Raw genomic sequence first — 576,716 nt, 5'->3', positions numbered from 1 at the left:
TATTTTGTATCTGTTTTCTCTCAGAAAGTAAATGTAACATCAACTGATCTTCCCTGTGCTATTGGGGAAATAAAAGAATCCAGGCTGTCTATAAACAGAGAGATGGTAAGGGAACACTTAGGTAACTTAAATGAATTCAAGTCTCAAGGTAAAGATGAATGACATCCTATAATACTAAAGGAAAAAGGTAAACTCAGTTTTGAAAAAAACTTTGCGCTCATAGGATTCACCAATATATAGTAGATGTTCCCATTGATGTTTCTATCAAATGAGTGAAACTTACTTTGGAGCAGGGGGATATGATGTCCACAGACCCCCTCCTGTTTCAGATATTTTTAGTGATTTTCCAATCAGCCAGAATAATATATTAATGTCCTCTTCTTTATTCAGCAATCATAAAATGTAAGGCAATGCATTTCGGTGCTACATGCACCTTTTTCAAGCCATACAGTAATGTATAACATATATATATATATATATATATATATATATAGTCATTTACCTTTTTCCCTTTGCCACGGCATCCTATGCTCTTCCTGATGGTAGGAGGACGGCTCAGCGTGCTTTACATTTTGGTGAAAATTAAACCTTTTTAATTGTAATGCAATCCTATGCAGGCGGGCAGGGGCGGAAATTCTGCGGGAAATCTCGCCACAGAATTTCCGCCCATGTGCAGGGGCCATAAGGTGCCAAGAAACCCACTTTCTTAAAAACAAAACACAATTTTGAAAATTAGACCCCTCAGAGGAATTTATCAAGGAGTGTTGTGAGTGTTTTGACCCCAAAGGTGTTTGGTGAAATTTATTAACACTGAATCATGAAAATGAAAAAAATAAAAACAACATTTTCAATAGCACACAGGTTTAGACCTAAATTTTTCATTTTCCTGTCACAAGAAAAAGCACGCCATAATTTTTTCTGAAAGCAGAAATGCCCAGTATGTGGACATAAACTGCTGTTTAGGGGCGCTTACACATGCCCAGTGAGCAAATTATCAGCAGATTTGGCTTTCATTACCATCACTACGCTGATGACACCGAAATATATACTTCTTCCCGTGGCATCACTAGTCAAACTACTAATAACCACTTGTCTTAATGTATGTGTGAGTGCTTCTCATGCTCCGCCCCTGGTAACGTCATCACTCCACGCCCTGGTGACACCATCGAAGGTCCTACAACATATATAAAACACAGAGTCTGACCGACAGAAGAACAACACAGTTAGGGCTTTTGGAAGGGGAGGACAAAAATAAAATGAGAATACAACTCAGCCGTAATTATTTCAGAAGACACAACTCAGTGGTCCTGACAGAAGACAACAGCCAACCGCCACCACAGAGATCCAGTGGGCTAAAGGACCCGTGGTGATGTCACTGCTATGGGAGGAGTCAATAAGTGTGTGATGTGTGGGGTGTAGTAGAGCTGTGTGTGTGCATGTACTATGTGTCATGCATTGCGCCACCAGAAACACTGGTACTATAATTTCCTACACAACTCAGCAGTCCTGACAGAACACACTGACCTACCACCACCATAGAGATCCGGTGGGCTGAAGGACCTGTGGTGATGTCACTGCTGTGGGAGGAGCCAAGCTGTGTTGTCTTTTGTGTTAATCAAGCTACTGTGAGTGTGATGTGCCAACAGAAACACTGCTACTATAATGTCCTAATAATTACTAGTATAAAATATTAATAATTGTCTGGCAGCTGTTTCTAAGGGTGGCTTTACACTGGATAATTGTTTGATTAGATAATCAAAAGAGCGAATGTAAGTGACAGTTATTCTGTGTAAACATGTCCAACAACAGTGTGCGGAGCAAGAACTTGTTCACTTCGCTGCTTATCAGTATACCTAAAACATAACGGTCGGTCGATTAATTATGTATGGTGTAAACATGCAGTCGTTTGTCAACCACCACTCTGTGTAGAAGCACACAAACAGTTGTTCATATGCTAACAACTGGAGCAAGAATCTAGCGCATGTATTCCAACCGTCACACGGATGAGGGGCAAACCCCCCCAAACAGCTGTCTGTGCATGGATTCTGGCTTGTTTTTCAATTCCCAATCATTGCTCTACAGACCTGTATAAAAAATGTCAAGCATTGATTTAAAAAAATGCTGCCATCTTATAGGTGACAATGGAGAGGTATTGTTCCATCTCTCTTACTTGCATATTACCCAAAGGAGCATGGATGGCCTTATAAGTCTCCTAACTCACTCCCCTGCTCTTCTCCCTAAGAAGTGATGTTACCCCTCCTGTTCCAACAGTATGTCCCATGTAAAGCCACTATAACTTCAGGTCCTCCCTATATCTGAAACATCAGGTTTAGGTAGGTTAGTAGATGGTGGAGCCAGTTCAATTTTTGAAATATTCAGCGTGTTGCACATACATAAATTCAATGCAGCACATCCATTTCTTTGGGGTTGTTTGACTCATATTCAATCACTTGCATGCCCATGCCATCTGCAACTCAAAAACATCTCTAGAATATACTATTTTCTTACTGTGGAGACACCAAAACCTCTTGGTCTTCCTCTTCACTAAACTCTCCCCTCCCCCAATATATTCTGAATTTAACAGCCAAGCCCATGTTTTTGTCCAACTGCTACATTGAGGTTTCTACCCTTTGCTGGTCATTACACTGGTTGCCTGTCCAATATAGAATACAATTAAAACTCAATACTCTCATACGTAATTCTTGCCAGTGCTACATAACCTTATAGTGTCTACCACCAAGCTACCAGAGTTCTCCGTTCTACCTATAATCTTAGAACAATATCCTCCATAATCTGAACCTCCTACTCCCGTCTCCAAGACTTTTCTCGAGCTTGAATATACTACAAATCAGATTAATTCTAAATATCCATAGATTTAAATGTGCCCTAAAAAAACACATCTTTTGAGACAGGCCTATTGCATTCCCTAATCTAACTCATCTAAATTTGCCCCTCTTACTCATTTATTCTTCAGAACTGATCCCATCATCCAACAATATCAGCAGTTTTAGGAGTGTAACTTTTTTTCCCTTTAAATACCATTCTACAAACAAATTCTTTTATTCCACCCTCATTTCCTTATAGATTGTAAAGCTCTTGCGAGCTCATGGTCCTCACTCATATTATTTGAATGGTTGACTAGTTTTTCGTTCTGTAATATCTGATTTTTATTGGTGCTGATTTTAAGTTGTGCAGAATATGTTGGCACTATAGCGCAACTATCAGCTCTTCCAACACAAGTGTTTTAGTACTACCTTGTATTCCCAATAAAATAATGCTAGAGCATGTTTTCTTAGAACTCAAATGTTGTGCAGTTCCTTGGTCAATACTTCTGAAAATGTATTAATAAATGAACAAATGGTTTTAGGATTCTCCTTGTCAATAGGATAGGTCCTTGCACAGTCTTGACTCTGTTCAATCAGTGTTGACAGTGTAGGAGTCTCACATGAATGGTAACACTATCAATGTATTCCTACATTTCATCTAACAGGTCCTATTGGGAAGACTGCTCAAGTTTTATATTTAAAATATACATATACACCCATAATGCTGTTCAAAAGTCCTGCATCAATCACAAATGTTTGATTTTGTTTAAATGTATTTTAATAAAATAAATGCAGAATGTGTTTTGTACATTGTTTTGTTTGTAATTTTGTGTAGATTTCAGATTTAACATAATTTAAATGCCTTTAAAACCTGGGATTTGTTTAAGGAAAAATTTAAAAAACACACTAAACAAACACAAGCAGTTTGTAGGATTCCGCTACAAAAAAATAACCGATTAGAGGCTGGCTTATAATGGCCAATCAAAACACAAGTCGTGAATATTTCTTTAGAGGAACCTAATGGAGTATGTTGTAAGGAAGAGCTCTTAAGGCCAGACTTCTAAAACTGTTAAATAAACACTGTAGTTTCCCACAACAACCAATCACAGTGCAGCTTTCATTTTACCACAGCAGAATACAAAAAGACAGTTTCATACAGGCTCCCCCTTAGTTGGAATCAGTCAAACACTGACCAGTCTGCAGTACACTGTCTAAGGGTTACTTTTGAGCAAAATTAAATTCAACTTTCTTTCAGATGAGCAAAGATAACACATTGTTGCCCTCCACCTTGAAGGGTTATCGATTAGATAGATCTCAAACAGGGTAGGATGCAACCAATCTAGAACCATCCAGAGACATAAAACTATCGGAAGCGTCTCTGATCATCTACAGTCCGGTATGACAAGGTTTTGAAGAGGCTCTCTTTCAAAAACTGGAAGCTGAGATTGCCTGAAATGCTCAAGAGAGTATCTTGCGGATTGATGTGCTTCACATTTTTAGTATGCCGCAGACTGCTCAAGGTTGGATTGCATGGGTGTAAAGTCAAATAGAAACCATTGCTGTCAAAGGTTCCAAGGAAACGAAGGTTGACCTGGGTGAAAGAACACTCCACTGGTCTCCCCCAACATTTGGAAAAAGTACTTTTTAGTGACCAGTCGAACTTCACAATTGGGGAGAATTCCAAATAGTCTACGTTAGAAGATAGGCGGGAGAAGATTCCAGCTAGAGTGAACAGTCCCTACAATTAAATACCGTACATCAGTAATGGCTTGATAATGTGTGGCTGCAAACGGCGTTGGGAGACTACACATTGCAGTATTTCAGGCCATCCTTCATCCCTTCAACAAAATAGTAAAGAAATAAATGCGTATTTGTGCCACAGATTTCATCTTTCAGGACAATAATGCTTCCTGCTACTGGTTGAAACTCGAGCAGCATTGGTTCCAGAGAAATAGTAGCCAGCCCAGTCACCGGATTTTAATTTGATTGAGAACTTATAGCAGTGTTTAATGAAATATCTAAAAGACATCCTACTAAGGAAAGGAAACAGACTGAAAGCGTCATCAATGCCCGGTATCAGGTGGTTTCGGTTGGACTGCTGAGAAAGCTTGAACCCTCTATGTCTGAAAGATGCAGATTATTGATCAAGAACAAAGGATGGCCAATTTGATAATAATAATTACTAATGCTTTCTTATTGTACTTTGCAGTTTACTTTTACCATATATGGTCAACTTTGGGTATACTAATACGTCACAGATTGAACTTGAGTCAACAGTGTGATGCAGCAGCAAAAAATGCAAATACAATTATGGGATGTATTAGGAGAAGCGTAGAGTCTAGATCACGTGAGCTAATTATCCCACTCTACTCTTCCTTAGTCAGACTTCATCTGGAATACTGTGCCCAGTTTTGGGCACCCCAATTTAAAAAGGAAAACAGACAAACTGGAGTAAGTTCAAAGAAGAGTTACCAGAATGGTGAGTGGTGTGCAAATCATGTCCTATGAGGAACGGTTAAAGGATCTGGGAATGTTTAGCTTGCAAAAAAGAAGGCTGAGAAAAGACTTAAAGGGGTTGTCCCGCGCCGAAACGTTTTTTGTTTTTTTTTCAATAGCCCCCCCCCCCGTTCGGCGCAAGACAAACCCGATGCAGGGGTTTAAAAAAAAAAAAAAAACGGATAGTACTTACCCGAATCCCCGCGCTCCGGTGACTTCTTACTTACCTTGCGAAGATGGCCGCCGGGATCTTCACCCTCGGTGGACCGCAGGTCTTCTGTGCGGTCCATTGCCGATTCCAGCCTCCTGATTGGCTGGAATCGGCACACGTGACGGGGCGGAGCTACGAGGAGCAGCTCTCTGGCACGAGCGGCCCCATTCAGAAGGGAGAAGACCGGACTGCGCAAGCGCGTCTAATCGGGCGATTAGACGCTGAAAATTAGACGGCACCATGGAGACGAGGACGCAACGGAACAGGTAAGTGAATAACTTCTGTATGGCTCATAATTAATGCACAATGTACATTACAAAGTGCATTAATATGGCCATACAGAAGTGTATACCCCAACTTTGTTTCGCGGGACAACCCCTTTAATAGCGGTCTATAAATATCTGAAGGGCTTTCACAGTGCAAAGGGATCAGCCCTATTCTTATCTGCGCAAGGAAAGACCAGAAGCAATTGGATGAAACTGAAAGGGAGGAGACACAGATTAGATATTAGAAAAAACTTTGACAGTGAGGGTGATCAATGAGTGGAACAGGTTACCACGGGAGGTGGTGAGTTCTCCTTCAATGGAAGTGTTTAAACAGAGGCTTGACCTATCTGGGATGATTTAGTGAATCCTGCACTGAGCAGGGGGTTGGACCAGATGACCCTGGAGGTCCCTTTCAACTCTACCATTCTATGACAATTTTTAACATGCCTGTTTTTCTTTGTAGTATTGTCCACTTGTAATATAAAGCTAATGTTTTCATTCATTTGGATTCTTAATTTTGAACGAAATGGTATAATATTGCATGCCAAATTTAGATTTTAATAACTTCAATGTAATAAAACCCTCAAAATCTAGTGTGATGCTGGCCTTTTGAACAACAGTGTATATAAACATACACACGATATAATAGCGTCATCATAATTACAGTTTCACACATAGGTCCATTGAGATCTTTATTTCTCAAATAAAAAAAATACAAAGATGAGAGGACATAGACATGGCTTCTTTTATAATCTATAACCGACAAATGCATCCATAAGGCACTTAGTCTTATTTAAAAAAATAAAATATGCATTGAAGCAAACATTCCCAAACAAGTCTTTTTTGTATGATGACAGTATGTACAATATTGCACATATTTACACTTCTTTCTTCTGATGTTACAATGGGACCTTGGGCTGCCTTGTTAGCTTCAAGGCCTGAAATATAGAAACAAGAACGATCAGACACCAAACAATAAGTATAAAAATATAGGATGCTTATACAGGAAAATGGATACCGATCAGCAATCTACTGTATCTTGCATGGATTCTCACAATTATATACGGTAGTAGAAATGTATGAATGCGTTAAATCTCTGCTTGACGTATGCATATAGCGGCAGCAGAACTTAACTTGTCATTTAGCATCATCCACTTTATATTCTCTTCTCCAGAAGGGTCCCCTGACCACAAGATGATTACAGAGTATCCTCTGCTGTGCATCCAATGGTCTGTTAAGATCTGTGGGATCCAGGCAGCAAGTTTTACATTTTCCTTAGGCGCGTCCACAGGAGACAAAGCATAGCACAATTCCCACTGAAATCAACCCACTATAAAGGGGTTGTCCAGCCACTTAAATTTTGCTTTAAAATGCTCGGAATGCCTTAAAGGGAACCTGTCACATGCCCGATGCTGTTAGGCAACGTGACAGAGAGCTAGGTGCTGGAGTCCCATATGCACGCTTCTCTCAGAGACTTGTATAGGGTGATTTTCCAGCGACACATGTTTTTCCGAGGGCAACAGCTCTGGGTCGTAGGTGCGGGGGAGTATTTAATAAAAGAAAAAAAAAATAACTCGGCTCCCTGTCATGTTCCCCAACAGCACCATAACTTTGCTTATGCCGCTGTGGGGATGTGACAGGTTCCCTTTAAATTAATAAGGGCAATACTAGAAACAAACAAAAAAAAAAAGACGGCCAAAAAACTACATGTTCAATCTAAAGCAAAGTAGATGAAAGTGGCAGCATAAATGGTAGAACCTCTCGGTCTTACATGTTCAATCTAGTCTGTACTCTTACTTCTTTTCTATTTCTCTCTTGGAAGAGATAGATGCTTATCCCAGGCAGGCTTGATTGTCCAACTATGTCAGGTGGAGGTTTGTTCCAAGCATTTACTACGATTTCAGCAAAAATGATCTTTCAAAAAAATCTATAATACCTCCCAATCCACTACCATTCTACTTCATGGTTCCAGTTGACATGGACATGTGAACACTGCAGCCAATCAGTGGCTGGAGCAAGTCACCGCTATGCTCAGTGATTGGCTGTAGCAATCACATGTCTGTCAACAAGGATTTGTCAGATTAGGAGGATTTGTAAGGGGAGTATTACTAGTGTTATTCTTTTTAAGCATTCTATGCATCTTTTTATTTAAGTAGCCAGACAATACTTTTAATGGGAACCTGTCATCAGGTGTGAACACTAGATATGAGAGAGAGTACTCGCTAAGGCACATTACTCGACCGAGTAGTGCCTTAGCCGAGTATCTCCCCGCTCATCTCTAAAGATTTGGGGGGCCGGCGGGGAGCAGGGAGCGGTGGGGAGGAATGGAGGGGAGATCTCCCTCTGTCCTGCCCGGTCCCCCCCCCGCAACTCACCTGTCACCCGCGGCGGCCCCCGAATCTTTAGAGACGAGCGGGGAGATACACGGCTAAGGCACTACTCGGCCGAGTAATGTGCCTTAGCGAGTATACTCGCTCATCTGTAGTGAACACCATAAACTAAGTTATGGTGCCCATACTGCAGGTTCCCTGGGGGTAATACTAAAACTTACCCGGCTCCTCAAAGCAGCGCTGTGAGCTGGACCATACAGGCGGACTGCTGGCTGCAGTCTGTGCAAGCGCACTCCCATTGATTGCCATAGAAGCTCGTGCGCCCAGCCCGGTCTGTGCTCACAGCATTGGTACAAAAAGTCTGATAAGATGAAGCAATACCTCCCTGGACTCCAGGGAACCTGCCGTATGAGCACCATGACCATATGCTCATTGCGTATTACCCGCACAGTTTTTGCGTGTTTAAAACATAGTAGCAATCTTAAAAACACTTTCCCTGTGCCGCTCACACGAGACGCGCAAAGTCCCCTTTAAAAAATAATCTAATTGCAGAATGTTCCTTCTTGGCACATATATGCCAAGATAGTGTATGGGTCATGTCCCAATATGCATTATCATTGCGTACCTGCAACGTGCTCATGCGCGGCATGCAGCAAACACGGTCGTGTGAGATGATAGATGGAAAATTAGTCCCTGGATATGACTGGTAAATGAACTGAAAGTCGGCTCAGAAGTTTAGAAAGAAAAGTAACACTAACTATGACAATGTAACAGTCTTTTGCAATGTCAAATAAAAATGGTACTTTCTTGATAAAGTCTGGCATTAGTAAACATTCACTTCTTAAGATTTATTTGCACAAAGACTTTCTCCACTTTGAGATTTCAGTCACACTCCAGAAGTAGAAATGCAGAATCCGAGGCTGTAAATATTTAACGTCAGTCCCACATTAACAGTCGGCATAGGTGTCATCGTTGTTTTCAAGAAGCCACAGGGGGCAAAACAATATTACAATATGACAGTGAAGAATTGTTTGTGATTGACTTAATTACTGGGGAACGTAAAATAGATTTCAAAACATTCTCTTTTGTATAAGAGGAGAGGAAGTATTTAAACAGACACTTTACTTTTTCCACTGACTTTGAAAGCATCAAAAGACTTCTGAAAGAGTTGCTTTATGAAGTCAGACACCAAGTGCACTCCAACAGGCTTGTATATACACCACAAATAAATCCTTTATAAACAGGAGTACACTCACCCAAAGCAATAGAGAAACCGGACCGAATTATAAACAAAATAGGCATCTTTATTATATCAGATTAATGTAAAAAAAAATCATAAAAAGTTGAAACGGCAACCATACATAGCAGCAACATGATGGTGTCAACAACATATAGGAGAAAAAGCATCAGTGATCCAAGATGCCAACAAGATCTCCCCATAGGATACATAAAGGAGCAGATATATATTACCGCCTTGTTTCTCACGCACCTGGTGGTAATACATCTGTGCTCTTCTATGCATCATATGTAGATATGGGAGATCTTGATGGGATCCTGGATTACTGAAGCACTTTTCTTGTATAGGTTTTTGACACCATGATGCTGCTGCTATGCATGGTTGCCATTTTTTATATTAATCATACTATTATAATAACATATTTTGTTTATTATTTGGTCCTGTGTTTCTATTGTTCTTGGCATGCATAGTTTTTATAAAGAAAGATTGAAAAGATCCTTCTTCCTATGTCTCAATATGACATTCAATTTATTGTTCAAATGTCCACTTAAAATACGGTAAATAGTATAAATGTATATAGCGATAAAATGTAAACTGGAAATCCTTTGAGAGTTAAAAAAAAACAACACAAAAACAAAGAAAATAAAAAGTAAAAACAGGGAAAAAAGAAAAACTAGAAGCAGCATTTTTTGCATCCTTTCCGAAATGTGGATGAATAGAAAGAATGTATATGTACACCAAAATTGTGCCAGAAGAAAAGGCTCCACTATATGGTGAAATTAAAAGAACTCCAATTGTCAAAATGTGAAAAGGCAAAAATGTGAGTTTCAGCAGACCATAAATGGCTGGGTCCTTTACAGGACCAGTTCTGAAAAATAAAGTAGAACGCTTTCCAAATGATATGTAATCTAATGATCCCTAAAGCCACCATATCTGGAAAAATAGACTTAAAATTTTCATCAGTGCTGTATGCAAATAACGTCTGAGGGATATGGCAGGTGGGCCTGGCCTACATATGCTACCTGCAATCTCTTTTATAACCCAGCCCTTCTCTGATTGAGTAATGTGGATGAATTCTCCATGTGATCCACAGGATGTTTCAAATCTCACACGTGCCACGAGACAGCTGGGATATGCGCAAATGTGCGGGTCAAATCCAACCACAATAGGTCCAAATGAACTGCACATGTGTTGGCCTGCAGTCTCACGGAGCATGCGCAAGATCTGGATCAGGAGAGGGGTTAGGTTGTTCAGTGAAGTGTTGGCAGCCAAGACAGTCCAGGCCCGTCCACCAGTCGGATGACATTTGCATGTAATATGCAAATTATTTTTACAACTGTAATTATTTGGTTTTTGAAAATGCACAAACAGATAATCAGAAAAAAAGGAAAAAAAGCACAATAGTGATGAACGCAGCACCTAAAATAAATAAATAATATATCTATATATATACACACACACACACACACACACACACACACACACACACACACACGTTTCAATTTGTACAGTCTAATATATATATATCTCAATCACATCCTGTATCTTCATAATCTGAGATTGGCTAGTGCGGGAAATTTTAAAAATCAGTATTCCAAGGTATGCTGACTATAGTAAATTATTTGCAAAACACTCTACTTTATTGCTCTACAGCTTTAGGCCGCCTGCACACGACCTTACTACCACTGTGGAGTCGGCAGCGAGTGCGGCATATCTCATGCACACTGTCATGCGCAGTCTTCCAGTTTTGTTTTTTTTGTGTGCAAATTTCCTGTGCCCCGCAATGGCGTGTAAATGCTACCATTACGCAATGTAAGTGTGTATGGACAGTGTTGATTATGTGCCCATAGAGAACAATTTGTTCTCTTGTGCGCAATACGCGGTAAAATAGAAAATGCTGCGTACTTTTTTTGCGCTCGTGTATTACGTAATGCACACATGCTAATGTGAGTGAAACCGTGTAGGCAATGTATTTAATTGCGTGTGAATTACCGCGGATACTACGCGGTGAACTTATGCTCGTGTGAGCCATGCCTTATGCTGACAGGTTCCCTTTACAAAAAAATCTATTAATCATATCGGAAAGCTTTTCTTCTTCTCATTGGTGTTAAGAAATCCTATTTTTGTTCAAAAATGGCAGATGGGTGTATAGAGCATAAATACCGTACGCCCATGTAAATCAGTCTCCATAAAAAGTAATGTTTTGAAAAATCCAGTGGTCTAAAAGAACTGAAACTTGGTCCCTACACTATACGGTTGGGTACAGGGAAATAGTGAATGTAGAACTGAATAATTTGTACTTGACTACCTCTGAAAGAGAGACAGGAGCAGGCTAAGTACTGGAGGTGATTTACCCAATGTGCAAATCTGCAACAAAACCCGATGCAAAATGATGACCGATTTGCAATTGTGTTGGAGCTTTCTCAGCAGATTAGAAATCAACCCCATGATTTTAAATGGAAAGCGAGCTAAACATTGGAGGAGCAAAGAGCAAGAATATTGTTGTTTACAGGATATGAACGGCTCTGACGAGTAAAATATATACCGTATATACCGGCGTATAAGGCGACGGGGCGTATAAGATGACCCCCCCAACTTTCACCTTATACGCCGGGAATACAGCGGAGCAAAAAAAAAAATCAGTACTCACCTCCCCCGGCGTTCTGCGGCGCTGCTGCAGGATGTCGCTCCCTCCTGGTCCCCGGCAGAGCATTGCTTTCTGGACGCAGGGCTTGAAATCCCCGCCTCCAGAAAACACACGTGCCTTCAGCCAATCACAGCCATTCAATGATGTCATTGAATGGCTGTGAGTGGCTGACAGCGTGTGTTAGCTAATCACAGTATTAGCTTTCTGGAGGCGGGGATTTCAAGCCCTGCGTCCAGAAAGCAATGCTCTGCCGGGGACCAGGAGGGAGCGACATCCTGCAGCAGCGCCGCAGAATGCCGGGGGAGGTGAGTAACGATTTTTTTTTTTTGACACTTTCTTTTTTTTTTGTATTACCGGCGTATAAGACGACCCCCGACTTCAGAGCAGATTTTTCGGGGTTCAAAAGTCATCTTATACGCCAGTATATACGGTATATATTTCTTACATATAATGGCTGTTACCTTTTAGTGAAAAAAAAAAAAAAAAGTTGCAGTAAGGCTAAAGACATATGTTCAGGCCATGTGTAGTCCCTGTAATTTTACAGACAGCGCACGGCTCCATTATAGCACATGTGCCTCTAGCCTAAGTTTCAGGCTGTAATCTACGCTCTCTCATTCATTTTCTGATCCCCTAATATACAGATTGCAATCTTCTCCTGGTTTCAAACTTTTCTCATGTGGGCCTGTCTCTCCAAGTAATACACTCTGTATATGAGGTCTGTGTTCCAGGATGCTGCTGCCATCACTAGCTCCCAAGACTAGCACAGCTTAATTCCTGTACTGCATGTCTATCAGCATAATCTCCTCTCCCTTGTGATACTGATGCTGCTTGTGTGCAATTTCCTCCTTCCAACTGTCGGCGGTTTCATCCTTATGGAATACAGCTTGCTGTGCCATGTACAATCTTCTCCCTAATATCTCGAACACTGTGCCAATGTGAGAGGGAGGACAGGCTAGAGCAGAGAAGGTCAGCACTGAGTTGACAGCAGCCAACAGCAGGCTGCTATCTAATTTTTGTCAAAAGCAGCAGCACAGCCAGTCATGAAAAGGAGCTGCACAGAGTCTACAGCAACACAATGGTAGGAAACTTTTAATGAAGACTGTTTAGAAAAGTTGTTTAATTTTGCATTTAGGAAGCAAATGACCAATTAGTGAAAAAAGTGCAAAGGTATATGTATATGGCCTATAAATATATATCAGCCTACAACGGTGCTTTGTTTCTACTACAGCATTTCTGTAAATGAAGTGCAACAGTGTTGATACTGTGACTATAAATAAGCTTTGCACATTACCTTTTGTCTGGAAAGCATCCAGGATTTTATTGTTGGCACTAATACGCTTCCAAGTAGAATCTGAGCCGGGTGATAAATCAACAAGGGAACAGATATTAATGAGAGATGCTCGTATCCAGCAAACACAATCTTCAGCATTGGAATACCTGGAGACAAAGGCAATTCTATTACTTACGTGAAAATGAACATTTACTACTTATAACACACACTACATAAATCACATTAGAGCAGAAATCAGGCAGGTCTCACAGAAAAGTCTACAAAACTTAACATTAGGTGGAAACACTAAATAAGTAGCTCATTTAGAGGCTGGTGTGCAGCATTATATACCAAGCATCTCAAGTACTGCAAGAGTTCATTTACACAACAGAAACACAAACAGGAATTTACTTAGAATCCAATCTGGGCTGGAGAGAAGCACGGCAAGTTTACTAAGAGGCGCAACAGAATCCAACGTGGGCTGGAGCGAAGCACAGCAAGTCTACTAAGAGGCACAACAGAAAGTAGATATGCAATAAAATCTATGCCAGTTTCTGGGAGCAAACTATAGCAAATTTTTCAGTCTGGTAGCCCTGTGGCCCCTTCGGTTACTGTCCACCCGCTTTTTTTTAGAAACATAGCAAAGATGACAGAAATGTGGACAAAAAGGGTGAAATTGTGCTTAAATGCTGTTTGTACAAAAATATATGCACCTTTTTTTTTATCCAGAATGCTTGTGCATGGCCCTCATTAAATTCCCCCCCCCCCCCCCCCCCCCCGTCTTCAATGTTTATGAAAACTTAGGGTGAGCTCAGATTTTTTTTTGGCATAGATTCATGGCACAAATCCACCACAGAATCCATGTAGGTTACATCCAGATTTCACCTTTTAAAACCTAATTCGATAGCAGTACACTTTAAGATGTGGCAGATTGTCATTTTGGAGTCCAGAGCATTTAAATATAACCCAACTACTTGTCCTCCCTGCACAAGTTACGGAACATGACTCTCATAGCAGTCAATGGGTCCCCTCTCCATTCTGTCAATGGCCCATAAGTAGCTGCAAAGCACCCTTAACCTCTTTAGTGGCACGCCAGGAAAATCTCCGGGGCTTGCTGCACTGACCATGCAGTTAAAGCCCGGAAGATTTCCGCGGACAGCTCTAGTGCTGAAATGCTGGCCAGGACACACAGTTATTGTGCCACTGTACACGTTTACCACTTCGAATTGCCTCAGGAAAATCTCCGTAGCTTGCTGCGCTGACATGGTAATAATAAACCTGCCACTGAAGGGGTTAAATGCTGTAAACTGCAGCAAAGGCAAGACAGCAGCCTCCATAATTATGTACAGGAAAAAGATTTAAAATATACTACAATGAATAAGCAAAAACAAATTAGAGTAACTGAATAAGTTTCATTATTTGGTTTTAACTAGTCTAAAAATATAGGTACACATTCCCTTTAAGGATATATTCACATGGCAGCTCACCCCATCTTTGGAAATTCCATCGCATGGTTCCGTCTGGATGGTTGAAAACAGCATCCAGATAGAACCATAGTCCGCTATTAGTAAAGCTGAAACCAAGGCTATAAGCTTTGGTCTCAGTTTCAGCGAGATTGTTTGTTTTTGGCATTTTGGCCAGACACAATAGCTTAGTAGAATATGCTAATAACCCCTTAAGGACCAGACACTTTTTTTTAGGGAGTTTACCCATATGGCGGTTTAATTGCCCTATTTTTTTCCCTTTAGCTACCAAAATTATTTTTGTAGTGTTTTTTTCCCCGTGACATATAGGAATACTTTTTTAATATTTTGTTCAGTTTTTTTCCCCATTTTATAGTTTTATTGAGGGCAAAAAGCTAAAAAAAAAAAGAAAGTTTTTTTTAACATTTATAGTTTTAAAAAAAAGTAGTTTACTTACGCTAAAATAAAGTATGGAAATTGGTTCCTCATTTGGTTTTGGCATTTTGATATAGAATATGTATGGTTTAAAATTACAGGGGGCATACGGCAACAGCTTTGATTGGCGTTGGCTTTGGGGGAGATATATATATATATATCCCGTTTACCCCCAAAATAAGACAGTGTCATATTACTTTATGCTCCCAAAGATGTGCTAGGTCTTATTTTCAGGGGATGCCTTATTTTTTAGTGAAGAATTCACATTTATTGTTGAACAAAAAAAATGAATATTTATTATATACTGTATAGTAGTTGTCATCAGAAACCAGCATAACCAGACAAGCTGTGAAGAAGGTCTTGTTACTACCATTATTTCCATGTACAACAATCTATGGTACATTTACCGATCCCGATATTTATGAACACAAAGCAAGATTTATTCAGTGACAGTCATGTCATCATCTTCTGGAACATCATCATAGCAATCCAAACCCTGAATTTCCTGGAGAATTTCTTGTGACTCCTTTTTTTTTAAGAATCATTGGCCCAAATTTCTCATGTCTTTCAATAGCACAGTCCTTAAAGGAGTACTTCTTGTCTTGCCTGACTCACACACAGGGCTACAAGAAAGAAGGGCTGTAAAGTACCTGGCTCCCACACACTGTCTGGAGATTGTAACGATCACCCACAGCAGTTCCTGGACAACTTGTACATTAGGGACAGTATTGCAGCTTCCGGCCACCAGGGGGAGCTCATCACAGCAGAGCCACACAGCAGACACAGAAGACCTTACATTTAGCACTTCAATAAAACCTCTACTAGGTCTTATTTTCTGGGAAAACATTATATATATATTTTTTTTTTCTCCTTACTCTGTAATTTTGTTTTACTTGTTCATGTAATTATATTTTTTTACCATCTATGTCCCCCACAACATCATATAAGGCCTCTGGGGGACATTGACATGTTTTTTTTAATTGACACTTTTGCACTGTAGCTGAGGCAACCATAGGAGCGCTAGTTACAGGAGAAAACATCCCCCTGTAGTGACAATAGTCACTGGCAGAGCGGATCAGGGTCTGCTAAGACCCTGCAGCTCTGCTGTGCCATAAAATACCGCCGGCTCACATAGTAGAAGAAACACTTCCATTTTCACTTGTTAGTACATAGCACTCATTGAGCACTGTGTACTAGAGAAAGGTAGGTGGGGTTACAAACAGCTTCTCCCTCCCTCCTCCTTGAGGGTTCTCAGCTGTGACTAACAGCCGACAGCCAACCTGCTTCTGATTGATTGCAGAAGCAGGGGCTTTAATCCCCCCACCCTATTTTTACGGCTGGGATTAAAGCCCAGGACCAAGCGCCGTACATTTACTGTGCTTGGTCCTTAATGGGTTAAGTTCAGACAAAAACCTGAATAGTTTTCTTGGTGCACTGTGAATGAAGCCTAACAAATGTAAAGTTTTTTATAAAAAGTTTTTTCTGCTTTAATATCCACTACCAGGCCACTACCTTCTAGCTATATTTCTAAAGATATGTGCTTTGTCTAAGCTACAGTGACCCTTCAGCTGTGCTACTTGGGGAAAAATGGGGATAAAAAAAAAAGAATTTTGTAGTTCAACAACATTATGGACCAGCAATAGTAAAATGATTGATGCATGATGTTATAGCATCTCACAACACTTTCTGAATGGCAAAGAAAGTAGAGCACAGTAGTTGGTTAAGAGCGCAAATATCTGTGCCTAAAAACCACTTCGGATAACACATTTTAGCAGATGCAAGTCTACGGGTCTTTTCATCTGGCTATCACCGGAGCAGTATAAATGAAGCAGACTAATTTTAATGCTCTGAAGGTACGGATTCTAAGTCGCTATGGTTGACAGACTCCGACGAGACTTTCTAAGATGGCATTTGACTTTATGGAAGTGAGCACGAGGCACGCATTTAGAGGAACTTTAAGCTGTCATACTGAAAAGTGTTTATAAAACATTAATCAAAAATGCCTCTTTAATACAATGCATTGTCTGAAAGATGTTAGGAGGCACACATTGCAAATGGATTCTTCTCTGACTAAAGTCATTTCTCTCCAAACAGATTCTCCCAATGCTAACGCAGTATACAGCACTGACAGAGCACTTCCCAGCACATTACTACCTGCTCAGAGCACTGGGGAAATCACTAATGTACAGACTGCCATCTTTCCATGTCACACATGACACATTCCTCTAAAATTACCCAACAGAGTTTGACACTGCAGTATAATCCATAAGCAGGTCTTTCAGCTGACATCTGCCAAGTAAGGTCTTCAAATGCTTATTTTCTTCTAACAAGACAGTACAAGAAATCTTTTATCTTACACTGTAAAGGGACTGGAACTTCCATCTCATTTGCATCCGTTCCACAGAAAGAACATTTCATGTGTGAATATGTTAGTGTCCTATTCACACACGGCGGAGAATATTCCTGCAGCTTTCTGAGAGGATAACAGACACAGGCAGCATCTGACATGTGCATTGATTTTCCTAATGGTTAATTCTAGAACTGGAACTAGAAATTTGCTATATAAAGGATTTACCAGTATGTTTTTCTTACTGGAATGGTTCACATGGATTTAACTGGCCCACTGAGCATACACTCCAGGAATAGAAGTAAGCCAAGACAGTGTGACTGCTGTGATAGAAAGTGCGGTGCAAAAGTCACATTCTACAGGAATACTTGAATGCTACATCCAAATGTGCCGTCTTCATGCAATGGTCATGCTACAAAAATATCAAAAATTATAACAACAACATTTATTATTCAAGGGGTCCTACAACCACCTGGATGTGCTGTAGCACCAGCCTAATTCTCCACTTGTGAACTGTGAGATTTCAAGATGCACACCGGTACACATTACTATGTCCCCTACTCTTCTCCATCTACAACTTTGGTCTAGGACAGCTTAAGAGAATTTGATGGCTTTTGGTATTCACTTTTATGTTGATGACACTCAAATCTACGTTTCGGGAATTCTGTAAAGAAAAGAGGTAACATCGGCGCCAAGGTGTCTATTGGCCATATCCTGCTCCTTTTCTCCCCGCTTTTCGAAAATGCAACATAATAATCTTTATTTATGTAACGCCAACATATCCCGCAGCCCTTTACAAATCGGGGGAAACATACACAAAATGAGGTATAATATACAGTAATAAATTGATGCAAAGCTTGAACAATAGGGGTGAGGGCCCTGCTCATAAGAGCCAACAGGCCATAAGGAACTATACACATAGGGTAAACATATGTATACATACACATTGCATACACGTGTATACATATATACATTAAGCTGTATGAGTAGATCAACAGCCATGTTTGTGCATAAACAAGCAAGAGGTGTGTTGGAGTAGCAAGTTCCCAAGCGTAGGAGATGCATAGGATAAATCTTGGGGATTACATGTGGGGAGGTATTGGGAGATTAGGTTAGAGAGATTCAGGGGACAGGTCTTGTATGTCAATATGGATATTTTTAACTGGTTTCTCTGGACAGTGGGTAGGAAGAAAAAGGATTACCACAAGGAAAAGGCGGAAGAATAACGAGGGAAGAGGCGGATTAGCCGGACAACAGGGTTGATGATGAAATGGAAAGGTGCAAGAGTGTTGGATATGAGGCCACAGAGAAGGATTTTGCAGTAGTTAAGATGGGAAATGATAAGGGCACGCAGTTGCATTTCTGTTTCCTTGGGGTTGAGGAAAGATTGTATCCAAGAGATGCTTAGAGCTGGAGGCAGCAGGCGTTAGTAAGGGCTTGTATGTTTAGTTTGAAGGATAGGGCAGGGTAGAGTCAAGTGTAACATCAAAACAGCAGATTTCTGGGACTGGTGAATGTGTGGAGTATGATTGTAATTGATAAACCCTCCCCTCTCTAATCTATCCTGAATGCAGGAGCGAGGCTTATCGGTTTGTCCACTGATGCCTCTAGCCTCTGCCAGTTACTGCACTAGTTGTCCATCCAATATAAAAAAAACAATTTTCACTCTCTCATTCATAAAGTTCTCTACAGTGCTGCACCATCCTATATCTCTTCCCTCATCTCTATCTACCACCCTACCAATGACCTTAGGCTAAGTTCCCCTTTAATCTGAACTGCTCATTCCCATTTCCAAGGTATTTCCTAGAGCTGCACCAGGTCCCTGGAATGTGCTACTCTAGACAAGCAGGTTAATTCCCAATGCCCACAGTTTTAAGTGTACCCTAAAAACACACCTTTTTAGAGAGAAGTTTCATACTCCTTAATCTAACTCTTACCAGTTACCCAACTTCCATATTCTCCCTTGGGAATACATTGGGATGAAGGGAGATCAGGTTTCCAACACCCCCTAATGCACTTCATATATCTGTATATACACAGATACCAGCTTGTGACCAGCTCATACAGCTTTATGTATAGCACCATAGTTATTAAAAAGGTGGCCAGACCACTGCACAGACCAAGTACTTGTTCCTTGTATTACCCATATTTCCTCACAGTCCGTAAGCTCTTGCAAACTGTACGTTACATCTTATTTTGTGTATGTTCCCTCTGACTTGAAAAGCTCTGTGGAATATGTTGGCATTATATAAATAGAGTCTCATGCACACGGGCGGATTTTTGCTGCAGAATCCGGAGTGGGCGTCCGCCTCCGGATTCCGCAGCAATAACCTTTCACGGCATGCTTTTGAAAAATGATTCTTCATGCACACAAGCGAAAACCAATTGTGGACGCAATCCGCACGTAGATGAAAAAACACAGCATGCTCCATTTCACTGCGGTTCCCACATGGACGGCATCCATTGAAGTCAATGGAAGCCATCCGATCCATGGTCCGCCTGTAATTGACACTGCAGACAGGCCGTGGATTCAGCAAGTTAAAAAAAAAATAAAATAAAATCTGCACTGTGCATGTCCAACTGCTCGCCATGCGCACCATCTGCAGTACAGAGAAAAAGAAGAAAATACAGGTATGTGCTGATGCTGGCTGGGCACAGGGTCGGATTTCGCTGCGGGCTCAAGCATGCGGAATTTGACCTGCCCCTGTGTATGCGGCCTAAAGCTTATCATTTTGAGATTTTTTTGCTACAACTTTCCAGTTTACTACATATATAATCAAGACTTGCTCAAACATTAACTTTCATAATTTTGCATTGATACGGTATCCCAGGAAGCATGCATACCTGTGACTACAACAGCTGTGAGTGGAAGACGTCTCTCCACTGGTAAACTTTCCAGAGAGATCAATCATTAATTCTAGCACAAACAATTGCAAAATATCGAAGGTCATGGTGAACCAGTCCCAGTTATAATTGGGGTCAGCTAACTATATTTACCACTCGTGAATATTCACTAAAATAACTTTCACAAGTTTTAGCATCCTACTACAATACCTTTCAGAAAACTATCTGTCAATTAGTTTAGGGAGCCGGCTTGTCTTTGAATGAGTTTAAGTGGTCGAGCTATCAAAATTAGGATTATTCACCCTGGAAAAAGATGGTTAAGGGGCGATCAAATAACTATGTATAAATACATTAGGGGACAATACAAGGATCTCTCCCATGATCTGTTTATACCAAGTACTGCGTCCTCTATATCTAGAAGAAAGCAGGTTTCATCACCAACAAAGAAGGGGGTTCTTTACTGTAAGAGCAGTGAGACTGTGGAACTCTCTGCCTGAGGATGGCAAAATCCATAGAGGAGTTTAAGAGGGGACTAGATGTCTTTCTGAAGCGCTACCATATTACAGGATATAGACATTAGGTGACCAGCGGGTTGTTAACCCGGTCTTACAGTCAGGTAGGAACTATCAGAGGTTGATCCAGGGATTATTCTGACTGCCATTCTGATTTTTTTCCCCGATGGGGCTAATTGGCTTCTGCCTCTTGGGTTTTTTTTTTGCCTTCCTCTGGATCAACAAGGAGATTGAAACAGGCTGAACCAGATGGACATTGTCTTCATTCAGCCTAACATACTATGTTACTATGAGCTTATAGGCCTCTTCCGTAAGGGCCTAAACCAATCACACTCAGTATCGGGCTGCAGTATGTGTGTGGTCACCAGGCCAGGCAATCATAAGATGAAGTTTATGCAGTTGAAGAAAAAATGTATAAGAAAATTTATGAGCTGAAATTTTGATCAAGAAACACACGGCATTGAGCAAGAATGGAATGAAAGTTGATCGAAGAAATTAAAGCACTTGGTGCATATAGAAAGTGATGTATTTGTCATTAAACTAGAATTGTTACAGTTACCTATACTAAAAATGACATTAACAGCGAGCACCGAAACCAGTAGTCTGATGAATCCTTCCACCACGATTTCACTAGTCCCTGCCGGGGGTTGTGGTATTCAGTCACATTTAACTGCCTTCATGTGGGTGACAATGTAAGGAAGTGAGATCTTAACATGTATGTCTGGAAGCACTGGTGCTTTAAAGAGCTACAAAAGAGGAGGGAAAAGAATGTAACATCTCCATCTACAGATGCTCCTGGATATGCCCCAGCAAAGGAGGTTAATGCCATTAACAATATCCTCTTAGCAGGCTGTTTATTCTATTCTTTTTATGTACACACGCATGTCACCGAGACATATGAACGTGCTGTCATTAAAAGTAGCAATCGGCTTTGAGTGTCTCTCCCCATTATGCACATTCCTTGGAAGACACAAACCAAATAAATAATTGGAGAGGTACGGCCCAGAAATGACAATTGTTATTCATGCGTCTCTTTGTTGGGAGCGGAGATTGAAAGATGTACACTTCAAGTGAAAGCATATCTCTGGGGCGAGATCCTTCAGTTCAAACGTGGTAAACAACTGTTGTTTCTCTGATGCTCACTTTAGTACTGCTGGAGGCAAACTTTCTAAATATTAATAAAATCCTACTGCTAGCAGTATGTACAGATGAATAGGAGGCATCAGGAAGTAAAGCCTTTGGTGACATTTCTGGACACATCTGAGAAATGCAGGAATCAAAGGATTTATATGCTGGGTGTAAGACTGAGGTAACAGATTCACGGTGTCTTTTTTTTTCTTTCTTTACGGGATACAGGCTATGGAAAGGAAGCGGTTTCATTCCTATGTCTGTTGGCTTGTAAACTTGTAATTTACCTCTATATATTTGTATTGAATCTTCCTGTCAGCAGCTCTTATAGAAGCATACAGAACAAAGCGTAGCTAGAAAAAAAGAAGTGTGTTATAGGCAGAGCTTGCAGTGTCTTACATATAGTATACTAAGGGTTCTAGAACAATATATAGCTGGAATTGAGCATAGCGTATTATTACACTAAGTATACTGACCAACATGCTAATAAATGATCTCACTATGCCAAGGCCTATTTCATAGGTTTGTTTGAAAGTTCTGCATTGTTAAGACTCCTGATTAAGTTGCCCCAACAGGATAACCCCTTTTATGTGCGTTTTTATATAAGTGCTCCCTCAAATTACAATGACCTAAGGCTACAATAGTTTCAATTTATCATGGCATTTTGTGGACCCTTGTAGCATACAAGAATACTATCGGTTAGATCCACTACTGAAACGACTGTGATTGGCTACAATAAACAGCCAATCAGTACATCACATTGGGGACAAGTAGAGATATTATCAGTGGGGTACTGTATTACAAAAGTTCTACCTGTACTACGTACATATACTGCACTGCTGTATTTGTGTCACATATGCTGTATGGCATTACTCTCCGTCTGTGCCTTATGTACTGTGTTTTATCCGTACCTACATGTATTGCACTGCTCTCCACCTGTTATAAATGTACTGTACGCTATACGACATTTCTCACTCAAAAGTGCTGGCCACTAGGAGTCTCCCTTCTTTACAGTTTGCTGTCCACTGCCTGTTGTGAGGTGAAGTCCATCTCTAGTTCCAGAGATAAGAGGGCTAAAAGAATAAAGGAGGGTGATGATCACAGGGAGGAGGGAGAGACACTTAAATAGACACTGCAGAAACCAACTGGTGTTGACCATCTCTGACATCTAATGAAGTCCCATCAACATAGATCAAAAAGGCTGTATAATGTCCTGTATGATGCTTTTTATTAGGAGGGTATGCTACATAGACACCGTGAATGTGGTATTCTGCTCTTCTCTGTGAGCAGTGTGCAGAATACATCATAGCAGCAGTCGCCTCCCACCAGGTATGCTGCCATGTTTCTTGTGTTAGTCTAATCATTTCTGTAATATACTTTCATTTAAAACTTTGTTGCTTTACTACTGGAAATGGCTGAAACTAAGAGTCTCCCTTCCATCTTCTCTCAAATCCACTCTCCATCATTATGTACAGAGTTTCCATGGCTATAAGAACATAGGGACATTTCCATAGCAACAGGAGGAGGTGCTATCTTCACTGCCAGATCCCGTGTACTCAGAGGCTGCAGACCAACAGATCGGCAGACACTGTGATAACGATCTTGACAGCCTCTGCCTCTCCAGTTGTTATAGCTTGAGTGTTTATGTCTTACAATTTATAAGATTTAGGACCCTTTTACAGTAAACGATAAATCGTTCAGATTCTTGATGGATCGCAGGAAACTGAATAATCATCGTTCAATGCAAGCAGCAACTAAACGATTATTTATTGTTCTGTTTCTTCAGGCATAAAAATCAAATGACGATTGGCCTATGTAAACAGGCCGACGTTAGTCTATGAAAAATGGCCTGTTTACTGCGAATGGAGGTGGTTGACCGGAATGATCACCAGTCCTCCTCCACTCACTTCGCGATCCTCTTTCTTTTGTAAAAGCACAGAGGTGATTATTGCTAAAGCGCTTGACAGGCATCCCATGTAATTGGATCCTTAACCCCTTCAGTGGCAGGTTTAGGTAGTCTTCAGCACAGTTCAACACTGATTTTTAGGAGATTTTCTGGGCATGCCACTAAAGGGGTTAAAGGATCTGCTGCTAACAACTTGGTGCCAGATACCATAGGACACTATCAGAAGCTTTGTGGAGTTTATGCCTCAATGGGTCACAGCGGTTTTGGTGACATGACTTATACAGCCAAAATAAATACCATTGTTTCCTCACTGAAAGTAATCTGCACCTCATCTGGCAGCTGTTCTGTTTGTAGACCAATATTTCTTGAACAGCCTTGATAATAAAACTATACTAACTGATTATTCCAATAAAAGTAGCTACTATTGATATGCAGCACCGTAGACTACCTGTTTATTCTAAATCGTATAGACCTAGACTTACTGACAGGACTGCACAGTAATCTGTGAGATCGGGACAGGTGATGGCACCACAGGATCCCGGCAGGAGTTCTAATTATCGGGCTTCAAAAAAGAAATACATAACAGTTTTAAATGGAGATACACTGCAACAATGCAAATGTATTCCTTTGTGTGGGTTTTGGTTGCGAGAGATGCTGCTAATTTAGGATTATGGATATAATTAGTATTAACGTTAGAGAAAGAAAGTGAACCCATCATCTTCTGCGGAAGAATGGAAGAGAACCTCTTGGGGTAGATGTTAACTTCTAGCAATCTAGTACACACAGGCTGAGATTCATCAGTAGTGCAGTTGCCCAGAACCACTACCATATTTCATATTTTTAAAGGTCCTCTGGAAAAAGAAAGCAGCAACCTAAGTTGATGCCATAGGAAAATACTTCATCTTTCTTTTGCACCAGCTTTGGATATATAATATAAGGGGAAAGTTTATTTAAAACAAGGCATGCCATTTTAAAATATCCATCGGAGAACAGCAAGGAATCCCCTACGATCTTTACCTGGACATAGTATATTCTTCTTTCCTATATTACCAGATCCGCATATAATCAATCATCAGACAGATCTCTGTATTCAATCAACTGATCCATAAATTCCTACCATAGTATAATAGTAAATGAATTCGCGCATACACATTGTCATATAGCCATCCATGAAACGCACGTTTTTATGCCGCCCCCCCCCCCCCAAAAAAAACTGATAAAAACGTAGCATTTCACACATCTAACTACTTTTATGTCCTACATATTGTCCAATGTAAGTGAATCGAGCAGTATGTAGAAAGTCATTATTACGGTTTTCAGCCTCATGCCAACGGCCGTGACAGACTCCACCAGTGAAATATTGCAGCGGAGTCTGTCATGGCACTCCCCAAAGACCCCATATTCACCTCTCCGGGTCCGCCGCTTGAGTCCTGTGCGAAAAAGGTGGCATGCTTGCGCAGTACAGCGCCGGCAGTGGGCGGTGACACGTAATCACGTGATACTTCTGCTGTGCTCACAGCCGAAGTATCAGTGACGGATGGATTCCATTGACTACAATGGAAGTCAGTCGCGCGTTTTTCCGAATCAATTAGAACATGCCATGTTTTCTTTCATGCTGCGGAATTCCATAGCCTGAAGATTGAGCTACTGGGTTCAATAGCACCTAACAGCTGCGGGATAATGCAGCGGATTCCAGCCGTGTTCCACGTGGCAGAAATCCGGCCATGGGTGTTAGCTCTTAAGGTGACGTTAGAGCACAAGATAATTGTATTAGGCCCCCTGTCCATGGGCGAGGCGGAATATCGCTAGCAATAGTCCGCCGCCAGGGAGCAGGGGAGAGAACTGACAGGTTCACCGTGGAGAATAGCGGCAAAACGCACCATGCTGCGATTTGAGCCCCACGAGTGGAGAACCGCTATGATATTCCACTTGTGGACAGGAGGCTGCGCTTTCCATAACAATGCTATGGAAATCGTGCACTCCGTTAGTTTCGGCCGGATTATCGCCATGAGTAATGCAATGCAAGACCGTCCGTGGACAGGAGGCCATACCGAACTGTGATGAGTTCTAGTCCCGTTACTGTGGTTCACTATCCTCTATAAATAACCTTACTATTTATGTTAGTATACGCTTTAGTCGGACAGAGGTTGTACAGCTCGGTTTTAAACACTTTCACCTTTCTACTATGGGACTTTGCAGAATATCCATCATATTTTTATTTTAAATACCATTACAACACGTTACATTTCCAGTGATTTACATGTGCAAATCAGCTACTAAGACTCCATCACAGAGTGAATTTTTCCTTTCTGAAGCGTTCGAGTGATAGTACACGGCATTTTCGAGGCATTCTCGATCATCCTGAATGAACTCCAAGTGGCTTCCTGCCGGGTATTCCAGCAGGATTACAAGAAGCTATAGCTCAATGTCATTTTCAATGTGGAGCTTCATAATTAAAGGTCAAATAGTCACTTCATCTGCAATCAATCAATAGAAGAAAAGTACTAATATCAAGTACCAATCAATCAATGGCAAAGGTACTAATAAAAGAAATGAATCAAGTGAGGGTGTGCGTGTTTAGAGCTACTCCTGCTATACAAACCCGAATATGAAAGATAGATTTAGGTGATGACACTTATGGCTTTCAGTGGCACAAATTATCAAGCCTGCTCTTGTATAGTATCTGTCACCTAGGTGGCACTACTACATCTCTACCTCTAATGCTTTATTGTGTTGTTCGTTTAGCCCTGACTGACCTCTATATCAATGTTAATTTAAAGAAAAAATCATGAAATTTACGTGATCCCGTTTTAACATGATCACATAAATAAAAATAAGAGGGTCTCTGTTCTGTCTGTATTTCGACTTTTGATTAAAAACCAAACTGTAGTATATCAGCTGTATCATGATAACCTGTACACCCACCACGCTCAGACATTAACTTTTCTCCAGCTCTTGAAAGGTTTTTTGGGAGTTCCTTGTGCAGACTCACTTGGTTTAAGAAATCTTAAGGTCCTTTGACACAGGCCGGTTATTGGACATAAACATTTGATTCCCTGATAATGAGCCCATCTGAATAGGGTGCTAATCACCCGACAAACGAGTAAACAATCATTGGGTGATCGCAACATTTATGTGTCACAATTAATTTAAAAAAAAATCATAGTTGTCGGCAGCACATTACTTCATGTAAATTAGGGATATGCTGCTGACAATAATGAAACTATGAGATGAACGATTGCTTGTCACTTCATAGGGCCTGAATAGGTGTATGTAAGGCCTTGCACCTATAGTGTGCTAAAAATCACATGAAATGGGCAGCTGCTCCAGGAGGAGAGAGAGAGAAGAAGCCACGCAGAGAGAGGGGGGGCTATGTGGGATTTCCCCATAACAGAGAGAAAGAGAGAGGGCGGGGCTATGTAGGATTAACCCATAGCCCAGTTCTGTCTCTCCCTGCTATGGGTTACTCCCCCATAGCCCTGCTAGCTCTATCCCTGCCATGGGGAAATCTTGAAGCCCTGCGGGGCTGCTTCTCTCTCTCCTCCTGGAGCAGCTGCCCAGTCATGCGATTTTTTAACACAGCCTGCTCTCTCTTCTTGCTCTCGGGATCCCTGAGGGATTTCCCCATAGCGCTGAGAGAGGGGTAGGGCTAGAGAGAGAGGGGGTGGGGATATTGGGCTTCTCACAGAAATTTCCCATAGCAAATAGAGGGGGTGGGACTAGAGGTGTGTCCCTCTGGGTCCACCCCCTCCTCCCACACCTGTAACCCCACCAACCTCTCTCTCCCCGCTAGAGGGAAAGCCCTTAGTGAGAGAGGTGGATGGAGTCCCCTACTGCGCCCCACTACTGGGGAATTTCCCAGCTGTGGGGTTGCATGAATACACCGCTGCTTACAGCAGGACATTTAAAGCGTGCTGCTCAGAACCGCATTTTAAATGTCCCGTTGCATATTCCGGTTAGTCCCTGCGGGGATTAAGGGAACCCTCAGGAGTTTACAGTGGGACATTTAAAATGTGCTTCTGGGCAGCGTGTTTTAAATGTCTTGCTGTAAGCAGCGGGGTATTCCCTCGGTCAGCAGAAATCATCTTTTCCTGCACAGGAGTTTCCATAGACTATTGCTTCCATAAGAGTCAATGGAAACTCCTGCGTAGTTCGCACCAAAGATAGGTCAGGTCCTATCTTTTCTCACACCATGGACTTTAGATGAGAGCATTGCAGTCACATGTCCTATCTTTGATTGGTGCGAGTATTTAGCGCGTCTAAAATTCCTTCATGTGAACGCTTCTATAGGAAACCATTGGGTCTTGTAGAAGTGCGCTTTCCCCGCGTCTCTAATGTGCGAAAACAGCGCTCTTGTGAACGAGGCCTTAAAGGTGAGGCAGATGAGTGCAAAATTCAATGATTGATGCCCGTCAGCTAGAAGAGTATGTTGGGTGTATAGGGAACCTCAGACCCCATTCACACATCAGAATTTGGCAAGTCTATCCATTCTACATTTTCTCTGTAGGTTTCAGACTCACCAACACTGATGCAAAATACAGACATACGAATGCGGACCTTACAGGCTATGCTTCCTGGGAAGATGTATGTAAATTAGCTGCTATTCAGAAAGAAGATTGTCTCTCCGCTGTCACTTATAGGTAACTACCCTGAAAGCCAAAGTCTGACCTGTTACAGAGCCCTAAAATATCACTCAGGTTGTCAGCCACACCAAAGACACCCATCTGTAAACCCATTGTTTCGGAGGTTTTGCTCCTCATCAGTACAGAGTAGGGTTCTGATTAGCTAGGTAAGATTCATTTGAAACAGCTTGGTATCTGTTTTCCCTGCGGAGCTCCAGCTTCCTTTTGGTGGCGCTGGAAAGATGTTTTTACCATTCAGAAGGAAATCTAATTTGCTTCTTCCCAGGAAGACTGAGACACCAGCTGCATCGTCACAAGGAAAACCAGTATATTACTGGAGAGCTAATCTGGGTTTCTGTCTGGCTCAAAAAGACATCCGTATACTTCCTGTGACAAGCTTGCTTCCACTCAATATATGGTCAGATGAGCTAGTCCTAAGCGTTCTAGATTTAAAGGAGTTTCTCATTGACAGATGTAGGACATGTTCATAACACATTCCTTAAAAGTAAGTTGGTGTGGATCTGGGAGCTGTAAGAAAGGCCGCATAGTCTCCATTTTTAATGCCGAACTGATCATGCATACAGTTATTCTCCAATTAAATAGCAGTTAAGAAAACCTACAAATGATTATTCAACATTTTTTCCATCGCTTTTACTTACTGCAAAAGAGAAGGGCTGTGCAGTAATGGCCGTCTCTCTACTGAAAATTAGGTGCAAATAGGTTCAATATGACCAGAGCACACTGACATTTATACAGAGTCTGATTAAAGTGTACCTCCACTTATATACAATGACTAATAATTATTAGTCATTAGGAAATTATTAGCATCCTGACCCCACACATCACACACAGCTCTACTACATCCATCCTGACCCCACACATTACACACACAGCACATCACACACACAGCTCTACTACATCCATCCTGACCCCACACATCACACAGCTCTACTACATCAATCCTGATATTTACATATTACACACACAACTCTACTACATCCTAACCCCACATATTATACACACACAGTACATTACACACAGCTCTGCTACATAGTACATCCATTATGCCCACACATGACACACAGCTCTACTACATCCATCTTGATCCCACACAAGACAAAAACAGCTTGGCTCCTTCCACAGCAGTGAGGTCACCGCAGGTCCCTTAGCTCAGTGTTCCCCAACTCCAGTCCTCAGGGACTGCCAACAGGTCATGTTTTCAGGATTTCCTCAGTATAGCACAGGTGATGTAATTATTGTCGGTGCCTCAGACATTGCCACGGGTGTTCTTACTATAGGAGATCCTGAAAACATGACCTGTTGGTGGTCCCTGAGGACTGCAGTTGGGGACCCCTGCTTTAGCTCACCGGATCTCTGTGGTGGTGGTAGGTCGGTGTCTTCTGTCAGGACCGCTGAATTGTGTCTGAGAGAATAATGGCTTAGTTGTATTCTCATTTAGTTATTTTTGTCCTCCCCTTTTCAAGAGCCCTAACTTTGTTGTCCCTCTGTCGGTCAGACTCTGCTTTTTTATATATGTTGTAGGACCTTCGATGACATCAACAGGGGGTGGAGCAATGTCACCAGGGGGTGGAGCATGAGAAGTACTCACATACATACTCACTGACAAGTGGTCATTAGTAGTTTGATTAGGGCATGACTGTTCAAAACAATTGTTCCTCTTAATTTCTATGAATTGCAGTCTCTAACACTTGCATACAAACACATTACTACAGCATTGACAAAAGGCATTTATATTTAGTGGTTGATTAAATCTATCCAATATTATAGTTGAAATATATTTTATTAGGAAAAAATGCCATCTTTAAAAGGTGGTTCACTGTTCATAAACTTACTAATGTAGGGAGAAAGGAGACACAAAATATGTGCAAAGGAGAAGTACTCAACCAATCGGGTCATTTAAAAAAAAGACTTCTGAAAAATAATATACATCAACAAAAACCTAGCCACACATTTGTCCATATTACTGAGGAATAAAGCTGAAGTAGAAAAAAAAATCCATGCATATTTAACACATACTTCATAGCATGTTCCATTCAGCCTTTAACTTACCTAATGTGAGTGATTTATGGGTTGAACAAAATACTATTGCAACTGTGTCTGCTGGTGTGAAGCCACTGTTTTTACTGCAAGGAGGGGGGAAAAAAACTGAATTACAACAGAATGTTGCTTGCATAAGCTTAGAAGATAGAACGAAAAAACTAAATATTATGTCCAACCATGCCCACTTGTAAATCATTGATAGTCTATCCTTAGGACAAGCCATTAATAGTGGATAGGTAGGGGTCTACTGCTAGGGATCCCCCGCTGATCAGCTGTTCGCTTGGCTAATTTCTATAGGAAGCAGACAGCTCTATTCCCACTGCAGTTGTCAGGCTTGGTATTGCAGGCCATTCACTTCAATGGGAAATTGGCCTGCAAAACCAAGTTAAGCAACTATAGTGGGAATGGCGCTGTCTGCTTCCTGTAGAAATCATCTCAAGTACACTGGCCTGGCAAACAGCTGATCCGTGGAGTTTCTAAGTGGCAGACCCCTGTTGATCTACTATTGATAGCCTATCTTGGAAATCGGCCATCAATAGTTTTATAACTTAATAACCCATTTAAATGGGTTGCCTGCTATAGAAAACCCCTTCCTGTAAGCCCATATTTAGCTGAGCATGCTCCCATGTATTGAAATGGGCAATTACGTTCTTCAGTTCAATATGGGCTATTTTCGTTCGCAAAAACGCAGGAAAATACAGCATGCCACTTTGTTTGCGCAAATGAAATGCACGCAAAATATGCTTATGTGAATGAACCCATTGAAATCAATAGGTTCTATTTGCTGTGCAAATATGCTCGCGTGACGCAGGCCTTGCACGCAGCATCTCCCCGCTGCAAAGCGCAGGCGGAGCTAAGCCGATTGTGGCTAGGATTTTGTCAATTCAACCAATATGACGAGGCCAGGTGCCAGCTGCCATCAGCGTAGGTCTGCCTGCGTTGTGCGGGGGAGAGACGCTACGTATAGCTGCAACCTTACTGTGAAATTACACAAGGATTATAGATAAAGGGGTTATCTAGTACCTAAAAGGGGTTTTCAAACACAATTTTTTTTCTATATAGTTTTGGGCCCCACAGTTATTATGTGAAGGGAACACCTGTTACAGGGTTAATGTCTGAATTTGGTCAACATTTAGATGAAATGACACTTGGCTTACCTTGTAGAAAACAGGAATGTTAGAAGCATAAAAGCCAGCTGGATAAAAAATACTGAAAGAAATAAAAACAGGAGCGGGTATATATCAGCACAAGAACAGAATATAACAAAACTAAGACATGTACACATATACTAAAGAGAAGACAGCATTACAATTCACTAAGAATTAAATGACCTCAGCAAAGAGCTGGGCACGCTGTATACTACTGAGCTCACACAGTCTGCACTCACACTGAATGTCCAAGTTGGGTAGAACTATGCATTATGTTTTAATATTGTTCACTTTTCAACACTATGTAACAGTTTTCATAAGGAATTACTGTATATATACTGTTTCCCAGAAAATAAGACACTGTCTTATATTAATTTCCCCCCCAAAATAGGCACAGTGTCTTATTTTCGGGGGTGTCTCATACTCACTTAGCTGGCGGCATCCTGATGCCTCGCACTGGTCTCCGATGCTGTGGCAGGCTGCTGTGTCCTCCATGCTGACAGCACTCCCTTCTTAGTGACGGGGCTTTGAATACCCCACCTCCAGCAGGCGAGTGCTGCGATTGGGTCACGATCGCCGCTGGCTCAGCCAATCAGAGCAGGCGCTCGAAACAATCACAGCCATTCAGTGATGTCATTCGCTGAATGGCTGTGAATGATCAAGCACCGGCTCCGGGTGTAGGGGTAGGGTGTAGGGGTAGGGTGTAGGGTAGGGGTAGGGTTAGGTTAACCCTAAACCTAACCCTAAACGTAACCCTGTGCTGCTTAGGTGTAGTGTGTAGTGCACGGCTGCTTAACTGTAGTGTGTAGTGCATGGCTGCTGAAGGCAATGCGCGTGCACGCTGTGTAGTCACGTGGTGCCGAAGAGCCAATCAGGTGGCTCTAATCAGCAGCGCTGCTTAAGCTAAGCAGAAAGTGCTAATATGCTCCTTGGACCCAGCAGTGTCCCCTCTAAAATCCAAACCACAGACTTAAGGAGAGCATGCGCACAGGACTCTGAAATGAGTTGGATTTTTGTGTGCCATGGGGACTTCAGAGGGATCACGGGAGTGAGTGAATATTAAAAAATACATCACCCGAATCCCTGTCATATCCCCTAACAGGATCATAACCTAGTTCATGGTGCGGTGATAGGTTCCCTTTAAACCTCTACGTGATCTGTAAGAGCGTATTCAAAAGGTAGAGGCTTGAAAAATGAGAAATGATGTCTGTGCTAACGGTTAATGCCATCATTGGCCCATGTGCAATGCTCAGATACTTAATAGCCATAAAGCTTAAAGATATGCTCTATAAATGTAATGCCGGTGACCCTACAGAGAGAACTAAGCTAGCTTGGATGCTACAAGTCGGATAATGTTGACATTACCCTTTATTAGTAGCCATGGATGAGGACTGGACTACCATTTCAGCGACTGTGTCCCTGAATTTCGCTCATTTTCAATGTTGACTGATTTGAGGTGTGTGGTGTCCCCACCCATGTCTCTATGACATGTCAGAAGTTTTCTTAGATGTTAGCATGCATAGAACAACATTAGGGTGTGTTGAGGGGGTGGGGGGTGGGGGGGGGGGGGGGTAACTGACTGAACTAGATGGACATGTATGTCTTTCAGCCTAACATACTATGTTATGTTACATGATAATTGTATTTTCCACATTGGTAATTTAGTTGCTTTATGGTTTATAATCATTATATTCTTGATGTACCGGTAATAATTATCAGCCTATACTGGATACTCATTACGAGTATCCAGGCAAAAAAAGACAGCCAATCCGAACAGGCAGAAGTGCTGTGTGAAGCAGTAGGGAGGGAAAGAGCAGTTGCCGTAGTCTCTGATGGGGCAGGACATGGGTTTCAGACTACCCGCAGGTAGGTTGCAGTCACTTATCATAGCATTGCCCTAGCCTTTTTTGGGTACATATTACAACACAATAGTGCCTTATCTGTTGTAGAACATATTTATTAGCATAGCTTACTGCTTGGACAGGATTTAGACACATTTTTAGTCACAAATAAGACTAAAAAGTCAGTTCTCTACTCCACGCAGACCTTGGAGGAGAAAGAGCACCAAAATTTTAGCCAACGTGAAATGGCAATGATGCATGCTGTGACAAATGTATCAAAGATGACACATGCATTTATAAATCTGTCAAACCCTAATGTTAATAAATCTGCTAAGCATTAGCTTGGCTACAATGACACCTCTTTCGATACAAGAGTACGTGAAATTACTTCATATAATCAGATTCCAGTATTTAAAGGGGATATCCTAACAAAAGTTTTGAAAGCAGCTCAGCGGTGGAACAAAACAGAAAAAGAGAAAAAAATGGGGTACTTGGTCCGCTCCACCACCACTCCTGTTCAGACGATTCCCAGTCGACCGCTTGCCTTCACTCCAATGGTGGCGTTCCCTCAACAGGAAATGTGACGGCTGCAGCTAATCACCCGCTGGAGTGGCTGGCTGTTGTGATCACATGTCCCTGTCTTCAGTTACGTCTTCACTGCAGCAGGAAGTAGAAAGCTTCGGGGGAAGCAGGCCCAATCAGAACAAGAGTGGTGGAAACATCAGATGAGATTAGAGTTTTCTTGTTTGCTTTTTTTGCATAACTCTCAGTTGCTTTCAAAAACTTTTTGGCTTTCATAAACCCCTTTAAATGATAAACATTCAATTTAAAAAATTTCGAAAAGTGTGATTTCCCAATGCACTTACTGATAAATACAATGACCACCAGACTGAAGGTGTCCAGATCAATATTTGGGTTAGAAAATGTATCACAAAAGGTTGTGTAGATGATCATAAGGAGGACGCAGCTGCTAATGGCACCAAATGGAGGCTTCTTCCTCTCCAACCAGTCCTTGATGTACCTCCGTACAATCTGGAAAAGAGAAGCCAACAGGTTGTCTCTTTCGGAGCTTGCTGTACAAGGAAACGCAAAGTGAACTTGACAGCAGAAAGACATAAAGAGGAGTGAATAATTCCAATGACTGCCACGGCGGATTTCAAAAGCTTCCCAGCCGCTACAGTCTTATTCTAGGGAATTTAACAATTTTAGTGCAACTTCCACTGGGCACCTATAATGAGAGTATATTTTCAAATGAATCAAATCCAGCCTTAATTATGTCAAATGTTCTTTGCTGGCTGTCACCGAGACAAGCCCATTAAGACTCCCTGATGTTTATCTCCTCTGCTGATACTAATGGATGTGTGTAATTATCACAATCCCTCTTGCATCAACAGACAATTCTGAGTGCAACTTCAGGAACCTTAAAATTGTGACATCTTCAGGAATTTCATGACGGTAGATAATCGAAAGTGATCCATGGAACACGTTAATATTTAAAACGCCAGGAACGCGCCAGAAGTTTTTAATTAAATTATAACTTATGCTTGAAAAGCAAAAGTGTATGTGTTGGGGGAGTTTAAATAATTCAAAGTCTGAATATCTAGAGTTTTCATGAATCTAAAGACAAATGCCATTTGATTTCTTTTATTTCCCCCAAAAAAATTAATGCAGGAGAAAGAATTAATCATCACCTGAGTAATTAATTAGAGGGTGGCGGGATGTAATGACTTTAAAAAGTGAACGCAGAACATTATAAATCAGCCAAGTGTTTATCGGAGAGGAGCTGAACTGTGAAAAAGAAACCTCTCTAAGTACCGGGTTATTCCAAAAACTGGAAATTACGGAGCGTTAAGTCTGTGTCGTAGGGGCAGCCTTCATGCCAACGCAGCACGGAGGCTGTACTGTACAGGCGGCAATGTATTTTATACTCAGCATGTCACACGCAAATATTTAAGGGAGTGGGTACCTTTATAGAAGGCTACCTGCAGAGCAAGGAGAGTGTGAAAGAGCTCCCATCAAGTTACCACCTTCCGTAGGAATATGCAGAAGTTAAACATGAAATGAACAGTTTCATAGCGGAACAAGACAGAGATTCCTGTGGCTGAAAAATTTAATTGTTGCTTTTCTGCAAGTTCTCCGTCAGTGATCAGTCTGAAAGGCTTTTAAATGCAGAAAAGCATTACAGTACAAAAACATATGAAATCTGGACACAAATGCAAAAGTTGCAACCATCTATAGACGGAAAGCATTTTACTCTATTTCTGAAGACACATCTACATATACAATAGGTTTCTCCAAGTAATTAATGTTATGACAGTTCAGCATACAATCCAAGAAAGGCCAGGGAAACAGAATCAGAAAAGACAGCCCCTTTAAATTATTCAGACTTTTCGTTTTTGCATCCACTCCTAATTTTGACAAAAAAAAGGGTGCACTTGTATAAATAAGGGTGAATGAGACCTAAAATTTACTTTTGTTGATTTGCTAGGCGCTTGTTTGCACTAGTGTTAGGGCTCTTATGTTTCTCTGTTCGATTTTTGGAGCACAGAAGGAGAATTAAACGGTTTGTTTCATCCTCCCCATTGATTTTAACGACAGCTCGAGTGACAGTTTTGAGCGATCATCTTTGCATAGTCTATAGTAGCTAACTACTAAAGAGCTATGCAGGCGGAGCGGGACACCACCGCTATCAGTGGGCGAACAATACAGCTGTTCTGCATAAGCAAACAGCTGTATTGTTCTCCACGCTTACAGCTCGCGTCCCACTGTGAACTACCAGCGGGACGCGAGCTGAAAGAATCTTATCAGTGCTGGAGACTGATAGCAGTCTGCACTGCTGATAAGAGTTTCTCGCTCAATTCAAGAAAGCTAGAATTGAACGAGGAATGAATCATGCACAAAAACTGCTAAATGTCTAAATGGGCCTTTAGTTTGCTTCTGTTCCGCTATGTTTTCGTTTTTTCTAACAGTACAAATCACACTGCAGACTGCGACATTTGTGCCATGAAACAAAACGGAAGAATGAACGCAAACTCTAATCATGCTGCGTTTATATTGTTTATAATGATGACAGCCTGAATCAGAAATTCAATCATAGATGTAAGAAATAAAATTTACTGTATATCAATGGTCTAAAACCTGTGGAGCTCCTAGGACTTTAATACATTTGGTCCTGCTGATAGCAGTTGTGAAGATAAGGAACAGGTGGAGAATAGTTACAAACTCTCATACTTAATGCTATCTGCTAATTCTATGTGGCTAACCCACCAAAACCATTTATAGTCTATCCACAGGATAAGTGATACATGTATGATCGCTGGAGTCCAACTGCTAGGCCCCTTAGGGATCACCATATATAGTGAATGGTGTAGTGGCCATGCACACGCACTATTACTACATTCACTAGTGGGACTAGATGTGGGCCATTATCTTAATCCCTGTTGGTCCCAGTGGTTGGATCCTCAGCAATCATACATTTATCACCCATCCTGTAGACTCAGCTAAATGTTTCTGGTTGGATATGAAGTAATGACAAAGATAAAATTCAGCACCAGGGAAAAAAATTTGATAAAAAGGTTAAAATATGCATCAAAAATTCATGAATGCAAATATGATGGTTCCCACTTATACATATTGACAGCTCCTTCCAAAAAACAAAACAAAACAAAAAAACACAGTTCTTACTTGTAAGGGTATACAACAGGTCGCATTTATGAATTTTCAAGAAACTTTTTTTGTTAATCTCTATTATAATTTTTTTTTTTACTGGTGCTGGACTTTACCCTGAGATCCGGCTCTGTGCATTAATACAATGAATGCTGTATTGGAAACAAGCAATAAGCCATTTAAGGAAATTATCCAAAAATGCAACACCCCCTTAAAGGGATAAGCCACAAATTCTATTAGAAGTCAATATTTTTCTTTACAGTATTATCTTATTTTCAAATGACTTAACAGCAGCCCTCTCAAGGAAGTTTTAACTATGGGGATTGCCAAGTATAATACACCAATCACAACTGTAGCAGCCTAACTGTAATATTACCTAGTAAAGACAAGCGATTTATTTCTTTCAGTCTGCGCCGGGGAGTCATCTGTCCTAAGAACATGCAAAAACAGCTGCTGCTAGCCACAGTGGTACATCAGCCTGGCTCTGGTCACCAAGCTGGCAACTTCTAACTCAAGCCCACACAAGGGTTAATCACTGGCTGGGTAACTAGAGAATGCATGAATGATAATGTGCAGACATGCTTTTTATTACTTATTCATGGAAAACAGTGGGTTTTGGTGTGCTTCTTTGAAAAATGTTCAAACTGGTAGAATATACGGGCGCACTGTGAAAATTCTATGTCATTAACATTTAATCATAAATTGCTCTTTAATATAAAACATAAAATAAAGGTCTGTCACAAGCACTTATGTGCATGAGAAGAAGATGGCATGAAAGCGTTAGGGAAGTAACACACTGCAGTGACTATCAATAGCATCACTGCGTGTTGTTTAACCCATTAGCCCCCGGACGTCACCTACCATCAGAAATACCACTTTAAAAGTTATTCTCTCTTTAGGTGTTTTTCCCGATTTTGGGTCGATTGCAGTACAGGATGAAATGTTCTAACTGACTTTATAAAGTTACTGGAAAGGAACCAAGAAAACTAGCAATCATCTCAACAGCCACCTTGCGCATGTAATATATCAGTCAGGGTTTCATTTCAAACCCCCAAAAGTAGAAACCCAGGCATTAAAAGGATATGCTTCCAATTATTTAGTAATTAAAAATGCACTGGGTCATATTTACTAATACTGTGTAAGTGCCCTTTCACATAGGTGGAATTTTTCCAAATTACTCATTGCATGCTGGGTAATTTCACTATCAAAATCCATAAGGCTCCATGTAGATTTTGATAAGGAATAAAAATAGCTTAGTTCTGCCGACAGTTCCATATCAAAATCCGCAATGAGAATTGCGGATTTTGGTGCGGAATTCCCAGCGACGGATTAAGGTGCGGATTTGTGGTGCCGACTGCAGAAAAATTCCAACTGTGTGAAAGGACCCTAAAAGTTAGAAAGTGCAACCTAAGACAGTCTTAAAATGTGTGAGATATAGCACAACTGGACGGCAAATCTGTTGAATTATAAGACTGTCCAGTCTAAGTTTTTATCACATATCAGTTGGCTTAGGTTAAGGCAAAAATTTGACCAAAATTTTGTTGCAATTTTTGGTGCATTTTAGGCCGCTTCTCTTTTTGCAGACGAGTCAGAAAAAAAGTGTTGAAAGTGTCTAAAAATACACAGTAAATATAGCGCAAAGCATGTGCAATTGGACCAAACTACAATTTTTTTCCTGCTACATTAGTTTGGACACCGCACCTCTATGGTATCCCTATTTTGGCTCCATAGAAAATGTTGTAGTTCTAATACAGCTGTATTAATGAGACTTTACTCACATCAAGCAGTAAAGAACGGGGTTTTAAATGCCTTTGACACTCGCTGGATTGCAGGAATCTGAGTAATCGGCTGGATGACTAATCAAACTTTGTTTGCAGAGTTCCTGCAGGCATAAAAATCAAACGTGGATCCACCCATGTAAACAGGCAGCCGTTCGTCTACTTATGACTTCCTGTTACTTGTGAATGGAGGCGTGCGGCTAGAGTGAACTCGGGTGCGCTCCGCCTCCATTCACTGAGCGATCCTTGTTCCCATGTAAAAGCACAGGCACGATTATCACTAGTACGGCTGTCGGTGCTCAAGGGTACAACAATCGCCCCGTCTAAAAAGGACCCTTAGGGAACCATGCTTTTTATTCAAAACCTCATGTTCCACTTTTCTGTTTTTAGGCCCCGTGCACATCTGTGTTGTGGCTTCTGTTTCTAGTGGAAGTGGCCCGTCAAATATGTACCATGATGAACACCAGATGGTCCCCATTAGCTTATAAGGGGCTCATCGGATTCTGCCATGGAATTTGCTGTTTTTTACAGGAAAAATTATGTAGGCAAAAGTCAGAGCGTCTGGAGTAGAGGGAAAGATAGCATAAGGCCAGTCTCACATGAAAGGATAGGAATTGCAGATTTCACGCTGGCTGTCCGCACATATAATACGAGGGGCATTGAAATGCATTGACTTTCGCCGGTTCACTCACACTTGCGAGTCGGAATTGCGGAGTCCGCGAGTGGAAGAAAAATGGCAGCATGCTCTATTTTACCATGGATTCCGCACACGAGCTACACTGATCTCTATGGATGCGTTTGATCTGCAGCGCATACACAATTACATTGCGCACAAACGTGGATTAGTAAGTACATTGCTAGGAGACTGGATAAATGGTATAAAGAAAGCAGGAATTTGTGGGCAGACAATGCAGGACAGTCTGGGGAGCAACACCCCCATCCAGACTGCTGTCTACAACCTCCGCTTCTTCTTCTGCGCTCTTCCTCCACAAGAAGTGTTTTTTTGTTTTTAAAGTGCTTTATACCACTTTCAAAGTAAATAGTATAAACCAGCCAAGCCTAGAGAGCAGTATCCCGTTCTGAAGACTCTCAGAATAGCTCTCACAACAACAGCACAAGGGAATGTCGCCTGAGGGATAGAAGGGTTTTTGCATTTGTTCTTCCTCGCAGACAATATGCTCTCCTTAAATGTACAACCGTGCGGAAAACTGCATGCATAAACGACCATACGCAATTTGCTTCCGTAATCATATGCAGATCTTCCGCGGCAGATATCCGCTTGCGCAATCTGACCCATTCGTGTGAGCCCGGCCTTCCATAGAACTCTTCATCTCGCTCCATGCTAGGGTTCTTTCTTCTATGTATTAGTTATTTATTATTTGTTTAGTTATTTGCATTTCATTGGCTGTGGAAATGTCTATCATTTCTCACTTAAGAAACATTCCTAGGCATAAAAAATATGGACCGTATTATAACGTAGGATCGGGAACATCATCATTTAGAATTGCCAGTGAGCCTTAGGTTTACTGAACCCTAGGTGTTTTCCTCCTGTATAGTTCTTCATGACCACAAATGAAACCTTTTTTGGTATATAATACTGTCCATTTGTGGAACAAATTGGAAACCCGAAGAGTCAAGGATTGGTTAGTGTTCGAAGATTGAATATTATTTCTTGTAAACCTTACACAGTCATTAAAAGAGTATAAAGGCCTAAAAAAAGGAGACTGATGGCTCACATCCAACTAGCGAGTTATCATCCGGAGAATAACACCTTAGATAATGGCCTTCCTCGATTAGCTTCAATGTAGCTTATTCTATATGTGCTGAAATCTGAGGATGCCCAACATTATTACATAATTAGTGGCAAACATGGGGAAAGTGTCTTGATATGACGGTACTACTGTCCTAACGCTATAGCTATAGCTTTGTGTACATATTTGAACAGCATCACAAGACCTACGCCACAGACATAACACACTATGACTATGCAAATTGCATCTGTCTGCCCTTGATTCTCGGCAAAATATCCCACCAGGCATAAGTTTCCCTTGTGAACCAGTCATGTTGAGAACCGTAGCCTGCTACGTAGACCTAAGCTGCACTCCTTACTGTAAAGGAATCGTAACTTTTGTACCCCTATAAACCTGAAAAACAAAAAAATAATGCAACTACCCCCCCCCCCCCCCAAATAAAAAAAATAGAAAAAACAATTTTTACAAGTAACGTAGGCAAAAAAAATTCACATTATGGACCAAACCACTGGTCATTAAGAGGTTAATAAAAGTAAGCTTCTTTGCGTTGTGTTTGTTGTTGTGATTGTTGTTTAAAAAATATACATATCTATCTATATGTGTATTTTTTTAAATTATATATATATATATATATAAAAGATTGCGCCAAGTTTAAAGAAGGGTTCCTAAAACTTGCATACATAATACTGAATTCATGTTACATCCAGCTACTGGAAAAAGCAAGAAAAAGAACAACCAGTGTCCGTTTGAATATGATAGGGTGAAAATAATTTCTTGTAATCACAAAAATCCCTAATATAACATACATATTAATGGTGAGATGTGATTCAACTCGGGCTGTTCTGAATATACTCACAAATATGTCGCCCGGATTACTATTTAATATTGATGATCTGAAAACTAATTAAATATACATGATGTTGGACTAACATTGCTGGTGACATCTGCAGAGCTTTGAGCAAGAGGCCGTTCATTAGACACCTCCAGAGAATAACTTGGATGTGTTCAGAATCCGATCTGTCACCCACAATTTTATCTGAGAGGCTCTTCTTGTTTACCTATTGACCAAAGCTGCAATGCCTTTACCGGCTACTGTATGCCGCATACTTATGTATTCCACACTGTATAGTACAGCTGTTCCTGTGTGAGTACTGTATATAGCTAGATTAGCTCTGACTACAATTATAGAAAATTTTCCTTTTTCTCTAACTGGGAAGGCCATTTTTTTTACTTCTAGATTTTATTTTACGTCTTATCACAATGATATACTGTATATTGGGTTTTTGTAATTTCTTTAAAAAAACTAAGAAAAAAAATGCATGCAAAAACAGAAGAGAGGAAAGTAACATTTTGATTAAAAGGAGCGTCTCAAGATTTGTATTTGTGGTCTATCACTAGAATAGTTCCAAACGGGCGTATGATTGACCATTATCTGTAATCAGCCAATCGTGCTGCTGACTGAAAGAAGCCAAATCGGAGCAGAACGCAAAGTGACTGAATGGACAACAACCAATAAAGACAATGATGGAGTTATAGGGCTCTTATGCCTATAATGACAATCCTGTAAGATTTAAAGGGGTTGTTCTAGTCAAGGAAACCCCTGTCAAAGGGTCCCCCATGCATTAAAATAAAAAAAAACTCACCTCTCTGCTCCCCCGTTCATCCCCCGAGCTGGTTCCGGTCTCTGTTGTCACCGTACAGGCAACTGTACCAGCCCATAAACCTGCTGTATCAGCCAATGACAGGCCTCAGCCATGAATGCCGAGCGTTGTCATTGGCTGCTGCAGCCTATTTGTAGATTGGCTAATCATGCGATGTGATGTCACAGGGAGACCAGAGCCAGCAGTGGACAGTTAACAGGGAAGCGGGAAGCAACTTAATCTTTTTTTATTTAAATGCAAAGGGCCCCATTGACAGGGGTTTCCTTATTTTGGACAACTCCTTTAAGCTGCTATATTTTCAAAATCCAAGTAGATCTCTTTAAGTAGTGAAAAACACATGCTATCAATAATAACTTAGGCCGCCTGCACACGGGCGGAAATCCCGCGGGATTTCCGCCGCTCAAAGCCTGCATAGGAGTGCATTACAATATGCACTCCTATGCAGACGGCCGCGGTTTGGCTGCGCGACATCTCGCGCGGCAAACAAACCGCGGCATGTCCTATTTTTGTGCGGGGCTCGCAGAGCCTCGCACAGACACGTCACTCACCCAGCCGCCGGCTCCAGTCTGCGCATGCGCTGGCTGCCCGGAAGATGAAAGAGCCGGGGCCGCCGGGCGCGGGTGAGTACTCGCTAGTCTCTGCAGGTGCTCGGGTCGGGTCTCGCGGCGAGAATTCTCGCCGCTGGATCCGACCCGCTCGTCTGCAGGCGGCCTTACACTTTAGCATTATCATAATGCTTGATGTTGACTGGACCAATAAAAACGAGTTACATACCTGGCCAATGATCAATGGAACCACAACAGTCATGAACAACTGAGAGAATATAGAGGTAAAGGGCACAGACGATGATGATCCCAACTACAGGAGAGAACAGACAGAAATCAAGGCAAGTCAACTGAACCCCAACTTCACAACAGCAACATTATAGAGAAAATTTGGAACATCTGACACTGGTGTGACTATGCAAGATTTTTTACATTCAGATTAATGGGTATAAAGTTTTTGTGTTTTCTTTGTTAGTTTTCAAATCCATGCTGAGTCTGAAACACGAGCTTGGGAGAAAAGCGGAAACCTGCTTTTGGAAAGGCCAATAAGATGGCTGTACAGTAGAATTTTAAGAGTTAGAGCCTAATGAAATACATGAAAATACAAAATGTTAACAATGTAACCAATATTGATTAAAATATAAAAAATACACTTACAAATAAAAGCAGCAGCATTGGGGTCACAACAATGCCCTGAAAGGAAAAATGGAAGGGTTATACAAGATTGCTCAGTTTTTGCATACACGTGGATGATGAATACGTCTTAAAGAATACACTTTTCCAATTTTACAGTAAAACCACATAACTTCATGTTATTTGAGAAGATTTAAAAGGGTTTTTAAAAAATATTTGTGTATATGCACAAACACTGAAGAACGCAATCAAAGCTTCACACTGTCATAGGATGCTACGGTTTCAAAAAGTCAAGTTTGTTTTGTTGGGTCTTGCCAGGGCGGCTCCAGTCCACAGTCAACGGCTAGTAGCAACAGCAGCTCAACAGCTCACCTCGAAACAAGGCTCCTGTAAGTCACGAGATGCTCTACTGGTTGCAGAAGGGCATAGTGTGTATAAAAAAAAAAAAGACCCCCTACTTGCAACACTCGCTATAGAGTTCCGAATGATCACTGAAGTAGCCTTAGCAATAGAAAGGTTTGTTGAGAGCTGTAAGTTTTGGGTTTCCACAGCTGAGAAGCTGTATAAAAGCCTCAGATTACCAACAGCAATGCCAATCAGCAGCTGGATTGGTGTGAAGTCGAATGCCATTTCAAGGATGTAAATACGTTCTCTAGAGTGATGAATCATGTTTCACCATCTGGCAGTCCGATGGATGAATCTGGGTCTGTCGCATGCCAACAGAATGCGTTCTACTTGAATGTGTAGTACAAACTGTAAAGTTTGGTGGAGAAGTTTTTTTATGTCCATGACATAAAACATAAGCTCAGCTAAGTACAATGGAATAGAGGGCTCAGCGTGCAAGATACAAAATGTGTGGCTACTCTAAATGGAATAGCGGAATTGCTGAAGTTCGTAGTTGTGTTTTATTTTCTCTAACAGTCAATCAAATGAAGGATTAAAAGGAATAACTCGTCTAAGGCTGTTGCTTGATCGAGAATCGGTCTTGTCGAGTAACTAATTACTCGACCGAGCACCAGGTGGGGGGGGGGGGGGGGCGGAGGGGAGCGGGGTGGAGAGCGAGAGAGATCTCTCTCTCCCCCCCCCGCTGCCTCTCCGCATGGTGCTCGGTCAAGTAATCGGTTGCTCGATCGAGTATCAGCCTTAAACGAGCGTGCTCGCTCATCTCTACTCCTGACCTGTTTAGCAAGTTGTAACACGAGGGCATTCTGGATGGTTAGTGAGGTAACAGCTTTGTAGCTCTTCCGATCACTTAGTACAACTTAATGGTTTCCATTCCGCATTATGTGAACAATTTCCTGTGACCTATACTATTTGGGAATCCAGGAAGCTTACAGCCATTATCATCTCCATACACTAGCGATTCCCAACTTGTGGCTCTTCAGTTGTCATGAAATGAATCCTTTCAACATGTTTCACCTTCATCAACAGGACACATGGAAAGTTGGCAGAAAATAATGATAAGTAAGTGGCACTCTTTGGGATTCTGAAGTCTCACCCCCAGTTTGACAGATTCAGAATGTGTTGGAGAAGAGGAACGGGGCTTCTTGATTGACAGATTTTTCAATGCATTTTTGCCACATTAACCATTTGCAATCCAATTTTGGATTCAGGGTTTCCTAGGGGGCTTTCTCTTTCTGCCATTATACAATGGCGCCATCTGCTAACTAGAGCCAGTACTGTTGTATGGGACATGCTGGAGAGGCCTCCGACCACAGAGTGGCCAGCAGTAAACAGTAAGAATACCCTGCCGGACATCTTCCGACATCGGAGCTGTACAGGCTTCTATCAGAATGTTGGAAGACGTCAGACAGTGGATTGGAACGGGTTAATACAATGACAAATCTGCTCCAATGTCTGTAGGGACATTTTGTATACAAACCTATGACGTCACCACTTAGTTCTCATATTGTCATTGTGTGATGCTTAATTTTCTATGAAGACACTAAATTGGCTCCTGACAACATTGCTCCAATGCGCTGGCAAACCAGGCTTCATCTAGCAGAAAGAGATGGGATCTCCTGATCAGCTCCATTCAGGTTAATAGTATTCTACCGGCAAGTAGAGCGCCATCAAGCCGACATTTTTTCATGCCTAATGTTTGATGGTCATTCGGACTGTAGCAAGAGTGGCAACAAATGATGCCAATATTTGATATGAAGTGATAAGGCAGCACCGTATAAAGATGACTGACAGGCAGATTTGCTTTAGGGTAAAAAAGAAAACAAATACGTGACATATTTGCCAGGCTCCTAAGATACATTTCCTAACATTTTTGACATTGAGAAACTTACAAAAATGGCAAAGTAATAGTTATACATGAATAATTAAAATGAAGCAAGTGTTTATACTACTTGTGTACCCAAGAGGAAGTACTATCATGTAGTTCGAAACATACCCAAATGTGACAACAAGAACAGCAACCTTATAAGCTACTCTGCCCTTAACCCCTTCAGCATCAGTTAGTGTTTGTCAATCGACATAGGTCTTTGTATAGTGGTAGGAGCTCCGTTTTGGGGATTCGGAGCTCTAAGTGCCCTGCATAGACATGGAGTTAAAAGGATAAAATCCTGTCTGCTTGCAGTTCCCACTAGAGGCAGCTTACTTCATACTGTTTATACACTGAACTCGAACATTCGGCACAGAACCCAATGGTAACAATATTTGTCATCCAACCTTCCCTGAAATAGATATGACTAAAGGCTCCTTTACACGGGACGACTGTGGGGCATTACAGCGTCCAACTGATTTGATCGGTGATTTAACGCCAATTCTTCTTTCAGTGCATGCATTTACACCTAAGAATTATTGTGTAAACTACTTGATCTAACGAGCGCTTTGCACAATATTCGTGCCGTGTAAAGGGACCTCTATGAAGGAATGAAAGGACATTCAAGGTATATTTTAAGTGGTAATTCTTCTTTTAAAAAAAGACAACCACTGAGAAAAGACCTTATTACTAGGGCTAGCATCCTTTGCAACCAAAATACAAGTGTAGATGGGTATAAGAGGGGTGTGGTTATCAATTTAAGAAAAAGCCAAAATAGAAACTCCCCCCCTTCCCCAAACACCCATCCGTGGTGCAAAAATTAGCTTGTGCTCTCCCATCCTCTGGCACAACTTCATGGTCATGGCTCTTCACTATCTTTCAGTAGCATTACTCTAGAGAGGTGGGGTTGTTGCCAAGGTCTTAAAAGATCATGAGACAAGCCCCAAGACATATTTTAACCTCCCTCCAACCCCCACCCCCAAAAGATTACATTAATCAAAGTCAACATATCTATAAGACAACTATTATAAAACACAACGGGCTATACAGCGGCTCAGCTGAATACCCTAAACAATAATTCTCCCACTGTTCCAGGCATAAAATAATGCCTCCATTGTGCCTCTACGCAGTAATAGTCGTCTTTGTGCCCCCACATAGTGATAACAGCCTCTCTTGTACTCCTACAAAGGAAAAATTCCATTTTTGCCCCCAACAAAATAGTAATGCCCTCTTTGTGCCACACAGTAATAGTGTCCCTCTTTGTGAATCACACAGTAATTATACCCACTTTGTGCCCCAACATAAGCCCTTTTTATGCCCGCAACAAGATAATAGTGGTCCCTCTTTTTACCCTTAAAGTAATAGTGGTTCTTCTGTGCCTCCACACCAATTGAGATCCCTTTGTAGCACCCTAAGTAGTAATGCTCTGTGCCCCCACCCCAACAACAGTAATAATGGTCCATCTTTGCTACTTTTACCCCAGCAGTAACTGCCCTTCTGTTCCACTGCCCTCCCCCAGCAGTAGTAATGTCCCCCCTTGTAACTCCCCTCCACTAGGAGCAGTAGTCCCTTTGTGACACTGTACCTCCAGATACAGTAATGGGTGCTCTCTGCCACTGCCCCATTTGGAATGGTTGTGAAAGCGAACTTGAGGAGTTCATAAATTCATTGACCACCAAAAATGAAGGTATTTTGATTTTTAGAATAATTTCTAGCACTCATATTGCATATCTTGACATAGTGTTTAATAACGGGGACCGAATTATTACAAAAACTCAATTCAAGGAAGACTAGTAGCTTTTTACATTTTTGTAGTTCTCGCTAAATAAAACGTCCGCTGACTGTGCCATCCAGCCAATTCAGACAACTCACAAAAAACTGCACTATGAACTCTGAATTTTATGCTCACCTTAAAGCGATGAAATGAAGATTCTAAAAAAAAGGGTATCTTTATATTATCGAATCAACGAACAGACCAGCTGGATAATTATCGCAAGACGATTGTATACAGCAAGGTGTGCGAAATATGAGGATTATTAGTAATTATTAGACAGCCAAGTAGTTTTGTCAACATGTATAAAATAATAATCAATATAAAAATATTAGAGATTAAAAAAAAAACAAAAAAACCTTGACCAATTTTATTTAAAAGATCTCTTTTTTTAAAAAAAAGATTAGCTTCCAAAGAGAGCCTATGCTACACATGAGAGCAAAAACCTTGAAAAGTTTACTGCCATCAAGTAAACTGCCAAACCCAATGGAGAAAAACATATCTACAAGTCTGATTTTTCAGGTTTTAAAATAGTCAATATAGTAAGGGTCTTACCAAAAGTTAGATATATAGTATTTCCCCGAAAATAAGCCCTATCACGATTTTCGGGGGGAGGCTTGAAATTAGAAATCAGTTATCTATTGTATGTGTGATAAAAAGTGAGCGAGCGATATATTAACAGTTTAGGTGGTTTATTTTTCTCTGGCTTGTCATGGTCTTATGTATCTCATACACTATTCTACCAAAAGTAATTGGACACCTGAGCAAGAATCAAAAGTAGTATATCTATTTATTTACATATGCGATTACTCCATTTTTCTCCATTCATCCTGCAAAATTTGGTGAGTTCTCTCTAAGAGGAGGACGCTGTTCTTATTTTCAGCCCAGACACTCCAGTTCATCCCAAAGATGTTTAATAGGGTTCCTATTTGGACTCTGTGCAGCCAATTTGATCATGGAACATCCATATCCTCAAACCCATGTAAAACAGCACTGGGTTTGCGACAAGGCGCGTTGTCTTGTTGAAGTATTGCTGACTATTCCCAGAGTATTTCCACATTGTCTAAAATGCCAAGGTACACCTCCATGTTCATGGTTCTTGCCAACCAGCAAACCAAGACCATGCCATGTAAAACAGCCCTAGACCGTAACAGAACCTCCGCCCTACTTAATTATTGGCACAACACACTCAGGCATAAGGCATTCCCCAGGCATCCTCCACATTAGGTACATCCATCTGATTTGAAGATGTAGTAGCGCAATTCATAATTTGATAAATCAAAATCTTGCATCGCTCAACTGTTCAATGATGACGCTCCTTGACTGTTTTAGACAGGTCGATGCATTGCGCTTCGTGATGGATGGCTTGTGTGCAGCTGCATAATCCAGGTTCCATCACAAAGTATGGCTGATACCTTGAAGGATCTGCATCTTATGTAGTATGGTTTAGGACAAATGACATGCTAATAAGACATGAACCTTTGTACTGATAGGAGTGTCCACATATTTTTGGTAGGATAGTGTATATAATCTATGAGACTAGTGGGTAATAAGTAATATCATCAACTGTGGATAGCAAAAACCGGCTATTGTTTTGTAATAACTGTGTTTTAAGGTTTTATTCATGTCTATAGATTAAGTTAGAGCCTTGTGTGGCGCAGAGTGTTAAGACAGTAGGTCTCAACGTGGTCCAGGTAGCCGGCTCAAGTTGACTCAGCCTTTCATCCTTCCAAGGTCGGTAAAAAGAGTACCCAGCTTGCTGGGGGGGGGGGGGGTAAAAATATGACTGGGGAAGGCAACATTTTTTTCAGTCATAGAATCATAGAATGGTAGAGTTGGAAGGGACCTCCAGGGTCATCGGGTACAACCCCTTGCTCAGTGCAGGATTCACTAAACCATCCCAGACAAATATTTGTCCAGCCTTTGTTTGAAGACTTCCATTGAAGGAGAACTCACCACCTCCCGTGGTAACTTGTTCCACTCATTGATCACCCTCACTGTCAAACTTTTTTCTAATATCTAATTTGTGTCTCCTTCCTTTCAGTTTCATCCCATGGCTTCTAGTCTTTCCTTGTACAAATGAGAATAGGCCTGCCAGTTTGCCAAGAAAACATCAAGATGTGACGTCACCCTAGGAGTCAGTCATGACATGGTGCTTGCACCTGGGGACCTTACCTTTACCTATAGATTGTGTTATCAATTTTTTTAGCTTTATCTTGATGAAGGTAAATCTATGATCGTGTGAGCTGGAAGAAGGGATCTATATGCTGAAATGCATTCTCATTTGTAATTAAATGTTTTAAGCCACGTGCTTGTAATCTTTTTGTGGTGAAAGCGCAGAATGCTATGGTTTTGTTTTGCCGTTTGAATAAATAAAGCTGAATCCTCTAAAGTAATGTAAGTATAATGAGGATCAAAGCAACATTATTGAGCAATTTACATTTTTGGGTGAAATGATAGACAAACAAGTACTGTTTGGCAGAATTTCTGGTGCATAGAGACAATATATTAATATACACATATATTGAGTAATAGGTCACAACATGCTAGCAGAAGGTTTCTTAAAATATTTCAAGGATATACCATAGCCGCGTTATTTTACTTAAATGATTACTTTAATAGATCAGATCTGACAACCAATTTGTCAGTGTGCTGTGGCTTTATAATTCAGTCCTTCTCATGTGACATGACTTCGGGTTAAAAAAAAAAAAAAAAGGGACATTGCTCCGGGGACGACCAGGACTCCGAATAGCTGGATGTAAAGTGTGCATCTGCCTCTCCCTGTCCCAACAATATATACATGTGCAGCAAGTGTGTATTTGCACTTCCTTCAATGAATGATTATCTGTCCTTCTGGATGCAAGGTCATCACCATCACAGTTTAAGTCATTTGCAAAGCTGAGCTTTCCAACAGCAATTGTGTTGGTGCAAAGAGGCTTCCTTCTATCTCCAGCCTGCTGAAGAACTTTCAAGAAATCCATTTACACCTCTGATGTGAAAGACTGCTGTAATATATTTCAGGGGTTTTAGCAGTGTTAAAAAAAAAAAATAAAAAAAATCAAACTTAAGCAATGAGAGATTGGGAATCAATGTATCCAAATCTCTGCAATGCATTTCTCGGACTTTGTGAAACATTGTATTCTAATGTGAAGTATTGATTTTGAACTATTCCTTGTTTAAGAATTAGGAGGGAATACTGGATCATCTCTGACTGGCGAAGTGTTGGGAATGTCTTCAACAAAATCACTTCTCAAAGTTTGTGCTCCCCCTTTTGTATTTTCCTTCTGCAAATACATGGGGGGAAAAAAAATTGCATAACTCTTAGACTTTCCAGTTTCATTTGCCTATTGGAGTTATGCAAATGGTAAATTGGTCTGTTGATAAATTTTATGTTGCTTCCAACTCCTTTGAAAACTGTAAAATGCATGCCCCACCCATGCTTGACATATTCGCTGATCACACTACCTTAGCTTAAATTAAAAACAATTGCCCAAAAATGAGACAAAAATAACTTAGAAACTCCACATTGACAATGCAATGGTTCTACAGATTCGCGCTTATTGCTCAGATACTGAAATATATGGATTACATATATGGTTACGTAGTTACTAGAGATGAGCGAGCGTACTCGATAAGGCAAACTACTCGAGCGAGTAGTGCCTTATTCGAGTACTTGCCTGCTCGTCCCTAAAGATTCGGCTGCCGGCGGTGGGCGGGGAGAGCAGGGAGGAACGGAGGGGAGATCTCTCTCTCTCCCGCAACTCACTGTCACCTGCGCCGGCAGCAGAATCTTTAGAGACGAGCGGGCAGGTACTCGAATAAGGCACTACTCGCTCGAGTAGTTTGCTCAAAACTCCTTTCCGATCCAGAATGCCATTGCTGTGTGTGAAGATAGGGTTAAAGTGTTGACTTTAGAGAATAAGCTCTTATTTGTGCACATGAGGTGTAGTAGTACTTCTGGTCATTATAGGACTTGTATATTGCATTTTTCAAAAATGTTCCCCTCTGCATGCTTGAGATCTGGTTCTCAGTTTTTCCTGAGTCAGCGAGTGGATACCACAGCCTCATAAGTAACAGTATCAAGGAGGACATTATACAGCAGTATTTAGCATTGTACATGTGATTTCAGTAACTGTGAGACAATAAATCACTATTAGCTGCAGCAGCATGTCTATGTAAATCTATGCGAGTCTCCCTGCCCTCTCCAGCAGCTCCTTCCTCCCCTCTCTATAGGCTTCTATGGGCAAAGTGAGACAGCAGCAAGCAAAGATGCCGCCACTTCCTGAAACCCAGCTCAGTGTCTCTGCTGCTACAAACAAGGGTCATATAATGACGGGCAATGAAGAGCAAGTCAAAACAAAGTGATACCCCTAGTGACCACAAAATCATCATTTTTACGTTATCCCATTTGATATTACATAAGCCCACACTTGTTATAGAAAATGTTAGGATTTAAACATTGAACTCAATATGTAATCATGTGTATGAAGTTTCTTAGCTCCCAATCTCATAACAACTGAAGGCAACCAGGGTTTTAACATATACAACGGAATTAGTGCTCTGTATTAGAAAAACAACTCTGATTGCTACTGAGCAAAATTTTTCTTTCTGGACAACTTAAAACCAGTCAGCTGATTTTGTTTTTTAAAACAGACACATTAAAAACCATAATGAAAGATAAGACGTATGTGACTATAAAACAAAAAAATGTATATGGAGCACATGAGCAGCATTTGCTGTGAAATGTAAAATAACTACAATATCCTGACCATCTCTAGCTTACCATTAAAAAAAAAACTTTTTTTTTTTTTTTTTACTTGACAAAAAAGTCTCCTCTTTATATGGATTGTCTATATGGAATTTACAGAAGTTTGGCAAAGATACTATGTACATGAAGAAATTAAATCGACACAGAATGTTATACCTAAAAGCCACATGGTATTAAAAGGTGACCATCCACCGCTTAATTCTGGATATACTTTGCTGCCCTCCAATGGCTGAGGGACAATAAGGCCAATCTGGTCTTAAAAGCTAAAATGAAGTATCATGTTGTTACAGTAGATTTTACATAGCTCCATGCAAGCCATTTAACTTGTTAAAATCCCATTCTCATCTGATTAATTTATAATAATGCTAATAGAGAGGGGAATGCCAACACAGCATGCCCAGTTCTCTGCTTTTATTTTGAAATCCTGTATACAGTATATGTATATATATATATATCTCATGATAAAAATGTATACATAACTAAATAGTCATTATATCCAACACAATGATATGGTTACTTCACCGGAGTGGCAATAATTTATTTATATGTGACACATAACTACGTTGCAGAATGTTTCAGTGTTGTTACATTTCAACTGCATAATTTAAAACTGGAACACACTATCTCATTTTGGCCACAAGGTTGTGCTATGGGGCTTCCGTAATTTACCTCTCTGGCAAAAAAACAAAAGAGCATTGCATTTAACAGCCACTCTGAAGAGATTATAATTCTGAAGGCGATATTCAGCATTTCGCAAACACTTTAGGTGCTAATAACTTTGGAGTACATACAGGTTGCATTCAATAGTATACAGTTATATGAATGTATATCATGTGAACTACAGTACTATGATGTCTATGTATATATAATCCATCAATAGGGTGCTTACATTTCCTCAAAGAAAAGGTAGGTTTAGAAATTAAAAAGTCTTCTCAGACATTATTCCATTAAGGTCCTATGTATCCTATATCTAGTAAATCAATAAATAGGTGAACCATGCGTGCAGTTGTAATATTACATATATTACAAGTACACACGGTACACACATATATATTACAAGTACACACGGTACATACATTATATTATATACACACACACACACACATATATATATATTACAAGTACACACAGTACATACATATATTACAAGTACACACATGATATATATATTTATATTACAAGTACACACGGTACACACATATATATTACAAGTACACACGGTACATACATTATATTATATATACACATACACATATATATATTACAAGTACACACGGTACATATATATTCATATATTACAAGTACACACAGTACATATATATTATACATATATATATACATATACACACACACACACATATATATATTACAAGTACACACGGTGCATACATAAATATATATTACAAGTACACACATGATAAACATATATATTTATATATATTACAAGTACACACATGGTACATACATACATACATATTACAAGTACACACATGATACAAACACATTATATATATATATATATATATATATATATATATATATACACACGGTAAATACATACACACACATATATATATTACAAGTACACACGATTACATACATATATATATTACAAGTGCACACACGGTACTTCATATATAATGCTATATTTCACTAGCTTTGCTGGTGGCCCTTTACTATATTGGCATGGTCAAACCACATTAAAGTCTTTGAGTCTCCAGAGAATGTGTCTGGCAGAAGTGTTTTATTCAATACAGTTTTCTGAACACGCTTGCTTGCGGTGCCACTTTATCTTAACCCTTGGATTCCAGAGTATATCTTCATACCAATAACTATGTCTCTGACATGCCAGTTTTTATGGTCATCATTTCTTTGCCAACAAGGTAACTGGAAGCAAACCTAGATGGGTGACGTTGGCCGGGCTCAATTGCTTCTACTTTAGAAGAATGAGAACAAATATTTCGGTCATTTCGAAATAGCCCAAATGCATTTTTTCTCGCATGAAAGAAAATTTCTGATATTCATGACTGGAATGAATGTATAAAACTTAACAGTCTAACCCAAAGGCAATAAAAATAGCAGGTTTCTAACTCGGCAATCATTTGTCTGTCACTGCTACTAAAGGCTAGAAATACTAGGGCGAGATGGAAATTTCTGTTTATTTCTGCTTAGGTGCCCAATTAATAAAGAAACAAAAATAGTAATAGTGGGAATGTTGTAATAGTCAGCTGTCACTTTGTGGCACACAGTCACATTACTACAATCACTTGACAGCTCATAAACCACAGCGATTCTAACAACTTTCACAGAGCAACAAAACAAACGGAGCGGTCGTCCATAGGAACTACACATTTACCTGAAGCAGAAGGTAGAATGCCTTCAGAACATATGCAGGGAACCACAATGTGCATATTATAGTATGAAAAGAATCCACTAATGTTGTAACCGGTATAACAGAAAGTCTAATGGAAGACGATAAAAAGACAGAAAGAGTAACCCCAGTCTACTCTGCTGCAAACTTTACTTTGCGGATCTGCGGAGTCTCACAATTTAGGAAAGAAGAGGAAGAGAAGTATAAATGAACTCTGCAAAAGTGAACCTGAACTCTAAATCCAATGTACTCCTAACTGTGGAATTTATTGGGGTTGTAGTCTGAAACAAGACAAAAGTTCTAAAACAGATGAGAAAGTTACACTGTTACAAATATTGAGAGTTTGCAGCTGGTGATAGTTACCATTCTCTCCATTACATCCACTATATCTCATGCTTTCATTCTCCTTGTGACAACTACATTCTGATTAGTTGTCAGTGTAAAATAAATGTGCATTTGTACATATATACACATATATGATATATACATATACACTTCATACACTCCAAGGAGGACTCTTCTAAGTGCATACCATCAGGCAATAAGCAACCAATGAAGAGGTTCTTCGTATCGCCACAACCCATTTGACTTTTCTTTGGGGACTTAGTTGCTCAATATTTATAATTATTCTATTCTTGCTGTTACGGAAATTAGTTCAAAACAGAAGATTGATGGGAGAAAGATCAAAAAGTCCACCTAGTCTTCCCCGATCTTATTTCATTTTCGATCCCAGGCATGTTCAGATTCCCTTACCGTTGGCTTTCCAACCACGTCTGCTGGAGGTTTGTTCAAAGCAACTACTACTCTGAGTAAAATAATGTTTTCTGACATTGCTTCTGATCTTCCCCACAAGCAATATCAGATGGTGTCCCCTTGTTCTAGTGTTCAGCTTCTCATTAAAAACACTTGCCTCCTGAAACGTATTCATACCTTTAATATATTTCATAGTTTCCATCATGTCCCCCCTTTCCTTCAGGCTAATGAAAATTAAAGCTCCTTAACCACTTGAGCACATGAGATTTAACTTTTTTTTTTTCAACCCCGCCTTCCATAACTCTTTAATTTTTACATATACATAGCTGTATGATGGCTTGGGTTTTTTTTATGGGACACGCTGTATTTTTTAATAGTATCACTTAATGATCAATAATGTACAGAAAACGTCAACATTTTTAAGTGGGGAGAGATAAAAAAAAAAAGTACAATTGTCCATTATTTTGAGAGTTTGTTTTCACAGCGTTCAGAGTAGTAAAAATGACATACAAACTTTTGTTCTATGGGTCAGTAGGATTACGGTGATACCAGTTTTAGCCTTTTTCTATGTTTTTCTATTTTTCAAAACTGAATACAATTTTTTCTTAAAGGGAACCTGTCCTATCCCCACACCACAATAAAGTTATGGTGCTGTTAGGGGACGTGACAGGGAGCCGGGTGATAAGATTTTTTTTTAAACAACTGGAAAGTTTTGCTAATATAAATTAATAAGTAGTGTAACTTTAAGGGCTCACCCACGGGCGTATGCTGTCTGCTCTATTTTAGTGCATTTCAGCTATTTTTAAAACGCATCTCATTACCCATTGCAATGATGGGGTGCATTTAAAAATGCTGTTGAATGTGTTTAAAAAAAAAAAAAAAAAAAAAAGATAGCTGTGAGAGCAGTCTAAGGCCTTAGTCAGACAGGCGTTTTTTCGCGTGATTTGCGGATCGCATGACGGATGCGCATCCGCAAATCGCGTGACCGGTGCCCGAAAATCTGTTCCTAGCCGCGTTTCATTAGAAACGGGCCGGAGCTGTCCAGCGCATTGCATTCAATGGAGCCGGCAATACAGCTGGCTCCATTAAAAGCAATGCGCTGCGGGCGAGTGTGGGATGAATTGTCGGGAAGGGCTTAAATATATAAGCCCTTCCCTGCAATTCATCCAGAAAAGTGTTAAAATAAAAAATATATATATACTTACCTGCTCCCGGCAGCCGGAGTTCCCCGCGGCCGGCCTGCAGTGGGTGTGAAGGGGGTGTGAGTCAGACCTGCCCCCTGATTGGCTCAGCGCTGAGCCAATCAGAGGCAGGTCTGACTCACACCCATTCATGAATTCATGTGAGTGTGTGTATATATATATATATATATATATATATATATATATATATATTTTTTTTTTTTAACACTTTTCTGGATGAATTGCAGGGAAGGGCTTATATATTTAAGCCCTTCCCGACAATTCATCCCACGCACGCCGGCAGCCCATTGCTTTCAATGGAGCCGGCTGTATTGCCGGCTCCATTGAATTCAATGGGCAAACATCGTTCTTCTCTGCCACAGCTGTTACAGCTGTGGCAGAGAAGAATGATTTCTCTTCTATATGTTCTCAATGGGGTCGGCGCTGCTGCCGCCGGCCCCATTGAGCGCATATTGAGAAGAGAACAGGAATCGCAGATCGCAGATAGGTGCGATCTGCGATTTCTGGTCTATAATTTATCGGACAAGCGCATAAAAAGCGCTCATGTGTCCGATACCATTGCAAAGCAATGGTTTTAAAAAAAAAATCAACGGACGCATGCGCAAATCGCGCGAAAAAACGCCTGTCTGACTAAGGCCTAAGAGTGTTAATCTCACACACCCCGCTTTTGACCGCAATTAGCACGGCGTCCCGAGTGCCGCACTAGCCACAGTACAATACAACGCTCCCTTTGATTTCAATGGGGCTTCTGAGACTTGTGCTTGAACGTTGTCTGGTCTATTTTTCAGCGTTTTCGCATATTTTAAACACACCCCATTCACAATAATGGCCATTGCCATTTTCACAAAACATTCTATTAAAAAGGTTGAGACTGAAGTCAGCCTTCTTTACAAAAAATGCCATGTTTTTGTGGGCCATGTCGAGATATTTGCTTCAGGTCAAAAGTGGAATATGAAAAGCCTTATAAAACTTTGGTGTTATTTTAGGGCGTTTTTTTTATTTATTTATTTTTTTAAATCTGAGCATGCCCTTTCGGTTTTCTGGCCTTTTACCATAGGCTACTCTGTAGGAGAAAAAAAAAACAAAAGGAAAAATAAAAGAAAAGTGTGACCAAACTCATGTGGTTTATTTGGCGTTTTTTGTTCTCTAAAACAGTCTCAGAAGGAAGATTCTGACTGAAGGAAGCCTCATAGAAGTTTTTTTTTAATAAAGGAAAAAAAACAATTTAAAAAACCAAATGCAAAATATGTACAAAATAAATTAATGTATCAGGATAAGGTAACCAATGCCTGCCTTGCCCTACTAAAGTTTGCCATAGTTGTTACAATTTCAACAGCAACAATTAGCTTTTTTCCGTATGTAATCAGTACACTTGAGGGATTATTTCCAAGATATAATCATAGATTTTAATGACTCAGATATACTAAAGGCATACAGACATGTATTTCCACTATAATCTGTGCCCATTTATGGCACAAGTTATAGTATGTCAGGCTGGGGAGACTCCAGAACTGCTGTTTAAAATCCACCCACTTTCAGTGAAAGTCCACCTCCTTTTCTAAACACCTTTCAAAAGCAGTGAGAGGCTTAAAGAGTCACAATTTTTACAGAAATATGGTGTTAAGCAAAACTGACTTTATGGCATAAAAGTCGCGTAAAGTCTATGATAAATTTCCCTCAAAATGTTCTGTTGAACACTGACTTCTACATCCCAGTAAAAGGCTCTGTAAACCTTTGTGCATGAAAAATCAATATGCACATCCTCGTAAAAAATGCTGAAAAAAATTATGCACTTATCTGCTTTTTTGCATTGTTTTCCTTCTCGTGTATTTAGAAAGCCTCATATTTGGTTTGCAGGCTCTCTTACATTCAAGTTTCTAGCTTGGGACATTTCCAGCACTGATCAGCTGGTCTCTTTCATGAATGCACAGACTTCAGCTCCTCCTCCCTTCTCCTCTTACAGAGGCTGTGTAGCATAAACACACCCACTCAATACTACACAGCTCTCTCCCCATCTATCTCATCCTCTCTCTGAAAAACTGCTGGTCCCTTACCTCTCATTACTGGCAAGTAACGAAAATTCACCCGCAATGACTTCCCTCCTTCTGAAATAGTAGCTTTCTTTCTTCTCTCCACTTCCCGTCTGTCATACAACCCTCTGTAATAGTTCAGTGAAAAAGCAGTGAATGCAAGTTCACAACAGGGAAGCAGACTTGGGGAGGAGCTGAGAAGCAAAGAAATAACCCGTGGGCTTTAGGATTGACAGAATTTGCTAAGATTTCAGTCCTCCAGCCTGAAGTGCCTTGGAAAACAATACAAGCATAGAAATCAAAACCTCAGAAATTTCTTATGAAAATCAATTAAACGGCGTTCATTTCCAAAAATACATTGATTAAAAAAATAGAGTGCAAAGGTGTACATATACTTCAAGGAAAAAAACAGAGCACTTACCATGCTCCGCTTTTTTGCCAATTTTGCGCTCTTTCTGGCACTGGACTGAAGTGTTGCCAGCACTTCAGATCGGCTTGTGTTACCAACATGGCTTTACAACAGCCCAAGCTTCATCAGCTCAGCAAATGGCAGGGCTGAATAATTATTCATTAGGGAGTGTTTCAAATTGAATGGATTGCCAATGAATAATTAAAATAAGAAACAGCATTTTATTTAGTTTACTGCTCCTTATTTAACTTCTTGTCTTCTGGACCACCGTTCCAGAAGTAGTTTTATTACATAATAGTCGTGATGTATAGTGTATTACATTCTATATCTGATCATAGTATAGAAGGTACTTCTCTCTCCTCCAGTTGAAAGCATGCTGCTTTTTGATGCTTCCCAAGCCCGGAAGCACCTCAGCCCGTCAAGCTGTTGCTGTTCCTCCTCCCCTCGCTGTTCCTTAAACTCACACACTTCTCTACATAGATGATTTGCAGTATACCTAGAGCTATGACTTCAGTGAGATCCTACGGTATCACACTTCACTAAACAAAATGCTTTTCAATCACTCAGCCAAGAGCTGAAGCAGAACAAAAGGCAGATAAACTGTCTATTATACACTATTTTAAGAGCAATGAAACACATACTGGTTTATAGTTTTTGTATCAACTTCACAAAACTCCTGTGCCTGCACTCAAAGAACACAAGTCGCTAAGTCATGAAATCATAACCCTAAGTCTAATGGAAGTATTTACCTTAATTTGCACAAATTTTGATTTCCATTGCAGTGTTTTCTGCATGCTCCTTAAGTAGTTTTGCAGAACTTTAGTACAGAACCAAGAGCAGTTTCCTTCAGATTTTTTGGCTGAAGACTGGACTGAGGAGAGCGGCTTACCAAATGGTGGGGTTTAAAGTGGATGACATGTTAAGACAACTCATATCCATACATTCCATCAGGGCATATGAAACTCATAGTAAGGTGTCCTACTGAGCAGTCCTCTCTATTACCCGGAGCGGAGGTCCACATCAAACTGCGGCTGCTACTTTGGAAGACTCAGTGCAACCAGGAACTGAATGTACACCATAGTTCTTCTACAATGGGTTACGAGACAGACTTCAGCATCAGTAGGAGAAGTTGTACGTCCAGATGGAACATCCCTTCTAACATTCATGGTTTCTTATTGAACACCGACCAGTGGGGAAGGCTCCTTCTACAGCCAGTTGTCTTAAAGACAGACGCAGATTTGTGAGGAGGAAGGAGAAATGGCTGAAAAAAAATGTTAACATATATGGATTGCAATAGTCAAAATAGGATCAAAGAAGAGTAACAGATTATAGGTGTCCATATACATTAGATCAACATCAGCTGAATGTGCCGATTTCAGCAGGATGGCCCAACCATCTAATTTGTCTTGACTTTCTCCCATCTGCAGATATTGGGGAAAGGGATAACTGGGCATGATGGGTTTTAACATGCCCATGCCTTTGTTCTCATGAGAGATTAGCTGCCACCAAAAGTGTGTGGCAGCAGCTTATTTCCCTCCACCCTACTGAGAACAAGTGCCATCAGCCAACAGTTATGGCCAGTACCAAACCACCGGATATGATTTTGCGCCCGTAATACGAATGTGGTCTTGGCCTGACCAGAACGGTGAGGCATCACAGGTCAGGATGCACATCCGTGTTGTGGACGCAAAATCACATTTGGGATATGGAGTTGTGTCACCAGTCCAAGGAGTATGGCCATCATAAATTATATATTTAAGCAATACCCATCACTCTTTACACAAGAGGAGCAATTCAAGGAGTAGAGTAGGGAGGTCCCAGAGAACTCAATTTCCTACAGATGCGTTTATTAGTATCAGCAGAATATCTTCTCTATGGAGTCAACATACGGGCTGTCCTAATGTACTAAACACACTACAATTCTTAAAGTAATTCTAAAATGGGCTCTGATGGCGAACCATGCGGACCGTCCATAGTACAGATGCCCCGGATGAAAAGAAGATCAGTGCGGACGCCGCCTCCTCCCTGCACAGGTACAAAGGGTCCTTAGCCGTGGGCAGGGTGGGATACCGCTGTGGGCTCCTGCCAGCGGAATCTGACCTGCTCGTGGACATATGCACACATACGATCGATCGAATGTTGTCCTAATGTATAGTAAAGCATAGCAAACTAAGCTGTCCATTAGAAGAAAAGAAAAAAAAACTATCCCAACATATACCAAAATAGAATGCATTGGGTGCATGTGTGCCTACTCAATACATTTGGTAGGTGTGTCGGAAGCTTTCATACGTCCAGAATGAAATGAATATAAAAAAACATTCTTAAAAGGGTTTTCCAAGTTTAAATTACTAATGACTTATGATAGGTCTTCAATGGCAGATTGTCAGGGGTCCAACACGCAAGCCACCATTAGTGTGTAGAGATGCTGTGTACCAGACACACACACCTCTGTACACTCGGCAGTGGCTTGGAATAGTACCATAGGGCCAGATTCCATTCACTTGAATTGGAACTATGCCTCCAGTACCATTTCAGTAGCTCCATGCACTAGAATAGTGGCTCCGGTAATCAGCTGATCAGCGGGTTTCCAAGGAATCGTATCCAAAAGAAGAAAAAAAAACAGAAAGTCAGCTTACCTATAAGCAATACATTCCTGTGTCTTTATTCACCATGTGTGGAGTCAGGAGGCTGGCACGGCTTCCTTGGTGGACACCAAGTTGATATCAATCCAACAAATGTAGTGTATCTTCCAGAACCACAAAACTGATAAAAGATACTTCACTTTATTAGTTACATGGATCAAAACATATTTGCTGACTAATATTTGGACTCATGCCTTAAAACGCGCTTCCAGTGTATGAATACTCAGTGATGGCAAATCACAAAATGGAAATGCATTGGCATTGAGAGCCTAAGTGTTTCTCCGCAAATATGTTTTAATCCATGTAACTAATAAGATAATGTATGTTTTATGTACTTTGTGTTGCTGGAAGATGCACTACATGCAAGGGCTCCATGAAAGGTGCCCAGAGGAAACATGCCCACAGTAAAAAGCCCACAGCCATGAATGCCCACATGGAAAGTTGCCCACGCAGAAAATTGACCATGCATGTTTTTGCATCATTGCCGCACCCTACAGTAATGGAATTCTGATATGTGAGGTGCAAGGTGAGGATGTTCACATGAAAGGCTATCTAGTTGTGATTTTGGGTTGACATAGCGCAAACAATTATGAGGATCCATGCTTTGCAAGCACATGTTTGTACCAGTCTGTCATTAACAATACATTCAGCCTAGTCTCATTACCCACTGCTCCTGCCGGACTCCGGCCCCCTCAGGCCAGCACATTGTAGCACACATGGAGCTTCGGAAGAAGCAGCAGGCAGTGTGATCCAGAGGGTATCAGTGATATCTGTACTTACAGTCAACACGGTGTGTTAATGGGACTGTATTTAACATGCAATACATTATCTACACTCAGAACATGCAATTTTAATTGTAAATGAGTAGGTACGGAAAATAAAGCTTCCATGTGACCAGGGCCAGCTATGTGGGGGCGGCTCTGGAAACACAGAAATTTTTTCTAATTTTTATATTTCAAAACTGTCTTCCCCAACCCCTCCCTTATGTCACACAGGAGCACAAGGAAGGGGAGCAAGGGGTTGGCTCCGGGGGTTCGGCGGGCAGGAGCCAGCCACCAGTGCTTAGAGAAATATCAAGCCATCAGCTGGGAGATTATTGTTAGCTGGACTGTCCATGATGCAAGCAGGAAGGAATAGGATTCTTATTTTCTTTCATAAAAACAATTTAAAAAAAAACAACAAAAAAATACAATATTATTTGGCACATGGAAACATCCTTCTATGTATATGCCCATCTTAAGGGATCATGTCCTCAGAGACCCACAGTGTTTTACCAATATTTTTAAACCTCTGCTCTGCCGGCAGAAAGCCGGTGGAGACAGCGTATGGCTGCACGTGCCCAGCGCATGCCCACATATCACATGCACACGGACAGGTACAGTGTAACTTTTTTAAAAAACATTTCCTGCTCTGTTTCAGAGCGGGACTGCGTATGAAAATGCTGTCGCATATGGACGGCGTTTGATATGCAGACAGTACAAATGTATAGGGCTCATGCTGCACAGCTACGCAGAGAAAGAGCATGCTGCGATCTATATCTCATGCATATCGATACACAACATCTACACGCATATGTAGTAATGAAAGTCCATTGACTTTCATTGATTTCACTCACTGCATATTACGTGTCCTTGCAACGCACATGTAATACGCTGTGAAAACACGGTAGTCAAGATGAGCCTTAAGTGACTGTTTAAGCGTCAGACTTTAAGCTTCTCTGTGCTTACGGTCATCTAATGTAAATGCGATAAAAAAAGGGTTCTATACATATGACCAATTAAAAATAAAACAAAGAAAAACACTGCAAAAGTCTATTTCTAAGCTGCGGATTTCTGCCGCATATTTAGACCTCTCAAAAGCCGCGTACGGAATTTCCTACGCGAATCAGCATGGATCTGCATTAAAGGGGTTAAAACAAAAGTAAAAGAGGGCATACTCACCTGTTTCCGACAGCTCCTGCAGCTGAGCAGCTCCCAAGGCGGCCCACCCCAGTATGGACTATCTCCTGTGGTCAGATGACCGCTGTAGCCAATTATTTAGAGGCCACACTGTCACTATCCGAACTCCTGGCATTAACACTCACAATATGTATTCCTGAGGACGTCTGCGCTATGGGGCCCCGAGAGCTGCCCAGCTGTGTCCCGGGGGGCTGAAGGCAGGTAAGCGAGTAGGTCTTTTTTTGTTTTAACTCATGGCCAATTAATAATTTTTTTGCAATCCCACAAAGCCTTTAAGTATTTATCCATCATTTTTAGAGGCGTAATATGTATGGGAAAAGAAAAAAAAATAAAAATCAGCATTCGATAGCGCCATGTTAACATACCCCAAGGGTTCTATCTTTGTCTCAAACTGTATTAAAACAAGTCCAAGGCGTTTTATCCGGCGCTTGAGTGCAGAATCATTGTCCGTTACTCAATATGGATATGCATATGTTGATTCCAATGTGCTACTATGAATATCGGCGCCTATATGATACGTCTCGCAACAGAACCCGTCTCCTTGAATGAAACTTGGCCATTCCGAGACTTACTGGCACTGAATGCACAGACCCCATATTACAAAGTAAAGCGCTAGATCTGCTCTTTCATTCCCGTTTCAGTTCTACAACCCTTTAACACCTCCTCACTGTTTCCCCGCTTCCAATCCAGGATCCGATCGTTCCTGTAGTTCACAAACAAATATAATATTAGTATATAAAAAAAAAAAAATCACTGAAAAGAAATAAAAGAATCTCTGCATGAAGTGTCTGTGGCGGACAAACGGCAGACCACACAGCTGATTTAACAAACGAGCGTTCAATCAATGATGCATTGAGGCACATGACAAATCCAAGTCAGAACCCATTATATTCAAGTGGCCCTTTTAAATTCCACCTCGGCGCGCTGACCCCGTTGCTTACCGCTAAAGACTTTACAGACTTTTTTCGGAGGCATTGAGGGGAGCTTTTGTTTTGGCGTTTGCTCAGCAGCACCTTCACAATTAACACTGCCAGGCTTCCCCTCTGATCAATTATTCATGGCGATGACTAGCATATATTTTGAGCTCCTTAACTTCACATCAGAAGTGTGCGGCGAGAGATGACACGCGTGTGTGCTTTGCAGAATAAAAGGCTAGGCTCTGAAGCAGGTTTTTAACGCTAAATGGGAACAAGGCTAAGAGAAATGAAATCAACACTTTTAGTCAAAGTTAAGCTCCAGGCAAGCTACAGGCGCTGCACAGCATGGGAGAAGCTGGCTCTGGAATCTGCCCGTGTGCTGACAGCTGAATGAGAGTTTGAAGGCCTAATGGTAAGAGATGTTACACCAATGGAAGAGCGACGCAACTTTGCTCTCTTAGTTCACCAGCCGTGCTTATCACTTCAGACTATCAAGAACGTGTCACTTTTAATTTCTAACAGTAGTGCTCCCATATCCCCCTCGCCCTCCTCCCACACTTACTTGATTTTGCATTATTAAACAAGCAATACATTATAATCACTGGCACAATAAAAAAAAATACATTAACATGAGGCGCTAAAGAAATATGCTATACACTTTACAGGGAATAATGCTCTACTTATACGTAGTTTACACAATCAAATGTGATGCTGCTATTACACCCTGCAAATAAATACATAGAATTAGGAATCTTCAGCACTATACAGCTGACTAGGTCTGTGGCTTCCCCCAGGGTGCTTGTGATGAGCCGTGAACCTGGGGCAAGGGTCTCCGGCAGAAGGGGTGCAATGTATGGGATTCATTGTTAATAAATAGCCAAAATGTATTCATTTCTGTTTTGTAGTAGATTATTAACCCTTTGCGATCCAATCTTGGATTCAGGGTTTACTAGGGGGCTTTCTCTTTCTGCAATTATACAATGGCGCCATCTGCTGGCTAGAGCCAGTACTGCGGTGTGGGACATGATGGAGAGGCCCCCCGACAACAGAGTGGCCTGTAATCTACAGTAAGAATACCCTGCCGAACGTCTTCTGACATTGGAGCTGTACAACCTTCAATCAGAATGTCTTTAGACGTCAGACAGTGGATTGGAAAGGGTTAACCCTTCCCAATCCACTGTCTGACGTCTGAAGACATTCTGATTAAAGGCTGTACAGCTTCGATATTAGAAGACGTCTGGCAGGGTATTCTTACTGTATATTACTGGCCGCTCTGTTGTCGGGGGGCGTCTCCAGCATGCCCCATACCGCAGTACTGGCTCTAGCCAGCAGATGGCGCCATTGTATAATGTCAGAAAGAGAGAGCCCCCTAGGAAAGCCTGAATCCAAAATTGGATTGCAAAGGGTTAAAGTGAATCTACAGGCTGTCTTGTAACTGAAAAGTTTTTTTGCTGACCGTATCGCTCACTTCTAGAACCAAAACGCAGGTAAAAAGCCTGCACGTTTTATCTCAAAGAGCTATTTATGGCAAGCCAAGAATTATGTAAAGGGTTAACTGTCAACTACTGTATGGTAGTTACAGGAACAGAAATGTATTTTTTTTTTAATAGGTACACGCACACATGCAGATTTTGATTCAACTTTGTTGAGTATTTTGGGTTGCTTTACAGGAAAAAGCAGTTTTCTATCATTTTGCCCTGCCAGTGTGGCGCACTGTGGTGGCACAGGGCAATCCACTGCTTTGCCAGTAGGAGTTGTATTCCTGTATGGTGTGGCGCTCTTATCTGTGGTTGGCATCTTTAGTATCAGTTCATATGTGCAGACTATGTTGTCTGCAGTCACCCCTCACCCAATCTTGGGTTGAGTTGAGTGGCTGCACATGACTCTGCACTGAACATTTAGCTCCCTTATATAGTAATCTAGCTTTCTGCATGCTACTACCGGTAGGGGATATGTTAATTGAGCTGCTCTGCAGTATCAGGTCATGCATATTTGGCCTCACTACATGCACTACTATGCCCCAAAAGGTTTCTGCCAAGTTGGTGAATATGGTGCATGGCAGACCAATTCTTTAGCCTGGCATACCACACAGCGTACAGTAATGAACCACAATTTAAGTATATATAAGAAACAGCATTAAAAAAAAAAAATCAAATCTTGAGAGATTCCTTGACTGTGACAAGAGAGTCAGTCTTATGAAAAGCACAGTATGGATTGTCAGTGAGGAGATCAATATCGTTCTTGTGATTTTTGGGATTTGGTGCCACACAATTTTCTTGTCACTTCAATATCGCACTTCAAATCAGCATAGCCTCAAGTGAAAAATATTAGCGATAACTGAAATGTGCCGTTTCCCAAAAAACATGAGGACTGCAAGACAGACTACGAAAAAAAAAATTGCATTTCATGTATCTAGACAATAGCAGCAACTTCAAAATTTACACTCTTCATAGAAATTTGAGTAACTTTGCAAATACATTGTATTACCGCGTTGGAATATGCTGTAGCGATCTCCAATAGGTGGCCATATTGCCGCTTACACGAATTGCGTGCAAGTAAAATAACACCATTATCCAACTTGGCCTGTATTACATGCACATACATGCCAAGATAGTACATGGTGATGGGCAGCACGCAGCCAGTATGCAATGTCATTGCATACTTGCTGTGTGCCGCTTGCGTGCGTCTCATGAATTACAGCTGTCTGTATGCGGCCTAACTTTTGGTGGTCCTTAGAAACAGCCTATGTTATAACACAAATGCATTCACACTTCCATTATGTGATATTAGAGGCTGTTAGCGGGTTTGCTGTAGGGCGGCTTCACAGAGGCGTATGCGCAAATACCCATTTGTGCTGTGAGCTATACTTTTTTCTATGCGCGCTTTTGGGCATATTACTGTACTTTTTGCACTGGCAAAACTATTTCACATGGGCATGGGACACAGCCGCGCCTGATTTAAAAGATTTATCCTAATTAATTCCACATGTGTTTTTTAACCGCAAAATTGCGTAGCGTAATGTGCAATCGCACGGGCCTTTGGTGCACAAATGCACACTAAAACAGAGCATGCTTTTTTTGTGCATGCAAAAACGGATAATGAGAAACTATTGAAATCAATGGGTTCTATTCTCTGCATAGAACGTGTGTAAACACTCATGTGAGTCCGCCCTCAGGCTGGCCCCACACAGGCGATCGCGATTTTCCCCGCGGCAAAATCGCACCTTTATTCACTGCGATTTGTGAGCGTCAGCGAGGCTTTTTTTTCAGAATAATCTCCCAGCGATAAAATCGTGCTACAAATTTGTGCGATTTTTTTTTTATCGGATAAGTCAATGGGACTTTGGAATGTTAAAATCATATCACATCACGCATTTGTAGCATTGCGATGCGATAAAAAGGAGCCTCCATAGGGATACATGGGAGATACTAAATAGCACATCACAGAAAGATGGTGCCTGCTACAATTTTTTTTCATCCCCCCCAACATCGCAGATGGGAATAAAACCATTGTAAATCATACGGACTATCGCAGCAGGCGAAAATCGTGCGATTTTCTAGCCCGTGTGACGCCAGCCTCAGACACCTAAAAACTTCCCTGAGCTCCTAGAATTTAGAGAATCCATAGCTTTATAATGCAAACAGCCAGCAAATCATCTAGTAAACAGGAGATTTCAGCTCTTTAGGCTAGCAGAATTGTGAATACAACTCCAAAGTGCTGCTGTTTTCATTCAAGTTATGTAGATTCATTCTCCATAATTAGGACAACCCATTTCTATAGGCCCTATTAGGGATCCCCCTCTATGAGCCCAGCCACTAATTATCATGCACTTGAACAGCCACTGTGCAATACAGCATTTCCCCGTAGCAGCCGTACCTTCACCTGCTGATAACAGATTATAGCTGGGGGTTTAGTAGCTGGACCAGCAATGATCAGCTAATTGCCAATTAAGCTTAATTTCCAACTAATCCAACCCTTTTAATGTATGTGCCGTATATACATTTAACAGCAGTGTGGGTATTGCCAGCTTAAAATAGGACTGGATTCCATAAGCGTGCCATCATTTTTGAGCGATAAGAGGTCACATGAGGTTCTTTAGCATAAGGGAAAAGTCTTCAACTTTCTTGGTCAACAGAATTCCTTATATTTAAATACAAAGGTCTACATTCCTGCGGTAATGAACACTCCAGCTAGCACTTACCATTTGGTTCATTATTCCTGAGCTCTCAATGACCTTTTGGGGAAGTCACCGAAAATAGTGACGCACTGATGCTGTGTGCCTTCAATTAGAGAAACTGTTACAAGTAGTATCACATTCATGGAACCATATTTGTGCGATCTTTCCCAAAGCCAAGTGGGACACCTGTGGTACCTTCTACAGTGATAATACTTCTTTGCCTTGGAGAAGAAGCTCATGGAGAATTCATCACAAGGGAAGCGGTTGATAGCTGGAGTGTCAAAACTAGCGCAAAGGAAGAGTGGAAGTGAAGCCTGTGGCAACCAATCAGGTCAATTCATTAATTTTCAAGAAAAGTTGGAAAAACTGAGATCTTGAATCGCATTGGTTCCTACAGGCAACTCCCATTTTTCATTATACCATGTATAGAGTCTGAATACATAAAAAGGGAGCTTTTGACACACATTGGAAAGTGAAGAAAGGTCAAAAAGGTTCACAGGAAATTCTAGTATAGTTTTGCTGGAATAGTGTTAACCCTTTGCAATTCAATTTTGGATACAGGGTTTCCTATGGGGCTTTCTCTTTCTGCCATTATACAATGGCTCCATCTGCTGGCCAGAGCCAGTACTGCGGTATGTGACATGCTGGAGAGGCCCCCAGCAACACAGCGGCCAGTAATCTACGTCTTCCGACATCGGAGCTGTACAGCCTTCAATCAGAATGTCTTTACATATCAGACAGTGGATTGGAAAGGTTTAATGTTCAGCTGCTAGATCTGACGGCATTCTTCTGTATACAAGAAAGAGTGTCTACGGACTGATATTTCCATGTGTCATTTTTTTGAAAATCCGGTCTATGAAAGGTCTTCCTAGGAGAGTATAATGGTGAATGAATAGGATTTACTGAGAAAGAAATGTGTGTCTAGTCACAAAGGCAGTATTCTAGAATGGGCATGAAGATCAGCAGCTTATCTACTCCACTAGTTCACAGAGCTCCTGCGACTTACTAGTTGAGCTTACAATGCAATTTCTTTACTTCACGAATGCTCACTTGTACATATTTGATTTACGCTAGTCTCACAGGAAGGCAACTTTTTGGTGGGTGGAGGTGTAATAGTTTTAATTTTTTTTCCATGAATCAATAAAAAAGTAAGAGATGAGAAACTAATATATTTTGTTACAAAATAATCTCTCTTCTCTCGTCATACTTCTTCCTCCCCAGCCAGCTCAATGCACTGCTAAAATCCATCTTTACTGAAGAAGTAGTGATGAAGATGGAAGGAATCTCCACTTGCTGAGAGATCAGGATACAGCTGCTGCCCAAAGATGTGGAAGGGGAGAGATCTAACGCAGTCACACACCGAAAGATGCTAATGCTTCTTCTACTAAGCATTTTACCATCTCACCCCGCTGTTACACTGCTCTGTACTACTGTGTAACGCAGCGCTACTTCTGAAGGTGTAGTACACAGCGGTAAGGGAGCAGAGTCTCCTCTTCTCTGTGAGGGCTGTGTATGGGAGGTGGGAGAACAGCTAGTCTCAAACACTCTGTAGCCAAGTTCAGGCAAAACTGAATTCGAGATGGAGCCTGCAAAGTGGAAAAACTGCTGAGAAAGTCATATAAAGTTAGAAATAGTGTTATTCCTCATGTACACATACAAAAGTTTAATCTAAAAGTCACTGGAAACAGTTAGTTACACTTCAGGTACACTTGAAGGCAATATCACAAACTACAGAAACGTCATGCTTCACGGTTGTATTGTAATTCATGCCATAGCTACAAATCTACTAAAGTGCTGTAATGCCTATATGATGAAGACTCGGCAGTGGTATTAGTGTATCTTGATGCCACTGGAAGCTAGGGGTTTGACAGGAAGAACACCCGTGTCACACCCCCAGCTCCTGATAGGGTCAAGGATGGCAGGTCCTGGTAGCTTACATTATGAGCTGTAAATGCTTTCATGTTACCGATGTAACATGTCAGCATTAACATGTACTAATGTAAGCCTAAACATAGATGCTACCCTCACCCTAAGGTCCCCCGCTCACAGGTGCCATCGTCACCAGGAATGCTCCACTGCCTTAACTGTAAGGTCCATGTGGGCCGCTTCCGCACTTAGTGCTGCCCTCCTCAGTGGTTAGCCTCCGCCGGCGGGACTGTGACATCTGTGCCGGCCGCTCCTTCACTGACAGCTGCGCGCGCCGGTAAATCCGCATTAGGTGGGGGGGGTGGAAGGCGCCCGGTGTGTGCTCTTGCACTGTGCGGCCGGCGCATTACATTCTCTTTCCCCCGATCCTGTCGCCGCCCTCCAGCCACTGGTCTGTTAAACTGACAACAGGTGGGGGTGGTGGTGAAGCGCTGATGTTGGGACAGTACTAAGCGCTTCAGCAGATTGTTGTCTCTGTGCTACAACTGTCTGCCGGGTAGCGCCTTGTGTCTCAGTAGGCAGCCTGCCCGTTTGCACCACGGCCCGCAGGAAGTTTTTTAACACTAATTTTACTGTCCTTCCAGGTCCTATTTGGCAGGCTGATGTGTAGCCAATGAGATTCAGGGGGTGTCACCCCCTTGTCAGTCTTGACTCCACCAGGACTTCCTGGTGGCGTCAAGATACACTAATACCCTCAGCCGTTTCCTACAAATAAGCGCTTGTTCACATCAGCATTGGAGGTTCCATTCAGAACCTTGCTCGCCGAGTTTGAAAAAACAAGACAACATAGCGCAGCATGTAGCACTATTTTGCACGGTCAAATCTGGCAAAATCCTCAAATGGAGCAGAAAAACAGAAATCTGATGTGAACGAACACTAAATATGTAGAGTACTGTAATAAAACACCACTGCTTGGAAAAAATATTTAAAAAAAAATGAAAACTCCTTTCTTCAGCTCTTCGAAAATTAACACTATCAAATACGCATGGCATCGACAGGTATTACACCCCTTTAAAATAGCATAGGGTGTAAGAATGGAGTAAGGCTATACTTTTTTTGGTGCACATTTCTACTTAGTCCAACACTACCGAGATCGAACAAAGCATGACTTTAAAGCATACCCACACTTTTAGGTCCCTTTTCAGAATACATTGCCATTTACGTGAACATACGTAAATAATACAGATCATATAATGGGCAGAAATAGTATGTTGCATTTTTCACCAGTTTTCACCTCTGCAGGCTGTATCGCTAAACTGCAGTTGTCCCTAAGCTGGGAGGTGGAAAGTAGTTACTGATTCTGTTCCTGAACATCCTGCAGCCCACACACAGACAGACATAACAGAATCATGTAGACGAGTGTGCAGATGCAATTCCAGTAGCTGTAACACAATCACTTTCTCTTAGCCACATCTGTTCAAGTCTCCCTGTTTTTCTGTCACTCCCTGTTCACCCCTCTCTATAGACGTCTATGGGTAGCATGAGACAGCACCCATCTCCACTTAGTTCAAATAACATAAGTTACTTGAAGTAGTACTAGTTATCACATTGGCCATTATATTAACAACATTTTTAACAGCATGAATGGATAGGAACCATTCTACATTTCATTCTACATTCTGCATTTCAACCATAGCAGAATGGTGCCCTGTGTAGACTAGGAGGACGAGGAATACATTCATTTTATAGAAAACACATCTCTGCATCTCAGTGTGTTGCGCAATCCATTTATTTGCCAACGGGCAAGTGAATGAAGACTATAAAGACTCGGCGGGTACACAAGGTATTAGACAAAAACATGCAATGGATTCTTTGCACGTCAACACTCCAAGATACTAATCTCTGATCATTTTAATATTGCATACATGTAGAGAAATGGCTGATTGCTGCATATGATATAGGCTACGAAGGCTTGATATTTGTGATGGCACATCAATACAAAAGCTTTAGTTTTACACTGGCCCGATTACCTGTGAAATAAGTCTGCCACTCTGTTATTGATTGGATTATACTTAGGCAAAGGACTGCCATTTCTCATTTCTGTATCAAATGTAGTGAGCCGCGTGGCAAAACACTTTCTGGAAAATATCAATTTCCTACCAAAGATTTCCCCGATAACTAACTAATCACAGGAGCCGTTAAGTGGATTTGTTTCATGCAATACCAAATAACAAACATTTATTTTTTCCCATGTGAAAATAATGGAGCAGATTAATATTGTCTACTGGTTGGACAGTGCAAACAGACTAGACAGTCATAAAATTCGTCAGATTTATCAGCGACTGATGCCGATTGAAACATGTGGCACAAAACTTTATACCACCTGTTAGCTGGCTTAGTTCGTGCCAGTTTGTCCCAAAATTTTGGCCCGTTTTTGGGCACATGGTGGCACTTTTAGGCCACACACCCTCTCCACGCAAAAGGGGAAAAAAGTGTATAAAAACACATCATAAGGGCTTATTCACATGAGCATATATAGGCCGCCGTTTTCACAGACGGCCGATATACGCTACCATCTGATGCATTGGATTCCGATGCATCAGATCACACTGGCGTATTCCTGCGGCTTAAAAGTGCCTGGCCAGCAAAAATAGCGTCAGGTACTTTTACGCCGGGCAGGAAAGATAGTCCTGGAACTATCTTCCTGTCCAGAATAGGTCGGCCGCTGCATAGACGCCTATAGAAGCCTATGAGAGTGTCCAGAGAAGGGAGGTGGGAGGGAGTTTAGCAGTGTGACTGCTAAGCTCCCTCTTCCTCCTCTCCTCCCCTCAGACTGTTTGCAATGGGAGGGTACGGGGTGGGGGTAGAGCTAAGCTTCGTTCCGCTCCCTCCCATAGCGGGCTGCGGAGAAGGGGCGGGAGCTTAGCTCCATCGCTGTTGCTCCCATTGCAAACAGCCGGAGGGGAGGAGAGAGGTAAACTGTCTCCCCACTCCCAACGGAATTGCGGCCTCGGCGTATATGCGCTGGGCCTGTGCCATCTAAATACGGGCGGGCGCACGTAAAAACACATACGTCCGTGTGAATCCAGCCTAAAAGTGGTGTCAAGACCATTTTCTGGCACAACTTGCCCCAGAGCACTGCTGCATTTCAATAGTAAATCAGACCCATTGCGCATTTTCATGACTAGCCTGCATTAAAAGACACAATATAACAACTCCACAGTCACAACTCTCTAACCCAACTATTTTTTTGCACTATTAAGAACACCATTGTTGAAATAGGTGAACCAATGAGTGATGACTTTAAGGAATTGTACTTGTAAAACTCCAGCAATTATACGGAAACTCAAGATAGCGATTTTTAGAAATATATAAGAAGTTGCCTCTCCCAGAAAGTATTTACAAAGTCATGCACAGTTCTTGCACGTGAAATAACTGTCCAATCACTGGCGTAACTATAGGGGACGCAGGGGATGCGGTTGCACCCGGGCCCAGGAGCCTTCTGTTTTCCATATAGGGAGCCCAGTACTATGAATAAAGCATTATAGTTGGGGGCCATGTTACAGGTTTTGCATTGGGGCCCAGTAGCTTCAAGTTACGCCTCTGTGTTAAGGGGTTAAGAGAAGTTGGGGGGCCCCAAGATTAACGTATGCACCTGGGCCCATGAGCCTTTAGCTCTGCCCCTGTGTTCAATGCTGTATGGACCAGCGACAGAAACCTTTGAGGGGTGTATTGCCAGTCAAGTAAAGCGTCACTAAAAATGTAAATCTCCAGCATTGACAGCATTAGGGTTCATTCACGCTAGTGTTTTTTCCGCAGTTCAGGCTTTCAGTCTCTGTTCAATCTTTGCAGCAGAGCGCCAGAAATTAAAATGGAATTAAACAAATCCATCCCCCCCCCCCCCCCCCCCTGATTTTAATGGGACTTTAAAACACCAAAAGCAATCAGAAAGCTCGCAGTTTGCTTCTGTTCCGGTTGGTTTTCTTTTTAAATGGCACAAGTATTTAATCTGCAGCGCTATATCTGCAGTTTGCAAAAGAAACTAAAACGTAACGGAAACGAACTGAAAGTATTCTGTTTGCTTTCCGTTTTTTAAAACTGCATTGCAATCAATGGGGGAAAAACCTGATCTGTTTAATTCCACATTAATTTGGTCTATCTGCTCCAGAAATACAACAGAGACAGAAAGCCAGAACAGAGGAGACCACTAGTGTGAATGAGCCCTTACTGAAGGAAGCAAACCTTGCACCTTATGAGACTATGCGATTACATTGCTCATTTACCGTCTTTCCATAGAAGTCTTGCCCATTGCTATTTCTCCCCAAGCTATGGTTCACTGCCCAGCTGGGATGGCAGCCCCTCCTTCTCTACAATGTGCATCTTGTCACTGCCCAGCTGATTCTGCTCTGTCCTCACTCAATAGCTATTATGTGAAGACAGCGATGACGGGTGACATCTGACTGGAAGACTACGACGAGGGCGTCGAGTCCATAAAGTGTACAACTGAATAAAATCTTCTTCTGCTGAGATCCTTATTCAATTGGTTTTGGTGCACTATGTCAGGCTGATATGTCAGCTGTATTCTTCATCTGAGGTGTAGGAAATCATTAAGGGCACAGCCATCCAGGTGAACGCATCCACTTCTGGGAAGTGACTGTAGAGTAGACTACGGAAGCATGACAAAAGTTGCCATTTTCAGCTGGGATATCAAACAAGGGGAAATCGGTATTTAAAAACAAACTACATAACATGTTACATATGAATACACTATATGTAATCAGATACAATATAGCAAACCTTGTTTTTTCTGATAGGTCCCTAGAATGGCTTCAGCTCTATTTAGCGAACTAGGAGGCATGATGATTTAGGCTGCCTGTGTACGAGCGTAGCGCTATCCGACAGCGGATCTTCGCCGCGGGAGCCGCCGCCCGGGAGCAAGAGCTAGCTGATAGTTCTCCACACTGAGCCAATCTGACAGATAGGTTTCTTGCAGAGAATCGCGGCATACAGCGATTCGCCACCCATGAGTGGAGAATCGCTATGATTCTCCGCTCATGGATAGGGGAGCTACACTTTCCATAGCAATGTTATGGAAAGCGTTCACTGCGTTCCCCACGGCCGTCGGGAACACAATGAAAATACGCTCGTGGACAGGCAGCCTTAGAGTAGGGATCCTAAACTCATTTTCACCGAGGACCATCGCATGAAAAGATCCGCGCCATGACTTATTTTGGTGCGTATCACACACCGCAATAGACCATTGAAGTGAAAGGGCGGTCGCAAATACGCAGGAAACCTGCATTTTCACACACTATTTCAATGAGCTTGTCTGCATTCTTTTTTGTATATTCAAATATGCAATGTATTTGCTCACATTAAAACATGCAGGAGAGGAAGAAAAACACGGGTGCAAGCGATTTTTGGATGCACAAATACGCAGCGTATTTTTAAGCGCTTGCGAATGAGTCCTAATAATGACTCCTATCATGGCTGCATTAGTAAGAGTGCCCCCATAGTGGCCCCAGTAGTGATAGGGATCCCCCATAGTGGTCTCAGTAGTAACAGTGTCTTTTCTATTGGCCCCAGTAGTAATAGTGACCCCCATAGTAAACCCTATTGGGCTCTGGTTGGGCAGCATCCCTACAGGCTTTACACTCACCCCCACCTGCAGCTGTAAAATGGCGGCAGCCACTGCAGAGTCTGAGACCGCTGACCTCTTATAGACTCTGCACTGCACCGCCAGACCAAAGCTGCAGGAAGGGTGAGTAGAATTGCCTTAAAAGGGGTTATCCAGGCAGCAACCACCAGGATTCACCAGGGTCGTGGCGGAAGCGCAGCTCAAATCCCTGTGTGGTGGCCGATGCTCGTAAAAGCAAGCACAGCTCTCGCTGAAATCAATGGGAACTGTGCTTGTAATTGCAAGCTGGGGTCCCATTGATTTCAATAAGAGCTGCACCTGCATTTACAAGTGCCAGCTGCTACACAGGAGTCACTGCCTGGATAATCCCTTTAAGATTTAATGCATTAAAATCTTGTGTTTGACATGCGTGCTTTAAAAGGAAGCTACTTGGCTTGATATATCCCTGCCCTCCAACTATACCCCAGCTTCAGTCAAAAATCAGCAAAATCCAAACTACTATATAAATGAATGAAAATCTACTTTATACAAGGTCAATATTCCGGGTAAAGAACTTGGCCTGGGTATAAAAGCCTTGGAAAACCTCATGAAAATACGGTTTGGTGGAATAAGCTTTTAGGAGCGCAGAATGTTTTTGGTGCATAACACAAAGATGATCATATCCATTAGAAGACGTCTTAATAATGAAGAATATTTCTTATTAAATGTAGAATATAATTTAAACACAATATTTCACATAGTTGAACTGGCAATGCACTTTCTCAACCTGGATATGCTCCCCCATTTACTTAAATGATCTGAATTTATAGAATACTAAGATGACTGGGTCCTGTTTGAAGAACCATAGATATCCCCTAGGTAATTAACATAGCAGTGGAATGTGAAATCAAGTCTATTTCATTAAAGGAAAAAGAGAAGAGAGAAAAAAAAAAAAAGTACTTTCTCTCTAGTGTTATGCTGCTGGGGCCGTTGTCCATCAGTTAGCTAGCTCTCTCATCTCAATGCCCTACTGTATAATTAACTCAAGCTAGGATTGTTATCCAAGTAGGTTAAAAGAAGTGATGGCATAGCCTCAGTTTCATTAACAGCATGATGATGAGCAGCTCCTACTGTCTGTATCCTGAGCACAGTGCCTAAAAGAGTAATCAGAAGCTAGAGATGAGCACCGTATGTTGTTTTTGCATTATAAGAGTGATTTAAGTAGGTATCAAGAGATTCACATAGTAGATCTGAGGCAAAGTCAGAATAGATCTAAGGCCAGTCATGCCTTGATTAGGTGGATAGTTAGTGTAAAGCAACTATGTGAAGCGCTTCAAAGTCCAAGATGGTTTGTGCAATTAGAATTGAAGATGCAACAATGGTTGATGAGACTGCAGAGATAATAACTCATTCCATGCCAGGATGGTAAGATACTTGCCTCATTACTCAGGACATATCAGCAACATCAATGCCCCACTTTACCCTACAGGGTAGGGCGCTTTAAGAGAAAGAGTATTGATGACTATTCATCAACAATTAGAAGCATGCCAAAAAAAAAACAAAAAACACTATTTGTGTACGGTATTACAAAAAAACATACCCAAGTCCAGTAACCGAGTATGCAAATGCTAATAACACATAGCACTATATTGAGGATTTCTAACCAATGTCCAATACCAGTAACGAATTTACAGAACCCACAGGTAGTTTCAGTAGCTCCAAGGCACTTCAATGAGAGCTACGGAAAGAGCGCAGTACTGAGTGCTCGGCTCTTTCCGTAGGCTTCCTAGCCATCGCAGTGGGTTTTCCTTAGCTATAAAAAGCAGAGATGGGACTACCCCTTTAAAGATTCGGTCTAGTTTGGTACTTAAAGGGGTTTTATCATTACAACAAAACCCCGTCTACCTGCATATTCTCCTCTCCCGGAGCCCTGGGACGCAGCTGGGAGCCGCTGCCGGCAGCGACTTCCAGGTAGACAGCCCGACAGCAGTCACGTGTCAGCTGCAGCCAATTAGAGGCCGCAGTGTCACTGTACAGACTACTGTTAACTATGTACAGTGATGCTGCAGCCAATCAGAGGCTTTGTTACCAGTAGAACTAGAACAGCGATTGGCCGAGGCGGATACCTGAAGCCGGTGGGAAGTCACCCTCAATGCCAGCTCTAAGCTGTGTCCTGGGGCTTGAGGAGAGTATGTTCTCTTTTTTATTTTATTGCCCTCTATTTAGTATTGTTTGACCTCACTAGAGCCGGTCATACCTATAAACAGCCCCAACCTCCCCATGATTCCCAAACATCTTTGGTCTGTATGGTTTCCTTCCGGTCAGTCTTTAAAGCTGAAAAAGCTGACAGTGATGGAAACCACGTGAAATAGAATCCAAAAAGGTTGTGGTCTCACATAGTGAACTCTATGATTTTGGCCTGATTTCTGTCCCTATACAGGTTTGTCATTAAAAAAAAAAACACGGAAATCTGAAATGGATTTGATGCTAAAGCTAAAAACGCTATGTAAAAAGAGCCATAGGCCGGCTTCATGCGGCTGGATTTTTAATGCAGAATCTGCGGTCATCGTCTGCAGGGAGGATCCGCAGCACATAGCATGCATTGAAAGGTATGCAAAATTAATTTTTTCTTCACACTTGCAGAAATGAATTGGTGTATTCTGCGAGCGGAGAAAAAAAATCGCAGCATTGTTGTGGACTCTGCACAGATGAAGTCAATGGAAGCCGTTCAACCCGCAGCTCATCTGCAATTGACATGGCAGATGGGCTGCAGGTAACTCACGTCATCGCCTAGTGAAAAACAAATCTTTAAAAAAAAAAAATCTGTACTGCATATGACCAATGGCAAGCGTCTGCAGTCATCCACAATACAGAAAAAGCAGGTAATGGGGTTTCTGGCTGGGGTCACCAGCGGGAAACCGAATGTGGAATCCAGCTCTGCCATGCCGGCAGTAGATCCTTGATCTTATCAGGTGGTTTGGTAGACATTTACCGAATATTTGGCCAGATTAACCGTTTCTAAATGTAGAAATCCCTGCAGTGGATCAACGAGCTGCACAGACACAACGATGTGGCTGGTTGAGGAGACATGGATCCTCCCAAACTTCGCACCCAAAATAAAGAAAAAATAGCCCGTACCTTAAGTATTCTACAACGTGCCTAAAGCAGCTTTTTGTCAAGGTCCCAATGTGGAAACACTAGAATCAATGCAAATCGAATGATTTGACATGGTGTAAGCGATACACATGTACAGTAATGTATCCCCCTTTACAATGACTACTACACCTTGATCTGAAAGGGATACAGAAAGTTACGTTACACTGCAAATGTAGACGCTGAATAATCAGCTCCTAAGGAGAATGATGGGAATACATCAATCTGTCACTGTAAACACAGGAACAAAAGTCCCTAAGCCGCCCCTAGTTTACAATTAGTGATCATCGTTACTGAATGCATGTGTAATTACAATGCCCTCCCCAAAGAAGGAGCAGCCCAATCACTCAGAAGGCAAGGACATTGTCATCTAACAACGTGAAGCATAGTCACATCTCCCCGACGGCAGTGCAGAATACTACAAGCCAGGTTATGTGTGATATAGTACTATACAATGAGCAGGACTACTAACGACATATTCCAAGCAAAACTGGAAAACGTTTGGTACGGTGTTAGCCAGATGACCAAATGTGATTGTTCTCAGTGAGAGAAACCAAGTAATCTTGTAGATAGGATACCTTTTAATGGCTAACAAAAATACATGATGTTAGTGCAAGCTTTCGAATCTGCGTAGGTGAAATCTGCTGCAGATCCACACCAAAATTCGGACCGAATTAGCTACTTGTGAAAGCACCTTTAATATTAAGAAATATTCTCAATCAAATGCTTGCGATTTCAAGGGTAAATTAATAAGTAAAAAAGAAAAAAAAAAACATTAAAAAGGCAAAAAAAAAAAGCGTGCAATAATATTGTATTATAGCAACATAATGACACTTCGGGAAATGCAAGGAGTTCCCACTCCAGCCCTCTGCTACTGTTTTATATACTATCGAAAATCCCATGTTTACCGAACCACACAGCTTCCTGTATATCAATAATTCAGAGCCTTGGTGGGAAATGAGGCCACATAGAAGAAGGGACTTGTATGTAAACAGGACCCGGGAGAGTGTAAAGTCATCTGCTTTGTTACTGAGGAGCGATATATTGACAAGCAGTAAAGATCTAGAACAAAAGAATATCACAGCTATGAGGCGTTACAGACACACAAACCAATAGACCTCCAGAAACAACAAGTAGGTCCACTGCGGCTGTATGAAGAAAGCTATGCCTGAACACACACCATGGCATATCATCTACTGATCACAACTATATAAAAGAAAACAGGTGGACAAACTTGAGGGCCAACAACCTATACAAAGTTTAAAGGGAAGTATCTGACAAAGTGTGCCCCTACTTTGACCAAATGCTACATACTGGCTGTGCAACCTGACAAGTCGTAGGACTTTTATTCAACTTTTCCCACCTTTACCCTCAATAGAAGCGATGAAGAAAGTCCTACGACTGCCTTGGACCACCATTAACGTCTATTAATGTGCAACCATGTTGTATCAGGACTTGTGAAATACACATTTACAACCTGATGGAACTTCCGCACTGGTTGGTACGAGGCCTGTACGGATGCGCCTCACGTTTAATTCCTATAGATAATTGCAGGATAATTCCTATATAATAATTGCACAATTTTAGTAGCGATGTGCTGATCTCCAGCACTGTTCAGGCTGTTTAAGGCCGAGCGTTCACAGGCGATTTGTCATAGCGTGATTCGCAACAATAAATCGTACACGGAGCATGCATGACACACTTTCCATAGGATAATTATGCCCAAAGCACACGAGCGGGGAAAATAAAAAAAGAAAATCGCTTGCGATTTTCCACTCACATCTAAAAATCGCAGCGATGAACCCATCATCAAGATAGGTTCACAGCGGAAAATCGTGGTGACATTAGTGCTCCCCCACGACGGTATATCGCGAGCGATATTTCATCATGCCAGTGGACACTCGGCCTAAGGGGTGAAATTTAATCCTGCTGTTCAGCATAAATAAAGCTTCTTAAAATGTCCGGGTTACAAGTTCCCTAAATATATGTATTATCAGATGTCAGCATGTTTAAAGGGGTTTTCCAGCTCTTAAAAATTGTTCATCATCAATGGCTTATCAGTGGAGGTCTACCACTCAGGATTGGGTCCATTAGCCATTTACCGAGCCAGCTGTCAGTCTGTATGGAGGAGAAAGCAGACAGCTCCATATAGTGTGCAGTGGTCTGGTGTGGTATTGCAGGCACAGCTCCTACTGAAGTGATGGAGTCATCGTGCTTCCTGTTCTGTACCAGGGAATAGCTGGCCCGGTAAACAGCTGATCGGCTGTTACCAAGCATCAGACCCCCACCGACCAGCTATTATTGAACTGAGGATAGGTCATCAATTTTAAAAGGCTGGAAAATCCCTTTAAATTCATCAAGTTTTCGGGTTCCTGCAAACATAGCGCAATTGCTGCGCATTTAAAATTATGTTAAAATCAACATCATTGGTGCGGATTTTGAGTTGGACACGTAGTAGAAGTCACCCCTTCAAAAGAAAGGGTGAAATATGGTGCAGGTGAAATGGTAAAAACGACATCAAATGCGGATCTACACCAAAATCCACAACGCAGAGAATGCTGCGGATTTTGATGCCACTCCGTACCAAATTCTGTTACGTGTGAATATTAGGCAATATTTAATCCCTTTTATGGATTATTTGATATTTTAGGAATCTGATGAAATGCATTGCACTTCCATGAACAATATCTGTATTTATTAACGGAAATCAATATACAGAGCGAAGACCGTATACAGTAAAAGCACAGAAGACTGTTTTCTGACAAGAAGAAAGAGTGGATTTCTGAAACACATGACACTTAAAGAATATATTGTAATCATCTCACAGCATCAAAACCCTGCTAAAATGTACAAAGTAAGGAATCAACGGGATTTACATTTCATTACAGGAAATAAGGTGAAATTGTTGTGTTGCTGACATAAGCCTTAATGTAGTCATATTGACATATTACTAAAGAAATTACTTATAATAGGACTTGCAAAATCAGCTTTATTTAAATAAAAATGTAATACATTTTAAAATCTGCCACATAAGTTTGCCCTTTTATGACTCGCTTTATTTCAATTTCTCTTGTTTGCATAATGCACTTTTCATTCTGAGAAATACAGCAACACAAACATCAGAAATATGTCAAAAAAATTACAGCCAGGAGATGTACTGGGAGGAAAATCTGCTCCTTTCTTAAAGTGGGCTATACCCACAGCTTCACTGCACATTGGCATATACACATGTACATAGGCATGGCCATTAGTATCTGCAGAGCCAGGGTGACTAAATCGGCCAGATCACATTTCAGTAGGTTATACAGAGTTACCACAGAGATCGTCTCCCCATATAACATAACCTAGAAATAATGCTATGATAGTAGGCCCATAAGGCTGGGGTCACACAGTGCGGATTTGCTGCGGTTTTGCCGCGGTTTGCCGTTGCATATCCGCACTGCGGCAAAACCGCTGCGTTTGCAGTGCAATGCAGCACAAATGAGTTTTGGAAAAAAGCGGTTCTCACAGGGCGGATTTTTTCCGCACAGCCGCAGTGCGGAAATGCAACTGCGGCGCGGTTTTAAAAGCAGCAGCATGTCCATTCTTCTGTCTTTTCCGCAGCGCTTTTTTGTCCATAGACCTCTATGGACGCAGCAAAATCCGCACCAAAAAACGCTGCAAAAAGCAAAAAAGCGCTGCGGAAAAAAAACGCTTGCGGATTTTTCCTCAAGAAAATCCGCAAGCCAAAACTAACCTTTTAAGCGGTTTTGCCGCAGAAGCAGTTCTTCTGCGGCAAAACCGCAACGGAAAAACAGCGGCAAATCCGCAGCAAATCCACCCTGTGTGAACCCAGCCTAATAGGAGTTGTCCGAAGAACAACATTTATCACCCACCGTTGATAAATATGATCACTGGACATCTGGCCAATGGAACCTTCACAAATCCTTGGGAGGGGGTTCCTGGCTTGCCCATTTGAATGTGGTGGTGGTCAAAAATGGGGGCTATACACCTCCCATTCGTGGTCTATGTTACTTACTATCTCAGAGTAAATAGAGTGGTAGAGTGCATGTGTCACCACCGTCACATTCAAACTGCTGCCTTGGGGCTCCCATTCCTGTGATCAATGATGGTCCTAGTGGTCGGACCCCAGCAATCTTTAAAATACTAAACGACCTGTCTGTGAGTGATGAGTGACTGTGAGAGTTACATGTGATGATGTCACTGTCATGTGATCAGTCACCGAGGCTCTTGAGCTCCGCCCCTGATGACATGAGGGTGACCTCATCACTGGTCCTAAAACACGCAGAGCCTAACAACTATGTGCCTACAGGACCTGTGATGTCACCATCATGTGATCAGTCACGTGTGTGACGTGCATGTAGCAAAGCTGTGTGTGTGAGTGATGTGCACGTAACAGTAAATGGCGCATTGCGCCACCAAAACTTCTCTTGATTGCAGCCTACTTTTTCTGAAAAGTCAGGTGTAGAAAGGGGGGAAGGGTTTGAATAAGTATATATTGAGCTATTTAGGCTATTTTAGACATTAAAAACACAGTGTATTGCTTATTGGAGCGAATTCTTGGGACACATGAGGGGTCTTCTAAGCTGCATTCACAATTTTGCAGGATTACTAGGGTTGTCCAGTTGTAAACTACTGATGGCCCATCCTTAGGACATGCCATCAAATCGTAGAGGAGCAGGGTTCTGCCCCCTGGGACTCCCGCTGATAAGCTATTCTCGGTGCTGGTTGCAAGAAACAGACAGCTGCGGTACTGTTGTATTATGTCTCCACCAGCTGTAACATGAAAGCATTTAGAGCTAATAATGTAAGCCTAACAGGAAAGCGAACTGCTAGGACCTTCAACAATTCAGCCAATCGGGAGCTAGGGGCGTTCCTCCATGCAAGCCCTGTCAAACGCCTAGCTTCTGGTGGCGTCAAGGTACAACAGTACCAACAGCTCCATTCCCAGTGCAGTGGCCCAGCTGGGTATTAAATATAAGAGGTATCATTTTATGAAAGTGGGAATGAGAAACCAAAAATGTAAAAGAAAAAAAAAAAGAAGGGGTGGCCTTTAGGGGTTCAAACGCATCACAACCAAAATAAATGACTTAATTCCCATAGTCCACACAGTAGTTCACTAGCTGTAACACTTCTCCAAAATTTCCTATTGTAACTATAATCAGAAAATTGCGACTATAGTTAGCCATTTTTTTGAAACTATAGAGAGCTTGGCCACACACACAAAAGCTTTTCTCTGGTCTCCTTACTATTGTTCATGTTTGTCAACCTTTTGTTTAGTACTACCAAAGTTAAAGGGAAAGTACTGAGGTAGGAATGGCCATGTGACAACTCAAAAAACACAAAAAGATAGCAATCAAGTCCCTTCCACTTATGGTTTCTGTTCATTTCAATGGAGGGTGCAGTCTGGTTGAAGAGATCTTTCCATATATGTATACAATAGGTATAACCACCATCTGCAATTAGTAATTCTCTTCAAGTTGCCATCTATATGGTAAAAAAAAAAATCTTTCAGGCACTCTCTAAAAGTGAATATCAAAAAGGTATGTACAATTTTTTATTGACTGCTCTCAATGGCGGGATCAATATACCATATTAACGTCTCCAGAAGGAAAGCTGATGGGCTCATTCTGAAAAGAAGCAAAGTAAAGAAGGAGCGGAAGCTTCAGTGCGATCGGCACCTTTCTCCTGCATGTTAAACCAGCTCACACAATAACATGAATAATTTAGCTGGCAGAAACTTCACATGTGCCGCGTACTAGAAGCCGACCACTGGCATTTTCACTTCAAATTTGTACACTCTTTAGTCAACACGCTTCATCTGCATTTCTAACACCTGCTTCAGTCATCTGTGAAGTGCCGTTATGAACAAATTTCCCTTTCATCTTTATACTGTCCATCTAGAACGCACACACAAAAAATTATACGGGGGGACATAATTATTTAGCTTTTACGCGGGTGACACGGGTCTGCTCATGGAAATATTTTGATCATTTCTTGAAAGAAAATGGTTATTCAATGGGATAATACCTAAAACACGTCCGCTTTTTATCTTCCTGAAATCAAACGTGTAATAGTTTTTCTTATCCTGATGATCATTAATTATACATGGGGTAGGGGGGGACGAGATGTGTTTCATTGTTGCAATATTGTAGAATGCTTCACGTTCACAGTGGCCTCGGTTTCGGCAGATATATGCATTTTGTTCAGTCTTGGATGCAAACCGCCACGAGTTTCTTAACAAACACTCAGCCAGCCGGTCTTTGATGATCTTCGGAGCAGAGATTTCCTTTGTCTACATGTCCTGAGTAGAATGAGAAGAGATGACTATTTTATATGGGAGACTGCCACTGCCTGGAATCTAGCTTAGCAAGAGTGGACTCCAATGTTTGGTAGCCAGTCTACTGAAGTAGGACTTTTGGTCAACTGGAGGGGATGTGAATCAGTAGCAATTATTTTGCTGGTAAAGTGCATAATTAATGGTATTGGAAATCTAGTGACTACCTTATTACCATCTACATAAACACACAATAGTGTGTTCACCTTAGTGAAGGTATAGAGCATTGCTACTTGGAAGGGGATACAACTTAGAGTAGTCACTTTTTTTTTATTCACTCCCATTAAGTATAATTAGAGCTCATTGGCATATTTATTTTTGGCCCATGAATACACTGAGTATTCACGGACCAAAAACCGTTCTATTCATTGCGTATCTTGACCCGGCTTGCGTTTCTTTTTTTCTTTGCGCACACAATCATTGAATATTTACGCTTGCAAAAACGAAAAGGTCCATTGATTTCAGGTGAAAATACCACGACTTTAAATTTCCTATTCCATAAATGGTGAGTGCATTGTCTAGAGTGGCTGTTCTCAGAATTGTATCTCCCTTGGGTAAGGAGAACGCCCTCCAGAGGCATCAGAGTTGGGGAAGTTTAATTTTGGTAACCTTGAACTTATTAGATGAGTTATATAAAAATAAAGCTTATTTGGTTATTCTGACATTTTTGGAAAGCTAAGACACCTCCACCTGCTGGGAATCCCAAGGTGCCTGTGATTCACTTGACACCTTAGCTCTCCTCTAGATGTCATCCCTGTTCTAGCCTCCACAAGTCATTTGTAATGGATTATGGGATCCTCCAACAAATGGAAGACAGAGTAGCGCACATCACCTGCCAGCTCTCACCTGTGTCTCCTCACTGTTACAGCAGCTGCAGAGCAGCATAAGAAAGGAGTGGTCAATTCCATCCAGGGATTCAGATGTAAATCCCGACAGTCATTAAGAAAAGAATAATGAGATGTGATTGGACCCTTAAGTGCATTTTTCAATGCCACAATTTTTTGTGGGGAGCAACAGCAGCAACCTCCTCGCAGAACTGGCATGAATAGGGTATGCTAATGTCTAAATATGCAACAGGACCGGAAAATTGTGCAATTTTCAGAGTTATCTTATTGAGCGTGTGAAAGTGTATGGCATATAAACATGACTTCTACATTGTCTGACTCTAGCCTGAAGCCCATCATATGCAGTCAGAGGCTCAGGCTAAAGCCCTGTGTGCTCCATACTTTAAACTGCAGCTCTACATTTTTATTGTATATACAGTAGCTAAGACCTGACCAGGAAGTCAGAGACATTCTCTACTACAGTAATGATAGAATACTTGTAGACTACAAGCAAATAAAGCACCAGACGAAGAACATTGGGCAACTTTCACACACACATACTATTTCTTTACATGTATTTGAAGAGAGTTCGTGTAAAAGGAAATGGCTTTTCTGTAAATAATTCTATTTCCTCTTAGTAAAAAAAATAATAAATGATTCAAGGAGACCAGAGACAGAGGAATCAAAATCCCAATGTCTACTCATTCAGTTCTGTCAACAGAATGAAGCCATCATTTCTAGCAGCCCATACTGTGCTTATGCAATGATTGCAGGGGCTCTTACACTGTACTGAAGAACTGATAAAAAGGGGGTTCAAAGAAATGTTCATAGCACACCACAAATGTAAACATATAGGTATAAACAGACACTTATTTTGCCATCCCTGCACCCCTAACCCGATTTCCTGTCACACTCTGGACATCTATGTATATTGCAGTCGCAAACTAAAATAATATGGCTGCATAAATATGCACACCCTAAAACTAATACTTTGTTGATGTATCCTTTGACTTCATGACAGCATTCAGTCTTTTTGGGTAGGTGTCCATCAGCTTGGGACATATTGACTTGGCAATTTTTGCCCGCTCTTCCTTGCATAAGCACTCCAAATCCATCAGATTGCGAGGGCATCCTGTGTGTAGCACCCTCTCTCCAGGTCAACCCACAGATCTTCAATGGGATTCAGGTCTGGACTCTGGCGGGGCCATTCCAAAACATTGATCATCTTCTTGCGAAGCCATTCTTTTGTTGATTTGAAGGTATACTTTGGGTCGTTGTGGTGTTGAAAGGTGAAATTCCTCTTCATCTTCAGCTTTTTAGCAGAGGCCTGAAGGTTTTGTGCCAAAATAGACTGATATATGGAACTGTTCAGAATTCCCTCCACCTTGGTTAAAGCCCCAGTTCCAGCAGCAGAAAAACAGTCCCAAAGCATAGTGCTGCCTCCACCATCATCACTGTGGGTATGGTGCTCTTTTGGTGATGCAGTGTGTTGGATTTGTGCTAAACATACCTCTTGAAATTATGGCCAAAAAGTTCAACGTTGGCATCATCAGACCATAACAGACATCCCCACATGCAACCTACATAAAATCTGCCAAAAGTGTCAAAACACAGCCAAACTTGGATGCTTTTCTTTGTAAGAAAAGACTTCCATCTTGCCACCCAACCCCACAGGTCAAGACATGAAGAATACGGGAGATGGTTGTCACATGCACTACACAACCCATACTTGCCAGAAATTCCTGCAGCTCCTTAAGGTCCCCTGTCCACGGCCAAGGCGAAATATCGCTAGCGATATTCCGCCACGGGGGAGCAGGGGGGAGAACTAACAGTTCACCGTGATGAGCCTATCTGATAGATAGGCTAACTGCGGAAAATCACAGCAAATCGCAGCATGCCGTGACTTGAATCCCGCGAATGGAGAATCGCTAGGATTCTCTGCTCATGGATGTCGGGCTGCGCTTTCCATAGTTAAGTCTATGGAAAGCATTCACTGCGTTACCCGCGGCCAGAAGGCCTTAATGTTGCTGTAGGCCTCTAGGCAGCCTCGCAGACCAATTTTCTTCTGGTCTTTTCATCAGTTTCTGAGCGCCGTCCAGTGCTTGGTAATGTCACTGTTGTGCCAAGTATCAACTTTTTGATGACAGTCTTCACTGTGTTCCATGGCATATGTAATGCCATGGAAGTGTTTTGGTCTCCTCCTCCTGATACCTTTCAACTCAGATTTCAAATCAGATTCCTTAGATATGCTGTAAGCTCTTTACGGCTTTCGCTGAAGAATGCAACTAAGAAAATATCAGGAAAATCCTTCTAGAACATCTGAACTTTATATGGGGTATATCAGAATCACTGTAAATAATGGCAGTGGAGTGCTGACTACTAACATGAGATTAAATGTGATTGGCCAATTCTGAACACAACCCCATCCCTGAATATAAGAGGGTGGTCATACTTATGAAAAAAATTTTTTTTTAGTTATGTTTATATTTTTCAACTGTAATTGATTTCAGTTTTTTTAATGGAATTTGACAAGTAATGGGTCCCATTAAAAAGGTGAAAATAAGAATCTGACAGAGATGAATCAGATTTAACATGACGAAAACCTGGCATTTTAACAGGGGTATGTAGACTTTTTTTATATTCACCTACATAGGCAATAACTGTGATAGAAGTTTCTGCATCCCTCTATACAGAGCTTGTGTTAGGTCCATCACATAGGAAATATGCTGACTGAGAAACTGACTTTTTTGAGAGAAAACAAACCCAAAGTAAATCTCAGGTTGTCAGAATGAGATCACATGACCCATCTGAAGAAGAACTCCAGGAACTTTCAGACAGAAAGGAATAACTAAACAAGGTAATATTAACCAACTTTTATATACTGGGGGCAAGTTACAGGGTAGAACGAATTAAAAAAAAAAAAAAAGGTCACCGGAGTGGTTGTTTAAACATAGTTTAATATACATAACTGTACCCATTTATCATAGTGTTAGTGGTGGACATTTACTGTATAGCTGGGGGTTTTACTTAACCCCTTCATGACATGGCCTATTTTGGGCTTAAGGACGCAACAATTTTTGGCGGATTTTCTTCTCAGTTTATCAAAAGCCATAACTTTTTTATTTTTCCGTCGACGCGGCTGTATAAGGGCTTGTTTTTTGCGAGGCGAACTGTAGTTTTTATCGGCGTCATTTTTGGGTACATAGACTATATTGTAAAACTTTTTTTTTTTTTTTTATGATAGCAGGGAGAGAAAACGCATCAATTCTGTCAGATTTTTTTTTTTTACAGCGTTAATCATGCAGCATAAATGAGACATTCCATTTTTTCTGCGGTTCGGTACGGTTACAACGATACCAAAATTCTTACATTTTTTTTTAGGTTTTTCCACTTTTCTGCAATAAAAACCCTTCTTTTGGAAATCTCTTTTTTTTTCTAAATCGCTGCATTCAAATAACTTATTTTTTGATGTACGGAGCTCTGTGAGGGCTTATTTTTTGCGAGACGAGCTGTAGTTTTTACTGGTACTATTTTGGGGTACATATGGCTTTTTTGATCACTTTTATTGCGTTTTTTAGGGGGTTTTTTTGCGTCTTTTTCCGTGCACAGTCAAAAGCATGTGCAACTTATTGTACGCGTCGTTACAGACGCACCAATACCAAATATGTGGGGGTTTGTTTTTTTTTTTTGGGTAATCTGAGAAAAAAGCATAAAAAAATGTTTTTTTTAACTCTTTTTTTTACTTTTTTTTTAATTCATTTTTTTAATCTTTTTTTTCTTTTTTTTACAACACTTGTGTCCCCCTGGGGGACTTTGACCACTGCCCTGATGATCGCTGTCATAAGGCATGGCAGAGCTGTCTGGCGTCCTGTTACCATGGCGACAGGCCGGGCTCTCGCGATAACATCGCGAGAGTCGGCCGGAGACACAGAGGGAGTGCGCTCCCTCTGTGAACTCTTTCCCTGCTGCGATCTACTTAGATCGCTGCAGGGAAGGGGTTAACAGCGGGGGACGCATCTCCGATGCCCCCCTGCTGTTGCAGCGGGACGCCAGCTGTGACTGACAGCCGGATCCGGCTGCGGGATAGCGCAAGATCATATGTGATCCCGTGCTATCCCCAGGACGTAAGTTTACGCCCTGTTGCGAGAAGTACCCCACTCCCAGGACGTAAACTTACGCCCTGCAGGGGGAATGGGTTAAACAGCAAGAGACAAAGCAAGTGTCCATAGGGCCCTATTCATGCGCATTTCACATCCTGTAAATACTCCAAAACATTAGTTGTATGAAGCCAAAATACAAATTATAGAATTCTAGATTAACTGCTGATTCTGAACACAGAAAACAAGCAGATCGTCACAACAGGCCAAACTATAAATCAATTATTGTATTCGAACAATTAAAATTAGCCGGGTTTATTGGACTTCTACCCTACTAATCACAGATAAAATAATGAAATGCATAACAAAAATCAAATGAACAGTAATTGAAAATTCTGTAGTACTTAAAAAAAAAATCTGATTTAGAAGTTGCGGTCCTTTCAGTAACTGAATTTGTGTCACAATTTGGCAAGACAAATGGACACACTGATTAATATGTTTGCATGAAGCTCCGAGTGTCACAATCCAGTGGAATAAAGGGCTGGCCTACCTGAATCCAACCATACGGGGAACACCACAAACTAATCCACTTTTCTTTGAAGATGGCGTTAATGGGTTGTCCAGAAACAGGAAAAAAAACTGTTCCTTTTTTCCCAGAAGCAGTGACTCTTCTACGTGGACTTTGGTTTTGCAGCTCACCCCCATTAACCCCTTAAGGACATGGCCTGTTTTGGCGCTAAAGATCAAACGATTTTTGGTATTTTTTCATCTTAATTTTTCAAAAGCCATAACTTTTTTACTTTTCCGTCGGCTTGTTTTTTGCGCGACGAACTGTTGTTTTTATTGGTACCATTTTTGGGTACATAGACTATATTGTAAAATTTTTATTATTTTTTTTATGATCGTAGGGAGAGAAAACGCATAAATTCTGCCATAGATTTTTTTTTTTGTTTTTTTATAAAGCGTTAATCATGCAGCATAAATGATACACTATATTTTTTTCAGCGGGTTACAACGATACCAAAATTCTTGTATTTTTTTTAGGTTTTTCCACAATAAAACCCCCTTTTTTTGGAAATTATTTTTTTTTTCTAAATTGCTGCATTCAAAGTCCTATAACTTTTTTATTTTTCCATGAACGAAGCTCTGTGAGGGCTTATTTTTTGTGGGATGAGCTGCAGTTTATATTGGTACCATTTTGGGGAACACACTTTTTTTTATCACTTATTGCATCTTTTGGGAGGAAAAATGCAAAAAATTAGCATTTTGCCTCAATTTTTTAGCGTTCTTTTTTAAACGCTTTTTGCCATGCAGGATAAAAAGCATGTTCAATTTATTGTACGCGTCGTTATGGACATGTCCATACCAAATATGTGGGATTTTAAAATTTTTTTTATGTTAATATGGGAAAAAGCATAAAAAAAAGGTTTAACATTTTTTTTACATTTTTATTTTTTGGACTTTATTTTGCTGTTTTTTTTTACACCATTTTTGTCCCTCTGAGGGACTTACACTGCAGCACCAATGATTGCTAAGGCGTTGCAGGACTTCTCTCCTGCCATGCCTTATCGCTTATTACGCGATCTTAGGCAACGGCAATACAGGACGCTGGTATCCATAGCAACCAGCTGGTCTCTCGCGACAACATCACGAGAGCCGGCTGAAGTCACAGAGGGAGCGCACTCCCTCTGTGAACCCTTTTCCTGCCGCGATCTACTTAGATTACGACAAGGAAGGGGTTAACAGCAGGGAGCGCATCTCCGATGTCCCCCGCTGTCGCAGCGGGAGGCCGGCTACTAGTGACAGACGGCTCCTGCTGTGGGACAGCACGAGATCTGCTATGATCTCGCGCTCTCTCTAGGACGTAAGGGTACGTCATTTTGCGGGAAGTACCCGCTCCCATGATGTACCCTTACGTCATGGGGAGGGAAGGGGATAAACTGAATGTGACTAATATCAGACAGAGTCAATGAATTGGACTGGCGCGGTTTCTCGTGCTGCACATTATCATGTGTTATATTCAGGGTATGGCTGATATAATTATTTACATCATGCCTATTATCTGTAGTCTTCATTTTACAATAGCAAGTGATTAGATGAAAGAGCAGAGAATGTATGAGGTATTTAAGATCACTGACGGGCGGAGAATCTGTATTCTATGCAATCTTGTAACTTTATTACACTCCAAAAAAAAAAACAAAAGTCAAGCATCTAGAAGAAGTTGGCATTTTGCTGTAAAATTCGGCATACAGTTACATCTCAATAAGATATGCAAATAACTAGAGTTGTGGTGTGATTAGATGAACAGTTGAAATCTGAGGTCCTAAAAGTGGTTCCATCCTTGGCCTATAAAAAGGCTCCCAGAGGTTACTTGTGTGTAGTGGCCTCTTTTTCTGCTTGTGTAGAGCTTGTTGACCACTAGGCGCCTTTATGATGCAATCGAAGAGATTTTAGCCAGTTAACAGAGTTTGAGAGGGGCTCATTATTTGAATGTGAGAAGGTGGATGGTCGTACCGATGAATTACCTGCTAACTAGGCCATGTTGACCAGACCGTTAGGAGGTGTTGGAACTAGTGAATGAACGCGGGCATGCACATAACATGACTGGGTTGAGGATGTCCTCAATAGACCACTAGTAGAAAGGATCATTTGGTCGGCCGAAAAGACGAGCAGTTTTATTTTGTTGTCCGCCATCGAGAAATAGGTGGCACTATTATTACAGGCCCCTTTGTATGTTGGAATAATGCTCAGCCGAACACAACAAGGGTGTCACAGGAGCCTCCACAACATTGTCACACTCGGTCCTGCCTGATAGCCAGATTTATCGCCAACAGAACATGTATAGGACCATCTGGGGCACCAACTTCAACAGCCTTTGAGTTTGCACAAGCTAGAGGCTCAGTTACAGCAAACGTACACAGATATGCCACAGGACACCATACAGAACCCGTATCCCATCTTCTATCCAAGCTAGAGGCGGTACAACAGGGTACTAGAGGCTCCATGCCCACCTGTATCCCATCTTGTATCCAAGCTAGAGCCAGTACAACAGGGTACTAGAGCCTCCATACCCAACCATGTCACATCTTGTATCCAAGCTAGAGGCAGTACAACAGGGTACTAGAGCCTCCATACCCAACCATGTCACATCTTGTATCCAAGCTAGAGGCGGTACAACAGGGTACTAGAGCCTCCATACCCAACCATGTCACATCTTGTATCCAAGCTAGAGGCGGTACAAAAGGGTACTAGAGCCTCCATACCCAACCATGTCACATCTTGTATCCAAGCTAGAGGCGGTACAAAAGGGTACTTGAGCCTCCATACCCAACCAGGTCACATCTTGTATCCAAGCTAGAGGCAGTACAACAGGGTACTAGAGCCTCCATTTAAGTGTTTAGGTTTCCCCAATAAATTCTCCTTTTGCTCTGATATTGTAATCACTTATATCAATGTTACAATCACACAAAGTTTCATTCGATTCCGACAACTCCTTCCAGGTGCTTATTTTCTGACAAAGTATACATTGATCACTCTTGCTTTGCACAGGGAATGATTACAAAAGTTAAAATGCATTTGGAAATAGACCGTAAAAGGGTATACATCTCGGGAAAAAAACGACACTTTTGATGTCTCAAAGGACTTTGCAGATATTCCCTGGTCAGATTTGAACTTCCAAGATGCAGTATATTCGAATATTATAAATAAACTTGAATAATAATTTTAATGTCACAATACTCTTAAAGGGAACCTGTCCTCAATTTTTAGCAGTGTAAACCAAGACCAGTACTACAATAATTTGAGTCCACTCTTCTCCACAATTATTTTTGTATGTCTGCTGATAAAAGCATACCTGGGTTATCAAAATATATAAATTTTGCCATGCCACAAGTAAATGAGATAGTCCAAAGCTGAGAGGGTGCCGGACTGTCTTATGCTCTGCCCCCAAGTCCGCCTCTCTCACCTCAGAAGTATATAAAGTAGTAGGCATCATCCATGCAGCGCTCACAAGTCTCACGAGACTTTGTCAACTGGTGCATGTGTGCTTCTTTCTACAAAAGGACAAATCATTTGTACATGCACTGGTTGACAACTTCATGGCTCTCACTCGAGAGGTCATCCACGTCTGAGGCGGCAAGAGGGGCGGACTTGGGGGCACAACAAGATCCTTTAGACATTGTCCGGCATTCCCATCGGACTGCTCTGCCTCATGTACATACAGCGTGGCAAAAAGGGGAATTTTTTCTTACCGATAATTCCCTTTCTGGAAGACATCATGACAGCATACGCTGGAGGTTGCTCACCTGCTGACCTGAAGGGACAGGAAGAGGCAGAATATAAAAAGCACCTCCCCTCCACCAACACCAGTGCGTTCCAAATGACCACAGTGACCAGTTACTTAACCAGAAGGTGTGTTTTTATTGACATCACACACCTCAGAAAACAAAGTTAAAGCATACACATTACCTCATGTGTTGGACAAACTAGGGTAACCATGTTGGTAAGGGGGGGAAAAAAGCCCGTATGCTGTCATGATGTCTTCCAGAAAGGGAATTATCGGTAAGAAAAAATTCCCCTTTTCCCCATGACATCATGACAGCATACGCTGGAGGAATACCAAATAAGTGGCATGGGCTTTTTAGGGAGGGATTACGGCTTGGAGCACCTTCCTACCGAAGGATGCGTCCTGACTATATTTAAAGTCCAGCCTATAATGTTTGATGAAAGTATGGCCTGAAGTCCATGTGGCTGCGTTACAGATTTGCTCAATCGATGCGTGCGCTCTCTCCGCCCAAGAGGATGCCACCGCTCTCGTTGAGTGGGCCTTCAATCCTTCTGGAGGGGGGATGCCCTTGGCCTTGTAAGCCTCCTGGATGGCTCTCCTGAGCCACCTGGCGATCGCATCTTTAGAAGCGGCCTTTCCTTTGGCCTGCCCCTGAAATTGAACGAAAAGTTTGTCAGACTTCCTAAAACTTTCTGTTGCCTCGAGGTACGCTAGTACCGCTCTTTTGACGTCTATATTATGGAGCTTTTGTTCTTTTGCATTTTTGAAATTTTGGCAAAAGGCTGGAATAACTATTGGTTGGCCCCTGTGGAAATCTGACAATACTTTAGGCTGGAAGGATGGGTCTAAAGAAAAAACTATTTTGTCCGGGTGGATAGTCATATATGGGGCCCTTCGTGAGAGGGCCTGGATTTCCCCCACGCGTCTGGCTGACGTAACTGCCACAAGCAGGGCTACCTTGTATGTCAGCCAGGCGATGGATAGATCCGTAATCGGTTCAAATGGGGGGTCGCATAAGGCCTGAAGGACTATGGTTAGATCCCAGGGTGGTGCCGTGGGCCGTGTGAATGGATGTAATCTGCTCGCCCCTCTAAGAAATCTCCTAATCCACCTGTGCTCCGCCAGCGCGAGATCGAAGAATGCCCCCAAGGCCGCAATTTGGACTTTGAGTGTATTCGGACTCAAACCTTTATCCAGGCCCGCCTGGAGAAAATCTAAGATTTTCCGGACGTCTGGCTGATCCAGCTGCTGGATGTCCTGGCCTAACCACTCCGAAAATTTTTTCCAGACTTTGGAGTAGATTTTGTGTGTCGAGGGTTTAAGGCTCTCGCTAATGGTGGAAATAACCTTAGGGGAAAGACCCTTTCCTAGGAACTTTACCCGCTCAAGCTCCAGGCCGTAAGCCTGAACTTGTGAACTTCCGGGTAAAGAAGAGGGCCCTGCGACAGTAGGTCCGGTCTTGTTGGAAGGTGGAAGGGCTCTCCCACTGACAGGGATCTCAGGAGGGGGAACCACGGTCTTTTGGGCCAATATGGTGCTACAAAAATTACTGTTAGGGTTGACTGCAGTAATTTCCTTAGCAGAAGCGGGATTAGTGGTAGAGGGGGAAAGGCATACGCTAGGTCCCAATCCCAGGGGTGAGAGAGAGCGTCCGTGCCCAGGGCCTGTTTCTCTGCGCCTCTGGAAAAGAAAAGCCGGCATTTGGTGTTTGCGCTTGACGCAAAGAGGTCTACTTCTGGTACCCCCCACTTCTCCACAAGAAGGCTGAACACCTCTGGATGGAGTTCCCACTCTCCTGGGTCCACTTTCCTTCTGCTTAAAAAGTCCGCGGCTGAGTTCTCGGCTCCTCTTATATGAAAGGCCGATAGGGACTTTGTTGTGCCTTCCGCCCATTGAAGGATCCGCCCCGCCAGTCGTTGTAGTGGAGGATTCCTGGTGGTACCCTGGTGGCGAATGAGTGATACTGTTGTCATATTGTCTGAGAAGATCCTCACATGTTTCGCCACTAATCGTGTTTGCAGGCTACGCAGGGATTTCCATACAGCTTTAAGCTCCCTAAAGTTCGATGAGCTAGCTTTCTCGTGAACGTCCCAGGCCCCCTGTACATAACCGCCTTCAAAGTGGGCCCCCCACCCTTTGGCGCTGGCATCGGTCGTGATTATTACGGCCGGGTCCAAATTCCAATCGGATGCCTGAGACAGGTTGTCCGACGACACCCACCAACGGAGAGAAGCTCTGGCTTCCGCAGAAATAGGGATTGTCTGATCAAGCGAAGCCTGCAACTTGTCCCAATTCTGGAGAATTAGTGACTGGAGTCCGCGACTGTGGAATTGGGCCCAGGGGACCACGCCGATGCACGAAGTCATTAGTCCCAGGATCCGCATTGCGTCTCTTATCGTTACCCTATGTTTTTTATATAGGTTGGAACATTCCTCTATGATAAGATGTTTTCTTAGGGGAGGAAGGGACGAATTTTGTAGACTGGAATCCAGAATGACACCCAGGAATTTCTTCCTGGTTTCTGGCTCCATGTTGGATTTTGACTCGTTAACAATCCAGCCAAGCTCCTTAAATAACTGCAATGTGGACTCCAAGTGTGATCTCAGAGTAGATGGGGAATCTGCCACCAACAGGAAGTCGTCTAAGTAGGGGATGATCATGACACCCTGGTTTCGTAAGAAGGCCACCATTTCCATCACGACCTTGGAAAAAATTCGCGGAGCCGAGGAGATTCCAAATGGTAGGCAGACGAACTGGAAGTGGCGGATTTCCCCCTCCACCCTCAGCGCAAATCTCAGAAATTTTTGTGAGTTGGCGTAAATAGGGATATGAAAATAGGCATCCTTAAGATCTATTGTAGCCATTACGTTATCCCTGGCAATTAAAGGAGTTGCAGTTCTAATGGTTTCCATTTTGAATCTCCTATATTCAATGAATTTATTCAGTTGTTTTAAATTGATAATGGTGCGGTGGGAGCCGTCTGGTTTGGGAACCAGAAAGAGGGGGGAATAGAAGCCTTTTCCCTGTTCCTTCTTAGGGACTGGGATAATCGCGCCGAGACCCTGCAGGTTCCGTACGCCCTCCAACAGAGCCTGTTCTAGGCCTGGAGACTGGGTTGGGGTTATCATAAACCTGTCCGGGGGGCGGGATAGTAGCTCGATCCTGTACCCCTCCGCCACTAGGTGCAGTACCCACTCATTAGTTGTAATACTACGCCAGCTATTGGAATAGCGAGCCAGTCTACCCCCTACCGGGCTCGAAAGTATGGGCTGAGGGACAAAAGTTAAAGTCTTACCCCTTCCGCCCTTTGGATAAGACCATCTTCCGGTCTTTCCCTTCCCGGCGTACGTAGACGAGGGATGAGGGGTGAAGGGTCTCTTGGGTGGTCTGGTGGCAGGCAGTCCGTGACTCTTGTCAGCTGCTTTCTCCAGCAGACGATCCAGGTCTGGTCCGAATATACGCCCGCCCCGGAACGGTAGGGTACATAGCCTATTTTTGGACGCTGCGTCCCCTGACCACTCTTTCACCCACACTGCCCTTCTGGCGGTGTTCGATAGGGCTGCCATGCGGGCTCCGAGGCGGACTGTTTCCATCGAAGCATCTGCCAGGAACCCTGTTGCCATTCGCAGCAGAGGGATGCCGCTTGCGAACTCCTCCCTAGGGGCTTTTTGGTCGACTAGGGCTGCGAATTGGTCCAACCAGATTGCCATGGAACGAGCCACGGAAGTGGCCGCGATGTTAGCTTTCATGATGAGACCGGAGGTGGACCAGGCTTTACGCATGGATGTGTCCACCTTATGGTCCAACGGGTCCTTTAAGTGGGACGTATCCTCAAAGGGCAACCCGGACTTTCTGGATACCATGGCAATTGCAGTATCGACTTTAGGTATCTCGTCCAAAAAGGACACTTCATCTCCCGGAAATAACAGGCGTTCTTTAAATTCCCTGGGGATTAGCGGAGCCTGATCCACGCTCTCCCACTCATTTAGGATCAGCTGCTTGAGTGTGGCGTTTACGGGGAATGAAGATTTTTGTTGCGGGAGTAACCCCGCGAACATATCCTCCTGGACTGTGCGGGGTTGCTGCACATCTTCCTCCACCTGCATGGTCCTGCGTACTGCTTTCAGCAGTTGATCCATGTCCGCGGTAGAGAAAAGATATTTCTTGTCCTCCTGCGTCACTTCCCCGTCAAAATCCACATTTTCCGCTATGTCGGAGTCAGACTCAGACACCGCCGGAACCGACCTGCGTGTAACCCCGGAAGGCCCAGGTTGGAGGTCCGAGAGGGAGGACTGCACTTCTTCTCGGACGACTGACCGAATTTCGGCCATAAGGGAAGTTTTTTCCTCCTGCATAATTTTCGCGGAGCAGGTAGCGCATAGCGTTTTGGTGCAGGAGTCGTCGAGTTTGGTTAGACATACTGGACATTTTTTACTCCTGCGTCTAGCCTCCCTTGGTTTTTGAGTATCCCTGTCCTGTAAGACAAGGGAAACTCTGTTAGTCGGGAAGTGTATGTAGTGCAGGTGTAGGTTGGTCCACTGGACCACTTACAGTTAGGAGGGTCTCTGGGTCCTCTCTGGTCGACATCTTGCGCTTTGCAGGAACGCTTCCTGTGCTTAGGATCGTTCCTTAGCGTGGAGAAACACCACCAGCTGATGCAGGGGCAGCGGATTTTTGAATTTGGCGCCGGCCGCGCCAGGCCACGCCCCCTTTGCGGAGCGTCCGACGTCACCGCGCTGTATCCGAAGCCACGCCCCCTGGAGCGCTCCTGTCGGCCCTGGACCCGGAGATGGCGGCCGCCGCCGCAATGACGGCCGCAGTGGTGCCGGCAGCCCGTACTTGGACCCAGGCCCACCGGAGATGGCGGCCGCCGCCCGAAATGACGGCCGCAGTGGTGCCGGCAACCCGTACTTGGGCCCCGGCCCACGCAGTCCCCGGAAAGCTCCCAGATGGGGTCCTTCCCACTGGGTTTGCCGGGGCTGCCCGAAAGATCCACGCCGCCGCTTCGCCGGTAAGTCCTCCTCCGGCATGGGACAGCGTTGCTGGAGTTCTGCCGCTGCTGTCCTGAAGGGACAGGAAAAACACTGGTGTTGGTGGAGGGGAGGTGCTTTTTATATTCTGCCTCTTCCTGTCCCTTCAGGTCAGCAGGTGAGCAACCTCCAGCGTATGCTGTCATGATGTCATGGGGAAATTATACATTTCGATAGCCCCGATATGCTTTTATCAGCAGATATACAAAAATAATAGTATGAAAGCGTGGATTCATTATTACAGCCCTGGTCTTGGTTTACATTGCTACAAACTGATGACCGGCTCCCTTTAATGAATAATCAAATTCTAATGTCGTGGTAAATGGGGAAGAGTGGCACTCTGTGGTTTCACAAGCTGTGCCAGTAAAGCCATGCAACACGGAGAGCAGACATCCTCCCCTCTCTGGGGATATATGTATGCACGCTGCCAGGACCAGCCCCTTTGATAACTAGCTATGCTGAATTACTCAAACGCTATCAAATTTTATTAAAACCTCATCAAGGGGAGAAATCAAATCACTTATTAAGCTCTACAATTATTGTAAAGCGAGCAGTTTAAATGAGAGGAGGAGATAATGACATTACTGGCTCAACTTAAAGAAATTCTCAACGGTACTATCTTGAGATATTCTCTTGGCCTGAAATTTATGTAAATTGAATTCATCCATAATTAGTTATTACCCGCTGAGTAAAAAAAAAAAAAAATCATAACAGTTTTCTAAAACAATTAGTTCGCAAAGGCAATGCCATTAATTGGGGATGGGCATTGTTTAGCAAAAGATTCTGTAATTAAAGGAAAAAAGAAAAAAAAATTCTATGTATTACTGTACATCACAAGCACATCATCATCGGGTCAGCAGAAATGTGTGGAGAGCCATACAAATAAGCTTGGGTTAAGAAAATATTACAATAGATTTTTTTAGTGTTTTGGGAATCTACTAGGACATAAAGCATTGAAATAAACTGAAAAGGGGAAAAAGTTAAATAAATCTTCCCAAAGAGAAAGCAATCGATAAGATAATATGGGTTTATATGTCAAGCCTATGGCCGGGGCCTGTTGACATAACACAGTCACAATCTCAAAGTGCAAACAAGAGTTGGGCGAGTGTGTAGGACAGCCGTGCAACCGCATCTTAGGTGAAGAGGGTTCTTGGTCTTCTCATCCGGGAGGTCAAATCCCTTCTGAACAGCGGCAAACAATCAGTATTGGTGAGGATGGAAGGTAAAAACTTTCCAGCCGTCAATTTTACAAACAGCTCAATGTTTATAGTAGTAATCCAACAGATAAAGAATCCACAGTTTACAGAGCTCTTTTCATCGTGTGTTGGAAATCACCCATGCCAATACACAAGGTTATACGGTTTTATCAAGGTAAAGGGGAGTCAGATTTGCAGGACCCCAATATAGAATGAGACCCCCTAAGCTAATCACAGAGGGCCGCATTTATTATGACTGTCCAACAGCAAGTCTGCCCTTGTTGTCCATATCAACCAATCACAGCTCATTGTTTAAGTTTTCTGAGCAGATTAAAAATTGAAAGTTGTCCTGTGATTGGATGCTATGAGCAAGGACGACAACCTTACTGTTAAGGCCCATTTAGACACAACGATTCTCACTCAAAATTCGCTCAAAGATGTCTTTTGACCGATAACCGTTGCGTCTAAATGCACGGACACCGTGCAGTTTTCGTGCATAATTCGTTACTCGCTCAATTCTAGTTTTTTAGAATTGAGTGATGAATTTTTATTAGCGGTGCAGGCTGTTATCACAGTCGGCAGCACTGAAAAGATTCTTTCAACTTGTGTCCCGATGGTAGTTCACAGCGGGACGCGAACTGTAAGCACGGAGAACAATTCAGCTGTTTGCTTAGGCAAAACAGCTGTATTGTTCGCCGAGCGATAGCGGCGGTGCTCCGCTTCGCCTGCATAGCTCTTTAGAAGCCAATTAGCTACTATTGACTATGCAAAGATGATCGTTCAAAACTGTCAAACTGTCGTTTGAGCGATTTTTGAGCGACCATCTTTCAGTGTAAATGGAGTCTTATACAGTTAGGGTAAGGTTAGGTTATGTTTAGCATTCGACTTCTACGGGAAAACAAAAAAATACTGCAAAGTAATCAATTGCAGTCCACCTATGTCAAAGGCCACATGCAATACAAGGAGTCAATCTATGACAGCTCAGGCGAAGAGTGGAAAACCTAAGAGGGGCCCAAAGTTAATATTAATAAGGCAAATCATAAAAATATATAAAATCAAATAAAAAAATACATAAAACTTTTTCTATCAGACAAATCCTCTGAAAGGAACCAGTCAACTTGAATTTTAATGGTAATCCTTTGCTTACAGTCGCCCAATATGCACTTTTTCAAAATATAATACGTCACAATATTCTCTGGATCCATCACAAATATCAAATAGGAACAGCTATTTTATATACTTTAAATGGTCACTGACTTTTTAAACAACTTATGCCTGTGTGATAGCCAAAAGTGGAAAACGCTTTACTTACCTAAAATTATTTTTTGTGCTGAAAAATCCCTCTAAGGTTTTGGCCACTAATAATCTCTCTACCCACTAATCTACTGTCCACTGTCTTATCAAATGATGTCTCTCTCTAGTAACAAAAATACGACATAACAGAGAGTGGAGGGCGATTACTCATGCTGCCCATAGTAGTCCATAGAGGGGAGGGGCGTAAAAGAAACTCACAGATGGGGTCGCTGTAGCAAATGGCGAGTTATTTGTGGTGTTATAGTTACTGAAATTACATCTACACTGCTCAGTAATTCTTTAAATCTCCCCCCCCCCCCCCTCATGGGGGTAAAAGCCAATTTACCTCACTTTAAGGGAAAATAATCCTTTGACTCCAAATATGACAGAATAACCCTCTAAATCAACAACTCTTTTAAAAAATGCTATTGACAAAATCGGTAAAGCGATTCAGGCCCCTCCAAAACGTTTAGCAAGTTCGCCATCACCACGTCCTCAGGCAGAGAATTCCATATAGCGTCACAGCTTTTACAGTAAGAAACTCCCTTCTATGTTGGTGTAAAAACCTTTTTTCTAGATGTAGAGGGCGCCCCATTGCTACAGTCAGAGTCCTGGGTATAAATACATCATGGGAGACATTTCTATATTGACCCTTGATATATTTATACATAGTTATTATACTTAGCCATCATTTTTAACTCTATAACCCATGTTTCAATGATCTGAGTACCGTAGTCCACCCATTTCTTTTATTACTCTAGTTGACTGCCTTGGAGCTCACTCAAACTCCAATAAGTCCTTCTTAAGCTCTGGTGCCAAAAACTGTACACAATACTCCATTTGTGGTCTGAATAGTCATTTCTAAAGAGGAAGAACAATGTTCTTAGCATGTGCACCTAGACCTCTTTTGATGCACTACAAGATCTGATTTGCCTTGGCAGCAGCTGCCTGACATTGGTTGCTCCAATTAAGCTTACAGATAACTAAAATCGCCATGAAAGCATTTTCATTGAATATGCCACCCTTTTATGTGGCACAGCATCACGTTTCACAAATAAATTGAGATATATGACATCCAATGACTTGGTCCAGTCTACACTGACTACCCGATAGAAGCCAATGACAGGACCAATCCTTCATAGACTCATGCAGATATGGAGTTAAACAGTTATTTGAAGAGTCAGGTAAGCATTCTTGCTTGAGCAGGCTATGTAGAGGAAGTATTTGCCCTCCGAGGCTTCTTCTCTAGTATACTGCCAGTCAGGGGAGACATGGATATAATGCAAGATAGCTATAGCAATACTCAGATAGGAGAGGCTTAAGTCTGACAGAGACTCTTCTATGAAACCAGAAAGGTTATCCTTAGTATTTTAAAATGCTATATATAACAGTGGTAATGTGTATAGAAAGGTGACATGCTCTAACAACAGGAGCTACTTTACTTTCCATATAAATTAAAGAAACGCTAGTGTTTGCCTTTGTCACTTATACAATGTAGAATGCCGCGCATGTACCGAGAAAACACCCATAGGATCAATAAATGCAGACCAGCTCCCTGTAGCATAACTACAGTATGCCTTCTCTTGTACTGCATGGAGGACATGATACAGTAGCCAAGAAAAACGGTCTAAATTCTAGCATATCCATGTGTGTGCGTCGCAATGAATAATTTGTATTTAGAAAGTCCGGCTGTAAATTTCATTCATTCATTCATTCATTCATATATATATATATATTGTGAGCCCCACTGGGTGCAGGGACTAATGATATGAGTGATTAGAATTTGTGGACGGCAAATAGTAACTATATATATATATATATATATATATATATATATATATATATATATAGTTACTATTTGCCGTCCACAAATTCTAATCACTCATATCATTAGTCCCTGCACCCAGTGGGGCTCACAATCTAATATCTCTGAGATACATATGCACACCAGGACCAATTTTGTAGGAAGCTAATTAAGCCATCAGTACCTTTACCCTATTAAAAAGTAACAAAGACAGAAACATTCACCCAAAAGTTACAATACTTTTTTTTCCCCGCTATTCACCATTTCCATTGCCCATATGACAGTAACAGTATTTTATCCATAAAGGCAAAAAAAAACATGCAACTAGGTAGACTTGCCATTCAGAGAAAGCTGACTGATGACCTCTGTGATCATAATGATTTTAATAGCAGTTTCTAGAGACTGCTAACGAATAAAAAAAAAAAAATTATATACATACATACATACATACATACATACACACACACACACACCAGTGTATATATATAATTTTTTTTATTATTATTTATTTTAATTTAGGAATCTCACAATTTGATTTTCAGGAAAAATAACCCTTAAAACCAGCCCCAAGCTATCACAGTGAAGGTCCCATATTGTGAGGATGCAGATTAGTGACAAGTTATACACAGTACACAGGGACTTGGTAGTAGATGTTATCATAAAACGTGCAAAATATGCTGACAGATTAGTATCCATACACAACACATGTAAATTCTTCCTTCACAGCCCCCACACAGGAGAAGCCAACGATCCTGTCTGTGATCACATCTCTGCCTCTTTATTTTTCTTGGACACCATTAATTAGTTTTATAAATATTCTGCAGCGCTGGAGAAAGGTAATTTGCAGTAAATACTAGTGAGCAGTCATTAGCATATATACATATTATCCCTGCAGCCACAGGGTTTGGTGCTTCCCTTTAAGCAATAAGCATTGTATGTGCCATAAAGCCGCACAATGAGCATCCGAATCCTCACGAGACAATCCAACTGAGATGGAAGCTCCTCAATCATGTGCCTCGTGCTTTGGTCTACACTGGACTTGCTCCATTTGTTGCTATATAATGGATATCCAATACAGCTCATTAAAGACAATAAGAGAATAAATCACTATATTGACATGTGTCTTCATCATGACAGTGAACAGCAGTAAAGGGTTTTATTACAATGCGGGAAGTATTAGTATGGGGGAAAGAGTTTCCCGCAGCTGGGAAACCATGATTTCTTCTAAATATGGTGATTTGGTAATATACAAAGACAATGCATTGTGGGTCAATATGTAAAATGTGAAATTCACTTACCAAAAAACTCCCAAATGCGGAATTAAATATAGCGGCAGCCTGTAGTAAAAAAGAAGAAAAACCTGATTAATGCACGGCTATATTACATTGTATCTATTGCAACAATATCATGCAATATAATACAGATATATTACATATCAATACATCTCCCGGACCGCTATAAACGAATTGTCAAAAAAAGTTTTAAAAAAATCAAGCACCTAGAAGGAGTTGTGGGATGGAAGGAAACTTTCTCTGTGTGATTGTAACGTTGATTTAAGTGATTACAATATCAGAGCAGAAGGATACTTGATTGCAGAAAACTGAGCACTTGAAGGGAAGCTCTAGTACCCTGTTGTACTGGCTCTAGCTTGGATACAAGATGTGATATGGGGGTCATGGAGACTCTAGTACCCTGTTATGCTGCCTCTTGGATGCAAGATGTGATACCGGTGGGTGGCCATGGAGGCTCTAGTACCCTGTTATGCTGCCTTTAGCTTGGATACAAGATGTGGTACAGGCAGGCATGGAGGCTCTAATACCCTGTTGTGCCACCCCTAGCTTGGATGCAAGATGTGATACGGGGGTCATGGAGACTCTGGTACCCTGTTGTACCGCCCCTAGCTTGGCTACAAGATGTGATACAGGCAGGCATGGACGCTCCAACACACGGTTGTACAACCTATAGCTTGGATACAAGATGTGATACGGAGGTCATGGAGACTCTAGTACCCTGTTGTATCCAAGCTAGAGGCGGCACAAGATGTGGTACAGGCAGGCATGGATGTATACAGGTTCTGTAACGATGGTGTCACCTGCGTTGGATGGCAGACAATAAAAGAGTTGGAGCTGTTCGTGCTTGTTAAACGATCAGACGATCCTCTCTGCTGGTGGTCTGTTGAGGGCTTACTGAGCCCGGTCGCCTTGTGTGTGTGCGCCCTCACACATTCACTAGTTTCAACACTTCCTAACACTATGGTCAGAATTGCCCCAGTGGTGGGTAATTCATTGATCCGACCATTCAGATTTTTGTATTCCTATAATGCGCCCCTCTCAAACTCTGTTAACTGGCTGCAATCTCTTCTCTGCGTCGTAGAGGCGTCTAGTGGTCAACAAGCTCCACACAAGTGGAAAACGAGCTCCACTACACACAAGGAGCCTCCGAGAGCCTTTTATAGGCTTTGGGTCGAACCACCTTTAGGGCCTCAGGTGACAAGACTGTTCATCTAATCACACCACAACTCTAGTCATTTACATATCTGCCTGAGATGTAACTGCATGCCGAGTTGTGCAGCAAAACAACAACTCCTTCTAGGTGCCTGATTTTTTTTTGCAAAGAGTGTATATCTAAATTCAAAAGTGAACAGTACACGTATACATTCGTATGGCTCATTCACACTGAAGTATTACGTTTCAGTCTGTACAGACGCAGTATATTCACAGTCCGACACTCTCCGTATTTCCTGTGTACCTGGCCCTAGTTGCGTTTTTTTTGGAGTGTATATATTAATTGCATTTTTCACACCCACAAAAAAAAAAAAAAAAATGCAAGCAGGTCCTATTGATTTCATGCAAAAATACGCAGCGATTCCGCATGTATCATGCACATTTAATGCGTATTTAGGCAATCCATTGACTTCAATGGGCTTTATCAGTATGTAATATGGACCAAAATGGAACATGCTGCGATTTTTTTTTTTTTAACACGCGTGAAAAACGCAGGCCTGAATGCCTCAATGCAAATCAATTGGGATTAAGCACTCAGTATTACGCGCACAATGCAGAGACTAAATACGCTCGTGTGAATAAGCCCATAGTTATATGAAGATTATGCTAGTTGGATTTTCTAAAGCTTTAAAATGAATTTCGATGACTTCAAAACAATTTGCTTCCTCTCCAAAAACGCACCACTTTCATGTATGCACTGTGTCTACTACTGCAGAAAAAGGGGGTAGGTTGCAATGCTAGACATGGCCCATGTACAAAGAAAGCACCTTGTTAGAGTGGTTTCACACGCGCGAGAAAATCACGCGATTTTCGCCTGAAGCAAGCGTCCGTAAAGAAAGCAAATTATGAAAATATGAAAAAATGATTTTCAATGGTTTCCTCCCCATCTGCGAGGTTTTCACTCATGCGATGTTGAGAGAACAAGAAAATCGTGGCAGGCGCTATCTTTCTGCGATGTGCGATTTTTTTTTTTTTATCTCCCATGTTTCCCTATGGAACCTCCTTTTTATTGCATGGCAACAAACTTGTGTTCAATTTTAACATTAGAAAGTCCTATTGACTTTTGCGATAAAAAATATTGTGTTTTTAACGCAGACAGCAGCAATGCAATGCCAGAATATTCTAAAAAAAAAAACCAAAAAAAAAACATTGCCGACGTCCAAAAATCATGGGAATAAAGACGCAATTTTGTTGCGATTTTCTTGAGGCAAAAATCGCAATCGCCCGTGTGAAACTTGCCTTAAAAACTGAACACAATCACTAAATAAAGGCTTTTCGGAAACCTATATTGTTTTTTTATACTGAAACCAGCGCAGAATCAGCGTATATCCCAGCGTATTGTGTTTTCTGTTAAACTTCTGGTTTTCTTCAGCAAGACAGACGTGCGTTACAATTGTCAGACAAATAATATTTTGGATGAACATAGAGGACAACAGTAGCGGCTTAGGGGCAAAGATGCATCAGTGACAAAATCAGCATATTGCTACGCTGAACTACATGTAAACAATGCTGGAAAGGTTACATTTTTTGACACTCAAAATCGGCTTTCACGGGTATTAAAAAAAATATATATATTTTTTGACACGTTTTAGCAACACCGTTTTAGCCGCCCCGCCTCCCTGCTTTTTGAGTGATCCAGCGATACTCGCCCTTATGTAACAGCACAGGAGCGAGCATCACTGGGATGCACTGTCGGGCATCGTTTGCCCAACAGTTCGTCCCGTGTAAATGGACCCTTAGTGTGACAATATGGGAATGGAGAATTTGTTTCACACCTTCGTCCTTTAGGGCCAGCTCACATGAGTGTATTCGTAAAACGCTGCGTGTGCCGGTGGCGTGCAGGCAGCATATTAACTTATTCCACAAGACTCCTGCTCGATTTGCAACCTGATTGGTTGTTTGGTGAATCAGCCAAGCCAAACAACCAATCACTGTGAATCAGTCAAGCCAAACAACCAATCAGGTTGCGAATCGAGCAGAAGTCTTGTGGAATAAGTTAATATGCGTGCAGGCATATAGTTGTATATGGCAGCGATTTTACACAGCGCATCTCACGCAAGCTGTAATGTATAGCCGGACTTAAAATATAAATATTATATATATATATATATATATATATATATATATATATATATATATATATATATATATATATATATATATATATATATATATATATATAGTAAAATTTCTGCTCTGTTCCTTAGCAGTGTTGCATATAAATGCTGCACACACACAATATAATTGCGCATGCATAGCATTTATTACCTGCCCATAGAGAACAAAAGGGCTATATTTCATGTAATAAGCGGTAAAATAGAACAGGCTACATTCTTTTTTTTTTAAGAATATAGAAAATCGCTAGTGTGAGTGGGTCAATGAAAATCGATGTAGTTTCATTGACTCCATTCACCATGTAATATGCAATGAAATCTCGTTCGTGTGAGCCGACCCTTAGACCTTGCCATTACATACTTATGTCACCCAGTTGTGCTTCTGGTTCCCTCTCAGAACACCCATGTGTCTGATGTTGATGGTAACGCATGCTCAGCCCCACCAACCCAATCCTTACACAGCAGTGATTTTTGCTATTGCTAACTTCAGCCAATAAGAACCACCACACTACAAGTGACTACAAGCAGCAACAGGTGGCGCTGTAACAAGTATGGAACAGCAATATTTACACCAGAGAATTTCATTTTCATTATGTAGCTATGCCCTCAGTATATGTAAGTTACCTAGTGTCACCTTGGTTAGTTATTACTTTGTATTTGAAACGTTGTCCTCAGGTGGCCATGTGATCTCAATTCTGACCAGCTCAGATCTAATTGGATTTATAGGTGAAGCTTCTAGTCAATTTCTTAGGATTAGAGATGAGCGAGCACCAAAATGCTCGAGTGCTCGTTACTCGAGTCGAACTTTCAGTGATTCTCGAGAGTTCGTTTCGAGTAACGAACCCCATTGAAGTCAATGGGCGACTCGAGCATTTTTGTATATGACTGGTGCTCCGCTAAGGTTTTCATTTGTGAAAATCCTAGCAAATCACCAGTCATGTAAAAAACACAGAAATGGATAGGGCAGGCGAGGAGCAACAGGCAGGGCTGCATTTCGGGCTCCGAGGTCTCACTATTAAGCCACAATAGTGGCAAGAGTGAGACCCCCCCCCCCCCCACTGTCAGCATAACAATCGTTCTCCTCTGCCATAGCTATAACAGCTGTGGCAGAGAAGAACGATGTTAGCCCATTGAATTCAATGGAGCCGGCAATACAGCTGGCTCCATTGAAAGCAATGGGCTGCCGGCGAGCGCGGGATGAATTTTCGGGAAGGGCTTAAAAATATAATCCCTTACCTGAAAAAGAAAGATTTTAGTGTAAAAAAGAATAAAAATGCAGGTATTCTCTTCAATGGAGCCGCTGCTGCTGCCGGCGACTCCATTGAAGACAATGGTCCGCTGGCACACCTGAATTCTTTTTCAGGGAAGGGCTTTACATATGAGCCATTCCCTGGAAATGAATTAAAAGTTATTTAAAAAACAAAAAAAAATAGATACCTCACCTCCCTTCAGCTGCCGGGGCACAGCCGAGTCTTCTCCTGCTGTCCCCTACACTGTGGTGCTGAACTGCTGTCATTCAGCTGAGAGCTGCGCTGAGCCAATCAGAGGCAGCCAGCATTCACTCACCCATTCATGAATTCATGAATGGGTGTGAGTGAGATCTGCCTCTGATTGGTCAGGCTGTGACCAATCAGAGGCAGCTCATTCAGCAGGCGGGGATTTTAAATCCCCGGCTGCTGAATACTACAGAGAGCAGTTCAGGAGAACTGCCAGCTGGCCGCAGCTGAACTCCGTCTGCCAGGAGCAGGTGAGTATATATATTTTTTTTATTTTTACACATTTCTGGATGAATTGCAGGGAAGGGCTTATATATTTAAGCCCTTCCCGAAAATTCATTGTGCGATCGCCAGCAGCCCATTGCTTTCAATGGAGCCGGCTGTATTGCCGGCTCCATTGAATTCAATGGGCTAACATCGTTCTGCCAGGACAAGGTGAGTATTTTTTTTTTTTACTTTCTACACATTTTAGGATGATTTTCAGGTAAGGGCTTATATTTTTAAGCCCTTCCCGAAAATTCATCCCGCACTAGCCGGCAGCCCATTGCTTTCAATGAAGCCGGCTGTATTGCCGGCTCCATTGAATTCAATGGTTAGTGCTCGTTTAATCGAGACGAGCACCGCGTGGTGCTCGTCTCGAGTAACGAGCATCTTGAGCACCCTAATACTCGAACGAGCATCAAGCTTGGACGAGTATGCTCGCTCATCTCTACTTAGGATTCATTTAACAGCATCACACAAAATATCACAGAAACTGCCTAGAAGAATCTTCTGTCAAGAGTTACTGGTAATGATCATACAACTCCTGCCACACAGTTAGGAGGATGAGCTGTGATCTCTTTCATTACAACTGTATACTTGAGGTCTGTAGCTTATTTCGGCGACTATAGAAGATAATAAGTAAAAACTGTCCCCAGGCAGGCAGAAATGGTAAAGCCTTTAGTCAATACTGTGCCGATGCATCATGGGATTGATTTAAAGTGAAGCATCAGACGGTGGCTGCATGACGTGGAATTGGCTGCAATATACAGAGGAGACCTCCAAAGTGTGACAAGAAATCAGGTGAGGGGGTAGGAAAGGAAAAAATGTGTTTTGGTTTGAGTGGCCTTCTAAGTAATTCAAATTAAAAATGTTTTGTGGGATCTAACAGAAAAAAATAGTATTTATTTATCAGCGAATCCCTTTAAAATGTCTAGGTTGACAACCAACAGGTACAAATACTTCTTTTATATTCTTCCTTTCGAAAACATGTGAAAAACTCAAAAGAAAATAAATTTTAAAAAAAGAAGAAGACGACTTCAAAGTTCCACCCATTCCATCCATATTCACTGACTTTGCAACAAAACTGCCTTACATGAATGTTACATTACATTTGCTTTCCTGCCGGATCAGAGAACAATGTAATATAAATGTATGGACACCCAGGATGCCTATAGAGCATGTCCGGGGGATAAAAGGTTTGAGCATGGACTGATCTTTGTTCCTGTGGATAATAAACCACTGCTATCTACCCCTGGCAGTAGCCCATGTGCCCTTTGACATGGCCAAGCATGCATGTTTATGGTGGAGTCTGGTGATTCTGTTTGCCGAATAAGGGTTTGGCCAACGCCTATCTTATCTATGTGCATCTTGAGAAAGTCTGAAAATCAATATGTCTGACGGGATTTAAAACGCCATCCAGTGAATCCCAGTTAAATCCAAACAATAGAAGTAAATGGTGCAATCAGCATAAATCAAAGAATTATTTGGGCAGCACGGTGGCCAAGTTGCTGGCACTGCTGCCTTGTAGCACTAGGGTCCTGGGTTCAAATCTGACTAAGGGAACATCTTCCTGGATTTTATATGTTCTCCCCATATTTACTTGGGTTTCTTCGGGGTATCCCGGTTTCCTCCCACATTCCAAAAACATACCAAAAAGTGAATATATGACAGACAATCTGTGCCCAGCACTGCAGAATATGAATACACTATATAAATGAATAAAATTAAAAAGTACATTATTTTAATTAGGGTTCATTCCAATTCCATTTTGGTTGTAGCAGAAATCTCTCAGATTAGAGTTCTCTGTACTTTTCCTAGCACAGTGGCATGAAGTTGTAAATGTGACTTCACTGACTTGTATGGATTACATTGTCACTCTGATCTTTTTTGCGCTGCATCACAATCCAAAAACCTCGGTGTAGCTCTAGCCCTAGGCAGTCAATGGTCCTTCAGTTGCTGTGGGACAAGAAATATCAACGTGCCCTGACAACCTTTGACAATGCCTGCTTGGAGATTTTCATTTGCTGCTAAAAGACTGGTTGTATGTTGCTAAGGAACGGCAGCATCTACTAATACATGACCCATAGGCTTAGCTTTATCTTAAGTTTCTTAACGGAGAACAAAAGAACAATCATGACTTTTGACGTCTCTAAATCTCAAGCGGAATCTACATTTCCAGATTTTTATGACCGCGCATGACTTTTGGACAGGGCTTTGCCTGCAATGTTCAAGTACAAAGCAAAGTAATCACTTCCTATTTCGGACAGTAGGGATTGCATTACAGTTTTTATTCCGTTTTTTACTTTTATACAACACAATTATGAAATGCACTAGGTAATGCAAATTAACTTAAATAGGGAGTTTTATGTAAATTATGCAAAAAAAAATTATAGCTATAATCAACCTATCTATCTCTATCATGTTTTTACAAAACTTCAATGCTATGTAAATACAAAGCTATGTAATTGCTGGAAGGTAGTGCTTTAGCAATAAAAGTTCTTCAGCTCTCCTAACTTTACTATCCATACCTCTTATGTTCAAAGACACACAATTTTAAGTACCATTTATTTCAACTTTTCCAACTATGCCAAACAAGAATGGAAGAGGCAGAAAAAAATATCTTCCCCGCCCCTCAACAACAAGTAGCAGATTTGCTGCAGAATCTTCTGACAGACATCACCCTGCTGCCCACTATACGCTCTTTTTCCTATACAAGCACAATTACCACTCTGCACCGACTTGAAAAAGGTCTATGGTGACCAAAACACCTTAAAAATTGCATTTTCAACGGCGGGCTACAAGTAGGGTTTTTTGCAAATCCGGTTTGTTCTAAGCATACCAATAAAACGTCACACCAAGAAAAGTTATTGCCCTCCTAGTGCGCCAGGATTAGTCCCTCCATTAAATTTGGGAGCAGCAGCCTGTCACAAGCACCTCATCACTATACGCCCATTCATATTTACTACAGAAACCACCAAAAGTTTACATTTTTAAATTCTTAAATTTATTTTTATATAAAGGTTATGATTTTGTATGCTGTATTCCTGTTCAGTATTATTTTATAACTTTCAGGGATCTTGCACACTTGCGTTTTTCTTACGCGATATCACTGCGTTTTTATAACGCGAATGTCAATGGGACTTTCTAATGTAAAACACACGTTGCACAAAAAAAATCGTGAAGCACAAACTTGCAATTCTTGTGCGGTGCTTTTTAAAAATAGAAAGTCCCATTGACATTCGCGTGAAAAAAAGAGCAGCAATATTGCATGAAAAAAGCGCTAGAAAAAACGCAAGTGTGCAGGAGCCCTTAGGACTGTTGTACACCGGCAAGAGCAAAATCAGGCCGTGATTCACGACCAGATATCGCTCTCGCAATACATGTGGAACACCTGGAAGCAAGGAGTTTTCATTTGAAAACAGCCTCACATTGCTGCAGGGGATGCCTTCATCCCATTGCTTACAATTGGGAGGCAGCAGCGCTGGCCGCATTGAAAGCAATGGGAGAACATCGCGATCTCCTGTCGCTGCCGTGACGAGGGGGGATTCCTTCATCCCCGCTGGGAGTCCGCTCATCACTGAACACTCTGCTGCTGCGGTCACAGTGTTCAGTGATGAGGGGACTCCCTGTGGGGATGAAGGAATCCCCTGCTGCTGCTGTCACAGGAGAGCAGAAGATTGCGATGTTCTGTCATTGCTTTCAATAGGGCTGGCGCTGCTACTGCCGGCCCTACTGAGAACAAAGTTAAACCCCTGGTTGTGACAGCATCCAGGGGTTTCACATCCAAGAAATCCCCTGCTGCGGCTTTGACAGCTGCAGCAGGGGATTTCTTGGATGTGAAATAGTGATCTTCCTCAATTGCTTTCAATAGGGCCAGCGCTGCTGCCATCGTCCCCATCGAAAACAATGGACAATAACACAGAAAGAAAGGAGATTCAGCTATTTTTTTTTTCACACAGCATCGCAGGGGTGAAAACATAGCAAATGAGAATGAAACAATTGAAATTTATTGGTTTCATGATCATGTGTTTTCACTCCCTCTCACAACGCAAGAAAATTGCCAGACTTTCTCGCCAGTCTGTAGAAGCCCTTATATGCATATTGTTTTTGGATTTGTGCAATAACAGTATGACTTATTATTGGTTTCTTTGTCCCACATTTTATTTTAATTTTTTTTTAAAGTAGGACTTTATGTGTCATCATTACGTTTAATTACTAATTTTCTATGTTGCATTGCACACTCTCCCCCCCCCCTTTATATTTCTCCACATTTCATTCTAAATTATGAACATATTTTTGAACATGATTTTGAGTAATGTAGACTGACCAAAACTGGTCTGGCAGAGTGTGCAGACGTTTTTGCAATTGAGCATGCGCACGGATTTGCAAACGCTCAGTAACCTTATTAACGCTCAGTAATGTCTTTTGGTGTGTGATATGCATGCAAACACTCCCAATGTCCATATTCTTTTAGCCACGTGCACGATGTGTGCACGGGTGAGTGTACACATGCCATTCCAGTATGCATGCACATACTTTATGTCTTGTCATTGTAAATCAAAATACCAACGACGACCTGTCCATCTGTGTGTGAGTGTAACTTACATGCTCCGTGCCCTGATCACGATGGTGATGTCATCAAAGGTCCTTCATCCCCAGTGAGAGTGTTACATGCTCCGCCCCGGATTACAGGACGGTGACATCATCACAGGTCCTGTACGCACACAGCTGCTGTCCAACTAAGTGTTCGTTAGTATTCCATAGGAACTGAGGCCGGTGAAGTCAACAGTCATTCACTCGGGATGAACGTCACTGTCATGTGATCAGGAGCGGAGCATGACTGTGATGTAATCACAGGTCCTTCACCTCCAGTGCTGTGCTGTCTCTGATCCCTATTGTATGGGATGAACAATCTATGTATCAGAGGTGTGTGTGCGACGTGCATGTAGCAGAGCTATGCGATGCACTGCACCACCAGAAACACCGATACTATAATTTCCTAATAATTACTAGTACATCTGCCTATTAGGAACATGTCTCATGATTTGTGCTTGAAAAAGGAGGTTAACTTACTTATAAGTCCTCCAAAAAAGCGTTGCTCTTTCCTGTACTACCATATCCAGTGTCATGCAATAAAACTGGAATTACCCACTTGGATCACTGCGTGATAATTATTAAAGCAAACAGACATCTGAGAAGGTTGGCCATTTCAAACGACGAGTTAAACACTGTAAAACGCCTCCATTAATTTCAACAGGACTTCTCAGATGAACGTTTGACTGCAGCGCTTCCAACGTTGCGATTTTCGAATCACTGTTTGCTCCATTTTAGTGTGTTTCAGTGATGAATGCACCTGATCACCCATTGTAATGATGGGGTACGTTTACATACGCTGTCGAACATGCTGTAAAATGCTGCGTTCAAAAATGGAAGTTTAGCAGACGCCTACGTGAGAGCAGTGTAAGGGTTTTGTTGGGTTACTTTTTTTTTGCTTTTTTAGTGTTGCTCACCCATTCTATAAAATAAAGGCTGAAATCTGCACCAAAATCCGCAGCAAGTCAGCTATGTGTGAACGCACCCTTATGCTCTTACACACTGTATAAGCACTGTCTTGGGGGTTGTTCAAAAAAGGTTTTCAAATGTACGTTTAGCATGTACCTTAAATCTACATTAATATACAAAGGCATTTTAAGCGCTGTGTAATTTTTTTTAACCTATACATTAAACATATAGGCATAAGTTTTCATGCATTTGTAAAAGTCTGAGCTTTTTAACCCTACAATGCTACAGCTTCCCGAACAGACGTTAATACTACAGTAAGGTGAATTTTCACCCGGTCTGCTTTATGACAAAAAAACTATAGAAAATATATGAAGAGGTTAACTATTTTTAAAAAAAAGTAGTTCAACAATCGCCAAGTATATACTTATAAGCGCTCAATACAGTTTTTTTGTAATACACTGCCAAGGCAAAATAAAAACTGCACTGTGATTGGTTGCCATTTCCTTTACTACTGAGGTAAAATGAAAGCCGTGCTTTGATTGGTTATAAACGGCAACACAGAATTTCTTTCAGACAGCTTTCATAAGAGTGTGGGCTCATTTTTGCGGCCCACTCTATATATTTCAGGTCTGCTATTCATAAAATTGCTGTGCAACGCAGGGGTATATCTCCTAATTATATATAATATATAGCATAGCTTTTTTCTGTGGCACAAAAAAGCATGTTATAATACTTTTTTCTAACCCACACACAAAATAAATGGATACAAATATAAAGGGAGGTCAAACGTAGTCGAAATACGCACTTCCGAACTGCGTTTGACCAATCAGTCCATGGGTACGTCAGATAATAGGTCTTCATACTTTTTTGTATTAAGACGTATATGCTCGCCGGATGAATAAAGTGTGACGTAAACAGCCCCCTTTATAAAGATACATTGATTAAATTATTTTTAAAAAAAGTGATGAAAATGGATGGGCTTTCCATAAAACAATAGCTTTCTACATCTTTAATACTCTGTATACGTGCTTTACGCTATTCTAACACATCTACATCAACAACACAAAAACTATTAGCAGGGATTACAGATGCAAAATTGAATATTCTGTCACCCCTCTTTACGGAAATGAAGTTGCTTTTGAGGAAGTGTGCTTTAATAAGAGGAGAGCCCGGACGCTGACAAATGGGAAGGACACCAAGAAGAGAATGTAAGCAGGACAATATAAGCATGTTAGGCGCTTACAGCTTATTTGTCACTGACTACCCTGAATGACTTTAGCCCCTTCATAAGGAGCCTATTATTCTCAAATTCAGTTATTATACCTCGGTTATTTGGACATATATTATGAAGATGATGACAGTTAATAAAATCTTACTCAAGCAATCTTTACATAAAGGTTCAGACCATGACTTTCTGAAATTCTTAGGGCTGAATGGTATAGCAAGCAAGACTGGCCGAAATTCACTCGGGCTTTTAAAAAGACTGTTTAAATGCATACAAAAGAATCCAGGCCGACTGATACCAGGAGACGGAGTTGAATAGAAGTAGCCATAACCCAAACGTGTCTATAAAACACAAGCTAATGTGTAACAATGACATGTATGGCTGCCTCACACAAAACCCTAAAGAAAATACGATGAGATTTTACACAGATGTTACAATTCTGAAAGGATACAAAGTAAATTCTCACTCTGTTTAACATTTTACGCATACAAAGTGAGCTTTTAAAAAGTACATTTTAGGAAGGGGCACTTTAATCTTTCAGGTGTCTTCAACCCTTTCCAATCCTATTTGTATCCTGGTTTTCCTAGGGAGCTTACTCTTTTTCAGCCATTATACAACAGCGCTATATGCTGGCTAAAGCCAGTACTGCATGAGGTGACACGTTGGATAGACTGACAGCAGAGAGGCTGGTCATATACAGTAAGAGAACCCCGACGGACGTCTTCCAGCATCGGAACTGTACAGCCTTAAATCATAATGTCTTCAGGTGTCAGACAGTGGATTGGAAAGGGTTAAACCAACGGTGCCGGTGCTCCCCTCAGTACAATTTCAGGGGGTGCACCTTTTTGCCCCCTACCACATAAATTGCTCAATGCTGTACAATGGAATGCACGCTTACCTCCATTTTCATAGCCAATCAGTAGATCGACTGAGGAGTTTAAGAAAGGATACAAATACAGCATACTGCAGAAGTAATGCAAACCATAAGTTTCAGTCCAGGGGGTTATGTGGAGGTATACTTCTTGCTCAACTGACCAATACATGAAAAGTACACAAAACGCCAAAAGGAATAGAAATAAAATTAAATATTCATTGTAAATTCCCCCCAAAAATTGAAAACAAGATAAGCCACATAAACCAGATCATATCCCAGGATAAATATCTACGTCGTGCCCAATAATGCAATGCCCATTTACTCCTTCCATAGTATATCAAATGTGTACAGAAAAGGAGGACTATCAATAAGAAAGCTCTGCGCACAAAATGTCCTTAAAACTTTTTTTTTAAATAGTCAATCACAGACCATATATGTGAAATATATGCATTAGACCCATGTTTCCCCAACTCCAGTTGTCACGGCTCACAATAGGTCATGATTTGGTTATATCCTATAAGGAGAATGCCTGTGGCAATGTCTGTGGCACTAACAACTACCTGGGGTTTTAACACAAAAAAATAAATAAAAAATACTCAGACAACCCCTTTAACCCATGTAGTGGGTGAAAGCTCTGTGATTGTGTCTGCCCTGCTGCAATGATTTACTTTTTGTAAAGAACTTTTTGTACTCACTTTATTATATTCTTGATGCTTAGCATCCTTTCTATACACATTTGATATATTATGGGGGGATAAATAGGCATGGTATTATGTAGGCAGGTATTTATTCCTGGATAGTCCTTTTATGTGGCTTAGCTCATTCTGATGAGTGTTCCTCCCTGCAAAAAGTGTTTGCTTCATTAATATTTCTGGGATGCCTTGTGCAAAGTCCCTTTTAGGTCGTCACAGTATCTCAATAAAGCTAAATATCCCAAACAGCGACCCTTTTCCACTATTCATTAGTTTATTTACTTGTGTTGTTGGGGGTCACTTTTTGTTGCATTACTCCACGTTTCTTCATCCTGAGGTCATGGACTGCTGCTTTTTACATTCTCCTGTGAAATGTTTTGATGCACCTTGGATTTTTTTTTTTACCCGAAAGATAACGCGTTCAGGTTTTAAAGCAGCCCCCACTATGCTTCACAGTTGGGATGAGGCTTCCAAAAATAGCACTGTGCATTTGTGCTAAAATCTTATCTGTTCATTGCACATTTTTTCCAGAAACATTGTAGAACATCCAGATAGTCAACTTAAGATAGGCTATATTTTGCGGGGGGAATGAGTGATTGGGCAGCTGCAGCTTCCTTTGTCAAGTCTTTGTCTAAACACCATTTTTCTTCAGCGGTTTTCTAAAAGTGGACATAAACAGAGGTTTCTGCAATTTGTAGAATCTTCTGTAGCTCTTTTTCTAATACCCTTGAGTTCCCTCTCACTTCTCTCTGGCTTGTTTGTGCTCTGGAAGTGATCCAAGACGCAAACTTCTAGGTAAAGCAGCAACAGTCTTGAACCTCTCCCCAACCCTGCCCCACCCCCTGACATCACTGTAAAAGTTGCTGACATCACTATATACTTGCAGTTCTAACAATATGTTTGAAATACTGATACAGAAAAGAGACAACCATCAGGAAATAATGGTAATTCATGTTTATTGGGCCCTACCTCTGATACTGCGATGGAATCGTTCCAAGTGAAAAGGCTACCCCATTTCTAGGCAACATTGTATAACAAGTAAGGGAGGTGGGATGACTACTGCCAAATGCCGTTGCTCATGGCAATAAAGGTTCAATAAGAACTGTTAATTAGAACACAGGTTGACGGGTTATCAAATAGGGTCATAATTCTGTTAAAGGGGTTGTCTCGCGAAAGCAAGTGGGGTTAAGCACTTCTGTATGGCCATATTAAAGGGGTTGTCTCGCAGCAGCAAGTGGGGTTATACACTTCTGTATGGCCATATTAATGCACTTTGTAATGTACATTGTGCATTAAATATGAGCCATACAGAAGTTATTCACTTACCTGCTCCGTTGCTAGCGTCCCCGTTGCCATGGTTCCGTCTAACTTCGGTGTCTTCTTGCTTTTTTAGACGCGCTTGCGCAGATGCATCTTCTCCCTTCGGCTGGTCTTGGAAGCATCGGCGTTTTGGCTCCGCCCCCTTGTACGCATCATCGCGTAGCTCCGCCCCATGACGTGTGCCGGTTCCAGCCTCCTGATTGGCTGGAATCGGCACATGACGGGGGCGGAGCTACGCGATGACGCGTACAAGGGGGCGGAGCCAAAACGCCGATGCTTCCGAAGGGAGAAGATCCATCTGCGCAAGCGCGTCTAAAAAAGCAAGAAGACACCGAAGTTAGACGGAACCATGGCAATGGGGACGCTAGCAACGGAGCAGGTAAGTGAATAACTTCTGTATGGCTCATATTTAATGCACGATGTACATTACAAAGTGCATTAATATGGCCATACAGAAGTGTATAGACCCACTTGCTTTCGCGAGACAACCCCTTTAATGCACTTTGTAATATACATCGTGCATTAAATATGAGCCATACAGAAGTTATTCACTTACCTGCTCCGTTGCTAGCGTCCTCGTCGCCATGGCTCCGTCTAATTTCGCTGTCTTCTGGCGTTTTTAGACGCGCTTGCGCAGTCCGGTCTTCTGCCTGGTGAATGGGGCCGTTCGTGCCGGAGAGCTGCTCACCGCGTCGTCATCGTAGCTCCGCCCCGTCACGTGTGCCGATTCCAGCCAATCAGGAGGCTGGAATCTGCAATGGAACGCAAGGAAGGAGAAGAAAATCCACGGTGCACCATGGGAGAAGACCCGCGGTGCATCGTGGGAGAAGACCAGCGGCGCCATCTTTAAAAGAATAGAAGAAGCTGCAGAACGCTGATGCAGGTAAGCGCAATGTGCTTTTTAAAAACTAACCTATGCTTTCTTTTTAGCAGGGCAGAATGCGGGGGTAAGTGAAAAAAAAAATTTTTCGCTTTCGCCGCGAGACAACCCCTTTAAGCATAGTTCCGTCTAGTCCAAATTCTCCTAAATCAGCCTTAAGAAATTCCTAGTGCTCCCTGTTAGACTTATTTTCAGCATCAAGGGACCGGATGCATAGAAAAAAATCAATTAATTTACCTCTTTTAATTAGAAACATAATGCATAGTGCGTCATTCCTTGCCTTTTTGCCCCCCTGGTCTTCAGCAATAATTTGTGGCATCTGTGTGCTCTCTGCGCCTGGATCTTGGTGCAGAATTTTATAACCACATTAATTACGGATATCAGCCAATGTTGCTACAAGCTGTGGCTTTGTTGCCTGGTTTTAGCGAGATACAACAAACTGTTTTATGAGCCAACGATGACTGCAGAGTTAATATTTCCCCAACTGCCACTTCATTAAAAGCAGAAAGGAGCACTGGGGCCATCGATACAAACTGCTTGGAGAAGTGTGCAACGTATCTATCCATGCTTGGACTTTTGCCCAGCTTGGTCCCTTTGACGACACTAATACCTCGGAAGACTTGAAATCTTTGTCCAATGCCTCTAAAGCTCCGCTGGTATTGTGGGAACTGCATGTTTAGACCGCTACTCCATGACCTTGGGTTGCAACTCAGAGGGGGATGAATCACCATATTTGCCTCTTGTGTTATAAAGTGATGTGTAGCAGTAAGAGAAATATTTCCTTTTTGGAAAACACCTTTCTTTTTCTAGAAGAGGCTTGCCCTAATGTTATCCCTTAAACATACACCTTGTGATCAAGAATTTATGGAGGTTTGTGCTGTACTATTCAAACTTCAATACTTTGAGAATAGGTTTTGTGGGAATTTTCTAATGCAGAGATCAGGAGGACACAATTTTTGTATATAGTTTCTCGTGTCCAAGTAAAGAACCATGGAAGAATAGAATTCTGCAGGTTACAGTCTTTAACCCCTTCCCGCTGCAGGGCGTAAGTTTACGTCATGGCAGCCTGGTACTTCCAGCAACAGGACGTAAACTTACGTCCTGGAGATAGTGCGGGATCACATATGATCCCGCGCTATCCCGCAGCGGGAGCCGGCTGTCAGTCACAGCTGGCATCCTGCTGCAACAGCTGGGTGGGGGGGGGGGGCATCGGAGATGCGTCCCTCGCTGTTAACCCCTTCCCTGCCGCGATCTAAGTAGATCGCGGCAGGGAAAGAGTTCACAGAGGGAGCGGACTCCCTCTGTGTCTCCGGTCGGAACTTGCAAGGTCATCGCGAGAGCCCGACCTGTCACCATGGCAACAGGACGCCAGACACTGGCGTCCTGTATTGCCTATGATCGCTGTATAAGCGATAAGACATGGCAGAGCAGTAGCTCTGCCATGCCTTATGACAGCGATCATCAGGGCAGTGGTTAAAGTCCCTCAGAGGGACACAAACAGTGTAAAAAAAACAAAGATTAAAAAAATGAATTTAAAAAAATGTAAAAAAAAATAAATTAAAAAAAAAAAGTACAAAAAACATTTTTTTTATGCTTTTTCTCAGATTAGCATAAAAAAAGGTAAAAAAAATAAATAAAACCCCACATATTTGGTATTGTCTCGTCCGTAACGACGCGTACAATAAGTTGCACATGCTTCTGACTGTGCACGGAAAAAAACGCTAAAAAAAACGCTAAAAAACTGGGGCACTAAAAACGCAATAAAAGTGATCAAAAAAGCCATATGTAACCCAAAATGGTACCAGTAAAAACTACAGCTCGTCTCGCAAAAAATAAGCCCTCATAGAGCGCCGTACATCAAAAAATAAAAAAGTTACAGGACTTTGAATGCAGCAATTTAGAATAGAAAAAAGATTTCCCCAAAAAAAGGGGTTTTTATTGCAGAAAACCTAAAAAAATTGTAAGACTTTTGGTATCGTTGTAACCGTACCGGTCCGCAGAAAAAATGGAATGTCTCATTTATGCTGCATGATTAACGCTGTAAAAAAAAAAAAAAATCTATGGCAGAATTGATGCGTTCTCTCCCTGCTATCATAAAAAAAAAAAAAAAAAAAAAGTTTTACAATATAGTCTATGTACCCAAAAGTGGCACCGATAAAAACTACAGTTCGCCACGCAAAAAACAAGCCCTCATACGGCCAAGTCGACGGAAAAATAAAAAAAGTTATGGCTTTTGATAAACGGAGAAGAAAATCCGCCAAAAATTGTTGCGTCCTTAAGCCCAAAATAGGCCATGTCATGAAGGGGTTAATGCTTCCCATTTCATGGAAGCCAAGATGGAGTCAGAAATGTGGAACTGTTAAGGTCTATCACTTTAACAACTTCAGCAGAACAAAGTGGGTCTTCAAGTAACGCTTCATTAAGATGCCGTGTATATCTTGTGTGTGAAGTGGTTCAGATTTGAAGATAGTCTAATATACAGCTGCAAGAAAACGGAAGTGAACTCTTTGAAAATAACTGGATTTCTGCGTTGCTTACCAATAAATGGTCCGATTGCCAACCAAGCCCCAGTTATAAAGAAAGAAAAACTAGTTAAAACAATATTCGAATAGTTGTACCATTCACATCTTTTATTGAATGCATTAAACATCCGCAGAGCAGGGAGAATAAGTGAACCTCTGTGTTGAGGACTTCCCTAAAAGCTAATTGTCTAAAGGGTTTCAATTTAGGAGATGCGATTGCTGAACCGTTCATCGGCAAAAGCACCTAAAATAGAGACATGAGAATCAGAACTGGACCATGAAGCAATAAAACAAGGTGAATTATGTGGATGGCCAGGTGCGTGTTTCTAAGGTGCATATTGTTTACCTGGTGAAGAGATGGCACCAGGATGTACCATAGGAAGAAGGCAAGCCAGAGGAAACAACATAATGCTATGGGGCAATGTTTAGGGCAAGCTTGGGTAATGGCATTCAGGTGCATGTTACTTTGATATGTACAAGCTACTTAACTAGTGTTGTAGTGCACCCCCTTTATGACAATGGTATTCCTCCAATGGAAGCTGTCTCTTTCAGCAGGATAATAAGCCCTGTCATACTGCAAACATTGTCCAGGAATGATTTGAGAAAAGTGACCAAGTTCAAGCTCTTGACTTCCGATTTCCACATTCCCCAGATTCCAACCTGATTAAGCATCAGTGGGATGTGCTGGAAAAACACGTCCAATCCATGGAGGCTGCAACTTTCAACTTAGAGGACTTAAAAGTATCTTCTAATAGGATCTTGATGCCAGATACCACAGGACACCTTCAGTGATATTGAGGAGTCTATAGGCCCTTTTACACACAACGATTATCGCTCCAAAGCCATCTTTTGAGTGATAATGGTTGTGTGTAAATGTGCCCATCTTTAACTTTTCTGCCCAATAATGATTTTCAGTTCAGCATGAAATCCATCGCTCGGCAGAAGAGCTGATAAGACGGACCGCACGCTGTGTTCTGCCCAGGAAGCGCTGATCACAGTCTCAGTTGTCAGCCCCGCGGCAGAACAAAGGGAATTTATTCAGAGAACAGCGAGTGGTCTGTTCTATGAATACAGCTCCTGGCGGCTTAAACGCTACTAATTGGTACTAATAGGCATTAGTACCAAGTAGTAGTTTATGCAAAATGATCACTCAAAAGCCATCTTTTGAGCGATCATCTGTGTATGTAAATGGATAATGAGTTGTTTTGACTGCATAAGGTGGAGCTACACAATATTAGGCAGCAGGATTTAAGGTTATGGCAGATCAGTGTCCATCTGCCACTGCCTAAAGATTGAATAGTAATTTTCTATTATAAGTCTTGCAGACTAATGACTGGTCATTTACAAATCTGAATACCACGTTACACCACGATAATGGTTTTATATGCTCGTACTACAGCAGTAATCGGCATGGCCAGTTGTAGGTTTGTTTTGGATACTAGATTTCCACAATATGCTCAGCTTAGTAACATACAATGCCTATAATATGACTGGCACTTAGCCTAGGGCTAGAACAACTTTTCTCACTAAATCTCATGCTACACTGTATACTAAAGTAGTCTCGATGACCTGTGCTTTGCTGAGAGGTTTCAATTTAAATGATATTAACCAGATTGGGATTACAATTCTTAGGAATGATAAAATCCCTTATTAGTGTATAAAGGGTGTCATCAGTTCCTGTAGGCCTGTGGAATGTTGTACATCCAGTAGAACAGAGTAATGCCTACAGAACTGGTTTTGTCTGGAAAGGTTTCAAAAGACGTTTAAGCAAAGCATCAGAGGTCTTGCACACATCTAGTTACTGACACATTTAGCCTACATAACCAGACGTCACTGTGACTGTCTCTCTTAGCTATGTGCTCTGGAAATTATAGTTAAAAAAAAATATATCACACCCTGTAGATAGGTGGCGCTGTTCTACTAGGACTACATAGCAACTATGTATGACGCCAGGGTGCAGTGCTGCACTGCAAGTAATGAAAGCAAATGTGGTTGCATCGCAACCCCCAAGTTACCGCAACATGGTAGTCAGCAGAAATCTCCAATTACTTTTATTAGTTGCCAAGTAGCCAGCACAACCCTTACCTTTGGCCAAAGCCACTATGTAGTGCTAGCCTCATTGAGCACAGCGACTTCAAGTGACTACTTCCTTTTATACAGCTCATCATTAGGAAGGTACACTGTCCTTACTTGTAATCGTACATACAAAAAGACCCTCGGCGACACCCCCCCCCCCCCTCCATGTTTTTCGGTTTTGCGCTGCTTCTTTCAGTTGTGTGATATCCATGCCAGTATCAGCTCTGACAGTATCAGCCGTCGTGTCCTTTGGTGCCGGGTCTTCTATTGCCACTGATCTGTCTAAACATTATAGCTTTTTCTAGCGACTCTGCTCGCATTACATGGCCAAAATCCTCAAGCCAGGCGATCTTGCCTCCGGTGATATATCGGGTCTTATACAATTCAGGACTTCTCTGTTTGTTACTCTCGCCGTCCAGAACATACACAGCAGCTTTCACCAGCACCACAGCTCAAACGCATCAATCCTCCTTCTATCAGCTTTTTTCGCAGTCCAGCTTTCACATCCATGCATGGCTATGGGGAAAATGGTGGTTTGCACTATCCTGCGTTTAGTTGCTATGCCGATAGCCCTACTTTTCCAGATTGTGTCAATGTTCAGCATTGTGCTTCGCCCCAATGCTATCCTACATTTTATCCATGGCAAAGATACAAAAACTAGAAGCAGACTAAAGAACGTGGGTCTCAGTGAGTAAATAGCATGTTAATCACAAAAGTAATTAAAGGAGATGTCCCGCGCCGAAACGGGTTTTTTTTTTTTTAAACCCCCCCCCCCCGTTCGGCGCGAGACAACCCCGATGCAGGGGTTAAAAAAACCACCCGCACAGCGCTTACCTGAATCCCGGCGGTCCGGCGTCTTCATACTCACCTGCTGAAGATGGCCGCCGGGATCCTCTGTCTTCATGGACCGCAGGGCTTCTGTGCGGTCCATTGCCGATTCCAGCCTCCTGATTGGCTGGAATCGGCACGTGACGGGGCGGAGCTACACGGAGCTACACGGAGCCCCATAGAGAAGAGGAGAAGACCCGGACTGCGCAAGCGCGGCTAATTTGGCCATCGGAGGGCGAAAATTAGTCGGCTCCATGGGAACGAGGACGCCAGCAACGGAGCAGGTAAGTATAAAACTTTTTATAACTTCTGTATGGCTCATAATTAATGCACAATGTACATTACAAAGTGCATTATTATGGCCATGCAGAAGTGTATAGACCCACTTGCTGCCTCGGGACAACCCCTTTAAGTCACTAAATTAGGAGAGTAAAAGTTTCAAGAATATTCATATATGTACAATGGCCATCAGATTTACCCTTGTCAGGAAGATTTCCCAATGTATACCTTCCATGTCTAAGCATACAGTGGCATATAACACCCAGGTTTCCATGTTAAAAAGTGTATACCGTACGGTATATTTATTATATATATATTTTTTTTTTGCATGACACCACAGGATACAGGATGGAACAGTACAGTCAGCTACCCTATTATGCAGTAGCAGTGTGAATATACCTAAAACCGACAATGTAGCTGCCACTGAAAATAACCTAATATTCTTGTTCGGTACTGGTGCATTAGGTCTCCACTGGAAGTATGGGTGGGGACATGGTTTAGCAGAGTTGAGATTCAGGGGACAAGCAGGTGACGTCCACAGGTGCTGATTGGCTAATGCACGCTGTAGGAAGCCGCTGTCAGCAGTGCCCCATGTCCGCTCGAGTCAGTCCTGCAGACCCTGCTGCTATCTCGGCTCCCATCTCCCCTGCCAACCCCCCTGCTGTCTCGGCTCCCATTTCCCCTGGCAACCCCCCTGCTGTCTCGGCTCCCATCTCCCCTGCCAACCCCCTGCTATCAGTATCGGGCCTCCCATCTCCCCTACTGTCAGTATGCCATCTGCGCTCCCGACCTCGCTGTCAGTGTCTATGCTAACCCTGCCATCAGCGGCGGTTGTGCTCCTGGCTCTGCTGTGACTCCCTGCCGACACCCTCCCAGCTCCACTGTCACTCTCGTCCTCCGTGGCGCCCTCCCATCTCCGCTCCTGCTGTCACACTCCCCGGTCATCCCCCGCGGGATGTCTGCCGCTGTGATGCTGGCTCACTCCTCCGTCCACCCCTGCCGGGTCTCTGCCCCTGTGATCTGCTGCCGTGATGCAGACTTACACCTCCGTCCCCCGCCGGGTCTCTGGCGCTGTATTCTGCGCTGTGTGCCGCGTGTCAGCCGCCGCTGTCTTGTACATGGATGAATCCATGAAGAAGTCAGCTGTGGTGACGGGACAGCAGAGACCAGCAGCCAATCGGCAGGTAGGGGCGTGACCAGGGCATAACCTCCAGCTAAGGCCGGTCAACCCCTAGCTTCCGGTGGAGACATAATGCACCAGTTCTTGTTCAAAGCACATGGTTTTATTATTGACTAACTGTTCTATATTTTTTAGCCTCTTGTTGTATTGCATGTTTGATTTTTACTAAAGATCCAAATGAAAAGATATTTAAAAAAAAAAGAAAGAAAATAACCAAATATTCAAGAACATGAGACTGGTACAGACTACAAAGCAGCAAAAGGAGGTTCTCAACTACTTCATTATCTCCCAGTTTTATTCATTTCAAATTTTGCAAACATAATTGTATGTATTTAATCGAATATTAATACTTTTAGGTTATTTATAGTCTGTTCTTGAAGTATTCTTAAATAGGTTGATTTGGATTTCAAAATGTTGCTTTATGTAACGTTCCATACACATTTCTGCTGAGTCAAGTTTGTTGCTTTTTGCCAGTCATTTATAGTCATTGCTAGTCAAGTACAGTGCATACTTTTGAATGTCATCGAAAACTCCAGTGCAGAAGGTATAACAGTACATCACTTAATACATGTCATTTTAAAGAGCATCATACAAATATTAAAGGATATCCATCACTATCTTTTGCAGCCCTCACTGAGAGCACCATAATAAGGTAGTCCTGATTACAGTGATGGTCTGTTATGTAGATCTGTGCAGTAGTTTGGGGAGAAATTTGCATTTTGTTAGAGCTGCCATACACAGAACTAGTCCTGCATATTAATGAGCTGCAGGCTGGCCACACCCACCTGCCCCCCCCCCAGCCAATGATTGACAGCTCTCTAAATGCACAGTAAAAGGCAGACAGCAGTCAATCAGTGACTGGAGGTCCGGGTGGGTGTAGCTAGCCTGCAGCTCATGAATATTCAGGACTACTTTAAGTAGTCCTCTATGCATGTGCTGCTACTGCTAAAAATCCACGTTTCTCAAAAACTACTACACAGAAACATACAGCAGACATATCACTGTAATCAGCGTGAATGTCAGTACCTTGTGGGGATGCAAAAAAGATGGCGACAGTCTCACTGTCACTTTAAGTGGCCTGATATGTGTGTGTGGCAAAGCAAAAGTAAAATATCGTATGCCTACCAAGAAACACATGCATACTTGTAAATGACTAGCGCCCCATCCACATCTATGCTGGGGTTCTGGGTGGATTTCATTGCTCGCCTCTGTCCTTTGAGCCGAACACTACCATACCGCCACCACTGACTATAATGGGGTCCATCTAGCCTCTGGCATTTCGGCTACCATTCAACCAAGCATTATAGTGCAGCATGCTGCTCTATTTCATCCATGGTCTTCTACCGAACCGTTGGTGCCAGAGGCTCCAAATGGAACCTCTAAAGCAGATGTGAATGTGGCATAAATAAACTGCTCCTCTCTTCTAAAATATAGGATTAATAATGAAAATAATGTCATTAAAACCAATCTAATTTTTTACTCTAAAAACTGTACAAAATAGAACATAGCTGCCAAAAAAACCATCAACAGTAATTTTCAAGTTCATTAAAAAAAAAGCAAAACATTCAGTATTCATCCTGCAAAAATGTACAATAAGGTAAAACAGGGTGAACGGATGGCCATTGTCTAGTCCTCTCTCTTCAAGATGTTAAACATTACTTGCATCAGTCTCTGGGAAAGCTGGGTGACAATCAATATGACTGCCACCGGAGGAGTTACATTCAGCTTTCCTAGAATGCCATTTAGTAAAGCTGCATCCTCATTCTGTCAAACTGAGCTAGATTGATGTATGAACAGCAGATTTGCCATTCTGGATCCTAGGAATGCTGGGTGACCAGTCCAGGATGTGCTAAGAACACATACATCCTGTAAATGGAGAAATGCTGCTACAAGTCTGTAGAGTTGAAGCCATTTCCTGCACCTCTTTAGGATACAAATGTTTTACTATCCATGTAAATAGTTATTCTAACTCCTCACATATTAAAAAGGGGTTTCGGAGGCCGGACCTCCCTAAATGTCTACAGTATTTACAGACATGCTCCTAAGATGCTGACAGGAAGAAATCTCTCCACCAGTTCACTGACATCTCTTTGTAGACCTGAGCTTTTTTTTCCCTTTTTTGAGGCCTTTTGCCCTTTCAATCATGAAGCATATTACTATACTGTCAGAGCTGAACAACAGGGAGCCCAGCTGGGATAGGAAGAGGGCAGGAGGCTCATGCATTAACATAATAATCCAGCTGCGCTCCCATAGGCCCTTAGGGCAGACAGCATATTAGGTAGGCCTCCTGTGCAGACCCTAGCGGAAGCTGCCTGTCAACCTCTGGCAGTTATGGACTACTCAGTAGCAGAAGCTGCATCCACAGCCAAACGCACAATTACCTGGCTGATAAATACAGGAACACTGACTTTTTTTATCTGTTTGGTGTATTATTTTTTTTTACACTTGACCTGTTAATTTTTTACAAATGGCTTTCTTCGTGTAAGCTATTCATAGTCATTGATCTTCTTAAACAGGTCTCACTTCTGCCTTTTGATCCAAGAAGGACAAGCATTGCCTGTTACAAACATGTCAAGGACATTTAACATCGCTTCAATGTATCAGTGGGCTTATAAGCAGGTAAAAGTGGCCAGTAATCTAGACGTTAAAGGGGCTGTGCAGGTGTAGGTAACCAATAGCCTATCCATAAGATAGGCCATCAGTACTATAGTAGATCAGCGGGGGTGTTCCACCCAGGATCCCCGCTGATCAGCTGTGGGCCCAAGCTCTCATACACGGAGTTGACTTAAGGCCCTTTTAGACACAACGAAAAGCCGTCTTTTGAGCGATTCTCGTTCTGTGTAAACGCAGGGACATCGAGCAGTTTTCCTGCACGAGACGCTGATTGCTGAATTTTAGCTTGCTAGAATTGAGTGATCAGCTGTTATCAGTGGAGCAGGCTGTTATCAGCTGGCTGTGCTGATAAGATTCTCTGTGCCGGTTTCCTGCTTTGAATTCAAAGCAGGGCACAGGCAGACAAAATACTACAGCTGTTTGCATATGGAAAGCAGCTGTATTTTTTATTAGAAACCAAGGCTGTGTCACACTCTGCTTGCATATTCTATAGTAGCTAACCAAAACTGTCACTCAAACTATTATTGAGCAATCATCTATTAGTGTAAATAGGGCTTTATACAGAAAGCAGACAGCTCTGTTTCCACGGCAGTGATAAGGTTTGGTATTATTACATACAAAGTTCCCATTGAAGTGAATGTGAAACGCAATACCAAGTCTGGCCACTGCATTGGAATAGAGCTGTCTGCTGTATGCAGAAGATGACTCAGTGCATGAGCACACAGACCCAGTGAACAGCCAATCAGCAGGAGGGTCCAGGGTGAAACACGCACATTGCTCTAATGTTGAATAAAGATAGACCATCAATATGTATATTTTTTTGTCACATTGCAAGAGCCATATCTTTTTAATGTTTCCATTGACCTAGCCATATGAGGGCTTGTTTTTTGCCGGACAAGTTGTATTTTTTTTGTAAGTACATCATTTTGGGGTATGTATAATATATAACAGTTATTAACCTTTTAGGGGGATTTGGAGGGGAAAAAATGAAATTCTGCCATTTGCTTTTTGGATTTCATTTTTATGACAGCATTTTTGTTTTTCCATTCAGGGAGGTTTAGGAAGGCTTGTTTTTTTGTGGGATGAACTCTAGTCTTCATTTATCCAATTGTTGGGAACATTTTGATTGATGTGATTTTTAATGCTGTTTTTACCATGTACACAAATCTGAGATTCTCAGCGCACATTTTGATCAAATTGTGAGATCCCATCTGCCAGCAACAAGAAAACCTTTTTAGATGGGAACCTACACTCACCTCTCTTTGGGCCTAATGTCTCCTAATAAACTTGGGCATCTAGGATCCAAGCTTCTAATTAAAACCAGCCTCTTAGACAAATGGGGAGGGGACTGTGCATCAGGGATGAAGCAAGTCGCACTTCCAAACACATGTTGCAATAGACGAATTATGTAGCATATGCAGGGCAGTATTTAGAATTCATGCTGCCCTAGGCATTTTTAACATTCACACACTCTATTGGTAGGTCCCATGAATGCTTCTACCCAAGCGTTTTAGATAGTTGTCAACCCAAAGCTTGGTAAGGTGTCAGCTATGATTTCCGACTCCCCCATACACATCCACACTCAGTTCAGTGTACATGGGTTCTCAGGAAGAAAGAAATAAGATACTAATAGCCACCTCTGGCAGACGCTTCCCTCCCACAGTTACATGCAATAGTGCCAAGCTTGCTGTAGGAATAATGGCAACAGAACCAAGCATACAACATACATATGATAACAGAACCAAGCATACAACATACATATGATAACAGAACCAAGTTTACTGCATAGACATTATCAGAACCAAGCTTATTTGAAAAATGCAGAAATAGAACCAAGCCAGCTACATAGACAGAACCAAGTTTACAATATACAGTACCAGAACTGAGTTTTCATAGATAGGGTACCAGAACCAACTTTACTACAAGGACACAGTACCAGAAATTAACTTAGATTTACCACTGTTAAAAAATATAAATCAGGCACCATTCACAGGCAGGCTTCCAAGTGTACAGGGATTGGAACAGCATACCTTTGGCTGCTACCCCACCAATCAGTAAAAGTCCCTTGTTTCAGACAGTAGTCACAGGGGGGCAGGAGAACAAGCGGCCTGCTGTTTTGTTTCAGGCACCTCCCTATCACAGCTAGTGTCTGCAATGCAGGGACACCCCTTGCCCCCCGATGGTGTCAAGTGGGAGACAAAAAAAAAATCTGACTGCTTTCAGGGCCACCCACCTGACAAGTGGACACCCACTGGATACTAGACCTCCAGTGCCTAGTGGCAAGTGCACCTATGGGCACAGCCTAAATAAAAGGGAGGCCCAAAGATGCACAATAAATGTAGACGTAATACATTTCCAATATAATCAGTGTTTGCATAATTACTGGTGCTTGCAGTTTGCTTTACACGCTGTTTGTAGGTTTGCCTTTTGCAGCGCAGCCACGGTGACATGCATCTACATACTTCATTTGGAACTTGCCATCTAATCCTGCTTTTGTACTTCGATTGCTGGCAGATACACTCCAACTGGCTGGCGTTAAATATAAAAAATGTCTATAGAAGGCTGCAGTCACCATACAAATCCAATACAGCGGATTATCCGGTTTTAGCCCCCTCCCATGACCAATTAGTACCGGATAATTTGCAAAAACAATTTAAATCAGTCATTTCAGAATATTTTTGTCTAAAGTGTATTATGATCTTAAAGGGGTTGTCTCGCGCCGAAACGGTTTGGTTTTTTTTTCCATAGGCCCCCCGTTCGGCGCAGGACAACCCCAAGGGATGTGTTAAAAAAAAACAAAAAACATATTACTTACCCGAATCCCCGCTCTGCGACGTCTTCCTTCTTCCTTCACCAAGATTGCCGCCGGGATCTTCACCCACGATGCACCGCGGGTCCTTTCCCATGGTGCACCGTGGGCTCTGTGCGGTCCATTGCCGATTCCAGCCTCCTGATTGGCTGGAATCGGCACACGTGATGGGGCGGAGCTACGATGACCAGCTCTCCGGCATGAGCGGCCCCATTCACCAGGAAGAAGACTGCACAGCGCAAGCGCGTCTAAAAAAGCAAGAAGACATCAGAATTAGACGGATCCATGGAGACGAGGACGCTAGCAACGGAGCAGGTAAGTGAATAACTTCTGTATGGCTCATATTTAATGCACGATGTACATTACAAAGTGCATTAATATGGCCATACAGAAGTGTATAACCCCACTTGCTGCCGCGAGACAACCCCTTTAAGACCACATACCTTTTTAGAGGGTCAGCAATGATAAATTGTTGATTGTGACAAACTAATAAAGAAAACTAACAGAAGTGCTCAAAAGAATAGTCACTAGTGTAAAATTTTTAGGGGCAATGGGGCACTTGTCAAGCTCTGATGTAGGGTAGGCTAGAGCAGTTGGCCAATCTTTAAACAGAAGAAGCTACTTGTTCTGGCACCATACCTTGGGTTAGCATACATAGCAGACAGCCATCCCCTTCCCTCTGTCTCAGAACCAGACTAGACCTGTACATCATGAGTGCATAGACTTTTCATGTGAACAGCAGATTCTGCTCAAATTAAACTTTGCAGTTAATAATCTCACCTGGCTTCACAGGGACTTATACTGTGTTACCCCGAATATAAGACCCTGTCACATTAATATTTGTCCCAAAAGAGGCACTAGGTCTTATTATACTTACCTAGCAGGCTCGGTCCAGGTCCCTCCCGCTGCTCTTGACAGCTCTGACATGCTTCCCACAGTCCTCGCTGCTCATACATCATCACATCCTGGTTATGGTATTCATAAATCCCACCTCCAGGAAGCGATGGCTGTGACTAGTTCTTTGACCGCTGCTCAGCCAATCAATGCAGCGCTGGATGAACAAATGCGATGGCTATGATTGGCTGAGCAGCAGTGGAGGAACAAATCAATACAGTGCTGGATAAACCAATCACAGCCATCACATTGGTTCATCCAGTGCTGCATTGATTGGTTGAGGAGTGGTCGAAAAACCAATCATCGCCATTGCTTCCTGGAGGTGGGATTTATGAATCCCGTAACCAGGAAGTGATGATGTACGAGCAGCTAAGGACTGCGGGAACCGCACTGCCTCTAGAGAGCAGCAAGAGGAACCTGGATCGAGCCTGCTAGGAAAGGTTTGGTTTTTTTTAAATTTAGTGTTACCAGGGCTTATTTTCAGGGTATGGCTTATATTTCAAGCCTCCCAGAAAATTGGGCTAGGGCTTATTTTTGGGGTTGGTCTTATTTTTCGGGAAACAGGGTAAATATAGATGTAAGCCCATTGGAATAATACAATAAGAAAAGAAGAAAAGCTGTCTCCTTAAAAACACTTTTTATACCACTTTAATTACAAAAAAAAAAATCCATAAAATTATGATGGGTATCGTGTGATAACATGCCAATGCACAGACCTGTTTGGAAAGACACTGCTTTCTTGATCACAGCTAACAGACTGACATGGTACTTTTTCGAACCGCGTTGGTATGGTATCACACGGTACCCATCGTTTATAAACTTTATGGATTTTTTGTAATTAAAGAAGAAAAGAGGTGTTTTAATAGAGCCGGCTTTCTCCTTTTGTTGTTGCTATTTAAGAAATTTGACTCACGATCATCCTGAGCACCGGAAAACCTTCAAGCCAAACCAGTGTAAATATTACCAACTAACTAGTTGAAGAGAACATTGTGTTATGCATTTTTGAATGAACACAATACCCAACATTACCCACATTGACAGGATTCTCCAGTCTCTAAGGCTATAGCTTTATGGACAACTTTGGAGTTACTGATATTATAAAAACGAACAGCGAAATTATAAATAAATAATTCTATAATTTGTAAATTTAAAAAAGCCATTCTGATAAACTTAAAGGGAACCCGGTCATGACCTCTGTGCCCCATAAACCATGTTATGGAACTCAAAAGGTGAGGAGGGGGATCGCATTTTATACTCACTGGGCCCCGTTCCAGCACTTTATCTCCGCGAAGTTGCCGTACGCACACAGCATGACTCTTTTCAGCCCAGCATGCTCATCTATTCATCTCTATGGGAGAGCGCACACAGACCAGGCCGACAAGAGTCAAGCTGTGTGCACACAGCAACTTCACGGTTCCATCACCGTTGAGCCCCATAACTAGTTTTATGGGACTCAAAGTCGATGGCAGGTTCTCTTTAAAAAGTTGCAGCTAATTTGTCATTCTTTGATATTGCCCTGTAGGAAATGTTAGTGGAGTACAAACCACCTATGGTTGACTGCCTTCTGTTAATAATGTACTTCGGATGGTGGGAAAATTTGAAGAGAAATGTGTTTCTTCATATCATTATTTTAATGCATATCATAAGTCTTGTTGCTTCTTAAGGGAGCCATGGAGAGGCACTCACAACTTATAATATTGCAGTAGTAGAGGAGGAGCTCTCCTGAAGAAGAGGTGCAGATGAAGAAAAACGTGAAAGTCAAGAGTACAGAAGGAAGGATGGCAGAAAAACTTTAAAAAATGCAAATTGAGAATTGCAGTCCAGCTCTAGAGAGTGATGCAACCAATAGCCACACACAAAATGTATACAAGGAGGAGTTCTAGAATGTTCTAAGAGATGTCCCTGGGGTGGCTATCTAGTCACATTAGGAATATCAGAACTCTTCCTAATTGACAAGTCAGTTTGGGAACATTGGGAGCCAATTATTAGAAGACATCAATAATTGTATTTGAGCAGACAGATACTCAAGCAAGGCCAGAGACATAGAAAAAAATATCATACCATCAATGCAATAACATGGAAAGTGCAGTCAAATAGAGGATGTATTATTACACCTATTAGAAATACATTTAAATAGTCACCAAAAAACCTCCCATAAAAGTCCAGAGTTTGATTCTCACACACATACCAATAATAAGTGTCATGGATTCTCTTCTGTGTGATAATAGATGTGACACAAATTACATGCCCATAAGTAATTCTCAGGTACCTTTGATCTGCAACCCTGAACGAATTCAGTCGCCTTCCGTAGCTGGCCTCTGGGACTCTCTCTCAGAATCAGACATCTGGCTACTTTGCTGTTTTAGACTAATCCAGCCCCAAAGGATTATGGATAGGGGGGAAAAAAATGACAGAGACAAGAGGGTCCTAACAAAAGGAGTGTATGTTAGCAGTGCTCACTAGAAGGATTGTTAACCCACTCAGCGTATGGGAGAAGTAGATGAACAATCAGACGCACCAAACAACATCTCACTGTTCAAACATGTATGAGACTCTCGCCGGTCCTGCCATTTGGCTGCAGAGCGTAACTGGTAATCAGCAGTAGTTCATTATCCCATTAGCTTTAAGAAAAATATAAATAATTCCTATCAAACAGAATCTGGATACATTTGTGGAACATTTCTTGCTTGTTACTATTAGTTCTTGCCCTAGAGTGTTAATTGTCACAGAAGCTCTGAAAAGTGCAATTAGTTGTTCTGTGCCAGGGAGATATACCTAGAAGGCAGGGTACTGCTGTGTATTACAAGGCTCTCTCTTACATCACATAACTATTTTATGGCGATGTAATAATCTATCTATATCTCCATATCTATATCCCATATAGATAGACAAAAAAAAGTAATGTGATGAAAAAATGTGATTGTTCTCAGCAAGTCAAACGAAGTAATCTTGTAGATAGTATACCTTTTAAGGGCTAACAAAAATACATGATGTTATAGCAAGCTTTGAAACCTCTCAGTTCTTCCTCGGGCATAATGAAATAGAGCAGAAGAGGCACGCACGCACATACATACATACATACATACATACATACATACATACATACATACATACAAGGCACAGGAATGATTTGATTAATTTGCACTTTAAAAAAAACACGTGACTTTTTACAAAGTTATGTGATATATTACATATATCACACACTTACACAGTAACTCCAAAGTTATGCGACACACACACACACAGCCATATTATACCATATGGGGTTTATGATGTAACATTGAACATGAGTAAATAAGCCACAAATTTCATTAAACTTTTGAAGCGCTGCGACTTCTTGGATTCAGATAGATATACGGATTGCTGGATTTTTTTTTTCTTCTATGAAAACAGTTTTTAAAAATGTAGTTTCTATTCAGTTGCACATAATGGAATATGTGCAGGCAATGAGTACAATAATAGTTGCCCTGGTGTTCAGGAATGCAAGTAGTAAAATTCAGCAGTTGCCGCATTATTACTGGCATTATAGAAGAGGACACTAGACCACAGGCTGTGGTAACTGGTTATTAAAGAGAAGCCGTTGGATCCATTTCTGAGAGATGGATAGACTGAGCCAAACCAACCAATGAGATTACAGCTTCGGTTTTTGAATTTAGTGTGGCATAGCAAATGAGCGCAGTTATAGGATTAGTAAGGCTTTTAGCTGGATGCAAACCAGTACTTGCTACAAAATACACTGTTCTCACACCGCCTGAACAAACCCCCCTCAGAAATCTGTGATATCAGCTGATATATACCGGTAGTATGTATGGTCAACTTAAGGCCACCTTCACACGGGCGACACAGCATCGCAGCGAGAAAACTCGCAGCGATATTGCATCATTGGTCAGTGCGACATCGCTGCGATTTCTCACAGTGATACCGTGATTTTGTAGCGCTGCAAAGTCATGTGACTTTGTAGAACCACATGCAAGGATTTTCAGGGGGCTTGAATAATAAGCCCTACCCAAAAATGTGTCGTAGCTGCAGGAAAAAAAAAAAAAAAGTTGACATCACCTAGAAGCGCTGTTCTGGGTTCCACCGCAGTTTTTTCATCTCTTCTGGCTGGGGATTGAAAAATCCCCACCTCCTGGAAGCGCTAGCTGTGGTTGGCTGACTCTTAGCCAATTACAGCCAGCACTTGATAAATGGCTGTGATTGGTTGCTCGAGCGTTGACTGTGATTGGCTAAGTGTCAGCCAATCAGAAGCAGCGCTTCCAGCAGGCGAGGATTTTTCAATTCCCGGCCAGAAGAAATAAAGAGAAACAGTGCTGGGGACCGAGAGAAAGCTGCTGAGGTGTCGGAGTGCGATTCTAAGGTAATGTACGCATTTTGGGGTTTTTTTTCCCCTGAAGTTACGGCTTAGGTTATGGCTATGACACTAGGATTTCCTACCGTCAAAGTTGCATCGCACGAAAATCGAGTTTTCGTGCAATGCACAAGAGAGGAAGGCTTCATAGGGAAACCGGCTACAAAACCTCGCGAGTCGCGGGCATATCGCCGGACCAGCAAGGTTTTTGTGTCAGGTTGTCGCATGCTACAAAACATCACACGTGTGAAGTAACCCATAGGAAAGCATGGGCTTCACAATACGCAACACAACAAAATCACGCGATTTTGTTGCCCGTGTGAAGGAGGCCTAAAGTCCTGCTGTAAGATCGGTAGGGTGCAGAAATGTACAGTTCCATTGAGGAGCACTTTAGGGAAACTAAAGAAAGCATTATACAATACGTATTTATACAAGATGATTGGATTACAGAATTGCTAAACATTTGTATGTACTAGTACTTCGCTCTTTTCAACAAGGTAAACTAAGTTTCGAAGATTATGTCTTTAAGAGATTTCGTATTAATTGCACTTCATATGTAATTCATGTGCTAGGATTATAAACATTTATTCATCAATTTGGTATCAGCGGATGTTAGAAGAGTAGCAAGAAAAATAGATAGATTTGAAGATCTCACCTCATTACCGCCGACAGCTTTGGTCAAAATGACTGCTGAGGAGACCGGAGGGGGCATACAGCTCACTGTCTGTAGGCTGCAACAACAGAATTCCGTTTAGGGAAAAGACAAGGAGTTCTTCATACACAGAGTCAGAGGAACTTGAAAGGCGTACACATTTCTTTACATAAAAGGTGCCAAACATGATAAAAATCAAAGAAATAAAAAATAATCTGAATAGAAAGAAACCTTCTCTAGCTGCTTTCTTTTCACATTATTGACTCTAGAAGAGCATCTCATAACCTATAATACAACAAATCAAGGTCTTAAAGGAAATCTCTCAGCTTGACCATGTTGTCCAAACTGCAGGCAGAGTAGGAGGAGCCGAGCTGATTGTTGCTTCATTTTATGGGGGGGAATCAGTAGAACTTTTTATTTAATTTTTTTTTCTTAAATCCATTTAAGCCTCTGCACTTTGAGCAGATTGGTCTATTGGCAGAGCAATCAATGATTGCCAGCTACACCTGTATGTACAGTCATACACAGATAGCTGTCAATCGCCGAGAGGACTGCCCATTGGACCACCCAGCTCAAAGAGTAGAGAGGCTTAAAGTCCTACTCAATCTTCTCCCACAAAACAAAATTTTACACGCACGCACGCACGCACGCACACACACACACTTACAAGAAATAGACTCATGTAAAGCTGGGTAATATCGCTAGTCTATTGATATATGCAAGGTTTGCTGAAAGTATAGGGCCCTACTTAAAAGTGTTTTTCGAAGTTATTCATTTTATATAGTCTTGGGCTCCCCATGGCCAAAACTATATATAATCAATATACTCACCATGGTGCTGGATGCTCGCTTCGCAGTCCACTGCCATGGCATCTGACAGGTGACGTCACCCAGCCAGAAGGCCTGGTAACATCCTATAAACCTGCCACAGGGGCTTTTAATGTACAAGTCCCAAGGCAGATTTACAGGATGTCACAGATGACATTCCTGCTGGCCTACTATTGGCTACAGCAGTCACTTTGGTAAACAACCCACATGACCACTGGAGTCTGTAATAAACACAGACCGGAACTGCGCTGAGAAGTAGGCCCCTTTTTTTTTCTTAATGCAAGTCCCATGTGGGCAGATGTTAGAAGAAATGAGGATCAAGCATGCCCAACCCTATGTTCTGCTGGGTGAGGAGCTGCTATCAAAAAGGTGTAATTTTATGGTAAAAATTTTAAAAATTGTTCAAATATTAATTCTCTGTTTGCCATCAGTGATTGCAAACATTCTGATTTACAGGAAGTCTTGAAACTAGTACAGGCCTAATACTTCTCACAGCCAAATGGTGGATGAAACTGTCCAGCCTTTGCAACCTATTACTATTTTCTGTTAGCATTTTTGGACCAGCATAGAATTACAAATTACATATAGAGTAAAATTCCTTCAAGCGTACCTAACTCAGAATAAGCTGTTGTGTGTGAACATGAGGAAGAACGCTGTTCCTAACCATTATAGGACTTCTATCCTGCATTTTTCCCCGCTTCCCTTTTGCAGCCTGTATCTGTGATTCTCACTGCTCCCCGAACTGGTGGGAGGAGCCTGGCTGCTGTGTTATGTTCTATAGACACTGCAGCGAGAATTACAGATTCTGCTCTCAAACTGTAACACACAGATATAGCATCATGTAGGCCAGTCTACAGAAGACAACCAAGCACCATTTTAGATAAATAGCAGTTTTGCTAGTTATCACATTGTCCATCATACAAGTTGTGTGAAAAGTTAGTGAGCAGTTAAATCTGATATTTTATAATACAAAAAAATTGTACTCTGTAAATAAATTTAAAAAAATTAAAAATCAAGCGCGTAGATGTTGTTTTGCTACAAAACTCAGCATGCAGTTATCTCAGATATGCAAGTGATAAGATGAACAGTCTTTCCACCTAAGGCCCTAAAAGTGGTTCGACCCACGGCCTATAAAAAGGCTCCCGGAGGCTACTTGTGTGTAGTGACCTCTTTTTCCGCCTTTGTAGATCTTGTTGACCAACTAGACATGCCTTTACGATGCAATAGAAGAAAAATTTGCCCAGTCAACATTATTGGAATGCTATAAGCTGGATCATCGGATTGATGAATAGTCCACCACATGGGTTGTTCTGACCAGACTCTTAGAAGCTGTTAAGACCAGTGGATGAGTGAGAGCGCACACACACTAGGTGACCAAGCTCAGGACATCCTCAGACCACCAGTCAAGAGTCTGATCATCCGAAAAGCATGAGCAGCTCCAAATATTTTGTTGTCCGCCATCCAGAAACAGGTGGCACTATCGTTACCGCCGGCTCATATTACATCTTGTATCCTAGATAGAGGCGGTACAATAGGGTACTAGAGCCTCCATGCCCGCCCATATCACATTTTGTATACAAGCTAGAAGCGGTACAACAGGGTACTACAGCCTCCATGCCTGCCCGTATCACATCTTGTATACAAGCTAGAGGCGGTACAACAGGGTACTAGAGCTTCCATGCCGGCCCGTATCAAATTTGGTATCCAAGCTAGAGGTAGTACAACAGGGTACTAGAACCTCCATGCCCGCCCGTATTACACCTTGTATCCATGCTAGAGGAGGTACAACAGGGTACTAGAGCCTCCATGCTGGCCCGTATCACATCTTGTATCCAAGCTACAGGCAGTATAACAGGGTACTAGAGCTCCCATGCCTGCCCGTATCACATCTTGTATCCAAGCTAGAGGTGGTACAACAGGGTACTAGAGCCTCCAAGCCAGCCCGTATCACATCTTGTATCCAAGCTAGAGGTAGTACAACAGGGTACTAGAACCTCCATGCCCGCCCGTATTACACCTTGTATCCATGCTAGAGGAGGTACAACAGGGTACTAGAGCCTCCATGCTGGCCCGTATCACATCTTGTATCCAAGCTACAGGCAGTATAACAGGGTACTAGAGCTCCCATGCCTGCCCGTATCACATCTTGTATCAAAGCTAGAGGTGGTACAACAGGGTACTAGAGCCTCCAAGCCAGCCCGTATCACATCTTGTATCCAAGCTAGAGGCGGTACAACAGGGTACTAGAGTTTCCCTGCAAGTGTTCAGTAAATGACACTTTTAGGCCGCCTGCAGACGGCCGGGTCGGATCCCGCTGTGAGAATTCTTGCCCATGTGCAGGGGGCCTTGCTCTGATATTGTAATCACTTACTTATAGCAACGTTACAATCACGCAAAAAGTTTCATTTGATTTCAGCAACTACTTCTAAGTGCCGTCTTTGGGTTTTTTTGACAAGGAGTTTACATAATACAGCAAATGACTGCAATATAAAATGTTGAATTAAAGCAAGTTCCTCTGCTGAGAAAGCAAAGTTCCAGCAGCAGATTGTGTTAGCATTTTATTCTTAGCTACTGCCTCATGCACACAGGCGGATTTTTGCTGCGGAATCCATAGCAGGCGTCCACCTCCAGGTTCCGCAACAATAGCCCTCCACAGCATGATATGGAAAAATGATTCTTCCTGCACACGAGCAGAAACCAGTTCCAGATTCCGCTCACGGATGAAAAAGAAAAATCGCAGCGTGCTCCATTTTCCTGTGGTTCCCGCACGAACGGCTTCCATTGAAGTCAAAAGAAGCCGTTCCAGCTGTGGCCTGTCCGCACCATGGGAAAAGCAGGAGTTAAAAAAAAATTAAAAATCTGTACTGTGCATGTCCGATGGCGAGCCGTGCAGACCATCTGCAGTACAGCGAAGCCGGAGGACAGGTCCGTGCAGAAACCGGCAAAGAAGATGACAGGTAGGCAGGGTGACCTGCCGCAGTCAGGGCCGTATTCCATGCAGGATTCCGCAGGCGGAATCCGGGCCTGCCGTGTGCATGAGGCCTACAAGTCAACTTTTCCTTAGAATTGGATAATCAATACCACCTCAAATCCAGCACCTACCAACCCTGGCAATGTTTCATTAAATAGTTTTTATCTAGATTAAAATGTAGCATAAAAGAGAAATATTTACATAGTTGCTAAATTTTTTATGAAATATTCAAAGAAAAGTCGCCTTTAACAAGCAATGACAAAGAATGAAAAGGGCATTCCTCCGAATGATTAGTATACACAGCATTGTTCTCACTGTACTTGGTCTCCAATTCCTAATATAAACATTTTACCAAAATTGTGGACAAAAAACAAATTATGAAACACATAAAAACCACAGCAAAAACTGTATTTACTGCAGTTCGGCAATGGTGCGGCCCTGTGCCACATTACCACCTTGTGCAAATGTACCCTAAAGGTCCCTTTCACGCTAACCTTTTGCGTCCATTGAGCTTTTCCTTTTCTCCATTCAAGATTTGGAGTGGAGAAACAAAATTAAAACTAAAAACAAACAGATAGCGTTTTCCGAAAACCCATTGAAATCAATGGAGGAAAAAAAAAAAGTCATACATTACTTATTCCAGTAAAAAACTGAAGCAAAAGTGAAGTAAACAAAAGGTTTGTTTTCTTGAAAACTCAATTAGATCAATTTTGAAAAAAATTGCAATGTTTATTTCAGTTTTAATTCAGTTGCTCTTCCAAAAACAGACATGGAAAGGCTCAACGAGGCAAAACGCTTGCGTGAAAGAGGCCTATCAGCTTTAATAGCCCGATGTCTTACTTTACATAGGATAACAAAAAATACATAAGATATTTTACTTTTTAATTGCCTTAAATGATCAATTTCCTATACTTCTTGCAACCAATACACAAAAGAGCCCCTGAGTATCAGAGTAATTGCTAATTGTGCTGACCACAATCCCTATTCTCGCTTCTACCTAAACAGCATTGAATATATAGCTCCCTTAGGGAGAAATTGAACAGCGTTCATAATCATTTGTGCTAAGGGAGACTGCAGTACATTGCAAACCCTGGTAATACAAAAAGAGTTGAAAAATGATCTATTGTACAGTCATGTGCTGGTAGGCGTAGATGTAGAATCCAAAATTTAATTTTGATGATGTATTACACAAGTGATGCAATAAAGATTTTGTGCAGATTCAGTTTGGAGTAAATCAGATTTTTGTTTTTCAGCAGTGCGCCTTAACCTTTCAGACTTGCCTTCTTTTGTTTTCCATCTTAAAATTATGCAGAAATACTAGATTTTCATTCTGTGACTGTAGAGGGGACTACCAGTGGAAAATCACTTTCATGTATGTAGATCTCGATGGTTTAGCACCACTGGAGGTATGCAGAAAGACAAACTTATGGAGAATATATAAAATTCAAGAAAGCTAAATTTCCCTCTTTTCTTTCTGTATCCACCCCAAAATTTATAAATAAAGAATTTATATAATAACATTTAAAAAAAAAGCAAACTCTACTGCAATAGTCAATGTTATGTGAAGACAATCAGAGGTCTAGCGGTAGAATCTAAGAAGTCTCAATGTATAGTTTTACAGCATAGCCTACCCAGTCTATCAGGAGATACCCAACCTAATGTAGCTGCTGCCCAATAAAACTATATCCTGATTTCTTGGACTGTACAGCTTATAGATATGTGTTTTTTACCCAACAGGCACCATCACTGGACGGCCCTCAGGAACTCTGTTAGGTCCCGGTGATCGAAGAGGCAAGACTTGTAAGGCCATCACAAAAATGGGTCTCCGTGACCATCATAATTGATCACTGGGCTGTAGGGGCTAAAATTCGAGGATTCAAGTTGAGTTTAAAACATTGGGCCTAATTTATAAAAAAAGTGTCTAAAAGAAGCCCATCTTTGTTGCCCATAGCAACCAATTAGAGCTTAGCTTTCATTCCTGAAACTGCTCTGGTACAATGAAAGCTATGCTGTGATTGGTTGCTATGGGTAACAAAGATAGGTTTTCTTTTAGATACTTCCCACCTACGCCTTGCAAAAAAATTTTCCTTACAAATCACCAGTCCAAAGCACACTGCTGATCAGCTGACTGAAGGGCATGCCGATTTACCAAGTACAACTCTGTACTTTTAATAGTGGGCATGCCTGGTACTACAGCTCAGTCCCATTTACTAGGCTGCAGTGCCCTGTAATACGAAAGACAGCCACTAATATTGTTGCAATAGTCTATGAAGCACCAGGGGCCAAGAACAAACCACATATTACTGCAAAAGGATGCCCTCCCCGCCCCCCCCCCCCCCCCCCCCAAAAAAGAAAAAAGTATAAATTGTTATTTAAAGATACTTAAAAACATTATTCATTAAAAAACATTAACAGATAAACACATAATAAAGTGCAAAAATAATGCGTGTACGCTCAGGGTTTAGTGTTAGACAGCAGGCATTCATGAAGTACTCCCGATTTGTAGATTGTATCTCCGATATTCATGATACCGTATGTATAGGTGACAACCCAAGGACAGCCAGCGTGGGCGTCGGTGATGCTCTGATAACACACTACCCCTGTAAGAAGCCCTACAATCACCCTCCCTAACTGTGGGTCAATCACCCAACAAAAGCGCCCCCACTCCACGAAGATGACCCTGCTGTAACCCTACAAAACCCTAAGACTAAGTATACTGCATCCAACCTAATGCGTTTCTCCCAAGTAGATAGTCACCAAAATCATCAAGGCATACTCAAAGTTTGGAGGGACATAAGAAACTCAGACACTGTCCCCCACTGATGTGGACATAATGATGATGGATGCCAACCTGTCATATGGGAGCACCAGAAGATATATAGTATGTAACTCCCCCCACCACCTTGAGCAAATAATCAAAAGATGTCACACAGCAGGCACAGGCTTATTCAATGGGCAGGTTAATGTACATGAAGCCTTGCAACATGTCTCTGGATCGCATACTAAGTGTAACCATCTTTACACCACATTACAACGCATGCACGATTGCGTATGATCATGCATCAAACAGTGCAAACGTTAGTGCAAATTATACACACCACAGCGCTTACTACAGTGCACGAATCAGTCTAAAACCACACATGGGCAAAATATGCAGGCGTAAGGGTGTGATGAGATCCCACTGGCCGTACCGACTAGGTGACATTTAGTAACAAAACAAAAACAATGATGAGCAATAAGCCCACCCATATCACAACATGGCTACACACTAAAGAGACAGCTAACAAGGTGGATACAGTTCCCTATCCTAGACACACAGTGGTGGTAAATATATGTGGTTAATGCCCCACTGCTTAATTTTATTCAAAATATGAATCTATAATAAACTGCAGAAAACATGAAGTTAGCAGATGTCCCAAAAACAAAGGGCAATCATAGGACACTGGACATAAGCCTCCTATATAACAAGATGAAACACACTTAAGGTGTGTCCCAATCTTTGAATCACTGAACGTCTGGGTCACCTCTGGAGATTTAACAAACACGGATATTTCTTCTGGAATTGATTTGTCTTCCAATAAACCCTTTAAGAAGTGGCTTGGATCCAGGTTTAGAGATCGTGTTAGGGGACAACATAACCAAAGATGGAGGGGATCACCAAGGGGAGACTTAAGGGATCAAGGTGGTTTAACTACTCAAAAGAGGCAGGCTACTCGATCTATGACTACTCCTATCTCTCAGTCTACACCTTCCCTTTCTTCATTGTCATCCTCCCATTTTTTACAGATAGGGGGAGCAGTCCCGTATCTGTTGTAAGAACCGAATCACCAATCCGAGAATAAATAAATAATGATCTTTAAATTATTAATTTATCTCCGTGAGATACTTTCGGGAATTGAATTAGAAGTATTATCCAAATGATCGTCATTTGTTCCAACAACGAGATTCGGTTCTTTCTCATGGATTAAAAGGTCTCAAATTTATTTGCTCAATGTCACAAATGGCATACGTTTTTTAAGAATACATAATGAACAGGAATGCAGGTGATTAGGTATTGAAATGGAGGATCTGACTGGTCTTAGATTTCTTGTGGGGTTTTTGGAGGAGGTTGATAAAACCGAGAGATGTGGTCTTTTCACAGATTTATGAGCGAGGATGCACCCTTTCTAGATTGCCAAACAGGTCAAATAACCCTATTCACCTGATATATGGGGGACCCAAAGATGGCTACACCGTGCGCCATTAGTACTTGCCAGTCCCCACTCTTGAACTGCTTGCTATTATTTTTACTTTCGATATTTAAACATATGAGTAACTACGTAGACAAGTATTTCTGGGTCTTCAAGTTTGGGTACACAAAACAGTACTGTGAACCACATGTGGCCCCCAGGCCACAGGTTGTGCACCGTAGTGGTAAGTAAAGGGGACACAGCTCTCGATGGAGCATCATGGGCCCCTTTTATTAGCTGATTCATCAGGGATGCCAAGAGTCAGACTTCCACCGACATAATACTAATGGCCTATCCTAACACTAGGCCATCAACTGAAGACTGGAGAAACTATTTAACCTCTTGTTTTGCTACCAAACCTTACTGTTGACCTATCTGCAGCAAGTGATGCCTGCAGTTTATTAGAGGTCCGTCTGGGTTCTATTTTGGCTTCCTGGACGAGTAGTCAAACTCCTGGAGAACATGTATAAAAAATGATTTTCACTGCAGTTCACCAATATCTAAAAAGCTTAAAAAATTACTTCGCAACTCTTGCCAGCCTTCGATATTTCTATTAATGTCTCTCTCATCTACTCAAGACTGTATTTCTATCACGGCATAGCGTACTGCAAAGGTTTATGTTCAGGTTGTATTTCAATGATCTTTCGATTCATCATGGCAGGTAATAACGGAGCCAAGATGCTTCAAGTCTGTTTAAACCCAATTATCAACTAAGTTTAGTTAATTAGCCGACTGAGAAAGGGTGCCATGACACAAGGTGGCCGAGCCGCGATAACTGCAATCTGTCGCTAATTGCTGTGATTCACTGAGGTTTTGTGGACAGTTCAGGCGAAGCACAGTAATTAGCAGTAGTCCGCTAGCAGTCGCTCGTCTGCAACATGTAATGGCATCCAAAGACAGAGGATAGTTTTCACTATTTGATTTAGTTTATTACCCTCCTATTACATATTTAAATTACTTTTTATTTAAATTAGTAATAATAGCAAACTTATTTTTTTTTTGATCCAGAGCTTAAATTGGCCTGGCCATAGAGGAGAATATAAATGAACCGGAATGATTTAATGTACCGCTACATCTTTCACTATTGTCTTTGGGAGTCGGCTCCTTCATTCTCTCTTTCTTTGAGAGTTGTAATTCAATGAAGGTTTGAATCTTTTCCATGATCCTCTGCTATATTCATCCAGGCTACCAAATCCTGAGGGAGTCACCAGTTTAAAATCTGAAACACATTAAGCACTTGAAATGATTATAAGGGGCTAATTTTGAAAGTATTCTTGACATGGGGACAGCAGAAGGGAAGACTGTATGTCTGCAGCGGAATGGGAATAAAGGACACTTATTAGTGCTTAACGAAGAGCTCAGTGTCACACATGAGACGATCCGATTTAAATATAAGAAGGTTTCACGCTCGGCGTGATGAATGCAACTGATTGGCTGATGTGTTTAGCTTAATTTCTCTTGACATCTTAATCCTTCCTTCTTGTCAATCTAGCCACACAAAATTAACATAAGTCAGATACAAAAGCAATACCAAGACTTAAATATTTTACTCTGTGTGCACAGCTAAAGCAAGACGTTCACTACTCTACTAAGTCACACTTTAAGCAAAAATGCTTGAATTTTATGAACCTGTAAATGTAAGACTAATATAAAAATTTCAAAGCACGGATGATCGTAGCCCTGGAACTATAGCTATACATATCTTGTGAATAAAAAGCGGTTTCGCCCAACACAGCATTACGTAGTATTATAATCTAGCATACTTTTCAACTGAATGTCATTTTTTACACTTAAAAAGCAATCTGTCACCGCTGAATGCATTGAGCAGCGAGGCCAAGTAGTCCGCCCATTATAAAATTAGAATGGGCGGACTACCTTGTGCACTACTGAGCAGCGGCTTTCAGCCCTCACACCGGGTAATGGGGGAGGTAAGTATATCACTTACGTCACTGGACTCAGCAGGTCACTGACTTTTAGCCCAGAAGCTTAGCTTACAGGGCTAAAAGTAGGTAACAGATCCTCCTTAAAGGGGTTGTCGGAGTTATAGATTATAGGTAAAAACCTTTCTGCATGCAGTAAAATAAACCGTGATATACTCCCTTCTCCCACCTACACCGCTGGTATGTCACGTTTACAGGTTTCCTTAGCCTGTTTATGGGACGTCACAGGCACTGCAGCCAATCACAGAGCTCAGGGATTGATCGCTGAGCTGTTATTGGCTGCAGCGCCTGTAACGTCTCATAAACGGAGCAAGACTGCAGCCCGTACACAGACAGGAGCGGCAGGACCAAGCAGCACCGTGGGACACAGCCGGATCTGGGAGAAGGGAGTATATCACTAATTGTTATTTTACTGCATGCGGGAGGGGTTTTGTATGTCATCTATAATTCAGACAACCGCTTTAAAAGAAAAGGCCTCCAATATCACCACAAAACTATAGAAATTGAGTAAACTGAACAGCACAGAGTGTCTAAAAAATAGAGATGCAAGTTAAAAGTACTGTATTTAGAGAAATAGTACTTAGAACTCATCTCCTAGATATTTTTCCTTGAGCGATATTAGCCCTTTCTTTGATGTAGTTTCCTGCTGTCCGCACATCCTGTAGTCCAGTGAGTCTAGTATATGTCAAGGTTTTATATATATCAATGATACTTTTAAGGGCCTTAAATTGTCACTACACTTTGCGACAACTAGTATTAGATGGGCTCACATGACTGTATGCTAATTGGATATTACCCGCGCAGTCTTCGCGCGAGCATAAAACGCAGTAGCAACCACCCATGTTGCTGCTCACATGAGCCTCACGAGAAAAAAAAAAAAAAAAAAAAAAAGATCACAGCATGTTCTATCTTAGCGTGTAAACACACACAGATGCTGCGTGTGCCGATTCCCATGTACTAAGTACGCATGTGATTGTGTCTTTGTGCGCAGCTAATTACAGTTATGTGAGCCCGGCCTTAATAGGATAGCCAATGAGACAACCAGCAGAAGTGCAAATAATTTTTTTTTTTTTTTTTTTAACTGAAAGTGAAATTTTTGTGCTGAAAAATCACTTGGCCACCAGGGGTCTCACTTCCTTTTAACTTGCTGTCCCCTGTTGTCAAGTGAAGTACATTTCTAGTAACAGAGATAACAAGACAGATAGCAAGAGGTGGAGGAGACTGAGGTCTCATGCTGCCCACAGGAGAGAGGAGGCAACTACTGCAGGATGGAGAAAGCCTCAAGACACAGACGTGGATGCTGCTAATGGTAAGTGATTTATAGCTACTGGAATCACATCTACACTGCTCAGTGTTCTCCATGATGCTATGATCAGTGTATGCTACAAAGGCTTAAGGAGCAGAATCTGCCATTTCTACCATGTGCAGTTAATAGGAGACACCATATCTGTTAAGACTACACCCAAAAGATCAAAGAAAATTGGTAGTGAAAAAAATGCAGGATATAAGTTATATAATGGTGAGCTATAGTGTTATTCCTCATGTACACACCTCATGTATACAGCTGAAAAGCCATCTGATAGTGCATGTACGCTTTAAACATTGATCACTTTCCGTAGGGTAGATAATCAAAATCAGGTTGGCAGAGAGCCAATTCCCAGCACCCTATTGCAATCAGTTGTTTGACAGGGCTTAGGCGCTTCGGTAAATGCAACACCTCATTGGTCTGTGATGTCCATTATTACATAGCCATTGCGCAGCTCAGTCCCGAATGAAATTGATCTGCAATACTGGACACCACCGTTACAAAATGTACGGAGCTACTTATGCCCGATATACAATGAAGAGGAAGGAGAGTTTGACCTCTCCAAAAGACCGATTGGTGGGGATTCTGGGAGTTAGACGGCCCACTAATCAGATATTGATGACCTATTCTAAAGATAGGTCATCAATATCGAAGTCCTGGAAAAGCCCTTTAAGGCTGGATCAGATAAAAGGTCACACTCAACCAAGTATGTCTGAATCAGAGACACAAGTCAGTCCTTTTTCCAGCATATGTACTGTATCTGCTTTTTTGTGTGCTTAGATGCTAGATGTGTTTTTCATTGGCAGACCTAGAATTAGATCCGACTAAAAGGCTTCATTATACAGTTTTAGGAGCGGCTGGGAGTTTAGTTGAAACATGCAGCTACAGGTACAGCTTCACCTGCAGAGATGCCAATTTCATGCAGACTACTTTAATACATTACCAATTAGTGCTTCATAGGGTTCAACTAACTCTGCACAGGGACACAGAGAAAACAAATGAATAAGTAAAAAGTACTCCATGGTAGGATTACCTCTAATCTTATTTTATAAAAAGAGAATGTTCAAGTTATTGCTATTTGCTTTACTGATAAACAACATGTAAAGAAACCCATAGACTCTAGCGGCACCTTATTTCCAGGTAGAACAAAAGGGATCAGGTGCTGGGATTTAATGTGCCCGATCCTTCAACCCTCCCAACAAAGTCGGAAGTCTCTCATACACACGTGACAGTCATCCGGCCCCAACAAAAATAGTCAGGGTCAAACTGCTTGAAGTTTCGGGACATCGAAATGATCTCCCTTCTACTTAGATCTATCTCAATGCATATGTACGCGACGACGGCGTCTTTCCACAAGACCATTAAGAATTTATAGCCAATGGGAAGCAAGATGGCCAATTTACGTTGAACTGTTTGAGTTTATATTTTTGAAGTAAAGGTAACCCATTCCATCGTTCTTGATTAAATGGTGGATATTACAAAATAGGACTAAGTGTATAAGTGTAGCAATATTATCATTTACGACATTGACTATACAGCCTCCTGCGTGGGGCAAAGATCGCTTCATTGTATTATGTACCAAATTTTGCTATTTTAATATAAACTTTTGAAACAAAAAAATAAATAAATAAAAGTCGTCAGATGACTTTCCACTAATATGTATGGAGATCTTAAGTATCTAGTAAAAACGTAGTAGAGGCATCATTATCTTTATGGAGTGGCATAAATACAAACCCTATGAATGTGCAGTAAAACATAAGTATAGTTTAAAAGTTGTAAATCAGACTGTTGGAGATATTTAAGTTATTAAGTATTTTTAAACAGATTATTGCACAATATTCTGTAACACATACCCCTTTAACAGCCATTCATTGATGGGCGTAAGTGACAGCACTTGAAGGAAAAACCATATTGCTGTTGGGAAGAAGACGAGTGTAAACACCTGGACAAAGAGGTGAAGCTTCACGTGCATCAAAGCACTGGTGAGTTCCTGGAAAGAGAATGGAATTCAACATCACTTGAGGATATTCTTCTGCTAAAGGAACTGAGAATACAATAAAAATAGGCACATACCCTAGATTAGTGTGCAGATACAATACTTAGGCTGGGGGCACACGGGACCGAAATCCTGCGTAATGATCGCACGGATATACTGCCAGATTTCACAGGAGAAATGCAGCTTCAAAACCCGCTGCCTTTCATCACGGGTTTAGGAGCGGCTTCGTCGCCTGTATTCCGCTGCGGCCATCTCTCTCTCCCTATAGAGAGGCTGCTGCGGAAACAGGAAAAGAATTGAATAGCCGCGTCTTTGAATTCCTCGTGGCATGTTGATTTCAGCGCGACTTGGCCGCCACGGTGGACGCAGCATGTGGACAAGATCTTTGCAAATCTCACCCACTTTGCTGGTCAATCTCGAGATAAAAAGCCGCGGGCAGAATTTCCATGCAGAAAGTCTGCACGGAAATGCGACGGCAATTATGCCCCGTGTGAACCCAGCCTTGTGCGTATACACTATCAGTTATTTTTCAAGAATTAACTTGACTTATTTGGCAGCATAACAAACGGTTCAAAAATCACAATGCTCATAAAGCAACAATTGTGTGGCCATGCAAAAGTTTAAAAGGAAAAAAAAACACCTTAAGGACGGATGATGGGACTACCGTGTTTCCCCGAAAGTAAGACAGTGTCTTACTTTCTTTTTATCCCCAAAAGCCCCACTATGTCTTACTTTCGGGGTATGTCTTATAATTAAAAAAAATCATTACTCACCTCCCCCGGCGTTCTGTCGCGCTCCGGCAGGATGTCGCTCGCTCCTCGTCCCCGGCGCAGCATTGCTTTCTGAATGCGGGGCTTGAAATCCCCGCCTCCAGAAAGCTAATACACACGCCGTCAGCCAGTTACAGCCATTCAATGACAGCATTGAATGGCTGTGATTGGCTGAAGGCGCACGTGACTTCAGCCAATCACAGCCATTCTGTAACTGGCTGACGGCGTGTGTATTAGCTTTCTGGAGGCGGGGATTTCAAGCCCCCGCATTCAGAAAGCAATGCTGCGCCGGGGACGAGGAGCGAGCGACATCCTGCCGGAGCGCGACAGAACGCCGGGGGAGGTGAGTAATGATTTTTTTTTTTCTACGGTATGTCTTACTTTCGGGGTACGGCTTACATTGGCCGACCCCCCTGACACCCCCGATACGTCTTACAATCGGGGGTGTCTTACTATCGGGGAAACACGGTATGTAGAACACCATAGGTCTAATACGTTAAAGGGGTTGTCCCACTTTCTTAAAAAAATAAATATATGTTTAAAGGCCCTTTTACACACAACGATTATCGCTCAAAAGCCATCTTTTGAGCGATAATCGTCGTGTGTAAATGTGCGCCCATCATGCACTGACCACACACTTTTCGTCCATCGCTCAGTTCAGCTGAGCTTAAAATCCATTGTCCCTGATAAGGCGGACCACACGCTGAGTTTTCCGTGGGCAGCGCTGATAACATTCTGTCCCACTAGAGAAGGATAGTAATGTATTTAGAGAACAGACCACCCGCTGTTCTCTAAATACATGCAAACGAAGCTAGTAAGCTACTAATGGGCTTATTAGCCTATTAGTAGCTAATGCAAAATGATCGCTCAAAACTGTCAGTTTCTGACAAATTTTGAGCGATCATCTGTGTGTGTAAATGAGGCTTAACCGTTTGCAATCCAATTTTGGATTCAGGGTTTCCTAGGGGGCTTTCCCTTTCTGCCATTATACAATGGTGCCATCTGCTGGCTAGAGCCAGTACTGCGGTATAGGACATGCTGGAGAGGCCCCCGACAACAGAGCGGCCAGTAATCTACAGTAAGAATACCCTGCAGGACGTCTTCCGACATTGGAGCTGTACAGGCTTCAATCAGAATGTCTTCAGACGTCAGACAGTGGATTGGAAAGGGTTAACAGCTGGCCATGACGTTAAAACAACAACAACAAAAAAAGCAACACCCACCTCGGAAATACGACCTGTACCTAAAGCCACACTAGAAAGGCAGCAGGACCTTAGGGAGGTAAACAACTGGCTCCGGAGTTGGTGTAAGAAGGAGGGATTTGGGTTCCTGGAGAACTGGGCTGACTTTGCGGTCGGCTACAGGCTCTACAGTAGGGACAAGCTGCATCTTAATGGGGAGGGTGCAGCTGTGCTGGGGGAAAAGATGGCTAGAAGGCTGGAGGAGTGTTTAAACTAGGGACTGGGGGGGAGGGCAAAATGAGAAATAGTGGGGTAGCCAGTGTAATTAGCGATCTGGGTCCAAGCAAAGGGAATGGGGGACGAGCAGGGGGTGGGGTTAGTACAGTTAGAACTGATAGATCAGCCATAAGTACGAATAGCAACAAAACAAATTTAAAAAACAAAAAAAATGATATAAATTGTATGATCACGAATGCACGAAGTCTGATCGGTAAAGTGGGCGAGCTTGAAGCAAGAATGACTGATGAAAGTTATGATATAGTCGGAATTACTGAAACATGGCTTGATGATAAGTGCGATTGGGCGGTGAATTTGCAGGGGTACAATCTCTTCAGAAGAGACCGAAGGAACCAGAAAGGGGGAGGGGTATGTCTGTACGTCAAATCGAACTTGAAGCCGAGGCTACGGGAGGATATAGGGGTAGGAGACGAACAGGTGGAATCTCTGTGGGTAGAAATACAGGGAGGAAAAAATAACAAAATCCTGATAGGGGTCTTCTATCGACCACCAAAAGCAACAGAAGAAACTGAAGACTTACTACTAAGGCAGATAGAAGAGGTGTCAAAACGAAACGAAGTAATTATCATGGGGGACTTTAATTACCCAGATATAACATGGGAGAACGAAACCTGCAAATCTCACAGGGGTGATAAGTTCTTGAGAGTAATTAAAGACAATTACCTGAACCAACTTGTGCAGGAACCAACAAGAGGGAGAGCCATTCTGGACCTAGTACTAACTAACAAACCGGAACGTATAAAGGGGGTGCAGGTTGAGGGGCACTTGGGGAACAGCGACCACAATATAATCAACTTCCAGCTGTCAATCAATAGGAAGCCTTATCAGGGAGCGACAAAGAAACTAAACTTTAGTAAAGCAAAATTTGATGAGCTTAGAACTACTATCGGTAACATTAATTGGGACAACATCCTCAAAAATAACGGTACAGAGGAAAAATGGGAAAAGTTCAAAAGGATCCTAATCACCTCATGTGAGCAGTTCATTCCCTTTAAAAATAAAAGAAACTCAGCTAAAAGGAAACCAATGTGGCTCGACAAGACGGTACGAGGGGCAATAAACGAAAAGAAGAAAGCGTTCAAACTACTAAAGCAACAAGGCAGCGAAGAAGCGCTAAAATCATACAGGGGAAAAAACAAAATATGCAAAGATACGATCAAAACTGCCAAGGAGGAAGCAGAAAGACGGATCGCAAAAGAGAGCAGAAACAACCCGAAGCTATTTTTCAACTACATAAACAGCAAAAGGATTTGCAGGGAGAGCGCTGGCCCTTTAAAAAACAATGCAGGAGAAATCATTGATGATGACGAAGGGAAAGCAAATCTACTAAACAGCTTCTTCTCAAGTGTGTTCACCAAAGAAAAGGAAATGCCACACGAGATGCAGGGGAATAAAACGAACCCCTCACAAAATATCTCATACCTAACGCAGGAGGAGGTGCGGAAGCGTCTAAAGAAAACTAAAATTGATAAATCACCGGGCCCAGATGGATTACACCCAAGGATACTAAAGGAACTAAGTGACGAGATAGCTAGGCCGCTATACCTAATATTTCTAGACACTATCAAGACCGGAGTAGTACCATTGGACTGGCGCATTGCCAACGTGGTTCCAATTTACAAAAAAGGGAGCAAAAGTGAGCCTGGTAACTACAGGCCAGTAAGTCTCACTTCAGTAACGGGAAAAATTTTCGAGGGGATTCTGAGAGACGCCATCGATGAGTACCTCAAGGAGATTAAGGGAATAACTCCTCACCAGCATGGATTCATGAAGGGTCGCTCATGTCAGACAAATCTGATCAGTTTCTACGATGAAGTAAGCTCTAAGCTGGACCAGGGAGAATCTATTGATCTTGTATATCTGGACTTCTCTAAAGCCTTTGACACCGTGCCACATAATAGGCTAATATACAAAATGAGGCAGCTCGGACTGGGTGAAAACGTGTGTAAGTGGGTAAAAAATTGGCTCAATGATAGAAAGCAGAGGGTGGTAATAAATGGTTCGTACTCTGATTGGACCACAGTCGCTAGCGGGGTGCCACAGGGTTCAGTATTAGGCCCCACTCTGTTCAACATATTTATTAATGACCTGATAGAGGGGCTGCACAGCAAAATATCAATATTTGCAGATGACACAAAATTATACAATATAATTAATGCAACGGAAGACAATGTGCGGCTACAAACGGACCTGGATAAGATGGGGCCTTGGGCAGAAAAATGGCAAATGAAGTTCAATGTTGAAAAATGTAAGACTATGCACATGGGCATGAGGAACGGATGTCACAAATATTCACTTAATGGGGTACCGTTGGGGAAAAGTGATATAGAAAAGGATCTAGGGGTATTAGTGGATAATAGACTAAACTGGAGTAACCAATGCCAGTCAGCTGCTGCAAAGGCAAATAAAGTCTTGGGGTGCATTAAAAGAGGTATAGGGGCGAAGGACGAGAACATTATCCTTCCACTATATAAGGCACTCGTCAGGCCTCACATGGAGTACTGCGTACAATTCTGGACACCGGTGCTCAGGAAAGATGTCACAGTGCTTGAAGGGGTTCAATGAAGGGCAACTAAACTAATACATGGAATGACGGGACTGGAATACCCAGAGAGGCTATCCAAATTGGGACTATTTACTCTAGAAAAAAGAAGGTTAAGAGGCGACCAAATAACCATGTATAAGTACATGAGGGGACAATACAAGGATCTCTCCCATGATCTGTTTACACCCAGGACCACAAAGGTAACAAGAGGGCATCCGCTACGATTAGAGGAAAGTAGGTTTCATCACCAACACAGAAAGGGGTTCTTTACTGTAAGAGCAGTTAGACTGTGGAACTCTCTACCGGAGGAAGTGGTGATGACAAAATCGATAGAGGAGTTTAAAAGGGGACTTGATGTCTTTCTGGAGAATAAGTATATTACAGGATATAAATATTAGGTTAAGTGTCAATCCTGGTATACAGGCAGGTAGGAACTATTAGGGGTTGATCCAGGGAACAGTCTGATTGCCATTAGGGAGTCGGGAAGGAATTTTTCCCCCAAAAGGGCTAATTGCCTTCTGGCCTTGGGGTTTTTTGCCTTCCTCTGGATCAACACAGTAGGATAGACAGGCTGGACTAGATGGACAATGTCTTCATTCGGCCTTACATACTATGTTACTATGTTATGTTACCTCTCTTCGTGCCGCCCGTTAAGTTGCACAATGGCTCTTCCGGTCGGTGTTTACAGCAAACGTCAGGTGACTGTTGTAGACACAGGCCACATCCTCACTGTTCCTAACCCCTCGCGTTATGGCACCTAGGACGCGAGTGCTTATGTCACAGAACGGCCGGTGACATTGCAGCCTCTGAACGCCTGCTGTAAACACAGACCGGGAGAGTCGTGGGAGCTGTTGTGTTGCATGCCAAGGGGACAAGAGAGGAGAATTTCTTCTTTTGTTGTTTTAGGTCATGGCCGGCTAGTTCAATTTTTTTTGTGGGACAACCCCTTTAAAGAATATGGTTTTCCACGGATCCCTCTGACCCTCTGAACTGTCAGAGAACAGTGGAAGGTACCAAGTGCTGTTGAATCTATGCGCTACTGATATTGGATGCCCGCAAATAGTTATTAGATCATTGTAGATTGCAGGGTACATTACGGAAAATAGTAAACTAAGAAAAAACAAAAACATCAAGAACATAAAACGTTCATATATGTTGTGCTGACCAGGGACTAAATCCAGCAGCACAACCTGAACATACCGCGCTCATGAATTCAAAGTGCTACTGAAATCGGGTTTCCATTTTCCAGCATTGAAATCACAGGGCCCTGTATTGTAATACGGCAGCAGATGCACTTCAAACAGATGTTTCTTATTAACCAGTTGATCTGCTGTAAAAATCAATATTTCGCCTCCTCTAGAGAATATATCTAACACATGGTATATGCAAAGCAATGCTCTGCACAGATGAAGTTTAAAGCGTATATGGCTGCTTGTCATGTTTGTTGGCCAAACCCAACGGTCTGATGAATGAGAGGTAGAAACATTTGATGTGCTAAATGAACTTGTACTAGTAACAGATAGATATTTGGAGGGGCATGCAAAAGAAGGGCAGAATGTACTGAGAGGAGAGTCTTCCTTGAGGTCAGAGAAGTCTTTTGCTGATCAAGTCTACTTTAGGCCGGTCTCACGCGACCGCATTTGAATTGCGGATTCTGTGATCAGTGTCTGTACGGACGAACTGTTGGCCTCCCGCATGTGGAATCTGACCCGCTCGTGTGAACCTGGCCTTATTATTAGGTAGAAACCATTCTAAAAAGAATAGCAATAATATTTTGCAAATATTAGTTGGCCCTTTATATTGATTGATGGAGTTACCTTCATTTTGAGTATATATTTCCCATTTTCAGTAATCAACTAATCACTTTTAGGCCAACAGGAGGCCGCCGCTGGCATGCCAACATTTCTTCTGCATGCCAGTATGAATCGATGTATGAGGGTATGAAATCTAGTAGCTTTATTCACACAAGCACATTTTGTGCATTGCAAGATATACAAAGCTCATACTGGAACAGACCCCTTTGTTCTCAATGGGTCTATTTATATGTGCGATTTTTCTGTCGCCGCAATGCGGCAATATATAGAAAGTTGCAGAGGGTTCTATTTTTCTACTGTCAGCCGCGGCGGAGAATCGATACTTTCCCAAAGCGATGCAAAGCGGTTTTGGGATAAAGATGCCTTGCATCGCGGGGGGAGAGAAAAAAATATATATCGCATGTTGGCGAGTGTGAAATCGGGCTGTGATTCACGACCCGATGTTGCACTCACCCGTGTGAAGTTAGCCTTAAACAGAGTTGTTTCTTTAAAAAAAAGGAAGTTTATCAAGACTGTTCCCATCTGCTTCAGATGATCCTTTCTGCACCTCCAGCACAGATGCAGTAAAAGATCCCAGACAAAATAGCACTGCATGCTGCACTATTATGACCGGGAAAATGCCGGGTGGCATGATAGAAAGCCGCTGGACCTCATTGCAGGCAAGAGAGTTTGTCAGGTGATGTTCATCATTTATGCAACAGATCCATTCCAGACATTCCATTTTTTTGTGATACTATGATAGGACATGACCGAACACAGATGTGAACACAGGCCGATTTTTCTTTTATGCTCTATATTTGTCCTTTCTCTCACAATACCATGCAGCATCTCACATCTTTAAAATGACAGGTTCAGGAGCTACATAGATGATGCAACCAGTAGCTGCTTGTGCAGCCCAGACATATTTCCATTTAAACTAGTCGTACACATCATACATAAGTCGGATGAGTTCAGCAAGATACGTGGAAGGGCCTTTAATCCTCAAAGAAGGATCAAGCATGTTGGATTTCAATGCACATCCTTTTTCCCGGTGGAAGTTAAGCAGGAAGTAGTCTATATCCCTCTTCCATGTTACATAAACCGGCATGCTCAGCCAAGCGTACATGTTTATGGGGAAGTCGAGAGAAATAGCTGATCAAGTGTTCAGACTGATTTCTTATGGACAGCTTTATTTGCTTTACTCTAAGGCTAGAGCTGCACAGTTGTGTGGCTTAAAGATCGCAGTATAGCTATGTGATATTACAAACTAATGGAAGATATTATGGTCAATTTGTGGCTCACAAGTTGCCATTATCCAATGATTAAAAGAAATCCAGCAAGTTTGAATTTCATGCGATTTCCAGGTCGCGGTAACTTGCAAGCTTTACATCTGCCACTTATTTTCACCAGTAACCATTTATCCATATGGAAACACCAAGATGCATAAGGTTTTCTGTCCGGAGCTTTCTTTGTAGTGGTCTCTTTCGGAAATTATAGTCTTCTCAGGTGGATACATTCGTACCTACACTTCAGACCCTATGAGACCAGTTTAGGGAATATGGCATGTTGGGCAGTGACTACCCTTATATATATATATGATTTACCCAACATGAAAATTATTAAAAGAACAATCTGCTAAAGGATGGAACATAGGGTTGTACATTTATCCCCTTTACCTCTTTTGATTTGGAGATATTCTTTCCAATGAGTGTGCCTATTCTTTGCATCGCTCAAGTAAATTTGAGGTACTAGACTAAATTTGGATGAAAGAGCCTGCGACGAAGAGCCTGCGACGAAGAGCCTGCGACGAAGAGCCTGCGACGAAGAGCCTGCGTCAGTATTCCCTACTGGGAGATCACATTAAAGTCAAGTCAACGGTCTGAACAGTAAGTACGAATGCATCCACCTGAGAAGACTACAGTTTCCAAGAGAAACGACTACAAAGAAAGCTGCCGACAGAAAATTTTATGCATCTTGGCGTTTCCATATGGAAAAATAAACTAGAAATCAGGAAATATGATGCAAGTGATGCTGATGTATTTATGTACAACTGAACGGGAGCTACAAATGATGCCTTCATTACACCAATCTGACTGTAAGTGGAGGCCCCGTGGTATCTAACAAAATATAGATTTCCTGATGCAAGGATATAAAAATGCTTTCAGGATATATTAAAACAAACAACATGGGAAATAGAACAAGTGAATGCCGTGAAAATAAAGACATGCATGTATTTCTTGCACAAATATTTAACTTTTCATTTCTGAAACTGGTTCTTGTTTGACATCTATTATACCGTCTTCCATTCTGCATTTTCCCTGTTGGTACATGAATTACATTTGCAGGATTTTGAGGTTTTCACTGTGCTTTAATAACCATCCTCTTGAGATGTTCAGATAAATAAACGCAATTTGTCTCCAAGCTTCATTTGTAGCTGTTGTATGATACAGACCCATTAACATTCCCATACACGCTGCCTATCTGCAATAAGATGCTCTTGTGAATTTAATGGCTCAGATCCACAGTGGGGAAATGCATAACATGCTGTAAATTGAATTAAACAATATAATAATTAGTCACTAAGCTACAAGATCTACAAGCCAATGTTAAGTCGGGATATGTGGGAATGCAGGCACCTGATGAACCCTACGGGAACCAAAAACACCTCGACACTTAAATCTTACCACAACTTAGTACTGAGATTAGGAACTACAGAGAAACTTTCATAAGCATGTTGGCTTTGTATTAGAGAGCTGGAGATGGTACAATCAGGTGCAAGATAAGGCAGAGTATGCCAGAAACTGCTCCAAGAACTATTTCCTATTAAAGGGCTGGATCAATCAATCAGTGGGGATTTCAGGCCTAAAGAAGAGGACAAACCCATCTCATGGAAGCATCTTCCCCAGACATTCAAAGCCCGTTGTGAGATAATTCATAATCCATTCACCCATGGAAGAGAGCTGCTTCCAATGTAATCCATTGCTTAGTAGAGAAAGAATGATTGCCACATGATCTTTACCCGTAAATATATGATGGGTTTGTGTTCCCACTTAAATGGAAAAGACTAAGACAACTATGAAACAATGGGGAGAACTAAAGATAGGTTTAAAGCTTCAGTTTTGAAATAATTTGCTTTAAAGTAACTAACATGGCAGCCCCCTTGGTTTATAAGTGGCTACATGGCAGCTGCAGCCAGTCAGTAGCCTAAATGGTCACGTGCCACAGTACTGGCCTGGAACCACTCAGTATTTGCAATGGTGATGCCAGTAATACGGCACGTAATCACTGAGGCCACTGATTGGCTACAGCGCACATACTTGTGCTACATTGAAAAGTTTAACATGATGGTTCTTTAACCCTTTCCAATCCAATTTGTATCCTGGCTTTTCCTAGGTGGCTTACTCCTTTTCTGCCGTTATACAACGGCGCTATATGCTGGCTAAAGCCAGTACTGCATGATGTGACACGTTGGATAGGCTCCAACAGCAGAGAGGCTGGCAATATACAGTAAGAGAACCCCGATGGACATGTTCCAACATCGGAGCTGTACAGCCTCAAATCATAAGGTCTTCAGACGTCAGACAGTTGACTGGAAAGTGTTAACACCAATATCTGTCATATGTGCAAAACCCAGCTGAGACATTTTATGGTATTTATTGATGGGGTCAGCTTAACAAAAAAAAAAACAAACAGAAAAAAATAAACCACACAATTTGAAGCGACACCAAGCTTGTTCTCCAGTATTGCTAGGTATACACTATACATGTAACATAGGAGAGTAGGGGGATATGTGTTGAGGTACAAATAGCGGGAGGGGAATGTAGAGAGAACAAAAGGTAGGAAGACATCAAATAAAAACAAGAATCATCCCATTTCAGTAGGGTATTCACAAGGATGTTTATTTTACCTTTTTTTATATTTATGTCATATCACATTTTATCTATACTGACTACATGCTGTTCTACGCATGCACAGACTTTATGACCGTTGGAATCCACTTTAATTCTTAGAATGTATTGGCTTTCTTTTTTTATTCATTGTTCTTATTTAGCGTTTTTGTTTTGACTACTTGCGTCTCAACATGTTTCCAACTACTGAATTATCCATTGTTTTTACTCATCCTGGCATTATCATCAACATCGTTATTATTACTATTTTATTCTTCTTCTTATACATTATGTTTCCATTAGTATCATTACCAACTACACCACCATGTATCAGCGGGGGATATCTCCTTATATCATTGCCATTATTATCATCATTATTACCCTTTTTAATATAAGCTTCTTGCTTATGGTTGTCAAAACTTGTACTCAGTTGTTCCATCCACCTTGTGTATACCCTACTGATACGGGATTCGTTTTGTTTTTATTTGATTTCTTCCTACCTTTTTTTCCCCCTCTCTACATTCCCCTTCCACTTTTTGTACCTCAACTCATATCCCCCTACTCCACCATGTTACATATATATGTATAGTATGTCCCCAGCAATACTGAAGATGAAGCATTGTGTTGCTGCAAAGCGCATTTTTTAAGCTGATCCCATCATTTAAAACAGAAGTTTAAATAACAATACCCGTGTATGTGCAAGTCGATTAAAGGGTCATGCCTTACTCACAGCCTTTTCATGTATATATAGGTCTATCCACGGGTTAAATGTTTCCTGGGTTGGCTGCACCTAGATACCCAACTAGGACAAGAACAGACTCACTTTTACTTCATCGTATCATCTATTTTGTAGTATCTGACATTATGGTAACATATTATATACTATATGAGCTACATATAATCAAAAACAGATTATGAAAACAGCCTACAAGTTCCAAGTCCACTACATTCTCAAAGAAAAACTATATATACTATACCTCTGTTTTTAATGATAGTCCACTGTTAAAGAAAATAGCAGATACGGCAATATAGGTTATGGTAATTTCTGGTTTCAATGGTCCTAAAAGAAAAAAAAAATAAGTATTACATTTTGTAGTCTGGAAAATAAAGATTATTGTGGGATTGGCACAAATAAGTAAGTACACATAATCTTAAAGCAACTGTCCAGTCAGTAACTCAAAAATGTAAATTATCACCTAGTGTGGATGATTATTTCAGATTTTACTCCTTGGCTGCTTTTTAGCTCAACTCCATTAGGACAGTGCTGTGATCTTTGACTACAGTGTCTACAAGGAGTCTGAGGTAGCCTGAGACACCCCCCCTGTCTCATCATTGGTTCAGGGTGCTGCACTGCCTCCCCCCCCCCCCCCCCCCCCCCCCCCCCCGTAGCTCTGCCTCTGCTGATAGACTTGTGTTATACACAGCAGCCAATCACAGAAGCAGCAAGAGCTCAGAGCAAGCACTTTTTCTTCCTTCCCCAAACCGGGCAGCTAGGTGGAAAGTGGGCAGACCCTATTATAGTCAACGGGGTCCATCCCTCACTGTTCAGTTTCGTCCAGAGATCACTCTTGCACGGGCCATTTTATTTTTTTTTACAGCGTTTGGCGTGGCTTGCCTTAAAACACCTCCGTTGATTTCGATGGGGCTTCTAAGATGAGTACAGCATTTACAACAACGCCAATTTCGAACGTTGTATGTTCTATTTTAGTGCTTTTTTGCTCTTTTCAACACATCTCATCACCAATTGCAATGATGGGGTGCGGTAAAACCGTTGTCAAATGCATTCGAAAACACTGCGCTTTTACAGCTGCCTGTGTGAGAGCGCTCTTGGTAGTAGGTATGGCTGAAATGACAACTCACTAATTAGACAAGTTGCCCTCTTGCTGTTGGCCATGCAGAGTGAGGGCTCCTGCCTACGAGGCTATGGGAAATCAATTCTTCCTCCACACTTGCGGACACAAATTGCGGTTTTTGCGAGCAGAGGAGAAAAAAAAAAAAAGCATGCTCCATTTTTGTGCGGATGCAACTTGACTTATTTATTAGGTCCAGCGATACTATTATTCGTTATTGTAAGAAATCATTTTTGGAGCAAATTCCTAGGAAACGTTCCCATCATAAGCACAGCAATACACTTAGAAAGGCAATAATAAAGTGCAAACTAATAGATTACCGTTCTGCACACATTCATCCGCAGTGCTACCTTGTACACTTTTATGATCCCCAGACGATCGGCGATGAATAAATGCATGCTTCCCGTTTTAATGAAACGAGTGCTACGAGAAGTGCCCTTATTTCCTGGTCGTCGGCAGCTTATGGACATGTATAGCGCCTACAGCAATGTGCTGCGTGACATCTCGGCTGCAGTTTAAGACAACTATTTGAATATTTGTCAACACATTCCCCGAGTCGTATTGATATGTTCCAGGCAGAGAAAAATGTCCCTACTGCTGAAATAAGACTTGAAGAGCTCACAATGCAGGTCAGCGAGTCCTTCAGCTCAGTGGGAAGTGACAGGATTATTGTGTGGCTCCAGTCATGTTGTAGCTCACCGGGGAACGTCCCCGGCACACAGCAGCACTGCAAGACGATCGGCATCTTATTCTCACTTCTACAGCAACCACTGGATGAAGAACAGCAGCCAACCGTCTACAAGAAAGGTCCAGGTGCAAATTCATCTATGGAAGCTGCTTAGTCCATTTAGGACACAGATGCCAAAATTACCATCCCTCCCCAAAATGTTCTCATTATTTTCTCCTTCAACCTAAGGTGCAAAAGTTTTATAAGCGAACGCCCTTACGATTGTCTGCCGTTAGAGGTATCTTACTGTTAGGGCCCCCAGCTGTAAGGGATATCTGGAAGCAACTGCTCCATTTTCCTGTAGCGCCACCTCAGGGGAAATAAAGCATTACAGTAAGGCCTAATTCCCACGGCCAGATTTCCGCAGCGTTTCACTGCAGCTATTAGGTTCTATTGAACCTAATAGCTCATTGTACATGCTGTGGAATTCCACCACGGAGGAATTCCACAGAATGAAGTTACCCGCAGCATGTCCTATTTGCCCGGTAGTACACGCGGATGGCTTCCATTGTAGTCAATGGAAGCCGCCCGTCACGCTATACTTCCGCTGTAGCACAGGGGAAGTATAGCGTGAATACGCGCGCCGGGTGCATCATATGACACCGCCGATGTGCCATGGGCTGTACTGCGCATGCGCACCAGCAGTGTCATGCGGGAGCTATGCCGCGGATCCGGAAGAGAGTATGGGGTCTTTGGGGGGGTGGCGCCATGACGGACTCCGCTGCGGTATTCCGCTTGCGGAGCCCATCACGGTCGTGGGCATAAGGCCTAAAGTTACTGAAATCTTTGAGCCCCACATGAAATATGCAGATGTGCTGATACTTTTTTTTTTTTTGGACACATAGGGCTTTATTATTGCTCCAACAGACTGTAGTGCGGATTTTTCCTCTTCAAATGAGAGAGTGAAATCCGCATCATATGGGAATTTTGACACAGATTTTCTTAAAGGGGTTTACCAAAACTGACTGTCCATGAAAGAGGTGGTAAAAGTCTTATTGAAGGGGGCTCACTGCATAGGCAGGGCTTGACATGGTTAAATACATGGCAGTTCTGGGAGCCTAAACTCGGCCCAGGGCTGCAATGGCAACCATCAGCACCCTGCAATTGCATCACATGGGGTGGCCAATGGAGAGTTAGAGGGGGCTGACAGTTGATATGCTGCAGTCAGGATTGATAGCGCATGTAAGCTGTGATCAGCATTAGCTCCGATCGCTGCGGTTTGTGGTGGCTGTTAGGAACAGCCGGCATCCACCGGGTAAGCAGTGGGCTTGGCTCCCAAGCCTATTTCATTCCCACCCCACACCTCTGTAACGTCAATGGGTTAACATACACATTTTTTTACTAATTAGTGCAAGAATATACTGTTTTTGTAATATGAGAAACTAGAGTTTTCAACAAGATTCAAGCCCAAGTAACAAGACAAATGGGATTCAGCAGTCTGTGTGGACAGATCCATCAGCAGTATGGAGGGTGGTCTTGTCAGCACGAAGAGGAGATGGCCGCTTTGTAAACGTCAGGGCAGATCTATATATAAAGACGAAAGAACTGACTGACTACTAATTCTCCAACTTCCCGACGTCGTAGAAATATGAAATTTGGCACGGGTAAATAGGAAAAGTTAAAGGGTCCTAACTTGATTATTCAATTCTAAGCGCAAAATAATTAGCGTCCAAATTTTACGTACGTAATCTAATTCTCTCACTTCCGGATGTCATTTTATATAAAGGAAACGTCGCATGGTTGCCTCCCCTGGTATTTCCTGGGTAACGCAAAGAACCATGCAAAATGGTGAACATATTTTTTTTCCTCAGTATCTCTAAAGTAACCACGACTTCATAAGATTTTCCATGTGAACACCAGATAAACACCAGTACCAAATTAACTCGGGCGAAGTCGGGTATATCAGCTAGTTGTACATATAGGAGCTGTAATGCATGTCTCATATCAGCAATGGAGGTGCCCCTCCCCCCCCAATAGTTTTTTTTTATTCTTTAAAAGTTTTATTAGCAATGGGAAGCTTCCCTTACACTACACAAATATCTTAAGCCGGTCTCACGCGGGCGTATTGTCATTGCACCTTACGCGTACAATTTTCCAGCGCGCAACACGCAATGCCAATAGCCCATTGATTTATTTGGCCACTCATACCTGCGTTTTTTTTTTGTGTGCGTATTACTTGCACGAAAAAAGTTACCGTATAGTCCATCTTGGCTCGTATTCTGTGCACATACACGCCAATACAGTGCTTGGGGATTGGTAGCATGCAGAAAGTATGCATGACCCTCTTTAAGCCGACTGTGTGCATTAACTCTCCCATCCGCGGAGATGAAGCAATCCCCTGCCACAGTTGTGGCAGAGGTCCGCGATTCTATTCTATTGCTTTCAATTGGGCTGGCGCTGAATGACAACTGAGTGCTGCCTGTGATTGGTCACAGTGCTCAGCCAATCAGAGGCAGCGCTCAGCCATTCATTGAATTCAATGAATGGCTGAGTGCTGCCTCTGAATGGTCAGAGTGCTGAGCCAATCAGAGGCAGTGCTTTCTGGAGGTAGGGGATTTTACAATCCCCGGCCTCCAGAAGACAGATGAAGACTACTGGGCACAGAGAGAAGAACCATACAGCTCTTCTTTTTTTTTTTTAATAACAGCTAGGGATGATTTTTGGGGTAGGGCTTATATTTCAAGCCCTCTGGAAAACCATCGCTGCGGGGGATGCTCTCATCCCCTTGCTTTCAATGGGGTAGCAGCAACGCCGGTCCCATTGAAAGCAATGGGATAAAATTGCGGACCTCTGCCATAACTGTGACAGCTGTGTCAGGGGATTTCTTCATCCCCGCGGGAATGAAGAAATCTTTTGCCATAGCTGTCACAGCTGTGTCAGGGGAGCGCGATGTACGCCCTATGTTTTCAATGGGGCTGGCGCTGTGAGCCTTGAGTGCAGACATCGCTAATGAGAATGAAACCATTGAAAATCATTGGTTTCATAATTATGCGTTTTCACTCACTCTCGTATCACAGCAAAATCTATTGCCAGTGGGATAGAGCCCTTATGATGAATACGTGTTATTTTAACTACAGGCTACACATACACTCTTAGTAAAAAAGAAAATCCAGCAACTAGAAGACGTCGTCATTTGGATACACAACTCGGCATGCAGTTACATCTCAGTCAGATATACAAGTGATTAGATGAATGGTGCCACCGGAGACCCTAAAAGTGGTTCCCCCCCCCCCCCCTTGGCCTATACTTCTACGGCCTGTGACACCCATTCAGTGTTGACTGTTTGCAGTGGTATTGTCAAGAACAAAACTGGATGCTACAGAGTGGAACCGGGTTGTCTTCAGTGCCTAATCCAGGTTTAGTTTGGGCACTGCCAAAGCACAGTCGCATCTAAAGACCTAGGGGGGAGTAACTCAATCCTGCCTTAACTGTGGAGTGGTACACTACCCCCACTGCTACTGCTGGTGTGACGTCTGAGGAGCCACCATGTATGACGGTCACCCCTAGTAGTGGTACGAGGGACAATAACAGCTCACTGATATGTTCAGGACATCCTGCAGCCACATGTGTTCCTCTCATGGCGGCTTCCAGCAGGATAACGCTCGGCCGCACACAGCAAGGGGGTCACAGGAAGCCCCACTACATTGTCACACTTCCATGGCTGCCCGGTCACCAGATGTATCACCAATAGGACATGTATGTGGCCATTGTGAGGAATCTACTCATGTGGAGTACGTTTATTCCACTATAAACTGTATATATTGTGTTTATTCCAGGTCTATGAGGCAGAGGAAAATTATTAGGCATTTGCTTATGTGGAAAATCTATATTCATCCCCCTGTAAACGGTGCGAAGTGTTGATCCCACATTCATTAGGCACAGGAAAATTTAGGCATCTGCTCATTTGGAACACTAGATTGACCGACGTTCGCTACACGAACACAACATGTTTAGAAGAGTGGTGGTTGTGAACTTCTAAATCTGCTTGGTTAGGTGATTATTCAGTGTCACTTTGTATCTGAAGTATGTATCTAATATAAAAAAGGTGTCTGTCCGTCTGTGTCTCTCCGTTCGTCCGTCTGTCTCTCTCCGTTTAAGCAGAGTGCCGGCAGTACAGCATGTACAGCGGCATTCGCTCCCGGCTGTGCTCCGGCCTGGAGGTTGGACAGGGGCTTCCCGGGCAGGGGGATGTCTGTGTATGTCGCTTTTTTCATAGCGGTGCTTAAACCAGCAGGGTCGTTCACAGTCTTGCAACGGTGAGTGAGAGACGCCGCGAGACTATGAGCGTTTCTTAGCAACGCTTGAATCTCCATAACGGCGCTCACCACTATACTTTAATATGGAAACTTTGACGCGTCCCGATGGGTCACTGAATGTAGCAACCTCAAATTTTCGGATTTTATGACGGTGGCGAGGATATAAGGAATCAAAATGACACCAAAATCATCTTCCTGAAGGTGAAGCAAAGTGGTCAAACAGTGGTGCAAGAAAAAGCATGTAGGCATATATATATTAGATGTGCTCATTCCACTATAAACTGGACATCTGCCCTGCTCATTCCATGTCTGTCTCGGCGCCCACAGCCAACAGAGCCGCCCACCTTGGGCGCCCACAGCCAACAGAGCTGCCCACCTTGAGCGCCCACAGCCAACAGAACCGCCCACCTCGAGCGCCCACAGCCAACAGAACCGCCCACCTCGAGCGCCCACAGCCAACAGAACCGCCCACCTCGAGCGCCCACAGCCAACAGAACCGCCCACCTCGAGCGCCCACAGCCAACAGAACCGCCCACCTCGAGCGCCCACAGCCAACAGAACCGCCCACCTCGAGCGCCCACAGCCAACAGAACCGCCCACCTCGAGCGCCCACAGCCAACAGAACCGCCCACCTCGAGCGCCCACAGCCAACAGAACCGCCCACCTCGAGCGCCCACAGCCAACAGAACCGCCCACCTCGAGCGCCCACAGCCAACAGAACCGCCCACCTCGAGCGCCCACAGCCAACAGAACCGCCCACCTCGAGCGCCCACAGCCAACAGAACCGCCCACCTCGAGCGCCCACAGCCAACAGAACCGCCCACCTCGAGCGCCCACAGCCAACAGAGCCGCCCACCTCGAGCGCCCATAGTAGTATCACACTGTCTCCAGAACTATGTCACCCAACCTCTCATCAGTCCATGTCTGTCATGTCTGCTCATTCCATGTCTGTCTCGGCGCCCACAGCCAACAGAGCCGCCCACCTCGGGCGCCCACAGCCAACAGAGCCGCCCACCTCGGGCGCCCACAGCCAACAGAGCCGCCCACCTCGGGCGCCCACAGCCAACAGAGCCGCCCACCTCGAGCGCCCACAGCCAACAGAGCCGCCCACCTCGAGCGCCCACAGCCAACAGAGCCGCCCACCTCGAGCGCCCACAGCCAACAGAGCCGCCCACCTCGAGCGCCCATAGTAGTATCACACTGTCTCCAGAACTATGTCACCCAACCTCTCATCAGTTGTGAAACTACTTCTCGGACTACTTTTGGCTGTTGCGCTGAACACGCATGACAACGCTGCTGAAACCGCAGTATACACAGCATTGAAAAACACTGTGTTCCTGCAAAGGCCTGTGTGAGGGAGGCCTAAGACTATGGAGTAAACTGCAGAGAATGTTACCAGTTTTTGACCCCAGCTCTAAATTCAGTGTGCTTGTCAATAAATAAATTACATTTTATATATATATATATATTTATATTCATATATATACCTCTAAAGAGCTGAATTCTCCCAGAATTCCTTACTGATAGACTTCCATACACAGTTTGCTCTGATGATCTGCAGTCTTTCTACCAGATGCTGCATAGGTATCAATAGCTCCACCCACTTCTATAGGGGCTGCTTGTTAATAAGCTTGTCCTCTATGTCCAATGACACCAGACATGACAGTTAATGCAGCTGTGAACTCTTGTACAATACGTAATGAAGCGTATTTACGAGGCGCGTCTTCTTGACACGGAACAACTTTTCAAACCACCAAAGATCCATTTAGGATCTAAAAAACTGCTGTCAGAGCTCATTGTGGTATCATCACCTCCCACATCACTAACTGGCCAAATATCCTTAAAATCCGTAAACTAGTAAATGGTCATGATAATTGGCCACTGTACACTCAACTTCACCTTGAGGGCTGGGGAACAAACTTGATGATCCGTGGCCAACATACATCACCAATAGAGATGAGAGAGCATACTCGTTAAGGCGATTTACTCGAGAGAGCGTCACCTTTTTCGAGTACCTGCTGGCTCATCCCTGAAGATTCGGGAGGGCTGCGGGGGGAGGCGGAGGGGAGTGGGGTGGAGAGTGAGAGAGATCTCTCTCTCTCTCTCCCGATCCCCTCCGCATCTTCAGGGACGAGCCAGCAGGTACTCAAAAAAAGCGCCGCTCTCTCGAGTAAATCGCCTTAACGAGTATGCTTGCTCATCTCTAATCACCGATTACCCAGCTCATGTGTTTCCACTGAGGTAGTAAAATAACTTCTACAGCACTCTACACTGTGAGAAATCACCCCAACGCACGGACACTGGAAGGACGTCTGTTCAGGTTCACACGGTGCGGAATTGCCGCGGAATTTCCGGGCAGGCAACTTTTTTCCCAAGATAAAGCAGCAAAGTGAACGAGATTTGCAAAAACCTCAACCTCATCAAACTGACATGCCACGCAGAATTCAAAGCCGTGGCATGTCATTTTATCGCCATTTCCGCTGCGGCCATCTCTCCTCGCTATGGGGAAGAGCCGGCCGCAGCGGAATAGCCGCTTGAAAACCCATAAGACTTCAAGCTGCGGAAATCTCGCAGAATTTCCGTGCGGTCCTGCTGCAGACATTCCGCAAAATTTCCCCCTGTGTGAACCCAGCCTAAAGGTACCTCTACACGGGACGACTGTCAGGCTCAAAAGTGCGTTTAGTCATCCCACCGACTATTACTTCGGAGCTTCCGCCCGGCCACCTCCGTAGATTTATAAGCCAAACCTTCAGAGACTCAGACAAGCGAACGACTTCTCGCTCCGAGCCCCTCCGATGACCACTGTACGTGGGACGATTATCGCCCAAATTCGCTACTTCTAGCAATATTGGTACCATTACTTGAACAGCGGTGATCTGAGCAAAGGCGGCGTTTCTATCCACCTCCTAATCCCACAATGTAAGCGCCCTTTCACATGGAGAAATGGTCGCCCAAATAAAATGTTGGATCGTGCGAATTTGACGGCGGATCGTTCAGTGTAAACAGTCAACAATAGAAAGACGAACAATCATTTGCATATCGTTTGTTGTTAATTTTATGCTGACATAAAAATCATCGTTCATTCATTCATTCATTCAAAAATGGTTACGGGTAAAAAGCGATCGCTCCCATTCCCTTATACAGTCCCGAGCGACCAACGATTGAGTGAAGCGGATGGCAAAAAAACGTAAGCGATTATTTACGTGTGTAAAAAGACTGCATTTCAAAACAAACAACTCCGTTATCATTCGCTTGTTCCAAGGATTTTTCATTCCACGTATAAGGCGCCGGATACACCTAACGATTTATCATTTGAATGAGCGGGCGATGCGAGTGCTCTCTCGGGCGGCCTATGTATACAGCAGATACATCGTTGGCTCGTTCACACAAGAAATCATTCATTCATTCACATTCGCTGTATAAGCGAATAAAGGACTGAATGATCAGTATTTAAAGCGAATGAAAAGTAAATGAGCCGACGATTTCTGTCTGCATAACACGAATGAAAAGTGAATGATTTATCATTCCATGGTCAGCTGCGTTTACACAGAATTATCGTTCCTTTTTGCTTGTTTGAACGATTTTTCTGAATGATAGTTGTTCCGTATAAAAGGGCCGTAAGCCCGAAACAGCGAAGAAAGGGTTACTTCATGCATGTGGAGGGCAGCGTGGTAATTGTACAGATAAGTGGTGGCTACACACAGGCGTAAGCACTACTTTTTGGCTGACTAGTTGGCATATTTTACTGTACTTTTATGCCCGGAGGACGTTCATTTTTGCGCATCAAACAAACCGCGATTGAAGTGGCTAATTCTAGATGTGACCCTTTTTCAGCGGAATTACCCAGGGTCTCACGCATCTCCATGCGGATGCATTCGCACGCCTCCTCCCTGTTGACCTTTGGTGCACAAATACGCAGAAAGATACAGCGTGTTCTATTTTTTATGCCTCTAAAAACGCGCCCGCAGAATACACGCATGTGAACGCAGCTATTGAAATCAATGGGTTCTATTCACTGCGTATTGCGTGCGCCAATCCGTTTGTGTGAAGCCCTTGGGGTACATTCGCACCTGCAATCGCGGTCCATTTCTAGTGTTCAGTGCCGTCCTTGAACTATGAAAATACTGGAAGCGCTGGACCGGCCATGTCAGATGCGAACACTTCTGTGTGGACCCCATAGAGTACAATGAGGTCACGGACAGGAGCACGGCTTATTTATTTAACATGTGCCAATCACAGATAAACACCCTTATCTGCCATTATCTGTGACTGGCACAGGTTAAATAAATAAAGCAGGAGAATTCTCACAAAAGCCAAGATAAGCGGAGGGCTCTTTGAAGGCTTGTGAGTATAGCTGCAGGCAGGAAGCGGGGAGCATTCAAGTGATTAAGGTGGGACAAAATGACCTTTATAATGAGGTCAGCCTCACTTCCGGCACTCCGGACGGCATTTCCCAGGACGAAATAATCCATTGTGCTGCGCTATTTTGTCTGAGGTTTTATGCTGAAGCGGGCTCCGAACAGAATGTATGTGAACCCCGCCGTAGGGCTCATTACCCATCTTGCCGCCATGCACTCTGCCGCCAGAGAGCGTGTATGGCTGCATATGGCGCTGTGCATGCCCGCGAATCACACGGACGCGCACAGCGTGACTTTTTTTTCTAATTCCCTGTTCAGTTCAGAGTGGATACACGTGTGGAAAGGCCGCCCGTACGCAAGGTTGCGATTTACATCACAAAGGTGGTGAAAACACGGTCGTGGATGTGAGCCCTACCGCCAGGCACACGCGGCCGTAAGTATAGAATGCTGCGGATATCACGCAGTATTTTACCGCTACGGAGCCGGCCTATCCCCGCGTACCGCAGCGATTTTGCACTGCGCATGACAGCGTATCTCGCGCTGCGGTCTTCCTGGTCCCTTTTTTTCCGCTCCATCGCCTTGCAACAGCGTGTATAAGCGCCGCACAACACAAGGTAATCGCATACGTACAGCATCGATGAAAGGCTCTAACGAGCAGCGAAATAGACCGCGCTGCGTTCTTCTTTTGCGCACACATTACATATACGTATAACACATTCGCAAGTGGTAACGGATCACCAAAACTCAATGTACGTCCGCTGCCTCCATATACGCAGAAGTCACGCTGGCGTGCGCCCACTATACGGTGAAGTCACGCTGGCGTGCGCCCACTATACGGTGAAGTCACGCTGGCGTGCGCCCACTATACGGTGAAGTCACGCTGGCGTGCGCCCACTATACGGTGAAGTCACGCTGGCGTGCGCCCACTATACGGTGAAGTCACGCTGGCGTGCGCCCACTATACGGTGAAGTCACGCTGGCGTGCGCCCACTATACGGTGAAGTCACGCTGGCGTGCGCCCACTATACGGTGAAGTCACGCTGGCGTGCGCCCAGCGTAATCACAGCGAGAAAAAAAACGTCCGCAGGTCGCCATTAATCCCGTCAGCGCCCGTCCCGCAGTCCTACTTCTCCAGGTGCCACATGTACACACACTGATGCCAACTAACTTCTGGGCACAGCAAACAATAGAAGTCATGCAGGTGTTGCGCCAGGTGAATGCCAGCCTGGCACTGCCAGCAGGACAATGGAGACTACCCTGCTGTGCCAGTGATACCCAGTGCCATGGCTAGCAGCAGCTGTTGGACGAGTGCAGGAAGTGCCGGCGCTCCGCTGTGCAACGTGTCACTAGCAGCAGCAGCATGCTGGGACTTGTAGTCCTCCCGCGGCTCCAGTACAGCGGCACTCACCCCCTTTCTCTCCTATGGACGGCTGCAGCTTGGCCGCAGTGATCACCAGGATGATCCCCAGGATGAACCACTCTTTCCTCAGTCTCTCCAGTAGGCCCATGCTGCTGCAGTGGAGTACAAGGCAGGGCTCCCCGCGGTGTGACACGTCCGTCTACTGCATGCACGTCCGCCCTCTCAGGTAAACCCCGCACTGGGAGGCTCGGCACAAGCGGTCAATTCATCTCAGCGGGGCAAGGCATCAGCAGCCGGAGCCGAGGAAGTCTCCCAGCGCGCCGCCATCATTACCACGCAGCACGGAATAGCCGCGCATACCAGCCCAGGCTGCAGTCACCAGGAGACTGGAGGGACGCCTCTAGAATGGCCGGACTGCTGTACCCTCATGTCACCGCTAGGAGCGGCGGGGACCGGGCCGTCACACTGTGCACCGCCGGCTCCAGCGGACTGATGCCAGCTATGGTTGTGTTCACTCAGCCCACAGAGAGACAACGAGCCATAATAATCTACAGCCAGAAGTCCATAACTCCGCACGTTATGGAGTGGTCGGACGTTACAGGGGGCTACATGGGAGATTAACCCCCTAGTGACCGCCAATACGCCGCTCTACTAAAATGGGCTGTAAACCTGCACGTCGGTGGCTTGGCTGACTAGTGACAGCCCGGCTCCTGCTCTAACTGCCAGGAGAGGAGAGAGCTCACATCCTGGTAGTGCCACCACTTCCATGCCACAATCCATAGCAGCAGATGGCAGGGGGGCTGGCCTCTTTCTGTCACCCATCAGCACACCACAAAGGGATTGCAAGGTGCCAAATGTGTTCCCATAGTGGCCGGAAGCCTGACAAAGGCCTCCAAATTCACCATGTAAGGCCCCTTTTCCATGGCAGTTTACGCCGGCCAACGTTTCCCATAGCACTCCTATGGAAAGCGCCGGCACCTGGCCACGAGCTGTGAATCATTGCGATTCTGCGCTCGCAGCGGGCAATTGCCCCGATTCTCCACGGTCAGCCTATCTATTATATGTATCTCGCATGGTGAACGCCGTAAAAATAATAAAAAAAATGTAATGTCAGGATTTCTATATTTGTTTTGTTCACGTCCCAAAAAAACAATAAAAAGCAATCCAAAAGCCACATGTACATCAAACTTTGAGGGCCTACCCACTAGTTATAATTTTTCTTGCGATGCAAAAGACTCACACCTCGCAACGCAGAGAAAACTGAGCGCTACCTGTGATTGGCTGAGCACTGTGACCAATCACAGGCAGCACTCAGCTGTCATTCAATAGCTGACTGCTGACTGTGATTGGCTGAGCGCTCAGCCAATGAGACCAGCGCTTTCTAGGGGCGGGGATATTTCAATTCCTGCCCTCCAGAAGACAAAAGATGACTGTCGTGGCCAAACAGAGGAAGCCGGACAGCTCTTCTAGGTGAGTATAATTGTTTTTACAGCTAGGGCTGATTTTCAGCGAAGGGCTTATATTTTAAGCCATTCCCTGAAAATGATCGCTGTGGGGGTTGCCTGCAATCCACTTCTTCTAAGGGGGTCGCAGCAGTGCGGACCCCATGGAAAGCAATGGGATTGTATCACGGTCCCCACAGGGATGAAGGAATCCTCTGCCATAAGCCCCCTGCACATGAGCGGAAATTCTGCGGCGGTCCCGCAGAATTTCCGTCCATGGCCGCTGCCATAGGATTGCATTAGAAAATGCAATCCTAGGCAGACGGCCGCGATTTGTCCGCGTGAAATCACGCACGGAAAACAATGCCGTCCGGATGGTGTATTTCTGTGCGGAGCTCGGCCGACGGCTCCGCTCTGCGCATGTGGAGGCTGGCCGGCAGCCGGCACATTGGAGAGCTGGTGACGTGGGAGAAATGAGTGCGGCGCTGGTCCCTGCAGGGGCTCGGGCCAGGTCCCGCTGTGAGAATTTTTGCAGTGGAATCCGACCCGGCCGTCTGCAGGCGGCCATAGCTGTGACAGAAGTCCGCGATGTACTTCCTATATTTTCAATAGGCCGGCGCTGCTGCCGCCGACACCACTGAAAACACTGAGCGATATCACAGATTTTTTTCTCTGCGCTGCGATGCTTGAGAGTAAATACCACAAATGAGTATGAAACCATCGAAAATCATTGGTTTCATAATCATCACTCTCGCATCACAAGAACAATATCACTGGTGCGTAGGCACCCTAGGGCCTCCCGCACACAGACATGTTTTTTAATGGAGCCTGTTAGACAGCCGCTTGATCACTGCGCTTTTCAGCGACGTGATTTCCGAGCAGCGTCTTTTCTATTTTAGGCCGTTTAGCGCTCCTCATCAATGAAAACTAAAGTAAAACATGGCAATGCGCCGCACTTTAAACCGGGCGCTTTGCCGCATTCATGCGTGAGAGGATTTACTGGTGCCAATAAAAACTATAACTCTTCTCGCAATAAACAAGACCTCACAGAACTCCATCGCTGCTGGAAAAGTAGAAGTGTTTTGGTTCCTGAAATGCGACGATGCAAATTCAATTGTTTTTCTTTGAAAACTTGTTTTTATTGTGCAGAAGTAGTGAAAAATAAAAAAATCTCTATAAACTTTGTATCGCAGTAATCGCACTGATCCAGATGAGAAAATAGTCATGTTATTTTACTGAATGGTGAACACCGTGAGACAAAACCTAAAAATAATGGCGTTTTTTCATCTCTCCCCAAAAACTGTATTAAAAGTTCTACAACACATTATATGGACCCCAGTGTGCTGCCATTAAAAAATACGACTCGTCCCATAAAAAACAAGCCCTCATACGGCTATATCAACAAGTTATGACTTGGTCCTTAAAAATAGGCTCATTAAGGGGTTAAAAAGATAATTTTTTACAAGGGTCAACGGTCCCAAATGCTCATCTTTTACATGAATATAAGAAAACCAATTCTAACTAGAGAGGAGCGAGCATACTTGGTAAGGCGATATACTCGAGAGAGCATCGCCTTTTTCGAGTACCTGCTGGCTCGTCCCTGAAGATTCAGGGGGGCCGTGGGAGGTTGCAGAGGGGATCGGGAGGGAGAGAGAGAGGAAAGGGTCTCTCTCACTCTCCTTCCCGCTGGCCCATGCCTCCCCCGATCTCCGCGGCCCACCCGAATCTTCAGGGACGAGCCAGCAGGTACTCGAAAAAGGCGATACTCTCTCGAGTATATCGCCTTACCGAGTATGCTCGCTCATCTCTAGTTATAACCTTAAAGAGGTTCTGTCACCAGTTTCACAATAAATACACTTTGAAGTTTGACTGACAGCTGAGCTGAGTCACAGGGACGGGCCGCGCCGACCTCTCCCCACCTGCTGCATGGGGACTGACTGTTCATTTCCCTTTTGTATATAGGAAAAGAGCGATCACTCTTCATACAAGGGGCAGCCTTGTGTATGTATTCTGAAACATTCAGCATAGGACACTCCTGGGGCAATAGACATCTCTGTGTCGGGTTCATGCTGCGGATGGATCGGGCAGTATGAATCTGATGACAGAATCCCTTTAACATGTCCACTCGTGTAAACAAGGATGTGCTGCAGACAATAATAAATAATGGGTACTAAACGATCATACTCCCCATCGCCATTGCATGATGATTGCCGTATGTGAATGGTAGTTTAACGAGCGCCAACTGACGTGCACTGCTATATCATATATCGGCACTCTTTACAGTAGATTATCTGCCTGTGTAAATGGGTCGGTCTACTTACAGTTCTACGGCCAGCTGTAGTTCCCTTGGTCTTTTTGAATAAAGGTTGGATTTAATTGCAGGGCTAATCCATTGTTTTAAAAGTCTGCTCGCTTGTTTTTCTTAGGCTGGTGACACACCACCGTATTTTTTCCGCAGTTTTTGTGCCTCCCAGCTTGACCATGGGTCTCCTGATCTAAACTCCAAGCATCATAGGAGTCTATAATACTCAGAGTTCGGGTCAGCAGACCCCCAAATCAAGAAGACATGTCCGTATTACGGAAGCAAAAACACAGGCGAAATACAGTGGTGTGTCACTGGCCTTATGGCATCTAATTAAAGGGGGTCAAAGGCTGCCCACTGTCTTGTTTCTCATAGCAAAATATAGAGGTTACAGCTAGATGTTGCAGTCTCCTAACTTCACACTAAAGGCACACGGCTGTATCTTCTGGTTGTGTGCTGTCCTCGTAGATTAGACAGCTGTTTAATATGAGTTGCGCCTCAGTAACTTGCATGCAGCCGTGTGCCTTTGGCTGAGTCTCCACATTGCGGTAGTGTGCCATGTGGCTAAACCGCACGCATTCTATCACAAATTGCCGCAGATTTGCAATGTCGTTATTGGTCTGCAGTTTTCATAGCTGAAACAAGGTTTTTAACATATTTCACTGAGCGGCTAATTGAATCGCAAAACCATAGTAAGGCCCAATGTCCACAGGCGTAATCCGTGTGGGTCACCTGTGCAGAAGATCCGCAAATTAAGCCGTCCATAGGGAAGTATGGGCTTTTGCACATGAGTTAAAGCATGCAGATTTGTTTTGTGGACCTTTTAGTCTGGAAACCAAATTGCAGCATGCTCCATTTCAATGTGGTTCCCGCACAGACAGTTTCCATTGAAGTCAATGGAAGCCATCCGATCCGTGGCCCGTCCACGGGAAAGCAGGAGGTTTAAAAAGAAAACCCTCCACTGCACATGTTCGGCGGCGCATCGGCTGGCACTTCCGCACACATCCACAGTGAAGAAAACAGAAGACCCGGACAGGTAAGCAGTGTCCTCGGTCGCAGGCAGGGCGGGATTCCGCTGCGGGCTCCTGCTACACCCATGGACAGGCAGCCTAAGGGCTCATACCCACGAGCGTTGCGGGATACGCCCGTGGGTTTCTGCCGCAGGAGTACTGCGATTAAAAATGTGATAGTGCCTGCGAGTGATTGTGGATTTGCGCGGTCTCCATTAATATCCTATATTAATGGAGACCTTTTGCAGCGTAAATCCGCAGTAAATAGAACATGCCGCAATTTATTTCCGGCTTCAGAAATCCACGGCAGAATTCTGCATGTGAGCATTGCAGGCAGAAAGCTATTAGGTTCAATAGAACTTAATAGCTGTGGAATTCACACCCGGATTTCTGCCGCAGTAGAAATCCGTCCGTGGGCATTCACCCTTAGCTTTTACTTTTCTCTTTTTATCAGTGGGTCAAATTCCTGTTCCCACAATGACTCACAAGCCGTCTTTGGCTGCTGGTTTTGTTAATGTTTGACAGTTGGTAGCCAATTGTTTCCACTTGGTGGCAAGTGCACGGAGCTGGAGGCAATGACAGTGCTGTGCATTATATGATGCCATTTACGTGGCTTCTGCGGGGCATCATCTACTACATCTACTATTTTTCTTGTCACTCTGTAGGACAAAAGGAAAATTAGCATGATCTTCCGTGTTTTGTGAAATTCAAATTGCAAAACTTTCATCAAGCGGATGGAAATGTTACCTGATGTTATCAGATAGGCTCCCTTACAGCTTACTACAAAAAAAAATAATGAGTCTTTAGGAATATTTTAAAAAGCCAACATACAAATCTAATTGGAAAAAAAAGCTCATATATCCACTAGTATATCTAATTTTCTCTCTTCTTTAGCAATGTAATTTTCCTTTTTTATGTCACTATAGATATGACATTTTTGCCTAAAGGCATTCATATGGACTATTGCTTTGATGGTTTAGTCTCCCTCTAGGCTCATTTTGAGTTTATTAATCTCCGTATACCACAAGCCGTTATGCAAGATCCACTGGGACAAGGATCAGTGTAAATGAATACATACTACAGCATATAAAGGTATATACTAGCACTATAAAACAGCATACAAAAATACTACTAGTACAAACCAGATCCGGTTAGGAACAATGAAGGGAACTGCAGTCAGCTAGAAACGAATAGTTAGCAAATGAAAACTCCTATTTAACGTCTAGTAGGAAGCTGTTTGTAGTCTTCAGTCCATGAGCTTTCTAGCGTCTTGACCCACACGTTCTTTTGTGGATCTGTAGAGGTTATTTCTGTTACAACTAAAAGACCAGCACTGCAAACTCCTGCTCCCAGGAGGAAAGCATGCCGATTAGTAAGGGGGGTTTCATATCTGAATTGGAACCTCTGTCCGAAAGTCCCATTACAGATCCGGCTGAGAATGCCGGAAGAAAACTCATTGCATGGAACGCCTTTTCTTGCTTCCAAAAGCAAGGCAGGTGAGTGGAAAGTGGTGCAGTCCCCATTATAGTCAGTGGCGTTGACTCGGCGCTGTTGGGTTCTGTCCAGTAAAGGAACCATTCGGCCGCAAGAATTCTCCTTTCCTGCTCCCTGAACGGAGCAGAGAAGTGGAATCCCGGCTGTGGATGTGCAACACCCTAAATAGTTTGTTTCTTTTTTTCTCCAACCCATTGGCATAGTAGTTGGTTGATGGACCTGGCCAGAGTGTCTGGCTTCCAAAAATAAACTCTTGATAGGATTTCTCCAGTTTTATGTAAATAAATCTTAATTATAATATCATATATTTGTATTGTTTTCTTTTAATACTTTTCTTTCAATGCATCACGATTTTCAAAATCTTTGCTAGCTGCCAATAAATGGAAAGATTGCTACATTCTACTTTTAAAGCAACCCCCATGTTTTGGGACAAAAATCTGTACCAAGAACGGAGGCGGATATACTACCTGAAGTTATTCTTCTCTGCTATCTCTCTTATCTACTAATTTATGCAATGTGGCCAACTTCACATTTTCCAAAACTGTGAGGATGGTTCAAACATATTATCACGAAAATACATATAAAAATTATTAATGGACTCACTATGTTATTTCTTTATTCATTATACATTTCAGTATTGTGATTTACATTTATATGCTTTGTACTACTATTAATTTGTGTAAAATTAATAAAATATTTGTTAAAACAAAAGGACCTTTAGACTATCAATGCACTGTACATGCTCTGTGATTGGCTAGGGCAGGCCATGTGATCAAAAATTGCAGCAGCCATCTTGGACAGCTGGAAACTTGGCTTGGAACAGAAAGATCAGAGTTGTGCTGGCGAGGAACAACTGATGTACCTGTGCCTCTACCACTCCTGGGACAGAATTGTCAAGGAGTCCACTTCAATTAACTTACAGCACGCCTCAGGATTTTTAAACCCGTGAACTACTCACTCACCAACATCCAATTTTTGGATGTTATGGTGATCAAAAGAGCGGGAAGATTACGCACGGACTTATTCGTGAAAACGACAGATAGAAATAATATCCTTAGGTTCGAGAGTAATCACCCCAGAAGGACCCTCGAATCTCTCCCCTGGAGCCAGTGCCTGAGGGTACGGAAAGTAACTGATGATGAATTTGTTGACACACGCCTACAACAAATGGCCAAAAAATTCTTAGATAGAGGGTATCCTAAATCCCTAATTAGGAAGACGGTCGATAAAATTAAAGCCACGCCAAGATCGGAAATACGTAGAACCAAGAATCGCCGGGAGAATAATAGGATCCCCCTAATCTCTAAAACTGTAGAAAGATAGTAAAAAGAATATCATAAGACGCTGGTTAACATGAAGAGCTCTTATTCTGTAGAGCCAGACTATGTTAGCTACGAAATTCCTGTCGTTTAGATATATATTTCCAACATTATAATGCATAAATTTCATCCTAGCGCAGCTACGGTCCGACAACCTGAAGCACGGAGCTTTAACCCCGCCCACATACACATGACTGCGCTGACATTGGAGTGACAAGAGGATACAGCGCTGTATGTGGTAGTCCATCACGGGAAGCGAAGTATCGCGAGATTAAGCACTAGCCTCGTGCAGAAGCAGTAATACATAGGAGTCCCGATACACAGAGGGCGGAAGAAGGACGCTCGCGGTGCTTTACATATCCCGCACATGCGCAGTCAGATAGAGACAACGCTGGGCATTAGTGGAGCACACACTTCATATGGGGACAGCCGTGGAGAACGTGTCCTATGTTGTTGTTAATGGAAAGTTACCAGACCAGGAGGTTGAGCCATAAGGTAATGATCATTGCACACATATGTGAATCTGTAAAGGTGATTGGTGGTGGTGCAGCTATAGTTGTGTTATATGTTGGTGTCTGATGTATGATACTTTTATGCTTGACAAAGACCCCAAGAGGGTCGAAACGTAGCAAGATTTTGGAGGAATAAATCACTGTTTTGCATTACGCCTGGGATGCTGCGACTTCATTATTGAGAAACAGAACTGTCAAGGGACAGAGGTCCGGGAAGTCCCTAGGAGAAACCCCCAGGGCGACAACTGGGCGACGGTCCCTACTCTCCTCTAGGGATGTGGGGCAGGAGTCAGGTTACAGACAAACAAAACAAAGGCTGGTCAAGAAATCTGGGTCAGCAACAGGAGCGTACGCAGTACAAGGGGGTCCGGCAAAGGCAAGGTCAGGGTACACGCAGTAGTCAAAATCAGGAACTCAGTGAAGCAAGGAACACGAGTGCTGCAGAAGAACAAACAAACACTGGCAATGCTGGAAGGAAACGGACACATTTAAATGCTGTCAGAGCTCCCGCCCCAGCAGCTGATTGGGGCGGGAAGCCTGACAGCAGCAGGGCCCAATCAAAAAGACGCTGGGAACACCGCCCCCAGCATTGCTGAACAGACGGATGCCAAATAAGCACGCCTGGTAGTCATGGAAACGGGGACGCGGGGCGGCACCAACTGCATCCCTAGCAACCCGGCAGCAATCAGAGTTACGGCGGCCAGGGGAGATTACCAGAACTAGGGCTCCCCTGTGCTGCACTCTTGGAACCCGGGTGGTAGGACCGGCAGTGCGGGCACAGAGGCCCCGAGAGTTACCGGTCCTAACAAGAATGTTGTCTGGAAACTGGATGATTGCTTTATTTACCATTGGTCATGTTCTCATTCACCAGTATTTCATAGTTTTATGACCTCTGCAAAAGCCATGTGAAGATGGTGGAGTCCAGACACTAAATGGAGAGTACCTCTAAGCTGGAAACCTCAGCAGTATCTTTTTGAAGCTACAATAAATGTAAATGAGCCCAAAGTGATAAAATAATTAACTTGCCGGTATACTTAGCTCTAGGCTATTGTCACGTCCATGCGGCACACAAGGACCTCGCTCAGCATGGACGCAGGGTGACGTTCACAACCACTGCAGTTGACAATACCATGCACTGTAGAATAGTGCCCACCACGCTATGCTGAGCAGTAGCAGCACTCCAGGGAGAAGGAAGCCTGGCCCTAACCTAGCAGGGCGGTGAAGGGTCCCTGCCTAGAAGCGGAGTAATCGCCTTGATAGAGGAGGCCCCGCGGTCTTCTTCCTGGGCCCTGATTGTCCCTATAGAGGCCCCTGGAGAGACGAACCGAACAGCAAAGCAAAACAGAAATATGACTGAAATGTAAACCGCAGCAACTTATCTGGATGTAGACAGATAACCCAGCACAGAGGAACCCCAATATCCACTACTCCTCTATGGAACTGCATAAGCAGCATTGAGCAAAGGGAGGGGTGAGAATATAAAGCTACTCCACACCTGAGGACTGGCAGAGCCATAAGAGAACCCCACCTCCAACCTTCCCCCAGGCATGACTAATCCAGCATGCATCCATGCAGCAAAGAAAGACAGCACCCAGCAGTCTCTGCACATGGTGCATTAACCCTTGACCTGCATAACAAGGCGACAGGTCTTGGCCTGCGTCGAGGCCACCATGCCACGACACTGTCGCGACTGAGAAGCTGCAAAAGCTATATTCACAAACCAACTTAAAATCCAATGTGTATTTCCATGGCCGAAATCCCAGGCTGACACTGAGATTTCTGCCACGATTTGCTCCTATGTGCTGCTGTGTGTACCAGTTCTGTATTTCAATTGGCTAATCCCTGGTGTTTATGCCTAAAATAAGTAACATCCTACTTATCTGGATTGTTTCCACCACACAAACAAACATCTTCATGGAAATTTTTCATGAGATGTGAATGGGGTTGCATAAACCCCTTTCATATGCATAGAAAGCGGGACGACAGTGTTGTACCCGACACTGGTGAATCGGGTCTTAGCATTTCTCATTGGCCATCTGCTGCAGCCTTGCCTAATGGCATGTTGTTCGTTCAAACAACATGTGGACCGGTAAGCCATTGCTGCAGCAGACCATCATTGGTGTGCACACTAATGTATAGGTTTTCTCTATACATCATGGAATGTATACAATTTTGTTTGCTTCACTATAAACCTACTGTAAATACTACTGCTAATCAACCTTCTATGTGTTTGTCAGGAGAAAATTTAGGCACCTCCCTCGCAGTAAGTCACATCCTTACCACATCCAAGACGTATGAAGAATACGGGAGATAGTTGTCACATGCACTACACAACCTGTACTTGCCAGAAATTCCTGCAGCTCCTTTAATGTTGCTGTAAGCCTTTTGGCAGCCTCCAGGATCAATTTTCTTCTGGTCTTTTCATCAATGTTAGAGGGACTGCCAGTCCTTGTACTGACTACTAAACATGAGTTTAAATATGATTGGCTAATTCTGAACCCAACCCCATGCCCAAATATGAGAGGGTGTTTACACTTATACAACCACATTATTTTATTTTTTTATTTAACTTTCCAACCATAAAATATTTCACTTTGTTTTCAATGGACTTGTACAAAACCTGGCATTTCACCAAGGATGTATAGACTTTTTATCTCCACTGTAAGTGAAGATCCTCTGATATGAAGTACCTTCTGACCAGTGAATGATCTGTAAAATCCACCTTATGCCTACATATAAGTGAATTCTTTGGGGGGTCTCTTGTCTGTGACATGTAAATTAAGGTAATAATTAAAATAACTTCAATCTTCTGTACTCTCTTCTCTTTATATAAATTACAGCAAGTTTTATGCAAATCACATAGCTATAGACGTGGCTTATAAACAACATCCCTTGTGTGTATTAATGTCTGACTGGTAATTTAATGGCAGCCGTAGGCATAAACAAAAGTTTATTAAAAGAGAACTGTAAGTAAAAAGATCTGAAGACCAAAGTGCCTATACCCTGTGTTTTAGGATGTTTCCAGTAAAAAGAGCTAGATCATTTTAAATCATATATTTTTATAAAACCTTGCTATCTGTATACAAGTATACATTAATCCATTAAATGCTGCAAACGTGTCTGTTTTCTATTTGATGTTAAATACTTTTGTGCAAAAATAAAGACAAAGGTATTATAGGAGTGTTACCCTCATGGTGTCTCCACATACTCAGATGCCACCAGGACTTAAGCCCCATTTACACAGGACGACTGTTGGGCAAACGATGCTTGACACTCATCCCTGCATGTACTCGCTCCCGTGCTTTTGAACAGGAGCGAGTATCGTTGGCTCACAGCGGGGCGGCAGGAGGATATTTCACTCCTTGCTCTCCCCCGCCCCTCTCCATTCACTTAACACAGCGGCCGTTCAGCACTGAATGGCTGCTGCTTACACTGAACGATCATAGTTCAGGATTTTAAGCTACATAAAATCCTGAACGATGACCGTTCAGTATAAACAGCAGCCGTTCAGTGCTGAATGGCCGCTGTGTTAAGTGAATGGAGAGGGGCGGGGGAGAGCAAGGAGTGAAATATCCTCCAGCCCTCCTGCTGTGAAGCAACATTACTCGCTTTTGTGCAACAGCACGGGAGAGAGAACATACAGGGACGAGTGTCGGGCATCGTTTGCCTTAAAAAATCTTAGCCCATTAAAAAACTATTGTTCCTGCAAACCCACTGTAAAGCAATTCAAAGTATAAATGAATGACCCTGATAGCAAGGCACACATGATATCACATTGCATTAAGTCAAGCTAGAGAAAAATGCATCTTATGCATCTCTAGGCAACACAAATGAAAGAATCTGAGCTCACAAAGGGTAGTTCCACACCGGCCATCGTGATTTTGCCGCGAGAAAATCGTTACAAAAGGGTTTCTATGTTCCCGCGATTTTTGAGCACCAGCGGGAACCAATGCAGGTTTCAACGTTGCGATGCAATAAAAAGGAGGCTCAATAGGGAAACATAGGAGCTAAAAAATCGCACATCGCAGAAAGATAGAGCATGCCGCAATTTTTTTGTTCTCACAATATTGCAACAGTAAAAACATCACTAATGGCAAGGAAACCATTGAAAAGAATTGGTTTCATAAATCTGCTTTTTTTACTCACTTTCATTGCTTTTTTTGACACATAGTGAAAATGCTGTGGGTTTTCCGCAATGGAAAATTCCACAGCAAAACCTGCAGCATTTCCTTCTCAAAAACAGAGTCATAATCCACACCAATGATTTTGACTCAAAATCAGCTACAGATTCTCAGCTGATTTCAGCCTGTGCAAATATTGCCTGTATTGGGAGGGGTAAGAAGAGAGCTGAACAGGTTGAAATCAGCTGCCAATCCACAGCTGATTTTAAGTCAAAATCCGCACCAATGATGCTTATTTAAACTCAGAATTAGAGATGAGCGAACGTGTTCTTAACGAACACTTACGCACCCGAACACCGGCTTTTCCGAGGACTTCCGTGTTCGCGCGTAAGTATTCGGGGGGCGCCGGGGGGCGGGGAGAGGCGCGGCGGCGCGGGCGGCAGCAGCGGGGAACAGGGGGGAGCCCTCTCTCTCTCCCTCTCCCCCCCACTCCCCGCCACAACCCCCCGCGCTGCCACGGCGACCCCCGAACTTTTTTCGCCCGAACACGGAATTCCTCGCAAAGTTCGGTGTCCGGGCGAAAAGGGGCGGAGCCGAACACGTTCGCTCATCTCTACTCAGAATGCTTCAGATTTTCCACTGCAGAAATTCCACAGTATCTCTGTTATGTGTGAACATACTGATGATAGTGATGGTGGTCAGATAACCATTACCATCATCTTGAAGATATGGAGGAGAGAAGGTACAATGCTACACGTATTTTGGGAATGCCCAATTTGGCCAGTTTCTGGTCTGAAGTATGGCAGATCACCTCCAAACTCACAAGCTTCGTTCTATCCAAATCACCCGCACTGTTCCTGCTGCATCTCAATGACATATCTGTGTCTACATACAAAAGGTCGGTGGTGAGCCATCTGGTAAACGCAGCAAGAAGATGTTTTCCTAGGTTATGATGGCAGAATGTATCTCCCTTTATTAGAATGTGGTCTAGAATGGCCTGAATTGCCCTATTATATGTACTTCGAGGTTTACCACTTTGCCTTAATCCAGTTGGGGAATTTTGAACCACTGTTTGGGTTGCAGGTTGTCACTTTTTTTGCATTACTTAAAGGGGTTGTCTCGTGAAATCAAGTGGGGTTCAGCACTTCTGTATGGCCATATTAATGCACTTTGTAATATACATCGTGCATTAATTATGAGCCATACAGAAGTTATTCACTTACCTGCTCCGTTTCTAGCGTCCCCGTCGCCATGGATCCGTCTAAATTCGCTGTCTTCTGGCATTTTTAGACGCGCTTGCACAGTCCGGTCTTCTCCCTGGTGAATGGGGCCGCTCGTGCTGGAGAGCTGGTCCTCGTAGCTCCGCCCCGTCACGTGTGCCGATTCCAGCCAATCAGGAGGCTGGAATCGGCAATGGACCGCACAAAGCCCACGGTGCACCATGGGAGAAGACCCGAGGTGCATCGTGGGTGAAGATCATGGCGGCCATCTTGGTAAAGGAAGAAAGAAGTCGCCGCAGCGCGGGGATTCAGGTAAGCAATAAACTTTTTTTTTTTTTAACCCATCCCTTGGGTTTGTCTCGCGCCGAACGGGGGACCTATTGAATAAAAAAAAAAAACCCGTTTCGGCGTGAGACAACCCCTTTAAGAGTTATTTAACATGTTGTTTTAGAAAAATGGAAAACGTATAAATAAAGAATTTTAAAAAACATTACCATCATCTGTCTGATGCATTATGGGTAATGATTAACAGCAGAGGCATAACGTGAAGCTCCTGGGCCCCAGGGCAAAATCTGTAACAGGGCCCCCAAATATAATGCTTTATTCATAGTACTGGGCTCCCTAAATCAAAAAAAGAGGTCTTATGGGCCCCCTAATACCCAATGCCCACGAACGGATATTCGCTGCAAAATTCACGGCCAGACACCCGCTGCAAATTCTGGGGCAATGTCTGTCCATAGCATGCTATGTATAAAATGTTCTCCCCTGCCCACAAGCAGAAATCAACTGTGATTTTCCCCTTGCAGGGAAAAATCGCAGCATGCTCTGTTTTGGTGCGGAAAATTATACGGATGGCTTTGATTGCAGTCAATGGAAGCCGTCCGTCCCACAGCCCTTCCGCAGTGAGCACTGCAAAAGTATTGCGGGAATCCATGTCATAGCCCAGCGCTGGCGCGTCATGCCCTGCACTGCACATGTGCGCCGCCTTGCGGACCCACACACTCATGGCGGATCCGGACAGGTGAGTATGGGTCTCTGGGGGTCACTGCCAGGGCAATGGATCTGATTCCACTGCGAAATTGCGCAGTCGGAATCCGACCCAGACGTGGGCATGAGGCCTAAGGCTCCTGGGCCCAGTGGCAATCACATTCTCTGCCTCCCCTATAGTTACGCCCCTGGTTAACAGTTATAACAAGCAGTCAGTTACTGACCCTAACTGCATCTTTCCCTAAATCTCTCACCTATTCCTTATTCTGACCATAATACCAAACACAACTGTCCCTGAGTATCCATAATGATAATGGCAACATTATCTGAAACACTGATACTAACAGTCAATGAGAGGGCACTAAGACCCAGAGACAAGAAAGCCAAACTGAGCAGAGCTGAACTAAGGAGCAAGATATATGGAGAAAGCAAACAGCAATCTACAATGCTAAGGAACAAAGACTGGACTAGAAATAACTACTGCACTAGAAACAAGATACTGGAACAATTCAAGGAATACTGGATTCAAATGTACATAGCTTGGTTAAGGGGTTAAGAGAAGTTGGGGGGCCCCAAGATAAACTTTTGCACCCGGGCCCTACACTATGGCCGCCTGCAGACGAGCGGAAATCCCGCCGCGGGATTTCCCGCGGGATTTCCGCCGCTGAAAGTTTGCATAGGAGTGCATTAAAATACGCACTCCTATGCAGACGGCCGCGGTTTGGCCGCGCGAAATCTCGCGCGGCAAACAAACCGCGGCATGTTCTAATTTTCTGCGGGGCACGCACTCACCTGGCCGCCGGCTCCGGTCTGCGCATGCGCCGGCTGCGCGGCAGCCGGCACATGAAAGAGCAGGGGCCGCCAGGCGTGGGTGAGTACGCGCTCGTCCCTGCAGGCGCTCGGGTCGGATCGCGCGGCGAGAATTCTCGCTGCCAGATCCGACCCGCTCGTCTGCAGGCGGCCTATAACAAACAATACAATTTGAGAAGCCAGGAATATTTAGAGAAGCGCTCTGAGCTTTTTTTTGGGGGGGGGGGGTGGAATCCCCCCTCGTCCCCCAATATCACTGACCTCTGCTGTGAAGCATCCAGTTCTGTAAATAGTCCCCTCTAGGCTGTGTATTCTGCACTTCTCTTCCAGTCTTGAGGTCACATGACCAGCACTCTTACAAGGCTCTATGCCTTGCAGTTAACGGGACACATTTATGAAACTGCTTTAAAGGAAAACTTTCCTCAAATTCCCGTATTTCAGTGGAAATTTTGACTGTAATACCAAGCTAGTTTAATGCTGTGGGAACTGAGGTGCCTGCTTCTTGCAAAAACAGCTCCCTCTTTGAGTGCAGGCATTTGGAAAACAGCTGATCATCTGCCCCCCTGCATATCTGCTATTGATAGACTATCTTGAGAATAGGCCATCAATAGCTCATAACGGGACAACGTCTTTAAGAACCCAGTCTGAAACATCTAAGAAAGCTTTATTCCTCTCCATCTGTTTATGGTAGATTTCAATGATATTTAATAAATAAAGTTTGTATCAGTCCAAGACTACCCCTGTTGCAGGATATTATCTTCGACTCCATGTATAGGTTTGAGATTGATTACTTTGTTGTGTCTGCTGTAGGATACCACAGCCATGGATTGCCACATTCAATCATTTGATGTGTATCCCTGTGATTACTTCATGCTAGCCTGTCACTGCTCTTGAACTGAAGGACTGATTCAGGCGTTCTTGTGATTCAGAAGGAAAAAACAAATAGCCACCATCATATTGGCTCTACAAGACCGATCAATGAAAATATGATTATTTCATCCTTATTTATTTAGTCAAGGAAAGATATTCACTGCTGACCACCCGACCCCCCACCTTGCTACAGACGCAAAGACCACTTACAGGGGTTTTCTGGTTATATGTGAATAAAGTTTAAATGGGTTTTCCCACCATAGAAATGGATGACATACTGCAAGGATAAGCCGTCACTTTTTGATCTGGAGTGGGTCCAGCTGTCAGAACATAGGCTAGTTTCACATGTGCGTCGGAACCTCCGGCCAGAGATTCGACCACAGATCCGTCTTAAAATACTGGAAGAAAAAGCGCTGCATGGAGCCTTTTTCTTCTTTCCAAAAGTCGGGCAGCTGAGAGGAAAGCGGACGGACCCTATTATAGTTAGTAGGGTCTGTCCGGTGATGTTTGGTTTCCTCTTCAAATGGGGTAGGAAAGTGGAACCTGAAGACAGATGTGAAACCACCCTTACACAATATTAGGCAGGTGGTTTAGGAGTTGATATCCCACCAGAGATATTTATCACCTTTCATGTGGATAGGTGATAAATGTATGATTTCTAGGACCTCAGAGATCACAAGAATGGCCAACCTATATCTCCCTAGTGAATATAGTGGCAGTGCACATGCGTGACCACTGCTCCATTCACTTCTGGGGGGTTTGATGGAGATAGTTGGGCGTAGATCTCAATAGACCATGAATTGAGCAATAGTTACTTGTGATAATTATATTTTTGGTGGAGTAACCCATTAATTGTTACAGTTGATTGGTAAATACTGCCCATTTAAATAAGAGGAATTCTGTAGAAGGTATAGATAGATGTCTTGCTTACTGTCGAAGAACACTGTTGGAAATCACCTAAAAATGAAATGAGAAAACTAGCATTTTTCTAATTATACCTAAATGTGTGTAATCACATGGCAAGGCACAGGGAGATTAAAAACATGGAAACACTGGGCTGGTTTAAGTGGAGGTCTGGCTTGCATCAATGATTTCCTGCAGTGTCACAGCAGGGAAGCAGGTTACCACGGGAGCTCTCCATCAAGAAGGTAATATTTAGAGGTCACTTCACTAGAAAATAATGGATAATAATTTAACATTTAGTGGGTTATATGCAGTGTTGGGCTGCAATATTCAGCCACTGAATGAATATTTTGTCATAAGTGATATACAATACCGCACCACACATTGTGGTGTTCTTAAAAAGTGATGGTTCACAGGTAAATCTTCAACTGAGTATTAATGATTTTTTTACGAGCAATTTCTTTAGAAGAAGGATTAATAATTTCTAATGCAGGAAAGCAGGGGAATGGAGAGAAAATGAACTATGGCTGTTCTCCTAGTACACATGCTCCATTTACAGTGCCTATATTCTATCAACAGGAAATGTAGAGGGGCTGTTGCAAGGCATTGATGGCCATCCTAGCAATTATTGGTCATTCTCCAGAGAAAAACTAAAAATAAATTAAAAATATTATTGATGATAGGAATCCATCCAAGACTGTATCCAAGTTGCCATCTTCTTATTGGCTGCTGGTCATACAGTTCCAAAAGTGCCACTAGATTACCACAAGTGTGTGTTACTTCACTTGTGTCATTATTTAATTATTTCCATTTCTTTATGATCACCACTTCAGGACCCGTTAACCTACCGTGATCTTTTTTTTTTACAACATGTTGGTTTGACAGCTATAACATTTTGATTATCTGGTCATCCAGTAATACATGTTTTTTTCCTTACCTATAGGACTATGTTTGATGAATTGAATTCAGTGGGAGCTGTGCTTCCAATACCAGTCCCAGTTGCTGCCATTGACAGAGCTGTCAGCTTTTGGCTCTGTTTGCAATGACAGCTGGCCCTATATCAGCTGATTAGCAGTGGACCTCCACCAATCAATTATTGATGACCTATTCGGAGGGTAGATCATTAATAGGTCCTGCAAAACCCCTTCAAATGGATACCTAACAGTAGTATCCATCACCCATTGACTGTAATGGCATTCATTTAACAAATACCTAATGAAATGCTAAATGGATACAATTATACTCTATGCATGACAGAAGCCACTGCTAGGCAACCAACACAGCCTCCTTTTAACATGCGCATCGGGACCTTTCCTGCCATATATGTTAAACACTTAAATAATGTGATGTGGTCACGGCCTTAGTTGTACTGTATGTAGATGGCGGTATAATAGTACTGTGTTTGGCAGCAATTACTAACCACTAAATTGCCACATTAATTGTATTATGGATAGTGGCAGTAATTGAGCACTGATGAATTGGACACCGAAGAGTAGTAGTAATTGATCAATAATTGTATTTTGGGTATTAATTGAACACTCTATCAGGGTATTAAGTAGACACTGCATGGCAGTATAAATTGGGGAAAACTGTGAACCTATGCATTAACTTACATCAACTTTTCTACTATTGTATTTCATTATTTGTGATTGATATATGGATGAATTTGCACCATTGTCAGATTGCAGTGTAAGATGTTGGCAGCTGAGAATACTTGTTTAGGATTATGATGGTACATAGGGTTTGGGGGTACTTTGTTTAATTTTTTTTTAACTATGGTACTAGGCTTAGAAAGGTTTAGAACACAATACTAGATTAGCAGATATTTAGTATGTTACAGAATATTTCTCTTACACTCCACTGTAAGTTATTCAATGTTGTGTAAAAGATAAACTTATATTTGAAGTATAGTAACATAGTTCGTAAGGCTGAATGAAGACAATGTCCATCTAGTCCAGCCTGTTAGCCTCCTGTTTTGTTGATCCAGAGGAAGGCAAAAAACCCCAAGAGCAGAAGCCAATTAGCCCTTTTGGGGAAAAAATTCCTTCCCGACTCCCTAATGGCAATCAGACTGTTCCTTGGATCAACCCCTAATAGTTCCTACCTGCCTGTATACCTCGATTAACAATTAAACTAGGATTTATAACCTAACTAAACTAGGATTTATAACCTAACTAAACTAGGATTTATAACCTAACTAAACTAGGATTTATAACCTATAGGGATCATGACTATTGTTTCTAGTTTTTGGTTCTCTTTGAAAACTATATGGAGAATTTCTGCAAGGCATTGCATTCCCAAACAATGAATAACATTGAGATTTATCAAAATTAGTTCCAGGAATTTGGCTCCCCTGTCAGCGAAGCCTGTAAACCAAGCAATAGTTAAAGGCATGCTTTAGATGGAATATCATTTAATTATACATATGATGATTCTTTCTCATGATACTTATCCATGAGCAATTGTGTTTATTGCCGTTGGCGATTTGTTGGTCTCACTTCATCTATTGCCAGGTTATGTATATAATGTAATGTTCTCATGCATAAATGCCTCTATTTCATCCTATGACTACAGCCTAGAAGTGCTAGTACTGCTCAATATGCCTTTTAAGCACAAAAACTGCACTTTGCAAACCTAAAAATATTTGTAAACTAACTCTGTGCCCACTTGTCTCTGTATACCTGTTACTTGCTTGAATAGGCTTCTTACTGAGCAGATGATGTGATTTGTTGAACTGTGCATCAAGCTTTTTTCTTCCTGTGCTTGGAAAATGTTATGGATTTTTATATAAAAGAAATCAGTACTCTGGGGTCCCCATTGGATTATTTGAGGAGAACAATCCTTACTAATTCGTTTCTGAAAAATCTTGGCGTATGTAACGCAAGTATTTGTTTTAATGTAAGAAGTCCAGCATGATTTGATAATAAAATACCTAAAATACCGAAGAAATTCGGAAGTATTGAACAAGTCATCTGATTAATCCAATATTTATGTGTGTATGTGATCTTTCTTTAAAAGGGTTGTCGAGGTTTATAAAAATTTGCTACTTTCTTCCAAAATCAGCACCACATCTGTCTACAAGTTATGTGCGGTACTGTAACTCAGTCTCATTCACTTTATTGGAACCGAGCTGTAATACCAGATGCAACCTATAGGGATCAAATGCAGAAAAAGAATAGTTCTCTGCGCTTGCTAGGGTTCTATGGTTGTTAAAAATATAGCAATCCAGGAGAGAATGTTCCAAAAAAAAAAGGTTTTATTTAGCCAACAAACACAAAATGACATATAGGAGTCTGACTTCAACATCAGATGTGTATAGTACAACGCGTTTCGAGGCTACCATTGTCCCTTTTTCAAGCACAAATTCTAAGGGTCCTTGTGGTGCGGTCTGTTAGAATTTGTTCTTTCACCTACACCCTTCCAGGTGCGGGAAATTTGAAATCTCTAGCTACACTCCAATCATTGGATGTCCTACGGGTTGTAAGGCACTCGGAAACACCCCAGCGGACAGGGATTCTGGTGCTAGCGGGCAAAGACTCCAACCAGGGTCGTTTTCGCAGGCACCAGGTAAGTTCCCTTCTTTCTCACTCATATGCCCGTAATCATTTGTGCACCTCCCCACCCATTCCTATATGCACTGTCCCAAATCATAAACAGGTGCAACCTATCGACAGGTGGGGCGGTGTTTTTAGAAGAAAGAAATAATTTATTTCTAATCCTGAACAACCCCCTTAAGCATAGCCTATATTACTCTAACCCCTTAGGTTCCAGCCTATTTGTCCACCTCCGCATTTCGAAATCTATACCTTTTTAAATGTCCCCATGGATATACAGTAGCTGTATGATTGTATGGGCTTGTTTGGGTTTTTTTGCAGGATGAGTTGTAGTTTTCTTTGGTACAGTTTTGGGATACTCACATAATCTATTAAGTAACTTTAATATTTTTCTGCAGGAGAAATAGCAGCAACTCAGCCAGTATGTTGTAAGATTTTTTTTAATACTGCTTACTAAGTGTTATAAATAATATGTGAACTTTATTCTTTCTTCACTATGTAAACATTTTTTGCATGGAAGAAAACAACACATTTGCCATAGTTTTTCATTGTTTAATCTAATTTGTCAAATGCCATAAATCTAATGTTATCTTACTTCTAGGGGTTGTTACAATTGTGCTGGTACCATAGCCAGTAAATATGCTATATTATTATGGCGCATAATTTAAAAAATATATCAATTTCTAAATATATTTTTTGTTTTAAAGATTTTAAGGAAGGGATGGCTATAATACAGAAAAAAAGTAATAAGTGGGTTGGTGTACAACAACAACAAGAACAGTATAATCCAGAACAGAATTAAATCTGCTGAACAATTAAACTATAGACCATATCAAATGTATTTCAGTTAAACAGACAACTTGTGAATAGAGATGAGTGAACATACTCGGTTCGGGTGTTTTTGCACTCGAGCACCGCTTTTTCCGAGTAACTGACTACTGGGGGGGCGCCGGGGGGCGGCGTGGTGGAGCGGGGGGTAGCAGTGGGGAACATGGGGGAGCTCTCTCTCTCTCCCCGCCCCCCCCCCCCACTCCCCTCTGCAACCCCCTGCTCACCCCCGGCGCCCCCCTAATCTTTTCGTCCGAGTAGTCAGTTACTCGGAAAAAGCGGTGCTCGAGTGCAAAGACACCCGAACCAAGTACGCTCGCTCATCTCTACTTGTGAACTCAAGTACATAAAAATGTAATTCAGCGTAAAGGATGCTAGGAGAATGCGGTTATGTATGTATTTTCTTGAAAGTTTAGGCACGAAGATCAAATGTTTTTGTATTTCTCATAATTAACTTCTCATAAACTCCTAGTTTTTTCAAAAGAATTAACGATTTTAGCCATTCTAATGCTGTAGGTGGGGTTGTATCTCTGAAGTTTCTTGTGATAAGTGTTTTGAATGCATTGAGTAGAAATGAAATTAGAAAAGAATTATTAAATTAATACATAACTAATCTATAATTTCATTTGTTTATATTCTTTAAATAAAAAAGGGGGTTATTTTTTAAAGAGTTTTTATTATAAATTGTCATTTAAGTTTTAGGAACTTTTTTTGTCCACTAGGGGACTTGATTCTGCAATTGTTTGATTACATTCATAGTATTTTGAAACACTTAGTACTCCAAAGCATACACAAAAGGGCAATCTGGCATGACATAATACTGTTGGTAGATACTTATGACAAACCTGGGCAAACTAATAGACTGACAGAGAGAGCATGAGCCTGATATAATCACTCAGGAGCTGGCCTGTGGAATCTTGCAGATGTAAATACACTTCTTGGACTCTTTAGAGGCAATCAGTAATGTACATTTATGTTATGGTTATCTTTTCAGAATTCCTGGTGATGAGCACTGTAATGCCATGTTATCAATATATACCCCCAGCACTGGAATAGTATAGTATAGCATGGAAATCCATCATAGTCATCTTTTGGCTGTGGCACCTGATGCCTAGCATCTAACATTCAAAAATGAATTAGTGAGCATGATGGATGACTACTTACAGTGAAAATCAAGTAATCACTGAAGCGGAAGAGGCCCCAAAAGGGGTAAGTATGCGTTTTCACTGGGTGGGACCCTTAAAACATAACCTTTATTAATATTATTAATAAAAAGTCCTATCAGGACCAGCATGAAGACTAAAACCAAGACAAAAAAAAACAAAAAACAATCTATGACTCAATGGCCAAAATAAGGGAATGTCCAGACTACATAGAGGACCTGGCGTCTGCCAGGATCCTATGTATGGTTAGTTAAACACGTGATTGTGCATCAGTTCTTGTAGCCAATTACGTGTCCATAATATTCCACCTTATGTGGTGCTGCAGCAGATTCTGTCCGCCACCACATATATGGAGTACTAGCGATCAGGTGGAGATATATATACTCCTGTCATATGCAACTCTTTATCAAATAAAGTTCTATGAATGGTCTTTTTTTTAGTTCAACGCGTTTCATCTTATGTGGCTCATCAGGAACCATAAGTAGGTTCAGAGACAGAACTGATTGCTAAAAATGGACATTGAAGATAGACTAGATATAGCTAAAGGTTGCCTATGATAGACATGCCTCTGCTGTGCTGCGCTGTAACTGGCTAACTAGGTAGAGATGAAACTAGCTATGTTGACTACCTATCTTGAATATAGTATGTCAGAGACTGCTAGTCTTTTTACCCCCATAAGCCCAGAGTTAAAAATAACAAAACGGCAGCGATATAGAGTCTCCTGCCCGGATGACAGGAGATAGGTACACTAGCAGGGGTTAGTTACCATGGAAGAGACAGGGCATGGGGTACCCCACCATAATTGACTGCTCTGTACTGTGGGCAGCCATAATCTGGCCCTGTGCTTCAGAAGAGTAACACTTGGAAAGCCAGTACCTATTGTATCTACCTGTGGGATGAACATATTGATACCGTACCTCAATATTCTAGTATATAAGCTAATAGATTGTAAGTATAGATTCAAGGTAGACTCGGCCTCTTCTGTCTAGTCTTTATCAGTAACTGTGATAGGAGTTTGTGTGACCTATATGAAACTATCCACTGAATTACATCATACTGGAACTTCCGGTGCGTGAATCAGTGATACAGATTTATCCTTATTTCCTTAAAGGGGTTGTCCCGCGGCGAAATCGAAAATTTATTTTTTCACTTACCCCCGCATTCTGCCCTGTTAAAAAGAAAGCATTGGTTAATTTTTAAAAATAGCATTGCACTTACCTGCATCAGCGTTCTGCAGCTTCTTCTTTTCTTCTTTTAAAGATGGCACTGCTGGTCTTCTCTCACGGTGCACCGCGGGTCTTCTCCCATGGTGCACCGTGGAGTTTCTTCTCCTTCCTTGCGTTCCACTGCCGATACAGCCACCTAATTGGCTGATCGGCACCACGTGACGGAGGCGGAGCTACGATGACGACGCGCAGACCAGCTCTCTGGCGCGAGCGGCTCCATTCACCAGGTAGAAGCACGGACTGCGCAAGCGCGTCTAAAAATGCCAAAAGACACCGAAATTAGACGGAGCCATGGAGACGAGGACGCTAGCAACGGAGTAGGTAAGTGAATAACTTCTGTATGGCTCATAATTAATGCACGATGTATATTACAAAGTGCATTAATATGGCCATACAGAAGTGCTTAACCCCACTTGCTGCCGCGAGACAACCCCTTTAATGAAATGTATGGAAAACTTTTGTTTTAAGCTTATTATCAAGGATGTATATATATTTTTTTGTATTTTTAAGGTGGGGGAGGTCTAATGATTCCCCAGTCTAAATTACAGGCCTGGTTACTATTTTAAGGTATACCTATCTTTTCAGAAAAAGCTGGCGTGTGTGTACATGATGGATAACACTATTTCTGGTCATTATATGACTTGTATCCTGTGTTTTTACCCATTTTTCCTCGTAGGCTGTATATTTAATTCTTAGTTTTCTCAGAACTGGTGGGAAGTGTCTGGCTGCTGTGTTGTGTTGTAAAACTTGCTCCCTGTCTGTAACACACGCAGGCATAACTTCATCATGTAGAATAGCGTACAGCAGTACTGAGCAAGGGTGATGTAAATAAATGGCAGCAAATTACTCACCAATAGCTCTACCATGATGTCTTTGTGTGACTTTCTCTCCCTTCTTCTCCTCCACCTTCCCCTCTGCTGTCATAGACCTCGATGAGTACAATTACTCATCTCCCACCTCCACTTCTTATTTTGTTGTTGTGCTGTCTCCAATAACAGAAATAAAACCACAGGTCCACAGGCAATTGAGAGTAAGCTAGGAAATAAGTAGACCTCTAGTGACCAGCTCCTTTGAGTGATTTTTCAGCAGAGATTTATCATTTTAAGTAAGTAGCAGTTTCACTAGTTATGACATTGGCTATTATACAGATACAGGTTGTTTGAAAAGTGACCATTTAAGGGTTTTGCCACCATATGAAAATATTTCTTAAAAACCTATAAACTGTTTTCAGTGGCACAATAAACTGTAAAGCTGCTCATATTTTACACCAGCAGGTCACTAGCAGGACCCTAGTTGTCCATCTATGAGCTATGTTAACAGTTTAAAGCCATGATCCCTGCGTCCATAGGAAGCAAAATAGATGTTATTGGTCATTTGATTTGCACAGTTGACCGTGTTTTTTAGCTGCATCCTTGTCTGTGCAGACACTGGACATGTTCAGCTACTGTCCAGCGCCTGTGCAGAAGTGGATCCAGCCAAGAAAGTGGTCACATGAGTAAATCATTTGATGGCTGCCATTTTGCTTCTAATGGATGGGGGGCAGCAACTCTACACGCCATTTATTTTAAAATATAATGTTCATCATAACGATATTAAACAAGTTCTAAAGAAATACTGACCTATGCTACTAGAAGACACAATTTTGGGGAAAACTATTGGTAATGTTAAACTAACCTATAAGGGCTCCTGCACACTGGCGAGAGCAATATTGGGATGTCATTGGCGCCCTGATATTGCTCTCGCAATCCTTCTGAAACCCTGGATGCAGGGAAACAGCCTCCCATCCAAGCAGGGCTGAAGGAATCTCCTCCTGTGGCTGTCACAGCCACAGCAGGAGATACTGTTCTTCTCCTATTGTTTCCTATGGGGCCGCCCCATTGAAATCAATGGGAGATGCTTGCGCTCCTCTGCCAGTGGCAGAGGACTCTCCGCGACAAGGATTTTCAGGGAGGGGGGGGGGGTTTAGATATAAGCCCCCCCCCCAAAAAAATCAGTAACTGTAGAAAAATAAAAGAGAAGAATACATCACCTTAGTAGCGTCGTCATCTCCAGCATGTCTGCTTGCTGCTCCTAGCACTCTTCTTCTGCTGATCTTCTGGCTGGGGATTGAAAAATCCCCACCTCTTAAAGTGCTGGCTCTGATTGGTTGAGCGCTGTGACCAATCAGAGGCATCTTCTCAGCTGTGATTCAGTGATGGCTGGGCGCTGCCTCTGATTGGTCACAGCGATCAGCCAATCAGAGGCAGTGCTTCAGGAGGCGGGGATTTTTCAAACCTCGGCCAGAAGAACAACAGAAGAAGAGTCCCGGGACCTGCAAGCAGACGTGCCGGAGATGACAGCGCTACTAAGGTGATGTATTCTTATTTTTTATTTTTCTACCCCCGAAAATCTTCGGCGCAGAGAGTCCCCTGCCACTGCTGTCACAGAAGTGGCAGAGGATCGCGATCCTCATCCATTGACTTCAATGGGGCTGGCGCTGCTGCCACCAACCCCAGTGGAAGCAATGGGCAAGATCGCAAAAAGAATGGACATGTCACGATTTTGTTTTATCGCTGCATTGCAAACATTAAAACATTGCAAATGTGCCCATTGGCTACATAATTTTGTGATTTCTCGCAGCCTCGCATCGCTGGGAAATCATGTGATTCCCTCACCAGTATGAAGCCACCCTAAAAGAGCCCCCATTCTTAAGAATAAATATGCCCCTATTATTTAAAATAATCATTTCCTAAAAACAAACAGGTAACTGCAAATCTTCTCGAATACACTAAGCCGCATCCCACCAAGAAGATATGAAATCCTGGATCTTTTAAATGGCAGGTTGCTTGTTGTAAATGTTGCTTTTGTATAGGGGATAATGCTAAAAAGGTTATCATTAACTCTACTGGTGAAGGGATTATTATTAAGGATCACATGACCCCTGGATGTAAATCAGTGGTGTATCTGTTACAGTGCCTGTGTGTTACAATATCTTGGCCAGACCATTCTTACCCCAAGGGAACATCTCAACAAACATCAATCTAATATCTACCATGGCTTCATGCAACATACTGTTTTTCGCCATTTCAAATTAATAGATGGGGGGAACCCAAGTGGCCTGGTATTGATCCCACTGGAAATTGTGAGAGAGCCTTATAAACAACTTTGCCAGAGAGAAGTTTTATTTCTTATGCTTTGAGTCTTTGCCTCCCGTTGGCTTCAATGAGGCCTTAGAAAATCTGGGTTAGTTTTATCCGTTTATTACATATATGATGTATGTATATTTTACTATATTTACCTATATGTTTTATCATTTTTAGTTTTTAATTACGGGTAGTTGTCTTTAATCAGATTTTTTTCACCAGATGTACTTGAGAAGTATAGTCAATAGTACTGTAATGGCCCATTTACACACAATGATTGTCACTCAAAAACTAGCAAAAGTGAGCAATAATCGCTATGTGTGAACACAAAGCCATCGTGCACTTTACGTCCACTTGTCGTTGGTCGCTGAGTTCAAGCCTGCATAAAAATAGTCGCTAGTTCGTTCGCTTGCCGTTAGCTTTAAACAGCAGTCGTTCAAATAACTTGAGGGGAGGGGTGACTGTTTGTCAGGGCGTACTCTCTGTCTCCTCCCACTCGCTGCATTCACCAGATCATATTCATGTTTTTGCTGAATATTTGTTACATTTTTTCACACAAAAGCCTAAGGAATAGTGAGTGATTATTCATACACTATAGCCGTCCACATATTTCAACAGGTTTTTCTTTTCGCAATAATTTATTCACGCCCAGCTAAACAACATGATTAATTCAAAAGCCAATTCACATATTGCTACAATAGACAATGGCTTTTTCTTCACACTAATTAAAAACCGCCCACTTAGGGATTCTTTCAAAAGCCAATCCGCATACTTGGGCAATACCATTGTTTGTTTCTTAGTATATACACACGCCCACCTGAGCAAATAGTAGTCCACTTATCTTTACATGTATACACTACTAAAGACCCAGCAAACAAGGCAAATGGCGAAAGTTTTACATGATTATCTTTGTGTTAACGCTCATGATTTGAAAGCAAAAAAGTCGTTGAGTCGTTCGTTCAAACGACAATCGTTGCGTGTAAATGAGCCATAAGGCAGGATAATAATTTCCATAGATCCTAGATTAGTTAATTAGTGTCTAATCAGTTAACATTATTCCATATGAAAGTGGGGATGATATCTATTATAGTATACATATGCTATGTACTTCTATAAAGCCATCCAATAATCTGGATCCTTTTTGTCTTCTCAGGATAGAGTTTTAGCATCATTATCATTATTATTATTACTTCTCATTATCAAAGGCACATGCTTATTAATAATATCAAGATTTTATATGGTAGGTGAAAACTTATCAAGGTTTAGTGAACCCTTATTTGGGATTGTCTTTCTGGGATCTTATGTATTTTATATCTTTTATACTTTTATTGTACTGTTTATGGCAGGTTCCATAGTGAGAATATATGCACTCACATACAAGCTAGATATGAATTAACTTAACAAGTGATACAAGTAGATATATATGCGATATATCAAAATACATCCAAGATATCAAGAAAGATATCACCATGCGAGACATGTCAGATCAAAGGATACAAACATGGTATACAAATATCGTATCAGCAAAATAGTAAAACAATATTATACTTAGCATCCATCCCAGTGGGTATATGGCAAATAAATCTGAGGGGGTCGATGTTCATCAGCCCTAGAGGTTTAGAGTAAACTCCCACCTACCATTGTCTGCAGTGAACCTATAAACCATGGATGATGCTACATGATATTTCTACTAAATTATCCAATGAGACATTTTATAGTCATACTGTCAACTGTTGTAAGGCAAAGTTCTAGACCGGTTTACTGTGCAGATCCCAAACAGGTATGTGTGCAGTGCGCAAGTCCATAACATTATGTTTTAGGAATATTCAAGGGCTTGCCTGTGCTAGGTGCCTTTTCAAGCTATGAGTATATGTGAAATACCTCTACGTTTCTGTTTATGAATTTAAAGGCATTTCTGACATGGGTTTTTGAAGTTTTCATCTTCTTTTACTAAATCAGAGCCATCCTGCATGTTTAAACCACCCCCTCTCAGAGTACATGCACATTTACTAGTGAATTACCAACCATTCCTGACTATCAATATCATATCTGAAGTCTGCTCCTGAGCACCGTGTCTGTTTTTCTCTTTTTATATCTATATCTTTATATATACATATATATTGCAATGTCATCTGTAACACATTACTGACCTGTTACAATATGCACATCTGAAACCGGCCTAAGGCAAATAGGACATTTTTATGCTTTTATTGCGCAAAAGTAGTAAAATATAAAAAAGCTACATAAATGTGGTACAGTTGTAATCATACAGACCAGCAGAATAAAACTGACATGGTTCAAGAATGACTGAATAACTGATGTAATGTGGAAAATGTATCTCAATTGTCTAATAAAAACATTTAAAAAATAAAATAACATGGTATTTATACTGCAGAGTGAAAAAATGTTGGTCTTAAAGGGGTTGTCCCGCGCCGAAAAGTTTTTTTTTTTCTTCAATAGCCCCCCCCCGTTCGGCGCGAGACAAACCCGATGCAGGGGTTTAAAAAAAAAACGGATAGTACTTACCCGAATCCCCACGCTCCGGTGACTTCTTACCTACCTTGCGAAGATGGCCGCTGGGATCTTCACCCTCGGTGGACCGCAGGTCTTCTGTGCGGTCCATTGCCGATTCCAGCCTCCTGATTGGCTGGAATCGGCACATGTGACAGGGCGGAGCTACGAGGAGCAGCTCTCTGGCACGAGCGGCCCCATTCAGAAGGGAGAAGACCAGACTGCGCAAGCGCGTCTAATCGGGCGATTAGATGCTGAAAATTAGACAGCACCATGGAGACGAGGACGCTAGCAACGGAGCAGGTAAGTGAATAACTTCTGTATGGCTCATAATTAATGCACAATGTACATTACAAAGTGCATTAATATGGCCATACAGAAGTATATACCCCAACTTTGTTTCGCGGGACAACCCCTTTAATATTATATCCTCCAGTGCATATATTAGATGTATCTCAGTACCTCTGTGCGCCCACACAGAAATGTATGGCGTACATTTTTGGCATAATTTACACCTGTTTCTGGCCACACCTCCTCCAACAAACAATGCCCCCTTTTTGGGGATGTGGCCGAAGGGGGTGCAAACTGCCAAAAGGCATGAAATTCTTGTGAAAGTCCGCCTTGCACAAAATTTTGGGACTTTTTGTTTTCACCAGAAACTAGCACAAAATGTTTTAGAAATATCCTCCAATGTTTACAATAAATGTTTGATGTTGAAGCTACAAACGCAGAATTTGACAAATCTCTTCTAGAGATGAGCGCGCACGCTTGGATAAAGCAGTTACTCGAGCAAGCATCGCTCTACTCGAGTAACTGCTTACTGGTCCGAGCGTGCTCGGGGGGAGGGGGTGTGGAGAGAAAGATCTCTCTCACTCTCCCCCCCCCCCCCCCACACTACCCTCCGCCGCCCCCTGCTCACCCCCGCCGAGCCTGCTCGGACCAGTAAGCAGTTACTCAAGAAGAGCTATACTTGCTCGAATAACTGCTTTACCCGAGCGTGCTCGCTCATCTCTAATCTCTTCCTTTTTATTGCAATGTATTTCCTTCCACAACAACATATCTACAGCCAATAGTTTGCAATATTTTATATAAACCTATACAAAAACCTGTATCAAATATTTTGTGCTTTGAAGCATATGAGTAAATGAAAGTTTATTATTTTATTTACACTTTCAAAAAGCCACATTGTGTTCTTATGTTTTAATTATTAATAGAGATGAGCGAGCGTACTCGGAAAAGCACTACTCGCTCGAGTAATTTGCTTTATCCGAGTATCGCTGTGCTCATCCCTGAAGATTCGGGTGCCGCTGCGGCTGACAGGTGAGTCGCAGCGGGGAGCAGGGGAGAGCGGGCGGGAGAGAGGGAGAGAAAGATCTCCCCTCCGTTCCTCCCCGCTCTCCCCTGCAGCTCCCCGCTCCGTGCCGGCACCCGAATCTTCAGGGACGAGCACAGCGATACTCGGATAAAGCAAATTACTCGAGTGAGTAGTGCTTATCCGAGTACGCTCGCTCATCTCTAATTATTAACCAACTCTTTAGACTTGTGTAGCTATTGCAGAATGGATATTACTAGAGATGAGCGAGCGTACTCGCTAAGGCAAACTACTCGAGCGAGTAGTGCCTTGTTTGAGCAGGAACAATATTGACTTAATAATGCAGAAATGATCACCTAGAACAAAACACGAGAATTTACAGTGCAGCTCATGACTTTCTATGACCTGAAAACCACTGAAAAAAGAGCAAATTTCAAGAACCATGTATGCAAAATGAAGACACTGGTTTATTTGCCACATCCTTAAAGAATAACATAATATTTTCACCCAGACTGTGTCTTACTTTGAAATGAATGAGTTTTTAGCATTGAACATGGTTTTGCATTGCTAGTTGCCTGGGTGCATTGGTTATGTATGTGTACCCATCTAAAAGTAGCATTCCCCTGATTTACCAATCTGAATAAGATCTCAGACACACTTGCCGTGTGTCCACGTTGTGCCTGCCAGGCTCGGTCGCAACTCACATCGATACCACACTGACATCTTTCCGTATACTGTCCGCTATATGGATGGGCCACACATTGACATGTCGTAATTCTCGTCTACTAAACGCATGAGAATAGGACATGTCATGAGTTTTTTCACGTGAACCATCAGTCCGCATGAAAAAAAATGGTAATGTGCATAGTCCCATAGGCTATAATGGGTCCATGTGTTATCCATGAATTTACAATGACAGCACACAGACCTAAATACACTAGTCTGTCATCAACTTCAAGGAAATTAGGCAAAGTTCTATGAGGGTAATAACATACTGATAGACTGACCCACATGGAATCACTTTTTCCATATACGTAAGGCTCCAGCTACACTGCGAGTTTAATTATGTTACCAAGATTGTAAGATCGCATTGCAAGTATGGCTAGAACTACATGACATAAAGTCGGGCATCCAAAATATGTATGTGATTTATTTGCACCTTGCTGTTGCATTGAAGCTGCATGACGTTTTTAGGGTGCAATTTGCCTGCAAGAAAATTAGGATTTGTAACACCCATCAGACACACAAAAAATTGTTGACAAATGAATCACAGTCATGCACAGCATACACTGATCTCTGTGCTCAAAAAGTCAATTATTATCTGCACTTTATGATCAAAAATCCAGCACATTTGGATTTTAGTTACACAACTGACGTGTCATGGTGACATCATGTTATACATAGTAACATGACCAGACTCAAAATTATTATTTGTGACCTTCCGATGTTGGATTTGTGCACTCAAAGTGGCCATGCTGTACTAGTCTAATAAATGTGAATGTGTGTTTGCATTGCTACATGTGATATGATACATTCACAAATTGCAAGTGACTTTTCAAGCACAAAGTTCACATTAATTGTTTTTTTTTGGTTTTTAATGAATGTTGCAAATCCTAAATCACATGCACCGCCAGATCACACCATAAAATGTTGTGCAACGTCAATGTAACAGTACGTCGCAGAGAAATCGCACAGATTTTTGGGTAGTGTGATTTGTTGCCATATAGTTGTAGCATAAGAGAAGCTTGAAGGAATATATAGACTTCGTTTTGGATCAACAGTAGTCAAGTGATTTAGTCCTATGCAAGCTGACATCACATGCCAAATGAAAACGGATGCACAAAATCATTAGAGCCACAGGTCTATGAGAAGGTCTAAACTTCAATAGTTTTACCTCGCTTACCTGTTTCACTTGGTCACTTCTGTAAAGATAACAAATACATTACTTTGGTGCTGAGAGCACCATAAGGTAGTTCCTGTCACACTGATAATAGTGATATATCTACTTCTTGTATCTGTGCAGTAGTTTGGGAGAAACTTGCATTAAATTAGCATCAGCCAGACATGTGACTTTTCCAGCATATTCATGAGCTGCAGCATAACCGCACCCATCTCCTCCTCCAGCCAATGATCAACAGCTCTCTTGCTGTAAACAGTAATAGGTAGACAGCAGTCAGTCAATGCTCAGGACTCATAAAGTAATGAGTGTTGTGTTACATGACCTGACAGTGGCCTCTAAAGGTTATATACACAGCCATGGGAGTTATGAGGTTCTCACAAGATAAATATTTGGACTATATAGTAGATACAATAAATCCAGTGCCAGAATAATTAAATGTTGTCTTTGTTTCACTGGAAGTAAATGTTATATGTTTTGTGCAACATTTTGCTCACAACTGTACATAGATAAGTAGAGATGAACAAACTTTTCAAAAGTTTGATTGGCTGATTTGCTGAGTTTCATCAAATAATTAGATTTGAATTAGTTCAAACCGAACCAGAATTTCATTTAAAAAACGAGTATTACACACTAAGAGCCCTGAAACAACAGTGGTCATGGTCCTTCTTCAGTGGTTGCAGCTCAGTGGTTAACACTATTGCCTTGCAGTGCTAAGTTCTTAGGATCAAATCTGGCCAAGGACAACATATGGATGGAATCGGAAAACTGTAATCAATGAGCTATATCCATTGAGGAAACGTCACCTTCCTATTTTATAAACTTCCGGTTCGGCAGAAACAAATCACCTAGGGGTTGGTCATGTTTTCGCCGCATCAAATTTTTAGCAAAGTTCAACCTGAATTTGGGTTCTACAGGTTTGTTTCGCTCATCTCTAATAACTTTAAATACAGTTAGTCATACTGACAACTATTGCTCTAGTAACTTTACAATGAATAATATGTTAAAACATTGTGGTACATGCTTGATGTTGGCAGCAGTGGGGGAAATTACTGCTCAGCAATTCGGTCCTAAGAGCTGAATATCAAAAAAAGCCGTCCCTGGTCATTCCTACTGAGCAAGCCTGACCTGTAGCGCTGGAGGGCAATCTGTGAATAAACAGGTTCTTTCAAAGTGAAGGTAATGGTTTATAGAGCTACAGATCCAAAATCCAAAGCAGAACCACATTGGAAACTGTTATAACTTTTGATTAGCATCCATTGGACAGCAGCTTAGCGTTATAGGAATACGCTTTAACATATAGCTGCAGTAAAACTTAAATTTCCACTAAAGAGGTTGGTAGACCTTGCATTTCCATATATTACACAGACTTTCTATTAAAGGGGGGTTTCATGAAAAATATTGTTAATAATTATTAAATGCAGCCCGTAATTCTAAACATTTTTTGTATTTACACTTATTTAAAAAAGTGTACTGAAAATGTTAACAAGTAGTCCATAGAAGTAGTTCGAGAAAGGGGTTTCCTTAAAAAAGAAACCCCTGCCCATGTGTCTTGTCCTGGCATATAGACATATAGAGCAATGAGCTGCTAAGAAACATTGCTTACTGTTCTGGTGGAATTGCCATTTATAACATCTGAATAGATGCCATGTAATACTGCATTCCCTCTGAAGCAGCTGCTATAGCAATCACAATGGATTTCCAAGGGTAGCAGTGGCTGAATTCATCTCTAAGTATTTCAAAAATGTTATCAAATGTTGGTAGGTGGCAGGTACACATCACTGGATATTCATTGCTGAAATACTTATTTCAGGCCGCATTTACATGGATAGCGAATCTTGCCTAAGAATCTCGGGTGTGACTCGCATCACATAGCACATGGACACCCTGTCTGTAGGCTGTGTGATGTGCGGGATACCGCACATTAGCATATACTATTCTCATGTGAGACTTGCACGAAAATACGGCATGCTATAACTTTTCTATCTCGCAGTATCACTACGAGAGAAAAATCACTCATCTAAATAGATTCATTGCAAATAATCAGTTCTATTTTCGTGCAAGTTTTATGTGTCTTGCAATGCACCAAACGTGCGTGATATAATCGGCTGCGTAAATATGGCCTCACTGAGATATGAACATCCGCATATGCAAAATATGAAAATCATAGTAAATAGAAAATAAAATTGAAATGATATTAGAAACGCATACCATAACAGAAGGTAAACTCAATATACTTCTTTCCCCGGTGCTATGTAGAGGTAAAGTTAAGCTCTGCCCTCCTTTCAGAAAATATCTTAATGGATAAAAATTTAATGGCACGCTTTAGAAGCTGTAAAATATGAATACATTCTTTAAATTTTAATTATAAATCAGCATAGCTCTACATAAGATGTGACAGTGACTTTCCCCAGATGTCCAAGGCCTGCAGAGAGAAGAGGGTGCAGTAATGCCACTTAGGCAACCCATTTATGTGTCCAGAGCTCTAATGGAATGTGAAAGGAAAGCTTCTTCCCTTTCTATGCCTGACATGAGTTTTCCTACAGTTCTTTGCAGGGAAGGTTCATGCCATAGTCAAATAAATGCTACATTTTTCCTTTAATGTGTTCATTTGGAGTTTGTAACAAGTTATTTTTCAGGTACTGTAAGTCTAAGGATTCACTGAGATTTCTTGTAGCGCTACCGATAGATTTTTAACTATCACACTACTGCTGCAATCCACAGGAATACATTGACTTGTATTCAATCTTGTGGACTGCAGCTGTCACTTAACAGTTCAAATCAATCACTAGCGCTAAAAAAAATCTCTATGTAGCCAGGCCTAATTTTTACTAGTTTGTCAATGAGGACACATTAGTTCAGAGTCTGTCACATGTCTGGTAATTGATGCCCATTCACAACGGCATCAATCTTATTTGTAGTCTACCAGTTCAAATACAATAAAACAGTAAAAAGTAATTGTTTGTATTTGTACAAGAAGTTGGTCATCAGTTCTCTAATGTTCTCAGTAGACAGATGCTGTTGCTTGTAGAGTAAGGCCTCCTGCCCACGGCTGTGACGGACTCTGCCAGCAGAACATTGCAGCGGAGTCTGCCACGGCGCCCCCCAAAACCACCCATACTCACCACTCCAGATTTGTCATAAGCACCCCGCCTGGCGGGCCAGCGTGCATATGCAGTGCAGCGCGTGACACGCCAGCAGTGCTGGATGACGTGGCCGGCGGTGGGTGGGGATGTGTATTCACGTATTACTTCCACTGTGTTACAGCGAAAGTATAGCGTGATGGCTGGCTTCCTTTGACTACAATAGAAGCTGGCCGCGTGTATTCTCGCGGCAAATAGAGCATGCCGCGTTTTCTTTCACGCTGCGGAATTCCGCACCTTGAACATTAAGCTATTAGGTTCAATAGAACCTAATAGCTGCGGGACAATGCTGTAGATTTCCGTCGCGTAAAACACGGCGGAAATCCAGCCAGAGCAGATCTAATTAATTTATTCTCCAAAGGAAAAGTTAAAATAGTATAATGTTCTGATTACAGAGTCTTCCCATCAAAAAAAGTAATGATATATCACTAATATCAATGTATCCGTTAATTTTTCTTTGTTGGATTGTAGACTAGAAAGATATAGCATGATGCTAGTATGAGTAGTGAAGGGGTTAAACAAAACCTTTCTATAGCTGTGCATGGTACTGGAGAGACACAGAAAATAAGACAGTCTCCCAGACCCCCTTGCATTCCTTTTCACTGAATTTATAACAGTTTCATTGTATGTTATAATTACACCTTAAAATGTGTAACCAATGTTAATCATTTTAGTAATACCCAATCATGTATTATTATTAATCTTGGAGGTAGATACTTTTCCTGTGATGTCATTTATGGTATATAAACCACATACACCTTAGAATAAATTAGAAATCATCTGATACCACAACAGGCTGGTGTGATTTGTATTTCTCCTTGGTCCAGACTTCTGCACAAGATCTGGGATTGTCTTCTCGTTGATAAACACATAAATTCTCCTTACAACCCCCACCAATTTTGACAATTAAGGACCCTGCAGCAGTGTTTCTGGAGACCTACTGTGCAACAAACTGCAATGCAATGCCATTCAAGTGGATTGGGTCTTGCTGCAGTTCCTTGCACAACTGATAGCTGGAATCACAAGTGTGCAAGGGAAAGATTGGTGAGAATCCCAGCAGTTGGACCCCCACCAACCAGAACGTGATATCCTAGCGATATGGCATCACTTTCTGAGATGGGAAGACCCCTGAGATGGGAGACTCTGAATCTCAGCACCATAAGGGATTAAAGCACAAGAGGTTTTCTAAACAAATACTTTTATGTCCTACAATCCTTGTTACATTATGGACTCCAGTGTGCCATCTTCCATCTAGTTTGTTGGGATTTAAACCTATAGAAGGAGCCATAGTACAGCAGATAGGCTAGCTGCAACTCCAAGCCATCAGAACTGGTATTTTGTCTTAATATAACTGTTTCTTGCCTAAGTGGTTTCACAGTAGCAGGGTAAACACCTAGATGTCAATAATATTTTTCACAGAAAGGGTTTAGTCTATTGCTCTTAAAACATAACTTTTATTGCTAAAAAATATATAAAAAGGATTTTTTGGATCCTAAAACAGACACAGATATACACAAAAAGATTCAATAGAGCGTGACCCGCGTAATGTCCCAGAAAATGTGAATCAAATCCAACCTTCAGGGGTCACTTTAGAACGGTCAAGTTCCTAGCTTGTATATACTTATTTATAGAGAGACAGCTAACAAGCTAATCAAGGGAAGAGGTTGTGCTGCAAAAAACAGTGCACAGTTTCCTCTTATATATGTCGCTGTCTAATTATCCACTTATCTTGGACATATATCACCACATAAGGGACCATTAATTCCCAGATATCGATGCATGTGCCAAGAAAAAAAAAAAGGAATGGCAGAGATGCCGTGGTCACTGCCACGCAAGTCCCTATGTTCCTTGTGGTAAAATCAGCAAGAAAGAAAAACAGGTTCCGTTAATCCTCATGGGGACTGACAAGATTTTACAATGGAACATTTAAAAGGTACTTCTGGGCAGCACCTTTTAAATGTCCTGCTGTAAGCAGTGGGGTATTCCCCAGCAATTCGCCAGCAGTGGGGAGCAGTAGGAGACTCCCCTTACCTCTCTCCCCAAGGGAATTCCCTATAGGAGGGAGAGAGAGGGGGTGGGGTTTCAGGGCTTCCACCGAGAGTGTGGAAGGAGGGGCGGGGCTAGAGGTGCCTGCCCCATAGCCATGCCTTCAGCCCCGCCCCCTCCTCCCTCACTCTTGGGGGAAGGTTTCAGGATTTCTCCATAGTAGAGAGAGACAGCGCTGCTATGGGAGATTTTTCCAAAGCAGGGACAGTGAGTGGAGCTATGGGGGGTTTCCCTATAGCCCCGCTCTGTCTCTTCCTGCTCTAGGGAAACCCCCTATAGCTCTGCCCATTGTCTCTGCTCTGGGGAAATCCCGAAACCCTGCAGTGCTTTTTCTCTCTCTTCATGGAGCAGTTGCGCATATGAAACTTTGCCCGGTCACCAGTTTTCAGCATATGCGAGGAACGCATTTTTTTTGCACACAGGCATGAAAAAAACACGCTCGTCTGACTGCGCCCCAACTTCTAGCAAGATGCACCAAATCTAACAATCAGCATGCGCCACTGAGATCAATTTGGCACATCCTCTGACTGCGTTTTCTAATGCCCCTTTTAGATGAGTCGATTATCGTTTGAACACAAACACGATTATCGAGTGATGTCACCGCTAACTCGCTCATGCAGCCTATTTTGACAGTCAGATCATCATTAAGAACTTACCTTTTCATTCAGTTCTCGTGAAACACTAAATGGGGGGTGTTCAAACGTAACAAAAAGTGAATGAGCCAAAGTTGATTTTTAGTCCTGCTGAAACTGAAGGGCGGACAAAAACTGAAAGATTCTCTTTCATCATTCAGTCGTTGGCTCTCATTTAAACCGAGTAATTACCATTCATTTTTGATCGTTTTAACGATTTTTTAATGATAATTGGTACATCTAAAGACAACTATTGTGTCAGTTTGAGCTTTACTGTGTATCTGGTCTTCTTTGACTCTGATGGGTGTGTCAGCTGTTGGTCTAGACCTGGGGCAATTAGTTAAGATTTTTAGTTCCCTCCTGGCCTGGGTTCTGTGCTGGTCTATTTCAGTGCAGTCTCCTCCTGCTGTGGAGTGACGACTAGAGATGAGCGAGCACGCTCGTTTAAGGCTGATGCTCGATCGAGCATCGGTCTTGTCGAGTAACTGATTACTAGATGGAGCACCATTCTAAGCACTGTTTGACAAATACAGAGACCCCATTGCCACCAATGTCAACAATTCTTGGAAAACCCCTTTAATATAATGCTAAATTCATACTGTGATGGTTCTATACTATATGTTCCACTTATACGTTGGAAAATTCTCTTGATGTGGACATCTAATATGCCAATTGACTATAAGAAGAATATCCGAGCTGCATACGTTTGGTCAGTATGTGTATAACAAGTTGTTTTTTTCAATGGCAGATGTATGCAGCTATAGGGGTCTATAATGCTGCTAGTTCAGGTCATCAGACCCCCAGTTGGGCTGGAATTAATACGGCCTGATGTCAAATTTATATTTGATTTCTTCATATCCTGTAACTTACAATATATTTGTACTATTCATCTTACAGTTTTAATCATTCCTTATTCTAAAGTCAGGTTTATAGTACATAGTCAAAAAAAATCAATTACCTAAAAGGAGTTGTTATTTTGCTGCAAAATTCGGCATGCAGTTACATCTCAGGCAGATATGGAAATGATTAGAGTTGTGATGTGATTAGATGAACAGTCTTGCCACCCTTGGCCTATAAAAAGGCTCTCATAGGTGACTTGTGTGTAGAGGACCTTTTTTTCCACTTGTGCAGAGCTTGTTGATCACTAGGCATGAAAGAAGAAAAGCCGTCTAATTAAAAACACTTCTTTTATGCCAAAAAATCCATAAAATCACAAATAATATGTACCGTGTAGCACCATGTCTACACTCAGACACATTTCGAAAGACACTTCTTTCTTTATCACAGCTGTATAAAAGAAGAATAAAAGAAGTGTTTTTAAGGAGCCGGTTTTTCTCCTTTGCTGCTATTTAAGACGTTTGTCTCATGGTCAGCCTGAGCACCTGTAACCCTTCTAGCTAAACCAGGGTAAATATTACTTACTAACCAGATGAAGATAACTTTGTTATGTATTTTGACCACTAGACATGCCTCAGCAATGCAATCGAAGAGATTTGGCCCAGTTAACAGAGTTTGAGAGGGAGTTCATTATTAGAATACAAGAAGCTGAATCGTCATATCGATTAATTGCCGCCACCTGGGCTGTTCTGACCAGACTAGACTATTAGGAGGAGTTGGGTTCAGTGGATGTGTGAAGGCACACACACAAGATGACCGGGCTAAAGACACTCTCCATACACCACCAGTAGAGAGATACAACTAACAAGCACGAGCAACTGTTTCATTATCTGCCATCCAGAGACCGGTGTCGCCATCATTACGGGGCTCTGTGTCTGTCGGAATGATTTCCAGGCGCTTCCTGAAAGATATTCTGTCTCACCGCGCCTATTACATGTACTGCCTTTGACTCTCACCATCTCCTCCATTTGAGATGGTGTAGTGAACGATGAATCTGGACTGCTCCAGCGAGATCTAGGGGTGAATGCCTCAATCCTGCCTTTGCTGTGGAGCGGCAAGCTATCCCCACTGCTGGTGTGATGGTCTGGGGCCCATTGCATACAACAGTCGGTCATCACTACTAGTGGTACGAGGGACAATGACAGGTCAACAATATGTTCAGGACATCCTGCAGCCACATGTGTTCCCCTCATGGACGAGCTTCCAAGAGGCATATTCCAGCAGGATAATGTTCGGCTGCACACAGCAAGGTTGTTACAGGAATACCTCCACAACATTGTTACATTTCTGTGGCTTCCCGGTCACCAGATATATCACCAATAGAACGTATATGAGACCATTTGGGATGCCAACTTCAACACCCTATGAGTTTGCATGATCTAGAGGCTCAGTTACAGCAAATGTGGAGTGATATTCTCCAGGATACCATATGGAACCTGTGTGTCTCCATGCCCACCGTATCACATCTTGGATCCAAGCTAGAGGTGGTGCAACAGGGTACTAGAACCTTTCTTCAACTCTTCAGTTTGCTGCAATAATTTATCCTTTTGCTCTGATATTGTAATCACTTACTTGTATCAACGTTACAATCACACATAGAAAGTACCATTCGATTCCGACAACCACTAGGTGTTTGATCCTTTTGCAATGAGTGTATATTCACACTAGTATATTTTTGCAGTATCGTTTTATACTTTTGTGACACTTAGGTAAAGTGATTAGACATCTTATACATAACACAAAACCAGATACATCAGTTTTTCGATTATTAACATAGATCCTGGAAAGTGATAAAACCTGACACAAGGAAATGTTTTATTTTTTTTAATCTGTTTGTAGCCCCAGAGAAATTACTAGGCTCTATCTATCGAAGGATCTTCACACTTGCTTGACTAAACATATATATATACATATATATAAAAACATAAAGATAATACTATTGACTTTATATAAAGATCAGCAATTACCCATGAGGTAAATAAGACATTTACTGTTCAGCATTACACTTAGGGACCTTTCACACAACGTGCGGATTTTGGTGCAGAATTGAAAATAGCAGAATCCTGCCAGCAATTGAACATCAAAATCCACAGTTAGCTGAGCAGATTGTGGTGTGTAATTCAGGGACAGCATATTCTGCAATGCTGTTGCAAAATATTCCGTCCCGTGTAAAAAATGTCCCTTAGAGCTTGTTCACATCTGTGTTTGGGACCTTTCAAACAAGCAGAATTTGGCTGCAACAGGCACTGTAATATATGGAAAATTCTGCACCAAATTCTGCATGCCTCCATTGAAAATGGCTTAATTCTGCATCAAAATTGATAATTAGACATACAGGTTTTGGTGTGAATTCCTGCAGTGGCAGATTCAGCTGCATGTTGTGGCCAAATTCCGGCCCACGTGAAGGATCTTCCATCTCTCTGTTCCATTTTTGGAGTAGAAAAATGGGATTTAAATAAAATTAAACGTTCCAGTTTTTTCCCATTGATTTCAATCATTTGTCAAAACAACAGAAAGCTTTCAGTTTGCTTCCTTTCTGCTATGTTTCCTTTTTTTAATGGAACAAAAAACTCTGCAAACTTTGCTATTTGTTCCATTAATAAAAACAGAAACAGAATGACATGAAAGCGAACTGAAAGCATTCCGTTTTTTTGAAAACCGATTGAAATCAATGGGGAAAAAATGGAAACATTTAATTCCCTTTTCTGCTCCAAAACAGAACAGAGAGATGGAAAGCTCTAAGAAAGCCCTAATGCAGATGTGAACAAGCCCTTAGGTAAGAGAAATGCATTTGCCTGATATGGGTATAGCCTATACACAAACTAAGTAATACCCTCTCTTATTTCTGTGTAATAATATATTTTTTTCACGTATTGCTGGGAATATTGGGCCCAAATGCTTACAGCACCCACCTGAAAGTAAATGATTAGCAAAAAGGCATCAGAACACTTTGTCCTGTATGTTTAGGGCATTTAAAGCTTCTCCAACACTAATGCCATAAGTGAACCTTTGTATACAGGTTAGCTTGAGTAGATAAAAGGATATGAAATAAATAGGTACATACATAAATGATAGATAGATAGATAGATAGATAGATAGATAGATAGATAGATAGACAGACAGACAGACAGACAGACAGGGGTGGGATCCACCAGGTTCAGGGAACTGGGGAGAAGCTGATCCAAATCATAGGTCGAGGCCAGACCTGCATGGCTAGATGTCAGTGAGGGATCTGGGACAGGTGAGGGCAGGGACATTACGTATAAATTACTTAATCCAGGGGCATTATGTTCAAATCAATTCAGTGGGCACTATGCATATTTATATATTTTCAATGAGTACTATACATAAATTACCTAATTCAGGGGACACTACATATAAATTATTTTCAGGTGGCGCTATGCATACATTATTTAATTCAGAGGACATTGTATAAATTTTATTTTCTGGTGCCACTATGTATTCTATTATTAATTTCAGGGACACAGTGTGTGGGACCATTTTTTAATGAATGTAATATGCAGTGCTATTGTCAGGGTCACAGCTTGTGGTATGAATATAAAAATTAAAATCCAAAGATGACTAGGTGGAAAGCTTTGCAGAGATGATACGTAACTGGAAGAAGTGACTGTGGTGGTCTGGGCCAAATGGAGAAAAAAAAACAGGAAAGAGAATAATTTAATTGAAAAGATGTCACTTGTGAGTCACTAAATGTAAATGTTTATTCTGCCTCTGACTGCATCATATCAGTACTGAAAGAGCTGTATAGCAATTGATTTATTTGATTACTATTTGAATAAATACTTTCAATGTCTTGTTACATCACATGCATCCTGTACACTAAGTAGGGATCTAGCTGTTAAAAAGCTCGGTCCCATTGATAGATAGATAGATAGATAGATAGATAGATAGATAGATAGATAGATAGATAGATAGATAGATAGATAGATAGATAGATAGATAGATAGATAGATAGATAGACTTTGTTTTACTGTTTGAAGTAGGAACAATGTAAAATAAATATAAGTTAAACTGAATCCTGTTCCTGTCAAGGATGGCAACCACAGACTTTGTCTTTATATTTGGTGGATTTAATAAAGTGTTTGATTCCCTCTGCACAGAACATTCTGCAAACGTTCTATTGTGCAGCAATGCAATAAACTAGACATCCTTTTTTTAGGGTTCATTACAAGAGTTAACAAATTGTGCTTGAATAAGGTGAATAGATAGCATAGAAAGTGATCAGATCATGAAGAAAAACTCCTACATATGCTTCCTCCAGGCACAAAAGAGTTAATATGGATCAAACATAAACAATAGGAAGACAGATCTTATCTCACCTTATTTACCGATATTGGTCTTTCTAAATCACTGTCTTCCATTCCACAGAACGATGCTCAGACTCTTGCAATGTGTTCTAGACTGGTTCTAGACTCTGAGGCCGCTGGGATCCATGCATCAGGATCGCACAGGAGAGGCTTCTGTATATCTTCATCACCTCAGCCTGGCAAAGAATAAACCATGTGAACCTGCATTTATTCTTTTCATTTCCAGGCTCACCCACATCAAGAGTCATTTAGTGAAATCACATAATAATTACACATCGATTAAGTAAAAGGCTCAGTGATTTGTCTCTTGCTCAAAATTCAGTTTAATGTGTGAATAACACAAGTCGTATATAACATCAAGTAGTATGCAAGAGTTCCCAGGATCAGCACTTCCTTCACTAACCCAGCACACAGCTAAAAGCCTTGTAATGAGAATATGATCAGCCCTTTATCCTTCTCTTAGACTGACACTAGTTTCTCCATCACATGATACATTCATTATTGCTATTGACTGTTCCCAGATCTCCAGCAGATCACTGATCATCAGTCTATTTACAATGAACATCCCAATGACAATGCAGCGTTGCCGTTTACCTCCCAGTTCATCTAAACAGCAGTAAAAGTGAAGTCAATTATTTCAGCAGAGTTTTCATGAATTTCTTATAGCGCAGTATTTACCTCGCACAATGGTGACAAGAGTGCAGCATTTTGGAGATCTGTTGTCACTTGCTATTAAGATCAAGATTAATGCAAATTGACGATAAGCGTTTCCCAATCCTCCAGTGTCATAGAATACATTAACACATCTCTGCTAGTAATTAAGCTCTAGAAAACTACACTATACAGTGTCTTATTGTACAGGGTGCAACCGATGTATCTAAGCAAGAGCAACTGTATGCAGTTTATTGTTATTTCTGATGGAAATATATATATTCTGTATGTGACATAATGTCTGACTTAAAGATACATGTTACCAAGAAATTAATCTATCTATCTTTCTATATCTATCTATCTACAGTATGTATCAATCAATCTACATGGGACTATCTATATCTATCCACATGTATGCCTTTCTTTATACAAGTATCTATCTATCTATCTATCTATCTATAGTTACCTGTATATTGATATCAAGGTACATGTAGATAAATACCTGTATAAAGAAAGACAAATACATATATATACGTGACTATCTATATCTATGGCATATATCTGTCTGTCTAGCTATACAGATGTAGCAGGCAGAGGTAAATTTTGCCATTTGGAATCTGATACACTGTAACATCATATGCTGTCATCTACAGTACTGTGCAAAAGTTTTAGGTAGGTGTGGTAAAATTCTGCAAAAAAACTAAGAATTTTTTTCAAAAATAAGAGTCTGATTGCCTCCAAATTTATTCTGCAGCAGGACTACCACTAGAAACATACAGCAACTGTCACTGATAACTATTTTCAGCCTAAAGAAGAACAAGGAGTCCTGGAAGTGATTATTTGCCCCCCACAGATCCCTGATCTCAACATCACAGTTAGTCTGGCATTACATGAAGAGACAGAAGGATTTGAGCAAACTTACATCCATTGTAGATCTGTGGTTCGTTCTCCAAAATGTTTGGAACAATCTCCCTTGCCAAGTTTCTTCAAAAACTGTGTGCAAGTGTACCTAGAAGAATTGCTGCTGTTTTTGAAGGCAAAGAGTGGTCACACCAAATAGTGATGTGATTTAGATTTCTCTTTTGTTTATTCACCTTGCATTTTGTTAATTGACAAAATTAAACTAGTAACACTTCAATTTTTGAAAGCATTCAAACTTTGCAGAATTTTTCCACACCTGTCTAAAACTTTGGCACAGTACTTTACATAATCACAACTCTACACTGCAATCCCAAGAAGTGAGATGTGGCATCCAGCAATATTACTGCAACAGAAATCTGAAGCTCGAAAATAACAGGTTTCTAAGCTTACTTGTTCAGTGAACATATTACTGATACTTTAGCATTACTTCCATAGTTAGTATATGTTAGTAGAGGGATAATGTACTAGGAAATAAGGCATTGCTCTGCACAGCAGGGGAGATGTGTGACCGTCGCACTAACTATATATTACATTATATAGTAACTGCAGCAGTGAATATCCCTGGAAGAGTTGGCAAATTACACAAACCTTGTTAATTAGAAGATCATATAAAGTTGCAGCCATTCTCAGTGTGATGATTAACCCTAGGCTTACTACAGAGGGAGCAGGAGGTTCCAGTCTATGAAGGACCAGTCATTAATAAGAGCTCGGTGCAGCCTCTGACACACGATTTATGGTGAACATGTATTAGTAGACTATGGAGCTGCTCATTTTCTGCACTATTATGAAAACTAATAAATTCGTCAAGGCGAATTAAGCATACAAATCAGATGAGGCAGAGCAGATTACATATTGGTTGCTGTGTCTCCCCGGCCTAAATGAAATTCCAATCTAATAATTCCTTCCTGGGCCGCCCATAATTTGCTTAGGGATGTTGTTGGACGTGGTGCACAGCGCTATTCACACAATAATTAAATGATCCTCAAGCTCTTAACTTTGATTTATTTCATTTCTTCAGGATGGCGACAGTCAGAGCCGTACAATGCAATTCAGGGGTTTCCTTCCTAAAACAATACCAGTCCCTGCTTACATTGTGTACAGGCAGCAGAGGAGCTGCTGGTGGAGAAGGGAAAACAGGGCATCACATGTGTACCGCATGGTATGTCTGAGCATCATGCAGTAAAGGGTTAATCCTCTTTATAAAATGCAGCCGACAAACGCTTTATGCAAGGTTAACTCCTTCCTATCTGCAACACAACTACATCTTTTACATAGAATGGTAGCAGTCTAATTATCCCACAGCTGTTTGTAAAGGGTGAATTGTGCTACAGAGCCTAGAATAATTATTTTATGATTAGTGTTGTTGTTATTATTTCTATGCTGTACAATATTGTACACAACAAGCTGAAACCGTAATACAAATACAATTATCATTACTTGTGGCATTGCACAGTAGTAAAATCATTCAATCCATGAATCAGTATGAACTTTAGCAACCTATGGAATCAGGTTGGAGTCTAAGTATAGCATTTGCTCGGAGTGCACCCTATAAGCAGGTGTGCTGAACTATTAAAAGCGAGCCCCAGCTCATGCCTCACTATTTAGCTGTGATGTATTCACAATATGACTGCATGCTATCACACCTGAGATCATACATTCTCATCAGGATGTCAATAAATGCACTACACACAACAAGTGTGGTAACATTATGTTACTAATGTCAATGAAAAACGATACTAATAATGACCAGAATATTGTGGGGATTGTTCCTTTTAAAATAAAATAAGGAAATGAAATATGGAACGAAGGAACAGCTATTGTCAAGCACAGAAGGTCTACAGTGCCTATCCATCCACACACACAGCTGTCCAATCACAGATGAGCTGGAAACCCTTGGAAAGGCGAGAGGCAGGATGTGCCTAGCATCCAATCCACATTGATACCTCCTCTTCTCATAGACTACCTGACAGGCCAAGGTGTACAGCAGGAGCAGCAGCATCAGGAGCAGCATCCGTCTTGCAGAGTGGTTCCCCACAGGGAAAGCTAGAAAGAGACAGACACAGCATTAAACAGTGACAGGGTAAGAGTTAGTGCAGAGTTCTGTTGGATGATGGAGACAAAGGGCTGGTGGCATAGGATCTTAGTAGGATGAGGGAGCAGAGCACCACTGGCCTGGGACACATGGGCACAAGCAGTCCTCTTGGTGGTACCTGGTTCTCCTCCTCATGTTCAGGGCTTGGAGAGCGGTCAGTAGGAAGAGGCTGAGCTGCTGATTAGTAGCCAGGAATATCAAAGATTAATAGCAGGAGAGAGGGAGACCCTGGATGGGAGGAGTAATAGTGGCAGCAGAGAAAGGAAAATATTAGAAGATCTTGTATTTACTCTCAGGGGGGAGGAGGAGGATAGAGAAAGCCACGTTCCTCACAGGGACATTCTCAGAGACAAGTAGGGAGTGAGAGGACAGGAGGAAGTCTGGGCTTAGAGGAGCCACCACCATCATCTCAGGCTGAGGCTGTTGTCACTAGTTCTAGGGGTGCCTGCACCCCTCCACCACCACAGCTCAACATGATGATGATGTCTCTGAACAGCAAGCAGCCCTTCAGCATGGCCCACAGCAGCCTCCAGGATGAGCCCAAGTACTCTGCCCTGCACTCCTCCTCCCCACACTCATCGTCGTCGGCCACCAGCTCCCCCAGTATCAGCAGCGTGAGGACCAGCTCCGGGGGAGGCAGCAGCAGTGGTAGCAGCAGCTCGGAGGCGATGAGAAGAGCCTGTCTCCCAACCCCACCGGTATGTAGTGTGCACGATCACCGCTCTAAGGCACATCCTGACAGCCCCTTTATCTGCTTGATGTTTTTTTCATGTCTGCACAGCAAATCACCCAACACATCTCGTGTTTCCCCCCTCTCCTTCTCCTTCTGTCTTTTGCCTCCACTTATGTATGCAGCCGGTCTTGCCTTTCATATTAATTTTTATGACCTGGGATGTTGCATGTATCTGGTGTTGTGTGTTCTCCCCTCTCTTCTCTCTGTACCAGGATTTTTTAACATTCTGGAAAAGTTTTAATCGCTGAATTCCCAGCAGACAGTAATGTGTGCTTTCTATTTGACATTGCAGAGCAATATATTCGGAGGTCTGGATGAGAGTTTGCTGGCCCGTGCAGAAGCTCTGGCTGCTGTGGATTTAGTGTCTCAGTGCAAGAGCCACCATCACCACCACACTCCTCACCACAGTCCTTTCAAGCCGGACGCTACCTACCACACTATGAACACTATCCCATGCACGTCTGCCTCCTCTTCCTCCTCAGTGCCCATCTCCCATCCTTCTGGAGTGCCTGGCTCCCACCACCACCATCACCACCACCACCATCACCACCACCAGCCCCTGGAAGGAGAACTTCTGGACCACATTACCCCAGGGCTAACACTGGGGGCCATAACAGGACCAGATGGCTCCGTGGTGTCCACTCCAGCTCACCCTCACATGTCAAGCATGAATCCCATGCATCAAGCTGCACTGAGTATGGCACATGCCCACGGGCTACCATCCCACATGGGATGCATGAGCGATGTCGACGCTGATCCAAGGGACTTGGAAGCCTTTGCAGAGAGGTTCAAGCAGAGGAGGATCAAACTCGGGGTTACCCAGGCAGATGTGGGCTCTGCCCTTGCCAACTTGAAGATCCCCGGGGTGGGCTCTCTCAGTCAGAGCACCATCTGTAGGTTCGAGTCCCTTACCCTGTCCCACAACAATATGATCGCCCTCAAGCCCATCCTGCAAGCCTGGCTGGAAGAGGCAGAGAAGTCTCACCGGGAGAAGCTCACCAAGCCTGAACTCTTTAATGGGGCCGAAAAGAAGAGGAAACGCACATCCATAGCTGCTCCGGAGAAGAGATCCCTGGAAGCCTACTTCGCCATCCAGCCCAGACCTTCCTCAGAAAAGATCGCAGCGATCGCCGAAAAACTGGACCTCAAAAAGAACGTTGTCCGCGTCTGGTTCTGCAACCAGAGACAGAAACAGAAAAGGATGAAATACTCGGCCGGGATTTAGACTATAAAGCGGGGGATTTTATAATGGACACGAGAGCTTTTATTCTTTCTAAATATATCTGTATATAGTGCATCTCCATCACCCAGGATCATCCTTCCTTCCTCATGTCTCCTGTAGGTCACTAGTGTCTTGCTGACTCCTGATCTACAAGTCAGTGTTAATGGAGCAGGACTGCACAAGTAAGACACGTTTCTATTATTTTCCGATTAATCGCGACTATTTGTAAGGCGATGCGGATCCCTGGACCATAAAAAAAAAGAGAGAGACTGATGCTGGGGACTCGGTTACCGCAAAACGATTCCGTGATATATCAGATATAAATCTATAGAAATATACAGTACATATATTTTTAATGTGATGATGAGTATATTTGTCCCCTGTTGTGACGCTGGTCTGGATAACATCACCCCGATGTATGTATCACTATTTTTATTACTATTATTCATTATAATTTCGTTTGCAATCAATTGTTAACAGCATACGGGGAGATGTCGTTTATAAAGTTACAAAAAAGTTCATTTGCTGCTTTTGAATCTAAGTTAATACACAGAAGATACAGGTTTTAAATACAAACCAACTAATGCAGTTTCGTGAAATTCATTATGCATCAGCATCTGTAGATTTTCCATACATAGGGCCCGCATTCCTAATTGAGCAGGCACAGTAGCAGTTCCTGGATTGTGGAGCCTGCACCCTACATATTTAATGGGGATCCCCACATTGCTAGACACAACTTCCAACAGACGGGTTATAATTGCCGGTAATTAAGATTATGAGGTCTGCATAGCCTGCATTGATACAATCTACTCCATCATTACGTAGATATTTATTACTGGGGCCCAGTGTACAAACAGAATAGTGTAAATAGTGCACACACAACACACACATATAAATATATTCTGACCGGTTATTGCTGTATTGATTCCAAGTTTTCTGTCCCGTACAAGACTGGATTTATTTGTTTTGCTATAGACGCTTTTATTTATTATGGTATTGTATTAAGTTATTCCAAATGTTGATTCGTCTTTTATTAAAATCAAAAGAGAGAGGAAAAATAAAACTTTGACAGTTGTTTGTAAAGAAATTTTATTTTAAGAAAGTTTGTCTGGACTTGTGTGAAACTTCCAGCATACTTATCAGTGGTAATAAAACAATGTAAATATTAGAGTGCTGCTTTTGGAGGTCAGTATTTCGTGAACAGTGTACTTCAAATGCATTCGTTATAAAGGTATTTTAACAAATAAAGAGCATTCTAATTAATGCAAACAATCGCTGCTGATGATAAATGGCTTCATGTGATGAGCTGTACATAGACAATTGTGTGTCAGTCTTAATGGAATCTACTCCCTGGAGGCTCATCATAGCCTTGCGTTTATCACCATATTATTGAGCTGTCTATGGCACCTACTTTGCACCAGTTGGGGTGATTATCATCTACCTACAGCCTGAGGGCAAGTGTCCGTCAGTATACAGTTCTTTATAGTTCTCACAGCCCTTTTAATAATTTCACCACAGTTACATATGTGCTTGTTTTTTTTCTACAGCTTCTGTTCACTATCATGTAGTTTTATGAGAAAATAAGAAATAATTATTTGCGTTTATAGTAATCTGGGATAATCTGCTTGTTGTTCTCCAACCCAAATACTCATGTGGAGGACAGTCATATAATGAGGATCTTGAGACTATTAATTACAAGTAACCTCAATATTTAATAAGCGTCTAGAAGATGTGTTACGAGAGGAGTAGTTGTACATTAAGATAAGACCTATAAATATCACATCGGCGTTATATATGATTGGCCGGGATCAGTACAAAGATAACACTGGTAGTATATAGTAAACGCACTGCACTGTGTTCAGCACCAGGGCCAGCTCCGTCCTCCTGCACTCAGTACTCCTGCTGCTCTCCTGCACTCACTGTCATATACTGTAGTATTATTGGTATCTAGTATTAGTGCCCTGTGTGTGCAACATTAATGCATCAGGATGTTGTCTTATAATAACGAATATTACAATTATACTCCAACTCTGCCAAATGTATTAATACATTACACCAGACCAGTGCTCTCTAGGATTATACATGTTATGGATTCTACGAAGAAAATGTGTTTGTTTGTATATGTATATAATATAATGAATATAATTATGTACAAACACACACATATAAAACTCCTAGAGGGTATACAAGTGTGAAATAATTATGGTGTGTATGTATGCGTACAATTTTTCTATAGATAGATGATTATCATTAACACTATCATCATTTAGAAAGTGTATTACAACAGTGATAGATAGATAGATAAAACTATCTATCTATCTATCTATCTATCTATCTATCTATCTATCTATCTATCTATCTATCTATCTATCTATCTATCTATCTATCTATCTATCTATCTATCTATCCCTGTGAAAACATTATCCTGTTCAGCTCTACACGTGTTGAGTTTATGGTATCACAATCCACAGACGAAGGGGTGGACTTTTATGTTAATTAAAGGTTTATGACTGGGAAAACTGGGCCAGAAAGGTTAATGTGATGTATCTAGTACTTGACATAATATAAACAGTGTAATGTAGGGAAGCCTGTTTGTTTCTCCCATTTTTTTTAGAATAAATACACATTTTCTTCATGAACTACTTGTGTAGCTAACATAGTAAAATTTCTAGATCTGACTTCCAGGGTAGTTACATTAACTTACATAAAAGTAATAGATATAATAAGTGAAATTACACTGAACACTAAACTCTGTGATGACACATGGACATTAGCTGTGACCCCTTGAGTGTGGAGGGGTAGTCAGTGGAATGCAGGGCAGTGATGCTGCCTTCTCCCACTCCCAGCAGACCAACTATTGCTCAACCACTTTTACCAGCGAATTAATAAATTACACAGTGAATTATAAAATGCAGATAATTACAGAGAATAAGTAAGTAATCATTAGTTATCTCTACTAATTAGTGCGGGTCACAATGAGACACCGTGTGAAATCTTCATCGGGAATTGAAATTAACTTTGCTGAGTGAGTTTCTCTGCTTGAGATCTGCAGTCTAGAGGCACATGGCAGCTCCCTAGTGGGCCTGGCCCCTATTTAACTTGGAGAGACTGCAGATACAATTAAGTGACATATGATAATGACAAAACGACTCTTCCATGCTGCCTAGTTTGGAGTAAATACAAGGACATGTACATATTCTGTCTCCTAATCATGGAAATAGAGACATGTAATAGCTGAGAGCACAGCAAACAGAAATTCAACAATCTAATCTGATCTATCTATCTATCATGTTTTTATGTCTTTTAATACATTTAGACAACTAATAATAATTTTCTGATTATCTAATTAGTAGTCTTCGTAGTTATTAATAATTGGTGCAAATTAGTTTTATACACATACATCAGAATACATAAACTATTATTGAGATATACATATACAGTGCATTACAATACATAAAAACATATTATATATATTTAAACATACATAAAATAAACTATATATATATATATATATATATATATATATATATATATATATATATATATATATATATATATATATATATATGTTTTATTAATCGTTACTAACTCTGCATCCGCTGGTGGTGAATAATATTCTGTTTCATATCTACATCTAAAACCCCTTATTTTCATTTGCAATTAGGAAGAGTGACTTGCTCCTGTTTTCCCCTCTCCCCTACTCACCAGCTTGGGATGCTGATAAAACATTCATGAAGCATGGGGTTGGCTGAACATCGTCTAGGGAGCACGAGATGGAATATTTTTAACTGTACATTTACACCCAGTGAAAGACAGGCTTTGCTTCTAATCTCGAATTAGAAAACCACAGCAATAAAACGACACTTGAGACACTGCGGGTAAAGCCTGTGCTGTTGTGTTGTTGTGTGTGCTCCATATTACACTACATGGAAGCATCTGATTACTAATTCCTTAATAATAGATTGCCCTGATAGGATGCAGCGAGCCTCTGCGTTTTTAAGGACTAATGTAATATTAATTGGTCCTACTCCTATGCCTATAAAATGAGCTGTTTCTACCAAGTAATCGATGATGCTTAGATGTGGCAGTGCTGACACAAGCTCCTGTTCTGCGGGAGATGTAGGTAAGTCCTGTACTTCCATGCATTCACTGCATTTGTTACAGGGGGTGGTGCAGGTGGCAAGAAGGCATGAAGAAGTCACGAAAAGGAAGTAAAATATAAGCTCAGGAAGGGTCTAAATAAAAATTGAAATATATATATATATATATATATAGACACAAATATATATATAAAGTATATATAAAGTGTATATATATATATATTTTATATATATATATATATATATATATATATATATATATATACACACACTTATGTGTTATGATTTATTATTCAGTCTGATTATTATTACTAATGACAATGAATAAAATGCTAGTTGTTATTGCTATTATTAAGTATTAATATTCTGCTTCTTTAGATATCATTTTGTTTTCAACAAATTAATAAAAAGGGAATACATTACATTGTTTCATAATGTAGCACCACTATATCTGCTACTATCAAAGTGTACAGTTCTGGAATTCTGATCTGAACCAAGAACGGAATCTATTTAGAAAATTCTGAGCCAATTAGAAAGCATTTCAAGGCGATTGTATTAATATAATCCTGTCTATGTGAATTCCAATCTGCTCCAGTGTACTCTCTAAGGAAAAGCACTGAGGAAACCTATGCATCAATTATTCTTAAAAATCCTGAGTGGGTGGAGGAACATAGGAATGGCCGGATGGCTGAATATTTTCTTGATTTAGCACTTATTTCCTGGTTTATAGGAAATTCAAGGGTTAACAATAACACTAAGGAGGAGATGTTAGGAAAAATAATGAAACACATTGTAAGTACATGATATACTCTCCACCACTGACCTGTGACTGTATGCTTCATGCTATACTGTAGATTCAGACCAATATCCTAATGTATTTACAAGAGAGAGGGATTATATACAGGTTACCAGGATTGTATTCTTATTGCTAATAGTAATAATACATCTGTTGGTGTCCTAGTATTGTCCAGTACATATGTATAAACCTACCATACTACTTATCCAGAGATACACTGTTCTATAAGGCATGGACATATAGATCAAATATAAAGATTTTTCTAGTCATCTAGATACTGTAATTTGATAATTTCCCATTGTTTTCCTGTTCCACAAGGGCACTTACTGTTGTTTTCCTGACCGTTAGTTATCCAGATGTCTGTCAAATTTTGTATGGTCCCACTACTGATCTAAATTTGCACCTAGTATTGCACAGCCATGATAGTGATTACCATGTTCATACAACTGTTCTCTTACATTACTGATCCAGAAGAGTATATATTATTACCCTGTCCTATTACTAATCCAGCTGTGGATCTAATATTCATCTATTCTATTTCTGATCCAGAAAAGTATTAGTTACCCTATCTGGTTACATGATGGGGTGATCTTAGATACTCTTCTGGAACAGTGTTTTGATTTAGAAATATATCCAATATCTCCCTATCTAGTTATGAATCCAGATATGTACCTAATATCACTCTGTTCAGTTATGGATCCAGATATGTACCTAATATCACCCTGCTCAGTTATGGATCCAGATATGTACCTAATATCACCCTGTTCAGTTATGGATCCAGATATATACCTAATATCACTCTGTGAAGTTACGGATCCAGATGTGTACCTAATATGTATCACTGTGTTCAGTTATAAATCCAGATGTGCACGTAATATCACCCCATTCAGTTATGGATCCAGATATGTACCTAGTATCACCCTATTCAGTTTTGGATCCAGAAGTATACCTAATATCACTCTGTTCAGTTATGGATCCAGATGTGTATATAATATGACCTTGTTTAGTTATGGATCTACAGGTATACCTGATATCACCCTCTTCAGTTATGAATTCAGATCTGTACATATTATGACCCTATTCAGCTATGGATCTAGATATTTACATAATATCACCCTGTTTAGTTATGGATCCAGATGTGTACTTATTATCACTCTATTCAGTTATGGTTCTGGATAGGTACATAATATCAGCCTGTTCAGTTATGGATGCAGATGTGTCCCTTATATCACCCTCATTAGTTATGGATCCAGATATGTACCTAAGATTATCCTGTTCAGTTATGGATCCAGATATGTACGTAATATCCCTCCGTTCAGTTATGGACCTAGATGTGTACGTCATATAAACCTGCTCAATGATGGCTCCAGATTTGCGCTTAATATCATCCTGTTCACTTATGGTTCCAGATATGTATGCAATATCACCCTGTTCAGTTATGGATCCAGATATTACCTAATATCAGCCTGCTCCGTTATGGATCCAGATGTATATATAATATCACCTTATCTTGTTACTGATCCAGATGGGTATCAAATATTACTCCATCTAGGAAATGATCCAGATGTAGATCTAATGTTATTCCATTTTCCAATTGATCCAGAGGTGGATCCAATGTAACCCTTTTCTGTTACTGGTACAGAAGTGTATTAAACATTACTCTACCCAGCTAGAGATCTGAATCTAATATTGCCTCATCCTGTTACTAATTCAGATGTGAATTAAATATTACAGCAACCAGTTACCGATCCAGATGTGCATCTAATATTACTCCATCTTCTTATTTATCCAGATAGGGAATTACTATTACTCCATCTTGTTGCTGTGGAACTAATGTTATCCTGTTCTGTTACTTATCCAGAAGTGGATCCTATGTTATTCCAGTCTCTTACTTACCTGGATGTGGCTCTACAGTATATTGCTCCATCCTGTTACTGATCCATAATCTAATATTTACCTATCCTATCACCCAGATGAGTAACTTATATTGTCATCTGCTGCTTCTAACCCAGATTTACATCTAATATAGTCAACAAGCTTTACTCAGGAGAATAATTATAGGAGTAAATTGACAAGCATTTAGATTACACATTCAATACATTTAATGTACGACTATTTGTTTTTAAACATATCTTTTGAAACATAGTTGCAAAGATGTTCAGAATGTTCTCTGAGACTCTTTTCTGACTGTGATGGCTGCTCTATTAACTGAATCCACTCTATGTGAATTGTTCTGAACCTTTAAGGACTACAGACTTATGAGAGAATGAACTGGCAGTTTCTTGAAATTCAAGACATAGTGTAACTAGAATAGTGAATAAAATCAAAAATTGTCCTGAGCTTCCTTGCAATGTAGGAACATTTACAAAAAAGATAATTTGCCAAATAGTAAGGAAATGCTGGAATGTGAATAGACATGGCAACCCAAGAGGATGGGGATGAAGGCAATTTTTCTACATGGTACATCCTATGTTTTACCTATACAGTAGGTTCAGTCAGTTCTGTAAACAATATTAGAAATATTTTATTTTAAAGAGAGCTTCTAAGATCCAGGCTAGATGATGATTCTTGCTTTTTGAGTTGAAATGGCGCAGAATTTGATTTCATATTGCATTGCAATATGCACGGTGAAGGATATTTGCAAAGCAAAAGGTGCCAGAATTAGGCCCTAAATTGCGCTAAAGCAGTATAGTATGTGCCATGCACCAATTTTATTGCGCGATTTAGACACTTTTCATGTCTACCTTGACATTTTTGAAAGATATCTACAGGAAAGTAGCTAAAATGAGTCATCAAATGTGCTGAATACATTGGCATAACAAAGATAAGTTTGTCTAAAATGTCTAGCAATTTGTGCCACAACTTTGATACATTTTATTCTACTTGTGTCATCTTCTCAGATTTTTATTTTAAGTACACGTATCCTTTGATATTATTAATAACTGGCTCCCAAAGTCTGACTAATTTTTCCATGGTGCGATCCGTACATAACATTACAGCTATATCTTTTGCGCAACAATAGTAGTATATAAAAGTATAAGGCCATATTCACACGGGAGAGAGAAACTCAGACCGATATCTGACTTGTAAACCTGCGTTTTTTTCCTGTGAGTGTGATGCGTTTTGTGATAGAAACGCATCGCATCACATTGCTGCGCATGCAATTTTCACATGCGGTAAAAATAGTATATTGTTACAATAGTTAAAAAACAATAACGCACTCAAATAAAAAATGCATTTACATGTAAGGGCGGTGCGCTTTTTTTTGTCTCACCCAGGAAATAATGGGCACTTCCTGAACAGAATCACCTAAAAATAGGACATGATGCAATTTTCCTTTTTGGTAGCACCACTGGAAGAGAAAATCCCTAATGTAAATACACCCATTTAAAATAATGGGTTCTTTTCACGTGCGATTTCCATGAATTTCACAACGTATAGAAATTGAGCATGAAAATTGTGCATGAAAATACACTCTAATGAAAATATTTCTACGTCTGACATACTTTGGAACCACTCCTGGTTTTCGCTTAAAAATTGCTGACCAAAGAATACTCAGTGGCCAAATTACTGACAAAGTATGTCTGCATGATCATGTCCTAACAGTCCCTCTATGGAAGAGGCAACCACATGACTTGTTGGCTTGTTGGCTGTCTGTTGGCTTCTATGTGAAAAATCACACAACTGAAAATGAATAAAGGTGAAAACAAAAAGGACAACATTCGGCCAAGGTCAAAATAAGAAGCATCTCTGTGTCACATGATGAAGTGCTCATAGATATGGCTGCTATTAGCTATTCATAGATCATTTTTACTACTAGTATCTTAAACCCTATTTTCTAGCTGACGGTATTCGAGTACGTTCACATAGGTTAAAAAAGTTCCTAATGAATTTTGTTGAAAATTCTGTGTAGCAAAATCATTTTATAAGTGGATTTTGTCTCAGATTTTACAGAAATCTCGGTGGTGAAAATCCAAAGAAAATATTGATATAGTAAGGATTCAAAATCTGTAGCTCATGTCAATTTATTTGTAGGTATTTTTCTATAGCAAGTGGATGGGATTTGTTAAATTCTCATCCATTTTGCTGTTACTGTAATATGCTGCAGATTTTCTGCCTGCAAATCCAGAAGGAAACTTTTCCGCATTCCCACCATGTGCTGATGTAGCCTCAGGCCTCATGCACACGGTATGCGCGGATTTGCACAGTGGAAGACCTGCGAGTCAGTGTGGTAATGATCTTTAAACGCTTGTTGGCAATTGCAGATGCAATCGTTTTTCTGCGCGGATGCACAGTGCATCGTCCGCGCGGAAAAAGAATCGCAAGCCCAAAGTGACTGTCTTCCCCCTCCTCCCCACCTTGATGCTTGGCCTCCAGGCAACCAGAGAGGTATCTGCCTATAAATCCACAAAGCATCTGCAATTGCAATTACGCAATCTTGAATCACTCGCTTCTATAGAGATTAATAGAGCCCATCTGCGTGGAAACCGTGGTAAAATGGAGCATACTACGATTTATTTTCCGCACGTAAAATCTGCAAATCAAATCTGCATGTGTGCATGGAGCTGAGTAAGCTCAATGCTTTCCTATGGGTGACTAGTACAGCAGATTTTCCGCGGGGAAGGGGGAGCGATCGCAAATTGCGCATACCAAATCCGCCCATGTGCATGAGGCCTTAAAGGGATACAAACTTTTCAAACAACTTATGCTCATCTACTAACTGGGGTTAGTCTCATCATTTCTGTAATATACTTGCAGAAAAGATTTTGTTGCTTTACCACTATGTCACATTTTAAGTTGCTGCCACTAGGGGTTTCCTTTCCAGCTTCTCTGCAATCCACTCTCTGTTATTAGGTACAGAAGGTACAGAGCTTCTATAGGAAGAACAACACAAGGAAATTCCCTTAGAAATGGGAGAGGAGCTATCTTAACAGGGGCACTCCTGTGCACTAAGAGGCTGCAGCCTGACAGATCTGCAGACACTGTAATAACAATCTCCATAATCTGTGCCTCTCCTGGGTGTGTGCCTGTGTGTGTACACACATTATATTGGATTTACTCACCTTTTAGCCAGAATGACTGAATTATCCTACGAGAGCAGAGGGGTGGATATTTAGATACTGCCCTCCTGCTGATCAGACCAGAGATTATGCAATGCAGCATGAGAAGTCAGGGTGAGGATGTACAGGACAGTGAACTACTGGCAGAATGCTAGCTTTGCTATATGCTATCTGCATGAAAGTAGATTGCAAACAGCAGGGCAACACTAAAATGGGGAAGACCATCTGAAAATCAGAACTTACAGACATGAAGCAGGCTGCAAACAGCAGCAAATGAGTGGGTAAGGAGAACCTGGTGTATTTTAGAAAACATATTGAAAACTCAGAAACTCTGTAAAGAAGTTGTCCCATGAATAAATATTTAATGTCTTAATTTTTTTAGAATAATTAAAACATATGCTCCTTTGTCTAGATATTGGTGTAAAATACTTGTTATAGTGCCCCCTGGTGTACTTTTGATTACCTCTCAGAACATATGTAGCAGAGCTGGTGGTCATACCAGCACCTGGTTCCTCTTGTACACAGTGCTTCATGGTATTGTGCAGGTCATACAGTAAGAATCAGTGCACTAGGAACCATGTCTTGTCACCACACTGACTACATTAGGTGGACATTCTGAATGGAAATCAAAAGAACACCCGAAGGCACCAAACAAGTATGTAACAGCAATATCAAGGCACAGAAGCATTTTTTTAAAATACGTCCAATTGAAAACTTGCCATGTTTTGGATGATCTTAAAGAGTAAATTCATATTTAATCATGGTACAACCCCTTTGTTGGGACAAATTCTGGTTGGTCTTATACACAAGGGCATTTTTTGTTTTGCACTATTTATGTGGCACTCATGCCCTGTTAGTGGACACAGTCTGACTGTCATGACCAGTATTTCAAAGCAGAGCTTATGAAGTCTGGCTTCAAGAGCTAACAAGTATGAATTAAAGGGGTTGTCCGGTTACCAGACAAAATGCTCCTTTTAGCGCCCCCTGTGCTAAAATAAGTAAAGAAAGTGTACTTACCTGTCCTCTGCTGCTGCGAACCAGTATTGCATCCCCACTGTGGTCCTGTCCTCGTTGTGACAGATGATGGCACTGGAAATCAGATGCACCGTACTGATACCATGAGACCCAGGATGTGAGTGCTGATGCTAGGAGAATGAGCAGTGATGCTGCACCCACTGATTGGCAGCAGCGGTCACCTGACTTCCAGGGACATCATCTGTAACTGCAAATGCCAGGGCTGCAGCACTGGCTCTCAGTGTCAGAAGACAGGTAAGTATACTTCTTTTCTTATTTGATCACAGTAAGCTCTAAAGTGGGCACCTTGTCCAGCAACCGGACAACTCCTTTAAATATACTACTCACTCCATGGCATTATATGCCGTTCTTATCTGCTTACCACAGAGGCTAACAGTTTGAAGACTCTACTGCTATATGTTATTATAACAGTATTAGTCGTTTGCCTTGGTCTACATCAAACCCGCCATACTATTACCTTCTTTATATTCTGCCTCTTGCATAGACCTATATATTTATTGGATTAAGTACCATTACACAATCCCCATATTTTCTATTTTGATTCCGAAACTGGTGTTAACAGCAGGTGAGCACCGCCATTTATCACCTGACTTGACGTGAAATTGCGCGGGAAAGAGCCAGCGTTAGAATAATAAGATGACTCAGTAGGGGTTCGCTGATCAGCTCAGGACTAAACCCTTGAGCTGTGTACATTCCAGATGTCCACGGCTTATTGACACCTCCTCTACTCCTTATTAGGAAAGACTTTATAGCTGTGAATAAAATGTGCATGTGTACTTCTTACGAGTTATGGAATAATTGCTGGATTTCAGTTGCTGTAATAAAGGCCACACTTAGCGAGGGGAGAAACTTCCACCTCTAGCGACACCTTCAGCAGTAAAAAGTAATCAAAAACTTATGGCTTTCTCAAGTAACTTATAATAACATTTATGAAGTCAAAGCTATTAACCAGACCCAGTGCCTTTCCCTGCAGAGTGATCACCATTAAATTCCATGTGCTGGGCTAGCACTTGTATTACTGGAGATGCCGGCTGCTGGGATCACACAGAATGCCAAGTGCTGTTTGCAGGATTCTTATTACTCAGTATGGCATTTAGTGTCACCTATTACAGTGTTTCTTGCCTATTTGTTACTAGTGTAATGGAGGAGAAGGAGTTTGGATTTAAAAAATATTTACAAGAAAATAAAATTACATGTAAAAAAAAAAGAAAAATGACATGTCTTGTGCAATCTGAGGTTATAGGGCTCATCCACACCAGCATTATTTTGCAGGCTATCTTTTATGAATGTTTGGCAACAGTTTGTCCCATAGAGATGAATAGGAACTGCCAAAGATAGCAGAATCTGTCCTGATTGAAACAATGTAACTCTACAGGGAAACACAGAATACAAACTTATGTTCAGTCAATTTAACACATGGCAAACCTGTAAAGACGGCTATATTGTAAGACGGCTTCAGTGTAAGACGGCTATATTGTGAGACGGCTATATTGTTTCGGCCATTAAACTATAATTAGAACAATCGTTAAAGTTGCATGAAATGTTGTGTAACATTATGCAACATTTTAAAATGTCTTGCAGACATCGCATAATGAAACAAACTCTACTTTGATGCTGCAGCCCCCTCTATTTCATTATGATCTTGGTAAAGCTCGTGCCTTCTACATACATACTACAGAGGACACCTCAAATTAGTCTACTGAAGCAAGCAGCCCTACAATCTCTATAGATAACTGTTAGCTGTAGAATGAGTCTGCAGTGGCTCTGTAGCTTTATTGGAAACCATAAGCCAATTTGTCAGCTTTTTATCTTTGTAGCTAGAGTTGCCCCGGACAACTGTAATTACTTATTATGAAGTGGAGATATCTAGCTCAGTCTCAAAGCAGTAGGTCACAAAAGTTCAAAGAACAGGACTTCCAATGCTGAAGTATGTAGTATTTAAAAGTAGGTTGTCCTGATTTGCAGCATTTTAGTAAAGAGTATGAAAATGCTTTTGGAAAAAGTGGCAATACAAAAATTGTTAATTGGTAGATTTAAACTTTGTCTTTCCATGCACACAAGCCATCTCAGCATCAGGGCTCCTTCGCATGAGCGTATGCGTTTTTACGTTCGCTTATATGCAACGTTAATTCACATGAATAAAAAATTTTCTGCAATCAAGTCCTGAGCTTAATCAGCGTTTTCTCATCCATTCACATGGCGGGGTGCAACGTATTAGCAAAAGAATAGTCTGCAAACCGGAAAAACCCTCGCTCAGCGTAAATCCTTGGAATTACTTTAAATGCCTAAATAGAGGCACCTGTAAGCTTTTCAGAGCATTGGACGCTGCTAAACTACCTCCTCCTCCCTTTTTTCCCAGCTCCCATAGGAGTCTATGGGAGTCGCCTGCTCCAGAACTATCTTTTCCGGCCGTGCGTAAAAGTGCCCGCCAATTTCAGTGGCGTATGTTCTATTTTTTTATAGTGCAACGATTTTACGCACCTCAGTTGCCCCTGTGAACGTATGCATTGGAATCCAATGCCTCAGATGGTCACGTTTTTCAGCCAGGGCGTGAAAACGTGGCTACATAGCTGCGTAAAAATGCTCATGTGAATAAAGCCTCAGGCAAACCTGGGTGGTTAATGTAGTCATTGGCTTGGGGTCAGATACCGTAAGTATGAAATTGGGAAACTGTATATTAGAAAATTGATGTAGGAATGAAGATCGCAGCCTGAAACTTTAAAATCGACATAATAACTTGTAAAAAGAATTTTTTCCATTGCAGAAGCTGTCCATGGCCTTTAAAGATGAATTCCAGGCACATTAGTTAAACATCACTTGATCATGTCTGTATTATGGCTTGTACAGGGTTCTCTACGTTTACACCCTTTAAAGACGTTGTCTGGGTGCCATATCATTTTTTAAAATCTAGATCCCAATCTTTTAAAACAATAAAGTCAGTGGTACTTACCCATCCTCACCTCCGGTGAGCCAGTACTGCATCCCTGCAGTCCTCCCAGTCTTTGATGTGGAACAGATACCACCTGATCACTGCAGCCAATCAGAGGCAGCAGCAGTCATACATGCCCTTTTCCTGGCATAACCACTGAGATGCTGGGAGCCATGATGCCAGGAGAATGCCACCTGACTGCTTTGGCCTCTTATTGGCTGCAGCAGTCAGGTGACAGCCATTCTAAAACAAAGACTGGGAGGACCTTGGGGCTGCAGCACTGGATCGCTGTGGGCGAGGTCGGGTAAGTATTGATGGTTTTATTATTTTAACAGATTTGAATTGAGTTTTAAAATTTATATATCACCTACACAACCACTTTAAAGGGTGTAACCCTAGAGAACCCTGTGCAAGTCATAATATAGACATGATCAAGTCACTCACTGTCTATGCTCCTTCATTAAAACATGGCTCTCTAATGGATGAATGAAGCATTGGATGAGAAAAGCCCAATACCAGTACTACATATCCTGTAACACGGGCCTTAGTCAAGCTGTTTCTTTTTTGCTAAAGTAGCATAAATGATAATGTACCACAAAGAAGGCCGTGCAGGTAGGGGAAAGTACAGATTTGTAGGTAGAATGCTTAGGACACAATGTGGTAGAACATGACCAAATATGCAACGAGAAGATTTGTGGAAAGAATTGTGCTATAAATATGACAAACCTCAAAACAGGGGCATACATACCATACTACATGTGCAACCTGTACAACTTCACAGGAGCAAAGTAGCTTCCCACTACAATTGGGGCTCAACACTCCCTTTAGGTGTTCCTTTCATTATATTATATTTACTTATCCAGAATGATCTACTGCTAAAGGGTTTGTTCGATTGTTGCAAAAATTTAAATAACTGAACTCAAAGTTCTGAGATAAAAGGTGACTTACCTGTGAAATCCCCTGCAGCTCCAGTGCCAATGATCCATTGGTACCTGATAGAACTCAGTACTGCATTCAGTGGGAGTTCTATAAATCTGTATGCAGCAAGTGCTCCTTAGTGGTGGTTGTAAGCAACTAGAATTGAATCATTTAAAGGGAATTTGTCAGCTACTTTGTAGCCCTATATGCTATCTTATGATCTCAAAGTAGCTGACCCGCTGGGTCCAGAGATGTAATTTTTAGGTTTGAGCATTGACACCAAAGGAACAGTGGGAAAGGTAAGTATAAAAGTTCTCTGACTCAGTGGGTCACCTACTTTGAAACCATAAACTTAGGGCTCAAAGTAACCAACAAAAGTTCTTTAAGGCTCTGTTCACACCACAGTTTTATTTATGCTTAGCATGTGCTCTAGCAAAGCTCTAGAAATACATGCTAAATGTGTCCATTTGGCTCCATAGTCAGACAGGGCCAAAAAGAGTGTCCCTTTGGCTTCTGTCTGACCTGCATGTCTTAGTATATCACAATTTAAGACATGAAATGGCTTATTAGGCTATTCTGTCCCTTAAAACCAATTAAAAATCGATTTGCGTTAATCAGTTTTTTTAACATCATGGCTCCATCAAAGTTATTTGTTAAATGTATACATGATGAATTTTTGCATGATGTATCTGTTAAATGGATTCCATTATAGCCTGTAGAGGATGGATGCAGTAAACATTTTGTGGATATGTCATAAAAAGCTATTGAAAAACTACCTGTAATCATCCATCACAGCCTCCATTTTGCATACAGGTCCGCAGTGTTTCCTGATGTATACAATGCCTTCAGAAAGTCTTCAGACTCTTTCATTTTTTTACTTTTTGTTAATGTGTGGCCTTGAGCAACTTGAAAAAAAAACCAACCACACTTTACCCATCATTCTACACTCAATTACACGATAATGACAAAGTGAAAACAGAATGTTTGAAATCTTTGTATATTTTTAAAAAATGAAAAGCTAACATTTTCCATTGATATAGGTATTCAGACCCTGAACTCAGTAATAAGTTGAGGCACATTTTTTCAGTGATTACAGCTTCCAATTGTCTTGGGTATGATGTCACAGGTTTGCACACCTTGATTTTCTGCCATTCTTCTCTGTAGAGCCTCTCAAGCTCTGTCAGGTTGGATGGAGACCGTCTGTGGACGGCGATTTTCAGGTCTCTCCAGAGATGTTCAATTGAATTGAAGTCCGGGCTCTGGCTGGGTTACTTAAGGACATTCACAGAGTTGTCCCCAAGCCTCTCCATGTTGTGTTGGCTGTGCGCTTAGGGTCATTGTCTTGTTGAAAGATAAACCGTTCTGCCCAGTCTGAGATCCCTTGCGCTCTGGATCAGGTTTTCATTAAGAATATCTCTTTCTTTTGCTCCATTCAGATTTCCACCAACCCTGACCAGTCTCCTTGTCCCATCTGCTGAAAAACACCTGCACAGCATCATGCTGCCACCACCAGGCTTTACTGTAGGGATGGTATTGGGTAGGTGATGAGCAGTGTCTGATTTCTTCCAGATATAATGCTTAGAATTGAGGCCAAAGAATTTCATCTTGGTCTCATCAGACCAGAGAATCTTCTTTTTCACAGTCTGAGAGTTCTTTAGGTACTTTGGGGCAAACTCCAGGTGGGCTATTATATGTCTTTTACTAAGGGGAGGCTTCTTTCTGACCACTCTGCCATAAAGCCCAGATTGATGGACTACTGCAGTGATGATTGACCTTCTGGAAGTTTCTTCCATCTGCATATAGGATCTTTGGAGTTTAGCTAGAGTGCCCATTGGGTTCTTAGTCGCCTCTCTTACCAAGGCCCATCTACCCTTATTACTTAGTTTAGTGGATCGGCCAACTCTAGGAAGAATCCTGCTTGTTCCAAACTTCTTGCATTCAAGAATTATGGTGGCCACTGTGCTCTTGGAGACTTTCAGTAATTTTTTGTAGCCTTTTCCAGATCTGTGCCTCACTAAACAGAAAGGTGGGCACAACTACTAGAAAAATTATGGGTGCTCAAATGAAGAACACACAAGACTATAAAGCCAACACAAAGAAAGATTTTGTTTGTAAATCACATGGCACACCAATAAAAAATATCAAAAAGACATCATTTATTTATTGATACACATACTGACAACACACATGATTAAAAACTTCTTGGAATTTTTAATGTTTTTGATCATGTGTGTTGTCAGTATGTGTATCAATAAATATATTATGTCTTTTTGATATTCTACATTGGTGTGTCATGTGATTTACGCACAAAGGGGATGATTTACATGAGTTCATGCACTTAGATTTGACCTATTATGCAACTTTTTTCAGTTTAAATAATATGTGCCAGCTTTATGAAAGCTGTGAGACTATTTCTTATTATTGACGCCTGGTCCTGTCATTTTACTTTTAGTCTAAATTTGTGGACATGATTTAGGTGGTGCAAAAGTTTCGACTTGATTTATAACATGCAATTAAAAAAAAAGTTGCATAAAAAGTTGTATAGCTACTCCAGTTCGGAGGAGGTGTATTTCTAGCACCAATTTTCACACCACAGAGAAAGTATTTGTTCCTAATTTAACATACAGTGTGCAACTTTTTGATAAATCTGTCTCATAATAGATTGATACTTAGATCAAAAGTTGCACATAAAAGTGGTATATAATAAATCACCACCAAAATCTCTTTTTTGTGTTGGCAGATCTGTGTCTCCTCACAATCCTGTTTCTGAGCTATACAGGAAGTTCTTTCCTCCTCATGGATTTGTTTTGGCTCTGATATGCATTGTGAGCTGTGAGACCTGTTAAATTTATATCCAATAAACTGAATTTATCACAGATGGACTCCAATCAAAGTGTAGACACATTTTTCAAATATGATCAAGAGAGCTAAATATCAAGTGTGGAGGTGAGCGAGCACGCTCGGATAAGTCAGCTACTCAATCTCTCTCTCTCCCACCTGCTACCCCCGCGGCCCCCCTCGCTCGAGTAACTGACTTACCCGAGCGTGCTCGCTCATCTCTAATTAAGTGTCATACCACAGGGTCTGAATACTTATGCCAATGCAAAATGTTAGTTTTTTTTTTTAATTTACAAAGATTTCTAGCATTTTGTTTTCACTTTGTCATTATTGGGTATTGACTGCAGAATAATGGGGAAAAACTTTACATATATTTTTTAAGGTGCACAAGGCCACAACATAACAAAATGTAAAAAAGTACAAGGGTCCAAAGACTTTCTGAATGCTTTGTACGTGAAATGCATGCGAAAAACGCAATGTGAACATAGTACTTAGCTCTTTGGCTTTGTGAGGGAAAGCAGGGATATTGGGGCTCTTTTTATGAGTTAAAATAGAGGTCTGACCCCTATAAAAATACTTCTAGAAATGAATAAGAACAGAATTTTTAATCTATTTAAAAGAAACAAAATGATAGCTGCAAAAGAAAGTAACAATTCTTTCTACTACTTTTCACTGGGATGCATGTACAGGACTGTGTTAATAAGTCCCACGGCTCAATAAGTCTAAGGATATACAACAACTGAATATTATTGGTAGTGTCAAAACTTGACTAAATTAATTATGACAATACAAGAGAGAGGAATTATGTCAAGAGCCATTTGCTAGTGTTAAATCAGCTGGTGAGCAACTAGGGGGGCACATACTTGCACTAGAGCCTTCTGCTAACTGTGGCCACGCTTAGCCTCCAGTAAGACATAAAAATGGTGCAACTGCCAGAAACAAGCAGAGAAGGGGAGATAAATGTTAAGTGTGGACATAATATAAAGTGCATGCGCACTCTCAAAACCATTTTTATTGTTCCAATACAATGTATCCCATGCTGTGTATAAAATCCCAAGACATTTGTATCCCCTTAGGTTACAGGCTACAAACAAACCCTATGTAGTCTCATCCTGCAGCCACGTGTTACCATTGCTAACCTGCAAAGAGGCTGAGAAGGATCAGATGGAAGGAAATAACACAACTGAAGTAGTTGGCTACAGTACACATAGGGTTGTTTGTATTGTGTAACCCAGGGTACACGAAGGACGTCCGCACACGGCAGAGTCGGATTCCGCATTTAGGAACCTGCAGCGGAATCTAGCTCTGACCCTGGCCTGCGACCCCACATACCTGTCTTCTTTCATCATTATCTGTACTGTGGATGGTCCGGACGGCGAGCCATCAGACATGCTCAGCACAGATTTTTAAAAATTGTTTATCTTTCCTGCGCAATCGCTAGATGATGGACCCGTGACCTATCTGCAGTGTCAATTGCGGAAGGGCTGCCTGTCAGAAGGCTTCCATTGACTTCAGCGGAATCCGCGCAAAAATAGAGCATGCTGTTATTTTTCCTCTGCGAGCGAAAATCGCAATTGATTACCACTCGTATGTAGGAAGAACCCCTTTTCCATAGCATATTACAAACGGTATTTGCTGTGGATCCGCAGGTATAAGGAGCTGCTTGAGAAGTTGAATGTTAATTTTTAAATTAATTTGAAAGAATTTTGAGCTTGTAAAATCAAATTAAATTTTATTGGTAATCAGTGCAAAAATACCGGTAATTGCAAAGCGTTCATCTGTAGGTTGGGCATATACACAACACTATTAGCATTAGTTCCCAAGACTGCTGCCAGCTCCACGGATAGGTGAAAGTTGCAGGAAGTCGAATCTGTGTTGGCTCACAGATCAGAAAAGACTCAACTATTGAGGACTTTTAAAGTTCTATTCGGTAAAACGTGCACAACATGTTTCCAGTCTAATCTAGACTCTTCATCAGGATAGAGTTAGCTGTTATAATCAGTACTAATAATTATTAGGAAATTATAGTACCAGTGTTTCTGGTGGCACAATGCGCCACACAGTTGTGCTACATGGTACATGCATTATGATCCCCACACATCACACACAGCTCTACTACATCCATCCTGACTCCACACATCATATATTACACACACAGCACATGACACACACAGCTCTGCTACATGCCACACACAGCTGTAGTACATCCATCTTGATTCCCACACATTACACACACAGATCTGCTACATTGTACATTCATTATGATTCCCACACATCACACACACAGCTCTACTACATCCATCCCGGCCCCATAAATTACACATACAGCACATTACACACACAGCACTACTACATGCATGCTGACTCAACACATCACACACAGCACATTACACATACAGCTCTGCTACATTCTACATTCATTTACATTTATACTGACCCCACATATCACATACACAGCATGAGACACACAGCTCTGCTACATCCTGATTGCCACACATCACACACACATGAAGCTCTGCTATTCCACACATCACAGACTCCTGGACACAGTGACTCCACCCACACAGGTTATCATATGACGGGGACATCATCACAGGTCCTGGTAGTAGCTGTGGTCGGTTTATCCAGTATATAGTACTTTCTACCAAACTGCACAATGGCTCCTCCCACAACAGTGACATCACCGCAGGTTCTTCAGCCTACCAGATCTTTTTTACCAAACTGCACAATGGCTCCTCCCACAGCAGTAACATCATCGCTGGTGCTTCAGCCCACTGCATCTCTGTGGTGGCAGTAGGTTAGTGTCTTCTGTCAGGACCGCTGAGTTGTGTCTGAGATAATAACAGCTTAGTTGTATTCTCATTTTGTTATTTTTGTCCTCCCCTAACTTTGTTCTTCTTCTGTCAGTCAGGCTCTGTGTTTTATATATGTTGTAGGACCTTCAATGACCTCAACAGGGGCGGAGTATGAGAAGCACTCACATACATACTGACAAGTGGTCATTAGTAGTTTGACTAGTAAGTATTAGGAAATTAGAGTACCGTGTTTCTGGTGGCACAATGCGCCATACAGCTCTGCTACATTGTACATCCATTATGATCTCCACACATCACACACACAGCAGCTTGATTACCACACATCACACACACAGCGTGGCTCCTCCCACAGGGACATCACCATAGGTCCTTCAGTCCACCGGATCTCGGTGGTGGTAGGTCAGTGTGTTCTGTCAGGACTGCTGAGTTGAGTAGGAAATTATAGTATCAGTGTTTCTGGTGACACATCACACACACACACAGTAGCTTGATTACTACACAAGACAAACAGCTTGTCTCCTCCCACAGCAGTGACATCACCACAGGTCGTTTAGCCCACCAGATCTCTGTGGTGGTGGTAGGTCAGTGTGTTCTGTCAGGACTGCTGAGTTGTTTAGGAAATTATAGTACCAATGTTTCTGGTGGCGCAAAGTGTCACACAGCTCTGCTACATGACACATGCATTATGATCCCCACTAGAGATGAGCGAACGCGTTCGTCCGAGCTTGATATTCGTGCGAATATTAGGGTGTTCGGGATGTTCGTTATTCGTGACGAACACCATGCGGTGTTCTGGTTACTTTCACTTCCTTCCCTGAGACGTTAGCGCGCTTTTCTGGCCAATTGAAAGACAGGGAAGGCATTACAACTTCCCCCTGCAACGTTTAAGCCCTATACCACCCCCCTGCTGTGAGTGGCTGGCGAGATCAGGTGTTCGCCTAATATAAAAGTCGGCCCCTCCCGCGGCTCGCCTCAGATGCGGTGTGAGTTAGATGAGGGACAGTGCTGTTTATACCGGAGCTGCTGTAGGGAAAGAATTGGTAGTTAGTGTAGGCTTCAAGACCCCCCAAAGGTCCTTATTAGGGCCACTGATAGCTGTGTGTTGGCTGCTGTTAGCAGTGGGATTTTTTTTTTCTCAAAATCGCCTCTGCAGACCGTTGCACCTGGCATTAGGGACAGAAGTGCTGCATAGGCAGGGAGAGTGTTAGGAGTGAGTGTAGCCTTCAAGAACCTCAACGGTCCTTTCTAGGGCCATATTTATCCGTGTGCAGTACTGTCCAGGCTGCTGTTGGCTGTGCTGCATTTTTTTTGGGCTTCTCAAAATCGCCTCTGCAGAGCATTCCACCCTCCATTGATACTGCAGGGAAAGAATTGTATAGGCAGGGCCACAACACAGTTATTATTCATAGAATATACGCAGTGCTGCCTGTTGGTGGGAAAAAACTGAAAACAAATCTATTTGTCCAGCCTCTGTCCGTCCTTACGGGCGGTGGACACGTGTGAGCTGCGTGAAAAACATTGCTAAATCATACGCAGCCAGCTACGCTTTACTGCTGGGTTCGCCATTTGCTTTCCTTAATTGGGAAAAAAAATACCTGCTCTCCAAGAGTTATAATAACTCTGCTACCCTCACGTTCTGTGACACATAAGCAGGGACACAGCACAGTTATTAAACTTCTCAGGTTCATTGAATATACGCAGTGCTGCCTGTTGGTGGGAAAAAACTGAAAAGAAATCTATTTGTCCAGCCTGTGTCCGTCCTTACGCCTGTGGAGACGTGTGAGCTGCGTGAAAAACATTGCTAAATCATACGCAGCCAGCTACGCTTTACTGCTGGGTTCGCCATTTGCTTTCCTTAATTGGGAAAAAAAATACCTGCTCTCCAAGAGTTATAATAACTCTGCTACCCTCACGTTCTGTGACACATAAGCAGGGACACAGCACAGTTATTAAACTTCTCAGGTTCATTGAATATACGCAGTGCTGCCTGTTGGTGGGAAAAAACTGAAAACAAATCTATTTGTCCAGCCTCTGTCCGTCCTTACGGGCGGTGGACACGTGTGAGCTGCGTGAAAAACATTGCTAAATCATACGCAGCCAGCTACGCTTTACTGCTGGGTTCGCCATTTGCTTTCCTTAATTGGGAAAAAAAATACCTGCTCTCCAAGAGTTATAATAACTCTGCTACCCTCACGTTCTGTGACACATAAGCAGGGACACAGCACAGTTATTAAACTTCTCAGGTTCATTGAATATACGCAGTGCTGCCTGTTGGTGGGAAAAAACTGAAAACAAATCTATTTGTCCAGCCTCTGTCCGTCCTTACGGGCGGTGGACACGTGTGAGCTGCGTGAAAAACATTGCTAAATCATACGCACCCAGCTACGCTTTACTGCTGGCTTCGCCATTTGCTTTCCTTAATTGGGAAAAAAAATACCTGCTCTCCAAGAGTTATAATAACTCTGCTACCCTCACGTTCTGTGACACATAAGCAGGGACACAGCACAGTTATTAAACTTCTCAGGTTCATTGAATATACGCAGTGCTGCCTGTTGGTGGGAAAAAACTGAAAAGAAATCTATTTGTCCAGCCTGTGTCCGTCCTTACGCCTGTGGAGACGTGTGAGCTGCGTGAAAAACATTGCTAAATCATACGCACCCAGCTACGCTTTACTGCTGGCTTCGCCATTTGCTTTCCTTAATTGGGAAAAAAAATACCTGCTCTCCAAGAGTTATAATAACTCTGCTACCCTCACGTTCTGTGACACATAAGCAGGGACACAGCACAGTTATTAAACTTCTCAGGTTCATTGAATATACGCAGTGCTGCCTGTTGGTGGGAAAAAACTGAAAACAAATCTATTTGTCCAGCCTGTGTCCGTCCTTACGCCTGTGGAGACGTGTGAGCTGCGTGAAAAACATTGCTAAATCATACGCACCCAGCTACGCTTTACTGCTGGCTTCGCCATTTGCTTTCCTTAATTGGGAAAAAAAAATACCTGCTCTGCCACAGTTAATAACTCTGCTACCCTCACGTTCTGTGACACATAAGCAGGGACACAGCACAGTTATTAAACTTAGATAATTCATTCACTAGAGGCAGTGGGGCCTTTCGTTTTCCAAAAAGGGCAAAAATTATATTTGGCCTGCAGTCTTGCGCCAATTTATTTCCTGCCTGGGAAATCTAATCACTGGTAATACAGCATGCTGAGGGGTAGGGGTAAGCCTAGAGGACGTGGACGTGGACGTGGCCGAGGACGCGGAGGGCCAAGTGAGGGTGTGGGCACAGGCCAAGCTCCTGATCCAGGTGTGTCGCAGCTGTCTGCTGCGCGATTAGGAGAGAGGCACGTTTCTGGCGTCCCCACATTCATCGCCCAATTAATGGGTCCACGCGGGAGACGGTTATTAGAAAATGAGCAGTGTGAGCAGGTCCTGTCCTGGATGGCAGAAAGTGCTTCGAGCAACCTATCGTCTACCCGCAGTTCTGCGCCGTCCACTGCTGCCAATCCGAATCCTCTGTCTGCTGCTCCTCCTTCCTCCCAGCCTCCTCACTCCACTACAATGACACCTGCTCAGGAGCGGGAACACTCCCAGGAACTGTTCTCGGGCCCCTGCTTAGATTGGGCAGCAGCGGTTCCTCTCCCACCAGAGGAGTTTATCGTCACTGATGCCCAACCATTCGAAAGTTCCCGGGGTCCGGGGGAAGAGGCTGGGGACTTCCGCCAACTGTCTCAACAACTTTCTGTGGGTGAGGAGGACGATGACGATCAGACACAGTTGTCTTGCAGTGAGGTAGTAGTAAGGGCAGTAAGTCCCAGGGAGCAGCGCACAGAGGATTCGGAGGAAGAGCAGCAGGACGATGAGGTGACTGACCCCACCTGGTGTGCAACGCTTACTCAGGAGGACAGGTCTTCAGAGGGGGAGTCAAGGGCATCAGCAGGGCAGGTTGCAAGAGGCAGTGCGGTGGCCAGGGGTAGAGGCAGGGCCAGACCGAATAATCCACCAAGTGTTTCCCAAAGCGCCCCCTCGCGCCATGCCACCCTGCGGAGGCCGAGGTGCTCTAAGGTCTGGCAGTTTTTCACAGAGACGCCTGACGACCGACGAACAGTGGTGTGCAACCTTTGTCGCGCAAAGCTCAGCCGGGGAGCCAACACCAACAGCCTCACCACCACCACCATGCGCAGACATATGATGGCCAAGCACCCCGCAAGGTGGGACGAAGGCCGTTCACCGCCTCCGGTTTGCACCCCTGCCTCTCCCCCTGTGCCCCAACCTGCCACTGAGATGCAACCCCCCTCTCAGGACACAGGCACTACCGCCTCATGGCCTGCACCCACACCCTCATCTCCGCTGTCCTCGGCCCCATCCAGCAGTGTAGTTCAGCGCACCGTTCAGCCGTCGCTTGCGCAAGTGTTCGAGCGCAAGCGCAAGTACGCCGCCACGCACCCGCACGCTCAAACGTTAACCGTCCGCATCGCAAAATTCATCAGCCTTGAGATGCTGCCGTATAGGGTTGTGGAAACGGAGTCCTTCAAAAGTATCATGGAGGCGGCGGCCCCGCGCTACTCAGTTCCCAGTCGCCACTACTTTTCCCGATGTGCCGTCCCAGCCCTGCACGACCACGTCTCCCGCAACATTGTGCGCGCCCTCACCAACGCGGTTACTGCCACGGTCCACTTAACTACGGACACGTGGACAAGCACAGGCGGGCAGGGCCACTACATCTCCCTGACGGCACATTGGGTGAATTTAGTGGAGGCTGGGACAGAGTCAGAGCCTGGGACCGCTCACGTCCTACCCACCCCCAGAATTGCGGGCCCCAGCTCGGTGGTGGTATCTGCGGAGGTGTATGCTTCCTCCACTAAAGCACCCTCCTCCTCCTCCTCCTCCTCTGTCTCACAATCAAGATGTGTTAGCAGCAGCATGTCGCCAGCAGTCGGTGTCGCGCGGTGTGGCAGCACAGCGGTGGGCAAGCGTCAGCAGGCCGTGCTGAAACTACTCAGCTTAGGCGATAAGAGGCACACGGCCCACGAACTGCTGCAGGGTCTGACACAGCAGACCGACCGCTGGCTTGCGCCGCTGAGCCTCCAACCGGGCATGGTCGTGTGTGACAACGGCCGTAACCTGGTGGCGGCTCTGCAGCTCGGCAGCCTCACGCACGTGCCATGCCTGGCCCACGTCTTTAATTTGGTGGTTCAGCGGTTTCTGAAAAGCTACCCACGCTTGTCAGACCTGCTCGTAAAGGCGCGCCGGCTCTGCGCACATTTCCGCAAGTCCCACACGGACGCTGCCACCCTGCGCACCCTGCAACATCACTTTAAGCTGCCAGTGCACCGACTGCTGTGCGACGTGCCCACACGGTGGAACTCTACGCTCCACATGTTGGCCAGGCTCTATGAACAGCGTAGAGCTATAGTCGAATACCAACTCCAACATGGGCGGCGCAGTGGGAGTCAGCCTCCTCAATTCCTTTCAGAAGAGTGGGCCTGGTTGGCAGACATCTGCCATGTCCTTGGTAATTTTGAGGAGTCTACCCAGGTGGTGAGCGGCGATGCTACAATCATTAGCGTCACCATTCCTCTGCTATGCATCTTGAGAAATTCCCTGCAAACCATAAAGGCAGCTGCTTTGCGCTCGGAAACGGGGGCGGGGGAAGACAGTATGCCGCTGGATAGTCAGGGCACCCTCCTGTCTATTTATCAGCGCGTACAGGAGGAGGAGGAGGAGGAGCATGAGGAGGAGGGGGAAGAGACAGCTTGGGCCGCTGCTGACGGTACACCGGCTGATTGCCTGTCATCCTTTCAGCGTGTATGGCCTGAGGAGGAGGAGGAGGAGGAGGAGGAGGAGGAGGATCCTGAAAGTGATCTTCCTAGTGAAGACAGCCATGTGTTGCGTACAGGTACCCTGGCACACATGGCTGACTTCATGTTAGGATGCCTTTCTCGTGACCCTCGCGTTGCACGCATTCTGGCCACTACGGATTACTGGGTGTACACACTGCTCGATCCACGGTATAAGGAGAACCTGCCCACTCTGATTCCCGAAGAGGAAAGGGGTTCGAGAGTGTTGCTATACCACAGGACCCTTGCGGACAAGCTGATGGTAAAATTCCCAGCCGACAGCGCTAGTGGCAGAAGGCGCAGTTCCGAGGGCCATGTTGCAGGGGATGTGCGTAGATCGAGCAGCATGTACATCCCAGGCAGTGCAACAGTCTTTAAGGGCCTGGCCAGCTTTATGGCTCCCCACCAAGACTGTGTCACCGCTCCCCAGTCACGGCTGAGTCGGCGGGAGCACTGCAAAAGGATGGTGAGGGAGTACGTAGCGGATCGCACGACCATCCTTGGTGACGCCTCTGCCCCCTACAACTACTGGGTGTCGAAGCTGGACACGTGGCCTGAACTAGCCCTGTATGCCCTTGAGGTGCTTGCTTGTCCTGCGGCTAGCGTGTTGTCGGAGAGGGTGTTTAGTGCGGCTGGGGGAATCATCACAGATAAGCGTAGCCGCTTGTCAACCGACAGTGCCGACAGGCTAACACTCATCAAGATGAACAAAGGCTGGATTTCCCCAGACTTCTGTTCTCCACCAGCGGACAGCAGCGATACGTAAGCAATACGTAGGCTGCACCCGCGGATGGAAGCTACGTTCTCTCTCACCATCCAAAACGGGGACATTTCTGCTTCATCAATCTGTGTCTAATATTCCTCCTCCTCCTCCTCCTGCTCCTCCTCGTGAAACCTCACGTAATCACGCTGAACGGGCAATTTTTCTTAGGGCCACAAGGCTCACTCAAATAATTTTTCTGAACAATTTTTATAAGTTTCAATGCGCTTAAAAGCATTGGAACTTTAACTTGAACCAATTTTTCGTTACACTGGGCTGCCTCCAGGCCTAGTTACCACTTAAGCCACATTAACCAAAGCGATTAATGGGTTTCACCTGCCCTCTTGGCTGGCCATGGCCAATTTTTGGGATGTACATTAGTACTGTTGATACAGCAATTTTTGTGGGCCCTCGCCTACAGTGTAATCAAATTAATTTTTAGCCCACCTGCATTACAGCTGACGTTACCTCAGCTGTGTTGGGCAATGCAATGGGATATTTTTGTGTACCGCCGGTGGGTTCCAGGGAGCCACCCATGCTGTAGGTGCACACTGAGTTTTTAATACTTCTGTACACTTCTAAAGAACCCGTCTGACTGGGGCATGCAGTGTGGGCCGAAGCCCACCTGTATTACGCACGACATTACTACCTCAGCTGTGTTGGGCAATGCAATGGGATATTTCTATGTACCGCCGGTGGCTTCCTGGCACCCACCCAGGCAGTGGGTCCACAGGGAGTTAAACCTACATGTGTCCACTTGTAAAGAACCCCAGTCTGACTGGGGCATGCAGTGTGGGCCGAAGCCCACCTGCATTACGCACGACATTACTACCTCAGCTGTGTTGGGCAATGCAATGGGATATTTTTGTGTACCGCCGGTGGGTTCCAGGGAGCCACCCATGCTGTAGGTGCACACTGAGTTTTTAATACTTCTGTACACTTCTAAAGAACCCGTCTGACTGGGGCATGCAGTGTGGGCCGAAGCCCACCTGTATTACGCACGACATTACTACCTCAGCTGTGTTGGGCAATGCAATGGGATATTTCTATGTACCGCCGGTGGCTTCCTGGCACCCACCCAGGCAGTGGGTCCACAGGGAGTTAAACCTACATGTGTCCACTTGTAAAGAACCCCAGTCTGACTGGGGCATGCAGTGTGGGCCGAAGCCCACCTGCATTACGCACGACATTACTACCTCAGCTGTGTTGGGCAATGCAATGGGATATTTTTGTGTACCGCCGGTGGGTTCCAGGGAGCCACCCATGCTGTAGGTGCACACTGAGTTTTTAATACTTCTGTACACTTCTAAAGAACCCGTCTGACTGGGGCATGCAGTGTGGGCCGAAGCCCACCTGTATTACGCACGACATTACTACCTCAGCTGTGTTGGGCAATGCAATGGGATATTTCTATGTACCGCCGGTGGCTTCCTGGCACCCACCCAGGCAGTGGGTCCACAGGGAGTTAAACCTACATGTGTCCACTTGTAAAGAACCCCAGTCTGACTGGGGCATGCAGTGTGGGCCGAAACCCACCTGCATTAACCCTTTCCAGTCCACTGTGTGACCTGTGAAGACATTAGGGTTTAAGGCTGTACAGCTCCGTTGTTGGTAGACGTCCGTCGGGGTTCTCTTACTGTATATTGCCAGCCTCTCTGCTGTCGGAGCCTATCCTACGTGTCAGCTCATGCAGTACTGGCTTTAGCCAGCATATAGCGCCGTTGTATAACAGCAGAAAAAGAGTAAGCCCCCTAGGAAAACCATATACAAATTGGATTGGAAAGGGTTAAGCACAACATTACTACCTCAGCTGTGTTGGGCAATGCAATGGGATATTTCTATGTACCGCCGGTGGCTTCCTGGCACCCACCCATGCTGTAGGTGCACACGGAGTTTTTACTACATCTGTACACTTATAAAGAACCCCAGTCAGACTGGGGCATGCAGTGTGGGCCGAAGCCCACCTGCATTAAGCACGACATTACTACCTCAGCTGTGTTGGGCAATGCAATGGGATATTTCTGTGTACCGCCGGTGGGTTCCAGGGAGCCACCCATGCTGTGGGTCGACAGGGACTTCACAATAGGGAGTTGTACCTGCCTGTGTCTATGAATTAAAAAGCCCGGTCTGACTGGGGCATGCAGACACCTTGACAGAATGAATAGTGTGTGGCACATAGGTTCCCCATTGCTATGCCCACGTGTGCAGCTCCTGATGGCGGTGGCACAGGATTCTATTTCTCATTGCTTCTGTACAGCATTGTGGGCTATCGCTCCGCCACTTTTAAAGAGGGTCGCTGCCTAGCCGTGCCAACCTCTGCAGTGTGTGCCTGCGGTCCCTCGTCATGGCAGACGCAATTCTAAATAGACATGAGCGTGGTGTGGCATGAGGGCAGCTGAAGGCTGCGCAGGGACACTTTGGTGTGCGCTGTGGGGGGGAGGGGGGGCGGTTGGGCAGCATGTAACCCAGGAGAAGTGTCAGTGGAGTGTCATGCAGGCAGTGATTGTGCTTTGTTGGAGGTAGTGTGGTGCTTAGCAAAGGTATGCCATGCTAATGAGGGCTTTTCAGAAGTAAAAGTTGTTGGGAGGGGGGGGGCCCACTCTTGCCGGTATTGTGGCTTAATAGTGGGACCTGTGAACTTGAGATGCAGCCCAACATGTAGCCCCTCGCCTGCCCTATCCGTCACTGTGTCATTCCAATCACTTTCCTGAATTGCCCAGATTTTCACACATGAAAACCTTAGCGAGCATCGGCGAAATACAAAAATGTTCTGGTCGCCCATTGACTTCAATGGGGTTCGTTGTTCGAAACGAACCCTCGAGCATCACGGGAAGTTCGTTACGAATAACGAACACCCGAACATTTTGGTGTTCGCTCATCTCTAATCCCCACACATCACACACACAACAGCTTGATTACCACACAAGACAAACACAGCTTGCCTCCTCCCAAGCAGTGACATCACCACAGGTCCTTCAGCTCACTGGATCTCTGTGGTGGAGGTAGGTCAGTGTGTTCTGTCAGGACTACTGAGTTGTGTTTTCTTAGATAATATTGGCTTATTTGTATTCTCATTTTGTTATTTTTGTCATCCCCTTTTCAAGAGCCATAACTGTGTTGTTCTTCTGTCGGTCAGACTCTATGTTTTATATATGTTGTAGGACCTTTGATGGCATCACCAGGGGGTGGCACAATGACGTTACCAGGGGTGGAATATAAGAATCGAACACACACATACATACAGACAAGTGGTTGTTAGTAGTTTGATTATAAGCTTTTGAAATCTTGGTGATGGCAATACATGTCTAATTGAAAAAGTTACACAACTTCAACATTAGAGATGAATTGCTTTTATTCACAGTGATTTTTTTTTGTTTTGTGCTTTTTTACTATCTATGATCTCTGTATTAAAAATTCTTTTCAGAAGATTTATTATTGAATTTAGTCTATCTATATATTTATACATATATCTAAGTTTTAAATTGTGTTTTAAAAGAAAGAACTTTTAATCTAACCAGGCTAACTTTAACTAGACTAATACATCTTTGGGATGAACTTGTTCACAGTATGACCTTTGAAATGCTTATAATACTAATAATATCCCTACGCAGAATAGACGTAACTAAAAATCCAACTTTTATTAAATAGAATATTAAAAATAATTTTTATATAGGGCTCAAGACACACACACAACGTATCACCACACCACAACAAAAAGTGGATGAAGGTGTGGTGATAACTGGGGAAATTGGGGGTCACATGAACTTGTAGTCACCCCTACATATGGCGAACGATGCATTGCTGTGTACCAATTTGCCAGAAACAGTAATAATAAAGAAAGGACTTTAGAGCACACTAATTTGGAAGATAACCCAGGTGTGCAAAGTTAGTAGTCATCCCAGTAGATGCATAGGAGATGCGTACTGTTAAATGATATGCGGTTCGCGGTTCAACGCGTTCTGTTGCAGATGATGCAATTAATCAGGAACCGTAGTTCGATTATAGATGAATTTGAAAAAGGATGGTTACCACAGGATTAAATAAATAGATAACTACCCACCCCTATAGATAAAGGGAGAAGGGAGATGTTTTGACAGCAAACCAGATTATGGTAGGTTCACTAGTGAGAAGATATATCTGTATCCTATATTGTGGGGAATGGTATAGATGATATAACCCCACATAGATAGCTCGATCTCCTATTCTTCCAACAGAATGTGTAAAATGTTTCTATGCAGAAGGCAAAAAGGGCTTTTCTATTGCCCAAATAGATCCTAGGTCAGAATCTGGAGATAGCTGTCTAAATTCCCTTTCTAAAGTCAAAGATACGACACAAAATAATAAAGATAAAGTCTAGCCATGTAATCTTGATAGCGGCGATCTTAACAGAGGGCCTTGCCTAACTCAAAGGTAGAAATGAAGGAGCTAATAAACAGGTTATGATAACGAAGAGGTCAGACATTCATTTAACAAATGGTGGTATTCAGATCTATGAATTGATATTTGTATAGCTAGAAAACATGAATTTATATACAAGACTACTGAGTCATTATATCATAAAATGAATCCTTTCAGGTAATCAAACACGATCCATTACCATGGATATATTCATATAAGGAATAGATCAAAAATGTTAGTTATGCTAATGTAATAACACATTTATTCCCTAGATGTCAACCATCTAGGTAGACAACATTTCTTGTGGTGCAGTTGGAAAAAATTCCTGATTTTGTACGTTTTGCCCGTGATTGTAGAGGAAAAGGAATCACTCCTCAAAATATGGTCGCACGCTAGACATCCTGAACAAAGAAAGGTTCCATTCGGCCTATTCCTGGCTAGCCAGTTCTCTTGACTTTTTTGGTTCAAAATTGCTCGTAATCGGATGGTCTCTGATGTTACGTCCTCTTCTATATGTAATTTGAGGTGTTTCAGGAATTACACCCCTTAGATCCTTATCATTAGATAAGATGTCCCATAACCTCTTCAAAATTTCTTTGACTTCCAAATTGCAGGTATCATACATGCCCAGAACTCTCATGGCACATGGTGCATCTCGTCTCTTCGGTACCAACAGTTCTTCTCGATTTTGTTGTCGGGCGAATTGACACGATTTCTCTAAAATTTCAAATGGGTATTTTCTTTGTTGGAACCTGCATTGTAATTTCTGACTTTCAAGTTCAAAGGATGAGAGATTCGAGCAGTTTCTCCTGATTCTTAGATATTGTCCTTTTGGAATACCTTTTTTCAAATTATACGGATGGAAACTATCCCACCGGAGCAGATTGTTAGTTGTCTTGGGTTTCCGATATAAATTTGAAGAGATAGAGCCATCTTGATTTATTGCAATACAAGACGAAAATATATCTCACCAGCAGCACTTTAAAGTATACTCATAGGGGTGGGACACGTTGAGATGCAGCAGCCACCAGGACATGGATCCAGTCCCAAAGTTTCAGTAAATAAGATTAGGTAGCAGCATCAATTGGTGCAAAAACTACAAATGCGTTTATTTTCCCATAACCAATGTAGACAGTACAGCGACGTTACGACCAGCAGTTTTGTCTTTATCAAGCAATTTATTGCAATTTATCGATTTATTGCAATCGTGACATCGAGAAACTCAATGGAGGTTTCGTGTATCGTCGACGTTAATCTAAGGTTGAGCTTATTAGAATTCAGGAATTGAACAAAACTCTGGAACTATATCTCAGTCCCTGTCCATAGCAACAGAATATCATCGATATAGCGTGCCCAAAAGAGAATGTGCTGAGACCACTGTGTATTCTCTTCCGCAAAGACAACTCTTTCTTTCCACCAGCCCAGGTACAGATTGGCATACGATGGGGGGCACATGGAGTCCCCATCGCAGTCCCCCTGAGCTGGTGGAAGTACTTCGAGTTGAAAATGAAGAAGTTATGCGTGAAAATAGACTTCATTAAGGACATTACAAAGTTGTTATGTTCAGACAACTGAGACCCCCGCTGTGACAGAAAATGCTGGATGGCATCAAGGCCACCCTGGTGTGGGATGGAGCTATATAAAGCTTCCACATCCAGGGTGGCAATATGGGTACCTGGTTTTACAGTGATGTCTTGGATTTGCCGAAGCAAATCCATTGTGTCCCTTGCATGGGAGGGAAGAGAAGATACAAATGGTCTCAATATTTTATCAATGTATAAACTTGAATTTTGCATCAAGTTGCTGATTCCCGATGTTATTGGCCTACCTTTTAATGGATTAAGTCCTTTGTGAACTTTCGGAAGTGCATAGAATGTTGATGTTCTTGGCGTAATGTTCAGCATATAGCGATATTTGGACTCATTAATACATTTGTTTTCTTTCCCTTGGGCAAGTAGAGTTTTTTTTTATTCAATGAGAAATTGTTGCGTAGGATCGGATTGTAATCTTGTATAGGTTTTCTTGTCGGTTAGTATCTGAGCACACATTTGGACATATTGTTCCGTGTCCATTAGGACCACGTTACCGCCCTTATCAGAAGACTTGATAATTAAATCGTCATTGTTTTTTAATTTTTCGAGTGCGGAGAACTCCACTTTAGTCATATTTGAGAATTGTTTGGGCTTAGGCCACAGAGTTTTTAGGTCTCGTAATACTAGTTTCTCGAACACATCAAGCTCAGGACAGTGCATTGTAGGAGGCGATGGTTTGTTTGGTGGTTTTAGAACTGTGAATAGTCCAGTGCCTGGTACCTCATTTTCTAGGGATTCGAGGATATGTATCCCTTGCATGTCCTCTGGAGTGAGACCTAGTTCCCGGGCTTGTGAAACATCCTTCTGGAGAAAAAACATTTTCCAGCATAGCTTTCTCATGAAGAGGGAGATGTCCTTTGTCCAGACGAACGGATTGTATCAGGTCGTCGGGACGGAAAAAAAACAAACACACACAACAAAAATAAGACCAGGTAGTGTAGAATTTGTCCATGCTGTTATGGATCGAAGCAAGCGGTGACATATTCCATAGGACTAATATCTTTAATACAAGTGTAGTGGCCCAAAGTAAATATATCTGGCCCCTACATAACTGTCATACAAGTCATGTCTTTATGTGGATGCACTGTGCAGATGGTCTTGTCTCTATTTCTGTGTATTGCACAGCTGCAGCATATAAGAGATTAATGTCTGTGAATGTCTGGGATATGTCTGGAAATTGTAACCAATTGTCCTGTCACGTGGATATGGAAGATATAAATAGGAGTGTAAGGTGTGGTGGTTCAATTTCTTCAACAGTAGTGTGTGGAGTAAGAGTGACGGTCGCATGGGGGTATCATCAACCCTCATGTGGTGAAGAATAGAAGAGGAAGAGAGGTTCCCAGATTACTTAACCCCAGGACCCCTATCGTAGGAGAGAGAGAAAAGAAGCCCTCCGTACAGTGTTCAGACACCTATTTGCAAGTGAGTGTCAGTGGAGTGTTGTGTCCTCCTCTGGTGTGTGTTTGTCCAGGAGCAGAGTCATATGGATAACCTAAACTGTAGGCCCGGTGTCATCCTGTGTCCCTGTAATGTGTGTTTTCTAGGAGCGGAGTCATACAGATAACTTAGACTGTAGCCCCGGTTTCATCCTGTATTCTCCTCCCTGACCTCTGTAACCTGTTCTTCCTGCTCTGGTATGTGAAGTCCTAATTTCTGAAAGTAGAGTTCCCGTCTCTGACTGCTCCCAGTGACTGAAGTTATCAAATATCTGTGTGTGGACTTTCTTACTTTTCCCGTCGGGCATCCTGAGCAGTAAGGAATGGTGACGTCACCCATGACATCTTTATTCAAGTCCACTACACCATTTATTCAGGTAACCGCTGGAATAACATTGCCTGGAAGAGGTCTAGAGGTGCCTTGGCCAAGGTTGCACATGTCCCTCAGGGAAGGATTTTGGTAGTGCCACCGTGACAACCCTAACGACTACCACGCCATCTCCTCAGTGGTGTGCCTCGTGTCTCAGTCACTGCACAAGCATAGAGGTCTGCTAGAGAAGGCAAGTGTACATTTCCAAAACTACATGATAAGATGATTAATGGCCATAAGGATAGGAGCCACCTGACAACGCTTTTGGGAAGCACCTCAAGGAGATAGATTAAGGGGTCTATAGATATGTCTATACAAAATAGCTATAGCAAAAGGGAGTGTACCGATTGCCAAAAACGCTGTATATGGTGACAATCTCAAAAGAGTTGCTGAAGGGTTCCCCTCTGATATAGACTGGTCTCTTTATATGGGAAATGAGACCTCATGGGCCCCCCAAGGCTCCAGCGCTTGAGTGTGACTGCATGTTCTGCACCTCTTATAGTTACTGAATAAAACAATAAAAGTTCTCCATGGTTGATTGCCCTGTGACCCATTGCAGACAGAGCTCTGATTTCCTGCAGTATACTATTCATAATGGCAGATATAAAATAGCAGGCATTGGGAACAGCAGTAAAACACATCTACAATGAAAAACTTTTATGCTAATCTTTCAGCTGAATGCGCACCTATATAAAACATAAGTCCCAATCCCTCTATTGGCAGCTACAGATGAATATAATATGTAGTGCTGCACGAAAATTGTGTATACAACTTATATATTTTGGGTCTTTTTGCCTCTCCGGTGATTTCTGTAAATCAAGGGACATTGAAAAATCAAATGAGAGTAAAGATACCTTCCCCACTAGTAACCCAGCCGCTCTGTAACAGACTTATTAGAACTTACTGTATTAAATAATTCATAGGCCCTAACAAAGATTAAGACTCACTATTTGTGCCAATAGTCTAGATATCATGAAGCATGAATACAGCCTATTGGCGCTACTCAGCCCTGCTACTATTAATTGCATGATAGGAACAGAGACTCCAGATTAACTGCCCACTAATGTTTTATACTAATGTCAAAGAGGATATCAAATAAAAGCAACACAACCGGTGTCCGCTCAACAGGTTTTGCCGCAGATGCAGCATCTTAAGGCCGTTCTTCCGCAACCAGATTTCTATTGCGGAATCCGTGATCGTTACCCGCGCGGTCGATCTGCAGTATTCCGCACACATTCTTTAAAGAATAGAACATTCACATATCTGCTCAGATGAGTAGATAGCGATTTCCGCAATTGAATTTTAAATCGCAGTATGTTCAATTTTTCAGCGGGATCCGCACAGTCAATGGAAGCCATCCGACCCGTGGCCCATCTACAATTGACATTGCAGATAGGCCGCGGGTACCCGCATCATCACCTAGTGACGGCGCGGAAAATACAAAAATAAAAAAACAAACCTGTACTGCACATGATCAACTGAGAGTGTCCGTGGGGTCGCTGGCCGCGGTCAGAGCCAGATTCCACTGTGGGCTCCTGTGTGAGACTGGCCTTAGGGGTATAAGACACTAGCATGAATAGTGTGCGTAACCTGACACATCTACTATTTAAAGGCTCTGTTGTCACCAAAATTGTGCTGCCTGGCAGTGGTCAATGATGTCACTATTATCGGAGGAGTGGCAGAGGTTCGAATGACATGGCATCATGGGAGGTGCAACACGTGCTCTAAGAGATGTTACATGAAAACAAGAGCCACTATGCCACTGCTGTTACTAGAGATAAATAATTGGTTCACATGCTCACAAGAGCCATTACATCATCAATGTTGCCAGGGACTCAGGAAACAGTTTATCCACATAACCACTTGTATCATGGACTACAGCCACAAATCCAAATGCATTTTTAGAGCAAATACCCATCCTTAGGGTGGCTTCACACGTGCGTGTTTTTGTGTGTGCATTGTATTTTGTGCGCACGCTTCTATTTGCAACATTGCATTCCCTATGGTGTGTGCACATGTCCGTACTTTGCAGGTGCGTGCAAATAAATAAATACATGACCCCCGCGGGAATGAAGAAGACACCCTTCACCCCCGCTAGTTAAAAGAATTCCCTGCTGCTACATCTGCCACATCTGTGGCAGATGCGGCAGAGGAATTCTTCAATTCTCTACCGCAGCTGTCACACATGACAGCTGTGGTAGAGAATCTTGCTGCCGGCATCCCCGTCATTAGATTTCAGGGAAGGGCTTTAAACATAAGCCCTTCCCTGAAAATCCAATTAAAGTAGTGTAAAAAAGAAAACAAAAGCGTACTCACCTTCCTTCAGCTGCCGGGGCTCAGCCGCGACTTCTGGCGCTGTCCCCGACTCTGTAGTTCTGAGCTATCAGTAGCCGGGGATTCAAAATCCCCGCCTGCTGGTAACTCTGATTGTGATTGGCTGAGCGCTTCAGCCAATCACAATCAGAGCTACCAGCAGGTGGGGATTTTAAATCCCCGGCTGCTGATAGCTCAGCACAGCAGTGCAGAGCTGGGGACAGCACAAGGAGTCGCGGCTGAGCCCCGGCAGCTGAGGGGCTTTCAGGGAAGGGCTTTAAAGATAAACCCTTTCCTGAAAATCCATTTAAAATAGTGTAAAAAAATTAAATAAATACTCACCTGCCATCAGCTGCCGTGGCTCAGCCGCAACTTCTGGCACTGTCCCCGGCTCTGTAGTTCTGAGCTATCAGCGGCCTGGGATTCAAGATTTTTTACACTATTTTAAAAGGCTTTCCAGGGAATGGCTTATGAAGCCCTTCCCTGAAATCCATTGACGGCTGCCGGGGCTCAGCGGTGACTTCTCATGCTGTCCCTGGCTCTGTAGCGCTGCTGAGCTATCAGCATGCAGGGATTAAAAATCCAATCCTGAAATCCAATGACGGGGATGCCGGCAGTAGGATTCTTTTTTTTACACTAAAATGATTGTTTTTCAGGGAAAGGCTTATATGTAAAGCCCTTCCATGAAAAACAATGCACGCAGCTGTATACATGCATGTTTTTGCTCGTATATAGGTGTGCAAAAAAAAAACGCTCGTGTGAAGCCACCCTTAATGGTACTTTTTGAAAAGATTTAAACAGGCTATAAATCAAATCAGTAATATCCTTACTTGTCATATGACCTGGCTACACATACAAAAGCATTAGCCGGACAGAACTAATTAATACAGAAACATTTTACAGCAAACCCAAAAATATTTTTAGTTGAAGTTGATATGCTTGTTGGAATCTTGTTACTGACCTGTAAGAAGAAGGCCAATAGAAACATTATCCAACTTACTATTACAGTGCTACTGGCCTTAAATCATCATTTTGGGGTATCCAACAATGCAAACTTGGCTGTAAAAATGGCAATTTAGATTAAATGTTTTTGAGAGAAGAGGCTTAAAAGATCTGTCGACTAAAGTTCCATTTCACAAGTACCTAAAGGACGGCTTTACCTTTTTTGCATTTCTTGAGCAAAAACTTTTTGAAACTTTTGATCTGCTTGCATAATTAGACTGCATAAGGTTTCTGTTCACCATCTTCTATTCAGTTTGGTAATTTCAGCTAGAATACCAACTTTCTTTATGTTTTAAACTTAAAATCAGTTGTAATTTTTGTTGTATTTTTCAGCCTTGGCCAGTACTATTGTATACGTAGCCAAGTTATATAAGAAATAAGGATATTATTAGATTGGTTCACAGCCCATTTAAATTCTTCTACAATTAATAGTACTTTTGGGAAGGGGTATTTGCTCTAATAGAGCATTTAAATTTGTGGTGATATCTGTATTCTGATAGAAATGGTTATGTAAATGAAATGCTGATAACACCTGTGATGTAGCAGCTCCTTTGGTCACATGACTACTCTTGGAGTTGGTGCTGTTCCTTGCACGATGTCACATGACAAGCCACCGCAGCACCTTCTATAATGGTGGCTTCACTGATAGGTGTTGGGTAGTACAATTTTGATGACTAGTGACTACATAGCCTTTGGATAGTAGGAAGATCAGGTTATACACACAATTTCTGCTAGTATCTCATACCACTGAAGGCACAGTGGCTGCAGCAATACATGTTGGGTGGGTACTGGCTGTATTGCATTTCATTTTAATATGCTCTTTGACAGCAGTATAAGGCCTTCTGTACATGGGTGGATTCTGCCTCCGGATTCTGCATGGAATCCAGCCCATAGCATGCTATGGCAAATCGCGATTTCCTGCCCACGAGTGGAAATCGATTGCTCCCCCTTCCCTCTCCCTGTCATGCTGCTTCACTAGAACACTGAGTGGAAATTTGCAGCTGCATCTGCCTTCTTCACTTCAGATTTTTTGGTTAGCGGATAGATAGGGGATAACTTGTTGTGGACCGTTCACCGCTGAGACTCCCACGAATCTGGAAAACGGGACTCCCACGTCCTGCTCTCCTGTTACTAAGAGGATCCCATCTCTTCTCACAGTGAATTCACTCTGAATGGAGCACTGGTACCAGCAGTCAGGGCTACATTCATTTCAATGGAAGTAAAGGAAATACCTGAGCAGGTGCACCGCTTGGGTACTCGGCAGTCCTACTGAGAATGAACAGAGTGCTGGTGCGCTTGCGCAACCAGCGCTCCATTTGGTCTCCTCCTCCCTGCAGGAGTGAAGTAACTCCGCAATAAGGAAGATGGGGGACGCGAGACCCCTATTATTGAGATCAGCAGGGGACTCAGTGACGAAATCCCCACCGATCAACAAGTTATCCCCTGTCCTGTGGATATAGGATAATTTGGTATTCTGGTACAACCCCTTTAATGCAATAAAAAATACACAGTTCTTTCTAAACTGGTCAATTAGGGAATATCAACATTAAAAATTGATTCTAGCTAAGAACAAATCTTGCAAAATGTGAATGTAACTTTGTTAAGGGACTCTGGAGTGGATCAAACTTTGCTTAAAGCCAGCCACAGATAAAAGAACTTTTCATTATCTTTATGAGAACAATAGTTGTAAATGAACCAAATGTCACGGTAGGTTGACTGCTATAAAACTATTTACCAGTAAGTTCAAGAAACTTTTTTGCTTGTTATTCATGGGATTTCATTTAGAATTGGTTATTCCCATGTTTCAAAGTGCGTCCAGCCTTTCCATCTCAGGTATCTGGATCACTAAAAACAGCATCTGGGTGGACCCTGGACAGAATCATAGTTGTTCTTTACTAAAAAGGTGACCAAAGATGAAAGTTTTGTTTTCTCTTTGCACAGGTTTCTGCTCCTTTCTGTCATTTGTGCTGGACAGAATGGTATAGATGGTACAATAAACACTGTGATTATGATCGCCAGAGGTGGCCAGTGGTTATACTGGGTGAAACTTCTATGAGCAGCATTATGGATTATACAGTTTACTGACGAGTAATGTTCCTAGAGGGATGCCTGAGAGTACACAGAAAAAAACATCTCTGCCCCAAGGACTTGGCATAAAGTCAGTGCTTGACAACCTTTGTGCCAAGAACCTGTATGCCGAGGTAAACAGAGGCCGTGCAATGTTTACCTATCATGTTCCTCTGATTATTAGTTAATCCTTGAAGATCCATCTCAGTGTGTTGAAAGGAGGTCGATGACAGGACAGCTGTATGCTTGTTTACACTCATGTTTCTAGTAACATGTCCGTTCACAAAATAATGGGGCACAAAAAATGAGTTTTGTTGTTTTACAGAAAATGTATATCATAAAATAATTTCACCCTATAGTATGTATAATAAAATTCCAGTGCTTTCTATATCACTATGGCATAATATGTCTGGGGGGATGGGATAATAAAAGCTCAAATGCTGACCTTAAAATCCCCCTGCCAACCCCCCATTGCCATGTTCAGCTTCTACCTGCCGGGCGTTGTTTACCTAGCTGTGGTGATGATGTCACATCTACAACACAATGCAGCCCTTCTAAAACCCTAATTGTATATAGAGTATATACCTGCTAATGATGTATATGTAGCTTTGTTCTTAAAGGTTATGATAAAGGCAAAAAATATACAGCTAATGAATACAATTAGGAATTTTGCTATTAGAAGTGGAAAGATAGAACAAACACAAAAATTTCAGAAGTGGAGTATAGGAGCAAGAGACACCGATCACAAACTAAAATGTTTTCTACACAAATGTACAGAGCATGGGAAACAAACAAGGAGAATTGGAGCTCCTAACACAGGAAGAGAAATGTGATGTCATAGAACTTGGTAGAATGATAAACATGATTGGAATACAAGGCTTAAAGGATAGAACTTATTTATAAGAAACAGACTTAATAAAACAAGGAGGAGGTGTTGTGTTATATGTTAGGAAAGCATACATCTCCACAGAGATTCAAGCTTTAGAGAATGGTAGTTCTCTACACATGCTAAAAAGGAAGAAAAACATGCTTATCAAATGGAAAGTGGGGGCATAATTAAAGAAGAATATAATGCAGTCTCCAGAAACTGTAGGGCAAGTATCAGAATATCTAAAGCTAATAATGAACTGAGGCTTGCAAAAGAAGTCAAAATCGATGAAAAAAATGTTGGTGGTATGTCAAAAACAAAACAAGTCAAAAATGCTATAGGATGTTTACAGGATGAAAATGGTGAATTGCATAAAATAACATTGATATTGATAAGGCCAAACTTTTGAATTCCTATTTCATATCTGTTTTCTCTCAGAAAGTAAATTCAACATCAACTGATATTCCCTGTGCTATTGGGGGAATAAAAAATCCAGGCAATCTATAAACAGAGAGATGGTGAGGTAGCACTTAGCTAACTTAAATGAGTTCAAGTTTCTAGGTCCAGATATACCCTAGGCAATTGCTGAACCACTTGCCATAATCTTTGAAAATTCCAGGAGAACAGTAGAAGTTCCAGAAGATTGGAGAAGGGAAAATGTTGTCCCTATCTGCAAAAAAGAGAATAAGGTGGATCCAGGAAACTACAGGCCTGTGAGCCTGACTTCTATATCAGAAAAGATCTTTGAACAAATTATTGAACAGTTTGTATGCAAGTACTTGGATGAGAATGGAGTAATTAACCAGAGCTAGCATAGGTTTATGACAAATAAGGCATGCCAGACTAATCTAACTTCTTTATATGACAGAATCACGGACTGGTTTGATCAGGAAAATGCAGAGGATATAGTATATCTTGACTTTAGTAAAGCATTTGACAAGCTATCTCATACCATCTTTATTGAAAAAATGACCAAATGTGGGATCGACAAGACAGCTGTTAGGTGGATTCACCACTGGCTGAGTGATCATACTTAAAGAGTGGTCATAAATGGTTGCACATCCAGCTGGAAGAATGGAGTACCACATGGAGTAACACAAGGCTCTATCCTGGGCCCAGTGTTCAACATTTTTATAAGTGATCTAGATGAGAGAATTGAGAAACTGATCAAGTTGGCCAACAACATGAAGCTAGGAAGGATAGCTAACACTAGAGAAGAGAGAGAGGGGAGTCACAAATTTCTAGACAACCTTAAACAGTGACAGAATAGTATTTAACAGGGAGAAGACAAAGTCCAACATCTGGGCAAAAAAATTAAAAAGCACATACAGAGTGGGAGGAATTGGGCTAAACAGCAGCACATGTGAAAAAGACTTGGTTATACTAATATATCAAAGACTAAACATGAGTCAACAATGTGATGCAGCAGCAAAAAAAAGCAACACACAATTCTGAGATGTATTAAGAAAAGCATAGACTCTAGATCACGGGAGGTAATTATCCCCTCTACTCTTCCTTGTGCAGACCTCATCTGGAATACTGTGCCCAGTTCTGGGCATTCCAATTTAAAAAAAGACAATGACAAATTGGAGCAAGTTCAGAGAAGAGTTACCATGTCTTATCAGGAACAGTTAAAGGATCTGGGAAAGTTTACCCTACAAAAAAGAAGGCTGAGAGGAGACTTAATAGCTGTCTACAAATATCTGAAGGGTTGTCATAGTGCAGAGGGATCAGCCATATTCTAATTTGCGCAAGGAAAGACTAGAAACAATGGCATGAAACTGAAAGAGAGGAGACACAGATTAGATATTAGAAAAAATGTTTTGACAGTAAGGGTGATCAATGAATAGAACAGGTTACCACGGGAGGTGGTTATGTCTCCTTTAATGGAAGTGTTCAAACATATGTTGAACAGACATCTCTCTGACATGATTTAGTGTATCGTACACTGAGCAGGGGGTTGGACCCGATGACCCTGGAGGTTCCTTCCAACTCTGATTCTATGCTATTTTCTGCTTCTGACATGAGATCATCTGTACCACCAATTTTTCTGAGACATTCAGAGGTCTAACTGATTGGAGTGCAGTCAAGTCTGTTGAACAGTTTTGCTGTGCGTCTCCATTGTAACAGACTACAAATTAGCACTGTGGAATATGAACGAATAGTCATCTTGTCTTCTATCTGTCCTGTACTACCTGCTAGCCTGTCAAATATATGTGATCGAATTAGGGGACAAATGAAAGGGGGTACGACTGCAGGAGCAGACTGCACAGGGTTTGTGTGTAATCTGTTACAATGGAGTTGGATAGGTTTGTATAGCAGCTGTAGAGAAAACAATAGGAAATATTTAATCAACATGTTTACCCATGCTGCTTAATTTTTTATCTTTTCAGATGCATTGGGACATTGTTGGTTTATTGTGGTTTCAATTCAATATAAATCACCCATGGTATTACCATAAAAGCACCCCCAAAACATCACACCTGCTCTTAATGTTTCTTGATAGGAATCGCTATCCAGCCATCATTCGTTCATATTCTCATAAATTACTTTGGTTACCAGAGAAAACATTTGGCATAAATTTGGTAACACTTGGTGTCTCTGTTTGTTACTCTGTTTAGTTGCTCATTAACACCTCAATTACTGACGCATTTCAGATCAAGAACATATAAACACCTACTGAGCATATTTACCATTTATTTGTTATTTATTTACTAAGCATAAAAGCGGTTGTCCAACAATTAAAAAGAGACTTCCACAAAAATAGCAAATTACAACTCATGAGGCGTCATAGCAAAATTCAGAAATGACCCCCCACTCAAAACAACTTCTATTAGAGACTGCATATCTATAACGTGGTAGGTTTAGATACAGCGACTCAGCTCTAGTATTCCTATAAGTAATGCAGTCATCATATAATTGTCAAATTCCATCTCTATACAGTGATAGTCATTACAGTGCAGTTACTTCTAGTGATCACAAGTGGCGCCTTTTTGATTGACGATGTTGTTTTTGTTTTTTTTCTTTATCTTGGCCCGCACCACCATGAAGATTTCTTCCAGCCATGATTCAATCTCTGCACACTCTCCCCATCCTGCAACTATTCCCAATGAACCTCTCACTAACCCCACAAAGTACTTGTATCCCTCTATGGCCTCACAAACTACTAGAGTCCCCTCTCTGTGTCTCTTACCTTCTCCTGAATGTCCAGCTAGCAGGTGCAGCAGAAGCATAACTGTAACTTATATTACTGCTTGTCCTGACACTGCTGTCTCAGTCAGTGTAGGCTGCATTCTTCCGCCTCTGTCCTGCAGTATTACACGGAGAGCAGAAAGAATGGGCGAAGAAAGCAGCCTGCAAGGACTGAGACAGCAGCATCTGGACCAGCACAAATAAAAGCTCGTGCAGGCCAGATATTTAAGGTAAGGAGATGGGCATTCATTCAGCAGTGTGTCACGGGGCAGGACTAGTTGTCCCTGGACCCCTCTGTCTCACAGGCTTTTTAAAAATTAGATACTTTTCTATTGAAATTCATTTTTGTATACAATCACCCCTTAATGTCTACACATTTATACATGCATAAGCATAATATACATAGCACATATCATTTCCTCACCTAAACAATGCAATTAATCATAACTATATTTAAACAGGAATTGGAACTCCCTGATGCACAAGTCGGTTTTCACAAAGGAAAATGAACAAGAGACCAAATTGCAAATCTCCAATGGATCATGGAAAAGGCCCTGGAATACCAGAAGGGGGTGTATATATTGATTCATTGACTTCAGCAAAGTCTTCGATTGCACTAAACATGACAAGCTGTGGCCATGCCTAAGACAAATTGGAGTTCCAGGATATCTATGGTAACTCATGCAGTCGTTATATGCGAACCAAGAGGCTACTGTCAGGACCTCCAATAGTGACATAGAATGGTTCAGAATTGGGAAAGACATAAGCAAAGGCTGCATCCTATTCCCTACATTCTTCAACCTGTGTTCAAAGGCGATCTTGAGGCAATGTAATTTAGATGAATCCAACATCGGAGTCACGATCGGTGGAAGAAACATCATAAATCTCAGATATGCAGATGATACAATCTTGCTGGCAGCAAGTCAGGAAGTTCTTAAACAACTGATACTAAAAGTTAAAGAAGGAAGTGAAAACGCCAGCCTATACTAGAATATCAAGAAAGCTAAGATCATGACAACAGCCGGTAACGATAAAGGAAAAATCAAAATCAACAATGAAGAAATTGAAGCAGTTCAAGACTTCATCTTCCTCGGATCAAAAATCAACCACAATGGAGAATGAAAACCTGAAATAAAATGGCAAATTGCGGTAGCTCGCAGCGCAATATTAAATATTGACAGGATCTGGAAAAACAAAGACATTAGTATTGCAACAAAATGCTGGATAGTCAACAGAATCATCATCCCAAACTTATAGCTGTAAAAGTTGGACATTGAAGAAAACGGACCAGAGAAAGATTGATGTTTTCGAACTTTGGTACTAGAGGAAACTCCTCCTAATTCCTTGGACCACCAGGATCACAAACAAAACAGTCCTAGACTGCATTAAACCAAAGTTTTCTTTGGAGAGCAAAATTACAAAACAGAGACTGGCATGATTTGGCCTTATAATGCGAGCCAATGCATTAGAAACACCGATAATGCTTGGAGTGAACAATGGCAAAAGAAGACCTAGTTGCCTAAGAACGAGCTGGCTTAATACTATCAAAGCCGACACCAAAGTGCAAATGATTGAACTGAAAGAAGCCATACAAAACAGAACCGCATGGAGAGGGCTGATCCATAAAGTGTCTGAGAGTCGGCCCTGACTAAATGGATAAAGTTAGATATAGATATTTAAAGAAATCATAATGTCCCCCATCCCCAGCGAAAAAAAATTAGACACATACAAAGAAAAAAAAACCCTTCTCCAGGTTCTTACCTCTCTCCCTCATCCTCTCTAAATCCTATAAACTTTTCTACAATACCTCAATGCAACCAGCACGCAATATGAATTATCCATTATATATATTAGGCCATCTTCCCCAAATTTCCTCAAACTTAGGCTAACTTCACAATGGCAAGCACAATATGGGGGGCTGTGAATCCCTCCCCCATATCGCACTCCCCACCATGTGAAATCGCCAGGGATACATCACTTTGGGGATGAAGGGAACTCCCGTCACGGCAGTCCCAGCTGCGGCAGAAGATCATTAAGTTTCTCTGATTGCATCACACAATAGGGCTGTGATGCAAGATCACGCAGCAGGATAGAACATGCTGCTCATGTGTATGACCCCATTCCAAAGAATGGGGTTCATATTTGTGTGGGATTTGTGTGTCTCACAATGCACAAATCTTGCACAATTTTTTCACCTTTCTGAAGCCGGCCTTAGTCAAACAGACTTTCTTTTGATATTTCCTCTATTCAAAGGATATGACCTGTTTTATCTTTGTGGCAAAATCTCCTACTGTCAGGTAGGGCAGGCTGCTTTAAATGGGCAGTAATTAGCTACCTGATAAAATGCTCTTTGAATTCTCAGAACAGTTTGCCCATCGACAATACACAATATACAGATTCTGGGAATAAAACCAATATTAGCACGATATATGTTTTAATTATCTCTAGTACCCCAGCTGCCCCTGATTGGTCCCTGCGCTGAGCCAATCAGAGGCAGCACTCACTCACCCATTCATGAATGGGTGAGTGAGAGCTGCCTCTGATTGGTGAGGCTGTGACCAATCAGAGGCAGCTCATTCAGCAAGTGGGGATTTTAAATCCCCACCTGCTGAATACTACAGAAAGCAGTTCAGGAGAACTGCCGGCCAGACGCGGCTGAACTCCGGCTACAGCGGAAAGGTGAGTATACATTTTTTATTTTTTTTTTACACATTTTAGGATGTTTTTCAGGTAAGGGCTTATATTTTTAAGCCCTTCCCGAAACTTCATCCCGCGCTCGCCGGCAGCCCATTGCTTTCAATTGAGCCGACTGTATTGCCGGCTCCATTGAATTCAATGGGCTAACATCGTTCTTCTCTGCCACAGCTGTTACAGCTGTGGCAGAGGAGAACAATCTTTATGCTGACTGTGCGGGGGGGGTCTCACTCTTGCCACTATTGTGGCTTAATAGTGAGACCTCGGAGCCCGAAATGCAGCCCTGCATGTTGCTCCTCGCCTACCCTATCCATTTCTGTGTTTTTTACATGACTTTGGTGATTTGCTAAGATTTTCACAAATGAAAACCTTAGTGGAGCACCAGTCATATACAAAAATGCTCGAGTCGCCCATTGACTTCAATGGGGTTTGTTACTCGAAACGAACTCTCGAGCATCACTGAAAGTTCGACTCGAGTAACGAGCACTCGAGCATTTTGGTGCTCGCTCATCTCTAGTCATTACTTAAAGTAATTTGTTCACAAGTACCTTTGTCAAAATTTAAACATCAGTGGTCAACAGAGATATTGGATGATAGGAATCAGGAAGAGACTAATTCTTTCCCTGTTTAGGAATTTAAAAAATCCTAGCATCCCTCATAGACGGTGGAAGAATGCCTTCATCCAATGATTCATTAAACACAGCCAATAAATGTGGCAGAAGCATACCCAGGTAACGCTTAAAACATTCATTTGGAAGACCCTCCAACCCAGGCGACTTTTAATTAAGAAGTGTTGTTACTGTATCCTATAACTCAGTCAGTGTCAAAGGAGCCTCTAACATCACTCTCTGATCATCAGACAAAATTGGCAATTGCACCCAAATAAAATATTCATAAAGATCTTCACAATCCACACTTAGAAGCATACAGATTTTTTAAAAAGAGAAATATGTCTCCAAAATGCCATCCTCCTTTATAACCAAAGAATTATCAGGCCTTCTCAATTCTGCCACATAACCAAAAAATGACCCCTTACTTCCCCTTCCTCAAAAAACTTCCACTTAATAAAAAGACATTAACTTTTTGCAAGATTTCTCAGAAGATCCACAAGTTGAGACTGCAACTCTTTCCAATTCATTTCTGCCTGACCAGTGGGCGAACATGCATATATACTTGCTCTGCATCTAGAGCTTGTCACTGAAGGGCCCTAGTGACATCCCAAGATTTAGACTTCCTTAGCATAATCTTCTGTATATAATGACCATGTATAAATGCCTTCATTACATCCCACACTATAGATACTGAAGAATGAGCCAATAATAATCTGAAAACATTCCAGTAAAGCCCCCTCCATTCTAGCATTACCATCAAGCAGGTTCAACCAAAAGTAATTTAACGTCCAAACTCTACCCAAACCCCTGCCATTCATAATCAACGACAGAGTAGAGAGTGATCAGGCACAGTTTGTGCTAGATATTCCACTCTACAAACATAAGGAAGCATAGATGGAGTATCTATTGGGAGATCTATTCTAGAAAATGTATTCTGTTAACTGGAATAACAAAAGAATTGTCAAACTTCTGGATTTCTCCACCTCCACAGACCACAAAAACTTAATTCCATTAATAAAATCACAGAGGTGAGAGAAAAAATGTACAAAGACACAACTCACAGAAAAAGAAGCCAAATATACATCCCCTGATACTGCATGGCATGCTCAATCCCCATGTTCCCTGATAACATGCAGAGAGCCAGATTGCAATAAGAGGGAGCAATTGTTCAGTGCAGACTATGATGCAGCCACACACCTCAAACCAAATGGGTGGGGTGACTGCAAACTGGCTCTCTGCTTGCTATCAGGGAACATGGTAATTGATCCTTCCTGACCTGCAACGTATCAGGGGATGCATACTTGGCTTCTTTTTTTGGTGAGTTAATTCCATTAATAAGTGTTCAAAAATAGTTGGAGAAGGAGAAGCCACTATAGGGCCTTTATTACATTTATCCAAATAGGGATCCTGACTGTTATTAAAATTGCCCAGAATGAACATAGGAACAGCAGGAGACATAGCTGCAATTTCAATCAGATATGTTAGATATGCTAGTCTTAGTGAACGAGGGCCTATAGCTTTTTGGGATAATGTATAGTATGTGCAGAGCAGTCCATAAACAGGTTTGTAACTGCCAGTGAATTTTACACCTGCAGGTAGCAGTTATTGACCCCAATGCCATGACACATTTGGATATAGCAGCTGTTTAGTATTTCCTGTACTGAGTATTCTTTATTCCTAACAGAATATACAAGTAAACTCACGTAATTCCTAGAATATGAAGCTATGTGGATAAAACTCAATTCCAATCCCCCACATTCCCCTATTCTTCTTGTTGTAAGAAATAAGGAAATGATTTATAATATTTTCTCTCCCATATGCAGGAAATGAAGTGTCCCGGATCAGAACGAGCACTGTACAGCTGTATTGTGAAACCACCGGCTGAAGGACGGCCAAATGACTGCTTGGCAGATATTTTATATAAAGCCTCACATAACATGGGGACATGGAGTTCTATTACAATTCTGGCTTTGCTCACTATTCAGCAATGGTTATCAATCCTTGTTTTTGTCAGAAATGTACAATGAATAATACCCCCTTGTATAGAGAACATGCTCTCCAAAGGACTCTTGTTGCCAAAATGGCTTTCCTATTAGCCGCCTATGGGAACATCTTTTGAAAGTGCAGCATAATAATTCTTCAACATATTATTTACACTCATGCAAGCTAAGCATGGAGAGAGCTGTTTTATGTCATGGTAATACAAATGGCTTCATAAAGATGATGGAAACCATCTATCCTGCACAAGTCACAGATTTTAATGCATGACATGCAGAGGACACAAGGTAATGTAATATATGAAGATCGACAACACTGCTCAATACAAATGGATGGTGCTCGACACAACTGTTTTCTGGCACTTTGTGCTGATATTACATTAAACATATACAATGTTAGTGTACCAAATCAATGTGGCAGGTTATTTTTTTTAAGTTGAGAGACAACTACACATTGGTGTAACACTGCACACTTCTATATCCTGAGGCCATTTAGAAAACATTCCAAAATTTCTCATGTATATGGACTGCCATTACCAATCTCTACTGTGTGGCAAATCAGAGAAAAAGTATGCTGCCAACTATGGAGGAACATTGTTCATAAGTTCTATTAAACTAACCAAACTATGTTCTATAGGATAAACCTTATGATATTATAGTCATGAGAAAATTATACACCTTGCTACCCAAAACCTGACAATTAATGTGGCCAGTTAAAGGGGTTGTCCCGCGGCAGCAAGTGGGTCTATACACTTCTGCATGGCCATAATAATGCACTTTGTAATGTACATTGTGCATTAATTATGAGCCATACAGAAGTTATAAAAATTTTTTACTTACCTGCTCCGTTGCTGGCGTCCTCGTCTCCATGGTGCCGACTAATTTTCGCCCTCCGATGGCCAAATTAGCCGCGCTTGCGCAGTCCGGGTCTTCTGCAATCTTCTATGGAGCCGCTCGTGCAGGATGCCGGCTCCGTGTAGCTCCGCCCCGTCACGTGCCGATTCCAGCCAATCAGGAGGCTGGAATCGGCAATGGACCGCACAGAAGAGCTGCGGTCCACGAAGACAGAGGATCCCGGCGGCCATCTTCAGCGGTAAGTATTGAAGTCACCTGAGCGCGGGGATTAAGGTAAGCGCTCCGGTAAGCTTCCTTTACCCCCCTGCATCGGGGTTGTCTCGCGCCGACCGGGGGGGGGGTTGAAAAAAAAAAAAACCCGTTTCGGCGCGGGACAACCCCTTTAAGCTTAGTTTACCACCACCGTGTCTACTCAAGTCATTGATGTGTTGGATACAGAGATCAGGGCTGTGCAGCCAGGCCTGACCCCCACTGCCGTCAGCTGTCGACCTGAGTGGGAACTCCGATCTGCTGTCACGGTGGTGGCTCCTCTGAGCAGCGGGATCATGATGCATGCAGCTGGTCGGAAAGCTCCAGTGAATCAGAACAGTAATGGTGGTCCATCATTGAGAAGTCTAAATGTCCTGTGATGCCAGTGCCTTTTTGAAATAAGATGTAGTGTAGAAATAAAGAGTCCACTCCAGAGAAATAATGGTAAACTGAAGGCACACAGTTTATTTAAAAGGGGAGTCCAACAATCCACCAGGAAAATGTACAATGTCCAAACCAATCCTTCACATTAGATTTAACAAACTTGTAGACAGTCGCAGCAGGAGGTATACATTTTTCTCTACTCTACTTCTCTCTCTCCAGGAATTTCTGTTTAGCGGCAGAGCCTTAGTTGACGTCCTCCCTCTTGTGTCGCTTCAACCCTTCTACTTTCTTTTGATGGCCTACACCTAACCCGATTCCTCCCCCTAACCAATCAAGAGCCAGACAATGAATGACATGACACAGAATAGGCTAGGGTATACGGGGCACAGACATATATAGGTTGACTGACACTGAAAACAACCTCTACATGTATGGGGTAAAGACAATACACGTAACTCAGATACACTTATCAACACAGCCAAAACATATAGACACATAAAGACACTTCACATGATGTAGCTAGATAAGTGCTGTAGTGGCTCTAACTTTGGGCCCCTACAGCTACTGCATGCTGTCTTTAGCTCTCGATTGGCTTAGGTTTGTTCTGCAGGACAAGTATAGCTTAACCAGGTCACAACAAACAGCACCACCTATCACTGCTATATGGACATCTGTAAGTATGCTGCTCTAAAACAACAGTCCACTCAAGACCAGCCATGGTACAATTACCATAAATTAGCCCAATCCAAGTAAATGTGTAGTTCCATACTCAGCAACTTCCCAAGAGGGTGCTCTTCAGAGAGAATGCCCACTTTGTTCTGAGAAGATTGGTGAATTTTCAGCAGTTGGCCTTTCCATGATCAGTGATTTATGGCATGCTCAGCAATTTAATTTTATGCTCCTGGACCTTAAAGAAAGTTTGTGAGGGGAGCTCGACTACTATATGCAATTTATAAAGTTGCCATTGTATATGGTAAAGGGTGTTACTACTACCTCTGCATCCCCTGTATGTATGCTTTTGGATGTGCCGTAGAGATATACAACACTTATCTTGGGTATAAAACTTTACATTTTAAGTTTTGGGTTTTATATATCTTAGGCCCATTTCCACTGGTGTTTTCCCTCCGTTCAGGCTCTACATCTCTCTGTTCCATTTTTGGAACAGACAGATGGAATTAAATGCAATCATTATTTTCCAATTGATTTCAATGGTGCTTAAAAAAACCATAAAGCAAACATAAAGCTTTTGGTTTGCTTCCATTCTGTTTGGCTACCATTTCTGAAAAGGAACAAATAGTGCCGCAGACTGCGCTATTTGTTCTGTTACGAAAAGGAAAAACTAATGGAATGGAAGCAAACCGATAGCGCTTCATTTGCTTTCGATTTTTTTAAACCCATTGAAATCAATGGGGAAGAGGACGGAAACATTTCTGTTTTAATTCAGTTTCTCTGCTCCAAATGTGGAACAGAGAGACAAATTATAACTGACAGCCCTAACTGAAGTGTGAATGCAGCCTTGGACGTGTTACATGATGGTTAGAGCTCCTCTCGCATTCATTCTAACTCGTAGTGCCATGTTGTCATGAATCCAACTACCTTTCCCATCCACTCTTCACAACATTTCTAGGTTACAGTATATGGTAGTACATAAGCATGTACCCTCATATAAATTGTTGCAGCCCCATGCACCATTTGTTGCTCCTCCGTGCTACTCGGTGTGGTCTTTCCACAAAACCATAGACATCAAATGGTACAAGAGGATCCAAGACACCAGAGACATCTAGGAAGTTAAAAGTAATCTTTATTCATCTCTTCCTTTAAAGTGCAAAGTGTATCTCTGCCACGCAGGGCCATTATAAAGGTACAAGACAAATACAAGCATTGATATAGTACTTACTCATCCATCTGCCATATGGATAGAGGGATACAACAAGGGATACAGCATCAAGTAGCATTAGAGCATTGTTTGTGTTAGAGCCACATCAGCATGGGGGCATATGGAGTAGTCTGAGGTGTGATATTCATCTGTCAGAACATGAGCTATATGTGGCATAATTATAATATATATAATGCTCAATGTTTTGACAATCTGAAGAGTTGTGTGCAACCCTATGAATGGTGTGCACCATGACTTGTCTATATGTCTGTGTGAAATGGATGTGCCTTTAGTTGTGTGTCCGTTTGTGCTGCAGATCTATTAATCATATCCAAAAGCATTGCCAACATGGCATGGCAATCCTCGCCTCCCAGTTTATACAGAACAGAATCATTTACATAAAGTCCTTAAGGCAAATAACTGTTGGGGCTCTAATTTATATCTGATGGAAAATTAGCCGTCATTATGCGCTCCATTAGCAGCGTCTTTAATGTGCTTCTAAGCACCATTTGTCAAGCGGCTTGTTAATATCCTTCAAGTCTTTAAAGTTGAGAGCTCATTAAAGACTGCGCGCTGTTATTGATGTAATTTAGATGAGTTTGGAAGAGCAAGTATTCATCGCCTTCAGTGGACAAGTCACCAGCAAGAAGAGGATGCCGCTCACCACATCAGTTCTACCTCTGGATTTAGACAATTTATACCTAACCCCACACACATTATTCAGCCTTCGATCTGTTACAAGCCATACAAGCCAATTATTTACATAGCAGAACTATATAACTTATAGAAGGATAGCAGTAACTTTGGCCCAGCATTTACTTATTTCTAAAACATGCATTTGTGTATTTAATTCCATTCTGTTGATTTGTGAAAACAGGAGGTTGATGAACGCTAGATGTACAATCGTCAACTTAAGAATCTCATATTCAATATGTCTTCATTACATCGCTCACTTATTTTATATTTCATTTTTAGTCTGAGCAATGTAGAAAAAAATACATTGCTACTACTAGAACCCATCAACAATTAGCATCCACCTGACAGATAGTATTATGGCTTTATTTTTATTTAAAGGACCACTCCAGGACACAAGTACAGAACACAGGGGTTTGTCTCTTTAGTGTTCTTTAAATCCATGGGTCATACCCCATCCATCCAGGATTGGCACTGGACAATTAATGGTGTACCAGCTTTGTCTGGAGTACTTTATCACTTTGCTAGTACCCAGGAGAGCACAGCTCATTAACACATACCTGTTGATTATGGACATGTAAAACATACCTACTGCAAGCCTGATGACAGGGATGGTAAATAGAGATGAGCGAGCATACTCGATAAGGCAAACTACTCGAGCGAGTAGTGCCTTATTCGAGTACCTGCCCGCTCGTCTCTAAAGATTCGGCTGCCGACGCGGGTGACAGGTGAGTTGTGGCGGTGAGCAGGGGGAGCGGGGGGGAGAGAGGGAGAGAGAGATCTCCCCCGCCGCTCCCCGCCCCCCGCCAGCAGCCGAATCTTTAGAGACGAGCGGGCAGGTACTCGCATAAGGCACTACTCGCTCGAGTAGTTTGCCTTATCGAGTATGCTCGCTAATCTCTAATGGTAAAGTGTTAATGTGACTACCAGAATATATCCAGTTCATAGCAGGACGTCATTATGAACATAGTAAGTATACTAGACTAGTCAAGAGCAGCTTCGGGATGGTTTCCAGTTGAAAAATAACATCATGTTACATTATTGTATCATGGTAGAGTTTCCTTGTTATAACTGATACAGTACTTTCTTATAACATGGCATTCATAATAAAACAACAGGGTTGTGTAAATTGGATGGTCAATTTAGCAATAACCCTAAAATAAATGAAAGATCTGTTGAGTTTATATTTTAGATGGGACCTAGACCATAAAGTACAGAGTGGGCAAGGAAAAGTAGTCTGGCACCAGACCCCAAAGGCATATTCATTTTTACATTCTGAGCATGTTTAGAGTGCAGAACACAGGCTCCGGCTGTTCATCTATTGAACATGTTGTTTAATTATTACTTAATTATTACTGGAGCACACTCTACAGAGCATACTCAGATTGTGCTGGCTGTGCTCCATGCAAAAGCAGGGTTAAAAGCAAAGCATCAGAATGGCAGTACCCAGTGAAAAACTCTTAACTAGTCTTACTCATCGTGATCGGTGGGGTGATAAGATCTGGCTGATTTTTTGCTAAATTGGATTGGATCACCCCAATCCAATTTTTAGCAAAAACCAACAAAACATTGCCTCTCTGCTTTGAGCAAAAAAGACATGCGTGTTGGATTTAGCACTGCTGCCTTGCTGGATTTCAAGGTTTGAATCTTGATGGGGATTTGAACCTGGGGCCCAACCACTGCAGAGCAGCAATGCTAACCAACATGACCACCTCCACTGTTCTTCAATGAGGCCAAATTTGAGAACTTGATTTTTAATCCTATTAATTTTATTGGAGTCGGAATCAGGAGTCCTGATTCACAATTCTTTTTTTTAATCGAGTCAATCCCTCTTGACCGGATTATTTCAATAATCACTCAACACTACTCCTAAGCAGTTTGTCCTGGACGGAGAGATGTGCAGCATAGGAATGGACGCAGAAACTGCAAGAATGTACCAGTCAAGTGAGTATAAAGTCAGTTCTCAGTATGATTATTATTTATGGTGAGATCTGGCTGGTCTGTACTGAACAGGCTAGAATGGAGCGGGTTAAAGGAAATCATACTGTCTACTGACTGTTCCTGATTGCATCAGGTGGAGTATGAGCGCTCTGCACTCCAGCAGGTCACATGATCACTCTGTGATGTCACAGATTACTCTCGGAGTACTCCCAACAATGTGAAAATGAATTTGCCTTAAAAGAAAAACTGCCTTTGCAGCCCATAGCAACCAATCACAGCACAGATTTCATTTTACTTTAGCAGTATAAGAAATGAAAGCTATGCTGTGATTTGTTGCTATGAACAACATAGACAGTTTTCATAAGCGTGTGGTGCCGGGCTACTATTCCTTGGCCCAGCCTATATAAAGGGTTATGTCCACGAATAAATGTTATTGTGCTTACAGCCTTACATGTTGATAAATGCACAGTACAAAGACTTAATTCTGAGCACTCTATTCCATTATCTAGTAAGTACTACATATATAAATCCATAAATTCTGCAGTTTCTTTAGAGAAGACATTTATTAACACCAAGCAGACTAATAGACCCAAACTACAGAGGCTATGCAGACTTATGTGTCTCCTTGGTAACAGACAGACTTCTTCCTAAGGGCTCATTCACAGGGCCATGTGCAATTATGGTCCTCAAAAAACACACTGTTGTCACTGTATATACGTGCCATTTCCATGTGTGTTGCTTCTGTATTCACTGCGTTTTTCAGCAAGAAGGCCCAATTGATGTCACTTTTTTTCCCACTTTTTCATGGCAAAATGTGAACCAACTGCAGTGAATACGCACGTAACATCCGCATTCACTGCAGGTCTGTTTTTTTGCTCCCGAAGATTTTCATGGGCAATTCTGGTCCATAAATACAAACCAAAATAAGACATGATGTAAGTTTTTTATGAGTGTAAAATGCGTACATCTGAATACACCAATTTGATTCACTGGGTCCGTATTTACACCTTAATTAGTGTGCAGTCACACAAGCCATTTTTAAGCACATGTATAGGCGCGTGAAAAATAAAAAAACGCACTTTGCGGGTAAAAAAATTGTGTGACCAGGTCCATTGCCACCCATATGTTCTATCTTTTGCATGTGCAAATTATTTGCGCATGTAAAAATCGCACATGTGAGCGCTTCCATTGGAAAGCATTGGTTCTATGTAGATGCGATTTTAAATCGCGCCTATACATTGCGCTTAAAAAGCGCTCTTGTGACTGAGCCCTTAGCCTGTAAGAATACGAACAGAAAGTACGCCCACGTGGATATACAGTTGGTTGAGTAGTAAGAGGTAGGGTGCAGATGGAAGAAATATGACTATAGCGTCAGACTGCACAGAGTTTGTTGTCTGTTACTATGTAGACAGATAGACCGGCAGAGCAGCTGTAGACACAATGAGGGTCTTTTTTTTATTGAAGATTATTTGCAAAGTCGATTTATTTTTTATACATTGAGAAAATAAAAAATAAATTGCAAAAATGTACATATCTTTTAAATGCTTCACTTAAGGAAGGCTGCACACGAGTGTAAGCTTAAATGCTTGCTTCTGCGCAACGTATTTGCACAGTAAAGGTGTATTTTTTGCGCCCGTGCCTGCGCAAATACTGAGCGTATTTGGGCTGGTACCACTCATTCACATGGCCGAGAAATCAACTCCACCCTTATTTAAAAGGCTAAATAGCCTTACGAGGTGCCGGTGTTCACGGGTAGACAAGCATATCTACAATTATACATGAATGCGAGCAGTATGCTAGCTGTCTGATCTTTCCTTAACCCCCCATTAAGGACCAAGTGTGGTAAATATACAGCGTTTGGTCCTGGTCTTTAATCCAGCCCGATAGCAGAAGTATGGCAGAGAATTAAAGCCTTTCCTGCTGCAATCAAGCAGCAGCTGGTCTTGTTGTCTGCTGTTAGTCACAGCTGAGAACTCGAAGGAGAAGGGAGAAGCTGTTTTTCACCACTTCTTCCCTCTCTTTTCCATGCTACATAGTGCTCAATGAGCACTATGTACTAAGGAGTGAAAGTGGAAACATTACTTACAGACTGGATGTATCCTACCACTAAGCCTGGGGGTTATGCTACCTGACCTTCCTCTCTTGCTTTATTTATGCTGGTGTCATTGTGCACCATACTGAGGCGGCTTTAATAAGCCATTGGGGGCAGACATCCTAATTTCACAGATCAGCTGCTATTAAGCTTAGCACTAGTATTTGTTATTTCCGTAGACACAGCTAGCAGAGGCAGGCTCTCTTTAAGCATTACGTCTGCTTGATAAGGATCTATCAGAGCTACACTTAATTAAGGACTCTGTTTGGCATTATTTCATCCCCCCACCTTTCTGGTCAGCCAGCAAAGCTCACCTTTATCATCAGGTGTGCTCATTACTGATATGGGTATGGTGCATACTGTTGCTTTATCGGCATAGCACCATGCAGATACTGCCCAAATAATTGGATTCAACTAGTATCATCTTTATACCGATCTGGTTCATAATAGTTTCCTGATGTGCTGATAAAACGGCTGAAATGCGTCGGACCATGAACCATTTAAGTTATTTTTACATATTTGGGTCTAATTTAGAGGGACAAGAACCACAGACAACATACTACTTAAGTGGTTCCTGCCTCGGTACTCTTTCACTTCTTGGGCTCTAACCCGTTGAGTAACTGTAATAAAACCCACTCCTTGTTCAGTGTTTGGTTTTAGCGCTATTGACCAACACACAATAAATTGCCTATTAGTGGCCCAATTCCACTTTAGTTTTAGGCACTTTGACACATGTTGTCACCCTAGTATCTTAGCGTCCGTGGAGTGCGAAACGATTATAGCAGTTACCCCATCTCTGTGTTTGTTTGTCTTGTTAGCCTTCTTTATCATTTTTTAATATCAATCATTACTTGTGAAGGCTTTTCATATATATTTTTTGATTCTGCTGCTGCTGTGCACTATACTAATTTTAAAAATAAACCATTTTATAAATAAGAAGAAGTATGTTTATTTTAGCTTTTTGCCACTAATTAATGGGGAAAAAAGTCAGAGCAAAAAGATATTAAAAGATAGTCATATGTCATGGAGAAAAAAACTGCAGCAAAAACAATTTTGGCAGCTGAAGAAAAAAAAAGCGCAGTAAAACCACCACGTGGGTCAAATCCTTGAAAAGTGTCTGGGACTTTAGTACGAAAATACCCTGCTCCTTAAGGGGTTAAAGGGAAATGCATTATGGCAAATCCTCTTAAGGTCTCTTTCACACAGGCGACAGCGATATCGCCACAAGAAAATTGCAGCGATATCGCAGGTGTGTTCTGTATGATATCGCTGCGTTTTCTCATGGCAATATCACAACTTTGTAGCACTCTTTTGCTGGGATCGCTGCGTTTTCCTGTAAAAATATCACAATTTTGTGTCGCTACAAAGTCACGCAACTTTGTATCTCTCTTTTGCCGGGATTTTTGGGGAGGCTTAACCTATAAGGCATACTCCAAAAATAAGCCCTCACTGCAGGTCCCCGTCACACTTGCTGGTAGTTTTCAACCAGAGCTTCATTCTCAGGGGTTCAAACACCCCGCCTTCAGGAAGCGCTGGCTCTGATGAACCAATTACAGCCATCGCATTGAATGGCTATGATTGGTTAATCGAGTGCTGCAGTGATTGGCTGAGCTGCGGCGCTCGAGAACCAATCAGAGCCAGCGCTTCCTGGAGGCGCGGATTTTGAACCCTTGACCAGGAAGTGCAGGCTGAAGACTACAAGCAAGTGTGTCGGTGACCTGCGGAGAAGTGCGGTGGAGCGGACAGCGGCAGTTAGGTGTTGTGTTTTTTTCTTTTTTTTTAATGGAGCCAGGGCATATTTTCGGGGTAGGCCTTATATTTCAAGCCCCCCCCCAAATCCCGGGAAAAGAGCATTACAAAGTCACGCGACTTTGTAGCAACACAAAATCGCAATATCGCCGAGAGAAAACGCAGCGATATCGCACAGAACACAGCTGCGATATTGCTGTGATTTTCTTGCAGCGATATCGCTGTCGCCCGTGTGAAAGCAGCCCAAAGGGAATCTGTCGCCTCCTTCACACCAGCCATCCCCGCCCTCCAAATCTTATTGACAGCTCTTTGCCTATGCACCATAATAGGAAGAAAGCTGTCAGTCAGCAGCCATAAGGTAAGGTTGGATGAGGTACTCCCATATCCCATGGATATCAAGGGCTACTGCCTCCCAGCGCAATGTGAGCGCTGCTAATGACAAATTGTAAGTTTCTCAGAAAGTACTTTACAGACACTTAGAACAGATATAGCGCTGAATCCAGCATGCCTGTCATTATATTATACTGGCCTCAGATAGCGCAGGATAAAGGGGGTGACAGATTCCCTTTAAGGTATCACATACAGTATATGGCCATAACGATGTAATGATCATTAAAATATCACTTCTGTATGTGTTTTTGAGTGCTTTATTTCATTAAAAAGGTTGGTATCTTCAGACTTGACTCTTCCTGGAAGGCTTTTCACTAGATTTGGGAACATGATTGCAGGGATTTGCATTAATGAGGTTGGACACTAATGTTGGATGATAAATCTTGGTCATTGTTCCAATTAATCTCAAAAGTATTCAATGGCTTACATGTGACAGGTTTGGCAGTAAACATTCGCCAAAACCAGCCTCATCTGTTAGACATCTAGATAGTGAAATGCGATTCATTCATTCAGGAAACATAATGCTACTTCTCTTTCACCTAATGACGCAATGGAAGCCATGACAGCCAATCTGTGATGCTCCTCGTGAACAGTTCTTGAGCTGATGGCGGTTGGGAAGTTGGTGGTCAGTGGTACAACTAAGGACAGCAAGCTTACTACTCTCTAGTTCCGTTTTGTGAGGTTGTGTGGCCCGCTGCTCGCCGGCTGAAATGTTCACATATGTCTAATACAGTTGTAATAACCAATATAACAAAATGACTTGTTGGAAAGTTGGCTCCTATGAAGGTACCAAGTCGGTGAGCTTTTAACTATGACAGCTTCTAAAGTTTGCTTGTAGAGATTACATGGTGGTGTGGTTGATTTTACGTATCTGTAACCAGTGGGTGTGCTTAAAATGACAAAATGCACTAATTAAAGGAGGTGTTTATATACTGTACATTGGTCATGAACTATGTACATTGGCTATGAATTAGTCAATATACAATATATAAAAAAAATCAACACAAAAAAACAAAGTAAAGACAAGTGGAAATGAGGAATATACACACAGGCCAATGAAATATTGATTTACAGGTCCACATTCAGTACTGTGAAATTAATCTGAGCTCACACTGTAATAATTCCAAGCAGAAAACGCAGGTAGTGATAATTTTATTAAAGGAAATTCTACGAATACTGATGTCATCTGCACCTCTATAAACATTGAACCGGGTAGGACTGGAACATGCAGTGCTTTATACATTTTTTCTATATTTTTTAATATAAAATGGGAAAGGGAACCGGCAAACTGAATAAGGAATAGAAAGAAGCATAATAACAATCAACCAAGTGTGAGAAAGACACATTTAATATAACAGACGACAAACTGAAATTGGGTTATACTTTCGGCACGACCGCAAAATATAACACCGGCCAAAATTTACATTGAAGTGTTTTAGAGTTGCTCAAGCAGAGGGGTGAAAAAAAATAGTGTATCAGGTAATGACATGCGTTATTAGTATAAAACGGTACAATAAGAATGAGTTCAAATTCTACATAAAGCCGGTGATTTGCATAGTCTATGAAGTTGGTACTAGAAAATAGGTAAAGTTATAACAGGATCAATTTAAGGACATATTGAGGTCATCTGGCAGCACAAATATTCTCAAGTGCTGTGGATAATATGCAGTGGGGATTTTAGGCAGTTTTATTGTTAGTAGGATCCTCCTCATATCAGTTGTTTTTTACGGTATTCCTCCAGGCTAAAGTAATAAAGTAGATAATTAGAATGCTAAAGACAGATGTAAATAAAAGGAATGAGACAGTGCTGACAGATGAGTGGCTGGGTCAGATTCTCATCCAGGAGCCCAGTTGGTATAAATGACAAACACTCACAATGCCAGTGGCCTTAGGCAACAAACTGGGGACAGAATGGGCAAAATTACATTCAAGAGCACACCAAGAGCAGCGTGCAAAAAAAGCAGAGGGGCGGAATATGAGATGCTGTTCCCTCATATGTTTCTTTGTTCAAATGTGAGGTTGTGAATGGTGAAAGAGTTAAATTATGCAGCGGCTTATCCTGACTATTTCTTCCTAGAGAACTTGTCTTACTTCTGTGATTTCTTTGTGAAGGCATTAGGTCAGCATGATCCTACTCCTCGGAAACCTAATTTCCAGTCACATAAAGGAAACCCAACACAATTATGAGACGACTTGTTATGGGTGCCTTTCCATCAGAGCGGGTCTGTTGTGAGAATATATGACCCAGCCAGTAGATTGATAATTGCGCTTGGCTTGTCCTGGGCTAGCCCTCTGCCTCATACAACTTTACTAAATAAATTCTGCTGGGAATAGAAGACTATATTTCGCTTTGTGCCAGGTTCACTTCCATATGATTAGAAGCAGCTCTATAAATCACCCAAAGCCAAACTCCAAATCTGCAATTCACAATATCTGTTTCTTTCTTCCAATGCAATTTTTTTTTTGTTATTACATGTGTAAAATATTCCAACGCAAGCTGTCTGATCATACACAATGCACACTGTCATTCTGTAAAAAGTATCACATCGTAAACTGTATTCATCGTCTTTGTACATATGCTGCCTGACACAAGAAAGGATTCTGCATCAGACTGCCTTTCATGTGTTAAAGCAGAGGTTGTCACATTGAAATAACAGCACTGCTCCCATGTTAATGTACGCCTGGCCACAGTTAGCTCGGATTTACCAGTCATTTACCTAATGTGCTGGAGGATGCAAATTTTGCATTTACGGATAAACAAAAATGATAGCTGAAATACAAAATAGGTTTATAAAAAGCATTACGCACCATAGCTGTTATTGTACTATATGGGCTGTCCTCGTGATTTCAATATCTCTGCTTGCTGTTTATTAATGGGGACATTCTTGCCAAGGCAATCTATAAACTATACAGCCTGGATTACAGGCCCATATGTTGCACCTGCACTGATACAGTGTAAAGTGGCAAACTGGGACATGAACAAATATCTCCTTATCGGTGTACTTGTGTATTCTGTAATGTCATCTAGGACATAAACACTCTGCAGAGTATTAGTGGGACGTGAACTGCGGACTGGGCATGAAACTCGCGGACATGACTGAGAAACAGATAGAAACATTACGCCATTCACACTCATGAACTGGCAGAATCAGAGCGAACAGCAGAACGGACTCCATACTCGCGGACAGACACAAACCAACGGCTGATAAATGCTCAAAACATGCACCAAGCATACCTGCATGTATAAACAGATGAAATAGATACAAGAGAAGGTATTAGTTTGTATTTTGGCCAAGATACGTAAGCCTGCAAGCCCACTTCAAGGGTCCTTATTGTCTCGCAGGTCCCTACACTAACAAGGCAACCAACCCCAGGAAACCTGCCTACATAGTGAGGTGATTGTCCCGATAGGGACGACCCAGCACCAAAACCTAGGGACCCATCTAGTTCTAGATGATACAGACACGCAGGAGCAAAACACTGTTCACACTAAACAGCCTGAACGCTGCACAGACACCTCATGTCCAGCCACATGCACAGACACGCAGGAGCAAAACACTGTTCACGTTGAACATCCTGGACGCTGCACAGACACCTCATGTCCAGCCACATGCACAGACACGCAGGAGCAAGACACTGGTCACACTGAACATCCTGGACGCTGCACAGACACCTCATGTCCAGCCACATGCAGAGACATGCAGGAGCAAAACCCTGTTTACACTGAACATCCTGGACGCTGCACAGACACCTCATGTCCAGCCACATGCACAGACACAGGCGCATGACACTGTTCACACTGAACATCCTGAACGCTGCACAGACACCTCATGTCCAGCCACATGCACAGACACACAGGAGCATGACACTGTTCCAACTGAACATCCTGGACGCTGCACAGACACCCAGGAACATGACACTGTTCACACTTAAAAAACTGAACAAACAGAGAAAGGCCAGCAGCCTCTAGCAGAGGAGCTGTATATATGAGCAATAGAACTTGGGGATTGGCTGGCTGGCGCAAACCAAACCCGGCCAACTCAATCAACCCCACCTGTGAGGCTGTACTGCTGAAAACCTATGTCGTACAACGGATTCCAGCAGCGAACCCTAACATACAGTTAGCATAGGAGATATTCTATGTGCTGCTAATGTATTGGGGCTTAAACACACAACTGTGATTTCCTCATGTTTTGCGGGTGTGAAAATCATGCCCGCAAAATGCGACAAAGCGTGATTCTCACGTGATATTACCACTCGCGAGAAAAGATAGGGCATGACTAGAGATGAGCGAACGTACTCAGTAAGGCCGATTTCGCAATCGAGCACCGTGATTTTCGAGTACTTCACTACTCGGGTGAAAAGTACTCGGGGGCGCTGTGTTGGGCGGGGCGTGGTGGAGCGGGGGGTAGCAGCGCGGAACAGGTGGGAGCTCTCTCTCTCTCCCTCTCCCCCCACTCCCCTCTGCAACCCCCCGCTCACCCACAGCGCCCCCGAGTACTTTTTTTCCGAGTAGTGAAGTACTCGAAAATTGCGGTGCTCGATTGCGAAATCGGCCTTACCGAGTACGTTCGCTCATCTCTAGGCATGACCTATTTTTTAGCTTTTTTTTTTTACTCACATGCAATAGAGCAGAGTTTGAATAGTATAAAAGGAAAAAAAAAACACTGGTTCATGCACAAATAGGCTCCGTAGCACTGAGCATACCTGCGCATGCGCCTGTATATTTAAGCCCTTAGGGCTTCTTCACATGGACGTAATTTAGTCCCCAATGAGTTCAATGGTTTCGTTTTCACTATTGGTATTCTCGCCTGTTAATAGTACAGGCAATAAAAGATAGGACTTGCCCTATCCTTCTTGCGAGTAGTTAATACTACACGCGGGAAAAATAGGGCAGGAACTATCTTTCTGCAGTTTTTTTCAAACTCCCGCGCTATGGTGCGAAATTTGAATGGCCCGAAAAAACAAAACCCCAGTTCATGCGCAATTATGTTCTGTAGTGATGAGCATAGTTAAAAATAAATCTTGTTATTTGTTTAGTGATAACTTATTCATCAGCACTTTCAGGTAATTTATTTATTGCACCCACCTGGGTACTCCTTTTACCAACCTTGGAAGGATGGATGGCTGAGTCAACCTTAAGCCGGCTACCTAAACCTTGCAGGGATTGAATTCGAAACCTTCAGGTTGTGAGCGAGAGCTCAGAACTGCATTTCTGCTGTCTTAACACTATGCGCCACACAAGCGTAGTTGCACATAAGCCCATGTAGTTTTGCCCTCAAGGTCAGAGCGTATAGACTGGAGATTCCAACACAGATGTGAAATCTCACTTAGCAGAATATAACCTCCTCGAACTGTTGTAAATAATAGAAAAATGCTAAACTTCAACACTTTTTAGCCATAGAAGGGTATCAGCCTCTCAGCAGTAAGTATTATACAAATTTTCAGCCTTTGGATATAAATAATAATGTGTACATTCACTGACAATGAGCACAGATCATGACAAAATTGAACAAAAAGTACATTAGAATGTTGCATGGGTTTTCATTGTGCAATTATTTAGCTATAGGCATTTCAGAAAAATACAGATGAACCCCAATACAGTATTTCATTTTTGACAAGTCTGGTTAGTAAAGCAGGCTGAGCATCCACTACCACAGCTGACCACTGCCTCACGGCCTTTGTGCTGTGCCCCACTGGTTACACCACTGCAGCCACGGTGTGTGCTGCATAACATTTCCCAAGACACAGTTCAGTCTCCCATTACTCAGGTCTTCTCCTCAAGGCATCTGATATCTTTACAAATGTATTTTATTTCTTTAATTTACTCGTTTATATAGTGCATATTCTGCAGCGCTGTACAGTTTGTCATCACGTAACATTGGACTCTGTCTCCATTGAGGCTCACAAACTAAATTCACATATTAGTATGACTTCTAAGTGTGGGAGAAACCCATGCAAACACAGGGAGAATATACAAACTCCATGGTTGGTCAGATTGTAATCCAGTACCCCAGTGCTGCAAAGAAACAGTGCTAACCACTGAGCCACCAGGCTGCACTGTCTTTACCAATAACTGTCCAGCACTGCACCTTTATGGGTGAAGGAAATTGAGTTCCATCATTAACATAGTGATCGTATTCAAAGAGTGGTCATAAATGGCTGCACATCCAAGTGGAGGAATGTATCTAGTGGGGTACCACAAGGCTCTGTCCTAGGCCCAGCCTTGTTCAACATTTTTATAAATAATCTGGAGGAGGGAATTGATGGGAAACTGATCAGATTTGCAGACGACACAAAGCTAGGAGGATTAGCTAACACTGGGGAAGAGAGAGTATTCAAAAAGATCTAGAAAAACTTGCACAGTGGGCAGCGACTAACAGAATGGTATTTAACAAGGAGAAATGGAAAGTCCTACATCTGGGCAAGAAAAATGAAGAAAGCACATACAGAAGGGGAGGAATTGGGCTAAGCAGCAACACATGCGAAAAAGAATTGGGTATACTAATAGATCATAGACTGAACATGAGTCAACAGTGTGATACAGCAGCCAAAAAGGCAAACACAATTCTGGGATGTATTAAGATAAGCATAGAGTCTAGATCACATGATTTAATTATCCCCCTCTACTCTTCCCTAGTCAGACCTCATCTGGAATACTGTGTCCAGTTCTGGGCACCGCACTTTAAAAAAGACATAGACAAACTGGAACAAGTTCAGAGAAGAGTTACCAAGATGGTGAGTGGTCCTATGAAGAATGGTTGAAGGATCTGGGAATGTTTAGCTTGCAAAAAAGAAGGCTGAGAGGAAACTTAATAGCGGTCTACAAATATCTGAAGGGCTGTCACAGTGCAGAGGGATCAGCCCTATTCTCATGTGAACAAGGAAAGACTAGAAGCAACGATGAAACTGAAAGGGAGGAGACACAAATTAGATATTAGAAAAAACTTCCTGACAGTGAGGGTGATCAATGAGTGGAACAGGTTACCACAGGAGGTGGGGGGGGGGGGATTCTCCTTCAATAGAAGTCTTCAAACAAAGGCTGGACAAATATCTGTCTGGGATGATTTAGTGAATCCTGCACTGAGCAGGGCGTTGGACCTGATGACCCTGGAGGTCCCTTCCAACTCTACCATTCTATGACAGGAAAAGGTTCTTTACAATAAGGTCTCCTTTGCACAGGCGACAAAGTCGCACGATTTTCACGCGTTGCAACAATGCTACAAATCACATTCATGTGAAGCCCATGCTTTCTTATGGGTTCCTTCACAATTGCAATGTTTTGTAGCATGCGGCATTGCGAGTCAAAAGCCTTGTGGGTTTCGTGATATGCATGTTTCCCTATGGAGCCTTCCTCTCTGTTGCATCTCATCGCACGAAGACGCGATTTCCATGCAGTGAGATGCAACTTTGATAGTAGGAAATCCTACTATCAAAGCCCTAAACTGAGCCCTAGCTGCAGGAACAAAAATGCATCATACAAGAAACACTGTCATCTCTGGCATGGGTCTTCCCTGAAGCTCCCCTGCACTTGCTTGAACTCTTCTGCCATCCCTTCCTGGATTGGATGATCAACATCCCCGCCTCCAGGAAGGGCTGGCTGTAATTGGTTGACTAACTCCATGGCTCAGCCAATCAAAGCCAGAGCTCATTGATCCAATCACAGCCATTCAATGAATGAATGAATGAATGGCTGTAATTGGTTTATCGAGCGCCGGCAATGATTAGCTAAGCCAGCCCTTCCTGGAGGCAGGGATCTTGATCCTCCAATCCAGGAAGGGTTGGCAGAAGACAAGTGCGGAGATGAAGAGGAGACCCGCGTTGGAGATGACAGTGCTTCTTTGGTGATGTATTATTTATTTATTTTTTCTGCAGCTAGGGCTTATTTTCAGGGTAAGGCTTATATTTCACACCCCACCCCCCAAAAAAATCCTGGCAGGTGGTGCTATAAGGTCGCATGACTTTGTAGCACCACTTGCGACTTTGTAGCTCTACAAAATCACAGTATTGCTGCAAGAAAACGCAGCGATATCGCACTAACCACCAATGCGAAGCCCTTTTCACAGTAACAGACTAAAATATAGATGCTTTATTAGGGATATATTAAAAGACATAAATGGGCTAACACACAAACAAAAAAATATAAACCAGTAAAGTCCGTAACTTTTTGGTATATTACTGGCCTCCACTCAAAAACCAGATGTGTGTGGGGCCAGATAACAGATCAGTGCTACAAGCAAGTAGTAGGAAGAGCTTAGTCACTTCCTAAACTGGTAAAGATCATACAGCATCAAGATTTGGAGGTATGATGCTCCTCTAACTTGGTATTGAAGTGCTGTAATGATCTACTAGAGTGATTGCTGTCTTAGACAGTATCCAACATAGGGACGTGTCAATATCTCAAACTCTTTAGCATCAATCACGGGCAATGAGAAAAAGTTTTCCTATAATAAGGATTTTTCACAATCGGACACTCATAGTCGGAGTGTGTAAATGAACTGTGCTCGACGCGTTTCCCCACAAGAAAAATTGTGGTTCATCAGGAGCTCAGATGAATTCGACAGGCATTCGTATAGCACTGTTTGTAGTAATGAATTAACCAAAGATGTTTAAGATGAAGTCAGATAATACAAGTGGTGCAGTGACTTAGAGACAATCTGTGTGATTGCTCAGTATGTCAGATGCATAGAAGCAAAATTCCATGTTAGGCACCAACAAAAGAGATACAGGTATACTCCCAGCATTAGTATGCAGAGTATGGTCTCTCTGCTCAATCTTAGCTAATGGGGGTTTGGAAGTAGGAAGTCTGAGAGATATTGGCTCAGTATATTATGGAAACTGCAGCCAGAGTATATGCTCCCTGAGTAACAGAGAGCTATAAAGCTGTAAATCTGGATGCAGCATCAGCTTGGCAGTTTCAATAATAGCCCAGGCTCATCAAGGACTGTCTCATCTTGATGATATAACAAAAATCAGATGAGGATGTTAGGTATATAGAAAATGGTCACTATATAAGTGTGGCCACCTCTATAACCAGACTAAACTTCAGACCTAGGCTGAAAATATAGACTTAGTTTCAAGTAGTGTAAAGAGCCTTCCTGCATGCTACCAGGTATAGAGTAGCAGCAGGTTTCTCTGATCTACTCCTTCCTACAGAGGATAGTTGTTATGCCCATGCCTCAAACGGTCACAAAGCACCAAAGATAAATAAATAAATAAAGAGGTAAAGCCTGTGGCTCACATTACCCCTGTGGCTCACCATCAGAGCCACAGGCTTTACCTCTTTATTTATTTATTTATCTTTGGTGCTTTGTGACCGTTTGAGGCATGGGCATAACAACTATCCTCTGTAGGAAGGAGTAGATCAGAGAAACCTGCTGCTACTCTATACCTGGTAGCATGCAGGAAGGCTCTTTACACTACTTGAAACTAAGTCTATATTTTCAGCCTAGGTCTGAAGTTTAGTCTGGTTATAGAGGTGGCCACACTTATATAGTGACCATTTTCTATATACCTAACATCCTCATCTGATTTTTGTTATATCATCAAGATGAGACAGTCCTTGATGAGCCTGGGCTATTATTGAAACTGCCAAGCTGATGCTGCATCCAGATTTACAGCTTTATAGCTCTCTGTTACTCAGGGAGCATATACTCTGGCTGCAGTTTCCATAATATACTGAGCCAATATCTCTCAGACTTCCTACTTCCAAACCCCCATTAGCTAAGATTGAGCAGAGAGACCATACTCTGCATACTAATGCTGGGAGTATACCTGTATCTCTTTTGTTGGTGCCTAACATGGAATTTTGCTTCTATGCATCTGACATACTGAGCAATCACACAGATTGTCTCTAAGTCACTGCACCACTTGTATTATCTGACTTCATCTTAAACATCTTTGGTTAATTCATTACTACAAACAGTGCTATACGAATGCCTGTCGAATTCATCTGAGCTCCTGATGAACCACAATTTTTCTTGTGGGGAAACGCGTCGAGCACAGTTCATTTACACACTCCGACTATGAGTGTCCGATTGTGAAAAATCCTTATTATAGGAAAACTTTTTCTCATTGCCCGTGATTGATGCTAAAGAGTTTGAGATATTGACACGTCCCTATGTTGGATACTGTCTAAGACAGCAATCACTCTAGTAGATCATTACAGCACTTCAATACCAAGTTAGAGGAGCATCATACCTCCAAATCTTGATGCTGTATGATCTTTACCAGTTTAGGAAGTGACTAAGCTCTTCCTACTACTTGCTTGTAGCACTGATCTGTTATCTGGCCCCACACACATCTGGTTTTTGAGTGGAGGCCAGTAATATACCAAAAAGTTACGGACTTTACTGGTTTATATTTTTTTGTTTGTGTGTTAGCCCATTTATGTCTTTTAATATATCCCTAATAAAGCATCTATATTTTAGTCTGTTACTGTGAAAAGGGCTTAGCTTTAGTTCTATAGACTTTTTCCGTCCCTGTGATTAGTTAACCACCAATGCGATATCGCTGCGATTTTCTTGCGGTGATATCGTGTCACCCGTGTGAAGGAGGCATAAAGTCGTTAAACATTGTAATATCTCACTCATCCCTAAAAAGGCATTCATTGCAAGTACAATGATAGTACTTGACATTTCTCTCAACACCAATGCATTGACAACTAATATTAATAAACTCGTCCTATTACCTGTAGGGTCCTATGCGGCTAAACTGACTATAGTTGCCAAAACAGCTAAGTCTTAGAGATGGTGAATTTGATGGATATGTGTCTTCCTTCTACCGAAGCCTGGCTAAAAGCGCACCACGTTGGGTATTTACACCTGGAAAGAATATTTAATTACATGCAGGTAGATGGTAAAGTTATAGGAGTGAATGCATTACGTTGTGCATAAGGGCAGCTTTGTAGTGCATTATTGTGCTTACTCAGCGTGATGTATTTGTGCTATGAACAAGTCTTTTTTGCTCACGTATCGGTGCATTTACTGCACTTTTTGCGCTCGTAGGGCATGTTTATTTGCAGGCAGCAGTTGAACACACCCTGATATAAATGGTTATGTAGCCTAATGAGGTCCAGATGTGTTCTGTGTCCAGCGGAATTGTGCAGTGTTTTATGCATCTCCTTGTGTATTGTGTGTGCAGACTTCTATGGGGACCTCGGCTGCACAAATGCGCACAAAAACAGAGCAAGTTCTATTTCTTTTGCATTCGTACGCAAAATCGGGAAATCTGTACAAAGCCATTGTTATCAATGGGTTCTATTCTCGGTGTATTCTGCGCATCAATGTTATATGCCCAGATAGATTTAAAGCTGCCCTAAGTAAAGCTGAGTTCACACCTTTTTGGAGCGGAAAATCAGAATGAAATGTTTCAATTTTTTCACATTGATTTCACTGAGTTTTCAAAAAATGAAAGCTTTCACTTTGTTTCCATTTGTTAACAGAACTGCTGCAGTGCTATTTGTTTCATTAAAAAACGTAAACAACGGAATGGAAAGCAAACTGACAGCATCAAGCTGGAATCAATGGAGAAAAAACTGAAACATTGTTCCTGTTTTGGAGCAGAAAAATGGAATAAAGAAATGAGAAGTCCTAATGCAGATGTGAACGAGCCCCAAAGCTACATCCACACTGTGCTAGGTCTTTAAATTCAATTAGACTATTTTAGATATTCCTAGTGAACATATAGATAGATATACAGAGGTGAGCAACAAAAATACATCACATGCTCCATTTGGGGTCTGGTACTGAAAATAATAAGTAAGGGTGGTGTCTAGAGATGAGCGAACGTGCTCGTTTAGGACAATTACTCGATCGAGCATCGCTTTTTTGGAGTAACTGCCTAATCGGACGAAAAGATTCGGGGGGCGCCGGGGTGGAGCGGTGGGTAGCAGAGGGGAGCTATCTCTCTTTCCCCCCACTACCCCCCGCTCATCCCCGGCGCCCCCAGAATCTTTTCACCAGATTAGGCAGTTACTCAAAAAAAGCGAGTAATTGCTCTAAACTAGCACGTTCGCTCATCTCTAGTGGTTTCACATCTGCGTCGGGGGTTCCACTTTCCTGCTCTGTTTGAGAGGCAGGAACTGGTAATCCCCATGGCTGAACGTCTCTGTCTTAGGATGGTCCGAAGACCGCCGAACAGACCCCATTGCATCAGCACTTTTTATTTCGGTATTTTGTGCTGGATCTGTGATGGAACCTCCGACCAGAAGTTCCAATGTAGATGCGAAACCACCTATAGCAACATAAAACCTCTTTGAACTGTTGTAAATAATAGAAAAAACAAAACAACACTTTTTATCCATAAACGAAACATATTTATTTTAATAATTAATTAAACCCTAATTGCATAGAAATTGCATCACCCCAATTTTTCCTGCAAATCCAATACAATTGCGCAATACTTATTAAAGTTATATCAGCTATTGGTAAAATGGATTTTTACGTCACCTGCATAATCATCCTTTTGGTGGTATCACTGTCTAAAAGAAAAAAACTCTTTAGTAACCAATAACAACACAGCTTTTCACTTTACCACAGCAGTTTGAGAAATGAAAGCTGAGCTCTGATTGGTTGCTATGTGCAACAAGGATAGCTTTTCTTTTAGACAGTATTGATACAGTAAATGAGTGTATGAGGCCCTGTGTTTTGAGATGCAGTACATCACTGTGATGGCTCCTTTTGTGCAGCTAACTCCTCAGAAGGGTCCTTTTACTCAGGACGACCCGTCGGGCACAGAGAGATTAGTTGAATAATGCAAAGTACGTTTCAGTGCAGTTCCTTGTGCAAACGCATATCAAAAGGAGATCTTTGGTATAAGTTTACCCATTAAAGATATGAGCATATTACTATACATGTTGAGATTTTTCTTTCATACAGGTCGGAATTTTTTGCAACAGTATTTTTGGTCAATTGTTATTCAATTTTCTTGAACAGGGGGCTGAGAAAAACCCGCAATTCTGGCATTGTATTTTTTTTATACATTCACCATACAGGATGGATGATTTAATTTGTTCAGACTGGGCAATTTCAATTATCTTTAGCTTTTTTATGTGAAAAAAAGGGAAGGTTTGAAAACTTTTAATTCTTTCTTTTAAAATGTTATTAATTTTTTTTTTAGTTCTTATAGGAAGTTGAACTTGTGATAGTCTGTAGGAGCTGTTACTTCTGTACTACAATAGATTGTACATTTGATGTCAGCTTATCAGGCTCTGCCATGGCAATTTATCAGCACACTGTTATCGCCTTGTGGGGGTCCATTGGGCTGACAGCCACTGGGTTTGGAATGCTCCAGTCTGAGGTCCCTTGCGTTCTGGATCAGGTTCTCATTAAGAATATTTCTGTATTTTGCTTCATTCAGCTTTCCATCAACAATGACCAGTCTTCCTGTTTAGAAGTTTCTTACTGACCAATCAGCCATAAAGCGCATATTGCTGGAGTGCTGCAGTGATGGTTGACCTTCTGGAAGCTTCTCCCATCTGCATACAGGATTTTTGGAGCTCAGCCAGAGTGACCATTGGGTTCTTGGCCACCTCTCTTACCAAGGCCCTTCTTCACTGATTACTTAGTTTGGTCAGTCAGCCAGCTCTGGGAAGAGTCCTATCGTGTTTCCATGAAAACAAGACACTGTCGTATACTAATTTTTGCCCCAAAGAAGCACAGTGTCTTATTTTTTGGGGGGCGTCTTAACACACACCATCGCAAGCGGTGTCCCAGCCCCTCTCGCTGCGCTGCAGGCACGCCGACATTCTATTCCTGGTTTCGTGGTTGACTACCCTGCCTTCAACAAGAGAATGCTGTGATTGGCTTAGGACCATAGCCTCAGCCAATAACAGCCGGCGCTTGATGAGCCAATCACAGCCATTCAATAATGTCATTCATTGAATGGCTGTGATTGGCTCCTCAAACGCCGGCTGTGATTGGCTGAGGCTACGGTCCTGAGCCAATCACAGCATTCTCTTACTTAAGACAGGGTAGTCAGCCCATATTACCAGGAAGAGAATGCTTTTTCAGCGCTGCGGACAACAATAAAGACTGCCGGCGCGCCTGCAGAGCAGGGAGAGAGGGAACAGGACACCGCCTGCGAGGTGAGTATTTTATTTTATTTTTTTAATGTAGTGTACCTAGGGCTAATTTTTTTTGGGGGGGGGGGGGGGGGGATTATATTTCAAGCCCCCCCCCCCTAAAAAAAACCAAAAAAACATCAGGGTAGGGATTATTGTTGGGGAAATACGGTAGTTGTTCTAAACTTCCTTGATTTAAGAATTATGGACGCCACTGTGCTCTTGGGAACTTTCAGTGCAACAGAATTTTTTGTAGCCTTATCCAGATTTGCGCCTCTACAAAATCCTGTCTCTGAGCTCTACAGGCAGTTCTTTCCTCCTGATGGCTTGACTTTGATATGCATTGTGAGCTGTGAGACCACATATAGACAGGTGTGTCTTTAAAAATCAACTGAATTTACCACAGGTGACTCGAATCGAAGTATAGAAACATTTAAAAGATGACCAAGAGAAATGGGAGCCCCGAGAGCTAAATTTCAAGTGTCATACCATTTTTTTTAATTACAAAGACTTCTAACATTCTGTTAAATTTCAAGTGTCATACCATTTTTTTTAATTACAAAGACTTCTAACATTCTGTTTTCACTTTGTCATTATGGGTTATTGAGTGCAGAATGATTGGGGAAAAACTTGATTTTTTTTAAAATTTACGCAAGGACACAATAATAACATAACATAATAACAAATTGTAAAAAAGTGACAGGATCGGAAGACTTTCTAAATGCATTGTACGTAAATTTGGAACAGCGGAATTTAAATGGTAAACACATTAGCCTTTTTAACATTATATAGCATTTAGCACATATTAAAGGGACATTATCGGCATACCCACAGCATATGCCATAAAAGTCTGAGAGGTGAGGATCTGACTTCTGCTCTCCTGAATCCAGTTTTGCCTGTGGCCAGTATTATGGAACAGTTGAGTTGGCTGTGCTAAGCCTTTTTTGTACCTTACATGTTACGGCTTTTTATATAACTTTGTCCACTTCTATTTTAATAGTGGATGCTTTAATAGACATGTCAGGTGTCAGGGGTCCTCTGTTCTGGAGACAGCGGTCTTTTTCCATAGGTAAGACTTGCATCTGTCATGTCCTGTGGATATTCTATAAGTGTCTAAGATGAGACTATCCCTTTAATAACATCTTTATATTGGTTAGAGTTCCATATCTCCTGCATGTAGATAGATTTAAACACAATGTTCTGGCTATCTACGGCCACCACTAGATGTGCTTAGGAGCTTACTGCATACTGTCCTATTATTAGGTCCTGTCAGTAACAGTATGCAGTAAACTCCTATACTGCCTCTAGTGGTGGCTGCAGGCAGCCAGAATGTAATGTTTCATCTGTTACTATGCAGGAGATTTAGAGCTCCATATTAGAAAACAAATCTCTGATTACTATAAAGATCACTGCAGAATGCCAACCAATTTAGCCAGAAAAAATGTGATACAAAATTGTATGTTAGTTTAACGACTGGGTTCTAACTCCTTGATGTTCCTTTTTTCCATTCTTGCTTTTCAAGACTCATAACTTTTTTACTTAGACAAGCCATATGAGGGCATGTTTTTTGTGGGACTAGCTGCAATTCTCAGTGCTCCTATTTAATGCACTATAAAACGTGTTGTATGTCTAAGCTATTAAAAAATACAATTGCCCCACTGTTGTTTGGGTTTTGTTTTTACTGTATGCACGGTGCTGTATAAAGGACATGTTCAATTTAGGGCTCAGTGTTACTGCAGGAGGATGACGGCCGTACCTCAAAACGGACGTCTCTCTGCAGCGCTGGGAGAAAGAACATGTGACCGGCTTCATTGCCGGTCATGTGTTCTTTCTTCAGCGCTGCGGGGAGTCGTCCGTCTTCAGGTACGGCCGTCATCCTCCTGCAGTGAGGGCTCAGTCACACGGGCGCATCGGCGCCTGTGTACGGGTGCCGATGCGCCCGTGTGACTGAGCCCTTATTCTGCAGGTCGGCACGATTACTGTGATAGCAATTGTATATGTTTTTTTATGTTGTAGTACTTCTAGAAAATAAAAACAACTTTATTTAAAAAATTGCTTCTTGTCGTTTTCTGGGACCCATATGGGACCTTTTCACGCAGGACAGACTATGCTGCATCAACATTGCCGACTGAGCCTCCTGCAGAATATTCAGCCCCAAAATCTGCATTTCTAACAAGTGGATTTTGATGCTGAATTGAAAATAGCAGAATTCTGCGTGCAATTTTTGAATCAAAATCTGTAGTTAGCCCATGTGAAAGCAGCCTAACTTTTGTATGTTACTGCCAAAGGAGCATTTGAGGGCTTGTGCTATAAACAGGAAGGTACATTTTTATCGGCATCATGTTTGAGTACATATTACTTTTTGATCACTTTTTTTTGAGCAACAGGATGCTAAAGAAACCTGCAATTCTGGCACTAATTTTTTTACAACATTTATGATGCAGGTTAGGTAATGCAATAGTTTAAGGCCTCATGTCCACGGGCAAAAGAAGAATTAAAATCCGCAGCGGATTTTAACTCTTCTCCCGCCCGTGGATCCGCACCCCATTGGAATGCATTGACCACCCGCGGGTAGATAAATACCCGTGGATGGTCAATAAAAAAGAATTTTAAAAAAATGGAGCATGTAAAAAAAGCGACATGCTCCATTTTCGTGCCGGTCTCCTGCGGGGACGGCTCCCGCAGGCTTCTATTGAAGCCTATGGAAGCTGTCCGGATCCGCGGGAGACCTAAAATAAGAATAACTTACCCGCAGCGGGCAGGGGACGTCTTCTCTTCCTCACGGCCGGATCTTTCTTGCTTCGGCTCGGCGGATGTGCCCGGCGCATGCGCGCGGCACGTTGCCGACGTGCCGAGTTCATCCGCCGGCCGAAGAAAGAAGATTCGGCCGTGAGGAAGAGAAGACATGCCCGGCCCGCTGCGGGTAAGTTAATTCTCTTAAATTCTTCTTTTCAGCCCTCATGTCCGGGGGGCAGGAGGGACCCGCTACGGATTCTTCATGGAGAATCCGTAGCGGGCCTGATTTTCCCTGTGGACATGAGGCCTAAGAGTTCAGACTTTTATGGATCCGGGTCCACCTATTATTGCAGTTTTTGCCTAGATGTTTTTATGCGTATGCTGTTTTTTTAAACTTTTAATGTTTTTATTATTATAATGCTTAATAAAAACTTAATTTAATTGATTTTTACAATCTTATCTGTTTGTACAATATACTACAATACTTCTATATTGCTTTATAATGTATGTTTACCGGCAGTCTATAAAAGAGAATTTTATTATACTGTAGTTGTTTGCTTCTTTTATTTTCTTTTTTCCACTTTTGATTATTGACATTTGCTAGATTGCAGCACAATGTCACTACTGTTGCTATTGTTGATTTTATCAAGACATTGTACTGGTTTTATTCCAAAATCTATTAATGTTTACATGTGTTTCTTCTTATTATTACCCTACATACATTGTAGAAATGCAATTGGCCTAATTGGTGTATACAGTCGTGGCCAAATGTTTTGAGATTGACGCAAATTTTGTTTTATACAAAGTTTGCTGCCTCAGTTTTTATTGTGGCAATTTGCATTAACTCTAGATAGTTATGAACAGATGATCAAGTGACTTGCAACCAATTTCAAAGTCAGTCCTTGCCATGAAAATTAACTTAATTACACAAAACATCTCCACTGAATTTCAGTCTTGCCACAAAATGACTTGCTAACATCATTTGAATGATTTCTAGTAAGTGCCAGGACTGTCCCATAAACAGGATTCAGCTACGGGATTGGTCCAATGCCAGTGTAGAATGAGAGCAGGCAGTTGTCAGTGACGGGAAGGCTATAGGAGACTGGCCTGCTGTCATTAAGAGTAGCAAAGAAGCCACTTCTGCCTATAAAAGACATCAAGGACAGACTGGTATTCGGCAGGAAGCACAGGGATTGGACAGCAGAAGACTGGGATAAAGTTATTTTCACTGATGAAGCTCACTTAAGACTATTTATTTGAGACATCTGAAAGAATGATTGTCCGGAGAAGAATAGGTAAATGCTACTATGAGTCGTGTGTCATGCCAATAATAAAGCATCCTGAGATCATTTATGTGTGGGGTTGCTTTTCATCCATCATAGGGCCTCACTCACACTGCCATGAATGAAGAATGGTATCTAGCACCCTCCAAGAGCAACGTCTCCCAATGATCTAGGAGTAATTTCGTGATGAACAATGCTTTTTCCAGCATGATGGTGGAACACCATGTCAGAAAGCAAAAGTGATAACTAAATGTCTCGGTGAACATTAAAATTCTGGGTTCAACTCCCCGGATATAAATCCCATCGAAAACCTGCAGTCAATCCTCAAAAAGCTTTTGGCGAAAAAAAACCAGAGATGAACTCCAAGAATTGATTAAGCAAGAATGGGTTGCCCCCAGCCAGGATTTGGCTCAGAAGCCGATATCCAGTATGCCAGGGTGAATTGTAGAAGTCTTGAGAAAAAAAAAGTCAACACTGTAAACATTAAGTCTTTGCCTAAACTTGGTGCATTTGCCAATAAAAGTTTAAAAATTTATGAAATGTTTTTCATTGTACTTCAGTGTTTCTTTACCATAGAAGCATTTGACAAAAAGACCTAAAAACACTCAAGCAGCAAACTTTGTGAAAATCTAAATTTCTTTCAGCCTCAAAACTTTTGGCCAAGACTGTATGCAAAGAACTCGTGTGCACTTAATAAAGGTTTACTTTTGACATGCTATCACTAAGGCAGCTCTCACACAGGAACGTGGCAAAGTGACACAATTTAAAATGCGGCACTTTGCCACAGTTTTACTTTCATTTTTGGCCGCAGCATGTTCATTGTGATGGGTGATAAGATGCGTAAAAGGACAAAGATAGAGCAGACAGCGCTCAAAAAATGTGGTGCATCACGATCCAGCACATTTTTAAAAAGGCCCCCCATTTATTTCAATGGGAGTGACTTACCGCAATTAACGTGGCATTTAAAATGCTGTGTTAATTATGGTAAAAAGCGCCTGTGTGAGAGAGGCCTAACTCTTATTGGGCAGAGCTGGCAACTTTTGTATGTTTAAAAATTCTGTGGTCTTCTAAATCTGTGTAAATTGTTTTGGGAGAAGGGATTAACTCCCAAAATGGGTTCTAATAAAGACTTTTACCTTTATCATTGACTCTGGTCTGATGTAGATGTAGAGGGTGGTCCTTGAATATCCTTCTATATATTTAGATTTTAGCACAGTATTCACTTCGAAAACAGCTTACCTGTTCGCCATCAAGAGAAGGGTCTCAACTGCTGCTGTGGGACTTCATCCCAATTTACCCAGCCTTCCAAGTATTATTCTTATACATAAACTGAGCTAGGGGAGCATTTGAACTATTGCCCAAAGTTATCAGGAAGCCTCTCCTGGCATACAGTACACACTGTCCTATGTAGTGCTCAACTTTTTTCTTGCTTTGTACTACAATACATAATGATGGTAATTATAAAATTTGGTTTAAGTGATCTGAAGTAGAGGTTTATTTTCCACCCACAAGTCACTTCCGGTATTCTGCCAGCCTGAACCAATAAGTATTAAATAAGATGTTTGTCTTTCTATATAAACAGCGTGTTTGCAGTGCATATTTGCTTGGGAATCAGTGAAATCAATGATCCCTTTGGTAAATTCTTTTTTTCTTCTCTCATTCACCCATGAATACATCAAAAGCCATGTGATAAAACCAATGCAGTAAAACAGCAGCCAGCCGCTCACTTACACCTGACTTTTCTGTTGCTTTTGAAACACATTCAAAGCACTTTGAAACGTCAACACGTTTGCCATAGGGATACTTTTGATGTTCTGTGGATAACAATCATTTGTATCAGAGAGTCCGCAGAAGTGGTTAACTTGACACTGAGGTGGTCGGATGTAAAATGCACTATTTCCTCAATCATTGTGATCTGTCCATGACCTAACCCTGTAAAGCGGCATCAAAACCTGCAGGCTTGATTCTAATGCTAGAAGGCAATATTTTGCTTTTCTTCAAAAATACATTTCCCATGAATGCCACGAAGCTCTATTTCATGCGAGTATTTGACAAATATCAGAAGTGAGCGCAAATCAAAATTTAGAGAAAAGATATTTAATAATTGAATGCCAAGCTGTATATCATCCAATGGTATGTCCCATATTTCTCACATTGGACTTGACCTCACTGGAAGCCAACAGCTAACCAACAGCTGAAGCTTTTCCAATCCTTTCAATCATCTTCAGCATCAATATCTGTATTTGAAAACTTCTTTAGGTGAAGTACAATTCACTTCCATAAAGCGATAAATGGTAACAGGCTCAGCAGCTCACAATGTTATAGCAAAATCCAATTGAATCTTTGTTGAGTTTCAGTTTACTGCATATTTATTTCTGGAATATATCCACATTAGAGCCCTCTCCCCATCAGTTATGTTGTGTTGTGAGGTTAACATATAGAGAAAAAAGGACTGAATAGCAATAATGTACTGACTGAGTCTATCGACCTGGGATCCAAATACTACTTTGCGAATATAATTTCAACACCAACCCAGACTGAGGTGTGGCAGCCTTTCTACTAAAGGATAGGCTGTTCACACCAGGTAAGTCATCTGTCTTTATTTTAATTGTATGCTTTCTTATGGATCCCCATGAAGGAATCTAGTGCATTAGAGTTTCAGGCTTGGTGAACCGAGGTCAAGAGACTGAAAGCCTAATGGAGTGACTTACTGGGGAGACTGCTCAAGTCACTAAAAAAGGACATCGGTGATGGAAGAACCACAAACTAACCACTTTTGAGGATTCAAAGGCCCGGGGGGCTATTACGGAAGACCACATCATTGATACAAATATTCGTAAACATGATATGAAGGACTGTATAAAGGCACTCTGGAGACACACAATAATTTGGCTTTATCAATTTATAATGTAATCAATTTGGCCCTAAGAGGTTTAAGGGTTTCAATAATATCTGCATTTCCAAAAGACTCATCCTTCACAGGCGAGTGGAACCTAATGCCGACAGGAGGTCCCACAACATCAAAAAAAGAGAAAGCAGAGAAGACAACGAAAGAAGGAAGGAAAACGGCTTAACAAAAAGGTCAAATAAAACAATCGGACAAAAAGATACTAGTCAGGAATGAGGATGCAGTGAAATTCGGTATTGTTGACCTATCTAAGTATCTTTAAAATAGAGGGGAAGTGGAAGTTTTAAGCAATGGACTTTCTTTTAGTCCCTCTAGAGGTTTCAATCTGTTCGATCTAAATAGATTCACATGTAAGATGACACTGGCAAAACACTGCGCCCTAAAGAAATTAGAGTGTTCCCCCAACTGCATCACCATTCTTGCTAATGACATCAGCTGCCAAGCCACTGTCCTATTTCTAGAACTGGAGGATGCCATAGAAATATGCTGGCACAACCAATAACCACTGGTCTAAAACACTTAGCCATGTCTACCCAATTGAAAACAGAGGTGCTTTTATTGAAACCTTTTATAATAAGGTTTTAAATTATTTTAAAAATATGTTTAGGCTAAATGCAAGATTCGATCGAAACCTCAACTGTATACAAACCAGTATCTTGTTCAGTATTTAGGGATACACCAAGGGAGAACTAGTACTAGTGAGAACCCTCTTCCCCTCCGTGGAGGGAACACACAGCTACAAATAATAAACTGATTTCTTCCCTCAGCCACCACTAGGGAAAGTGCTTTTAATATAGATTTATACAACTAGCATTTCAATGGTAAGCTGTGTAGCTCAGTATGCATTGAGCTCTTCCTAGTGGTGGTCAGAGACAGCCAGACTTATATAATTTAACTCCTTGACTGTGTGAAGGGAGGTGGGAAATTTGAAGCTCTGTATGAGTAAAACATATTATGATATTAACTAACACAGAATTTTAGATTTTTTTTTAGATTGAATACAATCAGACTATGTTTATACTTCAGTCATTTGCTAACTTTTAACCCATTTGCCAACCTAAAACACCAGCAGTATTAACTGTAAACTTTAAACACCATAGAGCACCCTAGAGCAATGGACACTACCATTCATCACAAGGGCAATTAACTCATAAAATACTATAGTACAGTACTCAATGTAATGTAAATGTTTGTTGTAGTTCATGTATAAAGTGGGTAAAATGTGTATGGAGGGGGGGGGGGCGGGGATTTGGCTATCTCTGATGTGGGAAAATGTATTTAGAAATCCCATTTCAAAATCCTGTGTTTGAGCTTAAAATGAGTTATTGCCTTCCCGATTATAATGAAAGGCAGCTCATATTATTACTCGCTATGAGGTTGTCCCTTAAAAACAGTCTCCTTCCTGTACTTGACTGCTGTAGCACCTGAAATAATGACTTTAATCCACCAAATCATTTAGAATTTAAGAAAAAAATGAGAATTAAGAAGTAAATATATTCAAATTTACATAGACCCTGTCAGTTTAAAAAATATTGCAATAGTACAACAGAAGATAATAAACTGTGTAATATCTCCTTTTACAGAGAGCTCATCCTCAAATAACTATTAAAATCTGATTGTAGAGGTGAAGCGACAAGACAGATTTTCAGCTCACTGACGAATCAGGTCACAGCAGCTGCCCACAGAGGCCAATGGAGAGGTGAGGAAGAGGAGGAGGCAGCAGCTCTAGAAATACAGAGAGAAAGATAATACTGTTGGCTATAGTCAGTGTTTACTATCTTACCCCAGTGCTGAATTCAGAGCACAACTGTTCAATACTGCTGTATAATGTCTAACATGCTGCTGTTTCTGAGAGTGTGATTAATATTGATAGGGAGTAGGGTCTCCTCAAGTAAGTTCAGGGAGAAATAACAAAGAAGAAGCCTGCAGAGGGGAAAACGGAAGATAAATTCAGGACCCAAGTCATATACTAGATATAGTGTTATTCCTCATTTTCACCCACAAGAAAGCAGATTCTGAAAAGTCACCTGATATGACAGCTATGCTTTAAAGACCATTACACAGCTACATATACAATTGATTAGCTAGACCTACATGCCATGAGGTTTAGCTTCAGTAGTAATGCAGAACAGAAATACAAAATTACTGATCATGCATAGTTGCCAAGGAAATTATTGTTGCTAAAGGCAGTGCAACCACTTATTATGCTCATGGGGTACTTGCTTTTTCACATGACTGATATGGGTGGTGGGTAACTCTTTCCTTACATAAATGCAGTAATGACTCAAAAAGCGGGTACCACTGTCTAACAATACATCATGCCTACACAGAAGAAACCGTTCAGTATGACAAGTAAGCACTAATAGGGAACATTTGGGCGGTCAAATAGATTTCCAGCACTGTAACTAATTCTATTTCCTCCCGTGGTGGCGGTTATGTAATTTTTGTTTTTATATCAATCTGTAGATTTATACTGAGAGCATAGAATATCTAGAACTAGTTCAGACACTGTAAGGATAAATGGTAAAGTTTTAAGGCGTATAGCAAGTGTGCAACTTACTAGTACTACGCATATAACAGACATACAGAAGTGGCTAATTAAGCAAAAGGCTGACAACCACTCAGCATAGAGTGAAGTTACATCTGTTTGTCATGTTGACACGAACTGCACATTAAGCATGTCACAAATAGATTGTCAGCTCTATTGTACCGCTAATCGCTTTATGTGAACAAATTACATCAGCCCTAAATTAGAAAAAAAAATCCATTACATTAATAGAGCATCTCTTCAGTTTGCCATGAAGACACTTGCTGGCTCTGCAGCAGAATTCAACACCATCCATATAAATGGAACAGGCAGCCACACACAACCCATCTTCCCAGATGTTCATTAGCAGGAGTTTGAAGTCTTTCCAAAATCAGGAGTTTAACTCTTTCCATTCGACAACTTCTGCCCTTTACATACATACTTCTGCATAGCATTAACATATTTTTTCCACAAAAGCAAATCAGTTGAAGAATGTCATCCCTCCAAATACTAGGTAACAGTAGAGTCTTGAATGATGAAGGAGTCATGTCAAGGCTCAGGACATTTAGCAACAACATTGGTAATTACATGCTTGGCATTACATATCACCTGTGCATTAATAGAATGAAGCATTTGCCTATTTCTAAATATAGCGCCATGGCTTAATGGAGGAACTAATGCCATATGTATGCAATCGACTCTCCTCAGAATGTTAGGAACTGTGCAATATTAGAACACTGTCACAATGAGGGGGTCGGTGGGAAATTTCATAAACAAGCTAACCATCTGTGCACATTTTTAACCTATTCTTTTAGTATCTGACAAAGATCTGTCTGGCAAGGGAGTTGTACAGCACATTAGCAAGGACCTGCTGAAATGCACAGAGGGGATAGGAGTCTGGATAGCAAAGCAATTTATTGACTAGACGTGTAGCTTTATTTACATAGCATACATTCACATATTTTAAGGCTACCGAATGCAATAGATTACGCCCCACTTGATGCTGAAAGCTACAAAGCTTTTTTTTTTTTTTTAAATTACCAGTTTTACGGACGTATAGTAAAAGGTAAAAACCAAAGGTAAAGTATCCAGTATAACGCAAAGAAAATATTGTTTCCACTCATTTACACAACTTCGTGGTTCCTTCCATTATCATTTTTTAAAAAAGTTTTCAGCTAAGGGCTTAGTCACACGGGCACACCGGCGCCTGTGTTCCTGCACTAAAAGATGGCGGCACTGCAGATGCGAACGAATCTCTGCAGCGCTGGAAGCAGGGGCGTAACTATAGGGGATGCAGGGGATGCGGTTGCACCCGGGCCCAGGAGCCTTGGGGGGCCCATAAGGCCTCTCTTCCCCATATAGGGAGCCCAGTACTATGAATAAAGCATTATAGTTGGGGGCCCCGTTCCAGGTTTTGCACTGGGGCCCAGAAGCTTCAAGTTACACCTTTGGCTGGAAGAAACAACATGACCGGCTCCATTGCCGGTCATGTGTTCTTTCCTCCGATGCTGCAGAGAAACATCCGTCCTCAAGTGCGGCCGTCTTCTTCATGCAGTAACACGGGCACCGATACGCCCATGTGACTAAGCCCTAATGCTGGAATTCAATTTTGTTTTGGGTTAAAAAAAAAATGGAACAAGCCTTTACTGGGCTTTTAGCCTTCCCGATCAAGGCTAGTGGTACTATGTGCTGTTGAGTATTGGAATGATTCCACATTGTTTATTTTTATATCCTTATCTCATTATTTACAATCGGGAACCCTCAGTAAATATGACCATTGCAAGAATGGATTAAAGCCTAGCCATATGTGATAACATCAATCAATGACAATAGCAATCCATACATATGAAAGCTGGTTCCCATTCCCTCGTGTATCCGTACCTCCTGATTTGTTATACATATATTGATTGTATTTTCCTGGTGCCAGTTCTTGCTATTTCATATTTGGAGTAAAATGACAAGCGTAGAAGGTGCCGTCCTTTGTTTCTTATCGGGAACAGAAAGTGAATGTGTGGAGGAAGTGATGGTTCAGATTTAGCATGTTAGAAAATGATCCATATGGCACGTTGCCATCTGTACTCCATTTTGTATGCTTCTCACTCTGTAATTACATTTGTCAGAAAAAAAATTAAAATGCACATGAAAAAATTAACTACGCTAAAAGGTTAGTCATTTATGTCTCATTTATTAAATCATTTACCTGCTGATCGGTAGCGCTGACTGAAGACAATACTTTACAAAGCTCGGGATTCTAAGCCACATTTACAATTAGAAAAGCACAATGAGCAAAAAAAAATTACCCACCTTCCGTGACCTTCTGCATAAATCGTCAATATTAAACACTTCATTAACATGCTAGAACTTTCACTGTGTCACAAAAACAATGGAAAGTAACCTGTGTTAACTCAATAATCATAGTTTTATAATACTTTGGCTCCAGGAATATTATTTTTCTAACAGAATTTTTTGAAAAATGGGTATTAGGTATTTTGATAACAAAGTAAATGGGAATCTCTCTCACATCACTTGTTGTAGAGTTGATGCTAAAGGTATATGGACACCCCTTCTAATCGGTACCTTTGGTAATTTCAACCACAGATGACAGTTACATAAAGTCAAGAACTACAGCCATCTAATTTTCATCTACAAACATTAGCAGAAGAGATGGTACTAAGGAGGTCCAAAGGGCTTATAACATGGTACTAGCATATGGTACAAATTTCACTTTTAAACTATTTTCGGTACAAAGGACAGGACTGGATCCCATCCTGGCGGATCACTCAAGACTTTTTGGAAGGGATCTAATCTCATACTGTACTTGGCAAATATACTTCTGCTTTGATCCACAATATGTCCATGTGCATGAGCCGTAACTGCAAGTGAAGCTATTGTGAAGAGGACATTTCACTTGTGAGTAGGTCCACACAGATGCAGGCAACATGTTTCCACTTATATTACGGAGAGCAACTTTGGAACATAAACTGCTGCTCTAAAACTATGAAGACTAACAAAAAGGGAACATTAAATTGGAATGTCAGTTAAAGGGAATGTGACCTATTCTTTAAGTCAAGTTTAATGAAAAAAGTTTGCTACCATATTAGCCAGTAGAGGAAAATGTGATTGTTCCCAGCAAGAGAAACAAATAATCTTGTAGATATATTATACTTTTTAATGGCTAACAAAAATACATGATGTTAATGCGAGCTTTCAAACTTACTCAGAGTTCTGCTTCAGGCTTGAATGAAATAGATCTGAAGAGGCATGTATATTTATACACATACACTTATGACAAAGCACAGACATGGGTGTGATTAATCTGCACTTAAAAGAATACTAAAACAGAAATACAAACATCTTTAAATAGTCACTGATAAAGATGTTCAGGTTTTATGGCCCCCCATTTAAGTCAAGTTTGTATGATAACGAATATTTTGAGGGCTCAAGGGCTCCTGTATCCCTGAAGATGCCAGATTTCTGGTGAAACATGTTGGGTGAGCTGGTCTTTCAGCACAGAGACTCATGTACTTTATCCTGCTAAAGCTCATCTTAGCGTCAGTTGATCTGGCAGCATTTATCGCACACGCTGGCAGTTCATGCAGAGATCTAATCACTTGCTAAATCCTTAGTATATGGCAGTGTATTGCTGCATGGTAGCACGCACCAGCTGCAGCAAGTATTAGTAGTGACCCTGATATTTGGGTATAATCAGCAAGGCAGGATTGTTGTTTCTCTTAGACCCGTTTTATCTATTGTATTACATTCATTCACACTACATTAAGACTCAGATTTTTTAAATTGATTGCTACTAGAGATGAGCGAACGCGCTCGTTTAGGGCAATTACTCGAACGAGCAACGCTTTTTTCGAGTAACTGTCTACTCGGGCAAAAAGATTAGGGGGGTGGCGGGGTGGAGCGGGGGTTAGCAGGGGGAGCTCTCTCCCCCCCGCGGGCGCCTCCCGAATCTTTTCGCCTTAGTAGGCAGTTACTTGAAAAAAGCGATAGTCATTCGAGTAATTGCTCTAAACGAGCACGTTCGCTCATCTCTAATTGCTACTATAATATATTTTATTACATATCAATTAAAGTTACTTTTTAAGGGGACGCAGCTGTGGGCTTCAGCTTATAGTAAAGGCTGTGGTGGGATATGTTTGTATGAAAAACATTTTTATTTAATTTTTGGAAATTTTTTAAAATTTTGTATATTAAAGATATCATAATAGCTTGTAATTTTCATAGTGGCCACTAAGCTTAATGACAGACTTACCCTTCTTGTTTTGTAGAGCAGCTTCATGTGACATAGACACAATGGACAAGAATGGGACTTGTTGACTTCTAAGAGAGAGTGTTGTGGATATGCTCTATGTCCTGTGCAGCGGTCATTGTACAGGAAGGGGGAATAAGGGATCTGTGACCATCACCTATTGTGAATGGTGGATCTTTTGTTATCTATATATCCTGCTTGTGACTACAGAGACATTTTCTCTACTGAACAGCAGGTATCAGGCTATTATGAGGCTAAGTGATCAATGTGAAAACGCTCAGATATCAGAATATTTTTAATATACATAGCGATATGGAAAATTAAAAACAAAATCACCAAACATTAAAAAAAAAATCTTCAACATAAAAATGTGATTTAAACAATAGATAATTTTGTGATGACACATTTTCTTTAAGAGTAAATAACTATATTAGAGCTACTACTCAATAAGTGATACATATCTACTATTTATTCACTGATTGGCTAATTTTTAAGCTCTACTCAATTTAGGGCCTCGGGTGGGACAGAAATGCAGTTCTAAGCTCTCACTCACGACCTGAAGGTTGTGGGTTCAATCCCTGCCTGGTTCAGGTGCCGCCTCAAGGTTGATTCAGCCTTCCATCTTTCCAAGGTCGGTAAAATGAGCTTGCTACTTGGGAATAAAAGATGACTGGGGAAGGCAATGGCAAACCACCCAGCTAATACAGTCTGCCAAGTAAATGTCATGATGTGACATCACCCTAGGAGTCAGTCATGTCTCGGTGCTTGCACCAGGGGACCTTTACCTACCATTTTGGGTACATCTATGATCATTAATAGTAGCTTAGATGCATGATAGTCTACAGTGCAAAGCAAGTCTGATATGATCTGAAACATCTCCTGTATCATTATTGGCTCCGCAGCTGCTCTATCCCTCCCTCATACTTTATACTGCAGCTCTAATGCTGTCCCAAATGTATAAGTACAAGCTCAACAGGAAATCAGTGCATGTTAATTACATAGCTTTTAAATGGCCTTTCTTTAGGTTGGCTGAGAAATGTCATCCATTGACACTGCAGGATTGACCTTTTACAATGCAGAAGCCTGGGATATTTGAATGAACAGCCTAATAGTTGTCATTTGCTACTCAGATTAGTAAAATAATGATAATTTAAGGGATGAAAAAGAAGGATATATATTGTATTACATACAACTTGAAAAAAAATATTGGGCAATATACAAAATCACAAAGAATTAAAGGGGTTGTCTCGCGAAAGCAAGTGGGGTTAAGTACTTCTGTATGGCCATATTAATGCACTTTGTAATATACATCGTGCATTAAATATGAGCCATACAGAAGTTATTCGCTTACCTGCTCCGTTGCTGGCGTCCCCATCTCCATGGCTCCGTCTAATTTCGGTGTCTTCTAGCTTTTTTAGACGCGCTTGCGCAGATGGGTCTTTTCCCTTCGGCTCCGTTTGGCAGCAGCGGCGTTTTGGCTCCGCCCCCTGTACGCGTCATTGCGTAGCTCCGCCCCGGTCACATGTGCCGATTCCAGCCTCCTGATTGGCTGGAATCGGCACATGTGACGGGGGCGGAGCTACGCGATGACGCTACAAGGGGGCGGAGCCAAAACATCGCTGCTGCCGAGCCGAAGGGAGAAGACCCATCTGCGCAAGCGCGTCTAAAAAAGCAAGAAGACACCGAAATTAGACGGAGCCATGGAGACGGGGACGCCAGCAACGGAACAGGTAAGTGAATAACTTCTGTATGGCTCATATTTAATGCACGATGTATATTACAAAGTGCATTAATATGGCCATACAGAAGTACTTAACCCCACTTGCTTTCGCGAGACAACCCCTTTAACTCCCACTGTAAGGCCTCGGTCAGACCGGCATTTTTTCGCGCGATTTCCGCATGCGATCTGCACATATTTAGAACCATTGCTTCGCAATGGGATCGGTCACATGGCCGCTTTTTATGCGGATGTCCGATAAATTATAGGACACGAGGAATCGCAGATCGCGCCTATCTGTGATCTGCGATTCCTTGTGTTCTATATATGCGCTCAATGGGGCCGGCGGCAGCAGCGCCGACCCCATTGAGAACATATACTACAAAGATCATTCTCCTCTGCCACAGCTGTAATAGCTGTGGCAGAGATGATGTTCGCCCATTGAATTCAATGGAGCCGGCAATACAGCCGGCTCCATTGAAAGCAATGGGCTGCCGGTGAGCGCGGGATGAATTTTCGGGAGGGGCTTAAAAATATAAGCCCTTCCCTGAAAACCATCCTAAAATGTGTAAAAAAATAATAAAATAAAATAAAAAATTATATATATACATACTCACCTTGTCCCTGCAGCCGGAGCTCAGCCGCGGCCGGCCGGCAGTTCTCCTGAACTGCTATGTGTAGTATTCAGCAGCCGGGGATTTAAAATCCCCGCCTGCTGAATGGGCTGCCTCTGATTGGTCACAGCCCTCACCAATCAGAGGCAGCTCTCACTCACCCATTCATGAATGGGTGAGTGAGTGCTGCCTCTGATTGGCTCAGCGCAAGGACCAATCAGGGGCAGCTCTCAGCTATTGAATGACAGCTGAGAGCTGCCCCTGATTGGTCCCTTCGCTGAGCCAATTTAGCCCATTCAGCAGGCGGGGATTTTAAATCCCCGGCTGCTGAATACTACACAGAGCAGTTCAGGAGAACTGCCGACCGGCCGTGGCTGAACTCCGGCTGCAGGAACAAGGTGAGTATATATATATTTTTTATTTTTACACATTTTAGGATGATTTGCAGGGAAGGGCTTATATTTTTAAGCCCTTCCCGAAAATTCATCCCGTGCTCGCCAGCAGCCCATTGCTTTCAATGGAGCCGGCTGTATTGCCGGCTCCATTGAATTCAATGGGCGAACATCATTCTTCTCTGCCACAGCTGTTACAGCTGTGGCAGAGGAGAATGATCTTTGTAGTATATGCTCTCAATGGGGTTGGCGCTGCTGCCGCCGGCCCCATTGAGCGCATATATAAAACACAAGGAATCGCAGATCGCAGATAGGCATGATCTGCGATTCCTCGTGTCTGCCCGTTTCGCCGAAAATGCTGCTAGCTTCAGATTTTTCGGCGATTTTACGGCCCTGGTCACGCGATTTGCGGATGCGCATCCGTCATGCGATCCGCAAATCGCGGCAAAAAACGGTCGTGTGACCGAGGCCTAAAAGGTAGAAATAAAAAAAATCATTGAAAAACATTTGCTCATAAACTAGAGTGTATTTTATCAACCCAAATGCTCAGTTCAACTTCAAATATAATAGCAATGACGTGGGAAAAGCAGGAGTTTTTAAAAATAAATCTGTACTGCGCATGTCCGACGGCTCTTCGTGCGGACCATGCGCAATACAGAGAAGAGAAAGCAGGTACATGCGGATGCCGCTGCTGCCAGGGCCGGATTCCGCATGCAAAATCCGATCTGCCCATATGCATGCAGCCTAATTATTACTTTTTAAGACTCTGTTCACACTATTGTCATGGCATCCATTTATAGCAGAAGCCATTGCGATGTGCTGGATCTGCTGTACAAAGGATCCAAAAGGTGATCAATGGACTCTATTGTCTTACAATTAGGTTCTTTTGATGTTTTGTCAAGATTTTCTCCATTTTAACAGCTAGAATATTGGTGCATGTTGTCTTAAGACCCATTCAGACACAACGATTATCGCTCAAAAGACATCTTTTCGATAACCGATGTGTCAAAACGTGTGGCCATCGTGCAGTTTTCGAGCACTGTTCGTTCATCGCTCATTTCTAGCAAGCTAGAAATGAGCAATGAGCCTTATCAGCGCCGCATGCTGATATCTGAGTAGGCAGTGCTGATAGTATTCTTTCAGCTGGTATCCCACTGGCAGTTCTCAGCAGGACACCAGCTGAAAACACAGAGAACAAAGCAGCTGTTTGCATATGCAAAACACCTGCATTGTTCTCGGAGATATTGCAGTGGTATCCTGCTCCATTTGCATTAACTCTTTATTAGCTAATTAGCTACTTAGAGTTATGCAAAGATGATCACTCAAAACTGTCAAACTGTCATTTGAGCAAATTTTGAGCAATCATCGTTCCATGTAAATGGGCCTTAATTCTTGCTGTAAAAAGTGGTAATGTGAACAGAACCTAAAAAAAAATATAAATGAGGGAATATTCTGAAGGTGTTTTTAATGAAAGGACTCAGGCTTTTGTTATAGGAATTTCTATTGGTGTTCTGTATAGCATAACTATTTGTAGAGAATAATAGCAATTTTATTTAATATTTGGCAATATGTTTTGTTTCTGTAGAGATTCTACTTCAAAAAGCTACATGACTGAAACAAAATCCTTTCCCCCTCCACTCCAAAAACATACAGATAGGTTATGAGCCCCGATGGGGACAGAAAACAATATCAAGTGATATAAATGCTGCGTAATATGCATGTGCTATAAAAATAAAGGTGATTATTATTACTTTTTCCCTTCACACTATAATATACTTAGAACGAATGAAATGAATTGTGCAGGCAGGTTAGAAGATGAATAAATACATTTATCTAAATATTTAATATTGGCAGAAGTCTCACATTTCATTTGCACCAGTTTTCATATGTAAGACCCTGTTTTCCTGAGTAGTATTTTGTCCATAAAATTCTGTAAGTTTTGAATATTTCTGTCTGATACTTAATTTTTTATATACAACATCCACCTAAAATGTATACTTAAAGTGAATATCTATCCAAAAGCACATAAATTAATAAACTTACAAGTCTGCACTGAAAATGTAAGTCCTAAATAAAAACAACTTAGTCTCAAGATGCTCAGTTGTTTTTAATGAATTGCAGACAAATATTGACAAGATTCAGTAAAAGCATTTTAGAAATGGCAGCCACACAACTACATGATGTTAAAACAAATCAGAGTGATCTAAAAGTCACAGAAAAAAGCCATACTTAGTAATACAAAGATCCAAGTCCAGGAGCAAATACCAGTTCCCAGCATCACGCAGAAGAAGCAAAATGCTCTACGGGGGATATTTGCATAGATGCAAAATACTGATGAATAACCACTAACACATCCACCATTCATTGGTGATTTGTGTGGAGTAGCTGTCTAGTATTATACCTGTATATAGATAAGGCTTGTATAAGTTGCCAGTCGCACAGAAACGTGTAGTGCACCATGCAGGCCCATTAGTCACGCTCATACTATTAGATCAGGGTGGCTGTCCTGCACCTTCTAATTGTATCACACAAAGCACGGATACCCTGGGCTTCCCCAGCACCTCAGGGCCAGACTGTTTCTGCAAAAGTAATAATGGGGTAAACATGGGGTATTCGTTGATATTTTGGCCAAAATACACAAGCTTACTAGCAGCGTTAAGGGTCCTCATGTCTTCCGAGTCTCTACATAAACATCACAGACAAATCAAAAATCAGTCAAATCTTGACAAAATTTATACCAGTAAATACTGTCTTTTTCTGTGATTCTCAGATAGATGTGATCCTTTTTTCAGTGATGGTTTGTAAAATCTGGGTGACTCATTGGCTACAAATCTAGAGTACAAGAGCCTGTGTAGCTCAGCAAGCAGTAGATTAACATGGATTAGATACTTTACTGTATCCTTATTGTGCTATTCACATAATTCCCATTTTTCCATTTCATTATCCTCTCTGTTCTCTTGTTTCTGTTCTCTGAGTTTGCGGCAAGTGCGTGAGTCGTAGAGAGATAATGATCAGGCTGCATGTGGTCTGCTGCTTCTTTCATGGACAACTGCTAGTTTTGCATTTCTGAATTTCTCTACAGCACATATTTTCTGATAATTTACAGAGTGGTCATGAAGTTCATTAAATAGACTTAAACCGGTTTCACACGGCAGAGAATCTCGCACGAGTTTGGTGCATTTCAAGACGCACAAAACTCGTGAGAATATGAACTCCAATACTTTTAAATAGAGTCATATAAATGAGCAATGCAGTGGAAAAATTGCTGAATGTCCCATCTTTTCATGCTCCTTGGAATGCATCACCCATTGTTCTCAATGGGACAGTAAAACACATTGCACACAATGCGATGTTTCCCATTGAAAACAATGAATATTTGCTATTGAAAACAATGGGAAACACTTGCCGATCCTCTAATGCGCCTGAAAGCCGTGCTGGAGAATCACTACTTTATATAAGTGATCGGAGGCATTTTTGACTGAAAAATACCTTGTATTGGTGTAAAAATGCCCATTGGTGACTGCGATATTGAGTCAAGTTTCTCGGCCCGATATCATGCTTTCCCTTGTGTTTGTAGCCTTACTTTGATTTTGGAAAGACCGATTCTGAAAGGTGTTATAAAAGTCAAAAAACACTAGGTGACATTCACAGTTTTCTATGTTGTTTTTTGAGCCACGTCATGATTGCATGGCCATTGTGAATGCTTTTTTAGGAGTCTCTTTTGCCTGCTGGAAAATCGCTGATGCATGAGCTGCACGACTGGAAAACAGTGATCACAGATAGCATCCTTCAATGCCAAGAATCGCTCAGTGCAAAGTCAGGTGAGTAGGGAGCATGAAAAGTCACTTTAAAGTTGCTAGCATGAAAAAAACCCTGAAAGGGCCGCCCAATGAGCAGGCACCCACCTGTAGGAAACGTTGCGCATCTTCAGGTTTTCACGTAGGATGGTATGCACAGATTCTACAGAAATGCTGACTTTCCAAGCAATCTCTTCCACAGTCAATTGGCGATTCTCCATAACCACATGTTCCTCTTGTGCAATCATGTTGTTGGACTGGCTGGTGCATGGCCTAGGTTCCTTTGGTTCATTCTCTTATGATGTTTAGCCTTCTTTGAACTGTTGCACTCACAAACGCACATTTTTTCACATCCATGTCCTCATGTCTCACGCAACTGACGATGAAAGTTGATGGGTGTCATTCCGCGCAAGAAAATGGACGATTACATGCTGTTCTTGGAACATGAACATTGCCATTTTAGGTAATGAAAACGCTTTTAACTCCAGCCACTGTGACATGGGTAATGTGCACTAGACGATGCTGCCTTCTTTCTTACTCAATCTCAAAAAATTCTTCTATAATGTGTCCCATGTTTCTATCTGCTACTACTCCCGAAAAAAAAATTAGGAGACCTTAGAATTTAAATACATCTTGTATTAAAAGATTGCCTTTACTACACAATGCACTGCTTCTCCTGTGCAAGCGCTGAGCAGGGAAATTGGCGCCTGTGCAATAGAAACTAAAATGTGATTGTTCCCAGCAAGAGAAACAATGTAATCTTGTAGATATGATACCTTTTAATGGCTAACAAAACTAATGGCTAATAGAAACTAAATGACACCAATTGTAAGACACATGTATTGAACATGCCTCAAACAGGGGATTTTGGACATATGCAGTAGAAACCAGAAGACAGGAGGGCGTATATAGGCATGGAAGTGTGACTATCCAGAGCATAATGTGGCATGGGCAAAAAGCAACACATGACCAGTGTAGACAAAGTGTGGAGATGCTTAAAAAGTGGACTTGACCGTGACATCAGAATAAAAAAAATAAAGGGTCTGGCTAAGACTCGGTGCACATTGTCTCTGTGCACTATGATTAATATATTTGAAGGATAAAGCTCCTGGCATATAGGTTTACTAGAGATGAGCGAGCAGGCTCGTTTAAGGTTGATGCTCGAGTAAGCATTGGTCTTCTTGAGTAACTGATTACTCGTCCGAGCAAATGCGCGGGAGCGGCTGGGGTGAGAGAGAGAGAGATCTCTCTCACTCTCCCCCCTGCATTTGCTCAGACAAGTAAGCAGTTACTCGAGAAGACCGATGCTTGCACGAGCATAAGCCGTAAACGAGCCTGCTCGCTCATCTCTAATGTTTACATTTAATAGCAAGCAAAAGGTTTCTATTGTAAACTGACTTTGACTAAATAGTATAATTTATAAGCTATACAGCTTACAAGACCATTAATTACATAAGAATACACTGGTAAAATAATAAGATCAACTGTGTTTATGAAGGGGTTACAAATTCTTCCTCAGAAACCATTCGCTCACTCAGAATTTTTTAAGGCAGTTTCAAGTTTTTCTCCATTTCCGCAAACTTTTGATGAATCAGCTTCGATAGGAGCCAAGCTGACTGCAAAGACACAAGATAAATTATTGTTATTAGGGTTAGATATTTTAAGCACGGCTGTCAAAGCTTTCTATTTCTCCTAAAATTGTTCTAGCAGATCATGAAAATTTTCAGCTGGATATCAAGGTGTGAATATAACTGCAAACATTGTACCACCCACTGTAGAATATATAGTTATTAGGAAACGGCCAGCCTATCTTGGGCCATATGAAATATTATGGATACAATCTGCACTGAAGTCCATGAACTGGTTAGAGGTTGGTGCTGATCTCTATTGTACGGGTAAGAGGCTGAAATGCATAATTGCTATGGTTGTCAGAAATGACAAGCAGGACTTAGGCCTGGCAAAGAGGGTATACAATAACAGATCTGTCATAGGGATTACCAAGGTCGGTTACTGCTGCGGTGGAAAAGAAAAGTGGGGCTAAAATACACTTTTTTGAAGTGCAAAAAAATACCATGAAGATCTAATGGGGCAGTAAATGCTGGTGTTAATATATTTCCATAACTGCTAAACTTTCTTATATCTTAAAACAACACAGCTGAAAGTTTATGTGGGCCCTTTGGTGACAATCACAGAGGTTACCTTTCTATTCCATCCACTTGTTAATTAATATAGATGCAAGCCATTGGTTTGCCCTAAGCTCAGCTTGCCTGTCCATGCGGACGATGGCTCTGCCCTTAAACAAGTTGATTTTCAGCGTTTTCTGCTATAAACATATTTTGCTGTGTATAAATGCGCCCCGGCCATGCAGCGGCATGCTCTTTTGGTTCAGAGTATAAAAAGGGGAAATGGAAAACATTAGTGTAGTCTACAGAGGATTCTGTTATAAGGCTTTATCTTGCTGAATTATATGTTGCTGAGTAAAGCTGGAGCTATTACTTTTAAATATCATCACAAGCACTGATTACATTATGTTACATATATAAGCAAATCCTGCAGGCTACTATTCCATTAGCTATATAAGCTAGGCACCGTCAGAATTTGAACTTATCTCCGTTAACCTAGCCAAAACAACTGAAATATACAATACAATGGTGCTAAAAATGTATTAAATATATGTTTACATCAATTTAAATCGAGGTAATGAGCTAGCTATGCTGGAGCCCAAGGCAAAGTATCTTTTTCAGTGAGTCAGCCATACTTAGTATTCAAAAATTATAATTTACTTTACATCTTTGAACAGCTTAAAGTATAATTTCACTTTATATGGAACTGGCCATATATGGATCTATAGAAGTCCCTTGCCTATAGCACAGGATATCTGCTTGATCACTCTTGCTAGTACTTGATAATATAATCATTTAAAGCTGTTGTCTTATGAAAGCACCCCTTTATGTCTTAATCAGACCTGTTAAAGTCAGCCATTCGTTTTAACATATAGCATGTAGTACTACATGACCCCTGGAATGGTTCCTACAGGAAAATGTATGGCGATATGTGGCTACTCCTGGTGATAACAGCTGGTCCACATGGGTTAGAAAAGCTGGACTTACGGGATCAGTTGCTCCAGCTTCTATTTAAAAAGGAGTTGTCTACATGAGACTCAAAGAACATGGCTGGAGATCTAGTATAACATTATTCTGGCTTATCTCTCTTAAGTTTCTATACAGGACTTGATAAGTGCCAGGAGAAAATGAGTGTTAGAAATTTAGCGTTAAAAAACCACAAGCTGATTCAAAAAAAATGGTGCAAAAGTAAAGCCAATTTATTGATATGTGAATTGACTACAACCAGAATGACATGAAAAGATAGAAGAACTCTTTTTGTGTTTAATATACCTTACAGATGTTTGATGTGAGCGCTGTTGGTGACACTGCAGATGTCAAGTCTGTAGTCCAGTTCTAACCAGATGCATTTACATATTCTGTTATCTATTCCCTCGCATCGGAGATGCATTGTCTTAAGTCATCTAGTGTCGCCAATGGCGCCCTGACAAGTACAGTACAATCACCATGTCAAAGATTTACTGAAAAGGCTTCTTTCAACAACTCTACTTTTTAAAAAAACTTTTTTTGTCCAGAATCATAGTAAGTTTGTTTTATGTTTTTCATGATATTTGGTTTTTGATCTCCACCCAAGTACTCAACTTGCAGCATTCGTGCATTTTTCTATAAGGCTATGTGCACATTACACAATGCAAACACGTTAAAGGGGTTGTCCCGCGAAAGCAAGTGGGGTTAAGCACTTCTGTATGGCCATATTAATGCACTTTGTAATATACATCGTGCATTAAATATGAGCCATACAGAAGTTATTCACTTACCCCCTCCGGTGCTGGCGTCCCCGTCTCCATGGAGCAGTCTAATTTCGGTGTCTTCTTGCTTCTTTAGGCGCGCTTGTGCAGTCCAGTCTTCTGCTGTGTGCTCGTGCCGGAGAGCTGGTCTGCGCGTCGTCTTCGTAGCTCCGCCCCGTCACGTGGTGTCGATCAGCCAATTAGGTGGCTGTATCGGCAGTGGAACGCAAGGAAGGAGAAGACATGGTGCACCATGGGAGAAGACCCGCAGTGCACCATGGGAGAAAACCGCGGTGCATCATTGGGAAAGGACCGGCAGCCATCTTTAAAAGAAGAAAAGAAGATGCTGCATGAACAGGGATGCAGGTAAGTGATTTTTTTTTTTAAATAACTAACGGAATTGATTTTAACAGGGCAGAATGCGGGGGTAAGTTAAAAAAAAAATTTGGATTTCGCCGCGGGACAACCCCTTTAATCTCTGAGTGACAGCTGTAGTGGTCTCCCATTCAGACTGTACAGCCATCACTCAGCAGAGCACAAGCATGGGTTGTGGAGCATGTCACTGGAGAGCTGAAGGATCATCCTCTGGGTACTTGTGGGAGTGGCACAAGCTGGATTAAAAGTTATTTTTCACAGTGTTGCTAATAAATCTTCAAGAGTATTTAAAATCATTGTCCATGGCTCCTTCCTATCACTTTCAGCTGTTTTGCAGGGTCAGAATAGTTGACAGATTCTCTTTAAAACTCCTCCTGCTTTGGCACACCTGGCCTCTTAGTGCATTACACAATCGGCCATTCTTTTGAAAGTCCAGCATGTAATGCACATTGCCCTTGTATAAAAGACAGGCTGACAGACGCAAACAGATCTATCCACCAGTACCTTAGTTCAAATTTTCTTAAGGACTGCAAACCCAATTCAATATAATACCACCACATGCTAGCAAACCCCTTAAATTCTGCCGTCCACAGCACAACCGCTGGGAGACCACAATAAACACATATAGGATAGAGTTCTCATGGCAGACCTTTGTGGAATCGTGTTGTTTTATAAAGCAGGTTATCTTGTAATACACATAGCTGAACATATCCAACCAAAAGCAATGGTAAGGAAGGACACATCTGTTAGGTCTATGTAACGTACCTGGTGATAGGATAAATAGACAATAGCAAATCTAGCTGAAAAGTTACAGAAGCATTTTTTATAAGTCACTGCTAATCATAGCTAACACCTAAAATTCCTTCATTTATTTCTACACAAATCTACGAACTAGGAAAAAGTTTCTCAAAGGCAGTAATGGCTGCATCATGACCTGCATGTTCATCACCCAAGCTGAAAAATCCAACTTTTAAATTCAATGTACTTGACAGCTGTTGGTGATCTAATATTCAAAGACAGAGCATTTTCCTCCACATCTGTCTGAGAGAGAGAGTTGCTCATCACAAAACATGACCTGAGCTTGTCTACTGCTGATGAGCCGTTACATTATTTTGTGAATCATATGGTGGTGGAACATCTTTAGAAATCTAAATTATTTCAACTGTACTGGTGCCTGTCACATAAGGTAACTCTAACTTGTATCATTTGAGGGTCAACTCTTGCAGTAAAAGGTTAAATGTAACTTTTTTGGGAAGCCAAGCGCATCACAAATCGCCCCTGATTTTATCCCCAACTAGAAAGTCCTGATATTTGATTATTTATTTAATATATCAGTGCCTGGTATTTGATGACATCTCTATGCCTCTATTGGTAAACAAATATAACAGTATGATGGCCTCTCCTAGGACTCCTTATACAGAAAAATGGTTCATACAGAAGATAAATGAGTATGCCATTTCCCCCACACATAACTGGCAGATATTGCACCTTAACATAAAAATCATCATTTATTAGATGATAGAGAAGACATTAAAATTTGTTAATTATGTTTCTTTTGCATACCAAGATATTTTCCTATTTAGTTTTGGCAACTATTTTGGTGAAAATGATAACAGGAAATGCAGCCATATTGGTTTTCACTTTTGCATTAGTTTATTAGAAGCCAAGTACAAACATGAGTTTCAGAGAAAATAATTTAAAGGTGACAATTAGAGATGAGCGAGCATACTTGATAAGGCAAACTACTCGAGCGAGTAGTGCCTTATTCGAGTACTTGCCCGCTTGTCTCTAAAGATTCGGCTGCTGGCGCGGGTGACAGGTGAGTTGCGGCGGTGAGCAGGGGGGACCGGGGGGGGAGAGAGGGAGAGAGAGATCTCCCCTCCGTTCATCCCTGCTCTCCTTCGCTGCTCCCCGCCGGAACCCGAATCCTTAGAGACGAGCGGGCAGGTACTCGAATAAGGCACTTATCCTGTATGCTCGCTCATCTCTAGTAACAATCAATATAGCTGTACTTCCTGTTATTACATTTGCAAAATGACCAACCCATTAAAAAATGTCAATATAGCTGTAATTAAATGAAACTTTGGTTACTGCTGTAATTTCTAATTTAGTAATGTAGTCATCTTTATCTTTAGATAGAAATCAAATGACCCACGAAGGATGATAAACTTGGTGCATCTTTAGACACATTTATCTTACATTATATCACCAATTAGTTGGCTTAACTCGTGGCAATTTTTGTGTCAAATGCTGGTGCAATTTTTAGCCTGTGACGGCGTTTTTAGGGAATGCCCCTTTCCATGACAGCACACTTCCTTCTCCACGAAACCATACCCCTTTTTTGCCATGGTAAAGAAAAGTGATTTAAAACATCATAAATATGGTGCACAACATGTAAGCCAGTTTTCTGTCTTAAATTGCCCCAGGCAGCTGGCACATTTTCAATAGTAAATCTGACCCATTGAGACAGTACTAGTGGGAGGAACTAGTACTCTCTATATTGACTTAATAAAAAGAGGTGTGCTTCCTATGACAAATTGTATAAACCTCCATGATGTAGTCTTAAAAGAGAAATACACCTTAAAAATGTAATTTGATATGTCACATATATAGAGCTTCGACCCACAAAAATTAATAAATTGTTGCAGTTGTGTTTGAAATGAGAATTTCCAGTTGCAGGAATCTCCACCCACCTCTGTAGAAGTTCAAGGGTGCAGAGTTCGAAAGCCCCACCAATGCATCTTCTGACATGTCACTGTGACAAGTCAAAAAGGTAATGTGGATTAACCCTTTAAGAAATTTAAAAAAAAAACTACAAAGAGCACAAATACCTTTGGTCTACACTTTACATATAAATAATTTGGAGAGCTTTAGTTTTATACGAATACACATGTAAGATTCTATTCCCAAGCTATTTTTAAATAGCAAGCAACAACCTGATGTCATTGATTTTTGTATCAGAGGATATATTAGACTCATGTGTTACTATAAGAACACTTGAACATCCTATTATTTGCAATTTTGATGCAAATCCCTCAAATAAATATAATTGCCAAAAACAGTTGGAGAGAAAATCAATAGAGATCTGTGTAGATGTGATGCAGTGAAATGAAGGCTTTGGAATGACTTTTAGATGCAATACACAAACTAAGCCCTCATTTATATAACAGGTGCTAAGCTGGCTCACTAGAAATCTCCAATGGCAAGAAGGTTTGTTAAAATACAATAAGATCTTCATAATAGCAATTCTATATACAGAATGCCACTAAATGGCTCATTGATCAGGGACAGAAGGGGTTTCAGTGAAACAGCACAAATGAAACCTGACAGTAAAACTTAACTTGAACTGAGACAACATCACGCAGCACTGAGATGTACACATTGCCCTTGGTTTCCATGTATACCTGACTTAGCTTTCTACAATTCAGAATTTCTCTTATGGCTACTGCTTTTCAATTACTGGGTAGTAAGAAAGGCTTGATCTATCTAAATTCTACACTATTACAAAATATTGATCAAATTATTGTGAACTAATTTAGGTACAAAATAGGTAAGAAGAACCTGACATGTACAATGAGAAGTCATTTATTAACTCCACCTTCAAACTCAATACTGTACTTTAAATGGTACTCTCATCATGTACTGTTATGGCTTATCACTAGGATACAACATAAGAATATGTACAATGAAAGTATGGTTGCTGAAACCCCACCAATCCTTGACAACTGGTAGGGATCCTGCCATTTGGATCGCCCTATAACAGAATAACAATTATAATATAAGCACACCATCTATGATTAAAGAGATTTCCCATTTTTATGTAATAATTGCGTAATGGAAAGTTAATTTTAAATTAGATTTTTCCAATTTTGAAGACTTCTGCTGTCAGCTAATAGACTTAGATCCAAAAGAAAACTATGACGACTACATGCAACTGAGTCCACCCAACTGCTGTAATAAATATTACATCCACAGTATATTGGTTTTTTGGTAGAATTTTCTACATTTATCCAGAAGTATACAATTTTCAAGGTCAAAATGCCGAAATGAAGGCACCAGAAATGGCACCAGTACCAGGAATACTGTAAAACTACTAGAGAACAGTAGGAAATGACTTTAGAAGACTTATTTGGAGGTTGTAAGCCCACAAGTCACATTCTGATTGGGTATTTCAGACAACCAATAGTCTAGAATATCATGGTTATTTTATGAATGACTGACATTTTTTTTACTGTAGTTGTTTTGTATTTAATAATAAGATACACGGTTACAAATTAAGTAAATTCCTGAGGTTATCTCAAGTTCTGAAGCTTTTTCTCTTGCCTTTGTTATTATAATTCCATTTCAGCAACTCGGAGAACAGGACTGCTGGATTGAACTAAGTGAAGAAATGTATGAAAACAAAGGCTCAAAAACAGCAGGACATCTTGTACAGAAATACTTGCAGGCAACACATTACAAACAACATAATATATTTCTGTATCTACAAATATATGTTAGTGCTACAAACAATGTGCTTGATCTTTAAAACAGGAAAAAACTACATCTTATGCTGAGTTTGCGTTTATTAAAGAAGGATGAAATACATTGGTGAATTTCATCCACTAGTTCATATTTATGTGCATTTAACATAGTTTTATAAGCTGAAAATATAAAGTGTTCTTAAAAGTTAACTTCTATTAGAGCTAGGAATTCGACCAAGATGAAGGCAAAATACCCCTTCCCAATATATATTAAAATCTAGCTGTGATTTTCAGATTAATTGAATATTGTAAATGGTTCCTTGGCAATGGAAAACAGTTCAGTTGTTTTTATGACTCTTCTTAGTTTGTGGCTTCATGTGTGAATTCATAACCTTTCACCACGTCTTTCACTTATACAATCACTTGAGTTGACAGGTCACAGCCTACCGTAAGATCAGACACTCATCTTCTGCTATTGTGAATACTCCTAGATCTACTTATTACTTATTTATACAATGCCAACATATTGTGAAGTGCTGTCCTGAAAATGTACTTATTTACATTTTCTTACGTAAGCACAAATACAGGGTGGTCATCTTGATTTTGGATTACTGGAAGAAAATGTAAACGTTTCACCTAAAAATAAAAAAAAATCCTGTGTAAATATAAATTTTTGAGTCACCTCCATCTTAGTGTGCTAGTCCAAGATGCCCTCATATTATGTGTGTTAACCCCCATATTAGTGGGCTAGTGGTCTTTTTGGTGGAACATCATTTATAGTAACTGTATTGCAGAAAATAAGGCTTCGGCAGCATCCAAGGTGCAAATTCAGAATCCAAAATTTTATTTCCCCATCACATATGAACAAGCAAGCAACGTTTCGGCCGTGCTGGCCTTTGTCAAGCTTCGTAGTGACAAGGATCCGGCCACTTACTATTTCGGCTATTGCATATTTTATGCCCAGCCCCTGATTGGGGTTTACAATTTGTGCTGCTGTCGGACCTTTCTTCTCTGGATTTATAGTAACTGTAGAAGTAAAGGGTGGTGCAATATAAAATTTTATCTACAGTACAATATTTCACAACACTGATCAGCACAGTAGGGACACTACTGGGGTTAGCAATAATACTGTGGGCAGGAAGAGTCTTGCGGTAGCCAACAAATGAGTTGTTACAGTTGGATGAAGCATGAAGAGTTTGTGTAGATTGGGAGAAGGTAGATATGTTCTGGAAAAGCAAGGGGCCAAAGATTTCTGTCTAGCAACCTCAGCAGAAAAAAGTCATGGCTGGAAGACGTCATCATGGTGGTTGGGCCAGATTGAGAAGAAACAGGAAAGTATGTGACTACAATTATAGGACTACAAACAGAGGAAATGTCCTACACTACAAGACAGTCACTTTACCTTCTCTGTATTTCTCTGCTAGCTACACTCTCTAGATTATTGTGGCTTCTCAGTTGACATCAGAACCATAGTATCCATGTTGTTTAAGGGTCTCTGTCTCAATTCAGTAACTGATTGTTTTAGCAATGAATACAATGTTAAAAATATTTAATAATGTGGTAGTGTTCTCTTGCTAAAACCACTTATTTTGACATGTTTCATATAGTGCTAACAAAGCTAGAAGGTCTTTTGATACAAGTCTATGTCTGCCTTGTTCTAGACTGGCAATGTGGTGTCAAAATGGCTGGAAAAGTGGTGTTTTTATTACAAAAATTACAATTATCCTGAATATGTTTTATACATTCTCATGTTGAATATATATCCTGTTTTAGGGCATTCTGATTACTCTTACTTTTGTACTGTAATGCTTCTCACGAAAACTTTTAAAACAATGATTTATATTGTGCAATTATTATTCCTTGCCTATGGAGCCTACTTTAGCTGGAGGGTTGTTGACACACCACTTCCTTTTAGCCCTAGGCACATTACAGCACATATTAACCTAATCCTGGTGGATTTTTCTGTTTAGGATTAAGCTATGGCTGGCCGTACAAGGTAATTCTCCCTCCAGAATGTGACATGGAGGAGTGCCACTCCCAATTTTAACAGAATTTGACCCAATGCCATGTGTGATGTATTAGAGGGAGATTTTTACTTTTTTACCTTGTACCTTAAGACAATTACTTGCATACTGAAAACCTTTTGATATATACTACTATTTGTCAAACATGAGCGGAAAAAAAACCTTTTGATAAGAACTAGCTGGAACTTGGATTTACAGAATATTATGTCCCAGGGTAGTAAATGAAAAGAAGTAGTATGTTTTTTTGTTTTTTTTAAAGAAAAGTATACAAAGTTGACAAATCATATAGTAGTTGTTCTCTACATTTATACCAGTGTGGTGGTTATGCCACTGTGTATAGAAATGTTGCAGTCTATATATCACTTTTGAGATACTTTTGCAATTAGTTGCCTGGGTGGACTCTAGAACACGGCTGTCATTTGAATTAATGGTTTGTTGCTTAGTGGTTAAACACTGAACATGATTTGCAAGGAGATATAAAATAAAATCTGAAGAGGTTATTTATCAAAGCCTCCCTTTTGTACACAAAAAAATGAACTTCTTTTATTGTGGCAAACAAATAGCCTTTAGATGTATTTAGATTTTTAATTACTGCTGTTTTTGAAGCTGGAAAATAGTAACGTTCCAATTACATTATAGGAGAGCAAAACCACGTAGACTAGAACAATATTCATAGAAGGAGGTTCTGGAAGCTGTTAAACTGCCTGCAAATTGCTAAACATTAGGAGACATTTTGAGAACACTTATAAATGAATATTTATGAATGGCCTTCACAATGCATTTCACTTTGCTCAAATGCTTGTATTAAAGCACCTGAGATCTGAAGCCGCATTCTACAACTTTAAGGGTAAAGGCAGACCTGGCAGATATTTGCTGCTGTGGATTTTGCCACAGGTTTACACAGAATCCATGGAAAAATCCACATTGTGCAAATTTGGTCTTGAATTTTGCTTCATATCTACAGCGGATATACATTATGCACTGCAAATACTTAACTGTTTCCATGATCATTTAGAATTATGTCACCTATATGAATTTTTTACCAATTGATAATACGGTCTTTCTTTCTAATGTATTTTTACTGTCTGATTGTAGATTTTTTTCTTCTATTTTCCTGCCATGATAATGGAGTAGCCATCTTATTTCTAATTCTTTATTTAAACCAACCAAACAGGGAGGAAGTAAGCCAAATCTTAACTAATATTAGGATGCAGCCCTCAAAACTGGTTACATAGAAGGTCATCAGCCATTGTAAAAGAGAAGAGAAACTGAAGTGCGAGAGGGGTGGGTGGGTGGGTGGGGTGGGGGGTAGCCATCTTACTCTTGCTTCTTCTTTGCGTTGTGAGTAGCAGATTCAGAGATTTGTTCTCTGGCATCCAAATAACATAAAGAAGCTCAGTCAGGGGATGATTCATTGACTTCTGTGGAAAGTGTTGTGAGCATGCTCCGATTGGAGTCCTTGTACTGGGAGAGGGAAGGGAGTTGTGTCCATCATCTATTGTCAGTGGTGTGATCATGTGCAATCAGACTCCAACTTTATAATGGACATGTTACTCTATATTATAATCTCCCCTGCGATAATGCGTTGAGCGATGTGTATTGTGAGGCTCTGTGGCCAGCGTGGACCACATTACTATAAAATGTATATAATGTAAAACATCAGGAAATTTTGCAATGTCTTCCATCAGCTGAATCAAAACACGGCATTGTCCACCATGCTTTCAATAAATGGAATCCAGATGTAAACCTGCCAGATGTATGTCAAAAGTACAACTATAGCTGCCTTACAGAATCCTATGGGTACTGTATAGTATATATCTAAATACTATTTTTTTTCAAGCATGGATGCCTTATGTAGGTCCCAAATGAGGTGTGAATGAAGCCTAACAGTTACAGTATATAGCAGAGAAGTTATTGTATATGTCAGAAAACTGCACTAAAAGACATTGTTAGTGAGAATCTGGCGTCACAAACCTGCAATACTTATGTCGTATAGTTTTTAAGTTAGAGAAACTAAACTGATTCAGATTAAAACCCCTCTAAATGTGTATTTCAATGTGGTATAAATTTCTGTCGATAACTGCAATATTGTTTTGTAGAATTCTTAACATTTTAGTATGGAAAATAAACCATTTACATTCACAAGGTGTAAACCGATAATGCATTGGTGGACTGTATTTGTGTTCTCACAGGACTTCTTGAAGATGAATTTAAGAAAGGATGTCTGAGCCTAAATTTTAAAGATGCCTAAAGCAAGCTAGCGCCGTCCATAACTAAGCACATTACGATGTCATCACAACATTAGATTATCTTGCATTCTTTTGATACGACAAAAGAAACAATAATTGCACGTCAGAAGACAGAGGAAAAACAAAAGACGCATGACGTGCGTATCTGTTTCCTTTCTCGGCATAGTCAAGTACAGCTGTGAACTGGTGATGAAAATATGCGAGGTGTTGTGCAGAGGAATACAGTGATCATATCAGTCTTTCTGTCTCTTAATGCTCCAGGGACCTTGGAGACGAATAGGAGCAATAAGTTCACTTTGCAGAATTAATGCAGTAATTCTTTATCATAAGAGCTTAGCACTATCTTGGACTGATTTTTCTACAGAGTGCTTCAAAGTCTAGTTTTAATGATGGCCCTAATTTGTTAACACCTTTTAAATTATTAATCCCCTTTATATTCAAGTAGTTATTGCATGTCATAACAATGTATCTATGCAGGGTAATGTAATAGTATTTTCTGCATGTCAAGTAAAGGCTCGCTCTGAAAAATGCTATTAAATCTGATAATTACCTGTACCTGAATATTTATTATCACTGGCTGAATTTATTATGGTAGTCTTTGCTTTGGTGTTATATCATATTGTTTATCAACAATTGTACAGCAGTTAAAATACAATGAAGGATTTTATATAGAAAACTCTTGTTTTTTTGACAGAAAATGACTTAAATCAGACAGGATTTGTAAATTTAGAAACATCATCTTAGAAGTGTCCCTTTTCTGGGACTTAAAGGGGTTGTCCGGCCACACAGGGTAAAAATTTTTATAATGCTGCTGCTTTCCTTTCAGTAAGGATAGTAACAGACAGCATACAGGGGCTCAAACCGGCCGGCAGATCAGCTGCAATGTCAGTTTCTTACCTTAGATTCTGATCTTCACTGCAGCTTTCAAAGATGGCGCCTCTGTGCTGCCTTCCCACAATGCTCTGCGCTCTCCCTCTTCTGTGTGCACGCTCTCGATGGTAGTAAGAGACATGAAAAGGCAGGATTTCCCTCAGCTCACGTCCTAGCCCTGCCCACGACACGCCCACCTCTATTGAACTGATCTAGTCTCTCCCCGCCCAGGCCCCGCCCCCTGCTGCATACTATAATCAGAGGGGTTGTGACCAGGGGAGACTGTCATGGTTCACGATAAAATCCTACCATGAGTGTAAACCGCAGCACAGTGTATAGTGAATGGAGAGGGGCTGGGGAGAACCGAGAGAGAACTCTCCTGCAGCCCCCCACTGCAAAGCTACCTACTGCCCCCCCCCACCCTGCTAAAGTAAAGTAAAACAAAACATTTCCCCACACACACATGCCCTCATAGTGCCCCTCCCACAGCGACCCCTCTCACAATGACCCCCCCCCGACTTCTGTCAGCCGGGTCCCTGCACACACACACACACATCACTGCACCCCCCCCCCTTGCACACATCCATCCATCCATCTCTCCCTCTCCACCCCCCCCCTTCCCCCGGGACTTCTGACAGCCGGGTCTCCAGACACCACGAACACACACACACACACACACATCACTGCACCCCCCCCCCTTGCACACATCCATCCATCCTCCCCCCTCCTCCCTCCCCCCCCCACGAGAGCCCGCCCCTCCACTCATTCTTACCTTGGAGATGAAGAGCCAGCAGCCACGCCTCCCCTGCAGGCAGAACTGAGCTTCCCAGCAGCTGAAGTTCTGCACATGCGCAGAGCTGTGCTGGAGAAGCTTGTCCCCGTCATTCCGACAAGAAGAGGAGAAGAGACTTGTCGGAACCCATGGCAACCGAGGAGCAACACGGGGGGGGGGCAGTCCAAAAGGTAAGTGAATAACTTCTGTTTGCCTAATTTACAATGCACAATGTATATTACAAAGTGCATTGTATTGGGCAAACAGAAGTAATGAGACCTAATGTTTATGGCCGGACAACCCCTTTAGGGAGACTCTGTCACCTATCTTTAGCCCAGCAAGCTAAGCTTATGGATTGAAAGTAGATTGTCCATTGAGTCTGTGGATATGTGTTATCCTTACCTCCCCCATCGTTCTTCCCGTGTGAGCCTTGAAAGCCACCACTGGCATGCTAAGTAGTCCATCCATTATAAAATCTGTACGGGCGGACTACTTAGCACGCTGCTCCATGTATTGACAGTGGCTTTCATTGCTCACACTGGTGGAATGATGTGGGAGTTAAGTATAACACGTTCCCAGACTCAGTGGATCACCTACTTTCAGCTCATAAGCTTAGCTTATAGGGCTAAAAGTAGATGATAGATTCCCTTTAAGGAAACATTGCTGGACTATGAAAACAATGAAGAGTGTGAGCCTTCCCAGCAATCAAACATTGATTAGTGTTTAAAAAGAGTGGCCATTCGTATGCAAGTCCATGAAGTGTCACTTTTCAAAGGGTCTAGTGATCCTTACATAAGACAAGGATTTATAATAAGTGCTGTAAAGGAAATGTCATTTTTCTCACATGTTCTGTGTAAATGACAGACAGCTTACAACAATTTAATACTTTGCACATTGACTTTTGTTACATAGCAACATAGTATGTAAGGCCGAAAAAAGACACATGTCCATCCAGTTCAGCCTATTACCCACTAATGTTGATCCAAGGGACAGCAAAAAAAACAAACAGTGGGGTAGAAGCCAATTTTCCCCACTTAAGGGAAAAAAAATTCTTCCTGACTCTAACTCAGCAATCGGAATAATCCCAGAGTGAAGAGGACAGGGAACACGGTTCTAAATCTACATATTATTATGAAAAAATGACACCTTGCACATCTTCCTACACCCAATGGTTTCCGAGATATGAATGATCAAAAACAATGGTTCTTGGTGACCTTCAGAAAATTGATCCCCTCCTGTATTTCTTGACCCCATGCCCGATAGGTCTGGAAATGGAGATTTTTATATACAGTCGAGTTATGAACAAATGTGCAAAGTTTTGTAAAAATCAGAGATGGTGAGGTATTTCCCCTTGGGTGCTTTGTCATGTAATGACCCACATGTCTGTTTCAGTACATACTTGTATTCCGTATTAATTAATGCTGGAACATCTTTCCCCATTATTCTGCATTGTTTTATTTCTCCTGAAAATGTATAAATAAATTGACGATTGAGCCTCATTATTCCCCTTGCCAAAAGAATGTGTTTAAGAATATAAAGTCTGGCACTGTAAGCACTGATTTGATAGTGTCAGACTGAGTTTGGTCACTTCTCCAATTGGTAACAACCAGTTGTTATTTTATTCATAAATTTCTAATAGAAAAAGCACAAAATGCTGTGAAAAGATGCTTCTCATTGTTACACGATGGGGAATACTAGTATTTACTTAGGCTCTGCTTATATTTCTGTCCTTCAGTTTTATTATGTAACAGAAGAATTAAAATAAAACATCTGTCAAAAAAACCCAGAACTTTGTTGTGCCTGTGTGAACTTTATGGGTTCCATCCGGGGATTCCATGATTTTTCCAGCATATATGATTGAACCCCTGGATGGAACGAGCTGATGGAAATCTGAACACAGCCTTAAACAAAACTGTTAGGGGAGCTTAAAGGTCCTGTTTATGCACCCCTTTAGACTTGCTATGCTGTATCAAGGTGAATAGTTCCATAATGTGCCATGTGATGAAGCATGCTGCAATTTTTGTTTCTCACATCTTCATACATATTCTCTGTGAGCCTCCAGATAAATCATATATCAGAAAACCCCTGTCTATGAGTCCTAAAGCCTCTGTACACAGTATACTCACCCTCAGTAGTATTCCAACTACTGTACATAGTCTATAATGCCTCATAAACATACCATTAGTCCTTATAATTAATCAAGTGTATCTACTAACACTATCACCGAACTATAAAGCAAAGCATGATTCACTAACAACAAGAGAGTCATTGATTAAAAAATAGGCCTAGTAACTGCATCTTTGGGACATTCTATGAAAGAGTTATTTACATGTATCTGTTTGACTGTTTCTGGATGATGTCACAAGAGGATTCCCTCTACTGGCATGGTTTCAATTTGTAATCACATCTCTTGCAGAGAAAAGATGTGATTAAGCCTATAAAGCGTGTTAATGTCACCCTGCACTGGTGGAAGCAAATGATACAGCGAGAGAGAGTCTGAGCGAGCCTTAGCAGCATTAGACTAGTAAAGGGTAAAATGAAAGAACAGATCTTGTAGAATCCTTCTAATGATATTACATGACCTATTTGGCTTACAAACAAGTAACTGTATTTTTGTAAACGCCTAATAGCATTTATCTTAAGCGGAAAACTGGCAATGACAATTAAATCAGAACACAATGTAAGGTGGGGTCAACTTCAAAAAGACCGGCACTGTAGAAATATAAATAATTTGTGGAATATTAGACATTTCAAACGTCAAATTGAATGTCAGCATTATTTCATGTAGGTTTGCTACATCCCAGGGAGTGTGAACAGGGAATCTCCAGTCCATCCAAAGAAATGTTCATGTTGATTAGGTTTGCAAATACTTGTATGTGTTGAACTTAATATATATCTTTTTCTCCATTCATAGGCATAGCTTTCCACATTTTGCTGGATGCCCTTGGAAACAAAGTGCATGGCTTAGCTAACAAACAGTCAACTCAGCTCAGACAGTTACATGCTGGACTAATGTACTAAAGGACTTTCACATTTAACTTTTACGTCAATACAAGTGGATAAATATAGCGGGTATAAATGCTTTTCTAGTAAATGTTGGTAAAAGCTGAGTCATTCGCTTTATCCGCTAGTTTTTGTCACATTGAACTGTTTAATGAAAGAAATATCATGACAAATCTTCCCAGCAGGCTAGTATGCATATTTTTAACAATATTTTAATTCTGATAAAGTAGAATGGTCTATTCTATTAACTAGTCTATTAAACCTGAGACACGTCCGAAACTCAAAAATCACACGTCCTGGTCAACCTAATCACTTATAGATCTGTGCTTGATTAAAGCCTCTAGCTGTAGAATCCAGTGCTCTGAATATGGGGCACTGATGGAATAATATTGAAAAGATGTAATTTTAATCAGATATTAAGGCTTGCCGAGGCAGGGTAGCACAGTGTACTTTAGCAATGATGATATTGCATTACTGAAATCTTACTGGAACTCTTCTGACTTCAGGCCAGATTTCAAGAATGGCTAGAGTTAAGTACACCAATGATCAAATGCCCTTAGGGAAGCAAAGTAACTGTGTTCGCCTAGAGCTAACCACCACCAATATTCAGAAACAAGTTCAGCTTTACTTAAGTGAAACATTTATTCAGAAGCTTATCGTAGCCTATCAGAGAGAATGAATACACTTTTTTTTAAGAACAACCTAAAGTAAAATTCCTTTAATCCAGCATCCAAAGGATTTAAAAGGATTGACCTGGATTACTGAAGGTTTTGTGTTACTGCAGAAAAAAATAACTGAAAACTGAGCTTTGAGGTACAGCCCAATAAAGATGAGTGGGTAAAATAAAGTGCCATATCCTCCTTAGCATTTTAAATCATATAAATCAAGCAATAGAATTGAGTATCCTCACTTTATCCTCTCAAGGGAATGGCTTGTATATTTAATTTTAGTTTCTTGTTTTCACTTATTTTATTTTTAAAAACTTCCTAGAAAAATGTCACAGACCATTACAGTCTGGGACCCGACCTGGGAGTCATAGGGTGGGTGGATAAGGAGTCCTATAGTGTCATTATCTTGCTTAGAGTTATCTTCTCACAATGCAAGTTTAGAACTTGATTTTCACTTATCTCTTACATTTCTTGCGCTATCGTTAAAGCGGCCCTCCAGTTTCCAAGCAAATTTCTGTGCCAGGACTGGAAGAGGAAAGGGTATATTACCTGCAGTTATTTTTCGCTGCTGATCCTCTGGTTCTTGGACCCATTTTTAGCTGTTGAAAATGGCCGCAGCAATTTTCTAACTACCTAATGCACACTGTGCACTGCTCTCTGATCACACGAGCAGCCCTGGCCAATCAGAGAGCAGTTATAGTGCACTGGTAGTCTAACACTACCAATGCACTATGGAGATTAGGTAGTCTGAAGACTGTGTCAACCATCTTAGATAACTAAAAACAAGATGTGGAATTGATGGATTGGAGGGACAACAGAGCAGAACAACTGTAGGTAATATACCCTTTACCCCCTTTGGTACCAGCACAGATTTTTTTCTTGAAACTAGAGGGTTATTTTAAGAGTCCCATTTTTTAATATATTTTATTAACTGTCCAGTTTTGGAAATCAGAAAAGATTTCAGAAAATCCAAAAAATCCTGCGCTTATAGGAAAAGCATGTAGCAAAGAGCGTAACCAATGTAGCACCAATGGTCAAGGAACAAAAAACTTACTTGACAGGAGGGAGATATAATCAACACAGAAGCCCCCTCCTGGTGATGGTGAACCTAGTTGTATCTGAGTTGTCAGGTGGAGACGCAGGGAACTCCGGCCATGGTATTAATTTTTAGCTCATTGTTTATTCATTTGAATCAGCAAGGTAACAAACAAAAGTATTGGCCAATTGTTACCTTGCTGCTTCAAATAAATAAATATTAAGCTAAAAATTAATACCATGGCCGGAGTTCCCTGCGTCTCCACCTGACAACTCAGACACAACTAGATTCACCATCACCAGGAGGGGGCTTCTGTGTTGACCATATCCTCCTCTCAAGTAAGTTATTGTTCCTTGACTATTGGTGCTACATTGGTTACCCTCTTTGCTACATGCTCTTCCTATGAGTGCAGGATATTTTTGATTTTTCTGTTTTTATGTTCTGGGTACCTTTTTTCTAAAAGATTCCTGAAATCCGTGCTGCTCTCCCTTTCCCAGTGGATGCTATTGGCTTAGGAACAGACCATCCAAGAACGGTCATTAAGGCACCTGGGCACCCAGTTTTTTGGGCACAGGTGTCCACACCAGGTGAGTCCTAAACTTTCTAAAGAAACTCTGAGGCGCTTTCCTGATTTTTCTATTCAGTTTCGAAAATGGCATTTGTATTCCACTATGATGGTGTAGAAAGTTTTTGTGAAGTGAAGATTTTGACTATAATTTAATATAAGACATGCGTGGCCTCTGACTTACTGTATATTAAGTAAGGCCTTATTCAGGCCTCAATCTTTGACCAGTATTTTGGATCAATACAGTATTTGTAAGCCAAAAAACATTTGGGTCCAAAATAGGAAAGAGATGCAAATCGGTCCATTATATTTTTTCTCTATAGGTTCTATTCCTGGTTTTGTCTTCTAAATAATGATGCAAAATACTCACAGAATACTTCTGTCTGAATGGAATCAAATAGTAGTCTACAAGGAAAACATGCAGAAGTTTTTATAACCCTGATCTGTCTCCTATGATTCTGTCTATGTTAGTTCTATTTCCATTTTTATACAGGCATGAACTTTTCGACTGCTCATACTCTGCCTTCTGCTGAATTTAATTTTTCCTAAGTACTGTTCATTTTCACTAGTAGTAACCCTAACAATAATAAGAACAACTATTTTTAATTACTACTGTATTTGCACATCTTGTTGAGTGTACAAGGGTGGAATAGCCATTGCACTCACAGGGAGAAATACCAGTGGTCCGCTCAGGTCCTGGGAATGGTGCAGAGGACAACCTTATAAAATTTAATTGGGGAAGTGTCATGATATAACACAAAAAACAGATATATTCACCTCACCTGTGTTGTACCGCATGCTCCCAGCCTCTGGCTTCTGCACAGCCTTCACTGCTTACCAATACGCCTTTTTGACAGTGGCTATTAAGTGGCTTTATTCTGATGCACCATCTGTTAATGGCAGCTGCGGCAGAAGCCTACATTGGTCTCCTGTCCCAGATGGAGTGATTGCTCAGCTGTTGGATAACAGCCTGACACCTGCTCAAACAGCAGGGACCAGAGAAACCTCTTAGCCCCGCTGTTTAACCTTTTACATGTCGCTGTCAGTGCGACTGCTGCATGTAAAAGGGTGACAGAGGGAGAGGGCGATGTGATCACTTGGTCCTGATGGGTTGCTATGGCACCTGGATGCTTGAGCGTGGCCTCTCGGACTGATAGCTATGGTGGCATATGAAGTATAATAGTGTTATTAGAAGAATGATAAAATATGGTGCTATTCAAGTCCCCTAGTGGGACAAAAATAAAAAGTTTAAAAAGTATTTAAAAAAATCATAAAAATAAAAACATGAAAACCCCCCTCTACTATGTACAAGAAAAGAATCCCATATGGTATTGCTGTGTTTGTACTGACCCAGAGAAAAAAAAGCTTGTATATTATTTAACCCGCATGATGCATGTCATGAAAAAATATATACAAAAAACATGACGAAAATAGCTAATTTTGCCTATCTCACCTTCCGGAATTGAAAGTTCAAAATGTAGAATTGGATAAACAAATGGTACCATTTAAAAGTACAAAAAGAAACAACTCCACAGCACCAATGACAAAGAAAGAAAAATGTTAGGGGTCTTTAAAGTGTGAAAACGTTGCAAAAAAACCAAACTATATCAATTTCTTATTGACATAATTGTACTGGCCTTCAGACTTAATTTAACATAACATTTATACTGCATGGTGAATGCTGGTAAAAATAAAAAAAATGCCAGAATTGCAGATTTTGTTACTCTTGCCATTAGAAAAAAATTGAATAAAAAGCATCAAAATGTTACCGTATATACCGGCGTATAAGGCGACGGGGCGTATAAGACGACCCCCCAACTGTCACCTTATACGCCGGTAATATAGTGTAAAAAAAAAAATCATTACTCACCTCCCCCGGCGTTCTGTCGCGCTCCGGCAGGATGTCGCTCGCTCCTCGTCCCCGTCGCAGCATTGCTTTCTGAATGCGGGGCTTGGAATCCCCGCCTCCAGAAAGCTAATACACACGCCGTCAGCCAGTTACAGCCATTCAATGACAGCATTGAATGGCTGTGATTGGCTGAAGGCGCACGTGGCTTCAGCCAATCACACTATTCAATGACATCATTGAATGGGTGTGATTGGCTGAAGCCACGTGCGCCTTCAGCCAATCACAGCCATTCAATGCTGTCATTGAATGGCTGTAACTGGCTGACGGCGTGTGTATTAGCTTTCTGGAGGCGGGGATTCCAAGCCCCGCATTCAGAAAGCAATGCTGCGCCGGGGACGAGGAGCGAGCGACATCCTGCCGGAGCGCGACAGAACGCTGGGGGAGGTGAGCAATGTTTTTTTTTTTACACTTTTTTTTGGTATTACCGGCGTATAAGACGACCCCCGACTTCAGAGCAGATTTTTCGGGGTTCAAAAGTCGTCTTATATGCCGGTATATACGGTATATGTTCTTGAAAATTGGATAATTGAAAACCATAATTCATCCCGATAAAAAAAACAAGCCCTAATAGAGCTCCGTTGATAAAAAAAAAATATATTATGGCTTTTAGAATGCGGCGACACAAAAGCAAATCTTTAAAAACAAAGTTTTTTGCGTACAAAAATATGAAAACATAAAAGCTGTATAAACTTGGTATTGCTGGGATCGTGCTGACCCGGAGAATAATGTTATCACATCGTTTGCTTTTCACAGTGAAAGCCGTAAAAATGAAATCCCCAGAACGCATGGCAGAATGTATGTTTATTACTAGAGATGAGCGAACACGTTCGGCCCCGCCCCTTTTTCGCCCGAACACCGAACTTTGCGAACACTTCAGTGTTCGGGCGAAAAAGTTCGGGGGCCGCCGTGGCAGCGCGGGGGGGTGCGGCGGGGAGTGGGGGGGAGAGGGAGAGAGAGAGGGCTCCCCCCTGTTCCCCGCTACTGCCGCCCGCGCCGCCGCGCATCTCCCCGCCCCCCGGCGGCACCCGGACCTTTACGCGCGAACACTGCAGTGTTCGGCAAAGCCGGTGTCCGGGTGCGGATGTGTCCGTAACGGACATGTTCGCTCATCTCTATTTATTACCCAATCCCCCTAAAAAATAAAAATAAAAGTTATACAATATTTTATATGATGCCACTAAAAATTACAACTTGTCCACCAAAAAACAAGCCCTCATATGGCTATGTAAGCAGAAAAATTAAAATGTTATGGCTGTAGGCATGCAACGATAAAAAAAACCTGAAAAATTAGTTGGTCATTAAGGTGCATACAGGCTTCGTCACTTAGGGGTTAATATACAGTAGGCATGAGGAGCATTACTAGTTAAAATAGGCATGAGGGGCATTATTAATATAGCCATGAGAGACATTATGAGTTCATTCAGGCCATAAGGGACATTTTTGCTTAAAAGGGTTTTCTGGGACTTTACGATTGCTGATCTATCCTCAGTATAGGTCATCAATAGTTGATCTGCAGTCAGCAACTGGTTAAAGTGATAGTGGCACTATGGTGAGTGCAGCTATCAGTTCAGTCCATACTAGGAAAAATGCTGTATATTGTATAGTGACTGTGCCTGATACTGCAGCTCAGTCTCATTCACATAACTGGGACTGAGCTGCTCTCAGGCCATGTGACCAATGAACATGACACCACAGCTCTGAGAAGAGGCTGCAGCGCTCACTTGAATGCCACGGCTTCTTTAGTGTAGATCTCAGACGGCAGACCCCAACGATTAACTATTGATTACCTACCCCAGGGCTAGGTCATCAATAGTGCAGTCCCAGAAAACCCCTTTAAAGGAGGCCCTGAGGGACTTTATGGATGGAGAGATTATGTACAGGTTTGGAGAACAAAGCCAGATGGATGGAAAATTGAGGAGTCTGTGTTTGAAATCGTGCATACAAGTTGTGGCCAGGAAAAGATGTCATGGCATCTGGGCCAGACAGAGAAGAGAAAGTGAAACAATTCAGTCAGAGAGGATGTCAATTGTGATAACTGAATATAACGGTACTGCAGAGCACCTGCACAAAGCTGGTATATAGCGCTATATGATTACTGTATGGGGGTAATATTGGTCTAAATATTGTGTGTAGCAGTGGTAATTAGCCCAAATATAGTGTCATCATTGGAAATATTAATCTTTATAGTGGTCTTTATTCAGTGTCAGTATGTTGGTATCACTCTTTATGTGATGGTAATATGTGGTCATAGTGTGGGCGGTATTATTTGGCCCTTATATAGTGTTATAATTGTTAACGTTAATGTTGGTATAATGGGTTTTATTCACTGACAGTATGGAGGTGATTGTAGGGCTCATGATGGGTGCAGTGATACCATGTGGGGGGAGGGTCACTTTTACAAACTAAAACAAAAAATGTTTTGTTTTTTTTACTGTTTTCATTTTTAATACTTTATTAACATGTATTCTGTTATTTACTAAGTCGCACCAGTGATGTCACTATGAGATTATTTGATCACTTTTACAATGCCTTGGTATACTCAGTGTAGCAAAAAATTATTCCCTGTGTGTCCAAGACTGCAACCTATCAGACAAAACAATTGTGGGACAGTGAATTTTCTAGCATATTTCATGTCACCAAGAGTTCATGCTTTATCAAGTTACAATGCATGAGTTTAGGAAACCAGGCTGACTTAATGTACAGTACCTTAAAGGGGTTATCCAAGTTTTCAAAACTGATAGCCTATGTTCAGGATAAGTCATCAATATCTGATAGGCTGGGGTCCAACACTCAGGATCCGCACTGATCATCTGTTTGAAGGGACCGTGTTGCTTGTATAATGTGTACATTTGTCCAGCAAGCTGCTGTTATTAAGAACACCCTACTTTTAGTAGCTACTAGAGATGAGCGAACGTGCTCGGCCACGCCCCTTTTTCACCCGAATACCGCGATTTCCGAGTACTTCCGTACTCGGGCGAAAAAATTCGGGGGGCGCCGTGGCGGCACAGGGGGTAGCAGTGGGGAGTGGGGGGGGGAGAGGGAGAGAGAGAGGGCTCCCCCCTGTTACCCTCCGCACCGCCACGCCTCTCCCCGCCCCCCGGCGCCCCCCGAATCTTTTCACCCGAGTACTGAAGTACTCGAAAATGGCGGTACTCGGGTGCGTAAGTACTCGAAACGAGTAAGTTCGCTCATCTCTAGTAGCTACCATTCTGAGTATTACAGGATTGTTTCATTCATTTCAACACGAGTGCTATGGTCCCTTCAAACAGCTGACTGGCAGGAGTCCCGAGAGGACGCCTGCTCCAAAATCCACAACACAAATACGCCCGTGTGCATTGGACCTAAGCTAACATTTTTCAAATGTAATGGGCTCTAATAGCTTTAGCAAGTAAGGCCTTAGTCAGACGGGCATTTTTTCGTGCGATTTGCGGATCGCATGACGGATGCGCATCCGCAAATCGTGTGACCGGTGCCCGAAAATCGCGCGAAAATCTGCTCCTAGCCGCGTTTCATTAGAAACGGGCCGGAGCTGTCCAGCGCATTGCATTCAATGGAGCCGGCAATACAGCCCGCTCCATTGAAAGCAATGTGCTGCGGGCGAGTGTGGGATGAATTGTCGGGAAGGGCTTAAATATATAAGCCCTTCCCTGCAATTCATCCAGAAAAGTGTTAAAATAAAAAATATATATATACTTACCTGCCCCGGCAGCCGGAGTTCCGCGCGGCCGGCCTGCAGTGGGTGTGAAGGGGGTGTGAGTCAGACCTGCCCCCTGATTGGCTCAGCGCTGTTACAGCTGTGGCAGAGAAGAAGGATTTGTCTTCTATATGTTCTCAATGGGGTCGGCGCTGCTGCCGCCGGCCCCATTGAGCGCATATAGAGAAGAGAACAGGAATCACAGATTGGTGCGATCTGTGATTTCTGTTCTATAATTTATCGGACGAGCGCATAAAAAGCGCTCATGTGTCCGATACCATTGCAAAGCAATGGTTTTAAAAAATCGCCAGACGCATGCGCAAATCGCGCGAAAAAACGCCCGTCTGACTAAGGCCTAAAGGTTACTTTGTCTAATAAAAAGTTTTTTAATTTTCCACTTTACTTTCTGGATCACCTTGTCACAATATTCCACATCTTTCCCTGCAGTCACTATATAGGGGCATTCTTTATTTACTTCTAGTGGACAAAAATCAGTCCTTATTAACCTCCTTCAGTGGCAGGTTTATTATTACCATGTCAGTGCAGCAAGCCCCAGAGATTTTCCTGGGGTAATTCGAAGTGGCAAACGTGTACAGTGGCACAATAAGGCCTTAGTCACACGGGCGTTTTTTCGCGTGACCGGGGCCCGAAAATACTGCTCCTAGCCGCGTTTCAATAGAAACGGGCCGGAGCTGTCCAGCGCAATACAGCCGGCTCCATTGAAAGCAATACGCTGCGGGCGATCGCTGGATGAATTTTCGGGAAGAGCTTAAATATATAAGCCCTTCCCTGAAATTCATCCAGAAATGTGTAAAAACAAAAAAAAAATATATACTCACCTCGTCCCGGCAGACGGAGTTCAGCCGCGGCCGGCGGCAGTTCTCCTGAACTGCTCAGAGTAGTATTCAGCAGCCGGGGATTTAAATTCCCCGCCTGATGAATGAGCTGCCTCTGATTGGTCACAGCCTGACCAATCAGAGCAGCTCTCACTCACACCCATTCATGAATTCATGAATGGGTGAGTGAGTTCTGCCCCTTATTGGCTCAGCGCAGGGACCAATCAGGGGCAGCTCTCACTCACACCCATTCATGAATGGGTGTGAGTGAGAGCTGCCTCTGATGGGTCAGGCTGTGACCAATAAGAGGCAGCTCATTCAGCAGGCGGGGATTTTAAATCCCCGGCTGCTGAATACTACTCTGAGCAGTTCAGGAGAACTGCCGCCGGCCGCGGCTGAACTCCGTCTGCCGGGACAAGGTGAGTATATTTTTTTTTTTTGCTTTTACACATTTCTGGATGAATTTCAGGGAAGGGCTTATATACTTAAGCCCTTCCTGAAAATTCATCCCGCGATTGCTGGCAGCCCATTGCTTTCAATGGAGCCGGCTGTATTGCAGAATACTCTGTGCCATGTGAAGGCACTCCATAGGTGCATTCATACTTAACGAATCTGGTACAGATTATCTGCAGCAGAAAACCCCCACCCCATTTCATCCCTTAAATTGAAAGGGTGAGTTCATGTCAAAATCCACATTGAAATCTGCACCTTATCCTTGGATTTTGATGTGAATCTGCACCAAAATCTGTCACATATGAACACAGCCTTAGGCCGGCTTCACGCGGCTGAGAAAATTGTGCGAGATTGGTGCGTTGTGAGATGCACAAATATGAACCCTATTCCGTTGAACATGGTCATACACATGAGCGATGTTTTCCTGCATGGCACCACGATGTGAGGCTATGCGGGAAACAAATTATAACATGTTCTATCTTGCTGTGTGATCTCATATCGCAGCGTCCATTGTTTTTAATAGGGCCGGCAGCAGCGCTGGCCCCATTGAGAGCAATGGGAGAAAGTCCACCATCCTATGCCACGGCTGTAAAAGCTGCCCCAGAGGATCCTTTCATCCCCGAAGTGATGTTAGGCTGTTTTCACATGAAAGTGCCTCACATCCCTGGGGAATTCACATGGTGGGTAGCGCGACATGGGGGCGAGATTCATGGCCCCATATCGCACTCACCTGTGTGAAGCCTCAGGCCACATTTACACAAGTGAGTGCAATATTGGGCCAAGAAACCCAGCTTGATATCACGCTTGTCAACATGCGTTTTACCCGCAAAATGCCTCTCATCACTTTTTTGAAATTCCGATTCTCCGGCACTAGTTTAACGCGCGTTGTAGGATGGGCAAGTATTTCTCATCGATTTTAACCCTTTTTCAATCCACTGTATGACGTCTTCAGACATTCTGATTTAAGGCTGTACAGCTCCAATGTCGGAAGACGTCTGGCAGGGTATTCTTACTGTATATTACTGGCCGCTATGTCGTCGGGGGCCTCTCCAACATGTCACATACCGAAGTACTGGCTCTAGCCAGCAGATGGTGCCATTGTATAATGGCAGAAAGAGAAAACCCCCTAGGAAACCCTGAATCCAAAATTGGATTGCAAAGGGGTTAATGGGAACCGTTACATCGCACTGGTGTGCACATTACACAGAATGCAATGTGTTTGACTCTCCCATTGAAAACAATGGGCGGTGCATTCTGAGGGATGCGAAAAAAATAGAACATGCCGTGATTTTTTTATCTCACAGCGTAGCTGTGAGGGAAAACCGATGGCTAATGTGTAGGACTCCATTCAAAAGAAAGGAGTTCATATTTGCATGAGGTTTGTGTGTCTTGCAAAGCACAAAACTCGCGTGAGATTCATTCTGATGTAAATGTAGCCTGAGCCTAAATAGGACTTGCAGAAACCCATGCGCATGCTGCAGAATCCTCCTCAATGACATGTACGGAACACATGTTCAATCACAAAAAAACGGTGCAAATAGCTGCAAATTTTGTGTAATCTTTTATTTTATGCCTTTTTTGGGGGGAATATTCTCTAACAAGTGCATTATATGTATTTTTCAATCCCTGATGTCTATAGCTTCCATATGAAATGAACAGATTTCACTGTACTGTGCATGCAGACTATCGCCAAGTAGATCCTCAGGGACTTTTTTAACATCTAACCCTTCTTTAACGATGGGATCGTGTCACATCACACCACTTTTGGTTTACGTGTTTGTGGGTATAATATATGCAAAGGATATCATGGGAATTATGCACTATATGGCAATAACGGCATATTTAAAGGTCTCCCACCTTCAGCTATCTGCAGGGGTCTCTTCATAAGTACTAGAGATGTAATATGTTAAAGATTCCAGCTTGGCTTACTTAATGAAATTTCCCTTTTTATCTATAAATATCAAAAGATTTTTTTTTCCCCACTGGTCATTTTAATGGACTTGAGAACAGCAAGAACTGGTGAAATAACTTAGCTTCTCTAAAGATCCATATTATACACCATATGTCACAAACTTTAGCTGCTTCTGCTTTCACTTGAGTTTTAAACATCACAGGTCCTCCCACATACTGTGTCAAAAGTCAGCCTTGGATCATGATCCTGAAATCTTCCCTAGTTGGGATCTGCAGCAAGCAGGATGCCATCAGCACGGGCTAATCTTGCCATAATCACAACTGGCAATTAGCACACTCTAACCAGCTGTCAAGCAGCAGACCGCAAAGAGTGACTCTTCCATTTAAACCAACAGGAGAGCAGTGTGTGCACTTTTTTCAAAGACATTCTTTTCTACTGGGATTTAAATGACACAAAGAAGTCACCAATACTACTACTTCGACAGCGCAAATGGCTGGCAGCTGCACACGGTGCACCAGCTCTCAGCATGTTCGTAGGCTGCAAGATGCACACACCATCCACATTTATCAAAAAGGGTAGAATTCAGGATATATATGCAATATGGAAATATTGGCCAATTTAAATGTGATGACAAACCCATAAAGAACATATAAGATGATCTATAATGCGCTGTTAAAGGGAAATATTGTAGCAGTTTTTATAATTAAAACCGGAAATGTACTTTAATCTTTAATTTTTTTTATTGTGAGTTCTTTAATTCTATTTTCCGTACATGATTATGGGGCGACTATTTCGCCTGAGACGCTCGTTAGCAGCTCGAGGCTACGTTCGCACTGGCGAAAAAGATATCTGGTCAAGAATCTCGGCATGATATCACGCCGCTGCAAGGCATTTTTCATTCAAAATTCACGTGTCAGAGGATCGCAAGTGCTGCCCATTAATTTCATGGGAAACATTACATCACTCGCATGCACATCGCACAGCATGTGAGTGCCACGCCATGTCTTTTAAGGATCAATTGAAAACAATGGACGCGGTGTTCCGTGGGAACGCCAAAAGATAGAACATGCTGTGACTTGTATCCTCGCGGCATCACTGCAAGGGAGAAAAACTGCTCATGTGAATGAGTCCATTCAAAAGAATGGAGTTCATATTCATGCGAGTTTCATGCAACTCACAACATAGAAAACTCGGGCGAGATTGTCGCCCGTGTGAATGTAGCCTCATGCAGATATGCTTGGATCACAGGAGCCTGTAGACTGGATGCTCTCTGCAGGGTTGCCAACCATCCAAAACTTCCTGGACAGTTTGTAGAAATAGGGCAACTTTTTTCAATGTACATGAAAAAAAAATCCACAAGTCTGTACTGTACCATAATTTTACCGCTCACAGTAAATGCTGGTAATGAGTTAATATCACTATCTGACCTATAAACATGTTATCACTTATATCTCATCATTTATTGGGGTTTTCCAATGTGTCTGTAAGAATGCTGGCTGGCTGTGATTTTTGAATAAGTTGTCCAGAAAAGTGAAAAATTCAGGTTGGCGACCCTGGCTTTGTGACATGAGTAGAGTTGAGCGAACGTACTCTGTCTAGCTTGATGCTCGTTTGAGTATTAGCGTAATCAATGGTGCTCGTTACTGGAACGAGCATCAAGCCGTGTTCGACCCCGCCCTAGTTTTTGGCTCCTCTCCGCTGTGACGTGCCTATTTTGGCCCCTCCCCGCCGCAGCACGCGGCAATGGCAAATTTTTGGTCAGGAGAGAGAGGGAGAGAGAGAGAGGGAGGGGGGAGGGAGATGGGGTTCGTTACTCGAGTAGAGCTCTCGAATTTTACGAAAAGCTCGACTCGAATAACGCGGACCCGAGCATTTGGGTGCTCGCTCATCTCTAGACATGAGCAGATGTCATTGTGCAAGAAAGGGGAAGAGGTAAAGTGTGACCCTCACCTATTGCAAACGGTGGATACTGTGTTATTTATGTGTTGTCTTTAAATGTAATCCTGCCTGTGATGATGAGATGACCAGTGAGAAGTGATCTCTACAGAACAGAAAGTATCAGCCTATTATGAGGCTCAGTGGCCAGAGTGAAAACATGGAAAAATAAGGCCTCCTGCACAGGGGCGGATTTGTATTGCAAAATCCAAAGCGGGATTCCGCCTCCGGACTCTACAGCAAATCCAGCCCATAGCATGCTATGGCAAAACGCAGTTTCCTGCCCATGAGCAGAAATCGATTGTGATTTTCTGCTCGCGGGGGAGAAATCGCAGCATGCTGCGATTTTGTGCAGGCTACGCACGGTCAACTTCCATTGCGGTCAATGGAAGTCATCTGTCCTGCGGCTATTCTGCAATCATCATTGCAGAATGGTCGCGGCAGCCGCGTCATCATCATAGCGATGGCGCGGCGTTCTCTGTACTGTGCATGTGCGCCGGCGCGATGGCCGTCACATCAGCAGCAGAGGAGAAGGTGCTGGACAGGTAAGCAGAGGTCATCGACCGGGCACCAGGTTGAACTCTGCTGCGGGAATCCCGTATGTGGGGTCCGACCTGCCCGTGTGCAGGCAGCCTAAAAAAAAAAAGACACCAAAAATGTATAAAAACCTTATTTGAAGTGTACCTGTACTATCAAACAACTTTTCATAATAAACTGTTGTGTATACACATGATGTAGGACTATTCCTGCTCATTAAAAGACTTGTATCCTCCATTTTTCATCAGTTTTCACTGCAGGCTGTATCTATAATGTACAGTTTTCTCTGACAGCGCAGCACATCTGTTTGGTTTGTACTCCCCCCTCTTACCTTCCTCTCCTATTTCTATAGATTCCTATGGGCAGCATCAGTCATAATCCACCTTCAATTCTTGTGTTCTGCATTTTTATCTCTGGTGCTAGAGATAAATTCTAAGGACGGTAGACACCCAGAGGCCAGCCCTTTAGAGGGATTTTTCGGCACAAATGTAATTTTAGGTAAATGATGTGATTGCTAGTTATCACATTGGCTATCTCATACTGCAGCGATCATTTAAACAATAGGTCATTTCTGATGACGCATTCCCTTTAGATTTTCACTTCATACATAGGACATACTGTTATTTTCCGAAAGACAGCAAACCCTAAAAATACTTTGAATCTTCATTCTCACACGCACAAATATGCATCTACACATCTATACAAACACACAGATACACACACGCTGTTTTATGACACTTGTTTCTTTTGAAAAAAATGCTTATAAAAATGTCATCATTTTCATGCATTTTTCACAAACATGAAAATCATGGCATCAGTCGTATATATTTTTGACATACCTTTTTGTTCTGCCATAAAGAAGCTGATGCAAAAATACCTGAAAAATGACATAGTTGTATCATGCTGCATTTTGGAAAAACGGCCATGGATCCAAAAGATGCAGCAAAAGTGAGGAAAAAATGTCACAAAAAACATGTAGTATTGTACTGCATTTCATGTATATCTATTATCTTACAGCTGACATCTGGCTACCGCATATTTAGCAGAAAAAAAAGGCATAAAAAAGTCATGAAAAACGACGCAAAAAACACTGGGGAAGATTTATTATTCAAAACACGACAGTTATCTGGTGCAAATTGCACCAGAAAACTGTCTTACATTCTTTGTGTCGCATTTACCATGTACCAAATAGATCACAGCTGGGCATTTACCATGTACGAGACACTGCCAGACTCGTATATTCAGACACGGACAGACACTTTTTTCAATTTGTCTAAAAAAGGGGAGGTAGCCTAAATTGCACCAAAAATTATGCCAAACTGCACCAAAATTTTGGCGCTAAAAGGCGGTATAAAATTGGACCGGACAGTCTTAAACTGGCGCTGTTTAAGACAGTTTTAGTTTGCACTGTCTAACTTTTATGGTTCAAAATGTCTTTATTGGTTTTTGCATTATATATAAAACTTTCTTTTCTTGTCAAAATAAATCACATTTGTTACAATGAAATTGTTGTTAAACTCTATACTTTTAAATCTCTTATAACATTCGTATACCCTCGGCGGGCCTCCCCTTGGCCACCGGGATTAGTATTATTGCTGTTACATGTTACAATCATCCGCAACTGTTATCCTATAAAACAGGTATCTAAAACATGTCTACACAACTTGCGTTTTCACTCTAAAAGAAGAGTTAAAGAAAGAAAGAAGAAAAAGGGGGGGAGGGGGGAGGATGAGAGAGGATTAGGACAAGGGGGGGGGGGGAAAGGGGGACCGACTTGTTCCACTTCTGCTAATTTAAATGGTTTAGGTGGCAGCTCTCCAATCCAGGGGGCCCGCGGCAGCCAGTTGTGGGCGTGGTCGGGGGAGCGGAATAGTTCCGTCTGCCACCCATGCGGCCACTTCTTGTGAGTCTCGGAGCTGATTCCAAGTGTACCACACCGTCAGATATTTGTTATATTTCATCTCATCTCTAGCATATAGCTCTTCTAGATGTCTGATTTTATCTAAGGCTTCCAGCCACATTGTCCGAGAAGGTGGGACTGTGGATTTCCATTTTCTGGGAATCACCTGTCGTGCTGCTAATATGAAAAATCTCAGTAGTGAGCTTTTGGCCTGCGCCAATGACCCGGGGAACATAGATAGTAGTACTAATTCCGGGGTTAAATGCGTTTGGCCGCCACTGACCCACGCGTGGAGAGCCCCCACCTCTTGCCACAGAGGGCCTATCAGTGCACATGCCCACCATATGTGAGTATAGGTACCTTTCTCCGATAGGCATCTCCAGCAGACATCCGGACATTGGGGGCAAAATCTGGCCAGCCTCTCCGGGGTCCTGTACCATCTCGTGATGATCTTGTAGTTTAGCTCTTGCATTTTACTCGAGATGTTTATTTTGTAAGTCAGTATGTAGGCCTTCTTCCATGACTCCTCTGTGTATGTGGCTTCCAGCTCTCGCTCCCACGCCCCCTCTAAATCCCTTCCTCTATCCCGTGAATCCTCTTCTATCAAGAATTTATATAATTCTGAGATTTTGGTGTCATGGGCACGTTTACCTCCTCGGGCCTCCCCAGGGATCTTATGTAATGGCTTAATTGGAGGTACTGGTACCATGCTCCAGCCGGGGGTCCCCGGTCTCCCACCACCTCCCTCAAGGGCCTAAGTCCCTCTGTCCCCAACATGTCCCTCACCCTAGGGATCTCTGTTGGCCGTGTGTCAGTCATCATCTTTGTAAGGGATGAGCCTTTGAAGAAAAGTGGAATTCCTGCATTGCCCACCAGGGGTGTCAGGGGGCCCGGTCTCGCTATTAGTTTTGTTTTTGTGGCTGGGCCTATCCAGGTCACCAAAATATTTTCCACGAAGGGCGACAGTCCCAGGTTTCTCAATCCCTTATTTCCCGGTATCCATATCAGGCCCTGTCCTTTGTATGGTACCGCCTCCTGCTCCATTCTCACCCAACGCTTTTGAGGATTCTTATGTGTTAGTTCTAGGATGCAGCGAGACAAGGTGGCCTTATAGTATAATGCTATGTTTGGGATTCCCATCCCTCCGCGATCCCGTGGGCCAGTAAGTGCCCTCCAATTACGTCGAGGTTGTCTGCCCCCCCATATGAACCGCAGCATCGCCTTTCTAATCCGGTTTAGGTATACTCCCGGTAATTGAATCGGGACGGTTTGAAAGGTATATAAGATTCTGGGTAATATGTTCATTTTTATCGTACTTATTCTACCAAACCAGGAGAGGGGCACCGTCCGCCACCTGTCTAAGTCCTCCTCTATTTTAGTGAGCAACGGCTTATAATTTTTCCGAAACAGGTCGGCTATGTCGGGTGTAATTGTGCTTCCTAGGTACTTAATGCTGTCTTTATTCCATGTGAATGGGAAAGCAGACTTTATTGCCTCTGTTTCTTCTTCTGGGATGTTTACATTAAGTATCTCTGACTTGCTCAGATTGACTTTAAAATTTGAAAGTCGGCCGAATAATTGGAATTCTTTTAATATGTTTGGTAGGGCAATTCTAGGATTGGACATGTAAATTAGTAGGTCATCGGCATACAAGGCTGTTTTCTGCTCATCGTTATTCAGTTGTACTCCTTTAATGCTCTCATTTGCCCGTAGGGCACTTGCCAAGGTTTCCATGACAATGATGTACAGATAAGGAGACAGCGGGCACCCCTGGCGCGTGCCATTTTTAATCTGTAGCTGTTGTGATAACCGTCCATTTACTCTAATCCGGGCCGAGGGACCGGCATATAGTACCATCACCCATCCCAGGAACCGCGGGCCCAACCCGATTTGCTCGAGGGCCGCCGCCAGAAATCCCCACCCCACCCTGTCAAACGCCTTCTCTGCGTCAACAGTTAAGAGGCATAATGGCTCTCCTGTGTACTTCGCCCTGGACAGGAGGGATAGTGTTCTTATCGTATTATCCGCCGCTTCCCTACCGGGGACAAACCCCACCTGATCCCCATGTATCAAGTTGGGTATATGGGGCTGGAGGCGGCCAGCGAGCATCTTAGAGAACAGCTTCGTGTCTACGTTCAGCAGCGAAATTGGCCTATAACTTCCACATTGGGCAGGGTCCTTCCCGGGCTTGGGAAGGACCGTGATTACTGCCTGTAGGGCCTGTTTCGGGAAGGGGCAGACCCCAGAGACAGCATTAAAGGCCTCTAGCATCATAGGGGCCAGCTGATCATAAAATACCTTAAAGAAACGGGGTGTGAAGCCATCTGGGCCCGGGCTCTTGCCTATCTTTAGGGACCCTACTGCCTCCTTCAATTCCTGTGATGTAAAATCGCTTTCCAGGGCCTGTTTGTCGGGGTCCTGTAGCTGGTTAACCGTGTGCTTTGCTATATATGCTTTTCTCTCAGTTGCTAGTTCCTGTCCCTGTTCTCCCTGTCTCTCTTCTAGGTTATACAGATCCTGATAGAACGTTTGGAAGCTTTCTAGTATGCCGGTATTATGGTGAACTAACCCCTCTCCTGGTTTGTTAACTGCGAACACGTACGACTGCTGAGTCCTAGGATTCAGGGCTCTAGCAAGTCCCTTTCCACACTTATTCCCAAATTCATAGAACCACCCATTTGATTTGTCTCTCTGGCAGAGAGATGCTTGGTCCAAAATGCGGAGTATTTCCATCCGCTTAGAGGATATCTCCGAGGCAATGTTATCTGTCGGCAATGATTTGTTAGTGGCCTCTAACTTATTGAGGTCCGCTATTAGTTCCTCGAGCTTGGCCGTTCTAATTTTCTTCAGTCTTGCCCCCTGTGCTATGAATATTCCCCGCAAGACACACTTGAGGGCCTCCCATTTAATAGGGGCTGGAGTGGGGTCTGTTTCGTGGTTGGTTTTAAATTCCTCTATAGTTTGCTGTATCTCCTGTTTACAGACTGCATCGTCCAGCAGGTTATCATTCAGACGCCAACCGAACGATGCACCGTCCCTTCTACCTGTCCCCAGGGAACCCCAGACGGGAGCATGGTCCGACCATATAAACGAGCCCATTGTTGATGAGGGGGATCTATCTAGTAACCCGTGTGATATGTACAGGTAGTCTAATCTGTGATAGCTGTTGTGTGCACCTGAGCGGTAGCTATAATCTTTCTCCCCTGGATGTAGTGTCCTCCACATGTCGATCAGTCTAAGGTTTGCTAGCTTTGTTCTAAGTTTGTGTGTGGATGGTGGGGAAGTCCCCGACTTACCCCCAGATGAGTCTCTTACTGGGTCCATACTGAGGTTAAAGTCACCACCCAGGATGGTACTGGATCCGTCTGCGAATTCCGCCAATGCCCCCAACATCCGGATGCCGAACTGCTGCTGGCCCTGGTTAGGGAAATAAGCATTTGCCACGGTTAGAACCTCATTGTGAACCAGAATCTTTATGAATACAAATCTCCCCATTTCATCCACCTTTGAAGATATGAGTTTGTGAGGAAGACTTTTATGAATAGCGATTGAGGTACCGCCCGCTTTCTTAGTTGGGTGTGGGCTGTGAAACCATGTGGTATAGTGTCGGTGTTTGCATTTGGGGATTTTCGCCTCCTGGAAATGAGTTTCCTGTAATAGGACTATCATCGTTTTTTCCTTGTGCAAGTGATCGAGAATTTGCCCTCTCTTGGCCGGTTTGTTCAGGCCCCTCGTGTTATATGAACAAAATTTTAGGTCCGCCATCCCATTTCGCTTTGAGTGGTGTTTCTTACAGGCCGGTCTGGGGGGTAAGTTGGGTGTTGGGAGATAGGATAAGGAGAGGTAATAGAGAGAGGAGAAAGCAAAAGGTAGAGATTTAGGGAAAAGAGGGGAGCCGCGGGGCGGCCCCTGTGCAGCGTTAGGCTGCTGCACATGTATAGTAGGTGAGCTACTGGCATAACGTATGCCAGTATATGCACTGAGTGCATTTGGTCACCTAGGGTGTGAGGCGTGAAGAGACGGCTGCGTGAGCTGCGCTCTCCCGCGTCCCACCCCAGGCGTAGTGGTTTTTAAGTATGCAATAGGCCTCTACTCCGGGCCTTGTTTGCTGACTCATGAGGCACCGATGCTAACATTAACAACATCTCCAACTTCAATAACATTTTAACGAATACTGGACAGCTTCTCGCTCCCCGGACCGGGATTGGGGAGGTTCGGTGGTGCATAGGCTATTATGTTGTTATCCTGAAGGGAAGGTGGGGGGGGGGGGCAAGCAAATCTCGTAGTGTCCCATGTCCCTTGTTCGTTCTTCCTTCTACCCTGCCGCCGGTCCCGTCGTGTCACCTCCTCCCCCTGGACCACCGCTTAAAGGGTGGCGCAAAACTTAACAACATGAAACAATGGGGAGAAGAACTTTGTTACTGTGGTTGCTGAAACATAGCACGTATGGAAAGTGAGTCAATTAGGGAGCAGTCGCTTCCCGTGACCTCCGTGGTTGAGGTTGTTTCAATAAGGTCTGAATATCTTAAATCAGGTGGCGTCATCTACTGGTGCACGCCTCTCTCGACGTGATCTTGCTGGGATGGTTTGCCACTGTTCCTGAGCGGTGGGCGCTACTACGGTCGGCGTTTCAGGCCACTCTGGTAACGCTATCATTGGCAGGTTCAATGTGCCTAGGAAGTTTGGTAAATCCCCTAAAGAGCGGAACGTGGCCGTCTTCCCGTCCTTCCTGGCCGTTAGAGAAAAGGGGAAGCCCCATCTGTACTGGATCCCTTGATTTTTCAGGGCTGTTAAGATCGGTCTTAGGGCCCCTCTTAAGCGTAGGGTATGCCTAGCCAGGTCCTGCAACAGCATGATCGGTTTACCTTTGTAGCTCAGTTCCCCTTTTTCTCTGGCTTTGCGGAGAATGATATCTTTTATTTTGAAAAAATGGATCCTGCAAATAACGTCCCGCGGTCTATTAGGATCCGTTGACTTGGGGCCCAGGGCTCTATGAATGCGATCGATTTCAATGTGGTGTTCTGCTGGGTCGTCTATTAACTGCTGGAAAAATGATTGCGCCCATGCTTCTAAATGTTGCCCTTCTATTTCTTCTGACAGGCCGCGTATTCGTAAATTATTCCTGCGGTTCCTGTTTTCCAGGTCGTCAATATGCATGATAATGCTTGTTATCTGGTCGGCTTGGGCCTGTATAGCTTGACTATGTGTTTCTAAAATGGCCGCTGTACTTTCTTGTGTCTCCTCCACCTGCAGGATTCTATGGCCCAGGTGCTGCATGTCTGCGTGCATTTGTTCCATAACTTGTTTGTTGGATGCTTCCAGCCTCTGGAAAAGGCTGTCTAGCTCTGACCGAGTGGGGATTGCCATTATGCGGCTTTTCCATGCCTCTTCTCCCTCTGCTGCTGGGGGGGGGGTTCGCGCCCCTGTTTTTGTGACGGTGCTCGTAGTGTGAGGTTTAGGGGTCTGCAGGGCCTGGGACCATGTTTTCAGGTTCTGATTCTCCCCCTCCGTGTGGACTGGGGCTGGGGGTGAGTGTTTGCCATGTGGGATGCTTGGGCTGCTGCCCGCACTACTCACGCGTCCCCTGCCTGTGGGGGTGGTCGGTGGTGCTTCCCCCTCTGACTCAGATGCACTCCTGTGATCTTCTTTCTCCTTCTCTTCGCCTCCCGGCGGCTTGCTTCTGCTGTTTCCCCCTGGCGAGGGCTTGCCAGACCGCTGCTGCTTATCCCCTACGGGGGCCGGAGCCGGCGCCGGGCTCTCATGCTTCGGCGCTCCCGCTCTCGCGAGAGCGGGCGCCATCTTGGATCTTTCCGGCGCTTCTGCCGGAGCGCCGAGAAAACGCTCCAGGGCGCCTTTCTTACTGCTCGCCGCAGGTCCGGAGGTGCGTGGCTGTCTCCTCTGCATTCTCCTGCGGCTGCCTGTACTTCGTGGTCGCTGCTCGGTGCCTCAGAGCTGTCGACCAGGTAGTGGACGCGGGAGCTCGCACAGAATGCGACTCACTCCGCTATCAGCCAGGACACGCCCCCTGTCTAACTTTTAGACAGTATTAGTAAATGTGCCACGCTACGTTTTGTCACTAAAACTAAGTATGATTTGGACTAATGGCTAAAGAATGCGGGAATCTCATGTAATTCCCAGAGTGAACAGCACAAATATTCTTAAAACCACTGGATTCAGTCTACGCTTTATGGAAATTTATGTAGAATTACGGAACAAATGGTCTATACTACTGAATAATGAAGTAGAGCTGGGAAACAAAAGCCCTGGTGATGACTAGGGGGCACTGGTCTTGGTTTTCCAGCTTAGGTGGACCTTCCATTACTGTTCCATTTTTTTAGATTCTATTACTGGCTTCAAACACAGTATTTTTTGGAAAACATGCTCATTTTGATGCAGTTTTTAAGCCAAAGCCAAAAGTAGATAAAAAAAAGAATGAGAACTATAAAGAATTTATGCTTCTCCTTTCTGTTTGATACACTACAGGCTTGCATCAAAAACTGCAAGTATGTTTTTCAAAAAATGCTATGTGTGAAGCCACCCTGACTCTGTGAATACAGTACATCCTCTCTCTCAAGATAAGCAGTACCAGAAGTATCTAGCAAATGCTCACCCCTACCTTTTCTATAATTTGTAATGTCAGCCAAACCATACATATCTGTTAGGGTGCATTCACACGAGCGTGTGCTAGTGCATACACAAAACCGCGCACCCACGTACGTGCACAAACACGCGTGAATGCAGATCCGTGCAGCATTGCTTTCAATGTGGCCGCGGCTGCTACCGGTGGCCCCATTGACAGCAATGGTCTGCCGGCAACCACTGCAGTAATGTTCAGGGAAGGGCTTTAAATATAAGCTCCTTCCCTGAAAATCATTCCTATCTGGTGTAAAAAAAATAAATATAAATATATATATATATATATATATATATATATATATATATATATATATATACACACACTCACCTCTCCGCCGCTGTCCGGCCTCAGGCGTGTCTAGCTGCTTGGGTCCCATCACTATAATGAAGTTTTTTCAGCAGGCAGGGATTTAAAATCCCCACCTGCTGAAAGGGCTGCATCTGATTGGCTGAGCGCTCAGCCAATCGCAGTCAGCTCTCAGCCATTCATTGAATGACAGCTAAGTGCTGCCTGTAATTGTTCACAGCGCTCAGCCAATTACAAGCAGCACTCGGCTATTCATTGAATTCATTACAGTGACGGGACCCAAATGGCTGGACGTGCCTGAGCCCCGGCAGCGGCGGAGGGGTGAGTATATATTTTTTAAATTTTTTTTTACTACAACTTGGATTGATTATATTAAAAGTCCTTCCCTGAAAATCACTGCGGGGGTGCTGGCATCCTATTTCTCTCAATGGGGCTGCTGGCAGTGGCGGCCCCATTGACATCAATCAGAGAGCTTTGTGATCCTCTGCCACAGCTGTGACAGCTGTGGCTGGGGATTCTTTACTCCCCGTGGGGAGTACCATCAACACTGAACACTGTGACAGTGCTGTCACAGTGTTCAGTGATGAGGGGACTCCCCACGGGATATATTGACACGCACCACGGACCTATGGTGCACGCATGTCCTATCTTTTACAAATGTGCGCATTTGCACGCCTGTAAAACACGGACATGTGAACACACCATAGGGGGCCAATGGTTCTAATAGACGCATGGTTATGTTCGCACGTATGTACGCACATAAACACGCTCGTCTGAATGCACCCTTAAGGGGAGTTGTAAATTCATCAGAGGCCAAATAAAGTCTGAAATAGCAATTATCTAATGTGTACGGCTAATGTAAGAGGTGTATGAAGCAGAAATATGTACACATTTATAAAAGAAGCAAAATCTAGATGTTCTAGAGGGCTAAGTTACTTACATTCTCAAAAAACAAATGCATCATAAGAACATTAAACAAAACTGAAACAATCTGTACAAAGCTGTGGGGTAACAAAATGAGCAAAAAAAGACTCCTATAACACTAATCACTAGTAGATGAATGGATGACTGGGACCTACTTCAACTACAGTGGACTGCCCTTTAGGCCAGTGGACTGATCGATCTGAAACAAATTGATTTTCTGATCTGATTGGATGGGTGGCTTATAGTAGGTGAAAATACTGTATGTCTGAACACAGTATACGCTATAATTGCACAATGGAATATACAACTATAGGAAAACCCTGGAATAAATGAAAAAGCAATCAGTACTTACTCGTGCATTAAAAATGTCTCCGAGGCAGATACAGGTCTCTGCAAGACTTTGGCTTAAATTGCTAGTTTTGGCAACTTCAATGAAATTTTCCAAGTATTCAATGCTTTCAACAATTTTCCCTTGGCTGAAAAGAGAGAGATAGATGCTCCATTAATACAACACAATGTGTACTTGAAAGGTACAACAAGGTTTAGGAACATAGCCAGTTATATGTAGCTACATCTAACTAAGCTAAGCTATCTATGAGATGTGATATCCCGGGGATTGTCTTGATATCACTTCAAGCTATACTTGTTTTATCTTATTTTATTGTGCGTAATACCAATTAGTGCGCCATGAGCCAGTAAGCACCACATGTCTGCCTTCTTAGGCATCTCCTACTAATGAACGCACTACAAAAACTACATCCATATGGAAATTCATAGGTAAAAAGGGAACCTGAAAGTAATTTAAACTAACAAACAAAAACCTCAAACTATATAGCAAGTATCAGTATATAGAGCTATTTCACATCTATAGAAGAATGGAATGAAGACTACTGTAACATCTCCCATTGCATCAACTGTAATCCACCACTGATCTGCATCAGCCCTGATGTTGAGGGTTTGAGAAACATTTTCAGATATGTACCCCATGTGGAGAAATATACAGATACTATAAGGCACAACTATTACTAACCTACAAGCTTAAAGGGAATCTGTCATCATTAGAGATGAGCGAGCATACTCGCTAAGGCAAACTACTCGAGTGAGTAGTGCCTTATTCGAGTACCTGCCCGCTCGTCTCTAAAGATTCGGGTACCGGCGGGGAGCGGCAGGGGAGAGCGGGGAGGAACGGAGGGGAGATCTCTCTCTCCCCCCCACTCCCCTCTGCTCACCACTGCAACTCACTTCTCACCCGCGCAGGGAGATCCCCAGGATTCCAGAGATGTGCTTTGCCTACTTATCTGACTCCCCGGGGGCCACGCTGTCACCAGTGGAAATTGACATTCAGTGTATGAGTGTGAGTCTTTTCTTCAGTCAGTATGTGCACAGTCTCACAGAAAACAGTATGTGTGCGCACGGAGTGAAGAAAACAGTCACACTCACAGACCAAGCGCCAACTTTTATGGGTGACAGTGTAGGAGCGTGAACCCAAGAAAGTATGCCAAGCACAACCCCTAGTTTCCTCGAGGCCTGTCCTATGAGCACTAGACTTTTGTTTATAGTGCTGATAACAGCAATGAAAGAAAATCTCACCTCCATGCCAGGTTTCGCCTGCTCCTAATCTTTACTTGCAATAGGTATACTCATCAAGCCAAGGAGACATCCACGTCCAGTGCCACTCGATCCAAATGGCTGTTTTAGTACATAAAGAAGAACAATCGTCTGCTTTAGGCTGCCTGTAGATGGCCAGGTCGGATCCTGCTGCGAGAATTCTCGCAGTGGAACCCGACCCAAGCCCCTGCAGGGACCAGCGCAGTACTCACCTCTCCCGCGGCTTCGGCTCTTTGATGTCGGCCAGCTGGCGGATGCGCAGAGCGGAGCCGGCAGCCGGGGAGTGACATTTCTGCGAGCCCCGCACACAAATAGCGCATGCCGCGATTTGTTTTCCGCGCGTGATTTTGCGCAGACACATCGCAGCCGTCTGCCTAGGAATGCATTTTCTAATGCAATCCTATGGCAGCTTCCACAGGCGGAAATTCTCCGGGAAATCCCGCCACAGAACTTCCGCCTGTGTGCAGGGGGCCTTATTAGAAATGTGCTCAACACATCATGGTTACTGTATGCTCATGGAGAACGCGTTTCGATCTCACCTGAGATGAAGATGATCTCAGGTGAGATTGAAACGCGTTCTCCATGAGCATACAGTAACCATGATGTATTGAGCACGTTTCTAATAAAGCAAGGATACTATTTTATTCACAAAGTCCAAGCTCCAGAAAATCATTCTTCTATAGTGCTGATAGGTGGTGACAGATTCCCTTTAACTGAAGAATCAATTTGACAATAGCTAGAAAAGTCGAATTTTGTTCATCATTAGTAAGCAATGTCACATGAAAACAGAGACTCTCATCGGAACGAAAAGTGATTTCACCTTTATTTTAGGACTAGCAATTATTGGGAAATTATAGTGCCAGTGTTTCTGGTGGCACATCACACACACAGTAGCTTGATTACCACACAAGACAAACACAGCTTGGCTCCTCCCACAACAGTGACATCACCACAGGTTCTTTAGCCCACCAGATCTCTGTGGTGGTGATAGGTCAGTGTGTTCTGTCAGGGCTGCTGATTTGTGTAGAAAATTATAGTACCAGTGTTTCTGGTGGCGCAATGCGCTACACAGCTCTGTTACATGGTACATGCATTATGATCCCCACACATCACACACACAGCAGATTGATTACCACACAAGACAAACACAGCTTGGCTCCTCCCATAGCAGTGACATCACCAGGTAGTTTGATATTCTAAAAACTATAATATTTTGAAGTTGACAAAAACAGGTACCAACTTGCAGCTGAGACTCCGCCCAACCACGCTGGTAATAGCGGTAAGATCTCACTTTCTTTGGCAACCACGGCTGGTTTGTCACGTTCTGGCACTTGATTGGAGTCTTGGATGGTAGCCAGCGTGGGCAGGCAACATGGTCAGGCAAGCCTTTATCCAGATTTTTTTCTTGCTAAAAAGAGCATCTTATAGTCCAAAAATTAGGGCATGATTTATGGACTAACTTTTATTGATTTTTTTGGAGGAGGGGGGGGGGGCAAAAATTCCAATTCCACCACTGCTTTTATGTTTTCTTAAATGACATGCAGCATAAATAAAATGTCAACTTTATTCTACCTGTTGGTACCATTGCAGCAATACTAAATTAATATAAAGCAGTTTTTTCAAGTTTTATGTAAAAAAAAAATTCTGGTGCAATATTTCAAGAACCATAACTTTTATTTTATTTTGTCAAAAACGCCATGCGGCCCTTCCTTTTTGCAATGAGTTGTACTTTTTATTGCATTACTTTGGGGTTCATATAATTAATTATTTGATGTGATTTTTTTTCAGGGAAAATGAGGAAAAAAATTGCAATTCCACCATTGTTTTTTTACTCACTCCCCGCACAATGTGATTTACATAACGTGTTGTCCTTTTTCTTCATGTTGTTATCATTACGTGTATCTTTACTGGGCATCTTTTTAAAAAATAATGACTTTTTCAAAGTATGTATTCTTTGTGTGGATGGGGGAGCTTTTTTTATTTTCTTAAATATTATTGAACTTAATTTGACTTTTTTTCCCAGTAGGGAATTCTAAACTGTAATAGTTTAGTTGCTCACATAATTAGTATTATAATTAGAATAATTAGTATTGCAAAGCATTATTGCCTGTCAGTGTAGTAGTTCATGACCCTAATAGGCAAATGCCTTTAACAGAACTGGGGAACAGCAGAACATTGTCAAGCCCCCGGTTGCTCTAGAACAGGGGTCCCCAAGTCCAGTCCTCAGGGACCACCAACAGGTCGTGTTTGCAGGATATCCTATAGTAAGATCACCTGTGGCAATGTCTGAGGCACCGACAATAATTACATCACCTGTGCAACACTGAGGAAATCCTGAAAACATGACCTTTTGGCGGTCCCTGAGGACTGGAGTTGGGGAACACTGCTCTAGAAGCTCCCTAGTTCTCTGTGATCGGGTTGAGGGGCATCAGTGGGCTGATATAAGGAGCCCCCTTCCCTTTGTCAAACTCCTTAAATCTCACAGTTGCTAATGGCCATGAAATCTAAGAAGATAAATGTCATTGCATCAGGATGTTGGCTGTATGTTACAACCAGCACCTGTTATTGATAGCATGGGCAAAGCTCCTGGACCAACAAGAACACCACAATTGTGTCCATTATATGAAGTATTTAAAGAGACTTCGTCACCAACTTTTTGCAGCCCTCACAAAGAGCTCCAAAATGTAGTGGCTGTAACAACGATTACAGTGATAGCTCTGCTGTATGTATCTCTGCAGTAGTTTTGGAAAAAGTTGGATTTTATTAGTAGCAGCACATGCACCGGACTAATCCTGATTATTCAGGAGCTGCAGCCCTTTCGCATCCACCCTGCCCTCCTGCTAATAATTGGCAGCTCTCGATCTATACACAGTAATAGGCAGACAGCAGCCAGTCAGTGGCTGGAGGGCAAAGTTGGTGTAGCTAGCCTGCAGCTCATAAATATCTAGGACTACTTTAAGTAGTCCTCAATCCATGTGCTGCTGCTGATAAATGGTAGTTTTCTCGACAGATCCACACAGCACACACTCTAATCAGTGTGACTGTCGCTACCTTGTGCTGCCCTCAGATAAAGGTACAAAAAGATGTTGATAGAGTCTTTTTAAACACATAATTTTTTTGAGTACTCAACAAGACAGGTTCTTTTGGTGGGGGAACAGAGGTCTGGCTCTACTATACCATTTTATGCCACTTTATAAGCTCCTCTCCCCACAGCAATTAACAGAAAAATACTCCATCCCAGAACACCTCTGGAATTGTCCCAGATACAGAGTTTCCTTTAGATCCCTGGTAACCCCTAATTACTCCTCCATCACCCTCACTGTCCTTGAGAGAGTATGCTTTCGGTGACAGAGGCTGTGTTTCACCTGGCACAGTATCACATATATGGTAGTCATGCCCGAGCGTGAAGTCTTTGTGGAGGCAGGTAGCTATTCTTATATCTAAAGTCATTGGCAAAACCTTCAACCTATCCCCATTAACTTGTCTTTTAGCTGATAAGCCGCCCGGTTACAACAACCAACAACACAAACTTTCACAGTACATCTGCATGGCAGCCAGAATTTACATTGCCTCTGATTGGTTCAATATAGGCAAGAAGATCAATGATGATGCGCTATGAAAAGTTATCAGGTGTGAGAGTAGACAAAATGGATTTGTTTCTTAAAACCTGGCATCCATAGCCACATGAGAATAATGAGTGGGAAACAAATGCTAGGAGTGGGGTACGTTGGGATTAGTCTGTTTAAACATATCTTTCACTTATACCTCTAAATCATTAAGCAATAGAAAAAATATTCATCTCTCCAATAATATTACCTGACAATGTGTGTGGGTCATTCATTCGGGGAGAGCTGCCTGTGATTGGCTGAGCACCTCAGCCAATCACATTCAGCTCTGTCAGCAGGCGGGTATTTTAAATCCCAGCCTGTTGATAGATCAGCACCACAGTGCAGGGGACAGCAGGAGAAGACTCAGCTGTGCCCTAGCAGCTGAAGCAGGGTGAGTATCTATTTTTTTTGTTTTTTTTAAAGCACTTTTACTTGATTTTCAGGGAAAGGCTTATATTTAAAGCCCTTCCCTGAAATCAATTGCCAGCAGCAGAATCCTCTACCGCAGCTGACGTGTGACAGCTGTGGTTGAGAATTGAAGAATTCCTCTGCTGCATCTGTCACAGATGTGGCAGATGCAGCAGCAGAGAATTCTTTAAACTAGCAGGGATGAAGGAAACATCTGCTGCATGTGGTAGATGTGTTCATCACCGCAGGGGTCACTGCAGTGGCGGACAGGTAAGATATATATATATATATATATATATATATATATATATATATTTTTGCACTAAAATCTTTCTTTTTCAGGCAAGGGATCATATGTAAAGCCCTTCCCTAAAAAAGAATGCAAGGGTGCCGGCAGAGCATTGTCTTCAATGCAGACGCCGCGGCTCCATTGAAGAGAATGCCTGCTTTTTTTTTTTTTTAACACAAAAACTTTTCTTTTTCAGGGAAGGGCTTATATGTAAAGCCCTTCCCTGAAAAACAATGCAGGGGGTCGGCAGAACATTGTTTTCAATAGAGCCGCCGGCAGCAGCCGCGGCTCCATTGACAACAAGCACGCAGCTGTGTTCACGCGTGTTTTTGCTCGTACCTAGGTGCGCACAAAAACACGCTCGAGTGAACCCACCCTTATTCTCTATTATATAATAATATACCCCCCCCCCCCGAGAGGGGAAACAATTGGCTTTGAAGCCTATTTTGTTACGCTTAAAACCTGAATAAAGTTATTTGAAACAAAACATTTAATTTAACACTGTAATTTATTTTCATTAAAATCCTAAAGACAAGCTCCCTTTAGATTTACATGTGGCTCTGCCAGGACAGCTCCCCTTCCCCACTGCATTATATAGAATCTATAGCTAACCCTAAAGGTACCTTTACATGGGGCGATTATCGCTAGAATTATCACTGGAAACAGCTCACTTAGGCGATAGTTGTCCTGTGTACAAGTGACAACGGACAGGACACTGAGCAACCAATTGCTCATTTGTCAGAGTCATTCGGTTTTTAGCTCACACAAATACCAAGTGACTGTTGGGTCATGTGAATAGGAGTCACACAATCTTCGAGAGCCTGTCAGTTTACTGTGAATAGACAGAAGGGCCAGAACGATACTGAGACGCTCCGCCTCCTTTATTGCTCCTGTGTAAATCACAGGAGTGATAGTTGTTGGGACAGTTGTCGAGTGCTGATGTGCCCAACAATTGTCCCATGTAAAGGGACCTTAAGTACAGATTTGCCCATTGGTGGATCCCTCTTGCCTGGGTAAATTATGTACCTCCTATACTAATGGTATTGTGTAATGTAGTTCCAACCACAGCACAGATACTATTTGCCTAATTAGCTACAAGCTCAACCCCACAAGAAACCAATTGCAAGTTTTTCTGTGGCTTGTAGATGCTCATTTATCTAATGCTTTCTAGCATTTATATGGAGATATAGCACTCTGAACTAACATATTTTGACTCAACAGTTCAAACCATATTTAGCAACTGTTCAGCATCCTACTTAGGCTAGGTGCACACTAGCTGTAATGTGAGTTCCTCCCAAGAGTCTCAGTGGAACAGACAGGAATAGATCATACCATGAGTTTTTTTATGCAGACCATCAGTCCATGTGAAAAAACGTCCATGTTCATAGCCTTGTAGACCTTATATAATGTGGCTGTGCACTGTCCTTGGAATAACATGGACAGCATACAGCCCCATACACGCTAGTGTGCCGGAGGCCTTATAGTGAATAGGTGAGGTTCTTGGCTTTGTTTCTAGAGGACCTTCTATTGAGCAGCAAATTTTACATGCAGATCACCTCTGACTAGACTGCAGAAGGATATACTAAGTGAGATGTTTTCCAATATCAAATGCCATTCTGGTGAATTCTTTGTCTTCTATACTATTATTTCTGTGTCCAACTACTGTGCTGGTTTTCAGTACTTTTTGTTTCTACAGCAAAGCTTGGACAGCAAACAAAATACCATCTATCATAAATTTCTGATTTTGCTGACACAGGAAGACCTGTTCATGTCTTCTTATTATGCTTACAAAGTACTCAAACTTTTCTCAGAAAAGCAGTCTATTTCTTAAAGGGGTTGCCTGGTATCAACAATTCTATCAAGACGCACATTCCCTGGAATAAAAATGCCCATGAGAGGCTCTACTACTGAGTCCCCAATTATTAGTTTTTATTGCCCAGGGAAGAAAAATACTAAAAAAATGTTCATTAATCTCAATGGGTTCTAGAGATTCTCAACAGATGAAAGCTGCATATGTTACAGTTCTCTGCCCATCTGTATCAAGAAAAAACACAGAATTAGCCCAATATGGTCTAATAGGTCAATTTAAGAGGGGCGGACTAATCCTGACAATCCTTTTCATATACTACTTTCTTTAGCCTCATTAAAAAATGGAGTAACCCTGTTCCTTCTATAGCAGATATAATTAAGGCAGTGAATAACAGCTGGTTTGAATACCTGCATTTCTGTACAACAAACAAAAAATATAAATTAATGAAGAATTGGGAAGTCTAGAGCCAAAGCAAAGTTTGCTATATGCCGAAGTCTTACTTGCTTTGATTACTTTCTTTTTTATGTACTAAACTAATGACTTGGTTCAAAAGTTTCTAGCTCTATTATGTTTAAGTTACACATTTCAACCTCTATGTAAGAAATTCAATGAGGTTTTGTTATTTGTTTACTATGCCTGTAATTACAGTGAAAAACCATTTTCAATAAAAATTGAATTTCCAAAAAAAAACAATTGTTGAAGTCTGAGTGTTTAGAAACCTACTTTTTGTTCTTTTCTTCTAGTACACTAATACAAAAGACCAAATAAACATTCACGACAACATTTATATAAGAAGTTGCAGGTGTCTAACAGCTTGGTTCAGTAAGAAAAGCTTTTGTTAAGGAAGCCAACCTAGTCTTGCAAGAGAGCAGCACAAGATTTACTGAGGATAAGAACAGGGTTAGAGTGTTAGACAAATATTAATTCCTCTTTTCCCAGTCCTCTGCATGCAGTGCACAGGTGCAGCCTAGAGAGCATATTATGGGTTATAATCACCAAATTCATTCAACCAGACCTCAGAGAGTTAAAACATACATTTCTGAGAAGCAGCACTATTCAGTCCAAAGAAAAAAAAAAGAAAATTCACACGATATTTATCTATCAAGGTGATTCCAGTTTCCAGATGGGCAAACGGTACTTTAAACACCCATATCCCCTGACAACTGTCCAATTATGTATATCACACTTGGCCTACTGTTTGCTGTAGAAGTAATCAATAAAGGATGTGGTTGAGTGAACATAGGTTTTGGTTGAACCAATGCATGAAAACTTAATCATTTACTCAGAATGGAGAAATCAAATAGAACAGGGATGAAACTACCACAAAGGGGATTCTTGATGGTGCTATAAGTTTAGAGGCTGGGGATGAAAGTATTACAGTAAATGGAATCAGTGAGAAGAGAAATGTATAAAAAAAGAGTAATAGCTTTCTCTTAATTTAAAGAACTAATCTGAATTGCATTGTGTTCAATTTTTAAAAGGTATCCATCACAAAATAATGTCACGCTGACAAATTCACATCATTGGGCAAACCAATTTATTTAGGGAAAGTCGCATCAATTCTCAGGAAAGTGTTTGCTAAACATCTCAGATGAATTACATGTATTGTGGAGTCATATATTGATTCACACTTCGTATTTTAGACACATGTTAAAGATTTGATTGAGTGATATGGCTTTTATCCTGGCATTGACCCCACGTACCAGGCTCTACTAATGTTATAGCATCCTTGGTGGTGGTTTGTGCATGGTTATCTTTTCCTTCTGGAGAGGGCTCTGGTTTTGGCTTATATTCGCACTCATGTTATAAGGCCTGACATGTAGAAAAGCTACCCTACTAATAGGCCTTCTAACAGGTGTCCCTGCTGAGACATCGTAACATCTTCCAACTGCATTCCAAATTTCACAGAACACTTTTCACTGAGGCAGTAATTGTCTATACTGTAGTATCAAGAGGCCCTTCACAGTTATAGACACCTTATAATAATTTTTATTAGAAGTAGATTAAAATGAGACTAGGGCTTAACATACACAAACCAACACGCAATTCATTTTCGCTACTGGGTCATAGTAATGATGGTAGACCTCAGTAGACAAAGAATATATGGGAATAGCTAGCCTCATATATGTGAGTCAGTATAGTGAGATCTCAATACAGGAAACTGGCTCGCTGTTAAATGGCATATGCCAAAAGACAATTCGAGCTGAGATATACTTGACAGAACGACGATCTGTCTGATTATTCGTATAACTCAGACGTATAGATGGCAATGTCCAGATTACAGTACTAGACTCAAAGAGGCCTAGCTGATAATGTCTGTATTCCTAACTAATGCGTGCAAGTTCAACTATTGAGTAACGCTTCTTAACCTAATATTATCTGAGCACTGTGACTGATTGAAGGCATAGTCCTGTACAGAATAAGATTAAAGATTCAAAAGGTTCGACGCGTTTCTATGTTAGATATCAACGTTTCATCAGGAACCTTATAGAAAGTAGTGTTTCCTAAATGTCATCGTGATATAGAACTTGCACCTAAGGTAAGGGTGGCTTGTCATGCGCTCGTTTGGATCAATAAGTATAACACCCTTGATGTGCAATGCAGGCTTGACACAGAAGTGTCATGATAAAGTTAGCCATATTACTGTAATAGGCTAGCGTTTTTGGAGAAAAACTACTGTTTTGATATGGAAGGCAGCAAGGACGCTTTTCTAACAGAAATTGATAAATTCTGCAACTAACACTATCTGTACGTGATAGTAGGAGGCCGCAGGTGCTATATCTTCTTAGTCCTGCACCATATCACCTTTATTTAGGTTGTTAGCTTGTCTTTTGGGCTTTTGGAATTTTGAACAAAAGTTGGTTAGGAGTTGAACTCAGGAATAGGGTTCTTACTATCACCTAGAGATAGTGTAAGTTGCAGAATTTATGCAGTTCTATATCATGATGACATTTAGGAAACACTACTTTCTATAAGGTTCCTGATGAAACGTTGATTTCTAATGTAGAAACGCGTCGAACCTTCGAACCTTTTGAATCTTAAATCTTATTCTGTATAGGACTATGCCTTTAATCAGTCACAGTGCTCTGATAATATTAGGTTAGGAATACAGACATTATCAGCTAGGCCTCTTTGAGTCCAGTAGTGTAATCTGGACACTGCCATCTATACGTCTGAGTTATACGAATAATCAGACAGATCGTTGTCCTGCTGAGATCTCACCATACTGATTTGCGCATAGTAAACTGGACACTGCCATTCATATGTCTGAGTTATACGAATAATCAGACAGATCGTCGTTCTGTCAAGTATATCTCAGTTCGAATGGTCTTTTGGCATATGCCATTTAACAGCGAGCCAGTTTCCTGTATTGAGATCTCACTATATTGACTCACGTATATGAGGCTAGCTATTGTCATATATTCTTTGTCTACTGAGGTCTACCACCATTACTATGACCCAGTAGCAAAAATGAATTGCGTGTTTTTTTGTTGGTTTGTGTATGTTAAGTCCTAGTCTCATTTTTTTTTTTTAAAGGAATTTTATTTAGCCAGAAATTAACAAGCATGTAAACACGGATAACTGTCACCGCAGGTGTCAGATTCAGGAGATAGTACATTGCATGAGAAACAGGGTAGAGATAGCCTTTGCCTGCGTACATATACATATTTCTTCTTGGCATGCTATACCTGGCTAGTACTTTTATTTCTTTCGCCCCCCCCCCCCCCCCTTTAAACTCTTAACTTTAGCAGTTATTGCTAAACAGTAGTTTAATCTTGAATAGATCAGCTGTGATCAATCAGGAAAAAAAAAACAAAAAACTTAAACTTAGCCCCCCCCCCCCCCTCCAACCCCTTGGCGCGACTCTCTTAAGAACAACTGTGGGAATAGAGGAGAAAAAATTAGTTTTCTGAGCATAGGGTTTTATCGTAGAAAGCAGATTTAGCAGGTGTCTCTCTTTTTTTATCCTTCTCTCTCCCTCACTCCCCCCCTACCACCTGGCTTGGCTCCCCCGACGCGGTCGCGGGGCAACTCACCCATCCATCCCAAATCTTGTCGAATTTTTCAGGGCACCCCCTGGCCATGTATGTCAATTTGTACATTGGGATTTCAGCATTAACGACCCGGATCCATGCGCTCCTAGTCGGCCACCCAGGGTGTTTCCAATTAAGTAGGATCACTTTTTTTGCATAGAAGAGTAGCAACTTGTATAATGTATGTGTTGCTGCCGCCACCGGCAGGTCTCCCACAAGCCCAAAGAGGCACGTTCCAGGATGCATGATCCTCGGTGCCCCTAGATGTGTTTCCATGAAGACAAGCACGTCTCTCCAGTATTCCTGTAGGACCGCGCACTCCCAGAACACATGCATGACCGTCCCATCTGCCACCAAACATCGCGGGCACATTGCAGTAGGGAGCAGGCCCATGGTGCACAACCTGGAGGGGGTATAATATATGCGGTGCAGAAATTTAACTTGGATGAGCTTGTCTCTAGCGCTAACCAGGGGGGGACCAGAGCCACCCAGTATATCCTCATCTTCCCCTGAGGTCAGGTCAGGGATATCTCCCTCCCATCTCTGTACGGCCCTTTCGCCTAGCGGGGCCAAGCATTGCACCGCAAGGGCATAAAAACTCGACAGCGGTTTGACAAGATTGCACATCTGCGCCAGGCTCTCCAGCCGTGTCATGGATAGTGGGATAGACAGACCTCCAAACTGAGCCCTGGCTGCATCTCGCAATTGATAGTACCTAAAGTAGGAGTTTTCGGGCAGGCTATGGGCAACCCGTAGCTGCATAAAGGTGCAGAACCTGCCCTCGCTGACTATGTCAGAGAGGACATTGACGCCCCGGCGTCTCCAGAAGGCGGACTCCGGGAAGCGCTGGAAGTGTGGCAGTTTGGGGTTATTCCAGAGGGGAGTGTGTGGGGATCGCGCAGTCTTCTCTGTAGTGGACAGTCTCGTGACCCGTTGCCAGGTCTCCAGTGTCACCAGCATGGGAGTAGGCAGAGGGGCGACCGAGGATGAGGGGCCGCTCAGTAGCAGTCCCCGTAGGTTCTGAGCAGGGTCCACCATTCTACGTTCCAGGCCCACTGCCGGGTTGTAATTTGACGAGCATATCCACCATCCCGCGTATACCAGTTGGCTGGCCAGGTAATAGTAATAGAAGTGCGGTAGGGCCAGTCCCCCTCCGTTCGATGGGAGGCACAGAGTCTCCAATTTAATCCTGGGTGTAGTGCCCCTCCACAGTATGCGCAGTACGATCCCACGGAGCTTAGTGAAGAATTTTTTAGGGACTAACATAGGAGAATTATGCAGTATATACAGGAATTTTGGTAGTAGTTTCATTTTTAGCAGGTTTATTCTGCCCACCAGCGTGAGTGGGAGAGAGGCCCAGCGTGTCGCCGCCTCCCCGGCCCATGCCAGGAGGGGGACCAGGTTGGAGTTGTAAAAGGCGGATAGCTCCGCTGAGACCTTTACTCCCAGGTAGGTGGTCTGGGTTGTCCAGCTCAGCGGGGCGGGCAGAGGGAGATCGGCGGCCGCAGGGTCCACCGCCAGTAAGTGAGTCTTGTCCCAGTTGACCTTAACGCCAGAGTGTGCGCCGAATGCGCCGAATATAATCAGGGCTGCGTCTAGAGACGCCTCCGGGTCTTGGAGGAAGAGTAGGGTGTCATCTGCATAGAGCGCTATGCGCTCTTCGTAGTTGTTCAGTTTAAATCCCTTCACTGTTGGTGACGTTCGGATTTGGATCGCAAGGGGCTCTATGGCGAGGGCAAACAAGGCGGGGGACAGAGGGCAACCCTGTCTTGTGCCTCTGCTCAGGGAGAATTGGGCAGAGACATGTGTATTAGTTTTAATGTTGGCTACCGGGGAGTTGTATAAGATCTCGATCCATTTAATAAAAGTTGGCCCGAATCCGAACCGCCGCATCACCGCCCATAGGTACTTCCACTCTACTGAGTCGAAGGCCTTTGCCTGATCTATAAATACCAGGGTGCGCCTCCCGCAGTTAGTGTGCTTGTACGACAAGTGGTTAAAGAGCCTCCTCAGGTTCATGTCCGTGCTTTTGCCAGGCATGAAGCCGGACTGGTCCGCGTGTATGATCTCTTTTAGTACCGAGTTTATACGCGTCGCCAGTATTTTTGCGAGTATTTTTACGTCGTTGTTGAGAAGGGAAATGGGACGGTAAGAGCCGCTGTCCCTGGGATCTTTTCCGGTTTTAGGGATCATTATTATGAGAGCTTTACGCATTGTGTCCGGTAGCGCCCCTTCCCGCAGAATAGAAGTATATAGTGTGAGGAGTCGCGGGGCCAGGATTTCCACATTTTTTTTATACCACTCCCCGGGGAGCCCATCTACGCCCGGTGATTTCCTATTGGGGAGTGCCTTAATAGCCTCCGTTATTTCTTCTATACTTAGATCCCCATCTAGGTGGGCCGCGCTGTCTCCACTCAGTGTGGGGAAGGGAATGTCACCCAGGTACGCCAGGAGCTGCGCTTCAGTATAGCTCAGTCTGGAGGTGTACAAATCTCCATAGAATTGGGCAAACGTTTGATTAATTAGTTTGGGATCATTTAATAGAGTAGTCCTAGTCTCATTTTAATCTACTTCTAATAAAAATTATTTTAAGGTGACTATAACTGTGAAGGGCCAAATTTCACAGAGGAGCATTATATGGCCTTTTTAGTCTCCTCACATCTATTTGGTGGTCTCCACAAGAAGAATCTGTAACCCTCCCAAATCCTGGGCCACTGATTCACAGTAGGACTATAGCTACAGCTGCCAACAGTTGGGGAGCCATAAGATTCACATTGGATTTTGGGCCACTGGTTGGGGAACAGTGAAACATGAGACTTAGTTTGATTGCGTATTACACTGGGTGAATATGGGGATCATGTAAAACTATTTAATAACATATTGATTTTGATTTGTCTTTATTGTTTTTTCCAACATAGTATAGAATTGAATCACTTATCAAGAATTTGGAGGCCAAATCTATACCTTGAACTCTTTGTCATGTTCTTGAAAGCATTCCTGAACAACTTTTCGTAATGTGGCTGGGAGCATTATCTTGCCGAAAGTGACTAATACTATTAGGGAATATCAGTGCCATGAAGGGGTATACTTAGCCTGCAACTAAGATATGTGGTATATGTGAAAGTAACATCCACATTAATGCCAGGATCCAATGCTTCACAGCAGAATCTTGCCCAGACCATCACTTTGCCTTTTTTCCATTGTGCATTCTGCTGTCATCTCTTTCCCATGTAAGGGACACATGTGTTTGGCCATCCACATGATAAAAAAAGAGACTGGTCCATCTTTTTATATTGCTCCATGATCACTGTGATCTCTCAGGCAAGCTGCCATGCACTGTGTATTCCGACAACTTTTAATCACAGCCAGCACTAACGTTTTTAGTACTTTGTGTTACAGGTAGCTTTTCTGTTGCATTGGATGGACTAGTGAACCATTGCTTCAGTGAGCCTGTTGCTCGTTCGCTGGTTGTCCTTTCTGGGACCTCTTTTGATATATATTAACCAATGCATACTGGGGACACACCAGAAGTCCTGCTGCTTTGGAGATGCACTGTCATCTAGCCATTACAATTTAGCCCTTGCCCAAGTCGCACAGATCCCTATGAGTGCCCATTTTACCTGCTTCCAACATATCAACTTGAAGTACTAACTGTTCAATTGCTGCCTAATGTGTATATCGCACCCCTTGACAGGTGCTATTGTATCAGAATAATCAGTTATTCATTTCGCTTGTATAGGATTTTAATGTCCTGGCTGATTGGTGTAAGCCTGCTTTCACACCTGTATTAGTGCTCAGTTCAGGGTTTATGTTTCTTTGCTCCATTTTTTGAGGAGAGAAACTGACATAAAATGAAAAAAGAGGATGTTCTTTTCCGTCTTGATTTCAATGGGGTTTCTGTTTTTTCGTTATGGAAAAATAACACTGCAGACTGTACAGACTAACAGTATAGAAGCAAACTGAAACTGAACTGATGCATTTCCATTTCCTTTCGTTTTTTTATTTTTTTATTTTTTTAAACCACATTGAAATCAATGTTATTTCAGTTTCTCTTCTCCAAAAATGGAGCACAGAGACGGCAACCATGGACTGAGCTCTAACACGGATGTGGACCCAGCCTAAGAGACTCAAAATAGATTCTAATATGAAGACTGCAGTAGTTTGTATTAGTCATTTTATTTAAAGCATACTTTCAAGGAAAAAAAAACAACAGAGTTCTAAGATCCTCATATACAATACCACTGTGGAGCCTTTCCATTCATAGCTAAACCATTTATGATGCAGATCTCTCCTTCCTATTTCACTAGAAGCAAGTTGCTATCATAATCTGCCATATTACAGATATACTATGGCTGCAGCCATATGATGACTGGGGAAGGCAATGGCAAACCAACCTGCAAAAACAGGCTGCCAAGAAAACATCACGATGTGACGTCACCCTCGGAGTCGGTCATGACTCGGTGCTTGCACCAGGGGCCTTTACCTATGGCTGCAGCCAAGTCTCTATAAGCCTGCAAGGTGACATCACACTTGCCATTGCTCCCTTATTCCCTCTTTTGATAGTCTGTTTGCATCTGCTTGCCATGACAAATGATGCAGCTCTCTGTAGTCACTTTTGAAGCCAATTTAAAGGAGACCTCAGCCATGTGTCCTTACCTGAGGATCAATGTACATCTTTGCTTGGCGATCGTTCCTGTTCCACATTGTGAAAGAGAGTATATTTGAAACAGCTCACCTGTATCTGTACATATCCACTCCCAGGTATACTGTGTTTGATGCAGAGGAACCAAATGGGCTCTGTTTCAGTATTCAGAAAACTTGTTAGGATCCAGTATCAAAAATCTTCACAGGATTGCAAGTTTTATTAGAACACTACTTTACAAATTCACATAAAAGCATCACGCCATGATGAAGGACTGTGCTTTGTCAGCATGAAACGTAGAAAAATTTCCTGTTTTAAAGGGATGTGCTAATAAAAGTTGCAATTTTATGAAGATTTTTGATGCTTGATCCCTCCAAGTTTCCTGTTCTATATTGACTCCTGACATTGACCTTGAAATTAAGGTCTTGTCTGGTCCTTTTAGATTTGTACTCTTGGTACTGACTGCTGGCCTGTCTTCTGACTATGGTTCTGTTTCATCCTCTGGCCCATAATGCTCTCTACAGAGCTAATATCCTCTGGCTACATTCCTGATTGCACTACAAGTTCTTCTCACAATGCACCTGTTGCCAATTGGTGTATACCGCGTTTCCCCGAAAATAAGACACTGTCTTATATATTTTTTTGCCCCAAAAAGGGCACAGTGTCTTATTTTCGGGGGAGGCCTTTAACTTACCTCACCGCGGCGTCCCGATTCCTCCCGATGGTGTCCAGCGGTGGCGTGGCATCCTCCTGGTCTTACAGATGCCTTCTACTGGCGACGGGGCTTTGAATACCCCGCCTCCAGCAAAGCGAGCGCTGTGATTGGCTAATCGAGCGCTGGCAGCCAATCACAGCCGGCGCTCGATGAGCCAATCACAGCCATTCAGTGATGTCATACTATCGGGGTAGGACCTATTTTCGGGGAAACATAGTATTCTGGGGACCTTCACCTGGGACTCCAACCAGGAAAGTCCATACCACCTTGTGGGGTTAAGGGTGAGAAACAGGGAGATTCCATAAATTAAGCACCCCAGTCTAGCAGGTACTAAATAGACGGTGGCATAGAAGAGCCACTTATTTGGTAAGAAACATAACCCATACAGATTGCAATTTCCTGTTCGGGTAAGATATTCAAGTTATTTTAGGTATCTTTCTCTCTATCTGCTCCTTCAGCTGACTTCAGCAGAGAGAAAGTATAGGGCTTCTGTAATTCAACTTCTCTCCTACTTTGCTCCATGAAATTAATGGAATGTAGAGCCTGGAAGTAAATGAAGCTAATAAAAAGCATAGGACACAAATGTTTAATTCAAGATAAGTAATTTAAATGTTCACACAGAGATGCATACTCTAAGAGATTCGTAAGTGGATCACTGAAGGTTTGCTTTACAGCGTATTTCCATTGTATTCAGTTTTACTGTTTATATACAAAATAGATATGATCTACAAAAAGAGTAACTTTGTAAAAACATTGCATTAAAGGGGTATTCCAATTGAAGTTATGCCCCATCTGCAGGATGGGGAATAAAATGCTGATTGGTGGAGGACTGACTGCTGGGACCCCCCATCAATTGCCAGAATGGTGCCCCATGTTCCCTGTGGAACTGGAAAAATGAATGGAGCGACAGCATGCATGCTAGGTCACAGCTCCATTCATTTCAGTGAGAGTGCAGAGGATTATCGAGTATTTGAACTCATTGAAATGAATGAAGCAGTGGCCAAGTGCATGTACTGCAGCCCCATTCAATTTGTCAGTCTCTCAAGGAACATATTGGTGGGAGGTCCCAGCAGTCAGACCCCCACTGATCCGCTAGTTATGCCCTATTCTACAGATAAGAAATACCAATGTCACCAGAATGCCCCCTTAATTATACTATACTGATCCTGAGTTACATTATGTATTATAGCTAAAGCTGAATTTAACATTCTATATGTCCAAATAGGAAAAGGTCAATAATTTTTCCAATAGGACACTCTAATGTCGCCTACAATTCAGAGAGAGACAGTTTTCCCTACATAAGATTACTGTGCAGTGCCTTCTTGCTATAATGGATATGTCCAGAGCCAGTTCTGATTTGAAGCCTGCAGAATTCTAAGCAAGGCTCTGGACTATAGTACAGGCTGTAACTCAATACAAGCTAGGTAATGTTATGTATTTACAAGGTTTCTCAGCTTGAGATGTAATTCGATGTGGAAGCTGTAAAATGCCAGTCAAACATGAATTGAGACTGAATCTATTTGTATGAAAATTAATTTAAAGGAAGTGATCATATGAAAATATTGCTAAAACCCTCCTGATACTTTATCTCTGTAATTTCTATACATCCATCATCCATCTAAATTTATAGAACAGATATCTGTACAAATATAGCCAACATGTAAGAGCAGAGGACAGGAAACGCTCTGATGCCGCTTCACTCTGCCCTTTTAAACTGTATTTGTTTCAAATAATTTAGACTGAAAGGGTCACCCAGGAAGGGCAGTGCTTAAGCCGTAAAGAGCCAGTAAATGGGAAGTGACAGATCTCTAGCAATTCAAGTCATTCACAGTTGAATAAATTGGCAGTGACAGCAAGACATTCGAGTGCTAACTCACCTTTCCAGAGCTTTTGCCATTGCTTCGTATGCTTTTCCCAGCCCAACGTTATCTTTAAGCCTTTTAGAGATTTCCATGTAAGTATTAAGGTACTGTGCAAAGAAAAAGAGCACAATAGAACTACAATATATAAAAAAGTAGCAATCTTATTAACATGAATCTATGGCTTTACTGAACAACTGCATTTATGGTGTAGATAAATAAAGGGGAAACTTATGCAGAATAAACAAGGTTCCTGCGGCAGCGATAAAGAATGCTCCAAATTTATTAAAAATTGTAAATGTTCTCCTTTCATGAAGTGGAGTAAGAAAGAGTAAAGCGTCTACCGTTTATACCGAATTCTGCCATATTTATATGCTGTGTGGGCCATTTTTATGATTTTGGCAACTTGCACCTAAATAGAATACTAATACACACAGGCCAATAATGGCCACATTGTGACCCCTTTATTCTGAGGCTCATGTGAGTCCCAGCAGTAAGCAATAGCATATTCCTATGGCATGATATCACTTACTTTAGTGTTAAAATCCCATTAACAACACCATCAATATGGATGCAGCATATAAAACACAAGCACAAATTACAAATATTTTTTTTTTATATCTTAGTTATATCTTGTAGTTAGTCATCTTCTAATCACATTTTTAAAAAATCTTTTCACCCTAGACAGAACTTTGTTACGACCTGACTATGTTATATTGTATATTATATAGAGATAAAACATGGGGTGTATATATATATATATATATATATATATATATACACACACACACACACACACACACTAAATATAACATATATTCTGTATATAGCATATATACTAAATATAACATAGTGGCAACTTTTGGTCCCACTCTCCTGTTCCATCAGGAAATTGGTGATCTTATTCAGTCTTTATCATGTATCATGGCATAATCATGGATTCATTTGACATTCTCTATTGATGCTTGACAAAAGGCATCAGTCCGAAATGTTAACGTTGCAATTATTTGTAAGATCTGCAGATGTTTAATAAAACTTTCAGAGCAACATAAAAGAATTCCAGTGTGTGCAGTCCATTTTGATATTTTGGATGGCTGAAAACAGCATCCAGGCCAAAGCTTGAATAGTTTCATAGCCTGTTAATAGCAAATCAGAGCCCAAAGCTGCAAGCTTTAGTCTCTGTCTTCGCAGGTCTCTGTTTGATTCTGGAATTTTGGCTGAAGAGAATAGTGTAGTCGATTATACTGATCACTGACTCCAGCTCAGCTTGATTGGCAATAGGCAACTGTCCAAAATCCACCACCTGTTTCATTATAGGTTCAGGTTGTTGTCCTTTTCCACTGCAGATCTGCCTGTTCAGGTTGACTACTGTATATTAGCACAAGCTCACCCCAACCCTAGGAAGTCTGAGCTAATTTGAGAAACAAGGGTAGAAAGATTCTAAACTACAATGAACTAAATCACCAGTGAGAAGGATACATATGAGAAGGCAAATGAACCTTACTGTCCATGAACTAGAGAATAACAACAAGTGAAATACGGTAAGATGTTATAAATGAAGCATCCACTTAATACTACTAAACCGTATGTGTACAATCAGATGTATTCCTTGTTTTACGTGTGCAACATCCCTTCCTCTACATTTTAATTTACACGTTTAAGAATAAGGTTCTTGCCTTTGTTTGAAGGCAATCTGTCTCCAAGTTTCTGCTGACCTATCTGAGGAAAGCATAGACTTATGATAGAGCCTTTGATTACAGCGCTGGGTCACTTATCTTGTGTCATGTTGTAGTTTGCTTAAAAACCACAGTTGAGCAGCTGCAGCTTGAACTGAGGTCTGAGATGCGGCATTTTTCAGCTTCTGGCTTCTCCACCCTCCAATGGATGACTGACAGTCTTCTTGCTATGCGGAGAAAAAATGCCAAGCAGAGGCAAGGTGGAGGGCTGGTTGGCATCCAGTGAACATCAAGGACTGCAGAGTGTGTGCACAACATTAACCCTTTCCGATCTAATTTTTATCCTGGTTTTCCGAGGGGGCTTACTCTTTTTCTGCCGTTATACAACGGCGCTATATGCTGGCTAAAGCCAGTACTGCATGAGGTGACACGTTGAATACGCTCCGACAGCAGAGAGGCTGGTAATATACAGTAAGAGAACCTCAACGAATGTCTTCCAACATCGGAGCTGTACAGCCCTAAATCATAATGTCTTGAGATGTCAGACAGTGGATTGGAAAGGGTTAAGCGGGCTACTGTTACCAAGTGCGTGATCAATCAATCAATCAATCAATCAATCATTCTTGTGATTAAGGTACAGGGTCCATTGTTGTCCCTCCAATCACATCCCTTGATATCCGGTATATTCAATCTGCTTACATGTTTTGTGTTTTAACTCTTACCTCTATGGGGGAGATATATAAAAAATGCCTAAAAGAAAAACTTTTTGTTGCCCATGGCAACCATTCACAGCACAGCTTTTATGTTTCAAGAGCAGCATACGAAACAAGAAGCTGTGCTGATTGGTTGCTATGGGCAACAAAGACAGTTTTGCTTTAAGGCAGTTTTATGACTCTAGTTTCTGGCAATGATAGTGTGCTCAGTCATTCCGTAGTTCTTAAGCAGTTAGAGAGCTTCTGTTGCTGAAGATTCAGACAATCAAGTGGAACATTAGTCAAAGCGATACCGAGGTAATGACGTCTGACATGTGCTGCTGAAATGGGATGAGCAGCATGCTGAGACACTGCAACGGAGGAATATGCTGAAGCTGGAGGTAGGTGTTTGCAGTCCTTTGATGATACATATATTTGTGTACACTAATAGTTCTAATGTCCTCTTCCATAAAAAACGATACAAGATTTCCTAATATACTTATAATGAATGTGGTGCTGTCTATAATTGAACTTAGCAGCTACCAGGAACTCAGGTATATCCTATAGAGCAGGCATTTATGTCTTCTTATTTAGCAATGTTATGGAAACCACTTTCTCCCCGTGTAGCACCAAGTACAGTATGTTGGTTAATACAATCTGGCATAAGGATGCCGTGCTACAAAACGGAAAACGTATTTCAGCTAAAACCAATATAAATCAGCTTGGTAAACATTGTCGTTTCTGCCCTGCAGTTCAAACATACATCCTTACATTAAAATCCCAAATTGCAGGACAGTTCCACATAGCATTGTTCCCAAAACTGCACAGAATCACAACTTTTTCTATAAATCCCTGAGGTCCAGCTCATGGGACAATCCAGAAAGAATAGCCTGATTGGATACTATGGGCAGCAAGGACAGATTTCCTGTTCCATTCTGATCCATTGTGGCTCATGTACATCAAAAATGTATGCATAACACAGGTAGTGACTGCAGCTAGCATAGGCTCTGTAACATGGACTGCTGGTTAGACTGGGTGCATCCAAAGATAAACATCACTGAAGAGGAAAGTCAGCAAATATATTGAAATTGCCACTATCTTTTCAACAAACTGCATAAATATATAGTACCGGTGAATATAAGAAACTTTAGAATAGAGTAATCAGTTAAAAAACAGACTATTTCCCTCTAAGACCCCTTTCCTGACACCCCCCCCCCTTCCTAAACTGTTTACTCACTCTGAAATACTGTTAAAACCTGACACCTCAGATTGCTACCAATAGAAGCCTATGAAGGGAAGACAGGGAGGAGGAGCTGAGTGAAAAAGAAGCAGAGAGAGACATGCATAGACATGCTGCTGCAGCTAATACAGTAGTGCTTTACTGTCTCACAGCAGCTGGAATTACATCTACACTGCTCTGTACGTCTCTATAATGTCCTCCATGCTAATGCTGCTTCTCTTTATATGAAAGATACATGGTTTGTAAGACTAAAAAAATACACACGCCCATACAGTTCATCCCATTACCCTGCAATATTAATCCAGAAGAAGGCAAAAAAACATGAGGCAGAGCCAATTTTTTCTCATTTTAAGGGGAAAAAACCCTAACTTTCTATACCATATCTACCATTAACACAATCTCTCAAATATATTGAGAAGCATAACCAATACTTTAAAGAGTCTATCATAAGGTTTTCTTTGCCACTGGGCATTTTAATGGTACTACTCCCCACAAATAAAATGTAATTATCTCTGGAACTGAAACGTTCCCATGAGGAGAACGGCTAATGTAATATACCACATAAAGCCACACAATAGTTCATCACACTAACATAAAATGTTCCGCTAACGGGTATTCCTGGTTTTCAAGTCGCATTTCAATACTGAACTGTATGCTAATTCACTTAGCATACCAGACCAATATGAATAATATAATCATATTATTAATGCCCACACTTTGCTGCTTACACTGAATTGATACCCTATCTGCTGTACTGCACTGCATCAAAAGATTATGCATAGTCTAAGTAGGTCACATCTTGTGCATTACCTTGATCAAAATTTCAGCTTACTTCCTCAAAGAAGCTAATGAGGTTATTATGGCATGACCTATCCCACACAAAATTATGCTGATTATCATTAATATTACTGTACTTTCTGAGAAACATGAAATGCTCAGTGCTGAAGCTCTCCACACAATTGATTCATAAAATACCGTCTTTAAATAAGAATCTGCAATAAAAATTGTACAATATGAAAATATTGTCCCAAATAAAATAATGGGACAGATTTACGAAACCTATCACAGATCAGCTTTCTTCTTTCAAAAGCACGGGGCGAAATGAAAGCTGCCCTGTGACGGGTTACTACGGGCAACAAAGTTTTTCTTTGAGGCAGTTTCGTAAATCTACCCCAGTATTTACACGAAGTGTCTGAGCAACATATGAACAGATCACCGACTACAAAACACTCTCTATTAGTCATTGATTCAAACAAAGTGGGGAAGATGTATCAAAACTGACACTAAGGAAGCGTAGAGTAGTTGTCCATGGCAACCAATCACATTTCATATATCATTTTGTAGAGGCCCTTTGGAAAATTAAAGCAGTAATTGAATCTCCTCATTGAGCTTTCTCTGTCAACATATTAGCTACTTACTGTAGCCTAGCCTTATTTGTCATGGTTAGAAGAAACCCAAAGGATATATATCAATACTGAACACTATATTATTGAGGTGTTAAAGAAAAGAAATATGTACCAAAACTATATGCTGTAGAATAAATCGCACTTATGATCAGCTCACAACCTCAAAGTAATCCCAGTCATCTTTGTGCAGAGACTCCTGGAGTGATCATCCTATATTCGGATATGGCAAAACATCCAAACATAAAAGAGCACGGCGATGGAACCATTGAATCCAATCCCAGATTCTCCCACTAATAGTAGAGTCTCCTCCACTCCCCCTATTCAATTTGTGATCCGGTCTGTTTATTGTCACTATCGGGTATGGTGGGAATACGCGGTCTCCTCCCACTGGTTTTTCTCTGTTTTGCTGATTTGTCCATCACTCCCCCTCTACACATACCCCTTTTTGTGTCTGTCCTGTCTTCCCTAAACTTCTTGTTGAGATAGTTTTTTTCTTCCAGGGACCCTTCTGTTATAATGTGCAAGGGTTGCACTAGTGAAACTTTTACATTTTGCAACTTATTATGTATCGAGACTTCTGACTCTTAGTTTTGGTCCCCGTCATTGTTCTATGACTTTATTGTCCACATAGTTTTGTATGTTTTGCTTTAAAAAAAATGTAACAAAATTCATGTAAACCAAACATAAAATTGGAGACTCTGTAGAGAGACTGAAGCAAGATTAATTCCCATGCACCACCTGGTCCTTCATGCTACTCAGTGTGGTCTTTCCAAAAAACCACCATGAATAGTAATATGGAGAAAAGTCCAAGGCACCAGAGGTATCCAAAAATAAAATGCAGTCTTTATTTATGCCATCCTTTAAAAATGCAATGTCACTTGTTGCTCTGTTCATTATATTGATGATGTGTGCTTGTCTCTTTAAGAACAGTATGGAAGATTAGGGGAGGATCAGAGTACGGTGCACGTCTCCACACTTCCGGTGATCAAAGTGTTCAGCAGCAGCACAGTTAAGTAGTTTGGCAGAACAAGTGAATACAAGTCCCCTGGGTGGCCGAGATATTGCAGCCCTACGGGCACAGAAGCACTCTGTTGAGTTACTGTGCTCCCTTCACAGTCTCTGCTTGCTTCACCAAATTGCTTACGACCACCAGAGAGAACCATGGCAGGCCTGCTTTCCATAAACCAGTAGCCAGGAAAATATGTCACTGTGCTCATATGTTCAATTTTTTTTTGGTGCAACGTTTTTACTCGCCGTATATTCGCCGGTGTGAGCGAATGCATTGGAAACCAATGCCTCAGGTGGTCGTGCATATCGGTCAGGCGTAAAAACACGGCATATATGCGCTCATGTTAATAAAGCCTCACAGACACGCGGTCATGTCATGGGGGTATTTTACGGAGATCCAGCATCAGTCAAGACCCAGCTTGGAATGGCCAGAGCCCGGTCACGAGGTTCTCCTCACAACTATGCCCCAGCATGGGGACAAAGCCATTATGACTCTGACAATGGTGCAATCAGTGTCACAGACTGAACACACTTTGCTCTCACCGGTAGTGCCAAGACCTGTTCCTGCATTTCAGCCCCCTTTTGCGGATAGGGTGGAATCCCAGCCTTCTCCTGAGTTCACTGCTAAACAAATACAGACTCATCTGCTTATACCACCCATAGAGACCTGCTTCATTTTGCTTTTAGACCCTGAAATGGCCAAAAGTATTTGGTTTCCTAATCTATGTAATGTGCATTGATATTGCCTTGTATATGCACATCATACAGTATATTTAATATTCAACGCAATGCTATGGTTGAGTCTAGTTACTTCCCATACATGTGCAACCCACATTTAGGCTCTGAGTGTTGAAAGAAGGGGGTATCTATGAAACTGGCAAAAAAAAACCATTAAAACCCAGATTAACCTAATATGGTACTTTATATTATATTAGCAGATATGTCAACAAATCAAAAGCAGTAGACTTTCATTATGGAAAAAGTAGCTAAATCCAGTGGTTGAATGGTCACAATGATAAGAAATGATCTTAACCTGTACATGAGTTTTCAAAAAATTTTCAAAAGACGACCGGGTCTTCATTGGCTACTGCTCTGCTTCTGTTTGTACCCAGTTTGACCTCTTGCAATTCAGTTTTCCATGCAGATTTCCCTATTTTTCTACTGCTCTGCTTTTTGCAATCCACGTGTAAGCATGGGGTGTCCTTGGACAGTAATTCTTCCAGGACTGTACAGGCCAAGACTTCTCTCCCTCACTTCCCATGCTGCCATAGATAAGCCTGCTCTAATAATCTGTGAGGCAGCATCTGAATGCCCACCCCTCTGTAGTATGTAATTACTAGCAGTGTCTCCATTTCCCTGTTACTAGATAAGCCAAATGCCTAATGGCAGGCAGTGGATTGCAAAGGTGCTAAAAGACGCACTCATAGGAAAGTCCAGCTCATTTGAAGTTTGGTAAAAGTTAAAAATAAAAAACTTCCTGATTTAGGTTACTGTTAAAATAATATCTATAAGGGCTCTTTCAGGAGAGCGTGTTTATGTGCTTACATACAGACGCACAAAACTGTGCATCTATTAGAACGATTGGTTTCCTATGATGTGTTTACATATCTGTGTTTTACAGGTGTGCAAACGCGCGCACCTGCAAAAGACAGGACATGTGTGCACCGCATAGGTCCGTGTTGCGTGTAAATATTCCCCCGCGGGGAGTCTCCTCATCACTGAACACTGACATCACTGTCACAGTGTTCAGTAATGATGGCACTCCCTGTGAGGAGTAAATAATCCCCTGCCACATTGAATTATGAATGGCTGAGCACTGCCTGTGATTGGCTGAGCGCTGTGACCAATCACAGGCAGAGCTCAGTTGTCATTCAATGAATGGCTGAGTGCTGCCTGTGATTGGCTGAGCACTCAGCCAATTAGATACAACCTTTTCAGCAGGCGGGGATTTTAAATCCCCACCAGCTGAAAGAGCTACAGAGCAGTGCAGGGGGACCAAGCGGCTAGACACGCCTGAGCGGAGAGGGAAGCATATTTTTTGTTTTACACATGCTAGGGATGATTTTCAGGGAAGGGCTTATATTTAAAGCCCTTCTTTGAAAATCACTGTGGGGGGGCCTGCAACCCATTGCTTTCAATGGGGCCGCTGGCAGCAGCAGCGGCCCCATTATAAGCAATTGGCACGGAGCTTTGTTCACACATTTTTCCTCACATCCGTGCAATGCTGCATTTTGCGCAGCACGGCTGCGTGCAAAACAACGCTCGTGTAAGTGAGGCCTAAAGAAGTAAACACTGGCATTTCTGCAAATAGTGTTTTCATGTTGATTCATGGATATACTGCTTATTTTACTCTAATGTCATGACATGATAAGTTCAAATTCATAGTGCTAAAGGCTCATGGGCATGGGTGCAAAAGTTTATCTTGGGGACCCCCCAACTTCTCTTAATCACTTAATGTAGAGGTGTAACTTGAAGCTCCTAGGCCCCAATGCAAAACTTGTAACAGGGCTCCTAAGTAAAATGCTGTATTCATTGTACTAGGCTCCCTATATGGAGAAGAGAGGCCTTATGGGCCCCCTAAGGCTCCTGGGCCCAGGTGCAACCACATCCCCAATAGTCACACCAGTGGTGCTACATGCCTAGACATGCGTGCCACTACACTGATAGCAAATCACAAATGTTCTGTTAATTAAAAATTACAAATAAATAACTTCTAAAAATAAAAATCTTTATTGATTCTTATTACAGAATATCTCTAAAAATAACCCCAACACTCTCCGCTGACGCTTTCCCGCTGCTGTCCAGCGCCCTTCGTTGCTGAAGGGAGACCCCTAGTGCAGGCACTTCAAACTTTATTTTCAGTCATAAAACAAAAAAAATTTTAAATGCAAGCCTATAACAAGATTGATGATACACACATAGGCTGTTAGATGAGCATAAATCAAAGTTAGTGTCCATTTAAATGAAAGCTACCCATAAGATACATTCCCAATACATACAAACATAGAATAAACTTCTAAGGCAAAGAAGCAAACAGAAAAACAGAAAAAGCTAATACAGTAAAAAGTATTACTGCCTATGAAAACTGTATATTGTGTCTGCATACATGGGTGGTATTCTGAAAGTGCTGCTTACAAATGGATGTCACAAATATCTATTAAAGAAAATGTCATATTTATGAAAATAATAAGAGGTGTAATATCAATATCCAGTGAAGCTGAGTGTCTCTTGAAATGAAGAAAAAGTAATTTTTGAGTTACAAGTCACATTGAAGAATGTTTCTCCAAATAAAGTAAAACAACAAAAAATTCCAACCTTGCTTCAATGTCATAAAAGATACATTTCCACAATAAAATAGTCCGAATCATTTTCATTGAGTTTTCCCAACATCAACCTGCATTTATGAATACAAACATCTATGAGTGTGTATACGCTCTTTTAATATCGACTCAGACATGCTGAAAATACTAAATAAGTGGGGTTTTTTTTATATAACAAATATAATAATACCAAGAAAGGAGAAAGCTATGTTATTGTGTGCATTCCCTATAAGACGACACAGAATATACATGGGAAATCACAAGATAAAACTAGTACAATGTATTATTTATTCGCTCTCTGACCAATATACGTTTCTGAAACAATGTATCAAACCCCTCACTACAGCCGGCTGAAGGTGCTTAGCAGATATTAACCAGTATATGGACAAGCATATACATTTACCAAGAACTCAGATACAGGTATATATATGCTTAACTTTAATCTACACAAACTATCCAAACCCACAAATGCTACAAGAAATTTATGGCTTACTTTTTTCTTTCCGACAGATGTGACAAAGACGGAAAATGTGATTCCTGCCAAGAGCTTTTATCAACTATGTCATAACAACTAGTAATAAGTGTAAATAATAGATGGCTAAGACCTAGTGGGAAACAGTGGCAATACGAAACAATGTTAGGTGCCTGCTGATGGAGGTTTGCGAGAGCCGCAATCCCTTGACTTCCCAGTAGAGTTTTGGCCTGACAATAAACAACAGTTTAATACTTTATCTAATCCCAGCCAAGAGGTGAGTTCAGCAGCGAGCTTCTGCAGATGTTCACATCCAATAATCTATCCATAATTGATGAAACAGGGAGGTCAGATGTAATGGCTTCTACTTTTCCAGCAACAAATAAATGGTTATTGACAAAACAAGCCAGTGTGGAGCAGAGAGTCGAGCAGTGACAATCATAGGACGGTGCTGAGGCTCGCTGGTAGAAGGAAACCAGGCTCTTCGTCTTAAGAATGCCGAACGTTGATGTACTGAAGGATGTAAAAAGGGCCAAGCTGTCATGCAGAAGAAGGAAAGAACAAACGAAGAGAGGACAAGAAGTGAACAAAGGGAAGAAACAGACTGTTGGGAAGACAGAGGTAAGTATGCATGAGCTCACTTCTCAGACATGCATTGGCTTGGCAGGGCTGTGATCACACACCTAGGCGGTTTTTATCAGCCTGATAGAGATATATATAGATATATATATATAATCTATATCTATATAAATATATATATCTAAATCTATATATCTCTACTAGTATATACTGTCACTTCTGTGTTCCGAGATGTAACAATCGTCACACTTGTTTCAATTCATTGATTTACAATTACAACCTTATTTGGAATGTATTGCTTGTTTTTTAATTCTATGTATTGGATAGAACCTGAACACAGCAATGGCTAAAACTAAATTCCTACATTCCTGCAAATATAAAAGAGCTATGTGAAAATGAAAAGTGCTAATAATAATGTGACAGTTTAGTTAAACTTTAATGCAGCTTGTAGTCTATTACAGGGAAATGGTAAAATAACAATAAAAATAATCTTGCAATAAAATGGGAAGATATTAGTGTAATTAAACGTCTGATTAGCTCTTTACGGGAACCTTAAATCTTTTGTTTTTCTGCGCCAGTGTAATTGTATTTAAAGTGGGTTAATTTTAGGCATCTCTTGTGAATATCGTCTATTTAAAGCTGCCATTTTGTTTTTGGGGTATAATCATGCGGTACGTTTTTTTTTTGCTATAAAATGCTAATGATTGTCTTTTTTTTTTGCCGATAATTAGTCAGAATCTAATAGGCCGTTGCATGTGAAGACACATGGTGGAGCAGATTTTTATTGTTATTCCTGAAATCTAAGGCACATTTGTTAAACGTAATGGCACGCAAACCGTGAGCGACACTGCGGGTTCTGTTTCAAATTGAATGTGAAGTGGGTACTGAGACATTAAATATTTCTCAATAATTAATGCGAATGCTGTAAGATGTGCACAAACTTTACAAGTATTGAGTTGTAAGTAAGTAATGAAGCCCCATGCTTCCTAATAGCATTGGTAAATACTAAATCAATTTGACAGAATTCACACACAGCATTTAATCCATAGCTTCCAATTAACTGGAGTATTTCAAGAGGCTAATACTCAGAATAGTGAGCTGAAGGGAATGCTAAAGGAGAGATGGAAATAAGTCATATAGAGTAATAATAATAAAGATTCCATATATGAAAATACGGAGCTATTTCCCATACAGCTGCTGAAATGGCAGAGGTTTACATAGAAATCTATGTATTGGTGATATGACTTACAGGATATGCTGGAACGGCAAGTCAGATTATATAGGCCTAGATCATGCTGGAAGCACAGGCAGTAAAAAGCTCTTCAAATAAAAAGGGTAATAACATATTGGCTTTCAGTGTATAATTGCATGCCAGGTGACAGGCCTAGACCATGCTATGCTGTAAGCGCACTCAATAAAATGCTTTCAAATAAAAATAATACGGTAAATACATCATTATACAATGACAGATTGCTCCAAGGCAAACAAGGTTTCCTGTGAGATCATTTTGTCCTATTTGAATTCTTTTGCGCACAATCGTACATTTTTTAAAATACCACTACTTATAATAACAATCATTGATTGTGATCAAGACTGTATCCTGTAGTAGTTCTCTTTCCAAATGACACATTACTAACACCGTGGGGGCATGTTTATTAAAGGTTTTACGCCACTTTCTGGCGTAAAAATGTGACACATTTTTGCACAAACCTGTATTAGTACAAAAGTTTGTGACTTTTCTTCTTTCTACAATAGCGCTGTTACTTTTTTGAAAAGTGGGCAGGACTTGTTGGATGGGGGGCTGATAGATTTATGTATAGTTTACGCTAAAAACTGGTGTAAATTATGTCAGAAATGTATACCAGGTCAGACCTGGCGTACATTTTTGAAAAGTGGCATGGAGCGGCCAGGAATGTGCTGCATACGTGAAGAGGCATGCGCCTCTTCATGTATTAATTGCAGCATGTGCCTGGGGAAATTGTACTAAGCTCAGTGCAGGAAATGCTGGGCTTAGTAAAATTCCTCCATTGTTCCCTTTTAGATGGTGAGGCATATTTGCTAATTTTGTTTTGTGGTATGTCAGTATGAAATGATAGGGTAGAATCAGGGGCATAACTATAGAGGATGCAGAGGATGCGGTTGCACCCGGGCCTAGGAGCCTTAGGGGGCCAATAACACCTCTCTTCTCCATATAGGAAACCCAGTACTATGGATAAAGCTTATACTTGAGGGCCCTGTTGCAAGTTTTGCATCGGGGCCCGGGAGCTTCAATGTTACGTCTCTGGGTAGAATGGCGTTTTTCTCCCCATACGGCATGTCAATGTGCAGGTATGTAACCTTGCCAGATTCTATTGGACAGATGAACACATTGCAAATTGAAAATAAGGACCACTTTAGAAAGAATGTTATAGTTTGAAAAACTAGTGGGATGGGCTTGATAAATATGGCATTCATCAGGAATTTGTATAACTGCTTAATTAAATGTGCCCCATTGGTTCGTCACAAATTATACCGTTATTTTGCATATCCACCATCATATCTGCAGCTGCGCAAATGCATTATTTCTTTGTTTCTTTCACACTATTTCGTTGTGTATGTATCTAATCCGGATGCAGATTTTAAACATGCATTAACAACAATCTCTATGGTCACACAGCAATCAGTCCAGACTATGTCCATTTTCACAATTAATTTTTGTTTTATTGCTCCACTGCATGTAAATAAAAAAATTAAAGGGCCACTTTGGTGAAAACACATCCCATTTCCTGTCACACTCTGGAAGTCTCAGCTGTATACTGCAGTCACTGCTGCATCTCCCGTTTTCTCACCCATTCAGACGGCTGGAATACCGTCGGCCGGGGGAAGAGAGTTCAGCTCTGCTAAACTTTCTCCCCTCCCCCTCCTTGTCCCTTACCGGCTGTCAGCAAAGGGAGGGGGTGGGACAGGCGGGATCTTCGCTTAGCTAGTCGTGCTAACCCTCCCCTCTCCCACCCTCCCTAGTGGAGCTGCCACCAGGGGGAGTGGACTTTAGCAATGCGAGCTGCTGCTAAACTCCCTCCCCCTTCCCTTTTCTGATGGCTCTCATAGGAGTCTATCGAAATGGCCAGCATATTCTGGCAAAAGATAGGACAAGACCTATCTTTTCCGGCCGTCGTAAAAGCAGCTGACCAGAATACGCTCTGTATGCGCCATTTTCTCTGGTTGGCCAATTTTACGCACCGGAAAATCACCTATCTAAACAAATGCATTGGAATCCAACGCTTGAGGTGGTTGTGATTTTCGGCCGTCGTTTTATCATGGCAAAATCGCCGCGATAAAACGCTTGTGTGAAACTAGCCCGATGCTTCTCAGGAACCTTATTGTTTCCGAGATTTCTCCCAGAAACTTCAGGAGTTTCAGATAGAAAGGAATAATTAACCAAAGTAATACTAGCTGATTTTTATATACTGGGGTCAAGCCTACATAATTAATGAAAAAAATTGACGCTACTTGTTTTTTTAAACTATACCTTGTTTTCTAAACAGTGTCTCAGAATTTCGATAACAAGGCCTAATTAGAATAAAGAGATCCGTTCGGGTCTAGCCTTGTACACACAATTTATGAATTTGTTACAAGTGTATCAGTGAAGTTAAGCACCACTGGAGCAGCGGTTTCATTCAGATGATTACATAGGCGGAAATACTATTTAAAAATATTAGCTACAGTGCTGTGAAAAAGTATTTTCCCCCTTCCCATATTTTTCTATTTTTGCACATTTTTGTCACACTTGAATGTTTAGGATGATCAAACGAGGTTTGATATTAGACACAGATAACTCAAGCATACACAAAATGTTGCTTTAGGTATGTTCATACACAGTTGGTTTTGGTGTGGATTTCACCAGCTTATTTGAAGAGGTAAAATCCGTGCTGTAAATACTGAAAATATGAAATCTGCACTGCTTGTTAATTCTGCTGGCCCTATGTGAAAAAGTAATTGCCCCTTCAGCTAATAAATCAAACAGTTAAACAAATTCAATTGACAATTGGGTTCAATGTCACTAGCCACACCCAGACATGAGTACTGCCAGACCTGTTGACTCTAAGCAACACTTAAGGAGAACCTGTCTGGCAATGTGAAGAAGACTGGAAGGTCTCAAAAAGCAGCTTGTGTTTCCACACTTTAACCTTTTAGTGACATAGCCTATATTGGACCTAAGGATGCGACATTGTTGAGAGATTTTTACCTTTACTTTTCTAAAGTAAATTATTTTTCCGTCAACATGACCATATGAGGGCTTGTTTTTTGAGTGATGAACTGTAGTTTTTATTGTCACCACTTTTTGGATATGTACGAGGTGTGTTTAAAAACCTTCAGGTACAACAATCTTACCCTCACCTCCTTCAAAGAAGTCCCCTGTCAAAAGCAGTGCTGAAATGCCTCTTTTGAGGTGGCGCGTAGCTGATCCGCTCAATTCTGCATAATATCTTCTCTAGACTGAAATCTGGTTCCTCTCAGGGGCATTTTCAGCTTGGGGAAAAGCCAGAAGTTATATGGAGCCATGTGGGGAGAGTAGGGAGCCGGACTCTCCACTGATGTGCGCCCATCTTTGAAGCAGCTGTACCACTCCTTAATCTGTGTGTTGCCCATTGCTTTGTCTCCGAAGGCCTTTTGATTCTTGCGGATTATTTACCACTTGGGAATCACCAAGCTTTACACTAAATGTAATGCCATAGAGTTGTTCAAATTTTTCTGTCATTTTGTCAAAAAAGAAAATCAGACAGCGCTCACTTAGGGTGGCTTCACACGAGCGTGTTTTTGTGCGTACATAGGTGCATACATAGGTGCGCACCTATGTACGCGCAAAAACACACGTGTATGAAGGTCCGTGCATTGCCTTCAACAGAGCCGCGGCTGCTGCTGGCGGCTCCATTGAAGACAATGTAGAAAATAGACCCGGCAGCATCAGATGTCTTGCAAAAAAGTTCTGCTTTTTATTCCTCCATAAAAAGACTGACGACGTTTCGACCCCGCTAGGGGTCTTCATCAAGCCTTTATCCTTGAAGTGCTGCAGTTCACGTGAATTTTTGCCATTGAAGACAATGGTCTGCCTGCACCCCTGAATTGTTTTTTAAGGGAAGGGCTTTACGTATAAGCCTTTCCCTGAAAAATAAGAATTTTAGTGTAAAAAAATAAATAAATACTTACCTGTCCACCGCTGTCGTGTCCCCGCGGAGATGAAGAACACATCTGCCGCATGCGGCAGACGTTTCCTTCATCCCCGCGAGGCAAAAGAATTCCCAGCTGCACCTGCCACATCTGTGACAGATGCAGGAAAGGAATTCTTCATCCCCGCGGGGAATAAAGAGTTCCCTACCACAGCTGTCATAGACTACAGCTGCGGTAGGGGATCCAGCTGCCGGTATCCTGTAATTGTTTTTCAAGGAAGGGCTTTAAATTCATGAATGGGTGGCAGGGACTTGCAGTCACTGCCAGTTATTGGTTTCCCTCAGTGTACTAGCTAGTCTGCCTCTGTAGGTCTCCTGCCTCTTATCAGCTTGTCTGCTATAGTTGCTACCATCTGCCAGGTTTTTCCATCTGCCTCAGTTCTGATTAGTTTGTTCATGTTGGTTGCTTTTCATCAGCCTTTTCTGTCAGTATTCTTCCCTTCCATCAGGTACGCCAGTGTCCCTTCTCGGTCCCTAGTGAGAGTAGGGACCGCCGCCCAGTTACCTGCAGGGGTTAGCCAGGAATGGAGGCAAACAGGCAGGGACAGGGTTTTTTGGGATATCCAGGGCAACCTGGGCTGGCATATCAAGGGTAGTATACTGTAACATAATAACTGTCCCTTAAAAATTGCTCAGCAGGTTTTTTGCTCTCCAATGGAGGCCATGAGTACCCTCACAAGTCAGTTGCAAGATTTGGTGGTTGTAATCCAAGACCTGTTCGGTCGTAAGGTGGGCAAGGAGCAGCGGGAGTTAGTGCATGTTTCTGCTGTCCCTTCTATTCCTGAGCTCGAGTGTCCTCTTCCTGAGGTGTTTTCAGGGGAGAGGAGCCAGTTTTTTGTTTTTCAGCAGGCATGTAGATTGTTTTTTTCGGATGCGGCCCCGCTCATCCGTCTCCGAATCCCAAAAAGTTGCATTGATTATGTCCTTACTTCGGGGTCCCCCCCCCAGATATGGGCCTACTCCTTACCCAAGAGTTTGCTTGCCTGCAGTCAATTGATTTGTTTTTTCGTACGGGATTGGCGGTATCTCATCTCCTGTCTCTACATCAGCGGCAGCAGTGGGTAGAGGACTGTTGCTCTAAATTTAGACAGTATGCAGGTGAAACCTCTTGGAATGATAGCACCCTTAGGCCTCATGTCCACTCAAAAAATACAATCCGCGCAGAATCTGCCGCAGATTTCCTTTAAATGGCATTTTTTTGCATGCAGATATCCGCACACATTGCTATCAATGTGATAGCAATGTTGCCGATCCACGCGGATTCCGTGGCAAATTGAGCATGACGCATTTTTTCTCCGGCGCATGAAAAACGCAATTCTTTTAAAATGCCATCCGCGGGTGCAAAAATCAATTTAATGAACCCACGGATGGCAATGATTCCCTATGGGCAAAATCCGCTGCGGAATCCGCAATTCCATTTACCCAGTGGACATGAGGCCTTAAAGACGTGTTTTTGTTGGGTCTCTCTGACACTGTCAAAGATCTACTCATTTCTCATCCTGTCCCCGTGACACGCAATGATGCGATGGAATTGGCAGTCAAAGCTGACAGGAGGCTGAGATCTAGAAAAGAGGAACATCAGGTCCGTATGGCTAGGGAATTCAGCAGACCCGCTCCCACTTCTCCGATGTCAACTTCTGGTGCCGAGCCTATGGAAGTGGACCAGCTAAGTCCCGAGGGTGACAGTTCCGGATGACTCATCGCCTCTGCTTCTATTGTGGGAAAGCCAGACATCGTGTAACGACCTGTCCTCCGAAGCATCTGCAACATTAGTCTGAACTGGCAGAAAATTTCAGATCCTGGGCGATTTTTGGGAGGATCGCCTAGGATCACAGGTACTCCCTAAGTTGTTGGTGCCTTGTCAGATTGGCTTCCGGAATTTCACTTGGTCCGGTCAAGCTTTTATTGATTCAGGTGCGGCCGCCAATTTGATTAATTTAAGTTTTGTCAGACCTCTGATGACTGAATTTTCAGCGTTAAAGGTTCCCATACGCTTCACTAATATTGATTCTACCCCTCTGTCTGCAGGTGTTGTACAATGGAGGACTCCCATTTTGCAGTTCACTGTGGATGTTCTCCATTCTGAGAATCTGTCGTTCTAGGTAATGGAAAGAATGTGCGTTGATGTAGTGCTTGGCATGCCCTGGTTGGCACTGCACAATCCCCGATTTGATTGGTCCAGTCGGGAATTGACACATTGGGGGTTGTCCTGTCATAGTCACTTAGCTACTATATCCATGTGTTCAGCAGATACCATATTTATCCTGGAGTATTTGTCTGACTTTCATGATGTATTTTCCAAGAAACTGTCTGAGACTTTGCCTCCCCATAGGGAGTGGGACTGTGGTATTGATTTGATCCCCGACAGTCCCATCCCTAAGGGAGCCATTTTCAATTTGTCTGGGCATGAGCGCAAAGCCCGTAAGTCCTACATCTTAGAGTCTCTGACCAAACGCCATATTAGGCTGTCCAGGTTCCCTGACGGGGCAGGTCTCTTCTTTGTAGAGAAGAAGGATGGGACATTAAGGCCTTGTGTGGACTATCGGGCTTTGAATAAAATTACAGTGAAGAACCAGTGCTCCTTGCCCCTGATTCCTGACTTATTAAATCAGGTGATAGGGGCCCACTGGTTTTCCAAATTGGACTTAAGGGGGGCTTACAATTTAATTCGCATCCGAGAGGGAGATGAATGGAAGACCGCGTTCAACAACCCGTTAGGACATTTTGAATGCCTAGTCATGCCCCCGCTGTGTTCCAGGGATTTATGAATGCGGTCTTACACGACTTCCTGGGGATATTTTTGGTCATATATCTCGACGACATTCTGGTGTACTCCCCAGACTAGGATTCACATGTGCGGCACCTGAGATTGGTCCTGGCCCATTAGCGTGAGTACTAAGTTTTTGTCAAGTTGGAGAAATGCATTTTTTGTACTATACAAGTGTCTTTCCTTGGTTATGTGATTTCTCCCACGGAGATTCAAATGGAGTCTGATAAAGTAGCAGCAATCTTCCAAAGGGTCAGACCAGATAATCTGAAAGCTCTCCAGGGTTTTTTAGGTTTTGCAAATTTTTACCGTAAACTCATTAAGAATTATTCTGTTATTGCTCAACCCCTGACCGATCTTACCAAGAAGTGTGCCGACTTGGTAAGATGGTCGCCAAAGGCCCTTGAGGCTTTCAGTTATCTTAAAAGGGCGTTTACTGCTGCCCCGATGCTTGTACAGCCTGACGCGCGGTGACCGTTCTTTATTGAGGTCGATGCGTCTGAGGTGGGGGCGGGGGCTGTATTGTCTCAGGAAGTCAGTGGAAGATCTGGGTATAGCCCATGTGCGTTCTTCTCACGGACGTTCAGTTTGGCGGAACGTAACTCCGACGTGGGTAATTGTGAGTTATTGGCGATTAAGTGGTCTCTGGAAGAGTGGCGCCACCATCTTGAGGGGGCTAGGCATCCCATTACCGTGTATACTGATCATAAAAACTTGGTATATCTTGCTAATACTAAGAGACTCACAGCTCGTCAAACTAGATGGGCATTGTTTTTCGCCAGGTTTAACTTCGTCGTTACATATATTCCAAGCGAGAAGAACGTGAAGGCGAACGCCCTCTCACGGAGTTTCGGTTCACCGGAAAGTGAGACAGTGGCTCCCGAGAATATCTTGGCACCTGGGGTGGTGGTGGCAGCTGTAGAATCTGATCTCGTTCCTCATCTACAAAATTGTCAGCAGGATGCTCCCTCGGGGGTGCCGGAGGGCAGAGGGTTTGTGCCAGAGACCTTGCGTCTTAGAGTCATTGAAGAGTCTCACTCATCTGTTCTTGCAGGCCATCCGGGGGTTCAGGGGACTCTGGATCTTTGTAGTAGACACTACTGGTGGCCAGGCATGTCTTGGGAGATACGCAACTTTGTTAAGGGATGCTCTGTCTGTGCACGCAGTAAAAGTCGGCAGCGTTGTCCGGAGGGGCCTCTGAGACCGTTACGGGTGCCTTCGCGTCCATGGTCGCATTTATTGGTAGATTTTATTACTGATCTACCTGAGTCTCAGAAGTTCACCACTATCCTAGTTGTTGTAGACCATTTCTCAAAAATGGCGCATTTCGTGGCGTTAAAGAAGCTACCTTCTGCAATAGAGTTTTCCAAGATTTTTGTAAAATAAATAATTTGTCTACATGGGGTTCCCGAGAACATTGTATCTGTTCATGGTGTTCAGTTTGTTGTGCAATTTTGGCAAGCTTTCTGTAGAAACCTGGGAACGTTGCTTTCCTTCTCATCAGCATTTCACCCGCAAACTAATGGTCAGACTGAGCGGAAGAACCAGGATTTAGTGCAATATTTACGGTTGTTTGCTAGCAAAAAGGCTCGTCAGTGGCCAGGATTCCTGCCCTTGGCAGAGTTTGCGCTAAACAACCGTACTTGTACTTCCACTAGAGTATCTCCATTCCTTTGCGTATATGGTCAGCATCCTCGCTTCCTTACAGCTATTGCTACTCCGTCTGCCTGTCCTGCAGCTGATGTGGCCTCAGATGCGCTGCAGGGGGTATGGAAAGAAGTACATAAGAACCTGGAAGCAACGGGGGCTCGTATGCAGTGGCGTAGTGGAAGGAGTCTGTCAGTATCTGAACCTTACAGGGTGGGACAGAAGGTATATTTGTCTTCTAGAAATCTCAAATTGAAGGTTCCGTCTTGGAAACTGGCGCCGTGTTATATGGGTCCTTTTGTCATCACGCGGGTAGGAAATCCGCTTGCTTATGAAGTTGATTTGCTAGCTACATGGAGGGTTCACAGGGTTTTTCATAAGTCGTTATTGAAACCTTTTGCCCCTTCGGTGAGCTCCCTTTTATTATGATCTGTTGGGAGTGGGCTGTCTCTCCCTCTCCACCCCTGGACAGAGGCTTTTGTTTAAAGGTCTGCCAGGGACTTGCAGTCAGTGCCAGTTATTCATTTCCCTCAGTGTGCTAGCTAGTCTGCCTCTGTAGGTCTCCTGCCTCTATCAGCTTGTCTGCTATAGTTGCTACCATCTGCCAGGCTTTTCCAGCTGCCTCAGTTCTGATTAGTTTGTTCGTGTTGGTTGCTTTTAATCTGCCTTTTCTGTCAGTATTCTACCCTTCCATCAGGTACGCCAGCGTCCCTTCTCGGTCCCTAGTGAGAGTAGGGACCGCCGCCCAGTTACCCGCCTGGGGTTAGCCAGGAGTGGAGGCAAGCAGGCAGGGAGAGGGGTTGTGGGTGATATCCAGGGCAACCCGGGCTGGCGTATCAAGGGTACTATACTGGAACAACGCCACTTGGTTTTAAAGAAATTTAAATATAGATTCAAACCAAAGTTTTTGATAATAACTATTTATCAGTATGGAAAGCATTACAAATAGAGATGAGCGAACACCAAAATGTTCGGGTGTTCGTTATTCGGAACGAACTTCCCGCGATGCTCGAGGGTTCGTTTCGAACAACGAACCCCATTGAAGTCAATGGGCGACCAGAGCATTTTTGTATTTCGCCGATGCTCGCTAAGGTTTTCATGTGTGAAAATCTGGGCAATTCAAGAAAGTGATGGGAATGACACAGAAACGGATAGGGCAGGCGAGGGGCTACATGTTGGGCTGCATCTCAAGTTCACAGGTCCCACTATTAAGCCACAATACCGGCAAGAGTGGGCCCCCCCCCCTCCCAACAACTTTTACTTCTGAAAAGCCCTCATTAGCATGGCATACCTTTGCTAAGCACCACACTAGCTACAACAAAGCACAATCACTGCCTGGATGACACTCCGCTGCCACTTCTCCTGGGTTACATGCTGACCAACCGCCCCCCCTCCCCCCCACAGCGCACACCAAAGTGTCCCTGCGCAGCCTTCAGCTGCCCTCATGCCACACCACCCTCATGTCTATTTAGAAGTGCGTCTGCCATGAGGAGGAACCGCAGGCACACACTGCAGAGGGTTGGCACGGCTAGGCAGCGACCCTCTTTAAAAGTGGCGGGGCGATAGCCCACAATGCTGTACAGAAGCAATGAGAAATAGAATCCTGTGCCACCGCCATCAGGAGCTGCACACGTAGGCATAGCAATGGGGAACCTATGTGCCACACACTATTCATTCTGTCAAGGTGTCTGCATGCCCCAGTTAGACCGGGCTTTCTAATTCATAGACACAGGCAGGTACAACTCCCTATTGTGAAGTCCCTGTGGACCGACAGCATGGGTGGGTGCCAGGAAGCCACCGGCGGTACATAGAAATATCCCATTGCATTGCCCAACACAGCTGAGGTAGTAATGTCGTGCGTAATACAGGTGGGCTTCGGCCCACACTGCATGCCCCAGTCAGACTGGGGTTCTTTACAAGTGTACAGATGTGTTAAAAACTCCGTGTGCACCTACAGCATGGGTGGCTCCCTGGAACCCACCGGCGGTACACAAAAATATCCCATTGCATTGCCCAACACAGCTGAGGTAGTAATGTCGTGCATAATGCAGGTGGGCATCGGCCCACACTGCATGCCCCAGTCAGACTGGGGTTCTTTAGAAGTGGACACATGTAGGTTAAACTCCCTGTGGACCCACTGCCTGGGTGGGTGCCAGGAAGCCACCGGCGGTACATAGAAATATCCCATTGCATTGCCCAACACAGCTGAGGTAGTAATGTCGTGCGTAATACAGGTGGGCTTCGGCCCACACTGCATGCCCCAGTCAGACTGGGGTTCTTTAGAAGTGTACAGATGTATTAAAAACTCCGTGTGCACCTACAGCATGGGTGGCTCCCTGGAACCCACCGGCGGTACATAAAAATATCCCATTGCATTGCCCAACACAGCTGAGGTAACGTCAGCTGTAATGCAGGTGGGCTAAAAATTAATTTGATTACACTGTAGGCGAGGGCCCACAAAAATTGCTGTATCAACAGTACTAATGTACATCCCAAAAATTGGCCATGGCCAGCCAAGAGGGCAGGTGAAACCCATTAATCGCTTTGGTTAATGTGGCTTAAGTGGTAACTAGGCCTGGAGGCAGCCCAGTGTAACGAAAAATTGGTTCAAGTTAAAGTTCCAACGCTTTTAAGCGCATTGAAACTTATAAAAATTGTTCAGAAAAATTATTTGAGTGAGCCTTGTGGCCCTAAGAAAAATTGCCCGTTCAGCGTGATTACGTGAGGTTTCAGGAGGAGGAGCAGGAGGAGGAGGAGGAATATTAGACACAGATTGATGAAGCTGAAATGTCCCCGTTTTGGATGGTGAGAGAGAACGTAGCTTCCATCCGCGGGTGCAGCCTACGTATTGCTTACGTATCGCTGCTGTCCGCTGGTGGAGAACAGAAGTCTGGGGAAATCCAGGCTTTGTTCATCTTGATGAGTGTTAGCCTGTCGGCACTGTCGGTTGACAAGCGGCTACGCTTATCTGTGATGATTCCCCCAGCCGCACTAAACACCCTCTCAGACAAGACGCTAGCCGCAGGACAAGCAAGCACCTCCAGGGCATACAGCGCTAGTTCAGGCCACGTGTCCAGCTTCGACACCCAGTAGTTGTAGGGGGCAGAGGCGTCACCAAGGATGGTCGTGCAATCCGCTACGTACTCCCTCACCATCCTTTTACAGTGCTCCCGACGACTCAGCCGTGACTGGGGAGCGGTGACACAGTCTTGGTGGGGAGCCATAAAGCTGGCCAGGCCCTTAAAGACTGTTGCACTGCCTGGGATGTACATGCTGCTCGATCTACGCACATCCCCTGCTACCTTGCCCTCGGTACTGCGCCTTCTGCCACTAGCGCTGTCGGCTGGGAATTTTACCATCAGCTTGTCCGCAAGGGTCCTGTGGTATAGCAACACTCTCGAACCCCTTTCCTCTTCGAGAATCAGAGTGGGCAGGTTCTCCTTATACCGTGGATCGAGCAGTGTGTACACCCAGTAATCCGTCGTGGCCAGAATGCGTGCAACGCGAGGGTCACGAGAAAGGCATCCTAACATGAAGTCAGCCATGTGTGCCAGGGTACCTGTACGCAACACATGGCTGTCTTCACTAGGAAGATCACTTTCAGGATCCTCCTCCTCCTCCTCCTCCTCAGGCCATACACGCTGAAAGGATGACAGGCAATCAGCCGGTGTACCGTCAGCAGCGGCCCAAGCTGTCTCTTCCCCCTCCTCCTCATCCTCCTCATGCTCCTCCTCCTCCTCCTGTACGCGCTGAGAAATAGACAGGAGGGTGCCCTGACTATCCAGTGGCATACTGTCTTCCCCCGCCCCCGTTTCCGAGCGCAAAGCAGCTGCCTTTATGGTTTGCAGGGAATTTCTCAAGATGCATAGCAGAGGAATGGTGACGCTAATGATTGTAGCATCGCCGCTCACCACCTGGGTAGACTCCTCAAAATTACCAAGGACATGGCAGATGTCTGCCAACCAGGCCCACTCTTCTGAAAGGAATTGAGGAGGCTGACTCCCACTGCGCCGCCCATGTTGGAGTTGGTATTCGACTATAGCTCTACGTTGTTCATAGAGCCTGGCCAACATGTGGAGCGTAGAGTTCCACCGTGTGTGCACGTCGCACAGCAGTCGGTGCACTGGCAGCTTAAAGTGATGTTGCAGGGTGCGCAGGGTGGCAGCGTCCGTGTGGGACTTGCGAAAATGTGCGCAGAGCCGGCGCGCCTTTACGAGCAGGTCTGACAAGCGTGGGTAGCTTTTCAGAAACCGCTGAACCACCAAATTAAAGACGTGGGCCAGGCATGGCACGTGCGTGAGGCTGCCGAGCTGCAGAGCCGCCACCAGGTTACGGCCGTTGTCACACACGACCATGCCCGGTTGGAGGCTCAGCGGCGCAAGCCAGCGGTCGGTCTGCTGTGTCAGACCCTGCAGCAGTTCGTGGGCCGTGTGCCTCTTATCGCCTAAGCTGAGTAGTTTCAGCACGGCCTGCTGACGCTTGCCCACCGCTGTGCTGCCACACCGCGCGACACCGACTGCTGGCGACATGCTGCTGCTAACACATCTTGATTGCGAGACAGAGGAGGAGGAGGAGGAGGAGGGTGCTTTAGTGGAGGAAGCATACACCTCCGCAGATACCACCACCGAGCTGGGGCCCGCAATTCTGGGGGTGGGTAGGACATGAGCGGTCCCAGGCTCTGACTCTGTCCCAGCCTCCACTAAATTCACCCAATGTGCCGTCAGGGAGATGTAGTGGCCCTGCCCGCCTGTGCTTGTCCACGTGTCCGTAGTTAAGTGGACCGTGGCAGTAACCGCGTTGGTGAGGGCGCGTACAATGTTGCGGGAGACGTGGTCGTGCAGGGCTGGGACGGCACATCGGGAAAAGTAGTGGCGACTGGGAACTGAGTAGCGCGGGGCCGCTGCCTCCATGATACTTTTGAAGGACTCCGTTTCCACAACCCTATACGGCAGCATCTCAAGGCTGATGAATTTTGCTATGCGGACGGTTAACGTTTGAGTGTGCGGGTGCGTGGCGGCGTACTTGCGCTTGCACTCCAACAGTTGCGCAAGCGACGGCTGGACGGTGCGCTGAACTACACTGCTGGATGGGGCCGAGGACAGCGGAGGTGAGGGTGTGGGTGCAGGCCAGGAGACGGTAGTGCCTGTGTCCTGAGAGGGGGGTTGCATCTCAGTGGCAGGTTGGGGCACAGGGGGAGAGGCAGGGGTGCAAACCGGAGGCGCTGAACGGCCTTCATCCCACCTTGCGGGGTGCTTGGCCATCATATGTCTGCGCATGGTGGTGGTGGTGAGGCTGTTGGTGTTGGCTCCCCGGCTGAGCTTTGCGCGACAAAGGTTGCACACCACTGTTCGTCGGTCGTCAGGCGTCTCTGTGAAAAACTGCCAGACCTTAGAGCACCTCGGCCTCTGCAGGGTGGCATGGCGCGAGGGGGCGCTTTGGGAAACACTTGGTGGATTATTCGGTCTGGCCCTGCCTCTACCCCTGGCCACCGCACTGCCTCTTGCAACCTGCCCTGCTGATGCCCTTGACTCCCCCTCTGAAGACCTGTCCTCCTGAGTAAGCGTTGCACACCAGGTGGGGTCAGTCACCTCATCGTCCTGCTGCTCTTCCTCCGAATCCTCTGTGCGCTGCTCCCTCGGACTTACTGCCCTTACTACTACCTCACTGCAAGACAACTGTGTCTGATCGTCATCGTCCTCCTCACCCACAGAAAGTTGTTGAGACAGTTGGCGGAAGTCCCCAGCCTCTTCTCCCGGACCCCGGGAACTTTCGAATGGTTGGGCATCAGTGACGATAAACTCCTCTGGTGGGAGAGGAACCGCTGCTGCCCAATCTAAGCAGGGGCCCGAGAACAGTTCCTGGGAGTGTTCCCGCTCCTGAGCAGGTGTTATTGTAGTGGAGTGAGGAGGCTGGGAGGAAGGAGGAGCAGCAGACAGAGGATTCGGATTGGCAGCAGTGGACGGCGCAGAACTGCGGGTAGATGATAGGTTGCTCGAAGCACTTTCTGCCATCCAGGACAGGACCTGCTCACACTGCTCATTTTCTAATAACCGTCTCCCGCGTGGACCCATTAATTGGGCGATGAATGTGGGGCCACCAGAAACGTGCCTCTCTCCTAATCGCGCAGCAGTCGGCTGCGACACACCTGGATCAGGAGCTTGGCCTGTGCCCACACCCTGACTTGGCCCTCCGCGTCCTCGGCCGCGTCCACGTCCTCTAGGCCTACCCCTACCCCTCAGCATGCTGTATTACCAGTGATTTGATTTCACAGGCAGCTAATAAATTGGCGCAAGACTGCAGGCCAAATATAATTTTTTCCCTTTTTTGAAAACGAAAGGCCCCACTGCCTCTAGTGAATGAATAATCTAAGTTTAATAACTGTGCTGTTTTCCTGCTAATGTGTCACAGAACGTGAGGGTAGCAGAGTTATTAACTGTGGCAGAGCAGGTATTTTTTTTCCCAATTAAGGAAAGCAAATGGCGAAGCCAGGAGTAAAACGTAGCTGGGTGCGTATGATTTTTACAGGTTGCACACGCAGCCGACACGTGTCCACCGGCGTTAGTACGGACAGAGGCAGGACAAATAGAATTATTTTCCGTTTTTTTGCACCAAAAGGCAGCACTGCGTATATTCTATGAACATGAGAAGTTTAATAACTGTGCTGTTTTCCTGCTAATGTGTCACAGAACGTGAGGGTAGCAGAGTTATTAACTGTGGCAGAGCAGGTATTTTTTTTCCCAATTAAGGAAAGCAAATGGCGAAGCCAGGAGTAAAACGTAGCTGGGTGCGTATGATTTTTACAGGTTGCACACGCAGCCGACACGTGTCCACCGGCGTTAGTACGGACAGAGGCAGGACAAATAGAATTATTTTCACTTGTTTTACAAGCAAAAGGCAGCACTGCGTATATTCAATGAATAATAACTGTGTTGTGGCCCTGCCTATACAATTCTTTCCCTGCAGTATCAATGGAGGGTGGAATGCTCTGCAGAGGCGATTTTGAGAAGCAAAAAAAAATGCAGCACAGCTAACAGCAGCCTGGACAGTACTGCACACGGATAAATATGGCCCTAGAAAGGACCGTTGAGGTTCTTGAAGGCTACACTCACTCCTAACACTCTCCCTGCCTATGCAGCACTTCTGTCCCTAATGCCGGGTGCAACGCTCTGCAGAGCCGATTTTGAGAAAAAAAAAATGGCACTGCTAACAGCAGCCAACACACAGCTATCAGTGGCCCTAATAAGGACCTTTGGGGGGTCTTGAAGCCTACACTAACTACCAATTCTTTCCCTACAGCAGCTCCGGTACAAACAGCACTGTCCCTCACTAACTCACACGGCATCTGAGCCGAACCGCGGGAGGGGCCGACTTTTATGTTCGGGTGACACCTGATCTTCCCAGCCACTCACAGCAGGGGGGTGGTATAGGGCTTGAACGTCACAGGGGGAAGTTGTAATGCCTTCCCTGTCTTTCAATTGGCCAAAAAAAGCGCGCTAACGTCTCAGGGAAGGAAGTGAAAGTAACCAGAACACCGCATGGTGTTCGTTACGAATAACGAACATCCCGAACACCCTAATATTCGCACGAATATCAAGCTCGGAAGAACACGTTCGCTCATCTCTAATTACAAAACCATTGTTAAAGCTCTGGGGCTCCATTGAACCACAGGGAGAGCCATTAACCACAAATAGAGATAACTTGGAACTGCGACGTGGCCTGAGCTGCTCTCAAACCGTGTGACTGATGAACATGATGTAACATGCCTGAGAAGAGACTGCAGTGTTTAAAGGGGTTGTCCCGCGAAAGCAAGTGGGGTTCAGCACTTCTGTATGGCCATATTAATGCACTTTGTAATGTACATCGTGCATTAATTATGAGCCATACAGAAGTTATTCACTTACCTGTTCCGTTGCTAGCGTCCCCGTCGCCATGGTGCCGTCTAATTTCAGCGTCTAATCGCCCGATTAGACGCGCTTGCGCAGTCCGGTCTTCTCCCTGGTGAATGGGGCCGCTCGTGCCGGAGAGCTGGTCCTCGTAGCTCCGCCCCGTCACGTGTGCCGATTCCAGCCAATCAGGAGGCTGGAATCGGCAATGGACCGCACAGAGGCCACGGTGCACCATGGGAGAAGACCCGCGGTGCATCGTGGGTGAAGATCCCGGCGGCCATCTTAGTAAGGTAAGGAAGAAGTCGCCGCAGCGCGGGGATTCGGGTAAGTACTAAACGGTTTTTTTTTAACACATGCATTGGGTTTGTCTCGCGCCGAACGGGGGGCCTATTGAAAGAAAAAAAACCCAGTTTCGGCGCGGGACAACCCCTTTAACCAAGTGTCAAGGCCTCTTCATTCAGGTGATTGGCGGAGGTCCTGATTAGACCCCCGCCCATCATCTACTGATGACCTATCCCGAGGATGAGTTATCCATTGTATGTGACAGGAAAGCCTTTTAAATGTAGCTAAATTACAACAAATCTACAAAGAAGAATTGGGCAAAATTGCTCAACAGCGATGTAAAAGTCTCAGTGCAAGTTATTGCAAATGTTTTACTACAGCTGTTACTGCCAAGGGTGGAACACAGTTATTAGGTTTAGGGGGGGCAATTAATTTTTCACACGAGTGATATAGGTTTTACCTTCAGTAAAAATAGAATGATCACTTAAAAGCTGAATTTGGGTTTAGACATGTTGTAATTATCTTATATTAAAATGAGTTGGATAATCTGAAAGATTTAAATGTGACAAAGTAGAAAAATAAAAGAAATCAAGAGAGGAGCAAATACTTTTTCATAGCAGTGTATAAGAGCGGACAGGTTTTGAGCCTTTAACAGTAACATTTTTATTTACTGAGAGCAAGCAACAATCTTGAAAAACAGTGAGAACTTGAAAAAAACTTGCAGAACCCATTTGAGTTACGAGCTTCGCTAGATACAAACAAGCCGGTCTGTAAATATGATGTAATACTATAGCATTACATCATACTGTGCAGCAATCGGACAGCCGGTCTATCAAGTCGGGCCATAGGCATGGCTATGACAAACACATGGCGTCCCGTGATCTTATCTTATCCCTACGGGACCCCCGAACGTCGCTGCCAGCAGCGGTATTTAAAGAGTTAACAGGTCTGATAAGTGGCACGACTTATCGGAGCTGTTGCAGGCAGGTGCAGGCTGAACAAATCAGCCTGCACCCGATGTTGTATGGAGCAGGTTCCACCTGCGATCCCCCTTCATACAAGCATTTGTTCGGACATAAGGAGGGGACTTTTTGTTATAGCAATTAAGATTTCTTTACTTAAAGGGGTTTTCCCATTGCTTAAAATTGCTTCACAGTCACTTACTACTTCCTGGCTGCTGATGACCAAGACCTGTGACTTATGTAGCCAATCACTGGCCACAGCAGTAACATTCTATAGTCAGTCACTAGCTGCAGCAGTCACATGTCCTGGTCATGTCCTGTACTTCACCGGAAGTACAGAGTGGCTGTGAAGCAATTTTAAGTAATGGGAAAACCCCCTTTAATGAAGTATAATGTAGGGTATATAAAAGCGGTTGTGACAGGACTCTGTTGCAGGTTATGGGAACTGACCATTAGTGGCTACCATTTTCCCACCTTGGAGAACTGTGCTGCACATCCATTCCTTACTGGCTTTAGGCTGCTACTTTGCCCTTTAACTTGTCTATAAGCAAAACAGATTTGTCCCTCCTTTAAATGCAAGGCAGTTTATTCTGAAAAGTTAGAGAAAGGGAATGTGTTAACAGAAAATGACCTATTGTATAAATCAGTTTTTTGTGATTGTTTTAAATTTTCAAAGTCAATATGTATATATATTTTTAAATCCCATAATTTAGAATTTTTCACACGAAGCATTTTCTGTACTGCAGAGAAAATTTATCAGCAGTCATTTCATTATAATCCCAGGCAGGATTGCAAGGAAATGTAACATGTATACATAGATAACACCATTCCAATGATGGCCCTTTAACATGGGTCAACAGTTGGGTAAACGACTGTACGAGCGCTGATGTCACCACTTAGGTTATTAGCTCGCTCGTGCAGAGCGTTCAGAAGGACAGACTTCGCTGCTCGGTCGCTGGGTTCTCGCTGGCTTCTTGCCTAGCACTTCACCTTTTATGTGAAGCACTGAGCGGGGAGCATTTACACAGAATGAGAAGCCAGCGATAGGTTTTAGAATGACTGAAAGTCAGCGATAACGATTTCAAACAAATAGTGAGGGATTTTTTTGCATTTATACTGTACAATTATCACTCAAATTTGTTAGTTTGAACGCATTTAGAGGGATAATCGTCCCATGTAAATGGCCAATAAACACCAATTGATTTGTCATTCACAATAGGTGATGGTCACAGCTTATCTACTCCCTCTTCCTGCACAATGACCTCCACACATGTCACAGAACATGCCTAAAACAGTCTCTCATAGAAGTCAATGGGCCACATCCTGTCCATTGTGCGAATGGTCAATGAGGCTGTTTAAAACATCTCTAAAATATACTGTAAAGCATATACCTGCAGCAAAGCAAGATGGCAGCCCCCATAATCTTGTAGGGATAATATGATAAAAAAATTATAAATAAAAAAACTAATTTTCTTTTGCTTAGTTCATTTTCAAAACTTTATTGTAACACATTTTTCCAAAAAAATTCATTAAAAAAAAAGCTATAATACGGTAGTAGCATAAAGGTGTCATATTTTTCATGCTAGAGCGCAGTGCCCCAGCCCTTTGTTCATTGTTCTGAGCCTCTGTCCTCATGTCAAGTGTTTTCTTTTTTTTGCTTGGTCACTATGGTCCAATAGTCAATCCAAATTTCCCATTGTGCTGTGGTTTATTCTTGCAGTCTCACTCTGGTATCAGGTGATTTAGTGCCGTAATCCCCGGTGTTCAGTGGTTATTTGCATGCTCCATCTTGATATGTTGAGACAGAGATGTTTTAAGTATATTTGTTCCCCTCCACTGATAGAAAGTTTAATTTAATTAAACTATCATTGGCTAATCCCTTTAAAGGCTATGTAAAACTTTGTGCATGAAAAATGAAAACACACATATCTTACTAAGTCCTTGAAAAAAAAAAAAATGCACTTATCTGTGTTTTTGCATTGAGTTTTCTTTCTCATGCATTTAGAAATCATCATACTTGATTTAAGGCTCTCCTGTATTCAAGTTTCTGGCTGGAGGCATTCCCAGTATTGATCATCTGGTCTCTCTCATGAATGCACACAAGCTCAGCTTTTCCTCTACTCTTTCAGAGGCTGAGTAGCATAACCACACCCACTTAATACTACACTCTGTCTCTTCATCTATCTCCTGACTCTGAGTAGCTGCTGGTCTTGTTCCATTCTCTCTCATGGTTGATAAGAGCAGGAAATGTACACAGTGTCTATTACAGTCCTCTGTAATGGTAGTTTTCTCTGCTCTCCGCCACCATCCTCCAGCACTGTCACACAACCATATGTAATAGGTCAGTGGAAAGACAGTAAATGTACCTTCACAACAGAGGACCAGGCTAGGGGAGGAATCAGTCAGTTTACTCTAACTGACAGAATTTGCCAAGATTTCAGACCTCCAGTCCGCAGTGTCTTGGAAAACAATACAAGCATACAAACCAAACAATCAAAACTTTTAATGAAAACCAATTACAAAAAGTCTTAATTTCCAAAAATACACCGATTAAGGCCTCCCGCACACAGACGGTTTTGTACAGCGTTGAGTTGTGCCTTTTCAGTGCAGCGCTAAATGCTGTATAACACTCCCATTCATTTCAATGGGGCTGTTCACACAAACGTCAAAACGCAGCATCTTCAATGCTGTGCTTTTACACGATGCATGTTCTATCTTTGACCGTTTTCAGCCCTGCGTCGCCCATTGAAATGAATGGGCAGCAGTTTCAGAGCTGCACTCTGATTTTCGGGGGGAGGGCTTGAAATATAAGCCCTACCCCGATAATCAGCCCTAGCTACACTAGATGGAAAGAAAAAACAACACTCACCTAGCAGGTGCTGCAGGATCTCGGATGCTGATCTCTTCCGCTGCTCCAGGCTTCTCCTGCACTGACAGATCATCTATTGCTGCTATTGAGAACCCTGCCTCCAGCCAGAGATTTCTGTGATTGGTTCTTGCACCAATCACAGTCATTCATTGACTGGCTCAGCCAAGCAGAGGTACGAGCTGAAAACGCAGCCAAAACGTTGGCATAACACATGACAGCGCTGCTGAAACCAGGCTGAAACTGCAGTAAATGCAGTGTTGAAAAATGATGTCTTTCTGCAAACGCCTGTGTGAGGGAGGCCTCAAAGAAAAAAATGCAAAGGTGTACATAGCTTTTAAGATTCCCTTTGTGACACTTATATTTATACTACAGATCAGGGCAGGGAGGAGAGAATGTAGCAAGTATCAACTTCATTACCATAGTTCATAGCAAGCGATAATGTTTACATACTGTTGCTGCAGAGAAGGACAAACTTCTAAAAAGCCTGCTGTAGTAAGACACTTGGAAAGGGCAAAGCAATGTTTGGTGGCCATACTGGTCATACAGCTAGGAATGGCTGATTTTTACAAAAATCTTTACAAAAGCAGACAAAACACATATCTATTTTACATGGTGATTAGAGATGAGCGAACGTACTCGTTTCGAGTAATTACTCGATCAAGCACCGCGATTTTCGAGTACTTCCGTACTCGGGTGAAAAGATTCGGGGGGCGCCGGGGGCGGGGGGAGGCGTGGCAGAGCGGGGGGTAGCAGCGGGGAACAGGGGGGAGCCCTCTCTCTCTCCCTCTCCCACCCACTCCCCGCTGCAACCCCCCACTCACCCACGGCGCCCCCCGAATCTTTTCGCCCGAGTACGGAAGTACTCGAAAATCGCGACACTCGGGCGAAAAAAGGGCGTGGCCGAGTAGGTTCGCTCATCTCTAATGGTGATCCTTTTTAATGTAACTGATGTTAACCTTAGTCTACATAGCTCCATTATGCTGACTTTCAAAACCGTGCAACAGATTGTTCATGATTGTTTCGGTTTATTTGCCAAATTTACAAACTTTCAGCTGTTTGCAAAAAAAGTTGACCAACAACAATTTAAATATTGCAACACAACTAATATAATAAGTGGTTTCTCCAATATTACCCCGATTAAGACCAGAACATCGCGACCTCCTGGACAGGGAAATTATGATAGAAGAAGCAAGAGAAGCAATTGAACTGCTTAAACCATCTAGGGCCCCCAGCCCTGATGGTGTTTCCAATATATATTATAAGAAGTTCTTTTTGACCCTAGGTATAACTCTAATAAGCTTTTTTAATTTTCTCCATCAGGAGCCACGTTTCTCTCCTACAGCTAATCGGGCTTATATCCAAGTTATCCCTAAAGCTAATAAAGACCATACTTCATGCAAAAACTATCACCCTGTCTCCTTTAATTATTAATGATATCAAAATTCTCACCAAAATTTTGGCTATTAGGCTTAATACTTTTATTAGCCAATATATTCAACCTGACCAAGTAGGATTCATCCCCGGTTGCCAAGCTATTGACTAGACTGGATGGGTAATAGATATTATCTCTGCAGTGTGTTCAGGTTAGGACAAGCGGCGAGGCCTTTTTCTTAGTTTAGACTTACGCAAGGATTTTGATTCAGTTTCCTAGCATTATTTCTTTTTTTGTTTTCGAGGGGGATCAGCTTTGGGATCACTTTTAAATCTATCATACATTCTTTATACTCTTTTACCTCAGCCTCTGTTAGGATCTGTGGCTTTGAATCCAACACCATAGCAATAGAAAGGGGGTCTAGGCAGGGCTGTCCCCTTTCACCCCGATTATTTGCATTAGCAATCGAACCCCTGGCATTCCTGCTTACATCCGATAGGAATGTTAAGGGCTTCAGTATTGGAGGGCAAGAACACAAGTGCACTCTATTTGCCGATGGTATTCTACTAAGTATTTCTTTCACTCTCTCTTCTCTTCCTAATATTTACCACATTCTTGACAACTTTGGCTTCGTCTCTGGTCTTAAGAGTTAATAATTCCAAATCCTTAGTTCTCAATCTAAATATACCATCCCCAATGCTTAAACTTCTAAAGCTTAATTTCAATTTCCATTGGGTTAGCAAGAGCTTACCATATGTGGGAATAAATCTTACCAGCTCCTTTGAGACCATTTACTGAGCTAACTATTCCTCATTGATTAAGTGCCTGTAGCAGGACCTTACTACTTGGTCTTCCTATAATTTGTCTTGGATGGGCAGGGTCCATTCAGTTAAAATTACATTTCTTCCAAAAATGTTATACTTATTTCATGCGCTAACAATTTCTGTCCCGACTATAGATTTGAAACGTCTTCAATCCAAACTCCTATCATTTATTTGGTCCAACAAATTTAGGCTTATTCAACAATTTAGATTATATGCACCCCTTAATTTGGGTGGCTTGGGAGTCCCTAATCTTCTCAAGTATTATCACGAGGCCCAAGTGGCACAGTTAACCAATATATTCTCCCATTACCACAGGCCTGCATGGGTAAATATTAAATCTTTTATGGTTCTCCCTTGCCACCTTGAACAAATTTTCTGGTGTGGATCTAGAAACAGATTCTTAAATATGTGCCCAGCCCTGTCTTCTTCTTTGACATTGTGGGATAGATTGTCAAAGAGGTATAACTTGGATTCCAAACACCTTCCTATGTCCTGATGGTTTGGCACTTCTGCCTTCTCTCTAGGTCTTGACATTGTAGGATTTGGATGGTAGATCTTCAGGACTCTTACAAGAATTGCACATGTGGTAGACAGGCTAGGTTTTCGACAATTTGAATACTTCCGGTCTGTCCACTCTATCCCAGACTCAGAACTATTTCACTTGCAACAAATTAAGCACTACATCCTACGCTATCCTAAATAGACACACCCTAGCTGATATGTCCATATTTGAATGTATTTGAAATACAGTTTCATCTGGGTCTGCAATCATTACCAAACTTTAATTTTATTTTGCCTACTGATAAACATTTTTACATGTATAAATGAGAGGCAGACCTGGGCGAGGAGCTACCGGTCTCAGATTGGCATGAAATGGCCCCTTTGACCACTAAGCTCTTGGTCCACATATCGATTGTGTAAGTGGGCTACAAACGTTTATGTGCTTGTACTTGATCCAGATCCAGAGATTGTCTTGTATGTTTCCTGGGGTTATCAGACCTTTGCTTTTGGGGTTATGGGAGCGTGGTAATTGCCTTAGACTTTTCTGGATTCAAGTCCACTCTTTAATATTCTCCACTACAAATGTAAGCCTGCATAAGTCTCCTTGGGAAGCACTCTTTGACAGGCAGATTCCTGATATACCTAAACATATATTCAGATAGGTTTCCCTGTGTTTAATCTCTGCCCATACAGCTATTGCTCACTCCTGGAGAAAAACATTGGTCTGTAATAACCTTGTGAAAATCAGCTTTGCCTTGGATAATGGTTAATGAAAAACTAGTGGCTTTTCTTACAGACCGTGAGGAACGTTTTGAGAGAAACTGGACCTCGTGGTACCAATATTCCCTCACTATGCAGCTATGAAGGTCTTCAAACCAATCCCAAATTCCCCCAGTAAATATTAGTCAGTCCATCAGTGTCTCCTCCACTCACCCTATTTAATTTGTAATCCGGTCTGTTCGTTCTCACTATCAGGGGCATAGTGGGGATACACAATCTTCTCCCACTGTTTTTTCTCTTTTTTTACTGATTTGTCCATCAGTCCCTCCCTTCCTTAGCCATACTCCTTTTTGGGTCCATCCTGTCTTCCCCAAATGTCTTGTTGAAATTGCGTTTTTTTCAGGGATCTTTCTTTTATAATACACAAGTGAAACTTGATATTTTGCAACTTATTACAAATCAAGACTTCCTACTCTTCGAATCTTGGCCCCTTCCATTGTTCTGAGGCTTAATTGTTCATACAGTTTTGTGTGTTTTGCTTTAAAGCAATTTAATAAGATGAATGTAAACCCAAGTGGTTTCTCCAAATGTAAAACAAAATGACACTTTTAAATAAATACTAAAGTCACAGAATTATTTAACACCGTCAAGACAAGTGTCTGTAGTACTTAGTAGATCACCCTTTTGCTTTTATGACCTGCTAAAAACATAGAAGTCTAGGGAGAGGGGAGGGGGTAAAAGAAGCTATTGCAGAGGGAGACAGACTCACAGACATACCACTATGGCTAAAAGTAGGTAACTTACTATATTACAGTTAGTGGATTCACATCTATACTGCTCAGTACAGCTGAACACTGTCTCCATGATGCTGTTATTTTTGTGTGTGCTACAGAGCGTTAATGATTAGAATCTATTGTTTTTTTTCAAGTGAAGCATATGGGACCCATTGTGGCAGCTAGTTTCCACCCACCAGTTTAGAGAAACTGAAAATTATATGTACAGTCCGCAGAAGGGAAAAATGAATGCAGGATGAAATTCATACAATGGCCAGAAATATGATTATGAACACACACAGCTGCTAATTTTGAAAAGTCACCTGAAAGTGTGGATATACTTTAATTATGAAAAACAACTAATAAATTAAAACTTGAACAAATAAACCCTGAAGAAATTAGGCTACTTTCACATCTGTGGCGGGGTTCTGCTTTCCTGCTCTGTTTGGGGTGTAGGGAAGGGGAATTCTCTGCGGAATGCATCTGTCTTATGACAGTGCAGAATGGACCCCACTGACTATAATGGGGTCCGTTCGGTTTCTGCTCAGCTGCCCGGCATTTTACCGGAAGAAAAAATGCTGCATGCAGCGCTATTTCTTCTGCTATTTTGTGCCGGATCTGCAATGGAGCATCCGAACAAAATATTGCCATCAAAATATATCATATGAGGGTGTGGTGATAAGTATTAAGCCTTACTCAGAAAAAATTGAGCTACAAAGCTGTAAATTGCAGGGTGTACTTGTCTATTTTTTATATTCAATTATGCAAAAATCAATTACCTATGATTTTAACTTATCTTTGTTTTCCGGTCCAAAGTGAACATGGCAGAATCTCAAAGACGTTCAGTGTGGAAGAGCATAGGACCTAATCAAGTTCTTGTTTCTCCAAGGAGGAGGTGCAAAGCAGATCCATTATGAAATGTCACAAACTTTTGGTGACAGTGGCCCTTCATATGCAACAGTTAAACATTAGGTTGTAAATTTTATAACTGGCCATTTCGGTGTTGAAAGGGAGAAACCCAGTAGAAGGCCTGTCTCCGTCTTCTAGCCTACAAATGTGAAAGCCATCCATGACATGATCATGAAGGACCTCCGAATATCAACTACATTTGCTACATTATCGACAATGACTTGGGAATGAGAAAGCTTACAGCCCAGTGAATCCCGAAACATTTGACAACCGAACAGAAGAGGAGACATGTGGAGACACCGGTGACTGTTTTGGAGCATTTTGTAAGAAATGAGTCAGATTTCCTGGACAAACTGGTAACTGGTGATGAGACATGGATCTACTGTTATGATCCAGAGACAAAGGAACAGTCTAAGGAATGGAGGTACAGTGGTTCCCCAGGCCAACAAAGTTCTGTGTGCAAAGGTCAGAACAGAAGCTAATGGCAACCATTTTTAGTCTAAGGAGGAAGCTCTGCTTGTGGACTACCTCCCAAAGGGTAAAACCATCAATGCAACATATTGCTGCTTGTTATTGACAAAGCTGAGGCAAAATATTAAGGAAAAACGTAGAGGAAAGCTCTCCAAAGGTGTCATCTTGTTGAATGACAAAGCCCCATCACACAATGCAGGTGCCAGCATTGCAAAAATGACCTCCTTAGGCTTTCAACTGATGCCCCATCCAACCTATTTGCCCAACCTGGCTCCGTCTGATTACCATCTGTTCCACAATCTCAAAAAACACCTAAAGGCACAATGGTTTGGGAGTATTTTGCTGCAAATGAATGGTTTGACCAGCAGTAGGAAGAATTCTATTTGCAGGGACTTAAAAGGCTACAGGAGAGATGTTGCAAGTGCATTGACATCCTAGGGGAATATGTAGAATAGTGTGGCCGTTTCAGCTTTCTGGCTCACTTTTTTCTGGGTAAGGCTCAATACTTATCAGCACCCCCTTGTAATTGGGTTGTATACTTACTTAGGGTAAATGTGCTTAGAATATATATTTGCACTAAATTCCTCTTTTGCTGTGTCATTTTTTGATTTTCCAGACACTTGCATTACATATACATTACCACCGATCATAAATTTTAAAAAGATTTGTATTTTGTACTTGTAAAATTTTGAAAACAATTATGCAGACAGAGAATATTTGGTTTTACTTGAAAACCAATCAAAAAGGATTTGTCGTTATATTACAATAAAAAATAAAACGGAGTGAAAATGTAATACAATTAGATACAGCCTGCTCAGCAACCTCGCTGCGCTGCACCTTTTAACATATGCTTTCTTATTATGAATAAGGTGTTTGAGTAAGTCCCAATAAAAAAGTTGATATGCATAAAGACGTGTCGGAGGGAGGGCAGGAGGCAATGGAAAACTGCAGAAATGAACAACCACAGGAGGAAATGAAATCTTTCACAACAGCTGCTCCCTTTGGATTCCCCTAGAAGGAAACTGCCTGAGGTCGGCTTTAGCACAAAAGGATAAAGAAGATGAAAACTGTAATGTAAGGCTGGAAAACTACTGCTGAGACCCATGAGTTTACATCCCATAAGTCTCTGGCTGTGTGGCAGGACCTTTTAGCATGTCACAAAGGCTGGTGATAAACAGCACATTACCATGAAACAAACGGTGCCTGAGCAGTATTGTAAGAGTAATGATAACTAGCACTCTCGTGGGAGAGGGAGCAATGTTTTCATCTCTCTATGCATCTGAGCACAGATCGCTAAATGGAAATGAAAAGTGCATATTTTTGATCAGGACCACAGTAATTATATTTTAAATAGTCCTAGCAGTTAAGATATATGCACTATTACAGTAAAATAACATCGTATACAACATTTAGCAAATCTAATGATAGTTAAAAGTTACGTTTTAGAAGATGTTTAGGAAAATTAGGCACTATAATGTATATATCGCTGCTGCATTTAGAAATAGGTTGTTGGACAGGAATTCGCTATTTGTTATTACAATATGTGCAAAACTAGGATCTTTCACACATGCACTTCATAATGACTTATACTGTTCAAATCTAATACTTTTACATATATACGGTATTTATCTTGTATAGTTCCCAACTTATTCCGCAGCACTTTCAGGTAATTTATTTATTACCACCCCCAGCAAGCTGAATACTCATTTTACCGACCTCAGAAAGATGGAAGGCTGAGTCAACCTTGAGCCGGCTACCGGAACTATGCGGAGATTAAACTTGCAACCTTCAGGTTGTGAGCGAGAGCTTAGGACTCAGCGCCAAACGAGGCTCATACTTTTCATGACAGGAGATAACCACCATTTTTTTAACAAAGAAAAATTTAATATACAGTATAAGTGCAATTTGTGTAAATAATCAAATCAACAATAGAAAAACTAAGAGCTCATTCACATCAGTATGAGAGTTTAAGTTCGGAACCTCTGTGGGTAAATTCCATCAAAAAAACGCACAAAATAGTGTGCCTGGCCAGAAACCAAACAGACCGCAATAGGTGATGAGGAAACACGTTTAGACGTATCAATGTTTATGTTCACCGTAGTAGTGTAACTCAGAAAAAGAAGTTTTATTTGCTCATGTGCTATGATGCCAAGTGTCAGTTGGGTGTTCTTTAGTCAGGCAACTGTCCTCTGCAGTAAACTCTTCTAAACCCCTCCCTTCTGCTCTTCAGGGGAGGGGTATGGGATGGTTTGTTGTCAAAAGCTGAGGACACTTGCCTGGTTAAGGAACACCCAGTGGACACTTGGCATTAAAGCAAGTAAGTGATTGAAATTTCTTTTCCTGGGTAATACTACTATTGTGAATGTCAACTTTGGTATGCCTAAACTTGTTTTCTGGACACCTATCTAGCAATCTCACCAGTTCAGGGAGTCAATAGTAGTGAGGGCTTTAGGTTAAGTATGCTACGGATTCTAAAAGTGCCATTTTCCTCACAGATCTCTTTCAAGCATGTGCATGGGGCATAAAATCGCTTATACACAAGCATAGCTATGAGAACTATTGAAATGAATCTGTCTGGATTTAGCTATAGGATTTAAACCCTGACCAAATTCACTACATACGAACATAGAGGGACATTTATGAAGTGTTTTACACGGGTTTCTGGTGTAGAAAAGTCATATTTGCACAAAAACGTTTCCTCATTCTGTACCAGCCCTGCCACGTTTTTATAAAGTAGGTGGGGCTTTTCCAGAGAGGGGATGGCCAACCAGACTGACAGATTTATATATAATTTTCGCCAGAAACTGGCGTAAATTATACTAGAAGTGTGAGAAAGCCCACAGAAGTGCTGAGGATGCGTGTAGTACATGAAGAGTTATGCACATCTGCATGTATTAAGTGCACTGTGCACCAGGGGGAATTGTACTAAGCCAGGCTTCGAAAATGCTTAGTAAATTTACCCCACAGCCTTAAAGCTGCAAATCAGGGGGAAGGATTATTCTTGACGAATAAGAATTTTGGGGAAAATGTATTAAGACTGGCACTTCATACGTCGGTCCTAATATTATCCCTGCCTGCACATGATATGAAGAGGTACAGATATCTATGCCAGCTCGGAGTTGGAGTAGTTTTCTGATATAATTTGCACCAGTCTCTGAAGTAAATGATACATAAATGTGTCGTTCCTGGGTGGCCAAACCCCCTACTGACAAACCACGCTTCCTTTTTGGGAAAGTGACGCAGAGCAGCTTACTGCTCAAAGATTCATACAAGTTAACAAGATATTGCTAATATTGCCTCTACAAAACAAAACTGAATAAAAAACAATCAAAATATTATATTTTCCCCAAAATTGGATAATAAAACAAAAATACATATTTGGTATCGCTGTTTCCGTAAAAGTCCGATCTATCAAAGTAATGCATTATTTACCCCGCACGTCGTCAGAAAAAAAAAAATAAGAACGCCAGAAATGCGCTTTTTTGGTCACCGTCTCCAAGAAAAAATGCAATAAAAAGTGATCAAAAAGCTGGATGTATTCCAAAATAGTACCAACGGAAACTACAGGATGTCTCACAAAAAATTAGTTCTTGCACAACTATTGTGCGCAGAAGATGGCAACAGAAAATACTTTAAGAAAACTTAAATATCTTGAAAAAAAATACAAGTAGTACAGCAAAAAAAAAACTATATAAGTTTGGTATTGACCCATAGAATAAAGTTATTGTGTCATTTTTGTTTCAGTTTGTGCGCCGTAGAAACAAGTCGCACAGGAAGATGGCGGAATTTCCTTTTTCCCCATTTCTCTCCACTTAGAATTTTTTTAAAGTTTTTAGTACATTATATGGTACATTAAATAGCACCAAGTTGTAAAAATACAACTCGGCCCGCAAAAAACAAGTCGGCATGCAGCAACGTCGATGGATTAATAAAGGAGTTATGATTTTTTAAAAGGGGAAAGGAAAAAACGAAAAAAAAAAAGATTGGTCATTAAGGGGTTAAGGAGCAAACATACTGCTCAGGCGAGTACACAGTTACCCGATAAGACTGCTACTCGATCGAGTAGAAGCCTTAAACGAGCGTGCTCGCTCATCTGTAGTTGAAAGCATACATTTCCATCAACTTATGCAATCTAATGTGTATGGGCATCTAAGAAGAGGAGTGAGAGTGATTATAGAAATAGCAGCTATATGACACTAGGGACAGACATACTGCATGTACAACCTGTGTAGTTGCACTGGGGCCCGGAAATAAGGGGAATCTATGCAGCATATTTGTCACAGACTTTTCGGCTACTGAAAATCCCTTCAATACCTCCCAATGAGGATGTTTCTGCAGAAAATGCATGGATTTCTGCAATCCTCATTCAAAATGAAAGGGGGAGGGACAGGGCGGGAGCTTAGCAACTAGCTCCCGCCCCTTCCCATTGCAAACAGCTGGCAAGGGGCGGAGACAAGCAGGTGGGATTTTAACAGACATGCTGCAAAACTCCCTTCCCCCTCCCTTCTTTGGCAGCTGTCATAGGCTCCCATAGGAGTCTATGGGAGCCGCTGCCGTATTCCGGCATTCTATGTAAATGCAGAAATACGCTCATCTTTTATGCTGTGGGAATACGCCCATCTGAACTGATGCATTGTAAACCAATGCATCAGATGGGCAGCGTATATTGGCCGGCTGTGAAAGAGCGGCCGATATACATTCGTCTGAATAAAGCCTAAGGCTGCCTTCACACTGGTGAAAACATTGCGTGAGATCTGTGCGTTGTGAGATGCACAAATCGCACACAAATATAAACCCCATTCTTTTGAATGTGATCATGCACATGTTATGACATGAAAATGCCTCGCATCCGTGGGGAATTAACATCGTGGGAAGTGCAATGTGGGGCAAGGATTCACTGCCCCATATTGCGCTCACCAGTGTGAGGTTAGGCAAAGCGTGCATCAGGTAGTCAGTGAAGCCGCGCGGACATCTTTATTTATCTAGGCACGGAGGGTGGGTTAAAACCCAAAGACTCCACAGAGTTACCTGTTTGTACTAAAAGATCATTGCTTGCAGAGTTAAAGCACATCAGCATCTGGAGTACAGTCATGTTTTCACTTTTGGCCGGAGGCATAACCTTAGTAACCTAATTGCCTATAGTGTGTCTACGCAAAAGAATAAAGGGGTATTTCAGTTAGGGTGCATTAACAAGGGCGAGCCACGTTGCGTCTAATGTTCTCAGGCGCGACTCACATCGCACAAGACTCCGTCTAAGTGCTGTGTGATGTGCGGGAGACCGCACACATGTATGCTCTATTCTCATACAAGACTCCCACGGAAATAGAGTATGCTGTGACTTTTCCATCTCGCAACATCACTGCGAGAGAAAAATCGCCCCTGTACATACACCTATTGCAAATAATGGGTTGCATTTTCGTGCATCTCGCAACACACAAAACTCGCCCAATTTTATCGCCCGCTTGAATGCACCCTTATAATCTCTTAAAAATATTTGTGTGTGTTTTAATACCAGGACACTAATCGGCTCTCTTTAGTGGTGCTAATTTTAATCAGAGAGATGGCGGAGGAAGAGGAATGTTAAAGCAAGAAATGATGAGGGATTCCTGCAGATTCCTTAAACTTCAGATCATGCTGCCTACTCAAACAATCAAATAGGCAGGACAGTGGGAAAGATATTCTGCTTATCCATCTGCTAGGCAATGCTGAGAGAACGGGAATGAATGCTGATTCGCCAACAGCTGTCCGAAGACAGGTAATATATCAAGTGGACGGTATTAACGTGAAGGCTTGTCTGAGGAGGTGAAAGGCTTGTGCAGCCATGTGATCTCTAGAGGCTTGTTCTCGGATGGACATAGCACCTACTGTTTTGATTCTTTATGCCTTATTCACACTTTGCAAGTTAGTCATTTTGAAGCCAAAACCCTTAACTAGACTCAAAGAAGAGAACAAGTCTACTGCTCTTCATTATATTTCCCTTGCGCTTAAGATCCACTCACGGCTTTGGGATGCAAAATACTGACTCATTCTGCAATATGTGAATAAGAGCATAGGCAACTTTTAGACTGAAAACTTTTGAAAGTGATTGGGTATGGAGATCCAGCTGGTGTAGGCTGTCTTAAAGGCATTCTGACATGACAATTTTACCCTTCTCCTAACAATAGTGGGTGATATGAAGGCAAGTACAAGCATATCGGTTTCATTTAACAGTGCTACAATGCTTCCGAAATCAGCATTTTTCCACAGTGCATCGTATATGCAAATCAATTGCAAGCCATTTAAAGGGTGATCCTTTCCCTAGAACTGGTCCAGATTCTCCTTGTTCTTCCTAAATTCTGATCCTTACCTAATGATTGATGTCCCCAGTTCTCAGCTCAAGGAAACAGGAGGCATTTATTATTATGCAAAGGAGGGGCTTAGGAAGAAAGAAGGAGATAGAGACTGGACCAGTCCCATTAAATGGCTTGCAATTGATTTACAAGTAGCGTGTGTGGTGGAAAAAGAGTGATTTCAGAGCCATGGCAACCCTTTGTGAAGTGAAACAGAAATATAATAACACTAATCTTTATTTGTATAGTGCCAACATATTCCGCAGCGCTTACATAGACAGGGGGAATACAGAAAGACAAAAGTACAAAAATTTCAGATCCACGGTTACATAGTAATTAGTTGATGGAAACAATAGGGGTGAGGATCCTGCTCCAAGGAGCTTACATACTACAAGTAATGGGGTGATACAGAAGGTAAAGGGGCTGGAGATGTGCACAGTATTGTGAGGTGCAGAGTGAGGGATGCTATACACAGACAATGGTCAGACATTTAGCTGTGTGATGGCTGAATCGGTATGACTGCAGGGGCAGTTGATGGTGGCTAGCAGGGATTGCAGTCAGTAGGTTAGGAAGCATGTTATCAGGCGGAGTACAGAGGGGTTTGTTTAGGGAATGTGGTATGCCTCCCTGAAGAGGTGCATTTTTAGAGCATGCTTGAAGTTTTGTGAGTCCTGGATTGCCTGAATAGCCTTTGGTAGTGCATTGCAGAGGACTGGCGCTGCTCTGGATGTCTTGGAGGCGGGAATGAGAAGTTCGAATTAGAGGGCTGTTTAGTCTAGTTTTGTTAGCAGAGCAGAGAGCCCGGGCTGGGTGATGGATTGAGATAAGGGAGGCAATGTAGGGCGGCGTGGTGCGTTGGAGGGCTTTATGGATGAAGGTAGTGAGTTTAAATTGAATTCTGTATTTAACGGGCAGGCAGTGCAGTGACTGGCACAGGGCAGAGGCGTCCGAGTAGCGGCTGGACAGGAAGATGAGCCTGGCTGCCGGATTCAGGATGGATTGGAGGGGGTAGAGTCTGATGCGGGGTATGCCGATCAGCAGCGAGTTGCAATAATCGAGCCAAGAGTGGATGAGGGCAACAGTGAGCATTTTTAGTGTGTCTGCGGTGAGAAAAGAGCGAATTCTTGTTTTGCATTCATATTACCTACTTATTATTAGGATTGATTTATAGGGTAAAATCATCTTGGAAGACTTCTTGTAAAGGAAATTCTCCCTGGGAAAACTATGCAGATTAGTTCTCCTCCAGAAGGATGATAATAGTTTTTCTAGTGCCAGGTATAAGTAGCTTCCCTGTAAGTCAATGTGCAATGCATTAACCCCTTAAGGACCAGGCTATTTTGTACCTTAAGGACCAACACCTTTTAGGGATTTTACCCATGTGATGGTTTTACTGCCCTATTTTTTTCCCTCTAGCTACCAAAATTATTTTTGCTGCGTTTTTTTTTCAGTGAGATATAGGACTATTTTTAAAAATATCTTTTTCACTGATTTTTTTTCCTCTTTTTTAGTTTTATTGGGGGTAAAAAGCTTAAAAAATGATTTACACTAAAATAAAGTATGGGAACAGGTTCCTCATTTTGTTTCTGACGTTTTGATATATAATATGTATGGTTTTGGATTACAGGACACTTAGCAGCGGTTTTGGTTGGCGTCGGCTTTGTGTTATTTTCTTTCTTATGTATATATTGTTGTTTTATTCTGTAATTTTGTTTTACTTATTTATGGAATCATGTTTTTTCTATCTACATCCCCCATGACGTCATGTAAGGCCTCTGGGGGACACGTTTTGGTTTTTTTTTTTTATTTGACATTTTTCCACTGTAGCTGGGGCATCCATAGGAGCCCCAGTTACAGGGGAAAACATCCCCTGTAGTGACACTAGTCACTGTCAGAGTTGGTCAGAGTCTACTATGACGCTGTAGCTCTGCTGTAGCAGGGAATCCCGGAGGTCATGTGACCTCCACCCCTCCCGCCCCCCGGCTCCCATAGTGAAAGTTACATTTTCACTTTTTAGTACACAGCGCTCATTGAGGGAAGGAGAAGGAGAAGGCAGAAAGGGCCAAAAAAACCACCTGCCTTCTCTTCCGGGTTATCAGCTGTTACTAACAGCTGACAACCCGTCTTGCTTCTGATTGATTACAGAAGCAGGAGGCTTTAATTCCTGCCCTAATTTACATACAGCTGGGCTTTAAGCCCAGGACCAAGCGCTGTATATTGACAGTGCTTGGTCCTAAATGGGTTAAAGAGCCTTGAAACATGACTAGGGATATTGATCAAACGACAAACACTCTATTGAGGTCTTGAAGCAGGTTTGGATCTAGGAAGTTAAACAATCTGGATTTTTTTCTTTCAATGAAGCAAGCGTCATCAAGCAACAGTTTGTAGTGTTAAGTAAGTACATAGTCAGAAACAATCCAAGTTCAGTATACAGATAAGCAGCAATGGTTTGTAGAATAAGGTGGCAGCAATAGCCACATTCTAGATTAAGAGCTGGAAGCACAATATCACCAGGCAAGGATCACTAGCATTACTTAGTTAGCAGAGATACTGTCAGTGAAAAAGAAGCTTTTGAGTTCAAATCCTGACCGTACTCCATTTCTTCCAGGATAGTGAGTGAGGAGACTCAAAAGGCCATTCATGCTCCTCTGGGTAATATTCAAATAAGGGAGATGAAATAATACCTCCACAGTGCCACTAATTGGAAGGCAGCATTCCATCAAGCCAAAGTTAAACTCTTTATACAAGCCTTGTAACAATGACTAGAAATTAAAAGCAAAGCCAGACTCCATGTACAGACGGCTGTTTCAGGGTATTTGCCCTTTATCAATGTACAGTAGGAGTCTGGCTTTGCTAGTGAGAGGCCTGGGATGGGGGTCAGAAACGCTTTCTTTTCTCCTGAGGGAGAGCACCTAGACGGTCAATGAGGAGACTTAAAAGGCTCAAAAAGATGATTGAGAGAATCATCAAAAACAGGATGCAACTTCATAATCTCAGAAAGTTTTAAAGTGAATCTGCCAGCTTCTATGAACCCTATAAAATGAACTGATAGATTAATAGAAGCTGAAACACTGGAATGTTGAACATATTTGTGCTGTCTTCCCTGCTGTCTCATTTTCTTAAAATTGTATCCTTATCACTTTATATACTATCCATAAATATATCTGCTTCATACATATATTAGGAGTCACCTTACCTTTCAGCTACTTAATGTACTTGTAATTGAAGCCGCAGATGTATGGTAACGGGCAAACAAGTTTGACAGAGATTGTTGGGATATACAGAAAGAAAAACAAGGTGGGCAGAGCTCTGTGTGGAGAAATCAAGAAAGAGACACAAACGTGTGATGTGAAGGGTGCTGCTATCCTAGTGACACTGATACACCACCTAGTAATTATTAGGAAATTATAGTACCAGTGTTTCTGGTGGTGCAATGCGCCACACAGCTCTGCTACATGTACATCACACACAGCTCTGCTACATGAACATCACAGACAGCTCTGCTACATACATTCTTCATCCCATACAACAAGGATAACAAGCAACACAGCAGAGTTCTGCACACACTGATCACTCCCTGGTCATGTGATCTCGGACTCCTCTCACACAGGTGACTGATCACATGACTTCATGACAGGTCCTGTAAGCACATGGCTGTAGTCTGGCTAAGTGATTGTTAGTATTCCATAGCAACTGAGGCCACAGGGGTTTGTAAGGGATGTAGTCTGCCCATAATCTGCACAGGGATGAAGGACCTATGATGACATCATCGGTGTGTGTCATCAGGGGTGGAGCATGTAATTCACTCACGGACAGGTGGTCGTTAGTATCTGCACAGGGATGAAGGACCTTGGATGACGTCACTGTCATGTGATCAGGGGACGAGTATATAACTCACTCACGGACAGGTGGTTGTTAGTATCCTCACAGGGATGAAGGACCTGTGATGATGTCACCGTCATGTGATCAGGAGGAGAGCATGTAACTCACGCACGAACGGACAGGTGGTCATTAGTATTTTTACAAGGCTCTTAAAGTTTCAATGGATGTAGAGAGACGTACATAGAAAAACCTAGGCCTTTGGCACAAACCTCAAGCAGAGGACTGAGAGTGGAAATGATGAACGATGATAGTAACCAGTAACTATAATCGTTCATCATTTCCACACTCGCTTCTCTGCCTGTGGTTTATGCTAAAGTCCTAGGTTTTTCTACGTATTTCGCTCTAGAGATTCTTGTATTATAATTTCCATTAGACACTTAGCTTTAGCAAAAGCAGCCAACTAATATTTAGAATTTTAGCAGTGGCTTTGAAGAAGCTTAATTAATTAAATGTCTGTAGAACTATAATTGCCACATAAGTGTATATGCTCATTAAAGTCTTAGTTTTTACCATATAAGTAAACGCATGAGCATTGTAACATTATTGACCCCAATATATGCAGTAAATAAAAACAGGCTCCGGGAACAATGCTCTAGATGATTCTTGGATACAGTACACTAGTTTCTGTGTCTGTCTCTCTCACAGTGGCTAGTGACCATGCCCAACCGCAGGGTTTAACGAGATCAGAAACCCATAGACAACCAAGTGGCATCCTGCATTTAGGGGTGCATAGAAACTTGCATTAACACCCTACTAGGCGTTCCCTTGCTGTCCACTGTCAAAGACGAGGTTGCATGCATCCGTCGGACTCCAACAGCTATACTCGTGAGTACTTGAAGTGGCACAAGCTCATGAGTAACAGGTCCTGATCATAATGGTGATCCTTCAATGGTTTTCACGTCTACAGGTCTTAATTTTGTTAACCTCTGCTCTCGATAATAATATTGCATTGTTATGTCCATGAAATTTCAGTGTGTATTGGCACCATATAAGGATACTCTAGTGCCAACATCTTGATTCCACCCTGTGCCATAGGAGGAACTGAATACATTTTTAATCCAGCAGATAAGATGCCTCTGGTTCAATCTATTCTCTTGCATCAGTGACAACAACTATCCTACAGATCTTATTTGGGCAATAACTTTTTCTGCTGTAGTAAGAGGTTTCCAAATGCCATCAACCTGCATAGGTTCAGATACTGATCCAGTATTCTGCTTGGTCTTTGCTATTGATAGACTAAAAGAGAAGGTAGAATAACACCCCAAGTCTTTTTGTTCTTCTTTCAGTAAGTCTCTCACCAGTTCAGATACACAGTCAAATTAAGTCATCCAAATCATCAGGGGTTTCTCTGGCAACTTCATCCTTCACACATTCTGAAAGTCCTTGCCGAAATTGGCTTTTCTGGGCTGCTAATACCACACGGTATCAGCAACCAAGCAGCAAAATTCTGCTGTGTATTTAGTAATCAATCATTTTCCTTATTTTATACAGTTTAGCTTCAACTGTGACACAGAGATTAGGATCATCAAAGATTTCATTAACAGCAGTAATAAAGTTATTGAAATACCTAAAAAGATTACCATTAGAGATGAGTGAGCACCAAAATGCTCGGGTGCTCGTTACTCAGGACGAAATTTTCGCGATGCTCGAGGGTTCGTTTCGAGTAATGAACCCCATTGAAGTCAATGGGCGACCCGAGCATTTTTGTATATCGCCGATGCTCGCTAAGGTTTCCATTTGTGAAAATCTGGGCAATTCAAGAAAGTGATGGGAACAATACAGCAACGGATAGGGCAGGCGAGGGGCTACATGTTGGGCTGCATCTCAAGTTCCCAGGTCCCACTATTAAGCCACAATAGCGGCAAGAGTGGGCCCCCCCCTCCCAACAATTTTTACTTCTGAAAAGCCCTCATTAGCAATGCATACCTTAGCTAAGCACCACACTACCTCCAACAAAGCACAATCACTGCCTGCATGACACTCCACTGCCTCTTCTCCTGGGTTACATGCTGCCAAATCCCCCCCCCCCCTGCACGACCCAGTGTCCACAGCGCACACCAAATTGTCCCTGCGCAGCCTTCAGCTGCCCTCATGCCACACCACCCTCATGTCTATTTATAAGTGCGTCTGCCATGAGGAGGAACCGCAGGCACACACTGCAGAGGGTTGGCACGGCTAGGCAGCGGCCCTCTTTAAAAGGGGCGGGGCGATAGCCCACAATGCTGTACAGAAGCAATGAGAAATCCAATCCTGTGCCACCTCGATCTGGAGCTGCACACGTGGGCATAGCAATGGGGAACCTATGTGCCACACACTATTCATTCTGTCAAGGTGTCTGCATGCCCCAGTCAGACCGCGTTTTTTTATAAATAGTCACAGGCAGGTACAACTCCGCAATGGGAATTCGGTGTGCACCCACAGCATGGGTGGCTCCCTGGAACCCACCGGCTGTACATAAATGTATCCCATTGCAGTGCCCTGGACAGCAGAGCTAACGTCAGATTAAATGCAGGTGGGCTTCGGCCCACCCTGCATGTCCCAACCTGACCGGGGTTATTAATTCATAGACACAGGCAGGTATAACTCCCTATTGTGAAGTCCCTGTGGACCGACAGCATGGGTGGGTGCCAGGAAGCCACCGGCGGTACATAAATATATCCCATTGCATTGCCCATCACAGCTGAGGTAATGTCATGTTTAATGCAGGTGGGCTTCGGCCCACACTGCATGCCCCAGTCAGACTGGGGTTCTTTAGAAGTGGACACATGCAGTTACAACTCCGTGTGGACCGACAGCATGGGTGGCTCCCTGGAACCCACCGGCAGTACATAAATATATCCCATTGCAGTGCCCAGCACAGCTGAGGTAATGTCATGTTTAATGCAGGTGGGCAAAAAATGTATTGCATTACACTGTAGGCGAGGGCCCCAAAAAATTGGTGTACCAACAGTACTAATGTACGTCAGAAAAATTGCCCATGCCCAACCAAGAGGGCAGGTGAAACCCATTAATCGCTTTGGTTAATGTGGCTTAATTTGTAACTAGGCCTGGAGGCAGCCCAGTTAAAATAAAAATTGGTTCAGGTGCAAGTTTCAACGCTTTAATGAGCATTGAAACGTATAAAAATTGTTTACAAAAATTATATGACTGAGCCTTGTGGGCCTAAGAAAAATTGCCCGTTCGGCGTGATTACGTCAGGTTTTAGGAGGGGGAGCAGGAGGAGGAGGATGAATATTATACACAGATTGATGAAGCTAAAAGGTCCACGTTTTTGATGGTGATAGAGAACAATGCTTCCATCCGCGGGTGCAGCCTACGTATTGTTTAGGTATCGCTGCTGTCCGCTGGTGGAGAAGAGAAGTCTGGGGAAATCCAGGCTTTGTTCATCTTGATGAGTGTAAGCCTGTCGGCACTGTCGGTTGACAGGCGGGTACGCTTATCTGTGATGATTCCCCCAGCCGCAATAAACACCCTCTCTGACAAGACGCTAGCCGCAGGACAAGCAAGCACCTCCAGGGCATACAGCGCGAGTTCAGGCCACGTGTCCAGCTTCGACACCCAGTAGTTGTAGAGGGCAGAGGCGTCACGGAGGACGGTCGCGCGATTGGCTACGTACTCCTTCACCATCCTTTTACAGTGCTCCCGCCGACTCAGCCTTGACTGGGGAGCCAGAAAGCTGTCAAAGGCCTTAGAGAGTGTTCCCCTGCTGTGCTGTACATGCTGCCTGATCTCCGCGATCTCATGCTACCTGCCCTCGGAACTGCGCCTTCGGCCACTAGCGCTGTCGGATGGGAATTTTACCATCAGTTTGTCCGCCAGGGTCCTGTGGTATAGCATCACTCTCGAACCCCTTCCCTCTTCGGGTATGAGAGTGGAAATGCTCTCCTTATACCGTGGGTCGAGCAGTGTGTACACCCAGTAATCCGTAGTGGCCAGAATGCGTGTAACACGAGGGTCACGAGAAAGGCATCCTAACATGAAGTCAGCCATGTGTGCGAGGGTACCTGTACGCAACACATGGCTGTCCTCACTAGGAAGATCACTTTCAGGATCCTCCTCCTCCTCCTCCTCCGGCCATACACGCTGAAAGGATGACAGGCAAGCAGCATGGGTACCCTCAGCAGTGGGCCAAGCTGTCTCTTCCCCCTCCTCCTCATGCTCCTCCTCCTCCTCAACGCGCTAAGATATAGACAGGAGGGTGCTCTGACTATCCAGCGACATACTGTCTTCCCCCGGCTCTGTTTCCGAGCGCAAAGCGTCTGCCTTTATGCTTTGCAGGGAACTTCTCAAGAGGCATAGCAGAGGAATGGTGACGCTAATGATTGCAGCATCGCCGCTCACTATCTGGGTAGACTCCTCAAAGTTTCCAAGGACCTGGCAGATGTCTGCCAACCAGGCCCACTCTTCTGTAAAGAATTGAGAAGGGGTTACTCGCACTGCGCCACCCATGTTGGAGTTGGTATTCCACTATAGCTCTACGCTGCTCATAGAGCCTGGCCAACATGTGGAGCGTAGAGTTCAACCGTGTGGGCACGTCGCACAGCAGTCGGTGCACTGGCAGATGAAACCGATGTTGCAGGGTCCGCAGGGTGGCAGCGTCCGTGTGGGACTTGCGGAAATGTGCGCAGAGCCGGCGCACCTTTCCAAGCAGGTCTGACAAGCGTGGGTAGCTTTTCAGAAAGCGCTGAACCACCAAATTAAAGACGTGGGCCAGGCATGGCACGTGCGTGAGGCTGCCGAGCTGCAGAGCCGCCACCAGGTTACGGCCGTTGTCACACACGACCATGCCCTGTTGGAGGCTCAGCGGCGCAAGCCAGCGGTCGGTCTGCTCTGTCAGACCCTGCAGCAGTTCGTGGGCCGTGTGCCTTTTCTCTCCTAAGCTGAGTAGTTTCAGCACGGCCTGCTGACGCTTGCCCACCGCTGTGCTGCCGTGCCGCGCGACACCGACTGCTGGCGACGTGCTGCTGCTGACACATCTTGATTGCGAGACAGAGGTTGCGTAGGAGGAGGAGGGTGGTTTAGTGGAGGAAGCATACACCGCCGCAGATACCACCACCGAGCTGGGGCCCGCAATTCTGGGGGTGGGTAGGACGTGAGCGGTCCCAGGCTCTGACTCTGTCCCAGCCTCCACTAAATTCACCCAATGTGCCGTCAGGGAGATTTAGTGGACCTGCCCGCTTGTGCTTGTCCACGTGTCCGTTGTTAAGTGGACCTTGGCAGTAACCGTGTTGGTGAGGGCGCGTACAATGTTGCGGGAGACGTGGTCGTGCAGGGCTGGGACGGCACATCGGGAAAAGTAGTGGCGACTGGGAACTGAGTAGCGCGGGGCCGCCGCCGCCATCATACCTTTGAAAGCCTCCGTTTCCACAAGCCTATACGGCAGCATCTCCAGGCTGATAAATTTGGCTATGTACACGTTTAACGCTTGAGCGTGCGGGTGTGTGGCGGCGTACTTGCGCTTGCGCTCCAACACTTGCGCTAGTGACGGCTGGAAGGTGCGCTGAGAGACATTGGTGGATGGGGCCGAGCACAGCGGAGGTGAGGGTGTGGGTGCAGGCCAGGAGACGGTAGTGCCTGTGTCCTGAGAGGGGGGTTGGATCTCAGTGGCAGATTGGGGCACAGGGGGAGAGGCAGCGGTGCAAACCGGAGGCGGTGAACGGCCTTCGTCCCACGTTGTGGGGTGCTTGGCCATCATATGTCTGCGCATGCTGGTGGTGGTGAGGCTGGTGGTGGTGGCTCCCCGGCTGATCTTGGCGTGACAAAGCTTGCATACCACTGTTCGTCGGTCGTCTGCGCTCTCAGTGAAAAACTGCCAGACCTTTGAGCACCTCGGCCTCTGCAGGGTGGCATGGCGCGAGGGGGCGCTTTGGGAAACAGTTGGTGGATTATTCGGTCTGGCCCTGCCTCTACCCCTGGCCACCGCACTGCCTCTTCCAACCTGCCCTGCTGCTGCACTTGCCTCCCCCTCTGAAGACCTGTCCTCAGTAGGCGTAGCAAACCAGGTGGGGTCAGTCACCTCATCGTCCTGCTGCTCTTCCTCCGAATCCTCTGTGCACTCCTCCCTCGGACTTACTCCAATTACTACTACCTGAGTGATAGACAACTGTGTCTCATCGTCATCGTCCTCCTCACCCACTGAAAGCTCTTGAGACAGTTGCCGCAAGTCCCCAGCCTCATCCCCCGGACCCCGGGAACTTTCCAAAGGTTGGGCATCGGTCACGACAAACTCCTCCAGTGGAAGAGGATTCGGAACCATTGCTGCCCATTCTGGGCAGGGGCCCGAGAAAAGTTCCTGGGAGTCTGCCTGCTCCTCAGAATGTGTCATTGTAATGAAGTGAGGAGGCTGGGAGGAGGAGCAGCAGCCAGAGGATTCAGAGTTGCAGCAGTGGACGGCGCAGAATTCTGGGTGGTCGATAGATTGCTGGATGCACTTTCTGCCATCCACGACAGGACCTGCTCACACTGCTCATTTTCTAATAAAGGTCTACCGCGTGGACCCATTAATTGTGAGATGAATGTGGGGACGCCAGAAACGTGCCTCTCTCCTAAACCCCGCAGCAGTCGGCTGCGATACACCTGGATCAGGAGCTCGGCCTGTGCCCACACCCTGACTTGGGCCTCCGCGTCCTCGCCCGCGTCCACGTCCTCTAGGCCTACCCCTACCCCTCAGCATGCTGTATTACCAGTAGTGCAGAAACAGAATGCTGTAATTAAATGTGACGCTTATTGGCCTGTGGTTGGAGGCTGACTTCGCTTACGGAACGCACAGCAGAGGCAGGAAAGAATTTTGCGCAAGCCTGCTGTAACACTTAGCTGGCTGCGTATGAATTAGGACAACTACCCCCAGCAGAGACGCAGTATAGTCAGGACGGTCACAGGCAGCCCAAATAGATTTTTTTTCCCAAATTTTTTTGGAAAAGCCCACTGCCTATATAGACTGGATATGTCTTTCACTGTCCCTGCCTCACCAGCACTACTGGCCATGGACTATGTAAAATTACTGCAGGACGCAATGCTATGGACGCAATGCTCTGCACGGCCGATATACAAAAAAAAGTGTAACACTGCAAAAAGCAGCCTCAACAGTACTGCACACGGTCAGATGTGGCCCTAAGAAGGACCGTTGGGGTTCTTGAAGCCTAAAATCAATCCTAACACTCTCCCTATAGCAGCTCCGGCATCAGCAGCACTTTCCCTGATCTCTGTCAGAATGCATTTGTGGCGAGCCGCGGGAGGGGCCGATTTATATACTCGGGTGACACCTGATCTCGCCAGCCACTCACTGCAGGGGGGTGGTATAGGGCTTGAACGTCGCAGGGGAAGTTGTAATGCCTTCCCTGTCTTTCTATTGGCCAGAAAAGCGCGCTAACGTCTCAGAGATGAAAGTGAAAGTAACTCGAACATCGCGTGGTGCTCACCTCTAGTAACGAGCATCTCGAACACGCTAATACTCGAACGAGTATCAAGCTCGGACGAGTACGTTCGCTCATCTCTAATTACCATTTTTTCATATAAGGAGAAGCCCATTCTAGAGCTTCATCTGTAAGGAGATTGATAACAAATGGTACCTTTTTCCTACAAATGGTAACTGGTAATGGTTGCATCTGAAAGTGTATACAGCATTGATTCAGGAAATTTTGGTATTGGCCATGATCACCACTGAACTTTGATGGTAGTGGCATGCGTGAATTTGCATCTGTGACTTAGCTACACACATATAAAAGTTGTCCTTGCAAATCAGTAAGCTCTGTTTGTTGGTTCTGCACTAAATTTTGCAGCTGAGAAAAGGTTTTTTGATAAAAGGGGGCAAATTTTTGTAGCCCCAAAATATGTTATTTTAAGGTTGTAACAGCAGAATACATATTGTGGGCAAATTATTTTATTAAGGTATGGAAACCGGTTGGTAGTTTAGTAACGAAAACTATCGGGATGGATATGGTTAATGAAACAGGCATGGTCAAGCAAAAGTCCAGGTTTAGTACACAGATACAATCCAAGTTTAGTGCATAGAAAAGCAGCAAGAGTTTGTAGAATAAGGCAGTAACCAGCTAGACAAGAAGCAGGATGGACAATAATTTGGCAAGGAGGAAGTACTGGGGTCACGCTTATATAGAAAGTTCAAAGGTAGGGCTAGTTAAGCAATCAAGGCAAGAAGGCAAGAAGCTAGGCAATACAAAGGAGCTGTGTAGGATCACTAGTAGTTCAGAGGTACTCTCTGTAAAATGAGAGTTTCTGAGCTTGAACCTTGATACACCCGTATGTGGACGACACTTTTTTAATGTTCCTGTAAGACTTTGTCTCTTTAATGGGTCAGGTATTGCCTTACAGGGTAGTTACCTAATGGTGACACTAGAGAGACAGAATTCGTCTTTCTGGACAGAGAGCTAATTTGCATAGTTTATATATTAAAAATTACAATGTCTAATGACAGCTATGCTTTAAATCTCCTTCTACATTTTAAAATCTCTTCTATTGCAATGTGAAACGTTAACATACTCAAGATTGAATTTGAGAAAAAAAAGTATATTCCTAAAATATCTATGAACTTAAATATAAAAAGTCATTTCCTTCCAACAAACACGGAGGCCCTCACAGTGACCTGTTAGTTCTACTATTGTTTGTTGTTTCTTTCCAACTGAAAAGATCTGTCCAAATACATTACATAACTGTACATATTTTTGATTCTCAATCTGTTAACTCTGCATAAAGGTTATGAACACAAAGGTAATTCATAATTACAAAGTCTAAAACAACAGTAAGTTTTTAGTGGTGCCAGTCTATCTGTACTGTGGACTCATTGGAAATTAACTTTATATTGCATTTATTACACAAAATATATTTTACTTTAAAGACATGAAGAATGACAGTGGTAAAGTCAATGGGAAGTTTTCTGCTAAAGGAAGCCAAGAGGGCACAGAGATACAGTTAAGCATACTGGTAGTAGACCTCTTTGAGTCCTTCACCCCTTAAAGATGCGGCCATTTTTTTTTTTTTTTCATTTTCGATTTTTCCTCCTCCCTTTCAAAAAGTCATAATTCTTTTATTTGCCCATCAACATAGCTGTCTGAGGGCTTGTTTTTTGCAGGACAAGTTGTATTCTTTAATAGTACTCTTTAATGTACCATATAATGCACTAAAAAAATTCTAAGTGCAGTGAAATGAAAAAAACACAATTCCGCCATCTTTGGGGAGGGTCTTGTTTCTACAATGTACACACCGCAGCAAAAATGATATGATTTTACTTTAGATTATGAGTCAGTATGATTGCAATGATGCAAAATTTATATTTTATTTTTTGAAAGTAATACAGCAAAAAAAAAAACAACAATATATTTGGGAAAAGTTAAATTATTTTCTGCTACCATCGTTTGACAGCCATAACACTATTTTTCCATAAACAAAGTAGTGTGAGGGCTTGTTTTTTGCAGGACATTCTGTAGTTTCTATTAGTATTATTTTGAAGTACATATGACTTTTTGTTAGCTTTTTATTACATTTTCTCGGAGACAGGGTAACCAAAAAAAGTGCAATTCTGAAGTTCTATTTTTTTCTCATGACGTTACATAATATGTAACCTTGTTAGATCGGACTTTTATGGGAAGAGCAATTCCATATAAATATTTTAGGTTTTTTTTTTTTTTTTTTAAATTCGAAATATGAGAAAAGAGAGAAGGTTAAACTTTTATTACCTTTTATTTTTTTCGATAATTGATAAAACTTTTTTTTACTCATTTTTTTAGTCCCTATTGAGGACTTGAACTTGCAATCGTTTGATTGCTCCTGCACTATAATATACCCTAGTTTATAGGCAATTTTCAAAGGACCCCGGCTGTCAAATGGATCAGTTAAAATGCTACTGTTAAAATGTACTGTGGCATTTAAAGGCTTAAAGGGGTTGTCTCGCGAAATCAAGTGGGGTTATACACTTCTGTATGGCCATATTAATACACTTTGTAATATACATTGTGCATTAAATATGAGCCATACAGAAGTTATTCACCTACCTGCTCTGTTGCTAGCGTCCCCGTCGCCATGGTTCCGTCTAATCTCGGTGTCTTCTTGCTTTTTTAGACGCGCTTGCGCAGATCCGTCTTCTCCCTTCGGCTCCGCTCGGCAGCATCTGCGTTTTGGCTCCGCCCCCTTGTACGCGTCATCGCGTAGCTCTGCCCCCATCACGGGCCGATTCCAGCCAATCAGGAGGCTGGAACCGGAACACGTCATGGGGCGGAGCTACGCGATGACGCGTACAAGGGGGCGGAGCCAAAACGCAGATGCTGCCGAGCGGAGCCGAAGGGAGAAGACGGATCTGCGCAAGCGCGTCTAAAAAAGCAAGAAGACACCGAAATTAGACGGAACCATGGAGACGGGGACGCCAGCAACGGAGCAGGTAAGTGAATAACTTCTGTATGGCTCATATTTAATGCACGATGTATATTACAAAGTGCATTAATATGGCCATACAGAAGTGTATAACCCCACTTGCTGCCGCGAGACAACCCCTTTAACAGATGCAATCTGCATGACCCCCGATCCTGCTCTATAAAAACCCCAAACCTCCATGGTGTAACTGTACATCATGGAGTGTTAAGGAGTTAAAGGGGTATTGTGGTGATTTAATGTGAAAGCTATATGCTTCATAAGGTGATAACGTTATTTTGCAATGTAGGGTTTACCTTGTTTTACAAAGCTGTAGAGATATTGCTTTACCTGTGGTTTCCCCCCCCCTGCTTTGTTCTTCATTAGTATCCAATGGTTATGACCTGTTGGTTCAGATGTTTTACTGGTCAGGCGTGTTAAATTCTGTATAGACTTCAGAGTTTGTACAGCAATGGGCCATTGTGGCAATTGTAGTTTTTGCATTGCCTGGCGCTCATTTTAAATAACAATGTGGAAATGTGGAAGCTGATGGAAAGCTGCAGGTAGCGCAGGTCGGCAAAAACAGTACTTTAGTTCAGTTTGGTTATTTAAATTGTAGATATGCTGTAGCAGCAATAATGATGCAGGAGTTATGCCAAAATAGTCTTTATTCCTCTGTGCAACGTTTCGATCATTCAGTGATCTTTGTCAAGCATACCACAAACCCAAAGTGCATGACTTATATAACAGACATAATTAAAATATACAGAACAGCTGGTAATTAACACATATGTTACCAATAAACATGCAGGCTGCCGATCTCCATGGCGTCCGGCTTCCTGTGTCTCTCCTATGTCCTTAGCTGGATACTGAGCATGTGCGGGAGTACAGAAGTCTCGCGAGATTACATGTTCTGCAGTGTCACAGCACAAAGTTCACATCCCTATAGCTAGCATAGTGTGGGTGATGTCATAATCACGTTCTCATACTCAAATATCGCGGGATTTAGATGGATGTTTGGAATAAGTGGAAACATTAGTGAAGTTTTTGAGAATTTTCCCCAGTCTCTGGAATACCTCTTTAAAGGCTGTGAACACCTTTGCATTGCTTTGTTACTGTTTATTTGCTTCCTAAATGGAAACTTCAAGAAGTTGTCTGGTTAAAAACTATTGTTTAAAATTAGATCCAAATGACTGAAAACAATAAAACAAAGGGCACTTACCTATCCTTAGCCCCAGTGATACAGCACTGCAGTTCAATGATTTTGCTGATCTCTGTTGACAGCGGAAATCAGGGGACCATTGTCGGTCAACTGGGGACCACAGCGCCACCACCTGGTTTCCTGGCATCAGCACTCATACCCTAGATGCCATGATGCCAGAAGTTATGAACGGTGATGCTACAACTTCTGATTGACAGCACAACCCCTTTAACCCCTTGAGTGGCAGGTTTCCTACCACCCTGTCGTGCCCACCAGGGCAGGTTTTTTAAAATGGTCTAATCATTGAATTTCAACTAGTTTTGCAGTTGCGTCTCAAGAGCCATAACTTTTTCATTTTTCCATTGACATGGCCATATGAGGGCTTGTTTTTTGCGGGACAAGTTGTGATTTTTTAAACAGGGGGGAGGAAAAAAAGAAAGGGGGAAAAAAGAAAAAAAGGGGCCATGTCATTAAGGGGTTAAATAATGTATTAACTTCCTTCTCTGGGTCATTACGACGCACACGGATACCACATGTGTGATTGTATTTTTGATTTTTTACAAAGTAAAGGGAGACAAGTGTTTTTTTTTACATTTTTTTACTTTTTTTTTTTTACATTTTTTTAACATTTTTTATTTTTTTGTCCCTTTAGGGGACTTCCACAGGGACCCATCAGGACCCCTGATCACATTCCGGGGGTCCGATGGTGACAGCCCTTTACATGCTGCAGTCACATAGACTGCAGCATGTAAAGGGTTAACACAGCAGAGATCGGAGGTTTTCTCTGATCTCTGCTGTAAGAGCTAGTACCTAGCTGTCCTCTGACAGCTAACAACCAGCTCTCCCTGCCACAGAGACCATCGGCTTGCTTCTGACAAGCCGATGGTCTCTATGACAACTTGTAAACAAAGCAGGAGATTGCCGACATGTCGGCAATATCTTCTGCTGGTTTTTCAAAGCCCTTGCACTGCTCTGTGTGGGACTGTGCAGGCAGAGCACACTGTCACAGCTTGTGGCATTGTGCTCTGCAGCTCCCATAGTGATACATAGCCCGGAAATCTTCCGGGCTATGTTGCTATGAGCAGTGGAGCTCGTGCCCGGAAATTTTCCGGGCGTGCCACTCAAGGGGTTAAAGGCAATCTGTCACCAGGTTCATGCAGCTAGAACCACGGGCAGCATTAACCCGGGACAGATATGCACATTGTCCCGGTGTATGTTGTTATAAAATGCTGTAGCAACTTAGAATAAACACGCTTGAAGTGTAACTCACAAAGGAGCGTTGAGTCGAAGAGATGGGCTGTGATGGCCTCTCCCCACCTGCAGCACATTGATTGACAGCTCTTTCCCTTCTTATGCATAGAATGGGGGAGAGCTGTTAGTCAACATGTTTCAAGCTGGGATAAACTGGCGTCGTCCGGCTCTTTTTGATTATTCTGAAACGCTGCAGTATTTCAGAATAACCACATACCTGGGGAAACAGGCATACTTGTCCTGGAGTCATGCAGCCCAGGGTTTTGGCAGTATGAACCTGGGGATAGGTTCCCTTTAACCCCTTAAGGACATGGCCCTTTTTTCCATTTTCGTTTTTTTTCTCTAGACTGTTAAAAAATCGTACCTCTTTTATTTATCCATTGCTGTCACTGTCTGAGGGCTTGTTTTTTGCATGACGAGTTGTATTTTTAATGCACTGAAGAACTTTTTAAAAATTCTGACTGCTTCTATTCCCTTAGCGTGTGGGATATTAGAATATAGGCGTTTTACATCGAATGAGGCCCAGATGTATGACTTTTTCCATGTAATGTGTTCTTCTAGTAATGTTAAATAACCAGTATCTTTGAGGTAGACAGGTAAATGGAGGCCATATCCCTGGAGATGGTGGTCTACATACTTAGAAAGTCCACTGGTTATAGAAATGATCCCTGAAATGACCGGTCTACCCAGGGGGTTAGTAATACTTTTATAAATTTGGGGGAGAAAATAAAAATATGGCAATTCAGGGTTTTGGGTGCAAATAATTTTTTTCACCTGTAGACAACCAGTTGGGTAATAGTGTCTCCTCAACCAAATTATGTAGGCAGGCTGTAATGTCTGCTGTTGGGCCCCGCTCAAGTTTTTTATAATACTTAGGGTCACCAAGGATTCTATGCCCTATCCATAATGACAATAAAACCTCCCTTATCAGCACCCTTAAAGACTATGTAATTGTTAGCAGATAAATGTCTAAAGGCCCATTTACATGGAGCGATGATCGCTCAAAGATCGCTCAAACGACAGTTTGAGTGACAGCTTTGAGCGATCATTTTGTATAAACTATTAAGTAGCTACTCAGCTACTTAAGAGCTATTTAGTGTGCAAATGAAACCTTTAGCTAAATGCAGTTGATAGCCAGAGGGCTCTTATATGCTTTCAGTTCCTTTGTTCTTCGACAGGAAACAATGCTATTAGCACTACCCGCGGAGAACTCCTGATAAGACCGCATGACGATTTTTAGGTTGGCCTGAATTTAACGATCAGCTAGCAGTGCACGAAAAGTGCACGATGGAGGCGCATTTAGACGCAACGATGATCGCTCAAACGATTGCTTTTTAGCGATTTTTGAGCAATCATTCCTCCATGTAATTGGGCCTTAAGGGTGGAAACTTATCCATAATGACAACAGAACCTCCCTTATCAGCACCCTTAATGACTATGTAATTGATAGCAGATAAATGTCTAAAGGCCCATTTAGACACAACGATTATCGCTCAAAAAAAGACTTTTGAGTGATAATCGTTGTGTCATTTACAGCGCAAGATGATCGCTCAAATGTTGAGCGATCACTCTGCGCTCCGAGTGGAGGATGCAGAAGACAAGCGGGGCCGCTAGTCTTCTGCATCAAGCTGTTCCCCGCTCAGAGAGCCCCGGGCGATTATACAGCCGAGCACTGCGAGCAAAGGATGCAGAAGACAAGCGGGGTGTCCCCACTTGTCTTCTGCATCCAGCTGTTCTCTGCTCTGTGCTGTTCCCCGCTTATACAGCCGAGCGCTCCGAGCAGGGTATGGAGAACAAAGCTGGACCGCTCTGTTCTTCATACCCAGCCTGTCATCAGGGAGCGGGATACAGCTGAAACAATAGTATCAGCTATATCTCGCTGTGAATCCCTGATAAGGCTCATCGTCGTCTTTTAGCATGCTGAAACGATGCGCAACGATGGCAACAATGAGCGACGACTTAACGAAAACTGCACAATGTCAGTGCAGTTAGACACAACGATTATTGCTCAAAAGATGGCTTTTGAGCGAATTTTGCGCGATAATCATTGTCTAAATGGGCCTTTAGGGTGGAAACTTGTGAATTATTCAGGTTACATTTTGATGTTTGCTTCTGTTCTGTCATTTTGTTAAAATCCTCTGAATCCTTTTGGTAGAATGTCTCTATAAATGGACCTTTATTTTCGACTGGATAAAATTTCCTCGCTGGTTTAGGATCAGTAGTGATAGGGTTATGTAGTATAACAAATATGGATTCATCCTGCTGAACTCCCAGGATTAGGTGATTGGGGTTAGAAATGTTGTTTATTTGGTGTGCACCTTCTACTTTTTTGATGGCAAAATGACAACAGATTGTTCTTTTTCTTATTAATTTATTAAGGTCAACAAATAGATCAGAGGGACTGGTGTGACTAAAGGAGAGTCCTTTACTGAGGACCTCCACTTCATTTGTTTTTAGAACGCGTTTTGATAAACTGAAAATTCTAAATTATGAGCTTTTTTCTTCATTCTTTATTTCCTCATCAGGATAGTGATTTTTTTTGCTTTTTTTCCCCAGAGACATTTCCCTGCTCTCTTACCTCTTCATCTCTGTTTTGTCTTATTTTGCAGTTTGGGGTATTGGAGGTAATAACATTGAGTAATTTTGGACCTTAAAAAAGGTAGTGTGTGCATTGTTAAATTTGGTAGAACTGGTGTGTTTGACTTCAACGGTGTGGACAGAATGGTTGGGCTGGGAATAGGTGGATCTGGAGGGAGGATGTCATGTGGGATTGGATTTAAAAAAAACAGATGAAAGCGTTGTAGAAGAGGATGCAGACCAAACAGGGATAGGGAATGGATGATAGATGGTGGAAGGGATGTGGGAGAGAAATAAATTACCTGAAGGCACTGCGGAATAAGTTGGCGCTATAGAATTAATAAGATTTATTCATTTTAATGATAGTGGATGGGACTGGACCAGGCAAGTTGGGAGAATGAGACTGTTTGATGTTTGTGGCACTCACAGCCCAACCTACTAGCATGGTTGGGCTGCAGTGCCAGGTTAGACCTGTCTTACATCCTCTTGTTTTCCTACACATTTTTAACTTCAAAAGGCGCTAACCTACCGTATTTTTCGCTTTATAAGACGTACTTTTTCCCCCTCCAAAGCGGGGGGGGGGGGGGAGATGCTGCGTCTTATAGAGCGAATGTGCCCAAAAATTTGTTCCGATCGCCATTTTTAGTACAATCACAAATTTAAAGTGCGGTCGCGATTTAGTTAGCGCGATTGCGTGTTAAACTCCCGATCGCACGAACAAATGTGCGACCAGTCTCCTCCCCACTGCCGCCCATACATACCTCTGATTGGTCGTGAGCGCCGGCGGGTACTACTGCTGCTCCCCGCCTCCACCAAACGGCTTCCTTCCTCCTGCTGCACACAAGCGCCGCTGTGATATGGAGCGCCGGTTTTTCGGACCTCTGTTGCTCTGTCACCCGGCACTAACCCTGCGCTGTCCCTGGGTGAGTTCAAATTTTTCCCCCCTATTTTCCTGCTCTAAAACGGGGGTGCGTCCCATACACCGGTGCGTCTAATAGAACGGAAAATACAGTAATTGTTTTGTCCAATCTAATAGGTATGGCCAGCTTTAATCGTTTACACAGCAAAAGATCATTAACGATCAGAATTCATGTCATCCAGTTCCAAAAATATTTTTCTTGTAGTGCTGTAGCTTTGCATTGGAGTCGTCTGTGTTTACCATTCGTAAACCACACATTTGTTACGACAGACTTAGGTTAACAGGCATTTTCGAAGTGTAAGATGTTTTTAGTCACACTCTGGTTATCTGTTACTTATTTGTGGATTTTATTGAGTTTAAATTCTGTCTAAAGCAAATTATCTGTGAATTGCTCTTGGCCAATCTTCTTTTGTAGCATTCCCTCCTTTGAAAGAACATCCATTGATTGGACCATATTGGAAATGAACTATACTTCAATTGAAATACTGATGTGAAGAGCAAATAATTGTGTATAACTAATGAATGGCAACTCTTCACATTTCAAGCACATAGCGAGCTGTGGCATACTGTCTAATGATTGTGATATGCAATTATGGTGAATAGCTTGTACACGGACTTATCCATTGGTGGATAATATTTTGCATTACTTTCAGATATGCAGCGTAATATCCCTGATGTTATTTCATTCTGTACCCTTACAAATGTCAATCTTGCATGGTCACGGAATCTTAAAATGGACATTTTAGGATACTTTAGACAAAATATTATTCTCATTTTGCTAGTATAAAGAACAGGCACTGCTTTCTTTCCTCGGCTTTTCACCAACATATTTTATAGTGGCTTCTGTTAATCATAAAACCCCTTACTGGGTAAATCATCTACCATGAAGTTATTAAACTTTCTAGAACCAGAGCAATGTATCTTCAAATTTCAAATTTTAGTAGTTTGCTGTCAATCAAGGCACATATGTTCTTTTCATCTTCTCTCTTTAATACCTTGGCGGTTTAGATTAACTATTCTTTTTTTACATTTTTTTACTGGAAGGAACAATGATATAACAAGATTCCTAGTGATGAAATGTCTTCCATTCTACTTAAGAGTGATATACATCAAGTCCTCTATAGCCAATGCACACTAAAACATTTTCAAAATAATATGCTTGGGACTGATTCAACTTGCATTATTGGATTTTCCTGACTACATACTAGTTGTTAGTGTTGCTGCAGACTGCGCTATTTGTTTATAAATGAAAACCAATGGAATGGAAGCAAACAGAAGCACTCCAGTTTTTTTTGAAAACCCACTGAAATCATTGGGAAAAGAATGTAACGGTTTATTTGAATTTGAATTCCATTTGGCTGCTCCAAAAAAAGGAACAGCCAGATGGAACTCAAATTAAAATGGCAGACATTTATTTAATAGTTCAGGCTATTATCCTGCAACGTTGATCCAGAAGAAGACAGAAAACCCCATGGGATGGAAGCCAATTTTCCTCGAAAAATTCCTTCCCAACTCCAAATCTGGCAATCAGAATAACTCCTTGGATCATCGTTCCTTCGTGTGCGTACATAAGTCCGCGCAAAACCTCGCACCCACGCACATGCACAAACACGCATGAATGCAGGTTTGTGCAGCATTGCTTTCAATGGGGCCGCGGTTGCTGCTGGCAGCCCCATTGAAAGCAATCCCATTGAAAGCAATCACTCTGTAGTGATTTTCGGGGAAGGTGAAGCCCATATAAGCCCTACCCTTAAACTCATCCCTGATTTGTGTAAAACATAAATAAATAATTAAAAAATATATATCACCTCTCCGCCGCTGCCGTGTAAATATTCCCCAGGGGCATACTGTCACAGTGTTCAATGCTCAAAGCAGTAACATCTTCAGTGCCAGGGCCGTTTATTAGTCCATAAATAAACCAGCTCCTTTGTAGTAAGGGTGCAGGTTATACTTTCTGTGTAGATGGTCAACACTCTGTGCCAGTCCTAACTGCAGTGAGTGTATTTTATGTCCATTGTTCCTGTGTTCCCAGTACAAGTTTTGTTAGTCAGCTTTTCAGACTAGTATTTCATGTACTTACTAGCTAGAGGAGAAGTCAGTTTGGTTGCCAGTTCAGTTCAGGTATCAGATTCTCAACCATAGTGGGGTTGCACTTTTCGGGGTGGATGCTCCACTGGAGAGGCCACCCCAGTTTGCCTATAGTTGTTTATCAGATCATGATACTATGCTTTAATATGTATATATACCAATATAGTTTTACCCATTACTAAAACCTTGTTAATCAATTAGCATATTTCTGACAAAAAGCCTCCTGTCTAGACTTCGAGTACAGCTCCAGAGTAGTTTACTTTTGTCTGTGCTGTTTATCTGAGCCAGATGTGTTTGCCATTAAATTAGCTACCTATGTTTCTCTAAGCTACAGCTATATTTGTTTACTATTTCAAATCTGTGCATTTTTCTTGTAGGTCTTTCAGTGCACCGTCAAGCTTAGACAAACATGACAGCAACTATGTATGTTGAGCAAAGTACATATACGTATATAACAGAACTAAACATGATTTTTAAGGCATGCAGTATTGTTAAAGTAAAGGCCCATTTACACCAGCCGATGATCGCAAAGAAAACGCAAATCGGCAATCGTTTTAGCGGTAATTGGTGCGTGTAAATGTGCGCCCATCCTCTGCTTTTCGGGCACTGCTGGCTGATCCTTAAATTCAGTCCAACCTAAAAATCGTCATTCACTTTTATCAGTAGTTCTTCACGGGGAGTGCTGATAGCATTGTTTCCACGTGGAGAACAAAGGATCTGAGCACAGATAATGGCCTCAGACTATTAACTGCCTTCAGGGAAGGCTTCATTTGCACACCAAATTGGTATTTAAGTAGCGGAGTACCTACTTAAATACCAATGATGGCATACTAATTATTTATACAAAATGATCGTTTAAAGCTGTCAATCGAACTGTCGTTTGAGAGATCATCTGCCCATGTAAACCAGCCTTAACACACTTACACTATTTGTGTAACTCAGTAGACAATAAAAGACACCAGGCTGCACAAATAGCTAATAGCTGGAGGCATTTAACAAAATTTAGCATGTTGATAACCAGATAGTGTTGAAGATTGGATTGGTGCCTGCTTTAGCTATACCTGCCTGATTCTGATATCACATTAAAAAATATATATATTTAGCTAAAGTAAAGTAAACAAAATTTTACATTAGGAGAAATTTTGTTCTAAACATTCAGAGTTCTGAAGGCCTTGGTCCTGAAAAGGTTAAATAGTATGCTGACCAAGATTTTATGAAAGGAAAATTTGAAGATTTGTCTTCCAATCTATCTCTTGAAAAAGGTATTGCAAAGTGGGAGGCAAGCTGAACTTTTATTCCCATTAACTTGAATGTCAGATTTATGCCCTTTCTTGCCACAACAGTGTAGATGTCATTTTTGGATTTGTACAAGCCTTTGAAACCATTAAGCATGTAATCTATGCCATACACTTCTTCTATTAGATATATGTATATATATTTCCATTTATTGGACAACATTAAGATGAAGCAAATTTTAGCTTTATTGTTATTTTAAGCCATTAAAAAGCTATTGTAATCTCATTTTAACATAAAAAACCCCATTGTAAATCAATTCAAAGTGTTTAAACAACAACCCTGATAGCAGATTGTGATACCACATCGCGATAAGAATCAAACTAAAGAAGAATACATTTGTGATAGCACTTACTTTAATAGCAATTTGAGGATTTCCAGATGAAATATGAGCTAATCCCAGTTGATATGCTGCTTCACCTTCCATTTTTTTATCACATCCTGAAAAAAAAGAAGAAAAGGGACCTTAGAGGGACTCTTTCAGCTCCCATGAGCCCCATAAACTAAAGTTAACAGTGCTGAGTCTGGGGATGTCACTCTCATGATATCTGATGCCACTTCTTCTTCATGACCTCACTGTCTGCCCACAAAGTCATCCTTGTATACAGCAGACTTTTTATAAATGCCCACAAAATGAAGAGGGCTAGTTCTGTCATTTTGCGCATGCACATAAATAATCCGCTGTATACAATGAGTGGCAACTTTGCAGGTGGACAGCGGGGACATGGGAAGGAAGGCGAGTATAAGAGTCAGATCCTGGGACCATAACTTTATAGGAGCTGACAAAGTCCTTTTTAGTGAAAAGAATGAGGCATCTCTTAAGGGGATTGTCTTACAACAATATCCTCTGTCCATATATCCTAGTAGGGAGTATAGGGAGTATAGGTTTTATAGAAGGACAAATCTCCCCTCTATGTGCGATACAGGCAGCTCTACATTGGAGAGATGAGGCCTTTTTACAAAGGGGTTATTCTTGTAAGGCAACACCTTTAACTTCTTCCCAATATGCGCTGCACCTGTAGAGCACAGTGCGCCACTAGTTCCGGCATCGCCTCATACATGTACGGCGCTGGTTACCAGAGGGCTCAGATGCTGAACCACCAGTAACCACAGAAAGATCGCAGCTGCGTCTGACAGCTGGGGTCCTGCTGCAGCATTCGTGATTGAGCCTAGTTCTGATCCTGACTATATCATCTTATAAATGCTGTTGTCAATGCAGATAGCGGCATCTAAGGGGTTTGGAGAGGCAAAGAACACCCTCCTTCACCCCACTGGTACCTCCGCAATTGGATCACCAAATCAAACACCTGTGGAGTCAAAACACTCACTATACTCCTTGATCAATTGGGTATGGCATCTGAAAATCATTGCAGCAAAATCTGCACTCCAGAAGCTAAATAACGCTCCTTCTCTTCTGAACCCAGACAGCAGTTTACATCCACATAAGAGGCATCCCCATACTCAGGAGAAATTGAAAAATAAAATTGTGGGGTGAACTTTTCTTACTGCCCTTGTGAAGTAGAAAAATGTTATGCCAAACCTACTTTAAATATAAAAGAAATTACAATTATTCATTTTCAAAGCCCAAATTCTAAAACACCTTTGAGGTCAAAACACTCAACATACTCCTTTATGAATTCCTTGAGGGGTGTAGTTTCTAGAATGAGATGATTTACTTGAGTTTCTAATATATAGTCCTCTTAAAGTAAAAATGGGTTTTGGATTTGGTTTCTAGCTTCATTCTACAACTCCATTTTGGGTACCTTCTGACTACACCCGTTGTCTGCAGGTGTTGTTGATCTGAAGCCAATTTGAGCACCACAATCAAAGGATCCCTCTGCAGTGAAGTCCAAACCCCTGTAAGGATGTCATGAACGGAGACCAGAAAATACCTCTAGTGCAAATCTAGTTGTGATGCAAATGGGCTTATTTACTATTCAAAATATGACAGTTTTCTGGCACAAACTCCATCAGAGAACTGTCTTACATGCTTTCTGCCAGATTTACTATGTGTTTGTAAACACTTTCAGAGAGTTTTTCCGAATTGTCCAAAAAAGGAGCGCAGCCTAAATTGTGCCAAAAAATTGCACTGAATTGCAGCGAATTTCGAATAAGTTTGTTGTAAACTAAAGGTGAATTTAGACACAAAGACGATTTTTGAGTGATCATTTTGCATAAACTACTACTTGGTACTAACTCCTTTTAGTACCAATTAGTAGCGTGTGAGCCGCCGGGAGTTGTACTCAGAGAACAGAACACCCGCTGTTCTCTGAATAAATTCCCTTTGTCCTGCCATGGGGCTGACAACTGAGATAATGTAATCAGCGCTCCCTGGGCAGAACAGAGTGCGCGGTCCTTCTCATCAGCTGCTCTGCTGAACGATGGATTTCATGCCAAACTCAAATCCATCATTCGGCAGAAAAGTGAAAGGTGGGCACATTTACACCCAACGATTATCGCTCAAAAGATGGCTTTTGAGCAAATTTTGAGTGATAATCCTTGTGTCTAAATGGGCCTTAAGCAATCTAATAGGTGGTCTAAATTAGGTTATACAATTAGCAGAGCTACAATGATAAACCCATTGTATTATAAGACTATCTAGTCTAAATTTGCACTGTTTAACGTTTAAGACAGTATTAGTACATAAGGCTCAAAGAGTTTATTTTGTCCAGCTTTCCAGGTCCATATGAGTGAAAAGTAATTATGTTAAAGTACACTCAAAGCTCAATTATTTTAGAGACAAATGTGTTGAGACCTTTGCTTCACACAGATACAATATGCCTCAATTGTTTACAACAGAAAAAAACGAGAAAAAAACCTATTCTTCACCGATATGACAGAGTACACTAAGTGGTAATCCTTCTAGAGAACCAGCTTTTTCGTAAAGCAGAAGAAAATATTTTTCATAAATTATTGTTTAAAGGCTCAACTGCAAATTTCATACAATGAAGCCTGTTTTACAGAAAAGTTAATATATTGATGGCATTTGTCTCTGAAAATGGAAGGGAATGATCACCTAGCCAAACATTCTACAGCATTTAGTTTACTCATGGGCAAAAGAAAAACAGTACATTAAAAAATATATGTGAGAGTGTTATTTTCCACCTACCTTCTCTTGCCATATCAAGTGCTTTTATTAGAGTTTTGATGGCCTGTTGCCATTCTTTATTCTCCAGCATTTTGTCTGATAGCAATGTATATATTCTCCAGAGGTTCTCACAGGCCAGTGAGTTGTGAGTGCGGCCTGTCTCATCCTTCCATATGCGGCCTACTGTCAGATGATAGAATGCCTCATAATGTTCAGCAGCCTTCTCCAACTGACCTACAATATATAAGACATGTATAAATATCGTCACTCTGGACTACCCAGAGGTAGTATATGTAATCTTTACATAGTCATAAAAAGGCATATTAAAAAGCTGCAATCCATATATAGCATAGTACATAAAGATGAAGAACAGAAAATGTTAATATTTTCATTTAAAAGAAAAATTGTATATTCATACAAATATATGTTAATGTGAAGGAGACCAGTCAGCTCTCCTGATATGTCGGTTTTATTAAATAAATGTATTCTTGAGAATATAGCAGTTTCTTTTCTTCGTATTTTGTATTGTTCCATCCCTCTGTTATTCCTCCTAGAAATGTATGTGGCAACTATTATGTTAAGCACTGGCGTAACTATAGGGGATGCGGTTGCACCCGGGCCCAGGAGCCTGAGGGGGCCAGTAACGCCTCTCTTCTCCATATAGGGAGCCCAGTACTATGAATAAAGCATTATAGTTGGGGGCCCTGTTACAGGTTTTGCATTGGGGCCCAGGAGCTTCAAAGTTACGCCTCTGATGTTAATCCTCATTTAGTTGCTGATTGTTATACTGTAGTTTTGCAAATTAAAACATACCCTGGATATGGCAAACACGAGATGTCAAGAGCAACATATCAGAATGTTGCAAACTATTTTAAAATTAAGTCAGGGTGATAGTCATCAGCTCAAACAAAACCAACCTAATGCATGCAAACACATAGCGAACAACTGTGTAAAATACATGTAAAATTGATTTTCTACTAAATCCTAATCCTTTAATAGTCAGATAAATTATAAAGCACTGAGAGCGGAAATTAATGTAAAAGAATAGCAAAGAGGAACTGTGAAATTTACGGAGATTCTAGGTACTGCATGAGAGACCAGTTAAACCTAATTACCTTTGTTCAATATGCAATAAAAAAAATACAGCCCCCAAAAGGAGTTGTTGCTGTTTTGCTGCAAAATTCGGCACGCCATTATAGCTCAGGCAGGTATGCAAATGCTTAGAATTGTAGCGTGATTCGATTAACAGTCCTGCCACGTGAGGCCTTAAAAGTGGTTCCACTCTTGGCCTATTAAAACTTGTGTGTAGTGACCTCTTTTTCCGCTTGTTTAGGGCTTGTTGACCACTAGATATGCCTCTACAATACGATCAAAGATATTTTGCCCAGTTAGCAGAGTTTGAGAGGGGCGCATTATTGGAATGTGACAAGCTGGATGGTCGTATCAATTAATTGCCCGCCTCCTGGGCCGTTCTGGCCAGACTGTTAGGAGGTGTTGGGAGCAATGGATGTGCGAGGGCACACATACAAGGCGACCAAGCCCAGGGCATCCTCGACAGACCACTAGAAGAGAGGTTTATCTGATCGTCCAATAAGCATGAGCAACTCTTACTGTTTCATTGTCCAGCTTTCAGAGAGAGGTGGCACTATTGTTACAGACCGTTGTCTACCTGAATCATTCCCAGATGCTTGCCTGAAGGACAATTGGTCTCACAGCGCCCTTTACGCGTACCGCCTTTGACAACCATCCACCGTCACCTCTGTTTGCAGTGATGTTGTGAATAATGAAACCAGGTAGTCTTCAGTGACGAATGCAGGATTACTTTGGGCACTGACGATGGACGTGTTTGCTTCTGGAGACCTAGGGGGGAGTTCATCAATCCAGCCTTTGCTGTGGAGTGGCACACTACCCCCACTGCTGGTGTGATGGTTGGTGGGCTATCTCATACAATCTGCATAGCAGTAAAACGAGGGACAATGACAGCTCTGTGATATGTTCAGGACATACTGCAGCCACATGTGTTCCTCTCATGGCGGGACTTCCATAAGACATTTTCCAGCAGGATAATGCTCAGCTGCACACACAAGGGTGTCACAGGAATATTTCCATGCTTCTGTGGCCTCTTTGGTCACCAGATTTATCACCAATAGAACATGTATGGGACCATTTGGGATGCTAACTTTAACAGCCTAGAGATCTAGAGGCTTAGTTACAGCAAACGTGGACTGATATGCTGCAGGATATCATATGGAACCTGTATGCCTCCATGCACGTCCGTATAACACCTTGTATCCAAGCTAGAGGCGGCCCAACAGGGTACTGGAACTTCTTAAGTGTTCAGTTTTCCACACTAAATTACCCTTTTGCTCTGATATTGTAATCACTTATTTATATAATTGTTACAACCATACATAAAAAGTTTAATTCGATTCCGACAAATACATTTTGGCTTGAGGCCTTGGTGCTTGTCGAACAACCTCATATTGGTGTTGCTGTAACCTGGAAAGATTCTTCACATATTAAAAAAGTAGAGTATGTCATTAGAGAGGCTTATGGGTCTGTTTCAAATCCATAACCAAAAATTTAGGTACAGTGTGCGGCTGTCAGCTTACCCCTCCTTGCAGCCACAGCAGGGGCGTAACTATAGGGGATGTAGAGGATGCAGTTGCACCTTGGCCCAGGAGCCTTAGAAGGTCTATAAGGCCTCTTCTCCATATAGGGAGCCCAGTACTCTGAAGAAAGCATTATAGTTGTGGGTCCTGTTACAGATTTTGCATCGGGGCCCAGAAGCTTCAAGTTACGCCTCTGAGTCACAGCATACATCCGATGCTTGTCTTCATCAGATGCACTGCTTCACCGTCTGCTCACTCTTTAACAGCATCTCCGATCTTAAAGGGCCAGTGCACACTTTGCTACATTTTTACCTGGTACCCTTGACTATATCAGGTATCCTTCACATATGGAGGGTTCCTGAATTTGTGGTCTTTTGGTCTTGCTTAAGGTGCTATTCAAATGTGTTCCAATTCTCCAGTTTCTGAATTCAACTATTCCTGACTATGTTCCTTTCTCTGCTTCTGACTATGACTTGTTATACTGACTATCCTTCTGTCTGCTGCCTGCCCCGACATCTGGCCTGTTATGGGTAATTTATTGTTTTGGTCTGAAGCAGTGTAGGCTGCCATATCACTGGGACCACTTCCAGAGTAAAGGCATAGTAAAGGCATTACATCATACTGTGCAGGACAGATTGTTCGTATCTTGCGACGTTCAGAACTCGAACGTTCACACGTAGGGAACTATCTGTACTATATGTTTAACATAAATACTTGATTTAAAAAGTAGGTCATTTCCTGATACCATATACCCTTTAAATTGTGCAAATGGGATTGGTAGTGAACGGTATTGTAGTGCTGGTGATCAGCTGCCTGATTACTAACTGCCAGTCTTACAACAGGCCATGATTGTACACATACAATGAGATACAGAATGTATCACGCTGTTAGTATGACCTTGACTGTCCATGCTGCCCAGTAGCAAAATCGGTCAAATACAAATTGCAATGCTTAATACACTAAATTTTCCACTAATAGCTCTATGAAGAAGAACTAGGAGAATCATGAAAGATAAATTTTGATTAATACACACAAATAAACCACAAAAAAATAACCAACCAATTAAGAACCAAACTTGGACTGTAACAAAGAACCAATTTATGGAAAAAAGATCCCAAAGCTTTTCTGCAGCAACCTGCCATACTGTTCTGTTGTAACACATTTTAACATTAAGACAATACTGATTGTTAAAAAAATGTTTGTTGAGCTTACAAAGCAACAGTTTACAAAAGTCCAATAAGCACTAAGCCCAATTACTATTGGGACCATGATGGGGGACACTATTAGTGTTGGGGACACGATTACTAGTCACTTTAGATAAGTCTCAATGGTTCAAATATGTGATAAGTATCTCAAATATTGGCGCGTCCAATGCCTGTAAAATGAGTGTTTTTTTTTCTTTGTTTTTTGCCTGGGGGGGCTATTTCACACTTCATTTCAGGCAGCATAGAGGCTTCGGGTTCCCCTGGTTGTTTTTACAAAAGATCTGGATTATATTACCCGCTCTTCCTTTTGAAAGATATCTCATATTTTGCATCTAATAATAAATGTATTATTTAGGAGCTAAAATGTATTACATTTACACATATTTTTCAGCCAGAAAAGCATGGCCTAGTTTCTAATTTTGTAAAGATTTGTAGTTTATTGGCACAGGTTTAACATAATGCTAGGTGTTAAAGGGAAGGTGTCATCAGAAACTGATCTATTACAAAAATCACATTTTTATGTTAAACATTTTTAAGCATTTGGGTTATTTTTATTTACCTTTCGGTCACAATCTATATATTTTTAAAAACATCCTAAAATGCTGCATTTTTCACACTGACCACAGAGCCTAATACTACTCTGTCACTTCCTGATCTGTAGAGACAACTTTGCAGCAGTCATCTTACTAACATCACAAGCAGGATTACACTGGAAGGGAGTAAAAAGGCGGATCCAGCGCTATATCTCAATACTGGTCTCCTATATTGAAATAACAATAGTGTACTTTAACCCTTTCCAATCCACTGTCTGACCTCTGAAGACATTATGATTTAAGGCTGTACAGCTCTGATGTTGGAAGACATCTGTCGGGGTTCTCTTACTGTATATTGCCAGCCTCTCTGCTGTCGGAGCCTATCCAGCGTGTCACTCCATGCAGTACTGGCTTTAGCCAGCATATAGCACCGTTGTATAAGCAGAAAAAGAGTGTGCCTCCTAGGAAAACCAGGATACAAATTGGATTGGAAAGGGTTAATAGGAAGGCATAGATGTAGTACATGATGGTATGGTGCACAGGCCCTGAATGTGCATTTCATTTTTTGTTTTGCGGACCCTGTAAGAGAGAGTAAAACCCAATTGCAAAGTTAAAAAGCAACATATGAGAAGCAGAAATCTACTTACTCCATTTCTCTAAGTTCCGTGGGACTGCTGCTAAGACTGAAGTAAGGAAAGCATACTTAAAGTGGCCTCCTTCTGCTATGATACATTCATGGAGCCATCAACAGTGCAGTCCAGGGCTGATGCTATCATTGTGGGACCGTTTTGGTGGACGGTGAAGCGCAGATTCAATGCAGATGCAATGCAAATTACTAGTAAGAGCACAACCTAATCAGAAGACAGTACAAATTTCAGCGAGAATGTGTGAGTAGAAGCTTTACATGATCGCATTGCTGTACCTGTGTTCCATCTAGGGACTTTCAGTGGCGTTTGGTACCTGAATCTCCTCCAAACAACGGTGGATGACTTCCTGGATGATCTTTCCCTATGGTAGCAGAAGGAGGCTACTTAGAGAATGCTTTCCTTACATAAATCACAGCAGCGGTCCCATGAGACTCAAAGAGACATAGAAAGCATATTTCTGCTTCTCACCTGCTACTCTTCAACTCTGCAATTGGTTTTTACTCTCCATCTCTTAGAGAGGCCACAACACAAAATTGAAATCCATGTTCTGGGTCCCCATCATGTAGTGTATCCATGCCTTCCTATGTTATTTTAATATAGGACACACTAGTATTGAGCCATAGCACTGAATCAGTCTTTTTACCACCTATATATACCATGTATAATAGGTAATTCACAGAGCATGCCTAGAATAGTATCCCATACAAGTCAACGGGTCAGCTCCTGTCCACTGTTTGAATGGCCCATGAAGCTGCTGTAAAGCATATTTCTAAATGCTCTAAATACTGTTACTCAGGAAAGATGGCGACCCCCATAGTCATGTATAGACAACAGAATAAAAAACATCTACAATCAGAAAATAAAATCAGATTAGAAAATGTTTCTCTATATGATTTTAATTGGTAATAAAAATCTAGGTGATATGTTCATTTTAAGAATATACACAGGCAAAATTAGCTAGGAAGCAAAAACCCTTCATATAAAGGATCCTGTCTTTAATAACATACTGTATATGCCTTCAAAATATCTGAAAATCCCACTTCTAATCTATTAATATGCAAGTTGTAAGCACTGACCAAGCTTTAGATAGAGAACATGCATATGGCTTCATCAGTTACATTATTTTCCCAGTGCAAAGACTGATATTAACACAAATGGGTTTAAATGGGAAGCTGCCATAAAAGCAGGCACATAAATGTAATTCTTCCAGACGCTATTTTGATGCACATTTTTTGATGTCATGAATATTTAATGAAATGGCCCAAACTAAAGCCATATAACATTCTTACATTACTGATGTCTGCGCCCGTGAGCTACAAACATTAGAGCCATGATTGAGTGTACTAAAATGAACTCGTTCAGCATTGCATTGATTAGTCGAAATGCAGAGAAAGAGAAGGGAGACAGAGGAAAAGATGCGTTACCCCACTTAAGAATAAAAGCTGGCACAATTGAAGGTTTCATTGCTAGAGCAAGGACGGCATTATACACTAACCCATAATTAAATAAATAAGGTATCGTTGCAAAGCACTGCTTGCCGAGACCTGACATTAATCTGGTGGGATGTTAATTAGGTTCAAAGACTGCTTCCGGTGTTGTTCCAGTAATTTATTATGTCACAAATTGCAAGATGTACTGGCTGACCTGCCCGGCTGCGGCGTATCAGCAATCTTGAGGGCAGCTAATTATCTTCTTCCCTATAAGCATGTGCATTTTTAGTATCTAGTGGAAGTTAAAATAGAAGAAACAATCATAGAAAAATAATTTGACACTTGCAGACGGGAACATTTTTCTAGTCAAAAGGATAAGTAGAAACCAGAGTATTTGTTGTAAACAGCGGTTATTCTGCTATGTTCTGTACAATGCGAGTTAGTCATTTAGTTAGAATCCTTCATACATAAAGAGACCTCAGATCAAATATTGTTTATTCTAAGAGTTACTTAAAGGTGTTGTCTGGGTTAATTAATTTCTATGTAAATAGTCTCCCCATGTGTAAACATAACAACAGATTGTATGCTCACCTCTCCCTGTTGTGCCCCGTGCTGCAGCCGCTGGTCTCCCCGTGACGTAATATTTACAAGCTGCAGTCAGCCTATATGCAGAATGTCACAAGCTGCTGCAGCCAATCACAAAGCAATTGAGTACTGAGGTCTGTGATTGGCTGTAGCAGCTTGTGATGTCCCATACACAGGCTGACTACAGCCTATAAATACTACATTACTGGGAAGACAGACAGTTGCGGCGTGGGACACAACGGGAGGCCGTGAGAGGTGCATATACTATCTGTTGTTCTTTTTACACATGGGAGACTATTTAAATTTAAAAAATTAACTCAGAAAACCCCTTTAATTACCTTTAAGTAAATTTATAGTCTCCAACATCAAGGGATGCTAATAGCCATTAATAATTACTGTTCATCACGATATTAAAGCCATCGTATGCAGTCAACATCTCAGATTCTTTGTACAATGTCACTGTCATTCTCAGCTGAAATTAAGGTCAACTACTTTATATCACTTATCATTTATATGAACAGCTCTCTTTCAATCAGCTAGAATAATATCCTCTGTTGTTATAACCTTTGGATTTTGTGACTTTGAAATTAGATTTTGGCTTCTAAATTTGCTTTTAAGATTTTTAAACTGCAGTGTTACAATACAAATGTTATCAATGAATGAAGCAAAAGAATGGCAGTGTGTGTCATCATGTATGGACTGTATAAATTAATCCTGGAAGCCACTTAGGGTGCCCTTCAAGGGAGTAAAATATAAGGCCGCCTGCACACGTGCGGATTTTTGCTGCGGAATCTGCGTCGGGTGTCCGCATAGCGAATCCGCAGCAAATACCATCCGTAGCATGCTATTCGAAATCGATTCTTCCGGCACATGAGTGGAAATCAGCAGCAAAATCAATAGAAGCCATCCGACCAGTGGCCCATGCACAATTAACTTTGCTCACAGGTTGTGGATTCTATGTCATCATCTAGGGAAGGCGCGAAAAAAATAAACATTTGAAAAAACAATCTGTACATGCGCATGTCCGACGGTGGCTTGCCATGACCTTCCACAGTACAGAAAAAGAAGAGAAGAAACAGGTATGCAGGGTTGCCAGCCGCGGTCAGAGCCAGAATGCACTGCAAGAACCTGCATGCAGAATCTGTCTCTGCCGCGTGCAGGCGGACTAAGGAGTTATATTAAAAAAGCAAAATTAAAAAAACCAAAAAGAAAACAATGCACTGTCTCTCTACAGCCCATCAGGCTTTGAAACTGAGCAGCTAATGCTTTATGATACAACCAAACATGCAGACATAATATAAGGTTCAGCAGTGGGGCATCTTTATCCGGAAAGGCACCAGACTCAAACATGAAAAAGTGACCAAAACTGACAAGGCTCTCCAAATTGTGCATAAATCTAACCCTACTTCATGCCTCTTAACTGACCTACGGCACACTACAGTAGACCTAAAAAATCTCCTAGATCATAGTTACACTCGATTCCGGGAATGCAATAACCTTTTTTTTATGATTTTGCAAATAAATGCAGGTGGCCTTTAGCTCGCAGACTACATCCTAGATTATTCCATACCTATATTCCTAAAATCAGATCCTCTTCTGGTGTAGAGGTTCATATCCCGGACTCAATCTCATTTTCACAGACTACTATCACTCCTTGTACAACACTAAGGGTCAATTCTCGGATATGCCTCCCGCTGCAAAGTAGAATCAATCAATATACTAAAGACACCCCTCTCCCAACCCTCTCCAATAAGAACAGCAGAGATTTAGACTCAGAGTTCTCTGAGGAAAAGGCAATTTCAGGAGTTAAGCTCTCTCCATCTGGCAAAAGCGCTGGCCCTGGAAACTTTAAGTACTCCTACTTATATCCTCTCTGTGGACATAGAAAAGGCGTTTGACAGAGTCCACTGGTCATTTTTATGTAGCACTGTGTCACTAATTGGACTTGGTCCCACCATACTGAATAAGATCATGGCTTTCTATCATGGCCTTTCCGTAAAAGTCTGCGCAAATGGGGTCCTCTCCCTTTACAATCTCTAATGGGACCGAACAGGAGTGCCCCTTATCTTCTCTCCTGTACTCTCTAGTGATGGAGCACTTAGCAGTTGCCATATGCAACAATCCTGATATCAAGAGCCTAAGAGGCATAAGTACAAAGCTGCCCTGTATGCTTATGATCTTCTTTTGTATGTCATTAACCTCAGAATTTCTTTTGCTTCCGTTTTAAATGAGTTAGCAAAATAAGGTTTAGTTAGCAATTTTGAAGTAAATCTCTCTAAAACTGAAATTAACTTATCTCTGTCACATACAGAAATGCCTTCCCTCAGGGAATCCTTCCCCTTCTATTAGTATTCCACCTCATTTAAACATCTTAGGTGTTCAGGTACCATCTGACCTGTCTAAGCTTTACAAATTTAACTGACAGCCTTTACTATCTTGTGTTGCAGCTGACCTCCAGTCTTATTATCAGGTACGTCTGTTTTGGTTTGGCAGGATCAATACTATCAAGATGGATATACTGCCCAAATTTCTCTACTTGTTTCAAGCCCTGCCGATCATCCTGTCCTGGTCTTCTTTTAAACAGTTGTCGTATGTTTATTATTTTCAAATTTCTCTGAGGCATGACGCAGCCACATGTATGACACATACTTATGCTGAGTGCTAAATCAGATGGTGGCATGAATTTTCTGCTTAATCATCAAGCCACAATTATTACAGGCCTGGTAGACTGGTTTCATGGTGCTGGGCAAAAGTAGTGGGTAGACCTTAAGTCTTCTCTTTCTCCACTAGCCCTGCACTTACCTAGACAGAGGCATGTTACTTTTTCTTACTCAAGACCTATTGTCAATGTAGGACCGCACTGTAAAAAAGCTGGAAATCTCTTGAATTCTAGCTCCACTCTTTTCTTTATGTGACAACCCAGGCTTTCCTCCTGGTGTGGGTGGTGATCAGTTTTTAGTATGCACAAAATCTTCTAAATTGTTCTTCTTATTGTGCCACATCTTGACTGACTGTCAAGCTCTTTCCTCACTAATGAAGTGTCACGCCTCTTACCCAAGAAGTTTTATTTCATCGTTGTCTTACTACCATTGGCAATCTTTTCTTTCCTCTATCTGCCCTTTTTAGGCACTTCATAGAATCCTAGAATGGTAGTGTTGGAAAGGACCTCCAGGGTCATCTGGTCCAACCGCCTGCTCAGTACGGGATTCACTAAATCATCCCAGAAAGATATTTGTCCAGCTGTTGTTTTGAACACTTCTATTGAAGGAGAACTCACCACCTCCCGTGGTAACCTGTTCCACTCATTGATCACCCTCACTGTCAGAAAGTTTTTTCTAATATCTAATCTATATCTTCTGCCTTTCAGTTTCATCCCATTGCTTCTGGACTTTCCCTTTGCAAATGCAAATAGGGCTGATCCCTCTGCACTGTGACAGCCCTTCAGATATTTGTAGACAGCTATTAAGTCTCTCAGCCTTCTTTTTTGCAAGCTAAACATTCCCAGATGCTTTAACGGTTCCTCATTGGACATGATTTTCAGACCGCTCACCATCTTGGTAACTCTGAACTTACTCCAGTTTGTCTATGTTTTTTTTTTATAGTGGGGTGCCACTCACTTACCTTACCATCTACACCATTAGAGTCTCTGTTTCTTCAGGACTTCTACCCTGCAATGACTATATCCCAGCTGTACAGCATTTTACACTCAGCTGCTGACACTGTCCCTCCCTGGTTAATAGCTGCATGTGAACACAAAATTGCCACACCATTCTCCCCAGATCAATGGTCAAAAACCTTTATTTACACCCATACATTACCTATGGTGTGCAAAGCTCTGGAAACAAATTATAAAATCATCTCCCGATGGTATTGTTTTCCATCTGACCTTCACAAAATGTATCCTCGTCTCAGAGGAACGCTGGCGCTATTATGACGCAATAGGTGCCATTATCCACATTTAGTGGAATTGTCTGCTGATGCACTCATTATGGGAAAAAGTATTTTCTATCTATTCGCATATTATTGATCAAAGCGTTTTTTGGAATTCCACAAATTATCATTTAGTCTATGATCCCTGGTAGATGGGGTTGTTAACTCATTAACTCACTTACTGCAGTGCAGACAATTATCCCCAGACACTGGCACTCTGATTGAGCTTCCACACTGCAAAAATGGATCACAGAGGTGGACTTTCTTTGTAGGATGGAAGAATTGGTCACTACGAACAAAAATGAGGTGGATGCATTTTCTCTGACCTGGCAGGGTTAGAACACCTTTAATCACCATTCACCACATGGGATGGCATGGGGTTAGAAGCTGAGCCTGAGCTATCCACTGCGGGAGTCGGCTGTAACTGACAGCTGGGTTCTGGCTGCAACAGTGGGGTTCGGTGAGAACACAATCCACGCTGTTAACCTCTTAAATGCCACAATCAAAGTTAATTGCAGCGTGTAAAGGGATCACAGAGGGAAGGCACTACTTCTGTGACGTCATCGGCTTAATGCAATTTAATTGTGGAAGGCCGATGGGTTGCATAGCAACTGGAGTCAGACAATGGCGTCTGGGTCTACCATGACTAATGACCACTATTATTAGCAATAATACATTTCAGTACAGATGTACTGCAATGTATTATCATAGCGATCATTGGATCACAAGTTCAAGTCCTCTATAGAAACATAAAAAATGTAGCAAAACTAAAAAAAAGTCAAAAAAATGGCATAAAAAGAAACAGCAACTTTTTTTGAGTACTTTCCCCTCTTTAACAAGAAAATAAAAATAAATTTACCCCCCCCCCCCTCCATTTGGCATCATCGCACCCGTAACAACCCATACAATAAATTAAACACACTTTTTATCCCGCACACAAGTACTATAAAAAATAAAAAAAACTGAGCCAAAATGCTTTACTGTTCATTTTGCCTCCCAAATAAATGCAATTAAAGTGATCAACATATTTACATCAAAATGGTACCAATAAAAACTATGGCTTGTCATACAAAAAAACAGGTCCTCACAGAGCTCAGTCCATGGAAAAATAAAAAAGTGATTGGACAATGAATGTAGCCAAGTCACCGTTGGCAGAAAAATTCCCAAAAAGGAAAACTAAAATATAACCTTTATTAAATATATTTAAAATCTGGCGAAGTATATATATATATATCAGTTCAGATAGCCGAACATTACTAATTCTCACAATAGTATCAATAAATTGATGGCTTTATTGAAAGCTTGGATGTAGAGACCCCACAACAGCAAAGCCTACATATGGTGATCTAGCTATTTGCCCAATTCGTAATTGTCTAACTGACCCATCTATTTTCAAAGTACCTTACTTATTTGGGTCATAATAATAATAAATCTTAGGGGAACTCCACTTCACCTGTCAAGCCTCTATTGTGTGACTAAATCTCTGAATCATATACCTGACATCCAGTTTCAAATAATTTGTGAAGAAGCTCCACTATTTGTTTTTATTTTAAGTACTCAGCTTCCATTAAAGATGATACTCCACTTTGGAGATTGAACCTAATATAGTAGGTATTGCTGTGCTTATATGCACTAGGGTACAGCCACTGTACAGATTTGCATATAAATACACAGGACTACTCTAGATGACATGGGAGAATTATATCACCATATCTGGATTTATCAGATGACCTAGCATCTATTATGATACCCTCATTCAGTATCCAGGCCTGCCTACTGGCATAATGGTCCCTCAAGTGATAAATGGACCAATTCATTCATATATCCCCGCTTATAATGAGTACTGTTTAAAGATTTCCATATATAGGTTGACACTCATTAAACAGCCTCACAGGGGTAAATGAAATAGCCTTGTATTTACTTAAACAGTCATATATTACTGCACAGTCAGCTACCTATTGTAATAAAGGTTATATTTTAGTTTCTCTTTTCCCTTCGGTGATTTCTGACAATGAATGTAGTAATTTAAGAAAAAAATAATTTCCAAAAAAGAAAACGTATATTGTGCAAATGTGGAAAAAACTAGAAAAGATATAATTTTGGTGTTGTTGTAATTGTACCAACCCACAAAAAAATATATCATGTCATTTATGCGAAATGATTAACACTGTAAAAAGAACCCCCCCAAAAATAGCAGAATTGAGGTGTTTTTTTCTCCCTGTAATAGAAGTTATACAATACATTATATGTACGCAAAAATGGTACCAATTAAAACTAAAGTTAATCACACATAAAAAAAGCCCTCATACTACAAAATACAAAACATTATGGCTTTTGAAAAGTGGAGTTAAAATCCCCCCAAAATTATTGCATCCTTAAGACCAAAATAGGTCAAGCTATTAAAGGGTTAAAGATTTGTTAGCGTTTTCCAATTATTATTAATGATTGTTGGGTACTTAAATTTTTTTGCTTGCAAGACTGACCTGATAGTCTCTCAATAGGAGAGGAGCATTATGACCATAAGACCCTTCCCCCATCCTTTTCCCCACCCCTCTGCTTTTATTTTTTTTCTTATTGCTCCTCTTTTTAGTCTTTCCTACTCAGTCTTATTATTACTCATTTACGGGCTGTCACAGGCTGCTGCAGCCAATCACAGACCTCAGTGTTCGAGCTGCAGCAGCTCCCTCTGTCAGCCTTGTTATGCTGCAGTCACAGTGAAGGTTTCTCTGGTCCCAGCCATCAGAGCTAGAGGCTGGCTGTCATCAGATAGCCGAGGCCCACTTCTGCTAGCATGGAAAACCTGAGTTGGTATTCTGATGTATCGCCATAAAAAGGCACATGCATCAGATAAGGCCCATTAATGACAACTGTAAGAAGGTATATGGGCAGTCACTAAATCAAAGGGGATTTATTTCAGGAAAAAGGGGTTCTCTGACCAAAGAATAGTTGATGCCATCTACACAGTGATTACAGCGCAGTTACCTCCAGTGATCATAGGTAACGTCTTCTCTGACTGTAGTTATGTATTTTTTGTTCTTCTTATCTGGGCCTAAGCAACCCAGCTATGGCTTGTCTCTACAAACTCTCCTTATGAAGTCCCCACAAAAGCCCCCACTCTGCTACCTCTTCCTTATGAAGTCCCTATAAAAAACAGTAATACACTACTTTCTTTTGGGCCCCCAGAAAGTATTAATACCCCCTCCTGTTGGTGTCCCCACAGAGTAGCTGTGTCCCCTCATCTCAGAGCCCCCACAGATTAATAGTGCCCCTTTTGTGGCCCACAAACTAATAGACCCCCTCCCCCTGTGTCCTCATTTAGAAATAGTGCCCCAGTCCGCCAGTCGTAGTTGGTCCTCTGTGATAACCCCCCCCCCCCCAGTAGTAGTAATGGACTCCCTGTGCCACTGCTGCCCCAGTAGTAACAATGATCCCTCTGTTTTACTACCCACCAATAGTAACGGTTCCATTGTGTCATTGTCCCCCCAGTAGTAATGGCCCCTTTCTGTCACTGCTCCCCCAGTAGTAGCGATCCCTCTTTACCCCTGCAGCACTAGTAATGGTCTCTCTGTGCACCCAGTTTTTCTGCTTGTGTACCTACATGTCATTAATCTCCTCTTTGCACATTTTGATGCTGGCACACACACAGCAGTGACAGTGTGTGCATCCTCCTCCCTCTCCGGTCTCCTCAGTACCTTGTGCTCCAGCGGTCAGTGACTCACATGGAGACAATACTAGAGGAAAGGAACCAAAGTAGAAGACATAGATGCAGATACTGTTACTGACATGCATATATGCCAGCATCATGAGGTCTAAAGATGAGATTCACAACGTGAAGGCTGCAATAGTGGTACATAAACAGGGCCAGTGGACTGGGGATGGGACAGAGACAGTGCAGCCACAGCAGGACATATGTGTTGGGAGGATGATAGGACTAGGCCGGACCACTAGACAGTGCTCAAATGTATTCACTCCTACCAGTGGAGCGGGCTTTCTTCCTCTTCTGGACCCCTGTTCCGGCTGAACTGACTGCACAAGCGGTATATCCACCCTGTGTATTTTTGCAGTTGGGTTTTTGTCAATTTCCATAAGTACTACTTTTTTAAAGGGAACCTGTTATGAGTTTTATGTAGCCCAGACGAAAAGCAGCATAAAATTCAACAAACATGCAAATTGTAAACATTTATATATTACTATGGAGCATAGCGACATTTTCAGAAAAAAATACACTTTGACAACCTGTGAAGAATGGGGAGAAGAGTCATGGATCTGCTGGGTGTACCTAAATAGGGAGAGTCCTGTCAATCTAGCTTATCAGTGCTTGTCAATGTTATTCTACTATGCCACAGTACTCCACAATTGTAGATGAAATGACAGAGAGATCAGCCCTACCTACTTAGATGCTGTGGTCAATAAACAATTAGGATCAAAGTTATCTCCTATTCCAGTCGTTGCAGGTGAGTGTTAGGGGTGGGCAAACTGGGCAACTTACTTCCAAACAAAATTTATATAGGTTTTTCTTGCTGTACAACTTTTATTTCTTTCAAAGAAATTTAGTTTTTTTTTAATTATTTTCTGTTGTCATCTTCTGACAGACATAATTTAAAAAATTTTTTTGTAGACATAGTTGTGCATAGGCTCATTTTACTGCGGGATGTCCTGTAGTTTCCATTGGTACCATTCTGGAGTAACATTCCTTACGCATTTTGATGTTCAGATGCTAAGAGTAAATGTGCAGCTTGCAATGCTGAGATCCATTGGCAACCTCAAAACCTGGAGAAGGGTTTGCTGCTCACCGGGCAGACACTTACTTGGACTAATGTGGGGTTGGATGGTAATATGGGAGTGCAGGATGGTCAGGCAGCTAGCTGGGTGACAGTTAGAAGGAGGGGTAGAGGGAAGAGATCCAGGGAGGCTAGTCCTGACAAGTTTGAAAAATTGCCAGATGAGAGGAATGCCAATATAGGATTAGCACTGCTGCTGCACGACATGACCTCTGATAGCCAGAGGAATATCTGCTCCAGTAGGAAGGGGAATAAGAGCACAGGGCAGGCTAGACAGGTCCTGGTAGTGGGAGACTTAATTATTATAGGGACAGACAGAGCAATCTGCCAAGAGGACTGGGATCGTCGAACAGTGTGTTGTTTTCTTGGTGCTTGAGTTCGACACATGGCGGATCGGGTTAACATTACTGGGATGGGTTGGGCAGGATTCCGGGGGCATGGTACACATTGGCACCAATGACAAAATTAGAGGTAGGATCCTAAAAAAACAATTTCAGGGAACTAGGATATAAGCTTAAGGCAAGTACCTCTAAAGTAATATTTTCTGAAATCATACCTGTACCACGTGCCACATCAGAAAGGCAGAGGGAGATTAGAGAGCTAAACAAGTGGCTCAAGAGTTGGTGTAGGAAGGAGAAGTTTGGGTTCTCGGAGAACTGGGCTGACTTTACGGTTGGCTACAGGTTCTACCGTAGGAGAAGATGGCTAGAAGGTTGAATGCATGTTTAAACTAGGGATCGGGGGGAAAGGGCAACCAGAGAAAGAGAGAAAATGGTGTGGACAGAGATCTGGGATAAAATAATGAGAATGGAGTTGGAGTGATCAGAGATGTTAGTATAGTTAGAACTGGCAGAATGGTTAATAAAGAAATACTAACCATAAAACTAACCAAATCACCTTCTGAACTTTATAGTGACTAATGGTAAAAGTCTGACCAATAAGGTTGACAAACTGGAAGTAATAATGTCTGAGAAAAACTATCACATAGTGGGAATAACAGAGACCTGGTTGGATGAAAGCTGTAACTGGGTGGTGAACTTACAGGGTCACAATCTGTTCAGAAGGGATAAAAAAAAACGCAAAGGGGGAGGAGTTTGTCTTTATGTTAAATCCTATTTAAAGCCTACACCGCAGGAAGATAAATTCGAGGGAGGTGAACATGTGAAGTCTCTATGGGTAGCGCTACATGGAGGGAAAAACAATAATAAACTCCTCATAGGGGGTTTTCTATAAACCGCCAAATACAACAGAAGACATTGAATATCTATTAATGAGGCAAACAGATGAAGATGAAGATGCAGAGGGAGAGGGAGAGAGAGAGAGAAAAAAAAAACTCAGCAACCGGCGAAAATATGCCGCGTTGCCCGCAGCTATTAGGTTCTATTGAACCCAATAGCTCAATGCTCACGGTGCGGAATTCCATTGCGGAATTCCGCACCGTGAAATCTCCCGTCCTCAAGTCAATGGAAGCCGTCCGCTCACGCTATCTTCCGCTGTAGCACAGCGGAAGATAGCGTGAAATCGCCTCTCCGCCCACCGCCGCGTCGTATGACACACCCGGCCACGTCATGTGATGCTGTGGGCGTGTCTTGAGAAGTGGCTGGCGTGTCACATGACGCTGCGGCGCATCATGCGGGACCCAGGACGCCGGATCCGCTGGTAAGTATGGGGTCTCTGGGGGGGCGCCGTGACGGGCTTCGGCACGGAATATTCCGCGGCGGAGCCCGTCACGGCCATGTGCAGCCGGCCTAAGCTTTAAGAAGGCAAAATTCAATTGCCTTAGAGATACCCTTACCTTTATTGACTGGGACAATGTCCTCAAAATAAGAGTACAAACAATAAATAGAAAATGTTTAATAACATCTTAAATGCAAATAAGAAAGATGGAAATACTCACTGTGAGCTGTTCATACCTTACAGGAATAAAAAGCTTAGGACTAGGAGAAAAACCAATATAGCTTAATAAAGATGTAAAGGGGGCAATAAACAACAAAAAGTGTTTAAACTACTAAAATAAGAAGGGATGTGAAGTACAAAAAACTATGGAAAGGGTGGGTGACATATAAGGAAAAGTGAAAGTCATAGATAAAGAAATAAGACGCCAAGTTGCTGTTTGTGTTATATGTTGAAACTGATATTATGTATACTTATAAGAACAAAATTTTCTTTGGAGACTATGCAGCGATATATGATATAATTGAGAGCTATTAACATACCAGCATCAAGAATGTCTACGGTATTTATGAATGACGCTTTGTAATTTCTATGACATTTATATTCTTGAATATTGCATTGAGATGTATACGTTTGATAATTTTCCAATAAAAAAATACTAATGGAAAAAAAAAGAAGTACTTAAAACCTATAAGTAAAAAAATAAAATGATGTAAAAAGAAGATAAAAGCAGCAAACAGAGAGACTCATTGGCAAAGAGAGTAAAAGTTACCCTAAACTGTTCTTCAGTTATATAAAAAGTTTAATACTGAAAGTATTAGCCCTTTAATAGATAATACAGGAAAAAATTGTAGAGGGAAAAGAGAAGAAAAGGAAATGTCAGATGAGATGCAGAGTTATTAAGTAAACTCTCCACTAAATGTAACCCAGGAAGAAGTGCAGAGTTGCCTTAAAAAATTTAAAATAAACAAAGTGTTACACCCTGAAGGCATACAACCGTGGGTTTTAAGGGAATTAAGTAATGTGATAGAAAGACCATTGTTTTTTATATTTAAGGACTGTGGATTGGTTTATAGGTTTATAGACCTCAGGCATCCTCTTTATCTGGAGGAAGATGGTTTTCTACACAAACCTAGAAGGGGGTTCTTTACTGTAAGAGCAGTGAGAATATGGAACTCTCTGCCTAAGGACGTGTGATAATGAATTTGACAAAAGAGTGTAAAGAGGGGCCTGGATGCTTTTTTGAGTATAATAATATTATATGTTATAGTCACTGATTACGTCAGAAGGATGGTTGATCCAGGGATTATTCTGATTGACAAAGTCAGGAAGAATTTTTTTTTAAATGAGGAAAATTGGCTTCTACCTCATTAAGGATTTTGCCTTCCTCTGGATCAACAGGCTGAACTAGATGGACATATGTCTTTTTTTAGCCTAACATACTAAGTTACTATGTTACTGGTAGTGGGTATGGCGGGGTGGTGTTATTGGTAATATCCGTCATACATTGAATCATAGAATGGTAGAGTTGGAAGGGACCTCCAGGGTCATCGGGTCCAACCACCTGTTCAGTACAGGATTTACTAAATCATCCCAGACAGATATTTGTCTAGCCTTTGTTTGAACACTTCCATTGAAGGAGAACTCACCACCTCCCATGGTAACCTGTTCCACTCATTGATCACCCTCACTGTCAGAAAGTTTTTCTAATATCTAATTTGTGTCTCCTCCCTTTCAGTTTCATCCCCTTGCTTCTAGTCTTTCCTTCTGCAAATGAGAATAGGACTGATCCCTCTGCACTGTGACAGCCCTTCAGATATTTGTAGACAGCTATTAAGTCTCCTCTCAGTCTTCTTTTTTGCAAGCTAAACATTCCCAGATCCTTTAACCGTTCCTCATAGGACTTGATTTGCAGACCCCTCACTATCTTGGTAACTCTTCTCTGAACTTGCTCCAGTTTGTCTATGTTTTTATTAAAGTGGGGTGCCCAGAACTGGACACAGTATTCCAGATGAAGTCTGACTAAGGAAGAGTCGAGGGGATAATTACCTCACGTGATCTAGACTCTATACTTCTCTTAATACATCCCAAAATTGTGTCTGCCTTTTGGCTGCTGCATCACATTGTTGACTCATGTTCAGTCTATGATCTATTAGTATACCCAAGTCTTTTTCACATGTGCCGCTGCTTAGTCCTTTCCTCCCATTCTGTATGTGCTTTTTTCATTTTTCTTGCCCAGATGAAGGACTTTGCATTTCTCCTTGTTAAATACCATCCTGTTAGTCGTCGCCCACTGTTAAAGCTTTTCTAGATCTTTTTGAATACTCTCTCTTCCCTAGTGTTAGCTATCCCTCCTAGCTTTGTGTCATCAGCAAATTTGATCAGTTTCCCATCAATTCCCTCCTCCAGATCATTTATAAAAATGTCGAACAACATATTAATGCAGTATTTGGGGCTCAATTCCTAATTTTGCCTAGGGCTACACTTTCTTTAAAACCAGTCTTGCAGGAAGGTGAGGGCTGTATAACACAACTGCCACCTGCTGCATATGGGGCGAGTTCAGCTCCTGAGCCTGCTCCATACACTGATGTACAACATCTGCTGTAACTATATGGTGGATATCAGGTAGGGGTTAACTCAGGCATCACAGCGTCATAATTATTGAGTGAACACACTCTAAATGTTTTTATCCATCAAATTTCCTTGTGAATACTACGCAGGATATTATATACCAAGTTTTAATATATTGTTGCACAAATAGACCATTCAGCACTGATAACGAAGATTCTCTTCTTACTCATTATCTGTCTTAAGTTGCATTGGACATTTACATGAACTAGCTTTAATTTATTCCTTATAATGTAACATTAATAAAGATTACACAAGAAGGGGAGACAATCCTTAATACCATCAATACTAGAACAATCCTTAATACCAGCACATTATTGTTGTACATAAAAAGGTAATCTCTTGTTATTGCCTTTCATCAGGGCACTTTCCATACTCTTTATTCATGATCTACAACTTATCTTAATGTAACACTAATTTAATATAGCCGTAAGGTTTTGTCTGCATTTTAATTGCCAGGATTTGCATAATAATCAATACACTACCGCTATTAATTCATATATACATAAAAGCTAGCACAGGAAGGGTAATGTTTTTCCACTGGACTTGTTAAAATATTTTAGAATTACATTTCATCTTTGCTTCTTTCAGGATTTTTGGCCAAATCTTAAAACACAAAATGGTACAGACGCAAATATCACTCAAGTATTATCACAATTTGCTCCCACATGTATTAATAATAATGTAATTAAAAAGTGTAAAATGTTAAACAGGTTTCAGTAATTATGACAAATGTATTCAAATGGTGCACAACACTAAATAAATATGGAAATATTCTCATATATTCAAGGTCTGCTCCAAGAGGGATTTAGTATCTTAGAACCTCTGTCTATATGCCAGGGTATATGCAGGGAAAATGCATGGCCACTGCAGGGCAACTGCCCAGCTGGCAATGTCCCTTTCCCTGCAATATCAGCTGTTTGCCAGTGGTGCTGGGAGTGGAACGCAAAGTGATCAGCTGATCCCCAGAAGGGCAACATTTTGAAAGGGGTTGTTCTGCTGAGACAACCCTGTAGGGCTCAGTCAGACAGGCGTTATTTTCATGCATGTATAGGTGTGTGAAATAAAAAAGCAGAACACATGTATAAAAAAGTGTGGCTGAAGCTAAATTTTGCACATAAATAGTGCGGCCCCCATTAAAAGCAATGGGAGAGGATCGCTATCTCCTGCTGCGGCTGTGACAGCTGCAACAGGGGATTCTTCGGATGTGAAACCCCTGGATGTCACATTTAGGGGTTTCAGCTTATTGATGCCTTCAGCCTACCACTAAGGCTGGAGCTGCTGCCAGTTTATTATTTTGTGTGCTGCTGACTACTGCACAGAGCCAGGTCACTGGTGAACAGCACTAGTGCCTGAGGATAGAAAGGGAACTAAGGTTAGATGCCAGTACCCTGATAAATTAGGGGGCTTTACAACCTTAGGAATCTAGGGACTATATTAGGTTAGCCTGACTAAAAAATTGTCAGGAATCCAAGACAGATTGTTGTCAGAATCCTAACAAGAGCCTTAGATGAGTCTCTGGTAGCAGTTTCTGGTGGTCTAGAAATAGACACTAGTGCAAGTGCAGTACAAATCGCAACCACATAAGACGTCCTGGATGGACGATTTCTTGGTTGCGTAGCGTTATAGACTCATAATTGACATTTTATTATTAAGTATGCAGACGCTAGTCATTTCTGATCTTATGTAGTTCGTACAAGTAATCCCAGTGGTGACGAAAGAACTGATGGGATTAAGTCTCTTATAAATAGAGAGTCGCAGATCCTGATTGTACCCTGCGGCTCTATGTGTTCGTTAACACTGCTCCTGATGAATCGCGTGAGCGAGGAAACGCGTTGAGCACTGTATATATAGAGAACAGAACCAGAAAAAGGAGTAATTGAATAACTTTCAAAGGATCATAGACACTTTATTTACTCAATTCCTGTATATTTAGCAACACGTATAAGCAAGTGCATAAATATCATCGGATGCGCTTTTGCTTATAGAAACGGATGTGGAATTAATCGAGATATCCACAAAAGAGTCTATAAACACTTCACAACAGATTGTCCTTAATAAAAAGTTGGTGAAGATGACTCATGCGATATACAGCGAAGAATGAAATGCATCATCTGCATACGTAATTAATAGTTCTTTTACTAAAGCCTTCTTTCCTGACTAGGATTTTTTAAACTATATTATTTATTAAAGGTTAAGTTTTATAAAAAAGAAATAAAACTAGGATTTCAGTCTGTGACAAAGGTTAAAAATATACTGCTCCTCTGCAGCTGTGATTTTTAAAAAAAAAAAAAAAGCAGAACACATGTATAAAAAAGTGTGACCGAAGCTAAATTTTGCACATAAATAGTGCGGCCCCCATTAAAAGCAATGGGAGAGGATCGCTATCTCCTGCTGCGGCTGTGACAGCTGCAACAGGGGATTCTTCGGATGTGAAACTCCTGGATGTCACATTTAGGGGTTTCAGCTTATTGTCAATGGAGCCAGCGGCAGCAGCGCCAGCCCCACTGAAAGATTGCGCTCCTCTGCCACTGCTGTGATAACTGTGGCAGGGGATTCCTTCATCCCTGTGCGGAGTTCCCTCATCGCTGAACACTGTGACAGCACTGTCACAGTGTTCAATAATGAGGGGACTCCCCGCAGGGATGAAGGAATACCCTGCCACAGCTGTGGCAGAGGAGCGCAATGCTATCCCATTGCTTTCAATGGGGCTGGCGCTGATGCCGCCCTATTGAAAGCAATGGGATGAAGGCAACCCCCGCAGGGATTTGGGGGGTCACAGGGGGGTTTGGGCTGAAATATAAGCCCTACCCTGAAAATAAGCCCTAGCTGTAGAAAAAAAATAAATATTACCTAGAATGACGAATGGCTGTGCTTGGTCACAGTGCTCAGCCAATCAGAGACAGTGCTTCGAGGAAGCGGGGATTTTTAAATCCCTGGCTAGAAGAAAATGAAGAAAAAAAGTGTTGGGAACACGAGGAGAACCAGGGCCGGAGATGGACAGAGCTTCTAGGTGATGTATTAATATTTTTCTTTTTTTCCTGTAACTAGGGCTTATTTAAGGGCTTTGGCAGTAGGATTTCGTGTGAAATGAAAAGCGCTGCCCTATCTTTTACAGGTGCGAATTTTTAGCGCTTGTAAAAAATGGACATGTGACTGCCTTCATTGGAAAGCCTTGGTTCTAATAGAGCCGTTTTTTAAATGCACCTATTCATGCGCAAAAAAAACGCTTGTCTGACTGAGCGCTTAAAGAGAATCTGTCATGGAGGTACACATATTATAATCGTGCAGGGTACATCTCTGTGACACTGGAGCTCCTGCTCCTACTAAGAATAGATGTAAATAAAAAAGAGAACAGGTGCTACTTGTGAAGATTTCCCCAGATAAGTATTACAATGGTGAGTTATACTCTGCTTACCTAAGATAGTTGTGAATACGCAACATTATATGGGCATGATGAACAATCCTCAGACTGCTGCCGACGCCACAGAAGCCAACCGCCTAAAGTTCAGGTGAAGAGATTGCATTGAGATTCCACAATCAGGATGGAGTACAATCTGGCTCAGGTGTACATCTGAGGAAGTATTCTGTATGGATTTGAAATGCGTAGCGGAAGCTCTGTAATCAGATTGTACTCCATCCTAACTGTGGAACCACTAAGAACAGAGGCCACTGTTTATACGTATCCCTACTACCTGCAATTGGCAATACTACTGGACATTTATTTACAATGAAACTCCTTATTTGGTTGCTCTATTAGTGCTTATAAGTAATTGTTTCTAAATACATTTAAAGAGCACCTGTCATGCAAAAAATTTTTTAAAAACTGTAACGTATTGAAATAGGAACTGAGAATCCTAGACTTTTTTGCCTTACTTTCTCTTCTAATTAGTGTCACCATTTTGTTACAGCTTTGGGCACCACATAAATATTTATTAAGGAGCCAGTGAGAATTCATACCCAAAGACTCTTGTGCCCCAGGCAGTAGCTCTTCTCACTAAGCTACTGGTCTTGCTACATAATGCACACGGCAGGGCTGGATTCCGCATGCGGATTCCTGCAGCAGAATCCGGCCCTGGGTGCAACGGCGTCCGCACGTACCTTTACTTTCAGTTTTCAATCTGTTCTGCGGATGGTCCGCACGGCAAGCCGTTAGATATGTGCAGTACAGATTTTTTTTTTAAACTCCTGCTTCTCCCGCGTCATCGCTAGGCGATGATGTGGAATCCACGTACTTTCCGCAATGTCATTGCGGAAGGGTTGCTGATCGGATGGCTTCCATTGACTTCGATGGAAGCAGTCAGTGCAGAATCCACACAAAAATGGAGCAATTGGTTTCCATGGGCTCTATTTGCTGTGGATCCGTGGGCAGGAGACCTTACTCTATGCTTTATCATTAGCCCCACTCTTGGATTTTCTATAAAAGCCTGGCTCTTCCACTTCCTTATTGTGATTTTATTGTGCTTTTTTCTTAGTTTGCTTTGTTGCGGCACTAATACTGTCTAACAGACAGTACAAACTAATGCCCCTTCTACACGGGCCGATTCTTGTTTGAACGAGGGCAGGAACGAGAGATGTCACTGCTAGTTGTTCCTGCTAGTGCAGAAAGTTTAGATAGACAGACCATCCTTGAGAATTGTTCACTTCTTGTTCAGTGCTCGCATTCCTATGTGAAGCACCGAGCGGGGAGTGTTTAGACGTAACGAGAAGTAGCAAAGTGGTGATGATTTTCATATAGGCTGAAACTGACCAATACATGAAAAGTTAACAAAAAGTGCATTATGTCTCGCAATTAGCCGTAATGATTTTCGCATACGTTGGTTCATTTGAGCAACAATCGCTATGTATAAATGGGCCTTAAGACAGGCAATGTAAAAATGAGCCAGATTCATCACAGCTGGATGGTAAATCTGTGGAGTTTTAAGACAGTCTAGGGACTCTAGTTGTAGTTTATACTAGTTGGCTTACTTCATACCAAAAATTAAACCAAAAGTTTGGGCGTTTGTTTGAAATTTGATGCAATATTTGCAGGCATTTGGGCCACGTTCCTTTTCCTGCCAATTTGGAAAAAAATGTCTGAAGGTGTCTAAAAATGTGTAGTAAATGTGGCACAAAGCATGTACGACAGTTTTCTGGCACCCTTTCTGTCAGAAAACTATCGAATTTTGCATAGTAATTTCGCCCCAATTCTTCAGCTGCCATCCTCCTGCCTGGACAACTGCCACTGTTATTTGTGCACCAACCACCAAGTATTGCTTACACTTCTATCTTACGCCTATCGACATTGCTGAGTATACCTACGTACCTAACGCTGGTCGATTACTGACCATGCTTGACTGATATCTCCATTGTTGTGTATATTCCATGTATAGCAAACTATGTCCAATAGCCCTTTTATACAGGACGATTATCATTCAGATTCGTTCAGATTCTTGCGCTCATGTGGGAACTTGAACGATAATCGTCCTGTATAAATGCATGCAGCGACTGAACAAGAGTTGCCCAGTCGTTCAGTTTTTGCATGCAGAAAGCTGAATGACATGGCGTTCATGGCAAACAACAATCGTGCACTGTCTGCTTACCATGAATGGAGGCAGGTGGGGAACGAACGCTCCCCGGACCACTCTGCCTCCATTCCGGCAGCGCTAGGAGTGATGCAAATGATACTTGTATCTGTGTAATAGCGAAGGAGCGAGCATCACTGGGATGAGGGACGGACATAATTTTCCTAACAGCTCGTACCTTAATAACTGACCACCCCCTGTCTATTGCCGATACCTATGTACTGAACTCTGGCTTGTACCTATCCTCTGCCTGATACTGTCCAGATCTTGTTACAGCAGCTGGACTTTGATCTTGAGCCCAGACTGTTACAGGGCCCTTCCCTTGAAATCAAGCATAGCAATATTTTTTTAACTGTGTATATGCGCAAGCTTCCAGTGCATTGGCAGTGGCAAGCTAATGGGTCTGGGAGCAGGAATAAGTGGAAACTTAAGTCTATTCACAATGGTATAGTGAAAAAAGAACCTAACGCAAGTTCATGTGGGCATCTTGAGTCAAATGCTCATGCACAAGCACCAAGGGAAACAGTAGAATCACATTTGTTGATGTGCTTCAGGAAAAGCGATTGGCTAGACTCCATGAGGATGAGAAACCTAATCAATTCATGCACTGAGGAGAAGGTGCCCTTTAGGACTGCACCTAATTCCATAATATAGGTGTGGATGCATTGTAGTAAGGATTTCAGAAGAACAGCAAAAAGTTACAAATATTGATAGGCCAAGAAATTTACTTTCACCACGAAAAAGGTACAGATGGTGACAGATACTCTTTGGTATTTAAAGCACCATAAACTAACTTATGGTGCTGTTAGAGCGGGTGACAAGGAGCAGGGTAATGTATTTTTAATACTCACCTGCTCCCTGGATCCCATGGTGTTCACCGGACAAAAATCTGACTCTTTTCAGACTGCGAACATTTAATTCTATGGGAGAGCGTACAAACGAGTTTTTGAAGAGAGTCAGATTTTTGTGCACAGCCTGGCCTTCAGAGGCGGGCACCACGGGATCCAGGGAGTGGGTGAGTATAGAATATACATTACCCGGCTCCCTGTCACCTGCCCCAACAGCACCATAAATTAGTTTATAGTGCTTTAGGCAGGTGACAAGTTCCCTTTAATCTTATTCATACCTCTGATATACTTTTTTCCTCTTTAATCTGTAATAATATTTGTCCTCTTTATTATGGACTAAAACCCCCAGATGAATGTGTGACTCTACTTTGCCATGAGTAAGTTAAAGCTGGCGTGTCGCTTCAGTTGACTTTCCAGAATAAGCGGCTATATGTGTAATGTGTGTACATGATTAACACCATTTCTGGCCAATGTGTGGCGGCAGGTAAGGCTAATATCATACATACAGATCTGTCAGAATTTAACATGACTTCTTAAATGTTCTGATAACTTTCTGTGCTACAGTTTATTTACCTGTTGTGTTGCTTTACAATGGGGTTTGCTGTGTTAAGATAAGAGAACAATATTTTTTAACGGTGTAAATTAACTTGTCATAGAAAATTATCACAATCAGTTAAACTTTGCTGGATCTGTATATTTGGTTGCAAAAAATCTTGCGTTTGTTTTTTATTTTTTCTCAAATCTTTTCTGCAAAAAAAACACAAGCAGATATTATCTGTAGAACAATAGGTACCTATGAAGGCACTACAAACTGTTCTTTTTCTTTGTAGTGTCGTTTTCTCTCAATTTTGATGTTTTTTTGAGTACATGCCGATATTTCTAAATCACAGCATGCTCTGGGTCTGGCATTTTTTTTAGGCAGCTCCATAGAAAAATAAAGCCAAAAAAGTATGTGTGACAAAAAAAATCATAAAAAACAAGTGTAATAAAATCAGGCAAAATAAATACATGCAAGACGTTGTCAAGTTAATTAGTAAAAGGAAAAGAAAAAAGAAACCACTATAAGTCATTAGAGAAGCTAGTAATATAGGAGAAGAAAAGAAGTCTGCCTATATGAGATTTAAAGAACTAAAAGAGTAGCTCAGAATTATATAGAATTAGACAGAAGGAAGCAAATCATATTGTTAATGTTACTAAAGTACAAAAGAAGGAAAAAAATACCAAATGCAATTAGAAGGTGGATAAAACGCTTTTCAGGTACATTAGTGATAGAAAGAAAAAAAACTGTGGAATTACAAAACGTAAAAATGGGGCGTGCAGAATATTACTTTGTTTTTGTAACAAATACTGACAATCTAGACGCCACTAGAATATTGAGATTTTACTATAACCAGTTAATTACTTCAGGTTACTACGTTCAGGTAAGAACTATCAGAGGTTGATCTAGGGATTAGTCTGATTGCCATTATGGGGTCGGGAAGGAATTTTCCCCCGAAAGGGGCTAATTGGCCTCTGCCTCTTGGGGTTTTTGCCTTCCTCTGGATCAACAAAGGGGTTGAAACAGGCTGAACCAGATGGACATTGTCTTCATTCAGCCTTGCATACTATGTTACCATATTACATGTTGACCAGATAATTTTCCAACAGTCAAATTGCAGCATTTGATAATATAGTTGTCATATTGTAAATAAATATATGAAATTACACAAAATATGGGTTAAAAATGAATATCTAAGGGTCATGTTTCTGTTCATACTTGGGCAAAGTCTCAAGTTCGAAGTCATGTTTCTCTTCTGACTAATTTTAAAAGTATCTTTAGGCAATCTGGGTTTTTTTGGGGGGGAGCTCAAAACTAGTTCACATCTAAGAAGGAAGTGCATGTTTTTATAACAGGAATACCTAAGAAAAGCACAAATTATAATGCAATTGAAAACACTGAGAACATCATAAAACATTTAGAAAAGACTGCAAACCCTTCTTAAATAAGTAAAAAAGCAAAAGTTAAAGAATTTGGTATTCCTAAGGAATAGCTAGTTATGACAGTCAAAGAAAATGTATTAGTGGTTAAGGTACCTTTACATGGGCCGACAGTCGCCCAATAATTGCTCAACTAACCGATCTCGGGTGACTGTCAGCCCATGTACAGTGCACTGAGCAAGAAGTTACTCAGTTGTCACTAGTCGTTCCATTACAGCCTACTGAAAAGGAACGACCGTTGAGTGACTTCTTGCTCAGTGTAAACAGTTGCTCGATATAGGTTTACAGTTGGGCAGGCAGTGCGATCCCCAGCGCGCTCCGCTTGCACTCACTTGAATCACTATCGCTCCTGTGCCTCATCTGAGCTGCAATTGAGAAACTCTCAAGGAGCATCTTGAGAGATGAAAACTAGAGATGAGCGAGCGTACTCGTTAAGGCAAATTACTCGAGCGAGTATTGCCATTTTCGAGTAGATGCCTGCTCGTGCCAAAAGATTCGGGGACCGGCGGGGGTGAGTGGTGAGTTGCGGGAATCTTTTGGGATGAGCAGGCATGTACTTGAAAATGGCAATACTCGCTCAAGTCATTTGCCTTAGCGAATACGCTCGCTCATCTCTAATGAAAACCCCTTTGGATTTGGAGCCGACAGTGCAGTATGGTAGACATATGGAAATTTCCCATTGGTGTGTATAGGTATCTGATCTCTGTGAAAGTGTTTCTCTTGTAGAAAAGTAACAGGGGCTCACAGTTTCCATAAAATGTGTAGCTAAGAGCGGCATTTTTTTAAAGAAGTTAAATCTCTGAATGTTCATAGACACTGAAGTGATCAGGTCCATGCGGCTGCTGTGAAGCGAAGAGGAGGCAAGAGAGCATAGATGGGAGGAAGGGGATAGAGAGAAAAAAAGAAGAAAAAAAAAAGAGTGGGAGAAAAGTGAAGAAGATGAAAAAAATGAGACGGCAGAAAGAGAGGAGATGACAGTATAGAAAAGGAAAAGGCAAGATGCAAGAGTGTCACACTAATGAGAATAGGGAACCAGTATATCACCAGGAACAGGAAGTGCCCTTAAACACTATGGTCAAAAGAGCAGGATCCTGCAATTATTGTAGGGAAGAAAGACAAACAAAGCATAACTGCAAAGCTGAATATAGAAAAGATGATAAAAGTTGCATTAAGAGGTAGAAAGAGGAAACCATAATTATTCTCTAAAGTAACCCCCCCGAAAACAGTCTATTCACAATATATCATCAGACAGCATGCTTTTTTTCTTAAAAGGATGTTTTCTATTTTAACCCTTTCCAATCCACTGTCTGACGTCTGAACACATTATGATTTAAGGCTGTACAGCTCCGATGTTGGAAGACGTCCGCCGGGGTTCCCTTACTGTATATTGCCAGCCTCTCTGCTGTCGGAACCTACCCAACGTGTCACCTCATGCAGTACTGGGTTCCGTCAGCAGATAGCGCCGTTGTATAATGGCAGAAAAAGAGTAAGCCACTTAGGAAAGCCAGGATACAAATTGGATTGGAAAGGGTTAAATATAGTCCCAAGCATATGATGTCATAGGACATGCATCCACACATGGACCAATTTAGCTTCCTATCCTGACAAAGTCATACAAGTACTTGAGGTGATTATTCAACTGAGGAACTGAATAAATGAATCATACTCTCTATTTACAATGTAGGATTCTAAAACAAGACATGTACAATTACACCAGGACTGGGATCCTGGGACACCACCAATAATGACAAAAATGCAATTTGTGCTAGATCAGTTCTAGCAGATAATGCATAGTTTAGCAATGGCCTAGTTAAAAAGTGGGATTACACCATGACAAAACTCTGCAAACAGTATATTTTGGGTGCATGGACACAGGTATGCGGCTATATGGATTCACATAAAAACAGTATCCATTTTTCTTAAAAAAAAATGCCTTCACATTATTTTCTTACCATGTTCTTCAGCCATTGTAGCAAGGTTGGCATTGGCCTCGGCTTCTTTTCTCCCTCCATCAGTTTTTATTTGTTTAGCTGTCTGAAAGCAGCATTCATAAAAGTGGTTTGAAAGCCATTGGTCATCCGCCTTCTTAAAGTACTGGGCCAATGCAAACTGATTTTTGTAAACCTCTTCATAGTAGCCTTGAAAGATAAAAATAAGCAATTTTACATTAGGATGAGTTTGTCAGTGAATAGAACAATCTATTTGTGGACATGAAAACTGCTTACTTGGTGGAAAATAAAAATACTTAAACTAAACTAAAAATACTAAGTCTAAAAAGATTCACCTGACTTGAAGAGTAAAGGCCCTTTTACATGCAACGATTATCGCTCAAAATTCGTCCAAATGGTCGATAATGAAGGATAAATCATTACACGTAAACGCGGGCATTGTTCACCTTTCGTTTGAATGATGGATTTTATTCCGCATAAAATCCATAGTTCAGCCACTGAAGGACAGAGCTAATTCATTCCATTTGAATGAATTTCACTCATCTTTCAAAAGACTGCACAATAACAGTGTACTGATTGCGTTTGCTTTGCATACATAATAAGTACACTGTGTACTCTGCCATGAAGAGAACAATGGAATGGTGGATTTTTTAGCAGATTTTGATTCAGGTCTGCAGCAGACTTCGGCCTTTGAATTGAATTCACATTGAACGGGTGATACCTGCTGCAGCTCTGCATCAAAATCCTTAACAAAATCTGCAGCAAATCAACGACGTGTGAACAGACCCTTAAAACAGTTTTGCTATAACTATGCTCCCATTGACAAGAAAATACAGTTATATTACATAAAATGAGGTATTTATGCAGGTACTAGGTTACCAACAAAAAGATCAATCTACCATTTTACAGCCTCATTTAAACTTTCGCAAGTGTTTCAATATGGAATTCTATAATGTAGAGTACCAAACAGATTGCTGTGTTTAGTCTTTTGTGTATGAGCTTGTTTAGAAGTTTAGCGTTATATTTGTGTGTTGAACAATATATAATCCATTTGTAAAAACCCAACCATTTGTCTGTATGTACAGAAGACACCATAGCATCTTTCATCATTATTAGAGATGAGCGAGCACCAAAATGCTCGGGTGCTCGTTACTCGGGACGAAAATTTCGCGATGCTCGAGGGTTCGTTTCGAATAACGAACCCCATTGAAGTCAATGGGTGACCCGAGCATTTTTGTATATCGCCGATGCTCGCTAAGGTTTCCATCTGTGAAAATCTGGGCAATTCAAGAAAGTGATGGTAACGACACAGCAACGGATAGGGCAGGCGAGGGGCTACATGTTGGGCTGCATCTCAAGTTCCCAGGTCCCACTATTAAGCCACAATACCGGCAAGAGTGCCCCCCCCCCCCTCCCAACAACTTTTACTTCTGAAAAGCCCTCATTAGCATGGCATACCTTAGGTAAGCACCACACTACCTCCAACAAAGCACAATCACTGCCTGCATGACACTCCGCTGCCACTTCTCCTGGGTTACATGCTGCCCCCCCCCCCCCACACACACTCATGTCTATTTATAAGTGCGTCTGCCATGAGGAGGAACCGCAGGCACACACTGCAGAGGGTTGGCACGGCTAGGCAGCGACCCTCTTTAAAAGGGGCAGAACGATAGCCCACAATGCTGTACAGAAGCAATGAGAAATATAATCCTGTGTCACCGCCATCAGGAGCTGCACACGTGGGCATAGCAATGGGGAACCTATGTGCCACACACTATTCATTCTGTCAAGGTGTCTGCATGCCCCAGTCAGAAATCGTTTTTTTATAAATAGTCACAGGCAGGTACAACTCTGCAATGGGAATTCCGTGTGCACCCACAGCATGGGTGGCTCCCTGGAACCCACCGGCTGTACATAAATGTATCCCATTGCAGTGCCCTGGACAGCAGAGCTAACGTCAGATTAACTGCAGGTGGGCTTCGGCCCAAACTGCATGCCCCAGTCAGGCTCGAGTTTTTTATAAGTATACACAGGCACGTACATCTCCCTAATGGGAAGTCCATGTGGACCGACAGCATTGGTGGGTCCCAGGAAGCCACTGGCGGTACATAAATATATCCCATTGCAGTGCCCAGCACAGCTGATGTAATGTCAGCTTTAATGCAGGTGGGCAAAAAATTAATTGGATTACACTGTAGGCGAGGGCCCAAAAAAATTGGTGTACCAACAGTACTAATGTACCTCAGTAAATTGGCCATGCCCAACCAAGAGGGCAGGTGAAACCCATTAATCGCTTTGGTTAATGTGGCTTAATTGGTAAATAGGCCTGGAGGCAGCCCAGTTAAAATAAAAATTGGTTCAGGTGCAAGTTTCAACGCTTTAATGAGCATTGAAACGTATAAAAATTGTTTACAAAAATTATATGACTGAGCCTTGTGGGCCTAAGAAAAATTACCTGTTCGGCGTGATTACGTGAGGTTTCAGGAGGAGGAGCAGGAGGAGGAGGATGAATAGAATACACAGATTGATGAAGCAAAAAGGTCCCCGTTTTTGATGGTGATAGAGAATGATGCTTCCATCCGCGGGTGCAGCCTACGTATTGCTTAGGTATCGCTGCTGTCCGCTAGTGGAGAAGAGAAGTCTGGGGAAATCCAGGCTTTGTTCATCTTGATGAGTGTAAGCCTGTCGGCACTGTCGGTTGACAGGCGGGTACGCTTATCCGTGATGATTCCCCCAGCCGCACTAAACACCCTCTCTGACAAGACGCTAGCCGCAGGACAAGCAAGCACCTCCAGGGCATACAGCGCGAGTTCAGGCCACGTGTCCAGCTTCGACACCCAGTAGTTGTAGGGGGCAGAGGCGTCACCGAGGACGGTCGTGCGATCGGCTACGTACTCCCTCACCATCCTTTTACAGTGCTCCCGTCAACTCAGCCTTGACTGGGGAGCGGTGACACAGTCTTGCTGGGGAGCCATAAAGCTGGCAAAGGCCTTGGGAAATGTTCCCCTGCCTGCGCTGTACATGCTGCCTGATCTCTGCGCCTCCCCTGCTACCTGGCCCTCGGAACTGCACCTTCTGCCACTAGCGCTGTCGGATGGGAATGTTACCATCAGTTTGTCCGCCAGGGTCCTGTGGTATAGCATCACTCTCGAACCCCTTTCCTCTTCGGGTATGAGAGTGGAAAGGTTCTCCTTATACCGTGGGTCGAGCAGTGTGTACACCCATTAATCCGTAGTGGCCAGAATGCGTGTAACGCGAGGGTCTCGAGAAAGGCATCCTAACATGAAGTCAGCCATGTGTGCCAGGGTACCTGTACGCAACACATGGCTGTCCTCACTAGGAAGATCACTTTCAGGATCCTCCTCCTCCTCCTCAGGCCATACACGCTGAAAGGATGACAGGCAAGCAGCATGGGTACCCTCAGCAGTGGGCCAAGCTGTCTCTTCCTCCTCCTCCTCATGCTCCTCCCCCTCCTCCTCAACGCGCTGAGATATAGACATGAGGGTGCTCTGACTATCCAGCGACATACTGTCTTCCCCGCCTCCGTTTCCGAGTGCAAAGCGTCTGCCTTTATGCTTTGCAGGGAACCTCTCAAGAGGCATAGCAGAGGAATGGTGACGCTAATGATTGCAGCATCCCCGCTCACCATCTGGGTAGACTCCTCAAAGTTTCCAAGGACCTGGCAGATGGCTGCCAACCAGGCCCACTCTTCTGTAAAGAATTGAGGAGGCTGACTCCCACTACGCCGTCCATGTTGGAGTTGGTATTCCACTATAGCTCTACGCTGCTCATAGAGTCTGGCCAACATGTGGAGCGTAGAGTTCCACCGTGTGGGCACGTCGCACAGCAGTCGGTGCACTGGCAGATTAAACCGATGTTGCAGGGTCCGCAGGGTGGCAGCGTCCGTCTTGGACTTGCGGAAATGTGCGCTGACCCGGCGCACCTTTCCGAGCAGGTATGACAAGTGTGGGTAGCTTTTCAGAAAGCGCTGAACCACCAAATTAAAGACATGGGCCAGGCATGGCACGTGCGTGAGGCTGCCGAGCTACAGAGCCGCCACCAGGTTATGGCCGTTGTCACACACGACCATGCCCGGTTGGAGGCTCAGCGGCGCAAGCCAGCGGTCGGTCTGCTCTGTCAGACCCTGCAGCAGTTCGTGGGCCGTGTGCCTCTTCTCTCCTAAGTTCAGTAGTTTCAGCACGGCCTGCTGACGCTTGCCCACCACTGTGCTGCCACGCCGCGCGACACCGACTGCTGGCGACGTGTTGCTGCTGCTGCCACATCTTGATTGCGAGACAGAGGTTGCGTTGGAGGAGGAGGAGGGGGGTGGTTTAGTGGAGGAAGCATACACCGCCGCAGATACCAGCACCGAGCTGGGGCCCGCAATTCTGGGGGTGGGTAGGACGTGAGCGGTCCCAGGCTCTGACTCTGTCCCAGCCTCCACTAAATTCACCCAATGTGCCGTCAGGGAGATATAGTGGCCCTGCCCGCCTGTGCTTGTCCACGTGTCTGTGTTAAGTGGACCTTGCCAGTAACCGCGTTGGTGAGGGCGCGTACAATGTTGCGGGAGACGTGGTCGTGCACGGCTGGGACGGCACATCGGGAAAAGTAGTGGCGACTGGGAACCAAGTAGCGCGGGGCCGCCGCCGCCATCATGCTTTTGAAAGCCTCTGTTTCCACAAGCCTATACGGCAGCATCTCCAGGCTGATCAATTTGGCTATGTGCACGTTTAATGCTTGAGCGTGCGGGTGCGTGGCGGCGTACTTGCGCTTGCGCTCAAACAGTTGCGCTAGCGACGTCTGGACGCTGCGCTGAGAGACATTGCTGGATGGGGCCGAGGACAGCGGAGGTGAGGGTGTGGGTGCAGGCCGGTAGGCACTCGTGCCTGTGTCCTCAGAGGGGGGTTGGATCTCAGTGGCAGGTTGGGGCACAGGGGGAGAGGCAGTGGTGCAAACCGGAGGCGGTGAACGGCCTTCGTCCCACCTTGTGGGGTGCTTGGCCATCATATGCCTGCGCATGCTGGTGGTGGTGGCTCCCCAGCTGATCTTGGCGTGACAAAGGTTGCACACCACTGTTCGTCGGTCGTCAGGCGTCTCTGTGAAAAACTGCCACATCTTAGAGCACCTTGGCCTCTGCAGGGTGGCATGGCGCGAGGGGGCGCTTTGGGAAACAGTTGGTGGATTATTCGGTCTGGCCCTGCCTCTACCCCTGGCCACCGCACTGGCTCAGCCTGTGCCCACATCCTGACTTGGGCCTCTGCGTCTTCGCCCGCGTCCGCGTCCACGTCCTCTAGGCCTACCCCTACCCCTCAGCATGGTGTATTACCAGTAGTGCAGAAACAGAACGCTGTAATTAAATGTGCCGCTTATTGGCCTGTGGTTGGAGGCTGACTTCGCTTACGGAATGCACAGCAGAGGCAGGAAAGAATTTTGCGCAAGCCTGCTGTAACACTTAGCTGGCTGCGTATGAATTAGGACAACTACCCCCAGCAGAGACCCAGTACACTTGTGGACAGGAATACAGCGGTGATGTAAGAGGCAACACAGAGGCAGGAAAGAATTTTGCGCAAGCCTGCTGTAACACTTAGCTGGTTGCGTATGAATTAGGACAACTACCCTCAGCAGAGACCCAGTACACTGAGGACGGTCACAGGCAGCCCAAATAGATTTTTTTCCCCCAAATGTTTATGGAAAGGCCCACTGCCTATATACACTAAATATGTCTTCTGTCCCTGCCTCACCACTACTGGCCCTGGAGTACGTATAATTACTGCAGGGCGCAATGCTCTGCACGGCCGATATACAAAAAAAAAAAAAGTGCAACACTGCAAAAAGCAGCCTCCACACTACTGCACACGGTTAGATGTGGCCCTAAGAAGGACCGTTGGGGTTCTTGAAGCCTAAAATACTCCTAACACTCTCCCTATAGCAGCTCCGGCACCAGCAGCACTTTCCCTCCTCTATGTCAGAATGCATGTGTGGTGAGCCGCGGGAGGGGCCGATTTATATACTCGGGTGACACCTGATCTCGCCAGCCACTCACTGCAGGGGGGTGGTATAGGGCTTGAACGTCGCAGGGGGAAGTTGTAATGCCTTCCCTGTCTTTCTATTGGCCAGAAAAGCGCGCTAACGTCTCAGAGATGAAAGTGAAAGTAACTCGAACATCGCGTGGTACTCGTCTCGAGTGACGAGCATCTCGAACACGCTAATACTCGAACGAGCATCAAGCTCGGACGAGTACGTTCGCTCATCTCTAATCATTATCCTTTAAAAGCTAAATGTGTATATGAAGATGTACATGAATATTTACATGCATGTAGAATTCTGAAAGGTACAATACAAACAAATGCAGGAAGATGGAGCAAAAGCGTCTATTAAACATATTAATATGATCACTGACTGGACCTTCCTACATAGAGGAACTTTAAGCAGCCAAGGCAGTTTTAATCACATTCATACCCAGGGGACTCTGTAATTTTGCATGCCATTTATCCGACAGCAAGCAGCTGCTGTACTCTTTCTCATGCCCCTGGTTATGCAATTTTATTGCCAACAGAACTTGCCTTTATGAGGTTATAGGATCTTATTGCAGAGTCATAAGTGGCTCCATGTTTAAGGCATACATTTACTTACCATTAGCAGCTCTGGTCCCATGCAAGATTTCGCTAGACCTGGGACTTCTAGGGCTTATTCATACCGCAGGATTTTTCATCATTTTTTGTAAGCCAAAACCAGGAGCGGCTGCAAAATACGGAAAAAAAAACTAACTTTCCTTTATTCTTTCTCTCTGCAGGTTCCACTCCTGGTTTTGGCTCACAAAATACTGATGTGTGACTAAACCCTTATACTTTTTTTCTGTAGTAACTTTCCCGGGAAGGGTTGATCGAATATGGTGGATTATTTACATACTTTACCCCAGATTAATGTAATAACTATTAACTAGAATTGAGCGAACATACTCTTCCAAGCTTGATGCTCGTTCGAGTATTAGCGTACTTGATGGTGCTCGCTACTCGAGCGAGCATCATGCCGTGTTTGACCCAGCCCCAGTTTTGGCCCCTTCCCCCTGCGCACGTTAACGGTAGTTTGTGGCTGGCTTGGTGGAAGAGAGAGAGAGAGAGAGAGAGAGAGAGAGAGAAAGATATATATATATATATATATATATATATATATATATATATATATAGATAGATAGAGAGCTTTAGAGAGAGAGAGAGAGAGAGAGAGAGAGCGCTATAGAGAGAGAGAGAGAGAGAGAGAACAGAAAAAAAAAAAGAAAGCTCGGCAACCGGCAGGTCCCATACAAAAATGCTCGCGTCTCCCATTGAAGTCAATGGGGTTTGATACTCGAATTTTACGAAAAGCTCGACTCGAATAACGAGGACCCGAGCATTTTGATGCTCGCTCATCTCTACTATTAACTTGTGTTACTTTTCTAACTTGCTTCTCTGAACTCTTCACCAGCTTATACCAACTTATTCCAACTCTACGTATGCTTGTACAATACAAATATTCAGTTATTGAACTATATTCAGGTTGCCCAAGTCTGTTGCGGTTCACAATCTCTCCTGCTCTTCCATGACTTCATATGAATGAATATGCAAACATTGATGAATTCATCAAAAACTACCAGACCCAGTAATGACTACATATGAACTCAATACCAGTTTATTGTATTTTGCTATGCATTTTATTTTGGTTGTATGGATTCTAGTTGATTTTCACAGTACATTATTATATAATTTCTTACAATAAGGGCTTTATATGCTACAAAACAGAAAATGGCTGGTCCACAATGTTGGAAAATGAGACTATACTTTAAAAAAGTATCCTGGGTACATAAGCTAAAGGATACTATATTTTAAGACTTGTGCCCTAAACTTCATGCTGATGCCCACAAACTTTACCCAAGATTTGACAAACAGTGTTTCGAGCTTCACAGCTAATAGTAAGGGTGACTCGAATATGCAGCTGTGAGCAAAGAACAAAATGCATCCTATTGGGTAAAACCCTGATCTCAAAGCACTCATAGCAGCTTTTAAGAAGACATGAAAGTCATGAGACATCTGCAGGGAGAGCAACAGGGCTCCAATCTGTCCATTAAATGAAGCTGTAAACATTGATTGTTTGCTCTAGATTCTTGGCACACTGAATCAGGCCAGATGTTAGGTCACTAAATGCTATCCTCTTTAACTTCATTACGCTATTTATTTAAGGCTGACCAGAGGAGCCGTATACAAGATATACGCTGTGACATCTACCCTCTGATTCTCTGCCATACTTCATACCAGACTGGGGAACTTTAGAATAAACTATATGGTTTTAGTGAATAAAAATGATCACTCTAATCTTAAGTAATGCATCGATACTCAGAAGGACTTTGTATTGCTAAGATTTGTGGCCAACGGTCAACTGCCCATACAGCTTCTATATATGTGTGTTTCCCAGTTACTACCTATAGGGGGACCATATTCATTGCTATATAGGGACTGCAACAGGAAAGCATCGTTGGTATCCAAAGATGAAGACATAAACTCCATGTACTTTTCGTCTGTCATTGCTTTTCAATAAAAAGAAATTAAACAGATTATCTGTTAAGTATCAGGGCTAATGAGCACTGCTTTAAGCTAAATGGAGCAGATGTCAGATATGGACAAAGATGCCAATGTGCATATACCCGCTGGCAAATGTAATTCTGAAAAACAAGAGTCTCAAGATTAAAAAAAAGAGATGTACATTCTGAATGATTAGAGATACATTACAATTAATGTGTGGGATTTTCAGAGCTAAAGAATGTGGTTAAAATCATTTCATCTGAGCTGTTTTTAGGGAGCCGCACATATCAGACACCAAATGAAGGCTGTGCAATGTTTTACACGTAAACTGGCCAATAATGTAAATTCGAAATGTATATCCTCAGGCTCTGTTCACACTGGAAGCCATTATACTGTGCTGAATCTGTCATGCAATGGTGTGAAATGTGCCTGATAGAAGCCATAACCTGTAATGAGGCCCATTGGTGTTCTGTTCAGTCTGACATTGTTTTAATAGGAATTATGCATGCGGTTTCATATTGATGGTCAAACAGTGACAGAGCCGCCATTGGAAAGCACAAATAGCACCTACTCCGATAAATCTTCATGGGATGCAACCGATGCTGTGATAACAAAGCATACCTGCCAACAGCTGACCCCTGAAATTGTGAAATCACCCTCCTTTGCTCTGCCAAGGAATGTCACCAAAACAAAATTAGAAACAAATGCAGCGCCTTGTGTAATGGGAATGTCAATTATAATACGCCAAGTACTCTTTAGTGCATCAAGTAGAGGGACTCACCTGGTGCCAAGTGGGAATTCCTCAATGAGGCATAGCCGGCTCGCATCCTTGGGTCCTAGTTCGTTGTGTATCAACACTTGAATCCCGTCCTGATCTAGAAGATCCGGAGAGTCGTCCAGGAGTATAAGCTCACTGGTCCTCAGTGGGCATATGTATATATCAAAGTCCGAAAAGTAAGGGAAAAAATACTTGGGATAAAAAAAGTGTTACTATAGCTATATCATTTAACCAAATTTGTTAGCTATAGACAAAGTTAAACAAAGTATGCAACGCGTTTCAGCGCACTTTAGCGCCTTTTTCAAGTATGTATATATACCTGTTCACGTTATGCTTGAAAAAGGTGCTATAATGCACTGAAACGTGTTGCATACTTTGTTTAACTTTGTCTATAGATAACAAATTTGGTTAAATGATATAGCTATAGTAACACCTTTTTATCCCGATCCACCGAGCGCTGAGTATTTTTTCCCTAACTTTCCGGACCAAAACAAAATGGAAATATCCATCTTATGCTAATTTACATATGTGGCACCCCTTTTAGGTCCAGTTTGCAGCACAGTTTCATGAAAAACGGGCTGTTGGCAGGAATTACTGTATTTTTCACTTTATAAGATGCACTTTTCTTTCTCACAAAGCGGGGGAAAAAACTTTGCTGTGTCTTATAAAGTGAATGTGCTGAAATTCTTCACATCTGCATTTGTTTGCGCGATTTAACGTGCGAGCACACTAACTAAAACGCGGTTGCGCGAAAAAATGTGCGATCAGTTACGAGTTTTCTCTCCTCCCCACTGCCACCCATACGTGCCGCTGATTGGTGGTAAGCGCCGGCAGGAACAGCTGCTGCCTCCCTGCCTCCACCAATCGGCTTCTTAACTTCCTCCTGCCAAACAAGCGCCGCTGTGACACTGAGCTCCACTATTGCAGACCTCTGCTGCTCCTTCTGCTCCGTTACTATACCCTGCACTATTCCTGGGCGAGTTCAAAATATTCTTTCTTTATTTTCCCGTCTTATCATCCGATGCGTCCTATAGCGTGTAAAATATGGTATATATAAAAAGGCCTAAAAGGCTGAAAAATATGTGAAAATAATAGAAATGTGCCCTTATACTTTTAGCCTGATAACTATAATTAATGGGTGTCTGGTAAGCATAATCATAAGGTTATAGGACCGTAGAGTGTTTTCCTTTAGGAGCAACATGCCGCTATTCTTCTCCTTTATAGCTCTTACTATTGGCATAAATGGACATATTGCCACGTGTCAGGTGATAGGAGATGTTGCCCCGTGTTGTATTATGACTGCATTAGGTTGCATTATCTCTGCGATTGATGACCTGATTGGATTCTCATTTACTTCTCTATTTTTCACATCTGTGGTTAGTTGTTTTTAAGAGTGCTGCGTCACCTGACCATAGGTGTCGGATATGTAAATGTTAAAATATCGACGCCAATAGCTTGCCCTAAAACTGACACAACGGGAATAGCACTTCGCAGATGTTTGGAGTGGAGTGTAGATAACAAGTGTGAACAGCAAAACTCAGGTGACAGTCGGGCTCTCGTCATTCGGTCCCTCAGGGAGGATAGTCAAAAAGCACTCAGCACTCAATGTGTTAAACTAAAAGATACAATCTACATGTAGAGTACTTTTTTGATGCTACACTTGGAAGCATTGCTATACAAATGCTATACAGATCCTGCCATATTGGGCTTCAGCATCACACAAAATCTCTGCATTCTAGAACACATAACTTTTTATTTTTGCTTGGAGTTGTAGTTTTTACATGTACTATTGTGGCATCAAATATATGTCAGCATTTAACTTTTACCTAAGAAAATTTGGGGAGGTGCAAGAAAAAAAACAAACACACTATTCTTTCATGTTTTTCCCTTTTTTTTATGTTGTTGATTGCTGATTAGAGATGAGGGAACGTGCTCGTTTAGAGCAATTACTCAATCGAGCATCGCTTTTTTCGAGGGGAGAGAGAGAGCGAGACCTCCCCCCCCCCCTGCTAACCCCCGCTCCACCCCTGCCCCCCCAAAAAAAGCGATGCTCGATCGAGTAATTGTCCTAAATGAGCATGCTCACTCATCTCTAGTGCTGATCCAAACTAAGTGTACACATCTATTGGACGTGTCATGATGGTTATTAGAATACCAATTATGGAAGCTATACTGCTGGACTTGGTTTTCATTAAATAAGAGGTTTTTAAAACGTTTTGGCAACGTTTTAACAATATACTCATTTTTTGGTCTCAAACAGAACTTCATTTCACATAGCTTTCTCAATCACAATATACTGGTACACTTCTGTGGCAATGCCCACCCGATAACCTTGATGTCATAGTACGTCAAATAGTCTCAACAGCCCTTGACGTATTATTATGTCAAGGTGTGCAAACAGGTAATATGGTAACGATGTGTTTCATGAAACAAGAGGAGCTCAACAGATATAGGGAAAAGAGCAAAAGTCTACACATAATAGCCAAATATTTATAGAAACTGTTTGTATTGACCAACATAAATTCTATTTAGCCTTAACTTTTTTATTTTTGCATCGACCTGTTTGTGTTGATTTTATCATTCATTTGGTTACTGTTGATGTGATTCCATCAAATATACAGCTTCTTTGACAAATAAGGATTTAGAACTAAGGAACTTTACATGAAAATGCGCTATTTAGACAAGAGGCAGTAATGCTAAACATGCCTGAAGACTAATGAAGGGAAAGCGAGGAGTATTTTAACCACAGGAAACATCACATGGAGCACATATAAAAGGTATTCTAGGATATTATGCAGAACACTCCAGGTACTGGACCCAGAAAGGTCTCAGGAGGACCCAAGTGACCCAAGGCTGATTATTGTTACAGGCTAAGCTTTGATTGAATGAACTTCTGTGACCTTGAAGTGACAATGCTGCCTATGAATAACAATGAGGATTGCACAGATAACCACTGCCGCACAATGTCGCGGACAAAGGATGACCCGCTCTGACAATGTCACAAGCAGGGAAGGCTCCATTTCCTCTTAACACACTTGTAATATGAATACACGTATTGTGTCCTGGGGGTCTGAAGGGTAACTGAGATTTCCATATACAATACTGTAAGGTTTCATCAGATAACTGCTGTCCACTTTGAAATAACATTTGGTTTATAACCATATTTTTGTAATTTCCATATTCAGCTTTCATTGCTGCTATTTAATAGCTTCTATCAAAATAGCTTACAAGTGGAGAGAAGTGGATAAATCAGTACTGATAACTGGATTAACTCCTAATTTGGTGTTTTTTCTATCTCGAGCATTTAATTGGTTATCCGATAATAACCAATAAGCACAGTGGCTGCATTGTTATTCTGCATACTATTTGTCCACCTGCCGCCTGCAGATAATCATGTGAAAATACACATTATTAAATTTATTATTATTTGAGAAGCGCATTCCTTGCATCGTACCTGTTGAGCCACGGGGACCAGTTTCTCTGGCAGTGTAAGTACAGTAGCACTCAGGGGGGTTGGCAAGCATTAACCAATATGGCACTGTGGACTAAAAGGGGTTGGACCAAAATTTAATCCCTTAGTAACGGCCAATACACTTTTTACTTACCTCACTAATGGGCTTTAAATCTGCCTATACATTTTTTAAGGTGGTGGTTTGGCTGACTACTGACAGTCAGGCTCCTGCTCTAATTGCCCCTTACATACCACAATCAATAGTAACTGCAGCAAGTAAGCAGAAAACAAGGGAAGGAGGCTCTTTTTGTCACCCATTGGCACCCTGTAATGTGATCCTAAGGTACCAATGGGTTCCTATGGCAGGTGGAAGCATGAAAAAGGCCACCAGATTTGCCATGCAACTCAGTCTTTAGGCCCCATCTCCAGCAGAGTCTAATAGGCTATCATAGACTTAGTAAAATGTACTACTTAAGTAATGCGGTGTACTATTCTAGCAATTGAATGATCACATCCCCTTGAGAGACTAAAAAATAATGTAAAAAAAGTTAAATAAGGTGGAATTTAATGGAAAAAATCCAGTTTAAAAAAAATATGTTTTTTTCCCCACAAAAACCCATTTTAAGTGGAAAAAATACCAATTTTTTTTTAAAGCAATATCTAATAGGAGTAGCCACCTTTGTTATGACCCAGACAATGAAAATATTTTGTTATTTATCGCACATGATAAACGTCGTAAAAATAATTTTAAAAAGTAATGCAGAATTGCTATTTTTCTTTGGTTCACCTCCCAAAAAACAAGAAAAAACAATCCAAAAGTCACAAATTGGTACAAATAAAAACTGCAACTCTTCCTGCAAAACACAAGATCTCACAGAGCTCCGTTGCTAGAAAAATAAAAATGTTATGAGTATAAAAATGCAGCGATGCAGATTCAATTGTTTTTCTTTAAAAACATTTTTTTATTATGGAAAAGTACTAGAAAATAAAGAAAAACTATATAAACTTTGTATTGCACTAATCGTGCTGATCCACATCAGAACGTTATGTTAGATTTTGGTAAAAACAAAACCTAAAAACAATGGTGGAATTTTGGATGGAATTTTTCCCATCTTTCCTTCACAAAATTGTAATAACATTTATACAACACATTATATAGACCCCAGTGTGGGGCCATTAAAAAATACAACTTGTCCCCCCAAAAAAAGCCCGCATACCACTATGTCGACAAGTTATGCAATGCAATGATGAAAAGTGCTTGGTCCTTAAGGCACAAAATAGTCTCATCACTAAGGGGATAACTTGCTGATCCGTGGGGGTCTCACTGCTTAAACCCCAGCTGATCTAAAGAACAGAGGTCCCAGGTTCCCCTTATCCTTCACTGGGTCGTTTCTGTACCCCCCGCAGTGAAGAAAAGACGAAGCACTGTTCATTAGAGATGAGCGAGCACCAACATGCTTGAGTGCTCGTTACTCGAGACGAACTTTCAGTGATGCTCGAGAGTTCGTTTCGAGTAACGAACCCCATTGAAGTCAATGGGCGACCCGAGCATTTTTGTATATCGCCGATGCTCGCTAAGGTTTTCATTTGTAAAAATCTGGGAAATTCAAGAAAGTGATGGGAACGACACAGAAATGGATGGGGCAGGCGAGGGGCTACATGTTGGGCTGCATCTCAAGTTCCCAGGTCCCACTATTAAGCCACAATAGTGGCAAGAGTGAGACCCCCCCCCCCCACTGTCAGCGTAAAGATCGTTCTCCTCTGCCACAGCTGTAACAGCTGTGGCAGAGAAGAGCAATGTTAGCCCATTGAATTCAATGGAGACGGCAATAGAAATGGGCTGCCGGCGATCACGGGAAGAATTGTCGGGAAGGGCTTAAATATATAAGCCCTTCCCTGCAATTCATCCAGAAATGTGTAAAAATAAAAAAAATGTATATACTCACCTTGTCCCGGCAGACGGAGTTCATTCAGCTGAGAGCTGCCCCTGAGCCAATCAGAGGCAGCACTCACTCACCCATTCATGAATTCATGAATTGGTGTGAGTGAGACCTGCCTCCGATTGGCTCAGCGCTGAGCCAATCAGGGGCAGGTCTGACTCACACCCCCTTCACACCCACTGCAGGCCGGCGGCTCTGAACTCCCGTCTGCCGGGACAAGGTGAGTATATATATTTTTTTTATTTTTACACATTTCTGGATGAATTGCAGAGAAGGGCTTATATATTTAAGCCCTTCCCGACAATTCATCCTGCGATCGCCAGCAGCCCATTGCTTTCAATGGAGCCGGCTGTATTGCCGGTTCCATTGAATTCAATGGGCTAACATCGTTCTGCCGGGACAAGGTGAGTATATATATTTTTTTATTTTTACACATTTCTGGATGAATTGCAGGGAAGGGCTTATATATTTAAGCCCTTCCCGACAATCCATCCCGCGATCGCCGGCAGCCCATTGCTTTCTATGGAGCCGGCTGTATTGCCAGCTCCATTGAATTCAATGGTCAGTGCTTGTTTAATCGAGACGAGTACCGCGTGGTGCTCGTCTCGAGTAACGAGCATCTCGAGCACCCTAATACTCGAACGAGCATCAAGCTCGGACGAGTATGCTCGCTCATCTCTATTGTTCATGCATGCGCACTAGCGCTCTATTCACTCTCGTTGGGACTGCCAAGATACAGGAGTGTCACCTGTTTGGGTATTTCCATCTGCTCCATTGAAATCAATGAAGCTCTAACCGCGCATGTGCAGCTAGTGCTCCATTTAGAGCAAGTTATCCCCTATCCAACAGAGCTGTGTGAAGTGGCAGTGGGCCATATTCCTATAAGCGGTCACCTTGAGCACCATTGCACTATGTGCCTGAAACAAGTGAGGTGCCTCTGTCAGCATGAGAACTTGTTGTTTTACAATTGAGCTGTGTTGCTGAAACAGTCTGTACCCCTCGAGGATGACAGTTGAAGAGACTTAATAGAGACTAACCCTTTGTGTGCCAAATTGGGCCTAAGAAGTGTTCCCAGTGTGCCCAATTTAATTTGTATTATAAGTTCAAGTACAGTTTACAAGAATCTTTTACTGCGGTCTCCTGGTGCGTCTGTATCCCTCCTAGTGACTTACAGGTGTCCTATACTGGGGACAGACACTAACAGCAGCAATTTCAGTAGCCATATAAATTGTTAAATGAGGTAATAATATAAAATTGTGGCCAGCACCGTACAGTAGGGAACAACAGCATAGAATTAAAATGAGGTACGCTGTTAACATGAATCAAAGCAAAATCCAGCATTCTTATCGAAACACAGAAACAGTAACTTTTATTCCATCATATCAAAAAAATTAAAAATGCAGGACAGGAAAACATGGGACCCAAAACCAGCAAATCAGAAAGGCAGCATAAAAGAACAATTGTAGGTAATATACCCCTTTAGTCCCAGGACAGAATTTTGTTGCCATAACGAAGGCCTGCTTAAGGGCGAAGTCAGACAAGCGTTTTTTGGCGGGCGCCTATGTGCACAAAACAAGCGCACCTATTAGAACCATTGGTTAACCTATGTAGTGTTCACATGTCAGTTTTTTTACAGGTGCAAAATCTTTGCACCTGTAAAAGATAGGACATGCGTGCAGCGGCAAGGTCCGTGAGGCGCGTGGGGAGTCCCCTCATCACTGAACACTTTGACAGCACTGTCACAGTGTTCAGTGATGATGGGACTCCCTGCAGGGACGAAAGAGTCCCCTGCCACAGCTGTGGCAGAGGATCGTGATGTTCTCCCATTGCTTTCAATGGGGCTGGTGCTGCAGTCGCCCCATTGAAAGCAATAGGATGCAGGCAACCATCTCAGTGATTTTCGGGGAAGGGCTTGAAATATAAGCCCTTCCCTGAAAATCATCCCTGGCTGCTGTAAAAATGTTTTAAAAATATATACATCACCCCTATGCCACTGTTGGGGCGCTGGCGCATCTTCTCGCTGGCTCCCCGTCACTGCTCTGAAGCATTTTCTCCTGGCTAGGGATTTAAAAATCCCTGCCTCCTGAAACTGCTGGGTCTGATTGGCTGAGCGCTCGACCAATTACAGGCAGCGCTCAGCCATTCATTGAATTCAGCGGCGGAGAGGTGATGTATATATTTTTTTTATTTTTTACAGCAGCTAGTGATGATTTTCAGGGAAGGGTTTATATTTCAAGCCCTTCCCCGAAAATCAATGCGGGGGTTGCCTGCATCCCATTGCTTTCAATAGGGCAGCAGTAGTGCTGGCCCCATTGAAAGAAATGGTCATGGAGCTTCGATCACGCGCATTTTGAACATGCGTAAAGCACTTTTTTTTGCGCACACTATGTGCGCAAAAAAAACCAAAACTGTCTGACTGAGCCCTTAAGGAGCAATTTATAATTCTTTAATTTATTTTTTTTTAAAAGATAATACAATATCTTAAATACATAACTAGAATTGGAAATATGAGAGATACAAGAATGTTCATGTTGGCAATGATTTCCCCACTGACGAGCTCTGCAGTTAGCGTACTGCCAGTCTGAAATACCTAGATGCAGAGAGTTTTGTAAAATGAGTATACCAGCATTAGCTGGACACAAGACTTTAATTTGATTTACTTATAGCAGTTGCTTTTCCGGGATATTATGAGTATCTCCCAGTACTCAGATATCTCCAGGACTTAGGCCTCATGTCCACGGGCAAAAGAAGAATTAAAATCCGCAGCGAATTTTAACTCTTCTCCTGCGCGCGGATCCGCACCCCATAGGGATGCATTGACCACCCGCGGGTAGATAAATACCCGCGGATGGTCAATAAAAGGGATTTAAAAAAAAATGGAGCATGAAAAAATCTGGACCATGCTCCATTTTTGTGCGGGTCTCCCGCAGGGACGGCTCCTGCGGGCTTCTATTGAAGCCTATGGAAGCCGTCCAGATCCGCGAGAGACCTAAAATAGGAATTTAAAAGAATTAACTCACCCGCAGCGGACCGGGAAGGTCTTCTCTTCCTCACGGCCGGATCTTTCTTGCTTCGGCTCGGCGGATGTGCCCGGCGCATGCGCGCGGCACGTCGAGTTCATCCGCTGGCCGAAAAAGAAGATCCGGCCGTGAGGAAGAGAAGACCTTCCCGGTCCGCTGCGGGTGAGTTAATTCTTTTAAATTCCTATTTTAAGCGCTCATGTCCGCGGGGCAGGAGGGACCCCCTGCAGATTCTACATGTAGAATCCGTAGTGGGCCTGATTTTCCCCGTGGACATGAGGCCTTACAGTGGGGCTGTATTATGTCACATCCGGACATTCGAATCAACAATACAATATGAAGCACATATTAAAACTTGCAGGCAACAAGGATGCAAGAATAGGACCTCGTCAATATATGACAAGAACACAATGATGATGGTAATCAGATAATGGCACAAAGGGATGTTGGTGATCGTATTCAAATAAAAGCTCTAGCTTTTCCTAAATCAACCTCTACGCTATCACTGATGCTGATCCTAACACCAGACACCACTGTCCTTCTGTATACCTAAAGATATCCCTAAGAGCAATACTATCTGAATCAGTGACCCAGACAAACAACGAGAGGGCACTAAGACCCAGAGACATGTAAACCAAATGGAGCAGAATTAAACTATGAAGCAAGTAAAATAGATGCAAACAAGGACAAAGCAACAAGACACAACAAGGCTAAGAAGCAAGGACTGGAGTAAGAATAAGCACAGACACAAGATATTAGAAATATACAATGAATACTGGCTAAAAAAATGCATATAGCTTATGCTATAACCAGCAACACTTTGCAGAAGACAGAAATATTTTAAGGGATTCTTCTAAATATTAATAACCTATCCAACTGAATTCTGTTAAAGTGAATGGTACTGAGGGCTCAGTCACACGGGCGCATCGGCACCCGTACACAGGCGCCTATGCGCCCGTGTGACTGAGCCCTCACTGCAGGAGGAAGACGGCCGTACCTCAAGACAGACGTCTCTGCAGCGCTGAGGAAAGAACACATGACCGGCAATGAAGCCGGGCACATGTTCTTTGTCCCGGCGCTGCAGAGAGACGTCCGTCTTGAGGTACGGCCATCTTCCTCCTGCAGTAACACGGGTGACAATGCGCCCGTGTGACTGAGCCCTCAACCTGCAAAAATAGCTGGGGCCACTGCACAATATACTGAGCTGTATGCTTCCACAGGAAAACAGCTGCATACTCACAGATCCTGGCCCAGGGGAACAGCTGATCGATTACGGGCGATGGGCCCCTTCCAATTTGCTTATGATGACCTTTTCTGAGGATAGGTCATGAATAGTTAGAAGGAGGGGAACCCCTTTAAAGATAGGGTAGTCAATCAGGACATCCTTTCCAAAGGAGTCTGAGCTACATGAGTGTGGTCAGCTGACCCATTCTAATAGATCAGCTGTGAGACAGTTCCATATCAACTACTCCAACACACTAGTAAACAGGGGATGACAAAAGAGCAGGAGAGTTCCTGCTGATTGTAACATTGAGGCACATATAGGGAGGCACTTTTGACAGGTGATATGCTGATCTCTCCTGCTGCAAGGGCCTTTATTTGGATTTTAATTTTGGCATGGACTTCCAAAACCGATGAGGTCCTACTAGAAACAGATTGAGATTCAATGGCTTACAGTGAACATTTGATTATATCTGCACATGAAATGTAGATGGCATAAACATTAGGTTTATGCACCTGTAATATAAAGTAATGGGGAAAAAAAACCTGTACAGCAATTCCAATTACAGTATGTACAGAAAGCACAAAAAAGAAAAACATAAAATTTCCCGAAACAACATAAAAGACTCGAAGAATTAATGTAAAATGAACTCAAGATAATGAGGTCACAGACATTGTAGATCCCCTATTACAATAGCTATGTAAAGTGTGATTGTTCGCAGCAAGAGAAACCAAGTAATCTTGTAGATATGATACCTTTTAATGGCTAACAAAAATGCATCATGTTAATGCGAGCTTTCGGGATATCGCCCCCTTCGTCAGGCTAATGAATGAAACTAGTTTGGATGGCACAGATGCAAAGGGGAGAGGGGACACCCCTCTAAATCTATATAAATAGCTATGTATGCACATCTAATACCCGCCACGACTGTCATTCATGATATTGTACTTCATATTAACAATTGTACATGTGATTCTCTTTTTTTTTGACTCTTAAAAAGAAACCTTGAAATCTTCCAATTTAGAAAATGAATGTCTCCTTGAGATCTCTGCCAGGAATTTCAGTGTTTATCGAGTGAGACTTAATTACTCTACAATTTCTCCCAGTGAGCGATCTTTCAAATCTAAAGTGCCAGATGGGATTGTACAGTCATTAACCTTTTTAAAGGAGATATGAAGTATGATGTCAAGTATGAGTCTCCCGAAAACTGATATGATTTTAACTACCTTGCTAAAGATTAGACAACAAAAGCTTTCACGGCAGGTTGATTCACTGTTTCCTTGTATAACGGATAGCAAATAACTTAAATGAGTTGCTGTGATGTCAGTGAAATGCTGAACCACCTAGACAAACTCCGCAAATAAAAATTCAAGTAATCCAAAGTTATTCACATATACGGGCCAACGACTAATGACTTGAAAATGAAGGAAAAGAAAACTCCTCAGCCTTGAACAAAACACTGCACTAAAGTTGCATTCATTTCAACCCTGATGAAAGACAGAGCTCAGAGGAGCGAGACTGATCTCGTAATTCTATTGATCATTGGGGATTACACCCCTGTTGCTCAATGTTGTTGTTGTTTATTCGTTCAGTCGCTTCCGACTCTTCATGACCTCGTGGACCAACCCACGCCAGAACTTTCTGTCAGCTGTCGCCACCTCTAACTCCACCAAAGTCCAGTCCATCACCTGAAGAATATAAACCATCCATCTTGCCCTTGGTCAGCCCCTCTTCTTTTTGCCTTCCACTTTCCCCAACATCAGCATCTTCTTCAAGGTATCCTGTATTCTCATTATGTGGCCAAAGTACTTCAGTTTTGCCTTTAATATCCTTCCCTCCAGTGAGCAGCCTGGCTTTATTTCCTGGAGTATGGACTGGTTTGATCTTCCTGCGGTCCAAGGCACTCTCAAAAATTTTCTCCAACACCACAGTTCAAAAGTGTCTATTTTCCTTCGCTCAGCCTTCCTTATGGTCCAGCTCTCACATCCACAGGTTACTATGGGGAATACCATTGCTTTAACTATGCAGAGCTTCGTTGTCAGTGTGATGTCTCTGCTCCTAACGATTTTATTGAGATTGATGTTGCCTAGAGATGAGCGAGCGTACTCGCTAAGGCAAACTACTCGAGCGAGTAGTGTCTTATGCGAGTACCTGCCCGCTCGTCTCTAAAGATTCGGGTGCCGGTGGGGGAGAGCGGTAAGTTGCGGGAGTGAACAGGGAGGAGCGGGGGGGAAGAGAGTGAGAGAGAGATCTCCCCTCCGTTCCTCCCCGCTCTCCCCTGCCGCTCCCCGCCCCCCGCTGGCAGCCGAATCTTTAGAGATGAGCGGGCAGGTACTCGCATAAGGCACTACTCGCTTGAGTATGCTCGCTCATCACTAATGTTGCCCAATAACCTGTCATAAATGCATAAAAGTGAATCTTGCATTTTATGAACAGTCATGTCCGTGCGTCTTTTGCGTTCCATTCCTATTCTATTGCAAACTAATTTTTTTTCATTTGGCTTTATACACTTACTTAGGAAAGGGGGAGCACTATCCTATATTTGCTACATGATTTGGGGCCCGTGGGAAGGTCAAAGGAACTTTGCATGATGTGACAGATAAGCATTGAAAAGTTTTAGGGCTCCTTCACACTGGCGATCGCAACATGGCAGCGAGAAAACGTGGCAAAATTGCATTTTTGTACAGGCGATGTTTGAGCGTCAGTGGTGCTTTTTCCTGAGCAATAATCTTGCATTGCATCGCTGCCGCTTGCAATTTTCTCGCATGATAGATGGCAATAGGAGTTGCAAATGTTAAAACCGCATCGCAAGTTCATGCGTTGCAATGCGATAAAAAGGAGGCTCCACAGGGAAACATGGACGATAAAAAAAAGCAGCGGTTTTCAACTCTCTCAACATCGCAGGACAGAAAACATCGCCGATGTGAATGAAGCTATTGAAAAGCATGGGTTACATAAGTCAGCATTTTCTCGCACTCTCGCATCGTGCAAAAATCATTTCATTTTCCTGCATGTGTGAAGGTGCCCTTAGCTCAACAATTCCCATCCAGAATACCCTGAACCCTTCGGTTTCTTGGAACATGGCAAGAGACTTCCCAAAAGCTGTTGCTTTTACAGTAGAGGTGGCGTAATGATTTCAATCTGATCGAAGAAGGTTGGCATAGAGAAAAGGAAGGGAGTAACCAATCTCACTCAATACAGAATTCTAGAATGTTTTACCCAACTGTTCACTAAGTTTGAAGCGAGAATGGGAGTCGGGGTTCACTGGGCTCAGGCTGTTCATGCCCCAAGAAATCTAACCCAACTATGAGCTGGAGTAACTCTAGTATGATTTAGACCAGTTTACAACATAAGTTATATTTAAATCTGTCAGACCAGGGCAGCCATGCCCCATCCTGAAAAGACACGCGCACATTCCCGAAAATCCATGCTTACTTTTTTAAAAGACGTTTGCACCAAAGTTGCAACTTTTTTTTCTTTTTTTACACCAGTGTTTACATGATAAATCCCTCCTCTAAACTGTATAAAACATTGCATTTATAACCCCAAATATGAGTGCCTTATTAGGCCTCCTTCCCACGAACGGATTTCCGCCGCGTAATTCGCGGCGAAAATCCGCTGCGTTGCCCGCAGCTATTAGGTTCTATTGAACCTAATAGCACAATGCTCACGATGCGTAATTCCACCGCGGAATTACGCACCGCGATTTCTCCCGTCCTCACCCGCAGCATGCTCTATTTTCTGCGGGTGAGGACGGGCTGTACGCACTGACGGCTTCCATTGCAGTCAATGGAAGCCGTCCATTCACGCTATCTCCCGTTGTAACCAGCGGGAGATAGCGTGAAAAAACGCTTTCCCGCCCACCGCCGAGCGTCATATGACGCCAAATGACGCGGTCCGGCCGCGTCACGTGACACGGCCGGCCGTGCACGTGACACGGCTGGTGACGCGCGGCGGTGGGCGGTGACGAGCGGTGACGCGGCGGCGGTGGGCGGGGAAGCGATTTCACGCTATGTCCCGCAGGTAAGTATAGGGGCTCTGGGGGGCGCCGTGACGGGCTTCACTGCGTAATATTACGCTGCGGAGCCCGTCACGCTCGTGGGAAGGAGGCCTTAGGCCGGGCTCACACAAACACATATAATCCAGCAGTTTACCGCTCTATGAGCTGGATTATTGCCGTGTAGGGCAGCAATTTTTTCCTGCATATGACCGTGTATCTCACTTACGCCACCATGCGCAGTTTTATTATTTTTTTCTGAACGTCCTCCTCTGTCGCTTAGCGACGTTGCATATAAACACCGCACATTCACAATATAGTTCATTACGCACCCATATAGAAAACTAGGGCTCTATCGCGCGTAATATCCAGTGAAATAGAATATGCTGCGTTCCTTTTTATGCTCATTATACACAATGTATATATGCAAGTGTGAATGGATCACTGAAAAACAACGTACCTTCATTGACTCCATCCACCGCATATTACGTGTGCGTAATACACTATTAAATTCCGCCCTTGTGAGCCTGCCCATAATTATTTGAATACAGTGATTCCACATTTTCTCTACCTCTTTTATTTATAATAAATCGATTTAAAGTTACCTACTGATATCAATATTTCCGTATGTGGCGTTATTTCGTTCTGCTGCTCTTGTCAGGGACGTTTTCATCGTACCTCCGTATTGTTTTCCCCTTACACAATGTGCCTCATCAATTACAATATTCCTAATCTCTAACAAAAATGAATCTAATTTCCATAGGCCCATACTAAATAAGAGAGCGAACTATGAAGCAAGGTAATGGCTTTATCTTAATATAAGCGCCATGAATGAAAGAGTGCGATGACATGACAAGTGCAAAAGGTTAATCATTTAACCCAATTTCTGGGACATTTCTACCAAGAAAACAGATTTAGGAACAACCAGATGTTTCTCTGTGTCACAATTCTTGCGCTTGAATATAGCTACTTCTATCCAAACCAATAATGACATTCTCAACCTATTTGTGTGAAAAATACCTAAAAAAAATCCCCACTTTATTCTTAAGTTTGGAAACAAGACGCTCGAATGTCACTGTAATATAGTATGGGATCTAGGATATGATAAATCCGTTTGTACACTAGTAATGTGAGCAGACAGTGAGTCTGGTGTGCAGCTGTGAAAAGCAGGAGAAATCAATAAGATGACCAACTGTTTCTCAATCTATTCATTTTACATAACCCATTTAGTGCCACAAAGCATGTCCTCCAGCACTGAATATGGGTAATGAAATTACCCCCAAGACCCTCCCCTATACAATGTGACCGTCTAGCACATGCTCGCAGTCACTTCTATATGTGACCCAATGTGGCACCTGACTCCTGTCCACCCACACGGCTTGCCTAACAATTGATTTCTACAAAGGCTGGAAAGTCATTTGAATCCACAATGATCAATGAATAAGATATGATGAGAAGATATTGAGCCGGCAGTAATCATTCTACCTTCTGCATACTATCTTTAAGATTTTGCTTTACAAAATTTGTAATGGTAGCCAGATCCGTCTCTCTGCATAGACAGTACTACCATATTTTCGCAATGCATTAACTCCTTAAGAACACTAACATTTTGAGTTTATTGGCTTTACAGAAATAGCTGCTCAGCAGCCGAAAACGTGAAATAAAAACCGCTGTAAAAGTTGCTCCATTCCCCGGGTGTGACTGTACAGTCTTCTTCACCCCTGCGACTTTATCACATGTTATGAAAAGATGTGGCAAGTAGAGATGAGCGAGCGTACTCGCTAACACACACTACTCGAGCAAGTAGTGCCTTGTGCGAGCACCTGCCCGCTCATCTCAAAAGATTCAGGTGGCGGCGGGGGGTGGGGAGCGGCTGGGGAGAGTGGGGATCTCTCTCTCACTCTCTCACTCCCCCCCCCCCCCCCCGCTCCAACTCACCACTCTACCCCGCCGGCACCCGAATCTTTAGAGACGAGCGGGCAGGTACTCGCATAAGGCACTACTCGCTCAAGTAGTTTGCCTTATTGAGTACGCTCGCTTATCTCTAGTGGCAAGTAATCACAGGCTGCGTCAGTGATTTTTATTTGGTGGGCATTGTAGTGGCCTGTAATTGGCCATTGGGCTCTTGTGAACTATTGTTCCTATTAACGACATATTATTAGTGCTGCGGCAGTAAATGTGTGTGAGGGGCTGAAGTTGGGTGGGCCTGGGCAGCAGCAGGGAACAGAGGTGACATTTCTGGTGACATCTTTTACCTTATTATTTAAGGTACGTTTACACGTAAAATTCCACTGTGTAAAATTCTGTGCAAAATTTGGCAGCATTTCCACATACAAATCCACAGCATCAGGCCTTAGTCAGACGGGCGTTTTTTCACGCGATTTGCGCATGCGATTCGCGAATATGTATAGAACCAATGGTTCGCTATGGTATCGGTCACATGTCTGCTTTTTATGCGGATATGCGATAAATCATAGGACACGACGAATCGCAGATCGCGCCTATCTGCATTCTGTGTTTAATGTGCACACCAAAATCATTTACTGCAGCTAGCTGCGTTTTTTCGCTGGCGAGCACGCCGCACTGTACTACCGTCATCTGGCGAGTGCATAGTCTTCTAGGATGTGAGAACTTGAATGAAATGGCAAAGGCTGACAAGGTGCTCGTAATATGGAGGCAGTCCAAGATTCATGCGCATTTTGATGTGCACGGCGAAAAAGGTGCGAAAAAGGCCCGCAAAACTTAGTTCCGGCCAGTCTGAGTTTCATGTGCATTTTGATGCGCACGGCGATTTTACTCCGGTCAGACGGGCGTTTTGCTGCGACGATTAACGTGGCTAGGTGCAGATTTTTCCCGCGATTTTTCGCCCCCGGTCACACGATTTGCGCATGCGCATCCGTCATGCGATCCGCAAATCGCGCTAAAAAACGCCCATCTGACTAAGGCCTCAGTGTGAATTTTGATTCTAAATCAGCTGAGCATCTACAGCTGATGTCAGAAGATGTCGCGCTCCTTCTCACCTCTAAAGTCTTCGCACCATCGACGCTTCCTTTGCCGGGCACCTGGTGGCCTCTAGTGAGCGCAGTGCTGCTGTTCACTTCCGCATTACCTGACCAGAGGTGCTGTGCTCACTAGCAGCCGCCGGGTGCCCAGTGAAGGAAGCACCAAGAGCACAAAGCCTTCGGAGGTGAGAGGGAGCGCGATATCTTCTGAAATCAGCTCGGTACTGGATGCGGAAATGCTGTGTAATTTTTTGCTGTGGAAAATCCTGAGCATTTCCGCTACGTGTAAACATACCCTTACCCCTTTCCGATCCAATTTGTATCCTGGTTTTCCTAGGGGGCTTACTCTTTTTCTGCTGTTATACACGGCACTATATGCTGACTAAAGCCAGTACTGCATAAGGTGACACGATGGATAGACTCCGTCAGCAGAGAGGCTGGCAATATACAGTAAGAGAACCCCGACGGACGTCTTCCAACATCGGAGCTGTACAGCCTAAAATCATAATGTCTTCAGAGGTCAGACAGTGGATTGGAAAGGGTTAATCTGCTGTTGAATAAAGCAGCAGTTGAGCATGAGCATTGCTACTAAAGGCAAAATGTAGGGCTGACTGTGGAAAGGTGACAAAAGTGTGTAGTTGTTGTTTTGCTTTTATAACTTGGCATAAGAGAGGTCATAACTTTAAAGCCTACGTAGGCAGCTTTTAGGACATACCTTAGAGACTACCTACTGTTACCTAAAAAAATCTCTCCTTAGGCAGATGTATAGTATATCAGATGTTGTGCAGTCAGAATTATTGCTCCTTCCCAAGGGAACCTGTCAGCAGCATAAGCTAAGTTATGATGTTGTTAGTGGACATGACAGAGAGTCGGGCGATGTACTTTTTATACTCACCCGCTCCCTGGATGCTGCGGTGTCCCCCTCTGAAGTCAATGCGCTGCACAAAATTCTGACTCTTTTTAGACCAGATATTTCACTATACTTAATTGTACACATAGAATGTACACATGGCACTTAGTATTGGTCAAAGTGAGAAGCACATTTCGAGCACTGTAAATCATACTAACTTAGTCATAGTGACTTGTCCAGTGTTACATGTATACAGTACCTGCTGGCGTGCAGGAACAGAAGTGCTGATACCCAGAGAAGGGGCAAAAGAAGCTGTAATATTCAACAAAGGGAACTTAAGGACATAGTGTGTGTTCTTGAGCATGCTCGGAATATATGAGGGGTCCTGGTCAGGATGTTATTCTAATGGTGTGAAATATATGACACTGGATTTCAGCAGGTTTAGAGAACTTTTACTGCTGACACTACTATAGAGCGACAAGTTTATAATTCTGGAGGGACAGCGTATCAAACTTGTAATATGCAGAAGCCAGAATCGCCCCTGCCAGCTGGACATGCTGGATGCTCATTTACATATCTGGCAGGAAAATGTCAATGTCAGACAACACAGGTACCCTAAACTACTTTCTGAAATAAAACTTGCTCATATTTACAATATTATGCTGCAATAAGTCCTTTTTAGTATTCCCTCATTAAAGAGATTTTCCAGATCTATGCAAACAAAGCTTAATGATTAGAGATGAGCGAACGTACTCAGTAAGGCCGATTTCGCAATCGAGCACCGCGATTTTCGAGTAATTCACTACTCGGGTGAAAAGTACTCGGGGGCGCTGTGGGTGAGCGGGGGGTTGCAGAGGGGAGTGGGGGGGAGAGGGAGAGAGAGAGAGCTCCCACCTGTTCCGCGCTGCTACCCCCCGCTCCACCACGCCACGCGCCGCCCCACAGCGCCCCCGAGAACTTTTCACCCGAGTAGTGAGGTACTCGAAAATCGCGGTGCTCGATTGCGAAATCGGCCTTACCGAGTACGTTCGCTCATCTCTATTAATGATTGGAGATGAGCGAGCATGCTCGTCCAAGCTTGATGCTTGATCGAGCATTAGCATACTCGAAAGTACTCGTCACTCGAGCGAGTACCAAGAGGTGCTCAGGTAAATTTCAGAGGTGGAGGGGGAGAGAGAGAGATAGAGAGAGAACCTATAGATCACCTATGCCGAGCAAGGGTCACCTTGCAAAATGCTTGAGTCTCCCATTGACTTCAATGGGGTTCGTTACTCGAACAGAGCTCTCGAGCATTACAAAAAGCTCGGCTCGAGTAACGAGCACCCGGGCATTTTGGTGCTCACTCATCTCTATTAATGATTACATAATGAAAAGTTGTAGAACTATTAATTATATTTTATGTTTCAATTCCTTGCCATTTTAAGACATTTCTGTTTACATCCAGAGGCTTAAAAAACTGGCAAAGAACTTGTTCTTACCAGATGTACCCTCTCAGCTGAGAACAGAATGAAGTATGTACAAGTTTTCATCCACTGCCAGCAAACAAAGATCTTGAAAGCAGTGGGGATGTAAAGAGTGGAGGAGCCCCTTACGAGAGGTGAGGGACTGTTGTCCTGATTCGATGGCTATGTGATGCTATAATGAGTCTTCTGCTTTTACAGGTGGTGGTCAGGGGAGAAGCCCATTAGTCCCTTTTCACACTGCGTTTTTATGTAACCAGCAGGAAATGAGTTTTTAAATTTAACTAAATCAGTAAAGAAAAAATGTGCAAATGTTTGCTGATATTTGGCGCATATATAAGTATAAAAAAAGGCCCCATCTACTCTGAATCAGTTTATTTTTTTTTTTTAAAAGAGATCTATTTTTTCCCTTTTTTAATTTTTTCCTAGAAAGAGACAAATATAAAAAAGGAGAATTGGATTATGGGTGGATGTTGGTGAATGTATTTTTGACAGGGTTCCCATAAGGGTTTTTGCTTAAAATCCTGAAAATGGCAGCCCTGGAGCGGACCCAAACGAAAACTATTTCAGCCATTAAGGAAAACTTCCATTAGGTCTCCTTTCAGCTGGCTTACATTGATTTCTGGCACTTTATGCTGAAAACAACAGGGTTCACCACGCTATTCCTTCCGACAGAAAATGTCAGAACCGATCGGAAACCTGTTGGTCTCCGTTTTAGCAGTTTTGATTAATGGCTGAGATAGTTTCTATTTAGTTCCCATCCAGGCGTACCGTTTTTAGGATTTCAAACAAAAAGCTCAATGGAGGCCCTCATCAGAAGCCAAAGGGAGGTGTTAACAGACCGGTATTTATCTGCATTCTTTCTTTTGAACACCCTTGCTAGGTGCACCTTTCTTTTGCTGGTTAAGCATAGCAATCTAGTAGAGTGCCTAGAGAAAGTGTGATGTTGCAGATGCGTCAGGAAGAAGGCAATGTCCAGGTACTGTATGTGCAATAGGTAGGGGCCAAACAACTGAGACTGTAAGCAGAGCTATAAACATTGCATCTGCAACAGTAGGGAGAGAGAGGCCACTGGCACAGCACCAGTGTGCAGGCTTTATGGAGGTTTCACTGAGAACCACTGTTGCCATAACTTTGCATTTGTATGAAAGGATTCTACCTCTGGCTGGAGAAGATTGTTATCCACTGCTGCACTTAATACTGATAGAGAATAAAGCCTGTGTCTAAAGGCCCATTTACATGCAAAGATAATCATTCAAAAGATAGGTTTTGAGTAGCGATGAGCGACAACGCTCGGTTAAGGCAGATACTTGAGTGAGCATCGCTCTTCTCGGGTAACTGCATACTCGTCCAAGAAAATGCGGGGGAAGCGGCGGGGGTGAACGGAGGGAAGAGAGATCTCTCACTCTCCCCCCCGCTCCCACCGCCTCCTGCCGCATGTACTCGAACGAGTATGCAGTTACTCGAGAAGAGCGATGCTTGCTCGAGTATCTGCCTTAACCGAGCGTGCTCGCTCATCTCTAGTTTTTAGCTATTGTTCTGCATAAACTGCTAATGGACACTAATGTCCATTATCAGCTTGTCACCTTCATTTGCATGTAAATCAGACTCCATGACCTGTATGCAGAGAACAGCAGGTGGTCTGTTCTCTGCATACAGGTCCTTTGTTCTGCCATGGGGCTGCAAGCTGAATACAATGTAATTAGCACTCCCGTGGAGAATACAGCACTGTGAACAGCAAACACAGCACGTGGTCTGTGTTATCTTCTCTCCAGCTGAACAATGGCCTTTATGCTCACCTAAAAATCATTGTTCAAGTGTGAAAGATGGGAGCATTTACAAACAACGATTATCACTCAAACGATGGCTTTTGAGCGAATTGTGAGCCATAATTGTTGCGTGTAAATGGGCCTTAAATGGCTAGACCAAGCAATTGTTTACCAATCGCAATGTAAGCTAAATGCTTCAGTAAAGAGTTGAAGTAAACTTTCTGGATTTCCACACCTTATTGAGACCATCGCTAAAGTGCCTGCAGCCCTCGGCCAAAACTTAGCAGAGAGTTGAAAGACAAAATATATTAGAAACTTGCAAAACATCTCATTACAGAGTGAATAAGCTTTATTTGCGTGAAACTAGAGACCATTTTTTGCCCCTATAAAACAGCCCCTTTTTTTCCATTTTCAGTTTTTTTCCCCACTTTTAAAAAAAATCATAACTCTTATTTATCCATCAACATCCAAGCCTGGACAACCGTTTTTCCTGGCAATTATGAAATCCTATAGAGAAACCTATGGAGAAAACCAGTGGAAACACCATACTTAGAGCTTGCTGAATTTTGATAAAAAGCACACGGACCCCCAAATGGCTACAAAAATAAAACACTGTGTATGTAGACTTCACAATATACTTTAAAGGGGTTGTGTCAAGATATAAAGTGATCCTCTATCCACAGAATAGGGAATAACTTTATGATTGGTGATGATCCGACCAATGGGACCTCTGCCAATCAGGGGAATGGGAGGACCTGAGGGTGCCTGCATGTATGAAGCAGAAGAAACACATGCACACCACTATTCCATTCATTTGAATGAGAGCGCCTAAAATTGCTGAGTACAAGCACTCAGTAATACCGGTGCCCTCAATTAAATTAATTGAATAGTGCTGTACAAGGGTGAACTTTGCTCCAATCATGCAGGGACCTTTGGAACTCCAGTTCTTGGGAACAGTGGGGCTGCTAGCACCCAGGCCCTCACTGATCAAAAAGTTATCCCTGACTTTGTACAAGTGTACCTAGAAGAATTGATACTGTTTGGAAAGTAAAGGAAGGTCGCACCAAATATTGATTTGAAAGAAAAATAACACACAAGCAGCACTCACTCATTGCCCCACAAGGGCAGGATCCAATGGTGCAGAGCCTCAAATTGGATCCCAGACCATGGTTCCACAGTCCACAGAGAAAATAGAATGTAGAAGCAGCACCCGGATGCAATAAAAAGTATAGTAACGTTTTGACCAGTCTGTTACCGGTCTTTGTCAAGCATAATCAGCCAATGCAACAATACATATTATAAATAACACCTAACACAGACATCAGCCAATAAGTACATAGACCACATAGCTGTACACAATACCCTACTTACATACATAAATCTACAACATCACATATTGCACCTGGTATGTGCTCCTCTGTCACCTTCTCCATGTCCAAGCGGTCCCGGAATCTAACAGAACTCACCGCGCATGCGTGGGAGTTGCCGAGATCCCGCGAGAGACTACAGCGTCACTATAGTCCGGAGTATGACGTCTCCACCGGGCATGTGCAGAGCCCGAAACGATGCAGATAACCGTCACGCATGCACAATGGCATAGGGTGCTTCGACACGTACATCACCATAGCAACGGAGTTACGTCACTCAAATATTGATTTGATTTAGATTTCTCCTTTGTTCTTTTACATTTTGTTAATTGGCAAAAACTAACTACCAACACTTCTATTTTTGAAGGCATTCTAACTTTGCAGTATTTTTTCCACACCTGCCTAAAACATTTGCACATTACTGTATCTCTTGCTGATATGTGTTCAAATGTAGGAAGGGTGATGTCAGTGTTAAATAAAGGGCCGATCCAGCAAAAACACATCTTTCCATCCTTGCAATCCTCACCTGATAGTTTATTACACTCTGGACGTCTCCTATGTATATTACAGTCACTTCCATACAGTGCAGCCTCCTGTGCGATGATTATCAGGCACCTTGATGCTGAGATTTATCCCTGCTTACTTTTTCTATGCTCTACTAACACTTCCCCGATACATCAGCACAGCATCACATAGTAGTGTCTGTGTCTCCCTCTGGAGAGTTTTTGTGGTAGGTTCCATCACAGGAATTACATTGATTACAAAACTGACTAAGTTGAGTACATATAAACCCAAGTAAATCAGAACTGAGATTACATGACCACCTGAGAAAAAAGACTCCTAAAATTTGTATAAAGTACTGCCCTCCAAAAGGTGGCGCTGTGAAAGTATTGTTCCATCTCCCTTATTTGCACATTACCCAGAGGAGAATGAATAGCCTTTTAAACCTCCTCACTCACTCACCGTCTAGATGCTCTCCCTAAGGAGAAAAGATAGTGTTTCTGAACTACATCACAGGCCTCTCATTAGCAAAGCCAGAAACCTACTCTACACTGATCAGGGGCAAACCCCCCGAAACAGCTGTCTGTGCATGGAATCTGGCTTTGCTTTCAATTCCGGTCATTGTTACAAGGCCTGTAGAAAGAGTCTAACATTGATCTGAAGTAATGCTGCCTTCCAATAGGTGGCACTGTGGAGGCATTGTTCCATCTCCCTTATTTAGATAAAAAGGATTAATACTATTCGACTCATATATACCAAAGGACTAGCTATATAACGAACGAAAAAAAATTAATTGGAGCGTTTTTTTAACCTTACAATACTATATCTTGCTGGACAGATATTAATACTACACCTTTATTTTACAAAAGTACTTGTACAACAATTGCCAGGTATATTTTTATACTTATAAGAGCTCAATACAGTTGTGTTGTAATAAAAGAAATTAAATTAATAGCGCTCTGGTGACACCAATTAGAGAATTTCGGAAATTTGATGGGGACAATTTTTACCCAGAATAGCATTCCAGGGTTAAATAAAAGCAGTAATAATGCAAAGGCAGCGTAATATAAAGACTCAGGTTCAGTTTGGTGCTCAGTTAGTAATAAGCGATTCATCATGATATATATGTGATAATTCGGGCCTTCTTAGCAACTTTCTTTATACGACTCCCAATATATTACATATGTGTAAAATGCTAAGAATGTCAAGAGGCTTTGCATGGAACAAACTTAAATTTCAACACACATCTACAGGACAAAATAATTTATGCAATTTAATTAGTACTTTGCAATTATGCATACTGATTAGAGAAATGTTAAAATTAGACTAAAACCTAGAAATTATGGGCACGAGTAAAGCCACTGTGCATAATACATTCGCGTCACGTACGATAAATACATATTTTAATATTTAATCTCAAGGAAAACGTAAATCAGAATATTAGGTAAGAATCGCGTTTCATTTGGCAGCGCTGCTTATTGCCTTACCTGGATTTTATTTCATTACCTTAGCATGGTATATATTGGAAGTACAAGATGGCACTGCAACATTGCTTAATGCGGCGGTGTTGCCAGAACAAAAAAAATGACACTGCCTGAATGCTATGCATACATAAGCTTCCCAGCAGACCTCTCATGCATATAAAACAACAATATTCCCTTAAGAGATGTTAAAATACATGCACCCCTTTCTCTGCCTGATTCTCTTTTTAAAGGATTAGAAAGGCACAGTTTGATGCCAGGCTTTTCCTTTTTAACTATACTTTATGATCTACTACTTATCTTGCTATACGGCTGATAAGAGTAAAGCTGATATGTGCTAAATTGTAGTAATGTCTCAAACTCAAAGATGAAACAATTTCGAATCCTCGCCTCAGGCTCTCAATGCTTCAGCTCCTGCTGCTATGTTTCCCAGAATTCCCCCTCTTACCTGATCGTTGGGCTGCCTCAGCCCTGGTCAGGAAATGTTGAAGTTGATCCAGTTTCTCGTGCTGCTCCTCCAAGGGTTTTTGCTGCCATATGGCTGACCCAGGCCCTCCAGCGTCCCTTAAGGCATTCCACTTGTGAATCAGAGTAAAGAGTTCTGAGAAAGACTTGTGATAGCCTTGGCGCAGCATTTCTATGCAGATGCTGTGCTTGAATGAATTCTGATAGCTGCACAAAGAAGAAAACAAATAATTAAATAGCCTCATAATTACGGCTGCAATTAGCGCATGCATTACATTGCACGTTATTATTCATTTCGTTTGAGACGCCTCGTAAATGTTTTGCATTGAGCGGTGCAGCATGCGTTGTGGTGTAATTGAGCATCGTGTTGCACGTTTAGCATAATCCAGCTATTGAATGGCCGCTACGAGCACACTCGGGGAGAAGTGCTCCGACAACTTCTTGTAAACAACATAAGTGGACGACCCAGAGACCGGCTCTCGGAAAGGCTCCGGGACATGTTTGTCTGAGGCTGTGGTGACTCCACCTGGTCACTGCAGGGGAAGGAGAGATTGCTCCTCGACTGGAGTATGCTGGATGATTTCATTTCAGGAAGGGAATGTTACCACTGTGTAGAATGGATCATTAATCTTCATATAAAACACCATTCGAGCATTAATAATTTACTAGAAAAGCTCATAAAGGTTATCACTTAGTAAAGAAGTAAATAAAGGAGGTTGGAGTTTCTGAATCTTATTTGACCCAGAATTAGATTAATGGACTCACTGACTATTTAATTTTATAACCAATTTACAGTCGCATTTTTTCTGTGCAATTATTAAACAAGCTGAAAAAAAAATACATTTAAATGATGTTAATGTAAAAAGAATAAAAATGCCCTTTTTATCCTGATTGTAGAATCTTAACGAATCATTTTTGGAAATGCAGTGGTCACTGAAATACAATTTCATTGCATTATATAGTGTATGCACCTTCACATCAAATTATAAATGTATCAATATATCAGCTGTACATAGCACAGCAATGGGAATATTGTAACTTCATAAACACAAACATTGGAAGGGTTCCTAGAGCATTCTATCTAACAATCTATCTATGTCACATACATCTATCTGTGTCACATCTATCTCTCTCATATCTATCTACCTACTTACCTACCTAAGATCTATCTATAGATAGCTATGTCACACCTATCTATGCCACACCTATCTATCTATGTCATATCTATCTATGTCACATCTCTCTCTCTCTCTCATATCTATCTACCTACATACCTACCTACCTAAGATCTATCTCTAGATAGATATGACATAGATAGATAGGTGTGACATAGATAGCTATGTCACACCTATCTATCTATGTCATATCTATCTATGTCATATCTATCTATGTCACACCTATCTATGTCACATCTCTCTAATATCTTTCTATCTTATATCTAACTATCTCATATCTATCTGTCATATCTATCTATCTCATATATATCTATGTCACATCTCTCTATGTCACAACTATCTCATATCTAACTATCTCATATCTAACTATCTATCTATCAATCTCATATCTATCTCATATCTATCTATCTCATATCCATCTATCTTATATCTATCTATCCATCCATTTCATATCTATTTATCTATCTATCCATCTATCTAATATCTAGTTATCATATATCTATCTATCACATATCTATCTAGCCATCTATCTCATATCTCTCTATCACATATCTATCTCATATCTATCTCATATCTCGCTCTATCTCATATCTCTCTATCACATATCTATCTATCACATATCTATCTATCACATATCTATCTATCACATATCTATCTATCACATATCTATCTATCTCATATCTATATATCCATCTCATATCTATCCATTGATCTATCTCTCTCTCATATCCATCTCTCGCTCATATCTATCTTTCATATTTGTCTAGCCATCTCATGTCTATCTACCTTATATCTATCCATCTGATATCCATTTATCTATCTACAATCAAGATAAAGAAAAAAAGACTCACTTTATGCGCTCCGTCAAACTATATCAATCTGACGGAGCGCATAAAGTGAGTCTTTTTTTCTTTATCTTGATTGTACCTTTTCCTCCTCAACACGTTTGTTTGGAGTCGCTCGCTGCTGCTCTCCCTCAGGGATGTCTTAGGACCGCCAACCTTTATCATATTAAGTTTGGTTTGAGAGGCCCACGTGGATCAACGAACTGACCGGTCTCTTTAACTATAGGACCGGTTCAGTTGCGGTGAGTCTCTTTCTATACCAATTCAGTTTCTTATATTTCCACATACCATTGGAGTGCCGCTTCTGACCCTATTGCCTCATTTATCTATCTAGCTCAGATCTATCTAATTTATATCTATTTATCTCATATCTATCTATTTTCCAATGCTGTCTGCTCTATTTGAGTGCGTTTCAGCAATTTTTAACCCACCTCATCACGCATTGCATTTGAAAACGCCATTCAAAAATGCTATAAAATGGTGGGTTTAAAACGCTGCCTTTGTGAGAGCATTCCTAGACTTCTTTTTTTGTGGTTTTGGGTAGCTTTTAAAAACACCCTGAAACTCATGCGTTTTTTTGCAAACTTTTTGATTTGTACCATTTACTTTTCTTTACACATTTTCAACAGCCATTTTTTCAGTTTTCTTTTCTATAGAGTAGTTCATGATAACAAATCTAAAAAAATGCCATATCTAATATATGCTGTATTAAAAAATAAGCCAAAACCAATGGAAAAAAACCCCAAACGCAACAAAAATCTAAGCACGTCCTATTTTGGTCTGATTCACAGAGCAGGATTGACTATACAATGCCCACTGCTCATGGGTATCGGACAGCACACGTGTCTGGGAGTGATATTGTATTTCATGCGCGCCGTCATGCGCGTATATACGTGTTGATTATGAGCCCATAGAGAGCAACGGGCTCTTGCACGCATAATACGCAGCAAAATACAACATGCTGCTCTCTTTTTTCTCGCGTATTACACAATTTCCGCATGCAAATGTGAGTGAAACTGCTTAAGGCAATGTATTTGATTGCGTGCGACTTATCGCGTATCACAAGTGCGTACATCACATGATTAATACGTGGCAATCTTACGCTCGTGTGAGGATATGTTCACACAGAATGTAAATGCTAGGGATTTGCCCCAAATCTCATCCACATAGTGCGGCAAAACTCTGAGTGGATTCCACAATGGAACTGATATAGGCTTTAGATTTCAAATTAGCAATGCAAATGGTCAAATCTGTGCCAAATTGACACCAAAATCCGTTAGGTCTCGATTCTTTAGGGTTGTCTCATTATAACTGACTACAGATGAGCCATTGCTTACTTATTTATAAATGTGAGAAGATAGATTCACCCTTAGATAATATTACGTCTACTATGGTTCCCAACTAAAGACACTTTTCTTTTAAGCTGTAATATGACAAACTTAAAAGCACTGAAGTCCCTTCTCCAATTCCCTTGGAGTACAATACAGAGATCCCTTCCCAGCACCTGCACAATCCCGTGACAGCACCATTAATGATTAGTTGCCAGCAGTTACTTTCTCTATCAAAGCAGGCAAAATAGAAAAAAACTGTACTTCTTTGCAACCTAGGAACTTCCCATGTAATGGCCTGAAGAAAACCCTTGTTCACACCAGCATATGGATATAAAGGGAAGCGGCAGGTTAGCTCATAAGCCGGATATCTGAACTGTTACACTAAAATGGTTTGTGGAATGTCCAACCTGTCTAGCCTACTCAGTCCATATACACTGAACTTATTAAAGGGGTTACAAAGGTTGTAAAAGGGAAAAAGACTAAAGTTCATCCAGTTCAGTCTGCTATTCTGTGATGTTGATCCAGAGAAAGGCGAAAGTCAATATCCCTCATCTTAAAGAAAAAAATCCTCTTCAACTCCACATCTGGAAATGAGAATGAATCCCTGGATCAACGACCCATCTCCAGAAATCCAGTGACTATAACTTAGAATATAGTTAAACTCAAAAAGGTTGCCCAGGCCGATTGTAAAGTCTGTTAGAATGAGTCTCATGTGGTGCAGAGTGTTAAGGCAGCAGAAATGCAGTCCCAAACTCTCGCTCACAACCTGAAGGTTGTGGATTCAATCCCCGCTTGGTTCAGGTAGTCGGCTCAAGGTTTACTCTTCCATCCTTACTCAGCCTTGCATCATTCCGAGGTCGGTAAAAAGAGTACCCAGCTTGGTGGGGGGTAATAAATTACCTGAAAGCGCTGCGGAATAAGTTGGCGCTGTACAAATAACAAGATTTGCTTTTTTAATTCCCACAACAACTTCCTCAGGCGGAGAGTTCCATAGTTTTACTGCTCTTACAGTAAAGAGCCCCTTCTACAGAATGCTGCTATGGAAAAGTACTTTCCTCTAAACAGAGAGCCTGTCCTTCTGTTATTGGTATAAATATGTCACGGGGGTTGTCCACTTTGGATAATCCCTACTTGGTTAAATGGTTTTTCCCAACAAGTTGATCATAAATTCTCTTCTTGTTGGGACCTCCAGCAATTAATGGTACTCCGTTGAGAAAGTTGGTAATAAGTATTCCACATCTCTGCAGCCAGGACAAGGGTAATTAAGTACTACATTACGTAGGTAAAAGTAAATCCAGCTCCCCACATCCTCTGAGCTGCACAGACAGAGCATGGATACACTTGGTCAAAAGCCGTGCGGATACATGCAGAGAAAAATCCAGCTCCTCCAATGCTTGGAAAAATGGTATAAAATCAGAAACCCTTATTTGAAGATTTAAAAATATTTTGATGTGAGACAACAACATGCCATGGTGTCATTATTCCCTCTGATGAGTTTCGGATGCCATCTGGCACCCTTAGTAGGATGCTATTTTTTCATAAACGGTGTCACTCATGTCCATTATGCCATGTCTGGTAGTCCAGCACATATCTATTCACTTGTGAGCGTTCATGGACATGAGTGACGCTGTTTCTGGTAAAAGTCAGATCTTTTTCTAGTCAAAACCCTAAGGCACACGGCCATATTTGCATTGCGAAATGCGGAGCGAGCGTCCATCTGGATTCCGCAGCAAATACCTGCCATATCATGCTATGGAAAAGCGTTTTTTCCTGCCCACAAGTGGAAACCAACTGCAATTTTCTGCTCGCAGGAAACAAAATCGCAGCAGGCTCTATTTCTAGGCTGATTCCGGGCGGACGGTTTCCATCAAAGTCAATGGAAGCCGTCCGACCCGTGGCCCTTCCGGAATCATCATTGCGGAAAGGTCGCGGAATCTGCGTGATCACCTAGTGACGACGTGGCATTATCTGTACTGCACATGGGTGCCAGCTGGCACATCCACAATACAGGTAAGGAGAATCCGGACAGGTATCTTGTCATTGGTGGTTGACTTAGTTCAACACTCAAACAACCAATACAGTGAGTGAGCAGAAGCAACCACTGTAAGATCTTGTTCACATGGGTATTACACAGTCATAGCACGTTGGATTTTGATGCAGATATGTACATGCCTCTGCCAATGAGGTAAATTTATGAGCAGCAGTCCGAAGCAGATTTCACTTCATGTAAACTCTTTTTTTGCAACGTGGATTTCAGAATGCCAAAATGATGCAGATTTCACCTTGGACTTGGGAACGGATACCACACCCAAATCCGCTGCACAATTCCACTGTGCAAGTGAGACATAGGGCTATAAGCCCACAGAGAAATTTCTGGCGGTGAGTCTTTTTGTGCTACGGTCGTCTGAATAATCACTTAAGGCTGCCTTCGCACACAGCATTTTGCAGCATTTTTTGCAGGGTTTCAGCAGCAGTTAAACTGTTCTTTTTTATTGTCAAAGACACTGCAGCCAGATGTTCCTTTAAAAACTATAGTAAATTACTGGAAGGTCTACAAGCTCAGTGATCCCATTTTGGCATTTGTGGATATTTTTCATAATGCTGCATGCCCTGCTCTTTTTTCCTTTACTTTATTCATAGACTTTTCTATAGGACTTTAAAAGCACCTGTTTGGGGTTTTTTTTACAAGCACTTAAAAATGCAGCAAAAATAGTGTATATGAAGGCGCTCCAAAAAAAGAAGAAAAGCGAATAAATGCAAGAAATGCATGACCTCTCTCTGGCACCTTCTACTGAATGCTGAGTGGCACTGCAGATCAGACGTGTCACACACTAGCAGAAATGACCCCCGCACATCTAGGCTGCTGCTGGGGCGTCTCAAGCAGCATCTCTGGAAAGGAGAGGTAAAACAACATGCTAATGAAGTTAAGGAGCCCATTAATAACCCTATCATCTTTAGGGTAATGGTTAGGAAGATTTCCTAAGGAATACTTAAGGCCCTTTTAGACACAACGATTATCGCTCAAAGTTCGCTCAATAGCCGTCTTTTGAGCGATAATTGTTGGGTGTAAATGTGCCCATCTTTCAGTTTTCTGTCGAATGACGGTACTCAGTTCGTCGTGAAATCGGTCGTTAAGCAGAACAGCTGATAAGCAGGACCGGACCACACGCTGTGTTCTGCCCAGGGAGAGCTGATAACAGCTGATTGCATTGTCTCAACTGTTCTTAGCTGTCATCCCTACCGGCAGAACAAAAGGAATTTATTCAGAGAACAGCAAGCGGTCCTCTGAATAAATTCAGCTCCCAGTGGCTCACACGCTGCTAATTGGTACTAATAGGCATTAGTACCAATTAGCAGTTTATGCAAAATGATCACTCAAAAGCCATCTTTTGAGCAGACACCATATATCTGTCTAAACGCACCTTAACAATGAGAACAAGTTCTGCTTTAAATAAACTTTTCAAGCACTTTGCTACACTCTTGTACAGGGGCCGATCAGGAACTCAAAGTGGCCTTATGATCACTGCCAGGTCCATTCGGAAGTACCGTCACAGATCAGGAACAAAATACCACAAGAAAAAGTGCTACCTGCAACACTTTCTGTTTGGTAAAATGCCGGACATCTGAGTAGAAACCAAACGGAGCACATTATAGTCAATGGGACCCATTCGGTGCTGTTCGGTTCCATCATAAGACGGATCTGTTTGGCCAGGGCATTCCCCTTTCCTGCTCTCATAACGGAGCAAGAAAGTGGAATCACCAAGTACAGATATGAAAGCAGCATAAGGGCTCCTTCACAGTGGCGAGGACGATATCAGGCTGTTATTCATGGCCTAATATTGTCCTCGCCATCCATGTGAAACCCTAGGATGTGAGGCGTTTTTACATAAAACCAGCTTTGCATCATTGCAGGGTTGAAGGGAATCCCCATGAAGGCTGTCACAGCTGCAGCAGAGAAACAGTGTTCTCCCATTGCTTTCAATGGGGCCAGCGCTGCTGCCACCAGCCCCATTGGAAGCAATGGGCAATATCGCAGAAAGATAGGACATGCTCGATTTTGTTTCCTGCATAGCATCACATAGCATTGCGGTGCTATGTAGGAAAACATCGCTAATGTGAATGAACCCATTTAAAAGACTGGGTTTCATATTTGTGCAAGATTTGTGAGTCTCACAACACACAGTTCTCGCACGATTTTCTTGCCAGTGTGAAGGCACCCTAAGGATGCCTTCACCCTTGGGATAAAATCGCACGATGCGAGAGTGAGTGAAAACGTAGAATTATGAAACCAATGATTTTCAATGGTTTCATTCTCATTTGCGATGTAAACACTCCTGCGATGTTGCGATTAAAAAAATGGCAGCATGTCCTATCTTTCTGTGTGCTGGGATTTTTTAACTCCCATGTTTCCCTATGGAGCCTCTTTTTTATCGCTTCGCAACGCACAAACTTGCGTTTTTTGTGCGTTGCATTTTTAACACTAGAAACCCCTACTGACTTTTATGCCACAAAATCGCGGGCAGCAGGTGCGAGGTTATTCTTAGGAAAAAAACACTGCTGACGCTAAAAAAAACGTGGGGACAAGGACGCGATTTTGCGGCAATTTTCTCATGGCAAAACTGCGATCGCCATTGTGACGGAGCTCTAAGACTGAGCCAAAAAAATCTAGTTTCAATATTTTCAGCAGAAAAGAAAAGTATCAGAAGTTTCACATGAAGGCTAAGAAACAAAAAGGTTGAATGGTCTCTGGGGGCATCTACTGGAAAACATATAAAACTGCATCTTCGCAACAAGAAAATGCTACACAACAGATAAGAATCAGCATGCCGTATATCTACCCATCTAATTAGTGGCAAAACACATACAAAATAGTCCCACGATGATTAGATACTTTCTTAGACCACAGCTTCCTCTCATGTATACATTTTGACTTTAGTAAGTGTAAGTGCTCATTTCCATGTGGTAAGAACCAATGTGACGGAAAATCAGAACAGAGCATAGAAAACTGTAATTCACTTTATGAAGTTAAAGGGAATGTGTCATCACAAAACGACCTATTGTTTAAATCAAGTTTTTATACTAAACATATATTTTTAAAAAGTTTTTGCTTTCTTTTTTTAATGTATAATATCCTATTATCTTAGTTTTCCTTCTGAACACTAAGCCTAATTATATTCGACACTTTCTGCTCAGAAGTGAAAACTTTCCAGCAATCATCTCATTATCATCACAGGCAGGATTACAATGAAACGTAACACCTATATAAGGATAACATAGGATCCACCATTCACAATAGGTGATGGTCACAGCTCACCTCTTACCCCTTCCTGCACCATGACCTCTACAGGGGTTACAGAGCATGCCTAGAACACTCTCCCACAAAAATAAATGGATCGCCTTCTGCCCCTTGTGTCTATGACCCCAAAAGCTATTGAACAGAACAGGAAGTGTCAGCCTATTTTTAGGCTTAGTAGTAGTGTACAAGCTGAATGATATTAGGCTTTTTTAAATATACACTACTGTGTAAAGGTTTTAGGCAGGTGTGGAAAAAATACTGCAAAGTAACATTTTTTTCCCCCCCAAAAAGGTGTCTGATTGATTCCAAATGTATTCTGCAGCAAGAAAACAACCCCAAACATACAGCCAATGTTATCTGCAACTATCTTCAGTGAAAGAAAAATGAGGATATGACCTCCATAGAGTCCTCATCTCAACATCATCAAGTCTGTCTAAGATTACATCAAGAAACTAAAGGATTTGAGCAAGCCTACATTCAGAGAAGATCTATGGTTAGTTCTCCAAGACTTTTGGAACAGTCTCCTGTCGAGTTATTTCAAAAACTGTGTGCAAGTGTGCCTTGAAGAATTAAAGGGGGCTGTCCCGCAACAGCAAGTGCAGTTATACACTTCTGTATGGCCATATTAATGCACTTTGTAATATACATCGTGCATTAAATATTGGCCATACAGAAGTTAAATACTTACCCCCTCCCGGTGTTGGCGTCCCCGTCTCCATGGTGACGAACAAACTTCTTCTCTGGTCGCAGGAACAGTCGCGCTTGCTCACAGAGGATTCTTCTCCTAGATGGTCCGGGCTCACAAGCTGCGTCCTGGCCCCTCCCCCTTCTCAGCGTCATCGCGTAGCTCCGCCCCCGTCACATGGTGCCGATCAGCCAATGAGGTGGCTGGTATCGGCAGTGGAGCGCAGACAGCAGAAGAACATCCACAGTGCACCATGGGGGAAGACCCGCGGTGCACTGTGGGAGAAGACCAGTGGCAGCCATCTTGGACAGAAGATTTTTTAAAGTTGCTGAACAGGGATTCAGGTAAGGGAATTTTTTTTTTTAATAACACCTGGCAGCAGTATTCCTTTACAGGTACTGGGGGACTGGGCAAAAAAAAATAATTTATCTTTCGGCGCGGGACAACCCCTTTAATGCTGTTTTGAAGGCTGGTCACACCAAATATTGATGTGATTTAGATTTCTCTTTTGTTCATTCACTTAGCATTTTGTTAATTGACCAAAAAAACTATTAACACTCCCATTTTTAAAGTATTCTTACTTTGCAGCATTTTTTCCCACCTGCCAGTACTATTACATGGTACTGTATATAGTGATAAGGGTAAAAAAAAAAATCAAAACTTTAAAAAAAAAAAATGTCTAAGGGCTTATTCAGACGACCGTATATCGGCTGGGTTTTCACGCCCGGACGATATATGGTGTCCCTCTCCGCCCCATCCCCTCCGATTGCAAATAGTGGCGAGGGGTGGAGAAGGGGTGGGAGCTCAGTACACTGCTCCTTCCCCTGCAGAGAGGGACACCGTATATATCGGCCGGGTGTGAAAACCCAGCCGATATACAGTCGTCTGAAGCCACCCTAACATAAAAACTTGATTTAAACTATAGGTCATTATTTGACAACATCCTCTTTATAAGGCTTTAGTAGAAAATCACGATTAAATATAGTTACATTTAAAAAAAATGTAGACACTATTTGCATCATAAATTGCATCTTTGTGTTGCAAAAAATGGGCATGGCTAAAACCCCTTAGTGACCAAGCTTGTTTGCGCCTTTATGACCAACCCAAAGTTTGTAAATCTGAGATTTGTCACTTCAAATAGAATAAGGGTGGGGTCACACAAGCGTGTTTTTGTGCGTGCGTGCGCACGCACAAAAACACGCTTCTATTTGCAACATTGCATTCCCTATGGTGTGTTCACATGTTCGTACTTTGCAGGTGCGTGCCTGCAAAGATAGGACATGTGTGCACTACTGAAAACAAGCAAACAGCTGCATACAAGCGTTTTTGCTCGTACATAGGTGCGCACCTATGTACACACCCATGTACGCGCGAAAACACGCTCGTGTGACCACACCCTAACTCCGTAAAGGTTTTGTATATCCAAGTGATTCTGACATTGTTTTTCGACACATATTGTACTTCATTTAGGTGGAAAAAAATAGACTGATAGAATTTGTGTATATTTATTAAAACTTTCTTACATTTTGAACTGCAATATGTCAAATATGTGCAAACATACTGTACAAAGTTTTAATAAGATAAATATTTCCATCCATTAACTTTATTTTGGAAGCACATTTGAAAAAGTTTACTTTTTTAACCTTTAATATATGTACGTACAAATTGAACACTAAGGGCGCCTACCCACTGGCGTTTGTGATTTTCGTGCGTGAAAAACGCAGCGTTTTGGCCGCCTTTTTTCGTGGCTTTTTCGCGCCTTTTCCGCTAATTTCCATTGACATTCATGGGTGCATTAAGAGAAAAATAAGGACACATATGCAACTGACAGTTCCTATGTTAAAAATTGCAACGGACCGAAAAAAAAACCGCAAGTGGACAAGAACACATTCTATCCTAATTGCTCTTCAGAAAAAACGCAAAACGCAAAGGAAAAAAAATCGCAAGTGGGTAGGTGTCCTAATTATTAACATTTTGGAGGAATATTTTATTTTCCTGCACCACGTCAAGATTGCAAAGGCTCATATGTGTCAGAATGATAGATACCCCCACAAAATGAACCCAGTGTATTCACTGAGGGATGTCAGGAGTATTTTGACCCCATCATTCTTTTCAGGAGTTAATAAAATTTAGAGAAAAAATAAGATTCGCAAATAAGTCATTTTAAAAACATTTTTTTTGTACAGCACACATATGAATTAAGACTTGCACCCCAAAATTGATGCCCGTGTTTGTCCTGTATTCAGAAACATACCCATTGTGGTCCTAATTCTATGTCTGGATGTACAACAGGGCCCAAAACGAAAGGAGCAGCCAGCTTTCAGAATAGAAATTTTGCTTGAAGGTGTTTCAGGCCCCATTGACCCCAACGCGACTTTGTAACGACACAAAATTGCGGCACAAGAAAATGAAGCGAAATTGCACAGAACACATATATGATATTGCTGCAATTTTCTTGCGGCGATATCACTGTCACCCGTGTGAAAGAGGTCTAAAGCCCAGACGCCCAGGATGAGAAAACACATATGGGTGGTCACTAAGGGGTTAAGAACTCTTCCATTCAAAACATTTTGGTAAAGTACAGTGCATATCAGGGGTGTGTTTGCCTTGAATATTGCTTTTAATGGAGCATAAAATAAATTCTTGGATTATATTCCTATTGCCGGAGGTTTCTTTATTCAAGGTTGATTCTTGAGCCAAAGCTTCTCTAGACTGGATTCTATTTACAAGGGCTAGTATCACTAACTAGTGTTGACATGAGAGGTATTGCATTTTTCCCCTTAGGTGACCACTATATAAGCACTTATGGCTGATCACTAGGAGGTTAAACATAAAGTTCAAACAAAACATTTGCATAAACGAGGGTCTTCTTAGAAAACTGACAAGTGTTGCACCTTTTATAGAGTTTTACAGCAGATGGCAATTAACCACGAACACTTAAGGCCCTTTACACACAACAATTATCACTCAAAAGTCATTCTTTGAGCGATAATCGTTGCATGTAAATGTCCCCATCTTTCATTTTTTTGCAGGCATAAAATCCATCACACAGCAGAAGAGCTGATATTCAGGCTGTGTTCTGTGCGAGGAGCGCTGATAACATTGTCTCAGCTGTCAAGCCTGCCGCAGAACAAAGGAAATGTATTCAGAGAACAGACCACCCGCTGTTCTCTAAATATAGCTCCCTGCGGCTCACAAGCTTTAATAAGCTACTAATAGGCATTAGTACCAATTAGTAGTTTATGCAAAATAATCACTCAAAAGCCATCTTTTGAGCGATCATCTTTGTATGTAAAGGAGCCTTTACTGACTGACTGCAGATTACTTTTATCTTCTACCACTTTGTACTTGATCTATGTAGATGTTTCTTTCCTTAATTATGGCTCATACAAAGGAGGCACTAGAGAACCATACAACTATGAAAAATGCTACCGATAAGTCAGACTTTTCCTTAGGTTTCATTGCTACAAATACTTGCCCTTTCTTCTTTTTCTTTTCGTTAGAGGAGAGGGGCATGTCGTATATAAAAAAAGACCTATGGTATAAAGTTTTTATGTGAATTTCGTAGATTAGTTTTCATTTTAATGAAACGATCTATATTTAGAAAAAAATCCTACAGTTTTCACACTAACCACTGGCGGCTACTTCCTCATCAATGTTTTGAACTGTCCTCTCACTCATCACAGACAGAATTAGAACCCTTTTACATGGGCTGATAGATTGTTCAGATTCCCACATCCAGCAGGAATCTGAACGATTTATCATTCAGTGTAAATACATGCCCTTAATGACAAACAAGAATTCGTTCACTTCCCGTTCATCATTCATTTTCTGCGTGCAGAAAATTGAAGGATAGATTGGCCCGTGTAAACAGGCAGCTGTTTACTTATGAACGACTGCCTGTTTATTGTGAATAGAGGCAGATGGGTCGGAACAATCCCCAGCCTGCTCCGCCTCCATCACTGATTAATGCTCGTTCCTAACTAAAAGCACAAGAATGATTATCACTGGGACGACCTGCCAGCATTAATAGTGCAGTAAAAATTACAAGATGTCTTTAATCTCTGGGTCAGTACAAGTTCATCAATCCCAAATTTACATTATATATATTTATTATTACTTAAAAAAATAAAATACCTTAAAAAAAATTTTAAAAAAAAGAGACAGAATTGCTTTCTGTCAACATCATTTAACCCCCATAATTTTTTTATTTTTTCGTCAACAGGGCTGTGTGACTGCTTTTTTCTTGATGGGGGTGACCTGTAGTTTGTAATGGTATTATTTTGGGGAACAGAAAACGTCAGCTTTTTATAAATTTTTTTTTGGAAATGGAGTAACAAAAAAAAACAAAAAACCCGCAATTCTGCCATTGTGAATTTTTTTCTTCTGAGAGAGTTTATTATGCAGGATTGCTGATGAAAACAAAGGTTTGATACCATGTTAGCCAATAGAGTCAAATGTAATTGTTCCCAGTAAGAGGATTACTAATGTGATATATTAATAAACTAGACTGTTACAGATGTAGCAATTTATTGAGGTAAGAGCCATAGCCAGTCTTATAAAAACAGTGTATGAAGGATTTTTACAGATGTAAATGGTAAATTGGTCAAAAATGATGTTAAGAAGGCTGAACTTTTAAATTCCTATTCTGAATCAGTTTTCTCTCGGAAAGTAGATATAACATCATCTGATCTTCCCGGTGCTATTGGGAGAATAAAGAATCCAGGCTATCTATAAATAGAGAGATGATGAGGGACCACTGAGCTAACTTAAATTCATTCAAATCTGCAGGTCCAGATGAATTACATAGGGTATTGAAGGAAGCAACAGAGGCAATTGCTAAACCACTTGCCGTAATCTTTGAAGATTGGAGAAGGGCAAATATTGTCCCTATCTTCAAAAATGGGAAGATGGTGGACTCTGGAAACTACAGGCCTGTGAGCCTGACTTACATACTGGGAAAGATCTTAGAACAAATTATTAAACAGCATGTATGCAAGTACTTGGATGATAATAGAGTAACTAACCAGAACCAGCATGGGTTTGTAACAAATAAGTTATGCCAGACAAATCTAATTTCCTTTGAAGACAGAATCACTGACGGGGTTGATCAGGGACATGTAGTAGACATAGTGAATCATGACTTCAGCAAAGTATCTCATACAATTCATATTGAAAAAAAATGAAAGGGGTGGTCTCGCGAAACCAAGTGGGGTTATACACTTCCGTATGGCCATATTAATGCACTTTGTAATGTACATTGTGCATTAAATATGAGCCATACAGAAGTTATTCCACTTACCTGCTCCGTTGCTAGCGTCCTCGTCTCCATGGTTCCGTCTAAATTCGCTGGCAGCTTGCTTTTTTAGACGCGCTTGCGCAGTCCGGTCTTCTCCATTCAGCACGAGCCGCTTCAGTGTGCTCCCCGCTACAGCTCTTCTGCGCATGCGCAGACGAGCTGTCACTGCTCGGGAGCGCGCTGGAGCGGCCATTCTGCACCATCCTCCGTTAGAGGAAGGTGCAGAAACTGGAGCTGCCCAGCGGAGAAGCCCAGCCCAGCCCAGCAGCCCCGAGAAGCCTCCCAGGTAAGTGATGGGTCGGGGGGGGGGCTGCCGCTGCGCCGGGCTGCGCTGCCGCTGCGCCGGGGGGGCTGTCGCTAGGCCGGGGGGGGCTGCCGCTGCGCCGGGCTGCGCCAGGGGGGCTGTCGCTAGGCCGGGGGGGGCTGCCGCTGTGATGGGGGGGCTGTCGCTAGGCCGGGGGGGGCTGCCGCTGTGATGGGGGGGCTGTCGCTAGGCCGGGGGGGGCTGCCGCTGCGCCGGGGGGGGCTGCCGCTGTGATGGGGGGGCTGTCGCTAGGCCGGGGGGGGCTGCCGCTGCGCCGGGCTGCGCCGGGGGGGCTGTCGCTAGGCCGGGGGAACTAGCGCTGGGCTCCGGAACCTAGCGCTGGGCTCCGGGGCCTTCACCTGGGCTGAGGGTCTAGCGCTGGGGAGCCGGGGGCTAGCGCCGGTTACCTGCTGTCTGGTCGGCGGCTGCGGGGCGTCTGGTCGGCGGCTGCGATGCGTCCGGTTGCCATGGAGACACAGCTGGCGGCGTCTCGGGAGCGCGCACGTCGGGCTGCAGCGAGCGACGGGGAAAGAGCCGGCGGCCATCTTGAGGAAACTTTTATAAGTTGCTGAAACGCTGGAACGGTAAGTACGAACCAGCTAGAAATGTCATTCACAGGGGGGCTTTGTAATGTATGTTTAATGGGGGGGACTGGGCAAAAAAAAAAATTAACTGCTTCCTCGAGACATCTCCTTGAACAAATATAGGATCAACATCTGTTAGACGGATTCACAACTGGCTGAGTGATCGTACTCAAAGCCTGGTCATAAATGGTTGCACATCCAACTGAAAGAAGTCTCAAGTGGGGTACCACAAGGTTCTATCTTGTGCCCAGTGTTGTTCAACATTTTTATAAGTGATCTAGATGAGGAAATTGAGGCGAAACTGATCAAATTTGCCGATGACACAAAATAATACCTTGATGATGATGCTACAGATTTTCTATTTTGGGACTTAAAAGGGGTTTTCCAATGAGAATACTACTGATGACATATTAGGATAGTAAGGAAAGGAGACAGACCTAGGGCATACCTGGCTAGACAGACAATTACCAAGAAAATTGCCAGAGGCAAGAAAATAGTGTAATTTTTATACCCTCCCAAACACAAAATAATAAATTGTATGCACTCAAAAAGGGACAAAGACAGTTTAAAATAAAGGAGTAGGTGGCTGAACTGGAGCTGGAGTATTTCCATAGAGGAACGAAGTGTATGTTAGCTAGGCAAGCTGAAAGAGTATGATACAGAAGTGTGGGTTAATAGAGGTACTATGCAAGCAGCCTGATTATAAGTTTCCTAGGTAAGCTGAGAGGGCAGTTATTTGTAGCCACTATCACATTCACACAGCATGCTGTCCTTAGGGAAAAGATATAACTGCAAGCAGCTAATACTGGGACGCACAGGGTATTAGTTAATAGAGATGCTATAAGAAGCAGCCTAAATATAAGCCTGCAGTACACTGTTAGTTGATAGAGGTGCTATAAGAAGCAGCCAACATAGAAGATTCAGTACATTACTATGCTAATTAGGTCTTAATTCTTTAGTGACCAGCCCTTAGCATTTTTACGTCCTAGCGAAGCGGGCTTTATACTCTGGGGACGTAAAAACATGCTTTCTGCGAGGATTAACACCCCATGGGCTATGGAAGTGACAGCTTCATGCCTCCAGGACCTGACACCGGCCTTCTGCGCATACACACCATTACGTCAGCCGCATGCGCAGAAGGCTGGAAGCCCCAGCAAATTTGAAGTCTCCTGCCACCTGAAGGTAGCCAGGAGATGTCACCAGGGACAGCGATGAGCAGTCCCCGGACCCGTGATCCCCGTTATCCAATTAGATAACGGTGAACACGGAAAAGTAGAAAAAAAAATTAAAGTTTCATCTCCCCTCATAGATCGGATACATGAGGGGAGGTGAAAATACTCACCCCAGTCCTCTGTGATGTCCCCCGGCGATCTGGACCTGCGCCAGGCTTCTGCAATGTGCCGATGTGGCACGCATGCGCAGAAGGCCGAAGAACCCGTCAAATTTAAAAATCCCCTGCACCTGGTTGTTAAAGATAGCTGAGTGCAAGGAGAGGTCTCCGGGGACTGCTTTATGCAGTTACTGGTCACATTATCACGGTTATCCATCGGAAAGGTAAAGTGTACAAAAAAACCCCTGTTTTTAAAATGACACAATTACCAAAAAAATGAAGATCGGAATTTTTTTCCTTCTGCTTTGCCTAGATCCATTCAAAAACTGTGGGGTCAAGATACGCAGTACACCCCTAGAGGAATTCGTTAAGAGGTCTAGTTTTCAAAATGGGGTCATTTGTGGGGGTTCTATATCTTTTTGGCAGCTCAAGGGCTTTACAAGAGGGCAATGGGGCCTAAATCACCTTCAAGCAAAATTTCTGTTCTGAAAGCCACCGGCTGCTCCTGTCGGTTTGGGCCCCATTTTGCATACAGACATAATATTAGGGCCCCAATGGGTATGTTTCTGGACACAGGACAAACAGGGGGATCCACTTTGGGGTGTAAATTCTCATTTTCATGTGCGTTATAGAAAAGAAATCCTGCCTTAGTGACAAAGCCTGTTTGTGCCTTAGTGACAGAGCCAAATTTTGGAAATCTGACATGCGTTGTTCAACGTAGCATAACTCCGTAAAGGCTTTACATATCCAAGTGATTCTGACATTGTTTTTTCGCCACATGTTGTACTTCATTTTGGTTGTAAAAAGAGACCGATATAATTTGTGTATATTTATTAAAAGTACCAATATTGGAAAAATTTTGAAAAAAATGTCATTTTTTCAAATTTTCAACTGTAATATCTCAAATATGTCCAAACATACTGTACAAATTTTTGATAAGATATATATTTCCATCTGTTTACTTTATTCTGAATGCACACTTGAAAAACTTTTGTGTTTTTTTTAACCATTTATAGGACGTACAAATTTAACATTACTTTTCAGCATTTTGAGGAACACTTTGTTTTCCTGCACCAAGCCAAGTTTGCAAAGGCTCATGAGTGTCAGAATAATAGATACCCCCCAAATGACCCCATTTAAAAAACTACACCCCTTAATGTATTCACTGAGGGGTGTCATGAGTATTTTGACCCTACCAGTTTTTTTCAGGAATTAATTCAATTTAGAGGAGAAAAAATAAAATGTCATAGTTTTGCAAATATGTCATTTTAAAGACATATTTTTTCCTATATTGCCCATGAAAATGAGGATTTACACCCCAAAATGGATACCCCCGTTTCTCCCGTGTTCAGAAACATACCCATTGTGGCTCTAATCTTATGTCTGGATGCACAACGGGACCCAAAATGAAAGGAGTAGTCGGTGTTTTTTAGAACATAAATTTTGCTTGAAGGCGTTTTAGACCCATAGCACTTTTGTAGAGCTCTTGAGCGGCCAAAACCAAAGAGAACCCCCACAAGTGACCCCATTTCGAAAACTAGACCCCTTAACGAATTTATCTAGGGGTGTACTGCATATTTTGACCCCACAGTTTTTGAATGAATTCAAGCAAAGCAAAAGGAAAAAAATGTGATTTTCGTTTTTTTGGCAATACTGTCGTTTTAAAAACTCCTTTTTTGGTACAGCACACATATGAATGAAGACTTGCACCCCAAAATGGATACCCCCGTTTGTCCCGTGTTCAGAGACATACCCATTGTGGTCCTGATCTTTTGTCTGGATGCACAACGGGGCCCAAAATGAAAGAAGTAGTCGTGGCTTTCAGAACAGAAATTTAGCATGAAGGTGATTTAGGCCCTATTGCCCACTTGTAGAGCCCTTGAGCGGCCAAAACGACAGAGAACCCCAACAAATGACCCCATTTTGAAAACTAGACCCCTTAACGAATTTATCTAGGGGTGTACTGTGTATTTTTAACCTACAATTTTTGAATAAATCTAAGCAAAGCAGTAGGAAAAAAATTACAATTTTCATTTTTTTGGCATTTGTATCAATTTAAAAACAGGTTTTTTTGTACAGCACACATAGGAATGAAGACTTTCACCCCAAAATGGATACCCCTGTTTGTCCCGTGTTCAGAACCATACCCCTTGTGGCCCTAAACTACTTAAAGGACACATGGCTAGGCCTATAATGGAAGGAGCACCCGTTGGATTTCAGGGTACAACGGAATAAATTCCAAGCCCCATTGCCCACTTATAGAGCCATTGAGCATCTAAAACGATAAAGAACCCCCTCAAATGACCCCATTTTAAAAACTAGACCCCTTAATTAATTCATCTAGGGGTGTACTGCGTATTTTGACCCCACAGTTTTTGAATAAATCTAAGCAAAGCAGAAGGAAAAAATTACGTTTTTCATTTTTTTGGCAATTTTGTCAATTTAAAAACAGTTTTTTTTGTACAGTTTACATAGGAATGAAGACCTGCACTCCAAAATGGTTACCCCCATTTGTCCTGTGTTTAAAAACATACCCATTGTGGCCCTAATCTACTTATGGGACACATGGTTAGGCCTGTATGCAGGGAACCCCCGTTGGATTTCAGGGGAGAACTGAATAAATTCAAGGCCCCATTGTTCATTTGTACGGACAGGGGTAATTACGGAGGCTGGTTGGGATGGGTACATGGGGCAATAAAACCGTGTATCCCCCCCTCCTCTCATGCTTTTTGGGGGTCATTTCTTGACCTCAGTGGTGGGTATGGGGTGTAAAAAGTGGCGCTCTGTGAGTCTCCGTAAGCTTGATGAGGTGCGGCGGTCTCGCACAGAAGACGCTCAACAAGCTGCTCCTGGAGCTGCAGGAAGGCGAGCGTTCCCGGGGCTTCTTGTAAATTGCGTATTACAGGTAGCGGTCTGAATAACGCCGGGCTCACACGGCCGTAGGTAGAATCCGCTTGCGGAGGCCCGCAGCGGATCCCAGCTGTGAGCCCGGCTGTGTCCCTGTGTACGGCCGCCTATTGTACTGCGCATAACTGCCTACTCACACGGGCGGTCATTCACAGTACTTTTTTAAAATTTGTATTTCCCGCACCGTCACTTAGCGATGACATGGGTACCCGCAGCCCGTATACAATGTAGTTGCGTATGGGCAGCGGGTATATCCGCTGTCATAGAGCACAATGGGCTCTATGTTGCGGATATCCGCGGTAAAATAGAACCTGCTGCGTTCTCTTTTCTGCGAGTGGATTACGCAATTCCGACCTGCTAATGTGAGCAGAATTGTGTAATCCAATGCGATTTATCTGCGTACTACCGCGGATCAGACGCATGCGGAATCCGTAATTCCTATTCGGTCATGTGAGACCGGCCTAAAGTAGATTGCTACCTTTTTATCACGTGACCGGGGACCGCTCAACGAGGCCACCCGTCACTGCTCCAGGCTCTCGGCGACCGTTGGTCGCTGGGAGCAAGGAGATTTTAAATTTCCTGTGCTCCCCGACTCCTGTGCATGTGTTCGCTGTTTTGCCGTCGGTCGCATGTGCAGAATCCGGGTAAGTTCACGGAGGAGGATCGCATCGGGGTGCAAATACGGAGGCCTCCGGTAAAAAGTTTCATCTCCTCTCACCGATCGCATCGGTGAGGGGAGATGAAGCTTCACCTTTTTTCTACTTTTACGTGATCGCCATTATCCATTGGATAACGGCGAACACGTGACGAGGAACCGCTCACCGTGGCCCCGTGAAATCTCCAGGCTCTCGGCTAAGTTTTGTAGCCAGGAGCAGGGAGATTTTAAATTATCCTGGCAATCCACGGCTTTTGCGCATGCGTCTGCCATTTTGGCGACGGGTGCGTGCGCAGAAGCTGGGGTAAGGTCCGCGGATAAATCCGCGGGCCTTAGGTACATCATTTCATCCTCCCTCACGGATATGATCCATGGGGGGAGATGAAACGCAAGCTTTTTTAACTTTTTAAAAACTTTTTTTTTTACTTTTACACTTTTTTTTCTTCACTTTTTACACTTTTTTTTTTTACTTTACATGATCACTGTCATCCATTGGATAACAGTGATCATGTCCCCGGTATAATCTCTCTGTTCCTGGCTACACATGGCAGCCAAGAGCAGAGGGATTTTAAATTTCCTGGGGCTCGAGCCCGTCTGTGCACGCGCCCGATGTCAATCATCGGGTGCGCATGCGCAGACGGGGATCCGGGTCCCGGGACATCGGGGAGGACTTAGGTGAGTATTTTCACCTCCCCTCATGGATCCGATCCATGAGGGGAGGTGAAACTGACTTTTTTTTTACTTTTTCGCGATCGCCGCTATCCGATGGTTAGCGGCGATCGCATGCCCGGGGACCGCTCACCGCGGTCCCCGGTAACACCTCCTGGTTCCCGGTTACCTTCAGGAGCCGGGAGCCAGGAGATTTCAAATTTGCCGGGGGCTCCCGGGCTTCTGCGCATGCGCCTGACGTCATCGTCTGGCTCGCATGCGCAGAAGACCGCCGGCGGGTCCGGGAGGACCCGAACTCTGGGGGACACCGCCGACAAGCCAGGTAAGAATTTTCAGCTGCTCTGATGGATCCGATCCATCAGGGCAGCTGAATATCTAACTTTTTAGGCACTTTTCTTTACTTTTTTGCGATCGGCGCTATCCATTGGATACCGCCGATCGCAATACCGGGGGGGACTGCCCGCATCCTGGGATGACAGCTCCATGCTGTCGGCTACCTGCGGGCACTGACAGCATGGAGCTGTCACGTCCTCAGGCCAGTGGGCATTAATCCAAAGATGCATAAAACTACGTCCTCTAGGATTAAAGCCCACTTACTGAGGACGTAGTTTCCCGATGGGGCAGTCGTTAAGGGGTTAAAATGACATATTTGCAAAAATATAAAATTTTATTTTTTCTCCTCTACATTGCATTAACTCCCGAAAAAAAAACCTGTGGGGCTACAATACTCATTACACCCCTCAACAAATACATTAAGGGGTGTAGTTTTTAAAATAGGGTCATTTCTGTGGTGGTTATCTATCATTCTGACACCTATGAGCCTTTGCAATCTTGGCTTGGTGCAGGAAAATAAAGTATTCCTCAAAATGTTGATCAATGTGGAATTTGTATGTCTACTAAATGGTAAAAAAAAAAACCAAAAGTTTTTCAAATGTGCATCCAAAATAAAGTAAACAGATGGAAATATGTATCTTATCAAAAATGTGTTCAGTAGGTTTGCACATATTTGAAATATTGCAATTGAAAATATGAAAAAAAATGACCATTTTTTTTTCAAAATTTCCCCAATTTTGGCGCTTTTAATAAATACACACAAGTTCTATCAGACTATTTTTACCACCTAAATGAAGTACAACATGTGGCGAAAAAACAGTGTCAGAATCACTTGGATATGCAAAACCTTTACAGAGTTATTGCATGGTAAATAGAGATGAGCGAGTATACTCGGTAAAGGCAATTGCTCGAGCGAGCATTGCCTTTATCGAGTACCTGCCTGCTCGAGATGAAAGGTTCGGGTGCCGGCGCGGGGAAGCGGTGAGTAGCGGCTGTCAGCAGGAGGGAGCGGGGGGAGAGAGGGATAGAGAGATCTCCCCTCCGTTCCGCTCCACTCTCCCCCACAGCTCCCTGCCCGCCGCCGGCACCCGAGCTTTTCATCTCGAGCGGGCAGGTACTCGCTAAAGGCAATGCTCGCTCGAGCAATTGCCTTTAGCGAGTATACTCGCTCATCTCTAATGTTAAAGTGACACATATCTCCAGATTTCCAAAATTGGCTTGGTCATTAAGGCGCAAACAAGCTTGATCGCTAAGGGGTTAATCACAGTTGTGAGATAGGCTTGAAACATCAGACATATTTATATTCTAATAGCATATGAGCTGCTGCACTAGTATGCTGTGCTGCTGTGTTATCCAGTATTGCTGGTTGTGCATTGAATGCAGTTGTGATAGAGATTAACAACTTCAAAGTGGTCTCTAGTATACACACACAGCATGCAGTCTTTTGGGAAATGGTGTGAGTCAGAGAATTCTCTATTAACCCCTTAAGGACACAGACCTTTTTTTTCCATTTCCTCACCCTTTTTAAAAAATCGTAACTCCTTTATTTATCCATCGATGTAGCTGTAGGAGGGCTTGTTTTTGCGGGGCGAGATGTATTTTTCAATGGTGCTATTTAATGTACAATATGTACTGAAAACTTTAAAAAATTCAAAGTGGAGTAAAATTAAAAAAAAATGAAATTCCGCCATCTTTCGGTGCGTCTTGTTTCTATGGTGCAACCAACTGCAACAAAAATGACATGCTAACTTTACTCTAGGGTCAGTACGATTACTATGATACCAAACATATAGGTTTTTTTTTTGTACTAATTTTATCCTTTTTCAAAGACATTTAATTTTTTGAAATTATTTTGTGCCGCCATATTCTGCGCACAATAACGTTTTTATTTTTCAATCGACAGTTTTGTGACGGCTCATTTTTTGCAGGGCGGCCTGTAGTCTGCATTGGTGCCATTTTGGAATACATACAACTTTTTGATCACTTTAAATTGCATTTTTTCATGGAGGCAGGGTGACCAAAAAAGCGCATTTCTGGCGTTCTTTATTTTATGGACAACGTTCACTGTGAGGGGCAGTAATGCATTACTTTGATAAATCACACTTTTACATATGCAGCGATACCAAATATGTATTTTTTTATTATTTCGATTATTTTTTTGTAAATATGGCAAAAGTTTTTTTTTTTCTTTTATCACTTTTTTAATAATAATTAGTAAAACGTTATTGTTCTTATTTTCACCTTTTTTATTTTTAGTCCCCATAGGGAACAACAACTTCTGATGCTTTGATCGCTCATGCAGTATGATGTAATGCCTTAGCATTACATCATACTGCTATCGGGCAGGCAATCTATCAAGCCACCCCAGTGGAATGGCTCGATAGGCATACTGCCAAGACAGCCCTGGGGTCTTTCAGAAGGCCCCCGGCTGCCATAATACCCGCACAGCTCCCTGCGATCTGTGCGTTGACATCGGCATTTAAAATCAGCTGATTGGTTGGGGTCCTGAGCAATGGACCCCTGCAGATCGACTATTGGTGACCTATCTTGAGGATAGGTCATCAATAGTATTCTCACTGGAAACCCACTTTTAGGCTGCATTCACATGAACGTATATCGGCTCGGTTTTCACGCCGAGCCGATGTACGTCGTCCTCATCTGCAGGGGGGGAGGATGGAAGAGCCAGGATCAGGAACTGAGCTCCCGCCCCTCTCTACCTCCTTTCCACCCCTCTGCACTATTTGCAATGAAAGGAGGCGGGATGGGGCGGGGCTAAGTTCGGAGAATTAGCCCCACCCCATCCCGCCTCTCCCCATTGCAAATAGTGCAGAGGGGCGAAGAGGAGGCAGAGAGGGGGCGGGAGCTCAGTTCCTGCTCCTGGCTCTTCCATCCTCTCCCCCCTGCAGATGAGGACGACGTATATCGGCTCGGCATGAAAACCGAGCCGATATACGTTTGTGTGAATCCAGCCTAAGATTCATAGAATTTCTCCAATAAAGAATTACACATATGGAGATTGTGAAGATAAGGTGGAGGATCAGATTCCAGCTCTCACAAGAATTCATCAATTATCTGTAATTGGTTGCTGCAAGCAAAACTCACTCCTTTCCCTTTGAGCTGGTTTTAATAAATCCTCAAGTTTGGGGATTTTGATTCATGAATATGTTGAGGTATACAGAAATTAAACTTTATTAGGTATAATGAAACTTTACTATACATATTTAGTACTGTATGTGGTAATAGGATGATTACCTTTCGTATAGCCCTAATTCCATGGCAGTTTAAATAGTGATCCATGTGTGATAATGGTTTTCATTCGACCAGCATATTCGACATCTATCCATTTGAATCCAGTTTTGCTGTGTGTTGTCATTAATTAAATGCCTTTTTTCATTTTTTGCAGTGAACCATTTTTTGGATGTGGGTCAAGTGTAAGCGCAGATCCCGACAGCAAGCAAGAGATAATTAGCCAATCTTTTCAATGTCCACAAAAGATTATTATAGGTTGTCATATAATTTTTATATTTGGTATAAAAAAATACACCATAGTGGCTTCTGTTTTTGAATCTCTACTTCATCCACTGAAAAGATACTGAGCTTATTAAAGATGTCTGCCATTTTTGGGTATATTTGTCAGTTATAATTTGTCATAAGCAATAAAAATATACTTAGCGAATTCCACCAAGTATTTATACCATATATCATATTTTTAGATATAGAGCTCCAGCTCCCTTGCATCAATTTAAAAGATAATATGATGGTTGCCTGTATCCAGCACAACTTTAGAGGCTTGCTGCATAATGGGGAAGATTTTCTAATCCTGTTGAATTTAGATAGTGCGACCCTGATGTATCAAGAGACTTTCGACACTTTTCTGCCATTAAAAAGTTGCAAATTTTGGTGTATGTTATGTTTTTTTTCACACAAACATTTGTTAGTTTTTAGGGTATATTTTCAAATCACGCATGCCACTTTTTCAAAAAGTAGACATGGCTTAGTGGGAGGCATCTGACATTTCATGGCTGGCGAAAATTTAGTTTCTGTCTCTCTGACTGCCATAAGATGCCAACATTTATTAATTGGTGTGCTCCTCTTAAAAAAATGACACATCCTACTCCAGTGCAGTTTATGTCAAGCGTAGGAAATACCTCTCACAATAAATCAAGGACTGTGAATTCAGACAAGGCAGTCTAAAGATGCGCCAAAATGAACAGAGACTGTATAATCAATTTGTTGCCCCTTTAGGGTAGGGTCACACGTGGCAAATGTTGGTGTGGATCTGCACCAAAATGTACACTATATTTTGTGCTGTAGGTTTTGAAGTGGATTTTGACACAGATCTGCAGCAGATTTTGACTATTCTGCAACAAATCCGCTACTTGCGAACATACCCTGAAGGTTCACATGTAGCAGAAATGCAGCATTTCCACAAAAGAAACTGAGCTAAAATCTGCACCATCGGTGCGGATTTTGACTCGAAGTCAGCTGCTAAGCTGCACATCCGCCATGTATTTCTTTTGTCGAATTTCTGCAGTTTTGCCATGGAATTTTTGGCTGTGGATAATCTGTCGCACTTCCACTCTGTGTGAACATACTCTTAGACACATTTATCTAACTTTACATCACCTGTTGGTGGGCTTACTTCTGTACATCAGTGGTTTCCATTAAACGTTTTGGTGCGATTTTAGCACATTGTCACATCTGAAGCCACAAAAATGTTCCTACAAACTCACACCCTTTCTTGCTTAGCCCTAACGATTTGTCCAAAGTGGCAGAAAAATGGTCTAAAACACATAACTGATGTGGTGCAACACATATATGCCAGGTTTTTGCCACATTTTGAGCCAGAATTCTGTTGCAAGATGAAATACTATGCAATGGACCCCATTACAGTCAATATGGTCTGTCAGACATCTATGTTAGTGAAGTACCTATACGGCGCATGACTCTTTATGTAGTACAGACATCTTGGCCCCTATACAAAAAGCTATGCCAGTTTGGGGCGTAAACTATACATAAAGCTGTCCGCCTGGAGTGGCCAAACCCCCTCCGGAAAGCCCCACCCGCTTTAACAAAAGTGGCAAGGGCAGCGCAAATTCCCAGTTGCACAAAAGTTCGAGACTTTTTCTGCTAAAAACTGGCGTAAACGGCTTTATGAATGCCCATCGTAGTTTCTATATTTCAGTATTAAGGTGTACGCTGCCTCAATGAACAATGCTTCAGGTGGAAAAAAATTCCTTAGGTCGAATTTCCATATATCAGTTACATCCGGCGAGTGGTTTTATGTCAGAGCTGGACACAACTGATGAGGTTTAGGGGCACTTTGTGCACTTTCTGGTGTCCGTATCTAGACAGAAAAAAGCTACATAACAGTATTTTTCTCTCCAGTGCGGGGAGGCTTCTGGCATCAAAACTGATCTTTCAGATGCCATAAACCATAGAGAGCTCTGGAATCGGTTCGGCATCGGTTTTCCTCCAGCGTTGCAGTGAAACGTAAGAGGGGAAAAAAGGTCGGAGGACATATGTTGCGTTAACGACCTGTACAAAATGGATCTGTAATATGGCCATTTACATGAGCTTTAATGCTGAAACAATTGCAATGAAAGGTGGAAGAGTCTAAGACTGAAACAATTAACAAGGTTTATAATGAAAAAGTTACGCAAATACCACATTCTGTGCATGTTTTCGGGTATGCTACATTGTGAATGTGTAAATGTTGGACTCCTGTTTAGCTTTCTCAAAGCACCAGGCAGATTTATTCCTTGAATATTGAAAATGAAACTTGTTCAGCATACGGCAACATTCAATCTTTAATGGCACCACTGGGATAAAGGGCTCCTGATTATATACTGGAAATGAGACAAACAACTGAATGAGATTTTTACTTGAATTGGAAAAAACACACCTATTGCATAATAGGAATAATTGGCATATCGTAAACTCATCTAGAAATGTTGTATTGTGGAAACACAAAACTTTCCAACTTTACGGGATTAATAAAAACAACTCGTGCAAAAAACTTTTCTTTCTTCTGTATTTTATTACAGAAGTATGTCATGTAATTTAAGGTTTGATGAGGTTTTGCAAGTAAAATTCTGTTTCCTCTGCACTCGCTAATAGTCATGAGAATCTGTAGTTTGCACCTTCACATTAAAAATGCATTTCATTTTTTTTCTAAATTATTCACCCCGCCTTTTATCCAGATCATGTCTTTGAAAGGAGGATGAGGATAATAAATGGAATAATTCATGATTTCCCATTAAATATGAAAGTTTCTTTTACAGAGTTTAGAAAGTGAAGTTGTACATAATGTGCAGGACTTCATTAGAACTTTTTTAACCTTTTTATGAAGAATTATTAAATCTCTATGGCTGCAGTAAGTATATGATGAAATGCAGAACCCAATGTCTTGCACAACGGGTGCATGGTGTATGGTTAATAGCAACAAAAACTGTATGAACATGGCAAAAAAAAAAAACTTGAACTGAAAGAAGCCCGGAATATAACAAAACACAGCGGCTGACAGGGGTAGAAGAAAAACAAGTGGTATTAATAATAAAAAAAAGTTAGTCTATGCAAAAATAGGATTTATGTCCTAGGCTTTACAGTAAACGAGGGGAAAAGTCCTCTATACATACCATTCCAGATAATCGTAAGTAATAATCATAATATAGGAAAACATAAAAAGACTTTAATAACTTAGTAACATTACATTAATACCACCTGTGCAGATTCCTTACACTTCCTCCATTTACAGGGTTAACAGACAGAACTCACGGCGCATTCTATTTTCCACCAGGTTCTTACAATGCTGAATGTCTTTATGTGTTTAGGCATAAATAAAGTAAGGGTTAACTAAAGAATTATAATGATGGTGACTGTGAAATATAAATCAGCTACAAATAAAATAATGTGCACAAACATTAATATCTACGAGGATATAGAAATGGGTTTTAATTTCACATTTGCCAATTTGCTGGAGCTGCGAGTTACCGGCTCAGTAGAACAATGCTACAGTAAACAGCGAGCAGACTGAGGGATATCTGATATGTCTCCATCTCCTTCAGTAAGCTTGGCAAAAATACACATCAAATTTAAAGCAAACTTACGTAGCGGTTTCCTCTTTCGACAGCTCTTTGATATTCTTCTGCTGATGATGATCTTTGACATCTTTGTCCCTGATCAAGTGAATCCTGAATTAAAATAAAGACAGAGAAAAGCCTTATGGAAAATTCATAATGTTCTGCAATGAAATCTTCCTGCATATTCCGTAAATATAAGGTACAGCAATTGTTTTGTCTTCATTAAACCTTGCTATTTAAAATGTATCCACTTGCTTCAATACAAAGTTTATAGACATTGCGGAGCGTATCTGTTTTCTCGGTATGTGTTTCTATGCTGCTTTTATTATAGGTTATGTGAGAAATAACGCTGAGAAGATTCAGTATCCTCAAATGAAGAAGATGATATTTCCAAACCACTTTTTAAATAGTTTAAAAATTAATCTTCATTTAATTTCATTTGGTTAAGAGGTTTTACTGCATGCCGCACGCGTATGAAGCACTGATGCAAGTTTAGGATTAACCCTCACCCTTACCGATCCATATTAGACATCGTTGAAGAACGGCTTTCAATATAGTATTACTTAACTAGATTTAGATGAAGTGAATGTCCTCTCGTAGTAACACCGATAAAACAATCAGATTTTATCTTCTGGGGATCATATTTGGGAAAACAGCCAGAAAAAGTTCTAGTTTGAGTTTGTAGATTTCATTTCATAAAGTTAGAGCAATGCTATAGATTAACTACGAAAATTGTAAAGGAATACTGCACCAAAACATACTAAACAAATGTTGACAATTTTGAAAAATCCGTAAATCCCTATGAAAACATGATAAGGTTATAAAATTATAGATATTTATCTTATTGGAGATCTCAACAAAAAGATTTTATTTGAGTAGGAAGACCTAAGTGAGTTTTTTCATTTTGCAAGGATTAACATTGCAAAAGGTACAGTCTAATATGCTGTCACTGTAAGAGCTGCTGACTTATGCCGGACCGTTGCCTGTAACCTGCAGAACAGAAACAAACACCAGATAGCTATATCATTAGCCTAATATTAGCTCAACTCACAGATTTCTGGAAGATCGGCTATTCAGCCAGTGTTTTATGAGTGTAACCTGACTGACCCCCCCAATATCTGCCATCAGATGAAAGAAGGATGGGGCATGTAGGATTTCAAAATGTCCAATTTATTGTTCACTTGGGGTTAAGGCTCTTTCAGGAACATTTCTCCCCATACAGAGCGGAGGGTGTTTATGGGTAAGTTAGGAGAAATGGAAACATCATAAATAGGCTCAGAAGGTACACGATTTTTAAGTATATGGTCAAACATATTTTCATTCACATGTATATGTGAAGTATATGTGCTACTGTATCCAGTAGCTCTCTATGGAGCTATCATATACGCTGTGCATGGACATACCTTTTTATGATGTGCAGTATATTAGGCATGTCTCTGTATTGTAAGGTTTGTGTAAGCTAAAAAATTATATATATATACACATACATAAAGTTAAACATTTTTTTAATATGGCAAGCAATGACAAGTATATCCAAATGTATGGGTATATGTTTCCACACTACTGCGCAGTGTACACTGGATCATGCAGGGCAAAAGAATTTCAAACAGATGCCAGCTGTATGCAATATTATACCAACTGTTTGTAACTTTATGCAACATGTATATCACGTTTGATGCATTTGTCAAAAATATACAGGCTTGTTTTGCCAGACCTGTTTCTCTTTTTTAAAATGAAAGTAAACATATTTTTGGACTGTGCAAACATGTAAAACACTTGACTGACTTCCATCATGAAAAAAAGATTTTTCTTAACATTTAAGGTGATTATCCTTAAAAAAAATAAATAAATAAATAAAATAAAAACACTCGATTGTTTGAGTTTCAACAATAATCGTTCAGAGTAAACACGACCAACGATTGAACAATAATTCACTGTAAAGGGGTCCTAATGTACATTGTTTTAGCGTAAACAATAATGTAAAGCCTATACTAAAAAAAATTGCTACATTACTACCAACGGTAAAAATGTACATCTGATACTTAGCACAAACCATATGCCAAAATGACACATTCTGGCATACAATACATTGCACCCCAACAAAAACATTGGAATACTTTATGTATGCCTTTTGTTAGGACTTGCATCTTGCCTTACTTTCATGCGTTGGTGGTTGCAGTGTGCACTCTCCGCATGTCCGTAGCAGACTTCCGGCTCAAGACTCCTGTCTGTCCCTCTTTGCTTCCTAAAGGACCAGCATGCACCCTGCTATTTTGTCCACTCCCAAATATGGAGCTCTTCTGGTTAAATTAGGCACTTATTCTCTCTAAGGGTGGCTTCATACGAGCGTGTATTTTGTGCATGCATACACACGCACAAAAACACGTGTCTAATAGCCCCAATGCATTCACTATGGTGTGTGCACATGTCCGTGCTTTACAGGCGTGTGCCTGTAAAAATAGGACATGCGTGCACCATAGGGAATGCATGCATTGTTTTCAATGGAGCCGCGGCACCCCTGAATGCATGCATTGTTTTCAATGGTCTGCCGGCATCGTTTTTCAGGGAAGAGCTTTACATATAAGCCCTTTCCTGAAAAACAAAAATTTGTGTGTAAAAAAAATAAAATAAAATAAACTTACCTGTCCGCCGCTGCTGTGTCCCCTGCGGGGATGAAGAACACATCTGCCGCATGCGGCAGATGTTTCCTTCATCCCCGCTACTAAAAAGAATTCCCTGCTGCTACATCTGCCACATCTGTGACAGATGCAGCAGAGGAATTCTTGGTATAGGGGATTCTGCTACCGGCAATTGATTTCAGGGAAGGGCTTTAAATATAGGCCCTTCCCTGAAAATCCAGTAAAAAAAATTAGATACTCACTTTGCAGGGCTCAGCCCGTCTTCTTCTGCTGTCCCCTGTTCTGTGGTGCTGATCTATCAGCAGGCGGGGATTTAAAATCCCCACCTACTAAAAAGAGCTGAATGTGACTGGCTGAGGTGCTCAGCCAATCGCAGGCAGATCTCCCCGAATGAATGACAGGCGAGAGCTGCTAGTGATTGACCCTAGTATTATGCCTGTATGCACAATGGGGCCCAAACCAAAAGGAATAGCCGGTGGCTTTCAGAACAGAAATTTTGCTTGAAGGTGTTTCAGGCCGCTTTGCCTACTTGTACAGCCCTTGAGCGGTCAAAACTATGGAGAACCTCCCACAAATGACCCCATTTTTTAAAACGAGACCCGTTTATGAATTCATCCAGGAGTGTACTGTGTAATTTGACCCCACAATTTTTGAATGAATCTAAGCAAAACAGAAGAAAAAAAATTATGATTTTCATTTTTTTGGCAATTGTGTCATTATAAAAAGTATTTTTTTTACAGCATACATATGAAGACAAGCATTGGGTTGCCCTGTATCTCCAAAGTGAGTCAGCCAGTGCCCACTGCTTGTCAGTGAGAGTTGCTATCCTGTATGGCGTGGCACACCAATCTTTGGTTGGCTTCTTTGGTATCGTTCACATGCACAGGCTATGTTTGTTTGCAGTCACTCATCCCCAATCTGGGCTGGGTTGAGTGAGTGCACATTAGTCTGAATTGAACAAGTAGCTCCTCCTTATCATAGTCTGGCAGACTGCATTCTATGATTGTTTACGGCAATTGCGCCTTCCCTACGGCGAGTGGCGACTGTGCCTCCTCTGCAGCCTACCAGTTATTGCATTTTTTAGCTTTTTCAGTGAATGTTTTTGTTTTCTTCTCTCTCTCTTCTGTCGTTTACTGTGAATAGAGGCTGGTGGGCAATACTGATCTCCAGCCCACTCTGCCTCCATTCCCTGAGCAATGAATGCTCCTGCGTAAAAGAACGGGAGTGATTATCGCTGGGACAGCTGTTAGGATTTTCTGTGCTCAACAGTCATCCTGTGTAAAAGGGCCCTAATAAACAGAAATTTTAAGTACGTGATATACTACATTTAGCTTTTAAAATTGTTCATTCCTATGTTAGTCTACAGCTCATAATTTACAAGTAAAAAAAAATAACTGGGGGTACTGGTTCCCACTGAAGAGACTCAGCGAGTGCATGGAAACTTATTTTCAGGCAATATTCCTTGGGAAAAGAGTATGCAAATTAGCTCATATCAGCCAAAATAGAGAATCCTTGAAAAGAAAGATCAACCCAACTGCAGTCAAACTGTTTCAGGGTTCTTGCCCCTCATTAGTACAAAGTACAGGTTGGTTGGATGAGATGCCTTAGACACAACTCAAGAAGTACTGGTTCTCACTGAAGAGGCGCAGAAAGTCTATGGAGACATATTTTCAGTAAAAAGTCACCCATACTTTAAATAATTTGCTGCTTCTACAGTTAGTTTTAGAGTTTTGTTAAAGTGATTGCAATATTGTTGGCTTATATCAATACCTCATGAGTGGGTGTCTAATTTGCTGCATTATCGAGGCCCCTTCATTCACTTGATTATAGAAACATAGAAAAATTGATAGCAGAAAAAGACCACATGGTCCATCTAGTCTGCCCTTACATTAATTCTCTCTCCTAGGATAGATCTATGCTTATCCCAGGATGCTTGAATTCATTTACTGTTGGTTTTCCAACCACACCTGCTGGAAGTTTGGTCCAAGCGTCTACTGCACTGTCAGTAAAATCATATTTTCTGCAACCGCTTCCGATTATTGCCCTCAACTAATTTCAGATTTTGCCTCCTTCTTCTAGTGTTTAGCTTCCAAAAAATCACTTCCTTCCTGAACCTTATTTACACCTTTGGAGCCAAAATAAACTGGATAAAGTGTCCGGGACCTGGCAGGCGTGCACGGCGAGTATCTATTATCTTCCTCCACACCTATTTTATGGTGCATATTGCTTTGGTGCTGCTGTTTGGTTACTATTCATACTTATTTACACCTTTAACATATTTAAAGGTTTCGATCAAGTCCCCCCTCTTCCCTCCAGGCTATACAAATGATGTTCTTTAAAGGCAACCTGCCAGGTCCCCACGGCACTAAAAACGAAGTTATGGTGCTGTTAGGAGACGTGACAGGGAGCCAGGCGATATATTTTGTATACTCACCTGCTCCCGCAATCCAGTGCTGTAAGTGCTCTGAAGATCGCATGGCGCTAGAAAATCTGACTCTTTTCAGAGTCTCATGCACGTACTCTCCTATACAACTCTATGGCAGAGGGACGTGCAGAGGACTCTGAAGAGAGTCAGATTTTCCAATGCTGTGCGATCTTGGGAGGGCAACAGTGCTGGATCGTGAAAAAAATAATCGCCTGGTTTCCTGTCACGTTCCCTAGCAGCACCATGACTTAGTTTTTGGTGCTGTGGGGATGTGACAGGTTCTCCTTAAGTCTTTTCTACTTGAGACCTCTTCCACCATTTGAGACTTTTTGTACTGGAGACCTTCCACCATTTTTGTAGCCAATCTTTAGAATTGTTCTGTTTTATCAATATCTATCTATAGATGATATCTACAGGACAGAATAAAGTACTCCAGATTTGGTCTCACCAGAGCTCTATACAGGAGGATCACAATCTCCCTCTTTCTACTGGTTATACCTCTAGCTATGCAGCTGAGCATCCAACTTGCTTACTTTCCTGCCTGACCGCACTGTGGACTCATATTGAGGCGGTCAGGAACCAGAACCACTAAATCCTTCTCTTCTGAAGTCCTGGATGATATAGAACAGCCAATACAATACTAAGTCTGAAGATTTCTTCTCCCAAAGTGCATTATTTTACATGTGGAAATATTGATCTGCAGCTTCCATTGTTTTGACCATGTATGAAGTAAGGCTAAATAAACAAGCTTCACGAGAGTGACTGAACTAGTGGTGACGTCACTCGCTCAAACGATTATCGGCTCATCTAAAAGGACCCTTAAGTGTTAGGATCCCAACATCCCTCAACAAATGGAACCCAGTCCTAAGACTGTCAGGGACAATTTTCCAATTATCATAGTAATTTCGCAATCAGATGCTGCACTTGAGCCCTGCCCATCAGAAGTTTCCAGAAAGCCTTGCAGTAATCACATGTGGAAGGGGGAATACTGACTGTGTCTACTAGAAGAAGGGGGGTAGCCAGAGTGCCTACTGTTCTGACAACTGAGAACATGGAGGGGAGAGCTTAAAGAACAAAGTTTTTACTACAAGGGACAAAAGAAGGTACACTACTGTGTCTACAGTAAATACTCCTACTGTGTTTCCCCCCAAAATAAGGCCCTTGCTTGATTGATTTTTTTCCCCAAAAGAGGCACTGTGATTAGTTTCTCGACTGCTACTCAGCCAAGCAATGCAGCAGTCGAATAACCAATCACAGCCGTCGCGTTGTTGAGGCAGCATTTATGAACTAGCTGGGCCACAGCATTGATTGGCCAATTCATAAATCCCACCTCCATAACCCAATGGCTGTGACTGATTCTTCAACCGCTGCTCAACCAATCCATGCAGTGGTCGAAGAACCAATCACAGTCGTCGCATTGGGTCAGCGAGCACTACATTGATTGGCCGAGCAGCACTCAAGAACCAATCAGAGCCGTCGCTTCCTGGAGGAGAGATTTATGAATCCTGTAACCAGGAAGTGATCTTCTATCGTCGGCCAAGGACTGCAAGATGCGTGGCAAAGCTCCGGAGAGCAGTGGGAGGGATGTGGACCGAGCCTGCTAGGTAATGTATTCCTTTTTATTTTTTTAATGTAACGCAGCTTAGCCTCATTTTCGGGGTAGGTCTTATTTTGGGGAAACACAGTATATACATTCGTCATCTAAACCCACTGATAGTTCTCTAATGTGTATGGCGTCCGCTGAACCTTTCCCTGACAGGTGATATTGGAAGAAAAAAGGATTGGTGATGTGGAATTTTTAATACCAATACTTTTGTTGCCCGGGAAATTAGCCGGCGCCAGAGCTGTCTAGCTGCAGCTTTCCTCCCTAAACACATGAATGCTCGGCTCAGCCAAACGTTCATGTGTATGAGAAAGCCCAGGGCAACAGCTATTGGTGGAATGATTGTTTGTCCAACAGTTGTTGAATGTGTATGTGGACATAGGGAAGGTCTACTCTGACGAGTGCAGGGGGTGGAGGTAAGTTGAAACCTCAAGTGATGTGTAAGGAAAGGTTCAAACATTCCTTCCACTACAGCATTGTTGTTACTAGTTCAAAATTCTTGGAGCTGACTGTGAGATTTGGCTTTAATTGACAAGCTTAAAACCAATCATGGGTAAACCTCCATCTCCTTTCATTTCCTAATGCTACTAATGTTTCGGTTATGAGGCTGCGTTTGATTTCTGACCGATTTAAATCTTAGTCTACAATTAAAAAAGAAAGAATAATAAAGGTAACCAAAAACACACAGCTGGACTGCTGGTTATACACCTTTATTGTATAATGTCATTTCCTATAAACAATATATTGACGCGTAACTTGAAGCTGTTGGGCCCCAGTGCAAAATCTGAAACTGGGCCCCCAACTATAAAGATTCATTGAAAGTATTGGTTTGCAATATAGGGCCCCTAGGTCTCCTTCGCCAGATGGAACTGCACCCTCTGCATCCCTTATACGTAGGCTCATGGTGTATTCATACACTGTGTTGTTGTACATCATCGGTTATCATGCATATGTCAACGGGTCTAATCTATTTACAATAGAAAAGTAATAAAAATATATACCCATTCTGTTGTCGTTTTTTCGGTGATGCAGGAAGTGATGTTGGCAGAATAAGGTTGGGAGACCTGTGATGGCCTTGCCTTGACATAGCTGGTAATATACTCATTTTTTTCTGAAATGGAACAAACCATTGTTAGTATTGAACTATAGTTACTTATAAAACTGGGGAACAATATCAAGATTATGTTTACAGTAGATTACTACGGGTTTTAGAAGCACTAAGGGAAGCAAATACTAAGAAGCACTAAGGGAAGCAAATAGGAAGTAAAGGGTAAATGCTCAGCTAATCAAATAATGCAAGGAAAAGAATACACTATTATACTTTGTGGGTCAGTCCTACATGCTGAGCACTGAGTTACTGTCATACCTAAAATCTTACAGTAACATGCTACTGCTGTCCACACAGTTACTATATATACACGGTATTATTGTATCTTGACACCACCAGAAGCTAGGGTTTTGACAGGGCTTCCATAGAGAAACACCCGTCACACCCCTAGCAGGCGATAGGCTACAAGATACTTCGGCTAGGTAACATACTGAGAGCTGCCAGCAGACTGTGGAGGGCGACCGATCTCCGCAACCCAGCACAGAGGATGACAAGGACCCAGACCAGGAACTCCAGCAGGAAAGTAGGCCAAGCAGCTCTGCTGCTGTTTCACCCACTGCGGCGCCGCCCTCCCAACGGGGGCGCCAGCACATCGCTGCTGACAGTGACAGGGGTGTCCCCTTCTGCCTGCGGCGCTGTAATTCTATAACCCCGCTGCTCACTGCTTGATAACTTATGGTCCCGGATGCTGTTACTGTTCCTGGGCCTCTCCCTTCTGTCATTGGCAAATGCAGCGGTTTAATTCTGTAGCCTCCTGCCCTGCAATCCACGCCGTTGGAACGTCATCTGTACCGTCGGGTCGCCTCACTGATCTTTTCCCCGATATCAGTCTCCCCTGCAGCGCTCTCCTGCATCGATTCCGGTCCCTCCGCTTTCTCCCACAATCACTCACCACGCTTTCTGTGCCCGCAACTTGGGCTGCGTAGCATGCAAACTGCAGCTCACACAGACGCACAGGACAGTGCAGCAATCAGCAGGTGTGGGTGTTACAAACGTGTAAAACAGCAGCCAGTCAGCAGGTCTGGGCGTTAACAGCTTGTCAAACTACCTACACCTACTGTCCTGCCATACTTCCGGTGGCATCAAGATACAAGAATACCCATAAACACTATACTACCAAAAGTAATTGGACACTTGAGCAAGAATTGAAAGTAGTATTTATATACATATGTTATTACTTAGTGGGACCTCCTATGGCTCTAGTGACATCAGATACTCCCCGTGGCATACTTTCTACTAATGTTTGATACACTTCAGCTGTTTCCCTCCATTCATCCTGCAAGGGGACAAGTATGATAATTGTCCTGGTGTATAAACACACTTAAGTTTGACTGAGAACATATCCCTGATTCTCCCCGCCCGCAGCATGAAAACGGAGAGCTGTCACTCTGCATGATGTCGCAGACAAGATTGGCAGAGCTCGGAGCTCTGTTCTGAGGGCACCTACCCACTTGCGCTTTTTTAATGCTGCGTTAAAGCTACATTTATTAACGCGAATGCCAATGGGACTTTCTAATGTTAAAAACGCATCGTACAAAAATCGCAAAGCACCAACTTGCGATGTGTTTTTAATGTTGGAAAATCCCATTGACATTCGCTTTAAAAAAAACACAAGTGTTTGGGAACCAAGGGACAGGTTTCCTTTAAAGAAGTGTCTACAATTAGAAAAACATGAGACCTTGGGATCTGTCTGGTTACATATTAGCTCCAATGCACTATACTATATGAGGGCTTATTCAGACGAACGTATATTGGCCGGGTATTCACGCCGGCCAATATACGACGTCCCTCTCTGCAGGGGGAGGAGGTGGGAAGAGCCGGGAGCAGTGCACTGAGCTCCTGCCCCCTCTCCGTTCCTTGGCACTATTTGCAATGAGAGGAGGCGGGGCGGGGGCAGAGATAAGTTCCGGGACTTAGCTCCGCCCCCGCCTCGCCCCCTCCCATTGCAAATAGTGCCGAGGGACGGAGAGGAGGCGGAGAGGGGGCGAGAGCTCAGGGCACTGCTCCCAGCTCTTCTTGCCTCCTCCCCCTGCAGAGAGGGACGCTGTACATCGGCCGGCATGAATACCCGGCCGATATACGGTCGTCTGAATAAGCCCTAAAGCTGATCTGTAATGCCACACACAACCTGTGGACTGGTGTGGCACTTTTTTAGAAGAAATCTGTCATGTTTTACTACTCCTGTACAATCCTGTAAGCCTTCTTGACTTATGTTGTACATTTACATTTTTTATGTGAACTGATGTAAATGTATAGTATAATCATGGTTTGGGTGTTATAATGTATAATCAGGGGCGCCGATTCTATTATACACCTTGCTCAATTGGGCAGCCAATTAACCCCTTAAATTCCATGGTCAATTCTGACTGTTTCATCTAAGTGAATCAAAGAGAAATCAGAAGATCAGCAGCACTTAACACTATACTAGAATATGGCGAAGTAACCAGGAAAATGCTTGTCTTAATGGGACTGGATCCACCGCATGTGCTATTTATTTTTAGGGACACGGGGAAGCCATGATGGAGAAGGAGCCGCAGCTACTATGCCGGACATGACCTGATGAATATTGGTTAGTTGATGTGTCTTGACACCTGTATGACATTTTGATTTTAATTGGTGGTGGGTGATGTGGTCTGTCTATTTAAGTCGTGTATGTCTTCTGTTTAACCAGCCTGAAAAAAAACCCTTGCAGGTTGAAACTTCGCTGGCGCCTGTACCATGGGCAAAATAAAGGCTTTTTAACCTTTTTCACCTATATGCTCTTATGCTGCCTTTCATTTCTAATCTGTGGCATCTAAGTGGTTAGACAAAGGGAGGGGGCTTCCTCTGTCATGATGTCGGCCCCGGGCAACAAAAATACAAGGTACTGATAAGGCTGCTTTGGCAGCCAGGAGGTAAACAATGGCCCTCTATTAGGCCCTGTTTAAGGTAAGGTTTAATCGGAGGCCTGTCAATATTTCAATAATACATTGCAATACCATAGTATTATAGTGTAGTATATGAGTGATCAGAAAAAAGTATGGTAAAGTCTCCTAGTGGGACAAAACAAAAAGTTCAATAAAATGTTTAATATATTAGAAAAGCCATACAAAAACAAAAAGCCGCTTTTTTTACCACCATAAAAATGCTTTATGTTATCAAATAAAAAACACATACACATGGGGCTGGGTTGATATCGCATTTTTACCCTATGTTTAGTGTGTATGCCAAGAAAGCTCCCAGCATACATAATATATACACTCTGTCAAAAATCAACCATCTAGAAGACAATGTCATTTTGCTGCAAAACTCAGCATGCAGTTACATCTCAGGCAGATATGCAAATGATTAGAATTGTGGGTTGATTAGATGAGCAGTCTTGCCACTTACAGCCCTAAAAGTGGTTCCACCCTTGGCCTATAAAAAGGCTCTCAGAGGCTCCTTGTGTGTAGTGACCTCTTTTTCCGCCTGTGTAGAGCTTGTTGACCACTAGACGCCTCTACGACATAATCAAACCCAGTTAATGGAGTTTGACAGGGGGGGCATTATTGGAATGTGAGAAGCTGGATGGTTGTATCCACAAATTGCTCACAACCTGGACCGTTCTGACCAGACTATTAGGAGGTGTTGGGACCAGTGGATATGTGACGGCACACGAGGTAAAGGGGCTCAGGACGGCCTCGAAAGACCACCAGTAGAGAGCATCGTCTGATCATCCGACAAGCATGAGAAACCATTTCATTGTCTGCTATCCAGAGACAGGTGGCATCATTGTAGAGGGACACTGAGGGAATGGGGGAACGGCGGCGGCAGTACAGTGCTGTGTCACAGTGAGTGAGTGAGGGAGGGAGGGGTACGGGGAGGCTGTGCACAAGGCTGCAGAGAAGCAGGCACACAGCAGGAGCGGGGGAGCGGCGGCGCCAGCACAGCACTGGGTGAGAGTGAGTGGGGAAGGGAGGGAGGGGGACGGGGAGGCTGGAGGGGAGCGGGGACAGTGCAAGAAAACTCCGGGGACAGCGCTGGGTGACAGTATGCCTCGCATGGAGGGTTAGTTTCAGTGTTGGGGTTATATTATTAGCTGTAAAACATGAAAGGATTAACAGCTACTAATGTAATCCCTAACACTGAAACAACCCCTAACCCTAAGCCGCCATCCCAGCATGAAATAAATCCCCACGCTGCTAGGACCTTTGAGGGCCTGGCTGCACAGAGCCAATCAGCAGCGTGTGGGCGTGCACTGGCCGGGTACAGCCCATCCCTAGCTCTCCACCCATTCTGCTGGTGGTGACAAGATACAAGTATACCTGTATTATGTCACCACCGGGAGTTAGGGGTGGCGACATAATGCAGCAGTATTGAAAGTGGGTCACGCCCTGGGCTTCTGATTGGCTGGGGGCGTGTCTCACCTTCCGCGTGCCATCCGGCACTGAGATCTCACTCATCGGGCCGCGGTCAGCAAAGCGCCGCGGCGAGGTCCTCATGTGGCAGTGGGTCAGGGAGCACAGCAGCACCCAGAGAACGGTCCTGCGGAGCGCACCAAGCGGGGGGACGCAGCTGTCAGGGACAGAGCTGGTGGCCGGGACACAGTGAGAAGCTCACCGAGCGGGGGACGCAGCTGTCAGTGGCAGGGACAGAGCCAGCGCCAAGGACAAAGTAAGGAGTGCACCGAGCGGGGAACGTAGCTGTCTGCGGCAGGGACACAGTGAGCGCGAGACTGCAAGAGGGAGGTAAGTATATGGGTTAGGGGGTTAATATTACTAGGAGGGTAATGTTATTACTGGGGGGGGGGTTAATATTTTTGCTGGGGCTACTGTGTGGGGTTAATATTACTACTCGGGCCACAATAGGGGTCGCTATAACTACTGCGGTCGCTATTACTACTGGGGCCGAAATAGGGGTCACTATAACTACTGGGTTCACTATTACTACTGGGGCCGCAATAGGGGTTGCTATAACTACTGGGGCCGCAATAGGGGTTGCTATAACTACTGGGGCCGCAATAGGGGTTGCTATAACTACTGGGGCCGCAAGAGGGGTTGCTATAACTACTGGGGCCACAAGAGGGGTTGCTATAACTACTGGGGTCGCTATAACTACTCGGGTCACTATTACAATTGGGGCTGCATTAAGGGTTGCTATTACTACTGGGGCCACAATAGGGGTCGCTATTATTACTTGGGCCGCAATAGGGGTTAATATTACTACTGGGGCCACAAGATGGGTCGCTATTACTACTGGGGTTGCAATAGGGGTCGTTATAACTTCTGGGGTCGCTATTAGTACTGTGGCAGCAATAGGTTTTGCTATTACAACTGGGGCCACCTATTACTACTGGGGCCGCAATAGGGAGCTACTATTACTCCCAGGGCTGCAAAAGGGGTCACCTATTACAGGGGCCGCAACAGGGGTCGCTCTTACTGCCGGGGCCGTGATAGGGGTCACCTATTACTACCGGGGCCGCGATAGGGGTCACCCATATTATATCTTGCATTCAAGCTAGAGGTGGTACAACAGGGTACTAGAGCCTCCATGCCCGCCTGTATCACATCTTGTATCCAAGATAGAGGCGGTACAATAGGGTACTAGGACCTCCATGCCTGACCATATCACATCTTGTATCCAAGCTAGAGGCAGTATAACAGGGTACTAGGGCCTCCATGCCCACCCGTATCACATCTTGTATCCAAGCTAGAGGTGATACAACAAGGTACTAGGGCCTCCATGCTTGACCAAATCACATTTTGTATCCAAGCTAGAGGCGGTACAACAGGGTACTAGAGCCTCCATGCCCAACCGTATCATATCTTGCATCCAAGCTAGAGGTGGTACAATAGGGTACTAGAGCCTCTATGGCCACCCGTATCACATCTTGTATCCAAGCTAGAGGTGATACAACAAGGTACTAGGGCCTCAGGTACTAGGGCCTCCATGCTTGACCAAATCACATCTTGTATCCAAGCTAGAGGCGGTACAACAGGGTACTAGAGCCTCCATGCCCACCCGTATCATATCTTGCATCCAAGCTAGAGGTGGTACAATAGGGTACTAGAGCCTCTATGGCCACCCGTATCACATCTTGTATCCAAGCTAGAGCCTCCCCTCAAGTGTTCAGTTTTCTGCAATGATTTATCCTTTTGCTCTGATATTGTAATTGCTTATATCAAATTTACAATCACAGAGAAAGTTTCATTCAATTCTGACAACTCCTGCTGGATGATGGATTTTCTTGACAACTAGTGTATGTTCGAAATTATCCTGATGGCCTTTGTCTGGTTGGTATACACTAGCATACCCCTAAAGAAAGATGCCACTGATGCCATTTTTAAGCATCTGCCACAGCCTCCGTTTACCATATACATGGGGAGCTCTGCAGCAGCTCAGGTGGGTATGACAGCACCAGGCTCCAATGCACAGTGCCCTTGTACACAGTGCCAGCCACATGGATATCCACATACAATACCACCCTCCATATAGTGCCAATCAATGTACTTTCTATCTTCCATACAGTGTCAGTCAGTATATGTCCCTCATACTCTGCACCCCCATACAGTATATGCCTCTCATACTCTGCACCCTCATATAGTGTCAGTCATTAAAGGTCCCTCATACTCTGCACCCCCATAAAGTGTCCGACAGTATATATCCCTCATACGCTGCACCCCATAATAATAATCTTTATTTGTATACCGCCAACTTATTTCGCAGCGCTTCCAGGCATGGATAAATGCAAAACAATACAACAATTACAATGTGAGGTACATTCGGTTTGAAACAAATGGGTTGGGGGTGGTGCAGGAGGTGCAAGGGGGGGGGGGAGAAAGGCATGGGGAACACAGGCAAAAGGGGATTTCATGTGGAAATCAGTTATTAGAAGGCAAACGGGGTGGGGTGGCATAGGGAGGTCAGGAGATTTGGTATGCCTCAGGGTGACTACCCACTACAGTTTTTTTTCACTGCGAAATTCGCAACGTTTTTTTTTCTGCAGGGGTCTATGGGACATGTAATGTTAAAATCGCGACCGCGCAAAATCGCAATTTACCGTGAAATCGCGATTTTGCGCGATCACGATTTTATCATTAGAAGTCCCATAGACCCCTGCAGAGAAAAAAACACTGCAAATTTCACAGTGAAAAAAAAAACTGTAGTGGGTAGTCATCCTCCCTGAAGAGGTGCGTTTTTAAGGCGCGTCTGAAATTTCGTGCATCAGGAATTGTCCGGATGCCTTGGGGTAGAGCGTTCCAGAGGATGGGTGCTGCTCTAGTGAAGTCCTGTAGGCGAGCATGTGAGGTTCATATTAGATGGGTGTTTAGTCTGAGTGTGCCGATCGGAGTGAGCAGGCTGGGTGGAGTATGGACAGGAGGGAGGCGATGTATGGTGGCGCGGCGTCATGAAGAGCTTTATGGGTGAGGTAGAGAAGTTTAAATTTAGTTCTGCAGTGGATGGGCAGCCAATGCAGCGACTGGCATAAAGGCATCTGAGTAACGGCTGGATAAAAAAATTAGCCTAGCTGCCGCATTTAGTATGGATTGGAGCGAGTCTAGTGCGGGGGAGGCCGATGAATAGTGAGTTGCAGTAGTCAAGCCGGGAGTGGATGAGGGCAACCACGAGAGTCTTTAGCGTGTCCGTAGTGAGGATCGGCCGTATTTTAGCAATATTTCTGATGTGCATGTGGCATGTTTGGGCCAGAGATTGGATATGGGGGGCAAAGGAGAGGTCAGAGTCCAGTGTGACCCCAAGGCAGCGGGCATGCCGTCTGGGGGTTATGATGGTGCCAGACACTGGAATGGAGATGTTGAGGGGAGGTCGGTTGGAAGGTGGAAAGACAAGGAGGTCAGTTTTACAGAGGTTTAGTTTGAGAAAAAGGGAGGACATAGTGTTAGAGACAGCGGACAGACAGTCGGTGATATGTTGGAGGAATGGTCCAGAGATCTCACGAGAGGAGGTGTATAGTTGGGTGCCGTCAGCGTAGAGACGGTATAGGAGGCCGAATTTCTGGATGGTTTGTCCAATTGACGCAGTATAGACAGAGAAGAGAAGGGGACCAAGGACCGAGCCCTGGGGGACCCCGAGAGTGAGAGGAAGTGGAGAGGAGAGAGAGCCAGAAAAGGAAACACTGAAAGAGCGGTCAGAGAGGTAGGAGGAGAACCAGGAGAGAGCAGTGTCCTTTAGACCAATAGAGCAGATCATAGTGAGTAGGAGGTTATGGTGTCAGTCAGTATATGTCCCTCATACTCTGCACCCCATACAGTGTCAGTCAGTATATATATGTCCATCATAGTCTGTACCCCCATATAGTGTCAGTCAGTATATGCCCCTCATACTCCCCCATACAGTGTCAGTCAGTATATGTCCATCATACTCTGCAACCCCATACAGGATCAGTCAGTATATGCCCCTCATAGTCTGTACCCCCATATAGTGTCAGTCAGTATATGCCGCTCATACTCTTACATACAGTGTCAGTCAGTATATGTCCCTCATAATCTGTACCCCCATACAGTGTCAGTCATAATATGTGTCCCTCATACTCCCCCATACAGTGTCAGTCAGTATATGTCCGTCATATTCTGCACCCCCATAGTCAGTATATGTCCCTCATACTCTGTACCCCCATACAGTGTCAGTCAGTATATGCCCCTCATACTCTGCACCCCCATACAGTGTCAGTCAGTATATGCCCCTCATACTCTGCACCCCCATACAGTGTCAGTCAGTATATGTCCCTCATAGTCTGTACCCCCATACAGTGTCAGTCAGTATATGCCCCTCATACTCTGCACCCCATACAGTGTCAGTCAGTATATGTCCCTCATACTCTGTACCCCAATGTAGTGTCAATCAGTACATATCCATCATACTCTGCACCCCATACAGTGTCAGTCAGTATATGTCCATCATACTTTGTACCCCCATACAGTGTCAGTCAGTATATGTCCATCATAGTCTGTACCCCCATATAGTGTCCGTCAGTATATGCCGCTCATACTCCCACATACAGTGTCAGTCAGTATATGTCCCTCATACTCTGTACCCCCATACAGTGTCAGTCAGTATATGTCCATCATACTCTGCACCCCCATACAGTGTCAGTATATGTCCCTCATACTCTGTACCCCCATACAGTGTCAGTCAGTATATGTCCATCATACTCTGCAACCCCATACAGTGTCAGTATATGTCCCTCATACTCTGTACCCCCATACAGCGTCAGTATATGTCCCTCATACTCTGTACCCCCATACAGTGTAAGTCAGTATATGTCCATCATACTCTGCAACCCCATACAGGATCAGTCAGTATATGCCCCTCATAGTCTGTACCCCCATACAGTGTCAGTCATAATATGTGCCCCTCATACTCCCCCATACAGTGTCAGTCAGTATATGCCCCTCATACTCTGCCCCCCCCATACAGTGTCAGTCAGTATATGCCCCTCATACTCTGCACCCCCATACAGTGTCAGTCATAATATGTGCCCCTCAAACTCTGCACCCCCATACAGTGTCAGGCAGTATATGCCCCTCATAGTCTGTACCCCCATACAGTGTCAGTCAGTAAATTTCCCTCATACTCTGTACCCCAATGTAGTGTCAATCAGTACATATCCATCATACTCTGCACCCCATACAGTGTCAGTCAGTATATGCCCCTCATACTCTGTACCCCCATACAGTCAGTCAGTTTATGTCCCTCATACTCTGTACCCCCATACAGTGTCAGTCAGTATATGTCCCTCATACTCTGTACCCCAATGTAGTGTCAATCAGTACATATCCATCATACTTTGCACCCCCATACAGTGTCAGTATATGTCCCTCATACTCTGTACCCCCATACAGTGTCAGTCAGTATATTTCCCTCATACTCTGCAGCCCCATACAGTGTCAGTCAGTATATGTCCCTTATACTCTGTACCCCCATACAGTGTCAGTCAGTATATGCCGCTCATACTCCCCCATACAGTGTCAGTCAGTATATGCCCCTCATACTCCCCCATACAGTGTCAGTCAGTATATGTCCCTCATATTCTGCACCCCATACAGTGTCAGTCAGTATATGCCCCTCATAGTCTGTACCCCCATATAGTGTCAGTCAGTATATGCCCCTCATACTCTGCACCCCATACAGTGTCAGTCAGTATATGCCCCTCATACTCTGCACCCCATACAGTGTCAGTCAGTATATGTCCATCATACTTTGTACCCCCATACAGTGTCAGTCAGTATATGTCCATCATAGTCTGTACCCCCATATAGTGTCAGTCAGTATATGCCGCTCATACTCCCACATACAGTGTCAGTCAGTATATGTCCCTCATACTCTGTACCCCCATACAGGATCAGTCAGTATATGCCCCTCATAGTCTGTATCCCCATATAGTGTCAGTCAGTATATGTCCCTCATACTCTGCACTCCCATACAGTGTCAGTCAGTATATGTCCCTCATACTCTACACCCCATACAGTGTCAGTCAATATATGTCCCTCATACTCTACACCCCATACAGTGTCAGTCAATATATGTCCCTCATACTCTACACCCCCATACAGTGTCAGTCAGTATATGTCCGTCATATTCTGCACCCCCATAGTCAGTATACGTCCCTCATACTCTGTACCCCCATACAGTGTCAGTCAGTATATGTCCCTCATATTCTGCACCCCCATACAGTGTCAGTCAGTATATGTCCCTCATACTCTGCACCCCATACAGTGTCAGTCAGTATATGTCCCTCATACTCTGCACCCCATACAGTGTCAGTCAGTATATGTCCCTCATACTCTGTACCCCCATACAGTGTCAGTCAGTATATGTCCCTCATACTCTGTACCCCCATACAGTGTCAGTCAGTATATGTCCCTCATACTCTGTACCCCCATACAGTGTCAGTCAGTATATGTCCCTCATACTATGCACCCCCATACAGTGTCAGTCAGTATATGTCCCTCATACTATGCACCCACATACAGTGTCAGTCAGTATATGTCCCTCATACTCTGCACCCCATACAGTGTCAGTCAGTATATGTCCGTCATATTCTGCACCCCCATAGTCAGTATACGTCCCTCATACTCTGTACCCCCATACAGTGTCAGTCAGTATATGCCCCTCATACTCTGCAGCCCCATACAGTGTCTGTAAGTATATGTCCCTTATACTCTGTACCCCCATACAGTGTCCGTAAGTATATGTCCCTCATACTCTGCACCCCCATACAGTGTCAGTCACTATATGTCCCTCATACTCTGTACCCCCATACAGTGTCAGTCACTATATGTCCCTCATACTCTGTACCCCCATACAGTGTCAGTCACTATATGTCCCTCATACTCTGTACCCCCATACAGTGTCAGTCACTATATGTCCCTCATACTCTGTACCCCCATACAGTGTCAGTCAGTATATGTCCATCATACGCTGTACCCCCATACAGTGTCAGTCACAGTAAGCCCCACATAAAGGGCCACAGTGTGCCCCTTCATACAAAGTCAGCCAGAATGTCCCTGTTGTGGGGGAACACGGCTTCTGCCGCTGGGCTCACCACTCCAACCTACCTGCTCGGTTTCACCCTCTACAAGGCAACGTGTGTACCAGGTATCTATGGCAACCGGCGGCAACACGCTGCCCAAAGCATTCCACGCCCACTGAGACACATGCAGCCAATTAGCAGCCTGCGCTCAGCTCCAATCACTGCGCCGCTGTCGGCTCCAGCTTCAGTGAGCGCGCGGTGATTGAGTGCCGCTCGTGCTGGAGAGCGCGGGGAGCCGCCGGAGAGCGGCGTGTGAGGCGGCCTGCAGGCGGCTGTGTGTCCAGCGTCACTATACAGCTGCCTACAGTCTGCAGCTCTCACACCGGCTCTACGTGGCGGTTGGGGTCTAATCCCGAGAGTAAATTGCCCGAGACAGACGGCCTTGGTCACGTTACACGACCCTGGCACAGTTGTATTATAGCGCATCTGATAATTGTCAGGGCCCGTTCACACCAGCAGATATACCCTGTGAGTAGAGCCCATTGATTTCAGTGGGTTCGTTCACATGAGCATATTTTATCACGTGATGTGCAATTGTGTGAGATCATACGTGACATGGCCTGTCCTTACGTATTGCGCATGGTATGGGCGGTTTCAGACGGCCTTATGCGCAATGACTCTCGCCGCTACGGAGCGTAGTTGTGCACATAGGTTTTTTTAAACTTTTCTTCGGCTGTTTAAACTCTGCGCCGTAGTGCAGGAGATTGAGAAAAACAGCCGTACGACCATTCCCGCGTGTAGCTAATACTGCGTACGGGAAAGATAGGACAAGGCCTTTGTTTCCTCGTCCGTACTATTAATGCGCGAGAATCCCGCTAGTGAAAATGAAGACGTGAGGAAACACTTGACGATCCTCCGATCCGCGTGAAACAACCGCTGGAGGGTCAGACTTGCAAGGCATTTTTGCATGAAAAACGCCTCACAACCGCGGGTTAAACACACGTTGACAAGCGCGATATCGGGCTAGGTGTCTCAGCCAGATATCACGCTCACCCTTGTGAAAGCAGCCTAAGGGCTCGTTCACATGGGCGTATTGTCACATGGGCGTATTGTCACATGGGCGTATTGTCACATGGGCGTATTGTCACATGGGTGTATTGTCACATGGGCTTATTGTCTATTTACTTTCATTCTTCCATTCGCACCTGCGTTGTAGCCGTGAGTGGATATGCGTATAAAACACAGGAGAAATACATCGCAGCATGCTCTATTTCTCAGTGTGTTATACGGAAACCCCTGAAGGGCTGCGTATTGAACCGCCCTCGCAATGCCTGCGAATGGCCAGCGTATAATACGGAGCTCTACACAGAGCAAGAAATTTGAGGGAAAAAAACAGTCCCACAGCGCATGTTCGTGACGCCATAATCCCAGACATGCGCAGTACCAACTGCTGTCCATACGCAATCAGAGTGTAGGGGCTGCGAAAAGTACAACACTGAGAGACTCGCAGCGTTGTACCCCTACACCCGTGTGAATGAGCCGTAAGCGTGTGTTCACATGTGACAGATTTTGGGTGCAGATTGGCTTCATCAACATCCACAGATAAGGTGCAGATTTCAATGTGGATTTCGAGGCGCACTCACCCTTTCAATCTATAAAGGCAAAAACACATAGGCAGGGAACGCAGCCCGGCAGCGCATTTCGGCCCGTGAATACACTGCGTATTCATGGCCTGAAAAAACGTATACGCCTGCGCGAAGTAGCCCTCAATGAGATGGTGTGCTGCATGACACAACACGATTTTTAGTCAGATGTTGCAAATCACATACAAATTTGCTTCATAGTTTGCGGTAAATGTCGCGCGCAACTGCGACCTGTCTGTAATCGGGCAGTTTTTTTGTTTTTTTTGTTAAATCACTTTTTATTCAAATTTTTTACATTAATCTTTACAAACAGAAAATGTTGTATTTTCATTTTCATACAGCAAAACTGCAAACCATCTGATATTACACTGCATCCGTAAACTATTGGTGGGGTGTCGTTTTTCATACAGACATATTTTAGTTATAGAAACCCGGAGTGTCTAAAAAGTTACCAACAAGATTTAAAACTTATTTTTCCCTCTCCCTGTAAATACTGCGGACTCCAACCGCACCACCGATACTCAAAACTCTGCGCCTCTCCATCCGCACTCCTCGTCGACCTCTGGAGAGCGCGTTTGGCGAAGCAGGAGTCCTACCACAATGCAGTATCTATTAGTGATAGGAGTAAACAGAGAAAGGCAAGTTAAGATGATGACAAGAAACACAAACTAAAAAGAGAGACTGAAGGCCCATTTAGACCCAACGATTGCTCTTTTGAGCGAGAATCGTTGTGTGTAACTGCACTGACATCATGCAGTTTTCGTTAACGAGTCGCTGATCGTTCTCTTTCAGCATGCTGAAAGAGAACGGTCAGCTTTATCAGGAGTTCACAGTGGGATACAGCCAGGGACGTAACTATAGGGGATGCAGGGGATGCGGTTGCACCCGGGCCCAGGAGCCTTAGAGGTCCCATAAGGCCTGTCTTCTCCATATAGGGTGCCCAGAACTATGAATAAAGCATTATAGTTGGGGGCCCTGTTACAGGTTTTGCATTGGGGCCCAGAAGCTTCAAGCTACGCCTCTAGATACAGCTGATACTATTGTTTCAGCTGTATCCTGCTCCGTGAACACCCGGGGTATAAGAACACAGCGGTCCAGCTGTGTTCTGCATACCCTGCTTGGAGTCCTCAGCTGTATAACAGCTGAGCGCTCCGAGAAGAGAACGGCTGGATGCAGAAGACAAGCGGGGCCGCTTGTCTTCTGCATACCCCGCTCAGAGCGCTCAGCTGTGTAACAGATGATGTACTCTTCCTAATTTCAAACCCTCAACAGGGCCTTATTAAACTAAACAGCTTATTGTATTTATATGGTAGTATCTTAAACTATAAAGTAAATAAAACTAAATCAGTGATTTTAAGATTACCTTGTCCTCGTACAGAGTAGCAGAAATTAAGGAAAATATACTGGACATATGGGCAGAACATTCAATTGACTATTTAGGAATATAGCTCACAAACAACCTCTCAGAATTATTCGAAATTAACATCTTACCACTTTTAGTGGAAATTAAGAACCTGCCAACCACATATAATCTTCCCATAATATCATGGTTCGGCAGGGAATACCTGATCAAAACATACATATTACCCAAGACACTTTACAAACTCCAAATGCCTCCCTATCCATATAGCACAGTCTTTTTTCAAAAAAATCTGTATATTGTTCTTAGTATAAACGTCCTGGGTTAGCTTACTCCCTGATGACTAGGAAAAACAGAATGGAGGAGTGCCCCCCCCCCCCCCGCCCCATTGACTGGCAACAAGTGGCAGTCAGGATTACAGAAGCAGCCGAGCTGGACTGTCTTGTGCTGCTTATGTATTTACCATAGAAACAGAGTAGCACAGCGAGCAGTGCTTTCTCGCAGCTCCTGAGTTACAGAAACACTTCAGCTTGCTGTGCTGTGTTGTTTCCATAACTCCTAGTCACTTAGAATCATAGGGTTGGAAGGGACCTCCAGGGTCATTGGGTCCAACCCTCTGCTCAGTGCAGAATTCACTAAATTATCCCAGACAGATATTTGTCCAGCCTTTGTTTGAACACTTCCATTGAAGGAGAACTCACCACCTCCTGTGGTAACCTGTTCCACTCATTGATCACCCTCACTGTCTAATATCTAATTTGTGTCTCCTCCCTTTCAGTTTCATCTCATTGCTTCTAGTTCTTACTTGTGCAGTAAAAACATAAACCAACCCCGCTCAGCTGTTTCCATACCCTCAATCACCCTGTACAAAGGTCTATTTTTTGTTGTGGTCATGATCGGCCAAAATGGGAATACACCTTCAAACATCTCCTTGTGACCCATTGATTAGACTAGGGCTCCATGTTAGCATGGCATCATCCATGCATGACTTCAAATTTGCAGAATTACAGCAACTGTGACACATTCATTTTTTTTGTTGCTAATGTAATGATAGTATTACCTGCCATGCTGCACATAGGTGCACAAAAAACAACGCTCGTCTGACTGAGCCCTAACAATTTAATCAAATTTTCATATAGTCTAAGGCCGCCAGCAGACATCTGGGTCGGATCCCGCTGTGAGAATTCTCACAGCGCGATCCAACCCGTGCCCTGCATTGACCAGTGTGGCTCTCACCTGCTCCCGCGTCTGCTCTGTGATGTGCCGGCTTCCGCCCAGCCAGCACATGCACAGAGCTGAGCCAGCGCGTCGGGAGTGACATTTCTGTGCGGGCCTCTGCGAGACCCACACAGAAATAGAACATGCCACAATATGTTTTCCGCGCGTGTTATCATGAGGACAAATCGTGGTCGTCTGCATAGGATTGCGTTTTGTAAGTCCTATGTAGGCGGGCACGGGCGGAAATTCTGCAGGAAATCCCGCCACGGAATTTCCGCCTGTGTGCAGAGGGCCTAAGGCCGCATGCACACAGGCTGGTTGGATTCCACATGCGAAATAACTCCGCGGAATCTGGCCCTGGCAGCAGCGGCCTCCGTGCGTACCTGCTTTCATTTTCTTCTTTCTGTACTGCAGATGGTCCACACGGCTTGCCGTCGGACATGTATGATAGAATAAAAAAACATGCTACACTATTCTGGTTGTCAGAGAGCAACAGGAACCTAATGTAAAAAAACCCCAAAGCAATGCAACGTGATCAAACCTGTATCGTCGCCCCGTTCTGGTCGGATTCCACATGCAAAATCACTCCGCGGAATCTGGCCCTGGCAGCAGCGGTCTCCGTGCATACCTGCTTTCATTTTCTTCTTTCTGTACTGCAGATGGTCCACACGGCTTGCCCGTCGGACATGCGCAGTACAGATTTTCTTTAAACTCCTGCTTTCCCCACGGAATCCACGGCCTGTCCACAATGTCAAATGCGGATGTGCCGCAGAACGGAAGGCTTCCATTGACTTCAAAGGAAGCCGTCTGTGTAGAAACCGCAGGAAAACAGAGCATGCTGTGATTTTTCATCAGTGAGCAGATTTTTCCATAGCATGCTATGGGCAGTATTTACTGCAGAATCCAGAGGTAGTCGCCCACTACGGATTCCACAATTAAAATCCACCCATAGTGGGGGTGTAATTTTGTTGGTGACATATGCCACTTCTCCGTATATTCCTCCCAAATATGAATATGCCTGAGGCCCTGGTTATGATAACTGGAAAGGGATCCACATATTGTTTTATTTTGCCGTTGCTTAAAGGGGTTGTCCCGCGGCAGCACGTGGGTCTATACACTTCTGTATGGCCATATTAATGCACTTTGTAATGTACATTGTGCATTAATTATGAGCCATACAGAAGTTATAAAAAGTTTTTTACTTACCTGCTCCGTTGCTGGCGTCCTCGTTCCCATGAAGCCGACTAATTTTCGCCCTCCGATGGCCAAATTAGCCGCGCTTGCGCAGTCCGGGTCTTCTGCTCTCTTCAATGGAGCCGCTCGTGCAGAATGCCGGCTCCGTGTAGCTCCGCCCCGTCACGTGCCGATTCCAGCCAATCAGGAGGCTGGAATTGGCAATGGACCGCACAGAAGAGCTGCGGTCCACGGAGGGAGCAGACCCCGGCGGCCATCTTCTGCAGGTAAGTATGAAGACGCCGGACCGCCGGGATTCAGGTAAGCGCTGAGCGGTTTGTTTTTTTAACCCCTGCATCGGGGTTGTCTCGCGCCGAACGGGGGGGGTTAAAAAAAAAAAAAAAAACCTGTTTCGGCGCGGGACAACCCCTTTAAGTTGCTTACGATATCAGAATTCTCCTTTCAACATTATGATAACATTGAGGCTGATTAATGGAGTTATATGAGGTTACAGAGAAGCTCTTTCTTTTTCCAGAAATGGCACCACCCCCTTTTATAGGTTGTGCCTGGTATTCCAGCTCAGCTCTACCCACTTTAAACCAGCCTACAAACTTTAATTTATCATAGAGACACTGGTACTCATAGTAACTAATTAGACAATAGCTACCTTTTATCTAACACACGTAAACATGATAGAAATGATATAATTGGTTGTTGCTAGGTCTACTATAATGTAGAGAAGAGTGAAGAAAGAAGTTTTGTCATAGGACCACAGGTAAAGAAAACAATCCTATGATCAAGAAGCCTCTGATTTTTTAATCTCCGCTAATGATATAGAAATAAGATTTTATTCTCATAGTTTTTTTTAAATATACTTAGGGATGAGCGAGTATACTCGATAAGGCACTACTCACTCGAGTAATGTGCCTTAGCCGAGTATCTCCCCGCTCGTCCCTAAAGATTCGGGGGCCAGCGCGGGGCGGGGAGCTGGGAGGGAGAGCGGGGTGGAACGGAGGGGAGATCTCTCTCTCGCTCTCTCCCGCCCGCTCTCCCCTGTTCCCCGCCTCAACTCACCTGTCAGCTGCAGCGGCCCCCGAATCTTCAGGGACGAGCAGGGAGATACTCGGCTAAGGCACATTACTCGGGCGAGTAGTGCCTTAAAGGCAAGTATACTTGCTCATCCCTAAATATACTTAAAGGGATATTCCTTTTATTAATTCATTCCTTTATAAAAATAGGAAGCCATATACTTTTTGAATATACATGACTTTAAAGTAAGGTTAATATACAGTACATTTCTTATACAGTGGTGCCTTGTCATACGAGTTTAATCCGTTCCGAGACGCAGCTCTTAAGTCGAAATACTCATATGTCAAAGCACTTTTCCCCATTGAAATTAATTGAAAGGCCATTAATGCATTCCAATTCATTTCAATGGGAAAACTAACTACAAGAAAAGAAAAAAAATCAATACTCACCTACCGCCTGCGTTCCACTATGGTCTGCGGCGCTGCTGCAGGCTGTCGCATCCTGCTCCATGCCGACAGAGCATTGCTTTCTGGATGCGGGGCTTGAATGATTCAATGACATCATTGAATGGCTGTGATTGGTTAACCCAGCGCCGCCTTTTATTGGCTGATGTGGCGTTGAGATAGCCAATCAGAGGATTAGCTTGCTGGAGGCGGGGCATTAAAGCCCTGCAAGATAAATCCACGATCAGGAACGAAATACTTGTGTGCAAAACTTCTGTTTCTTGATAAAAAATGTGCTTGATCGCAGAAACATGTAGAAAACGCGTTTCAGTTCACACTGGAAACTTGTTCACCTCAACATTGAAGTCTGTAGACCAATCTTAAAAAGACCCTTTCATTAAAATCATTGTGAATTAACCCCTGAATATCCAGCAGCCGCAAGTGCCGACTGTTGGTCTCTTCCTACAAAACCACACAGAAGGCACTGATTGCTGTCTGTTAGAATAGGCATATTTTAGTCTATGTATATACATTTAATGCTAAATTTAATACAAAATTGCCTCAGTCTTATTTCATTATTACATGGAACAGAGAATAAATTTTGTTGGAAAAAACCAAAACCTACTTACTATATATCAAAGACATTTCAGAGATGCACCTTTCCCTTAAAGGGGTTGTCCCGCGCCGAAACGGGTTTTTTTTTTTTTTTTCAATAGGCCCCCCGTTCGGTGCGAGACAAACCCGATGCATGTGTTAAAAAAAAAAAAAGGATAGTACTTACCGGAATCCCCGCGCTGCGGCGACTTCTTCCTTACCTTGCTAAGATGGCCGCCGGGATCTTCACCCTCGGTGGACCGCAGGTCTTCTGTGCGTTCCATTGCCGATTCCAGCCTCCTGATTGGCTGGAATCGGCACACGTGACGGGGCGGAGCTACGAGGAGCAGCTCTCCAGCACGAGCGGCCCCATTCACCAGGGAGAAGACCGGACTGCGCAAGCGCGTCTAATCGGGCGATTAGACGCTGAAATTAGACGGCACCATGGAGACGGGGACGCCAGCAACGGAACAGGTAAGTGAATAACTTCTGTTTGGCTCATATTTAATGCACGATGTACATTACAAAGTGCATTAATATGGCCATACAGAAGTGTATACCCCCACTTGCTTTCGCGGGACAACCCCTTTAATTTCATTTTTTATTTACAAAGGAGCATAAAAAGACAAAAAAAACTTTCCTTATATGTAAACTAACAATGCTGTTACTGAAGTCTCAATGAAGTCAAATACTCAACCCTATGATACACACTAACTTGTAGTTTGTAAATAATTTCACTATAATATATTTAATAAATTATTTCTTGTAATAAATTATTTTTACATAAGTTTGTTATTTAATAGACATAGACGAGTTCAGATTTTAGATTCATACTCTCTGGGAATCTTGTGGCGAGTGTCAGTATCCAAAATGCTTCCCTTTTCAGCACCTGTTCTTGACTTATACTTCCTTTTCTTAAATTGGATACTTTTTCAATGCCATGATATACAAAGTGATCTAATTTACCGGAATGCACTTCCAAAAAATGTTTCACTGCTCCCAAACTATTAATGTTTGCATTCTTAATATTATGTATGTGTTCTTCTATACGTGTCCTAATCTTACGTGTTGTACAGCCCACATAACTCAGTCTTAAAGCCCTTCATCCAGAAAGCAATGCTCTGTCGGCGTGGAGGAGGGTGCGATAGCCTGCAGCAGCACCACAGACCATCACGAGGAAGAAACACTGGCTATAGGTGAGTATAGACCCCCCCTGAGCCTCAGCTTGAGAGTTTTTTGACTTGCAAGCAGGCTCGTAACCCGAGTTTTTGCTCGTAAATCAGAGCAAAAATTCGGGAGAGAACCTGCTCGCAAGTCAAAAAAATCGCAAGCTGAGGCGCTCGCATCCTGAGGTACCACTGTACCTATGTCTTAGAGCCCTATTACTGCACAATCAAATGGTGGAACCTATACATGTGTCCTGCGTAGTAAGTACATCCATAGGTTATCAAGCATGGCATCGGTCATGCGACCATCCGATATGTATTAGAACATTGTATTGTTTCCTATTTTATAAATTTAATACAAAAAGAAACAAAATCCCCTGTAAGGGGTTTTAATGCAGATTATGCAATAGTTCTCATTAGAGATGAGCGAGCGTACTCGCTAAGGCAAACTACTCGAGCGAGTAGTGCCTTATGCGAGTACCTGCCCGCTCGTCTCTAAAGTTTGGGGTGCCGGCGGGGAAGAGCGGTGAGTTGCGGGAGTGAGCAGGGAGCAGCGGGGGGGGGGGGGGGGGGGGGGGAGAGTGAGAGAGATCTCTCCCTCCGCTTTTCCTCGCTCTCCCCCGCCTCTCCCTGCCGGCACCCAAATCTTTAGAGACTAGCGGGCAGGTACTCGCATAAGGCACTACTTGCTCGAGTAGTTTGCCTTAGCGAGTACGCTCGCTCATCTCTAGTTCTCATTCAAAACCTACAGATTATGTGTAATGCACATATAATAGAGTCTCATACAGTTACACACAAGTTCATAGCCTTGGGATGATCTGGGGGGAGGCATGTAGGGCTTTTATAGCAAATCTCAAGAACTGCAGGTTATGCCTATGGTCTTATAGCCTGGTCAGACTCTTGAATTCCCAGAGTAACAGGTTACCCTTCTTTACAGATTAAACAAATTGCTTGAATGCCTCGGAATCCAGAGGGTTGACATTTTTACAGCTTTCCCTAGCAATTAAAATTTGTCACCCAGAGTGTGTACGCAGTGTGCACATTAATGATGAAGTTACTTTTCTGTCACTGTCCATAGTTGTGTACTGATAAATACGATGCATATTGGCTGACTCTCAGGAAGGAAAACAAGGAATATGTGCTATGCTTTTTTTTTTTATGCCACTTGTTTTTTCTTGGCGAGATCTAAGAGAAACTGCACGGAAGATTGGCAGGGTCAGTGTAAAATAGATGAAATGCTGAATGAAATCTTCAAAGCTAGAAAGGATATGCCCCGAAGTGTGTTTTTTTTGTTTTCATATGTACAGCTCATCACATAATACCCTACAGCTTAACTCCCGTGGGGCACTTTTAAATCAACATTGCAAGAATAAAATTAAAAGTCAATATGTTAGAAAAATACCCATCTACAGGACATTCTGCTGATGAAAATAACTCAGGAAAGTTTTCACAGGCAGCTCTAAATGTGCTGTTGAATAAATTACAATACTCATGATAATTGTTATACATAATACAGAATTGCTCACCCACCGGAATTATATTGTTATACAAACAAAAACTTTTCATCTAGAATACAGAAGTCAAAAGCTAATTAGTTATGTTTGTACATATGTCAGAAACTGGACCCCTACCCCCATTGTAGATGGTATTGATGAAGTGATTTAATACTGTATATGTGAGAATAGAAGATATCAATAATGAATTGGTAAGACAGAGTGATTTCATTGGTTAATAAACTTTAACGTTTCCTAACTGAAAGGACCTACATTTAACAGATATACCCCACATTGATAGGGAGGATGGCTGTGTTCTTAAACAAATTCTAGATATATGTAAACTATGGTTTATATTGTGCTTACAGGTTCCAGGAGCAACTGGAGTATTTGCCTGATGAAAATATATCTCACAATTGTATGTGGTGTAATCAATTTATATATTACCCTTTGCATCCTCAAACCAGAAGTATATTGTAAAGTTTTACTGCTGTTCTTACTTTGCAAAACTCCCTGTATGCAACTTCTAATCCTGTTTCATACAGTTGTATTATAGGGGTTGTAGAGTTGCAGTACAAAGAATGGCCTGTAGGGGGCAACAGACAGGCATTCTGGTGCCTGAGAAAAGGGAAAATACCCACAGGTGTGGTCAGGAAGTAGAATATAGGTGTTAATTCCTGCTACATTTAGAGGTAAAGTGGACTGCAAGCCAGGGAGAGGTCCAGAGAGGGACCTGGGCTGTGAGAGCCAGAGGGAGGCCCAGAAAGGGACCTGGGCTGTGAGAGCCAGAGACAGGTCTAGAGAAAGACCTGGACTGAGAGCAAGAGGTCTAGAAAGAGACCTGGACTGAGAGCAAGAGGTCTAGAAAGAGACCTGGACTGAGAGCAAGCGGTCTAGAGAGAGACCTGGACTGAGAGCAAGAGGTCTAGAGAGAGACCTGGACACTGAAGAGACTGTTCGTGTGCCTCAGGAAAGTTGGGTGAAGCATTCCTGAGGAAAACAGAGTCCTGAACTGAAGACAACTGTATGAAGTTGCCCTGGAGAGTGGGTGAGAAACACAGTTGGACTGTTTATTGAACTATATGAAACCCTGCTTAAAAGGACATTTAAGTTTATTTGATGAAGTGCTGTGTGCTGATGCAAGATGATATTGCTGTGAAGGTGAAAATAAATAAGAATTTGGAGTGTAGCCCATTGGTGTCTACCTGTGATGTGAGCGAATGATCCCCGGGTTGCTACAGGGTGTACAATAGTTGTAACACTTGGACCTTGCACAGTTATACTGAACTGATTTTGGATGACTATAGAATAATTCATGTGAAACTGAAAGTAGAAGTTCTGCATGTACATTTATCTGCAAGAGACTCCTATTTAATAAAACTGGCCATACACTTTAGATAACGTTCGAATAACAACTTGGCTGAGCTTGCATGTGTTCTCAATGGGGAGAGGTGAGTAATGCGCTGCAAGAGACCTTTGACAGCTTATCTCCCCTGAGAGCAAAAACGTCAGGCATGTTGAAATCACTGGTCAACACTGAAATTGTTACTGACTTAAAAAGGTCCTAAATCTGTAGTATCTTGGTGCGCTGAATACGAATATGACAATGAATTTTTTTTATTGGCTCTTGTTTTGAAGATATTTCATATTTTATATTCATATACTGTAGATATTTCATATAGTTGGAGATATTTCATATATAAGATGATGCGAAACAAGGATGGAATGTTTTTCGCCTAGTGTCTACAAACTTTCTGGGGAATGTTAGGGCAGAAAACTACAAGGAACTTGGCTGCAATATGTCTCTAAAGATCCACTTCCTTCATTCCCATCTGGATTTCTTTCCAGACAGTTGTGCTATGGTTAGTGATAAACATGGTGAACATTTTCATCAGGATATCACAAAAATGAAACAAAGATACCAGGGAAAATGGTCCACTACCATTTCATCAAGATATTGCAGGAAAAATGTCATGGGTGTAGACGCAGCTGACCGAAATATAAAGTTCAGTTCAATACAGAAAGTAAGCTCAGCATTTCCATTTTATTTTTATCCAGCATACAAAGACGCGTTTGGGGGCAATGCCCCTTCCTCAGTTATAGCTGGGGATACACCTTGTGTTGGCTATTGGTATGTGCATGGTGTACCAGGGCTCTACCTCTCTGTCTGGTACACCATGCACATACCAATAGCCAACACAAGGTGTATCCCCAGCTATAACTGAGGTTGGGTGTTGCCCTGAAAAGCGTTTTTTTATACTGGTTTGAAATAAAATGGAGAAGCTGAGCTTTCTTTCCGTATCTTACTGAACTTTATATTTCGGTCAGCTGTGCCTACACCCATCACATTTTTTTCTTCACTAATCCATAAGAATAGTCTCACCTGTCAGTGCGGCTATCATTGGGTTTGCTGCACCCGAACAACTAGGTCTTTTCCACAACCCACCATCTTAACAAGAGAGAAGAATCACATCTTCCGCACGTTCCGCTACCTATAATTTTTCCAACTCACTCACCCATTCAGGTAGCTCCACCCCTATTTTTGTTTTTTTCACCTTTTTACTTAAACAATGGAACAAAGATGCCAGGGAAAATGGTCCACTGCCATGCTGGCTGACTACTGCTGGACACTACCATGCTGGCTGACTACTGCTGGACACTACCATGCTGGCTGACCACTGCTGGACACTACCATGCCGGCTGACTACTGCTGGACACTCCACAGAGATGCTCCTGAACAGCTGGACAAGAGACAGATGTAGTCTATGACTTGACTTTTTACAGGTATTAACTAAAGACCTATTACTGTTGGCATGCATTTCGTGATGTAAACAATTATTGCAGATTACAAAAAAAATAGAGCCAATTTTGCATTTTTACTGTCATATTCGTGTTGAACACATACAAATTGATAAGAAATGACTCATTTTATTTCAGTAACATGTCTTTTGTAAAATTTTGTTGACCAGTGAATTCAACATGTCTGACCCTTGTTTCTCCTAACAATCTGCCATTGGTGGAGATTTTTTCTGGGTAAACCCAATGTTTGATTACTCAGTATCTGACCCTGGCCTGTCTGATCTTGCTGCTGCCTGACGTGCTTTCACCTCTAGTTTCTCCCCAGTGTTCTAAGTCAGCCTATATGTGACGTGAATTTAGTTTTGTGATTTGACTTGCACTTATCTATACTCATAACTGAACCCTACTAGGGATGAGCGAGTATACTCGCTAAGGCACTACTCGCTCGAGTAATGTGCCTTAGCCGAGTATCTCCTCGCTCGTCCCGAAAGATTCGGGTGCCTGCAGGTTGGCATGACCTTTATCTGATGTGTTTGGCCAACATAAGAACTTCAGATTTTGGTCCACGGGGTACATCATCTTAGCTACTTCTAAAAGGTTTACAGAGACTCTTTAAACTTTGCAAACTTGTAGCATTTTGGGGCTTATGACTGTATGATCGCTTTAAATAGAAAGTAGTAGCTTTTTAGTCGTGCAGAAGTAGCATTTGTACCCATAACATAATATATAAGGGGGCTCAAATGCCCCTCTGCTACATTAGAAGATACCAGGATTATACACTGATCAGTCATAACATAAAAACCACTAACATGTGAGGTTAATAACATTGACATACTGTTAGATTGGCACCTGTCATGGGGTGAAAGATATTACGCCAGAAGGAGGAAAAATTACAAATATAGGTATCTAATCATAAAGAACCAAACTGTGATGGTTAGACAACTAGATGAGAGCATCTCCAAAACATCAAGTCATGTGGAGTGCTCCCAGTATGCAGTGGTTAATACCTACCTAAAGTGTTCCAAAAAGGACAACAAGTGAACCAACAACAGGACCACGGACAACCAAGACTCATCGATGTGTATGGGCAGAGAAGGCTAGCCCATCCGGTCTAACCCCACAGAAGAACTACTGTAGCCCAAACTGCTGAAAAGTTAATGCTGGCTATTATAGAAAAGTGTGAGAACACACAGTACATCACAGCATGTTGTGTATGGGGCCCAGGGCTGAATGTGCAGCTATGACTTTGCATATACAAACTGCTTATATGAATTTCTAATAAATAGAAAAATGAACCAAAATCGAAGTTGTAATTGAAAAACTATTACAATAAACAGAATAGCCTTTATTGAAACATTGTATCCAGTATTTACATTGGTTACGCTGTATATTTGCACCTTATGCAGTCACAATAATTATTTTCGGGTTTGACTAGTCACATCATTTCACTTCAAAATCGCTTCTATACTTCTTGTTTGTTCTTGTTAAAGCCATGTGCAACTGCACAAATCCTTTACTACAAGAAAAATGTCATAAACCTCTAGTTCCCAGCAGAGGACATGGCCTTTGAAATATACTGCATCACACTATGGCATTCAGGTCTCACAGGGTAAAGGAAGTTAAAATAAAGTATAGTAGAACTTTTTGAGTGTAGTTGTTCAGTCTTTTCCTTGTTGTGCCCTTTCTCGCACACCTTTTTATATCTGAATTTAATATCCTAGGAATCTTTAATCCTGTTATTGAAGTAGATAACTCAAAATACATACATATGTAATGTGACAGTGTTACCTTCAGGTATCTCCCTTGATCACGGCAGTTCTTGATACAGATAGTTCCAAAAACTAGGTCCAAACTACGTTTAGACTTCAATAATGCATTGTGTGTATTCCCACAGATAAGCTGAGGCTTTTTATGCCTTTGGCAAACAAAATAAATATCTCTCAGCAGAGTTTGAAGTAGGTTTGCAATGGGACACGATCGCTAGATGTTTCACCATTACCCTATAATACTGAAGGCCACTAAATCTATACCACAATGCACCTTTTCACAGTGCTCATTATTAACTTATATTGTCAAATCCAATTCTGCCAAGTGGGTGAAACTGTAGAAAGAAGCAGTCTGAAAACTGAAAAAGACGATAAAGTTTGAAGTGTTTGTTGGTGTCAGTAGTATTTACTAGCAGAACTATCCCTTATCTGTTTAAATGATAGTTTTTTGCTGTTCA

At 42.5% G+C, this 576,716-nt stretch overlaps 3 protein-coding genes across 3 annotated transcripts; 1 reads left to right on the top strand and 2 right to left on the bottom strand.

Moving 5' to 3' along the window:
* Positions 1-6,477: 6,477 nt before the first annotated feature.
* SLC10A7 (solute carrier family 10 member 7) lies at positions 6,478-176,151 on the bottom strand. Its single transcript, XM_066573670.1, has 12 exons — positions 175,803-176,151; positions 164,181-164,263; positions 152,588-152,724; positions 139,465-139,540; positions 105,691-105,729; positions 43,648-43,683; positions 43,220-43,303; positions 34,456-34,621; positions 31,758-31,809; positions 30,610-30,683; positions 13,304-13,449; positions 6,478-6,736 (listed from the first exon to the last, which is right to left on the bottom strand). The coding sequence occupies exons 1-12, from the start codon at positions 175,900-175,902 to the stop codon at positions 6,698-6,700; spliced, it is 1,032 nt and encodes a 343-aa protein (XP_066429767.1). The 5' UTR covers positions 175,903-176,151; the 3' UTR covers positions 6,478-6,697.
* A 47,264-nt stretch (positions 176,152-223,415) lies between these two features.
* POU4F2 (POU class 4 homeobox 2) lies at positions 223,416-225,103 on the top strand. The gene is made up of 2 exons (XM_066574688.1): positions 223,416-223,765; positions 224,093-225,103. Exons 1-2 carry the CDS (start codon positions 223,541-223,543, stop codon positions 225,023-225,025), a joined length of 1,158 nt encoding a protein of 385 aa, XP_066430785.1. The 5' UTR covers positions 223,416-223,540; the 3' UTR covers positions 225,026-225,103.
* A 95,278-nt stretch (positions 225,104-320,381) lies between these two features.
* TTC29 (tetratricopeptide repeat domain 29) lies at positions 320,382-561,693 on the bottom strand. Its single transcript, XM_066573669.1, has 10 exons — positions 561,660-561,693; positions 550,019-550,128; positions 542,378-542,461; positions 513,839-514,062; positions 480,001-480,186; positions 449,656-449,868; positions 446,902-446,987; positions 379,089-379,180; positions 360,450-360,573; positions 320,382-320,795 (listed from the first exon to the last, which is right to left on the bottom strand). Exons 2-10 carry the CDS (start codon positions 550,120-550,122, stop codon positions 320,724-320,726), a joined length of 1,185 nt encoding a protein of 394 aa, XP_066429766.1. The 5' UTR covers positions 550,123-550,128; positions 561,660-561,693; the 3' UTR covers positions 320,382-320,723.
* Between the last annotated feature and the right edge of the window lie 15,023 nt (positions 561,694-576,716).

This window comes from Eleutherodactylus coqui, chromosome 7 (assembly GCF_035609145.1).
Source record: "Eleutherodactylus coqui strain aEleCoq1 chromosome 7, aEleCoq1.hap1, whole genome shotgun sequence".
In the NCBI taxonomy this organism is placed as follows: domain Eukaryota; kingdom Metazoa; phylum Chordata; class Amphibia; order Anura; family Eleutherodactylidae; genus Eleutherodactylus; species Eleutherodactylus coqui.
Note: the sequence above shows the minus strand (reverse complement) of the source record. Positions and strands in the feature narration are given on the sequence as shown.

Coding starts and splice junctions, on each gene's coding strand:
- SLC10A7 (XM_066573670.1), bottom strand. CDS start 175,902: ATGGGCCTACTGGAGAGACTGAGGAAAGAGTGGTTCATCCTGGGGATC. Junction 164,264..175,802: donor GTCCATAGGAGAGAAAGGGG/GTGAGTGCCGCT, acceptor TTTTTCTTTTAG/GACCATTGAAACCAGAAATT. Junction 139,541..152,587: donor AATGAATGGCTGTTAAAGGG/GTATGTGTTACA, acceptor CTGTTGTTGCAG/CCTACAGACAGTGAGCTGTA.
- POU4F2 (XM_066574688.1), top strand. CDS start 223,541: ATGATGATGATGTCTCTGAACAGCAAGCAGCCCTTCAGCATGGCCCAC. Junction 223,766..224,092: donor CCTGTCTCCCAACCCCACCG/GTATGTAGTGTG, acceptor TTGACATTGCAG/AGCAATATATTCGGAGGTCT.
- TTC29 (XM_066573669.1), bottom strand. CDS start 550,122: ATGAGTATATTACCAGCTATGTCAAGGCAAGGCCATCACAGGTCTCCC. Junction 360,574..379,088: donor ATGGCAAAAGCTCTGGAAAG/GTGAGTTAGCAC, acceptor CTCTCTTTTCAG/CCAAGGGAAAATTGTTGAAA. Junction 320,796..360,449: donor GAGACATTTTTAATGCACGA/GTAAGTACTGAT, acceptor GTGTCTTTGCAG/TCAGCTTGGCTCCTATCGAA.